The 576,716-nt window shown below is 37.8% G+C and overlaps 1 protein-coding gene across 4 annotated transcripts; it reads left to right on the plus strand.

Moving 5' to 3' along the window:
• Positions 1–20,742: 20,742 nt before the first annotated feature.
• Positions 20,743–486,751, plus strand: RBMS3 (RNA binding motif single stranded interacting protein 3). Of its 4 annotated transcripts, none has more exons than XM_075212374.1 (14): positions 20,743–21,369; positions 133,693–133,859; positions 174,159–174,217; positions 254,459–254,550; positions 384,373–384,530; positions 394,033–394,112; positions 418,639–418,745; positions 452,656–452,702; positions 457,678–457,774; positions 459,329–459,379; positions 475,149–475,259; positions 476,946–477,023; positions 481,426–481,553; positions 482,585–486,751. In XM_075212374.1, the coding sequence occupies exons 1-14, from the start codon at positions 21,295–21,297 to the stop codon at positions 482,589–482,591; spliced, it is 1,257 nt and encodes a 418-aa protein (XP_075068475.1). In that variant the 5' UTR covers positions 20,743–21,294; the 3' UTR covers positions 482,592–486,751. The 4 variants fall into 4 exon arrangements, with proteins under 4 accessions (XP_075068475.1, XP_075068477.1, XP_075068476.1 ...); XM_075212376.1 differs by having other exon boundaries at positions 481,474–481,553; XM_075212375.1 differs by lacking the exon at positions 482,585–486,751 and having other exon boundaries at positions 481,426–481,557.
• The last annotated feature ends 89,965 nt before the right edge of the window (positions 486,752–576,716 follow it).

Here is a 576,716-nt window from a genome sequence, read left to right on the forward strand (position 1 = left end):
ATGAACATCATGAAACATAGAGTAGAGGAGCCTGCCCATGAGAGCTTACATTCTAAAGGGAGAGGAGGTAATGAGAGATGATAGCAGTAAAAATGGACAATAGGCTTAGTTGGGTACGCAATGTTGTGGAGGACTGCAGAATGCGGAGGCCAGGATAGTTTAGAGGTCAAGATGGGGGGCATGATTGTGCAGGAACCTAGATGATACAGAGTCCTGGATGGGCCAAAGGTAGTGCAGAGGCCTATTTGGTGCAGAGACCAAAGTGCTGCAGGGGGTTTAGAAGGTGCAGAGGCCAAGATGGTGTCAAGTCAAGAGGGTACATAAGGCAAGATGGTGGCAAGACTAATATGGTACAGGGGCCCAGATGGATTAGGAGACCAGATGGACCAAGGACTCAGATGTATGAGGGGCAGAGATGGAGCAGGGGCACATAGGGTGTAGTCACAGGCCTAGGAATGAGATCCCCTGTGCCATCACTAAGCTATTTCTCACATTTTGACTTCCCCCTCTTAACACATGTTCAATTACTGCCTCATGATTTAATCTGTATCAAGGTTCAGAGCCCTGTGCATAGTGGTCAGTGGGGAGGCATTTAGCACCCGTTTGTTGGCAACAGATTCTGGTGGAGGCAGAAACAAGCCCCAGGTGATGGATGCCAGTGAGGGAACTACAGGTAGCTGAGGAATCACCAGGAGGAGGGATGGCCGGCAGTCCTCAGTAGACGGGGCAAGGAAGGCCCCGGGATCATCCTTCGATGGAAAATACTGGTCTCAGTGGAGAGATCATCCACATTCGCTCTGTCTGGGAGCAACAAATATACAATAAGATTTTGCTGATAAAATAATAATATGCATTCCTTTCTTTCCATTAATTACACAAGTCTCATATATGAAAAGAATAAATCTACTCCTTGTTTTCTACACAGTCTTAGAGTTTTCTTCACTTTTCCATCTCTTTTTTTTCTTTTAAGATACTTTGGGAGTCTCATATAGAAATCACTATAACTCATAATGATCAGACTAGTAATGTCTGTTTCCAGAGTGTTTTATGGCTGGAGCAGTCTTTACCTCACATAAATGGAAAATTAGTGGTTGAATGTTGTGTCCTCCCTCTAGATGCTGTAGTCATAGGTTGGCAATTTTCCATGCAACCAATTAACCCTGGTCAGATAACTGCTGGAGGGCTTGGAACCCTTATTTTGCTGAAACATCTGGGCCCCAGTAACGAATTCCTCTTTACTCTTTCAAAGGGAACTTTCTCATATTTTACAAATGTTTGTATAAATTGTTTTACATTAGATTTCATAAATTGTATTTAGGAATGAACTGCAGAAGTTTTGAAAACTGTTCCATACAACATGTGCTCCTTCTACTTTTGGCTGCAAAGTGTTGAACATTTTGTCGGTAGAATTTGGCATCAAGTTGCTCCTGCCCTAACCCAAACACCCCACTCAGCAGAATGAATAAATTGTTGTTCCTCCAGCTCTATTCATAGATAATAAATTTGATTAAGTGCAAATTAACAAATTGTGGAAGGCATTGTGGAATGGCCTTCCATGCAAGGGAGAGCAAAAGTGGATCTAAATTGTATCGCTGGAACATTGAAATTCTACGAAACGAACTCTTCCATTAAAAAATTCGGTTTACATGATATTTCACCATGATCTGCTTTACATCTACATGTAATGGGTGAATTTTATGGAAATCTCTGTCCATATTTTCTAATATATATGTTCAGTCGATAAAGAGAAGATCTGTAATTCCTCTCTGTGTAGCGTGACACAGCAAAATTTACAGTCAAAACCAGAAACACCAGAAAGAAATAACTTAAATATTTGACTTTAAAGCCAAAATCATAAGACTAAAAATGATAACTATGTTTTAAAAATTTTGGATTAAAATTGTATGCTAGTTTGACTTAATTACTAACAAGATCAAATGTGCAGAAACCATAGTAACTAATTATATATTTGCTGTTATAGACAAATATGCACTAGGTCAATCAAAACTAATTTCTAATTGCAACTACAGGTTTATATGCTTAAGCCAGCTATATAAATTGGTAATCAACATAAGGGTGGAATGAGTTCATCAAAATGAGTGGAGATCCTCTTAAAAGCTGTTCCCAAAAAGGAATACAAGTTAAATTTTTAGAGCTTATATGAATTTTAACAGAAGAAAATAATACTCCTGTGGTTTAGGGTTTGCTTAGCCCATAAAAGGCACCATTTACTGCCCTTAGGGTGTCAAATGCAGTAAAACAGTTATAGGGGCAGATTCAATTTGGCACGAGGTGAAGCATTGTGCTTTCGGAACAGTCCATGCAGACAAATCATTTCCGAGTTTTGACTAAAATCTCCGCACATTTTCTCTTGCGTCCAATAGAGATGTGAGGGAATATTTGCAGAGATTTCTGTATCGTATATATGCCGGCAATGTGCGCTTCCAGACATAGAGTCGATGTGTGTTGGCACCTCTTGTCTAACTGATTCTGCCCAAAAGTGTCTTGAGACTTTATTCCATATGCATCAGGAATCCGAAATCTTTGAAAACATTTTTTCTCAGTTGAAGCTTTTCAATGGCAAAACCATGACAAGAGTCTTGCATATACTGTAGTACAAAATTATGTCAGCATGGAAAACTAAACATACTAAGAATCACCATAGCTAGCAACTATGAATGATAAAGTCCACAATATTAGGGTAAAAATATACATCCCAGTAAAATAACAATATATACGAGTCAAAACACCAATAGGTGAGTAGAAAAGTATTACACAGAAACTGTAATTACATAATAAGCAAAAAGTGTTTACTCTGTCACTTCCCCTCCCCTCTAACGTGAAGAGTTGTGGTTTGGTTCCAGGCTTGTAAACAATGTCCAGTTGTAGGAAGAACTTGCCACTTAGAGGGCTGAAATGTCCCTGTGCAATATCAACATAATAAGAAATATATCTCACAATTTGAGTAAATTAAGCTTCTCTCATCCATCCCTAACTTCTCCATGTATAACAATATATTTCAAACAATTTATATTTGTCATTGAACTTCTGGAAAGATCTACTATCAAGCCAGCATTCTGTCTCCAGCTAAAATACTTACAGATCATCTTTCTTTTGATTTTCAAAATTTCCTATGATCTTTGTGCCAGTATATCAATACTGCTTTCTAGCACTTAAGATTGTAAAGACTTTCAATGAACCTTAAAAACATGTAGACCAGTAAGTCTGCTCAAAGGAGCTTAGTAAAGAATGTATGCCTTTCCCTTTAATAATACTTACATTTAATCTATCTGATCTATTTCTCTTGGGATGCTTGTTCACAAACCCACATTTGACCTTTAATCCAATATATACCAATTAATGATTTCTTCATTCATTAGGACTGACATTTCTCTTGGACACTTCAACCAGAAACTGATTCTGCATTTTACTAAATACTTCTTAGTGTACAATGGTCACCCTTTATAGACACACTTTACTTCTCCTGTCTATTCTGTCAGTCTACCAAACATTACAGTTTATTCTGTAACTGAATGTCACTGCTCAGAGAATTGTATATGTATAGCACAATAATGTATGCTGCTATATTTACATGAGCACTTCTTACACTCTACAGCATGTGGTTTACAATGCATGAATCGCTGGATTACATACTGTGCTTTGAAGTATTCAACCCTATACACTGTCTATACTTTTACTTTCACAGCATGAGATTTCTATTTTTCAGAATGGGAATTTTTTTAGTAGTGAATGACACATTCAACTTCACAGAGTCCCCCTCAGAAAGAAAGATAATGGTGAACCATACAGTAATACAAATGTAAAAATAAAACGTTAAATATCACAATTTAATAGGCATCTATTCTCCCAATACTTTGTGGGTCAGTGCTAACAAATCCTACTACAAACTATTTCAAATTTAAAATCTGCGGTAACAAAAATGTTACAAATGTGTTGCGATTTGCTTCAAAGCACTGTAAGTTATTAAATATTAATTCTATCACTGTGTGGGGTAAATCAAAGAAAGTGCTGGTGTAGTGCAAAAGAAGTTTAATCCAACTATTATGACATCATGAGACTATTCCCCACATTTTATCTGTCTTTATGGATGATGCAGAGATTAAGGCTGGGTACACACTGAAGAATTTTAAAACCGACGTGTTGTCTCAAACGATTGTACCTATGACTGAAGGTCCAATCAGTGTGCTGATTCATCCATACACACTGACACGATTTACCTTCAGATCTGTGCTCTTCATCTGGTCCTTCATCTGGTCCTCTAGTCTTCAGAGAAAGACAGTACAATATTCATTCATTCATTCTTACCACATTGTCACACTGATTAAACGCCTTGTTATAGGTATCCACATATCCTAACGAATTTCACTAGCTTTTTTGACTCTGAAACGAAACATTCTGTCTCAGAACGACCAAATTAATTATTCCTTCTACAACACTCTCTACATTTATTCACAGGGACATTCATTGCTAGCATCGGCTGAAAAGAGCCCAACCCTGTAAACTCTATGGAGATCGTGAGCATGAGTGCATACATGCTACATGATCACCAACAATATCATTTATTTATGTAGCACCAGTAATTCCCAGCGCTGTAGAGAGAATGTTAGGTGATTGGTCAAAAAATATTAAACAGTACGACCAACCAAATGAGCCAACAAAAATGCTCGTGTGTACCCAGCCTAATGCGGCACCATGTCAGAGGCGTTAGCAATCAGTACTTAGTCATTACTTTAAAATGGACCAAATTTGGTATTTTCAAATATGCACAAATACTTATGTTGTCTCTCTTTCCACTCTTGCTGATGAACCCTACATGTTAATCAAATGGAGGTGGTGGTGTTTCCTTGTTTATATTGAGCTAGGCTATCCTATCACCATCCCATGTGCCTTCAAGCAGATGAGAGTAACTTTCAGGCTGTGTGATTGAAAGGTTTATTATTTTCAATAAAGCAGCTCTGAACCAGGGAGACCGTTGTAAACATTATGCAGAGGCATCCTTTTTTAGCAATCTGGCATAACAGCACCCCGTGTGGGTACAAAAATCACATATGTGAATAGTGGGTAAAGTAAAGGTACTTTATTGCACAAATACTTTTTTACTTACTTTTACCAAACAATTGTCAGTGGGTTCACCACACCACAGCTCAACATTGAACCCTATCTAAAAGGATCTTATAGTCGCCATTTCACCCAAAATGCTGGTTTCACTGCTGAGCCAAGATCTTTGCTCCTCTACCAGCAAAGTAGGGACCAAGTCCAATGTCTCCCCGCTTTTGGCATGCTAATAAAGTGACAAAGTCTATGGAGGCTTACTGGTATGATCCACGGCCAGTCCAATAGGAATCTGACCCCTAGTCAAAACTGTTCATGACAAACATTCCTGTGGGGTAAATCCCTCTTTATTTCATTGTCTGGTTACAAAGGTTGTGAGGCTTAACTAGAGCAGATGTTATATAGTGTTAGAAAGTGCAGACCCACTGCATTGGTACCTGCTTATCACAGTGACTGTCATCGAGCATCCCTTATCCTTTACTTTAGCAGAAGGTCCCCTGTGGTGTTGGCTCTGGGAAGTCTGAGTGTACACACTGCTACAGAATGGTAGCTACTTTAATCAGATAAAGGCACTGTACCAGACAAAGGTGCTTAACCAGATCAGCACTTTCGGCAGAAAATGTCTGACCACTAGTGAGGAAAATACTCCAAAGTGCTAACAATCTGGGTGCCTCCAGTTGGCTAAGTGCAATTGTGACCTTAAGTGACAGTAATTCTTTAGTGGACTTTCTACAGAGTCTAACAGTTCTTGGAGAACCCATCTGGGATGTTTAAGAACTGTGTAAACATTAAAACAAATAAAGTTGAATATATATATATATATATATATATATATATATATATATATATATATACATACGCCCAGTAATAAATACCTGTGAGAGGGCATGGCAAGTGGTCTTAACTTTTATTTTAAAGTTGTTTGGCACACTACTTTTGCTAGATGCCCTATGGGCTTTGAAACACAGAACCTAATTTATAGTGTCTGACACAAACGTGTGTACCGCCTGATGGTACTCCACGCCCAATCACTGAAGAATTTATAGTTTTTGCAGTTTATTAATTACAACAGCATTTGGCATGAAAGCAGGCAGATCTCATGACACACTTAATGTTAGGGACAGATCTAGTATATTTGTTAAATATATTTGCCTTAATGGTCTTAGATATCAATTACTGAGTGTACATCCTGACCATTTGCTATTTAAATGCAAATGCAAACTGATAACAGTGATGAAGAAAGCATTGTGTTGCATCATTAGGTGGCACATTAGGTCCAAACTTGTGAAAAGTCCACAAACTGCTAGGTCTATGATGGCAGATATGCAGCGATGGGTGTCGGTTTGTAACTTATGTTACAGCTTGGTGTTTGTATTACAATATTTTTACTTCAGCTGAGCCTAGGGAAGTGTGTGTGTGTGTGTGTGTGTGTGTGTGAGTCTGTGTGTGTTTTCGTTATTTTAGAATGCATGTATTTCTTTTATACAGATTGGATTTGGTACAGTTTTAGCGTATATGGGGCAAATAGAAACAGCATACAATGGGAGTGAAAAATGAAAATTTGCCTGGCAACAAGAAAAGTAAGGGAGTACTTGAGAAATAACTTTAAGTGGTACTTAGTTTACTTGTACACACTAATAGTGATATAGTAGTAATGATTCGAACCCTTCTGAGAAGGGCCGAGCCTAGGGGGGCAGAATTGTAAGGGCAAAACTGATATTGTTGCTAATTATTTATTATTTATTTACTTTTTGCATATTAATACTTTTCTATAATATAAACTTTTAACCATTAGGACTGACTTATTTCCATTCATTTATTTTACAGATCTTATGCAGTGGTTGGGGCTATGGGGGGTTACATCGGTAGGGAGGTGAACAGAAAAAGTGACACGGGGGATGTACAGCTGCAAATACGGGTCTGCTTGTCATCATAATATTATTTTATTACTGTTCTTAAGTTCCTCTGTTCCCAAAGAGTGGCAAGAAGACGTTTTAGCTTAAATTTGCTAAATAATTTACTACACATACACCTCATTCACTCCTGAAAGGCTGCCCATCTCAAAAGCACAAAGTAGTTTTATGTGTTATTTTATTTTGACTAGTTATTATTGTATTCAATTTGGGGTATGCAAAATACAGTAAAATTACCTTACCAACGTTGCACAAATATTCAGAAAAAAGAGGATTGTTGTCGCACTAGTTAGACACAACAACTACACATCTCTTTATAGATTTTATCGGTATCATGTTCTCAACATTTCTAGGTATGTGATGCGATCATTCTTTTATTGAGCTGCTACCATCCAGTAACCAAATAGTCAGAAGTAAACAAAAAAGAGATAAAAAAAATAATTTACAACACAGGGAACCTTTGAGATCCAGTTCTTTTTTCTCTCTTTTTTGTTGCAGAAATATTGCCAGTTTGCACTTATTGCTGTATAGCATATTGTTGTCGTCATTGGTTTTCCTTATCGTCAGTATTATCCTTACTACATTTACTACCTGAGTCACTATCTCAAACACAGAAAGTCTGAGATACAGAGCAGATCACTACCACTACTTTGGATCCTTTCTCAATTCACAAAATCATCATCATCATCATCATCATCATTTATTTATATAGCGCCAGTAATTCTGCAGCGCTGTACAGAGAACTCACTCACATTAGTCCCTGCCCCATTGGAGCTTACAGTCTCAATTCCCTAACACACACACACACACACACACACACACACACAGACTAGGGTCAATTTGCTAGCAGCCAAATAACCTACCAGTATGTTTTTGGAGTGTGGGAGGAAACCGGAGCATCCGGAGGAAACCCACGCAAACACGGGGAGAACATACCACTAAGCCACCGCAAAATCACTTTCATTTCAAAAAAATTCAAAACAGTATAACATGACATCATTGCTCGGGCCACTGTGCCCAAAATAAACATTATTTCCCATTCTTTTAGTGCTGTAATTGACACTGTCAAGTCTTTCAGCGAAGAGCTTTAACATAAGTGAGAGCAATTTTGATTGGATGAGAAAGGTGGTTAAGCTATGTTGTAAATATTATATAATGCCATGGACAAGACAGTATGATGGTCTTGAGAGCTGTCAGTGACAGGTTGACATAATTAATATAAATAATTTAAAACTGTTTTTGAAGAGGGCAGAGGATAAAGATGTTATTCCAGACAGCTTAGGTAGCATGGAAAGGAGATTCTCACCATGGTGAAGGAGCATAATTAGATCCTTTTTTTGAAGAGCAGGATTTATGTTTTACGTGAGATGTGCTACACAAAAACAGTCAATATCTCAGTGAGTGTACAAGTAATAGTACATAATAATAATAAAATAAAATAACAGTGCATATCAGGCCAGGTATGAAGCCAAGTATTTTCAATAGCACCAAAGCCCAAACTTCCTCCAGGGAACTTGCACCCATATTCCATGTTATCATGTATCCTTCCCGGGATGAATAGTTATGCCATATTTAAAAAACTTGCATAAATTATTTTAATTCAATCATTAGATGTACATTATGTTCAATTAGGATACAACATTTGTCTCTACTATATTTATATTTTGTACACAGGCAACTCAACATTTAACTTTCTTTGAGTGGAAAGCCCAGTAGTATGTGTAAGATCAAGGCAGGCTGAATGTCCCCCTGCACTCTAGCCCAGCCTGCTCTTGCACATGAGTGCCCCTTGTGTAACTTTATCTTTGTTTTTCTACAGCTAGTAGCATTTTGTGGTGTACCAGGGCAATAAAGATTTTTTTTAAAGTTGTAAATCTTGTGTGTATGTGTACATCTATATATATCTTGATAGATAGATCATACTTACCTACTTTCTTCAGCTCTCTTCCGGGAGCCAGCCAGTGGAGGTGGGCATGAGGGGGCGGGGCAACCAAAATCGCGTCATTTTGGCCCTGCCCCTGTGATGTCATGACGCTAATTGCGTCATTTGACAGCGGGGGCGGGGCCAAATGCCGCGATTCACCGGGAATCTAAGTGGGGCACTTTTCCTAGTGAAGTGGGCAGAATTTGGGAGATTGCCACACTCATCTGGGAGTCCGGGAGACTCTCGCAAAATGCGGGAGTCTCCCGGACATTCCGGGAGAGTTGGCAAGTATGAGATAGATAGATAGATAGATAGATAGATAGATAGATAGATAGATAGATGAAACACACAAAGGGAATGCAGTATTTTACAAAACCTGGGTTTGGGTAAATAAATCAAAACTACATACTTAAATGTAAACAAATAACTGCTTTTTACGTTCATTCCTTTTCAAAGTAAATACTGATGGCATCATAACTAAGGATTATTTTGGATATATACTGTATAACATTACCCCTACTTTTACCCATATTTCATGCTAAATTCCAAAAAATAATGAAACGCTAACTACACCTCCTGGCAAACCCATAATATCAGTGATCCAGTCTTGAATTAAATCTGAACCCCAACGCCACCTGAACCTGGATTGTAAGAGAGTTACTTGTATTTTAGGGTTATACATTTTGTAATTGTTTCATTGGACTGTTTTAATTTATTTATTTATTTATTTTTTATGTTTTTATCCGGTTTCCCTTTTTTCAGTGTCTTACTTCCCTTCATTTAACATGTCACAATAAACTTACTTGAATATCTATTATCATTATTTTTATATCACACATCACATTTCATTTAACACATCACATTTTACTTCTCTCATATTGCTGATATGCTCGAGTAACAATTCAGTAAGTATTTCATGCATACTGTTTAGTATCATTAGGCAATACACTATTTTATTTTTAGTAGTATCCATCTATTTTTATTTATTTTTATTAATAGTTTACTGTTCTCTTAGTTCATCATATCAGTTTTTTTTAAATAAGTTATTGAAAGGTTATGTTCTCTTTTTAACATGGATTTAGAATGTCTGGTGTTGGCTTGTGGAGATCCTGGATGGCGTGTTGCCGGGAAATGTAGTGCAGTCGACAGCCAGTAGTTGGGGTGCACTTTATGGTAGTGGGCATGCTGAACCCACCTCTCTTTGGTGAGTTGGCTGGGAGTACCGCCCCTGTGGGTCGGCTTGTGGTTGCGTTCCTTAGAACCCATAAGGACTGAGGGTTTTGTAGTTCCCGGGATCAAGGGTCCCGGTAAGATAGGTATGTGCGCCCAGGGTGTGTTTTGCTTGTCCACCCTCGTTTGCGGATATCCCATGACTAATGCTGGGATTTCCTGGTTGCTGGCGGATGTCGTACTGACTGCTCTTTTCTTTACCACCACATTTGCTTGAAAATAAACTCATTTTGATTTTGCCACATTTTTGTCTCATGTCAATTATTCAAAGAAGTTAAAATGAGTATTAAGAGGTTTAAATGAAGTAAGGGATATCAGCCATTAAGCAATTTATGTATCTGGCACAATACTTCCAGTTTCCAGGTCTGGGTCTGTATGTGTGCAGAGTACATGAGCGGGATTGGTTCCACTCTTCACCAAAGCTTTTCACAACCAGATAAGGACTTTTTTTATAACATTATAAAAAACTCAATTAAATAGTGTGTTTTACCATAAACTACAGGTGGTCCTTTTGTCACCCTTCAATGCAGAAATCACAGCTAAGGAGCCTGGAATATGATGAAAACACAATGTTTATTGCATTATGGTACAAACCGGTTGGAGTAGAAATAGGACAAGCATTGCAGGGAGATACAGAAAGCAAATACCAGGAACACGGCTGATGCAGGTGAACAAGTAGTATGACGAAATCCCAGGGAATAGATGAGGCAGGAGCACAGCAGGGCACAGCACAGCAACATACAACAACAACAACAACTTTGACCAGCAAGGTATACTGGGAACGGCAGGAATAAATAGAGAGACAATCAGGTGCTGGTGATTAATTGGTCAACAAGGCAACTCCTAGTAGTAGGAAGAAAACAGGCACAATAGCAGCACCTCTGGTGGATACGTGGTACTGCAGGAGAAACATTCAATGAACACAAATATAATGTCCAATAAATCCCAGAGGCAAGAGCTTCCGAGATGAAGCAGCATCCTGACGATGCTGCAGAGGAAGCAAAGCAGATCCTGAAAACTTTGCTACATGGGAATTCAAAAGGAGTAGCAGCATCTATTGAACTGATTTTTTATGTTCCTAATTTTTACCAGCTTAGTTGATATTGGTATATAAATGGCTGTGTTAATGTGTTATCACTCTGTATTATAGACATGTACTCTGTTTTATAGAAATGTTCTAGTAATGTTGTTGTGCATGTAAGATTTTGTCATGTCTGTATGCTTATAACTAAACAGTTTATTATAAAAAGTTATACCACAAAGAGCTTCCCAGTGTGTGTCTATAGACAGAGTATGAATGAAACGCTCATCTGCTAACAAACACGCCCTTACTGTACATTGACTACGTGCATATGCCCAGTCCCCTCCTTGTTCTGAAATCATAGGCTGTAGTAAAGGTCCCTTGCGCTCAGAGATGAATTGGAAGCTGTTGTGTTCACTAGCATTCTAGGCATTAGCAGAGCGGTTCTATGCAAAATACAGCATACATCGTTATTTACTTAATAAATCGGGCCCCATATGTGCATGTCCACCCAGTGGAGGTTGTTTATAAAGTGAACCTGATGCTCAGGGTAATGCACTTTAGTTTATTTAGCATTTTTTTGCATCTCCATTATAAGAAGATACCATTGTACACTAGAAGTGTGCTTTGGTGCACAGTGGGTCAGAGAAATCGTAAGAAGCAAAATGTGCAAGAGTGTAAAGTCTGATAAAATACGCATTTCCGTACTGCACATGCACACATAATATGTATAAGCAAAAGACTGAGGCGCACCTTACATTTACTACGATGTACGCTTAAGCCAGTGAACCACTTGTGGTTGGCTGTTTGTGATTGTACCGATGAAGCTGATTGGCACTTTTTTCTTTGTTGGGCATATATTATGCTTTTGAGTGCATGTTTAAGCAAAAATTAGTTTTTTTGGGTGTTTCTGGTACATGAGACAGAGTTGTTTCAGGTGTATTAGAGATGTCTTTTAAGTTTTATTAATGCCTAATAGCGAATATGTGTTTTACACATAATACAAATGGTTAAAAATATAGGCGCAAGTGGGACATAAGGGTCTGTGATGATCTGCATGGATCTTAAAACTCCTACAGCTCAGTAATTTTTCATAAAATTTAAAGTCCATTTTTTTTTAACATACTTTACGTCCAATTTGTGGCCAACTCTGCATCAGGATAGTGAGAGATCTCAAAAGAAAATTAGCTCCTGGATCAAAAAGTGCACTTGACCTGAGAGACGAACAGACAACCATTACTGTTGTGAGTGTTACTGAGACAGATATTATTGAATTGCTCTTTCAAGCTACTTTGCTGCAGCTAACATTATGTCTTGAAGAGGAGATATGAAATGCAAAATACTGTATTTGCTCAATTATGATATGGTTTGGCATTCATTCATTCATTCATTTCAACAATGGGAGAGGCACTTGCTATATCTACACTTTACAAACTTTTCATATATACAATGGATATATAAAGTTATACATTCTTATTGAAATTGCAAGTGTTAGTGATGTAAAGCCTGAAATCAAGATAAATCATGTCAGAATTTTTCCACCTTTAATGTGACCCTGTAACCAACCAGCAGTGGCTAACCAGTGTCTCTTGAGACACATGTGGCTCTTTGAGCTTAAAATTGTAGCTACTGGCCGACTGGCCGAGAGTATCACCAAGCTGCAATGCTCCGGGTGCAAACAGCCGCAGATTTGTGAACATCTGACAGCTTGGCTGACCGAGAGAAGCCACATTATGTGACATCCTCTGCATGCAGGGAGGTCATGTTATGACTGGCTATCCAATCAGGGAATGAGGAGGACAGTGTGTAGTGTGCTTTCCCTCCTTCCTCTGCATTGGCTCCCACATCTGTGTGAGAGGTGTGTCGGGTAAATAAAGGGCATGTGAGAGACTGATAGGCATGTAAGGAAATCTGATGGCCTTTGGGGATATCTGTTGGAATGTGTGGAGGTTTGATTGGCATGTATGGGGCATGTGATGAGGCTGATGGGCATATGAAGGATATGTGGGGAAATATTGTGGCATATTAGGGGCATGTGGTGTAAGTATGAAATCATGTTTGAGGAATGCAGGTAGAGCTCATGTCATGTGGGGAGGCTGATTGGCAAGTAAGGCGCATGTGGGGAGACTGACCGGCAAGTATGGGGCATGTGGGTAGGCTGATTGGCATGTATGGGGCATGTGGGAAGGTCTGATGGCATTTAAGGGACACGTGGTGATGTCTGGTTGCATGTGGGAAGGCTGATGGGTATATAAGGGCCATGTGGGGAGGTCTGATGGCAGGTGGAGAGGTGTGATGGGCATTTGAAGAGGTCTGATGGGCATGTGGGTATATCTGATGTACATTTTTGGGGAATATGGGTAGATCTGATGGGAATGTGAAGAGGTCTGATTGACTTTTTTTTGTCCCCACTTCAACAGTTCCTTCCATAGCAATAGTAGATACAGAAGCAGCTACTGTGAAGAGACTGTAAATAACCCTTTGAACCCTTCTCCACTGGACACAGCAGCAATGTAAGAGCTCTGCTGCTCCGAGTTGATTATTATTTTGACCATTTTGGTATTATTGTTTATCTTCTTTTTCACTTAGCAAGATATGGAAAATTATGTTATATTTTCAAAGTATGTGTGTGCAGTATGTACGCGAATGTTTATACTGTGTATATGTACGTGCACACATATATAAAAGTTGTCTCTTTCCCGTATCTATAGATATTTTTGGCTCTTAGACTCTGAGTGGTTGGCCATCCCTGTATTAGGAAAATAAAAAAAAACACTTGATTTTAATAATATTTATGTGTAACCCCCTGTCCCTGTGTGCAGTGTTGAGGTGCACAGTTTAAGCAGTGGAGCTCCTTCTTAGGGCTGGCTAGCTCCTGGCATGGATCTAGATGACCAGAGGGTCCCCGCACATGCAGGTTATTTTTTAAAATTCTCTGTGAAGATGTTGGGGCACAGGTGATGTAACTTGGTGACGTATGAAATTTCTCTGCGCATGCTCAGAAACGGACTTTACTGCAGTGAACGCATGTGCATGCAATTCAAGTGCGAACACAAATGACACTTCCAGCTGCCTTGAATTTAAAGGGCGGAACTGGGGAGGGAAGGGGTTTATGCACATGGGCAATGCACAGTATGGGCATGTGAGGTTGAGCGCACAGACATTCATCCGATTCAGGCTCTGGGCATCTCTAAGGTAAGTGGTTTGTAGCCATATCACTTGCACCAGCTACAGGGCAGGTGTAAGTGCCAAGTGATAGTGATGATGGACGCGTATGCATGGCAGAACATGTGTTTACAATTAAGAGCAACTGTAAAAATTAATTTATACAGTAGGCATTAACAACATCCTGATAAATGTATTTCATGTAAAAAAATTATGTAAGTATTCACCGCTATTGCATTTTCACATTTTACTTTCTTAGCTAATGAAATCAGATTTATTTAGATTCCTATTACCAATGATCAACACAAACTATGGTGTAAAGTCAAATGTTATAAAGTTGGTTCTGTGCAGGAGGACCAATAAAATTCCTCAAATTCAGTGAATGCCTCTTCTTATTGGATAGCACAGTCACCCCCGTCTGCAATGTCATACACCCTGCAATGTCATACACCCCCGTCTGCCCTGTTTTTCAACTGGCTTTTGAGATGAACCAAGAAGCCACCAGAATAGAGGCTGCGTGGAGCAGCTAACAGAGCTTCATTGAGGGTCTTTCTGGTAGTGTGAATGATTCTTTTAGCTATTGCAGGTAAGTAGAAATGTCCATAGAATAATCAGACTAATCCCAATCAATCAAAAGAAAAGTACCATTTATGCAGTAACAGCAAATATTACACAACCTTATCAATCATGATGCAAGTTTTACACTCATTCTTCCTTTTTGTATGAACAGGACTGCCAAGAGGAATTCAGGGCCCCGGTACAACAACTTCATGGGGCCCTCTTACAGGTGTGCATGTTGAAAAATTTTGCGCCGCCGTGAGTGTGTGTGTGGTCATATAATTGGGGGCGTGGCTATGTATCATTGGGGCGTGTCTGGTGGGGAAAAGCGCTAGGCCCTGAATTCACCAAAGCATGACATATGTCCAAGCACTCCTGACTTTCAAGACATCTAGCACCACAGTGTAGTACAGAAAGAATGCAGTGTGAACACAGAGAGTTCACAGTCTTGGCTTGTACCTTACATTGGGCAGAAAATAAATGATGATGATGATGATGATGAACACTCACCAAAAATTGACATTGTCCACTAGAATCACAACCTTTCAAACACTCTCCTACTCTCTCCTACCTGTTCTTCTCACTTTCACCCCATGAGGCCGCAGGTTTATTTAGTTGCGGCTTGCCTGTTGGGGAGACCCTATTTGGAAAAAAATGGCTACATTTAGAAAATTACAACCAGCCCCGCCGTTAAATCAATTTGATTAATAATTAGGCCTTCCTCCAGCCGCAACATTAAAATAATAGTATTCCCGTTACCCCACAAACAAAATAGCAACCATTAATTAGTCACCATCTACCTCACACATACTACATTGCCAAAAGATCCCTGTGCCCCTTCATCATCACCACGCTATGCCCCCTTATGATTGCACTGCGCCCTCCATGCTGCCTTTGCCCCCTCTTTCTTCAACCCCCTGTGCCATGCTGCCTTTGCCCCCCCCCTTTCTTCATCCCCCTGTGCCATGCTGCCTTTGCCCCCCTTTCATGACCCCAGTGCTGGGAGGCAGAAGTGCTAACCACTACGCCACTGTGCTGCCTAACATGCAAACAAAGTCTTGAAAATACCCTTATTAAATCAAATACAGCAATATGTGATTCTAAATATAGTAATATTCTTTATACAAATTTCAACTGAAAACTGTCTGTCTGTTGTTAGGCTTATGAATACATTTTTTTCAAAGAACACAAAGTATATAAAATATTATAGTATACTTTAGAGCGATAGAACAATATCTGACCCTTACCAAGTCCTAAAAATGTGTTTTCCAGTCAAATACATTCTCCAGGTGGTGATACAAAGCATTGTAATATACTTTAATGAAACACAACTTTGTCTGCCTACTGTTACGGATGTGTTATAAACACCTTTTCTTCTAGTCAAACAACTACTGCATAATACCAACTGTGACCAAATTTCAATGAAAACGATCTATTCATCAAATCATAAAAATACTCATTTTAGACAAATAAATGTCATATTCGGCATTTCAATTAATTGTAACCAATCATATGAACAGATAGGTCATAAAATATTTAAGGCACAATGGAAAATAGAAATACGCTAAGTGAAGGGCTTTCCAAGCTATTACTTCACTCCCATAGATCATTTAAAGGAGCTAAAAGGTACATTATGGGACAAAAGTGGGCATTAGTTTACTTTGTGCACAGTCCCTGTGCCTGCATACAGTGAATACTATGTTATTGTTCTGGGTGGTTTGTGATTAAAGAGCAAGCCTAAAAATGTCAATATGTCTGCAGTGCATGTAGACAATAAATAGACAACAATAAATAGACACTCTTGTTACACTTTATCACCATAACACCCCAGTTCAGTTTGAAATGAATAGTTTAAAAACACAAGTAGAGAGAATATGCTGTTAGCTACTATTTGCTCTTGATCTAAGCAGCTGTGTAAAGCACAGCACAGTAGCTAGCACAATAGCACAATCTTGGCACTAGAATATTTATGTACATTGCAGACAAATGCTCTCATGCATATCAGTACCATGCACTTCAAAAATTACCCTGATATTGTTTTCAAAGTAGCATGCTAAAATATCATTTTCTGTGTCAGCATAGTTCCACAGCTTCAAGCAACACCGCAACAGAGAGAGGGTCTGAAATAGATATAATATTATTGATATATATTAAATTAATAATAGACTCAAAGCAATGTCTAACACCACACACATTACATATATTACTTTTATTTCTTTTTATTGGTTTGAACTGATTTTTTTAAAGGGAGAAAATGTCTTTCCAATATAAGGTTTTCAATAAATGTGCAATGTGATAATACAAATTCTATTATAAATATGACAAGTGGTTTAACATAAAAAGATTAAGGTATAGATTGATCATTTTGAACAGCAGAAAAAATTTTGTACAGATACATTCATACCTTCGCCATTCATTTTCTCAGGTACACGCCCCCTTTCCACGCAGAAGCTTTGATCGACATTTTGTGGCAGTGCAGTCATTCACAGGAATGCCCATATTGGCAAAAGCGAAACATCACTTCAAAGTACTGCTTATAGATACCTTTGGTCCACTCGCTTAGTTCATTAATATTTTTATTTTGTTTCTTCTAAAATGAAGCCTAATCTATGGGGTCTATTTATCAATAGGGGAAAACCTTAAAACTCTCACTTTCGCTGGATTTGTCCTATGTATCAAAGTTCCCTGGCTTAAGAAGACTTTCGCCGGTTATCACTAAGGGCATCTGGTGTACCTTCCTTTCCCATTCAACGCACTGGGAACTCTTTTATCATGGACAGCGGTAGTACAAGTACTGCTCTCCTATGTTTGCTAATGTCATAATATGTTATTATTATTATTTCTATTTTTCCTATTATATTTTACATTATTGTTATGGAATCTGGAGATGGAAACCCAAGTCCATGCCGAGTCACACATGTGCAGAAGTGTCCCAAAACCTGGAATCCCCATCGGGAATGATTCCCGGAAAGTTTGCTTCTTGGTCTGACCAGGGGGTGATCAAGAGCAGGGTGAGAAAGGCTGCACTTTTTCTACCCTACAAAAAAATGTAATCTACCTCCAGCTGAAGTTTGGCCGTAGCTGCAGGTCAGACACTTCCTTCTTGATAAAGAGCCCTAAAATCAGGACTGTCCCGTCAAGGTATAGAAATCTTTCAAGAGTGAAATAGATATTGTTATGATTGTATCATTTCTGGATAAACTATTTATTTTTAGTTGGTTGTTGTTGCCTGTATTTGTTGATATTTATCTTCTGGAATATTGCAACAAGTGCAATATTAAAAATATTTTTAATATTGCACTTATTATTAAAAAAGTTAGAAGGTTTTTAGTATAAATCACATATTTTAAATTTGCATTTATAATGTGCTTGAAATCTGTGAGACTACACTACAACAGTATATTAGTGCGGCTATTCACATGCAGCTCAGAATGCCCTACTAAGGTCTGGCTAGTTCCTTTCATCACTAGAGGAATAATTTGAAAAAGAAAAGAATATAAATATTTCCCTGCAGTGCTTATTATATTATCTGTTATTGTTGCCATTATCAGCTGACTCTCATTGACAGACACAATTTAAAACATTTTCCCTACTGTTATATAACATTACTTGTTTGCTCAGCATTTTGGATGTATTCAGAGACAGCAGCACAGTGCTACTTCTCATGCTATCTATTTGAGTTACTGCTATCAGTATATGTTCTTTATCCTGTAAGAATGGATACACACTACAGTGTTTTCAGCCTATCAAACAATAAAAGACTGTTCGGTCCAATATTGCATTAGTGTGTACACTTCAACGATGAACGATTATTGTTCCAAAGCACATTGTACCGTTTCATTTGATTTTTAAACTAGACCAAAAATGTCATTCAATGATAGAACGATGCTGTTCCAATTCTGCAGTGTGTGGACTGGCAGGGTCCATAGATCTCTATTGAGTGTACAGAGTCACAACCTTTTTATCTGATGGTTATGACAGATGAAGAGCACAGATCTGAAGATAAAACGTGTATGGTGTGTACACATGAATCGGCAAGCTGATCCAGTGGCGGTGATCGAGGCAATCGCCCCCTCAGCAGCACAAGCCTATCTATAAATTGCATCCAAGACGCCGATCAAAATGGGGAAGGGGCTGGGGAAATCATGGGTGGGACCAACCAAACAGAATGAAGGAGGGCCATGATTATGCTAAATCCCCCTCCCTAAAAATAAAGTCTAGGAACCTTATTTAGATTTGTACGCAAAGTCCGTTTTAGGCGCATCCAACTAAAAAATACTATCACGCATGTGCAGAAAGCACCAAATCCGCCTGTATCTTGGACACAATTAACACTTGCGACAGCTTGCGACTCACTATGAGAGAATGGGAGGAACGCAGAATTGTGAAGGCGTGACCATGTAAATGAATCCTAGTCGCAGTGAGGCGCAGACGCAACACACGTCAAAAAAGGGCTAAAGCTGTGCGGCAGGAATTAGGTGGCGCAAGCGGATAGCTAGCTGCAGGAACTGCTCGCAGCTTGGTAGGGTATTAGGAATGGGACGCAACTGGGGTTGCTTGCCACTCGTAATAACCTACCAAGCTGCAGCACACTCCCACTCCTACACTTCTTAAACGGACTTTGCGTCTGACTCTAAATGAGGTCCTAGGTCTGCCCCCGTGCTGATTGGGCCATTTTTTTTTCCATTTACCATTCCATTGGTAAAATCGTTAAAGAAGTTGCATTGGGAGCAATTTTCTGTGGTGTGTACCCACATTAGAATAGATAATCCCACATAAATATTTCTCAAGTTCTCTGTACAGGATGCCTATAGTCAAGTACATATTACATCTTCTCCTATTCTTAATACTGTAAACACTTTCCAGATTCTGAATATATTGACAATAACCTATAATATATAACCTAACCCTTCTCTGGTAAAGTCTAATATGATTTGTCTTTGACAAACTTTTCATTACTGATAAGGACAAATTTTAATCTTCTTTGCAGTACAGACAATGGAGACAAGTTTATGCATTTGTTATTCGATTTGCTCTCCCAATAGCTGATGCATGTACCTTTCTTCCTCCTCCTTGTATGACCTTTCTTTTTGTCCTTGCATACTTATATCTGAATACGTTTAATCCATACATTTTAGATAGAATGTTAAGAACACCACACAGCAGTCACATAAACTAATGAACTGTATTATGATCTTGACTTTCATTTGCATTGCCCCCTACATTTACCTTTGCTGACAATTGTGTACCTAAAGAGCTTACAGACTTCCAGGGTACATTGTAAGCTACTTATTTCAGTCAAATGATAATATAATAGAACAGCTGGGAAAATATTAGACGTTGGAGTTCAGCAATAGTGAACTATTGGTATAATGGCATCTCATCAATGAAACTGTACTTGAACTTGTCATTGAGCAGTTAACAAAATATTTTGGGGGTTTAAACTACACATTGTTTTTTCCATTCAAATTTTAGGTCTGGGGGAAGGGGGAATTAGCATCTATAACTTTTCTGTATAAAGCCTTTGTCTGGTAAACATTTTCTTCTTCAGGTGAATGGTTTTATTATGCCCTCCACTCTTTTGAAAATACGTTGCTACCATGAGGCTTGCTTTGACGTGCTACAACAGTAACACAGCAATACACAAATACATGTGAGGCTGCTCTCAGATAGCCAGTAGAGGGAAGCTTGTACTTTTGCTTGCAGCAGAGCTGAGGCAGGCTATTTCTTCTTAGAGGAAACACTGCAGCCTTCTGGACTGCGTCTGCCTCTCGAGGGAGAGGCTCAGTGTTGTTCCACCCACAGGCTGGAAGGAGGGGGTTTGAATGAAAGACAAGACAAGCCCTAAACACCATGTCACACCGTAAGGGAGACAGCAGCAACTAGGCTGGAAGGTTTTTTTTTTTCTTTCTTAATTCCTTCCTTTCTTTTTTCTTTTTTTTTTCCACCAAGTAGGGGGAGGAGAGAGAAAATTGAGACAGAGAGAGAGACTGAGAGTAAGAAAGGAAGAGAGCAAGCCGGTCTGCAGGAATTCTGAGTTACAGCATACAGCTTTCCTGGCTCTTATCACGGGACTTTATTTTCACCATAGACTGGATTTTACTATAAAAAAAACTGATTTTATAAATAAGGAGAAAACATTTAATAAAAGGATAATATCAGAGGGTGAAAGAAGGACAAGAAACATTCTTTGCCTGATTTTTTTTTTATAGCTCTATATTTTTAGGAATAGATGTTTTTGCCTTGTCGGTTTGGAATTAGTGATTGGTGAAACAAACACAAAAGGCAAAAGAACTCCTGAAACAACATCACTGCTGTCAGGAATAGTGGTTTCTGTGTCGGAAGAAGGGCCTGGGGCATTACACCCTTGTCAACGAGTTTTCTGCATCAGATATAACGATTCCAGCTACATGGGCAAACGTTTGGAACAGCAACCAATGTACCCTCAGTACACTTACTACTATCCTCATTATCTCCAAACCAAGGTAGGAGACTGCAGCGCAGAATATCTCCTCCAGTGGTGCCTGTGTTATGTGATTATGCACTCAGTGGATGATGGATAGGTGACTGTTGTGAATGACAGTTTGCCTTTTTTTCAGTTTGGTATCACCCAGAGCAGAGCTTATACAGTCATAACAGGGACACGAGAGAAGCAGGAAGGTCAAGCAATGTGGATCTGTCCCCCCATCCCCTCTTATTCTTTTCCTATTTCTTCCCTATACCTATGTTTTCATTTAATCCTTTGTTGTCTGTCACAGGGATTAATTCTGTCGTCTATATTAGTGTAGAGCTCTGTTTTGTCGGCAGCGTGTAATTCTCTTGACATAAGATGCAGATTGGCTTGGACAATAAAATGTATACTCTTGGATGTAAATACAGTCTCAGTGGCACTTTAGTGAGATCTGTACAATCTGGGCAACTGAAAGCATTAACCAGCTGCAGGGGAATTCTGTGCTGATCAACTTTATATGGAAAATGCACACAAGTGAGAGAGCCAAAACAATCTGATTTGTTGTGTTGCAAGTTTGGGATTTTCTAACTGTTTATGGCAGAGCAAACATATACACAAGTGTAGGAGTGGGAGGATGGAGAATGCAGCACTTTAACTGGCTATCAATAAATAATATTGTTTTTTAACAAAGTCCTTTGGTGAGTAGGGTTGATCTGTAGGTAGAGCACAGTTCCAAAAGTCAGAGGTCAAGGCACAACAATGACCTGATGGGTAATCTGTATACGTTTGGTAACAATTAGGCTTCAATTAACATAGATGCTCAGGTTTTTGTTACATCTCCGTAAATCTGCTTAGTCAGATGTTCTATGTTAAATACTATATTGTACTAAACATTGTGTGTTGTAGAAATAACTTTACTGGCTAGACTGTCACCGAGGTCTCTCCTGTTCTATTGCTTGCAATGTCAAGGTCAATTTCATATGTATTCGTACATGTTAAGACACCTTTCAGAGCAGGAGATACATTTCTTTGTCTTGCTAATGGAGATAACAGTTCTTTGTCACTTGTAGAAATGACGGAAATGGGCAATAACACAGATATTGTTTTCTGGTAGACTTATTACAAAGAGCATGCTGTGTGTATTAAGAGATTTTTAATGGAATGTAAGGACAGTATATATATATGTAAAATATGTATATATATATATATATATATATATATATATATGTATATATATATGTATATATATATTAGATATTTTAGTTACAGCCTTTATCTTTATAATCCACAGCAACACAATTCTTGTTTTAAACATAAAGAATATGTAGTAGTGTTCAAAATACCACAAGTCACTACAGACAAGCAGCATCTGTATCTTGTTACTTTTACATGCTTTCAGTTTCTAGGGCATTTGGTTTCAGTCATCAGCATGCTACAGAGTGAGCCGAAAATCTGTATAGGAGAACCCCAAGTAAATGCATGTCAGTCTTGTCCTGTGCTGGATAATCAACTAGCACACGCTTTTATATGCTGACATGCTTCGGTGAGCAACAATTACTCAGCAACGTAGACCCAGACACAATACCCATTAATTAATTATTGCCGTAGCTTTCCAGTAGGATCTCCAGATGTTTTGTGCCACACACAACACAAATTGAAAAAATGTGTTGTTTTTCTGACCATTGGAAGTTAAGCTTTATAAGGTGAGACCTGAAGTATACAAAGTGGGCAAAGTTCAATTATAGTGTACCTGTTGCCTGTACATAGGGGAGGCAGCCATTTTGTGGGTGGAACCAATATTCAGCCTGTCAGTTCACTAGGAACTAGTGACATCACTGAGGCTTGCAACACTTGTGCCTTGTGTTTAAATGATGTCACTAATTCCTAGTGAATTGTTAGGCTGCATCTAATGATTATTAGTTTAGCCGGCAAAATGGCTGCCTCCATGTTGACTAGGGGACAGGTACACTTTAAACATGAATTATTGTAGGAAAAAAACCTCTACTTTTGCTTAACTGTCATTATTTATTCAGCAACAGACCTGAAAGATGACCCAACATTTCATTGACCGATATGAGGCGGTGGCCAGCATTTATCCATAATGCTTGATTTTTCAAAAGATACTGTACTTTACTAATGTGAATTATTAATGATCACCATTAAGGGCTATGTCGTATTATATAACGTCTTTGTTTCCATTGTGAGCTTATAATTGATATAACCTGTACAGAAAATACATAATTGTGGAATATCATATACCCATTAAAAAAACTTCCTTTACAGAAACTGAAGGGACCTTTACTGTGCATCCAGCTGTATGCCAAAATACAGTCTGGTTATGATGTTCTTACTGTATATAATGAGCCAAAGGAAAGCACCCATTATCAGTGTAATAGATACTGTTCAGAACTGGATCTGAATGAATGAAAGAAAGAATTGTTGCTTGAGGAATGAGATTTGTACGTTATTTTAGGAATGCTTCAGTTTTGTCCTTTATGTTCCATGAATGAAATCACATTTATTGTAAAGCTTCCCTGTTAACATATTAAGAAATTAACACTTTCATCCCTCATGTTTCTAGGCAGATCTACCCAACGCTTATCTGTAAATATCATTTCATGAGCAGTTATTATTATTATTTATTATTATTATTTTGGTTTTAATGCATGGCTTTTATGTTTTAATGTGTTGTTATTGTCATTTAAATATTTGTTCATCATCTACTTTAGTATTTTTTATAACAGTCAGGCAGTAAGGGAGATATTATGTCCTGCATATATTATGCATGTAAAATAACATCCATTAATATATATCTATAATAATAATGCTGGAAAAAAAACAGAGCTAAACACTTTGATATGAATATTGATCTTTCCATCTGGTTTCTGGAAATTTGTATATTATTCTCTTCTGCTAATGAAGGTAGATAACAGCCCCAGAGAATTGTGAGCAGGATAATCATGTGCAGAGAAATTAGGTTCAGTAATTGTCAATGACCTGAATGAAGCAGTCTCACCAGGAAACCACGTCAACTGAGATCATAGTGAATGTTATATATCTTTTCCCTATGGGTTTATGAGATATTCTTCCTATGGTATACTGTATTATCTACATCTGATGTGATAAAGTGCACTTTCAATTATCAATATTAATTGGCAACTTGAAACTGTGTCTAACAGACATTCACGTGGAATCTCTGTACTACTTCAAAACGGAGACTGAACAAAAAGCTTGTATGTTATAGGATCTGTCCTTTTTCCCTCCCATTTGTCCTCTGCAAGTCTGCACCAATTTGTAATATCAGCTCTGGCCATGCGTCCTCACTCATGCTGACTGAGTGCAGATTTTCCAGACACATCCCTGCTTAGTAGGTTTGCTGCATTTTCCACGTTTGACCATCTGGACATACAGAAGGCCTTGTGGAATGATTTCCAATATGCAGAAGAGGCTGGTATAGCTTTTTTAAAAATATATATTAAAACCACTATACTCTAAAGTATAAAAACAATATTATATCAGTCGCGAAACCACAAGAGAGTGCCAATCTCAAAAGGTATACCAATAAATCTAAAAGTGGAATGCACCACAGTATAAAATAATAAAATATAAAAATATAAAAAATACCCTTAGGTGGTGGACCGTGTGTGATATCAGTTTATTCTATGTTCTCCAAAGATATACAATTTAAATAAAAGATAAGTGAACAGTATAATAATAAAATAATATATATATATATATAGACCTAACAAACAGATCATATAAAGACAGTGTCTGGCCAGTACACTTATAAATAGTGGACTCATATGTTGAGTATAGCTGTCTAGCATATGTTGAGTATAGCTTCTCTAGCTGGTGGCGTTCAGGCTGTGTTTGATGTCTGATGTGAGCTAATAGTCAGGTGTAAGGAGTAATTCATCAACCACACATTGGTTTCAATCCACAATTCCAACCATCTGCAGCCTGGGCATGTGCCAATAGCATGATAAGGCTAGTGTCTTATAAGTACTGCTATAAATATATAACATTGTAATTTGTGCACTGGAATGTTGGTTGGATCCTTACATGATAAAAATTATTAATAATAATAATAATAATAATAATAATGTTAACTATTCAAAAGTCAAACCTGTCATTGAAAAATGAAAAATACTGTTGATTACTATACAAGTAATACACTTTTTATTCCATATCTCATTTTAAAAATGTGATTTTGTGTTACGGTAATGTTTCAAAGTCATTTGATTTATTTCTACTCACTTGCATTCAGATGAGCAGAAGCTGTGCTTGATCAGTTATATTAAACATGACAGATCTTCCGTTTTGTGTTAATTGTTGTTAATTTTTCTTTGATTGCATTATCTTTTATCACAGAGTGAACAGAACCTCATATTGTTGACAGTTCTAGGAGAAGCGAGTTTGTCATTTTTAAGTGTTTGCCTTTCCAGTATCCCAGACATTATGTAACCAGATACATACGTTTGTAAATAAAGTAAACTACAACCCAGCCTTTGGAAAATATGTTACAGAAAACATTACACGAGTAAACAGGACCTGATTTAAAATAACAAATGTTTTTAGTGGGAGCCGAGAGATTTAACTATACATGCTTTCAAGGCAGATAAGAGAGTAAAACGCATAGGTTCATTTCAGGTCACGTTGGAAATGGCCTGGACACAGTTGGCTTTACACAGATATGATTTCACACAGCACTTTTCGTCTTTATGAGTACGTTTGGCAAGAACAGCTCTTTCAGTCACGAACATGCCAGTACTGAGGCTTCCAGGAAGTCAACTCTCTCTCTCTTTTTTCTTAAAAGTTCAGAATTCCTTCTAATGTGTTGTTTTGAAAATGCCTTTAATGGCGGAAATTTATACAAGTAGAAACCGTTGATATTTATCCAGAATCTGATTCCAAGGCTGTGCTGAAATTCTGTTTTCTAAGAGTGTTCAAGGCACAGCTGTATGCAATTAAACAGTGTAATATTAAAAGCATGTGTATAAGAGATCTATTATGACAGAATTGTTCCATATAAAACGGCTGCTTATGGGAAGAACAGAGCAGTATTGAGTTCTTATTGATTCATACATTGTTGTGTTCTGTGTGTGATCTTTTGGGGATATGTTTTTCAAGTCCGTTTACACACTGCGTTGAGTAGGAGGAAACAACTGTGCAATCTCTGTTCACAGAAAGCACACGGAACAGTTCACGCTTTACGCCATGGTGCTCTCTCTATAAAGAAATAACAAAACACTCATTATACATTTTTATGTTTGTAATAAATAGTCTTATCTTTATGGTTCCAAAAAACGGTTCAGCTTGAGTCCAATTTATACCCAGCAATATGATATCTCGGTTACTCTCTTGGCTTCCATTGAACTTGTTTTATTTTCAGATACCTTTACATAGACAACAATAGCACAAGAGCTGTCAGGGGGTGTAGATCAATGGGATTATTTTTAATACAGGTCACAGCTGCTGTCACTGCAAGAATGGGCACATTTACCTTCATCCCAACAACTGTTACAGTAACGGTTTCATTGTCCTGCCTTACAAAAAGTAAAAACAAAAGCACAAAAGTTAATGTACAAAAACCTTGGAAAAAAAGCTATGGAACAAGGCATAAAGACACATGCAGTCCTATTGCCAGGTATAGGATGGGGAAGGGATTTTCTTCTGCCTCAGGTGGGGGGTTTGTTTTGCCTTCCTCTGGATAAACATAGCTAGAATTTAGAAAAGGGTGAACTTGACGAACTCTTGTCTTTTTTTCAACTTTGCTAGCTATGTAACTATTGGGTCAAATTCAAATTAGGTCTTCAGATTGTGAGTGATTTGTCCTGGGTCCAGTATGTAATTTGTCAATCGTTAGCTTTTCTTTGTACTAACATCTTCTTATCATCATCATCATCACCATTTATTTATATAGCGCCACTGATTCTGAAGCGCTGTACAGAGAACTCACTCACATCAGTCCCTGCCCCATTGGGGCTTACAGTCTAAATTCTCTAACACATACAGACTAGGGTAAATTTGTTAGCAGCCAATTAACCTACCTATTTTTGGCTGTCCACTTATTTTTATTTAACTGTAATTTCTCAGCCTCATCCCTCTACCATACACTTTGTACGCATGGCCTGCTGGGACTTGTAGTTCACAACAGATGCGATGCAACGTATTGCCACACTACATACATTGCTATCATTTTGATGCAATTAAGTAATTTCTTATGTAAAACTATGTTTTCTATAGTTTACGAGGATGTAGAGTGAAAATGTCCATTCAAAATAACATATAAGATTAACTAACTGGCAGACTGTTTAACTAAACTATCCATTGAAGCAACTGTAAGTATAGTTATTTGCAATCTTCCTTGGAATATGGCCGTGGCCGGATTATTATTGTATTTGCTGCAGTTGAAAGTGAAAAGCTGTGGGATTTAAATCTATGCCTAATATTCTGTGAAATACTTATGTTTGTTTTGAAGGGAGGAAAAAAAGCCTCAGTAATAGCATCACTCATTTAACACATATTTCAGTTATTTTAGTCAATTAGGAATTAACAGCTTTTAAAATACATTCCGGAGTCATGTCATCTTACATCATAATAATACCATGACAAGTGAGGCATTACATTACAACTGTGAGAACAGTCACAATGGAAACCATCTTAAATGGACCTTATAAATATTAGTATTATTAATGATCTATGTGATTGGGGAGATAATAGAATATATTAATGGCCATATTTGGTGAGAGTACAAAACTATATATATATATATATATATATATATATATATATATGTATATCACTTATATATTGGACAGTACTTATATATGGGTCTGCCCAGTGGTTATCAATGCTACCTCACAGCACTGGGGTGGTTAGTTTGATTCCTAACCAGGGCCCCCTCTGTGTGGAGTTTGTCTGCTCTACCTGTGGTTGAGTAGATTTCCTCCGGGTGCTCCAGCTTCCTCCCACACTGCAAAGATATACATGATAGGTTAATTGGCAACTGACTAAAAATGAACGCTAGTGCTTGTGTGTGTGGTTTGGAATTTAGACTTTAAGCTCGGATGGGGCAGGGACTGCTGTGGACTATTTCTATGTATTCTATGTACAGCACAGTGTTATATGGTGAAGCTATATAAATAAACAATAATAATAATAATAAAATTCAGCATTAGAGTAAATAGGTTCTTAACCAGTGGTGCTTGTATCCCAAGGGGTACCTCCAAAGGCTTCAATTCTGTCTGTTAAATATAGGAATTTAATAAGGGAATAATTAATACATACACAAGTAATCAGACGGGCATTTTTTAAAATATTTAAATGCATAAGAAGTAGATTGGTATAAATTTAGACGCATATTCAGTGGTACTTTGAATACATTATCACACATTAGGATAGTATATTAGTATACATAACACACATTTTAGGTACTTGGTGAACACTTGCTATCACATAAAGGTACATAGTAAAAAAAGTTTATCAAAAGCAGTTTGAGACAATCTGATGTTCTTTTGAAAAGTGCTCAAAACTGATAGAAAAAAAATACAAAATGTCTTTGAAGTTCTATAGCATAATTCCATATCTGATATGCATCTAATTGGTTTGAAAAATGCAAAAAAGCATTTGCTGTCCTTTTATAGATTACATAAAGCAGGGAACACAGCTCTTAGTATGCAAATAGCTGGATATGCTTCCTTATTTGACAGAGTTGAATTAGGAATGAGCCCGAGGTTCATTTTTTCCAACCACCTTGTCTTTTTAATAACAATAGATGGCAATGAAATCTGGTCTTCATGTGACACCATGCACAGTCAGGAACTCCTCTTTTAGCTACAGTGTAAATTGTGAATGAACTAAGCTTAAGGGAAGAAGAAAGATGTCTTGCATATATACATATCTGTAGCTGCAGGAAACATCTCAGAACCAGCTAGTTTTTATGTTTTATCTGTGGCCAACAAATAAACATTAGAATACCTGCAGTTAAGATACCAGATATGTAACAGTCATCATTATTTGTTCTGTTGAGAATATAGTATGTATAGTATGGTATTTGTCATTTGGAGGAATGAAAGGTGTTAATTTCTACACCCCAGCACCACTTATAAAACAGTAAGAAGTTATCACATTTCAAAAGTAGCTCAAGCACACAATGTAAAATAAATAAAAAAATATAAAAGTATTTGTCATGTGCAAGCTAATTTTTAGGCATAAATCTGCAAATATATGTTTGTGAATTACTTCCTAGAAATAGTGGGACATGGTTCTCTTAGAAGCTGTTAGATCAATGGGTTTTGTGTATGTTAAACTACCCAGAGGGGGCTGGTAGATAAGGGTAGCACCTCATACCATTTATGGCAGGACGCAAATGTGAAAGCCTTTGAGGATATCTCTTGCAAGACAATGAAATCGAACACATGTTTGGGAGGTCCCAGACGGGCCGACTGCAGAGACTGGGTTGTATGTTAATGACAGATTCAAGCTGAATAGGGTCACAGGAAAATATCATCTAATTTTCTCCAATATCATACGTACCAGAGGCATGTGTGGTATGCAGATGAAGGGAAACTCATGACCTTTTGTGTGGAGGTAAAATCATGTTTGTAAACCATACTTTTGAAAAGTTAGGACGGTGTAAAGAAAACTTGACTTAAAGGTATTCCAACAGCAGAGTCATAAAACCCTAATTTGCATTCTACCATCCTGTTGGTTCTGACCTCACAGGAAAGGGGGCTGGGGGGTCCTGTAGCTGGGTTTTAAAACTATAGTGAAAATGTAAGTCTTGGTTCACTCTGAGGGAGTCATTTGATTGAAGAGGTCCCATTTTTCCTGCTTCTCCCAGCACCAGAAACTTGATTCTAAGTGAGGTATCAATTCTGTGTTTCATCCTTTTTATTTTATAAGAAACAATTGCACTATATTTGTATGTCTTTTATTATCTGTTTTATCTTAAGCATTGTGGATGTATTTTCCATATTAAATTACACTTAATAAGTTCTAGTCTCTGTGTTCTTACGAATTCACGCGACAGTTTGGTCCAGACGCTACATAATTGAAACTGTGCAAACCTTGTGGTTTCTGTGAACTCTGATTAAAGTAAATTGTGTTAGATTAATGCTATGGAGAACCGAAGGCTTCCTAAATAAGAGTGTCAGCTCTTGTCCGAAAAAACCTTGGTGGTGGCATAATTAGTATCGCAAAGCTAGTGGGTGGCATAGATAGGGAAAGATTTAATCATTTTAGACAGACCAGGTGGTTGTTTTTTGGTTAACCCTGTGTCACATATGCATCACGCAGACTCAGGTGAGTGCTGTTCGTGACAGTATTCAACAAAAATTCCAATCTCTGTAGTGGTAAAATACAGACAGCAACATATTTTTCTTCTGCTATTGCAGGATGATGCAGTCAGATACAAGTTTGTTTTTAAATAGATTGGCAGGTAGCAATATACTTCTTTATTTTGTTGATGAAACTACACATTTTGCCCAAAGCCAAGTGTGTCTCATAGCTGTCTTAGCTGGAAATCTGGGAACTATGGTCTCTTGTTATACAGAAAAATAAGTAAGAGAGAAAAAATGTTCAGGTCATGCAAATAAGTGCTTTTACAGTAAGGTAATACAAATAATTACTATAACAATATGCAGTGTTTTTAATGTTTAAGTTTGCAGTATAGCAAAGATCCACTTGTATTTTCATTTCTGTGTTTTAAGTTGCACACGTCTTAAGATATGCTCAACCTTAAATCTATCATATACATGCGCTTGAAGCAAAGATGTGACAATCATCTTCACCAGAGACCTGATTCATTAAGTATCTTAACTTAAGAAACTTCTTATTTCAGTCTTCTGGACAAAACCATTTTACAATGCAAGGGTTGCAAATTAGTTTTCTGTTTTGCACATAAGTTAAATGCTGACTGTTTTTTCATGTAGCACACAAATATCAACTTTAAATTTCAGTGTACAAATAAGCTATCAAGTATTTGTGTGCTACATGAAAAAACAGTCAGTATTTAACTTATGTGAGAAACAGAATACTAATTTGCACCCCTTGCATTGCAACATGGTTTTGTCCAGGTGACTTAAATAAGAAGTTTCTTAAGTTAAGATCCTTAATGAATCAGACCCCAGATCCCAAACTTTCACTCAGTTAACATTCTCACATCTTTGCACTGCACAAATGCGCACTGTCACTCTAATTCAGACCCATAATATGTTGATATTTTCTACAAAAGGTTGCAGAGATGGAGCAGTTTTGTTCAAGCAGTGCAGTCCGGTCCCTCTCAGAGTGATGTAATTGCACTCTATTAGCATTAGTTTACTTATATTTCTGAGTGAGTGCAGAGTTGCTTCTAAAGACTCTACAATACTATCTGCCTGGATGCAAAATGAACTTGTCAGTAGCGTGTAGAGTGGATCAAAGTAAAATAAAACACCCAATTTGAGACTATATTTAATTTGACAGTATTATTAGTTGTGGTAATGGTTGAACACTTCAAAGTTTGGACTTTATTACATTGATCCGTCACAAATAAACCCAAATGTGGAAAGAAATGACGAGAACATCAGCAAGTATTTTCTTGGGTGCTCAAAATAACCAAAACCCATCAAAATACTCATAGATCAATTGAGAAGGAACACATCTAAACACATATGAAAAATGTATACAAACATATTAAAGAATAATTCCACTCAAATTCAAAATGTTTGCCTTGCATGAAGTTTAAGTATTAATCTTAGAACCTTGGAGTTCCTAGGGGCTGTAAATGTCTCACTTCTTACCATCCAGGAATGGAGAGTGATCATGGGGGAGTAGCATGCATACAAATACAGAAGCCGAATATGTACTAGGGCTAAAAGGGAATTACCAATATGTAATCAAAAATATAAAAAGGGAAAGGATAATAGAACATCTACTGACTTAACCCCAAAGATGAAATAATACACTAAAGTTAGAAAAAAATACCACAAAAGTCAAATAAATAAGAACAAACAATTGTTAATTATGCATGTACCCAATTGAGCCATAGTAAAGTAGTACTGGTGAAATGTTTTATAAATAACAAACATTTTGGATGGGCATATCTACTACATAGACAGTTGTAGATCTGATAATGTTTTTTTGATACCTACCTAATTTGCATCACAATGTATGGTGGGAACTGCTCTGGTGACAGTTATACGATCATAGTTCCCCTAATTTTGTTAACCTGTGCGCAAAAGTAAGTATTCTGATTTAAAGATTTTTAGGGTCTTGGGAAAATATTATGCATTAGAAGCCAAAGTATTGAGTGTATGTATGGCTGAGAAGGTACAAATAACTTACTCATGGCATAGTGACATATAACACAGTGAAGTTATTGCATAACACCGTTTGTAATTCCCAATACACTGAAAAGCAAACCAATTAGTAATGCAAACTTTAGTTTAGTAGTTTAAGGGAAAATATGGACAGATGGTACAGATATGATGTATGGTGATGCCATTTCTCCTTGCTGTGAAACAAATGACCTTATATCACATTCTCTGACATCTAATAAAATCAGTGCAAGCGAAGGTAGTAATTTAATTGAAATTACTGTAACTTTATAAATTAAATCCTAACTTTTCATTGAGACTCAAGTGAGCATAGAAATTGCTTTGCCTGTATAATAATTTAACGATGACAGCTTTAGACTAATTAACAATCCTAATTACTGTAAAGCACACTTTTTCTGTTATTATAATACATATCTGTATTGTAAGACTTGTATGTATGTCAAGTAGGGGCAAATGAAGGATTGAAAAGAGACTTAAGGCGGTATAATATAACAAACTCCTCTAAATCATTCAAGAAGGTTACCGAGTACCCTTGATTTATATGTGCTGTGTTTTACAGCTGCAGTCTGCAGTCCTAGTTACACATCAAAGTTTAACCGTGCTGCTTCTTACACTTATTGGTGTTTCCGTGGCGCTGAAATTTTTTAGTAGTATGGCATGTGGATGTGTGGCCGTGCAGACCAATGAGAAGCTGCAAACACGGAGCTTTCAGTTATCTGTTGGTCCTACCGCTCACACTTCCTTTTTACCAGCCATTGTAGAATGGTGAACAAGAATTTCGGAGTCCTGTAACTATATCAATCTGCCATTCCCAGTGTTCCACCAAATGTAATGATTAACCGGGAATACTTCTTTTTTTAATATTTATCATTTGTACATTATCAGGTCTAGTTCAATATGCTAAATTGATTTGTCATTATTTGTTTTTATTTTGCATGTATAGGGGCATATTCAAGTGTTGGCGTTACATGTAAAAGTAACGCGGCGTGTGCAATATTACCGTCATTACGGTACCTTTCATGCTGGATTTCATCTCAGGGAGCTGTGAGCTGAAATCTGGCTTAGTATTACCGTAACTTTTAATGCTGCGGGAAATGGCAACAATTGAATATGCCCCTGAGTGTCACTTATCTTGTTATGTACAGATTGCTGGGTGCAATTCTCAGCACATTCTCTTATTCTGTATGTTTCAACAATTGCAGTGGGTCATTTCCCTTGTTAAATACACTGGATATCATTACACTTTAATGCTTGGGGCATATAAAATTCAAAATTTTGTACTATGAGTCTTCATAGTGGTCATTTGAACAGGTGTTTTTACGCTGCCTATGATTCATGTAGGGTTGTGACTAGTAATACCATAATGCAAATTTGTTTACATTAAGTCCCTTCATATATAAAGTACTTAATCTGCCCCTCAAGAAACACAGTTCACAAATATGCCCCATTAATTTGTTTACTTTCAAGTGAAAAAAATAAATCTCTGGGTATTGCTATACACTTAGGTATGAGAGCACAATCCATGTCCACACAGAAGTGGCCAGAACACTATTAAGATCCTACGGCCTGATTCATTATGGATCTTAACTTAAGAAACTTCTTATTTCAGTCTCCTGGACAAAACCATGTTACAATGCAAGGGGTGCAAATTAGTATTCTGTTTTGCACATAAGTTAAATACTGACTGTTTTTTCATGTATCACACAAATACTTGATAGCTTATTTGTACACTGAAATTTAAAGTTGATATTTGTGTGCTACATGAAAAAACAGTCAGTATTTAACTTATGTGCAAAACAGAATACTAATTTGCACCCCTTGCATTGTAACATGGTTTTGTCCAGGAGACTGAAATAAGAAGTTTCTTAAGTTAAGATCCTTAATGAATCAGGTCCCTGGTTATTAATTTAAAATAAACTTACACAGGTTCCCCAGCAGTGATCTTTCTTTTTGAAGCTGTATCTAACACCAAGCTCACTGCATCTTTAGGTTAAAAGCTCGATTAAAGTTAGTTTTGATCTGTGCTTGTTTGATTGCTGTAGCTAACACATGTATATGGTACCTGGTCATGTTGTCTGTCTTTGTAATGGTTAGCAGAGTGAAGAACTTATTTGCACATATCTCCGACACATTGACATTACAGCTGTTCAGCATAGTAAGGTAGATTAACACAAATAATGTTGCTTAATGTTGCTTTAATGGTTCCCTGTTAAAGCAACAATTGGGGTGAAACATCACTTTTTCAACTGCAGTTCTGTCTTATTTCTCATATCTCTACCTTGTCCGGTCTGTCTGATGTAGGTTCCAGTTCAACTTTCCCTGAAATGCTGTCTTACCGTATTTGATTTCACAAGGCAGCATTAATCTGCCTAAAGAGTTGGTGGTACACTGTTGGACTGAAGGCACGGCCCTGACCAATAGAGATTGTGGCTTCTCTAATACCATTGAATGTCTCCGACTTCTGAGATCAATCTGACCTATTTTTTAATTCTCTACTCAATAATGCCTTTAAGAATTTAAAATTCCATGTATGTGTGATGGGATGGCAGACACATCTCAGTTAGTAATGGGATTCATATTTGTTGGACCACCATCTAGTTAGGTGGGGGAGTGATATGTATTAAATGTAATTTTAGATTGATATCCAATTGTAAAGCGCACGGAATTTGCTGGCGCTATATAAATAAACGTTGACGATGATGTTGGTGATGATATCCCGGCTTTATATAAACAGAGATGCTTTCTTCACATTTATGATATTTTTATCTGGTTGCATTAGATTTGTATCTGACATGAAAATTTAGGGGAGAAAGCTGATCCCTTTACAAAGACAAATCCATTCACATGACATGTGTGCAAACTCACAAGCAAGAAATAGAAAATGCTTATAGTCACTTTTTATACACACACCCATGTGAATGACCCTTGCATCAATGTTGGCTCTTATAATAGAGTGAATATATCCTAATGTACTATTGGTTGATTGTTTTTATATTCTTTATGACATAATCCACTGAAGGGCGTTTGTTATTGAATCTAGTTCCTCAGCTTGATAAAAGTATAATGTTTTTTCTATCATTCTACTCACCTAACACAGCTCTTTCCTATACAGCCTGAAATGACCTGGAGCAATATTTAATGAAATGGCTGTGAGTTTTTATTAGTATGAACTATTATCATTGCCTGGATAAATTGCTAATTGTCAACAGAATTATTTGGCAGCTTTCAGTTTATAGATGCTTTGCTTTATATTTGTAATGTTCAAACAATGTAAGGCAATTTACACCTGCATTAATTGCTTCTGGTATTACTTTACCTAGATTTATCTTCTGACTATATAGAGATGAATTTGAAAAGTGCTAATACCCAATTAAACATTAGGGGAAACTCTTCTCAAAAAGACTTTTTTTTAAACTCTTTATTTTGAAAGGACACAAAACAATGAAAACAGGGATTACAATAAAAAATAACCTATACAAGGTCCACATTGTGTTACAGATAAGTAACAGTTTGCAATAAACAACAACATTGCACAAACTAGGTTTGTGGGGATGGAAGGGTTAAGAAGATGGGGAAAAGTGAAAAGGGACGGGAAATTCACAGAATGTGCATTGAGTATAGTTTGAGATGCTGAAAGGTGGACTCAGTGATCTATGTTACATTAAGAGAAGTGGGGGCAACACAGAAAGTTGGAGTAAAGCTTGAGAGAGTAATTGTGCGAATTCTAGCTGGGTGAGGGGGGAGTTGGGAAGTCATTCTTGATCAAAGAGGCCTGGTATGTCGTAGAGGTAGTAAGTGATCTTTTCAACAAAACCCCGTTTAACTACTAAAACATATGTAAAACATAAGTAACACTAGTAATCTAACAAAAGGAAATATAACTACCGTATCTCCCCATGTATAGGACGCTCCACTGTTTAAGACGTATCTATATAAATCATGTGAAAAAACTGAGGAGAAACATTGTCCTCAATTTTTTCACAGAGACATTGTACAGCATATACAGAGGAGAGACAACACTATAGTCAATTCTGCCTTACCCTGTCAGATGATTCCTCTGTCCAGTAAAGTCTTCTTTCTTCTGTCTGTCTGATCCTGATGCTGGAAAACCGTTTAAGGTCTTCTTCACGATGACCGGATGTTCTTTCAGGACCTTGTCAAAGTCCTGAAAGTACATCCTTTTAGGACCTTGACAAGGTCCTCAAAGGACATCCGGTCATCGCCAAGAGGATCTTAAGCGGCTTTCCAGCATCAGGATCAGACGGACAGAAGAAAGAAGACTTTACCAGACAGAGGAATCATCTGACAGGGTAAGTGCTACTACCCCTGTAAAAGACGCACCCAGTTTTTACACCCAAAATTTTGGGGGAAAAGGTGCATCTTATACATGGGGAAATACGGTCATCTATTTAACAACCATTATATGTGAGCCTTTCTATATATTTTTGACAACTATGTGTTCATGGTAATTTTCTGATTTGTTATCCTTAATTGTACTTCTTTCATGCAAAACATTGAGTGTTTGTATGATTACTTAAAGCTTGACAGAGTGAGCTGGGGTTATCTGTATTTTGAACCCAGAAATTATTGATCCCTCATTTCATTGCTATTTTCAGAGCCCACTATCTTCTCTAAAACTGAAGGGACAAGTGCAAAGACCTTTTCCATAGACATACTGTTAATATGGAGCGTTACGCTCCATCTCCCATCTTGGTAGTGGTGTCCCCTGTGAACTAGTTAAGACAGGAAGTGGGGCAGCCTCCAGCTGTCTGCATCGCTCTACTGAGTATACCCAGACAGGAAGTTCAGCTCTCAGCAGGTTCTCCCAGTGACAGTTGAACTATAAAGACATGATAACTGTCGCTGCATCCATTTTGCATTCTCTTACTTACATATAGATATATAAAACAAATGAAGCCCCCAAAATATATATGAGCAACCTGTTCTCTGGCATTGCCTACAATAAAAGCTTACCAGCATCTGCATATATTAATGTACTATAATAGTGTTAAGTACAATAACTGCATAAGGTCTTCATACTGCCTGTCTGCTACTGTCAGTATGAACTGTGAGCAACTGTATATATCATCTGTTATAAGTTCTGAAATAAAACCAACAAATTAGTCAAGTCTAATAGCTTCTTGTGGTTTAACCTTTACCGCTAACGCCGCTGACACCTATTACATATAACATCACAAGTGTCCTGATAATAGGTTTCTGCCAATACATACATCAAAAAAGTTTAAATGACCAAAGAAACATTCTAAAGGTGTTGAAAGCATAACAGTTGCTTGTTTTACAAGTATTTACTTAGTCACACAAACTCACCTCGGCAGACATTAAAACACAGCGTTCTGTATAATAAAAGCGACTAATTTTAGAATATTATTACACAGGGTATATATGAGTATATTGATTATATTGTGACATAAACGTTAGAGGTGAAATGTAATACTAAATATGGGATGTCTCTAAAAGAAAATAGAAATGCACAGTGAAAAGCACAGTGAAGAAGTTAATCACATGTGCTTGATAACCACTTAATGTAGTTGAAACTGTAATTTATACAGTTTAGGCCAAATGTACAGTATTATTATATAGTAGACAGTTTAAAATTGTCTGTATGGAGGATATAGACATGCATTCTCAACTCCCTTCATTACTACTCTTACCCATGGCTAATCATTAGGTGCACCAGGGACATACCTTTTTAGTGAACCATATTTAACATTTAGTAATAATGCACTTATGTAGAAGTAAGTACAGGAATTACTACAATGTTGCCCTTATTTGATAGCAAAAAAAAACAAACAATCTTCATGGAGCAACTGTAAAGAGAGTTTTCAGACTTATCTCTTAACAAACTGCCGTTGATTTTTCTTTTTAGAAGTGTATATTCTTGATGTGGTTGGTAAGCGCCAGTCTTCTCTCAACTGCATGTGAATGAGTCAGCCTCCCTCCGCTGTGCTCTTGACTCGGCACCTTCTGATCACAGGCTTTATTTATGAAGAGTCTGGGAAAGATAGCTGTCAAACAGAAGAAGGGACATGGACAACCCCCATTCAAATACAGCAATACAGTCCAGCATTTTGTTGTTGTTGCTGGGATAGGTCTGTATGAATGTTTTTATAACAAAATCCTGCCTGAATGAAAACATAATTACCAGTAACATTATTTTTCCAGTTTCATTAATTTGACGGTTAAACATATGTGTTTACTCTACTGTGTGAGAGTATGTCTTTTCTGCATATTTATACCATTTGTCTCCTGTTATTTACTCCTTACAGTATATGTGCACAGCTTGGGTTCAGATTTGATTACAGTGCATTAGGAAACCTAAGTGTTCTATATGGAGAGTTGGTAAAATAAATATTTTCATACACATGTGGCTATGTTTTGTTATTATTGCAATATGTATCAGTAATAGCAAAGATAGCCCTAATAGTGCAATCAGCCTGCAGATTATAGGAGCCAGGCATACACTATAACTCACTAAGTGACTTTGGCAATGGACATAGTAACACAAAACTCTGCATTTATTTAAAAGCAATTATTGTTCTTCCGGACCTCTTTCTCAATAACAAAGTACATTATCTAACAACTATTATTAAAATAGGGGTGCATTTAAAAGCTAACATCAGCAGCTCTTTAAAAAAACACAGAACCGTTGTGTTTAAAGCAAATATATCCATAGAACTCTCATGTCAACTGTGTGATTTTTTTCTCTACTAGACTAGGTGATCCCTTAAAAGATATGTTAGAGTCAGTTCTTATTCAGAGGCTTATCTACAGTGACACTTCCATCCATTTCAGTAGTTAAATAGGATATGTATTTAAAGCAGCCTTTTCTTCCTCTTCAGTTGTTGCAAATGGAAAAAATGGTTAGATGTAAACACTGTAAATGGCAATAGAAATACATTCAAATTTTCATGCAGTGGATTACAAAGTATTTGGATATTTATCCTAAGTGAATGTACATCAGAATACTGATTGCAGTGAGCATAGCCTTGCAATGCTGGGACCTTGGGTTTGATCTCAATCATGGCTCTACCTCTGTAGAGTTTGCTGGTCGTCCCTTGGGTGCATAGGTTTCCTGTGTGTACATTCTGTTGTTTCATCTTAAGTGTCATCTAAATATACAATATAAACATCTGGAATATAAAAAAATACATGCGTAAAAGTCTCTGTGTGATTTCAGATATTAAGGTGTTCTGGATTATTTTTACTTTTGCAACCATTTGGAATGCAAACTGTTGTATTTAGTGATCAGCCATTGGAGCAGGTAATAAACAAATACACCTTCAATCTGCTTTTAAATAGGGACAAATTGCATCAAATCAACTATAGATATAATTTGATAACTATTTGATGAAAGACAAAATTTGGCAAAAATGTTACTATCTATGTTGGTATATACTATATTGAGCATTATAGTAAATATATATGTATATATATATATATATATATATATATATATATATATATACAGGAGCACTGGGCAAGTGGTGAATGGTGAATAGCAGAGGTATATGTCCTAGGCTTTCTGTCTTACATGCTCTTAAACCACAGGGAGCTTGTCTTGTATAGGAAGGAGATTGCCAGAGAGTGTATTCAGAAAATGCTGGTAAGGGTCCATGGTGTTATGTATGGAGAGAGAGAAGGGTGGGCTCCATACATAAGGTCCAGTCCGGCTCTTCTGATCTCCTAGTCTCACTGCAGTCTAATCATGAATTCCCACTGTAAGGTGCTGACAAAAAGCTGCTAAGCAGTTTCCTCTGTCTCTCACAGTCTGGAGAGGAGGTTGAATGCCTCCTGAGAGACACTGCAAACTGCGACCAGTAAGTCTTGTATTCTATATGTGTGTGGGACACAAGGTCCCTCATTTGAGAGAGGGTGTTCCTGTATGTTTAGTTATTTATTGTTTAAAGTACAGTTGTCTATCCCAGAAGACTGTAACCCTGGTCTGCTTAACTCAATATATATATATATATATATATATATATATATCTGTGATTGTTATTATTTTCTGCCTTCCTTATACTTTACTATTTTCTGTGGTCTTGTTCACGATACTAGTATCTAATTAATGTTACTGAAGTGCTGGGTCATTGATTTTCACTAATATGTCATAGAGTTTCACTGTACACACAAAAAAGGAATCTTAAACAGTTAACCGATAGCTGCAACATCATTTTGCTACTTAAGATTTCGGGCCCTTTGGTTGGGAGTTACAGCGGCCTTTGAGCAAATGTAGTTGTTTTTTTTTTTACGCATAAAGATGTCTAATTAAGCATATTAATAAGTATATTCATTTAAATTAAAACAAAATGCTCTCACGGCGCATATAAATAACATAAAATATACATATAAAATGATTCATAACATAAATAGGTATGCATACATTATAAATAGACATATTCAAATAGACCTAAAAACCTCTTTAATATAAATAATTCAATGCAGTAGAAACACACAATCTCAAACTTGATGATATACATCAATAAGTGACTATAAAAAAGGGGGATAAACTAAATGTTTAATGCCCAAAATAATTTATAAAAACAGTCCCAATAACAGAAAAAAAGTTCTATGATTCTCAGTCCAACTCTTGTTAAAAGAAACCTTCCAAAGACAAATCCTCACTCAAACTAGATAGGTGGAAATGCCCATAAAATTGTATAAAAAATAGTCCAATAAAGTGCATGCATCAAAATGTAGGAGTACTCACGCTATTAATAGATTCTTAGTAATCATTTCCATAGGGTAGGGTCACTTTAAAGTATCATTGATTCCGTAGTTGGATCACATCCCTGGGGCTTGCGATGCAGTGCCGTCCGGTCACAAACTAAAGGGTTTCCTGTCTCTTGGAACACACCTTGCGTTTCAAAAACCGAACTTCCAGTATTGGGCTTTACATGCTGGAAGGCATACAGTATCTTGCGTTCCACAGTCGTCTGATGGAGACAGGATAATAGTATTTCTTGTATTTCTCATACCTGAATACAATAGAGTCCAATGTATGTATAAGTATAATATAGCTTTCTCTTCAACGCGTTTCACCCCACATCAAGGACTTCATCAGGATAGGAAGCTTGATCAAATGTGAATGTGAACATTTAGTTTATCCCCCTATTTTATATTCACCTATTGATATATATCAGCAAGTTTAAGATTGTGTGTTTCAACTGCATTGAAGTATTTATATTAAAGAGGTTTTTAGGTCTATTTGAATATGTCTATTTTTAATGTATGCATACCTATTTATGTTGTTATGATTCATTTTATTTGTATATTTTATGCTATTTATATGTGCCGTGGAATCATTTTGTTTTAATCTGTGTATTTTGGGGAAATTTCTGGAATTCGTCCCCCCACATTTCCACATTGGCAGCCTTACATATATGTTCATTTATTTATTTCAGAGCAGCGCTGTTCTCCCTATATGTAATTTATTTCTATTAATATAAATATCACATTCATAGTATGAAAGCTTTGGGTCAAGACTATGACAGCAAAATTACAAACCATTAAAAATATTTAGAAATATTTATTTGGAAAAATTTAGTGAACTAGTAAAGTTGCCATTACTCTCAATGTCTTTCCTCACTGCTGAAAGTTACTCTTTCATGTCGTCCTCAAACTTTTGGCTCAACATAAAATAGCAAGTGTTGGCAAAACTTGCATTTTGGAAAACATTTTTAGTTTTGTGTACATAGAACTTATGCTTGAGAAATATTTGTTCATTCAGTTCATATTTTGGTCAGTTTTACTCCTTGGAAATAGGCGTGCGGAATTGCAGTAAAGAGAATCTTTATGAATTTTCCATATAATTTCAATAGTCCTCCTACTTACGGTATAGAAAATGAAACATGCACTAATTTAGAAGGACATGGTATAGGAATGTTCCCTGCTGTAAAACTACTATACACAAAACTACTATTCAAGACATTTCATTTACAGTATAAGACTGAAAAACAGAACTGTTTTTATCATTATCTTTATTTAACATGTATAAAGTGCCGACACTATGTTGCACTTTATAATTAGCAGAAAGTGTCATAACATACAAACCAAAATAAATGGTAATGAAGGCCTTGCTTGTAAGAACTTATTATCTAAAGAAAGAAAGGGAACAAAAGAGATGTAAGTTGTGGGCGGTGTGAGTGGCAATTTGCCTGAAAGTGTGTTAGTAGGATATGCACTGCTAACATCAGGGTAACCTTAAAATAAAACGTGATTTTTATTTAAAAGCTTAATGGTGTATAAACTGGGCAATAGCTTTATAGAGGGAGCAGGGGCGCACACAGGATTGTTTCCCCCCACTGACCCCCCCCGAAAAAAACCACGAGAGAGAGCTGCTGCGCATGTGCGGGAGCATGCGCAGCAGCTCCGTTTCGGCAGCGCTGTCCTATATAGCAGCCGCGGCGCTGTCAAAAAAGCGGCCGCGGTGGTGCTGTATACAATACAGCACTGCCGCGGACGCTTCTTTGACAGCGTTGCGGCTGCTGTATAGGACAGTGCCGCTATGGCGGGCACTAAGTTAGCGCAGGGGGGGGGGTTTCCGGACACTCAGAAACCCCCCCTGCGTGCGCCACTGGGGAGGCAGATATTGTCAGTGAAGAGGTGCAGCTCTTGAGAAGAGCTTCAGATGTTTGTAAGAGGAGGTGAAAGAGGTGGAAAGTAAGGCATCCTCAGGCGAGCATAGCACATGGTGTTGAGAATACTTAGAAATCAGGTTACGTATGTATATGTATGGAGTAGTAGAATTGTGGAGAACTTTGTGGGTTAAACATAGTATTTTGAAGACAATCAGTGATGTACAGATTTGAATGTCATCACTACAGTTGACCAAGAGAGGATGTGTAAATGGAAAATAGTAGTAGACCAGGACAGCTACTTGAGCTGTCCCAACATAGAATATGGAAGATAATAGCAGGATACACCATTGGGGGGAAAACTAATGGGGTTATGTAGATATGGATACAAAGTGTGGCATGCTGCATATAATAGGCATTTTACCTCTGCGCTTGCCCACAAAGCACTAGTTACGGTTGTGGCCAGATATAGACTGAGTCACATCTTGCGCTTCAGACCATTTATGGACCCTTACAATTGAAGAGGAACAAGGGAAAGAGGGAACCTGTAAGGGAGTGTTTCCACAAATGTGACTTATGTAGACTGAGAATCAGAAGCACTAGCGCATGTCTGGAAACCTGCAGGTGCTCTACCACTGGTGTAAGTCCCAAACTGATAAAGATGTTCAGCTTAGATGCCTCCGGCTCACCATACCTGTGTAAAATGTGTCTTTTGTTCAGATGCGATTTGCTTTGCATTTTAGCTTGAAATTGCATGCAACTCTCCATTTGAAAGATAACACAGAAAATATGGAATGACACAACACGGAGGAATAGAAAGAGGTGGTCAACTGTGTCAAAAAACACTGCAAACATTTAGGAGGATGAATAACCTTTGGTCTTTATAGTGAGAGAGTCATTGGTCAGTTTAGTAAGAGCAGTTTTAGTACACATTCGTTACGGGAAACCCGGCTGCAGAGGTGATTAGAGGAGAGAAAGTAGGTCAGTTATTAGTCTCTTCAGTATTTTAGTGATAAAGTAGGGAAATGGGGAATATCTTTGTAACAGAAGTAGGGGGATTGTTTCTATCAGTATAGGGGTGAGGAGTGCATGCTTTGGGGAGAATGAAAATGTGCTAGTAGACAGAATAAAAAAGAGTTAACAATTGCTGTTGGGAATGGAGAGAAGTTATTGTGTCATTAATACTATATTAGACAAGATCATGAAGTGTGTCACTGATATTCACATTTACATTTTGGTAAAATACACAGTTTATACAAAAAGAAAGATGAAAGCATAAAAAGTCAAGCTATGTACGCTCAGCTCCCATTTGTTACAGTGGTTTTCCGTAATAAGTTCCAAAAAGGTTAAAGCAATGATTGTTACATTATGTAAATGATCTGTTGCATTATGACAATGCTTCATCACTTTTATGCAAATATGCTAATTAGATATGTGAATATAAAATGAGCAAATATCCAAAATAAATATTTTTATCTTTGACACCTACACACAATAAGCAAAAAATAGATGATAGTTGACAAATAAGACACACATTGCTGTACTTATCTACAAAGTGTTTATTGTTACAAAATGTAGATGGTTAGCATGTGTTGTGTACAAAGCAACATTTTTATAATAGCAAGAAAAGTCAAATCCATTTAAAGAGACGCTTTGGAATGTAGCAGGTTGAAGTATGTGGTCCATTCATATCTATGTATGTAAATAATAAATTGTGCAGGAGAAAAACAAATGGCTTCTGTTGGAAAAGACATCTAGACAAAAAATTAATATTGTAATATGCAGAGTTATACTGCGATAACTTCTAGCATTAAGTCCTGGGATGTATTAAAAGATAGATGGATATAAAGGTATATGAAATAGATATATATATATATAGATAGATAGATAGATAGATAGATAGATAGATAGATAGATAGATAGACATTATAAAAACGATATATCCCCTTCAGCATTGCATTTCCTTACATTATGGAATTAAAAGGGATTGAATTGGGAACTCTTACCACTGATTAATACAAAACACTTTGTAATGTCAAGACAATCTAAAGCTTTTTCTTACTAAATTATTTAAGCACGTGTTTTTCTAATAAAGTGACATGGAAAAGAAATGAGAATATGAGAATATTACAATTTAAAGAAAAGGGTGGTGGTAATATATAAACATAAGGAAGAGACAAAGATAATCAGTTAAAGTCTGCGATATTCTCTGAAATTCATATTATTCCATATCTTTTCAGATTGACAGGTCTTGTTCCTAGGCTTGCATATAAGATGTCAAGCCTCGAGAGTTGATCCGGCAAAATTGATTATAAAGAAAAGAAACAGTTTGCTTTGCCTCTGGGGGTGTTAAAGCAGCAAATTTCAAAGCCCATTTCCAGGAAAGTAGTAGGTCCATTCAGTAATGTTAGTAAAAATTGCCGCAGTTGTATAAAAAAGTCTGCAGTGGGCATTCTTCTATTGAACTGCAGCAGCTGGACAGGCAGCAAGTTAGTAGCGCTTTATAGATTTGAGACGCCGATCCCTCAACCAGAAAAAGCTACTCCCTGCCATTGCAGGGGGAAACTCAGTTGTTATGATACAATGGTTGGCGTAGGGAACAGAATCTCAGGTAGTATTTCAGTTTGCATTTTGCTCATATTTTAAGATAATGCGCTATAATTTTATGGGACTATTTTTATTTTGTCTCGGGTTGGGTGTGACAATGAAGTGGGAATGCAGATGCCTTCAAATTGAATACAGGGATCACATATATTTTTTGAGGCCTGCACCCCCAGAGAGAGGTGCTTAGGACCAGACATTTCTAGGATCTCTAGGTTTTTATTTCCCCAAATTAATGCATTTAGAATTTTAAGTCTATTTCGGTATTTCTTTACCAGATCATCTAAACACTGCAATCTTCACCCTTTCTCTGTAATATAGCTTGAGTTCCATCAGTCTCATCAGCAGAAATTTTTTCCATAGCATTATGCGCCCACCAACAAATTTCATTGTTGGGATATTTTTCTTGGGATGAGACACAGTATTAGGCTTGCGCTGCACAATTGAGGCCAAAAAGTTCAGTCTTGATCTTATATAGTGTATAGCATTGTCTTGATCTCTTATATGGTCCATAGCATCGTCTTGATCTCTTATATAGAGTATAGCATCGTCTTTATCTCTTATATAGAGTATAGCATCGTCTTGATCTCTTATAAAGAGCATAGCATTGTCTTGATCGCTTATATAGAGTATAGCATTGTCTTGATCTCTTATATATAGTATAGCATTGTCTTGATCTCTTACATAGTGTATAGCATCGTCTTTATCTCTTATATAGTGGATAGCATTGTCTTGATCTGTTATATAGTGTATAGCATCGTCTTGATCTCTTATATAGAGTATAGCATTGTCTTGATCTCTTACATAGTGTATAGCATCGTCTTTATCTCTTATATAGTGGATAGCATTGTCTTGATCTGTTATATAGTGTATAGCATCGTCTTGATCTCTTATATAGAGTATAGCATTGTCTTGATCTCTTACATAGTGTATAGCATCGTCTTTATCTCTTATATATAGTATAGCATCGTCTTGATCTCTTATATATAGTATAGCATTGTCTTGATCTCTTACATAGTGTATAGCATCGTCTTTATCTCTTATATAGTGGATAGCATTGTCTTGATCTGTTATATAGTGGATAGCATCGTCTTGATCTCTTATATAGAGTATAGCATTGTCTTGATCTCTTATATAGAGTATAGCATAGTCTTGATCTCTTATATAGAGTATAGCATCACTCTATTCTTGATATTCTGGTCTCCCACATTGCTTTCCGGCCAACTCTAGGTGAGATTTAATATAAGTTTTCTTCACCAGTGTTTTTCTTTTTTCCACCCTATCATAAAGTGGTTTGTGAAGTGCATGGTCTATTGTCATGAGCAGTGACAACAGACAACCTGCACTGAAAAATTGATGTCATGCCAGTGCAGACATGTCGGTGGGTGCTGTTCCACCTTCTGAGTACTCTACTGGGGTGCGGCACATGCACAGTGAAGAAGAATGGGGCTTCACGGCTCAAGCACTGAAGCAGGAGGAGAGCTGGGACACTCAGCTCTGGCCCTGATTACTGCTCAGTTTTAGAGGACAAATTTTTCTTGGAGTTGTTTTGAATGTGCTTTGAATTTCATCATAAAGGTCTGGTTTGGAAATTCACGAATCAACTATAGGACCTCTCACACACTGGCGTGTTAGCATGAGTACGCCAATTTTTATTTATGTGACTGACCTATGAAGATGACTGATTGCACAAGCATTGATATCAGATGGATCAGATAGACACACATACAATATAGAGCCTGATTCCCCAAGGCACGCATACTGAGCGCAAAATGTGTTTGTTTTAAAACACACGTAAATCTCTGTAGTTCTGAGTTCTCTGTACAGCGCTGGGAATTAGTGGCGCTATATAAATAGCTGATGATGAAAATGATATTACACAAGACACTACACGATACGTCCAAATCCTATGTGGATTATAAATTCGCAAAAGAACGAACAGTAAAAAAAAAATCTATAGAATTAATGCCACCAGTTAATAATAAAGGCATTAATGATAAAATTATTTATTTATTTATTTTCCCATGAAACACATTTATTAGGATGTCTACTGAACATAAAATACATTTTTACAGTTGCTCCTGTTTTCCAACAAATGTTATAGCATGCATACGAGACTATCATCACTAGTACTCAGGACCTAAACTAGCCCTGTAGCGGGAGCAAGAAATACGGCAGGAAAACAAGTTACTTTGAGATGCCCAGAGCTTGATCCGGATGTGGTTGCGAGCGCTTAATTTGTTGCGCACTTACTGTACATTGACTATGGCCAAACGGCTTTTCCCCATCCCGTTCAATCCCAGAAATCGTAGGCTGTATTAAGTGTCCTTTGGGTTTGAAGATGGAGTGGACAGGGCTGCGTTTACTGGCATAGGTCCTGGTTCAGGGCATGCACAGTATGATTTTGCATACGATATACACTCAAAATCAGCAGATATGTGCCATGATGAATCAGACCTATAGAGAGATAGGTAGCTGTGAAATAGATAGACCAGTTTAATTGTTTTTACTACATTTTTTAATAAAGTAGGTAAGACATAATAAAAAATAAACGCCTTTAATAAAACAAGATAAACTTTTATAATTGCTGATGGTGTGTATAGTGTTGTTCACTAAAGTGATGTTGTAATCACTTTTTGTAATAAAGAACAAGTTATTTTAGCCTTTTTCTTTTTCATCTTCTCGCCTTGAGTTCTTCCTAAAGGTCTGTCAACTCTAGTTATTGGCTGAAGGGAAATCAGTGGTGTGTGCAACTTGTATAACACACATGTTCACCTAAACTGTAACTCATTCTCAAGCAACAGCGAACACCCACTGATGCCGGCAATTCTGTTAACAGTTGCTTTGGGAAGTGTTTAGGAGAAAGTAAATGAGTTGTAAAAAGGAACAAAAACTGCCCAGAAGGGGATGTTGTCTTTAAAATGAGATTCTTATAAAGAATTAACTGTCTTCCTGAAGAACCTCAGGCAAGTCATCTTTTGTCATGAAAAGAAAAGGATCTGTGCTAAAATATTGGTGTCATTATAATTTTCTAGGTGTTAGATAAACAATCACAATGCCTTTATTTTTTTTTATCTAGTTGACTTGGAATGTTTTAACTGAAGTGTTCCTTTATTGTGGTTTGAAGGTTACATAAGTTTACTAGACCATCTGCTTAATCAGGAACACACTAACAGCACCTGCAATGGGGAAGCTTAAGAAGCGCTTTAAGTACAATCAATTTATAATCAATGTCACCATAGAAGATGCATGTTTGTATAAGTGTCCCCGATTTTTGAGCTGATTTGTGAAAAAAGCAAGATAGAGAAACAATTGTATAGCTAATAGCAGTCACCGAATATCAAGAGCCAGCTTCTCTTGGGGTGTAGTAAAAAGAGATGCTGAAATTAAAAACTAAAATGGTTCGTTATGTTGAGGAGGTTTTTATAAAATAATTGCCTCACTGCTTCGGTGTAAACTATTTTTTTTCTAGAAAACAAGTGATATTACATTGCATATTTTATTAAGAGGACAACTTAATCAACTTGTTTTAAAACCATACAGAGTGAGCAAATCGACAGAATTTTATTTGAATCAATGTTTTCTTAAACTGGTTCAAGAGCGATACAGTTTGTGAATTGTAATTCATAACGTCCCAAATAATTATCCAATAAACAACTTCAACTCATGTGAATGTTTCCCACTATTGTATTTATGGATTTTTTGGGGGGTGATAATTTAATCTGTGATTTGTATTTTATTACATTTCATATTTAGTAATATATAAGATGTTAGTTAATATTGAAATCATTCTGCAATGAAATCTTTGGATCACCAAATAGAGACTAAAAAGGGACCAAAAGGTGTTGATGGTCGGTGGAAATGGAGATTCTGTCTGTCTCTTCTTTTCAGCAAAAATATTAAATAATCAAGTTTAAAAAAACTTTGTTGGTTGTAACATTAAGGTTGTCCCCAATTGTAAAGCGCTGTGGAGCATGCTGACACTATATACATAAATGTTAAAAATGAAATAAATAAGGTCACTACTCAGTAAGGAAAAAACCCAGTTAAGTCTTCTAATCATAGCATATGGTTAACTAATAAACTTAATGTATACATTTGGAACATGCCAGAGGACAAGATCTTATTTAACAGCTTAACCATTATTTACTTTAATACAAATGTTGTTTATAACATCTGATTGCTGACAGAGCTTCAGGAGAAGCTTTAGAAACGTTTCTCTTTTGATCTCCACTTAATAATACTTTGACTTTTGTAGGGTTAAATGATGAATGTCAATTGCAAAATATATACTGTATATAATATAACTAGCTCACAGGCAATAACAAATTATATATAGATTGGATTGTTGGGCAGTTGCCGTAAGAAGTATGTGAAGGTTTCCTGAAGATTTCATTTGTTTTCTGTTGAAATAAGGACACATTCATATATACATAATTTGAACTCTGGGCTTTAAATCCACATACATTTGATTTGGTTAGGTGTATAGCTTATATGATCTGCTTATACAAAATATATTCCCTTACACAGCAAGAGCTATTTTGTTTAGTTTTGTTTATAGTTTCATTACTATCTTTTGCAGTCTTTTGTAATGACTGGCTCAAAAAATATTTTTTATTACTATAGTCATGTATCAAATGACTGTTGTGATGAATCAACATTTTGTATTTCAAAATTAAAAGTTTTCTTCAGAAAGGGCTTTAGCTGTCTGCCGAAAAAGTAATTTCTCTGGAGTTGATTACAATGATGGATTTTTACCAGTAAGATAAAATTTGACTACAATTCATAAATGGTTATTCTAGGTCTGTCTCCATAAACAGCCCTGGGGGAAAAGATATCTTATAAATAAATTACACAAGTAATTGAAAAAAGTAAAGTGAACACACACGTTTTTAAAATGTAAATACAAATTAATTTAGGATGTACTCTGTTATCCCTGTTGAGCTTATTCATTAAAACCATAGCCTTTGGGCAGATTTAAAGTAACATGAAAGTAATTTAATTTAATTTAATTGTTTGTAGGTTTTACTAGGTCTTATCATTTTTTGTTAAATATTAAGTTACGGATCACTAATCCATAATGACAGCAATGATAACAGTATATTTGAAATAGATAATGGCATTTCTCAAGGTTTTTGAAGGTCCAGGCAGGCAGAAAGAATTATTTTTCTTTCGATATAAGCACACCATGGTTATCAGTGTCTGTGATAGGCTACTACAAATGAGAAAGTTCCTTATATTTTATAAGACAAGGAATATTTTAGTTGCTCTCTGTTATCATTACAACAAGTTGGATATATAAACTTTGTTTCACATAGAGCTTTATATTTCCACACACTCCTCTTACATGATTTTGAGTGTAGCCTACTCATTATTTATTACTCTGCTCCTTCCACTAACACTCCATTCACGTCACAACACTGTACAAGTCACTTGCAGACCTGTGCTCATTTACATCATTACACTAGTGGACAGGTCACTGCCTCCCACAAGATCAGCATACTCATGTACTGAAATATGCTGTCAACATTCCAATGATCTGATTGGCTATAGGTTGCTGTATACTCACCCACATGAAAGCTAGCTATACAAGGACAAACAGTTGATCTGACCCTACTCAAAAAGCACCTTTAAAAGTGTCAAAATAGCTAATCACCACAATTTGTCCTATTCCCAAAACATTTGAAAGAAAATGTATATCATACTGTATTATGTCATATTAATTTTACCTATGTCTGACATATGTTTATTACCTACAGCTGCCCCTATTTTTTGAGGATCATTCCATGTATTAAATGCAAATCCCTTTTACTAATTGCCTATTGACATATTTGGGACTATAACACATGAAACTCTTTTATTCTGTATTTTTAAAAATCATTGCTTTGTACAATGTAACAGATATGAAAAGTGAACCTTTCTATTCATTTACATGGAATGTGAACAAAAGTCAGTCTGGACTAATATCAATATCAAATATAACTGATTTGGACAGTATTTGTATCTATTAATTGTATATGACCAGCAATTACAGGATGATAGTTTCCTGGACTTCAATATCGTTATAATTGCTACAGTAAGTAGAGGTGCCAAAAGTCATTAGCATTTGGATAACACGAAATATTAACACCATCTATTTATCTGTGATCAAACAACTCAGTAAATGTTGTGATAATATATTTATTTGGTGTATTGTATTTTTTTTTTCTCACAATTTGAAAAAGGAAAACAAACATTTTATACAGTAGCAACAATCCAACTGTGCATTTAGCAAAGGTAAATGCAAGTGTCACAAGTATGTTGAAACAATTGTGGTAAATGCACCTTTGTTAGTACAATATATCATCACATAATTGTAATGCAGAGTGCAGTTGCTGAAACATCTTTACTCATTAGAACATAAATCATTTTTCTCTGTCGTGTCCCTAAAGTAAGGTTGATGAGATGGACAGAGAATGAGTGACTAAGAATAGAAGTATTGTAGTACATATACTAGAAATAATAAATGACAACATATACGTTACTACATAATGCACTTACATTAACACAAAAGGTTGAAATTAATGGTCATGCATCTTTTCAAACTCACTAAATATTTAAACTAATATGTTATATATTCAGTAGACAAGGTGCCAAATGCAGATACGCACAAAAAGAAAGAAAAAATAAAGTGGTACAGTTCACAATGATCATTTATATATAAGTTAGAATTAGTTCTATTTTGTGCTTGCTTTTTGTTTTTGAGATATTTCCTACTTCCTGTGATTTGCTGCCACTGCTGAAATGTTTATTTTGCACACACAATAGTGGGTACATACAAAGATCTCCTAATTTTGAGATCTTGACAGATACCAATGAAAGGTAGTATTTGCATACATTCTCACACTCTTGTTGCTGACAAAAGTGGGGTGACCGATTGCAACATTCACAGCTTATAAAAAGTCTAGAGTGCATCTACTTTCTTTCATTTAAAGGATGGGACCAGTCAGTGACGCGTGACGACAAGCACCCAGCCCATTAGAGTTGATAATGATTACACAAGACGCTTTGTACATGTGATCTCTGAATGTACAACAACTTCTTTTTCATTCTTGCCTGTGGAGCATTTGTTCTGAAAGAGATCTTTTATCGTAACTTTATGAAACAAAGTACAGAAACAAAGCATTTTCAATTACATCAGATAGTTGTACTAAAGTAGCTTAGTTGTAACATCTACTGTCCATGGTGTGTTATTTTGCCCCTTAGGATGCATTGTCAGCAAACAATCTAAGGTTAATTAACCACTGTCATTGAATAAAATGCTAGTAACAACAACTGACATCAAATGCTCTTGCATTTATGGTCTGGGGTGTCAATAGTGGATACTCTATTGACCCCCATATTTTCACCTGCAGTGTAGGCAAGAAAATTGAGCCATGTATCGAGGCCACAATGCTCCTGAACGCAACTGTTAGTCAGTGAAACCAGTTTACAAGTTTTTACTAGCATTAAAAAGTACAGTCATGTACTTTGATGCCAGAGGGTACGGGTCTTAAGTCATACAAAACCCCCAAAAAGCTACTTTATAGATGTTAATTACAAAAATTAAGAAATGTATGAAACTTTGATTTGGGGCGGCACAGAGGCCTAATGGTTAGCACGTCTGCCTCACAGCACTGAGGTCATGAATTCGATTCCCGACCATAGCCTTTTCTGTGTGGAGTTTGTATGTTCTCCCTGTGCTTGCATGGGTTTCCTCCGGGTGCTCCGGTTTCCTCCCACACTCCAAAAACATACTGGTAGGTTAATTGGCTGCTATCAAAATTGACCCTAGTCTCTCCCTCTCTGTCTGTCTCCCTGTCTGTCTGTGTCTGTGTGTGAGTGTGTGTCTATATTAGGGAATTTAGACTGTAAGCCCCAATGGGGCAGGGACTTATGTGAATGAGATCTCTGTACAGCGCTGCGGAATTAGTGGCGCTATATAAATAAATGATGATGATGATGATTACAAACAACATGTCTCATCTGCATCCTTGTAATGAAAACAATTGGAAGCCATCATGTTGACTCAGAGATAAACATAAGCAATGGCTACAGATAGCAAAAGGAAAATGGTTAACAAGTTGAATAGGACAGTTATGTAATCGTACTGACTGACAAAGTGAATCGGCAGTGAGTTAATTTAATCTTTGAATCATTGGCAGTGATTTCACACTTCACATTGAGTCTCACAATTTCAAAAATATCAATTCAATTATCTCTAATGCTAAATTACAGATGGGCAAAACAAGTGTTTGCTGAATTCATTGGATTTCATCCAGAATTAAAACATGAAATTTCAACTATAGAGATTATCAATAAACATATTACATGTTATACCCTTCAGTTCTCATCTATGTTGCTTTGCCTTACAAAAACTATGATCATCTGGATTAAATCCAGTCTTTTAGAGGGGGTAAACATAAGATTATGTGCACATGGGTGTAATACTTGTTGAAGAGTAGGTCATTTGACCTTGTTATAAGGATGTTTTGAGATACATTCTCAAACATGTCTCAAAGCTGTGCAGGAACATAGGGCCTGATTCATTAAGGATCTTAAATAAAGAGGATCCTTATTTCAGTCTCCTGGACAAAACCATGTTACAATACAAGGGGTGCAAACTAGTATTCTGTTTTGCACATAAGTTAAATACTGACTGTTTTGTCATGTAGCACACAAATATCAACTTTAAATTTCAGTGTACAAATAAGCTATCAACTATTTGTGTGCTACATGAAAAAACAGTCAGCATTTAACTTATGTGCAAAACAGAAAACTAGTTTGCACCCCTTGTATTGTAACATGGTTCTGTCCAGGAGACTGAAATAAGATACCTCTTCATTTAAGATCCTAAATGAATCAGGCCCATAGTGTCCAACAGCTCTTTTCATAGTACTTCATTATATTTTGCTGCAAGTTAACAATGCAATCTATAAAGACATTGACAAGACGCAAAGTGAGTGAGCGCTTATCAGAAAGTATGTGTGTACAGGTTAATTTGCGTCTGTTAGCTTCTGACCTCTTGCTGTCATAATGAGTTTATTAATCTTTTTTGACAAGCATTAAACATGCATTCAGTGCTTGATTTTAACATCCCTATGTTACAATAATTAAGATATTTCACCAAAAATACAGATAACAATTTAGTAAGTGCAATACTACTACTACCACACACACAGACACACACACATATGCACTATATAAACATATAGTACGTGTATATATGTATACGTACACACATATAAATAAAATGCAATCTGCATATATGTTTATTTATATATATATATATATATACATATATATGTATATACTTATACACACACGGCATTACATAGCACTATAATTGACTGCGTGCTGAGGGCGTTATTGGGATGAGGAGTTGTAATACAGCATCTATAAAGCGCTCCTAAGGATACTTAACACTTCCTTTGTCGTTATTAAGTGCATTTTTTATATAGAAACCTTAAGTTGAATAAAATAAGCTGTGAGTCTGCATAAATACAGTAATACAGTAATACATCCATTATATGATAATAGCAGTGTGAGCAATATATTACCCTTCAACACTTTCCACTGTACAAATCACATCTGAATTGAGCTGCAGAGAGAGCTGCAATCAAGTTGTCAAAAATACGAAACAAAGTAAAAAGATCATTAAGGCGTTAACAGAAAGATGTCTGGGAAAGATATATTACAATTAGATCAGATATTCACTGTGTCGGTAAATTGATTCCTAACAGGGGATGGCATTATTTCAGTACTGTGAGCTAAAATATAGGCATAACATATTTTTGTTTCCTATCATTCAAAACAATAACACGATATTGAAAGTTAAGGATATGTGTATTACTCATTTCAAGGCATATTTATTTCTCATGTTGCTCTGTCAGCTTGTGCAGAAATATTTGAGGTACAGGAAATTTCTGCCAATATGCTTTATAACATCCACCAATGTCAAAAAAGCCAAAAAGATTACAAAGTGTAATCTGTACCCTGATGTAAATTATATTTACATTGTATATAAGAAATTTGTTAAAAAATATATCTAATGCACTAAAGTGCAATATCACTCATAAGGCATGTTATTGAAAACCATAGAGGTGAGGACAGATCGCTGCAGCCGTCACCTAGAGCTGAGGGAGAGTCTGCCTATGACACCTATCTCACTATGATGGACTGTTGATCTTGAGCATACTTACGTCGCTTATACAATAGGATTTCAGACCTTTTGTTTTTATTTGGAGGTGTATACCTAATATTAAGTCATTTGGTTTTTGGGCTTCCACTATTGATAGTGGTGGTGGATTTATCACAATTGGTGTTATATTACACAACTATACTACACTATATGTGCTTTTATATATCCACATTGTCGTCATCCTGTGGGCAAGGGGGAGGTATTACCTCTGAAGAGGAACTCCTACCATACTACATGATCCTGGAATCCTTACGGTATGCAGTTTATTACATCGTCCCCATTTCTATCTGATACTACACATTGGGCGCCCTACTTGTTTTTTCTATCAACAGTTACTCCAATTCCTCCGGATTAAACATCTGGACACAAGTCACCTGCGGCTGCCGCTCTTAAATTGAGCTATGTGTGTTTTTCCATTACGGGACTGATCATCTGGTACATTTTGATACCAATTATATATAAATTGGTGGTTACAGTGTGGTTGCTAGCGCCTCATTATATTGATTTTGTGCTTTTATATATATATATATATATATATATATACACAAGTTAACCCGTGCATGATACTCATGCATTCTAGTCAAATCAAGCTACTTAAGGTGTTAAAAAGGTTCTTGTCATGCATTTGGGCCATAGCCCAGGCCTCAACCACCAACCACTCCCCACTGTCACCCCCGGCAACCACCAACCACTCCCAACTGTCACTTCTCCTTCAAAAAATATATATATATATTTTTTAAATCTTTATAAACACTTTTAACAATTAACAAATTAAATTAACAAATTAAAAACATCTTAGTATACCAAATTTCAGCCCTTTCTGAATTTTTTTGTCCACACACACTAAGAATTTAGTAGGTCAGTGTATAACTCCGCCCAGCAGGTGGCGCTGCAGCTTGGTTTTATTTTTTCCACACACACACAGACAGACTAACACACGCCACTAGACATTTATATTATAGATACATACATAATAGAGAGGGTGAGAGATATCATCTATCCCCTACCTTAAAATGATAAGGATATGTGAAGCCACAGAAGGCTTACATGGCAATATGAAGGCTAGAGACTACAGAGTGAGTGCTTCTAAATAGGTCATAGAAATCTGTTCTTTAAAAATGTACAGTAGACTATATATGTATACTTATCACCACTAATTTCTTCTGCCCATAGGAGCCCAGCTATGACTCTTATATGCTGCACAGTTTTAGGGGGTTCCTGTTTCTTATCCTTTGTTTGTAACTGTGGAAGCACCAGCATGGCTGCTTAACAGTTATAGCAGACTTCCTAATTTTAAGGCACATTGAAAGGCAGATAATGCTGGTAAACATGTTACTCTACTACCCCAAACCTTTACCAGCTCTAGGGGTTTTTGCTAGATGTCAGTAACTTGTCGTTTATGACCATTTCTACAGGCACCACTAGGCCAAACCAGCCCCTCATTGATATCCCCAGCTGTAGTAGGGTATCCCTGCCACCACCAGGCTCCATATCCTGAAGAAGGATACTGGGCTCAATACAGGACAATGGATTAAAGTGTGTGTTAATCGTTAATCGTTTCATCGCAGGAACAGGCGTATTACAGGCATAAACTGATTGAAGGTAGGCTGCAATCCCTTTTTTTATATAAATAAATCAAAGCCCTGTTTCTTCAACCAGTCGAAGTTGATACTCTTATCTGACACGAGGCTCAACCTTGACTTTGTATCTTACTTTTACATTTAGGTCAGTGTTGGTGAGCGGGGGAATCACCCCCATGTTCACCTACAGCAAGGATGGGAGCTGCACTAGAGCTGTGCTTGGAGGGTTTATCTTTAGATATTCCACGCAGACTCACTTCCAGGATTTGGTGTGCAGGGTCTAACAGCACCTCCAGGCTGAATTCTATCAGAAGCTGGACAACAGTGTTCTTGCGGCCACTGCCCAGGCACTCAGGGGTGGCACATAACCCTCTGGTTCTACCAGTAGACAGTGGTCCCACGGGGTGTTACTGAAACTGGACCTACACCATCAAGCTCTGGCTGTAGTCATCCATAGTGCAGGGTTCATGAGAACACTGCCCGGAGCTGCAGTAAGGGTCTCTAGCGCTGACTCTTCCTATTCCCCAGCAGCAGTCTCTTTATAATGCAGGGATACCTAGATTGCCTCTGGGTCACCATAACAAGTGTTATTAATTGTATTCTATTTTTAAATACATTTTAAACATACAATTACATTTTAACAGTTATATATATATATATATATATATATATATATATATATATATATATATATATATATATATATATAGTTACTTTTTAACTTGGAAATTCATTGTGCATTATACATCTTATAGGTAAAAGGTTCCACATTGTGCTGGTAACACTTAAAACATTTTTGACATTATCATCTAACTTCAAAGAAGAAGAACAGTAGGTTTTTCATGTGGTGCACAACTTCACTAACTTAAATATTAAAAGCATTAAGCTTTATTATATTCTTATTAAAATCAATGACCATGTTCAATCCAATATACTGTGTGTATAGAGCGAAATGTTTGGTTAAAAATAAAGAAAAATAAAGAAATAGTATAGAAATTAAAGCTTAAAATAAGATCCAATCGATGCACATCTTAGTATCTTAGTATTTAATATTTCAGTATATTTAATTGATAAGTCTGCTTGTATAGTATTTGAGGAAATCTATATTCAAAAGCAATTCTCTATAATTGCTGATATGAACCCTTTTCACTGCTTAAAGTTTGAAGGTTTGTTCAGAGTTTTAATGTTGCATTCAGTTATTTTATATTTATATCTAACCTTTTATTACTTTCAAAAACCATCATGCAGTTCTATCCCATATATCTCTCTCTGAGCCTGATTCATTATGGCACGCATAAGGAATGTAATTTGTGTTTTCTGAAAAAGCGCCTTATTCGGGCATATGCACGTCCATATTCAACAAGGAGCAGATCTGAAGCTGTCTCTTGTTGAATATGGGTCTAGGTACACTCTGCTCTGACAGCATAGACAGTACAGGAAACGTACAACACCTATGTGGAATATAAAGTCCCAGGAGAACACACGGAAAAAAAAGTATTAAATTAATGCCACCTGTTAATATAATATATGACAAGACTAAAGAAAAAAAAGTTGTGATTCCCCCCCCCCCATAAAATACATTTATTAGGATGTTATCAATGTCTATTGTACATAAAATGCATTTTTACAGTTGCTGCTGATTGCAAACACATGTTGAAGCATGCATGCATGACCGTCATCAGTATAACTCAGCACTTATAAATGCCCTGTAGCTGGAGCAAGTAATATGACGTATGACGGAAAGCCACGTACCTTTGGGATGGCCAAAGCTTGAATCGGATGCTGGTGCATGCACTTGAGTTTGGCATGCTCTTACTGTACATTTATAACTATTTATACGCCCATTCCACTCTCCCTTCTGCCCCTATAATCATAAGCTATTGTAAGGGTCCTTCGCGCTTGAAGGTGAATTGGATGCTCTTGCGTTTCCTGATGTATGGACCAGTTCTGGGCATGAGCAGAGTGATTTTACGGGAAATATCAGCATTTACATTCCTTAATGAATCAGGCCCTCTGTGTTCAATTATGGGTTGCAGGACAGAAATATTTGAAACTTTATTCAGTGTGGCAGAGGTGACTTATTTACTACATATGCACAACTTATTTTATAATGTCACTTGTGGTCCAGTCTTCTAGGATATCCTTATATTAAATATTTTACAGCAGTTTTATATTAATCACTAGAACTGCCCTGTAGTCACCAACTTTGTTTGGGGTGATTTATAACAACAGCTTTATAGTCGCCTCCCCCCATTCTGATAAGATCAGGGCTGCAAAAATATTCTTTCCTATGTAATTGTTAATTAGTTACATTAGTATATTGTATACAAATAGGGTAATGCACTGTCAAGCTACACCTCTATGCTATCTCTACACAATAATGGGAGTTACATCTGGCGCAATGCTACTGTTTTTGAGCTGGATGCATTTTGCATATAAGCGCAGTAGTCGAAGCGGAAATTTAGAAGTGGTGGTATGGAATATATAATGGGAATGGTAGTGAATAGAATTTGATAGTTTTACAATGAAGGCAGTAGGAGAAGTGGCAGTATGGCATATCAACGTATACACCCCCACTGTATACACCCCTAGTATATCTTTTCCTAGCTATGTTTGTAAATGAGACCAACTCTAAATGAACACTAATGTTTATGTATGTATATTGAAACCTAGCAATTCCATTGTTAAGCTTAATATTATTCCATTTTGCATGTTAAAGTTTCAGTTGCCAGTATTTCTCAATCCAGCACACTGTCATACTGCCATCCAGATAGGTGAGAATAATTGCAAGCTGCTCTATGTGTTTTGTACAGTTCATCATTATTAGAATTAATTTATGATATTTCTCTTGTGCTACAGAGTTTCATTCATCAGAATCTAGAGCAGCTGCTGTGTTCCTCATCCTATAAACATTCAATGATTTCAAAGGGGTGTTCTATCAGTGGCACTCATAAACCCTGCTTCTGAACTATATTATTTAATAACAATGTTACTCTTCATTATTCAAAGTGTGTTTTATAGATTGTTTTCAAATAAAAGCCAAAGGTTTTATGGCAACTTGTAAAGAGATAAAAGTAATGTTTACACAGTATGATAGCACTACAGATGGGAAGAGACTGACAAGCTAATATGATAGTTTCATTACATTATTATGCCAGATCTTACATTTGTTCATACTGTAGCAATTTTCATTAAAAAATCAGAAGCTGTCAAAAATATACACCTTTACTTAACACACCAATTAAAACTTGCTGGAAGGGAAACATACCTCTCAACTGTCTCAATTTAGGAGGGGCAGACCTGATTTGTGGGACTGTCCCAATAGTCCCATCTCCTGGAAAGTTGGTGATTAGGTTCCGCGTGCACCTGTCTCTGGTGCGCACGGCAAATCAAAGGTCTTTTTAGGAGACGGAAGGGATGTTGGGCCATTATCACAGCCACACCCATTGTCCCAATCTCTGCAGGACAATATTTGGTGGTACGGGAAAGGGGCTGTACCACAATCCATATTAGTTCATAGTTAACTCCTTAGTCCAGCAGACCCAGTGGGCAGGGGACGGCTGGCAAAGGAGGGCAAGACTTGATTCCAGCCTATTTTTAAGGTAAAAAAATGCAGAGGCCGGGTGACCCAGCCCAAGCTAGCCCACTATAGGACCAGCCCCGGGGAGCAGATGCCCCTTTGTCCCCCAGACCAGCCTGCCCCTGCCAGTGGGACAGGTTTCCTTTGTTTTGTCTACTAGGTTCAGATATCACTCTATCATTTCTGTACATTAAGCAGCAAGTTTATTAAAATTGGAATAGGGTTTGTTGCTTTTTGACAAAAGATTAAGTTGACAATCTGTGGGGTATTTTTCCTATCTAGTATAGCTGTGAATGGTTTGTGATATTTAAATTAATTGTAAAAAGCATTATGTGCCATAGTGTGTAGTTCACTGAAATAAACTGTACATCTTTAGTAGGCACACCTGCCCATCTCATGTAATGCAGTTAGCGGCAGCAGCATATGTGCAGATAATGCAACTTAAAGAAAGGTACAGTGTGTGTGCAATTCAGAGAGAAAGCGGAAAAAACTAATTTTCATGATTTTAAATGCAGCATGGCCACCCATCATCGATCAGGAACAGCAACAGTGCTGAAATTTACATTCAAGACAGTCTCACTGGTGATTCAACAATAGCCACCACTCAGATAAGATAATGTCAATTGTTACTTATAATATATACTTTAATCCAATATACTTAGCTGTGTATACAGTACTCAACTTTCTAACATAGATACTTTAAATAAAAAGTATGGATAATTAAATAACCTTTTACTGAACTAGTAACAGCATAGTACTGTATAGTATTGAATATTTCAACAATAGTCTGCATAGTTAGTAAGCACCAGATGGAGCAAAAATGCAATAAGTAGCTTTCATGTTACGTCTAATGTTTGTTAAGAAATACAGTGAGCAGTCTCAAACCTTTTATCATAGTGATCTCCTGATTACTATTTTTACAAGTGTTCTAGCTGCAGGCATAATCTTCTGAAAGCACTGCAGAGAAACGCACCAGGGACATATGAAAAACTGCCCATGAGTACAGGCCCTTAGACAATTAAATATTTGCTAATATATCTTAGTTCTTAACTCACAAAAGTTAATGAGATAATGGATTAAAGCTGGTATTCTAATTACCCTGTGTATATACTGTAGAACACCAGCTTTAGACCTTATCTAAGAAGTAGGTAATTTCATGTCCAAGTTACCATGGAGATGGAATTTACCATACAGGTTTTCTTCTTAGGAGATAATGTAACAATGCCGGCTTTGAAAGTGAGTATTTCCACAAATAGTTGTCAAATCTAACTCCATATTTCCAGAAGGAAGTAATTAAGTTTTTTTGCTGTCACATATTATATAGATTTTTCTTATTCCATTTTACATATTAATATAACCATTATCCACAGGAGACCAAGCAAAGTATGCAGAAGGGCTATTAGAGTTAGAACTTTCTTGCTTTTAAAGCAGGTCCATTCGGCTGGGTGCCATATTCTGATGCTGATGGCTGATGGGACTGGAGAGATGACAAGGGGTGCAGGATGGCAATAATCCTTGACACCGGTTGCTTGTAGTCATGAAGGCCAGCAGTGATAGAATGGAACTCTACCTTTAGTGCTGCATATAATACACAGCCACTGTAGATTAGACCGACATGTCTGTTTACTGGATGTTACTGACCCATATGACCAGACTTATAGCATGTTTCATGATGACACATCTGCTGAACAATTATGGGTTTCTACCCTCATTTTCCTTCCCATAATAGCCCATAATGGTGCAGGAATACAATAGGCCACTAACTTCTCACCCTCATATGCCGTGGTCCAAAAGTTGCAAACCACCAATTTGCTCATTGTCATATAGGCAGGTAGAAAGAAACATATGTGAATGTGAAATATTTGTCAGCTTTAACTAACAGTTATACATGCTAATTTGGTGCAAAATAAGCCCCATCCAAATGGACACGTTTGGAAAAGTCCACCCATTTCAGTATAAATTCTGACCATTTGAAGGTCCACAAATCTGGACAGTTGTGAGTTTATGATGTCTGATGTAGCAGAAGCATATGAAAAACACACCAAAAACATGCTAATTTTAATGCACTTTCATGCAAAAATAAAATGCATAGGTTTGAATGTAGTTAGTTTTTCATTGATTTGATATGAACACAGATGCTAATAGTTTCTGACTCAAAACATTGATCATGTACATGATGTATGCATGTATTCTTATCTACTATAATACAGAGTCTGCAATAAGTTTGCATTCAAATTTACACTGTGTTACAAAGTAGAATAACTATGGAGTCATCAGTACATTCTGGCTAATCAGGGTTCACCTCTGTGTTGATGTGATCTGTATTCTGCACATGTTGTGACTGATAAAAGAATCCTTTAAAACCTTTTATCTATTGCTATTCATCTTCTAGATTCTACTGTGATAATAGAGTGTAACTTGAACTCACAGTATAGAAAGTATACTTTAGATGACTCCCCGTTGTGACCCCAATATTCTGTCTGGGCTCAGGGCTGCTTGATTTTCACTTTCTGAATGACCATGCAAGTATCAGCATGGTCTGCTTAGTTTGTAGGAGGTTTTCTAAATAGGGAGCACTGTGTGATGACATTGCTGCAGAGATTCAGATAATTCAGGGCTAAAACAAAAATCAGTATCTACTAAACAGGTTGCCTGGGGTTTCTAAATTTATTGGGGGGGCCCAGCTGACTTTTTGCACTGGGACACAGGTTCCATTAGCTATACAACTGTCCCTTAGGGTTTTCTTCCTATTTATAAACATATTTTAATAGTATTTTCATTTATAATATATTTCTAATTTAGTTGCTCATATGTTTGCTGTATACTGTATATTGCATCATTTGCTGTTTACAAACTCTTTTGCAAATACAATAGTATACCATTATTTTGATATAATTGGAATCATACATATATGTTTCGTTTTAATATTTTTCACCATGAGTATTACTTATAAGCTTGAAAAATAAAACCTGTAGAATAATCTGACGATAGAGGAATACTAGTAGCAAAAGACTTCATACTAGAAGGTACTTACAATTATATCTTCAGAATGATTCACTATATGGGTTGTTGCTTTAAGCTACTTGGGTATGAATGAAAAAAATATGGCATATTTTAAAGATGAGGCAGGTTTGTGTCTGAGCAGCTTATGACACAGCAGGGGGAGATTGGGATATGAAGTGTAGAGTGTCTTTTGAAGAGGTCTGTCTGTGCTGGTTTCTCAGCCAATGTATCACAAAAGTGCTTTAAAATAGTTGACATTTAACCAGGGATTGATTACCATATGCTAATTGGACTCAGAGACTGTAGCCTGTTAGAAAATATTAATGCTTCACAATCTCTCTGAGAAAATTTCAAGTTTTCTCCAGCCTTTTTGCTCAGTTTTATTTAGTCAAACCACAAGCAGTCATGCGTTTAGGTATTGTAATCCCTCGCTCTTTTACATTTTATCTTTATTTTTATATGCTGTACTCCTTTCACAGTGACATGTTTGCAGTACTAATCAGATGCTGTCTACAGAATTCTAATGGATCATTTTAAATAAATACAATGATTATAAGCAGCAATACCTGTTTTTAGAAATATTGATAAATACGGCCTCTGTGTTCTGGACACCTGTACACAGTAACTCAGATTCCTGTTCTTGACATGGTCCAAAACAAGGCATTTATTTAATTTTCTGAACAGCATGAACCTGTACAATTACCAGGTCTCCCACAAAATATCGTATGTGTTTTTTATTTTAACTGCAGAGAAAAGCATCAAGACGGTCAGATGTTTGTATTGGATTCATGTTGGTACTTTGTGGACATGGAATTCAAAAGTGGACAGGAGCTGTGTTAGGATTCATTATCAAGCTGTGTTAGGGTTTATAGATGCTTAGCTCTTTGATGGCTGGCAGTAGTAAGAGGAGTCTGACAGCTCACCAACCCAGTACAGGCTTCAGATTTGTAAAAACAAATAATAATACAGTTTCAAAAAACAAAAATATAAAAGAAGTGGGTGAGTTTGCCAGAAGGCGCCGGCCAAGACCTAACGATTTATCCCTGAAATACTGTAGAATTATTTTGATTATGTTATCTTTATTTTACATGGTCGTATGAAATCGTTTGTTGCCACATGGGATCCTTGGAGACTTTAATCTCCTTTAAAAAAAATGGTAATGTCATACACATGTCTACATGCTTAAACACAATAAGAAACAGACTCACTGAAACAGCTAAAATAACAGCGCTATGATTACAGGTAAATGTGCCTTAAATTAAAAACTGAATATGACTTTATAACAAACTTAGAACATAATGAGGGTATAGATAATTCAGAATAATGTACCAGATTGCTACTAATGCAATTAGTTGTTTGCCCTATTGGATATGGGATTGGAGCAGACACCATTGTGGGTATTACTTTATGGTGGTACATAGAAGGCCTCATCATACTGTGTTATGATTTTTGTATTATTATAATTTATTTATATAGTGTCAATCATATTACGCATCTCTGTACGGAGAATATGTAATATTTCACATGAGTCCCTGCCCAATTAGAACTGCTAGATTCCCTTCCACACATACACTTCCACACACTACCAGGGTTCATTTTTGTCGGAAGCCAACTAACCTACCAGTATGACTGTGGGACGAAACTGGAGCACCCGAACAGACCACACAAACAGACATACTACACACACATTGGTTTGAATCAAACCTTTGACTCCACCTCTGTGAGGCAGGAATGCTAACCACTGTGCCAACGTGTTACCCCAACCGCTATGAGGGCCAGTCATTTCTAGTTATGCCACATTCCATGAAAGCACTTACCAGCCTGGGACTGCAAGGGATTTAACAGGAGATCAGCAATTAATTCTTACACTAACCTATCACCCAGATTACTGACCTAGCTGAATCACACCACAAACCACTTCTCTCACATCCATACACAACTTAATCACTGCCACCACTTATTGCATTAAGGCAATCATACATTATAACTCTGTTACATAAACTTTACACACTGGTGCTCACTATGCTCTTTGTTAGCGAAAGGGCTTAACAGTTCGTACTCTAGCAATCAAAGGGTTAACACAGCCAAGTAATGAAAGGGTTAAAACAGTCAAACATTATTTCTTTTTTAAAAAGCTAATGGATTTATTAGAGTAACAAGGACAAACTTAATAAATTTTAGATTTAATGTAATATTGGAAAATCACAGACAATATAATTTACTCCCCTGTAAGAACTGTACAGCTTCTCATTTAAATAGATTGCCCAAAAGATTGAGAATCAAGGATAGTTTACAACATTTTTTTGAAGATCCCTACTCGTTGCCTTAGCCCCCCCCCTTCTATGATGCCAGCCAAGGAAAATCAGTTTGAATGCTAATGAGAGGTTTACAACCCTAGTAGTATAAAGCACTTTTTCTTCAGAACTTCTTAGAAGTACAACACTTCTTCCCATGAGAATCATAGAAATGACTTCAGTCACAGTTACATACCAAATATGGATATGTAATATTAATTCCTGAGGGTGATATGTGATTTTGAAAAATGAAGAGTGTTTTTAAGTTCTATATTTTGTATATAAATACATAGGCCCATGTGTGAGGGATGCTTACAGCTTGTTTTCTATGAAGCAGCATGGAGTCAGTATCTAGATGGCTTATGGATACCACTAACTCATACCTTCTTGCTAGTTGCCAAGACTAACACCTTTAAATACCAATATCCCGCTTTCTTTACAGAAAAATCCTTAATTTATATAGTTATCCTAGATTGATGGCAAATGGGAATTTGGGTTATCAGATGGAAATCCACAGATGTGATGATTCCACCTTGAAACCCCTGGGCCTCCATCACAAGAAATGTATTTTCCACCCTATGCCTATAATAGCAGCATGCTATTGTAAATGTGGTGGTGGTGGGAGATAGAGCTTACCGTTGGAAAAAAACAACAATGTCATTTATAAACAGGGGAGTATTGGGACTTTAAAATGGCCCTTGAAAATATTACGAAAGCATTGTAGGAGAGACCAAATGTTAGTAGGTAGTGCATTGCCAGCGTGGCTATAGCTTTACAGTGTTAGGCCGTCAATTCTCCTTCGAACACTATGTGCACCACTGTTAGGTAGATGTGGTTCCATCCTTCACAAGCAAAACAGTGTGAAGAGGGACAAAATCCTGACTGCATGGGGCTGTTCCCCAAAATCCCAGCAGAATCAATACAGTCACCAGACTGATCTGCTGTCTCCTAGCTTTCACTATTTGCTGCTGCATGTCTTATAAGCTCAGTTGCTGCTTGTCTGGTTCCATGAATGTTGGGGTCCTGTTTGGAAAATAGATATATACATGAGAATTACAAAGCTAAGCAATGAGCGAACACTCTAGCCCTCCCTCCCCCAACTAGCCACAACATTAATAGCATTCATATTTAATAATCAGGAATATTATCCACCAACCAGCACTAACATGAACTTAATATAATTCACATTTAATAAATAGGCCTATTTTCCTCCAACCAGCCCTAACATTAAATAGCATTAACATTTAATAAATAACCCTCTCTTTCCCCCAATTGCCCCAAACCACCCCAGCATTAAATAGGCCCAAATTAAATCCCAGTATTAAATTAACAACCCCCACCATCACCTTCAATACATTTATAGCCCCACACCATTAAATGGTTCTCCGCCACCTCAACCAACCATTAAATTAATAGCCCATGCTCCTAGCCACATTACAGTAAGAGCTCCCTCCATATTTAACTTCTTCCATCAGGCATTATATGTTGCTGAGGCAGACTCTGTTTGCCTCCCTTGCTTCCTGCGCATGTGTGGTGGTATATACACGCCAGCTGGTGTCCACCCTAGGTGACTTGCTGTCTGTTAAGGATCATAGAGGGGTGACAAGTGGGAGGCTCCAGCCACAGAGGGGAGGGACAGGGAGGGGGTAACAGTACAGGTTGATCCACATGCACTTACAATGTGGTTGCTGGCCCTGGGGGAAAGGCCAGTCACCAGGATCCATAGCAATTAATATGTTTTTACTGGGTCACGTGTATACATGCACTTGGGAATGCATGTACTGTATATGTGTCAGCTAGAGTCGTAAGTAGAAAAAGCAACTCTTGCATTGACACACTAGTGGGATTAGCCGAGAGTGTGTACTGTACCATGCACACAGAAAGTCATCTCCACCTTAGCATTTTTTACATTAATTCTCTTTACATTTCCTGCTGCTAATGCTGTTATACTAATTAGAGTTGATTTATATAATCTGCATTTTCTTTGGTATTCCAAATTAGCTGTTGTAGATTACTGTGACCGTGCTTATGACAATGATAGCAAGGTTAAATGTTATAATTCAGAAACCTTAGGCTAGTGTTAATGTTGTTCAATTTTTGCAACAGGAACATGGGACATTAGGAGATTCTGTGTTATATCTCAAGCAGTACTTGAAAGCTTTTCAAACTAATGCAGTCTAATACAGGTCTTTGCCACGGTTTAATATTCTCCTCTTAAATTAGTCACAACAAAAAGAAGATGTTTTAAAAGAGCAATCAAACTGAAAGCTATTATGCTTGTCCAACATTTCTTCTATGTTATTAACCCGCTTCTCTCCACCTTTTATACATATATGCGTCACAGGTGTATTTTACCCCTAGTTAGGGCTGTTGTAAGCAGGAGAGTAAACCTGGCAAATGGCTATGGCACTGTGACAGCTGTGCCCCAGGAATATTTATTTTTATTTTATTTTTTATTTAAAAGACAATAATTATCATCATCATATCTTGCTTTAAATTGATAGTCTCCATTCTGAGTAATAGCTGTTGAGATTCCTGTCCTTCACTGAACATTAATTGACTTCCAGAGTTCAGTGGAGTGCAGAAAACAGCACTTTCAACCAAGCCTTAAATATGTATATTTGGGACCACAGGTTTTGAAATTTAGACAGATATGATTTTGCATGCTATGGATGGAGTTTGTACCACATATAGCCTTGACATATTAGACTTGACATGTTATGTGCCTATGCATATTAGACTGGCACAGACAAAGCTCTGTACATTAAATCTGGTACCAGATCTAGCTCTGTATATTAACTGTGCACCGGATTTGAGTGTGAATATTATTCTTGATAACAGGTATGGCTCTAAATACTAGACCTGGTACTAAGCTTGGCTGTATATATTCAATTTTTTCATGTGAACATATAGCAAGTCATGCTCTGGTATTTGATCACTTTTTTAATGTGTTAAAAAGAAATCTGGAAAAAAAATAATAGGTACACATGTCAGCCAGATAGGTACAGGTTACACGGGACCTGTTAGCGCTGACAGCAGGAGAGAGGATCCCACAGCTCGGGTCAAACAGACAAATCATACGTGATGCAGCGGAGTTGGATGATGACCCCGTACACGATCAGATATGGACCTAGCAGTCATCAGGGCAACATCTCAACAATGCTGTTTAGATGTTCATAGGGATTGACAATTTGCTACATGGGAGGGCTTCATTGACACTCTATCCCTCTTAAAGCTCAAATTAGGAGTTGTTTTCAAGACACTAATATGAAACTCGTTTGTGTGCTGATGACCCACCAATATAACTCTTTAACTACTCTCATTCCCATTTTCATCTCCAGGGGTGGCTCCCATATGTGATGTTAGGTTATTTATATTATTTATGCTGTGGCTCTTTGTGCATTTTTTACTTGCTTTTTCCTTATTTCCTGATTTTGTGTTTACTCTTACTGTTGACAATGATCTGTGAGTTGTGCTGAGCGTCTTTCCAAGACTTTTGTTTTATATGTAACCACTGTTTAATTGTAAGTTTGGACTGGTTCTGTCTATGCTGTAAAATATATACATCCCATTCCGTATACTTATATGTTATTTTTGATATGATTTAATGAAACTAAAGAATGTAAAAAAACCTAATTATAATTCGTAAGCGATATTGAATTGTGTAGGGGAACGTTTAACGTCTGTAGTTGTGACTATCACAGTGTATATGTTTGTTCATTTAAAGGTTACTTTGCAAGTAGCAGAGCAACACTGCAGACTATTTACCACATGCATTAATGTTAGATTTGAAAAATTGTTAATAAATTTTGAAACACGTGTCTTGGATCACTTATTCCAATTCACTTATCTCCATTATAATCTCACTTAAACACAAGATTGAGCGGCATTGAAATGACAAATTAGATTTTAATTTGCCATTTTCTTTTTTTTGTAACATTCAATAAAAACTAATGAAATAACTTAATTTAGACGTTGCTTAATATGTGATTTCTATTAAAAAAACAGGCTTATTATTTTTGCCAGCAATGCTCAATATTAAAAGTATGTTGATTATTGAATTAAAAAAATGTTTTTTTCTTTAATTACAACACTCCTTCTGTTCCACTCCACTTATTCCAATTTTATCAGCAGATTACACACACAGAAAAACACTTTCTATTTACACTTCATACTGTGCAAACACTAAAAAATATACATGAAATTTGACTGTTTCAAGTAAATGACCATAATAGCAAAATGGAAAATATAATTATATTTGAAAAAAAATCACTGCCAATTTACTTTACTTTGTAATGTTATGGATAACGTCAGATAAGTAAATAGTGTCTACATTATTGGGTCATCCTAGAATCTTAATGCACTATATGTAAATGACAGTAAATGGTATTTTTCAGGGTGGAAAAAATGTGGTAGAATGCATTATATCAGGGATACGCAAAAACGATTTGTGTTAGCGGTTTGAAAGCCACTGACGTTAGCAAATGATGGTGGGGGTGGGAAAGTATAAGGGTTCAACTTGTAATCACTCAACATGATACTGCAGAATGTATTATTTAACAGTCTAAAGTACATACAAGAGAAACCTGTATACAAAAAAGGATTTTTTCTGTCTAATTAAGGCTAATTAAAAAATGCACAAAAGGGTAGATATCCTTTAAGCATCTAGTACATTGTAATAATAGGAATACAACAACCATTCAATCAAGTCCCTACTACTTGGTATTGAACCGTTTATGCAAGGTTGAGCAAGTCCTTTCAGCGTCAGCTAAACTTTCGCTTTTTTAGTTAATTACCTAACTCTGCTTCCTGTCACAGTCCTAAACTGTTTATTTTCAGCCTTGCTTTGAGGATTACTAGGCAATCATGCAGGCGGACATACAATTCTAAGAGGCTAGATTGTGAAGCTACTTAAAAGTCTTCTAGATTCTCCAATGTAAAACAAAGCCCATTCCTCATCCACATATGACATTTTATATATATATATATATATATATATATATATATATACTGCAAGCAGGTCTATAGGGATAATAAATGTATTTTCTATTTATCCATAAATAAGATAACTCATATTTGCCTACTCCCCCGGAATGTGCAGGAGACTCACAAATTTCTGAAAGTTCTCCCAGGAGCGTAGTGCACCCTCCCTGGTCCCGGCCACTTTCCCAGTGAACAGAGTGGTGGCAAGTCTAGATGACACAATCTAAGGGATGTCCCGGAGGGGAGCTATTAAATATGACAAGTATGAGATGACTTTATAGGCTTTATTAAGCTTTAATAAGAACATTGTAGACACATTTTTGGGGCCTGATTCATTAAGGATCTTAACTTAAGAAACTTCTTATTTAAGTCTCCTGGACAAAACCATGTAACAAGTTTCTTAAGTTAAGATCCTTAATGAATCAGGTCCATGGACTTTATTTTTAATAAAAGATAATTTTAATAATTCTGATGGTTGAGATTCTACATTTGATTTTGTTAATTTAAAGGGAAGTTGTGAAGTAACACGTAAATGGAAAAAAAGGGTTAAAACTATTAGTGTACAATTCTGGAAAACACATATGAGACATTCATTGTTTGCAGCAGGCGATGTGTGGTGCATTTGCATAACTTTGGCTCTTTGGGAGCTTGATGGCAGCAGCAATAGTCCTGGATTTTAGCTGTTTACATCAATGTCTACTGTGTATTATCCTGTTCTCATATAAGTAATAAATAAAATAATAACAGAATTAATCATTGCAGAGCATTAAGATGCATACATTAGATAGGATATATGATTGTTTGAGAAAACTTGTATTAAATTCAGTGCTATACTCTGGTTTCTAAGTGAAGGGTTGAAGGTGAAAAACAGTAGACAGCATGACTGACAAATTGACTGCCATATTCACCCTCCTGAAATCACATGTTTATGTGCCAGGCTGCAACTATAACCTTCACTCTGTCATGCTGATACCGGTAAAATGTGTCAAATATTCCTGTGGAGTAAAGTGAAAGCCAGAGGACTTATGCACAGAATGAAAAATGTTATAATATACATGTATGTATGTATATGATTTCTAGTCTTTTGTGGTAAACTAACTGTATCACAAGATACAAAATATGTCATATTATTATTAATATTATTGTTATTTGCATTGAACAATAGAAAACTATGAGAGCTGAGTGTTTTCATTTACTTGTACTATGTACAAGGTATGGTAAATTGCTATATGCTTCAGAAATGTAGTTAAATTGCTGTATACGTTTAGTATGGTAAACATATTATGTGTCACCTTATCTGGCTGATTCCTGGCAGTTTTGACACCCAGAAATGCTTCATGGTCACATCACAGCAAAATGCAGCAACTGAATTTTGATAAGGTCAAGAGAAGTCAAAATATTGATAAACCTCTTTCATAGGTGATTTGAAGAAAAAATAATAAGATTAAGATTAAACAATTGAGTTGCTAATTGTGAGGCCCCCTATTATTGTATGTGTGATGCTTTGACTTCACAATGGCTAGTCATGGCCAATCAACCTCATACCTGCCTACTCTCCCGGAATTCCCGGGAGGCTCCCGAATTTCGGGGAGTCCAGGAGGACTCCCAGAAGAGTAGGCACAACTCCTGAATTTTGGCGAAATTAACAGCAGTGAATGGAGGGGGCTTAATCACGTCATTAAGCTCCGCCCCCTCCATGCAATGCCGTGAATTACGTCTTTTTAGAGTGGGGGTGGGGCTATGGTGGGCATGTATGATGAACCTTCTGCATCTTACTTAAGTTGCCAAAAGAACTCCAGGTATTCAGGTGAATATAGATCTATGCCACTTAATTCTGCATAATAATAATGCATAAAAAGATTTTTTTTGTAAGGGTCAATTATTACATTGTGTTTAAAGCATGAGATCTGAACTGATCTATCATAGTCTTATTTTGCCAATACAGTAATATAACCTAATAAAGTATTATTCCATGAACTAGGTATTTCTTTTTTTACTTTAAGCACAAGAAAGTACTGTGCTTGCTGCTTAGGAAGATGTTAATAGCATTGTTAAATTGGCCAATTTGTGTGTGCATGTTAATACAAAATTATCTTCTAGTACAGCGTTACAGTATGTCACTTCATGCATGAGTGGTTAGTTATCACAGAAGTGGGACACTTAGCACTTTTCGATCATTTATCTAAAACGTACTTATTATTTGAGGTGTTCATGAGAGATTGTGTGCAATTTGCTTTCTTTTGTTCAATGGATTTTACCTTGCAGCTTTCTCTCTAAGCGGCTTTATGAATGAAAATGAGCATGAATAATGGATGAATAAAGCAAGCACATGACCTTATTATCTACTTTAACCAAGTTAATTGTGTGGATTTCAAAATGTTTTGTTAAGACAGAAAATACTTACACACCAAACTGTGTTTGTAATTGTAAATAATAGTATTTTCATTCTACAGTACTTGCTGATAAATTAAACATGTCAGATATAGTGTGATATATAATTCTGATGGAACTAGAGTGGATAATGTCTTAGTAAATATCGAATACGCATATTATCGGGGCTATCCAGATGGGGTCCAGATGCGGCCCTCTAAAGCTCTGTGCCCCATTTTCCTGAAAGTTCCATAGACTTGGATAACATTTTTTGAATAGTATTTGGAAATCAAACACATATTTATAACTAAAATTCATAAAATACTTTGGCAGACTAATTTAGGCAATTATTTTTAATCTACAAAAGTTGAAATAAGACAAAGCATTTTACTTATCATTTTATGACAACTTGCACAAGATTTTGACTGTTTGATTTTACAATCTTTCATGTCAATCTCTCTCTTTTGTGATGTTCCGCACCTACTTATCTGCAAATGCATCTGTTTCTTGTGCTGGTCAGGTGCAGGGTCCCTTCTAGACCAAGTGGAGCCGAGGGAGCAATGTGCCCCCTTTATCACTATCCCTCTCTTGTTATTTATCACCCCTTTCATTTCCTCCTTCAATCTCCACTCCTGATACTCATCACCTCCGTTCTCAGAAAAACGTAAAAAGTTTAAATTAATAAAGGGGCATCCTAGAGTGGAAGCAGGGGCGGGCTGGCCCGGGGGGCAGCGCCCCCCCCAGGCCTCTCGGTCAGACTGCTATTAGGGCCGTTGCAATATAGCACATTTTTACCGGCGGCCGCATCTGATAACATCAGATGCGGCGGCATCAGCACACAGGCGGCCGCATCACATGACAGGTAATGCGGCCGCGTCATTGATGACGCGGCCGCATCCCGTTTCATGCGATGCGGCCGTCTGTGTGCCCCCCGGGCTTCCCTCTCCCAGCCCGCGCCTGAGTGGAAGTAGATTTTGTAGTGGCGTTTTTGACAGAAAACTGCAGATGTGGATTTTTGTGATGGTGTTTCCAAAGACTGGCAAATAGGACCTTGAAATGTGCTTGACTTTTGACAATTAAGCGCACAGATATAAAAGAAGTCCATGTTATTAGTAGAGTCCCTTGTGTGGATGACACTTTGCTGTGCCATCATACCAGTCTGGATAGGTCACAAGAATTTATGATCGAAAGGGTAAAACTTTTAAAACACATTTTTAGTATTTGCAAACTATATTTTAATTGTAAATGAAACAAAAAATTAAATTCACTTTGGTTTTCAAGTAATCACTTATTTAATGATTATGGTTGCAATAGTTTAACACAAGTTTGTAACAAAAATATAAATAATGAGGCAGGTTGCATCAAAAACCAAAACGGTTGGGAATCACTGGTGTAATAAGTATCTCAGCATGCTTAGTTGATGGAAATGCAGACTCCACAGTTGTGACATGCATTTATTAACATGGAATAAACCACAAAAGATACACATACACATACGCATACATTAATGCCCCATGTAATATTCTTTGCTTCAGACCTTTGAAAGTGCTAGTGTTTAATATATATATATATATATATATATATATATATGTATATATATATATATATATATATATATATATATATATGTATATATATATATATATATATATATATATATATATATATATATTTATATTTATACACACACATCAGTGTACAATCTAAACTAGAGCTGTACAAGAACTTCCATGAAGACACAGTTTTGTCATACTATACATTCCTGGGTGAAAAGGCGACTGAAGAATATTAAGATAAATAAAGCTCCAGGTCCAGATGGCATACACCCAAGGGTCCTTATGGAGTTAAACTCGGAAATAGCTAGACCGCTATTCTTAATTTTCAGAGATTCAATCTCTTAATTTTCAGAGATTCAATCTCATCAGGCTCAGTACCAAGGGATTGGGAATAGCAGATGTGGTGCCGTTGTTTAAAAAGGGGACGAGATCACAACCAGAGAATTATAGACCTGTAAGCCTGACATCAATAGTGGGGAAACTACTGGAAGGTATTTTAAGGGACAGTATTCAGGATTACTTGGTCCGCAATAAAATTATTAGTGGGAATCAACGTGGATTTGTGAGCGATAGGTCATGTCAAACTAATCTAATTAGTTTCTACGAGGAAGTTAGTGGGAACTTAGACCAGGGCAGGACAGTAGATGTGGTCTACTTAGATTTTGCAAAGGCCTTTGATACAGTACCACACAAGAGGTTAGTTTACAAAATAAGGGAACTGGGTCTAGGAATCAAAATTTGTACTTGGATCGAAAACTGGTTAGAGAATAGGGAACAGAGAGTTGTGATAAATGGAACATTTTCTAATTGGTCAAAAGTCTTAAGTGGAGTACCTCAAGGTTCCGTGCTGGGACCACTCCTTTTTAATATATTTATTAATGACCTTGGTGATGGTTTAGAGAGTAAAGTTTCTATTTTTGCAGATGACACTAAACTCTGTAAGGTAATAAAATCAGAGCAAGATGTAGCTTCTCTACAGAGGGACTTAAATAAACTGGAGGATTGGGCGGCCAAATGGAATATGAGGTTTAACACAGATAAATGTAAGGTTATGCATTCAGGGATCAAAAACAAGAACGCAATCTATAAATTAAATGGAATTAATTTAGGAGAATCTATATTGGAAAAGGATTTGGGAGTGCTCGTAGACAGTAGACTTAGCAATAGTGCTCAATGTCAAGCAGCAGCTGCAAGGGCAAAGTATTGGCATGCATAAAAAGGGGCATAGATGCAAGGGAAGACAGTGTAATTTTGCCACTGTATAAATCGTTGGTAAGACCTCATCTTGAATATGCAGTACAGTTCTGGACACCACTCTATAAAAAAGATAATTTGGAACTAGAAAGGGTTCAGAGAAGGGCGACAAAATTGATAAAGGGTATGGAGTCATTAAGTTATTTAGGAAAGGTTAGCCAGTTTAGGCATGTTTACTTTAGAAAAGAGGCGTCTAAGGGGAGATATGATTACTATGTACAAATACATTAGGGGTCAATACAGAGAGCTTTCATGTGAACTTTTTACCCCAAGGACCATACACAGGACACGTGGTCATCCCCTAAGGTTAGAGGAGAAGAAATTTCACAACCAGCAAAGGAAGGGGTTCTTTACAGTAAGGGCAGTCAAGATATGGAGTTCATTGCCAGGGAAGGTTGTGATGGCAGATTCAATAGATATGTTTAAGAAAGGGTTAGACAAGTTTTTAGCGGAAAGGTTTATCCAGGGATACAACTGTTAAGTTAAAATGAAGGATAGTAGTGGATATAGGGTAAAAATAGGACTGCAATATTGAGTCTGGGGGGATTTTCACAATTGAAACAGATTGGCGGTTGCTTACTCTGGATTAATTTCAAATATAAGTGCAGGATCGCAGGAGATCCAAAATAGGTTGAACTTGATGGACTGGTGTCTTTTTTCAACCTCATCAGCTATGTTACTATGTTACTATGTAAAACTATTCAAATAATAATGTCATACAACAGAATGTTAGGACCCCATCCAGCCCATTGGCCACCTTTTGGACAGCCCCATCTTAGCCTTCCATGAATATTTCTGTCTGTTTGATATGTGATTTAAATAGTAAGAGGTTGGAGGTCTGCATAATATCAAGCTTGATTCTCTATTATTTTTGGTCCATCTCCTATATGTTACCACACAGTATATATCATTATTACATTTATTACCACTGACATGAGATTGTTCTGAACGCATTGACAAAGAGCCAGAATTCTACTTTGCAGGGCCCCAGAGCAAAATTTGGTTAGGAGTGGGAAAGCAATGTAGTCCTGCCTCCCAGGGATCCCACTTTGCTCTTTTGAGCATCCTCGGGAGTCTGCACATGTGCAGAAAAGTCTTGTTTCAGCTTTACTGCAGTTGCACTTAGATGATAGTGCAGATAGTGGTGGAACTATAGTTGTTGCACAGTGTACAGCGGCTTTGGGCACCTGCTAATCTCTGTGCCCTGTTGCCGCTACACTCTCTGCAATGTAGGTAGTTCTGCCACTGCACTAACAAATACACCAGTTGATATCACAAATAAATGCCTATACATACTGTAGATAAGTAATGACGATAATGACGAGTACAGAAAACAAATGTGTTTTGTTAGCTGCGGTCAGTATGTTGGAGTGAGGGTGTAAAATGTGTAAGAAACAAGATAAAGGAAATCAGGGAGGCAATGCTGCAGTACTGTTTACACAGCTATGTAGCAAAATGCAGTGTGCACACAAGTAGTTTGATCTACTAATACTTGCCTCCCAACTGTCCCAACTTAGGCAGGAAAGTCCAAATTTGAGAGCTCTGTCTCGCCTTCCCAATGGGGAGAGCTTTGTTTTGATCGGTGGGAGAATTGGGAGGTATTGTGTTCACATGGCAGAGCAGCGGTCAACGGGTATGCTCAAGGCAATGAAGGGGTTTGGAGGGTGAGGAGAAAATGGGGCAAAGCCATGCTCCCTGCAAAGTGTGGCCACACCCCATTGTTATGTGGTCACGCCTCTTTATTGATGCCGCCTACCCAAATTTTGGCAGGTATAATAATAGTCACAGAACCGCCACAGATCATATTTTCCCCTTGAACAATACATGAAAAATGAGTTTCCATTGAACTGTAAGATCCCTTCTATAAGGCTATTGACAAGTGACATTTGTTGATGCTTACTGAAGCAATTCTTTATATTCCATGAACTGTGATTGGCCTGTTTCCCCAGTAAGTGTTATTTAGTCGGAGAATCAGGACTAACTAGTATGTCATTTCACGGTTTGATATTGCCATTTTAGTTTGAGACTTTGCATGGAGCGAGAAATACAAATCCAGGTTTATACTAATGACATAATAAAATCATGTTTTTCTTGTATTTAAACTATTATAAACACATCAAAATTTGTAAAACAAAAACTATGATGTACCTAACTTCCTTTTGTGGTTGCCTGTACCGTTGTTCTCTCAATATGGGCAGTGTAAACACTTACAGGGCCCTTGTGTAATAGAAGAATAATTCACATACAGTACATACATACTAGAGATGAGCAATATCTTCAAATCTGTTCTGGTAAATATTTCCCTCATTCTGCTTTTGGCAGTATAATTTTGCACATTTTTGCATGTGGTATTTGGCAATAAGTGCTCCCAGTTCAACCCCAACCACACCGCAGAATGCATTGACTTTCGTCATCCCTATAGAGTATAAACTATGCAGAATGTAGATTCACAAATACACTGTGACCTGTCATTGTGCAGAATGGTAAGGCAAACATGGAACTCAAAGTTTGTATCACAAGAACTTCTGCAGTGAAACTCTATTTGCTTGAAAATTCTCTGCAACTTTACTCATCTCTTATACAGACTGTGAGACTATTTGTCCTCTAGGATGGCCTCATCTAAAGTTTGAAAACATGACCTTCCTTCTATCCTCCCTGCATAGTGATCCCCTCCTAAAGTATTGTTTGACAGTTAGACTAATTGGAGTTATTTCCCAGAAGGACAGCATTGGAATTGTTTCCAGTGACTTCAGACCAAATGCTGTCACTAACCTCACTACCTTTACCCTAGGGATTACACCATTATTTATATGGGGGTTACCAATACAATAAAATGAACTCTTCCAAAAATATATCCCATTATACTTCAAGTTGTATAGTTGTTGATTCATAGACAGCCACATAGAGCATTGTGAAACTGCGTAGAAGAATCACAAAAGAATGAATTGTTATTAGTGTTAGACTTCCGGTTTCCATTGTTATACAAACTAGGCTCCATTAAAGGACTAAGAAATAAAAAGCCGAAAAATTGTCACTGACGTTAGGAAATTGTATATTCATAAAAGATGTGATAGTATTTTGATTATTTGCAAATCAAGTGGTCCAGGAATTTTTGTAATTGTTCATAAAAAAACATGTAAGGTCATATTTTCTAAATAGTAAACTAATCATTGAGTGCAATCTAAGAAAGGTATTATTTTTCTCAGCTACGCGCATCTATGTTGCTTTCTCACAGTCAAATAAGGAGAACTTTTATGTCTTTTTAATGTATGTTAGGATATATTAAATCTTTAGGTCCTGGTTGTACATTATGTTGCCAGTTCTGAAGTGGGCAGGGTTAAAAGAACATGTAGCCAAACAGATCATAAGAAGGTTCAGAGCAGCACAGATTATTTCAGGAGATTAGTATGCTGCTTGAGCGATAGTGACCTGTCCACTCATGTTATTAGGGCAATTGCATGCTGGAAGGAGGCATATGGATGCTATCTATAAATTGAGTTAGATTGTGGAATAAAACGTTGTGTTTTGAGGATTCTATCAAACCATACCTCCCAACTTTCAGCGGGACAGGAGGTGTGGCCATGTCATGATTGGGCATGGTCACATCATGTTGGGGGCATGCTACGATGAGACGTGGCCATATGCCCAGAAGGGCTGAGATGTCATGTCTTCGGGCATGACAGCGAAACAAAGCCCTAAATTCAGGACTGTCCACTGAAATTTGGACGGTTGGGAGGTATGATCAAACTGATGTGTGAAGATTGCGGTGTCGAATCCACCTCCATTTAAAATGACGCTCAGAGATCCACCAAGTTGCAGTAAAAAATATACCCTTTAGTGAATAAGTCATCTTAATAAGTACACCAATAAAGCCATGTGAGTTTCGTAAACTATAATAAAGTTGTATTTATTCTATAAATTAATTATAGCATAAGAACTATAATTTATATTAGTCAATTTCCATAGATACAATCAAAGTACACACTATCGATTTTCACTGTATTTGTCAATTACTTTGCAATAAATTAATATATTTATATATTTTCACTTAACAAAAATTACAGTATGTAAGTTTTTATACTGTAATATACCATACACATACATATGATAAAATACACAAGCTACAGTATTTTATACTTGCCCAGGTAAAAGTATAAAATGTGCACATGCAACTCAGAATAAGACATCACGCACAGTATTTGCAGAATTGCAGATACTCCAGTTGCAGAGAGACCTCCATTGGAAGATTTGGAAGGGAATTCTGTGAAGTTAGAGAAGCGAGGGACTTAAATGTACGATTTGCATCATAACACCTTAATTCCAGTAGGGGTAAAGCATGATTATGTAAATTATGTCATCATGATGCGGTAGGTGGAGTGTGATGACAAAAATATCATTATCATGCAGGGTTCCACACCCAACGCTTCTCATTCTGATCTGGCTGCAGGGAAACTGCCAGCCTCTCTTAGAAGTCTGGGAGACCAACAACTAATTTTGTGATTTCTGCAAACATTCTGGACGCTTGTCAAGTATAAGTATTTGCCATATAAGGAATAAAGCTTTTTATTTAAGAACATACTTGCCAACTCTCCCGGAATGTCTGGGAGACTCACAAATTCTGGCTAGGTCTCCCAGACTCCCGGGAGAGTAGGACAGTCTCCCATATCTGCCCACTTCCTTAGTAAAGTGGGCAGAATTAAATACAAAATGCCACAATTCACCGGGAATCAATGCATTTAGCCCCAATTTAGCCCCCGCTGTAAAATGGCGCGCCATTACATCACGTGGGCAGGGCCAAAATGACACAATTTTTGGAGCCCTGCCCCCTGGACGCCCACCTGCCCCCGGCAGCTCCCGGATCATACTTGCCATAAGTTGGCAAGTATGTTTAAGAAATCAACATTTTGGTTCACCCCAAGGAGCAGTGTTTTGTGCACCAAAATAATTATTCTCCCATGAACAAGATAGATGAAAGGCAGAGGAAATGAGAGATAGATAGGAATGTATGAGACAGAGAGAAAGATGATAGAGGATAGATACATGGATGTTAAAAAGATGGAATGGAATCACCATCTCATGAATTAGATAGCACTCAACAGCAGGCACACAGGAATCACAGACAAAAGTCCAGTAGTTAAGTTTAACTAGCTCACATTTTATTTTATTACTAGGTGATGGCAGGAAATAGATGCAAATCCCCCCCCCAGATATTTCAATAACAGTGAGTGGGCTTTGTGGCGGCTCACAAAACAGACACCCTTACAAACAAATGCACCTTTTACTAATAGCTGTTTGTCAGAATAGTTCTCTTAGTCAACATAAGCTCTTTGCCCCAGACTAAAAGCAATGTGTGCCTTAAGCTCTACAAGGGCCTGACAGCTGCTAGGCCAAAAACCCAGAATGGTCTATTGAGTAGCAATTAGAGCCAACACACAGTACTTCCTTTCCAGCTACTGTAGAGGACAGAGTGGCACAATTCACCACATGGTAATGAGATTAATCATGCTCCACTCCCCCTTTGAGCATGCCCTCTGGCTGAAAAGCCAAGAAGCACATATGGAAGAAACAGTGGAAGCATGCAGCTCTTTCCTTTGTATTTGCTTTAATACATAGAGCCCTTACTATCAATCATCATATATCATTCTCATGATAGATAGATTTCAACTGACATATGTTATACGCTCTAAAATAGAACAAGAAACATTTTTTAAAAACAGCGATACAACAAAATTGAATGCACATAAAAATGTGAATATGTCACATTTAGTGCAATCATTTGTATTTTCTCATCTAATTTAATTATCTTAAAAATTAATCTTAAAATTAATCTTAATCATAGAATTGTAATGCCACTGTGTACATACCCTAATGTAGAATGTGCACACAATAACATATTGCAAAAAAGTGTGTATTGGCATAATATTATTAGTTTGTATTATAATATTATTCATTTGCATTATAAAACATATGATGTAATTATTATTAAATAAGAAAAAGCTTAATTTACAAATATATGTTTGCATTACACATTTTTGCATTAGTATTTAACAATTTATTTTCCTTTCACTCTATTCTATAGTTCTTTATATTTATAATAAGAGTTTATTAGTAGTTAAGTTTAAAATTTACTGCACATAGTTGCATGCTAAGTATATAAAAGTGACATTTACTTGGACTATTTTTTAGCATGCATAGATTTCAGAATTCATGGGACATAGAAAGAAGGGTTTTAATATAGATTGTTTTACATATTTGAAGACACAATATATTGTTTTATTGTTTAGGTCAAACCTAGTCTTTTTTCATCCCGGCCTTGTAATAGTTTGTGTCTTCCCCTTAGGTTTGCATCTGTCAGTTGGACATTGTGATTGATGTTGGAATACTTCAAAGTCTTTCTCTGTTCACCCTAGTTGAAATAAAGTGAAGACAATCAGTTGTTCTAGGCACAAGAGGGAAAACTGATGTTTTATTAACAATGGACTGCATCTTTTAAATGCATGTTACAAATGATAATGGAAGCACATTAAATTAATCTATTTAACTATCCTTTTACAGAAACACCTAGCAACAAATTGGCTCTAAGTTAGAAAATGTGGAGAAATTTCTCAAACTTTAGACTTTTCAACTAAATGTGAGCTAGGTGAACAGGATTGACCATGTTCAAGACGGCTTGAGCCAATCCAAATAAGTTTGGACCGGCTTGAATATGCTCAAGCGTAAAGGATTAATGTTTAATGATACTATAGCATACAACTAACAATCCTAAATCTGGACATGGCTATGCCCCTCTAAAAAGGGAGAGTGGTCATGTCACATTAGGGGTGTCTACATCATCCACATCACAAAGGGAATGATCATGCCCCCAGGGGCAGGGTGATCAGTCTTCGCCTCAAATATAGAACATCCCGCAGAAATCGGGACTGTTAGAAGATATACTATAACATATCACCATTTAAGCTCAAACATACATCATTTTATAGTTTATTTTTACAAACCTTGAACACAGACAGTGAAATGCAAATGGGAGCCACAAAACTGAAACTGCAAAATCAAACCAGCGTCATTTCATGATTGTACTGCAAAAACGTTAGAGGCTCTTGAATTGATCGAATTTCAAACAGTTTGAATTAATCAACACTACCATTTAGTCTTATATGAGATTTAAAATAAAAAATGTCAAGTTGTGTTGCTGTTTTTTGTAGTATTTTTTTATAGTGCTGTCTTCCTTTTTATTTTTTAATCATTTTAATACTCTTGGACAATGAAACATGTTTTAGTTCCCTAATGCCTACTATTATTAAAAAGTATTTGTAAACCATAAATACTTTAGGATTCATACCTAAAATTTGGCCTTCATTCTTCATCAAGGACTGTAATTGAGAAATATTAATATTAGCATTAATCAAACGTTAGAGTGGCAAAATAAAGAAATAAAAGTTGGATCAATTATTTAATTGTGTGACTAATGCATAGTTACCTACTCTCCTGGAATGTCCAGGAGACTGCTGAATTAGAGGATGCTGGTTCTCAACAGGCAATTCTACTGCAATGTGGTTAGGGATAAGCTGTGATGACATCACCTATTCAAGCCACGCCCACCCCAATGAACACTAAGCAAGTGTCAGTAATTAAACTTTAGTCTTTGTTATTCCACCTGTAGTGTACTTGTTCCACATGCTATGTGGAAACCAATGTAAGAAACCATATGTGGGATGATTCCTGAAAGTCACCACACTCACCATTCCTTTGCAGTTATATAGTTGTGGAATCTGTAGTGAAAATGTGACAAGTTGTAAAACATAGTAGTTCTAAAGATATAGATAGATAGATAGATAGATAGATAGATAGATAGATAGATAGATAGATATATGTGTGTTTCAAATGTGAAATATTTCTCTACTGTATCTTTAAAGGAAAGTGTGATCAAACATTTACCTCACTTCAGCATAGTAAACAGTCCCAACCATACCCCCCCAACGCACACACACACACACACACACACACACACACACACACACACACACACACACACACACACACCACACACACCACACACACTACACAGCCTGACATCCATGAGTAAACGACTGCTTGAATTAGAAATCAGGGAGATACACACATGTATATAAAGTCAAACATATTTTATCCCTCCAGTTTCATCAGCCAATGATTTATATATGTGTTACATAAGCCACCGTAACCTGTATAAATTTTTATGGTGCTGATGTAGAAAAGTGCTCTTGTTTAGAAGAGGTGAAGCATTTGTCTTGAAGGGGGAACATGGGGATTGAAAATAGAGCAAACTGCCAATTTGACATTGCTTGCTTCTACATATAATACTATCTCTGGCTGCAGAAAGACTTTCGGATGTTAACATTACAGAATTGTTGAGCCAGCAATTATCAGTTTAATGAGGTGTGGGTGGTAGAGGCATCTCAGGTAGTTGGTCTGTACAGCACAGATATTTGGCAGCAGAGAGGAGGGATGCACTGACATATTCTACCACAAGCTAGTTTTTGTGTTATGTATAATGCTGTATATGTATTATGAGGTATTTGAGTTCAGGAGACATTTTTTTTAGAAAATAAACAAATTAGATGTATTGATACTGCAATGCTTGGCCTCCTAGGATGTATGTGTTATATGTGGTATTATTATGTATGTTAACTATCTCATATATGTACATACTTAGGTCTGTCAGATTGTGCTACAGATAGAGCTAAAAATAGTGTAATCCGGTGCCTGTTGTTGAGTGTTCCAAACACACTTGATTTTTCTAGCCCCACCCTACTTACATAGGAAATTATGACAGTGAACAGAGCTAATATGGCCCACTGTGGTACACTTTCATGGATTAGAGAAGCGCAGAGTTTTAATGCTGTTTTGTAGATCCCAGCTTTTATGGGATCCTTCATCCTACACGAACTAGCATAATTATTTCACGTCATGTGGTGTACTCTGGATTGACACTTTATTTACATTTCCAACTATATAAAATACACGAATTTAGACTTTCACAAAATGAACATTTACTGTAAAATCTTACCTACCAATAAAACAAATGTACACACTTGTATCTGTATGATACATGTTTGTGGAAGTGAATCATTCCACTATCAATAGTGGTTTCAAGACCCAGGATACATAAAGAATATTCTGTGAACACGTGATGAAAATTGCATGTTAGGGAATAAAAGAGAGACATTATGTTTGCATACCCCCAACTGTCCTGATTTTGGCAGGACAGTCCAGATTTGATGGAACCATGCTGCTATCCTTCAGGACGGCACTGTTTGCGAGTTTGGAGGTATGTTTCCATTCAACAAGGAGAGCGGCTGCTGCACAATAGAGGCAGAGGTCTGTGATGATTGTAGGGAGGTGAGTAACGGGCGGGGTAGTGTTTCAGAAGACAACAGGGAAGGCATGGCTGTGTTCCGATTTAGAGATTTTAAATGTTGGGAGGTATGTGTTAAACACTGACAATTTCAGGAAATTGCAGCATGAAAATAATTCTAAATGCACTTGTAAATTTACTGTACATCAGAATGGAGGAAGTAGAGGAAGGTTCACATTTTGGAATGACCAAATGAAAGTCCTAGGGGTAAATGTATCAAGCTCCGATTTTGAAAATCCAGCGATTTACTTGCGGGTGTTTCATCTCGCAGATGTATTAAAGTGAGATTTGATGTAAAATCTCCAGAGATGTGTTTCTGTCAAAATTGCCATTTCCAAAATCGATAGAGATCAAAGTCCCGACTGTTTGCCACTCTAGCTATACAAGTCTCAAATGTATGAAGCTGCCATTGAGCTTGCTTTAAAAATCGCTAAATACAACATGCTGCATTCTAGCAGCGTGATTAGTAAACATATCACTGTTACACTATCCTGCCTATAGAGCCGGAAGTCCGGCAGCTGTCAAAAGGGTAAAAATAGATAAATGTAATAAAAAAAAAGAAAAAGCATGCCCCCCCATCCTACCACTATTAACCCTAGCGCTGCCAGTCTACTGCTGGTTACGTGAAAATCAGAGAGAAATTTTCACTCAACCAGCACTAGGCAAACCAGCCGGGGTGGGTGGCCCTATAGCAGGGGGTCACATGGTAGGGGTCCCCCTGCCATAATGACACACCAACCCCAAGCTGTTGAGCACTGGGCTGGATTCCCTAGGGAATGGTGTCCGACGAAAAAAGCGATCGGGCCCTCCCTCTAGGAAGACCCAGCCCAGTGCTGAAAGCACTAGGGCTTTCAGCTGCTATAGTGCCACCCACCTTGGCTGGTTTGCCTGGTGCTGGTTGAGTCAAAATTGGGGTGACCCCCCTCATTTTTTCCCGATTTTCACGCAACCAGCAGTAGGCTTGCAGCACTAGTGTTAACAGCAATAGGACAGGGGGACCCCACGTTTTGTTTTTTTACATTTATCTATTTTTAAACTTTTGACAGCTGAGGGGACCTGCCGCTCTATAGACAGGGGCAGTGTAACAGTGATGTGTTTAATAAACACGCAGCTAGTAAGCAGCATGTTGTCTATGGGATTTTTAACCTAAACACAGGAGGGTTTGCTAAAAACGGGAGAGTTAGCTAAACACGGGAGTGTTTGACATTGCAGCAAATCACCAGAGATGACCAGCAATTTTGAATATCAGATTGGGATGGTTAATAAGGGATATAGAACTATATTTACTTGGTTACCAGTGTCCAGTTTTCATAAATGCCCCTCACACATAGAACATAAGTGTAATGGGCATTTTTTAATTCAATCTTACCCAGGGATCTTTATCCAGCCACATCCCATCACTGTAAAACGTTTCGTCCAGCTTGCCACTGTAGCTGTTGGTGGACTATGCAGTTTATCTTAGTTACTTAATTCATTATTGTCAATTGTGAAGCAAATTGCAATCACACTGAGGTGGGCAATTATTGCAGAGAAGGTGCATCATACAGTCCCTGACATGATCATTCAGACAGCAGCTGTTATGAATAATCTAGGGAAATGACACCCAACATGAATATATTGATGCAGCAAACAAAACTGTGTGAATTAAAGGGAAAATTCTGCAACATGAAAATTAGATTTAATACAGGAAAACATTATTGCATCATTATTTCTAAATTTTATGTATGTTCTCCTGTAAGTTTAATCTGTATTTTGGTGTATGCATGGAATGTTAAACACTAAATATTAAATTGTGTTGCTTATTGCTCAGTAATAATACTAATTCTGTACAAGCAAATAAATTATTTACCTGTAAATACACTTTTGTTATCCGACTGACAGCAAGTCTTGTATGTAATTTTCCACAAAGGTAGCCTTTAAAAGGTTGCAATATCTCCTTTTCTGCCTTCAGAACAAGACATGTAGTGAAATCAATTCCTGGCAAATGCCTGCCTTACGGTGGCTTTTTGTTCTGTGACCTGAATTCACTGGAAGCTGCACGATAGAGAGCAAATGTTTTCTTTTTTCCTCAAATGACTGAAGGTGATAACAATGCACAGACCGCTTGTGGTTGTAGCAGATGAGGAAGTGTGTCAGTGGTGTGAAAGGTTCCTGGTATTCCAGGCTTGTGTAACTGAGAAGGCCTATGCACTTTGCAAACCCATGAAGCGATTGTAAGCTTCAGTCACACAAAGTGCTGTCAGCGTTGTACAACAATGCAGGCAAAGAGGATAGATTGCTCTTTTAGCTATATCAAATTATGTGGCTTAGGGGGAAATTACATTTTTATCACTACTTTGTTTTTCTTCTCAGGCTGACTAGCAAGGCTATTTTAGCAGTTGGGTAACTACCTGAATCCTGGGGGTGGATTAACAATCTAGAAGCATAAATGTCGGTCAAATTTTTTTTTATCTCTTACTTGGGGCTAGATTTACTAAGCTGCGGGTTTGAAAAAGTGGGGATGTTGCCTATAGCAACCAATCAGATTCTATCTTTCATTTATTTAGTACCTTCTACAAAATGACAGCTAGAATCTGATTGGTTGCTATAGGCAACATCCCCACTTTTTCAAACCCGCAGCTTAGTAAATCTAGCCCTTGGTGTTTTTAGATTTTGTTTTGATTTATTTTCTTATTCCTTTAATTTGTTGTTATTAAGCATTCATGCAGCCATAATACTCCATCACCTGAGTTCTACACTCCACTCTACACTCCACTCTGAAATGCTGGTTATAGATATAGATTATTGATCCCTATGTAGCATGTGCACAAGAGGGCTAGCAAACTCAGTCCCAGCCATAAACTATGACCGATGGTATCTCAGGACTACCCTGACGATAAACATCAGTGACAACACTAGTGTGTTCTTCACCTATTGCATCCCCCTTTCCCTTAAAGGATGTTGTGTTTTCCTGTATGTGTTTATCAACAAGGGATTGACAGGGATATAACAGACTTACAAAAACACAAAAGGCAAGGAAATGTCATGCCAGATATAGCAATAGTCAAACAGATGTGGCACAAATCAGTGTCTGAAGGCTAGGTCAGGGTCAAGCTAGGGTCAGTTAAGCATTGATTTTTACGAACCAGCTTTCAGAAGAATAGTCAAAGCTAAGGAAAGAGGAAGCATATAAAGGAGAAGATCAGGAGTCAGGCATGGTCAAAGCACCAGAAGAAACACAAGGCACCTAGGGACCCTTAAAAGTCTATAATGCCTATATATTTAAGCACCTTCAGGTGCAACAAACAAGGAAGTGCCTTAGGTTTTTTTAGGATAATGAGAAAGGAGCGACTAGCATGAAGATTCTAAGTAGATATCTTGGAAATCTCTTCCAGAGCGTATATCTTTTAGTAAAGCTAAGATTGCAAGGGCCCTCAATGAAAATGAGAATCCAAGGTTGTCTGGACTTCATATTTTAGGTGAGCAGATTATGCTTTAAGTTTTTATGTAAAAGACAAATGGCTGGAAAAGAGAATTTAAATATTTTTACAATTGTCAGTAAATAGGGAACTTGCACCGCGACTTGAAGAATGATTTCAATGACCTTATAAGGTCCAATTATTTGGGACTAAATTTTTCAGAATGTATTCCAAGCTAGCTTTGCTAAGAGTCACATTCAATCTCCAAATTGATAGTGAGGAGACATGGATCGATGTTAGCAAGTTTATTTTTTAGAAGGTTCTGATTTTATAAACATGTTCTTGAACCTCTTTCCAGATTTTAGTCAATAGAGTTTGCTTTCAACATGTTTGATGTATAATAAAATTAAAAAGACTTTGTACTTTGGATGCCTGCCATAAACACCCAAAAAAATTATAAAATCCAAATAGATGAAAAGGAACTTTTATCACAAGCAAACTGGACCCAAGGCAGTACATTTGCCCAGACTGATTGGTATTAAGAGGTGCAACAACAAAAATAATGTTCTAACATTATTGTTCACTTTTTCTGTCTGTTCATTGGTTTGTGGGTGATAAGTTAATGACAAGAATAATCAAACGAAAAGAGACTTTGACAGGCAATTCAAAATGCAACTTCTACCCAGTTTTATGTCCTCTAAAGTCAGCTAAATTGCAATTCATAAATCCTTTGTACAGTTCAAATCATTGTCACAATTTAGTTTGTGAAAAATATACATTTGAATCATTTTCCCAAGACACTGGTTTTAGTGTAAAATATAATAAATATATACACGATATGGACAAAAGTATTTGGCCACACCTGTAAAATATTGAATTAAACTGTTTCAATCACACCCGTTGCCAGAGGTGTATAAAATCAAGCACCTAGCCATGCATTCTCCATTTGCAAATATTTGTGATACAAAATAGGTCATTCTGAAGAACTCAGTAATTTCAAGCGTGGTACTGTGATAGGATGCCACTTTTGCAATAAGATGGTTCGTGAAATTTCATCTCTGCTGGATATTCCACGGTCAACTGTCAGTGATATTATTAGAAAGTGGAAGCGTTTAGGAACAATAGCAACTCAACCATGAAGCGAAAGACCATGTAAAATTACAGAGCGGGGTCAACGACTGCTAAGGCGCATGGTGCGTAAAAGTCGCCAACACTCTGCTAATTCCATACCTGAAGAGCTCCAAACTTCCACTGGCATTAATATAAGAACAAAAATGGTGCGGCGGGAGTTTAATGGAACGGGTTCTTATGGCCAAGCAGCTGCATGCAAGCCTCACATCACCAAGACCAGTGCCAAGCGTCGGATGAAGTGGTATAAAGTACACCGACACTGGACTCTGGAGCAGTGGAAACGTGTTCTGTGGAGTGACAAGTCACGCTTTTCTTTTGGGCAGTCAGATGGGCAAGTCTGGGTTTGGCGAATACCGGGAGAATGTTACCTGTATGTCTGTGTTATGCCAACTGTGAAGTTTGGTGGAGGAGGGATGATGGTATGGGGCTGTTTTTCAGGGTTTGGGCTAGGCTCCTTATCTCCAGTGAAGGGCAATCTTAATGCTTCAGCATACCAACTCATTTTGGACAATGCTATGTTTCCAACTTTGTGGCAACAATTTGGGGAAGGTACTTTTTATTCCAAAATGACTGTGCCCCAGTGCACAAAGCAAGAACTACAAAGACATGGTTTGATGAGTTTGTTGTTGAAGAACTTGACTGGCCCACACAGAGCCCTGACTTCAACCTTTGAACACCTTTGGGATGAACTGGAACAGAGATTGTGAGCCTTGTCGTCCAAAATCAATGCCTGACCTCATAAATGCTCTACAGAATGAATGAGCAAAAATTCCCATAGAAACACTTCAACATCTTGTGGAAAGCCTTCCAAGAAGAGTGGAAGCTGTTATCGCTGCAAAAGGGGACCAACTCCATATTAAAGTATATGTATATCTATCCTACGTGTTTTAGCCGTTTAGGCTTCCTCATGGATAAGAGTATCGTAGTCCCTCGTGCATATATATGTGTGTGATTGTCAATTGTCCATCACAGTTGTCCTTAATGGGTATACACCCCCTGTTCTCAAATTGTCCAGTTGTATAGGAACTTCATTCTTCCCACTGGATCTCAGTTAGTAGGTGTGTGATCAAGCCAATTAAAGATATAGAAAAACATGTGATATCTTTAATCATATGTTATTATTTTGTATTTTACATAAATAGACTACAATAACAAAGAATATTTTCATACCAATAGTGTAGTATCGATAGAATTAACTAGACCTATATATCTATAATTTCTTCTAGTGATGTTAATGTTCAATTGTTTTGAGATACTAAGTATGCAATAGATAGGGATTACTCTTATAATGAAGTATCATAATCCTTTGTAGGTTTATTTTATCTCTCTAAAAAAACTTCCCAAGTCAAAATCTATATTCAATCCTCTCTGGGCTAGAGTGGAAACATCAAAAAATCAACCTAGCTTCCTCTCTGGATATTTGTGTAAGATGGTCACCCCCCCGCCAAGATTTTTTAATTTTCCTTATGCCTATAAAATTTAAACTTGATGTATCAGCATTGATTGTGAGAGAATAATGGTGTGATACACTGTGGGTCTCAACTTTACTCTTGATATTTCAACAGTATTCACTGATTCTAGTCTTCAAACCTTTTATGGTCGTCCGATATATTGTAAACCGCACGGACATGTTAGGAGATACACTGTCCCTGTGCTGTCACAGGTCATCTTATCTTTAATGTGAAATTTTCTCCCATTTGAGGTAGAGACAAATTCTGTCGTGGGTTTGGTGCTACTGGCATGAGTGATCCTGCAAGCCTGACATTAAGTGCAGTGATAAAATCCTGCTTCAGCCAGGTGCCACCCCCATTATTGCCTTTGATGGGGATAGCACCCTTAACCAGTGTGTTCTTTAAGTTTTGACTTTTCTTATACACAACTAGCAGTTTATCTGGTATCAGACCTTTTAATTTGTCATCCCCTAATAAGATGGGCTAGTGTCTCTGCACTATCCTTCTAAAGTTGAACGCTTGGTCGCTATACCTTGTAACGAATCTGACTGTCTTTGTATCTTCTGATTTTTAATCTCGACCATTCAGAAGCTCTTGTCTATCAAGATGTTTCATTTTTTGAAACTGTTCGTTTACCATTACTGGATCATATCTCCCTTCAATAAACTTCTCCCTCATCTCCCCTGCCTGTCTCACATAATCCTTATTTTTAGAACAACCCGTAGGAATTATCCACTAGGGATACTGCGTAGCCAGCTGATGTGTTGATTGCTTGTTGCTGATATATGATTATTGCAATCAACTGGTTTTTGAAATGTTGTATTTTCTAATCTTCCATTTTCTATGAATATCTCTAAATCAAGAAATTCTATTCTCTCACTACTTATGGTGGCTGTGAACTGCGAATTAAGAGAATTCGTATTGATGTATTGAATAAACAAGTCTAGATTCTCTCTGTCTCCAGTTCAAATACAAATCACGTCATCTATGTAACGTCTCCACTCTGATATGTATTTGGCAAATGGATTATTCTGCCAAATTGTATGGTTTTCCCATTGAGCGACAAAAAGATTTGCATATCCTGGCACAAATCGTGTCCCCATAGCGGTATCCCGCATTTGTCTGTAATATTTTCCCTCAAATCAAAAGTAATTATGTTGTAGGATAAACATAATTGCTTTTATGATGAATTTGATTCAAAGTGAAATTAATGTAGACTCTTTGTGTAACATCTTCCCTATAAACTCAGGTTACGTCGCAGGTCATCATTAAAAAACCTTCCTGCCATTCAATTTCTTCTAGCAGATTTAATACTTGTGTGGTGTCCTCGAAATAACTTCTTTGTTGGGTCACTAGTGGCTGCAAAAATTTGGCAATATACTCTGACAGATTTGCTGTTAATGATCCAATCCCAGACACAATTGGTCTGCCAGGGGGATTGATTAGATCTTTATGGATCTTGGGCAAGAAGTAAAATACTGGGAGTATGGGTGTTTTTATGCCTAGATTTCTTTCTTATTGATAATTCCATGCCCTAGACTATTGCTTAGTACATTCTTTAATTCCTTTTGATATTAATTTGTAGGGTCTTTTTGTAATAATTGATATGTTTCTTGATCACTCAATAACCTATGGGCTTCTTATAAATAGAAGGATTTGTCCATTAGAACTATTCCCCCAACCTTGTCGGCCGGATTGATGACCAACTCTGTATTCTCACTCAATTCATGTAGACCTTCCTGTTCTGACCTGCTCGAATTCTGTCTTTTCTTTTTGGGGAAATTCATTCTCTCCAAATGAGCTTCCACCATTCTTTGAAAAGTTTCAATGTACGGACCTTTTAAGTATCTGGGATAAAATGAAAATTTCAGACCTTTATTCAGTGCTTTAATCTGGTTTTGTGTAAGTGAATGCTTGCTCAGATTAAAAATTCCTTCTGCTTTTACATGTGTAAATATATATATATATATATATATATATATATATATATATATATAAATATATGTATATATTTACATAAATGAATAATATATGTAGCACCCCTTTCTCTAGCACTCTGAAAGGGGTGGTGAATTGCTGTATCTCTCTTTTCAGTGCCTCCACCCGAGTTTTGTACACAATGTGATGGGATGTGGGGATGTGGACTGTGACTGATCCCACCAGGGGTTGACTTGTGACACCCCTTGTACCCAACCACAGGAACCCTCTGAATAATAATGGGACACACACTGTGGTTACCAACAATCAACTGGGTGTTTATTTTGGGGAAAGTAAATAGGTAAGGCAGATTTAAATATGGGAATATTCTGGATGAGATAAGTGGGACATTGGGTAACATAATAATCAAAGTCAGCAGCACAGTGAATAGTAATAATGAACAAACAAGATGCCCACTACACTGGCATTTACTGTCGCACAAACTCTCCCACAATTCACTCACACCAGTGTGAAAAATATAAAGCAACAATGATTTTTTCACAGTCCTGGCAATATTAAATAATTTGTGAGGTTAACTAGTTAATGTTGGTGCACTTGTAGAAATGTCTGATACCCGGGCTACTTAATTTGGGTATCTTTAGATGTAACTTGCATTATTTCTCTGATGCTTTGAACGTATCTATATCACTGACAGGTAACACAATCTCTGATATATGTACAGATTAATGTTAGAATGTCTAACTTGTGGACATTAGACGTATAGTGTTTCTTTCTTAATGCAAAAGTAATGGTGTGACAGTGTTTGGTGTGTTATTACTTATCTCTCTCCCTCTGGATGAAGATGACAGTCCTAGCCATTTTTTGGGTCATGGACTACCTGGAAGTCTGATCTTGCTAGCTGTCTGTCTCTGCTAACATGCAATTCTCTAGTAGTGGGACTCCCCCTCTTCGCACATAGACTCCCTTTGCTGTGTAGTCTCGCTCAGACTGCTTGATAGCTAATTCTCTGCAGGGATCCTGCTACAAGACTCTCCTGTGCCACATTACACCAGCAGCTTCTTTTATAGTTTTGCAGTCTCTGTGTCAGTGGGCACATTCTGTCTTTCCAGTATACCCGGTTCACCGACCTCTCTCCTTCTCTTGCTGCTGCCACACACCTCAGTCTACCTGCACCTCTCCTTCCTTGCTGTCTCTCCTCCAGGCTCAGACCTCTGCTTCAACCTGTGTTCCCATGGCAAAACACCTGCATAGAGGAAAAAGACAGCTTTGCTACATATGTACTTACTTGACACTGGATCAAAATGAATCTTCCTCTCTTCTTCTTTGATGTCAGCTGAGGATGATCTGACTTAATATTTTTTGCCACATCTAGATTTCATGTCTACTCAATATTACATGTGTTTAAAATCAAATGGATACACTAAAATCTCCCACTGGGGTGCAGCAAGTTTGCCTCCAAAACAGTGATCAGAGGATAGCATGTCTCAACCACACATCAAAGGTGCTTGAATTCCCTGGGATCTGTGAGTAACTGTTTTGTCTCACAGTATTTCAGCAAGGTAATGAGTGCACCAACAAAATTCCACCGTCAATGTGTTTCGACCCGAAAAGATCTTTGTCAAGGAAGCCTTGACAAAGAGCCTCTAAAGATGATTTTGCTGTGCACTTCGACCGTTTTACTTTTTGAAAATGAAACCCTATGTTTTTATGTTCTGTAAAAATCAGTCTCAAGGGTTTGCTCCCTTTCTAAAGGCTGTGATGAGAACTACTATGGAGGTGAAATTTTGGATAGTTCTTAATAGTTCTTATTTAGTGAACACACTGGCTCCTTTTGTTTTAACTAAAATGTTCAAAACAATTAAAGTAACAGGTACTTTTTAGTGGTGACTTCATTGTCGCCTCTATAATCAATGCAGAGTCTTAACACACTATATTTGTACTTGCTTTTATGCTTTTTCTCATCATCAGAGATTCCGGAGTTGAAAGAGCTTAAACTCTCCTCTTAGGAGGTATACATCCAGGGAAGAGATTTATTGACCATCCATAGTCTTATGAGAAGGCACGGCTGATTTCTTTACATTTTGAAGAGTAGCTGCAGGGGGGAAGAAGATCTTTCTCATAATAAATTCCAACATTTAAAAATATCTACTTGTTCCATTCCATTTGAGAATTGTGCTGCTTTATCCAAAGAAATCCTATAATAACTGGATAGTTTATAAAATACAGAAAAGAGATATGATTTAAGAGTAAAAGCAATAATTTTTCAATGAAACTCCAGAAGAAATCATCCCTTCTGAGAGCAGTAGCCATTTACTACTACTATCTTGAGAGGGTTAGACAAGTAGTAGAATATTACTTGATGCCTCTGAATCTATAAGGGCTTAGACAGAGAGCTGGTAAAGCCTCCAACTTAAAGCTACAGATTGACATTCTTTCATTAAAAATTGGAGGCTTCTTTTGCGTGTGGGCAAAGTGTTCTCTCTCTGAACGATAGAGACATAGATCCAGCGCTGATCTATCATTCTTTTACTCAGGAAATAATATTGTATTATAGTTTTTAATGCAGGCAGTAACTAGGAGGTAACTATAAGCTTTTTCCTCCTTCTAAACCACAGATTATTGTGATTGTGGGGGGGGGGGATTCTTGGCAACTGATAACTGCCCTAAATGCACCCTTGGCATTTGCATGTACATTATGTTAGTGTTGTGTGCATTACGTAACAGTTTGCAGTTTTAGGTGATAGCTAAACAAAGCTAAAGAAATCGCTTTTTTAGCAACACATTTTTATATCCTTGATTGCTAATGTCCTTTATTTCTTTTTTCCTATTTTTTTAATCTTGAGAAACTTGAACTGAGCCAAAATGTTAATCAATTTCTTGATCTCTTAATACAACTCTATTTCATTTTGTAATAAAAAATAAAATATATTAAAATTGCTGCACCATTTTCTGCATACTGAACTTGTGGTATCATCATTTAAATTTAGCGTGGGCATTTATGGTCTCACAAATTGGAAGATCTAGTATGAGGGCAGATTATAAGGATGTGTGAAGAAACCACTGGGTTATATGACTAAAGGAAAAGCACTTACTCTGTGGCAATATATATTTTGTGGTGAAGCTACATACAAATGGAGAACAGTACAGTGAGATGAATGGTACACTAAGTTGGACGCAATTTACAACATATCATAATATCGTACGATACATGTGGCTCAGCTTACTACGTTAAATGCGTGTACTGATTGAAGATGTGTTTAAGTGTATCATCATGCAACAAAGAATACAGTTGATGGTAATAACTGGATGAAATATCTAAATATGTTTATAAAAGTTTGTGCACACCCCTATGAATAAAAAAGATCAACCAGCACTAGTACTCATACCCAAGGCTTGTATAAGCAAAATTGGGACAATAAACAGCGCTGGATCCACCCACCTGAAAAATCTAATATCAGTAGAAAGCTATGACAGGCAGACCCAAGAGTATATTTACTAAACTGTGGTTTTGAAAAAGTGTAGTTGCTGCCTAAAGCAACCAATCAAATTCTAGCTATCATTTATTTAGTACATTCTACAAAATGATAGCTAGAATCTGATTGGTTGTTATAGGCAACATCTCCACTTGTTCAAACCCGCAGTTTAGTAAATATACCCCCTGGTGTCATTAGAGCAGGGATACCTGCAGCATAATGACAAGCAGCCCTAGCCTTTCCAGCATGGGGTTGAATCTCCTACATTAAATGTTGTAAATATAGATGCCAGTATTTGTGCAAGGTGAACCACACGTAAGCCCTGGAAGCATTAAACTGCTGGGGTATTCCAGTACTATAAGTCCCAGCATACACATAACTGCCAGTGCATGCTGGCACTTGTAGAACTACTAAAGCCAGCATGCCTTGGCATCCAGGCCCCATTGTGACCTTTGGTGAACCACAGGAAAATGCTGTAAAAGACCAAACACACTTTCTTACAAACATTTTTTTAAAAATAATCACTCCACCACATAAACCTTCTTTCACCATTTTATTGCTAACCTATTACCTGGGGGTGTTACTCTTCTTGCACCTTGCTTGGCAATCTAATGGTTAAAAAAGCCCTTATATAGCTTTAAAGACGTGCTCCAATAGGAACTGTGACAAGAATAACATTAAAATGGTACCATTTGTAAAGCGTTACAGAATTTTCTGGCGTTATGTAAATAAATAAACTATTTTATTGCAGTGCAGCTTTCCCACGGTCTGAGCCCATGCTGTTTGCCCCCCCCCCCCCCCCCAATCACTCAATTTTGCCAATACCAGCATAGCGTATGAGCACTACTGTTGGTTGATTGTTTAAAAAAAAGATATTTCAGGGCTGTTTAACAACATTTTGATAGGGCCCCATTGTGCCATTCAATTGTGAAAAAGTTACACACATTGAGTTTTGAAAGGGAAGGGGGGGGGAGGCTACCGACATTTGTTGGCCCCATAGCATCTACACACCAAGACCCATGGTTGTTACACCCTTGGGTGCACTATGCAATGGACAGAACTAGTGCTGCATAATTAAGCTCATCCTTCTCACTTCAGTAGGCCAGCGCCGGTGCTAGGGTCCTTGGCGCCCTAGGATCACTGTGAAAATCGGCGCCCCCCTCCCCCCCGCTCGCCCGCAGGCACACTTTAAATATCGGCGCCCTGCAGAGCCCGGCACCCTAGGCAATTGCCTAACCTTGCCTAATGGGAGCGCCGGGCCTGCAGTAGGCGCTATTAGAGAATATATAGTTTGTGTTAATCACTTGTCAAACAGTTTTCTTGCAATTTGCTACTCTTCAGTGCAATCACAGAGTTAAACCACTGCTATATAAAAAATAGTTTTCAAAGCATTCAGTTCCTTCCAGGATCAATATTCCTGCAAGGAGACTGCACTGTGTCCTTCGAATAAATGACACACAGAAAGCAAGTTGCACAAAGAATAACTGTACCACAGAGAATATCAGATATTTCAGGCAATCATAACTAATTACTTTTCAAAATTAGCTGAGTGGGATGAGGAATACCATGTCTTCCCCAAAGCTTTAACCTTAACGATGAGCAAGAATATGTGTACCCAACAAGAACACAATAGATACAGCTATCATTGCATAACTGGATGAAAACCCGATCTGAGGAGTGGGTAAATTTGTCAAAAGATATCAAACTTCCTAATCTTTTAAAATGACTTTTTGTGAGCTACAATCCAGTAGTTCTTCTTGTATGGCAATAACAAGTGTATTAGTTCAGCACAGGGAGGTTTTCACACATCCCCCAGACTATTCATTTAGTTGGGGGTCCGTTCTCTGCTGCTGGAGAGCAGTGTCTTTGACTTGACATAATACTGAAAGTGATAGCTCTACTCTCTAGCACGGCAATGGAACACAGAGTTCACCCTGCCTCTGTCTGATACATGAAAAATACACAAACAATACTTCCCAACAGATGCAGGAAATATAAAGTGTAATGCCACTCATTACTAGAAAGTGAACATGCAGAAATCTCCCGATCTCATGTTTTATATATTTATTGTACAATGTAGCATTTGACATTTCTATGCACGTGTATATATTACATGTACATATATCAGAAATGTGGCAAAATAAAATTGGATATTATTTTTGCATGGATAAACTGCTACAGACATATTGCACCTTCCGTTTTACAGATACACATTTTTCATTCTTTTGTTTAATGCTTTGATTTGTACGATAAATCAGATACATGTGGCATAATATTCAATTTCTGTATAGTATTGTAGAGAAATTCTGGCTTATTTAATAAGGCAATGGAAAAGCTAAATGCAAACATGTTCATTTTTGCCCTAAGCAGCTACCACAATTCAGCTTTAAGAGCTACATACATTTGCTTAAGGTCCTCAGCACTTACATCCTGCGTACTATGTTTACACAGTCTATTTATACCATCTTGCATTTTTAGCACTTTGCAAAATTCACCAATAGAATAAAAGACATTTTGCACACATATTGTTCTTTACGCAGTCTTTTTAAAGCTCCACGATTGTGATAATAACAAATTAACAATCTTACAGAAATGTGCTTTGTTAAAGTAGAGTTATGTACTGTGCAATTTTTTATGGGCTAAATATATAAACATTTCCTCATCTGGCAAAAACGAAAAAGGTAACCATTAATCATACTAACTGTGTGCTAAAACCAGAAAGAATCTAGGGATTTTCTCTCCAAATATGTTTTTTGTTTTGTTTTAAGAGAGCTAGAATTCATTTTTGTGCGACAAAAAATAGTTATCCACAAAATGATCATTTCAACTAAATACTAACAAAAATGTTGATGTTCTTTTGTGAGTATAATTTGGTGAACATGATAAATTATATGAAGTGTTGAACATAACCAAAGTATTTTCTTTTTAAATGAATTGACAAAAAGTAAGGCTGATTTGTGGGTATTTTGAGCAGTGGCGCACGCGGGGGGGGGGGGGGGGGTGGGCGGTTCTGAGTCTCTAGGAACCCTAACTAAGTGGCCACTGTCCTATACAGCAGCCGCAGCGCTGTCAAAGAAGTGTCCGCGGCGGTGCTGTATTGTATACAGCACCGCCGCAAACGCTTCTTAGACAGCGCCGTGGCTGCTGTTTAGGACAGCGCTGGCGAAACGGAGCAGCTCTCTCTCGTTTTTTTTTTTTGGGGTCGGCGGGGAGAAACCCCCCCCCCCGACAATCCTCCGTGCGCCCCTGATTTTGAGTACAATCTTTATATTTTTACAAATGCAGAGCTTAAATATATGATTTTCTTCATTCTATTTTTTCTCTGAATAAAGCTGAAATGAAGTTTTATTCAGAAAAAAGTGAAGACAATCAAATATTTGTTAGCTGTTTAATTATCAACTATTATTACTATATTTAATTATTAACTGCTAATTAATATTATAAAGTAATACAATCTAAATATAAGTAAATTACTTATTACTTATATTACATATAGTTACTTTTTAATATTAACGAATAGTTTGAGCTTCATGATGCCCGTGAATACCAAACTAGGGCATAAACAATAAAATGACTTATATCCAGGTACTTATAGGTAGAAACAAATGGTATGTCTGGTCTGCTCACTGGTTCTCTATGTTCTGTTTAATAATGTTTCAGGCCAGATCTGTGTTTATCAATGTTTATTTTTTATTTTTTTGCTGCTTCTTTATAATTCCCCAATCACTACCAGTTTTGTGGAGAGATTCTTCCTTGAAATACAAAAGAATATGATAGAGGTATGACTTGTGGATTATTTACTGCATTTCTCAATACCTTTCTGTTTTGCATGTTTTGCATCTGATTTTACATTGGTTTGCCCTGATCTCAGCAGCAAGATGGCAGGTTTGCTCTGTGTACCGGGCAGGGCCGGATTTACCACTAAGCAACCTAGGCAATTGCTTAGGGCTCAGCGGTCCCCAGAGGGCACTCCCAGGGCCGACGGTGAGACCACCCTTTAAAAATGGGCCTCTACTTATGGGCCAGTGCTATATGCTTGCCCCCCCCGGGCTAAAGTCTGCCAACCAGCCCCTGAATAGAGGTATATGTTATGCTAAAAAACTATAGTAGTATGGATTTTTTCAGGGACGGGGCCCCAAACCAGTATCTTGCCTAGGACCCCATGAGGTCTAAATCTGGCTTTGGTACCGGGCAGATTGGAGAGTATGAGGACATTACTAACCTTTATAATCTAGTTACAATTTTGAGAAAGAGAGTTTACCAAAATCTATATTTTCTTTCTGAGCACAAGATATAATATTTTGTATAGGTTTTGAGGAGTGCGTGTGCTGAGCAAAGCACCAAGATTGTATCTCCCACTGCAGAGGTTGGCAATAAAATATTTCAGTGTGATGCCATTTGCTCATTCTTGATGCAGAAAGTGCACAGTGAAGTCAGTATCATTGAAAACACATCAATCAATGAACATGACATTTGAAGCAAAGACAAATCTGACGTCAGCTTATTATCATGATTCATACTGTAATGAGGGATAAACAAGCAACAAATTGGGAGTTTTATGCAAATGGGCTTTGACATTTTATCTTTGTACTCCTACTTCCATTGATCTCACAGTGGAAACAAAACCATCAAGACAATTGGGCAAGTGCATTGGAACAATACCAAGTAGTGACAAATACACTAACAACAAGACATGGTGCATCCTTCAATTTGCTTTGTAAAAACCCTCTATTGTTTCATATGGAGTGTAAAGCACAAGTAACTGTAATCCGTCCATAATATTTCTGACTGCATAAGCAACTGACAACAAATATGTTTCATTGCTTTTTTCTTACGCGATTTAGCTGCTAATGTTTAATGTGTTTAATATCTGCATGTTTGATAAATTCTTTTTAGAAAAGGTCTACTCAAAGAAGCCAAGTTGAAAAGTATTGTCTCTTTTAAATAGCACATCACACTCCTTGACAAAAATGCAGAGCTTGTTATTTATATAACAGCCCAGACAATGAATGTACTTGTTAATTGTACAGACATGGATAACTGCCATTCTGTGTTACAATTCCTTTATAGTTTGCTTTCAGCTTCTCATTTAAGATAGCTAATTACAAAGCACAAACATATGCGGAATTTTCTCTTCTCTCAGCTAGATGAGGGCATTTAAGGAGAAGTAACTTTTGCTTCGAAGACTAATTGGTGAGAGAAAAGAAAGGAGACAGACTGCATGGGTGGTCCTGGGAAATAAGATTAATAGAGCAATGGCAGTCAGTTCTTCTATGTCATATATGATGTACTGTCAAAGGCAACTTGTCAAGCTGGAAAATATTGACAGTGAATCTAAAAAGTCTTACATAACTCATGTTATGAACAGTGTGTGCATGTTGTAGATTGAAGTCTAGTAGCACAGTTTTATGTAGACTTTTAAGAACTGTGTGTAATATACTGTAAATCATGACTCATTCAAAATATTTAGATGAGATAATCTCACATAAGGATTAAACAGTTTTGTTTGAAAATGTACAGATGTTGTATAAATAACGGTAACATTTATTAAATGACTTAATACATTGTATAAAAAAGTTGTGTGTTATCAACTGCAACAAAAGCAACAAATTGTATGTATATAGAATCATTACACAGGATTATAGTTGTATGTATAGTCTCCTATTATCCAGACTCCAGCACTTTACATTGCTTCCCTTATCCCAGCTTCATCTCGCTCTCCTGCTAGTCTGTAATTGGTTACAATGTGCTTTGCTTTATTAATTGATTACAGAAACAAAATTCGGAAACAGGCCAAAATTTTACCTTCTACCACAAAGGTTGGCTATAAAATTTAAATGACATGTTATTTGCTCATTTTAGGTGCACAGTGCCCAAAGAAACCAATGTAATCGAAAGCACATCAATTAATGAATATTACACTTAAAGCAACGTCAATCCTGATGTCGGTGTATTATGATTAATATGGTAATGAAGGTAAAACATGCAACCAATTGGGAGTTTTATAGTTTTATGCAAAGGTGCATTTTTAAAGACAATTGAGTTAATGGGTATTTTACATCATGAGAACTATGTAAACCTGATTAGCATCTATATAAAATCAGAATACAATTAATATATTGAGAAATAAATTTGTATGAAATGGAGATTTAGTGATTGGTTACAATCTAGTGATTTTATTAACAGGGTTTTTACCATTAAAGATAAACAAATCCAACCTTATGTTATTTAAAATGTTTAATTTATCGAGACAATACACTTAGGCATAGAGACTCATTAGTTTACACAATATTGATACTACCAGACTATACATAACACTGCAACCCTGGTTAGCCATGGGACTACTTCTTGCTGGGCATTCTAATACAGCTGCCTGAAAGGGTGTGTGGCCACACTGACCAATAGACAGCGGCCAGGTCCATGCTTTCAATTTCCTATTGGTCATACCGTAAATAATGTCACACAACCCCGGCTTTCGTCCAGGGCTACAAGATGAGCAGCAGTGTCCTGTGGGGGTTCGGTGAGAGGGATGATGGGTAAGGTGGTTACTCACCCTACCTGGGAATGCAACTTTATACATGAGATATATTGTTGACATTTATCAACTACTTTTCTACAAAGCTGTCATAATTAACCTTCTATTTGCACAATAATATATACCAAATGTCCAAATGTATGACTATTCTAACTAATATACATGATAAATAAGTAATTGTACATTTAACAAGTAATTATCATGCTTTGTATTTACCACTTTGGTATCTCATAACTCTAGAAAGGAGAAAGTTATGAGTCTTTAGAAGCCTAAAACTTTTTGTAGGTCTGAGTGACTGATTTGCTGTCTTTTATGTAGCTTAAATGTGCAAAACGGATAGGTTCAAACACAGATGTCTGACATGTTAGGTAACTGCAGGTTTGAAGAGCGACAGTATGCTTTATATTGCTATTTAAGTATGTTTTTGCTTTTTTTAAATCTGCTGTTTAAGTCATTGACTTCAGGATGTGTTTTTGATGTCTGTAAAGTAGAAAATAACCTATAGTAAAGAAGGGCATCTTGAATTAGTAAGCAGTAGGTCAGGTTTTTTCAAAACTCACCTAATAATTTACTCGACTGGAGATTCAGGCCAATCACAGTGCATGGGCTGTAATCAGCAAGCATTAACCAATGTCACATGTCTATAGCATTATAAAATGTGTTTATAGTCCTCCTGGCAGGATTGTTTGAGGATAAAGCATCTGTTGATAATATTTGTGACTCAAGATGTGAGCTGTGAGTCTGGTCTTTGGGTATGGTGCACAATGACACGATCATCCCACAATTCTGTGAAAATAGGTCATCAACGGTGCAAAATTAGCTTTAATCCTGCGGTGCACCAAAATTTGTGTAAATGCACCTACATTTTCTTTGGACATAGGTTAACAGAGCAAGATATCTGCGTTTACAGAAGTGCAGAGGTTTGGACAGGCCGAGAGTCTTTATAAAGTACAGAGTGGTACACCTGAGCAGTGCACACTCAAGATTTCAGTCCATGGAGTGAGATTACTGAAATGACAAGAAGGGTTGGAGGGGCAAATTTTAGTGGTGTTCCTGTGAGGAGCAGCATGTGGCCACATTCATTCGTTTTACTTTCAAAATTAAAATTACTTGAATTTTGCACTTCTGTGGTGAGGCACATCTCTAGGCACACTACAAACAATAAATAAAAAATGCACAAACGTCCACAAGTAACACTATTCACTATGTTGTTTGCTGAAAGTATACAATCCACATACCCTCTGAGGAGATTGCCTAGGTGGTAATGAAACCGCTCAGGAAATCTTTATGACATTCTGTTGGAGCCCATGAAAGGATCAAAGAAATGTATTGTCATTCACACGCTGAATCGGACAGCTATACTATTGTCATCAGTTGCAGTATATCCTATTATCAGAGTATCAGAGGTAGACTATGGTGGAGCTTCTCTGCATCTCACCACTAGGCTTGAACTGCCTCTTTTTCACAAGATCGAGACGGACTATCAGTGAGTACATTGGTGAAATTACACTTAGCTGTCAGTTAAGGTAGATACTCCTGCCCTTCGCTGTTTGCGGTTGAATCAGATCCCTGCCAGAGAGTTTACTTCAACTGTTCAGTTTTCCATGCAGGAGGCTTCAGCCATAACCTTTGCAATAAGGAACTTAATTAACATAATACTACAATTAATATATACATGAGCAAGAATACCAATTGATATTGGTTTATTAAGTTATAAGTCTCTACAATCTCGCAGTTCACGCTTATTCATATGACTTGAAGAGAGACTTATTTTTCACCACAAAGTTAAAGGTGTAATTAAAATCAACCAGAGAACGGTTATTTATTGAACATCAAGTTGTATGTGAATTATGTTAGTGATCCATTTATGCCAACTTATTTTCAGATGATACTCAGTTAAAAGGACATTACATAGAGAAACAGTGTGATACATTGGATAATAGAAAACCACATAGACTGTACTACTATACATGAGCATCCTCAGAATTTTAATGACATTGCAAACAGCATAAAGTGGTTGTGAATATATTTATATTTGTATTAATAAAGTGTATTTTTATTTTATTTTCACTGTGTTGGTACTTTAATATTTAAAAGTTTGGCCATCCTCAGCACTGTGTTTTTTCTTTGTATTCAAGTATAGCCTTAGGCAAGTCAGGGACATGCACTATTCCTTGCACTAGGGAGGCTGGTCCAAACTATATAACATAACTTGGACAAGTTGGGTTAAATTGTGATGAAATTAATTATGTCATTATGAAATGAATAATAGAGACCAGAGGGTATATTTGCTAAACTGCGGGTTTGAACAAATGGAGATGTTACCTATAGCAACCAATCAGATTCTATCATTTATTTAGGTCATCCTACAAAAAGAATCTGATTGGTTGTTCTGATTGGTTGCTATAGACAACATCTCCACTCTTTCAAACCCGCAGTTTAGTAAATATACCCCATAGAGTGCGCCTTCAGGAAACATTTTTTTTACTGTTTACTATGCACTATTGGTCTGTTTTGTTATTGACTGTTATATTTAGTGTATGTTTTAGAATATTATCAGTTGTTTTAACACCCAAGACAAATATTTCTAGTTTTCATACTCATATTGTCGCATTTTGGTGATGCATTTGCTAAAATTCAGAATCAAGTGTAACATTGCATTCTATCACTACAAATGATTTTGAACACATAAATGTGTTTTATGCATTTTTTTTTATTATACAGTATGACCAAGGGTACATTGTAAAACAGAAAAAGGGAAGAATTTGATGAAATGTATTCAACATATTAAAACACAATTGAGTGAACAGGTATTTTACTGTCTATAAACTTCAAAAGTTCCTAGGGAAACTCCGAACACAATTATTGTATTAATTATAAATGTGAATAATGCCTTAACTGTTCCTGGCTTTTAGAAGAGTAATGTTCACTTACTGGTACCATATATAATGTGGGATATACCGAGCGCGGGCTTATTTTTCTCTGGTTTTGTTTCAAAATATTGCCTTTTTGTCATAGCAGCTGTCCATCAAGCCTATTTAAGGCACATTGGGTGTGGTTTACAAGCCAGCCTTTGCTAGATGTAAACCCCTATACCTGGGAGGTGAGTGCATCTTATTTTAACTGCATTTTATAGTGTTTAAAGCATATAGGTCAGTGTAGGACCTGCATATAATGAGGTGCCCTTGACGTTGGGATGCAGGCTTAAGTCAAAATATAAAAAAAGATCAAAATATAAACTAATACCTCATGTTTTATTTTGCTAGACACGTACATATTTATATATTTATTTTACAGTATGCCAATCCAGATATATTTTATATTGTGCTTAAACTATATTTATTTCATAAAAAGTAAGCACATATAGCATCCTTATTTGCATAGTTCTGCCATTTAAGTGCAAGTTTGAATATTTCCAAATTTCTTTATTGCTAATAATTGGGCCTAAAGAAAAATGTGAAATCTCACTTGTTAAATAATATAAGTAAAACTATATTTTATTAATTGATAAATGTTTTCCTCATTTCAAACTATAAAAAAGGAACCATTGGATTCTATGGTTTTACTGCGTAGTTGTATATTAGTTATTGTTCCTGACACAACCACTTCTGCTTAGCTGCAGCCTCTATGCAAATTGTTGAAAAGCGCCATTAGGTTGTTTGAGGCTAAGGAAACTCATCTGTCAGTGTCTGCGAGACATCATAGCTCAGCTGATCTTGAGTCACTGTCCTTGAGACACTGCTTCGAGATGGATATCTTTCTTCAGTTTCCTACTCTAGTCATCCTCTATGGATTTCACTGGTTTGTATTTTATATTAAGGAAACTAAGAAGGAATAGGTATCCAAAATAATTTGCAGAATAAAACATTTTGCATGCAACTTTAATAATCATGCTTTTGACTTAGATCCTAAAGGATAACTCTACTTTCCAGCATTTAGTTTTAGAGCTTCTATATAGAGTCACTGCAAATTTCACACAAATCAAGTTTTGTTGCAGAACATATCATTTTGCAGAGTGAAAAGTTCATTTGATACAATCCTCAAATTCCTCTTTTGCTTTGCCATTCTGTGGAATATCATTCCACGCTATATTTGTAAATTGTCATTTTGGACGATTAGTCTGCGAATAGAACTGGAACCACATTGCTCAATTCATTATGCTGTAAGATATGGTTGGAGTAGGACCAGGAACCTTTGTGGAACAATGAGAATATTTTGTGCAATAGCTTTGAATACTTTGCTCATAAAGTATGATGTTCACATGTATGAAGCCCCAAAAATTATATTCAGTTTGCCTGAATTCAGATGCCAATTCACAAATTTGAATAACATCTGTGTTATTTGCAACAAATATATATATATATATATATATATATATATTTGTTCATAGGTAATAGATTTTAGAGATAATTGAAGTTGCAGAGAAATTTCATGCGATGTTCTGAAGATACTCTTCAAGCTCCACTTTTGCTTTGTGATTTCAAATTATATTTGTAAATTCACAAATGTATATTTTATAGTCAGTGAACAAGTCTGGAACGGTGACAGTCAATTCATTATGCTGTGGGGTGTGGTTTAGGATAGAACTGGGAACACTTTAGGCCAAATTCCACCATGACAAGCTAATTTTGTGCAGAACAATTCTGAAAACTAAAACACCTTAACTCATTTCAATATCACCATTAATATTTCTTTCTATCTGAATGACTGAACAGTTTGTGTTAGCATTTCTTGGCAATGCGCATTGATTCCCTGTGACCCTGATGAAACGTACAGAGAACATCTTTGTTTTGCACCTTTCAGTGCTTTTAAACAAATACAGTGGTTCATATAGGTAATGGAACAGTACAGAAGAAATAAAATGTTTTGCTCCAATCAGTGTGTTTTAACAAATACGTCACTCAAGATTACAATGAATTCCTGTGTATTTCTACACTTATATAGCTTAGTGCACTAATGACAGGTACAAAAGGAATCATCATCAACATCATCAATTATTTATATAGCGCAACTAATTTCACAGCGCTGTACAGAGAACTCACTCACATCTGTCCCTGCCCTATTGGAACTTACAGTCTAAATTCCCTAACACACACACACACACACAGTGAGAGACACGAGGGTCAATTTTGATAGCAGCCAATTAACTTACCAGTATGTTTTTGGAGTGTGGGAGGAAACCGGAGCACCCGGAGGAAACCCACTCAAACACGGGGAGAACATACAAACTCCACACAGATAAGGCCATGATTGGGAATCGAACTCATGACTCCAGTGCTGTGAGGCAGAGGTGCTACCACTAGGCCACTGTGCTGCCCATTGTGTTTTCCAACAGTCAGCGTGTTATAGTGAGTGTGTAAAATGCATGCAAAAAAAAGGGAAAATATAAATTACTGGGCATTGCTAATTACACAGTTCTGTAGGAAATGTAGTGCACAGACAGAAGTGTACACTAATCCGGGCTACAATAGTTACAGGCACAGAGAGCATCCACAGTCATTTTCCCCAGTACAAGAAGAATAAATGTCCAAGGGACTGAAAGATCCTTTTACAAGGATATAAATATACAGGCGACAGTTCTTGATTGGCTTCTTTACATCCATGCACTGTCATTACCCTAATTATAACTCCAGTGGTCATTATTTATTCTGTGAATGTTTGGCACAGATTCACAAATTCATGAATTTACTGGTAATCTCTCAAATTTAGCTGAATTTCAGAATCTCACAAAATTTGGGAATCTCCATTGAAAACCCTAGTCCTCTGTCCATGGCCGGACCCATGAACCGGCACTATTGTATTTGATTAGTGTAGCATGAAATTCTACCAACTCATTTCAGAACTAATTATTTCAGGTTTGTGACTTAGTGGGAGGTTGTGCACTGGTGGGAGTGAGATCACTCACAATTTTGCCTAAGAACACAGCCATGAATAAAGAATGGTACCAATACATCCTCCAAGAGCAACTTCTCCCAACCATCCAAGAACAGTTTGGGGATGAACAATGCATTTTCCAGCATGATGGAGCACCTTGACATAAGGCAAAAGTGATAACTAAGTGGCTCGGGGATCAAAACATCAAAATGTTGTGTCCATGGCCAGGAAACACCCCAGACCTTAATCCCATTGAGAATTTTTGGTCAATCCTCAAGAGGCGTGTGGACAAACAAAACCCCACAAATTCTGACAAACTCCAAGCATTGATTACGCAAGAATGGGCGGCCATCAGTTAGTATGTTCCCCAGAAGTTGATTGACAACATGCCAGGGCGAATTTCAGAGGTCTTCAAAAAGAAGGGTTAACACTGCAAATATTGACTCTTTGCATAAACTTAATGTAATTGTCAATAAAAACCTTTGACACTTATGAAATACTTGTAATTGTACTTTAGTATACCATAGCAACATCTGACAAAAGGCCTAAAAACACTGAAGCAGCAAATGTTGTGAAAACCAATATTTGTTTCATTCTCAAAACTTTTGGCCATGACTGTGTATGTCAGTGTATATAAAAAAAATGGGCATGGCATGTTCATGTAATTCAACCAACCAAGTAGGCACTGTTATATTTCACATTCCCAATTCTCCCATGTGCCCCACATTCTGCCCCCCTCTCCTTCCATAATGTTCCACTTGTTAGTATATTATGTGTCATTTTATTTATTGCAGTTTTTATACATTAACATGAAGATTACACTGCTGTCAGTGGCAAAAAGTGCAATGTAAAGACTAAAACTGTTTACTTCAGTTACAGACTAAACCAGCTTTCATAATGCTCTTTTTTTCTACAATATAAAAGAACTACACAGCGTCCCTATTGCCATAGGAAAGCTTGGATGATGTTACTATGTGCGTATTTCCCCCTGATAGCTAGGCCAGTTATCTTGCATGTGATATCTGAGTCAGTGAAAAAAATGTAAAATAAAAGCCAGAAAAACGGTTTCCCTGTTACTACCCCTATAACTCCCTAATACCAGTATTAAAATGTAAAATATTGTAATATTTTGAGTATTACTACACTCAGGAGAACTTAATACGTTTTCTAGGATTGGTCTGAACAGGCAATAAATGATGGAAACATACAGTAAATATTATACTTGTTGGTTAATTGGTTTCTGATTAGTGTATTTATTTGTTTGGTAGAGACATTAAAGATTTTTATTAATAATAATAATAATAATAATAATAATACAACATTTAATAAGCGCTTATCACCTCTGTATCACCACGTTGTTGACACACCGTGCATGGTTTTAATATTTAATGGATGATTATAAATTATGATGATTATAAATGCCCATAGAGAGACATTGATTTGACATCTCTAGAACGTAAGTGTCTGATAGTTAAGGTTTAAACAGAAAACAAAATAAATAGTATCAAGACGACTATAGTAGCATTTGCAATCAAAACATATCTAGATCTTCATGTGCACTGTCAGACTTTCGACCCCGTCCAGTGTCTGATCAGGCCACAACATCCTGATTGAAAACATAATGTAATTTAGCATTGGCAAATTGAATATGTTCTCTTGTAATGAGGTAAATTCTGACTCACTGTACAGATGGCCAGCATTTTGAACTGCCAAGAAGTGAAAGAAAACATTTTTTATTATTTGGGAATATCATCAGTGAAACTGTCCAAAATCTTTTAACCCATATTTCTACTCAAGGAACACATTTTATTAAATTATTTACTTGGTTTATATTTCCCATTAATTTCCTTTTTGGAAAGCTTACAATAACAGAAGTGTATATGCTCTTTACATGACATTGCATTAGCAAGGCGAGTATCATCAATGTGACATGTACTATCAAAGTAGAGCTAAATCATAATAAAAACTATGTATAAAAGTATATGATAAATATGTTTCTCAAACTTGGCTCCATTCAACATTTGATCAGATGGCATGTGGCAAAATGTTATTGTGTATTTCTTTCTCAATGGATGCAGTAAGACACAAAGGGCCTGATTCATTAAGGATCTTAACTTAAGAAACTTTTTATTTAAGTCACCTGGACAAAACCATGTTACAATGCAAGGGGTGCAAATTAGTATTCTGTTTTGCACATAAGTTAAATACTGACAGTTTTTTCATGTAGCACACAAATATCAACTTTAAATTTCAGTGTACAAATAAGCTATCAAGTATTTGTGTGCTACATGAAAAAACAGTCAGTATTTAACTTATGTGCAAAACAGAATACTAATTTGCACCCCTTGCATTGTAACATGGTTTTGTCCAGGTGACTTAAATAAAAAGTTTCTTAAGTTAAGATCCTTAATGAATCAGGCCCAAAGTCTTTAAAATCCCTCGTGTTCACTTGGAGCCCTCCTACTAAAGAGACTCCATCTCAACCTGATATTGATTAAAACTAAAGGAGCTATTTATTAATGTGCTGCAGTAACAAGCATTATGTATTACTGCAAATTGCATTGATAGATAATGCAGAATTGCTGCTATTTACCATTCTATGGGGTATATTTACTAAACTGAGGGTTTGAAAAAGGTGGAGATGTTGCCTATAGCAACCGATCAGGTTCTAGCTGTCATTTTGTAGAACGTACTAAATAAATAATAACTAAAATCTGATTGGTTGCTATAGGCAACATCTCCACCATTCAAACTTGCAGTTTAGTAAATATGCCCTCAGGGCTAATCTGAGAGCTGCAGCGAAGACCCCCCTTCCTCAACTGGATCCCATTGTCCTGGCATTACTTTGCTGTGAAAAGCAAAGCTTAATAAACTGACTAGTGCTGCTGTAAGCTCCAGTAATGAGGTTAAGGGCATTTCTTCATCGTTAACCCTTTAAGTCACAAAAAGTAATGAAAGAACTGTTTATCAGTGTTTACACTGCACTTCGCCTCTTGTTACATAGACTCATAATTTTCTTTAAAAATGCTGATTTTGAACAAATTCAACACAATTACAAATCCATCCGGACATCCTTTAGTATAAATATTTATGTTGTTTACATCAGTGATCAAATATATTTGAGCTAATAATAACTGCTTTTGTTCACGGCTGTATCTGGACATTTGTGGGCATCATGGCAACATCTTTGAAGAGAACCCATGTACATGAAGCAGACAATTTCTCACGTCCTCCTGCTTACTGATGTAACCTACACTGTTAACCGGTCTCAGATTTTTTTTTGGTTACTATACAGCTGAAATGGCCAAGGAAGTGACACATTGTTTGCAGGCCCATGGGGCATTGTCAGGAGAGACGGACCCTGCTCTGGGCACCATGGTACTTTCACTCCTGATTTTGATCCAATACTGTAAATCATTCAATAACCCAGGCAGAAGATCATTCACTTGTTTCTAATTTTATCCCATCCAAATTTGTTCGTATTTTAATTAACATTTTATTTATTCTACAAAATACCATGTGACATTCTTGTGCATCTTTCATCCAGATACAAAAAGTGTTTTATAAATTCTGGGCGATTACAGGACAATAGTAATTAACTGCAGAAAATTGTATAACATATGCTAACAACTTGTGATTTACATATATAAACCCACAGATAGATATTTTTTGTGTCGCATGTTAATGTTTGCAGACATACAGATTTCACAGACATGAAAATCCCCACAATAAAAAATAGTAGGAGATGAGAATAAAAAAGTATAGCTCCTCTAATAATACATGTGGTCAGTGTAACATAAAGTCATACCATCTATTCAGTGCAGGGGCTTAAGCAATAACATAATGCAAATTACATTGATGTGCTGTAATACAAAACCAATTAGTGTTGTCAGATTAATGAAAGCTAATATTTCATTAGTTGCTATTGGTGTCAACATCTGTCCTAATCTTTATGTGTTCGCAATGTACAACACTTGTGCATGTTTTATTTATATTATGTTACAATCAGGGGCGGATCCAGAAAAAAATTACAAGGGGGGCACTATATTACAACGGGGGCACTATAATACAAATACATTGGTACCAATGGAGTTATATCATTACATCAAGAGAAGAGCAGAGAGGCTGGAGCAGGCAAGGGAAGAGCAGAGAGGTTGGAGCAGGCAAGGGAAGAGCAGAGAGGTTGGAGCAGGCAAGGGAAGAGCAGAGAGGTTGGAGCAGGCAAGGGAAGAGCAGAGAGGTTGGAGTAGGCAAGGGAAGATTAGAGAGGCTGGCACAGACAAGGGAAGAGTAGAGAGGCTGGAACAGGCAAGGGAAGAGCAGAGAGACTGGTGCAGGAAAGGCAAAAACAGAGAGGCTGGCACAGGCAAGGGAAGAGCAGAGAGGCTGGTGCAGGAAAGGCAAGAACAAAGAGGCTGGCACAGGCAAGGGAAAAGCAGAAAGGCTGATACAGGCAAGGGAAGAGCAGAGAGGCTGGCGCAAGCAAGGGAAATCAATAAAATATGATCCCATAAACACATAGGCTGCAATATTTGCTCAGCTCATGAAATGGCTGCCGTCAGTATATATAGGTGATGGGTGTACTTTATTACAAGCTCATTTGTATTGCCACTGTTACTATGATCACAGACCACAGTAGGTATTAACATATCATCAGCATCTTAAATCAGCAGCTTATTTTATAAAATGCATCTATCACACTGCTCCCCTCTCCTGCATCACATTGCTCCCCTGCTTCATCACACTGCTAGCTCTTCTTCATCACACTGTTCCCCCTCCTTCATCACATTGCTCCCCTCCTTCATCACATTGCTCCCCTCCTTCATCACACTGCTCGCTCTCCTTCATCACATTGCTCCCCCTCCTTCATCACACTGTTAGCTCTCCTTCATCACACTGTTCCCCCTCCTTCATGACACTGCTCGCTCTCCTTCATCACATTGCTCCCCCTCCTTCATCACACTATTAGCTCTCCTTCATCACACTGTTCCCCCTCCTTCATCACATTGCTCATCTCCATCACACTGCTCGCTCTCCTTCATCACATTGCTCCCCCTCCTTCATTACACTGTTAGCTCTCCTTCATTACACTGCTCGCTCTCCTTCATCACACTGTTCGCTTTCCTTTATTACATGCTCCCCTCCTTCATCACACTGTTCCCCCTCCTTCATCACATTGCTCCCCTCCATCACACTGCTCGCTCTCCTTCATCACATTGCTCCCCCTCCTTCATCACACTGTTAGCTCTCCTTCATTACACTGCTCGCTCTCCTTCATCACACTGTTGGCTCTCCTTCATTACATGCTCCCCTCCTTCATCACACTGTTCCCCCTCCTTCATCACACTGTTCCCCCTCCTTCATCACACTGTTCCCCCTCCTTCATCACATTGCTTCCTTCTTTCATCACACTATAACCTCTCCTTCATCAAACTGTTCCCCTCCTTTATTACATTGCTCCCCTCCGTCATCACACTGCTCGCTCTCCTTCATTACATTGCTCCCCTCCTTCATCACACTGTTCCCTCTCCTTCATCACATTGCACCCTTCCTTCATCACACTGCTCGCTCTCCTTCATCACACTATTCCCCCTCCTTCATCAAACTGTTCCCCTCCTTCATCACACTGTTAGCTCTCCTTCATTACATTGCTCCCCTCCTTCATCACATTGTTGGCTCTCCTTCATTACATTGCACCCCTGCTCATCACACTGCTCGCTCTCCTTCATCACACTATTCCCCCTCCTTCATCAAACTGTTCCCCTCCTCATCACACTGCTCCCTCTCCTTCATCACACTGTTCGCTTTCCTTCATTACATGCTCCCCTCCTTCATCACACTGTTCCCCCTCCTTCATCACATTGCTCCCCTCCATCACACTGCTCGCTCTCCTTCATCACATTGCTACCCCTCCTTCATCACACTGTTAGCTCTCCTTCATTACACTGCTCGCTCTCCTTCATCACACTGTTCGCTTTCCTTCATTACATGCTCCCCTCCTTCATCACACTGTTCCCCCTCCTTCATCACACTATTCCCTCTCCTTCATCAAACTGTTCCCCTCCTTCATCACACTGTTAGCTCTCCTTCATTACATGCTCCCCTCCTTCATCACACTGTTCCCCCTCCTTCATCACATTGCTTCCTTCCTTCATCACACTATAACCTCTCCTTCATCAAACTGTTCCCCTCCTTCATCACACTGTTAGCTCTCCTTCATTACATTGCTCCCCTCCGTCATCACACTGCTCGCTCTCCTTCATTACATTGCTCCCCTCCTTCATCACACTGTTCCCTCTCCTTCATCACATTGCACCCTTCCTTCATCACACTGCTCGCTCTCCTTCATCACACTATTCCCCCTCCTTCATCAAACTGTTTCCCTCCTTCATCACACTGTTAGCTCTCCTTCATTACATTGCTCCCCTCCTTCATCACACTGTTCCCCCTCCTTCATCACATTGCACCCCTGCTCATCACACTGCTCGCTCTCCTTCATCACACTATTCCCCCTCCTTCATCAAACTGTTCCCCTCCTCATCACACTGCTCGCTCTCCTTCATCACACTTCTTCCTCTTCTTCTTCATACTGCTCCCCTTTTTCATCACACTGCTCTCCCTCCTTCTTCACACTGTTCCCCTCCTTCATCACACTGTACCACCCTCCTTCAACATTGCCACCTTTATCACCACTGTGTGCCATTTTAATCACGACACTGTACCCCCCTTTGTCATCACCACACTGTGTCCCCTTCTTCTTCACCACACTGTGCTCTCTTATTCACCGCACTGTGCCCCGTCAACATCACCACACTGTGTCCCTTCTTGATAACCACACTGTATCCCCTTCATCATCACCACACTGTACCCCCTAATTCATCACAACACTGTAACCCCTTCTTCTCCACACTGTGCTTTTTCATCATCACCACACTGTAACCCCTTCTTCACCACATTGTACCCCCTTGTTCATCACAACACTGTAACCCCTTCTTCTTCTCCACACTGTGCCTTTTCATCATCACCACACTGTGCGCCTTCATCATCACCAAACTGTGCGCCTTCATCATCACCACACTGTGCGCCTTCATCATCACCACACTGTGCGCCTTCATCATCACCAAACTGTGCCCCCTTTTTCAGCACCACACTGTGCTCTCTTCATCACCACACTGTCCCCTTGAGCATCACCACATTGTGCCTCCTTCATCATCCCATTTTCTGCTAACTTTCCTATTATCTTCTTTTCTTGGGAAGCAACTTCCCACTGACAGTGTCAGGATGTGATGCTGATGTCATGCCCGACAGTCAGTGAGGAGGAGGGGTCGGGATGCTGGAAAGTAATGAGGGGGGGGGGCACGTGCCAACCACCCACCCCCCCACCCCACACCTGAATCCGCCGCTGGTTACAATCCATACTTGCAAGAAGGGTGTAAAAGGGCAGTTTCATATAAAAGACAGTTTCATATAAAGTAAAAAAATTAGTAAAACTGGAATGCTACACAGGAAAAAAATGTGTATCTCTTTGCATTTTTACTGTATGACCTAAGATGACTAGGACAGGAATATATAATATCTATATCAATTGCTAATGTTGAACATCTAAACAATTCTTAAATGCTGCTCACTCATTCACAACTTCACACATGGAAAGAATAACTAAATGTATAGCGTTTTTTACTAGCAGTATTTATCTTGGCACACATCAATTTCTGTGTAAGGTAATAACCTACTATAACATAGTGCTTTGTCACTTACAGCTGTATTGATTGTTTCACTTACAAGAAGTCAAAATGAAAAAGAAGTACACAATGGTGTCTTAAGATTGCTAACAATCCCCCTAGGGAATGGGAGGCTTGTGTTTAGTTGTTCTTCAATGGTTTGTTGAATAGAAGTGCTTTTTCTTTTGCTTTTTCTATTTTACTTTTTAAGGCAGTTTTAGGAAGTTTTTGTATTATCAAAATACAGCTGTTAACTAAGCTTCTCATTGCCTCCAAAAGTTTCTGTGTGGGGGCTTTATTATACATTCCCTACATATGGGCAGCTGGTTGTGAGGGAAACCGTTTATCTTCTTCTAAAAATGATAACATTTGAAAAATGTGAATGCAGATGAGCAAATTTGCATGATTTATTAAAGGTGATGACCTTTTTTGGTTCACCATGTCTTAAAGAAACATGCACTTTTCCATACAGCATATAGTGGCGGGATTCCCACCTGTTACCAGCCAGATATAATGCTTCTCTTTCTCGTTGCACTGATGTGCATTGTACACTGTCCATAGTAATCTATAGAGCTCTATTGTTAGGTATAAATGGAACATAGTTCACCAATGGTGTCAGTTAGATCTTGGTTTCAGGCAGTGGGGTGGACTCAACTATTTACTGTATGGAGGAGCTGTTTTCTTTTTTTTTTGGAAGGAGTTGCCCATTTTTGGATGCTTCAACTCTTGTTTTTTGCACTTAAAGGAGTTATTGGTGGCCAGGTGAATATATTGTTTAGTTTAGTTTTTATTGCTCTTGGAAAATCTGATCTCCGCATATAATAGTATATAATGCAGACAGTATGACTTTAGTAAAAAGTTGCCTTTTAGTATGTACAGTTAATTAAAAGGGAATTCCTTACAACATTTTATTGTAAATCCATGTCCCCAAATTAATAACAAAATTATTCTAATTGATATTAACTTTTTTTTGCTGCATTCTGGTAAAATAAATAATATATATAAAAAAATTCTAAAAATTCCATTTGTAGCATGTAGTGTTTTGCTATATAAATTCAGTTTGAAAAGATAGTGGTACGATATACTATTCCTGCTCCTTCGGAATTTGGGAAGTAGTCAAGATTATTATTACTGTTTTACATTGTTGCAACAATGCTGCAGTTCTCTGCACAACATTTAACCATTAGTGATGCATTGAAGTTGATCATTTGATATCTTGTTTTTAACCATAAAGTATTGCAAAAATGACTGAAAATGTTTGTAAATCATCTTATTATAAATTGTAAAAATATAATTTATACACAAACAAAATAGAGTGAACTATTTTAATTTAAAATAATCTGCATTGGAAAATCCATGAAATTGCACATAAGCAAATGTACGTATGTAGACTCTGTAAGTAGCACTGTGGGTCTGATCCTGAGTTAGAAGCGAAGCAAAAAAATGGAATAAATTTGTTCATGGCTATTTTTTCATGTACATACAAATACTTGATAGCTTTATGTTTACACTAAATTTTAAAATTGACCTAGGACATGCCCCACCCCAACTATAAATCCGTCCCCACATTTTAACTTTACCAATTAAAGGTAAAATATTTTCCCCTGATTTAAACAGTTTTGAGAATACAAAAACAAGTTGTTTATAATGTAAAGTCATGCAATTTGCTGTTATGCTTTTTTTAAATAATAAATAATTTTCACAAATCACATTGTGCATTACTCTTTTAAGCAAATTGAAAAAAAACTGTATCGGAAAGCTTATCAGGTTAATTTACTCCATAGAAATCCCCTCAAACAACCAAACTCTACTCAATTTAAAACAGTCATTTTTATCACTAGTTTCTAAATTATTAGCTCATTTCCAAAAAGTCAAATAACATATGTACAATGCAGTGCAATAATTATACTTTTGTTTATATTTTTATATTAAATGGAAGCTTTGATTACTTTAGTTATTTGTTTATATAGTCCAACGATTTAAAAACAAATAATACTATTCCCTCTACATTTATATACTCACACATATGAATTATCCTTAGTAATTATTACTAAAAAATGTTTTCTGAAAATGTTTGTATTTGTTAACATCATCTGGCTATGTTAGTATAAACATATTTGTTGCACAACGAACTTGTTTTGTTTAGTACATGTAACAATGTGTACTTTCTTTGACCTAGATGTGCTGAACAATCTTTATTTAACAAAAAAAAGACAAACATAATTTAAGACTCAAAATTCATCACATAATTACCCATTTTCCCCTGGGAAGAAACTGGACTGAACAGTACAGGCTATGGACAAAATACATTTTTGTCTTTTGCTGACTCTGTATTCAGATGTCTCCAGATACAACTAAAGGTCATGATATAAAAATATTATCCCGTGTTCTACATTATTATGTTTTAAGACTTTTCCTTTGTTTGTGTAATGGGAAACATTTTACTATGTGTAGAATAAAAGCATGTCCTTTCAACAACCGTGTAAAAAAAATCTTCTAGACTAGTTAGTATCTGCCCAGTTATTATCTATGCTAACATAATACAACACATTCTTTTTTCTGCTCTCTATTCTATACAGCATCTGTTTGCAATCTGAATGGGAACTTGCATCATGTGTTAGGAATGCTGGCAGAACATACTACTTTAATCGTGGCTTTGTTTTTGTTATAATGTTTAGTGCAAATTTTGAAGCATTATAAATCAGAGTCATGATATTAATTAACGAGACTGCTCCGCATTAGTTATTTCCTGACCACAGGTGTTTCATGTATAGTGTTTTTATACAGAAGAGGTCAACTGGTGCAGAAAGCTATTTGGGATTTCCACAACCTCTGGCACATTTTTTAATGTCAAGACAGATGCTTGAAAAGTCTTGCCATTATTTATCAGAGACCTAGAGTAACATTAAGATTCTATATTTTATTATTAGCTAGTACCAAGGAACATCTTTTCTTCTTTTTTTTTTACTGTGCTTTATGTTCATATGATATCATAGGAGGAATATGATAATAATATATAATGGACACATATCCATATGTTCTAAATGATTTGTTTGATTTTGATTTATATTTATCCTGTGATACCATTTTGATGAAGTTGACAGTGACAGCTAAATGGACTGAGTTCCCGTATAGTGCACCTGTTTTATTGTATGATAAGGTATTTATTATAGGTTGGACCACCACCAAGCTTTAAAGCTGATCTCTGTATTTAACAATGACTGGCTAGGAAACCCATTAAATGGGAAATCCTGGTTGAATATGACTGCCTGTGATTGGGCTAGAGGTTGTAAATTTTTCCTGGCACCTCTCTGGGTGCTAGGAAAAATCCATGATGTAACATCGCTACAGAGTGTGTGCTGGAGGCATTGTGTGCCACATCTCGGGGAACTGGATTTTCCCCTTGAAGTTTTAAACTTGGATTTGTGGTCAGCCTTTAGGGTCATGGTTAATGAAAGGAAAAGTCAAGATGTCATCAAAAAACATGCACAATGCAGTGCACTAATTATATTACTTTTACTTTTTACTGGCAAATGAAAACTTTGATTAGTTTAGTTATCTGTTTGCATTTAATGGTGCTTATATACCAATGATGAAAAATGTTCTTTCTACCTTTATATACTTACAGCACTCTCACCAGTTAATACTTTAACCATTTTATTTTAGAACAAAAGTGGGGGGTATTCACTAATAAAATGTAAATGTGCAAAAACCTACAGCAACTAATCAGTCAGTGGCTTTTATTGTCTTACACATATTAATCAAAGCTAATTTCTGATTGGTTTCTATGGGTTACTGATTATTATACTGTTTTAGGAAATAACCCTCAATGTCACACTTTGTATCACTATTGAACAGTAGCATGTGCAGAGAATGTGTACACTTCATGTCATCAACAAATAAAAATTGCCCCCATCCAACATATGGAAAGGCATCATTGTTTTTTTGGGGAGAAAAACATCAGACCTGACAATACACCTTGGAATGCAAATAATAAACTTGTATATGTCTAATTGTAAAGCGCTACGGAATTTGCTGGCGCTATATAAATAAATGATGATGTTGATGATTGTCTTTCATTATCATCGACATTTATTTATATAGCACCAGCAAATTTCGTAGCGCTTTTTTGTTGTATAATAGTCCTTGCCGATAGTGATGAATATTATTTGCGCTTGATGACAATTAAGAAATGCAAATGTTTTAAAAGTTCAAACCAGCCACAACTATCACTGACGGAACGGTTAGAGAAAAGATACAACAGAACACATCATACATTCATCTCCATAAACATGAAAGAAGCCAAAACTATAGCTTTTGAAATAATACATTTCAAGTTTGTTGAATCTGTATCATTCTAGGATTTGATGGCTTTTGCAGAAAAGACATGGCAAATATTTGGACAGTGTTTTTATTTTTTTTTTTAGGAAAGCTGTACCCATTTTTTTTCTCATTACTATTGGCTTCTACAATTTGAAATAATGGAGAATTGAACCATTGCCATGCCAGTTTGGATCAGAAATCACATACAGCTATTGAAATCTTGACTTGTATAAATTGCAAATTTGAGCACTGATGTTCTTCCAGACAACTAAAGATAGGAAAAATGACATGTGAAAGTGGCTCAGACATGTGGTCAGGACAAATATCACACATTCACTGTTTTTCTCCTGTGCTTAACCTAAGAGTATCAAGACATAGAAAGCATCCAAGCAATGTCAAGGAATATAAGTGCCGATTTTAACAGATCATGTTGCACAAGAAATGCCCTTATCATGTTACAAAGACAAGACAACATCAGCTCATATATGATCTTTCTTCTAGATGGAATTCCACCATGGCTATGCTTGAGAGATTACATAAGAAAAGAGCAACCATTAATAACTATATTGTGTGTTAACAAAAATATGTGGGAAATGTCTTTTTTGACCTAAGTAGCAAATAGTAGAGGGCACATTTTTGATCTACTCTGCCTCTTGGATAAGGGGAGCAAGTTGGTTTGTGGGTATTATTGTGGTATTAACAATATTTTACCTATTAATTTTCTAATATAGCAATCATTAAGCTAGATGCAGCAGAATGACAAGGGTCATTGTGCTCGCTTGGAATAATGTGTGCTCGCCTGGAATAATGTGTGCTCGCTTGGAATTATGTGTGCTCGCCTGGAATAATGATGATGATGATGGTGCTGCTAGTATTGATCATGTTAGTCAAGAACTAATCACGAATGCGGACTGAACACAGATAGAAGATAGGTGGTTAGAATTTGAAGCCATGGGACATTGTATGAGGTTATGCATGCAAAATGAGCGTACTGAGAAAGAAGAATGAATATCAACAAAAAAATACAAGAAAACAGAACATGATTTAATTGCAGCCCAGCTGGATCCACACTGGGACAGGGCCTGATTAGGGGTTCAGGCTGTCCTAGGCTAATAAGCTCATAGCGCGCTCTTGCCTTTCACAACACGTTAATATACAGTAGGTAAAAGCGAATTTGTTCTTAATTTAAAATCCAGTTTCCTTCACACACGTCCCTTGATCACTAATGTTCATATTCCTATGTTTTCAAAACTACTTGATTTTTAAAGGTGTCCCAGTAATCTTGTCACCCATTTAATTTTCATTAAAAATCAGAACTGTATAGCAGCATGAGGGTATGAACGAGTGCTACCGAGGGTGAAGATGTGAAGGGGACTGTCTCACACCTGTCGCCATCCTTGTCTCTCCTAAATGCTTATACTGAAGCACCTGGCCAAGGGTAACTTTTTGTTGTCAGCCTTTACCATGAGAACATATCAAGATTAAAGCCTTATTTCATTTCATTTATTTTACTATTCTGTTATATTTTGAAAATTAATTCTAGTTTATGCTTCTCCCTGTCACAATTATGCACCCCAAAAATGTAGCACCCTACCCCCCAAATCCTCGCGCCCTAGGCTGCATTAGGAGAGTCATTCGAAAATAAAGGAAAGGAAATATGTTAGACAAAAATATGTCCGTGGTAATGAATGTTGTAATGAAATTCAGCAAACACACCAAAAATCTCTCCAAAGAAAAAAAATCTAATAACAAGACAAATACAAATCTATTTTAAAGGAAGTGATGCAGATGTTTTTTGAAAAAGATTATAAACAGTCACCCAGTTCTGTAATTTATAAGCAGAACATGGTGGAAGCTTTCCTGGATTACAATATATTTCTTCAACCTGATTTTGAATGATTGGAATTACAATATTGCAGAGAAACCCATTTCTGGTTCTTCTGCGGGATAAAAGGGTTACAACACACGCTTGACGTAACCAAAACAGATTTTCCACTGTGCCTCAAGAGTTTTTTGTGTCTAAGTCGGCATATGGTGTATTTTAAAAAATGGATCACTTGATATAATAATTATTTTCAATTTCTATTTTGACACTTGTGATGGTAATAAATAAAACAAATGAAAAGTGATTTTGAAAAAGAAACAGACATAAAAACAGCTGTCTCATAAATACAGGGAGAGTGCCGGGCAACAAAGGGTCAATAATTCATAAAAACTTGTGATTATGGCATATATCTAAATAAAACAAACAGGCTCCCTATATATGCTAAAAAAAATGTATTTAAATCAAAACACAGTAATATAATCTGAACATCAAAATGAATGCACTTGGGCTAATTCTGGAAGCTTCGTTAGTTAAATAATTCCTATAAAGAAGCACGTAGGAAACACTGTATAATCAGAGATGCAGTAAAAGGCCTCTGCATTGATGTAGAGATCTCTCGTCACCTGAGAGCGGTATAAATCCACATAAGTACTAAATAAGCTCATAGAGCAATTGAACACAATGTTCAGAATTAACAATTGTACTAGTTCTAGGAACACGTAATATCTGATAATAGCGTTGGAACGTATAAAACAATACTCATTATTGAAGCAGATGAAAGAGATGGGAGTGGCCAGCTCAGTTTACCCTCTACCACTCTGAATGTAATAGGGAATTTGGAGTGTCTGCAGCAGACTCAAAGCATGGTCTGTGGGGACTCCTCGTCCCCTGATATGAACAGTAAAGCTGGGCCACTCTGTAGCCCAGGCAATTGACGGGAAGCAATAACAGGAGAACATCCAGAGAATTGTGTTTCAAAGATCGGACTGTTTGCGAGCAGTAGCCAAAAACTGACGCATTTCGTCACAGTTGTGTCTTTCTTAAAGAACTATATGTCAAATTTGCTGTGAACTTAAATCAGGCAATTGCACTGCATATACAGTTGTGGAGCAAATGCAGTGTGAAGACAAGTGTATAGAAATGTGGGCTACTAATAGTATTAGTCACAAATGGCACAATGTACATAGACATTTATTTCTAGCTCAATACAGGAAGAATGAGTATCAGGGATGTAAGTTCCTTTTATATAGTTATACACCGATAGGCCACAACATTAAAACCACTTGTCTAATATTATATAGGTTCCCCCTGTCCTACCAAACCAGCTTGGACCTCACTAGACCATGATGTCCTGTGTTATCTGGCACCAAGACGTTAGCAGAAGATCCTTTAAATCCTGTAAGTTTCGAGTTGGGTTCTCTATGGCTCTGACTTTTTTGCCCAGCAAATCCCACAGATGCTTTTGTCATGTTCCTCAAACCATTACTGAACACTTTTTGCATTATTTTGCCTCTCCTCTACTGCATTGCTATGTCAACCACAGCACGATACCCAGCGGTCTAGTCAGGAAAACAGGAAGTGGGAGTCTAACTAGTAAAAAAAATGGACGCAGTACTGTTAGCTGCGCTCTGTATGTATATGTATATATATATATATATATATATATATATATATATATTATATATGTCCCTCAAAGTCTGGTAGAAGGTGACCAGAGGCTCCCCATTACTTATATATACAAAAGGGAAGAGTCTGTATGCCCACAATAACAAGCACGGACGTACATATAGAGTACCATCATCACCATCAACATTTATTTATATAGCTCCAGCAGATTCTGTTGCACTTTACAATTGCGAACAAACATTAATAAAACGATGCTGGGTAATACAGCCAGAGAGGTAAGAGGGCTCTGCTCGCAAGCTTACAATCTATAGGACAATGGGAGTATGAAACACCAGGGTGCGTGCTACATCATATTGCATATTGCACCAGCTAGAATGCAAAGGTAAAAATAATTGAATGGGCTGCGAAATCATTCACACAATTCTACAAACTGGGTGCAGCCCAAAAAAAGTCCTGTAACTGGGAATGGGAGGATGTGATGAGAGTGGAAGAGAGACGCAGATCTTATGCAGAACGCAGGTGTCGAGTTGGGAGATATTGTGAGACAAGTAAGGAAATGTATGTTGGTGCAATTTTGTTGACGGCTTTCTATGTTAGTAGAAGAATTTTATATTGGATTTGTTGAAAAACAGGCAACCAATGTAGAGACTGACAGAGTGGCTCAGCAGAGGAAGAACGGTTTACAAGAAAAATAAATCTAGCTGCTGTATGCAAAATAGATTGTAGTGGTTCAAGTCTGACTTTGGGAAGACCAGTAAGGAGGAAATTGCAATAGTCGATTTGGGAGATGATGAGTGCATGAATTAAGGTTTTTGTAGTGTCTTGTGTGAGATATGTGCATATTCTATGTTAAATGTTCTTTAGATGTATGTAACATGATTTAGATATAGAGTCAATGTGGGGAACAAAGGATAGTTGTGAGTCAAGAATTACACTTAAGCAGCGAGCTTGCGGGGTGGGATTTATGGTTATGTTATCAACAGAAATAGAAATGTCAGGCAGGACGCTTCTGTTTTTGGGTGGGAATATTATTAATTCAGTTTTTGAATGATTGTTCTTGAGTTGGTGAGAAGACATCCAAGATGAAATGGCCGAAAGACAGTCAGTAACACGAGACAACACAGATTTTGAGAGATCAGGAGAGGATAGATAGATTTGTATATCATCTGCATAGAGATGATATTGAAATCCAAAGGAGCTTATTAGTTTTCCAAGAGAATTGGTGTAGATGGAGAATAGCAGAGGACCTAGGATTGAACCTTGTGGTACTCCAACTGATAAAGGAAGTGGATCAGAGGTGGATCCAGAGAAATTAACACTGAAAGAGCTATTAGGTAGGATGAGAACCAGGATAGGACAGTGCCTTCAAGACCTAGGGATTGTAGTGTTTGTATGAGGAGAGAGCGGTCAACAGTGTCAAATGCAGCAGAGAGATCCAGGAGAATTAGAAGAGAGTATTCACCTTTAGTTTTTGCTGTGATCAAATCATTGACAACCTTGGTCAGCGCAGTCTTTGTGGAGAGTTGAGAGCGAAAGTCTGACTGAAGAGAATCCAGTAGGTTGTTTGCTGTCAGAAAGTGTGTGAGGCAAGTGTAGACTATTCTCTCGACCACCAAGGTCATTATCAACCTGTCTGCATCTGTACACTGTATAGACAAGTGTATGAGTCCATACCCCATAAACCTGCCTAATACTGTTACTGCCTGATTGCTGAAACTGTTACTGCTGTTGAACTACTGCTGTACTACAAGTTACCAACTGTGAGTAACTGCATTCATCTGTGTTATAATCTTTAAATAAACAGCAACCTTTTTAAGTTACAAAAACAATGTGGCTTTATATCCACACTAATATCGCTAAACATCTTTATAAACATCAAAAAGTATAACCAACAATTATCCTACTGAAAGAGGCCATTGCCATCAGGGAATACGGTTGCCATGAAGAGTTGTACTTAGTCTGGATCACTGTTTAGGTAGGTGGTACGTGTCAAAGTAACATCCACATAAATGTCAGGACCCAAATTTTACAGAAATACCACAAAAATGCCAGAACATTACCCAGAGCATCACACTGCCTCCGCTGACTTTCCTTCTTCCCATAGTGCCCCCTAGTAGCATCTCTTCACCAGGTAAATGATGCACATTGACACGGCTGTCCACATGATGTAACAGAAGCAATGATTCATCAGACCAGGCCACATTCTTCCATTATTCCATGGCCCTGGCACACACATGACCATTGTAGATGCTTTCAGCTATCAGCAGTGGTAGACAGTAAGCTGTGATCCACTGTGTGTTCTGACACCTTTCTATCATAGCTAACATTAACTTTTTCAGCAATTTGTGCTACAGTAGCTTTTTTGTGGGATTGGTCCAGGTGGCTAGCCTTCGTTAATCGAGTTCATCAATGACCCTGTTGCTGGTTAACCGGTTGTCCTTCCTTGGACCACTTTTGGTAGTACTAACCACTGTATACCAGGAACACCCCACAAGACCTGGCGTTTTGAAGATGCTCTGATCCATTTGTCTAGTCATCATAATTTTGCCCTTGTCAAAGTCGCTCAGATCCTTACACTTGCCTATTTTTCCTGCTTTCAACATCAAGATCCGACTGTTCACTTGCTGTCTAATATATCCCACCCCTTAACAGGTGCCGTTGTAACAAGATAATCAATGTTATTCATTTCACTTGCCAGTGGTTTTAATGTTATGGCTGAAATGTGTATGTGTGATATTCTTCTAGCTTTCAATAGCCTGCATGCAACACATACAATTTGTCTCAGAGGCGACAGGGCCTCTTTAACTGCAAACAATGATTTAATTTTTACTTCTGATGCCTCTGGTTCAGTAGGGTTAGTAGTTATGAGATTTATTATTTTATATTATGCACTTTACTTAATAACATAGTGAACCATGATTAAATGCACTTTAACCCACATCAGCCAATCATATTATAGCTGACATTTTTCAATCATAATTTAGAAAATAAAGCTAACATCTGATTGGTTGGTCTAAGTTACAGCACATTTTTGCACATTGCACCAAGTTATAAAACAAGCCTCTATATTTTGGTTCTCTGATGCAGGAATCATATTACACCACTGCCCAATTTAAGCACTAGACACATGCTTGAATAAGTAATATGATAACTATTTTGTATTTATTAATATTATTGAAGATTAGGTTAAAATATAACTGCCTCAAGTATGCAGTTTATCGTTGTTTTGAAAATTTTGAACTATTTCTCCAGATGTCAGGTATTGAATTTTCCTTGGTCCTTTAGCTGCCAGGTTCCGTCAAGCTGACTTTAGTAGTACACATAAGCCTATGCATTATACCTGTTTTCCTCTCTTGGGGAAGGCAGATGGCAGGAGCCTGTTCCTCTCTTCTAAGCCAACTCCTTCCATGCTAAGTCTCCAGGAAGCTAAGAAAAATAACTTGCACAGTATTTAGAGAATTGGTTCATAGTAAACCTGCAACTACTGAAGATATTGCCTCAACAAAGGAGATTTTTCTATGGCCAATGGGTTATACAATGCAAATGTATTTGAAAATTGCAACCATTGGATAATTTTATGTAAATACACAAACAGAGCAATAGAAATATAATCTAAACAATAAAATGTTATGCTGTAGCAATGCTGTGAACATGGGCACCGTTCCCATAGCTGTTTGTTATATTTAGTATATACAATATACATAAAAGAAGATGACTAAAAACAAGTCCGATAAACTCTGTAATAGAGGTGCATTTTTTAACACAATCAACCTACACCAATTTTATAGGAAAAGCACAATACTGTAATTGCTGTTGGGGGATCCTGTTCATTTCACTATCTAATTCAAAGTCCTTCCCTTCCCAGTTGCCTCCACAACCACATTAGGACACATGCAGTCCAAGGCATATAGGGGGTCTTGTAGAGTTGGACACCATTTCCATTTACAATTGCATAGGTAAACAGAGGGGGGGGATTCCAAGTGCATGTAAACCCCCCTCCAAGCCTGGGGCACTATATAATTGAAGTGGCTGGACCCTGCCCCCGCTTCACATAGCTCTGCTTGAAAAGGGAGAGCTGCGTACATCTAACAGTAGTGCACGGAACATTGCCCATGTATATTATGGGGATTGGAAGAGTTGGAGAGCAGCCAAGTACTGTCTAAAATTATAGCCATGCCCCCATGCATGCTTGTCACTCCCACTCGCAGCATGGGGTGGAAACCCCCCTCTACAAACCTTGCGTCCGGTATTTTACTTTGTATTCCAAGATATGTGTGAATTGGAGTAGTCCGAAAAGCAGTGCAATCATCTCCAGTAGGGATCTTACACCAGAGGAAAAGCAACCGTAAGATAGACTCCTCAATTAGGCATATCTGCTGCTACTTCTCCCTCGGCATAGTGAATAAGCAATGGCATTAATCAACATTCCATTACTGCACTAATCATACGCTCGCCCACCAACGTCCTACCCCATTCCACATTCATAAGCGCAGAGATGTGCAAAGGGAGATGTCTCAGTTGAAGAGCATACTAAGACGTACATTTTTCTACCGCACATGCACAGTTGTAAAAAGTACTTTTAGCACTTAAAAGTCAGACTCATGACCGCCTTAGTATGCATTTGTCCCAGCACTGAAACTAAGAACCCAACTTTTGAGGCTCAAACTGCTGTAGTGACTAAGAAACAAAAACAGACAAAAGAAAACGTGCTAGTCATTAAATTATCAGAATCAGAAAATGTTTCAACCTCAATAGAATGATACCACTGGACAGATACCAAGCAGGATGGGTTTGTCCATTGGTATCATTTCCGTGGTCATGAGTCGCCCCGAAAGTCAAAGTGTCTGGAGGAAGTGACACAGTTGTAGAGGCAGCAAGGAAGAATAGCTAGTAATAGTATAGGAATAGATAGTAGGAACAGAGAGGCAATAGATAAGCTGCAGAGCGATGAGTGCTTACAGTTGGAAAGGGAACAGGAAAGGAGGAAAAGTAAAAAAAAATCTAAACAAGCCATAAAACTAGTAAGAGACGCAACACAGAGAAATTGGCCCAGGGCAAAGTACCTGGCCACCCAGGAGTATCTCAAAGACTGTGAGTTGCGTGATGAAGAAAATAGCTTATTTTTATGTTAAAATTTTGTTGTCAACGATAAGTGCACTTTGTAAAGTACCACATCAACATTCTGTATACAGTTGGGTCTTTGCTACATATTTCCACACTGGGATGCACTATCCTGCACCCTTATGATGGCTGGACAAGAATTTTTCAGAGCTTTATAAAGACTGTAAAGAGCTTGATCATGGCACTATTTCTGAGGCCAAAACATTTATTTCCCAGTGCTGTATTCATCAAACTTGTTAATGTTATTTTTTTTAGTTTTCTTCAGTTTTCATTTCAGTGGCCACAGTTCTGGTAGCGTTGTATGGATAAATTATTTTAAATAGTAGAAACCATTCACCCAGAAAATGTGCACTGACAATCACATGCATGACCACTGATTGTAGGATCAGTTAGCACTGTGTTAGTGATTGTACTTTGTTAATAAAAGAGAGTGACTGCACCATCACACTCTCTTTGTAATTTAATCTACCATGTGTTCTCTTGTTCCAATTAACAAGCAACATTCTATTCCATTGTCTATAAGCTTGAAAGCAAGAAACATTGGAAGAGGTTTTTACTAAGTGCTATTTATAGGCAGACTAATGCTGAGTTTAAATAGTGCAATCATTGTTGAAATGGGATAGTTGGGGTAACACTGCGGGAAGATAATCAGCAATGACAGAACTGCCATTTAGATATTTCACACACTGGCAAAGAAGCACAAGCTGAATATATGAACTTCGTTTTATATAGAGGTGCATATATAGGAGCCTGGCATCATTACACAGGGCAGCATTTATGAAATGCAAACTCAGCAAGTAATTTTCTGTAGTGTGTACCCAGCTTCACACTTTTGCACAGTGCTCCACTTCAGATTTTTCCACTTCTGCGCACACCTAGACACTTGTCTAGGTACCATTTAGATCTGTGTTTCTTACTGTATCTCTCCCTATGCTAATGGTCTATGTAGTAATGAAATAGCTGACCTGGGTTTCCTTATGCTTGTGATCTAAGCACCTCGTACGCCAGTATTTACTGGAATGTTTTGCTGTCCAAGATGAGTGACGTGATTTGGCAAACTTTGAGATTTTACAAATCTTGCAGCCAGCCAACTGCTTCACAATGGTCATGCTGAAAAAAGGTTGTTACTGTGTAATTTTTTAACAATCTTGTTCAACGTGTAATTTTTAGGCAACACATGCTATAAAAAGAAATCAATACGAGTTAAGTAGGTTTATAAATAATTTTTATATGCAACATCATGATGATTCGTTGCAGGTCATAAAAACACCCAGTCCCTAAAGGATGGGACTGATGCTGAGTTGGGAGCAAAGCAAAACAAAGGAGCAAATTTGCACCTTGGCAAAACCATGTTGCATTGGAGGGGGAGATAAATTTAAAATGTGGAGACAGATTTATAGTTGGGATAGGACATGTCCTAGATCATATATAAATTTCAGTGTAAAAATAAAGCTATCAAGTATTTGAATGCTGCATGAAAAAGAAGCCAGTATTTTCTATGCCTTCAAAAAATGTATTTATTTGTACCCCTTGCATTATAACATTGATTTTCCAAAAGCAAATATACTCCCGTTTATTGCTTTGCTTCTAACTCAGTATCAGGCCCAAAAAGTATTTACGTGTGTAAGTTGAGTCATTACCCAATTCGTACACATTACAATGTAATGAAGTGTCCTAAACAAGAAAGAATACTGTGTTGACAGTGTTATTAATAAATGTGAAAATCACATTTTCCTAATTAAATGTAAAAAAATATTCCCCCCAAATAAATCCACTGGGAATCTCCTATACTGCAGTAGTCGAAATGGAGATGACAAATCTGAATAGGTGGCTGTAACTTAAACTAGTAAATCTGCTAAAGAATGAATTGTTATCAGCTGGAGGAATCAGTGCTGCTGGGTTCATCATTATCATGTATAGTTACACCAGGCCTCCAGCTTGCCTTTCTGTGTTCCGCCTCTCTAAAAGTAAGGGGTTGCAAGTCTATGATACACTCAAATCTAGATTTTGGTATGCATGAGCAGTACAGAAATATGTATGTTTATAATACAAGAATTACTTACGCTCAATTCCAAATAGGGCCCTAAATGTAGTGGCTCTTACCACAGAGATTCAATACTGGTAAGTTAAGTCAAAATAGGTACAGATAAATTATATAATATTAATAAAAAAATAGCACCCACTGGAGAATCAGGAAACCCTGTCCCCATTTATGAGCAGTAGTGACTAGCAATAATTTACTATTTGAACACTGCTGCCTACCATTCCTATGGTAGCTACTCCCACAGTGATAACAGGATCAGGACCGACATTGAACGAAAAACAGAGGCAAAAAGAGCAGACACCCATCTGCTATTGTAAATGTGTTTCATAAATAAAATACATCTACATACAATGATCATCTCATGCAAGCAATTTGCTTTATTGTTTAACTGTGCAAGGTTCTCACTAATCTTAGTCAAGGCAATAAAATTAGTGTAGGCAGTGCAGCATGTGTAGGCAAGGTGTACAGCTATTTACCTAGCTTGCATACCGTCCAAATAGCCTAGGGAAGCACACTTAATTAGGAAGTATCAATTAATACAAAAGTGGCAGGAATAAGAAAAAGTGGTGCATGGCATATTCATCTGCCATCAATTTTCTTCTTTTGTAAAATGTCATGTGCACAACAACATTGTCTCTCTATAGATATCTGTGATCTATGTGCGAATATCTGTGTCATCCATTTGTTTACCTGTAAAAAAAAAAAATCTGAAAAAATGAACACAGCATTTGGTTTCTTGTGGTTTGATTGTTGCCATTTAAGTCTCCCCCCCCTCTACACTAAATATATCAATGCAAAAAACACTTTTAGAAACCCATGCTGTGATAAATAAAAAAAATATTTAGTACCTACAGATGGAGCAGAGGGTGGTGCAGTAAGGACCTCTGATTAGTTTGGATGTGACTAGCTCAGGATATTACATGCTTTCAAAGAATGACCATTCTATACCATTGCATAATGTTCACTGCAATAAACTCCTATACAACCTAGTCAGTTCTATATTTAAATATGTATGTTTTCTAATAGCACAAATGTTGTAATAAATGAATATTTGTGCAGATGTTATTTGTATATATAAAATATCAATAGATATAAATTTGATTATTTATGATTTTAATGTTACATTCTTTTTTTTTCTATATTTCAGCAGTCTTATGCACCAGCTCCCCACCCCATGGCTCCCCCCAGCCCCAGCACAAACAGTAGTAACAACAGCAGCAACAGCAGTGGGGAGCAGCTGAGTAAAACAAACCTTTATATAAGAGGACTTCCACCTGGCACGACAGACCAAGATCTCATTAAACTTTGTCAACCGTAAGTCAAATTGAAAATGACATAATGTATGTACGATAGTACCACCTAATCATTTTGCTGGTTTCAATGTGTTAATAGTTTCTATGCATGCCTTATTTAATTAAAGCTGTTTTATGTCATTTTAACCAAATCCAAGGCATCAACAATAAACAATAAATACAGTTTTCGGTTCACTGAAAAAATATGACAGTAATGCAGGTGACAACAAGGGTAGTGTATAAAATGTATAATGTATGATTAACAAATGGGAAGAACAAGACTGGTTGTGGATGAAAATAGATTACAAATATTTAAATTCATTATGCATGTTTGGACAATTTCCAACACCAAACCTAATTCAACAACTTTCCTTATAGCTGTATACTATTTTATGGCCACTTGCACAAAGACCCAAAGGATCCACACACTGTCTGTCAACAGCGGAGGTAATCACTGCACTTGCAGTCACCTTGGTTGTCACTGCATCGAGTCACGGTTGTTCATGCTAGAGAAATCCATGATGTTACATCACCGCAGAGTGCCTTTGTGGCTAAGTGAATATCCCCCATAACATTTTAGTCACATTTCAGCCTTCTTAGTTGAGAGAAGAGGCAAGAAATAAGGATCTGGGATGCAGGCTTAAATGTTTTGATAAAAATATGAACTAATACCTCATGTTTTCATTGTGCTAGATTCACAGTGGTAAGAATAGGTGCTGGCAACAACTGTGATTTTATTTTTTGTATTTTGTATTTATATAGCACATATATATTACCATGCAGCAGGTAGCTAGAAACTTAGAGATTTAACTGTGCACTGGTTTATTTCATAGAAATAATTCATCCCAGCACAATCCTTGAAACTCTCCCTTTTCCAAGTTTATGAAAGATATACCATTGCATAGGCAGCAAAAATCTAACAATATATATATATATATATATATATATATATATATATATATATATATATATATATATACACACATCCTTTTTTATGATGGTACAGATCTGTATGCCACATTTATTAATAGCATTTGTGTGATAATAGGAGTGATTGTTTCAGGGAATTAACAGGGTTAAAATGAATTTTCCCTATTAGCTTAAATCTGCATATGTCCACTGGCTTTGTGCTGCCTTTCTCTAAATCAACTTTGTTCACACATACATAATGTTAAAAAATGATGACTGTAATGAACTTCATTTGTAGTCTTCCTAAAGTTTGCTTGTTTCTATGAATTAGTGAGTATGGTGATGGCAGTAATTTCTAGTGCCAAATTAGGTTTTGCTGCTGCTTCATGTTTTTGGTTAATTTTATTTTATCTTATTGTCTTTGGGGATATTTAAATCCATAACTGCACACTTAGATTCTCCGACTATTTTCAACTATATTTTATCCAACAACTTTTCCCAGATAGAATATGGTGGGAGTTGGGCACATAGAGGCCTGTGTTGAACATCCGATGAACTGAATTTGATGAAGTAATGAATCTATTGCAAATGCAGACAAAATAAATATTTAATAATTTTCCTTATTCTATTCATATTGTACAATGTTCAGCTATCAGCTAAAATGAATAGTTTTTGCACCAGTTCATCTTCAATGTCACTACTAAGGACATTTAAGCGTAATAGTGTCAGTATGGATCCCACAGGTACTTTGCTAAATTCTGTTTACCACAACAACTGTTTGCTTTCTCTCTAAAAACCAATGTCTTGCAGAGTGTCAATTTACAATAGAATCCAAGTGCATTTCAACTTGTTTATCAGTATTCCAGTAGATACAGTGTCAAAGGGTTAATTGAAAGCTATGTAAGCCACATCTGCTTCTCTATTTTAAATTATCGAGTTATCTAGTCTGTGTGCAAGTACTGCTGGTTACTGGGAAAAACATGTAGTAATCAACAATCTGGATCAATCTAAGAAAGACTGAATAACTTGATGAAGTTGCTTTCACACTTTAAGGAGTACTGCCTGTTTTCTTTATTCATTCAGTTGTCTTGTGTCATTGACAGCAATGGTCAAGGTTGTTGATCCCTAGTAAGTATCACTATTCAAAACCCTTAATAATATTCTATGTAACAGATTTTAACCTGTATATAACTATTTAAAAATATAAATATATTTAGATATATTCAAATATAAGTGCAGGATCGCAGGAGATCCAAAATAGGTTGAACTTGATGGACTGGTGTCTTTTTTCAACCTCATCAACTATGTTACTATGTTACTATATATATATATATATATATATATATATATATATATATATATATATATATATATATATATATATACAAGTTTGTATAAAAAACATTTGATTATAGAGTAAAGACTGTATATTAAAGTAAAATAAAACTATTCATACAGCAAAGAATTTGATACTAGAAGGTTTGACTCTGTGTGAGAAAGATACTGAGGGAGAGGTAGTGGCATATTTTGAGGAGTTGTTTTTGGAGCAGGAAAGGAGGCTCAAGAGGCAACATAAAGGGCACAGAGAGAAATAAAGAAAAACAATGAGAGGTATGTTTACTGTTTCAACACTGGCCAAAACATCAAGCCGAGCACATATAATTACAGGGCAATGGGACAGATACATTAAGGAATAAATGAGCATATTGCAAGTGAAACAGATCACAGAGTGTGTATCTCAAACACATCTAATCACAGTAGGAACTCTCCTACCAATGTGACAATGTAATAGAGAACACATAACATGTATACAGTGCCGCCGAGAGGGGGGGGGAGCGGGTACAGTTTACCCGGGCCCGGCCATGCCAGGGGGCCCGGGCCGGGCCCTCGCTGCTAATTAATTTTTTTTTTTTTTTTTTCCTGTCTTGCGCTTTTTTTTTTAACTTTTAATAATTTTTTTTCCCGCGGGGGGGCGGGGGGGGGGGGGGGTCTTGGGTTTCTTGGGAGCTGGGAGGAAGAATAAATGTAAAAAAAATAAATAAATACTCACGTGATCGCGCGGCGCCGTGTCCCTCCTCTCCTCCATTCACACTGACTGCCGGGCATGACATCATCAAGTCACGCCTGTCAGTCAGTGAGGAGCGCCGCAGCCAGCAGGAAGAAAGAAGACAGAAGAGGAGACAGAAGAGCAGAAAAGAAAAGAAAGAAGTTGACAAAAGGTAAGTAAAGAAACGGAGAGGCAAGGGGAGGAAAACAGAGAGGGACAGTACTATAAAGAAAGGGGACAGAGAAACAGAGGAGGAAAAAAAGGAGAGAGCCACAGAGGAATAAAAAAAAATTGGGGAGAGAGGAACAGAGGAGGGGAAAAAAAGTGGGAGAGAGGAACAGAGGAGGAAAAAAAAGAGAGAGCCACAGGGGAATAAAAAAAAAAGTGGGAGAGAGGAACAGAGGAGGAAAAAAAGGAGAGAGCCACAGGGGAATAAAAAAAAAAGTGGGAGAGAGGAACAGAGGAGGAAAAAAAGGAGAGAGCCACAGAGGAATAAAAAAAAATTGGGGAGAGAGAAACAGAGGAGGAAAAAAAGGAGAGAGCCACAGGGGAATAAAAAAAAAAGTGGGAGAGAGGAACAGAGGAGGAAAAAAAGAAGAGAGCCACAGAGGAATAAAAAAAAGTGGGAGAGAGGAACAGAGGAGGAAAAAAAGTGGGAGAGAGGCACAAAGTAAAAAAGAAGGGAAAAGCAGCATGGAGGTCGCAGTGTGAGCATAAGGGGGTACAGTGTAGTTGTGATGAAGGGGCACAGTATTGTGTGTGTAATGGCACAGGGGGCTTGTTGCAATGTAGTGTGTGTGAGGTAGGTGGCAGCTAATTAATGGGCGCTATTTTGTTTGTAGGGTGATGGTGAGGCAATTTAATAGTAGGGACTATTAATTTAAGATGGGGTGGTTTGGGGGCTATTGAATCTTGGGGTGAGTTTAGGGAGAATGAGGTCTATTTATTAAATGTGACTCTGAATTATTTAATGGCAGTGATGGTTGCGGGAAATGGGTATTGCTGGGGCTGTTTGCAGGAAGGGAAATAGGTTTATTTATTAAATGTGAATAGTATTATTTTAATGTTGGGGCTGGAGGAAGGCCTAATTATTAATCGTGGGTGCTATTGATTTAACGCTGGGGCTGGCTGTAATTTTCTAAATGTAGCCATTTTTTTTTCAAAATAGGTCCTACAACATTTCTGGATCCGGACAAGCCACAACTAAAGAAAGCAGCAGCCACAGGTGGAGAAAGTGAGAAGAACAGGTAGGAGAGAGCAGCACAGTGTGTGAAATGTTGTGATTCTAGTAGGGACAATACCAATTTTTGGTGAATGTTGTGTCCAATGTAAGGTGTAGGCCAAGACTGAACTGTTTGTGTACACACTGCATTGTTTGTATACTACCCTGTGGTGGTAGATGTCCTGAAAGTCAGGAGTGCTTGAACATATGTGACGCTCCGGCGAATTGAGAGCCTAGTGGTTTTTATGTTAGCCACGCCCCAATGGCACGTTTGCCACGCCCCCAAATGCATGACCACACCTCCCAAAATTTTTGCACCGCCGTTTGGCTAGCCACGCCCCTGAATATATGACCATACACCTAATTTTATTTTGCGCCGCCGTGAGGCGGCGCAAAAATTTTTTGGGGCTTACTTCACTATGAGGGGGGCCCCATGAATTTGTTGTACCCGGGCCCTGAATTCTTCTTGGCAGCCCTGCATGTATACACAATATATATATATATATAACACCATTTATACATGTCCCATAAGCCCCATGTGTAATTTCTCCACCTTTGCCTTCTGAGAACAATATCAGTTGCGCGAATATACCAAATACACTACAACGGAGACCTGGGGGTAAATGTATGAACATGCGGGTTCTTCAACACCCGCGTGTTCAGCGTGTTCGGCGAGGAAATTTCAAGCGGCGCTGCATTGTAAAGGGAAACTTCCCTTTACAATGCAGCGCCGCTTGAAATTTCATCGCCGAACACGCGGGTGTTGAAGAACCCGCATGTTCATACATTTACCCCCTGCAGATACCTCAATGTTTGATCCTTGATATAGGAATAATTATATAAATGAGGTGCACTATCTGTGGGTGCTCATCCTTATTAATTATCAGCTCCCACGGAAGTGTACATTTTTTTAAATTCAAACATGTTTTTGTGCAAATGTGATTTTTCACTTTACCGTTAATACGGTAATTACTCGCTAAATTTCATTGCGAGATGAAATTCAGCGAGTAAACTACCGTATTAACGGTATTTACGTGCATATTACCGTATTGACGCTCGTTTTTTTTGGTTTTAGCGCGTTAAAAGAAACAATTGAATACCCCCCTATATGTTGTATCTATGTTTTTAATATTTCACCATTTAAATATCCTGGTAGAAATGAAATATTTTACTTATTAGATCAATAAAAAGTTAAGTTTTAATAATCATTTGGAAGGACCAGAGTGCTTTGAGTCCCCTCTTTTTGAACTCTTCTTCGTTTTTTCCTGTTATTACTAAAAATATATTTTTACAAAAATTCGAATCTCTTTAGCCTAGCCTTTAAATCATTTTAATCTTTTTATTTACTGCAAAGGCAATGTAAAGCCAAATTATAATATTGTTCACATAGATGCTGTTTATTATACATGATCTCAGACAGCTTTGTCAAATTATCTAATGCTGTAAATTCCCTCATCAATTTGTTTGGAACTTGTCACTGTAAAATGTCATGCTGCTCTGAGAACACCATAGAGGTCTCTCTGCTGCCACGAGGTGAGTCATACTGGCCACCTGCACTACTATCCAGTGATTCCTCTCCATCACAAGGCCTTCACTTTCCACTTTTACTTCTTACCTTTATTTACATTTTTTTTTATCAATATAAAGAGATGTACAAAGAAATATGATATACTAAACCCAATCTAGTAGTGTTTATAGGCATATTTATGCTAACGCACAACTACAACAGTAGTCCCCTTTAGCAGATCCTGAAAGCAGTGGGGTTTACAACAGGGCATAAAAATTGGACATTGTTAGTGATTTGAGGGCATTGTTAAACAGATTATGGGTTGGACGTATTGTATCCCAATTTTGCGTGAATAAATTTGGGAGGTAAGATTGATGTGCCAGGAAATCAGTGCTTGTGTTGTCTGAAAAGTTTGAGTATATACAACATGTATATTGGCAGGGCAGGGTTGGCAAATTTTTGGCTGGGGGGGGGGGGGGGGCAAGACACTACTAAGCAGCCTATTAGGAACATTTTAAAGGCAAAAAAATGCAGGTGGTGACCCAGCCCAAGGTAGCCCACTACAGGACCGACCTGGCGGGGGGGGGGGCACATGTTCTCCTGCCCCCAGCCCTGCCAGCCCCTGTATATAGGGCTAAGTTATATTAAGAAAGGTGTAGTATTATGATGGGAGGAAGGAGACAAACATGAAGCCATAGACTGAGAGTAAACAGTGGAAGGACTATGAAGGACTATTAAGATTTGACACAGCAGGAAATTTATTTTAAAATGAGCTTCATTGAATGCATTTATTTTTCCTGATACCATAATTTTTATCTGCAAGGTTAAAGGTTTTTGATTATTTGCAAAGCTTTCAAGATGATGACCGGTGATTATTGTTACTTGCAAAATGCTTTTGAACACCATCTGTCATGCAGCCATATTTACATATTTCTGGTCCTTTATGCTAGCTAGCCAATAATTTATCACAGCCAAATCAAGCAAGGTATCATTTATGAAGCTAAAACAAGCCTGCTATGGGACATACATACATACATGCATGTATGTCATTTGCCTCCCCTTGTCTTATGGAAGTTTGTGTGTTTGGTGTTTGGTGTTTGTGTGTTTTTTCTATTGTCTTCTGCATGTATTATTTTGTAGGTGGGGTAGAGAGCATTGTATGGCAGAAGTAGTACGAACTGCATGGTGGGAAATATAGTGTTTCCAAGAGTTGTCTCGGCAGGATTCTATGGCAACATCAATCATTACTGCACAGAGAAATGGTAATCCACGCTAGTGCATTCTGCCTAAACAACTCCTCTTTAGAGTCTCAGATATAACCAGGAAAGCTTCAGCACAAAACAGGGTTTAAAAAATAAGGAAAGTAGACAGGAAGACATAAACATTAACAGTAATAAAATAAATGTTCAGAAATTTTAAACAGTTGTCTATGAAGTGAGAGAGAGAGAGAGAGAGAGCTGTATAGCAACCTAGCAATAAGTACATTGGAGGGGGATACCAGGAAAGCTGTTATACATTTGGCCATCAAGTTAGAGGAGTTGTATGGGTAAACTACTTTTGTTGTAGCTGTGCACAAGATACTAGAGGATACTGGTAGGGAGAAACCCTTTAACAGTTTGCAGTGGTGCTGCAAAAGTTAATGACAAAGCTAGTTTGGAAAGACTATGAATTGCTGCAGGATGAATTTGTTTCAGCTCCGAGAACTGCTCCATTGAGGTACACCTTAAAAGAACATGTAAGGGTCCAGGATTCTGTGACCTTCCACTTCATTCAGAGAGAGTCCATAGAACAACAGGAGGATACCTGCAGAGGTTTTGAGTTGCACCTACTGACCATAGTTGCAGTATCAGCAGACAGTTTGTCTAGGAGTCTTGAAATACCTTATAGACTCCTTCATAGCCAGGAAGGAAGATGTAGATGTTTTGATGAGGGAGAATAGAAATTCAAGCCATCATGAAGGCTATTCAAACTGCTCGCAAGAGGATAGCCAAGCAGTACAGGAAAGCCAGCTATTAGCACACAATTGTCATAGGAACAATGTTATGGCTGAATGGCAGCTATTAAACTAAAAATACCACCATTGAGGAGCAAAAACTAGTGAAAAGTACAATAAACTTTATGGTATTTCAAAAATACCCACAGAAAGAAAATGAGGATTCCTCTACTTTTTTAATCCTGTAATACAATATTTATATATAATCACACAGCTCTGCATACCCTGCAGGCTCAGCAGAAATGGAGTATTTTGTCGATTAATAAAAACACTACATAAGATTGATTGTGGCAGGATCTGAAACTATTTTACAATTTATTAATTGATATATTAAGTGCAAGCCCTACCGTGCCCCAGGGAAGCCAGCCAGTGATGCCGGGAGATATGCAAGGGCAGAGCTGCAGCGACCGCGCATGCGCAGCACCTCCATTTCGCCGATGAGGAGTTGTACAGCTGCCGCGGCGCTGTTAAAGAAGCGTCCGCGGCGGTGCTGTATAGAAAAAATATTTGGTATGTTTAAAACAAGCAGTTTGACTGACTCGCCTGGCGTGTCAGTCAAACTGCCTTGGCGTGTCACGAGTGACACGCATGTCATAGGTTAGCCATCATGGAGCAAAGGTGTCCTGTCTACTACCATCATGTTGCTGACTTTGCAAGTATTGAAATACAGGTGCAAAATGGCATCAGAGAAAATAAGTTCATGAAATTTTATATTTTCAAAGAATGAACTCATATGTCAAATCTTTTGCTCAATATGTTTTGCCGGATAAATCCAAACAAACTTTCTAACATTTTTCATCATAATTGGAGCACTTGGGATTAATGTTCCATTGAAGTATAAAGTAAACATTATAATTCAGCAAAACAAACAGTATAGCCGCCTCTGATAATATTCCATTTATATTTTCACAATTATGAACTCTTGTGATACACTTATTACTGTATTATTGCTAGATCATGTGAAATCACAATTTAACAGTAACTGAACTTCTCCCACTTGTACACCACTGCAGTTTATTGCCAGAAATGGTTTATATATATATATATATATATATATATATATATATATATATATATATTTTTTTGTTTTATTTCACCCTTGTTAAAGTAAAAACTGTATCATTATTTGTGCTACCTTTATAAAAAAATATAACAATTTCATTTTTTAAAGAATAAAAAATAAACATTAAAATATATATTTCCCTCTATATGTTAACAAAAAATGAATTCAATCTACAACAAGTCCTTTTGTACTTCAACTCCCATTAAGTGCTTTGAGGAACAGAGCAAGCTTCCTTCAGCAGCTGAGTGAATTTCAGGAGTCTGTATTAAATTATGCATGCACTTTTCCTCTCACACAAGTTCTAACAAGAGCATATCTCGTTACCAGTCACCATGAAGACATCTGGATTTTATGGGAAATTGAGATGTATGATAGCATTTGTGGGGAAGTAAAGAAAACATGATTGACAGGGTTGCTCTTGATAAATGATCCGCTAATACTGCAGAGTTAGATAAATATCTTTTCACTTGTGCTGAGATTACTGAAAAAAAGTGCTGCTTTTCATTATAATAATAAACTATGCTACTAGATGACAATTTACTTCAAATCTCAGTGTATTTAACACACTGTGATGCTCCTTTCTGTTAGCTGCACAACTATTTATCAGAATCAGATCTAGATTGTGTAGGGCCCCAAGCATGGTACCATTTATGAGGCTAAAACATTTCATTTCCAGTGCTGGGAATAATAATTTTCAACTTCCTCCGACATGATCAGCTTGTATCTAACTGTATGGAGTGGATAGGTTAGTAGGCATGTAACAGGTGACTTGGTCTCATGGGCCTTAGTCTGGTCACCTCTATTGTTGCCTGTATGCTGTCTACTCAGGAATGGAATGGTTGTCTTAGAAATTGACTTGTTTGTACAAATCTATTGAGCATGATTGAACTGAACAGCAGATGTTCAATGCAGCCTGAGTCGGATTAAAAGTTGTGGGGCCCTGGGCAAACAAAGTTTGGAGTGCAGCTAAAACTTCACTTTGCTTCACTGGTTAGTTGAAGTGGAAATTTAGAAGTGGCGGTATGAAAAAGGCAATAGGTGAATGGAATTTGATAGTATTATATGAAGGCACTAGAGGAAGTGGTGGTATGATACCACTATATATATATATATATATATATATATATATATATATATATATATTGTTAAGTGCGTATTGTCGCTAACCAATAACGATTGTCGAACCTCGATTTGTGTTTCGAACGCACAAAGATTTATTCGCAAATAGTAGAATAATATGTTCAAGCGAAGTGATAATAAATACAGCCGTTACTTATCGCAGGCGCTCTGGATCCAGTGTGCAGTCATTCAATCCTGAAGTCTGGGGACAAGATGTCTGAACACTAGATGAGAAGCTGCTGCTTATATACACACAGAAATACAGTAATACAATGAAGATGGTATATCTTGCATCTATTGGTCCAGGTCTCAGGAAGGTTCAAGGGGTTGTCAATCATTGGCTAGTTCATCCTAAGGAATCCAAAGGAGGGGGTCACCTCTCCAGGGGGTATGTTCGGCTCTTCCCGCCAAGATTCCTTAGTCTTAAGTAGTTCATAATTCCCTATCATTCATAACTTGTGTATGCACTCTGCGATTCGTTCGCAGAGTAAACCAAACAGTAGGAAATGTAAAGAGGTTTATTATGATACCACTCATATTAAAGTTACATGCATATTAGTGAAATATACGGAACAGGTTGAAGGAATCATATCATAACACATAAATACTACTATATTTCGACATATCTGACTATGTGTTGCAACTACCATAAATGTGTACTATTTTATAAGTATGCGTGTTTGTGCGAATGTATGGTAAAAGACCAAATACTGTTGCTGCCACGTGTAGTGGATGCGTACGCCCTTTCACTCCGTAGCGTGCCCTTGTACGCCGTAGCGTACCGTACGCATCTTTTCAGACAAAGACAACCAAGTTTGCTCGACTTTAATTGAAATGACTTTATCCAATTTGCTGACTTCAACAATATATATATATATATATATATATATATATATATATGACCTACAAGTATACATATATGTAACAAAACCCCTAGAGAGGGTAAAGACCAGAAACATAGGGCAACTGCTCACATACAATATATATTTATTAATGTTACATAATCAATACATCTTACTCACACTTTCACATTTTTCATCCATAGTAACTCAAACTCCCTTTCATACTTTCTTGGCAAGGTAGGTAGGGCACACACCCTCTCTGATCTGATTGGCTGGGTGACTGTGTGAGGTCACTCAGCCAATCAGAGCACAGCAAATAAGAAAAAAGAGAGAATGCATTATTATATATTATAATATATATATATATATATATATATATATATATATATATATATATATATAGTATCATTATTAAATGATACAATATATATTAAAGTATAAATAAACATAAAATGCGATAAATGAACAAGCTGTACAAAACTGATCTGGAGGTAAACAAGCTCACTAGTATTTAAGTAATTTATGCATGGTCAACTAAAATAAGTTGTCCTCAGACAGCATATAAACCACATCTGGATTCATATGGTTTGCTATGCTCTCAAATAAATTTGGGAAATTTCTTTAAAAGTGGATGAAAAAACAAGATGTATTTATTATTTAATAAAAAAAAAATAATAAACTAGGCAAATCAGTGTAAATAACAAGAGCTAGTGGGGTGTGTAATACAGAAAAAATATTTGTACTCTATTTTACCATTTTTAAAGAAAAGTATAATAAGTATATGCTGTTTATGCTATTATTATTATTATTATTATTATTATTATTATTATTATTCATGTCTTGTGAGCTGGACCTTGGCACATCCGGATTTATATCTACATCCTTTGCATTTAGCATCTGCTCCACTGTACACCCCGTGCACTAATATCAGGCTCTCAGCAGCAGAGTTTAGTACAGTGAACATGCACCATAGCTAAAGGTTAAATTACATTCACAAATTCATATTAATCACTTGTTATTATTGCTTTTACTTCGTTAAAATGTGAAGACTGATCAAACTGTTATCCCTGTTTCTTGTGAATTATTTGCAAGAAATATCAATTTCAAAGTGTGTTCATATGAAGGTATAAAAGGATTATAAAGCTATCAAAAAATAAAACATTTCTATACATTACGTATAATTGCTGCCCTTGATGTATATGTCTGACAACCGAAATTAATATTGTAAAATGATAACCTATGTCACAGGGGTTTGCTATGTAACTACAGCTTAGTAAATAGCTACAAATACATTGTGACTATAGCCGGTGTCTATCAATTCTATCTACTTCACTTAACAATTCAACACGGCATATTATTATTATTATTTGTCTTTCTCGATACTGCAGAATATTGCACTATAGAGAAAGACAATTTAAAAATATCGACTTTAATGACAATTCTTTCCACATTGAATTCAAACATGTATTTTTGCTATGTAAAAAAAATAACAGATAATATCTGTTTTGAGTAATAATAATAATAATAAATAATAATAAATAATAATAAATGTTCAGTGTTTAATGCAATGTTAATGTTAAAGACACTCCGAACTTAAAGACAAAGTAACATTCCTATTTGACATTATTATACATGAAAGGCTGTGCATTTCTAAGCTGAATAATATACATGAAATAACTGGTGTGCGTTACTAAATATGATTTCCATACTCTCTTTCACCCCAGTGCAGCAGGTCAGTAATTCTCTTACCGTTCAGTCAATAAACTTCCTCAACTTCATCCTCCTGATGAAGTTCATTGACTGAACGAAACGCGTTGAGACCTCCATCACACACACACTGGAGAATACTGGAGAATACTGTTATACTCTGAGAGGTATACTTATAGATCATCCTACACTTAGCTTCTGTGTGGACATCTATCACTACCAGGGGACTAATCAACAGACAAATATTTTCCAGATAAGCTTTTTTAGAATTCATATATATCGTGAGTTTGCATTTCAATATCTTCTCTGATTAAACTGTTTACATAAAATACTACACTATATGGCTCTCTTATATATTTCCTCCTAATTATGAGCGCATGAGATTGGTGGTGCGGTTGAGATATTATTAGAACATAATTATTTTACCATCGCCAAGGAGATTTGGTTAAAGACCTTACTTCGGGGTGACCAAGGAGCCAATATACAGATAAGCGGTTTATTTTCTTATATTTAGTACGCACGCCATCTTAATATTACACTGCACGATACTTCCATATGCTGATTTGTCTTTAAATAACCTACATCCATCCTGTACACCGATATTTTTGAACTGTTTGCGGAACACCGCCTGATATATATCCTCTGGACTGCTCTGTGATTATTGTATAAATACTGCCTACACACCTGTAGGTGCCGTCCTTCTATATCTGTTTTGCTATATATATATATATATATATATATATATATATATATATATATAATGTCATTTCTAGAACAGGGCAGGATTACATATTTATCTTATAATTATTATGTTTATACATTTTACATTTGAAATCCTCCCATTACTGCATAATATGCCGAGTGTACTAAAAATGATGTAATAATCCATGAGCTATAATCAGGTAGATGAGGTAAAAATAAAATCAGCTTTAGCATACAATGCTAGACAAACTATATAACTAGACAGATTATTATGCAATATTATATGTAGTTATAATAGAATAGGTATGGTTATTGGGAACCATAACGGGCCAACACATGGATTTTTTTGGGCATCATTCCCCCCTTACTGCTTGTCACTTTTTCACATTCTGTAAGCATAGCCCACTTGTAACATACACTAGTGTGCAAACGTTTGGAATCACTAAGAAATCTCTTGGTTTTTGAAAGAATTGATACTTTTTTTTATCAAGGTACTACATTGTAATAGGTAATACATTGACAATGTCATAACTTATTATTTTTATGTCATATAACTGTTATATTTATCAAATGTTACATTCATCAAAGAATTCGCCATTTACAGAAATTACAGCTTTGCAGACGTTTCTCATTCTAGTTTCCAGTTTTTGAAGATAATTAGGGGAAATTTATACCCATGACTTCTGTAGCTCTTCCCAGATGTATAACAAACTTATAGGTCATCTTTTGCTTACGGTCAAGCTCATCCTACAAGAGCTCAATAGGTTTGAGTTCTGGTAATTGTGCCGACCACTCCATCAAAGACAGTACTGCGGCTCCCTGTTTCTGAAATTTGCACCAATTAAGCGCTGACCACAGGGATGGCATGACCTTGTAAAACAGAGTGATAATCTGTCTGGTTTAGTATTCCTGGTACTCTGTGTAAATCTCCCACATTACCAGCACAAAAACAGCCCCATACCATACATGCTTGACAGAAGGCAACTAGCACTCCTCCATCATTTGCTGTACATCTCACATATGTTCTTATTTTTGAGCCAACCACGTCAAACTTAGACTCAACCATCCATAATACTTTTTTCTAGTCATCCACCGGCCAATGTCTATGTTCTTTTATCCATTTTAAACTTTTTTTTCTGTTTTGCCAGTTTCAAGTATGACTTTTTCTTTGCAATGCCGCCTATAAGTCCCGCAACCCAGAGTCATATTATTACTGTTGCAGATGACACTGGTATTTGACAGGTACTATTTAATGAAGCCGCCAACTCTGGACCTGTTAGGTGTTTGTTATTCAAACTGCAGACTCTGATGTACTTGTCCTCTTGTGCAGTTGTCCATCTGGGCCTGCCGCTTCTTTTCCTATCCTAGTGTGCTCTTTCCTGACGCACAGAATAGCCTTCATTTCACAGAACAACAATAGACTGACATGTTTCCTGAGAAAGCTGTTTTACTTTGCCCATTTTTGGACCTATCATTTGGACACTTGAATAATGGCTGCTGCAAATGGGTCTTTGCAGTCATATGTGAACAATAAATTATAAACCAGTCATTTTAAGCAGTAATAGTCATTTGCAACAGTATTAATGTCTTAACTATATTTTAATTCAATTTAATGATACCTTGATTAAAAAAATATCTATACTTACAAAAAACAAAAAATGTCATAATGAGTCTTTTGCACGCTAGTGAATTGTTATGACCGTCTAGTTGCTATCGAATAACGATTGTCTACTTCCAGTGATGTGGTTCCAACGCACAATGTGATTTAATAGCCAAAAGTAGCAGAATAACAAGTCAGAATAAAATAAGTACAGCCGTCACTTAGCAGGCGCCCTAGATCCAGTATACAGCATTCAATCCAGAAGTCTGTGGTCAAAGAGACTGAATACTGGTCCCAGGACCTCTGCTTATATACAGTCAGTGGTACAGTGAAAACAATACAGATGAGTTGGCTTGTTTCCATTGGTTCAGGCTTCAGGAGGGTCCAGTGCAATGCAGGTCATTGGCCAGTTCAAAAGATCACATCCAAAGGTGGGGGTCAGCTCTCCCAGAGATGCATTCCTAATCTTCCCGCCAAGAACCTGTTTAAACTGGTCTATTTGCATTACACAGACAATAACATTCTTAACAATTTATTCCCTACAATTCATATTTAGCATACGCAAGGTGCGATCAGTTCGGCGATTGAACCGGACGTCTGCGAATAAATAGTAGATTAGAATGATACCAGACATGATATGTTTCCTGTGACCTGAACCTTAGATCTCACTAACATGTATATAACATTATAATATTTAACCATGCTATTTTCTACCTAAATGACTATGTGTTGCAACTACTTTTACATGCGAGCTAATTACAAGTGTATTTGTGCGCGTAAATGCGTGTATAAGTGTTTGTCACGTATTGCGGTTAGTTACGCTACTCCACGCCGTAGCGTGCTATTTGCATAACTTCAGACAAAAGACAGCCAAATTGTTAGATATTAATTGAAATGACCATGTCCAATTATCTGATTTCGACAGTATGCAAAATATACACATTTACAAAAATACATAATTGTGCACATATTGTATATTAATCATACCTTCATGTTGTTTACACACTATAGTGAAGGGTAAATATGTAACGATGACAGAGCTACTGGTCATAAATTGTACATTATGGGTTATTTCACTTAGCACTTTTTTAAAATGTTTCCCATTGGCTCCAGGCAAAAAGAAACAGTCTTTTCTAATAGTACATTCACCTGTTACCACCATTATTGCTGGAATAGTGTCCTGTATCAGGAACCATTTCATTATGTTGCTAAATCATTGCTCACTGTGGTTAAACTGGATTCTCCTACAGTATATATGTATTTTGTGCAATTTGTTCATAATACAACAGCACGATTAAATCTGTTATTTACTGCTAATTCTGCACAATTGTTCCATTCATCTGCCTAAATATATGTGCTAATTACTATAAATTCTTCTTTTCATATATTATCTAAGTTGCATAAAAGTTTTAGCCAAGCAGTGATACCTCATTATTTCATTATTTCTGTGAATAGTTCTTTTCACAGCTAATTGAGTTACAGTATTTACTAAAGTAACTCATTTGGCAGCTGTAAAAAGGTGATAAAAATCGATGTAAAAGCATTGAAAAAGATTTATCACAGAAAAAACATTGAGCTTAGTCCGGTGGGAGTCATTTCAACCGTAGTGGTGTTTTTATACTGGATGTGTTTCATTTTTGTGGTTAAAAGCTATTGTAAAGAAATGGTGTTTTCAGTGCAGGGCTTGGGAATCAGGAAGCGGTTCGGGAATCATATACCACAGTCTAACCACAAATGCAAAAATGTGAATAAAATGGAAATAAGTGCAAATATATCTTGTAGCTCTATCAGTCACTAAGCTCATTAGTAGAGATGAGATGAGGGAACTGTATCGGGCAGTTTGATACAAATATTGTTGTTTCGTGGAACTAGAACAGTATAGTGGACCACAACATGGTTTGGTTGAGTTTTAGATCGGTTTAACTCCTTGGAATCCTGAAAAATGTCAGGGTTGCTTTTCAAAATTTGGAACACTGAATTATGAGTTGGAAAAAGAAAGATCAAAAGCAGGTCTGAATGTTAAGCATAAACCATCTTGATTTGCATGTTTCACTAAGGGTGACAACAAGGGTTAAGAAATAAAAAAACGATCCAAGGGGATAAATATTACAGTAGTAAAGAATTTTTATCACCCTTTTCATACTCAAGTCTACACAGTATCTGCCTGCTTTATGAGGCATTAACCTATGCTACAACATGTATGTTACATGATATTGGCAAGGAAAAGTTTTATGCAAGGAAAGTTCCATACGGAACTGAAAATTTAGGTTGGCCTGTCTTCTTTCAGACCAGGCTGACAGAAGTAAGGAGAGTACTGTCAGTAGTGTACCATGATATCTGTCTGGAAAAATACCAGTTTGGCAGAAGTGCAGAGTGTACCATGATATCTGTCTGGACAAAGACCAGTTTGGCAGAAGTGCAGAGTGTACCATGATATCTGTCTGGACAAATACCAGTTTGGCAGAAGTGCAGAGTGTACCATGATATCTGTCTGGACAAATACCAGTTTGGCATTGAGAGTCTCATGATGTGTGCTGCACTGTCCTTGCTCTTGTTGAGCAGGTCTATTTTCAGACAGGCAGCATGTTGTCCATTGGCAAAACACTGCTAGCGGCAGTGACCTCAGCAGTGACGGGTGAACACAATACATCGGTGGACCTGCAGAATATTGTGAACGCCTAATCCAAAGTAAGTAATATTGGGGATTAGGTTTTATTTAGGATAGTTATTCCCAAACTGGATTTTAAATTTGTATGGAGTTATCATTTAAATCTGTGAGATAACTCATAAATTATAATGTTAAGTTGGTCTGTGTTTAGCTTGAACATAGTCTGATTATTCAATGTAGACCATCTAAAATATATTATCATGAAGAAGAACTGCATGCAAATGTTTTATTTCTGCTATAACCTACCTTACCCTCCCAAACAAAAAACAAAACACTGTGGAATGGGTTCTAGGACACCTGCTATTTCGGAAACTGTCAACCCTATCAATATCTGCAATCTAATCATGCTCCAGGGCTCACAGCCTTGAGATTAAATACAAAACCCAGAAGATGTAGATTATTTAATGACTGGAGAATCAGCTTCAAAGTTGTGAGCCCTGGAGCATCATGGGTGAACGATCTTCCGCTTGACTTGTAACTGTGTAATTTCCCTGGACTAGTATGTTTAAACAGAATGGCAAGAATTCGGAAAAAAATATCCAACCAGACAATTCCTAAAGAATTTAAGTTAGCGTGTGAATGTATTTTGAAATAATAATCACCATTGTTATTACATTTCATAAAATTTAATTAAAATGAATTTTGTCTCAACAGACACTAGAGCAGAAAGTGTGGGGTCTTGTCTATGGATGGTCCTGGTTTTTCTCATGGAAATCTATCATTTAGAATGCTTTTTTTCTGATAAAGGCCAGATTTAATATAAGGGTCTGTTGGCCTGTACTTGAGAGGAGGAAGGAGTCAGAGATGTGTATTTTTTTCATCAGCTATGAAAAACAAACTGAGATACTGAAAATATTTAACTGATGTAATGAAATGTCTAGGTAATTGGGTGGGGATGTTTACCTGATTAATTTGATTTAATTGAAGAAGAAAAATTCTTAAGGGAGTGAGACTTTGGCCGCAAAAGACTGTGTGCCTACAGGCGCCAATTTAATCATGACCTTTCTCAGAATACAGAATTGCCGTGTAGATTAACATGATTGGTGGAAAAATACATCTATAGTTGTATTAGGAACCAAAAAGCAAGCAGTAGGATATAATTACATATTAGCAAACTGTAGATCAAATCAATATTCGACTTACATTTCAAAATGATCTAAATACTACATTAGATGTACTTTATGCAATATGATGGGGCAGTATAGAGGTGTGTCAAAAGAAGTAATTGTGGCTGGTAGTGTTATAGAAGTTTGTCCTATGCATTATGTGGTATATCCTGTTATATTTATTATGCCAACATACTTTTAAAGATGACTGTCATTAAAAACAATCCCATATGCTACATTGATAGTCTGTGAAACACTATATAAATATACATACTCCTCCTCCTTCAAATATTTTAATTATGTGGATAAAATAGTATTAATAATAATTGGGTGCATTGTATTATATTGAAGATTTAAGGGATTATTCAGTGATGCAAAAATCCTGTTTTGGCACTTCCACAGAAAAACTCCAATTTAATTAATTTCCCCTGTGGCACACACGCTCTAAAATCATTATTTGGTTTACTTTGTGCCAGAGAGTCATGAAAAAAACTGAAAGACCTGTTTTCTTTTCTTTAAAGTGAGTGCTAAAATTTTTATGACGGTCTGCAGGTCAATCCATCTAGTTTCAAATGATAAATTACAATAATACACAAAATATCAATAACTTTTGTATGTTTGTTCTTGATAATAATAATAATCATAATGAACTGCAATGTGCAGTCTTTATTCAGAATGCCCAATGCAATACTCAGTAATAATTCTGTATACATAAGGATTCATGTATTGGGTAGTATATACCTTTTCAGGAGCAAAACATCCTTGGATATTGTATTAAATGATTCCCCCTACACTATGAAGGCGTCTTTGCAGCATGGACGTAAACCTTGTCGATGTAGTTACAATAACAATTACACATATGGTAGTACAAGTAGCCAATACGTTTTTTTTGTAATTGTCACCTGTATGAACAGCAAATTACAGTACAAAGCATTACTCAAGACAGTGTTAAATAAGATTATAACAGTTTAACTAAAACAGTAACACTTTAACTCAGTTTCCCATCCAGTTACAAGAGCAAACAGCCCTTAATGAAGCTAGTCCTTGATTCTATACAAGTCTCAACTCTACATACTTCACATAATGGGGATATTGGCCTATAGTACGGATCATTTAACATGCTTTGCTTACAATGTGAGGAGCAAAGAGATTTTCTCCTTCTTAATTAGATTTTATAATGATGTTCTTGAGTCAATTGGAGAGAATGTGCTTATTAGGCAAAGCTTTAAGTGTTCAGTGAAGTGCCCTGCATCGTATTACTAACAATCCCCTACTGACCTGTTCTTAACAGTAGTATGTAATTGCAATAGTGATATGATTTTGTAGTGTGGTACTTAGTCATGACATTGTCTAGTGAGGAACAATTCCTGGACTTTGTTAAATAAATACCTTGGGTAGAACAGTTTCAAAACAAATGGTCATTTTCCGTAAGGACAGTGATAGACAGAGCACTACAGGGATATTATGTGCTCTTGTATGGGAGCAAGTGCAATAACGGCAAGCTTAGAGGGGCTGTCACTACATTATGTTTGATGTTGCCCTCTTCATAACACCATAGACCAAAGACATCCATCATTTAGATTTCTGTGCACTTATGGTATAAAATATATATGCTACATTATTTTTAATTGTAAAGTGGGCTCCTGCACAGCCACAGGATTTACTGGTGTTCCTTGCGTAATAGACAAATGTCCAACACAGAATAAGGCCCCAAAGCATGGGGAGTTATCGGAGATATCTCCTGCATTAGTCAAATTACAGCATTAACCACAGTCTCCATAATAGTCAATGAGCAGGCACGGGCTGGGAGAGGCGTGGCCGGGGGCACACAGGCGGCCACATCCCCTGTCATGTGATGCGGCCGCCTCTGCGCTGACACGGCCGCATCTGATGTCATCAGATGCGGCCTCGGGGGAAAGCCTACCCCCCGGCCCTAATAGCGGCCTGACCGGGCCAGCCCGCCCCTGTCAATGAGGACTGCGGTCTGAGCAATTTTATCAAGTTCTGAAAAGCATTAGCTTTTTGGAATTTGTCAGCAATGGCTAACGCTATCTTCAGACTGAATCCAGTGGGCAGAGCATTGCAATAAAGGGATCTCCGGATCCGTTTCCGCAGCTTACCTGCTTTCCCCCCAGTTAGTATCACAAAATGTCTCTGCAAACGCGTGACGTTAGGTTTTAAGGTAAGTGAATGAATTGCCGGGACAGCCTCCTATTGGACACACTGTGCCAGGGTGATTTTTTTTATTTATGCTTACCAAAAATTATCTGTCATTGTTCAATGAATGGTGCAAAATCCGTTAATTAATAAATGTACCCATAATCTTTTTAGGTCATTTGCAGCACCATGAACCAATACCATAGCAAATATTTGTTTTTTTTTGTTTCGGGTTTTCAAATTTTTTGTATAATGGGTTTCTGGGTTTAATATCCAATAGAAGTAAGAGTTCTCACCAAACAGCTTAACATGCTATGGCCATCCTATGGAACTCACAGTAGCGGCCACATAAAATGTTACATAAGTGTATGAGTACAAAGCTAGAACATTTAAAACCATTTTATAGGACACTATACCGTAAAAATACATAAATAAATCCATGTCCAAACATTGTTAAAAATTATTTGTGTTTATAATGTAAGCCTAATCTTTCAATTAGTCTCCTGGACAAAACCATGTTACAATGCAAGGGGTGCAAATTAGTATTCTGTTTTGCACATAAGTTAAATACTGACTGTTTTTTCATGTAGCACACAAATACTTGATAGCTTATTTGTACACTGGAAATGAAAGTTAATATTTGTGTGCTACATGAAAAAACAATCAGTATTTAACTTATATGCAAAACAGAATACTAATTTGCACCCCTTGCATTGTAACATGGTTTTGTCCAGGAGACTGAAATAAGAAGTTTCTCAAGTTAAGATCCTTAATGAATCAGGCCCCTTGTGTCTAACTACTGAGGTTGTATGATTGAGCTTGGGAGCTGCTGTTATTTGAACATAGTTCAAGAAAATAATTCAACTTACCCTATTTGTATTGGGAAAAAGGAAAGTGAAGTCAGATTATATAAATATGATCCTGGAAATTTCAATGGACTAGGTGCATTAACATGTATTCTGTATGTATTATGTGTCAATAAACAACAGATAATATGTAACATCAGCACCATGCAATACAGCCCTAATACTGATGTTAGCTCAGGGTAATTACAAAGTTAAGTCAATAATGTCAATAGTGCAAATAAAGTAACTACATCTGAGATGCTTTATAAACTGCATAAAAATGAAAACAGCAAAAGATGGAGTCACTTTGCTTTCAAGATGAATTTTTGGCTAAATAGCGCTTTCTCTGAACTTAATCATGTCTGAAGTTCAGTTTATTTACCAGTTGCTTCTAGTTAATCGTATTACAAATATCTAATAATGCTTTTTATGTACTGCGTTGTGCTGAGTTATTAGCCGACCAGTAAAATCAAACTAAGCAACAAGCAGATGGGTGATGAGGTGTATAACAACTGATAATGGTTTCTGTCATGCTATAAAACCACAATAAGAATATGCTGAAAAAATATATATTGTTTGCAAATTCTTTAGGTTTCTAAATGTACATTATAACATTTAAAAAATTGTTTGCCTCTCCAAAAATGCTAAATATATGTCTTATGTTGCACCATGAGTGTTAGCAGTGACATAATTGGCAAGACAATCAATTTGACATCGGAACACTAAGAGCATAACATTGTTTTGATCTACTCACTGTATCATGTTAGCGTTATACTGATTTTTGAAAATAACACAAGATATGCAGGATCCCCGCAGGACGTTTTTTAAACGCCTGGTAAAATGCAGGCATAAATGCAAATTACACCCAAATAAATAATAAATGCATACTACAGTCAGTGTTACAAGTCATTAGAAAAAATAAGCATATTTCAATCACATGAAGACCCACTGTAACTCTAGCAAACCTTTATACTAAAATATATTCTACACAGGTTCATAAATTACTGAACTAGCGATATCTCTTAGAAATCTCTTTGAGCTTCCATCATTTAACCAGGGCCCCAACTTTGGATTGTTGGCAGATGTACTGTAGAAGGAACATCTTTGAGCATCCAACTATTTCATTTATCTATGAGATCACATTGTTATAAATCACAGGACAGGTTATTTGAAAAGGAATTTAGTAGACTCTGCAGCAGTTTTAGGATAGAGTCCAGTGTGAAACTTAACCTGTCAAAAACCAAGTAGGTAGTAGGGTATATAGAATATTTACCAATAAATATGGTATTTTTTCAGAAAAACAATGAAGTTGTAATTAATGTAGTGTCAATGAAGAGTCAATAGTAACAGTTGGAAGAACCTGATTTGACATCTTACTTTTACCAGAATGCCGGAACTATCAAGAATAATAACCATGCAAATAACCAAGCGCACATTTTTTGTTTCTAAAAAGCACAATGGGAGCAGCACTGTGGCTTAGTGGTTAGCACTTCTGCCTCACAGCACTGGGGTCATGAATTCGATTCCCGACCATGGCCTTATCTGTGTGGAGTTTGTATGTTCTCCCCGTGTTTGCGTGAGTTTCCTCCGGGTGCTCCGGTTTCCTCCCACACTCCCAAAAAATACTAGTAGGTTAATTGGCTGCTATCAAATTGACCTTAGTCTCTCTGTGTGTGTGTATGTTAGGTAATTTAGATTGTAAGCTCCAATGGGGCAGGGACTGATGTGAGTGAATTCTCCGTACAGCGCTGCAGAATTGGCAGCGCTATATAAATAGCTGCTGATGACATACAATTGTGTTGGTGAAAATATTGCTGTAATTCATGGAATTGAATGATAAACTTTTGTGAAATTTTTTATGTGTTATGTTTGCAAAATAGACCCTAAGGGCTAGATTTACTAAGCTGCGGGTTTGAAAAAGTGGGGATGTTGCCTATAGCAACCAATCAGATTCTAGCTTTCATTTATTTAGTGCATTCTACAAAATGACAGCTAGAATGTGACTGGTTGCTATAGGCAACATCCCCACTTTTTCAAACCCGCAGCTTAGTAAATCTAGCCCTAAGAGTTTTCTTTATTAATATAACCCCTATCCCAGCTCTGCTATAGTGCATATGGCATTTACTTGTTCTGCTCCTAGATTCAGCTATTAGAAAGAAATGCAAAATGATTTTGTCTTCATAAACCCTTCAGTGCTACGGAAGAGTTGGAAACCACATTAAAACAACAAAAATAAAACATTTTCCAGGTAGATTTCTCTAGAAATTGAATGCTGATTTATTGACATACAGATTGAATGTAAAACATTAGGGGATAAATGTATGACGGTGCGATTTTGCAAATCCAGCTATTTTCTCGGGAGAGTTGAAACTCGCTGATGTATGAAGCTGAGATTTCATATAAAATCGCCAGAGATGTGTTTCTGTCAAAATCGCTATTTCCAAAATCGATAGAGATCAAAGTCCCGACTGTTTGCCACTCTTGCTATGCAAGTCTCAAATGTATGAAGCTGCAATTAAGCAAACTCTCCTGAGTTTGCTTTAAAAATCGGCAGATACAACACGCTGCATCCTAGCAGCGTGATGAGTAAACACATCACTGCTACACTGCCCTGTCCATAGAGCCGAAGGTTCGGTGGCTGTCAAATGTTTAAAAATAGATGAAAGTTTTTTGTTTTTTTTAAAGCGTGGGGTCCCCCTGCCCGAGCATGATTAACCCTAGTGCTGCCAGCCTACTGTTGATTACGTTAAAATCGGGTAACATTTTTTCATGGGGTACCCCTGATTTTCACATGACCAGCACCAGGCAAACCAGCCTGGGGTGGATGACACTATAACAGGGGGAAAAACGGCAGGGGCCCCCCTGCCATAATGGGAAACCAACCCTAGGATGTTCAGCGCTGAGCTGGATTCCCTAGGGAGTGGGCTCCCCCTCTAGGGACACCCAGCCCAGTGCTGAAAGCACTAGGGCTCTTCCTACACACATGCTTGGTGGGTGTAGGGTAATAACGGTGATAGAATGTAAAAACAACAAACTACAAGCATCAGCATACCCATGGCAGCCATGGCATGCTGGCACTTGGAGAACCACAATTGCCATCATGCCCTGACACCCATGGTTGGCTGAGACCTGTAGTTCGACAAAACAAAATGCTTACAAAACCACAACGCCCTCTATTAAAACACATACATTTTAAAAAAAACAACCCAATAAATACAATACACACCCTCGTTCATACCACATAAATTTATTAAAAATAAGAAAACCCCAAAATACTCACCAATCTGAATTCTTCTTTTTTCATCAGCAGCTTTTAGTCCAAACATTCTTGAAAACCATGTCCATATAAAATTGTGATTCCAAATGTCCATCTTGAAAAGTTCAAAATAATTTGTAATTCCAAAGTCCCTGCTTGTAAATATCTTCTGTTCTTCTTGGCCAAAAAGGCCCCCTTGTTGCTTGCAGTTTTCTTTTCTTCAGCCCAGGAGGGGCCACATATTTGTAATCCAAATCTGGAACATGCTTGAAAAAAAATAATAAACCCAATTTACAGACGAAGCAAACTTCTGCTTGTACAGTGTACAAGCAGACTGACGTTACTGAATAGAATCCAGCCGCGAAGTCTATTTATAGTCTATGGGGAATACCCATGACAGCGTGGGAAATCCCCATAGACTATAAATAGACCTCATGGCTGGATTCTATTCAGCGGCGTGGCTGCCATGGGTATGCTGGTGCTTGTAGTTATACATTCTATCACCGTTATTACCCTACACCCACCGCCTAGGGGTGTAGGAAGAGCCCTAGTGCTTTCAGCACTGGGCTGGGTGTCCCTAGAGGGGGGACCCGTTAATTTTTTTGGGCGGACCCCACTCCCCAGGGAATCCAGCCCAGAGCTGAACACCCGCGATTTGCCGCGATTTTAAAACACTGAAAAAATTGGACTTTGATACATTTACGGGTGGCGGGGTTTGGTGAGCGCTCCCCAATGTTGTGGAAGAAAAAAGGCTGCTTTAGGGGAAAAGGAAAGAATAAGGGTAGTTCCAGCCCTTATGTAGATAGGTAAAAGAGCAGTCTCCCCGTAGCGCACAGATGTAAGACAGATGTATAGAATTGAATTTATTGGTGACAAATTATATGATGGTTACACACAATACAAGGTTGCAACCTAATATATCTGCATATGCATAAAGACATAAACATAACATGGCTCAGACCTAAGCAGTTCACATAAGTCCTGTATAGTCGGACACGGAGGTCCCAGAGACTGAATAGGTGAAATGAGTCCCAATAAGGTAAAACACATTAGATGAATGTCTCAGATTGGGTGAGCTGGTATTGCTTCACACTGAGATGGAGATCGGCATATATACAGGCCGTTTTGGATCAGAGGGTAAATGTTCACATATGCCGGCTAATGCAAAAGTCCTAGCTCTGTGATGAGTAACAAGTGCAGTGCTCACGATCGATAATCGTCTGCCAGGATAGCGCATGCTTCCCTGATGAAGCAGTAAGCAAAACGCGTTGGAGGACAGCTCTTGCCCACAACTCCGCTATCTACTACCTTCAGGACGGAGTTCGGAACAGCACTTTCATTTCACGTCGCATGCGCATGCGCTATTCGGTGTTAGCCGCGGCCAACACTTGGAGACTCCTGTTTACTCTCTGCGTTTAAGAGAGCATCACGTCGGGAGAACAAGGCAGCACCTTGACCCCACAGGGGTAAGTGAATATTTCACCATCACTCTGCATCACTGTAACGGATGTTACTTTATTGACTATCCTTATATATATAAATGTTGATGATGATGATATACTGCTTTGTGATGTAGCTGCATCCCTGCAAAGTGTTTTGTCAAACCTTGTCCAGTTGAAAAGAGCTTTATTCCTGGTTTCAACAAGTGAACCATTATGGCTGGTTTATATCACAGTGCTGAAGTGCCCTCACAACCTGCACATTACAGTGATAACAGAACATGAATAGCGATCTTTGATCCTAACGCTAATGCACCTCCTCCATTCTTATACTAGTTAGTGGTATTATCCGCTGTGCCATGTATACAGCATAAATTATATTGTTTTGCTGCTTAAATTATTTGCAGTTTAACAATTCTGTTTTTGTTGAGCTACTTTTTTTTAATTACAAGAAACAATATTACACTGTAACTGATATTTTCTAACTTCAAAATGTCTTTTAAATAACTTTTTCAGCCAGAAATTAAATATTTGCCAATGAATTTGTCAAACAACTACTATTAAAATAATTCTTAGCCATTTATCGTAATTAGTTCTGTGCTGTGAACTACGGGAGAGTCATTCACCTAGTGCTATATGGTATGTCATTTTTTAATTCTACAATGTCTTGAATGATGTCTACAGAGTTGCTTAGTTTTAGTAGAGAAAATGTCTTTCATTTAAATCCATCCAGAAACCCAAACCTACAAATCCAGCTGTCTAGTAAAAATGTATTTTCACTTATCAAATAGAAGTTCAAACTCAAACACAAACCCATTGCAATTCTCCTCTTGTGTCCATTTTCTAACTGTAACATGTATGTATGTTCTATAGTGTACATATACATTAATGACTCTTCTGCATTGTCTTGTCTCCAATGACACCTTATTTAACCATGTGACACATAAAAAAAAGCTTTTGTGTTCAACTACCGCACTGACTTTACTTAGCATAGTGCACACATTGTATTTCTGTTGTCTTAGGCAATTACCAGAAATAGAACATTATATGAAGTATATTGTATGTTCCTTTTCATCTATTTATCTCTGTTTGTTTTTATGGATAAATAAGTAAATGCCTTGGGAATAGTTTAATTGTATCCACTGTATTTCACAGCAAACAGCATTAAATGTAATACATATTCTGGAAGCATTCTCCATCAGAATTGGTTATGTTGCTTGCTAACTATTGGAGTAAATGATGTTTGATTTTTGTCAACAGAGGATAGGGCGCAATAACACTTTTTCGAACTAAATAAGTAGTCATTGAGTTATGAGTATTTTCACAGAATACCATGAAAAAAGCTTTCTATGCCATCCACAATTGTTATCTCTAAGCTCTATTTGCGGGTGATTGGGAGCTGGTGCAAATACAAGCTGTCGCTTGAGATTGGTTGAATGAGAATTCACATCTGAATCTGATAAGTGCTTTCTTTATTGGTGCATTTATTATTGGATTTTGGTGGTGTATTTTAAAAATTATTCTCTGCAACTTTCAGTCATATGAGAGAAGGAATATTTGGTATATTATATCAGGTCTATTTCTATGTCTGTGCTTATGACTTGGTTATGTCTAGACCTATGTGGGTGTATGTATAGCTGGGGGTGCAATATTATGCTTGGTAATTGTGAGATATAGTGTGTGTGCTGCAGACACTGGGTCCTCCACCTAAAAAAAAAGATATTCTTACCTATCCATAGCCATGGGACACCGCTTACTGTAGATTATCGTGGTGTTGTTGTATAGGAGCTGTGTAGGTATTTGATATGAAGATGCAATGGTGGATGATTGGGCTGAGTGGAAGTAGGAGGTTCCTGGTTTGTAGAGCTAGGGAGGGCCAGAGATATTTACTTGAGTAATGGAATGAGCATTAGCAATGTAAACGTGTTGGTGCAAGTTATTGTAGTAGAAAATATGCTGAAATAAGGTAAGGTAAGTAGAATAAGTTGAAATCAATAATACGCTTAGTTTATTAGTGGAGTATAGTTGGGCAATAGGGATAGCTGTGCACTGGAAGTGAAGGGGTAAGGTAGGCATATGTAGTGGTTGGTATATGTTGGAATAAGAAGGGTAGGGAAGGAGGAAAGGGTTCATGATGCCGAAAGAGAGATGTGGAGCAGGAGATAGTGTGTGTGTTGGGGGAGGGGGATATGTGCGAAAGATTTTGAGGGTTTTGATAGGTTGGAGATGGTAAGGGTGGAGTAGTTTAGGGCGATATATGTGGAGAGTTGTGGAAAGTAGATAAAATGGGTTGTTATAGTGTGGAGTGTACAGGAGTTGTAATGGAGTGTACAGGAGTTGTAATAGATGGAGAAGGTAAGGGTGGAGTAGTTTAGGGCGATATATGTAGAGAGTTGTGTAAAGTAGATAGAATGGGTTGTTATAGTGTGGTGTGTACAGGAGTTGTAATAGATAGAAATATGTTATACACGACGTTGGGGTTGGAGAGATGGGGTAAGGTGAGGTATGTACCAGTAGTTAGAAGAGTTAATAAAATAATAAATAATTGAAACATATTTAGGAAACAGTATATTAAAGAAAGGTTGGAATAGTGTAGTAGTTGTAGCTGGGAAAGTAGAAAGACAGCAGTAATGATATAGAGTAAATCAATTTGAAACCCAAAAGAAATCACCATAAAATTAATAGATCATGTAAAAAAATCAAACTGTAGTGTAGGATTCATGCCAAATTTGTTTTGCTACTGTGTGTGGATTCCTTAAAGAGCCCTGTCTCTAGAATGGTCAGTCATGGAACACCATTTACATGGGTCCTTGGGCCTGTTACAAAACCTGGCATATATGCTACAAGTGTAATAAGTACATGTGACCAAATCAACATCTGAACCAGAGCCTTTTATATTTCATGTGGCATCAAGATGAAGCACCTTACTTTGAAAAGATTACTAATACCAAAACTGCATCTCAACCTCCCAACCTCCTGTACATTGAGGATGGGCAGTTTTTGTCAACACATTAACTATATATATATATATATATATATATATATATATATATAAAAAAAACAAATAGCACAGTAGGGAGGCATTAGAATACTGGTTTACATCAAAACAAATACAGTATTGCAAAGAATTCATTGACTTTACTACATTGCTCTCTGTGCCTTCCAACTATGTGGGCACTACCCTACAACTCTACAGAGCAGATCGCTATTCACCTGCTTGTTGGAACAAAACAGCTTAGCAGCTGCACAACAGAAAAACCAGAGTTGATCGCAGCCTTCTGTTAAAGCTTACACAGACACCAGGGGGTACATTTATTTAGTTGCGGGTTTGAAAGATAAAACAGATTCTAGCTGTCATTTTGTAAATGTACTAAATAAATAATAACTAGAATCTGATTGGTTGCTATTGGCAACATCTTCACTTTTTCACGCTCCAGATCAACAATACATGTAAGTCCAAGACCAGCATTTCCCTATGGAATTTTCTCCACTTCTATAAGTTTTAAAAACCATTTAAGCTTTGTGACTTTATATACCAAAGGATTTGTGAATCTATACATGCCATCAAAGGATTGTTGTTGAACTTGTGTATATACACTGTTACTTTTGAACCACTAGGTTCCAAACTATCAGGACATTACTACTTCTGTAGGGACTATTCGTTTTCAGATATATACATTCCACGTATGTATATATATATATATATATATATATATATATATATATATATATATATATATATATGTTCTTCTATTGATACTATTGTGATATATATTTTGCATTTGTTTACAACTTTAAGTAAACGGTTATAAAACCCTACAATTAACACTATAGCCTGGCATATTGCCAGTGACAATGTACACTTTGTCATCCTGTCCGCATAATGTAAGCGTCGGCCTTTAGCCTGCTGACATTTTTATGTCGGCAAGTTAAGTGCCGACATTGAGAGTGTCGCAAATATTTACTCTACCCCAAGTATTTAACTACTTTGCAATACTGTATGTGTGTTGATGTAAATTAGTATTCGAATATTTACCTACTGTACTTGTTTTGGATATATACATATGTATTATATTGTTGATGTGTTGTTCGTCATAATATCCTCAATATTTCTGATAAAGTATCTTTCTACTACTGTGCAGACTGATTCAAACTTAATCCCTTCTACATATTTAAAATGACCCTTTGAAGCGCTAGAAATTGAATTGTACTCTATTTATCTTCCTGAGGGAGAGATTACCTCTTATTCCTATCACACACTCTACTGATTGACACATCAGCGCAGTTTAGGTGTTATATGTCTTATGCTGCATAAGCCAGCACTTTTTCATTGATCACTGGAAATTAATTGATCGTAATGTCAGTGGAATTTCCATGGCTGAATGGAAGCCCATGGTACTGCAGAGGAGATCTAGCTGCCTGCCTGCCCTGAAAGATTCAGTGTAACATGGATCTAACAGTGGCTAGCATGTCAACTGATGTTGGATTTGTGTTCCATTTAATCTGTCAATATTGGCAATAGAGAAGACCTGAGAAATGCTCCCTGGTTATAAATTAATGCATTTAACATATCAGTCCAAATAATTTTAAGGTAACCTTTCATTATTTCAAAGTAACTATTGGATCAAAGTAACTATTAGAAGAATCATGAAAATGGATATTCTTTCTTAATTGTGCCTATTTTTAATTTGCATAATGCTTTTACAATAAAAACAAAACTTGAATGTTGGTCCTGAAAAAATAACACATGTGAAATTCACGAGGGTACACAAAGCAGTTTGAAAATGACGCTCTGTTTAAATTTTACATAGCAAAATTGAAATGTGCTATTGTCACAAAACTATAAATTACCCTTGGTCATGATGAGGTTAATGAGGATCACTGTTTAAGTAGAAATTGGAAACATTTTCATTCAAATTTAATCAGAGGAAATCCAAATGGAAAAGTAGGCAGCATTATATCCATATCCAGGGGAACGGTATTGCACAAGGCACTATGTGCACAAAAATCCATTTTAAATGATGGGTAATTTTATGCACATTTGGAGAGTGAATGTTCTGTAAGTGCGCACTAAGCCCAAAATCAGGCACAATGAGTTATGCAACTACCCTGCACTACTAACATAAATAACCCCAGAGAGTTTAAAATGTCAAATATCACAAAGTCTAACTACACAAATAAAATTGCTGGCACTTTATCCTCATCCCTGTGAATGTCAAGATCAACACTATTTAGTAATGTTGAAAAAAAGTCACAAGTCCATCAAGTTTAACCTTTTCTAGGTGCGTTGATCAAGAGGAAAGCAAAACAAAACCACTCCTTGTTCTCATTCTAAAAATATATTTTATGACCCATTGAACAGCAATAAGATTAATTCCCAGGATCACTCCAATTATGGTTTTGTAACAATTATAGATAGATATAACATTTCCTGTTAGAAAGCAACCAATTAACCTTTTTTAAAATTCAATTACTGAATTGGATATCCTTTGGTAAAGAACTCCAGTCTGAGTACGGGAAGAAATCCTTTCTATGTTGAAGGTGAATGCTTCTTCCATGCTGTTGCATTGGATGTCCTGTTGTCAAGCTCATTTGAAAAATCTTTGTATTGACCTTGGATATATTTATACATGTTAATTAGGACAATGATAAGGTGCCATTTTCTAATGTAAACAATTCCAATTTGTTATTTGCTTTAATTAATCTAAACCCTCCATTCCCTTACGTAATAAAGTTGGCCACCTACGAACCCTCTCATGTTCTATCAAGATTGATCAATGGAGACTAGGTTACCCCCCGATCCCCACTAGAGCTGCTTAACTGGCGAGGGCTGCAAACAGAGGAGGGTAAATTTTAGAGCTTATAGGGACATTATTGCAGTGAGACAGCAGGGTAGTTTTTCTACCTTTTTAACAGTTCTTTTTACACTTTCATTAAAATCATTAATCTTTTTTAAATATTTCGCTATTGTTTGTTTTAAATTAACTAATAAAATTAATATTTTAAATTTGGATTATCAAGCAACAATAATAAGAGTGCCCTTAAGACACATTTTCTTCTATTTTCTTCACATTACTTTCTAAGTAACAGCGTATGTGTGGGTGCACCTCCCCTTATACAGTATCAATGAATAGATGAGTATTTACTTAGAGGGGTTATTTCTCGTTTTGGAGTAGATGATCTTTATGTAAATTCAGAGCTTTTTATAGTTGCTGCTTCTAGTGCCAGTGATACACTTGAATTGTGGACATCACAGCTCAGTGCCACACTAGCAGCTTAACCCCTCATACATGAAGCAATACTAGCTACTAAATGCTCTCAACGAAAATGAGCCTCCTAATCCATGTGGAAAGTAAAATGTTAATTAACTAAAAGTCTAACACATATTACCACATTAACTGCAACGCCCATAATAGTCAATGGGAACTGCGATCTGGGCAATATGTCCCCAATGGCATTAGCCATTGATTCCTATGGGGAGAGATTTGCGGTAGAGGGATTTTCAGAATCCTCACCGCATCTTACCTGTTTTAATTCATTCATTCGAAAAACCATCTGTCATTGTTGCAGTGACAAGTGATAAATAATGGGGCACAATCCTGTTAATTAATAAATAGACCCCTTTGCTTACTGTATTGAGCAAAAGGCTGCACTTAAAATAACTTTAAATAAAAACATAGGAAACATGAGCCCCTTGCGTCTGGAAAATGTACAAAATATCCATGAAAGCCTTAAATGTAGCAATGATTTTATGGTGTGCCTGTACTTTTTTTCTTAAATATCTCCTCAATGTTTCGTTAAAGAGAAGTAGCAATAAATAGATACAATAAATAAATACAATAATTAAGACATCATAGATTGATGAGCTACAGAACTAATCACTATACTGCACATTTTCATTATTTCCAATTTCCAAAGGCTCACCCGCCTTCTATTAGTCCTACAAAAACAAAATGGCGTTACCTTTAGGACCATCCCTGTTAAAAGTAGAACAAAGTCATGCAAGCTATGGATTCCATTTACTACACATGTAAAGATGCTACACAATTTGGGTTACTCCCTAACATTGCTTAAAGGTGCAAATCTGCACTTCAGCCATAGAAACCAGTCAGACATTTTCTTTCACTGTCAAACTTGAATTAGACATATGAAAGTTAATTGCTGATTGGCTGCTATGGTTTCAGCACAGATGTGAACCTTTATCCATTTTAATAAATAACTTGAATTGACTTAAGTATATCTCAGGTTACTATTTTAGATTTTGTGGCTTTTGAAGTTAAACCTCTGACACAAAATCTTCCTCATTTATTATAAGTTATCATGTAGGTAAACGATTGTCTATTTTATTGATACTGTTTGTTTAAAGAAAAAGTTATATAATATATTGTTGGTTTAGTAAGCAGTATTTTGTAGTCTGTTTTCTGACAATGTGTTGTATATCATGGTCCTTTTCCACATAAATGAACTTCCTCTACAGGCCTTGTACAAGGATACTCACAAAAAGCAATCACTAAGAAGTTAGAAGGAAATGAAATAGGATTACTTTGTTTTCACGGCACATACAAAACTACGTGTCTGGCATTTGTAGGAGCTGGACTAGGGAAACAATTTTTTGGCTTTTTGCAGTAGTTTATCAGGTACAATGCCAGCTGAGAAATAATGCAGCTTTGGAATTTGTTACTGAAAAGACTGTTATATGCATTTTTGTTACACCTGCTGTTAATTCTTTGTATACTGTACTCTTTCAGTTAGGCTGGGTACAGACTATATAAAATGTCTCCCTATGGTTACCAGTTAGAGACCTGTGGGGCCTGATTCATTAAGGAACTTAAATTAAGAAGTTTATTATTTAAGGCTCCTGGACAAAACCATGTTACAATACAAGGGGTGAAAATTACTTTTCTGTCTTGAACATAAGTTAAATACTGACTGTTTTTTCAGGTAGCACACAAATACTTGATAGCTTATTTGTACACTGAAATTTAAAGTTGATATGTGTGTGCTGCATGAAAAAACAGTCAGTATTTAACTTATGTGCAAAACAGAAAACTAATTTTCACCCCTTGCATTGTAACATGGTTTTGTCCAGGAGACTTAAATAATAAACTTCTTAATTTAAGTTCCTTAATGAATCAGGCCCCTGGCTTTCATAAGACAAGCATAGTTTTTATTACAGGAAAACTTAGGCTTGTGTCTCGATTGATAGTGCGAATTTTCCGTTTCATACTTCCCAAAATTGTCATTTCTGATATCATGACAGCATGCCATACGTAACATGGCTAGGCCATGTTGGGGCATACCTTGACTCCCCAGGTGTGCGTCTAGCACTTTCAAAGAGCAGGGTCTCCCCCATCCCACTTCTCATCCCCTGAAATCACCCTTTCAACACGAATTGAAGGGGCAATCTGTCATTGGGCAAACCTTCCAACTATCCTGCCCAGAAAAGCAATGCTCATCGGTACAACCATACAGTCCCCACTGGGAGAGAAGCGATGAGGAGAATCCTGGGGCCTTTTGATTTTTCCACTGCACTTGTGAGCCTGCATTTCTGGTAGGGGTAACTGCCTAACCCCCCACAGGGGAATTTATGTATGCTATTATGCTGTATTATTGCCATCATTTGTGAGTGCATAAAATTTGATTTGAATAAATATCATATTTAAGTAAACAGATAATACGCAAGATCATTTTTTACTTTCTTCATTCACCTCCCTATTACAATGATCCTATGCTGGAGAGTTACTTCCTGAGTGTATATACCAGAATTGCCTTGGGTTGACAGAGAGTTCATCATTTTAGACTTAAGGCTGATCTGAAAACATGTTGAGAGTGACTGTAATCATGGTGGAGTCTTCCTGGTAGCTCTTTATCTTCGTGAGGTTTGAAAAGTTCTACTATTAAAGGAATAATTGACTGTTTCAATTTCAAAAGAACACCATCACTCAGGACTTTTGTTTTCTGGTATCACAAAGGTTGATCTGCTTGAGTAAAACAGGTGTTTTAAGAAAGTTTTAAAAAGAAAGATATTACACTGTAATATATATATATATCTATAGCTACATATATATATATATATATATATATAGTATAATTAGGAGGCACTCACAGGACTTTTCCAGATTATTAAAGTATTTATCAAGGCTTGATATAGGGCTGTGTGGAGCCCGAAACGTTGACCAATTTTTAATGGAATAAATACTTTAATAATCTGGAAAAGTCCTGTGAGTGCCTCCTAATTATACTATTTTTTACATTCATGTTAGTGGAGTTCCTGCACCCAGGCTGGAGAAATATCTACAAATGTGAGTGCCTTTCCTGTTATGTGTTTTTTTTTATATATATATATATATATATATATATATATATATATATATATATATATATATATAATGTATTCTTTTTCATACACTTTGTATAGTCTTACAATTGTGTACCCCTTTATTATAGTCAAAATGTTCCTGTGGAATTTTATGTCCCTAAAAAAGTTCCTATCTTCTACTATTGAACAACTTCGCTATAAACTTCCTATCTAACTGCTTCTCTAGGCTTTATAGGAGTGGAATATTCAACAGGAAAAAAAGTTTATTAAATGTATTACTCATGATGTGAATCATGCACTGGTCTAAGGCATGTCAGGACTGGACTGTTTTCCACTTAGATACATTGGTTCACCAGCGAGTTGTCCATGGAAATTATTTTAAAATGTTGGCAGCTATGTGTTATCACTGTAAATATTTAGCAAGTACCCCTTAGATTATGTCAGGTTATCCCGAGTATCCTCTAAAAGATGTAAATTTATTTCAAGAGTCCCCAAGTGCATAAAAATATTTGTAAAGTAACCCTTTATGTGTTTAACAGAATACCCATTCTATTGTTATTGCATATGTTTTTTTATTATGTGTATATGTTAGCTCTCATGAATAGATTCCTCTCTCCTCCTGTCTTCTTCTCTGCTCCCACCTTGTCCACCTGTGTATTATGCCTATTGCATGTTTTGTTCGATACCTTGCTTATTACATTATGATTAATTTAACAGCATTTTTGCATTGCTTCTTTATAGTTCTGAATTTGCTTGTTCTGTATTTTTTTTTCTTGGAACTCAATTTCCCACTGTACTGTGTTGGCAATTTTTGTGGTTCCATATAAATAAAGGGTAATAATAATAACAATAATAATATAATAAACTGTTAGTTTTACTCTAATGTTATTGATTGACTCTATATCATGCCTAAAGCTGCACTACCACCTATACATTTTATTTTGCTAACTTTCTCCCTTGTCCAGCAAGGGCTTCAGGGACTGTTCCATGGAGCTGTTTTCCCTGGGGCTCTAACAGTTCTCTACTAGAAATTTGGAATATTAATTATATTCATCACTAAAAAGGTGGCAGAGGTGGAGCCGGACAACCAGTCACAAGTCGCAATCTCCTGATTGCATCTTGTGATTGGTCTTCACTCTGACAACATCTCTACACTGTGCAGTCCCGAGGGCTCTGGCTAGAGAGGGAACAAGGTTAGCAAAATGTAGATGTTAGTGCAGCTTTAAAGTTACCATTGCTAACCAATTGCTTGCAAATATCTGCTAATTATAACATTACATACTTTCAATCTTAGCTAATGAAAATCCCTTTGGTTTGGTTTATATGAGTTTTGGGTATGTGACAACTAACACATGGATGTGTTCAATCTGATATCAATGAGTCAGTGCAATGCCCTGTAGAATGTTTTAGCTTTGTAGAATCTCCTGGTGCTCTACCATATGGTTTCAGACTCAGACTTGAAGCATCTGTTTTGTTCTTAAGATATCTCAATCCCTCCAATCTTTGTAAGGCACACAATTGCAAATACTACACCTGCAATCATAGAGTCAATTCTAGGAGGTTATGTGTATAGATAAAGAATCCTCATTCCATGCATACCACTTATTCCATTCTACAGCAAATTGAAATTATTATAATTTTCAATCCAATATTATACTTCAGTATGGCAACAAACAAGGCAGCAGCTTTCATTGACTTCAAAACCCCTGTTTCTCACATAGGCAACTCAACAGCATCTCTCCAGAGCAGGTTGCCTACAAAACATCTACCTTAGCATGAAATGATAGCAACAATACTAAAAATATTGTTTGCAATGAAATATTTTAAATAGGAAAAATAAAACATACTTATTACTGCAGGGCCCAAAAATACCCATAAACCACGTACTATATAATACACTACACACACCGAATTAAACATTATCACATCTCATCGATAATGTTTAAGGTGCTACTTACATTTTGACAATTTAAGCAGACACCATTACTTGCCATACGTTTGCTATGTAACTGCACCCCATTTTCTCATTTTTAACCTTCATTCAACACACTGGTATTTTTGCCAGTATACTGTATGCCTAAAAAATTGAACTTGTGCTAATGTTTTACTGAACCTTTACAAAAGAAAACAACAATTAACAGTGTTTGTAAGCATATCAAAATTTGCCATCAAGATTGTTAAATGCAAGATGTTACTGCTACTTTACTCTGCATAGTAAAAACTCAAATAAATCACTGAACATTTAAAAGTATAAATACATGATGATGATGGAGATGAAAGGTACAATAAAATTTGTTTAAAAAACCCACAAACTTACCTAGGTTTTAAAGTTTTGAATAATAAAAAGAATTCCATGAAAAACTATGAATCTGGAAAGTTCAAATATAAAAAGAATGAAGGGGAAACATTTTCATGACCCCGTCCCCCCCGGCCCTTCCATTTACCTGAATTTAGGGAGGCAGATAATGCAGTAGTATGCTCATTTTCCCTGCAACAAAACAGAACTGCTACATATTGTTATTCTCCTCCATGGACTGGCCATGTCCTTCTGCTCTATTTTGTTGTCCCATGCTTTTCCCAGTGTGCTCGTCATAGCTCACCCAGACACTCATTATCATACTGTATTAAAGTTAATATAAGGCCACACAAACAATACATTTGATGTATGTGCACTATATAATATGGAGATTCATTTCACACATACTTTTATCATATAGGATAATTGGATATGATGATAATCTGTTTAATGAGGATTCAACAGGTATTCTTTCAAGCACATCAATGCTTGCTTCCCTTTCAAACAGGGGAAGGACAAAAAGTGCTAAAATCTCTAGTGCATACTTGCCTACATTCAGGCACTGCAGTCCATGAGAGCCGCATGACTAGAGGGCGGGAGGGGCGGGGAACGGTCAATCACCTCATTTTGGCACTGCCCCCCACAATGGAAACGCCATTTTGTTGCATGGGCGGGGCCAAAATGACGCGATTCACTGCAAATCGCGTTATTTTTTACAGGGACTTGCGGGATGCGGGAGACTTGCCTACTCTCCCGGTAGTTCGGGAGACCGACCCAGATTTTGGGAGTCTCCCGTACATTCCAGGAGAGTTGGCAAGTATGCTCTAGTGTATTCAACATAGTATCTGTTGTGCTCAGGATGGTTGCATAAAGCATATTCTAGCTCTTCTGTATGATTATGATAGAGTATGTCAGAAAGTGTGAGTATTTTTGATAACATCTGAATATCATATGTGTGTACAGAAGCATGCATTTTTAGAAACAGACTTGATTATTGTACGAGACTAACAACATTTTAAACAACCAGAGAGGACTTCAACAACCCAGCACATTTTATATACAAACAACACAAAGCACATACAAATATAAAATGAGGCATCTATAATACAGTTAGGAGCCAGACACTTTTAGAGCCAATGGAGGAGATTATTCACAGTACTCTATACATCAGACCAAAAGAGGAACACTTTATAATGAAAGAGGGGCAGGGAAATGTGGCCACAAAAGATAGATAGTGCCTATAAAAAAAGGGCCGTGGGGAGTTATGCTAATATTCAAACACAAAATGTGAATTCAAGTTCCAAGATTTTAAATAGTCTACAATTTTGAGGTTGTCCCATTAGAGTTGCTGCTGAAACATAAAGATAACATGACAAGTAAATAGAACATTTGTTAAGTAAGCGTACTCTACATCTTAAATAAAACTTGGAAAAAACTCAAATTGCTTGAAAGTGTGCCAAAATTTATAGCCAAGATGTGTCAACATATAACTACACACATAAATAAATGTACATGTAAAAATACTACTAATTGAAGGAATATAAAAATGTAACTTAAGATGAAGGTTCCTTTTCATCAGTATCACCCAAGATCACTTAAATACAACTACCTTTTATGTCTTCATTAACGGAGACTGAACACTAAAAGCTAATTACCATATATACTGATTGGCTGTCTGCCCACACAAATGTCTGAATATATCCTATTGACATAAACGTTCTATTAGCAGGTTAAGTTGGTTATATTATACAATATTTCTACATCAAAACATGACATATTATATCAAGATTAATACACGTGAGCCAACAACTAGGACCGAGTCTGCAGACTGAAAGAACATTCCTCAGAACTAAAATCTTGTTTAGAGGGAAACATTTTAAAAAGAAAAATTGTACACTGCTGCAAAATGAGCACAAATTCCCTACATTCATTTATAGTACACTAGAGGTTTTTATGAATGCCAACCAACTAGCCGCCTGACCTTATTCTGTGACAGGTCTTACCTGGTATAAGACAAGAGCCTTAATCATGCTAGCTTAAATGACACAAGGGGGTATATTTACTAAACTGCAGGTTTGAAAAAGTGGAGATGTTGCCTATAGCAACCAATCAGATTCTAGCTGTCATTTTGTAAAATGTACTAAATAAATGATAACTAGAATCTGATTGGTTGCTATAGGCAACATCTCCACTTTTTCAAACCCACAGTTTAGTAAATATACTCCAAGCTCTCCTTACCTTTCAAGTCTTATGAAAAATACCAGCTTAACATTAAAAACATTAACATCAACATTGGTGGCGATCACCAAATGCAAGATATTTGCTGTGTGCTGTGTTCGGCCAGCTACAGACAAACTCATTCTAAACACTGGGGTTAACAATGAAAAAGTGGTAATTGCTGATATTTTTGCATGTTGAAATAAAGAAGTGCAATTAATTAAGCACTTAACAGCAAGGAAAATGAAGAAGACTCTTTATACTAAAATAAAATAAAATTGACATTTTGGTTTGTTCTTTTTTGTAGGTATGGGAAAATTGTATCGACTAAGGCAATCCTTGACAAAAACACAAATCAATGCAAAGGTATGTAAAAAGATCTCTTTGAATTTGCTGGGTTCCCACTGCTTGAATGAACTACAATCTGTTCCGGATTAAGTTTGTGCTGATTATAGAAATGCTAAACTGTACTGCAAATTATATCTGCAGGGTTAGCATGGTATTTCTTGGCATGCGATCAATGCGGTTTACATAGAAAGCTGTATGATTTCGAACATATAAATCATTTGACTTTTTTCTATTGATTGTGTTACTGCTTTAGATTATTTATGTGTAACTGTGATGTTTTGTTGGTACAAGTGCTAAATCTTAATTGCTTGCAGAAATTTTAGGATCATGTATAGTTATTGTGATTAGAATTAAAAAATATTGAATTGTATTTAAATTGGCTGTACTGTACAGTTTTGTGACAGTTCAGTTTTGCTTCTTAGGTTAAGGGTGTGCTTGATCTCTTGGTACCTGCACTTACTTATTCTGCTTGCCTGCACATATCAGTCAGTGTAGGTGTCACACGAGCATTGATAGGCTCTATGAATGATGCCTGTGTCACTATATTTTAAGAGAATAGAAATCCCCAGCGCATCACAATATTTGTCTTGTATGGCAATGAGACTCAGAAGCGCAGAGGTGTTCCTGGCCAAAGAGGGAGTCCCAGGGGGAAGGCAGCATCACATAATCAGCTCACTTGGCACGTTCATTTCATCCAGGTGCACCATACTGCTGCTGAGTTATCTGGCCAGTCATGAGAAATATTGAGATGCTGGTGTGGTCTCAGTAAGTCTTCCACCTTCCACCTCACACTGTGGCCTTATCTTCTCCTACCCCTAAGAATCTAAGGGCTCGTGTAGGTATATAAATACAATTGTGGGTGTCACTTGTAAATGACGCAACATGTTCAGTGGCCACAGAGTAAGAGCCTTTGGTTGACCTGTCTGATCTGACTGAGCTCCTGTAAATAGGAAGCAACAGATAATGGCCTTGGCAGTGTGATATATATGATTTGTCTGTCACTATATAAGCTGAATGATGACGCAAACTTAATTTTCAATCTACTTTTACTTAGAAGTCAAGGTATTGCAGATGTAATGTAAAGTACATAAACCACTTAACAGTGTTTAGGGTATCTTTAAGCAGAAAAATATTTGTAATTAACTTAGCACAGTCTTAGCAATAATCAGTTTGGTTCAGTGTGTATAATACACTGTCAGGGTCTGTCTCTGATGTAGAATTACAGATAATACTGGCTCAGCTCTGATTCTGGTTCCTTCAGATAAGCATGGGCACTCTGTTTCCATTCTAGTCTCCAGAGGATCACTTCAGCTTTCACATTCTGTCCCACAGCACTCAACAGCTTAATTCACTCTGCAGCCCTTCAATCTTATATAGCTCTTTTCCAATCTTATACAGCTACTTTACCTATAGTCTCTTATGCGGCTTTTACATTTGTCTCTTGCAACTACTTCCTCCAGCTCAGTCATATCTCCACAGCAATCACTGAGTACAAAGTTGTTTAAAAATGTTTATTGAACCAATTCCAGCAAAGTGAACAGGTTTGAGATGGTTCAGACATATTCAAGCCAGTTCAAATATGTTGAAGGTAAATGGCTACACTGTAATATTTTTAGCAGTTGTCCATGCAAATAACAAGCCTCAAACACAACAATATTCACTATTCGAATTAAAAAAATACTATAAAATGTAGACATTTAAGCTCAAACAAGCAACATTGTATACCTGATTTTCATGTTTTTAGGAACTGTGAGCTACAAATTTGAACCACAAAATCAAAATAGTGGAAATTCATTACATACCACAAACAAGTTTGTTGCCTTTGACCTGGTCAAATTCAATCCACATGGATCATTTAAATTATTGAACCAATGACTTGCACCTTGAAGGATCTTTTGCAAAAAATAGGCAGAAACAGCTCATTGGCCACCAGGTAAATCAGGAAGTCTTAAATGCGTAATCTCCACACCTTGAAACTCATTTTAATATCTCATCCGACAACATGAAATCTCAGATTTGCATTTGGATGCAGTGCAGGCATTGTGAAACTAGCCCACATTCATCCTGTCCTCCCAGCTCAATAGCCATGTAGATTTCATTACTAATAGGTGCATGAGGTCACAAAATGGAAATAAATAGCATTTGATCCGCATTTTCGCAACTTTGTAAATGACCTTTTATGTCAAGTTGGAAAGCATTCAAATGTCTTTTCACACTGCCTTTGGCCATTTGAAGTATGTATGTTTACAGTACTCAATTTCAATTTGCATTCTTTCATTATTTTTGAAGTGCAAGTGCTTAAGAAGTGCTGCAAAATCAACCTCTAATCCATTGTAATGGAACCGGTTAGTTATGAAAAGCAGCTAAATACACAAATACTCCACGCTGACCTTTCAAGAGGCGGCAGTTAATAGCTGGCCAAAATAAAATATTGAAACCCTACCACTGCCTGTAAAGAGCTACTGAATGATATATATATATATATATATATATATATATATATATATATATATATAAACACACTGTTTAATACTTTATTTTCTCAATGAGTTAAGGTTGCATAAAATAATGCAGTAATACCTTTTATATATTACAGAAAAGCAGTATAATGGAAATATTTGACCTTTTGCTTTTTTGTAGTGGCTTCACATTATACATATATCTCTATACAAAACGAAAAGTGAGATGTAAGAAATAGATTGTATGTTGTTGTTCTAGATGTATACTGTAAGCGGTGTAGCTGCTTGAACTGACGGCAGTTCCTAAGTTACTTTTATGTCATTGGGCGCTGACAGAATGAGTAATCTATGCCTCCCGGAAAGGGAATAGAAGGGAGTTAAAATGCCAAACATATAGGCACATTTCACTGAATGTGAATTACTATCATCTACATTTGTCCCCACTGACTGTTTAATTATGTGCATGCAGGTTTACTAGCTGTTGAATGAATACATATTGCCATCTATATTCCATCCTGATCTTCCATTGTGTATCATAAAGCAAACTGAGCAGCCGGAGGATCATTATATTTGTCAAACAAAATATGCTGCAACTACCGTATTTACTGTTCAATCTTCAGGTCTGGGTCGTTCATCCATGTCGAAGTGCATCTGTGAACCTTGTTGAATAATATAACCTGTTTTGTTTGCAGAGCGGTCAGCTTTAAATTTGCAACTCAAATGCATGGGCATGAACAGAGAGATAATGCCGTAGCGTTACAGTACATACAACAAAGAACAGTATACTGAAGTATTATCTGTATACAATTACATATCTATAAGAGCAATAAATTAAAGTTGTTATCAAACTTAAACTGTGAAAGAAGTACAGCAAATATCATTAAAATATCATCAACATTATCAACATTTATTTATATAGCACCAGCAAATTCCGTAGCGCGTTACAATTGGGAACAAACATTAATAAGACAATACTGGGTAATACATACAGACAGAGATGATTAATGCCAGTCCCAAAGGGCTAAATATGGTGTATGTTATAAGTAAGTCTAATACTAATGCCTCTATTTCGAAAGGACGGTGTTTTTATGAACCCTAATCACATGGCCCATATTGCTCTTCCTCTGTGTCTGTTACATACACCCTCAGTGATACTGAACACTGTCACCATCTGTTATATTGTGGTTTTAGTTTGTTGTAGATGTTGTGGCTGTAAGGTTTTATAGTCGTTTGTGTCCATTTGTGTACAGATTTGCTGAAATGCTAATGTTAATAAAATTGTTTTCTGTCTCCTTTGGTCAAACGTTGAGAGGCTGAATGTGATTAATGTGAAATACTCAAGAAATGTGCCATCTGTGTGGAGTTTTTATGTTCTCCCAACGTCCGCATGGGGTTTCCTCAGGTGCTCTGGTTTCCTTCCAGAGTCCAAAAATAGACTGGTAGGTTAATTGGCTTTGGACAGAATTGGCCCGTGTGTGAATGTGTGTTTATGTGGTGGAGATTTTATCTTGTATGCTTCACTGGGTAGGGACTTATTGAATGAGTAAATATTCTTTGCAAGCACTCTGTAATATGTTGGTACTATATAACTCAATTTTAATAATAATAATAATAATAATAATAATAATAATAATAATAATAATGTGGAATAGTTGCATCTGTTATTAGTTTTAATAAAGACATCAGAAAGAGATGTATTGGGCATTTTAATAAACTCAATATACTTTTTGTAGAGTGAAAGCATAAACCTTAAATTATATACTTGCCTACTTTTTATGCCTCTGATACATATCTACAACATGAGCGTGACAACATGATTCACATCATCACAGCCCCAACCCCACACTGCACAATTCATGTTATCGTGAAGAAGATGTGGCCCTTATAATGTGATACATATTGAGTGACGTCATCCTGGCCCTGCCCACTTTCATTGTCAGGCGGGACTCGGGAGTGTTGCCTACTCTTCAGAAATTCGGATGTCTCCTGGACATTCTGAGAGAGCAGTCAAGTATGCCATAAAGAACATGTACATACAGTGTTAGAGAGTAAATTGAAACTGACATAAAGGAATGTTTTCTGCACTGAACAATTTTTTTATTTCGGGTAATGAATTTAGCAGCCTTCAATTCTTTATTTTAAATTAGAGTGTGGTGCTTCACAGACTATGAACTCTGCAACTTGATCTTTGATTAAGGTAACTTTTTATGGAATGATGATGCAGATGAAGCAGTATGTATACACCAGTTATGTAAATTGATAAAGCTTTTTAATTTTAAATGTTGTGGATTTGCAGTATCATGTTGTGAAATGTGAAGTAAAGAAATTTGCAATAAATACTACTGCATTCATGCAGTAGTGTTTGATGTAGTATTTAGAAGACCATAGCAATCCCTCATTAATTGCCCACTACCCAGTCTGTCAGTTGGCATTACTGTTTGAACTTTAAATTGGGCAGCACAGTGGCTAAGTGGTTAGCACTTCTGCCTCACAGCACTGGGGTCATGAGTTCGATTTCCAACCATGTCCTTATCTATGTGGATTTTTTTGTATGTTCTCCCGGTGTTTGCATGGGTTTCCTCCGGGTGCTCCGGTTTCCTCCCACACTCCAAAAAACATACTGGTAAGTTAATTGGCTGCTAACAAAATTGACCCTAGTCTGTGTCTGTCTGTTGCTATGTATCTGTCTGTCTCTGTGTGTATGTTAGGGAATTTAGACTGTAAGCCCCAGTTGGGCAGGGACTGATGTGAGTGAGCTCCACCCCGACTGAGTAAATTTTTGATTGCATAGCCAGAGCGTACTTAGACTTGTATTGAAGTAGAAGAGTTTTTTGAGATTCTCTTGTTGTTCAATACGGGCTTGCCTGCTTGTAATTTTCAACTAATTTAAAAAAATAAGGAAAATTGTGTTCACTTTGCGTTGCTTCATGAATGAGGCCCATACAGTGCAAGAGTGTAAACCTCACATCCAACCTTCTACCGATGTTAGTTTTTTCTTCTAAAATTCTTCTAAATTTTAAATAATTCATGACTTATATTAATTATGAGATTGTGGAGAAAGGGGGACTGTGTTTGGTACAGGAGGCTAGTTTGTGTGTGTGTAGCTTTCATTACATTTCTCAGACTTCTCCTAGAAATGGGCTTCTCTGCCAAAGTGCAATATGGAGGTGCAAAACGGGTCCCGTTAAAACTATAGGATGATGATATCCAGGATTTGTCAGCTCAGAGCTGGTGCAAACCTCTGCATGGCAAGGAATGTCCCTGGAAATGCGCCCTCTTCTCCCCTTTATCTCAGTTCAGTAATCTTTCTCTGCACCTTTTTCTGCAGTGCTGCCTATTTCATAGTTAAGTAGCAAGAAATTCATTCTGCCCAACTTCTCATCTCTTCCTATGCAACTTGCTGCTCCACCGCAAATGTGACCGCCATGCTTCAGGGAAGAGCTAGAAGATTTTTGTGCTTTGTAACCACTCTCCAATGTTTTATAGCACTCAAATCCTCTTGATAATCATAGTTGACAGACAGCTATGGACAAACCAGTAAAGAACTCCAATACTAGTAATAGTAGAAGCAGTGGTATTCAACAAAGTGAAGACTGTTAATGATAGAAACTTAAAAGCAACACCTATATGTGTAGCCTGAGAGGCTTCGGCTGAATTCCATTGAAACTGACATGTAATGCCTTTCTGAGATGGTGTTACCTTTCTTCAACAAGCAAAGTTTTTCAAAGCTTAACGAACTGGAGAATTTCACAGTCCCCGTATTAATATACAAGGAATGCATTAAGATATGTTAAATGGGTTATGACAGGAGAAATCTTTATTTTTTCTCTGCCATAAACCCATCATTAATTCTTGCGATGACCTCCAGAATCTCCATTTTATAAATAGACCCATCAGAGTCTTCTCCTTGGTTTTCGCTGCTAACGGGTTCATGCCATGTACCACAGTGGTCGGAGTGGACATTTCTAATTGGCGGTATGGAAGATGGAAATGAATGGAATTTGACAATAAAGACAGTAGGTGTAGTGGCGGTATGGCATGAAACCGTATACCAGCCAATTCGACCACTGATGTACCATCCAAATAGTTTTTTTTTAACAACATTTATTCATGAGGGTCTTCAAGGTTGAAAGCACTATATAGACAGCTTTATATCTTGCAAAAGGATCTAAATTCATTGCCATATTTTTTTACTTATTTTAATTGTAATAAGGATAATTTAGCTTTTATCAGTCAATATAGTAAAAATTGAATTGATTGTTTTGAGATATGACTATTTTTCATACTTGCCAACTTATGGCAAGTATGATCCAGAAGATGCCGAGGGAAGGTGGGCGTGCAGGGGACGGGGCCCCGAAAATCGCGTCATTTTGGCCCCACCCCTGTGATGTAATGACGCAAGATGCGTCATTTTACAGCGGGGGCAGGGCCAAATGAGGCGATTTGGACCAAATTCTGCCCGATGCGAGAGATTGCCATACTCTCCCAGGAGTCTGTGAGACTCACCTGAAATGCGGGAGTATCCCGGACATTCTGGGAGAGTTGGCAAGTATGCTATTTTTAGTGAGGATACTATAATTGAAACAGAATATTTTCTGCAGATATTTTCAGTGCTACAGTTGCTTTGTATTTGGACCATTTGTTGTAGCCTGTTTGCTGTAAACTGCATATCCCTACATTGTTTATATAGTTCAGTTCCTACAAAGCTCTTTTTAACTTTTAGATCACACTAGAAAGCAGACCCTCTCTTGCCCTGCCGTAGCTATGGGCTGTGACTAAGACTTAAACAAAACAAAGCCTAAAGCAATTCATTGTCACTCTGCTTGGCTCACTGGCTGAGGTGGTTCTCTGAATGACAAAGGTACAACACTCTCGCCTGGGGCCTTAAATATCGATTTCAAATTACTCTCACATCTTTCATGTTAGAGTATTGGCTAAATCATTGCAAAATAATCTCTTTTACTTGAATTCCCTTGCAGACAGGGTTCACTGAAATATGATTTGAGAAAGAAAACACTTCCCACTGAGTTATATAGTCCGTATACTTATGTGGGGAAAATTTACTCAACCTTTCGATGTTAATAAAACTCCACTAAGAATAGTATTTTCAAATGATAGCCGTAGAGTCATGGTCTCCCAACATGGTTTATGAAAGAAATAGAGTGTATTTGTCTTTGCCTTTGTTGTTTAATTGCCATTTACTGTCTCTACAATGCCAGATTTAGCCATTGTTGAAGTAAAGAGCAAGTGTTGCATATGATGAGTAGATTTTATAGTCAGTGGATTGCAAATAACTCTATTGCCGCTGGCAGGTACCCTGTAATTTCACCACTAATAATGCTCTTGTCAAAAGTCTATAATAGTACACATACACTGGAAGCAATCTGTACTATGACAGCACTGCTGTCTATGGTGTATTTTTCAATTTCAGAGGAAAATGTATCATCCATAACAGACAATTAGAACTTGTGCCCCTAGGTGGGAAAGTTTACTATTGCTGAAATGTGACTGTGTATATACCTATGATGCCATGGATTGCAAATATATATTTAAAATGGAAAAATCAATGCCTAAATATTGTTTTAGGATAAATGCTGGTCTTTAAAACCACCACTGAAATTATTATTATTATTATCATTATTATTATGATTATTATTATTATTATTATTATTATTATGCGTATGGTTATTATTATAATTATTATTATTATTATTATTACTTGAAATATGTTATTCATATCTCTCACTTCTTGTAACACTCTCAAAGTTCCATTTCCTCCACTTATATAACACATCTGCCCCACATTGAGTACTGTAAATACTTAATGACCCATCACCAAACTGTTGCTGCTCCATTACATCTTAAAATCAAAACAGCTAATTCTCCCAAGCTACTAAGTGCCCCATCTTTCCTTATCATTCACTTCTAACCTTGAAGCCTTTAAACTTTTTCTGAAACCTGAACTCAAAAGCGGTGCATGACATTAGACATAAAGTGGTAGTACCTTATGAGATAACATGGCCAATTGGATCTACTCAGAGCAAGCATCCATTAGGTGAACCTAGGCACCAGTGGTTAGGGTGCGCCTAAAACACAGAGGGCCTGAATCATTAAGGCAAAAAAGGGGTAAATGTTCTCTGGGACAAACCATGTTAAAATGCAAGGGGTGCAAATTAGTTTATTATTTTGCACATAAGTTAAATACCGGCTGTTTTTTCATCTAGCACACAAATACTTAATAGCTTTATTATTACACTGAAATTTAAAGTTGATCTAGGACATGCCCTAACCCAAATATAAATCTCTCCCCACATTTTAAATTTACCTCCCCCTCCAATGCAGCATGGTTTTTCCCAGGTGCAAATGTTACTCTTTTTTTATGCTTTGCTCTGCTTAATGACTCAGGCCCAGAATGAGCAACATAATGAAAATACCAAAATGCTCAGGTAATAAATATTTAAATAGTTTGTAGATATGTATCAGATAGAACCTAAGGGTCTCCAGATGGCACTGGAAAAGTTCAGAATCAGATGCAGACTCAAGTGAGAGCTGTACAATTAGTTGTGATACACAAAACTTTCCCCTGTATTCATGTACAACCATTATTCACCAATCACAAATGCAGGTCAGGTGATACTAGGAGAGGAGAGGTACTAGGCACCCTATGCAAAGTGTCACGTCGAACACCACCACCAGAAGGGTGTGGTCATGACATTGAAGGGGCATGGCCATGATGCGGAGAGTAACTTTGTCATGAAGTCCACCATGGTGGTGAAGTCCAGCATGGTGGCTAAGTGGTTAACACTTCTGCCTTATCTGTAAGGAATTTGTATGTTCTACCCGCGTTTGCGTGGGTTTCCTCCAGGTGCTCTGGTTTCTTCCCTCACTCCAAAAACATTCTGGTAGGTTAATTGGCTGCTAACAAATTGACCCTAGTCTGTGTGTCTCTGTACAGCGCTGCGGAATCAGTGGTGCTATATAAATAATTGGTGATGATAATGATGATGATGTAAATTCCTCCCTAATCATTTAACCTGGAAAAATTATGTGCTCAGGATAGGCCCCCAAAATCAGGACAGTTGGGAGGTATATATATGTCTGCATATATGTATGGCTTTCTCCCTTGTCATTCATTTCTTACCACACTCCCCTTTAATTCACCCCCCCCCCAAATGTAATCCTCCCTCTCCCTCAATTTATTTTTGAACCACAGCCCACTCCCATTCCCTTGCAATTGATTTCTTACTGAGAGAAAGTCTTTCCCTGAAATTAATGTCGCCCTCCTTTACCTTCCATCTCTCAGACTCCCCAGAAAGGTATTACCCCTCCACCTTCAATCTAATTTATCCTCCTCTCCTCTAGGATTCATTCCTCCTTAACCCTCCCCCAAAATTTATTTTCTCCTCCCTGAAACCACATAATCCATTCCCCTTCCCTCACTCACAACCTGCTGTTTAAATCATTACCTTCCTCTCTCACCACCCACCCTTAAATTAATTTACCCTGTCCCCTGACAATTCTTACCTTGTGTGGGGAAGGTGGACAGGATAAGGATGCAAGTCTATGTGCTGATGGGATCACACACATCATGATGATGACTACTGCTCCTTCATGTCAATGACTGGGAACATGACACTGCCCTGAGTCGTCACAGTGCAGAGCCACTCTCTCAGCCTATCAGTGGCACAGTGGAGCAGCAGTATCTGGGCGCTCAAATATATTTAACTTTTATATTTAACAATTGAACTTACCTCCCTCTTCCCCATTGTCAGCCAATGAGGGAGAGTGTGTGTTTAGCTTAAATCTCCAGGGTGGCAGGTGCTGAGTGCAGTAATATCATACTTGCCTACTCTCCCGCATTTGCCGAAATTCACGGCAGTGAATGGAGGGGGTGGGGCTTAACCGTGTCATTAAGCTCCGCCCTCTATTTAATGCCATTAATTTCGGCTTTTTACAGTGGTGGCAGGGCTATGGTGCCGCGACAATGTCAATCACCACACCCTCCTCCAACCCCATGTCACATGCCTTCTTATGTGACCATGTGACATGGCCCACGCAATCTTAAAAGTTGAGTATGTATGAGTAAGATCATGCTACCCAGTGTTTTAAACCAAAATTTGGGTGCTCTGCCAAGTTTGCCTTGGTATATGACAAGGTATATGACAAATTTTGTTTAATTCTCTTACCCCTGAGAAAGGGGGAGCAACCACAAAATGCTGTGTTACTTCTTGCCAATTAACATACTCCTATGGGATGACTCACTAACACTTTACATGTGTATGTACATTCCTCTTACTGCTGTATACATTAGATGTTTCAGTTCATTCCTCTCTTGTCGTTGTATTGTAGAAATAAACTGTGCAATGCAAAAAAAATAGGATGAAAGTTCAGAAAATAACCACAAGAACGTTTTTCCTAAATAATTGAGGGCTGAAGGAAATGACTGTGCTCTTTTTAGTCCTATTTCCTGTATAAAAGATAGTTTGAATCATAACTGGAATCACTCCAAATGTCACTGAGACAAATATCATGTAACACAATTAGCTGTAGCCACTGTAAAAATAGACAATCCCAAGATTATTTATGAAAAATATTACTCCGTTACCAATCAATAAATGCTATGATTAAGCAAGCTAACTTTTTTATATTATTATTTCACTAAGTCTTACAAGGTGTTATGCAAACAAGTTAAGATAGTATATTAAGTCTCAGGTAGGCAACCTTTAAAGACTGAAAAGGAATGTTGGGATTAGTATTTCCAAAACAGCTGGAGAACCACAGGTTACCTGAGACTGTCTTACATGTTACCCGAGACAGAAAAAGCCCCTGCATGTCTCTATCTTGTATCAGTGCTATAATCTCAGCTTTATGCTGATTGGCCATTGCCATTGATGAAAGTCAGTGTATACAGCATGCTGAGAGCAAGAACAATTCCATGGTAACGGAAATGTTCAGTTCACATTTTCTTAAGAGCATTAGATCTAAGCAGGTGAAGGAAGTAAAATAAACTCTGCTGTAGTTTATGGTGCCTTTAACAGAGCAGTTTAATCATAAAATGCTTAATGCTTGATGTTCTCACATGCAAACAGTCCCCTCTTTACCCCTTCTACTACTCTATTAATAATAAATGACACTACACATTGCTTTGGCAAATAAAGAAGTTTATTAAAACAAAACACTGTATGGTGGAGAAGCAAATGATAAGCAATTTGGCTGTGATAAATGCTCCTAATATTACAGTGAGGGTGATTTGACATTCTGATATCAATAAATGGATAGCCATATCATCCGGGCGCACCAGTATCCTTAAACTTAGGTATCCCTTATCCCAAGATTCCAATAACTCACGTCCTTTTCGGTCTGATAAACGCAACCGACATCCCGCCCCCCAGGGCTGTGCCTGTACAGAAACCAAAGCCGGCTCTTTGAAGGGAAGTAGGTCCAGCCATTAAATAAATAAAACTAATAAGCATAAGCCGCTGACTGCTCAATGTTTTCCTGTAGAAACTAACTTCAAACTAGCTGGTGTTGGCACCCAAAGCACCAGCAACAATTGTCCTACATCGGGAGAACCCAAGAACCAGCAACAAGCCAAAGGGTAGCGAACACAAACCAAACCGCTCCACTAGTGGTATCAGAAAAAACATGCCGCAAACAGATGTTGGCACCCAAGGCACTGCCAAGGATCTTCAAAACAGGGAGGGAGGCACAACTTGTTCTGAAGACTAGCGGCAGAACACTATCAGCCAGCACAATTTATAGTGTGGTCTAATAGACCCCCCATAGTGACACAGCAATGGGCGTACCCAAGGCTCACTTGTCTGCTCTGAGGGACAAATAGTTGTGAACACAGTTCATCCCTCAGTTATAATTGTTCAAAGTCTTCAAAACGAATTTACGCATGCAGACCCATTTAATCTTCTTTCATGATTACAGGTAAATGTGTGTTGATGACAATTGTGTAACAGGGGTAGCAGCAGTACCTACCGTGCCAGGGACTCTGATAGCTGCAGTGACACCAATATTTTACTAGGGATGAGCGCGCTCGGATTTCTGAAATCCGAGCCCACCCGAACGTTGCGGATCCGAGTCGGATCCGAGACAGATCCGGGTATTGGCGCCAAATTCAAAAGTGAAACTGAGGCTCTGACTCATAATCCCGTTGTCGGATCTCGCGATACTCGGATCCTATAAATTCCCCGCTAGTCGCCGCCATCTTCACTCGGGCATTGATCAGGGTAGAGGGAGGGTGTGTTAGGTGGTCCTCTGTGCTGTTTAGTTCTGTGCTGTTTAGTTCTGTGCTGTTTAGTGCTGTGCTGTTTAGTGCTGTGCTGTGCTGTGCTGTGCTGTGTTCTGCAGTATCAGTCCAGTGGTGCTGTGTGCTGTGCTCTGTCCTTCTGAGGTCAGTGGTGCTGCTGGGTCCTGTGCTGTGTCCTGTTCAGTCCAGTGGTGCTGTGTCCTGTGCTCTGTGCTTCTAAGGGCATAGTTATTTCCCCAATATTCCCCTGTGTTTAAAAAAATAAAAAAAAGTTTTTTTTATAAAATACCAAAAACTACTTTAATATTTTTTAATTACCACAAAATTTTCACAACCAATCCTGCAGTATAAGCCCATTGGTACTGCAATATTACCAAGTTCACACATTCAGCAGTAAAAGTCCAGTGGTACTGCAATATTACAAAGTTTACACATTCTGCAGTATCAGTCCAGTGGTGCTGTGTCCTGTGCTCTGTCCTGCTGAGTTCCGTAGTGCTGCTGGGTCCTGTGCCGTGTCCTGTTCAGTCCAGTGGTGCTGTGTCCTGTGCTCTGTGCTTCTAAGGGCATAGTTATTTCCCCATTATTCCCAAGTTTGTAAAAAATAAAAAAAAAGTAAAAAAAAATAAAAAAATTAAAAAAAAAAAAAAATATATAATAATTATAACCAAATTTGCAAAACCAATCCAGCATTATAAGTCCATTGGTACTGCAATATTACCAAGTTCACACATTCAGCAGTAAAAGTCCAGTGGTACTGCAATATTACAAAGTTTACACATTCTGCAGTATCAGTCCAGTGGTGCTGTGTCCTGTGCTCTGTCCTGCTGAGTTCCGTAGTGCTGCTGGGTCCTGTGCCGTGTCCTGTTCAGTCCAGTGGTGCTGTGTCCTGTGCTCTGTGCTTCTAAGGGCATAGTTATTTCCCCATTATTCCCAAGTTTGTAAAAAATAAAAAAAAAGTAAAAAAAAATAAAAAATTAAAAAAAAAAAAAATATATATAATAATTATAACCAAATTTGCAAAACCAATCCAGCATTATAAGTCCATTGGTACTGCAATATTACCAAGTTCACACATTCAGCAGTAAAAGTCCAGTGGTACTGCAATATTACAAAGTTTACACATTCTGCAGTATCAGTCCAGTGGTGCTGTGTCCTGTGCTCTGTCCTGCTGAGTTCCGTAGTGCTGCTGGGTCCTGTGCCGTGTCCTGTTCAGTCCAGTGGTGCTGTGTCCTGTGCTCTGTGCTTCTAAGGGCATAGTTATTTCCCCATTATTCCCAAGTTTGTAAAAAATAAAAAAAAAGTAAAAAAAAATAAAAAATTTAAAAAAAAAAAAATATATATAATAATTATAACCAAATTTGCAAAACCAATCCAGCATTATAAGTCCATTGGTACTGCAATATTACCAAGTTCACACATTCTGCAGTATCTTGTGCTACATATAATGGAGACCAAAAATTTGGAGGATAAAGTAGGGAAAGATCAAGACCCACTTCCTCCTAATGCTGAAGCTGCTGCCACTAGTCATGACATAGACGATGAAATGCCATCAACGTCGTCTTCCAAGCCCGATGCCCAATCTCGTAGTACCGGGCATGTAAAATCCAAAAAGCCCAAGTTAAGAAAAAGTAGCAAAAAGAGAAACTTAAAATCATCTGAGGAGAAACGTAAAGTTGCCAATATGCCATTTACGACACGGAGTGGCAAGGAACGGCTTAGGCCCTGGCCCGTGTTCATGACTAGTGGTTCAGCTTCACCCACGGATCTTAGCCCTCCTCCTCCTCCCCCCCCCTACAAAAAATTGAAGAGAGTTATGCTGTCAGCAACAAAACAGCAAACAACTCTGCCTTCTAAAGAGAAATTATCACAAATCCCCAAGGCGAGTCCAAGCGTGTTGGTGGTTGTCAAGCCTGACCTTCCCATCACTGTACGGGAAGAGGTGGCTCGGGAGGAGGCTATTGATGATGTAGCTGGCGCTGTGGAGGAACTTGATGATGAGGATGGTGATGTGGTTATTGTAAATGAGGCACCAGGGGGGGAAACAGCTGATGTCCATGGGATGAAAAAGCCCATCGTCATGCCTGGTCAGAAGACCAAAAAATGCACCTCTTCGGTCTGGAGTTATTTTTATCCAAATCCAGACAACCAATGTATGGCAATATGTAGCTTATGTAAAGCTCAAATAAGCAGGGGTAAGGATCTTGCCCACCTAGGAACATCCTCCCTTATACGTCACCTGAATAACCTTCATAGTTCAGTGGTTAGTTCAGGAACTGGGGCTAGGACCCTCATCGGTACAGGGACACCTAAATCCCGTGGTCCAGTTGGATACACACCAGCAACACCCTCCTCGTCAACTTCCTCCACAATCTCCATCAGATTCAGTCCTGCAGCCCAAGTCACCAGCCAGACTGAGTCCTCCTCAATACGGGATTCATCCGAGGAATCCTGCAGCGGTACGCCTACTACTGCCACTGCTGCTGTTGCTGCTGTTAGTCGGTCATCTTCCCAGAGGGGAAGTCGTAAGACCGCTAAGTCTTTCACCAAACAATTGACCGTCCAACAGTCGTTTGCCATGACCACCAAATACGATAGTAGTCACCCTATTGCAAAGCGTATAACTGCGGCTGTAACTGCAATGTTGGTGTTAGACGTGCGCCCGGTGTCCGCCATCAGTGGAGTGGGATTTAGAGGGTTGATGGAGGTATTGTGTCCCCGGTACCAAATCCCCTCGAGATTCCACTTCACTAGGCAGGCGATACCAAAAATGTACAGAGAAGTACGATCAAGTGTCCTCAGTGCTCTTAAAAATGCGGTTGTACCCACTGTCCACTTAACCACGGACATGTGGACAAGTGGTTCTGGGCAAACGAAGGACTATATGACTGTGACAGCCCACTGGGTAGATGCATCCCCTTCCGCAGCAACAGCAACAGCTGCATCAGTAGCAGCATCTACAAAATGGCTGCTCATGCAAAGGCAGGCAACATTGTGCATTACAGGCTTTAATAAGAGGCACAACGCTGCCAACATATTAGAGAAAATGAGGGAAATTATCTCCCAGTGGCTTACCCCACTTAGACTCTCATGGGGATTTGTGGTGTCAGACAATGCCAGTAACATTGTGCGGGCATTAAATATGGGCAATTTCCAGCACGTCCCATGTTTTGCCCACACCATTAATTTGGTGGTGCAGCATTACCTCAAGAGTGACAGGGGTGTGCAGGAGATGCTTGCGGTGGCCCGCAAAATTGCTGGACACTTTCGGCATTCAGCCAGTGCCTACCGCAGACTAGAGGCACATCAGAAAAGCTTGAACCTGCCCTGCCATCACCTCAAACAAGAGGTTGTGACGCGCTGGAACTCCACCCTCTATATGCTGCAGAGGATGGAGGAGCAGCAAAAGGCCATTCAGGCCTACACAGCCACCTACGACATAGGCAAAGGAGTGGGGATGCGCCTGAGTCAAGCGCAGTGGAGACTGATTTCCGTGTTGTGCAAGGTTCTGCAGCCATTTGAACTTGCCACACGAGAAGTCAGTTCCGACACTGCCAGCTTGAGTCAGGTCATTCCCCTGATCAGGCTGTTTCAGAAGCAGCTGGAGAAAGTGAGGGAGGAGCTGGTAAGCCATTGCGATTACAGCAAGCATGTAGCTCTTGTGGATGTAGCCCTTCGTACGCTTTGCCAGGATCCGAGGGTGGTCACTCTTTTAAAGTCAGAGGAATACATTCTGGCCACCGTGCTCGATCCTCGGTTTAAAGCGTATGTTGTGTCTCTGTTTCCGGCGGACACAAATCTACAGCGGTGCAAAGACCTGCTGGTCAGGAGATTGTCCTCTGAAGAGGACCGTGACATGCCAACAGCTCCACCCTCATTTTCTTCCACATCTATGGCTGCGAGGAAAAAGCTCAGTTTTCCCAAAAGAGGCACTGGCGGGGATGCTGATAACATCTGGTCCGGACTGAAGGACCTGCCAACCATTGCAGACATGTCTACTCTCGCTGCATTGGATGCTGTCACAATAGAAAAAATTGTGGATGATTACTTTGCTGACACCATCCAAGTAGACATGTCAGACAGTCCATATTGTTACTGGCAGGAAAAAAAGGCAGTTTGGAAGCCCCTGTACAAACTGGCTCTATTTTACCTGAGTTGTCCCCCCTCCAGTGTGTACTCGGAAAGAGTTTTTAGTGCAGCGGGGAACCTGGTCAGTGAGCGGCGAAGGAGGTTGCTTCCTCACAACGTTGAAAAAATGATGTTTATAAAAATGAATAATCAATTCCTCAATGAAGTACAGCACTGCCCTCCAGATACTACAGAGGGACCTGTGGTTGTGGAGTCCAGCGGGGACGAATTGATAATGTGTGATGAGGAGGAAGTAGACACTGTAGGGGGAGAGGAATCAGAGGTTGAGGATGAGGACGACATCTTGCCTCAGTAGAGCCTGTTTAGTCTGTACAGGGAGAGATGAATAGCTTTTTTGGTGTGGGGGCCCAAACAAACCAATCATTTCAGTCAAAGTTGTTTGGTAGGCCCTGTCGCTGAAATGATTGGTTTGTTAAAGTGTGCATGTCCTATTTCAACAGCAGACCTCTCAACTGCAGCTCATCCCTCCTCTGCGGGGATAATGTCTCCTGTGCTCTGACACGTCACTCTGTGTACTCTCAGCCTCAGGATCTGACACTACAGCTACCATGCCTCTTGTAGCAGCCCTCACTCCAGGGCCTCTTCCATGTGCAGTGTCCCCCTCTCTCTTGGGTTCACTATAGTGGCATGGAGTTCTCCCCCTCATCCAGGGCACACATTCCTTGCCCTGGCTCAGTCACCACGCTCAGACTTCCAGGCAATGCTGGGGGAGCCTGGGAGCTTCCACCCCAGGTCCCCAGCTACAACTCTCCTCTCCTGTGTCTTCTCTCTCTTTCTGACACTTGAAAGATCGTGCCTTTAAATGAAAAAGTCAGTCTTGATTGCACGACTATGTGCAAGTGCAACAGGGACATTTTTTTGGGTTTACAAAGTCAAACAGTAACACTACGACCCTGTCTGTCTGGGGTCTGTCAATGACGAATTGTCTGTAGCATGTTTGGAGGAGGTATTGTGGCCCCGGTATCAAATTGGGTACCGGGGCCACCCCACTACGCAGTCCAGATACTTGTTTGGTGGAATTCTGACACGTGGAGGGTGTATTTATTTTATTGTGGCCCCGGTATCAAGTTGGGTACCGGGGCCACCCCACTACGCAGTCCAGATACTTGTTTGGTGGAATTCTGACACGTGGAGGGTGTATTTATTTTATTGTGGCCCCGGTATCAAGTTGGGTACCGGGGCCACCCCACTACGCAGTCCAGATACTTGTTTGGTGGAATTCTGACACGTGGAGGGTGTATTTATTTTATTGTGGCCCCGGTATCAAGTTGGGTACCGGGGCCACCCCACTACGCAGTCCAGATACTTGTTTGGTGGAATTCTGACACGTGGAGGGTGTATTTATTTTATTGTGGCCCCGGTATCAAGTTGGGTACCGGGGCCACCCCACTACGCAGTCCAGATACTTGTTTGGTGGAATTCTGACACGTGGAGGGTGTATTTATTTTATTGTGGCCCCGGTATCAAGTTGGGTACCGGGGCCACCCCACTACGCAGTCCAGATACTTGTTTGGTGGAATTCTGACACGTGGAGGGTGTATTTATTTTATTGTGGCCCCGGTACCAAATTGTGTACCGGGGCCACCACACTACGCAGTCAAGATAGATAGATGCGTATCATAGATAAAGTACATTCAGTGGTGTGGGGCAAATTGAAAAATATTCAAAATGCACTGACATTATCAAAAACAAGAGGTTGTCACATGCTAAAACTCCAACATGTATATGATGGAGAGGATGGAGGAGCAGCCGTATGTGTAGTGTAATGCAGACCTGTTGAAGGTTTTTTATATATTTTATTGTGGTGCCCAGTGCCCACTCCTCTACGCAGTCCAGGTACATTTATTGGTGCGAATCAAACAAGTTGATGGTTTTCTTATTATATATATTGTGGTGACCCACTCCTCTACGCAGTCCAGGTACATTTATTGGTGCGAATCAAACAAGTTGATGGTTTTCTTATTATATATATTGTGGTGACCCACTCCTCTACGCAGTCCAGGTACATTTATTGGTGCGATTCATAAAAGTTCAGGGTTTTTAAGATATTGTGGTGACCCACTCCTCTACGCAGTCCAGGTACATTTATTGGTGCGATTCATAAAAGTTCAGGGTTTTTAATATATTGTGGTGACCCACTCCTCTACGCAGTCCAGGTACATTTATTGGTGCGAATCAAACAAGTTGATGGTTTTCTTATTATATATATTGTGGTGACCCACTCCTCTACGCAGTCCAGGTACATTTATTGGTGCGATTCATAAAAGTTCAGGGTTTTTAAGATATTGTGGTGACCCACTCCTCTACGCAGTCCAGGTACATTTATTGGTGCGAATCAAACAAGTTGATGGTTTTCTTATTATATATATTGTGGTGACCCACTCCTCTACGCAGTCCAGGTACATTTATTGGTGCGATTCATAAAAGTTCAGGGTTTTTAATATATTGTGGTGACCCACTCCTCTACGCAGTCCAGGTACATTTATTGGTGCGAATCAAACCAGTTGATGGTTTTCTTATTATATATATTGTGGTGACCCACTCCTCTACGCAGTCCAGGTACATTTATTGGTGCGATTCATAAAAGTTCAGGGTTTTTAATATATTGTGGTGACCCACTCCTCTACGCAGTCCAGGTACATTTATTGGTGCGAATCAAACAAGTTGATGGTTTTCTTATTATATATATTGTGGTGACCCACTCCTCTACGCAGTCCAGGTACATTTATTGGTGCGATTCATAAAAGTTCAGGGTTTTTAAGATATTGTGGTGACCCACTCCTCTACGCAGTCCAGGTACATTTATTGGTGCGAATCAAACAAGTTGATGGTTTTCTTATTATATATATTGTGGTGACCCACTCCTCTACGCAGTCCAGGTACATTTATTGGTGCGATTCATAAAAGTTCAGGGTTTTTAATATATTGTGGTGACCCACTCCTCTACGCAGTCCAGGTACATTTATTGGTGCGAATCAAACCAGTTGATGGTTTTCTTATTATATATATTGTGGTGACCCACTCCTCTACGCAGTCCAGGTACATTTATTGGTGCGATTCATAAAAGTTCAGGGTTTTTAATATATTGTGGTGACCCACTCCTCTACGCAGTCCAGGTACATTTATTGGTGCGAATCAAACAAGTTGATGGTTTTCTTATTATATATATTGTGGTGACCCACTCCTCTACGCAGTCCAGGTACATTTATTGGTGCGATTCATAAAAGTTCAGGGTTTTTAAGATATTGTGGTGACCCACTCCTCTACGCAGTCCAGGTACATTTATTGGTGCGAATCAAACAAGTTGATGGTTTTCTTATTATATATATTGTGGTGACCCACTCCTCTACGCAGTCCAGGTACATTTATTGGTGCGATTCATAAAAGTTCAGGGTTTTTAATATATTGTGGTGACCCACTCCTCTACGCAGTCCAGGTACATTTATTGGTGCGAATCAAACCAGTTGATGGTTTTCTTATTATATATATTGTGGTGACCCACTCCTCTACGCAGTCCAGGTACATTTATTGGTGCGATTCATAAAAGTTCAGGGTTTTTAATATATTGTGGTGACCCACTCCTCTACGCAGTCCAGGTACAATTATTGGTGCGAATCATAAAAGTTCAGGGTTTTTAATATATATTGTGGTGACCCACTCCTCTACGCAGTCCAGAAAGATACCTTGTTGCAACGTTTTGGACTAATAACTATATTGTGAGGTGTTCAGAATACACTGTAAATTAGTGGAAATGCTTGTTATTGAATGTTATTGAGGTTAATAATAGCCTAGGAGTGAAAATAAGCCCAAAAACTTGATTTTTAAACTTTTTATGTTTTTTTCAAAAAAAATCCGAATCCAATACCTTAAATCCGAACCGAGACCTTTCGTCAAGTGTTTTGCGAGACAAATCCGAACCTCAAAAAAAACGAAAATCCGGATCCAAAACACAAAACACGAGACCTCAAAAGTCGCCGGTGCACATCCCTATATTTTACGTGACGTCGTTTTTATCTGCATTACATTTTTTAAACTTGTTTTCCCGGCCTACACCAAATCCATTGTAGTAGCTAAGTACAGCATTTGACCTACTTATTCTCAGCAAACCCGCCCGCAATGTTCAGCAGGTAGTACCTTTACAGTTTGCTTTTGTTTAATATCCTCTCAGCATAGACTTCTATGGACCTCCGGACCAAGAAAAAATAAACAGAGCTAAAAACTTAACAGATAACAGGACTCGTGTTTGTATATTTTTTTCACTGCTTCATATTCACCGACTACTCATATTTTTCACTGGCAAATTAATCGTTATGCTTTGTTTAAAGTCAAATGCCTTCTTTTCTAAGCTGAATACTATTGTGTTATTTTTATGGTACATCTAAAGACAGCATTAAGGGTACTTGGTATTTTCCAGCAACATTACTTAATGGCAAAATTAATCACAATAAAGGAGCTACAGCAGATCCTAGTAATGTGAATGAAATGCAAAGGAAGTGTATTTCACTGCCTCTTATGTTTTAGTAACGATCATTGCAGCAATGGCTGAAGATCACTGAGCCTCATAATATACAATTAAAATTATATGTAGCTGTTATGAGCTATTTCAATCAGTGTTTTTAGCACAGGCTTTGTGGCTTGATGTATGCAATTTAAAGAGTAAATATAACCACTACAATTTTAGCTCACTAAGTTTAGCTTTTTGGTGTTTTATACTACATAATATTCCTTACAGAATATTCCTTATAATACACAAGATTGATATCAGAACTCACTGATTATAATGAACGAGATCATAACTCATCGTTCATACAGATATTTTTTACAGGAGTTTATACATCATATATGTATTACACAACAATGAAGAAATGCTGTGACCAGTAGCAACCAATCATTTGTTAGCCTTCATTTTCTAAACAGGACATAATCTGGTTAGTTGCTGTAGGCAATACTGCAGTTTCTGCATGTTTGCCTGTGATAGTTTATGATAACTCCCAACATTTTTCCTGAATAGGTCTCCCCATGTAATACTGCTGATTGCTTCTTCTCCCTCTGTTCTGCAGGCCAACAATAGCTTGTTAACTACTATAACTATAGCTTGTTGACTACTACAAGTGGCCTGACTATGTTGATGTACAGGATTATTTCATTAGTATGTCCAACCCTCACTGGAGAAAGTGCAGGTAGAATCAGAACGATCTAGTTGTAGTAAGTCAATAAGGAAATGTTACCTAAAGTACACAGGTAACATATTAAACACTGTGTTTTGGTGATTGATTTCAAATGAACCAATTCATCCATGGGTATTTTGCTGGGAGAGGTGTCTGTCACTGATTATACCACCCACAGCAATCAAACAATTAATCAATCCATCTTAAAGTAAATTTTTGTACACCAAAAGAAAATATTTTCTATTTAGATTACCTATATATATATATATATATATAGTGGTCCAAGTGGCCCCTGAAGAAAGTCAGAGACACTGATTGAAACAGTCGTTGAGCTATATTATGCAACGCTCTGTGGGGGGAATTGAATTGGCTGCACTGTTCCTCAGAACATTACGGCAATGCATTTTAGTAAAAAATAGTGCTCAGCATTAAAGGTACAAACAAAAATGAGCGTTTCTGTGTTTCAATAAAAAAAAAAATCTGCACCAGGTGTCTCGCGGCCGTTCCAGAGACACCTAGCATGTATTTTTTTAGAATTCAATTCTCCCTTTATGTATTTATAATACATAAAGGACATTGTAGCTCATTGTAAATATGTTTATTGTGTGTTGTACATTGATGACGTGGCAGTGAGGTTGTTATTCATTGTCCTTAAAGTGAAGCCAGGGGGGTTGTGGATAGGGATCAGGTTGCAAGATACTGGTGAGGGGTAGGCTAATTAGTGTCCAGTCATGCCATCTAGCAGGGGAGTTTCTGTGAAAGTACAGCTCATCTCCACTCCCCTCTCCAACCCCCCTAGTCCAGCACTCACCAATGTTTAACAAGGAGAGGGCCAGGTGTTTGCCCAGGGAGGGGAAAGCACTGTGGAATTTTTTCCCTAGATATAAGGAGCCACTCCAGTGGGAGAGGTGGTGTTCATTCTGTGAGTTGATTCCTGGAAGGTGCAAGATCTGGTTTTGAGTTGTTGTTCTGTACCAGAGTCTACATATGCAGCTGAGAAATATCCATGGGTCGTCAAGTCTGGACAGCCAGATGACTGTAGCTCCTTAAGATAGTGGGGTAAGGGACAGATGTTGTGGTAAACCTGCCTGGCATTTATTTACTATGTGTACATAATATTCTAGTGTTGTTTTATTACAATAAATGTACTGTTGTACTTTTCTATCTGCATTTGCCTGAGTGACCTTACAAATCCTAGAAGGTACTGGGTAGGCTTCCCTGGCCTTGGAAGGCACACGTGGGTGGCCAGCCAGAGTAAAGTGGGTAGAATTGGGTCAGAAAACTCGGTATCTTCACAGGTGTCGTCAACAATTAGTCAATATAAAGGAATCAATGGTTGAGCATTCAACATGGGAACCCAAACGGTTCTGATCAAGGGTGCAATCACTTACAGAGCAGGTTGACCATGCAAGACACTGATGACACGCAATGTGAAAGTTAAAATGATGGGAAGGGAGAAGGGAAGGGGACAGAAGAGATAGGGATGTTAGTAACGGGAAAAAGAGGGACAAAGTAGAAAGGAAGGCGGTGGGTGTCCTCCAACCATATTTTCTATTGTGCCTCATTATGTTCCTAGTGATTTTGATAAGATATTTTCTAGCATTGCAGTCATCTTAAAACTACACATGATATTGCTGCATGTGTGGCCAGATTAATTTCTCATGTATAGTGCCAGAGTTTTATAAAATAAATAACATTCCCTTATCCAACTTTTAAACTCCCTTCCCTTGAGTCTTCCCTTTCTCATTCTCAAGATTGTGTTTCATTCTCCTGTTATTTTCTGCTCCTCAAATTACATTATTAACTATATCTGAAAACAATTTCAAATAACATAAACAATGAACAAAAACAGCAAAAGCAAAATAAAACCAACCAATACTACTACTGTCTTCTAACAATATAAATATTTCCATTCCAGTACATTTCTATATATTTAAACATGTAAATTGTTGCCAATTTTACTTTAAAGAATAGCAAACATTGTGGGGGAAAATTCATTTCTGAAGTTTTTATTTGGTGCAATGGATTGTGCAATTTTTACTCTTGGTTATCTCTCTACAACATACCTAAAGCTTGTTACACACATTACATTCTGATCATTTTCCTTATCAGATTGTTAATAAATAAAATCTAGATGTGTGTGGGTGACCGCTAATCCAACACAATAAAAATGGCTAAATTGATTGATAATTTGATTATTGAAGGCTAATTAAAGTGTATCTTGTAAATGAGCAATTAAAGTCAAGCTATAGCTTGATAAAGGTCTATTTAGGATCAAAATGTGGCCTATTTATGGGGTAATAAATCCTTAATGATGATTCATGTTCCTGGCTGCTGCTGTTTTTTTGTTGCATATATTAATGGGAACAGACAATGGGTTTTTGTGACAGAGTGCATTCGCCTTGTACAGTGCACAATGGTCCTACAGCTATAATACTTCACTATGCACTGAAAACCATAGTGAATCAAACTTGTTATGTGATGAAGCAATTGTGTTTTGTAATAAAAAAACTGATTAAAAACAATTGGATTGCTAACAACTGGAACATGTGTCTCAATTGTATACTGGTGTGATTTAAACATTTGGAAATAAAAAAAGCAACCCTATTTGGCCAGGGTTAGTGTCACAGACAGTTAAAAGTTATTATCTTTATTATCTCCTGCTATTTTTGTTTGGTTCGTTAATCAGGTGAAAAAACATTAGAGTGACAGTACAGTCAGACAATAAACGACTGATTGGCCCGATATCACAGTAGTGTGTACCCTAAAACAATGAACGATCATCATTCCAAACCACATGAAATCGTTCAAGATTTTCAAACTGAACTGAAAATCTCGTTCAACGATGGAACGATGTTGTTTCATTTCGGCAGTGTGTATCCATCTAATTCCTTCTGGGCTATGTTTTTTTGTTAGCTCCTAGATGTCAAACTAGTATTAAACCATCACTTACCAGAAGGCAGTAGAAAGTAAAAGTACACATGTTATAAACATGTGTATACTGTACATCTATAAGATGTACAGTATACGTACAGACTTTGGAAATTAAACATAAATGTTGATAATATAACATAGTTAATACTTGAAGTTTTAAATTAAACAACATTTGTAAACATATGTGAATGTATTTATACACTTATAACTAAGTACATGAAAAGTAATGTCATTGGAAAACACACATTGGTCTGTAAGGGTATACAATACATTCAGTTAATGGTCGTTTTAGAATTGACTTCTTTAGATTTTAATTCCCATTTGAACAAGCCACAGCTGTACTGCTCTTAAAGCTGTGGCCACGAAGCTTATACCTTATTGTCCTTAACTGTAGCTATGTTTTCTAATTTCCTTCTAAAAGTTCATACTATATAAATTACACTTTTTGAGTAGGTCAAGACCACTAGAAGCCATTGTTCAATGTTTGGTTTCTGACTTCTTCAAAGGTTGAAAGTTTAGGGTCAAAGCTTTAGAGTTTATTTGGATGATGCGGAGCATTGCACCCCAGCCTTATGAACTTAAGGGCTTCTAAATGATTAATCATAGTTGTTGGACTGTTTTGGTTGTCTGGCTTATTTTAGCTGTTTATCTCAAGCTGTTTGCGCACTAACTGTTGGCTTAATGTCTAGAGCTGTAAAACTCTTGACTTTTGAGACGATATTTCCTAAGTAATCATCCTGAGTTCGACAAGTCACATAAGTGACAACAACAATATTCACATAAGAATACTGCATGTGATATTTTTCCTTATAATTATCACAATACAGTATATATAGAGTACTGTATATAAGGTTTGCAAATAATATAACAACAAATTTCTTCTGATAATCAGTTTATATATCACATAGGCTATATATAATGGTATTACCAATGAGAGCTAGCTGTAGTGACGTAGAATAATGGCTGAAACCTGCTGTCATTGGTCACGTTACATACAGGGCTGCCTTTGCTTCTGACTTCCATTTCCTTAGGATGACAGCAGGCTCTTTATTTAAAGGACAACTCAGCCCAGTACCTGAACAACTGGAAGTCCATGACCTACATGTGGGGATTGTAGGTAAAAACCAGATGTGCATTAAGACTCGATTCGATTCCTCAGATCATCATCATCACCATTTATTTATATAGCGCCACTAATTCCACAGCACTGTACAGAACTCACTCACATCAGTCCCTGCCACATTGGGGCTCACAATCTAAATTACTTAACACACAAACAGACACAGACACACAGACTAGGGTCAATTTTGTTAGCAGCCAATTACCCTACCAGTATGTTTTTGGAGTGTGGGAGGAAACCGGAGCACCCGGAGGAAACTCACGCAAACACATGGAGAACATACAAACTCCTCACAGATAAAGCCATAGTCAGGAATTGAACTCATGACCCCAGTGCTGTAAGGCAGAAGTGCTAACCACTTAGCCATTGTGCCCAGATGAACTGGTGTCAACCGCTACCAGAACTGTTGTTCCTGTAACACATTGTAAATATTGTGCCTGTCACACTAGCGCTGATAAATTGCTGCAGACTGAAGGCATCAGTGCCACTACCCAAATGTTTTTAAACTACCGATGTTACCTGTGAGATGTGCAATAATCTCAGCAAAATGCACATAATTTCACACTTAAATTGATTAACCGATATAAGTCTGGATTAACGCCTGTTTGCATAGAGTATCGTGTGTGATTTCGCACTGCACATGCCCTAAAACCTAACTTATGCAATTGCACAGAAATCATATTCGCACGCATCTGTCACTTACAAGTTGAGAGGAAGAACGAGGGAAGACATACATATGCCATGTACAAGAAGGACATGTTCATGCAGATGCGGCTCATTTAAATCCTGTTTAGCATAAATAGAGATGTTTTCAGCCCAATATTATACACACCTACTACAGGTCAGGGGTAAATGCTGGATGATAGTGACAGCTGACACGGTGCTGTCTTTATTTGCTACCTTAAACGTAAAAATGATATTTAAGTTTGTTCTTGGGTTTATTTTAGTTGGTTTGCTATCATATTGTTACCAGTTGTTGTTTTAGTTTATGATCATGTAAAAGTTATTTGCGATCTGATGTGATTTCATTGTAAATACACATGTAGTAAACATATTGCAGTGGCTCCTAAACATACTTCAGCCTGTATGTGTGTCTATGCTTACGGAAAGTACGTACTGTTTATATGGAACATATTTCCACCCCTATTCACATCGTAAACATTTGTATTTGAATATGGGCGGAACTACGTGAAATTTGCATTTTAAACACGGAAATTCCGCTCATTTTGCTGTCTGACTTGAATCAGGCCCAGAATTTATAAACGTTTCGGTCTGGTAATTTCATTGACATGGCAGCCAGTGTTTTCCCACTTGGTATTTAAAGCATGACATGGGCTTATGCTGACACATAATATTCACCTAATGAAATCCTGTTTATTCCATATTAGTACTTCTGAGTGTAGGATAGGGTGCGGTGGTCAGAATGAGAAGCACTATAGACAGGTGCAGAACTATAGGGCCTTCATTGTAAAAATATAAAATTGCATTCAGTTATGTTTTTCACACGGCCACTTCTAAATTCCCACTTCAACCACTGCTAGGAACAAAATGCAAGTAAACATTCCTAGTCAGGAGAATTTATTGATGAGTAGTGTTATTTACATGGCAGCCCTTTTAATTAATGTGTTACCCACCAGGATTTTAGACAATGTCACAATCTCTGTAGCACTTCACATGCTGACTACAAAATTCTTTCTAGCACTGTAAGATAGTGTGTGTCAGCACAAGTCTGTCTTACGCATGCTATTTCTAACGCCTATCCAGTTATGTTTCGCTGGTACAACTGTCAGCTCCTAAGAGCAGTGTCCTTTTCTTTTGTCTGATAACAGCAATAGTTTTTTTGGCTGTAAAAAATGCACCATACTAAGGAAATACTATAACAAAACAATAAATATTTTTCCATTTAAATATATTCATATTTATTTCATACAACATATGAAAAATAATATGTTGGTAGTGCTCTACATCACTGTGAGGACCGTGTGTAAGCTCTCTAATGAGCAGGGTCCTTCATACCCTTTGTTTTCATGTCTGCGTTTATTTTGTCTACCTTGTATGTCACTGTTTCATGTATGTACTGTTTCCCGTACTGAACTGCTCTGCAGAGCACTGTGGTGCACCTTACAAATCTATGATAATAATAATAATAATAATAACCTACCATTAAAGGTGGCAGTGTGTTCTCAGTAAACTCTACACAAACTGTACCAAGATATATAAATATATATATATATATATATATATATATATATATATATATATATATATAGTGGGTAAATAAAAACATGGAATATTTAGGTTTTCATGATCAGCAGTAGAGGTTGTTACTCCATTTACAGGGAATAACCAAAAACAGGTGCCAACGACAATGACTGAATTTACAGCTTTACTCTGAACATTTCCTGGCTCTGAAAATACATTTTACCAAAGGAAAAAAATACTTATTTTGAAGAAAAAAAAAGCACCAACAATTTCCGTAGTTCTGCACTAATGATATTCTGAAGATACATTTTCCCTTTAAATGGCACAGGAATAAATTTAGCTATATATAGGGAAGCACAGTGGCTTAGTGCTTAGCACTTCTGTCTCACAGCACATGAGTTCGCTTCTTGACCATGGCCTTATCTGTGTGGACTTTGTATGTTCTCCCTGTGTTTGTGGGTTCTCTGGTTTCCTCCCTCACTCTAAAAACATACTGGTAGGTTAATTGGCTGCTGACAAAAATTAACACTAGTCTGTGTTTGGGAATTTAGACTGTAAGCTCCAGTGCTGCGGAATTGATGGCGCTATATAAATATATGGTGATGATGATGATATTCTGTTAATATTCTATAAAAATAATTTTGTTACTTTTACCTTATTATGCTGTACATTAAAGCATAATGCATATATAAAGCACAAACCTTTATTTTAAAGCTTTAGCTATCATGTCTTTTGTAAGTTATGTGTTTGAAAACAATTTAAAGAGAAAAAAAATCACTGGATCTTTATAACGCGTAATAATTAAATAAGACCAATTAACCTGTAAGTCCAATTTGACAAGTGAAATTTTAGTGCACCATTTATTATCTAACCCAATATTGATTATTCAGTTTTTTCTAAATTTACTTATTTATGTTTTGGCTGAGTATTCTTTCCGTGTAGGTTTCCTTATCGGGTACATAGCTTTTTAATCACAACCACAGAAAGCTAGAGAACATTTTTCACTCTGGCAAATCCCCAAAATAGAGTTTGATCAGGCAGTTTATCAAAATAGTACCCAGGAAAAACATTCTTCAACTCGGACTTTTTGTCCTTACTTACTTCCTATTGACCTAACCATAACATTGTATCTGGTCTAGTGCCAGTTTGTTAACATACACTAACTCACATACAAGGCTTTATAAGTCTATCCCATTATTTGATATAACACTCGTTATTTCAGTTTGTTTATTCACATTATTTCTTTATCCAGACTTGTTTCATGCCTGCAATTCCATGCACAGATTTCATACACTATAAGACATTGTATATTAATATGTTAAATCTGTTTCACATTTTATGTTACATACTATTTGTATAGTATTTTAGACATTGGTGTGCATTCTAACATGTGATTTGTTAAACTATCCCCTTTTTTTATATTGACCCTTGAGAATTCACATTTACTTAGTGCTGTTTAGTTTTCAATGTATAGAAAGGCTTTTAACAACTGCAGATTATTTTTTTTTTTATTGAGAACTGTTTATTGTTGGCTACAAATGCCAACAACATTGGTACACAATGATAAAGAACAGAATAAGATAATGAAAGAAGTTTGTACTTTATATTTTAGTGTGCAACATCATGTTTTAAGTGAAAATAAAAATGTATGTATTAGAGACTATAATCATCTTAATCAACTACCAATGATAACCAACTAACAATACATCCAATAATAAGAATAATAAGATATATTTTAATTATTATGTTTTCTTAGAAACAATCCATTTTTGATATCAGTATGGTAAAGGTTGAGGGGGCTAATAGTTTGGCAAATGTGTTAATGACCATTTAATAACATATTTAAGACTATTACCGTCAAACGCCTTGTAAAGGTAGTTCTGCTGTTAATCCTCAGGACCTCCTGTGTGTGGTGTAAGGTTGTGTCTAATCAGTTTTACCTATTGTGAAGGGTGCGTGTATGTGCTCTTGTATTGTGTGGTGGGGAGGAGAAGGGGGAAAGAAGCTGTGGGTGAAGCACACTCAGGTTGTCCTCTATTTTAAACATCTAACACAACAAACTCCATCTTCCACATAAATTTCACGAAACCGTCAACCTCAAATACCATTTATGTTCCATACTACTCACATTCATTTTTCATGAACCAAAACCATATATTCTCACACTATTTAATTCCAGCTATCTCACATAGAAAAAGCCTACCATTTAATCTCATATAATTTTGTTTCACCTATCTCACTTGGAAACTTCACATTGCAACAAAAATATTATGTTGTATCACACAATGGAGGGGTGAGGTTGTCCAATCAAGGTGGTCATATTAACTGACAATGGCAGCCATCTTGAAATCTTGCGATCTTGATCATCATCACCATTTATTTATATAACGCCACTGATTCCACAGCGCTGTACGGAGAACTCATTCACACCAGTCCCTGCCCCATTAAATCAACCTTCATTTTGTCTGTTTTCTGCATAAACACAGCCTCCACTAAACACACTGTATTTCACATTGCCACCATATTAACTCTCATCTATCTCCGTTTCTTCAGCACTAGCAAACAGTTTCACATAAACAAACAGTTTCACATTATAGTTAATATAGTCTCTTTAATCTCAGCCATAATCTAACAAAAACTGAATAAACTCCATTACTTCACGTTTCACACCACAAACTACCTTCCATTCATCCATTCAATTCCATTTCATATTCGTACAAACTCTCTAATTTCATTCATACTTAACATAAACTGACCAAATTCCATCACAAAATAAACCGTTTTATATAACAACTATCTGTACACAAAGACAAACAGTCACAATCTATACATCCATTCAAATGCCATTCAACAAACTCTATAATGTCAGCCATACACTAGTATAAATGGCCTTCCAGGCTATTTTACACATCCATAAAACTCATTCCGTTCATCTTACAGTTTCCATCATGTTCCGTTGCAGTGGTTGTGTGTAAAGACAGAGAGAGAGAGAGAGAGAGAGAGAGAGAGAGAGAGATTTTAGCCGTGTGTTATAAAACCTTCCTGAGGGGTGGAGCTCTCCATAGCGTAAGAAGTTGGCTCACAGCATTTGATGTGTAAATGTAAGCTTCTCAGGCCAAAACAGGTTCTACCACTATTGTTTAACACTGAGAACATGGCTGATTCAACCATGTGGCTTGAAATATATAACAAATATGATAAGAATAAAATATCATTACCACAGTATCACTTCTATGTGAATGACACCCAAATGTATCCCCTCTAGTTCTTTTTTTGGCCATGTCACTAAATACATTTCTGACATTTTATCTTGAATGTCCTCTTGCCATCTTAAAGTCAACCTTTCAAAAGCTGAGATAATGTATACACCAGTCACTAGAAGCTACGCTGCCTAGGTTTCATCCTTCACTCTGTTGATCTGTTCTTTGTTCCCCACATCCAATCTGAATCCAAATCCTGTTAAATACATCTTAAAAATATCTCCAGAATATGAATGCTTCTCACACAAGACGCTTCAAAAACTTAAATCCATGCCCTTCCCTTCTTATGGGTCTTTCACCCCTACAGCTTTCAATGTATTTGGAATTCAGCAGCAATACCTATTATCTTAGCAAAATGTTCTTCTTTTGCTCTTCCGCTCTGCCAGTTCTAGCATCAGTTTCTTTGCTTTACTTTGAAACCAATATAAAATACTGCTACTAACATAGAAGCACAACTCTATAACAAATAATAAGCAAATCTGCATCAAAATACATCTCTTCCCTTGCCTCAAAATAGCACTCAAATCTGCCCAAGATCTGCACCTTTCATCCACACATTACTTCATATTATTCCCTCCCTTGTAGGATATGTGCAAAATTATTTTGTCAAGGTATCTATCAATATGTGGGATAGGGGCACAGAGGAGCAAATTGGCAATGGACAAAAATGAAGGGCGAGCAATGAGGGTTGTTATTTTGGTCCAGAAGGAAGTGATAGTAGGACAGGACCACCAAATATGCTTGAAGTTGCCCTGCTGGCCGCACTCCCTCCAGCACAAGTCGGATGAGCCAGGGAAGACTTTATGCAAACGAGTAGGGACCAGGTACTATCTAGTAAAGATTTTGTAGGCATTTTTGGCTTTTATGGCAACACTTATGGTGATTTAGAGACCCGTGTGTGTATTATTTCCCAGATTCCCAAGTCAGCTTCCTAGTCAGATACATGGTACAAGAACAATGTGATAGAGGAGGGAAAGAACTCATATGGTCAACTTTTTATTGAGCATGCTAGTAAATATAGTCAGCCAGAGACCACAATCTGTACATGCCTGCGGTCATTGGCTTACCAGTTGTTGTTTGGTTAGCAAGCCAAATGATTCATTAAGCATGTATGTTGACTGTAGGATTTGGTAATGCTTGATATTTTTTCAAGCAAGCAATGTAGAGCTAACAGATCACAATTCACTGTCACAAATGTTGGAATTTCAAAAATGTATAATGGGAAGTCACTGTAGTGTTACTATCATAGTATAGTCCACTCTGTTGCAAAACTGACCTTGGACTGTTGTGTGAGGAAAAGCATGTATTCTATCATATGACTGCAAATCCTGCTCCATAAAGAGCAAGATATCTTCAACAGTTAAAATAAATAAAAGGTTTTACGCATCCCGATGTTAAATACAGGCCGTTGGGTTTACAGAGATCTTTGAAGATGGGGAGAGTTCAGTGCCACAGATTGTGACATCTGATTATCTGCAATTTGCACACAACCAATCATATTGTGCTTCCTACTGCACAGAACTACCACTTCTCTAAGCACTCCATTTGTTCAGTGTCAAAAACCTTTTTATCATAGACGCTACCCAGTGTTAGTGTTTTCCTAAATTGATTACACTGATTTCAGCAAAAGACACTTGAGCTGAATGAAGAGAAATAGACAGAAGTTAATGTTATCACTACCATATCACGACCAACCTGTTATGATATTACTGAGAAGTGCTACATGGCCTGCAACAACTATTTGTTCTTGTTTATTAGATATAGCTATAACCACTCACATACAGATAGAGAAATGTGATAAAAAAAATTCTCACTGTATTTTACTTGCTATAGGTTGCAACAGAATTTGAACTTTAAATTTGTCCTACAGCAGTAAGTGGAGACAGCTACCCAGTCTAATGGCTTGCGTAAATGTCACTATCCTCAAAGGGAAAACATCACCTTTTTGGGTCTTTGATATATCAATTAATAATAAATATGTTTTCTGCAGTTAGACAGACTGTGCTGTCAGGATGCATACTTGTATTAATGCATAAACCTTTTCAATCCAGATTTTATTTTATCTACATACTATTAGTTATCTTTTTTAGTTTAAATAAGTTGAAATGGATCTACCATAAACTAAAGCGGTTGGTAACCTATGGACAACACCAGATCAATATAAAATGCCTTATACCAGATATATACCCCTGGTAACCTCCTCTGTTACCTGAAGCCGTATCCAGATTGTACCACACTCTGCTCTTTTTTCCTGCAGGATCAAACCTTTGCCACAGAGGTCCTGATTCATAAGTAAATGCCGATATGTGCCAGATGTTGCGCAAAAATTGCTCTGCGCGTGCTCAGAAATGGACTATATGTCAGTGAATGCAAGTGCATGCAATTCATCTTCGAATGCAAAGGACACTTCCGATTGCCAGGGCAGAGCAGGGGAGGGAAGGGGCATATGCACTTAGGCAATGTATAGTAAGGGCATGGCAAGGTTGAGCAGATGCACATCTGACCGATTCAAGCTCTGGGCATCTTCATGGTATGTTTTTTTTAGCCGTATCACTTGCACCAGCTATAGGGCAGGTGTACGTGGCGATTGAGAGTAATGACGGTCATGTATACATGCTTGAACATGTGTTTGCAATTAAGAGCTACTGTAAAAATGCATTTTATATACAGTAGGCATTAATAACATACTTATAATTGTATTTCATGTAAAAAAAAATGTTTTTGTGCATGAAAATATTATCAGGTGCTAATGTATTTAATAATAATTTTTTTTATCTGTGTATTGTGATGGGACTAGTGCCATATAGGCAGACAGTACTTATACTCATATTCAACTAGAAAACGTTTCTTCAGATCCCCTTGTGCTTGAATACAGGCGTACTCGCATGCAATGGTAATAATGTGTGCGCACTGTTGCTTTCTTTTGATACTTGTTAATTATATGGACTTTACTCCTCAGCTCTGCTCTGCTTCTTCCACTTGATCCGCTTTTTTCAAATCTCCCGCTGCCTGACCTATATCGGTGGATAAGTCATCACATCAGCCAGACAGAGGAAGATTTAAAAACAGCAGCTCAAGTGGAAGTAGCAGTGTAACGCTGGAGAGCTATCCATATAATTAAGTACCAAAAAAAGAAAAATAAACTTGGGGTATCTGACAGCAGGGAGGGGGAGTGTGGCAAATGGGGTGTCTAGCAGCAGGGTAGGGGAATGTGGCAGATGGGGTGTCTAGCAGCAGGGAAGGCGAATGTGGCAGATGAGGCATCTGGCCGCAGGGAGGGGGAATGTCGGACAATAAGGAGGGTAGCAGAATGGTGTCTGGCAGCAAGGAAGAGATATGTATATGTATATGTGTATATATATATATATATATATATATATATATATATATATATATACTCAGGGTAAAACCCAGGATTTCTAGTGGAGGGTTTCAGAAAAAAAGCACAAAAATGTGCTTGTTGCAATAATACAATTAGAAAAGTACAAAGTATATAAATATAATAATGTATGTTGAATTGATAATTGAGATATCTAGCAAGCTGTACATTGAAAAAACATTTTAATATTAACCAACTTTAAATAGATTAAACTTAACCATCCTACCAAAACAATATAATGTAATACCTTGTAAAGTGATACAACAAAATAAACACTAGAGCCAGAAGTGAGAACAATGATGGTGGCCATTTTGTTGAATCCAAAGTTCATTAAAATACAGGCAGATGCCCACAAAATGGGTTTTATACTGCAGACTGTTATTTGTTTTTAATGCAGACAGAGGAGGAGTTTCCTAGAAGCCCTTTTAAACCACATAACTATTGTGATTCTAGTGTAAGAGGGATTTGGGCAACTATATATATTCAGCACTGGTTCTCTTGTTAGGCTGCAAGAGAACATTTAACATGTTTCTCTGTTCTAACAGGTGCAGAAATTATAATTTGGTTATCAGTGGATATATAAATCCACAATTGCTGATTCATTGCTTAGCATAATTTATTTTCCTCATATATTAAAACTAACAACCCTGCACCTGTCTTTTGTACTCCTGTTTACATTATTTATTAGCGTCAACTCGTATTGATAAAGATATAACAGAATTGTTCTCACTGGATTTGATACATTTATATATTTATATGATTGGGATTAAGAATAAAAATATGCTGTGTGTGTGTGCTGAATTTCTGATTGCCTGTGCTCATGTACAGTGGATTAATATTCCTATAAATTTTGTGTAGAGGTGTACACCCAGCAAGAACCATTTTCTGGTTGGCTTATATTACAGTGGAACTGGTCCCATGAAATTTATTTAGGTCATAAATATCTGCTGTATAGTAATTCAAATCAGTACTACTAATTGAGAATTTGCTGTATGGAGACTACCATGCTGACAAGTTCCCAAGTAGAGGGGTATTTGGCAGAGCCAATCAGATGGGTCATTTGAATTTACATTAACCCTGTGACCTTATAAAGCTTATGGAAGTGGCAAAGCCTAGTGAATTTGTTTTATTTTGTGACAGAGCAGAGAAGATTATAAAATAAATGATTCTGTAGAAAAGACAAAGCAAGTGAGTAAAGATGCACATTGTAATATATTTAAAATAATATCTTTTATACAATTTAAGTTACTTACCCTCACTTATAAAGCCCTCTATAGTGCTTCCCCTTCCTATATCTCCAACCTTGTCAAGGAACACTCCCCTACTCGCCCACTACATTATGTCAATGACCTTCGCCTCTCCTTATCACCTATCACAACCTCATAATTCCACTTTCAGGACTTTGTCCGCATTGCTCCCCATAGTTGGAGCACCCTGTCCGCCCAATCACCCATACTCATCCTAAGACAATTCCCTCTCCTGCTCCACCTGCCCCTTTCACTCCACCTCTACTGTCTCCTTTTATTACACTAATCCTCATAATATTTACTTACACAAGTTTGTCCCTATCTACCTCCTATCTCTTCATCCTCTTTGTAATGTTCTAGTTGTGTCTTTTTATGCAGATGCTTTCTGTCATGTCCCTTAATTATCTGTATTATTTTCCCTGTAGATTTTTGTTCATTTTGCGGCACTGCTAATTCTGTGACGCCATATAAATAAATAAATGTTGATGATGATCATTTATTTCCAACTCTAAAACATCCTCCACATGTGTATTCCAATATAGCAATTCAGTGTTTAATAAAGTCTCAGCAGTATTCTGTGCTTGTTCACAAGCATTGTACAATAGTCATTTTTACTTCTGTATGGTAAGATGATGCCTTAAAAGTGTAAAAGACGTCTATTTATATAGGGAAAACTGAAAATATTTTAGACCGATTCACAAAAATTTTACTCAGCTTTTGTTCATTGCCGTGATAAGGGCTTTAAAGTGCACATTTGAACTATAAAAGCTACATATATATATATATATATATGTATATATATATATATATATATATATATATCTACTATATAAATGCCTAGTGGCGTGTGTGGAAAAAAAAAACAAGCTGCAGCGCCACCTGCTGGGCAGAGTTATACACTGACCTATATATTTCTTGAAGGAGAAGTGACAGTTGGGAGTGATTGGTGGTTGCTGGGGGTGACAGTGGGGAGTTTTTAACACCTTAAGTGGCTTGATGAAGAATGTGGCAATGGCGATGAAGATGAAGGATGAGGTGATGGAGAAAAATGATGAGGTGGTGACATGTGGACAAAACCACGTTAAAAAAGGGCGCTTGCGTCGGGAAGTAACGCTCTTCCCCTGAGGAGGCCTGGCCTAGCCCCAAATGCATGACAAGAACCTTTTTAACACCTTAAGTAGCTTGATTTGACTAGAATGCATGAGTATCATGCACGGGTTAACTTATATATATATATATATATATATATAGTTTGCTGTGGTATAAATTAATGCTAATGAACTAAATCAGTGGTCTGATGGACTTTCATAAAAATGTTGAGCTATATTAATCTCTAATGAAAGAAAGCTGTTCCGACAAGCAAGGAACATCAAAAAAGCAAACTTTTATTGAAAGAGTTGATTGAGCTCTACCTTGGATGTCATAGTGCAACCCGGCAGAATGCACATTTTAAGCTATTTTTATCTCTTTTGCGTGGCTACTTTGCCAGTGTTCCTGCATTTCCATGCGCAGCTTTGACTGACATGCAAATATGCAATAGGGTTTTTTGTGCATTCATTCCAAAAATGAATTTAAATAAGGCAGACTAGGTGCTCTCTAAGCATTTTAACTATTCTTTTTTTTTTGCATCAGTATTTTTATTCAAATTTTTCAAAGGTATAAGGGGTACAGAGAAAAAAAAAAAAAAGAGAAAAGGGAAAGGAAATTACCAACAAAGGGAAACACATAGGGATTCCCCACGCAGGGGGAAAGGAGTCACTCAATTAAACTTGAAACTAACATAAGGCACACAGTATCAATAATACGCATTTAAAAATGAAAGGAGAATATAAACAATCCACTCATAAGGAAGAATAACAAAAAACAAAAACAAAAACAAAACCCCCTCCAACAAACAGAAATATAGCAAGACATATCAGCCTTCATTTTGATCATCCGAAGATATCTCCACCATGGGAGGGGTACCAGGAGCTAAGAACTGATCAGTGGGCTGGGGAGATTCTATAAGCGCCGCTGGAGAGTGAGCTGTTGGAAAATCGGAAGTATCTTGGGGAGCCCCGGGGCCATCTGTAATATATTCATGCCACCTGAACCATTTTATGATAGGAGCAGATGCAGATGAGGCATAGGGCGTATCTATTGTTTCCATCTCAAATCTATACTGTAGCTTAGAGATGATTTGGGCAGTGGTAGGGGGGGATTGAGACTTCCAGTTTTGTGCTATCGCTGCTCTAGCAGCTATTAATATGTGGCCCAAAAGGTAGCGATCGTGCTATGGAATGGAAGTCGGATAGACATGGAGAAGAGCTAGGTCTGGGTCTGGAGCAACAGGAGTTTTTAGGACCGTTGAAATTAGAGCAAATACCTCGCCCCATAGCGGCTGTATCATCGGGCATGACCAGAAGACATGAAAAATATCGGCTATTTGGGAACATTGGCGCCAACAGAATTTTGATTGGCTTGGCCAGAACCTGTGTAGCCGCTCCGGGGTAAGGTATAGCCGGTTGAGAAGTTTGATCTGCATCTCTGTGTGATTAATGCATTTAGACATCATTTTAGCTATTCTTGATGACAAATTACATACAGTTTTAGGCGTATATATTTACTAAACAGCGGGTTTGAAAAGGTGGAGATGTTGCCTATAGCAACCAATCAGATTCTAGTAATCATTTTGTAGAATGTACAAAAGTAATGATAACTAGAATATGATTGGTTGCTATAGGCAACATCTCTACATTTTCAAACCCTCAGTTTAGTAAATATACCCCTCAAATTTGCGGCACTTCAAAATGTGATTAAATGTGTTCAAAACTTTTTTCACCGATTGTACCAGTATTTTAGTTCTTATACTTGCACCCACATGCACTTGTTGAGTCAGGTCATGATGATGACTGCCACAGTTTTGCTCCACACGTATTTGCACACTAGATTTACAGTTGTACGGATCTTAAGATATGTGCAGATGCAGAAACATAAGTGTATGGAAGCAGTTTTGTGTGACTCAGACGTTGCAGTATTATGCTTAACTCTAAATTCAGGCCATGACGTCAATCCACATATAAAAGCATGCTGTTGTCAAGTTTTTGCACGGCACAAAAGGCCTAGTTTTTAGCACCGCTTCACATTTGATGTCTTCGGTTACTTTCAGTGATGTACCATTTCATCAGTCTTGGTGAAATATATGCACCTACAAATGGAGGCCTTTTAGATAAATAATGCAATCCAACACTTCTTGGTGTTAGGTTAATGCAATGATCAGGTTGTATGAGCTCTGCCAGGAGCGGGCTGGCAGATTTGAGCCCGGGGGGCGCACAGGCGGCCGCATCACATGACACGCAATGACGCGGCCGCATCGCGTGTCATGTGATGCGGCCGCCTGTGCACTGACGCGGCCGCATCGCGTGTCCGTGGATGCAATATTGAGGTAATATTGCATCCACGGGGGGAGGGCAGCCAGCCCAAACAGCGGTCAGGCTGAGCGGCCCAGCCCGCCCCTGAGCTCCACCCATCTACATACATATGACAGCGACTATATTGTGCCATCCGTCTAAAAGACCATTCCTCCGTTTCTATTTACATTGATGCCCCCTTACTATACTGAATTATTTAATACCTTTATTAGGGTCCAAAGGACTTGTGCCAAACATGTAAGTAAAGTTTTCATATAGTTATCAATAAATAATATCATAAAACTGTAGTATTACATCAGAAAAACGGTGTCACATTCCATCCACTGAATGTCTAGGTAACTACTCTAAATGTTGTAAGAATTACAGGTATAAAGCACGGACATTATTTGATCAGAAATTGTTTATGGTGACAGATAAATGATGATCTGTATGTGCTTCGGTTATTCAGCAACCTTCAAGCGCTGTCTCTAGGTTTCAGTGGTGCCGCTGCTATATTATCCACTGTTATTACATGTCATCATGAAGGCTGTGTGATTAATTACATGGCTACAATTGCACATTAATTAACTATGATAAAAGCGTAGGGTTTGATAAATGGGAATATCAAAAGGAACCTGAAGGGAAAAAAAGCTAAATTTTCCAAACAAAAATGTAATTATAGTGTTTTGTCAGGCAATTGAAAACTAAACATTGTATCAACTGTGCACTTGTAATAATATAACAATTAACTACATTTACCTGCAAGGTTGCAAATGTTCCCTGTAGTGCTACAAAGCTGTGGAAATAGATGCCATGTACTAATAAAATGTTACAGGGCAAATAATAAATTGTGAATTATACTAAATTAATAACTTTTAAATAGAGAATTATATAAGAACAAAATTTGATATTTTACCTTCCACTGGCATTGATAAAGAAGCCCTTATGGCATATTTAATCAAATAGTTGCTTATTATGACAGTATTATCTAATATGTACACTATTCCCAGGCAGGGTTATGGACTTTGGAGGTCATTTACAGAGAGTACAATATAACGGTCCACACCACATCTAGTAAGCTTCCTTGTCCATGTGCGAATCCAGAGTGCAAGATCATTGTGGTTTTGAAAGTGGGACTCCAAGTGGTATGTCTTGCACAAGTGGAAATGTCATCACTATCCAATCCCATATATTTAAACTTCTCAATTTTTCTACTGCTCATATGGGGCCTGATTCATTAAGGATCTTAACTTAAGAAACTTTTTATTATAGTCTCTGACTGTTTTTTCATGTAGCACAGTCAGTATTTAACTTATGTGCAAAACAGGATACTAATTTGCACCCCTTGCATTGTAACATGGTTTTAAAGTTTCTTAAGTTAAGATCCTTAATGAATCAGGGTCCTGACCATCTTTTATGTTTCATAGGATTCCACAAAGTAAGAGAACATTTGAGATGCCTTTATTTCAAATTACATATATTATTATTATTATTAAGATCATTTATTTGTTAGGCGCCACAAGGTATCCGCAGCACCGCACACAGTACTAACAGTAGACTATACAATGTGAAACCATACAGAACAATGAACAAAAAGTACCAATACTTCAGAAACTCCGGCTAGTCATATGCAGTAAAGACAGAGCAGAAGAACAGGTATGGAGACAGGAGGGGAGGGGGCCCTGCTCATACGAGCTTACATCCTAAGGGAGGGTAAACAGACCAGTCACAAGAGGAGCCAGTTGAGGCAAGAGGGGAGAAGGGAGGTTGAGCAAAGGGAGGAGATGGGGGTTAAGTAGATGGTTGGTAGGCTTTGAGGAAGAGGTGAGTTTTGAGTGCACGTTTGAAGGAGCACAGAGTAGGAGAGAGACAGATGGAACGAGGGAGGTTGTTCCAGAGAAGCGGGGCTGCATGTGAAAAGTCTTGGATTCTGGAGTGGGAAGAGGTGATAAGGGTGGAGGAGAGGCGTCGGTCATTGGCCGAGCGCAGGGAGCTGGCAGGAGTGTGAATGGAGAGGAGGTTAGAGATATAAGGAGCAGTAGAGTTGGAGAGAGCCTTGTAAGTGGTGGTGAGGAGTTTGAAAAGGATTCTGTAGGGGAAGGGGAGCCAGTGTAAGGCAAGGCAGAGAGGGGAGGCAGAGGAGGAGCGGCGTGAGAGGAAGATGAGTCTTGCGGCCGCATTCAGTATAGAGCGGAGGGGGGAGAGACATATATTTACAGTATATTTTGTAGACGCAATTGTTTATGAATGTGTATTTATGCACAGGTTAAGAAGACTTGCCTGCACACTACTTTATTATTCCTTCATATTTTTTTTTTAAATAAATGTAATATTTTTACTTTTAAATTCTACCGACACATTGAGCAGGAAAAAAAAACTTCTCATGCACTTAAGCCTTTTTTTTGTCTGCCCATAAAACATCATCTTTTTTAGAATTAATTTTGTGGTGGGATATCAAAATGTTGCTGAAAGTTTTATCAGGGCTTTCTTGATTTTGCCATGGAAACTTCTTAGAGTTCTTAATCTCCTAAAATTTAGCCTCTTTATAGATGTAATTAAGAACAATTAAGAAACATTTCTTTAACTTTCATTTGCACTTTAATGAAATCATCTAATCAGAGCAGATATCAAAGTTATATCCTTGTGTCCATATGCATAGCATGAGGTCATGGTGGACATATCAATAGCAAATTTCTGTGTGACTCTATCTGCTATAGCAAACTATATTTTAGTAATGGAAAGGTTAGAGCTTCTTCAGCTTAAAGTGACCTGATTGGCCACAAATCACAGGGTATATGGAGCCTAAATGATAGCTGATCCCTATCAACATCTGATCAGGATCTATCAGATATGGATTGGTTGGAAAATCCAGCTAAACAAAGACAGCTCCTTACCAATTGTGTATTTATTGTCTAACTGCTTAGAATGTGCTCTGTAGTAGTTCAGCAAAAAGAGATCTTTCATGTTTGGTCAGAGAGATGGATGGACTTGTCTGCCAGTGTATGGACATATTTTCAATATTCTTTTAGGATTGTCCTTCAGGTCGTTCCTTCCACCATTCCATGATATTGTTCTTTCAGTGTCTCTACAGTCATGGCCAAAAGTTTTGAGAATGACACAAATATTGATTTTCACAAACTTTGCTTCTTCAGTGTTTTAAGACCTTTTTGTCAGATATTGCTTTGGTATACTGAAGTAAAATTACAAAGGCTTTTATTGACAATCATTAAATTTATGCAAAGAGTCAATATTTGCAGTGTTGACCCTTCTTATTGAAGACCTCTGCAATTTGCCGTGGCATGCTGTCAATCAAATTCTAGGCCACATACTGACTGATGGCCGCCCATTCTTGCTTAATCAATGCTTGGAGTTTGTCAGAATTTGTTGGCTTTTGTTTGTCCACCCACCTCTTTAGGATTGAAAACAAGTTCTCAATGGGATTAAAGTCTCGGGAGTTTCCTGGCCATGGACCCAAAATCGATGTTTTGATCTCCGAGCCACTTAGTTATCACTTTTGCCTTATGGCAAGATGCTCCATCATGCTAGAAAAGGCATTGTTCGTCACCAAACTGTTCTTGGATGGTTGGGAGAAGTTGCTGTTGGAGGATGTTTTGGTACCATTCTTTATTCATAGCTGTGTTCTTAGGCCAAATTGTGAGTGAGCCCACTCCCTCGGCTGAGAAGCAACCCTACACATGAATGGTCTCAGGATGCTTTATTGTTGGCATGACACAGTACTGATGGTAGCGCTCACCCTTCCTTCTCCGGACAAGTGTTTTTCCAGATGCCCCAAACAATCTGAAAGGGGATTCATCAGAGAAAATAACTTTACCTCTGTCCTCAGTAGTCCAATCCCTGTACCTTTTGCAGAATATCAAACTGTCCTTGATGTTTTTCATGGAGAAGTGACTTCTTTGCTGGCCATCTTGACACCAGGCAATCTTCCAAAAGTCTTCGCCTCACTGTGCGTACAGATGCACTCACACCTGCCTGCTGCCATTCCTGAGCAATCTCTGCACTGGTGGAACTCCGAACCCGCAGCTGAATTAACATTAGAAGATGGTCTTGGTGCTTGCTGGATGTTCTTGGGTACCCTGATGCCTTCTTCGCAACTATTGATCCTCTCTCCTTGAAGTTCTTGATGATCCGATAAATGGTTGGTTTTGCAATCTTACTTCACAGCAAGGGCCTTTTTGTGCAAAGCAATGATTACTGCATGTGTTTCCTTGCAGATAACCATGGTTAACAGAGAAAGAGCAATGATTTCAAGCACCACCCTCCTTTTAAAGCTTCCAGTCTGTTATTCAATAAGTATGTGAAAGTAATTTCCAGGCTTGTCCTCGTCAACACTCTCATCTGTGTTAACGAAAGAATCACTGACCTGATGTCAGCTGGTCCTTTTGTGACAGGGCTGAAATGCAGTGGAAATGTTGTTTTTGGTATAAAGTTCATTGTCATGGCAAAGAGGGAAAATGAATTGCATTTCATCTTATCACTCTTCATAACATTCCGGAGAATATGCAAATTGCCATCATAAAAACTGACGTAGCAGACTTTGTGAAAAATAATATTTGTGTGATTCTCAAAACTTTTGGCCATGACTGTATTTCTGACTCTTACTCTTCCTTGTTCCATTGAGGTACTTTAAAGTTCTGTTCTCAACCAACTGCTGTACTGCCTCTACACCTTCTCTATAGGCAAATTGAAAAGCACTTTCAGCTTCCACTACCACCTCCCCCGACCGCTCTTTCTTTTTTCTTTTTTGTATCCAACAGCCTCTCTGCCATCTCCACATGGGTGACTCAATACCAGCTCAAACTTAACATGTCCAAATCTGAGCTCATGATCCTTTCCCGTACTAATGTCAATACCCTTTGACATCAACTTGCTCGCACCTGTTTCTCATGTCCACTACCTTGGTGTCATGATTGACTCTGAACAGTCTTGTTGCCTCCTCCTCCACAACATTGCCAAAATACCATCCTTTGTCACTCATGAAGTTACCAAAACCCTGGTCAACTCGCTCATTATTTCCTGCCTTGATTTCTTTAACTTCCTCCTCATTGGTCTTCCCCTCACCCAACTATCCCCTCTACAATCCATCCTGAATACTACAGCTAGGCTAATCTACCTCTCCCTCCACTCCTCATCTGCTGCATCACTGTGCGGATGGTTAACAATTTCCTCCAGAATTAAACTCAAGATGCTCACATTCACCTGCCCCTGTGATGTCCTACACTAAATTCTTTGTGTGATTCTATGCTGATTGTTTACCCCTATATACGGATTTCATGTTCTTGTGTTACCTGTAATTTCTTGAATATTACAACACACTTGGGTTTTGTACCACAAATCTGCTATAATGCTTAACTGTATTTGTTATTATATTTATGTGTATTCATTATGTTGTATTCATGGATCTGTATGCTGACTATCTGGCGCTGAGGAATCTGTAGCAGCTTATAAAAAATTGATGATGATGATATTGATTATAATGATACTAAAAGCCTAAAACATTGTATTTATTAGTCCTTAATAAAATCCTATTAGAAATATTTTAGGAGCGATTAAAAGTTTTAGGTTATTATTTATTAATGTAACATGCTACTGGTACACTATGCCATATCTTGTACCAAGCTAACCCTTAGAAATTGATTCTCCGCCATTGCAAAATATTTGCAACAACAGTTACAAATATACAGTACAGATATATATGACAGAATATCTTTAACTCACAGGATAACTTTGATATCATATAGACTACAAATCATACTTACCAACTTTTTTAAGTTGGTGTCCGGGAGACTCTCTGTAGCAGGTGGGCGTGCGGGGGGCAGGGCGCCGAAATCGCATCATTTTGGCCCCGCCCCCGCAACGTAACGACGCAAATTGCTTCATTTTACAGCGGGGGGCGGGGCTAAGTGCCGTGATTCACCGGGAATTGCGGTGTTTGGGATCTAATTCTGCCCACTTTACTAGGAAGTGGGGCACTTCCTAGTGAAGTGGGCAGAATTCGGGAGATTGCCACACTCGCCCGGGAGTCCGGGAGACTCTTGCAAAACCGGGAGAGTTGGCAAGTATGCTACAAATAAAGCCTCACACAGTACACATAACATATTATGCAGTTAAATACTGACTGTTTTTCATGTAACACACAAATACTTGATAGCTTATTTGTACACTGAAATTTAAAGTTGATATTTGTGTGCTACATGAAAAAACAGTCAGTATTTGACTTATGTGCAAAACAGAAATCTAGTTTGCACCCCTTGCATTGTAACATGGTTTTGTCCAGGAGACTGAAATAAGATACCTCTTCATTTAAGATCCTTAATGAATCAGGCCCTAGAATCTGATTTGTTACTGTGGGCAGCACTTCCCCTTTTACTTTTTAGAAGGTTTGATGAATCTACCCCGGGTGGACTGTTTTTTTGCTTGCTCTCTTCTGAGCAGATGGAGCATTGAAATACTTTACTTTTAATTCAAAAGTGTCAGGTTCTCTTTAATTGATTTTGAAAAGGAAAATTAACTATTGTAATTATTTATAGTAAAACATTTCCTAGAGAATTATGTCCTATCTTTCTGTGATAGCTAAACTAGTTATATATGAAAGTGGGCACCGTCCTTACTCCACCTCTCACAAATATACTGCACAGAATGATAAAGATTTATGCGCAGGGAAAATCTACGTTGTCCTATGTAGCAATTTATACATACTTGCCTACTTTAGCAATTTCTTCTCCGGGAGATCCGGGGGGACAGGGGAGTTCGGGGCGGGGTTTGGCAAATAACATTACTTGGCCCCGCCGCTAAACTGGCAACACATTTCCTGACCTATTACAGCAGTGGGCGGGGACATGCTGGTGCGCAAATCACATTACTAAGCCCTGCCCCTGCCAATTTACTATTGAAGTTTCCGGGAATAGGGAGGTAGCCCTGCTCTCCCGGGATTCCGGGAGGACTCCTAGAAATTCGGGAGTCTCCCGGACATTCAGGGAGAGTAGGCAACTATGAATTTAAAGTTTGAAAATCTGAACTTTACTTTGCAACACAAATATAAATATAATTTGATTTATGTAACTACATATTCTTCAAATAAAAAATAAATATGGGAAAAAATCAATTTCTTCATATCTGGCTTTAAGCATAAGGCTTACATATTGAGCCATCTATTCCTCCCCATCTAGTGATGACTGAAGATAGCTATTACAGCCCTCCTTGAGAGATGCACAGTTTAAAATAATGCACCTAGGCTTCATACTGATCAAAGCATATGATTAAACCCTGCTAAGAAAGATACACGGATAAGTATAAACAGATTTCTGTTGTGTTAAAGCAAAGAAACACTGGTTAAGCTTCTGATACCTCTTTGTTGCTGGTAATAAATATTGGAGAGCTGAAGGTTCTCATTTTTACCATTTATAGAAGTTTTCCTTGTGAACCAGAATGAAACAGCAAATAATAAATCAGTATCTCAGAGGAGATGCAGCAGATTTCATCAGATAAAAATGTATAGTCTCTCATCTGTTAAAATGCTTAAGATCTCTTGCTGATGTACTATAATTATGCATATTAACAAAAATACTCCAGGGAAATTTAACCCCATATAAAATTAATGTACTGTCTCCATGCACGCTGTACATTATTTTAATGGAATGATTGGAGTAACTTCCAAACGAATCAAATATGTGTGGTTTGATTTTAATGGGAGTTTTATTGCTTATGATATTTTGGTAAAACAAAAAACCTATGTGACAGAATTGCCACCCCGTCTGCAGAGTATGTGGTTTTGCCGATTCGTCTTGGAGTTCGTCTTACATAAATAAACTGACATTTCTGACCATGTCTACTGGCCTTACATGGCCACCTGACGGTGAACTGTAGGAGTATAGTCACTATCACTACTAGGCACCAACACTTGGAACCAGAGGCGGAACTAACAAGCTATAGGCCCTGATGTAGGTAGACGGGAAGGAAGGGACCAGGGCCCCCGACCCTCTGCATGCAGCGGGCCCTATTATCTCCATGGGCCCCGGTACATTGCACCTGCTGCACCAATGGTAGGTCCGCCACTGCTTGGAACAAGTGTTAGAAGGGAGCTGGTATATGGTGGTATGACCAGGGGCGGGCTGGGCCGGGGGGCAGGGGGGCGTCGGCCCCCCAAGCCACTCAGACTCATCGCTGTTTGGGCCAGCCGGCCACCCCCCCGGATGCAATTTCTCCTGATTTTTACCGCATCCCTTGTCAGGTGAAGCGGCCGCCTGTGTGCCCCCCCGGGCTGAAATCTGCCAGCCCGCACCTGGATATGACATACTGCCACTCCTCTCACTACCATCATTGTACAACTATCAAAATCCATTCACTCACCACTTACTTCTTTGTGTTATGTGTAGCTGCTGCAGCACATCTATCCACATCTACTACCCTGCAGTCCTGATCCAGAGTAAGTGGTAAGGAGCCACAGTCTCCAGCAAAGATGTGCTGCAGCAGCTACACATAGCACCAATAAGTAAGTGGTATTTGAAAGATAAATACAAAACATTGAAAAACATAACTAGTTTGTCGTGTGTGGACCGCATGTACATGGGTTTGTGTTTGTAACATATATTTCCAGTATATCTGTTTTTAAAGGAAACATTTTGCTTTCAAATAATACATTTTTTGGACAATATCTACTGTAGGAAAATTGAACCTTATGAACCAGGCAGAAGTAGCTGCTTTATTAAATAGTCGGTCTGGAAACACATTATTTCTGAAGCGCGTTGCCTTTAGCACAGTTCTTGGTTTGATAAGTATCTGTCTTATTCAAGCAAAAGAAATGATCTTTTATTAAATGTGATACAACAAAAGAAGCATCATAATCCTGCACCATGTGTCTCTCAAAGAAACTTATCTATAGCATCAGGAATCTCAAATCCGAAAACAACCGTTTTTCTCATCGCCGCTGAAAATAACATTTATCTGGAACTTTACGAGTAATTTAAAAATAACTATTTCTCGGAGCATTTAGTTTAAAAGCTGGGCCTGCCACATATTTTGTAAAATCTACTTTGTAGACAGTTACTGTTATTATGAATAGTTTATACTACAAATGATGCAGTATATGGTTATATATGTATAACGTTCTGGATGTAATATCTGTATCAATGGTAAGTTCTTATGTCATTGTTTGTAATAAGTGAATTCTGATGTCATCACTTCAGTGTTCCGTTGGAACAGGTGTATTATATAATGAATAATCCACCTCTTACTGGAAATTATTATGGATGTTAGATTGGGATTTCCATGACCTGCTAAAAAGTGGCAGCACAACTCCTTGGTGACTTTTAATATTATTAGACTTTGTAGTATGGGGCACATTAAATTTATATTAGTGTTAGTCTTAGTACTGTTATACTTGTATTTGTATGATTCTCTGGTACTACAGAATCAGTGGTGCCATATAAATAGTAATAATAATAATAATAATAATAATTATAAATGCTAATACTTTTTTTTTTTATTGATTTAACAAATGTAGCATTTGTCCAAAAACTGTTTTACAAGGTTGAAATTTTTAAATGACCAAAAAACATAGATCAAAATGGCGCACCGTATCTACCGGCTAAAATGTTACCTAAAATTGACTCAAAAGTTAAAGCTCTTATTGAGCCCAATTATAAATAAATAATAATAAGGTATTAGCAACACCTAATTCTTGATCTGAAATGCAGCTATCTAGAGTTGTGTAACCTTACTGTTAAAGACAAAAAAGAAATAGAAATAACGACAGTGCTGGATCTGATCAAGAAAAAACACTCACGATGCTACGAAAGTAAAATAGAAATATAACAATTTATTTAATGCACACAATATAGATAATTCAGTATAGATACTTCAAATAGTTATTTCTCATGACAATAAAAATGCAAAAGTAGTTCTTATAAAATAAAATAAAGTCAGCATAAAATACCATGTGCCTTAATCATATAGTTGTTAATATATCCACCAAATCAGCTATTATCAATACTATTAAGAGCTCATTAATAAGTCACTGCACAGAATAGATGGTAATAGATGCCCAAAGAAAACAGCACAGTTGTGCCAAAAGATAAGGCTCTGGAGCATAGGATGATCATATAATTGGAACAAACTTACAGGTCTTGATTTAAAGGAAACAGCTATGGTCATATATTGCTCTTGATAATCTTGATTGATGTGGGCAGCACAGTGGCTAAGAGGTTAGCACTTCTGCCATTACAGCACTGGGGTCATGAGTTCAATTCCCGACCATGGCTTTATCTGTGAGGAGTTTGTATGTTCTCCTAGTGTTTGCGTGAGTTCCTCCGGGTGCTCTGGTTTCCTCCCACACTCCAAAAAACTGATGTGAGTGATTTCCCTGTACAGTGCTGCGAAATTAGTGGCGCTATACAAATAAATGATGATGATGATGATGATCATCAAGAGCTATATGATATAGATTTTGCTATATCAGATTTTTCTGTGACGGCAAAGAAATATTCCCTTTATATCAAGAACTGTAAGTTTGTTCCAATTATATGATTGTCATCTTATGCTCCTGTTTGAAGAATTTACACTGAAATAACTGTATTGTGTGCATTAAATAAATTGTTATATTTGTATTTTACTTTTCAGCATCGTGTGTTTTATTTTCTTGTTCAGTTCCCGCCCTATCTTTATTTCTATTTCTTGTTTGAGATTTGTAAATGGTATGAATAAAATTTGGTGTCATTTTGTCGAAACTCTTACCTGTATTTGTACGATTCTCTTATGTTACGGAATCTGTGGTGCCACATAAATAATAATAATAATAATTGTTATAAATGCTAATAGATGAAGATTTGTAATGATATGACAAAATGACAGAGAATACCATAGCAACTTATGACTTTGGCACTTTGAAAATAAAGCACTTTGACATTGAAATGAAAACAAAAAAATATGACTTATCGTGGCCTTTCTTTACTCCCTAACTTGTTTAAACCAATTATAGCAGAATTATGAATTGAAAATAGAATATTGGGCCAATATTGGAATCCATTCAGTGAACAGAACAATGTGAGTTCACTCATCCCTATCTGCCAGTCATGATTACCACTAATATCACAGCTGCACTATACCACTTGTATACAATACTACCTGCTTTGATTATCGCAAAACTAGTCTTCAATATTATATTCAATATAATTCATGCATTTAGGTCCTTCACTATATCCTTTACACTATACCATAAAGCATACTCTCCATTCTAAGTGGTAGATTTACTAAAACTTCTAAAAAGGAAAATTGGAAGTGTTGCCCATAGCAGCCAATTAAATTCTGGTTATTATTTTGTAGAATGGACTATATACATGATAGCTAGAATCTGATTGGTGGCCAAGAACAACACCTCTACTTTTCCTTTTTAGAAGTTTTAATAAATCTACCCCTCAGCATACTAAATAACAAAGGATTAATTATGAACCACAAAAAATGTGGATACTGGCACTCCCCCATCTGTTTTTGATGTTTGCCTGCTCAGTGGCTTTGCACAATATATAATTGGATTGCAGGCTGAGATAGAATTGCACATGCAGACAAAACTAAAATCATTACTTCAAAGTAGTGACTGCTATCACCCTTTTAATTAATCACAGCTTTTGATTTTTTTTCTCCTACAATACCGCTGTTAGAACCTCTGTAATAAAGTTATGAGAGTAAGGACTGTCTTTATTAAATGTTTCACATGTTTTGTGAATTGTAATGTTCTATTGCCATTGGTTTATTTGAATATGAACACATTTTCCCCTATAAACTGCCTTAAGAAAAAGCCATAGTTGGCACCAGGACAATGCAATCTCAAAGTACATGTAACAATCTGGTAATTTTTCACATCCAAGAAGCTCTGCGGACACCTGCTAAACCAGGAAGACGTTCCAAAATGGACAGTTTCCACCTCTTCAAACCATTAGAATTTAATGTTGTACAATATCTTGTTCTCCAATCAAATGATAAAATTCTAATGATAAAATGTGCCACTCTCACTGTTGACACATCTGCTATTAGACAGGGCCGGTGCTAGGGTCCTTGGCGCCCTAGGCACACTTTCAAAATCCTCCCCCCCGGCACACTTTCAAAATCCGTGCCCCCCGCTACGTCTTTCCTTACCTTAACTTGCCTTCATAAAGCTGCTCCTTTCCGCTCCGTCTCCTCCCCTCTACTCGCTGACACTGTCGGGCCGTAATGATGATGTCACGCCCGACAGTCAGTGAGTGGAGGGGAAGAGACAGAGTGCCCCATCAGCTGTTGGAGGGGAGGGCGGCGGTGGAGATCCATGGCCCCTTCCCCCTCCCCGTGGATTTATCTGAAGCTGTGCGGCGGCCGTGGAAGGTATGCTCAGCGGTCGCCGCACAGTTATAAAGTAATTTTAATTCTGTGGCGCCCTCCAGAGCCCTGCTATTAGATTATCAGCTTCTGATGGTAAAATGTTAGGAAATGTTATCAAAGATATCTTAGCGCTTGTATTATCCACTACTAGATACAAAAGCTACAAATATCCTTTCTATAAAGTCTTGTTTGTTCATTTGGGGTCAGAACTAGGAGCATTACTGTACCCAGCCTTCAATCAGCAAGAAAGTGTGGGTGCAAATGTGCAATAAAATCAGAAAGATCCCCAAAAAAGAAGAAACAACACTGTAAATACCTAATGTTTATATAAATGAACTCTAATGAATGATTACAAGGCAAAACAGCTAAGAACCACGTAGAAGGACAATTTACATGATATAATGCATATAATATATTTTTGTGTATTATAAAATATAACAGAACATGATTACGGTCTGTAGTGCTAGTGATGTCATTCATGTACTAATGGACACTTATAAACAACGCATGAAACAATGTTTTTATTTCCTACTTGGAAATGGATAATTAAACATAGGATGTTTTTCATGTTCATGGAATTGTACAAAAATGTAAAAGACATGCAGACAAACGTTATTTGAGCAAGCCAGGACAAGAACTTATGGAAACTCTACACACTTGTCTGAGAGGTAGCCTTCCTATTACTAGTGATGGGGAAACATTCCTCTGAGGCTGGGATTACAGCTTCCATCAGCATGAAGTTTAAAAGTGTCTAATCAGTTAGAGACAATGCTAAAAACAAATATTTTGTACAAATAAATCATGTAAAATGTATACACTGCAGTGATCGAGGATGAGTTAAAAAATTCCAGCAACATCTGAGTTTGTTATGATTGATGTAATGATATTTCCAACCTATTTTAGTTTTCCGTAGTGTTCTAAATGCTGCTGATGAAAAATATGAAAAAGTGTTACATTCCCATTTAATGTAATAGCAGGAGGTTCGTTTCAGATGCTATGATGAATACTCATGTTTAAAAATGCGATCACCAGAAGTGACTGAAATAGGTACCCACACCCAGGCACAAATATGATTCTTGTCCCCAAACAATTCCTTACGTGGTTTCTACACCACTATAGTAAAAATCACTAGTAACAAACTTTTACCAGAATATTAAATTGTACATATTGTGGCATAAACCAATATTCGTGAAATGAAGCCGTAATCCCTGTCCGCCTTGCTCCATTCCCATACTATCTTAGCTATATTAGCTAAAGAGAGGGGGTGGGTGGGGTCTGTTCAGTGTCGGACTGGGGTATGAAGGGTCCACCGGGGGACTGCAACGCTAGGGGCCCACCAGAGGGGGTGTGGCCTGCCATCATAGAGGCGAGACCAGACACTAGAGGGAGAGTGGTCAACCCACGAAAGACAGCTAGCACCATAGTGTAGTTTATAAAGAATGCAGTGTGTATATAAAGAGTACACAGTCTTGACCTGCCCCTTAGATTGTGTCGAACATTTGACATACTGTCCTACCTGTTCTTGTCACTTTCACCACCTGTGGCTGCTGGTTTCTTTAGTTGCGGTTTGTCTGGATCCTGGAATGTTGGGGGCCCTATTTGTAAAAAAAAATGGGTAAATTTAGAAAATTACAACCATGCCCGGCGTTAAATCAATAGTACCCACGACTAATACTTGTGCTATTCCCCCTTCTTCTTCATCACTCTGTGCCTCCCCCCCTCTTCTTCATCACTCTGTCCCCTTCTGCCCCCTCTTCATCACTCTGAGCATTTCTGCCCCCCTTCTTCTTCATCACTCTGTGCCTTTCTTCCCCCCCTCTTCTTCATCACTCTGTGCCTTTCTGCCCCCCCCCCTTCTTCATCACTCTGTGCCTTTCTGCCCCCCTCTTCTTCATCACTCTGTGCCTATCTTCCCACCCTCTTCTTCATCACTCTGTGCCTTTCTGCCCCCCCTCTTCTTCATCACTCTGTGCCTTTCTGCTCCCCTCTTCTTCATCACTCTGTGCCTTTCTGCCTCCCCTCTTCTTCATCACTCTGCGCCTTTATGCCCCCCTCTTCTTCTTAATCACTCTGTGCCTTTCTGCCTCCCATCTTCTTCATCACTCTGTGCCCCCTCTTGTTCATCATCTGTGCCCCCCCCCTCTTTTTCATCACTCTGTGCCCTCCATCTTCTTCATCACTCTGAGCCCCCCCATCTTTTCATCATTTTGAGCCTCCCTCCATCTTCTTCATCACTCTGTGCCCCCTCCACTCTTCTTCATCACTCTGTCCCTTTCTGTTTCCCTCCCCTTGTCTCCATTCTTTTACTTACCTTCCTATTGGCTTCTTTCATCTCTTTTCTTCATCTCTTCTGTCTTCTTTCTTCCGTGCTGGGTCCTCTCTGCCCCGCTCCTCATTCAGTGTCGGGCGTGACTTGATGACGTTACGCCCGACATTGAATGCAAACAGAGCTCCCCCCCACCAATGAAGGGAGCAGAGTTTACAGGGGTCGGGGCGTACCGGGGGATAGCCCGGCTTCCTGGCAGGCCAGCCCGACCCTGGGTCTGTTACTCCTGATGAATATCCAGGGTCCTGCCTTATATTAATCTGTAAATCCTGTAAAATGTGTTTGGTCTGAGGTAACAATTCCAACCTGTCTTGCTCACACTATGTGCAATGGTTCAATAATGCTAATGAGCAGTGGTCTATTTCCAATTTCTACAGGAGAACCATCCAATTGGCTCGACTTTTCATTCCCCATTAGAGCTACACATGTTGGAGAGCCTGTTTGGAGTCAGATCTATAAAGACCTTTGACTCCTGATTTCTTATGCCAGGTTATTGTTCATCCAGAATTTTAATGAGCTCATTTTACTTCTGAACTGCTATTTACCTGTATATTTGACATCTTGCTTAACATTTGCTCGATCTTTGCCTGTTCTGATCCACTGCTTGGACTTGATAATTCTTCTTGTGACAGCCTGTGGCCTACCAGTCTCTGTAGGCCATCTGCTCCTGTCATTGGATCCCTATCTTGATCCTGCTTGCTGGTATTTACCAGCAAGAGCCTGGCATTATCTTACCAGAAATGTGATTTGAATATGTGAGGGTATTCTACATTTTTAACATGTGAAAGATTTAGTAGTTTTTACAAAATAGAAAGAAATCTGTGAGAATGTTTTCAGTATTTCAGGGAGTCACATTAATATGGAGCCAGATGAATCATTTGGTTAACTGTCCAAATGAAGGAGATATTATGTACAGTTCTTTTGCTGGTGACTGGTCCACCTTAAATCTAGACTGAAATACGATCACTAAATAAGGCAAATTGTGTCTTCCTGCTGTCAAAGTTTTATGTTTTAAATCTTTCTGTGTTTTAATGTCCCCAGTCTGCCCGGGTAGACTGTATCACTTTGTCACATTGTATAAACTTCCTGGAAAAGCAAAGGAAACACGATGAAGTGGAAATATAAAGTTGCGTAATTAGTGGCCATTGGAGGTCAAAAGCATGTATCAAATAAAGTATGTAATAGCCTTTATTTTGAAAATTATTTTATTCGTATTTAGAGCTATGAGGTCAGCTAGAGAAATTTGAAGATGTTCTATGAATAAAACCACAGAGAATTGATCTCTGAAAGAATGTCTTCAACCCTCTGGGTTGCATTCATCCTTACATATATCTGGTTATAAACCATTTGCTTTACAAATGCCATACAACTCTCAGCAGTAACCGAATGCACAAACAACAAATGAATGAACTATTTATACAGTTCGAAAACAATTATGTTATATAAAAATCATACATTTGTAAATAAATAACAAGTCTTTCCTTTTTTCTTGTGTGTGTTTATGGTGTTTTTGTATATGGTATTACTTTTCGTTATGTTTCTTGGAGGTCATTTTGCATTGTGGCAGGTCCCTATTCCAACAGGCCAATCACTCATCATCGTAAACTTTTGACCAATAGCTTGTGTCACGTATTTATGTGAATATCCCAATGCACAGTTTATTCTCTTTTAGAACATCCAGTAGAAGAAAATAAACAGAAAATATTTGGTTTGTGCTCTTTTAGGGCATATAATTACAGAGTAGGACACATAAAGCTAATTTCTAGTTCTGTTCATATTTTAATCAAATTAGGTCTATAATTGCACAAATCCAATATTTATTTTAGCTGGGGCTTCCTTCCCAAGTCTTCGCAGAAAAGAAAGTAAAATATGCCTCACACATGATTCATGTTTCTGTCTCAGTAAAGGTCTACATTACATATTTCTTTTTAAAACTATATTAGTGAGTTAGTAATTAAGATCTATTTAAAGAGCTGACTTCCGCACCTTTTTCGGCGTAATGTTACATGTGTTATTCCTGTTTGCCACCAATAACTTATTTACTTGTGGAATAGATTTGCATATTTTCTCTTGTTTATACAAACTTTGAAAACAGTCATTGAAACTCAATTATCTATATTACCTAGCACATTGCAATGTCAATGAAAACTGAGTCTTAACAATATGCACCAGGGCAATTTTACTTCAGTTGCGAAGGAAAGGGGGCATTTGCCATAGGCCTACCGCTAGACTTCCTAGTAATGGGTTCTGGCCATTAGACTCTAAAAAGGATATTATCTCGGTCCCTGATGTTATAAGAAGCCACCTGTTTTAAAGATTACAGCATCTTTCAAACTAGTTGTTTAATCCAATAGCCAGTATAACAATAAAATGGTATTGCTTGCCCTTGTATAGATTAGGTATAACAACAGCTCAAGTCCTGATCTAAAGTCAACCACTAAGCGGAGCCTATTTACAAGCCTAACTCAGGCATCATAACAATCCGCATATATACATTTATCTTTGCACAGGGGCTTGTATGCCCACTGATGTGACCTTTGCACACATATCTGATGTCCAGTACACCAAAGAATTATGTAAATTTGATAACCCCTTAGGATATTTTAGATTTATAGGGCAATATTTATTATCTACTACATTTTTGCCACGATCATTTTCATGCCTCTCGCTATGATAAGGAATGAAAGATTATGATCATTTATTAAAAGTGTTCTGCCAAGGCAGCAGTACAAGCTGTACCAGTGAACACACAGTTTAGCTTTGTCCTGTCTCTTTCTATGGTCACTACCGCAATGCTCTGCCCATTGGGTTCTAACGCCATCGGGCACAAGTTCCGAAAATCTTTGATTTTCACAACTTGTTAAGTCACGCAAAATAGCAGCCTCCATAGAAAGTTATGGGGACTGCTTTTGCATTTGAAGAAACGGACAGCAGATACCCTAGTCTTATATAAACACAATACTTTATGCAGTTATCAGCTGTTTTCGGGGGTTTTAATGAAAAATGTGATTAATAATTAGGTCCCATTGTCTTTTTCCACATCAGTCTGTAAGGTCTATCAGTAATGATTAATACTTATTAGCCAATTATACTGCATCTTGGGCTTCTAATGGAACTTATGTCTGTCCTCATTAACACATGTAAAGTCCCCAAGTACTACATGATGCTCTGGGTGATAAGAACTGTCAAACTAACTTCACTTCGCCATTGTTTGGGGTATCCACAACTCCAGTAGCTATAACTGGGTTTTAAATAATACAGCATGTACAATAAAAATGTTAGTACAATTTCCTCAAAGGTATTGCTTTCTCTATCTCTTTGCAGCCTGCAGAGGATTCACTAACATGTCAGTAAAATACTGATGTATGCAGTTGTCTTACTGTGTTTGTACTGCTCAAAAGCAGATCTCATTCAATCTATGATGGCTCTTTACATCATTGGTCCTCTCTGTAACCAGTCGCACCAATAAAAACTACTAGAATTTTGAAACAGAAAACAAGAATGGGAAATTTACTCATCGGATCTCTGCTAATTCTGATAATCTAAGAGTTTGAAATTCAGGAAAATCAATATTCTAAATAAAACTTTTTGAATTGACAAAAACTGGCATTTTCTTTGAACATCGAAACTTAAGTAAATATTTTAAATGAATATATTTTGTTTTTTAATGTTGTGATTTACATGTACCAGATAGATTGCATGTTGGAAATTATCTACTACCCCAAAACATTAATAACATTATAAATATTAATGATAAAAATGGTGCAATACTCTCTTACATAGCACAAGTTTCAGTAAATAAACAGTTTTTGCTCAATTTGTAAATCACTTTTCAAATATTCTTGGTTAAGTCTTCCAATGTTATTGATTACTTGTCAAGGGTTGGAACAATATTTTTTCATTTTATAAATGCAGGACAGATTAGTGAAATAACGTGATAGCTTGAAATTTGGACTCTAGCCGGACTGTCTGAAACTCACAAAATTTGGGTCCTTTTCCGTCCTCGAACTATGTGGTTATGACTTTGATCCAGGTGATGCCCATTTAATGGGCTGCCAACCATGTGTGTGTGTGTGTGTGTGTGTGTGTGTGTGTGTGTGTGTGTGAGAAAGTATACAAGACATGCAGATGGGTAAGAGGAAGACAGACATTCCATAGAAAAAGCTGTCCAATTTCATTACAACAATAGAAAGTATTCTTTCCTCCAATAATTTCCCCGAAATCTAGAGGCTTAATTAGGAGTCACCTGCTGGACAGATTTTACCTTCCAAGTACTGTTTATGGTCAGACTACAATCATAACCCGCTAGATTAAGGCATGGCTTATTTTTCACAATTTTCTATTGGGGAACATTGGGAAGTAGATTTCATTAAATAAAAATTCATGCATACTTGTAAGCATAATAACTTGGAAAATTCCATATGTACAGTAGACTATTGAGTGTAGACAAACACTCTAGATTGTTTATGATTTGTATTAACTAAGTAGAAAAAAGTTTCTGTTATTGATTATTAAACTTAGGTGCATTGCCAGAAAGGAATTCGTTACAGCAACTGCTCTTGTTTGCATGTGTAGTTTTATTTCTATATCCTACTTTAAATCTTGTCTGCAAGAGCTCTCTTTCAAAGTTTTTCTTGTTGCCTTTGAAATGAAGTGCACACAAAAACTGTCATGCAACAGTTTATTGTCTTCTGTGTATATTTTTTAAGTTTTGTTTCACTTTACTACTTGTATATCCTTCAACACATGCTGGTCTGTAGACGGCGGCTTGCAATTGAAATATTTCGCTTTGACAGAACAGGAAAGGGAAGTTTTTTATTTGTTTTTTTCTAAAAACATTTCCTTTCAATAATGTACCAAGCAAAGTCATGGGGTCAGTTATGTTTTTCAGAAATGTCATAAAGGATATTTTGATACTATAACCTTACTTCATATTTATGCAGCAAACACTAATATTTATATGTTTATGTTGCTATAGTGACAATATATTCAGCTGTGACAGGCCCTGAAGCCAAGGCCATCAATACATGTAATCAGTTGTGAATGATAAAGGTTGTTTATTGGTAAAAATAATATTTATATGTGCTTCATTCACATGAACAGTTGTTATATACACCACTTAACTGACAGGTGGGACTAATGCCTTTTCCAATAACAATGTTTAATTCCAACCAATCACTCTGGTTTCAACCTCAGTTTCACTCATTGGAATATGCAGGAAGAGTGTGCTCTGTTTGCAGCAAGCTGAATACTGACTGATAGACTTTATTGATCATTAACAGACAGTGTAGATAACTTGCCAAGAATGATCAATTACCCCTTTAGCAATGCACTATATGCACATTTGAGTGGAGTAGGATTTAGCAACATAAGCAAAATACGGTAATAGCCTTATTTTTGAAGAATTGCTAATCCTTAAATAACCCTATAAAGTGTGAATATTGCAGGTAGCTTAATGGCTGACTCCTGGGGGATGGTGGCACACATCAACAGACACCCAATAACAAAGTCACGATTTAGCAAATGTGGCACATTTAGACCAGAGCTAGTTTTATATTTCAGTTTGCAGATTACAAAACAAAATAACATCAAAATAAACCCTATGCTTGTCCTGCTCTAACTATAACATTAGAAGTTCCCTCTCTACTATGGGGAAGTTTAGGGCCCAGCCCACAGAAGGCAATAACAGCACTCAAGATTGTCAAACTCAATTCAGCAGTGTCTCTCAGGAGCAGGGCCGCCATCTGGGGGGTACTGTTGTACCGGGCCCGGGCTCACCAGGGGGCCCGGTACAACAGCTTAGCACAGACTTACCTGGGGACCGCCGCTGGTCTCCGCTATTCTGTCTTCAGCCTGGCTGTCACCGTGACAGCCAGGCACCAGGATCCGATCGCAGGGGTGGAGGATTCATTCCCCCTGCGATCATGTGCTCTGCCTGTGACAGATCACATGATCGCAGGGGGAATGATTCCTCCACCCCTGCGATCGGATCCTGGATCCTGGTGCCTGGCTGTCACGGTGACAGCCAGGCTGAAGACAGAATAGCGGAGACCAGCGGCGGGCCCCAGGTAAGTATGTGTTGCTCATGGGGGGGGTGCTCATGGGGGAAGCCCCGCTCATGGGGGAGGGGGGGGCCCGGGTGGCACAGGGGCCCGTACTGGGTCCGATTTTTTCTGAAGGCGGCCCTGCTCAGGAGGGCCACCAAAAGGAATTTTGGGCCCAGATGCACCTGCTTCTTGGTGCCCCTTCCATAGCTGCTGAGGGGGCGTGACCTCACCAGCTTAGTGGATCTTCCTACTACACAGGCAGTACAGGTTCCTACGGCAGGTACCTGTTCTGCCCCCCTTCTCACTGCCCCTCTCTCAGGGAGGATTGAATTTTTTTGGACACCCAGATAGTGTTAGAGATTTCCGGTATGTAGCCCCACACTCTTTAAAATACATTGACGACACATATCTGGAGCCTGAATGTTAGGCTGTAATCTGACCAGGCGACCAGAAAACTGGGAGTGGCTTGCTGAAATATAAGCCCCACCCATTCTTCTATCCTCCACTCCAGTGAACTAGTAGAACAGCCTTTACTTATGCTGAATATAGTGGAAGGACGCCTTTCAACAGGCAAAAAAATATACCTTGGAGTTTAAAATACATAAGACAAAAACCTAAGTGCAATGTAAACATCTTCAATAGTACAATGGAGTGTGTGGGCTCAAAACTGTACAATCTGGTCTATCCTCTGCATTTTAGATTGCCCTGGATTCTGCTATGTTTCCCAAAGAAACAGACTCCATCTATAAATATATTACACCAGTATTTAAATGAATTTAACCTTACATGTATATACCAAAATATCCACTTCCCAAGGTTAACAGAAAAAAACATGAAATAGAAAAACAAGAAAAATGCTGAAGCAAAATTAAGAGACAGAGTGATCTATTATTTGTCAAGTTTCTTTGAATGTGGAGGCCTATTTAACAATGACCACCACAGATGACGATAGCAGGATATATTGAAAGAAAAAAGGCTTTACTTATAATTTTATTTTTTTTATTTTTTTTTACTTAAAAGATAAGTTTTAAAAGAACACGAAACAAGCATAGCAATGATTACTGGTTACAATCCAAGATGTGGCATTAAACTGAACAATCAAGATTGCCAACAGACAATCAAGAAAAATAAAAAATAGATACACCATATATTACGGACTACTTAAGACAAAGACAACTAGAGGGAAAGGAGGGGAGGAAGAATTGGAAGGGTAAAACGGACACAAGTCAAGAGACAATGTACGAGGTGGGTACCTTTGGCTCTAATAATAGTGCATATCTCAGAAAACACGCACTAACATTTAAGGGTCCAGTAGGGGTCGGTGTTGCGCATAGTATTCATAACACAAAAACCACTTGATCAACTGGGAGGATAAAGCTGGATAAAGTATTTCAACCCAATAGTTTCCATCTCATAACTACGTTGGATTTTAGTGATAGAGAGATGGAATTAGTGGGGATTTCCAATTCTGTGCTATTGCTGCCCTGGCGGCAATAAGTATGTGTTCAGTGACATATTGATTGTGCCATTGTAGGTGTGGAGGCTATAGATGTAATAGTGCCATAGCTGGGGAGGGGGAGATATTGAATTTAGGAACCTGTGATATTAGGTGGAAGATTTCAGCCCATAGTGGTTTAGAACATGTCCAAAAAATGTGCATAATCATACCAATCTCACCACAGACCTCCAACAATATTTGGATTCTGAGGGCCAGATTTTATGGAGCTTTTCTGGGGTAAGATACAGCCTATGGACAACTTTAATCAACATTTCCGAGTGGTTGATTTACTTTGACATCTTATATACACTTTGAAAGATTTTCTCCCAATCATCCGCTGAGAAAGTAATCTCCAATCCGGCTTACCATACATTTTGGACCAGCAGATAACGGTTATCACAGGGGACAGGAGGAGCCGGTACCATTTTGAGATGCCGCCTGCGTGGGAAGCAGGGGAAAGGGACAGTTAAATACAATGGGGGTCGGCCTCAACACCAGAGGATGTGAGAGACGGGATTGTATGCAGTGCCTAACCTGGAGATACTTATAGAAGTCTTGGGCTGGAATATCATACTTGGCTTGTAGATGCGAGAAGGGGGGGAGTGAGCCTCCTTCCAAAAAAGATCCTGTATGTGTCTGACACCTTGCCTATACCAAAAGTCGAGGCGGAGGTCTGGGATCAGTTGTGACAATGCAATAATGGAGAGACTAGAGGTGGTAATGTGGTATTCCGATGACAGGGCCATCATCGTGTCCCAAATGATAAGGGAGTCTCTATATAATTCATTTTTTAATATATTTTTCATATATTTATATATTTTGATTTCATTTTTTTAAATTTTATTACATGTGAAACTGGAAGCCCAAGTTAGGGCTTCTAGTTTCATTGCGCATGTGTGAACTGGCAAGCTGGGTCACGCATGTGCATATCCACCAAGACTGGTTGACGAAGTGGTAAGACTACTCTTACCACTGCCAACCAGTTTCACCAGGTAGCTGAGTATCCTTCTGCTGGTGGCGAACTAATTTTCTATTGCTGCGATAACCAACATAACATCGGAGAATGATAGGTGAGCGCTACCATCAGTCCTGTGTCATGCCAACAGTAAAGCATCCTGAAACCTGTCATTTGTGGGGTTGTTTCTCAGCCAAGGGAGTGAGAACATAGCCATGAATAAAGAATGGTGCCAAAACTTCCTCCAAGAGCAACTTCTCCAACCATCCAAGAACAGTTTGGTGACGAACAATGCCGTTTCCAACATGATGGAGCACCTTGCCATAAGGTAAAAGTTATAACTAAGTGGCGTGGGGATCAAAACATCGAAATTTTGGGTCCATGGCCAGGAAACTCCCCAGACCTTAATCCCATTGAGAGCTTGTGGTCAATCCTCAAGAGGTGGGTGGATAAACAAAAACCCACAAATTCTGACAAACTTCAAGCATTGATTAGGCAAGAATTGGCGGCCATCAATCAGTATGTGACCCAGAAGTTGATTGACAGCATGCCAGGGCGAATTGCAGAGGTCTTCAAAAAGAAGGGTCAACACTGCAAATATTGACTATTTGCATAAACTTAATGTAATTATCAATAAAAGCCATTGACACTTATGAAATGCTTGTAATTATACTTCAGTACACCATAGCAACATCTGACAAAAGGTCTAAAAACACTGAAGCAGCAAACTTTGTGAAAACCAATATTTGTTTCATTCTCAAAACTGTTGGCCATGACTGTACATGCATTTTACTGGGGTAAGCACCAACAATAAATATTTTTAAATTGTTGAGGTCTCAGAAAGGATTTCTTGTGTGCACATGGCATTAAGTGCACTTTCGTGTTTTGTCTGGAAGTTTTATTAAGAACATGTTAGCAATGCTTTGCCTGGGCTAAATACATTGCTTAGCTCAAAAGAATGCTTCCTCTGATGCCAGTGGATTGCTGCCAATTAAAGTTGGCAATCAATAGTTGATAAATACTACAGTGAGTCCTAGTTTCAACATGTTTAGTAATTATTTGCACCACCAGACATTCTAATTTAACCAATTAACCTGATATTATATATTAATCAATGTGTTTTATTGTGTGACAGCGCCCATCCATTAATAAAACAATAAAACAATATGGCAGGAAGTATCTAAGCTTCTCTAATGATGACTGTGTTTTTTGATATTTTCTTAGATAGTTATTTTGAATATTATACTATTATATTATATTATTACTTCACAAAGCATTTGTTTCTAATTATCATTGTTATAATAACCAGTTGTCAGTTGGAAATGTCCATTACACGAACATTAACAGAAAGTAACACAGAAAGCAGAAATATGTACAATATGATCCTGTTATTTCATTTTCTGGATCACATTTTCTGAATGAAACACAAGAAGCCATTATGTGGTAATGCTTGTGATTGGCTGCTTAGGGAACTCCGCTGCTTTGATCACTCAGCAGCGCTTAGTGCTAGTGTTGAAGTTGTTTTTAAGGGAATCTTTCTCATTTCCTTAATTTTTTTCTGATTTCTGTGACACATAAAGAAAGAAGATTTTATTTTATATTTAATAATGTGGTGGATGAGAGTTTTGAGAAGTAAATGTTTTGAATTGTGTGTCACTCAAGGGGACCAGTTCCTGTTCATTACCCCAGCCACCACTGCCCAGAAGGGTAGAGAAGAGTCCCAGTGCCTTTCCTCATGGGGCTGGTACCTGTTGTGGGTAGGAGCACACTGATGTTCAACACCCCCCCACTCACCCAACCAAACACACACATGCACAAGCCCTGTGCCAACCAGTCTGGGGCTGGTTTTCAACTATAGCAGGTTGGTCCAACACTTATATTCTCCATGTTTTAGTGTAAATTAGCCCATGATGTCTGGTGCTGGGGCTGTTTCTGGATCTGGGTTTGCCTATTTATGTGTTACTTAAAGGTGGGGGATTTGAAAAGCTGGTGGGGTATAGTGAGGGTACGTGGGTATTAGCTTGAGCACCCCTGATTAATTTGAAAAGATGGCTCCTGTGTGTGGGTGACAAGTACACTTTAAAGCAGGGGTCAGGGAACTTTTTTTCCTTTTACCCCCTAATATATTTAGATACGGCGACGTTACCCCCTTGATTTGAAAGGAAGGAAATCATATATTATTAATTATTGGAATTCAAAATTTTATTGAATCTATTCAAAATTTCTTTTGAAAGCTTCAACTTCAAAACTTCAGGTTTTGAAGAAATGATATTGCTTCATTTTTGATACAAGAGCATCATTATTGGGGCATTTTGATGTCAAAGCAATTTGAATACAGTCTTCAGCATCCAATCGATTTCTCTGCTTTGTTGTTATGTTTGTTAAAGTGGAAAATCCTTGTTCGCAAAGGTAGGTTGTTGCAAAAGGCAGCAATTTTTTGACTGCCTCCTCATGTGCAATTTTGAATGTCTTTGCTGCTGTTGACATCCAAAAATATGACAGATCTGCTTTGTTTTCAAATGCAATACGTGCTTCATTATTGCATCGAAGCTCAAGAAGTGCCTCTGCCAACTCTTAAGGCTCTTCTGGTACAACAGCAATTTCACATTTAGGGGTCTACAATCCAACTGACAGCATGTGAATCAGCAGCATTACCCTCAGGAATTTAATTTTTACCCCATTTGGGGTAATTTTCCCCTGTTCCCTGACCACTGCTTTAAAGCCATCTAAACTATGCTTTACTGTTGAGCCATAATTGTTATTAATAGTCTACATACTATGAAGTGTTTTACAGAGTAGGTTTAATCATTCACAACATCCCTGCATCTATGGGATTTACAGTATAAATTCTCAAACACACACACACACACACACTATTTTTTTATTCAACACCAATTACCACTACTGTTTTTTGTCTGAGAGGGACAGTAGAGTATCAAGAAGAAACCCATACAAGCATGGAGAGAACATACAAACTCCACACAGATTGAGCCCTGGTCTGAAGTTTACTATGGCGGCCTCAGCGCCTGTGTCGGCCATAATTAAGAGCCATGCAAACCACTGCATTATGTAAGTGCTCTTGACTTGATTAAAACCAGGTCAATTATTTATTAAACAAAAATCATAACTTTTTATCCAGTTCCATGTGCTATCAAGCATCTGTATCTAGTTGAGCTGATTTTTGCCTCCCACTAAATATGCTGCACTCACATAGTAAAACCATCAAGTTAATCTGGTGTGATCCAGAGCTTCCTCCTCACCTCATTGAATTGGAATGTGCGTACTAAGGCTATTTACGATATATAATCTAACAAGGAAACAATTTATTTGATCAATAATCTGTCCTACAGACTTTTTGTAGAATGGTGGTGGAAGCAATGGTGCATCAAGGTGCATAGATTTAATTTACTTCATTCCTAATTTGTTTGTTTTTATTTTCATATTACAACTCCAATCCTCAAGCACCATCAATAGGTGCATTGAGCATTTTCTTAATCATGTCCAGGTAAATTAATCTATTTAACTGAGTTACTAATTATCTCACTTTTCCCACTGTTGGAAATCATGAAAACAAGTGTAAGATACTAATGATGAACAGAGTTAAGATATTCTGGGATGGACCTAGAATGCTAAGCTAAAAAAACAATATAGTGTCTTTCAAATGCCTGTAAGTTCCATTCCAAGTGCTAATGAAACAGTAAAGCAGTAGAATCCAGATGGAGATTCTCATTTTAATTAAAAAAAAGTCTTTTTCATGTGTTCAAGGATCCAGAACATGTTTTGCGCGCAGAAAGTGCTTACTCTTTGTACCGTTATTGCTGACTTGGCGCAGTCTGTTGCATAGTGTTTAAATTAAGAGATAAACAAGGACATATTCTTCTACTTTACAATTCCATGAGTGAATTTATTATCAGTACAGTATGTAATAGCAATTAAAAGATGCATCTGCATTGTCAAAATGAAAAATACATAAGTATTCAATAGACTGCTATTTGTTTATCTGGTTTTACTACACATATGGTTGGTAAGTTACAAAGTGCACAAACAGGATGGTGCAGAAAAAAAATGAATATTTCTTTATGTGCACAACTCTAATGTGTCTAAAATACGTTTGTGGACCCTTTACCTGCCCTTCCTATACAGAGCAATTGTGCTTTATGGTGAAAATGTGCTAACACAACTAAAAAACACTTTTATTTGTTTCTATGTACACATGCATTGGCATGCTGATCAGGGACTTTTTTTTTCAGTCGTTGGAAAAAATCGTTACCGATATGGCATCAGGAGAACTTTTCTAGACTACACACAGCAATACCAATACTGGCATCCGCTACATAGAAGTTATTACTTCTCTGATTATAGGAAGCGGAGTTAATGATTAACTAGTCCAGTACTGTTGCTGAACAAGCTGCACAGAACAGATACTATTGATTGTTATATGTGCATAGGGAAATAATTTCTAGTTCATAGACCTAGAATTATTGTGAGATATTTACCTATTAATAGACCTAGATACATTGTGTCAAGAATCTCTGACTGGTCTTTGACACCACTAACCCTGTATCTCCCAGGAGATATATAAGAGTTATCTACCTTATTACTATTTAGGGGAGACGAGAAGTGGAGAATGTGTGGTATTGTTAAGAATATTTTCTCATAATGAACCCAATATTATATGGGACATTATATTTGTTCTAGACCCGATTGTGGATAAAAAGTGCTATCACATTTTATACACATTATTCACTTTTCATATTTTGCTATTCTTATTTTATTATTTGGTCAATAAAAGTTAAGTTTTATTTCAATCTTGAACATGGTATAATGATCACTATATCCTACTACTCTTGAGAGTTGAAGTGCATCTTCCTAATACAACTTCCCTACCTTGATATTGTAGTTACTACATTTGTTGCTTCCAGATAGCACCCCTCACATATCCTACAAGAGGAAACTCTATGAGAGCTATATAGAGGGAGACTCTCAGTAACCTGTGCGATTTGATCTTTTAGAGGTTGGTTACACACAGCAAAAGCAAGCATTTGGCTGATTGAACCAATTCATGGTACGCAGTTTATCAATTCACTAATACAGTAGCTGGAGAGTCACAGGTTGTTCTAAGTCTGATACAGTAAAATATATAAAGTTTTTTTTATAAAAAATCACAAACACTTCCCCAACTATTAAAACCCATCTTTGTCAAACACTTACCAACTCATATTCTATGCACAAACAATCAAAGTCACTGGGGTATATTTACTAAAGTGCAGTTTTACAAAAATACTGTTTTTTGTGGCAATTTTATGTGCGCAGTTTGGAAATCATGAGATTTACTAAGGCCAGACTGCAAATTAAACAGCAAAGTTTGTAGCTGCTATACTGATTTTTAAATAACAGGCATACAAACAGCGCGATTTATGAATGTGCTGTTTGAAAAATCTCACATCAAACCACCAGAAAAATGGAAGTGGTTTTAGACATAGGTTCTGACAAGCCAACTTAAAAAAAAAAAGATACGTCTATATTAAATTCTTACTTGACATCTTCATCCTGTCTTGGTCTAACGAAATGGGAAAAGGAATAAAAACATATGGACCGGACGTATTGTTCCGGAGGAGTACCCGACACAAAATGATTTATGGTCTGACTGCCCGGTTAAATATCTTGACAATCAAATAATAATATACATCACAATAACAATTTTAAATGGATAAATATGTGTCCCAATGTTATATCAAATTCCTTTACTTGTCTAAACAAAGTCTCTAAACAAGATTATGCTGTAACATTTGTTATGAAATTAAACATTCAGCCTATATGAAGAAACATGTGAAAAAAATGACACATACAAGACTTACCATCTTGAAAATAAGTGAAGGTATTCCATAAAACAAATGCTGTGGGATTATGAGAAATTTCTCAGCATAGCAGCCAAGATTATTCATTACATTGGTGGATTTCATCTCAGGGATTTGGTAGTAATCCAAGAGTGATTACAAATCATAGTTATGTTGAATATACTGTATGGTAAATTGAGAAGTTAGCTGTGGAAATATAGATAGGTGTAATTGCCGACTGTGGTGAAGGCTGGTGCTCATTCTTTTTCCTTTTTTTTTATCTCTATTTATAACCTATAACATTTATGGACTATGAGATCATAGAAGGTCACTGATTGATAATGAAAGTGATATTGTGGTATGACTGTAAGAAAAGTGCAGGAGGAAATCTAAGCACTTGATTCATACTTATAAAACCTTTAGAAACATATGTGTAAATCCTCCTCTGGTGTCACCTCCCGGTGACTCAATATGTGGCACTAGGACCCAGTGGTGACACACCACAAATGGTTGCTTTAAGGCTGAATAAAACCTTTGTGGTGAAGGAGTGACAGCCATGGACACCGGAGAGAGGGGAGGAGGTCCTGGGATCCACCTGGCAATCTGGGGAGCGGGTCCATGTGGGCCAATTTACATAATGACAGAGAGGGTATGAGTGAAATGGGACAGATTTAAGGGATCTCTTCTGAAGTTATATGTTTACCGCTGTTACCCTCTACTATCTCCTCTCACATGACATGGCCCAGCCGAACATCACTTGCAGTGTTGAGAACAATCAAGGCACCTTTCATTAAATCAAGTCCAATCAAAGTCCAAAATACTCTCACAACAACAATAAAGTTGGATACAATATGCCCTCCCTGTTCCTGTTCCAATATTATCACAGTCTCTAGTATCTGCCCTCCTTTTAAGTTATTATACTGTTATTTAAATGCTATCTCCTCATTTTCTAGTCCTTCCTGGGCAGTATGGGTAACAACAATTCTTACTGGAGTGTCTCTTTTCATTACCTGCAATCCTTTGTAACCCTTGTTGGGTAGGCACCTGGATGTCTGCTGGAATTTCTTACAGAATAATTGGCGCTTCATTATGGTAACAAAGGGGATTGGTCTTCTTGATGAACTTCTTGTGAAACCTCCCTACAGCCTTTCAGAATTACTGGTAACCTGTCTGCCCACATTTAAATAACAATAAATAGATGTATCAATATCACACCAATTATATAACATGGAGACAAGATAATACATTATCAAATACATGTTACACACAGCAACAACATAACGTACATATACCTTATAATGCTACAATTTTACGACATCAGTGTTAGAGCATTAACATATACGTTTAATGAGTACATCACAGTTATGTAAGGACACATTTATAATTACAGGGTAAATTTAACTCCCAGGTAATGGGATATTGTCCCCATCCCAGCTCCCTACAGATATGGGGAACATGAACAGGGGTATTGAAGTACCAGTTCTTTTGTCAATATATTATGAGAAATGAGGTGCAGCACGGTGGCTAAGTGGTTAGCACTTCTGCCTCACAGCACTGGGGTCATGAGTTCAATTCCCAGCCATGGCCTTATCTGTGTGGAGTTTGTATGTTCTCCCTTTGTTTGCGTGGGTTTCCTCCGGGTGCTCCGGTTTCCTCCCACACTCCAAAAACATACTAGTAGGTTCATTAGCTGCTATCAAAATTGACTCTAGTCTCCCTCTCTCTCTGTCTGTCTATCTGTCTGTGTGTGTGTGTTAGGGAATTTAGACTGTAAGCTCCAATGGGGCAGGGACTGATGTGAATGAGTTCTATCTACAGCGCTGCGGAATCAGTGGTGCTATATAAATAAATGGTGATGATGATGAAATGAGGTACAGACTGAGTAAAGTGAAATCATCCCCTCGTTTTCCTCAAAAGAGGTTGGTAATGCTGAGAGAACAATAGCAAGTAAGTGTCAGAGCCTAAACAAGGGAGTCATGTTACTCTCACAGTGGAGGGGTGAACAGACCTGAGAGAACAATAGCAAGTAAATGTCAGAGCCCAAAAAAGTGAATAGTCACCCCTGTAGAGGAGGAGGGAGTGAAACACTGCTGAGAGAAAAAAAGGATGTCCAATGAGGCTACTTTTTAACTGGGACTACCCTATTAACATATTTATGTTTACTGTTCAAGAACTGTGCAGAAGGAGACAGACAATGTATATGTGAACATATTTACTTTATTATTACAACTGTTTACAAATGTGCTGGAGTGAAGACATGTAAATAAAATAAAATTCTAGTTTGCAATATAGACATGGTCTGGCTCCCAACTTACTGTCTGGAGAAACAAAATGCACCACACAGAGTAAATAACAAACCCTCTATTAATATATAATCAGATATTTAGATAACCTGATAATCTATGAGGGGAGGTGCACCCACACAACATTGTATAATGTTATGAATTTAGTATTTAAATTAAAAATAATATCCTTTCTTGTTATACATTAAAAAGAATTATAGCGAAATATTAAAACAAATGATAATGAAATGTTTAAAACGATATGTGAAATACAGTTTAAAAGGTGAAACTACCCAGCCGCCTCGCTGATTTATAGCAATCCACTCATTTACTGGTGTGACCATTAAAGGACCAGTCCTTTATTCACCATTTGTCTCCTTTACTAATATATTTAGTTGGTATCACACTAAATAGTTATATTGAGGGCTGTGAGCACACTGTAAGGTTATCATTGGTTCAAAAACATAATGAGGAGTAGCTCAATATAGATATAATTATTAAAGTTTTCAAATAAGCATTGCCCAAGCGATTGTATTGTGTTTCCAACGCACAAAGTAATTTATTTTAGCAGATGTAAAATTTAACAGTTCAATACATGATTATAATACAGTACAGCCAATACCAAAAATAGATAAACACATACCGCACTCGCATGCGCTCGCTGCGCTCCCACGGGTACCAGTGAACAGTATTTCACTCTAGAATACTGTGGTCAGAGTAGACTGAAGCTAGTGGGAGCACAGCTATGATTATATACATTCAGTGTTACAGAGAGAACAATGCAGATGATGTGGCTTGCTTCTATAGGTCCAGTCTTCAGGTGGGTCCAGTGTAAACAGGTCATAGGCTAGTTCAAACAACCCCCTCAAAGGCTGAGGGTCAACACTCTAGATGATTCTTCCGCCCAGAAACCAGTTACAACTAGTCCATTAGCATTTTACAGTTTGGTATCACTCTGACTATATATTCCCTAACATCAATAACTAGAGTATGCAATATGCGATCTCTTTGGCGAATGAACCGGACAGCTGCTGATGAATAGGGGATTAAAATGATATCAGACATGACACATTTCCTATAACCTGAACCTTAAATAACACTGAAGTGTACATATAATCATAATATATAAACTAACAATAAACTAAATACTATCTGCTCATAAATTACTGTGGAATGGAATCCATATAAATATGAAATATATAAATAACCAAATGTTGTAATGCGAGTGTGTTTCGTGCGTATTTTACCGTGCGATTGCAGTATGCCACGTGTAGCGTGGCATACTGATCGCATTCGCACAATACTTTCGTTCATCCAATTATACGACTTCGACATAATGAATGTTCTTTAATAAAATTTCCCAATTCGGATTTATTATTTTTACATATCGTATTTCCCCATGTATAGGACGCTCCACTGTATAAGATGCACCTATATAAATCATGTGAAAAAATTGAGGATAAACATTATCCTTAATTTTTTCACAGAGTATTTGTGCAGCTTATACAGAGGAGAGACAACGCTATAGTCAATTCTGCCTTACCCTGTCTCCTCTGTCTGGTAAAGTCTTCTGTCTTCTCTCTGTCTGATCCTGGTGCTGGAAACCCAATTTAGGTCCTCTCTGCGATGTCCGGATGTCCTTTCAGGACCTTGACAATCCTTTCAGGACCACCTCAGGGTCCTGAAAGGATGCCTTTCAGGACCTTGTCAAGGTCCTGAAAGGACATCCGGACATCGCAGAGTGGACCTTAATCGGGTTTCCAGCATCAGGATCAGACAAAGAGAAGACTTTACCGGACAGAGGAGTCATCTGACAGGGTAAGTGCTACTACCCCTGTATAAGATGCACCCAGTTATTAGACCCAAAACTTTGGGGAAAAAGGTGCGTCTTATACATGGGGAAATACGGTAATTAATAAGTAATGTGGGATAGAAATAATAATTAATTCCTTTATTAAATGTTCAAATGTATCTGTATATTAACACACCAAAGATGTCATTGTCAATTATTTGTCATCTATGTAGACAACATAATTATCCACAATGGTACGGTGGTAAGATGCTGCTATCAGTTGCAGCCTTTATATGTCCTATTGGCAGCCACAATCCATATAGAGCTGCCGCTGATTTAGTTTATATTATACAACATCTAGGGCCTGATTCATTAAGGATCTTAACTTAAGAAACTTCTTATTTCAGTCTCCTGAACAAAACCATGTTACAATGCAAGGGGTGCACATTAGTATTCTGTTTTGCACATAAGTTAAATACTGCCTGTTTTTTCATGTAACACACAAATACTTGATAGCTTATTTGTACACTGAAATTTAAAGTTGATATTTGTGTGCTACATGAAAAAACAGTCAGTATTTAACTTATGTGCAAAACAGAAAACTAATTTGCACCCCTTGCATTGTAACATGGTTTTGTCCAGGAGACTTAAATAAGAAACTTCTTAATTTAAGATCCTTAATGAATCAGGCCCCTAGTGATAGTAAAAATGATCATCCTGACTGACACATTGCACAGTCTAAATATACTGTGAAGCTTCCAGAGATGTAGCTAAATCCCATCCCCTTACATTTCCAACAGATGGGCTATCTACTAAGGATTTGTTAATACAGAGTTCTGTCAGTAAATCCTGAATTTATAATTGGTAGTGGACCATCACGTTCACAAAATGAGAGAGATAGTCTAATATTCCTAACTGCTCCTTAGAACCATTGTCTAAAATGAGCTGGATGTAAATAATCAGAACATGCATAAACAGCGAGCGCAGTGTCCGCCGATGCGTTTTACTATAGGCTTTAATAAGGCAAGGTTGAACACAATTTCTTCTTTCCCTACTGATGTTTTCAAATGTCCCAAGTTACTGCGACAACTGTTGCACTGAAACGCTTCACAACAACACCTGTATCCCCACTTAAAGGACATTACTATAAAACCTGCATGTGTGGGGACCCTCTGGTCACTTACACCCACTCCCAAGAAAGCCAGGGCAGAGGAAAGTGCAAGTGAGGAGGTGCTCCTCAGGACCACACACAGTCATGTGTTCAGGTTGCGCATCCTATGGACCAACCTACCCATCTAGTCAGCCTGTCAGTGAAGTGAAGATATTGGCCTAGATTTACTAAACTGTGGGTTTTAAAATGCAACCAATCAGATTCTAGCTGTCAATTTGTAGAATATACTAAATAAATGATAACTAGAATCTGATTGGTTGCTATAGGCATCATCTCTACTTTTTCAAACCCGCAGTTTAGTAAATATACCCCATTATGTTAGAAGTTACAGGTTTACTATAGAGAGTCAATGAACATTCTTCAGTTTGTTCCAAGAATTACACTCACTCAAATCTTCTAACTTGGGAAAACCGTTCAACCAATGAGGTTTGAGTTTGAAGTTTCACATATTTTTTTTTCAACTTTTTCACTCTTTAAATTATTGTACACTGGAGCACATTGGCCACTCTACGTACACGTCCCCAATTTTGACCAATGAAGGATTGAAAAACAGTAATGAACACTTATGTTCAAGGTTGTATAACAGTATTGACAATCAGATGTTATGTTTTCTACTGATGATCTCCAGAAGCAAATAGCAAATAAGAATAAATTATGTCATTTCTTGAAATCCATACAGCTTAAAGAATTGTATCATGGTTGAGGCCCAGTCAAGATATAAAATAAAAATGGGAATGTATATAAATGTTTGATTTTCTGCAATGATAAATTGGTTTCTAACATGTAAACCCATTGGGGGCAGGCAGGCAGGAGTTGATTTACTTGACATCTTTCCATGTCCAGCTGCTATAGCAGACACCCTGCTGTGCACATGTCCTATGTCCTGTTGAGAGAAAAAGTGTTTTGCACCCACATAAGGTAACTGTCTCCCAAACAGGGGCGGGCTGGACCAGGGTGCAGAGGGCAGCAGGCACCCGGGCCGCTCAGTCTAACGGCTGTTCGGGCCGGCAGCGTCAGCGCACAGGCGGCCGCATTACATGACACGCGATGCGGCCGCATCGCGTGTCATGTGATGCGGCCACCTGTGTGCCACCCGGGCTGATACCTGCCAGCCCGCGCCTGCTCCCCAAGATACAGGATCTTGAGATAAGTTTGCCACCAAGCCAGTGGGTTTCAATCTGATAAACCATTTCCCCACCTGCCATAATCATATGGTAGTTGTTTGCATTACCGCTTTTGTGAAAACATGACGCTATTAGTATTATAAAGTGTCATTCTGGTAGATTTCCTTGGATGTGTGACAAGGCCGTGTGGGGAATAGGACCAGGCAGCCACTATGGCTGCAAAATATAGATAAGATTTCCTGTGATTGAAGTATGTTGTGGACACAGAAAGAGTAAGCATTGTTAGCTTGGGAATAGCCTCTGCTCAGTGACATCACAATAGAGGAAGCTGGAGAAGGAAAATTTGTATTTAAAACTGACAAACTATCCCTGTTGTCAGTAGTTTGGGGATGAATCTATGTGAAAGCTGTTGAAATTCTGCCATGTACCCGGCATACAGGTTATACATTCCTGAGCGCTCTATTTTTATCCCTTGTATTGTCATAACTGATTTTGCATTTATTCTGTATGTAATTTGTCATATGTTTTGTTATTCCCTTAGCACTGTACCTTTTTATATTAAATTTCAAAATCTAATAAGTCTGCCCTTGCTACTCTAACGAATTCATAAGCCTTTCAAGAAGCACTGCTTGGCTGTGCTAACCCTTTGAATGCTAGTGCGTGAAGGGGTAACCCTTTAAAGTCACACACAGCAAAGTGTGGGCCAGCATGTACAATTGTGTACCAAGTTTTCACTTTATACAATAGGTGGTGACAGCATTTAACTTGTCTATAGGTGTGAGAGAACTGCTTTGGGGTTTAATTCAGCTAGAGCTGTAAACTTACAGAGGTGAGTACAATATGGAGTGCTGAAAACCTATTTAGCCCATTACAGTACTATCCAAGTCAAGAATACTGTGAGTGTGTTCATGACAGATAGCAATAAAAAATAGTTTTTTCAGATGCAGTTAAATGGTCTGAAGCAGTTTCTGTTAGGACTTTGACAAAGATGGATGTCATAGTTTTACTGGCAGAAACACAGCATTTTTAAAGTGAAACACATTATAGTGAATAGGGGGCACTGTTCCCTTGGTACACAGGAGAACTTCAGCATAATAAGTACTGCATGCAGACCTTTCATAACTTGAGTACTAGAGTGTCCCCCATTCAACGCAATGTCTCACAATGCCTTGTTTCTCTGGCTGGAGCTCCACTGCATTCTATAATGCCCATGTATCCCATACTTGCCAACTTATGGCAAGTATGATCCGGGAGCCAGCCAGGGAAGGTGGGCATGCAGGGGGCGGGGCTCAGAAAATAGCGTCATTTTGGCCTCGCCCCGTGACGTAATGACGCAAACCGCGTCATTTTACAGCGGGGGCGGAGCCAAACGCCGCAATTCCCGGTAAATAGCGGCATTTGAACCAAATTCTGCCCACCTCACTAGGAAGTGGGCAGATCAGGGAGATTGCCACACTCTCCCGGGAGTCCGGGAGACTCACGCGAAATGGGGGAGTCTCCCAGATATTCCTGGAGAGTTGCAAGTATAATGTATCCCGACCCTTAATTAAAATATTTAAAGTAAAAAATGGAAACATTTTTCCTGTGTTCACTGAAAATAATTGAAAATAATTTGGTTGTAAAGTTTCCTGTTAACAGCAAATGAGTGGTGAAGAAATTCTGAGTGAATAGTTTAACAATTGCACTGTCTTGATGACATGTTAACATGAATTACACAATATTTTTAAGGTTAAAATATTTTAAATAGGTTAAAATTTTAGCTTAATAATAACAAAATGTTTGACAGAAAATACAGTGCTCTAGCTCCTATTTTAAAGAACTGTATTTGTATCTGTGAAACATCTGCGGAATATGTTCCGCTTTATTTTTGGATATGCCAGATGGGGTTTTTTTTTACAAGTTTAACGGATAGTTATAAATATTATGGTCTGCCTTGGAAAATATTCCCTGACTTAAGCATTTGCTTCCATTATGTACATACTTAGCAACAAGGTGAGCGGAAGATTGAGAAAACTGCTTGTGTTTAGAAAAAGAACTTATCGCCTGTCTTGACAATTTTTTCACTGTTCACTCTTCACCCATAAATGATCCCTCTCTGATTAATGAGTGGGGGGGAAAAAAAATCACATTTCAGACAATATTGTATTGTAATCCTCATGTTAGTTTTGGTTTTTAATTTTGACTATTATTATATATCTAAATAATTATGGCCATTATGCTTGATGCAACAATACACATGAAAATGCTGCCTACCAGTTAATTAGGTACAACATATTATTATTATTTATTTATTTATAAAGTGCCAGCACACTACGCAACAATGTACATGGAGTGGATCATGACATGACACAAATTACATACAATAACATGCAACAGAGGGTAAAGATGGCTCTGCCCCTGAAATGTTCGGGACACATGATACAGAAGGTAGCAGAATAACAACTGGAGGGGAAAGTGTGGGTGACTTATGTTAGTAGTCAATTGGAAAATGGCATTTCTGTGTAGCTACCGGTGGTGCATATCTCATGCCTCAATGATGTCACTAGGTCTTAAGCTGGGTACACACTACAGGGTTTTCGTCCAATAATCGGCTCAACCAGCCGACATACGACCGCTCGTTCAAAAGTTGGGTCTGTGTGTGCAGTGACACGATGGTCGAAAGTCTGCCCAAATGGACGATTGTCGCCTCATTTGGTTGGTCGTACCGTTAAATATTTTCGTTCCAATCTCATTTCTGTTGTGTAGTGTGTATAAGTTTCCGACCGTTCCATGACAGTGAGTGCGAAATTACAATCATTGCTCACGACAACATGTCTGTGAAAAGTCGCTAACAGGACTGTCGTTCTTCCCTTTATCGTCTAAAACAAGGCTAGTGTGTATGCAGTCCATGGACCGAGCGATCGGACCATCGATTGGGTGTAAAATCGATCGGCATAAAAAGTTGGTGGCAAATTCTGTAGTGTGTACCCAGCTTTAGTGAACAGAAATGAAATATTGGTTAATCCTACAAAATTTCTGCCTCCACTGTGTGTCAGGGACGGGCCCACTTTATTGTCCACATACTACAGTATTCAGCACATAAATAGTAAAAAAAAAAAAACACCAATGAAAAAGAATAATCAGCATACAACCCAATGAAACAATATGTAGCCCCCTGTTCGCTGGCAGTGTGTCATACCATGACCCTGGCACCTACCTCCGGATCAGTCACTCAGGATAACTCAGTTCTTCTTCCAATCTCAAGCTCTGGTGGTATAAAAGTAAACAGGTCCCCCTGTACATACAGGCTTAATAACAGGTTAGTTGATAAACTGCTGACAGAGTTGTAGTTGTGCAATCACGGTTGTTTCTTTGTGTACCAGAACATATCTCTTGATTAAATAAACGTACAACATTATAAGATTTCTTTTCTCCTCCCCTGGACAAATCTTCTTTAATCATTCACCTCAGTTCCTGCATCGTTGGAGATTGCAGTCTGTACTCTCTACCACATAGGCATTCACTAGGTCCAGTTTTGTCAGCAGATTTTCTCTTTAGTTAAACTCACACACATTCATAAACAGTACATTGGGTATTTTTTCTGCTTTTAAATCTATACAGGAACACTATATATCAAAGTGAACTTGGCAGCATGTGGCAAGGTCAGCCAACAATCGTTGTGAAGATAATTTGGCACAGTTTAGTTTATTGTACCAACCCTCATGCAGAGAATTTAATTAATACAACCCTGTCTTGTGCTCGTAAAATGTATCATATCAGTTATTGTGCCTATCTGCTTTAAAAAATAAATGTAAAAGTGAATAAAATACTTGATTTGCAATTGAGTTATTAGGTGTTATCTGGAACATCAGCAAGTAAGATGTCCTGTTTCATAGGCAAACCGAGGGGGGGGGGGGGGGGGTTCCAAGTGCCTGGAAACTCCTCTCCAAGCCTGGGGCACTGTGTATATTTGAGGTGTCTGGACCCTGCCCCTGCTTCACACAGATCTGCTTGAAAAGGGAGAGCTGTGTGCACCTAACAGTAGTGCATGCAGCATTGCCCATGTATATTATGGGGATAGAAAGAGCTGGAGAGCAGCCAAGCACTGTCTAAAATGATAGTCACGCCCCCATGCATGCTGGTCACGCTCCCTGGTGGCGTGGTATGGAAACCCCCCTCTACAAATCCTGTGTTTGCCCCTGTGTTTAATGGCCTGTTATATGGCTAGCTTGACATTATATTTTTATATATTTTGCAATAATAAAAAACACTCAAATTGGCTTGCTTTGTTCCATGGTAATGCATGATTTTATATTTATAAAAAGGTGAGGCAATACCATGTGGTTTAAGTGGGCCAATATAGTGCAGTATGCTATACTTATCCTTCTCCCCACTGCTTGTCTAACTCACCACTTGGTAATCAATAGTCACAAACAAATTTGTCTCCAATACCGCCGTCACAGAGGGTGAGCTATTTGCTTAGGCCTCAGTTCATTTTGATCTCCAGAAAAATGACTGCTGCCTTGTATAACTCAGTCAACAAGGGAAACACACAGCAACTGAACAAACCTTTGGTGTTCTTCTGTTTATTACTTCTACATTACTCAGTGCCATTTTTAGCATCCATCTCATGACACAGACATGTTTGGTGATACACTACAGATTTTAGTACTTTAATGATACAGCCAGATTTTAGTTTGATGGGGAGGAGAAATCTGGCCTGGATTTATATCAGTCTGTGCTTTAGCCTGGGATCAATATATTGGTGTGAACTGCACAGAACAACTGCTCTAGTTCTTTAAACTGGATGCAATTCTGTGTCTGTGTATCCTGGATGTTGTTCTCTCTCAGGTGTTGTGTGTGTGTGTGTCCGATTATGTCATCATCATCATCGTCGTCGTTATAATTTATTTATATAGCGCCAGCAAATTACGTAGCGCTTTATGCTGTGTATATATGAGACAAGGGAGAAGTGTGAGACGCAGTGTGATTAGCCTTCTGTTACCAAATATGTCCTTGTATTTTACTAAATAGTGTTAAAAAGCACCTAATATTAGGGCTAAAATTTATTTAAGCCAATGAAATTCCTTAATGTTTTCGGGGTTAAGTGATTCCCAGCCATTGAGTTGTATTTTCCATATCACTGCTTCTAAATTTCCAATTCGACCAGTATACCTTTAAATTGTTACAATCATGCAGTATATGGATGAACCTGAACACAATAGTGATTGCCTTCATTTTGATAGCAGTGCCATGTAAAATGAAATAACAGCTCCTATTCAGTTGTTTTGTTGACTGATTCCTATATTCATGTTTGCAGGCTATGGATTTGTAGATTTTGACAGTCCTGCAGCAGCGCAGAAAGCAGTTGCATCTCTGAAAGCTACTGGTGTGCAAGCCCAAATGGCAAAGGTAAGGCTCTATTGTCCAATGTATACTGACTAGGTGGTTATTATTCAAATTAAGACAGTGTTATGTAATTATAATGTAATTGTATTGATTAACTACTTAGATTAAAGTGTGCCACTGAAGCATTTGTCTTTTTCGGTATGAATATCATTGATTTTTATGATTTTTAGTCAATTGTTTTGTTAGTGCTTTGCCATTATTGTGTTAAGCTTTTGTTTTTCTAAATAATTATTACTTTGATATTGTTTATCACGACAGTAGTTTATTATGCAATTATATTTTCGTGTATGTATTTATTGTGTAATTACAATGTTTTGTTTAGGTTGATTTTATTTTTTATTTAGACAGTTTTAGTTTATTTTATATATCGGTAAGCAGGGTTTACAATGTCATAATGTGAAATGTGTTTCTTAATTTATGACTGTACATGTTGTTTTATGTGGTTCATATGAAGATAAATTCAAAAGCATAAGCATGTTACTGTATATGCACCTGTATTGCAGCTTACCTACAATTTAGCATGCACTTTATTGTAGCAAAAGGTAACTGTACTATGCATTTACTCAGGCCCGGCGCTCCCATTAGGCAAGGTTAGGCACTTGCCTAGGGCGCCGGGCTCTGGAGGGCGCCTGGAGGGCACAGAACTGGAAATTAATTTTAAAACTGTGCGGCGACCGCTGACCATACCTGTCACGGCCGCCGCACAGCATGCAGATGCACGGGGGAGGGGGGAGAGGCTATTGCTCACCACCGCTGCCTCTCTGCTCCGTCTCCTCCCCTCCACTCACTAGTGTCAGTGAGTGGAGGGGAGGAGACGGAGCAGAGAGGCGGCGGTGGTGAGACAAGGTAAGGAGAGACGGGGTGAGGGGGGAGGAGGGCGCCGATTTTTGCGCGGGGGGGGGAGAGGGCGCCGATTTTGCCTAGGTCGCCATGGACCCTAGCACCGGCCCTGCATTTACTGTAATTAATATCTTACTGTACAATATTGTAATTTGTATTAGAAACTATTGTAAAAACAATATGCAGTCTTGAATGAAGAATATACACTATATATGCTTCATATAGTGTGTTAAATTTGTTTAACATGTGATACATATATTTTTATCAGGACAACATAAATAATATTAACATGGCTTATTGATAGGGCGAACAAAAGAGCCACAGTAAATTTTTGGATCTCAAAGAATGAGTTGCTCTAAATATATATGAATAAACATACAGTCTGGACTTATTTCAGGTAGTTTAAAACCCACTAATGATATACAGTAATAACTCAGGCCCCAGAATAAGTACACTGCACTAGTGATCACATCTACAGTGTAACCATTTAGTATTCCAGGACATATATTTTAGTCATTTGTTAAGTGTATAGAGAAAATATTAATGTGTAAAATCTGAGCCAAATGAATATCAGTTTACATTTTCTATCCATTTAACAATTTAACAGTGAGTAAGATAAAGATATATGCAATCCGTAAAACTAAGTTAAATTGTATTTAAATGTGTTGCATAGACATTTCATTTATGCATTACAAATGGACAAAATGTTGGCTGAAGTGTGAAGAAATTTAATTAACCACAAATTGATTAAATAATTATTAATATTCCATGATTAGGTATAAGTCCCTTGTGTACATAATTGTCATTTACCTTCAGTTAGTATTCAATTTACAAGGCATTATGGCCTAAGGCAAAGTGACAGTGTTTTTTGTCTGTGTTGCAAATTGACAATGTTTGTGGAATCTGGAGAACTTACAATAAGGACTGTGTTGGTGAGAGAGTGACACTATGATCCTGTGGCACCTGTCCATTTGGCTGCTATGGACCAAGTTGGCAATACTTCCCCACTTGAATATTCTACTTGAAACAATTTTTCCAGCTGTCTCATTTCAAATACCACTAATAAATATTATATCCCCACCATAATTTGCCTATATTTGACCATGTTTCCCTGGTGTGCAGACTTTAATGGAATACTGTTATCAAATAGTAAGAAAAAGTCCATGTTTGACTTTTTCACCGAGCATGCAAGTGCCCACCGCACTGCAAGTTTTCCAACCAGAAGGGGGACTGTGCAAATAGGGCATTAAAAGTGCAGAAATTATGGAGTCCCGAGCAGCATAAACAAAAACAAACATAAGTACATCCAATTATATCCCATAATGATGGCTTAATTGATCAATTTAATTTTAACATTTCTGAAGCTCATTAATTACAAAGAGAGACATATTAGAGACAGAGGTCCTCATGTAGGGTTGGAACGTACATGAACAAATTGCTCACTTCCATGGTTATGTTGAGTTGTGCATATCTTACGATAGTGTATGTGTCTGCATAACATATGTTTAAAGCGCATTTAAGCATATCTTGATGTGACCATATACTAGAGATGCCAATCATCATCATCAACTTGATTGGCTTTTTAATGTATAGGATGGTAGTAATGTAAGAAAATATATTTAAATAGTTTTGGAAATGTGTGTCCGGACCACCCTCCCTGCAATTTTGTATATTTTGAAGCTTATGGTTGCCTTCATTTTGGCCCAGAACCCCACGCTTCTATCCAGAGGTGTTTTTAATCAGAACAGTCTAGTCCTACCTGTAGTTTAGAGGCACTAAAAGAGGTATGCCCCATATTATAAAATTATAAATTGTCAGTCTGAAAGAGGTCACCTTGACGTGGGTATCCACAGTTTGATTAAAATGTGCAATAAGAACCTTATATTTTTTCTAGAAGCCATATGAAAGTTCATCTGCATTTTGGGAATATCTATCTATCTATCTATTTATATATATATGTATAGCGCCTACAATTCTACTACTCTATGACTCGGGATGTATATGTCCTTCCCACATGTCTGGGTCTGCATGTAACATTACATTTAGCATCATAAAAAAAACAATATTTTATCATCTAAGGGAAATTTAATTGTTATATTAACATACTTGACACTTGTAAGTTAAAGTATATTTGTCAGTTTTCTTTTAGCTAACGTGGATACTCATAAAAATGTAGCTTCTGTGATTTGAAATGCTATTGCTTAAATGTGGGGAAAGCAATGGTTATTTGAATATATGTGAAGCTATTTAATATTTCTGTGACTGAGGAAGAGAATACTTTTGCAAATGGAAATGGAAGCAGACCAAATAATCTGTTAATAATGGCAGCCATTAATTATTCAGACATCAAGTGAAGTAGCTCTGTTAGCAGCAGATTTTCATGGGAATGTTCTAATTACATGTGCCACATCATAGATGAACTGATGAGAGAAATACATGCTGAACCTGGTGATTTCAAACAATGTAGATGTAATGTCAAATTGTAAATTAAAGGGAATATGCATGAAACAGTGATTATTTCCGGAGATTAAAGTTTTCCTGATCTGAATCGTAGTCTCTGATGTTATGCAACAAATGTGGCCGTTATGAACAAAGATGTTATCTTTGATTTACAAATTCCTGTGCAGGATACGTTATTTAGTTATTATGCTTTATGCCCTTACTTTTATAAAATTCTCCCAACACTAGTGCAGTTGATGAATGAAGAAAATTATATATATTAATGTGTTGTGTGTAGCATGGCACTAGGTATGGGGAGAAAGTAAGAAATTACCATGTGCATTATGGGAGCTATTTAAAACTGTCTACATCAGGCCCAATTCTCCAGCATAGTATGTAGCCTGTCGCCGGAAAATGATTGTCTCAGGTGACGTCAAGAAAAGGGAAGGCACTGATGTTACTTATTGTAGAGTGGTCAGTAGGAAAGCCTGGAGTGCTCTGGCCAATATTCTGTGGTTAACATTAAAAGCAGGTCAGTAAAAGAATTTCTAAAAAAAACTATAAAATAAAACATTTTCCTGAGTCTTAAGAATAGAATAAACAATATATTTAAGTATATGTTAATATTTTTGGACATTATAGAAATTACTAATTATGAAGTATAATTCTATCAATTTATTCCAAGTGTTGAGATTTTCAATATACATAGTTATTGACAAATGCAGATAAACATTAGGGGCTAGATTTACTAAACTGCGGGTTTGAAAAAGTGGAGATGTTGCCTATAGCAACCAATCAGATTCTAGTTATCATTTTTTTAGTACAATCTGCAAAATGACTACTAGAATCTGATTGGTTGCTATAGAAAACATCTCCACTTTTTTAAATCCGCAGTTTAGTAAATCTAGCCCTAGGAGTCCTTTACAAACTTACTTTCTGCATTGTATCTATATGTGCAGTTAGGTGTAACATTATGATTGAGCAAATACACACCCACGTTGACCACCCCCATGGGCCATCTACACATTATATGAGTGTGATCATTGGAGTAAAACACTTTAAAAATGTTAAAATAGGTGTCACATGATATTTCATTATATTAACATTATGAATTATTTTAATAGCATTTCACCTGGATGAGGTGTGACTGGAAATGTGATTTTATTCTAATTAAATTGCAAATTAAATTTGTATGTGGATCCTAGTTTTTGTTTAATTGTTTATACATATACAATATACTATCAAAAGTCATATTAAGCCACAACATTAAAATCACCTGCCTAATATTGTGTAGTCCCCCTTGTGCCGCCAAAACAGCTGTTGCCCGTCAAGGCATGGATTCCACAAGACTGAAGGTTTACTGTGGTATCTGGCACCAAGGCATAAGCAGCAGTTCCTTTAAGCCCTGTAAGTGGCATGGTGGGTCCTCCATGGCTCGGACTTGTTATTCCAGCACATCCCACAGTTGCTCGATCGGATTGAGATCTGGAGAACCTGGAGGCTAAGTCAATACCTTCAACACTTTGTCATGTACCGCAAACCATTCCTGAACAATTTTTGCAGTGTAGCAGGACGCATTATTTTGCTGAAAGAGGCCACTGTGTTACAAGTTTTACCTGAGTCATTGCCACTTCCTCCCCTCCACATCCCGACATCCCAGCTGTTGCCTAGGCAGCCCGGGATGCCTTTGTTTTCTCCCGCCTCAGCTATTGACAAGGCAGCTGAGGCACGCAATTCAGACTGCAGTCACTTGATTGCAATCTCCTGTATCGTTCTCAGGGTGTGACCCCTATCCTCTTCCTGATTAGCCCTCCATTTTTTAAAAGGCAGGGAGGGCTTAGCCCCGCTGCCGTGTATAGCGTTCTTGCCATGCAATTGCTGTGCCTGCTCTGAGTCTGTTATCTTGCTGTTTGATCACATGGTACCTGACCCTTTGGCTTTGTTTTCTAGACCACTCTTGTTTATTGCCTGCCTTTGACCCTTTGACGTTGTACCTAGACTGATCTTACTTGTTGTCTGTCCCCAACTTCCTGGCCTGACTTTGGACTATCCTTGTTTGCTTCTGACCTTCGACCATTTGGCCAGGCTCTCGTTACTTTGCACACTCACTCCTAGAGTTGCGCTCCAGCCTCCTATTCCTCGCTACCTGTCCCTTCAGTATAAGCTTAGTGAAAATCCTGAGGGCATCCGAGAACCTGTGAGAATAGATGTATTTCTTCAGGAAAGGTGGCTGCTATAGGTGAAAACCTCTGATCCTGTTCTAAAAGCTTATGTGGGGTTCGGGGGAACCCTAGCACACTGCCATCAGGGAATACCGCTGCCATAGAGAGGTCTACTTAGTCTGTGACAATGTTTAGGTAGATGGTATGTGTCAAAGTAACATCCACATAAATGTATGTTTACCCACAAAACATTGCCCAGAGCATCACACTGCTTTCGCCGGCTTGCCTTCTTCCCATAATGCATCCTGGTGCTATCTCTTCCCCAGCTAAACAAAGCACTCACAAGTGGCCATCAGCATGATGTAAAAGAAAACATGATTCACTAAACCAGGCCACCTTCTTCCATTGCTCCATTCTTCAGCTCTGACGCTCAGGTGCTTGTTGTAGGTGCTTTCGTTCATGGTCAGGAGTCAGCATGACCACTCTGACCATTCACAAGTTGTCCTTCTTTGGACCACTTTGGGTAGGTACTAAACACTGCATACTGGGGCCAGCACACAGGACCGGCCATTTTGAAAATGCTCTGACCCAGTCATCTAGCCATCACAATTAGGCCCTTGTCAAAGTTGCTGAGATCCTTACGCTTGCCCATTTTTCCTGTTTCCTTAACATCTTCAAGAACTGACTGTTCACTTCCTGCCTAATATATTTCACCCCATGACAGGTTGCATTGTAATGAAATAATCAATGTTATTCATTTCACTTGTCAGTGGTTTAAATGTTGTGGCTGATCGTTGTATAACAGCGCCTGTTTCTTACCTCCACAAGTATTTAGTATATATAAAACACAAAAATTAGAAAATAAATGTGTAAAAAATGACCACATTTCAATAGAACTGACAAATATCTATTTCAATCTAAAATATATAGATAATACAAATCACAGCAAATTTAATATACCTATAGGTATGGAAACCTGAAAATTGCTAAAAATGTGTAATACACAAACCCTTTCAGTGTACACTGATGATTATGTAAGCAGCTGCTAAAATAGAAAGACCATAAAAACAAGATGGAGTACCGGAGACCACTCAATTATTTAACAGTTTTGGTCTATGGATACGTAAATAGTTCTGCACATGTTGGTGCTGTCTTATGAATATTCTAATGCTCTAATTCCTTACAGGTTAGTTTCTGAGCCACACATTTTAAAGTTGACTATGTGTGGATATCAGGAGGAAAATAAATATAATAGAAACTCACACCTCATCCAAGGAAAATGCTGCTAAAAATAATTGATGATCGTAATATAATAAAATATCATGGGGTACCTATTTTGTGATACATTTTCATAGAATAATCACATGCTATTTTTTGTATTGAATCAAGCTGTTGATGTTGTAAATGAAAAGGAGACATTGCTTTCTGATATTATATATGCTATGTTGGTCTACAACTCTGACAGTGTAAGTTTGATGATAAATTGTCTAACCAGTGAGACACTTTAGTGTGTGCAGATGGTGTTTACTAGAATTTTACTGGCACAAGCCAATATGTTGACACTGTTTAGTGAGTAGATGTCTGCTTGCAGTGATTATTAGCTAAATGTGCATCTGACCAAGTTTTTGCATGAACGATTAATCTGGGAGATAAGAAACGTTTGCTTAGGGAGGTTTATCATCACATATCTCTTACTGAGTTTTGATATAATTATTTTCATGGCAATTTTCTTTGCTATACTTTTCGTCCTCTTTCTAGCTGCCATAAAACATTGACTGAGAGGCTGCCTTCCTTGGCTGAACACTTTTCAAATTTGTATAATAAATTACTAGTTTTCTCAAGTGTAGCTTTGTCTGCGCATTATATGAAAATTAATTTGATCAAGGTTTAAAGGTTTAGCAATGAAATGTTTCAGTACTCTACCATCCTAAGCACATTCAGTCAACCATAACATTTTTTTTGACGCCACTCGTGATTATCCATTTAAACTCCATTTTCAAAGCTGTAACTGAATTTATCAAACCAACAAATTCTGTTATTTCCTGTGGGAATTATATATTTGATACTTGATGCAGTGTCTTCATTGCAGTTTACAGGTGGAAAAATGGTGGAATCCTGAACGCTAAAATGCACAATGAAATAAAAGCAACACATACTAACGATTGCTACTTAAAGTGAAATTAGCATCACTTTTATATAAATATGTTACATTGTTATGGACTATAAGGGGCATATTCAATTAGTGTCGGAACGGTCGCAAAGGCACTCCGCAACAATGTAGCATTGCAGATTTTTTCCCACCCCCTTAGGCGTGTGCAAAGAAATCTGCGATACTGTGGCATGGTAGTACCGGAAAACATGCGCAGTCGCGATGTTCCTCCAAAAATCGCTGCTAATTGAATACGCCCCTATATGTAGGCATTAGATGCAGGGTATACTATTTATGTTGTCTTACGCTATGTACCTGTTTCTAAAGGTAGCTCTGAGTAATTCATAATTTATTGTTTAGATTACATTACAAATAATAGTTGTACTTTAAACTGATTGGACAGAAATAGAGTTGGGAGGGAGGCATCCTAGATTAACTCTAAATTGCAATGCAAAACTAAACCTGTCCTCTATTTGTGTGATACATACAAAAGCAAGCAGTATTTTTCTGTATGCAAAAAAAAAAAGTGAGCTTGTTATGGTGTATATGGATGCAACTCCTTTGCAGTTTTTAATATTGTTAGCACTTTCATTAAGGGTGTACATTACCCATATAATTTGGTAGTGTTGACATAAATATCTTTTGACTGTTACATCATACACGTTACCGTAGACAAATTAGACACAAGTTGTATATGATTTACTTGGTAACCTGCAATATACTTATATAATGTGGTTAATCCATGTTCTGCATATGTAGGTATTATATGACATACTGTTCATTTTCTGTGATGAGAAGCAGACACCTATTCAAAAGTCATAATATAGAGGATGATGTATCCTGTACTGTAAATGACAAGGGTATTATAAACAACTGAGGAGTTCTGTCACCTTATAAAGGTCTTTTATATAGGTCATGGATCTCCGAGGTGAATTCTATTATCTGTAACAGAAGGGGCACACTATTCCTTATCATACACAAGTTTACCTAATAAACACTAAAGCGATGATTTCACCAATTATAGCAATGATACCAGAACTCACTGTTTATACGGTGCCCACAAAGGTATGCGTATACCTGCAGAGACTGGCGCAGTGAGTAGTACATTAACCTTTACCACCCCTTGTCCGTATCAATCAGCTGCCCTGTCAGTGTTTTTTGGTAAATTTATGGCTGCGCTAAAAATCCTACTTATCACTGGAGTAAGCGACCTATTGATAAATAGCCCCCTAAGATATTCATTTAACCTGTACAATAGCAGAATTAGGGTGTATAAGAGCAGGAGAACTTTTACCGCTGCTTGTTTAACCAATCCTACTTTTTGTTTTTTATTTTTTTTACATATTCTGGAATCTAGATTTCCAACTTCAGGGAATCATGAGTACAAAGGAAAATTCTTACCATAATACTTTTGGAAATAAGCCATGCATTTCTATTCCATTATGGATACTTATTCATCTAGAAGCAACATTTTAGTTACAATTTACCTGCAATTTTTTTGCGCTAATGAGCTCTCAAGGTTAAACATCCTTACCTGCCTCAGGGCATTGTGTATGTTTCCAATGATGAAATGAGATGACAGGTACTGTCAGGTGTATGATACATCATATAGATTTCTCAGGTATTCTCTTTGAATAATTTACCAATGGTGAACTTTAGCTTCTGTTAATATGATTGAAACAGGGGGAAATGAATATTGTCAGAGCAATTTAACAAAGGGAGCCTATAAAATGCATTACATGCTTGGTAGTAAAATCACTTTGGAAAGCACATTTTTCAAACTTCAGCTTTATTCAGTAAACTATACAAGAGTGTGACCTTTTAAGAGCCCAAAATTCCTTGGGAAAAAGAAAAGCCCTTGTAAAAGTAACCATTTTAAATTATAAAGAGTGGAATGATTTCACTGCACAGCATGACAGATTATATGAGAACTGCAAACAGAAAGTTAAATTGGCAGCTATTTAGTCGAGCTTGATGCATTTTCCCATAATTGTATCCTATTCTGAAGCATACAAGGCCATTTTTCTGTGGTGTTTTTCAATCTGTAAATAAATGAGAGCATTTGTTGTAGTTTTGCACTTTACTTAAATTGTCTGAAGGCGGAAATGCTACCTGAAGACATTTGTAGTCATTTAGTAAAATTGCTAAAATCCGCTTCCATCATTCATGTGATTCCAGGTTTTTTGGTATATGTGACATAGGGAGCTATTTAGGAAATTAGTATGCAGAAGTAAAAGAGACAACAAAAATTGTCTGCAGACTCAATTTCATATGTGCCTATGAGGTGCCAGGGTGGCCATCTATTAAAATATTTTTTGCAAAAATGTATTGATGAACTGCATTTTAATTACTGACACACTATTTATGAAATTCAAAACATTTACGAATTATGGTGATATGAGATTATACAGAACAAGGTATCCTTAGTAAAGGGATAACGGGTTCATCATCATCTATTTATTAGAGATGCTCACTGACCCCCGTGAAGTGGTTTTGGTTTTTGATCTGGATTAGCTTCGTTTTTTGGTTTTGGTTTTGGTTTTGGTTTTCGCAAAACCGCCCTTGTGTGTTTTGGTTTTGGATCTGTATTTTTTTTAAAAAATTGATAAAATATGCTAGAATCACATAATTTTGCTCTTTTTTTGATCCTACATTATTATTAACCTCACTAACACTAAACACACACGGCAGAAAAGAAAAGTGTTGCAAGATGGAATTGTCCTTTGATCATGAAACCAGTTATGGTTCATTTGATCGCTCCACCTGTTTCTTTGATAAGTGAGGTAATTCTACAGCTAATACATGGCAAGGAGCGCTGACCTCCCCGGGATGCGTGTTTTTATCAGACCTACACCAATCCAGGATGCCAGACAATGCACTAAAAAGAGCCATTGTCATTCCCAGCAAAAAGCGAGTTCATCAGTGAGCTTCGAATCAGCTCCAATTCCCACAAAATTATAATCTAGATAGGTACCTTTAATGTAAAGTACAGATTACAAACACTTGATGAAAAAGCAGCAAAGTGGAAGGTAATACATATACACGTCTATTTAGACACCCATGTTTACATTACTCGGCTTGGTACTTGGATCCCCTAAGTGCGGGTGTGCTCGTTTTCCATGGAACCGACTCTGAGCATCTCTACTATTTATTTATATAGCGCCACTAATTCCGCAGCGCTGTACAGAGAACTCATTCACATCAGTCCCTGCTCCATTGGAGCTTACAATCTAAATCCCCTAACATACACACACAGGCCGAGAGAGACAAAGGGCAATTTAATAGCAGTCAATTAACCTACCAGTATGTTTTTGGAGTGTGGGAGGAAACCGGAGCACCTTGAGGAAACCCACGTAAACACCGGGAGAACATACAAAATCCACACAGATAGGGACATAGTTGGAAATCGAACTCATGACCCCAGTGCTGTGAGGCAGAAGTGCTAACTACTGAGCCACAGTTCACCCACAAAGATACTCAGGACAAAAACAACAGATGTGATGAAGGTTATGTGTACTTGGCGTTGGCGAAGATGACATATTTTTACTATTATCGGTATTTTGTTTTTTTAATGATGGAACAAAACAATGTGATTATTTTCTACCAACTGTCAGTAAACTTACTGATAATAGGCAAACATATCATGAGTGTATGTGTATTTTACAGTTTAGACTAATGTGTTCAGTGAGTATATCTAATATACATTGGGAATAGAGGTGGTCATAGATATTCTTACTAATGTATATTTTATTTAAAAAGTACCAGATACAGGTACAATATAGGTGACAGAATTAAAAATACAATAACAATTCTGGAAATACATAAAATGTAGGAGACATGGATAATGAAACAGAGTTTTTCAGTTAACCTTGGTGAAATACACAATATGTTTATGTAAGTTCTAGTACATAGTGTTGTTAGTTTCATGCATTTTATGTGCGTTGTTTTGCAGTAAATGTGCCTAGCTGATCTAAGATTATATGGATGTATACACAATCCTATTGTATGACACATAATACCCAGCAGACAGACAATACCAGTGAAAGGTAAATTGTTTCATTGTTATGTCAAGACAAAACTCAACATTTTATTATAGAAAAATAAATACAGTTACCAAGTGTTTACTGGGTTAAGCTAAAGTAAATAATAGGCTCTTCCCAAGGTTTTAAATAAAATGATTAAGTGTTATATGTTCTTTGTCACTATTTTATATCCTTATGAAATGTAAGCTACTGTAGTGATTATATGAGGATTACACCATTATGACAGGACACAGTGACAGGTTCAGCTTATGCTATGCCATCAGTTACACAAATAAAAGAGTCAGATACAGTAGTTTGAATGTATAAATTGATCAGAAAAAGAGCCTATTTTATGAATCATGTTTTTTTAATTGAGCACTTGATATTTGGTAAATTGTGAGCTCTTCAGGCAAGCTTATAATATTCCTCAACCACCCTCTTAACCTCACTACATTGCCTTATTACCACCCGTTACACAATTTCACACAAGACAACTACCCCTTGACCAACATTGTTGTGTGACACTTTGGAGCCCACTTTCAAACTTCCCAACATTTAAAATTAATTTCTAGTGAAGCTTAGCAGCTGGGCTGGTACATCTACGCATGTACTATGTAATATAGTGTAGGGGAATTTCGGTGCATTAAAATCGACCCATTAATTTATTCTTCTTATACTTCATTTAATATATTTTTGAATGTTAAATTCCCTAGTTTAATACATTTTTATTTTCGAAACTCTAAAAATAAAAATAGTAATAATTTAAATCTAATTTAGAGAACAAGACTAATTGTCCTGTGTAGCTGATCAATATTAAAAAATAGGGAGATTTCAAGGTAAAGATATTAGGGACAGTTGACAAGTATGCAGTTTGTGAAAGGTGTTTTGAGGTCAGTAAAATGGAAATGTGTATAGAAATCCAGTCCCTCGCTGCTGGAGCCAGGAAATGAGATCAGCCAGCTTATGGCAGTGTGTAATTATAATGAACACATAAAGTGAAGCAGCTACTATATAATAGATGCTACTACTGGCAGCACCTTGTTGTTTTGGGTGTAAGGTTTCTACAGGTAAGGGAGATATATCTAAAAATAACAAATTATGTAATACAAATGTATATCTTGGGGTGTATTGGGTAGGTGATGTGCCACCTCAGCTGTGCTATTCTTTTGCCCTTGCTAGCTCTTGTGTGTTGCCATACCAGAGGGCTCCCACACATATGCGTTTTATGAAAATGTATGTATGTAATGTATGTTTAAGTTGTGGACACAGATGCGGTATCGTGGTGGTGGAGTGCAATAGAGATAACATTAAGTTGGTACTCTCAGCCCTGGGCTCTTACACTCTCACTTAGTGAATTAAAGAATATCCTACCTAGGTTAGCCTGCCAGACAACATGGGATAGATGTGGTTTATTATAACTGTATATATATCTCACTCAGTCCCTCCAATATGCTCAATGTTACCACACTGCCACATGCAGCAATCTCCCCTCTCTCTTGGATTCTCTTTACATATAATCCAGGCATTCTGCCACTCGCAACAATCTCTCACTTACATCTCCTTATGGTCTTCTGTTGAGCGCGGACCCCCATTTTTTCCTTTTTGATTTCTGTTGTCTCTTCCCTATTCTACTATACACTTGGTGGTAGTGGCTTTACCCCTTTCATTCCAGAGTATACCCTCTGGGGGCTGTTCCCCTAAATGGTTTCTTTGCTTCATGCAACATTGCCATAAACCTGATCCTGGAACGCTGGCACTTGCACCCTGAATCTTTATAGGTTCCCGTCATTATAGCAGCTGATGGGTTTTAGGTTTATTTACATATTTATGCATCTATGTCCTTTTTAATACAGTAACCATCAGGTGAGTCGTAGCTGCTGTTCATTGTGTGGAAACCCAGTGATTCTGCACATACATGGGATGCATATTCACTAAGTGATTCAGTAACATAGAGAAAAAGTATTAACTTGAGTTTTTATTTTTGTTAAGTCTATGAGTCATATTCAATTGTTGGCGTTTCCCGCGGCATTAAAAATATTACCGTTATTACGGTAATTCTAAGCCGGATTTCAGCTCCCTGAGCTGCGAGCTGAAATCCAGCGTTAAAGGTACCGTAATAACGGTAATTACATGCACTATTACCGTAATGACGGTAATAGTGCGCACGCCACGTTACTTTTCTGCGTAATGCCAACAATTGAATATGCCCCTATATTTAAAATCATAGAGCACTTTTTAATAGTGTGCCTTTAATAGCAAAACCAAATTTAAGGACACAAGTATATTAAGTTCAATGTACTGAAGCTACTAGTCCTATAACATAAACATTGGACGCTTTAGTTGTGGTTTCTACATTCTTGCCTGTGCCTTGACTATGATACAAGCAAAAACGCAAACTATTCCCAAAAGGCTAACATCATTTATCGTCTTATCAGCACACAATTTAATCCTTGATTTACAATTTGTGCCTTACAAAAGCTCATTATGATCAGAGAATTATAATTTTAAGTGGTCTTCATCCTACTTTTTATGCTTCATTTCCCAAAACAAATAGCCCTTTATGTCAAAAAGAATAAAACATTTTTATGAATAATACACTGAGACCTGATATGTCTGCCTGAGAAACAATTATAGATTTTACTCTTCTATGAAAACAGAGTCAAGGCCAATATCATTCAATCTAGATAATTTAATGATTATGAGATCGACTTACAACCATACCTACAGTGCTAGACAAGAACTAAAATGTATCATTCTTTTTTATAGTCAAGTAGTGGTCACTCTCTAGCAGCTAATCTGTAGAATAGTTACGGCAAAACCTATGTAAATATTAAAATTAAATTTGATTTTGTTTGATTACTTTTTCCCTGAAATTACAAATATTTATGCTTAACAAAATAGATGCAAGAGGCAAAATCTATATATAATGTAGGTGAGGCTGGTAAAAGCATTCACAGTCTACTATGTTATATTCAGCAGGTGTTCCTTGCAGTGTAGATACTAATACCTGAGCTGAACATGCTACATTGCTAGGTACCACCAACACTCTTCCTTTGAAGAGTGATTTCTGTTTTTTAGTTGTGACTTTTATTCCATTTATGAAACTGTATCCATCAGAAGAGAAATGTGAGGAGGTCATATGTTTAAAGACAGAGAGAGAAACTAAAGTAAGGTGATATAATTTGAGAATGTATAGCAAGATATTGCTAAACAGAAAGGTGGACATTGTCCATCTTGGCTGACTGATAACATTGAATACAATTCAATTCAGGGTTGACTGAGCCAGTGGGTGTCTGCAAAGTGACTGACATGCTCTGTAGCTTCTGCAGACCCCTGGGGTTGGTAGGGTTACAAAAAGATATTGTAAGATATTGTAATTTCTAAATTGTGCTTACTATGTAAACTAGGCATATGTAAATTATTGTATTCTGCATTTCTAATGCCTCTATATGTGTATATCACACAATGGTGTCATACAATGGCTTTTTAATTATGTTTTCCTACTTGATTACAGTACAGAACTCTTGTTAAAATCAATTACCAGCTAATGGTAAGGAAACAGCTTACAAAGTATATTACCAATGGCTGAGAAGATGTTCCCTGGAGAAACTGTGGTCACAGGGGTACACTCCTCTATATTTGGTGGTTCTGCCCTGTAAATGCCCTTTATTTTGACAGAGTACTCAACCTCCTAAACAATATGATAGAAGCACCAATCTCAATGGACCCTTGGAGCTTTCTTCTGTTACCCTCCCCAAAACGTTGGCTTACACTATAACAAATTAACATGCCATATTTTGGCTGCAGTAAAGAGCATATTAGCTAGGAATTGGAAAACCTCATTACCCCCACAACTCTAGCACGCAAAAACTATATTTGGCAATTTCTTGGCCATGGAAAAAAAATCACCTGTTTCCGTCACAACAAGGGACATCTCTTTGGACAGGTCTGGATCCCAGATTATTTTAGGGAAAGTCAGAGCCAGTCTCTGCAACAATAAATCATGCACCTTGAGTCTCATGAGGGCCACAGACGAGTCCAACAACACCTTATTTCAGTCCCAATTCTTTATTGCTCTTCTTTTACTACCCAGTGTCACATGTTTACATACCTTAAGTCATTTGATTATTGTTTCCTCTTGTTTTATACTTTTATAAGCTGATGTCTAGCCCCCTCTGGCTGCCCTCTCCCTTATTACCCTTTCCCCATGTTACTAGAATCAGACTCAAGCTTGCTTTTATTAAAGTTGTTTCTATTTTATTTGTACATGTTGAGTTTGATACTGGAAAACCAAGATCTATTTTGCCATTTTTACACTCTAATGTGCTGCTTTATATTTCTGTCCTTACAAAATAATAAATATTAAAGAAAAAATCAACTAATGGGTGTTGTCATATTAGCCTCTACATTATTTTTTGTTGTTTCAAATCTGTTCCAGGGTGAAAAGCTTTTAGAATGCAAAACTTCTCAATTGAAGCTTTTTGTCACAGACTGAGGGTGATGTAGCTGATTTAGAGTGTGGACCTACTGATTTAGAGTGTGTGCTACTAGTGGCTTATGTTGACTTACCTGGGGCATGGAGTCTAATGGCCAAAACATCTTCCCCAGGATTACCACAAGGAAGTAATGTGCTTTAATGCGACTGGTCAAAGACTGGTCATGGTCCCCAAGATTACCCACCCTTTGCTCACAGTGCATGAATGAGATAATAATTAAGGGGTTCATGTAGAGTTGGGTGCAAACTGAGTTTCAGCATATAATATGAAAAAAATTCTACTATAGCACATGCCCACAATGTACTAGTTATGTTTGAAGCTTCATGTAGAGTGAGACGCATTTTGCGCTTATTGGCCACTTGTAGCCCCTTATGATTGTACATTTTTTATTTCTAAACTAAGCTAAGGATCCCTTTGGCATACCTTGATTAAAGGTATGGTTCATGTATAGTGTTACTCGAAGTCAAGACTGTCAATACTGTTATCCAAAACAAATTAAATAACATTTTAGATTGGGTTGTATTCTGAAATTACACATTGTGCCATAAGAGTGAACTCCGAACCCAGAGTCTAATCTATCCCCATAACATGTAAGAGCTGACTGACACAACAGGTGAACAACATGTGACTTTCAATTTTTGTAGCTTTTACAGGGCTACAATACAATAATACGATACTAGGCTACATATTGCTAATACAATACAAGACTGCAATACGATCATTTTACTTTTAAATTAAGCTAAAATGTAATTTTCTTTTATTGTAGCTCATAAAAAAGAACAAAGGGGGTTATATTCAATAACATAAAAACAGACACAAATGGAGCCCTAAACTCTTGGCTTGTCTTTCGTGGGATTGTTGGGTTACGCTACAGTTAGGCAAATGTGCATCTTTCCCTTCTGAAGTGGTCTGATTTGCAAAATTTGCATTTTATTTTCCTGTACGAATGTTGACTGAACCCAAGGGCACTTGTTTGGACCTTCACCCATGTTGGGAGTGATTAGATGCAGTCTGCTACCTCATTTTAGAAAAGTACAAAAGAAACACATTGCATGGATTTGTAAATTAAATTGATGGCACATAAATCATTGAAACAAATACTTCACTCAATCACTTTGCATACTATAAATACTCTTATATTTACTTGCATAACCCCTTAAAGGAGTGTTATTACATATATCTATACTGTATGTTTGCCTGTGAATGATGATGCCAAACTTGTTTAGAAATGCATTGCAGGGTTATAAAATGAACAATGCATTTTTTATTGCCTGTCCTATTTCACTTTCAGAGTACTAGATGCATTTTCTGCTTATTGACATTGATTTGCTAAGCTTCACAATGCACGCTGTGATCCAGCTTAGCTCAGATGAAAACTTTTGACCTTCCCTGCAAGAGATGCTGTAAACACAGACCAATGTGACTGGTGCAAGGATAAAATAATGTATTTACGTGCTTATATCATACTGTATTTGCAATTCCCAACAACATTTTAATAGGAGACATAATAGTATTTCTCTTCAACATGCAGCTTGAGATTTGGTAATTTATGTAATGTAGTGATTTCTATACTTAAACATACATACATAAAATATTACATTTAATAACTTTTGCTAAAAGTATAGTTTTTCATTCTTTATTGTGTCAATTGTTGCATATTTAATTTTCTGATGTCTATCAGATATTGCATATTAATAATGAAACAAGAAATACTTTGCTTGATTACAAAATTGAATAAATGTAATTTATTCATATTATATTAAAAGTTATGTGTGTAATAGTCCAATTTAATGGACCTCCTCTTTAAAGCTGTACCACCATCTAGTAGATGACTTTCTCTCTACCCTAGTTGAAGCCCCAGGTGTCGCTACCTGCCAAAGCTATCACAGAGCTCCGCCATTTCTGTAACACAGAAACGGCAAATCAATTTTGTTCGCCACTTGTGAGCTGGAGGACCAATCACACCCCCTCCCAGGCCTCGGGCTGAGGTAGGGAAATACTACTAAAATATTTAATGAGCTATGTACACAAATATTTCTTTTTATAGTAAACCCCCTTCACTCTACATATAAGAAGAGATGCTGGGTACTCCTGCCATTCTGGAGATACTAACCCGTCAGCACCTCTCTTAAGGTGAATCTCCTGCCAATACCAGGAAAATTCTATAATGCAGCACTTTTGCAGCTTACAGGCTTGCAACCTGTCGAAAACACTGGCCCCTTTACATGTTCTTGACACAAGAGTCCCTTATGTGTAGGAAATACTGATTTTAAAATTCTCCTGCCATCGGCTGTAGGAGAACCAGTCATTAGAGAGGTGTCAGCGAGTGAGTATCCCGAGATGCTGGAGTCCAGGACATGTGTTCCCTGCTCACATCTGTCCCCTGCCATTCTGACAGTAGCCGGTAATCTTCTTTAATATAATATTTTCAAATGCCAGTAGGTGTCCTATTCCTAGAAGTCCGATTTAAATTCAAAATGCTTCAGGCACTTTAAAATGTTGGAACAAGTTACTGACATGTACATCGGTTAGTTTAAGGGTTACAAAAATATTTTATGTTTGTTTCTTGGTTAGTCACATTTTATATTTCTTTTAGTTCCCACTTACCACAAGCCTTATGAAAAAGTAATGTATGATGAATACAAGTTTAAAGGATAATATTGACAAATGCCTTTTCTGTGTTGCTCAAACACAGCACAGAAGCATAAATTTAGGATGTGCTTTTGTTTGCAAATGTAATAAAATATTATTAGGAATCTATCCGTCGTAAACGTCTAGGTGTATCAAGATTTTAAACTGTAAAAAATTGTTTTTCTAAGTTCCATTGTAAATACAGGGGACTGTTGTGGGAAAACAGACATATGTCAGTCCACTCTAGGTACATCTGTTTCATGAATGGAAAATTAAATTGAGAAGACTACAATTAAGCATGATTTGCTCATCCTTTAAACTAGATATCATTGCTCACTTAACTATTACACATCTCAGAGAACATTGGACTACAGCCCAGCCTCAAGGCTATTGAAACGTGCTAACCAGTTGCATCCACTAGTTGTAACACAGCAGTTTTGACTACATGTACCATTTAAATGGATGAGGGGCTGAGCAGCAGAATAGATGAGATTATCCCGACTACAGGGTGATCAGAGCCAGCAGCTTAAAACTGCACAGTGCCATGAATGCTTTCTATCAGCAAAGTTTATTTTCAATGTCAGATATATTTAGATTTATAGTTTACTGATCTCTAAAGAATGAAATCTCCCTTTACTTTTCAGCACAAAACACTTGGATGTTAAAGGACATTAAAACTATCTTTGTAGGTATTAAACAAATATATATATTTCAATATTGGCAACAAAATTACATTATAACATCAGCACACAATCAGCCACACCCCTGATACTCTCAAAACCTTGATCCACACGTGGAGAACAACTCTTAGCGGATGTGTTATGTTGATTACAATTCAGACCACTAGATGTACAGACATATGTGCAGCACAAGTGCCAGTAGTTATATTAGGAACATAGGGAAAAGCAGAGTGAATGAGCAAGCGTAGGAAGAGCTGGCTATAGACTTAAACAGGACACTGGGCTCTCAAAGCAGCTTACTGGTTGCTTTATTCCAATTGTATGCCACTATGGAATCTGAGATTTGCAAAGGAAGCAACTATTACGTTCTGTTATCAAGTGTTAGAAAATAAACCACGTAATTTTGCATCAACAGTTTTTAAATGATCACAGAACTAAATAACAATGTTGATCATGAGCGTAATGCTGAATGTTACGTTTCTACCAGTGAACCTTGGGGGAAAGCTACTGTTACTGGAATCCGCAGAGATGCTGGCAATGTAATTATAATGCTGAGCAAGACCATTCTTGTCTGAGTATAGTCAAGGACATCGAGATGTATGGGAAATGAGAATGGAAAACCTAATAAGCTGTTTAACAAGAAATTGTACGCATTTGAGTTTAGCATGTTTTTATGCATTACTTACATAATTGCTTATTGTATATATACATTAAAAGTCACATTGTTTCCTTGTGCATTGTGGTTCATTTTTAGTTTACCGAATATACAGTTGTGATTTAGTTTTCTGCTTTCATTTTACTGTGTCTTTATAGACATCCAATAAGGAGATCTGAAACTATAATGCAATTTTAGTTTGCTTTTATGCTGTTTTTGTTTTTCCAGTTTTGTCTTTTGACGTCTGACCAGGGATTCTTCCTATGCCAGTTCCTGGTCTATTTCGCAGGCCATGGCTTTTATTTGTCATAATACTTGCATGGCTCACGGATTTCTGACTTGCTTTGTAAAGTTGCCTTCCTTTCTTGTCATTTCATTGCAATCGTTCTGTTCTAGAATACCGACTTTACCTGCTCATGTAGCTGTCCTCGTTTTGTGGGCCACAGAGTATCTGAGGACCCATGTATGGGGAAAATAGACTCTTGAGGGGTATTCAGCTGGTTACAGGTCAGAATGAGTAAATCAAGGTTTAGTATTACAGTAAGAAATAGCTCTGGGATTTAAACTCTGCTTCTATGCATGTAGTTCAGCAAGTGTCAGAAAAAGAACAGTATTTACTATAAGCCAAGTGTATGATGCACTTCTACTACAACCATTGTCCTTCTGGGTGCATTTATACACCTTTTTGGACCAGACTCTCAATACTATTTGTTTTTGTCAGATGGTACATGTTGTCTGTTTTATATGTTATCTAACCATTATGTGCATTACTATTGGGACAAGCGCAGGCTTTCTAAAGAGAGAGGAGGTTTACATTTCATGCCAGAGAGTATGGAAGAGGCGTGACTATCATTTCAGACAGTGTTAGGCTGCTCTCCATCTCTTCCCATTCCCTTCATATACATGGGCATCCAACTGTCCTGATTCTGTTGGGGCAGTCCCAATTTTATGTGACTGTTCCGCTCATACAGGACTCTGTTACGAGTGCAAGAATAGTAAGGATGGATGTCCTGCTTCACACTGTACTGCTTAATAAGGGGTGAGCTGCAAAGTCAAAGTCCTGGCTGAGCGAGCTCGTCACAAGAAATCAGGGCAGTTGACAAAGTGTGCTGCCCTCTTCTACCTGTTCTTGTAGTTGTCGCTGCCTGCAGCTGCTGGTCTCTTTCACTCAGTTACTACTTCTGTAGATCCTGAAATGTTGTAGCCCTGTTTGGTAAAAAGGGAGATACAAGAGTTTGCGTCTGCAGCCTAGGGGAGCTAATCTAATGAATAAAGCAAGATATATCATCAGAATACCTGAATGCTGTACAAGACTCTCGTAGCAAAACAGAGAACCAGCATTCAGTAGTCTAAATTTTATCTTTTGTGACCTTTAGTCAGGGGTGGACTGGCAAATTTTAGCCCGGTGGGCAAAGACCGGCAAATGCCTCCCTCCCCCCCCTCCCCAGCCCAGTCTACCACTGCCTTTATTCAAGTTTCTGCCTTATCATTTAAAGCATAGACCAAAATAGTTTTTTCATGGTCGTGTTCTTTTGGTCACTATGAGCAGTTGTACATATTAACATAGGATACTTTCATGGTAGGTACTATAAAATATACGTTTTATATATCAGTTCCTATCTGCCTTCTGTGTTATAGGATTAGGTATCACTGGAAAGGTATTTGATATCATTACATCTCCAGGTCCAAAATAATGATTTGACACAACATATTTTGCTGCTTACTTTGCAAATACTCTCTTTAAGTTCCTTAATTTCCTCTCTAGTGTTGATATCTGCAGGGGGAACGCCGCACAGTGCTTGATTTAATGCAACAATCACTGTCTACAAAAGACGTCTATTCACACAACAGGACACAGCCATCAGGCAACACCCAGACTAAGTAATATATTTATTACAAAGGAGCTGAATTCGCTATATTCATCTACTGTATAACTGCATGACACTATACTACGTGAGACTTTCCAGAAAATAAATGGACTGTTTATTTGCTAAGTCAACAAATCTAGCCCAGCCAAAGTTACTTGATAAGGATATGTTATTCTTGCTAATGATGCACTGTAGGAAATAGTAACTGAATTTGTTTTTATGGTTTCTTTATGTGTTACTGTTGTTTTGCCTCCCTTTTAAATAGCTTTATTAATTAAAAAGTTTATAGATTGACTGTCTTACTAAAGCTGGGTACAGACTACAGAAATTTTGACCAACTTTTTATGCCGAGCAATTTTACATGCGATCGATGGTCCGATCGCTCGGTCCATGGACTGCATACACACTAGCCTTGTTTAGCACGATAAAGGGAAGAGCGGACATCCCTTTAGCGACGTTTTACAGCCATGTTGTCGTGAGCAATGACTGTAGTTTCTTACTCACTCTTGTGGATCGGTCGGAAGTTTATACACGCTACACGCTACACAGCGGAAACGAGATTGGAACGAAAATCTTAAATGGTAAGACCAACCAAATGAGGCGATAATCGTCCATTTGGGCAGACTTTCGACCATCGTGTCACTGTACACACTGACCCGACGTTTAAACGAGCGGTCGTATGTCGGCTGTTTGAGACGATTATTGGACGAAAACAGTGTAGTGTGTACCTAGCTTAAAATGGATAAAATACATAAACAAAACCAATCTCATCAATAATACAAAATACCACCATGTTTAAAGCTGGGTACATACCTATGCAGTTATCGTGCAGATTACACGATTCATGACTGTTTGGGAGTGTGTACGCTCCCACGATCATGTTTTATCGCACCCAAGCACATGATTTGGTTTTCTAAAGTTCCTAAATATCACGATCAATGATGGAAGTGTGTATGCACTCATGACCAGCAGTGTAGGCAGAGTGTTCAGAATCACAATCTTTTCAGCAGATGGTTATTAGGGAAGAAGATCACAGATCTGAAGGTAAATTGTGTTGGTGTATATGCACGAATCTACATGCTCATCCGGACATTCAATCATTGATGAAATCGTTAAAGAAATTGCACCTGAAGTAAGATTGCATAGGTATGTACCCAGCTTAAAATGTAACTACAAACATATAATCTCATACTCTAGATCCTGGTAGCATAGGGGACATTGGACTCATAAGAAAATGTGTTCCTCACTATTTGCCCAATAATCTCAAACTTCATGTTTGTGTGTCTTTTTTTTTATTAAATAGATGCACCATTGACACTTTCTTTTGCAGGTAACTAATGGAATTTGTGAATTCATGCCACATTAGTGCAGCATACAACATTTGTACAGCATACAGTGTGAGCTCTAGGGTGACATTGACTCAGAGAATACATTCATAGTGATGTACCTTATAGAAGACAGAAATAAGGAACAACTAATGCTTCATTGGAGTGGTAGCAGAAACTGTTGGTGCACAAAGTGCAGGCATGACAAGAGTGAGAAAAAATGAATCTATGCTGACTCACATGGGTGAAGATGTTTGTTGATGTGGCTTTATCGAGTTCATTGGTATAAAGAAAAATTAAGTAATGGTTAAGGGGCAACACCACTCCAATGTATAATATCAAACACAAAGAAATTTATATGGTGGCAACAAAATACATATTTTAGGATCTTATTTGTTACAATACTAAATGGATTTAAAAATAATGCTGCCTAGTACCAAATTGAAATGGAATCCTCCTATGTGCAACCTGTGTTTTTGTGTGAATTGTCATTCTGACTGTATGGTGTTGCAAATTTGTGTGGTGCCTTACAAACAGGTGATGATGATGATTATGATAAAGCAAGACTGACTACTTTATAAGATATTGTCTGTAATTGTAGCTCGTCAAATAAATATCTGTAAGTCCTGTGCTCTAAAATCAATATATATTAGGTTTCAGATTCAGTTAGCCAAAAACTAAGGTTTATGCGGAACCCGAATCATGTTGAAAGCTCTGAGAATTCATCAGAATCTTGATTTCAGTGCATCTAGAATGTCATTACAGAACCTAACCTATGTATATTCTATGATGAAACACATATTATACTTATATCTGAAGATGACCTTTATTAATTAATTTGATACAAACATCAAAGGAAGTATGACATACTAATGGTGTTATATTATTTTTTCACACAGAGAGTATTTCTTATTGTTTCACTTTACGGAGTTATTTATGTTTTTAAATGCAGTTTGGCATTCTTTGGTCAAGCCTAACATGTGTACAGGTGCTTTCAACATACTAGACTTTACATATTGGTTGTCCATCCTGACTATGGTACACATAAATGAAATGTACCTTTGTAGAGTCATCTCAAGGATAATGTAATTTAGGCACCAACACAAGGAAATCTCCATAAGAAGTGATAAATTGATATATGAAACGGTAGGTTGGTTGTCTTTAAATTGATGAGCACAATGTGGCTTATATCAGACTTGTCTATCAAGCACAGGTTGGGCAATGGAGTTTAGCTGTATGACATTATTCATAAATGCATTCTTTTCAGTCAGATGCAAAGTGACAAATTGGAAGTGGCTAAAATTAATTTAGATACTCAAACATTTATCTGCATTTTCATGTTGGGAATTCTACACTTCACAATTTCTTAAATACAGTATATGTATATTTCTTTAGTATGCAAACCACAAAGAGGTCAATGTCGCATAGGATGTTTGCGCCTATATGGGCACATGGCCCTAAATGGCAGAGTGTCTTTTATATAGCATGGGGAAAAAGTTTTGATTCTTTATTGCCACCTGTTGCTCACAAGTGGTACAACAACAGATGCACTTTCTTTGCTTTTTTTAACGTATTTAGTATTCTTTCATATTAGTGTTTATATCTATTCATATCTCCCTAAAATATGTTGATTAGCTCAGCACATGCTAGCCTGAAGTCCAAGTGATGTAATATCTTAGACAAAGATTGCCCAAGCAGCTAAGTGTTCAAATAATTGACTTTTATGTATGAGAGCAGAGAATTACAGGTTTTTCTGGTGTAATTTTGACTTGATATCATCTCTGAATTTCCTGCACCACTTAGTGAAGGCTCTTAAAATAAATGTAAATGAAATATAAATATCTTCTACCTCTACGGTAAAAGTGCTTACACATTCATCATCATCACCATTTATTTATATAGCGCCACTGATTCCGCAGCGCTGTACAGAGAACTCATTCACATCAGTCCCTACCCCATTGGAGCTTACAGTTTAAATTCCCTAACACACACACACAGACAGAGAGAAAGAGAGAGAGACTAGGGCCAATTTTGATAGCAGCCAATTAACCTAACAGTAAGTTTTTGGAGTGTGAGAGGAAACCGCAGCACCCGGAGGAAACCCACGCAAACATGGGAAGAACATACATACTCCACACAGATAAGGCCATTCAACAATACTTTGAATTTTTAATAAAGAAATAACAAAATGTAAATGGGCACAGTGTGATGATAAAGGGGCAGGGTAATAAAGATGGCACTATGACACAGTGTGATAAAGGAGCAAATGATGAAGGGAAACTGTGTTGGAGGAGCAAAAGTGTGAAAAAGGGCACAGTGTGATGTTGAAGGGGCACAGGTTAATGTTGAAGGGTGGCACAGTGCGATGTTGAAGGGGGGCAGAGTATGATGTTGAAGGGGGGCACAGTGTGATGAAGAAGGGGTCACTGTGATGTAGGAGGTGGCACAACCAAGCTAATTTGCCAAAAATTTACTCATCATTTACATTATTCAAACAAACAAACATGGCTATATTTCTTATGATTAATTTTGGTGATTTTAGCACCCATATAATTCCCTCAGATCCAAGTCTTAGGGTAATTTTTGTCTGTTTTTCTGATTTATATTATTCATATATAAATAAATATTTGCAGTTTGAAGTATTTACTTGTATTACTCTCTTTATTAATGTTTATCATAGGATTTGTATTAAAGGAAGCAAAGAATTATTGAATGAACAAATAATTTATACAAGAGAAGGGTGCACATTTAATTTTTTGCATGGGGGCGCTAGACACATTAACACCGGCCCTGAGCCTGGTTAACCCTCTTTTATGCTGGTATTCCAAAAAATAATGTAGGCGATTGGATATGCACACACACACTTTCTCACAAGCGTCCACTTTGCTTTGCGCCAATTTCAATGTTGCATGCATTGTTCACAGATTTTAAAGCTTGATGCAATATAATGGGATTCTATGTAAATACTACACTGTGCAGTACAGTGCAGAACATTATCCATGTGCTGTGTTAAAAGCAAGGACAAGGTACAAGGTTTTCTCTTTCCCCTTAACCAGATCTTGTTTTTTATTACATGTGCATAAGCCCCAAGTTGTAATAACATATAAATGGAGAATATCAATTAAATTTTCAATGAGACCAAAAGGGATTCATCTTTTTTTTATACAGGATAATAATTAGCAAACTTAGGGGCGCCAAGAGGGGGGTGGGGCGGGTACAAGTTATCGGGCCCGGCCTGCCTGGGAGGCCAGGGCCCTGCGGTCAGGTAATATATATAATTTTTTTTAAAAGAAGGTCCCCAGCAGTGTGACATCATCACACTCTGTCCCAGCAGCCGGCAGAGCAAGGAGGAGGAGCTCCATCTCTAACACAGCACAGTTTAGGTAAGTATGCTGTGTCAGGGGGTCTTATATTGTGTCTTTTGGGGACTTATGCTGTATTTAGGGGGGGGGTTGGGCTGTGTCTGGGGGGTTATGCTGTGTTGGGGGGGTTATTCTGTGTCAGGGGGGTTATGCTGTGTCAGGGGGCGACTTATGCTGTGTCTGAGGGGGACTAATGCTGTACCTGGGGGGGGGTTAGGCTGTGTCTGGGATGTTATGCTGTTCCTGGGGGTCTTTTGCTGTATCTTGTGTGGAATTATGCTGTATCTTGGGGGTTAGGCTGTATCAAGGGGGACTTGGCTGTGTCTGGGGGGACTTAGGGTGCATCTGGGGGGTTGTGCTGTGTCTGGAGGGGGTCTTATGTTGTGTCTGAGGGGGACTAATGCTGTACCTGGGGGGGTTAGGCTGTGTCTGGGATGTTATGCTGTTCCTGGGGGGTCTTTTGCTGTATCTTGGGTGGAATTATGCTGTATCTTGGGTGTTAGGCTGTATCAAGGGGGACTTGGCTGTGTCTGGGGGGACTTAGGGTGTGTCTGGGGGGTTGTGCTGTGTCTGGGGGGGTAGACTGTGTCTTGGAGGGGACTTATGCTGTGTCTTGGGGGGGACTTTTGCTATGTCTTGGGGGGGACTTATACTGTGTCTTGGGGTGGACTTATGCTGTGTCTGGTGGTAGAGACTTATGCTTTATCTGGAGGGGCTAAAAATTAAGAGGTGCTCAAAAACATATAAATATATATATATTTTTGTATTGAAGGTGTAGATTCCTGCTGTAATTGCCGGCAATGTGCACAGCGCAATGTCCGTCTGCCACATCGTCTGCAATTGAATCTCCCCCATATTACTTTATGAATAAATTAGTTTGGAGTTTAAAATTTTATGTAATTTTCTCTCATCATTATTGAGTTTATGTTTAAGGGTTTTTGAGCACTTCTTAATTTTTAATGTGTATTTATCTTTGTATGGGGCAGAGCCCCTAGAGGCAGCCATTTCTCTCATACAGTTATACTTGTGTTTAATTATTCAAAACATATAGATATATATGATTATTTTTATCACACATATATTGCTTGTTATATAATTATATACTGCGTGATCTGTTTTGTGTACTGTGTTCACTAATTATTTTCCACATTTCATGTACATTTTCCAAACAGGTCCCAGCATTCCAGGATTCAGAAAATAATCCAGTACCAGATTGTAAAAGCTGCAATAACAGGTAGGTGAGAGCAACACCATTTTAATACATAATGGGGGGAATTCAATTGCCGGTGACGTGGAGTGCGGACATTGTGCCGCACACATTGCCGACAATTACAGTCGAAATTTCTGTCAAAAACTCAGCTGCAAAGTGTCTCACAGACGTTCCAGAGACACATTGCAGCTAATTGAACTCCCCCATAATGTCATGTGTAAAGAGGCACAGCCACAGCCCATGTTGGCCACACCCATCACTATGTGACCACGCCCCCTTTTGACAGCGCTTTCGCTGAGCAGCGTTGCGCATCCCTTCTCCTGCTGTGTGTGGAGGCGGGCCCAGAAAGTTGCTTTACCGAACCCCAAATTCCTCTTGAGGGCCCTGAGCAAACTCATATATCTGTTTATACCATATTTTAATTTCTACAAAAAAAAAATCTTACTTGCAATAAGAGAGCCATTTGGTTCAAAAAACTATATAAGATGCAAAGATTGCTCAGATTTCCTCTTTGCTATTTTTGTACTTTCTGCATTATTACTCTCCTCTTTGCAGCCAGACTACCTGTTTGTACGAACAGAAGCTCAGGAAATAGCCTGCTGTTCTTTGAGAGTGCAGAATTAATTTGATGTGACTTCAAAATTGACATTTTTTTAGCTTGATATTAGGACTTTTTTTCTGCACACTTGATTACGATAGACTGAAATGTTCCCCTGCAAAATATATTTCTGCTGGGCCTACTGTATAATTCAGAATTATTTATTTATTTATTTATTTTTACGGGTTATGGTTGAAACATGAAAGCCATTGGTGTGACAGAATATGTTTTATTTTAAAAATATGTAAAGAGAACTGCTTAACATAGTGAAAGGCCAAACAAAGTGTATTTGTCTACCAATTGTGTATGTATGCAACAATCTGTATGGCAGAAAACTGGAGGTCTCTGACAATAACTGCAGAATCAGTGAGTGGAGATAATGAGTGATGAATAAAAGATTGATTAATGTTTTAATGAGCAGATGCATTTTAAGGGGAAATAATATTTTCCTCAAAGCGAGCAATATCACATACTTGCAATCCTTCCTTCCAGGAGCCAGGAGATCTCAGAGGGAAGGTCATGTGATAGGGGTGGGAGAGGGTGTAGTGGTGACACTATTGTCTGTCACCGTGGCCCCGCCCCCTGCTAGAAAATGCCCACATTTTCGGCAATTCATAATGGGAACGGGGCCTAATGATGTGACATCACATCACATCATTAAGCCCCATCTCCATCACAGTTCGGGAGGATGCCTACTCTTCCGGGAGAGTAGGTAAGTATGGAATATCATCTGCTGCAAAAAGTGCTGCTTTACTATTTTCGTGCTGCTAAATTTTCAACTTGAGAACAACATATTTTACCTTTAACAGTAACCTAGAGTGAGTCTTTTTCCTATTATTCACCCACCTATTTTATCTTCCATACCACTATCAGCCATCTCTGTCTGTTCTACTCATTCAGCACTTACCCACTTGTTTGGGCCATAGAATAATAATCCCTATCAGTATTGCAAATGGAAAATAATGGTTTGTTGGTTTTCAGGGTAGATTTATAAATAATATATATTTACTATAGCGTATAATGTGCATACTGTATATTCTGATGAAACACTGCTAAGAAGTTATTTCATTCTCCGTATAGTTCTACACCACTACTGGTGTCTGTTACTAAGCTAATATTTTACAATCAATACTAATAATACTAATAACTATTATATTTAATACATGCTAAAGCAGGCCTGTCACCATAGAGCACTATGTAGTTAGCAAAGCAAACAGTGTTCCTCCAGAACTCTGTATACTCAGGAGAGAACATGTTGTCTAGGGGAATGAGCATGGAGAGATTACCATTAGATTTTGCAGTAAGTAGATCATTGGTCACTTTTGTGAGAGCAGTTTCAGTGAAATGTTGGGGGCGGAAGCCTGATTGCAGAGAGTCGAGAATGGAATAAGAGGAGAGAAGGTGAGACAGGTGTTTGTACACTAATCGCTCAAGTAGTTTGGAGGCAAAGGGGAGGAGAGAAATAGAGTGGTAGTTGGAGAAAAAGGCTGGATCGAGAGATGGTTTCATGATCTCTCATGTTTCATGAGAGATGTAACGATACCAGTGAGCTGCTTATTCAGCAATGTGAGCCATGCATTCTGTTTTTATATTGTTTTTAAAATTAGTACTGTTTCAGGATAATATGGAGCAAAAGCGTAAAACACAAGTAGATTCTCTGCATATTTTTATATTGTTACTGTACTGAGTTGAAAAAAGTTGTACAAATTCATGCTTTTATATTATGCTACAGAGCAGGCATTTGATGATAACAATCAGAATTTAATTTGACAGTACAGTCTAGGTAGTGTACGGAAATGCAATTATTCAACTACCTTGAAAGAAATGAGGCACATCTGCCCTTCTTCAATCAGCTAATCACATTGAATGTGCATTACTAACCGCAATAGCAGCCTTCTTATAAGTGGGCTTTCAGGCAGAGGATGGTAGACAATGTTATAAAATGTATCTGCTAGATTTATTGTCTTGTCTGTTATTATTCTCCTTTGTCAGTGGAAATATTTTGACTGACTTGTATCATTAATAAGTGGATCATGCTTTAGGCTTTTGGGACTGGTAAGGTGATGCTCAAAATACTCAGTATAAGGGAATGTTTTCATTGTCTGTCCTTTTCTCAGTTTACTAGCATTTTTCAAATAATTTATAAAATAGGCTGCATTTTATGTAGAAGTTAGCCTTTCTATGAACTTTTTGTTTCTTAAACAGGCACTATTGCATTTGCAGTTTTTGCATGCTGTCATTCTCCCAGCAAGATGCCTGCATGTTACTACCAATGTTAGGAAGACAACTATTTTTCACATTAAAGAATTAAGGACTGTGATTTCTGTGTGCAGGGTAGTGTAGTTCCAGGATCTGTTGCCAGGGCTTCCCTTATGTTGTTCCCCCCCATTACCAATAAGAGTACAATCACAAACACAACAAATATTTAACTTGTGTTTTTCCGGGGTCTCCTCCACATGCCTCACCCTTTGTCTCTTGTCTGACCCCTAATGTCTGCCCTAAGCCCATGTAGGATATAAAGTTAGCAGTTAGGTCCACTCAGGAGCATTTTATGAATTTAATAGGCCTGTGTGCAAGAGTAGTGCTTGCCTTCCATGTGAGCATATGTGACTCTCCCACTATCACCCCTCGTCGTGTGTACTGAGCCCACTCTACCCTGCAGTTTCCAACATGCTTTTGTGTCTGGTCTGCAAAGCAGCTATCATTTTTCCTGCCCCAGATGGGAACACTGTGCAGAGCTTCTGTGACTTACACTGATGATGTCACTAGCGCTCTACACAGAACGCCCACATCATGGAACAACAACATCAGCTGCTGCAGAGATGCAGAGCAGCACTCCTACCCCTGTTCAACTGGACACCACAGCAGGGTAAGAATTAAAGGCAGGTGTGTATTGGGAGAGTATCTTGAAGTGGTACATACCTCCCTACTGCACCTGCAGTCAGGACAAAGTCCTGACTGTGTGTGGCAGATCCCCAAAATAAAGATTTTCCTGCCAGAATCAGAACAGTTGACTACCTGCTGCTGCTGTTGTCTTAAGCTCTGTTGCAGCTTGGTTGAATCCTGAAATATTTAGCCCTTGTTTGTAAAAAGGATAGTTAATATTCACTTGCTAGAAAGCCTAGGCTTGAGGAGAGTGATAGACTTCCCCACTCACAAGAATACCACCACATTACATGAATAGTCCCATGCAGCAGCCAGATTGTATTAATAACCACCACATTACATTGATAGTCCACCAAATTACATTACAATTCCTACTGCATTACATTAATACATTAATATTAATTAAATTACCCCTCCAACATTACAATATTCCCACACTGCATTAAGTTAATATGCCACCACCACAATTACATTCTAAGCTGCTCTGCAGATGATTGCTACGGGAGGCAGACTCCTCTCTGCCTCCTGCATTTTCTCTGCACATGTGGACAGATAGCATCTCCCCCATGTATGCTGATGGAAGGAGGGACAAGGGAGCTGGTCCAATGGAATAAAGGAGCAGAGGAGACGTAAAGGAAGTAATAGAGGGAAAGGTGAGTGAAGGAGCAGAGTGGGAATAAGGAAGGGGCATGGGGTTAGAGGAGAGGAGAGGAGGAACAGGAAAAGAAAGTGAGGGGAGGTACAAAAGGGGAATGGAGGAACAGGAGGGCATTCAGCTGGATAACCGGGAAGAAGAAGAGGATTAGCCCCAATTCTGACTGGCTATACTAGGCTAACAAATTGGGAGCTGAGACAGTCAGGGCAGGGGGCTGATCCTTGCTACTTGCTGCAAGCAGCAGGGCATTTAAAAAGATGGCTGGTCCCGGGGGGAAGACCAGCTGCCAGCACTACTCTGAATGCAGGTTTGGCCAATAAATCAAGGGGCCAGCATAGGAACCTCTGATTCATAGGCCAATATACAGGGCACACCCTGCAATCAGGTCCCCTTAATCCTTAGACCTCGTATTGGTTGCTACCACTGCTACTCCTTTTGCTACATCACTGGACAGGACATAGAGTTGTTATTTTCCAGAGATAAAATTATAATATGATATTTATTATTTTGGCACATCCTGCTTAATTTTGTTATTTATTTAGGTTTCTGAATTTTCTTTAACAGGATTTAGCATTTGACCTTATCTTCAAATATTAGTTTTGTGCATATGCTGTGAAAAATATGAATTGTTGGATACAGTAAATTCAGTTTCATACAGAAAATGAGCAAAATCTGGACCAATCAAGTGTCAGCTAATAGTTAAACTCCACCAATACTTGGCTAATGCTGTGCAAGAGGAAAGGGGCTGAGAGATGATTGAGTTTGTAGGCAAATTACCCATCTGCTAGTGACTGAGCCAAGTGTGAAGATTCAACGAAGATGCAACTTGGCAATGGCTGGACAGAACCCCTTATAATGCTTCTCGTGATGACAGAGAAGAAAATATTCAAGTTTTATAGTCTACTATACTGTTACCTACAACTGTCTTTCCTCATCAGATAATATGACAGAGAGGTGGTGGGATAGAGAGGGGAGCGCTGCAAGTCATCAGGGAAAGACTCACAGAATCATTGGTTTTAATTTGCCCTATTATATATGCATCCATCAATCTGCCAGTTGTGGAGATCTTCCTCCTTGGGCAAGGTTCTTTCCTTGGCTCTGCAAGCAACTTCATTACCATATAAGCAAACCTCTGTACCAACCATCAATGGAAAAAGTAACTGAAAATGTGCACTACTTATAATTCACTTTGACGTATTTCCCCTGAAATGGAAAATACTGCTACTTGTAAATGTGTTATATTTCATGTAAATGTACTATATATTTTAGTGGAAAATGTACTTGAAATGAAGTGTGACCATTGCTTGTGTTACTATAGCAATATCAAGCAATATTATTTTGACATAAATGTATTACTAATGTGTTTTTTTTTGCTATATTTCAGCCATCATAGCTGTTCACCTGCTCAAGATTTATGCAATTGGTTTCATTGGTTTTGTGACTGCTAAAATGAATAAATTACCAAATTAACCTTGTCAGTTTTACAGTTGGCAAAAACTTCCATAGTACAGTATGAGATGTTTTATATGTCGGGGCTGAGTTACTTCTAAAGGCATTAGGTGGTGTGTCAGAGTCCAAAAAGACAACGAATTGAAAAATGTTTTCACAATAATCATAACATCTTAGCACTTCAGATAGATTTATTCATGAACTTGTATTTTTCTTATATGTTTTCAAAGAAAAGCATATTGGCAATAGTAATAGATAACAGCCATATAAATGAGCAACTTAAATGTTTTTTTTTATATAGATCATGCACTTTAAATGTATTATTACTAAATGTCCCATAATTAATTGAGAAGACTGCATAGGCCTTTTATTTGCTCAGGCTGCTATTAATGATTTCTAACAGTGCACCGCGTCATAGACTACCATGGCAGTCAGAGTCACATGATGTAGTGAGTAGAGAGGCTTTGGAATGCCCCTCTGAGCTCAATCTGCTTTTTGCACTGAAAAATCCCCCTCTCCTTCTGCCCCCGCTGTGTTACCTCTCTGTCTGTATGTGTTACCCAGTATTGTTTTATTAATGTCTGTTCCCAATTGTAAAGCGCTATGAAATTTTCTGGCGCTATATAAATAAATGTTGATGATGATGATATGCTGAGAGCTGTAAGCCTGTGCTTGGCAGTCATACTTTGTGCCAGATAGATTTTGAAAAGGAAAAATGACTATCAGATTCATGCTTGCTATTTATGTAGATTGTGGTGGTTATGGCAATATATTTTTCTTTGCACAAATGCGCAAAAGTGTTATGATTGTGCACAACAAAGAGTATGTCAACTGCATACCTTTATTAAGTTATTTATGGCTGACTTGGTAAAACCACTCAATGCTTCAAAGTCCATCATATATTCACATTTATTCACCATATTCATTTTCAACTTTTCCATTTTTGTCCTAAAATACTGATCTGTTTAGCGTCATTTGTGTTTGAAATTAATTATTAGAGTAAGTTGATATAAAGACTTTATTACTATGTCACAGTTGCATGTTTTAATGTTTGTATTACATTGGAAGAAGTGGATTTAGATATTTGCTTTCCCATATAAAATTACACCATTGAAAACTTAGGCTGAAACTTGGGTTCCTCTACTACCAATGAGGATGAGTTAAAATTAAGTCATTATGAGGGATACAAGTCTCTGTGGTCCTGTGTTATACAGGGAACACTGCCTTAAATGAACCTTCCTACATTTGGATTTAGATGCTCAAAATTGTTTTAAACTGGTTCTTGAACCGATTCTACTAACCATTTGTAAAGTTATAGAGCTTTAGATAAACTAACATGTCAACCAAATTTGAGCAAGGCGAACACGTTCAGTTTTTTGAATTTATATGGCTGCTTTGTATAGAGTACTCTTAACATTTTGAATGCAAATTTTAACTTTGAACGTGAACATGAATACAGTTATGTTTGCTGTTCAAATTTTAAAAACAGTTAAAAGTACTATAAAACGTTGTAGCCATTGCAGCTCAAAGATTTAGAAAACAAAGCCCCATTTTATAGATTATTTTATGTATTTAGCGTGAAGTAATTGAAGGGCTTATAATATGTGTGCCGATGACAATTTTTCTACAATCTTTAAATAAAATACATGTAAAAAATAAATTCCCAGCTATACTGTGTCTATTTTAGGACGTCATCATTTGTCAGAGTTAGACATTATCATTAGTCAGAATCAAACAAGTATGTGATTTCTGCACAGTAAGTATGATAAGCATTGTGTAATGTGTGTGATGTCCATATTCACTCATCACACGAATATATTTGACTTTGACAAGTGATGATGTCCTAAAATTGACACTGTAACCCTTATGCTTTGATCTGGAAATAGATATTCTAAGTAATACAGTATAGATACAGTGGCTCTTAGTTTAATGTGGTATATATCATATGCATGGATTTGAATCCTGATATAATGTTGCATTGCTACAGGTTTTTTATTAGTTTGTATTGCTTTTCCAACACAGGCCATACTTTGCTTCAGAGATTTTGATCTATTAATCTGTTAGGCGGTGTACATATTGTGTCCACTCTTTAAATTAATATCTGCTGAATGAGCAGTGCTTTGTAGAACTTGAGCTGTGTGTCGTATTCAGTGTCTGGCATTGTGTCTGATTATGCCTCAGGAATTCTAAAGTGACAAGGCGTCTTTGTAAAAGGAGAAAAGAGTATCGGAGCCCTTCATTGCAGTATATAAATGATCAAACTTCAGAAGAAACAGTTTCTGCTATAGTAATACAATACCAAGTTCACTCTATGGCAAAAATAGGAATAATGTTAAAATTTTACCTACACTTTTAAGCTGCACACATCACATTTTAAGTACTACAGTATATGGTAATTTATCGTAAAATTGTGGAAATTGCTTTATGACATTAACATGTATTATGTACTTTGAACAAGGCACATGTTACACTGTTTATTTTCATGTGTTATGTATGTATGAAATGGTATATTGCATTCTCTGTCAAGGTAAAATCAAAAAGGCAGCAATACATCTGCCATTCAGTGACAAATGCAAGATGCTAGAATACTTACTCAATATTAGTATTATAGAAAATATTACTTCTCAGTCTACTGTGTTGTTTAACTCAACAAAACAAGTTGCACAATATGTAATGGTACTTTTTTTTCTGCTCTTCTTCCATAGCACTATGATCCTATCTGTAGAAAAGAAGTACATGAATATTTTAAATCCCATTATGTTGTAAACTTGCACAAGCAAGGACCTGTATCCTCCTGTCTTTTTGTCAATCCCCTAGTCCATCTGTGCGTCCTTGTATTGTGTGTCTTGCATGTTCTGCAATATGCTTTATGTTTGCTCTGAATCTTGCCAATTACATTTTATGTATTATGTTTCATTTTTGGTATTATTCCATTTTTGTTATTATTACATTTATACAAAAAAAGAGAAAGAGCAGGCGCTAAAACGTTACACGAATAGGTCTATGAGTACTGCAGCTGGAGAAAAAGGGTGGCAGACCCACAAAATAGTCTACAAATTATTCCATTTATGCTTCTTCAATGTTCTGCATTTTGCCTTTGATTGTTTTACATTTTGTTTATTGGACCCCTACATTTAAATGTATTATGCTCTATTTCCCCACTGTATTGCACTGTGGAATTTTGTGATATTTTATAAATAAACAATAATAATAATTTATTTGAAAACATATACATCCTGGCCACAGCACCCAATCCTTGACCTGTAGCAAAGCCTAGTCAAATAAATTCCGTAACAGGTGGTTTTATTTATAATATACTTTGCAGGAAATACAACAGAATATTGTATAAAATGTGTACACATGCTACAATAGGTAGTTTATACCAACTGTGTCCAAAAATAGTCTATTAAAAAAAAATTTCACTCAAAAAAAATACTGTAAGAAGTGGTTTTAATTGTAATATACTTTTTTTTAGAAATTGCAACAGACAATTGTATTCTGATACCAGAGGTTTAAAAAATAAAACCCATTTTCAATCAAATAATACGCAATCATACTAAATGTTTTAATATACATTATTAAAATAGTAACTAAAATAGTATGTCTGTTAACCAAGGATTATAAATAACTTTTTTAGTGAAATATATACCACAGTAGTTATTTTCATTATTCCGATTATCGCAAAAACTAATAACTAATCAAACCTACCTTATAAACTAATAGCTACAACACTTTAACTAATATATTGATTGACTAACTAAAACTAACCTAAGAATAGTGAAGTTCAGAATGGAAAAAATCAAAAGCTAAAAACAATGTTAAGAAACACATTCCCTAGCTCCCCATTCATGTTAGACATACTAGAGAGGTACTAATTAGGTATAAATTTATTTTAGGAAATAACATTTTAACTAGTAAATTAGTAAATGGATTTAAAGAATTGAGAATTTTATGACGAAATTGGGCAAATCTCATGCCATTTAAATTTAAAGCATTTTTCTCATCTCATTTAGCAATTTACTCAATTTGTAAGTAATGTCTGTGTACTTAACTGTATTGCACAAATGTTGGTGTTTTATACATATGGGGAAGTAGTAATAGTAATAATTATAATAATAATAATAACAATAACAATAATAATAATAATAGTAATGCTAAGATACAGTTGCCGCCATTTACTAATTATTTCCAGGGACACTTTGCTGCTAATTCAATGTACTCATCTCATCACTCATGAAACTGCTTTAGTGATCTTTGGGGCACTGCAATTCCCATATTGTCATATTTACAGATCTTGATTATGCACTTTTTTATTTATTTTTTATTTTAAGCATAACTCTAAAATAAGTTTTAATTGAAATAGCCTAAAGAAAAAAAAATGTTAGGAATGTTATCTAACACGTATATACATTTTGTTTTGCAGTGGGTCAAAACTGAAATTTAGGGAATTTTAAATTTTTTTTTAGAGACAATTCTTTAAAACATGAGACTAACCCTGGAGACTAAGGACAGTTGGACTGAATCATCAAGGAATGCCTAACGAATGTAATATGCATGTTTAAAAAAGCATATAGAAAACAACCGAGAATGCACAGGTGGTCAATTAACTAAAACCAAAAACGGTGAACTGCAGTATAAATAACAATTTATTATATAAAATAATACACAACAAGAAAACAAATCAAAAATAATAATAAACTATCTCAAATAAAGTTGAGATCACATATCAATAAAATAATCAATAAAAACTAAAATATCCAATCACTCTGAATAAACAGCACATATGAGTTATAGAATAGAAGACCAGAAAGAACTTCTATTGCCTGATGACACTGAAGTTGTTTTCTATATATTTTTTTGGGGGGCTAGCAGACCTCCCGCATCAGGTGCTCTTTAACTATTACCATCTCTAGTGCCCTTAGTATATCTTTTTTGGTTTTGTTGGTATGTTTAAAAAAGCGCACATACATCAGGCATACAAACATCCATTTTCAACAATGAGCGGATGTAAAGATACGTCTGTTAATGAATATGAGTCTAGGTCCTCTCTGCTGTAACAGACAATACACTGCAGAATTCGTCCAATGCATATGTGGAATATAAAGTAAACAAAAAGAACGCAGGGAAAAAACTTTTCAATTAATGTCACTTGTTAAAATATAGTCTTTAATGACAAAACATTAAAAAATAAGGTTTTTTTTAATTTTTTTTCCATAAAATAAATTTATTAAGATGTTATGATTGTCTCTTGTACATAAAATGCATTTTTCCAGTTGTTCTTGAATGCACATACATATTCTAGCATGCATATGTTCTATCCTGCTTCCTACTTCAAGGGCAAGATTGATAAGATCAGACTAGAAATGGTATCATCTTCCTCGCCAAGCTATCAGCTCAATTCCTTCCCAGCACCCTCTGACACCCTCTGTTCATTTGATCCCACAAATGCAGATGAAGTATCTACTATTTTCTTATCTTCCTACTCTACCTCTTGTCCTCTTGATCCTATACCCTCGCAAGTTAGTAGATCCATGTCTCCTGTGCTCATTTCATCTCTAGCTAAAATCTGTAATCTCTCTCTCTCTCTACTGGTATCTTCCCGTCATTATTCAGGCACGCAGTAATTACTCCTATTCTGAAAAAATAAACTTCTGACCCAAAATCTCTCAAATTACCATCCAATCTCTCAGCTCACATGCCCCTTCAAGCTTCAAGAGAGACTTGCCTACACTCGCCTCACACGCTTCCTTTATGCAAACAACTTATTGAATCCTCTTCAATCTGGCTTTCATTCTCAACACTTCAGAGACTGCATTGACTAAGGTTGACAATGATTTAATCACTGCTAAAACTAAAGGCCATTACTCTCTTCTAATTCTCCAGGATCTCTCTGCTGCATTTGACACTGTTGATCACTCACTTCTCATACAAACGCTACAATCCCTAGGTCTTCAAGACACTGTCCTATCCTGGTTCTCATCCTACCTTTCTGATTCCTCTTTCAGTGTTAATTTCTCTTGATCCACCTCTGTGCCACTTCCTTCATTAGTTGGAGTAACACAAGGCTCAGTACTATGTCCTTTGCTATTTCCTATCTTTACCACTTCTCTAGGGAAACTAATAAGCCGCTTTGAACGCAATATCATCTCTATGTAGATGATACCCAAATTTATCTATCCTCTCTTGATCTCTCACAGTCTGTTTTGTCCCGCGTTACTGATTGTCTTTCTGCCATTTCCTCTTGGATGTCCTCTCGCCAACTCAAACTCAGCCTTTTAAAAACAGAGTTAATAATATTCCCACCGACCAAGAGAAGTTGCCTACCTGACATTTCTATTTTTGTTGACAATAAATCCCACCCCGCAAGCTCACTGCCTAGGTGTGATCCTTGACTCAGAACTTTGTTCCCCACATCAATCCTATATTATATCCTGTTGCATACATTTAAAAAACATTTCCAGAACACGCACATATCTTACACAAGACACTACAAAAACTCTAATTCGTGCACTCATCTCCCCCATTGACTACTGCAATTCCCTCCTTACTGGTCTTACCCAAAACAGACTTGAGCCCCTACAATCAATTTTTTATGCAGTGGTTAGATTGACTTTCCTTGCAAAGCGTTCTTCCTCTGCTGAGCCACTTTGTCATTCTCTATATTGGTTGCCCATTTTTTTTTTTTACCAAATCAAATATAAAATTACTTCTACAAACCTACAAGGCCATCAACAAAACTACACCAACATACATCTCTTCACTTGTCTCAAAATATCACCCAAATCGCACCTCCATTCTGTACAAGATCTGCATCTCTCTTCCACTCTCTTTTCATGCTCCCATACCCAGTTGATAAAGCTGCACCCACTCTATGGAATTCCCTCCCTCACAAAATAAGACTTTGCTCTGGTCTACAAACCTTCAAGCATTTTCTGAAAACCCACCTCTTCCGACAAGCTTATAATATTCCTCAACCACACTCTTAACCTCCCTAGGTTACCCAATTATCACCCTTTGCACAATTTCCACAAGACAACAACCCTCTGACCCCATGACCAACATTGCTGTGTGACTGGATCATATAGCATACAAATCACTTTTACCTTTGCAATCTAGCTGGACCGAAATGCAATATGTAGACTTAACCTCATGTATCAAACTCCCATTGTTCCTTAGATTGTAAGCTTGTGAGCAGGGCATTCTTACCTCTTTGTCTGTATTATATATTGTTGTGTTTATCTCCAATTGTAATTCTTTACGAAATTTGCTGGCGCTATATAAAGAAATGTTGATAATGATGATATACAGCCGCCCTCACTGGTAATCGGCACTTACACCAGACTTGTAGCTGGTGCAAGTGATACGACAGAAAAACACGTACCTTTGAGATGCATTGAGCTTGAACCAGACACTGCTGTGTGTGCTTGAGCTTGGCAAGCCCTTACTGTTCATTCACTATGAGCCCATTTCCCTGCCCGTTCTGGTCACGAAATCATAGGCTACAGTAAGGGCCGTTTGCACTCAAAGATAAATTGGATATTCATTTTACACGAAATACGACACACATAGGCATTTATGTTCCTTGATGATTCAGGCCCCTAGTTTCTAAAAAGCTATGTATAATGTTTTATAAAGTTGTCTAATCTCATTTATCAGTAGAGAAACTACTGTAATAATTTTGTACTTTAGTGAAATCACTGATTCCATGTGAATTGCTATTGTATATTCACATGAATATTGGTATGGCAAACACAATGGGCTAGATTTACTAAGCTGCGGGTTTGAAAAAGTGGGGATGTTGCCTATAGCAACCAATCAGATTCTAGCTATCATTTTGTAGAAGGTACTAAATAAATGAAAGCTAGAATCTGATTGGTTGCTATAGGCAACATCCCCACTTTTTCAAACCTGCAGCTTAGTAAATCTAGCCCAATGTCTTTCTTCACTCTATGGGTGCTATCAAAGCAACATGTGGATTGTGAGCAGGCTATACGGACTCTAAATAGGTGTATCATGCATATGGAGAATGACTCCCACACATGGCACAATAATTATATTATTAAATTGCTTTCTTTTGCACAGGTGGCCCTTTGTCAAAATCGTAAAATAAGAACAATAAAAGAAAACCCTGATCGCCTTAGTTATGATTAAAATATAATGATAGAGTTGCATGGGGAAGCAAGTTATTAAGTTGTTATAGGAATTGCAATAGTTGCAATGAATAATGTCTCTACATCGTTTTAATATCATTTATCCCTCCATGCTGGAGAACAGAGCTTTTAAGGGGCCTGTAAATTACAGTTATTGGATCTGCTTTGGAGATCAGCAAAACATAAAAGGAAATTCATGCAGAATTTAGCTAATTTGTGCTAATTTAAAATGTAGTTCTTCATTTAAAAAGCCTTATATGAATACAATACAGGCCAGTAAAGTTTAATTCAAGTTGAGATTGCTCTTTTAATTTTAATTAATGCTAGTTATTGATACTGTTAAAAGAAGCTGCAGTAATGCTTATACCATTTCCTGTTTTGCTCATAACTGGTGATTTGTCCTGAATAATGTGTGGAAACTTCCAGAAAAAGACTCCTTTGTGGTGAAATGACACATTCACATGAAATAACCCATTAGGCTTAACATCAAACAGTAATATCATCAAGGGCTAATGTTACCCAAAATGTCATGTACTTGAAATGACTCATTAAATATAATAGTGTTTTAACATAGTATACCCAAAATATGAGTATTTATGAGAGCTCTCACATTTTAATTAAACTCACAATTATTCAAAGAAACATATAGCACTGTAACTCCATCCCGGACTTTTCTTGTGACTCATTAATACATATATCAAGATAGAGTGACCTGTTATTCATACATTAATCATTGTTAGTAATTTATTGGTGATACCAGTTTGTGACATCACCAAAGAGGATTTCATGCTGCACCTCACCCATTTTGCACTTAAAATGAGGTGAGTGCAGTAAGCATGATGTGTATTTATTTAAGCTTTAACCTTTCTGAAGTCTATAATATTTTTATAGTGGTTTGCTATGCTTATATAATTTTTTACACATCTATTTTTTTACTTTTAGAAATAATCTAAACAAGGTTAATGTACAATACTGGATTTAGGTTTACTTTTCAAATAGGTTTTAATCATGGTCCATTAGTTCATGAGAGGGGAGACCATCTCTTTATCAGGTACTGGCAGGAAAAGATGAACTTCACATGAAACTATTCTGTTTCTGACTGATTAAAGACATTTTTAATATGAGTACAAATGCCCACTAGTCCTTGCAAGTGCGTTATTTTTTATTATTACAGTATCAGTTAAATTGATCTACTTGCAGTATGCAAACCTTGTTCGCCTTTTCATCATAGAACTCATGTATATGCTTTTAGATACTTCTAGTTGGATCACCAGTTTAATATTTAGTACTTTATCTTCACACTTGAGGTATTTTATGACATTTATGGCACCCTGTTATCTACAGGTCATATCACTTCCAGAGTAGGCTAAAAGTAATGTTTCTATTTAGTGCACACAATCTAAAGGATATTGTTTGGATAAATTGGGTTAATTGTTTTTAGTAAAACATGTAAATGCTACAATAATAATTAAATTTACTCAATGCTACATTTATTGCATGGCATTATATTTAAAAAGCATACAGTATGCCATATTATAGTGAATATGTTAAACTATGCTTGCTAGATTTTTTTTTATTTTGGTAATCTATAATTTTTCTCTACATTACTGTAAATTTATTTGTTAATCCAATATAAATCCCAACATTCCAAAATGGCATAATATGTGATAGTCCAACTACCTTGTCACCCAGATTATTGAACTTTATAAAGACATTGATGTATGTCGAGCTCTCAGGAGGTAACCTAATACTCTAATTGTACCCAAAATTGAAATTTGGAAGTGAATTTCTAATATTGCTGTTTTTTTTTTTAAAGAAATCAAATTAGACATTTAGGTATTTCAAAAATAACTACCTGTCTAATTAAATAAAAAATGTATATTTTGAGCAAACTTAATCTGTATTCCTTATATTGGTAAATATAGTGAATCTCCTACGGTTTGGTTCACCAAATTACTTGCAATATTCAATTAAATGTTCTATTGGGGCAAAATGAAATGATAAATCTTTGTTCTTATTTTAGTATTGTAGGGTAAAAAAGATGCAAAACGGTATATTTACTAAACTTATGGGTTTGAAAAAGTGGAGATGTTGCTGATAGCAACCAATCAGATTCTAGTTAGCATTTATTTCGTATATTCTACAAAAATAAAGCTAGAATCTGATTGGTTGATATAGGCAACATCTCCACTTTTTCAAACTTGCAGTATAGTAAATATAACCCGAAGTGATACATAGCCATAGATAACGCAGATTTGTTCAGTTTGCTATTTTTGACTTTTTTTTTATATAAAGTGGGTTGTTCAAAAATGATATTGTAAAACATTTTTGCAATTTCACTTACCAAACATTTATGATCAAGAGAATTCCTGCAGTTAACATTTAATTCTTTGACCAAAATCCAAAGTATGCTCAATCATTTCACTCATTGGTAATAAAACATCTCAGCATAGCATTCTTACAAATTGCAACATACTTTATATTCATTCTATAATCTGCCGCATGGATCTATAATTAGATGGACACTGTGCAGATTGCTTCTCCAGTAGGATTAATTTATTTGCTATATGTTTATCAAATAGCTTTGCTTGAAAGCATTTGCTTATATGGGCGAGCCAAGGACTCAGAACATGTAATTAGACTGTGAGCAAAGTACTGAACATTTTATCCATTTGCAGTAAGCTTAGAGTACACGGCATGCTAGCAGATATTGTATTATTGTATTTTAATATTAAGAAAACACTTTCCCATGATATGCCTCAATAATACACAACATTTTTATTTCACAATTTTAAGATTTAACTTTTCAGGTCTTAGGAGAGACCCCCCAACACATAAACTGCCCAGTGTAAAGCTAATAAAGACAGATATTCAGTGATGTGTAGATGTGCTGGTATTAGCAGATTGTGGATGTTTTATTTTTCTTCCTGCAGATTCAGCAGAGGAGCATGCTTTTGATTTTTAAGCTTTGTCAGCTTTCAAAACTAATTAAAAATATACCTCTCCAGGTCCATCAGCTGCAAGTGATTTTGGTCGCTATTATCCGCATTCAGATTTGATTTAGAGGTGAAATTAATCTACCTCACTCATTTTACCATGACACACATTATTACTTGATTTCTTTATCATTAAGATGTAAGAATATTATTCTCATCATGCAAATGATATGTGAAACATCCTTCTGATTGGATTGGATGTGTGTATGTGAGGGAGAGGGATGGTGTGTTCTACGATGTAGCCTAAGCTGGAAGCGAGTATTTGTGGATTCTGAGCTGTACTTGGACAGGTTTATGTTTTAGTACTTTATCTCAATGCTTTTTAACCATTTTTATCAGTTGTTTTATCATTGTTTTAGAGTGGCTAGTTACATTATTATTGAGATAGAAGAGGCAATAGTGTGGGGTTCAATTTTGTACTTTTTATTCTCAGATAAAAAGAGAAAGAAACTATAGGTGAGATAGGAATAGCTGCAATAATGATTATATTGTTCATAACAGTTTAGAGGAGTGTATTCCGTGTCTGCACTGAACTGCTTATCATAGCTCCCTTTGCAGACCTTTTAAAGTATCTTCCACAACACATTGAAAACAAAGCAGTTGCACATTTCTCTACTTTCTTTTTCAGAATATATTCTGCCTGCCTCCATTCCCACCAGTTGTCAATGCTGTCAAAATGCTTATCACCTCTCATCTTACTTTACATTTTGGGTGTTAAATTAGATGTAAAAGTGAGGACATTTATAAATAACTTATTCTTTATAATCTTTTCTTCCGTCAACATTTTCCACTATAGAAAAGTTAAGGTAGTCCAGAGCGCTAAGTAAAATATCAAAAAAGTGCCAACTCACAGGACATCAGTAGTGTGATTAATTCAAAATATCTCTTGTTCAGGGATCTATTCTGGTTAGGACCAATGTGAACATTTTCCTACCTGTAGTGTATAGCTAAATTATTAATTCATTTAAAGATTGACTAGGGAGGGGTTGGCTTTCTTTTCATTTGATCTTCCATTTGATCTTGAAAGTGGCTTACCAAATGCTAAGAGGTACTCACCCTCTCTTATATTGCTTATTGATTCTTAGATAATTGTACACTTAGCTGCTATTTAACAATTTATATAGGATCTTAACATTCCATTTAAGCTTTTATTTAAAGATTTTAAAGAAAATCTGATTTTGATAGTATAGTTTTACTTGACTTTTGGAATCTTGTTATACTATTATATATGCTATAAAATTAATAATAAAATATTTTTTTAGGATTGATGCCTTTAAATTAATGAGATGGTGTAGTGCTATTCCCGGCAAGCTGTGCTCTCTGCAAGTAAATGATTTCATATATCAACCTGAAGGGTTCCATTGAGAATCAGCTATTCAGTGCAATGGCCTATTTGGAATCAGAACTTAACACTATTATTTTCAGATTGCATACATTAACAGAAACAGTGTCCCCTAGTGTATAGTAAAGATAATATTGAAAAGCACCAAGGCGCTCTATCAAAGCATAAGACTGCAGGCCAGATGATTTTAAACAGGTCTGGAACAGGAAACCAAAAAAGTAAAGTAGAAACTATCAATGGTCATTGGCAGCCATAAATTCTGAATGAAAATACAATAATGTTGAACTATTTCTCCCTCACCTTTATGTATCACTGTTAGGCAGGTCTGGCAGAAGGCAGAAAGTGGGGTAAGCAAGGTGGGGGGATGGGGGCACCATGCCTGAGAGGCCCTGCACTCCGCCTGCTTTCCCACTTGTCCAGTCTAACGGCCCAGTAAATAAAAATGCTGACTGCTGTAATCACCGCTGGTGGTGGTGCCTGGCTCCCTCCTCCCTGCTTCCTTATCCCTTCTCACTGACTGTCAGGTATAATGTCATCACGTCCCAACACAGTCAGTGAGCAGCGGTGCAGAGAGGAGCCAGAAGACTGAAGGGAAGAAAGTAATAGATAGGTAAATAAAGAACGGAAGGGGAGCAGTGTGATGATAGAGCCACAGTGTAATGTAGGGGGCACAATGTGATATAGGGGGACACAGGGTGATGGAGGGGACAATTTGATAAAGGTGGAACAGTGTGATAAAGGGGAAAACTGTGTAATGGAGGAGCAAAAGTGTGATGATGAAGGGGGTCAAGTGTGATGGTGAAGGGGCACAGTGTAATAAAGGGGCACAGTTTGATGAAGGAGGGGACACAGTGGGATGTTAAGGGGGCAAAAGTGTGATGATCAAAAGGCACAGTCTGATGAAAATGGGGGGGAGTGATGAAAGTGGGACATAGTGTGATGAAGGAGGGGGCACGGTGTAATGAAGAAGGGGGCACGGTGTGATGAAGGAGGGGGCACAGTGTGATGAAGGAGGGGGCACGGTGTGATGAAGGAGAGACACAGTGTAATGTCTGAGGGGCAAAAGTGTGATGATCAAAAGGCACAGTGTGATTAAGGGGGGAGCAAAGTGTGATGAAGTAGGGTACAGTTTGATGAAGGGGAAATAAGTGTGATGAAGGAGTGGCATTTTTATCTCTTCTATACTTCTCACCAAACGAATTTGCCAAAAATATAACATTTTATTACAAAGAATACATATTCTTCATTTATATTATTCATATAGCAATAAATGTTTGCAGTTTAATGTATTTATTTGTAATGCTCCTTTTTTTTCATTATATGATTTATATTAAAAGAAGAAAAGCATTATTGAATAAATAGATAATTTATAAAAGACTGTAAGCTTATTTTATGCAAGGGGACGCCAGACATACTTGTACCGCTCCTGCTGTTAGAGGTCGATTTAATTCTTCACAATGGCATCATGAGGTTCCCTAGGATTTTCCGTAACTGAAACTTAGCTGATATGTTCCCTCCACACATAGAGGTGCGAGCAAAAAATCAGTGATGTTTCGGGCACAGTAGTACCCGAAAATGTGGGCAGTAGCATATTACGTGAGGTTCCTTTGGGAACTTGCACTGAATTGAATTACCCCCTTAGTCTTTAAAACAGTTTGCAATTGCTCCTAGCAAGTTCATTTAACTTAGGTGCAATGGTTCTGCTATGTCAAATAACAGTATAGTCTGCTTTGATGTAAAAAATAGCCATACCTTTAACAAAAGTCTCTCTTGTCAAAGCTAGCAGCAGCTAAGATGTTTAAGTGTCAAAATCAATACTCTGTAAGGTCACTGAGGTCTACAAGGATGAAACAGAATAGGAGCAGTACAGTAAACGAACATAATAGTAAGTTTAGACATCAATAAGGTGAAGAAAAAAATGACCACAAAAAATGAGAAGCATCTGTTTACTGGAAGCGATAGATGTCAAAGTAAGATAAATTCCAATTACTAATAGTTTCCTATTATTAAACAATCTGACAGTAATATATTTCGGAATGATACAGTGCTTATATTTCCTCTCAGTGTATAACGAGACTATTAAGAATACTGAAATGAGTAACAGAGCTTATGTTTGTGCTCAGAATGACTTATTTTGTTACACCTGTGTCTAACAAATTCCCATTGTTAAAGTATAATTCTAGACGTTTCTGTCCAAACTAATGTGCTTTTTTCTCGCATATAGACCATTTGCTCCATATCACTTCTCTTCTTCTGCACAGTGGATTCAATTGGTAATATCCGTAATTACACTATATGTATCATCATCATCATCAACATTTATTTATATAATGCCAGGAAATTCCATAGTGCTTTATAATTGGAAAAAGCACAGTAAAAAAACAATATTGGGTAATACATACAGACAGAGATGTAAGAATGCCCTGCTCGCATTCTTACAATCTATAGGACAATGGGAGTTTGATACATTAGATTAAGTGCTACTTATTGTATTTTGGTCCAGCTACTCTGCAGAGGTAAAAAGTGCTTAGTGGGCTATATGATCCAGTCACACAGAAATGTTGGTTATAGGGTCAGAGGGTTGTTGTTTTATGTGAACTGTGTAAAGGGTGGTAATATGGTAACCTAGTGAGGTTAAGAGGGTGGTTGTGGATTATTCTAAGTTTGTCTGAAGAGGTGGGTTTTCAGAGAACCCCCAGACGGTTTGAAAACCAGAAGAAAGTGTTATTGTGCGAGGGAGGGAATTCCACGAAGTGGGTGCAGCCCAAAAAAAGTCCTGTAACCGGGAATGGGAGCATGTGATGAGAGTGGATGAGAGACGCAGATCTTGTGCTTAAAGGAGGTGTCAAATTGGGAGATATTTTGAGAAAAGTGAGGAGATGAATGTTGTTGAATTTTTATTTCTGGTCTTATATGTTAGTAGAAGTAAATTATATTGGATTTTTGTAAAAAAAACAGACAACCATGTAGAGACTGACAGAGTGGCTCAGCAGAGGAAGAACAATTTGCAAAGAAAATCAATCTAACCGCTGCATACAAATTAGATCTTAGGGGTGAGAGTCTGATTTGGGGAAAACCAGTAAGGAAGGAATTGCAATAGTTGATGCGGGGGAGATGATGAGTGCATGAATTAAAGTTTTTGTAGTGTCATGTGTGAGATAGACATGTATGCTGGAAATGTTTTTAAATACATGCAACTTGATTTAAATAAGCAAAGGATAGTTCTGAGTCAAGGATCACATCAAGGCAGCGAACTTGCTGGGTGGGATTTATTGTAATGTTGTAAACAGAAATAGAAGTTTCAGACAGAAAACTTCTTTTGGCTGGTGGTAATATTATTAACTGTTTTGAAAGATTGAGTTTGAGTTAGCAAGAGGACATCCAAGTTCAAATGGCAGAAAGACAGGGAGTAATGCGGGACCACACAGACGGTGAGAGATCAGAAAAAGATAGATACATTTGTGTATCATCTGCATGGAGATTATACTGAAATCCAAAGGAGCTTATTAGTTTTTCTAGAGAAATGGTGTAGCCAGAGAATAGCAAATGACCTGTACTGAGCCTTGTGTACTCCAACTGATAAAGAAAGCGGAGCAGAGATGGATCCAGAGAAATTAACACTTAAAGAGCCATTAGATAGGTAGGATGAGAACCAGGATAGGACAGTGTCTTGAAGACCTAAGGATTGAAGCATTTTTATGAGAAGCGTGTGTTCAACAGTGTCAAATGCAGCTAAGAGATCCAGAAAAATTAGAAGATAGTAATGGCTTTTAGTTTTAGCAGTGATCAAATCATTGACAACCTTAGTCAATGCAGTCTCTGTGGATAGTTCATCAAGTTGAAAATAAAAGCCTGACTGAAGAGGATCCTGTAGGTTGTTTGTGGAAAGATGCGTGTGAGGCAAGTGTAGGAAAATCTCTCTAGGAGCTTTGAGGGGCATGGGAGCTGAGAGATGGGATGGTAATTTGAGAGAGAGTTTGGGTCAGAATAGGAGTAATCACTGTGTGTTTTAAAAATGCCGGAAAGTTACCAGTTGAGAGAGAGAGAGAGAGAGATATTATAGGTTTAGGTGGAATGAGCACAGGAAACAGGCCTCTACCTATTGTTGTGAGTGAATAGTATCAAGAGGACAGGAGGTAGAGTATAAAGATAAGACGAGAGTAGATACTTCATCTTCATTTATATATAGACATTTTCTGCATGTATACACAACAACACAGGATCACGTCTCCTGACATACTGTATATGTTTTGTGCAGTATAAACTTTTATTTAGCATTCTGTATAGGTTAAAGTTAATTAACAAGTTAAATCATTAGTATGGTCAGCTATATGCATCCTCACAAAGGACTTGCCATATGTGTTTAATGAAGGATTTACAAGTGTCTCTCTCTGTGCTTTCTCAGCATCTGGCATTTTGCATTGCCAAATAACAGCACAAATACACTACATGTAATATTAAATATTGCAACAGTAATAAAAAATAATAAAATGTAAGATAGATGGATAATTTAACTCTAAGGTTATTTGCAAAATGTAGTAAAACATTACGTAAATTAATGGCAATCAATTATTTCTAAATGCAACTAGTTGGTTAGACATGTACATTCTTATGGTGTTCTTATGGCATACACAAACGTCACTATCAAACAGTTTTTTGCAGTATGAGTCTTAGGAAGGATTTCTAATTATCAATTACCAAAGACATTTCTGCCACTGAAAAACATGTCTGTCCTGGAGAGCTTGAATGTAACTGTGAGTCTTTAAACATGATACTCTGCAGTATAGTTTCCTACAGTAAATCACTATGACCTATCCGAAAACAGCTCTAACATGCTCTTGTTGCCATGTTGGAGCAAACAATGCGGCTTATATAGGTCCTGTGGGTGTGGGCCAATACTGGTTTATATGCTCTGGAGGCTCCTGCTCGGCTTTTCTGGGGCCAAAATACGGGTTTTACTGCTCATGTGCCCCACAGGAGACTACAAAGTGGATCACTAGGTTTTTCAGATTGAGTGTTATTCCTCTGCTTGTTGCTTTACGTATATGTGAACTAGACAGGGTTTGTTTTATAATTGTTCATACAGACAAGCGATTCAGAATGTGCTCATGGTGTTCTAAACTGCTCTAAATATAACAGACACTTGTATCATGGACCCATTGCCTACACACCGAAGGCTATTCAGACAGACCATTCACAGTATAAGTGTACTTGGTGAGCCCGTAAGTACAGTTATACTGTGAATGGTCTATATTGCAGTGTTTGGGGCTTAGAACTGACTTCTACAATGCTCATCTAAACAGCACAGGAGTGCTCACATTGGGATCAATGATAATTATGCATGTGTTAGATTCAGAGCGGTTTTCTTGCTTTGCGTTCCATTTGGAGCAGATTATGAGATAATTCGAACACGACTGCCAAATAACTAGTCTTAACAAGCCCCGACAGGGGCGTAGAAGAGTTTGTTAATAACAGTAAGAAATAAACTGCATATATACAGTATATTTTTTTATTTCTAGTTAATGGAAATTCTGTTAAAAGAGAGAAAATGTTGGGAGTAAACATTTTTGAGGAGAAAAAAGTGTTTTTCTTTAATATCAATTTCAACTTAACTTTATAAAAAATAACTTCATTTTATAGACACATACCTGTTTGAAAATGTATGTGTTTAACGTTTTCTTCCTTATTACAAAATGTACTGTATTTGTTATTTAATAAACATATTTTCACATTGTATAACCCTATCTATATATGTTTATTCAGCACTAGGATTCATAGCAGGCATTAAATTGTAATTTTCTTCTATGTATTGATACTTGAAACTGTATTCTGGTTTTATGTTTTTCTACCAAGTAGTGCTGTCCAAAGTAGGGTAAGTACGACTATTGCCCAGGTCCACTTGCCTTTGGGTGTCACCCATACTTCTGGCACCACAGCACATGTTGTGACTGCTGACAGAGTCTGCTGAGTAATATCACAGGAGTGTCTGAAGTCTTTCATTGTGTATCCAATGTGAATGTACCAGTGATTAGCAAGGAAATGATAAGATAAATAACAAAGTTTTAAAAAGGGCCATCATTAGCTATAAAGATCAATGCGACACAACCACAACCCAAATCCCAAGGACCTCAACCTATCCTCTCATATCTCACAATTTATTGTATGCACCCTGTATTTTTTGCCATACGTGTTGATGGTCATAGAAGTTGTAGGCCCCAAAATGATGACAGCAGGGAAGAACCAATATATTATATATACATGTTTTTCAAACAAAAATCTGCTATACCTGATTGTTATTAATGGCTGATAAACTCACATTTCCAAAATGCATGTGCTAAATGTGTAAAAGGATACACGGACCTTTTGCTGATCTTCTGCATGTCCATGTAATTCCCTCAAGGTTATTCTTGGAGTGAATTGTTGCTCCACAAACACCCCACCTAAATGCAACCTGTAATCACTTACTGTCACTCACACCTCCAAGATTTTTTATGCCACAATTATCGCTTGATAACCCCTGTTGCTCACACAACGAGGCACTCAGAGGGCCTGATTCATTAAAGAAAGTAAAGCAAAAAAATGATTAACTTGGCACCTTGACAAAACTATGTTGCATTGGAGGGGGAGGTAAATTTAAAATGTGGGGACAGATTTATAGTTGGGGTAGGGCATGTTCTAGATCTACTTTAAATGTCACTGTAAAAATAAAGCTATCAAGTATTTGTCGGCTACATGAAAAAGCAGCCAGTATTTTCTTCTGCGCAAAAATAACTTGGTCTGTCTAGGAGCAAACTTGCTTCCTTTTTTTGCTTTGCTTTCCTTAGTGAATCAGACCCAGAGTCTCCAAACATTTGAACACTCCCTGAAGACTCTTCCAAAAAAGCATATGACCTCACCCAGTAACTACTAGTATTTAACTGTCCTGAACTGCATATAATCATACTTGCCAACTTATGGCAAGTATGATCCGGGAGCCTGCCGGGAAGGTGGGTGTGCAGGGAGCGGGGCTCCGAAAATCGCGGGGCCAAACGCTTTGGACCTAATTCTGCCCACTTCACTAGGAAATGGGCAGATGCAGGAGATTACCACACTCTACCGGGTGTCCGTGATACTCACGTGCAATGCAGGAGTTTCCCGGACATTCCGGGAGAGTTGGCAAGTATGCATATAATGCCTACTCACACTGACATCTGTTTGCTCCTCACACGTTCCCTATGCCATTCGATAATTCGAACACGACTGCCAAATAACTAGTCTTAACAAGCCCCGAGAGTGGCGTAGAAGAGTTTGTTAATAACAGTAAGAAATAAACTGCATATATACAGTATATTTTTTTATTTCTAGTTAATGGAAATTCTGTTAAAAGAGGGAAAATGTTGGGATTAAACATTTTTGAGGAGAAACTAGTGTCTATATGCATGTAAGCACAACACAAATCTAGCTATAAATAATGTAGTTGTTTTTTTAAAACCTCCCCTAGATGCAGAGTACATACAATATCAAAGTGTTTTCTGGTCATCAATATCTTTTTCATATGGTAACATGTAAGTAGGCATTTGTCTATATTTTACTACATATGTGTTCTATTAGGAAAAGTTTTTATTTTTAATATAAATTACAAGTCATTAACTGCCAAATGGGTTCATTTATGAAGATCCAAAGTTAGCATTGTTGTTCTGCACAGTAAATTTAAATTTTGTATATTTCACTAAGTTGTCAAACTTCAAAGAGCCTCTATATATAATATAAGGCCATTGTGATTATGAGTGCAGGAAGACTGTTGCAGGCTTTAGCTTGGGATGGCCACGCTCAAGATCAGGATCAGCTGCCACAGTACTTGGTATTTCACACAAGGTACAATGCCTTATTATGCAAGTTCCAAATATATTTACAATTCTATATATGTTTACACATCATCTTTTGATTTTGTATTTTGCACCATGTTTTCATGAAAGAGTTTGACTCTGATTTCTAAAACAAGCAATTTAAATTATACTAATATGCAAAAATAGAATACAGAAATCTTATTATCCGTATTATTTTCTTATTGCTATTTTACACAAGTGATGCTATATACTTTATGTATAAACGGCTGTAAATAATATCTGAAGAAGTGTTTCGTTCTGATGTCATTACTTCAGTGTTCATTAGGAAACTTGTATATTATTAAAAATAATGCCCCTACTGTAACTTAGTAGAGCTATTATTACATAGTGTCCTACTCTCCCGGAACGTCCGGGAGAGTTACGAATTTCTGTAAGTTCTTCCGGGCTCTCGGGAGAGCAAGCAACCTCCCGGGTTCTGGCCCTTCATTAGTTAAGTGGCAGGCGGCAGGGCTTATGACGCAATTCACGTGTCACCGTGAGCTCGCCCCCTTCCATAATAGGCCATAAATGATAGTGTCCATTCAGGGGGCGGGGCTAAGTGGCATGATTCACCGTGCCACGCCCTTCATTCCTACCTCCCTCCGGATCTCCCGGATTCAATCTTACCAAAGTTGACACGTATGTATTATTAGCCAACTCACTATACATGGCCTGTATAAAATGTATAAAAGCACTTGCTCTGCAGCCTTCTATACTTATAAGGTAATGAAACCCACGGTGACTTGTAATATCTTTATAATTTTACAGTAAGTGTTATACTATTCCACATATTCATAACATGGCCTCTCACCAGGCATGTGTCATACGTACAGATAATGGTTTTAAATATTTTGCTTACCAAATCTGAGCCTAAACAAAATTTACTGAACCTTTCAGTGAAATCTAATTCCACTTAATGCATTAGGTTAGCTTTTAGGCTTTACTATGATTTATCCTGTAGGCATTGTTTAGTTTGAAAATAACATAAGAACTCTTGGCACATTGGTTCTGTAATTTCCTTGGAGTAAACCATCTTACAAAATGGCCTAATTTGATAAAATGTCTAATGTTTTATCCATATCTTTAATATTGTATTTTCTTTTTCATTGTGTTATCTTCTTAGACCATCATTTTCCCTTTCATCCTTCATTACTTATACATGGTTTGTATAGTCTCATTTCTTTCCAATTAACCTTGGGAAATCTGTATGCATTTTCCTCAGTGGACATTGTTCAATATAAATTGCAAGGGAATGACATACAATGTCCCAATTAATAGTAATGAATTTTACACTGATTAATGTTATTACAAAATATACAAGAGATTAAACAGTTTGCTCCTTCATTTAAAGAGCGTATATTGTGGCCGCATTTATGAGATACCACATTAAAGTAGGACATTTCCATACAATAATATATAGATTCTTTCAATATAAATACATTACTTACTACATTTTACTGTCAACTACTTTTAAGCATGCACATACAGTTCCTCTTTAAACAGGTGAAAAATAGCATGTACATAATACAGCTGTTATACATATTTGGAAACATTTATAAAAACTGGTGAACAGGTCTCCGCTCACAAAATGTGTTGTAACCCAAGGCAAAAAAATCAGACAGCTGCTTTCATTTTGTAATCTGTACTAGAAAAATGACAAAATAATTGTTTTTCATAAATGTCCCTGTCTTAAATTATGACGAAGTCAGAAAAAACTAAAATAAAACATAGAATTTGTAGCTAATTACTCGCACATGATCTTATAGTGATTTTTAGTAGTCCTCAGTAAGTATTGAAATATAATAAATTTAGTGTACCCCAAAAGGAGTGAAAAGTGCTAGGGGGCAACCTCTCATTGGTATGAAATCAATTATGTTGTGCTTAGCACCTAGGCAAGTTAAGGGTTAACACATGTTAAAGTCTACTTTAAAAAAATGTAGAATGTCAGAGTGGGAGAAGTCTGGTGCCATCAAAGAGTGTAATTTGTTCCCTGAGCTTGTCATTAACTAAATCTTAGAGAGATCTGGAGTATGGTCCGGGATGTATAGAGATATGAACAACTTGTTGCCTAGGTGTATGGTCCAGATCCCCTAGATGCAAGATGTTTTGAGGCCTCTTTGAAGTCAACAAATGGACAGGGATTTAATCATCAGAGCCCTGTCCTCAGGATTTCATATTCCAAAATTTACATCAAATAATTATTATTGACAATCCAAACTTGCAGAGATTTCTATGTGTATTTATCATCAGTGGGATTAGGCCTAACACATATGTCAAACTTAAATGCTAAAATTATATAGAAACTATAGTAGACATGCATCTTATGTATCTGTGATGTGTGAGAGAAAAGATATGTCAGTTTTAAGGAATTCTGACTAAGAAGGGGATGTGAATACAATGATAATTGAGTAATTAGCATGCTCACTTCCTTGCTCCTATTGACCTCACAGGAGGGAGGTATGTGGGCAGAAAGACGTGTGTTTTTGAAATCTAATGTAAAACTGTTTTTTTTCTATTTCTGTATTTCTCCTTTTTATTTTAAATAGACTTGTTTGCATTGTATTAATGTGCATTATATTATTAATATTATTTTTAATACGTTGAGCATTTTGACTATTGTGTCATATTAAATTTAATAATGTTCTGTCTGTGCATTCTTAACAAATTCATGTGCTAATTAAGCTTGGTTATATATAAATGCTTCATAACTGAAATAAAATTGTTTGATTAGTGATAACTCTGATTAGTTTAAAGTTGGATTGTAATGGGATGTAAGTTTAAGGAGAACCTAGGCGCTGATGCAAAGTGCTTAAAAAAATAACTCTTAGTGGCGGCAGCTTTTGAACAAAGATAGTTTGTATGAAATAGCATTTTGGGGATATTTAATCATTATTAGGCAAGCCAGGTGGTTATGTTTTGATTCATAAATGTCACACAGGCTCAGGTAATTGTAATATTGGATAGTCCCTTATAGAATAGATGGTACGGCTAGTATGTATTTCTTTCTTTCTCTGTATATACCGGTACATGCACACACATAACATTAAAAAAAAAACACTTCAACATTAAAGCAGAACTGTTAACAAGTCTCTAGAGGTTTGCTTTTTGCTTTAGTAAATAATGCATTGTAAACCATGTTGTAAGCAAAAATACAAAGTTACTGTTAGACTACAGAGCACATAAATAATATGAAAAACCCTATTTGTTTTTACATGGGAAAAAACACAAACGAACACTCAAACACTTGCTGTCAGTCGAGTTTAAGGGGCCTATTCATGAAAAAGCGGTGATGAATATGATTTGTTATTGACACTTATTGTGACAATAAAAAATCTCTTCATCTGCATTTTATCAAAGTCATGTTGCGTCTTAGCAATACTCAGCTGCTCCAGCGATTCTGCCCCCCAGTGGGAAAGGTAAACTTACCACTTCGCCTGGCCAGTCTCTGCTCATGTGCACATTTTAAAGCCGGTTATGTGGCTCACTTATGCACAGTGGAACTGGAACTTGGGCTTTTATTTTCACTTGGTAAAAAAGTATAAAAGTATAAGAAATTATATATATATATATATATATATATATATATATATATATATATATATATATATATGTGTATCATCATCATAATCATTTATTTATATAGCGCCACTAATTCCTATATATATATACACACACACATTAACAGGGAAAGGGTGCCTCATTCAAAGAGATGGTGCTAAACAGCTATTGCCAGCGGCAACCCCTTCAGGTGTAGGTCAAGGCGTTAAAATCCCCATCAGTCTTTGATATATATGTCCATTAGTCTTTTTACAACTTTAGCGAGAGGAAATATTCCACATGATGCTTTCAACTTATTTTCAGATACTAAGTTTATCATTTCATTCATCGTTCTGCATTTCTTAAATGGACTACAAAGAAAATCCCCTATATTACTGTCCGTGACCATGAACTAGCGAGAAAGGTGAAATCCTCCATTTATTACAATGAGACCATACTTATTTCTACTGCTCCACAGCCAGAGGGCTATTTCCACACCACTGCATATATTGACAAAAGGGCACACAAAAAATATGTTCTGTTTATCCTCTGTATTAAATGTGAAATTGGTTTATTGAGGAAAATGGAATTTTCAGTCTCAGCAGAGCTCTCTCTTCAGATTATTCTGGCTTCGCAAGTGCTTCCAGGGTCTTTACAACATCTGACTGGGAAACAGTATGGGACGCATCTGGTCCACATGAAATAATACAAATAGTATATGTCAAAATGCATTTAATGATTATACCATGGTCCTTAATCACAACATAAGCAACAGTATGTATGTTAATAGTGGAAGCCTTGGGCAAATTCTGTCAATTGTTAATGAGTAAATTCTTCGCTCTGTGATGACACGTGTTATTTTTATGGTGCAGAGGAGTAGTATGGAATATGAAGTCATATAATTTGTACTATTTTTTGAACAAGCTTACTGCCGTTTAAATTAAGTTTGGTTATCATTTAAGCAATATTATTTATTTTTTTACCAAAACATTTTTCACTGGAAGGAAAAACATCTCTTAAAAAGAAAAGTGTACCAGACATCCTAGTCATGCTCAGTGAACTATCCTGTGACATTTCGGCAATTCTAATTTGTCAAAATATTAAGCTTTATAAATCATTGCTTCATCTACAAGTTGCATTTTCTTCTTATAAACAGTCTTACAGTTAGGCTTGCTGCTGATTTATGATGCAGAATAACAGGGGCTGCCTTAATGTGATTGTAGAGACTGGAAAATACTAGTTTAGGTTAAAGAGAGTGAATAGAGAGATAGAGAGGGGGAAGACGAAGCTGGAAAGAGAGAGAGTGCAAAAGTGGAGAGAGAGAGAGAGAAGGAGAGAGAGAGAGAAAGTAGAGCTGGTCACTTCTAATATATATTTTGTCAGCTTAGAATTATTGGAATCAAGTGAGTATATGGTTTACTAACAATGTTTGGAAAAGTAAATAACTACAACTTATTTTGCCATGTATTTTTTTACCTTTTGATCCTGGTTTTCAGTTAGCTATTAAATGTATCAATTTAAATAAGATGTTTACCTAAATTTAACCACTACACCATGTGACCTTCTGGATATATTGGCTGGAATGTTATGTAAGCAGTTTAGCGTATATTATTCAAATATAAAATATTCATTTTTGGGTGCACTTTAAATAACTTACTATACTTCTAGTAGATGATAGAAGAACATTATTTTCAAATTTTAAAAGCACCTACGTTTTTGCAGTGTTTCTTTACTTTTGAAAATTCAGATTACTCTATAATCATTTTTACATATACTGGACAATTTCCTACAGCTATTTTTTACAGAAATCAATGAGCCTATTAAATAGATTCAATCACATTGTTTTAAATTGAATCCATATAAATGACCTGTTTTTAATTAAAATAACCCTATATGAAAGCATCGTCACTTCTTGTTGTGTCCACAAGGCAAATTGGTATTGTTTAAATTTTCCCCTCCTCTGTTTGCCCCAGTAAAATAAAAATCTTAACCGGTCTCAGATTTCTGAAACATTTATAATGTGCATACGTGTTTTCATTAGCTGTAAAGTATGACACAATATTCCTGAGGGCTCACGTTATTCCGAGCCAGGTCACAACTGTGAGAAGAGATGATGATTCTTCCAGCCTCATAAATTACCAGCTTGTGCAACTTAGGTGACTATTCAATGTGTTGCTGTAAGCTTTTCTCATTCCACGGTAGGTTAAATATCCCCTCCTCTGAATGCTGCTTGGTGATAAATGCTCTCATTCTGGCAAAGCATTATCTCTAGATGAGCTGAAATAACTAAAATCAAGGGACTACTTGAATGTTATCTGAGAAACACTTGACATAATATTAATGAGTCTAGTGCAGTGTATTTATCACAATACTTCTTAGAAGGCCAAACTTCACATGGTTGCTGCAATATTTTATTTCTAATTGACAATTACTGTTTTTTTTTGGCCCTGATTTAGAGTAGATCACAATAGTGCGGCTCCGAAAGTAGGTGTATAACCATAAAATTGTGGTCTTTTGTATGTATTTTGAGTTGCACATATCTTATGTTACCGACAACTCAAAATACAGTGTGTAGATGCAGCCTCAGCAAGAGACGGTCAGAGCATATAGTTGCTGTTGGAGTAAATATATGACAATCAAGTTGATGATGATGATTGTCCTATCTTTAGTGTAAATGAATAAAAAAAACTTGCATGCTACCAAGTACAATTGCCTGGGCTGATTACAATTGTGGGTTCCCCCTACAAAAGTGCAAAACTTGCACCAGGCTATTCCAGGCAGGAATAGTCTTACTATATAAAAAAAAGTAGAAGGTAGGAATGCCTGAAGTGGTCAATGTATGATCAGAGTGGCTTGCATCTGAATGGCTGAACTGTTAGAAATCCCCTGATTGGCTTTGCATATTGACCTCTCAAGGGTAATTAAGTTGTGTCTCCGCTAGGAGTAAGAATCATCACTCCATTATATTTTTTTTATTATTTTAAATCACTACATGAGTGAATGGATCTAAAAATAGAATAAACAGGTAAACAAGGGGGGTTCAGTATTTTCTATTTTAGCTAAGTTTTTTTATTCTGTTAGGTGGCATGCTGGCATTTATAGTTTCATAAGCTCCGGTATGCTCTGGCAGACACTGCATCCTGATGCTTGAATTTCCACCAGCTCAAGCGTGTCCATGCAGTCAATGGCTGTCAGGCTTTGCTGTGACTCGTACTTCCACAATAGTGTTGAATCTAATTTTAACTTTCAACTATTACCTAGGCACCTGAGACAAATAGCCCCTGGGGGGACTCAAACATTTTCTGTGGGCATGGAGTATCTCTAATGCAGGCCTTCAGGCAGAGGAGGGCTGGCAATTTTTAGCACAGGGGGCAAGACTTGACTCAGCAGCCTATTTTAATGGAAAGAAAATGCAGGTGGTCAAGTGACCCAGCCCAAGGTAGTCAACTATGAAACCGGCCCAGGGGTTAGAAGCCCCCTTTGCCCCCCAACCCAGTCTGCCCTTGCCTTCAGGAAATGGAATAGATATGCCACCTAAAACTTATCTAACACTTACGTGAGCACTCTTGTACTGTACTCAACTTGCACGTCCTCAAATTTCCTCTACAAGCATAAGCATACATTATTGTATTATTATAATAGTATATACTGCACAATGGATGGCACGATTTGTATTAATTATTAATATTATTATTTTGCCAGTTTTGGCCTAATATAGATATATATGTATAATATATTTTTATTTTTCCATCCCCATGACTTTTCTTCCTTCTATATTATCCATCCTAAACCAGATCATTTAGGTGTATACATCCCTTTATTATTTACCTGTACATTTTTATGAGTCTTATTTACATTGAGTCTTAGTGCCTTGCTATGATAATGTGAATGAATGGTTGTGTAAGGAAATGTGATGGTTTCTTCTGAGATAAATGGTATGTCTACTAATGATGGGTGGATTAAAGTGTTCCCTGTGCGTACTGCCTTGTGTGCATTGTGCATGACACCAAAAGCACTATATTCAGTGATATTGCAATATTATACCAATATATAAAAATTAAATGTATTATAAATGTCAAACTACCCAAATGTACCAAATTAATCATAGTCTCAAACTTCACTTGCATTCCTGAGTTACTTAATAACTTTTTGAGTGTCAAATGAGCAGTCTTCATTAAATTCAATTTAATTAGTGTGGATGTACAACATATAAAATAGAGACACATTTTTCAACCTACATACATGTCTTTCCACTCAAACCAAGCTAACAAGGCCTGAATTCATCTGAGCAAATGTGCAATTCTATGGCGAAGTGAGAGCGAAATTAAGTGTGCGTGGAATGCAATAACAGACACAACATCGGTAAAACAGGCACGTAACTTTGTGATATAAAATCTGTTTGTAAATTGTCCCTTTATTTTATCTACCTTGTATGTTCTTGGTGTTTGTTTGCTCTGTTTTCTCGACTGTCTGGCACTACCGAGCACTGTGGCGTCTTACAAATCAACGACAATAATAAAGAAATGTGTGTCTGTTTATGATAGTCTTCAGTGTTTCTTTTTGCCAGTAATGAAACAATGAGAAAAGTTAGGGAGTGCATTGGACTGCAGGATTCAGCGATTCTGTCTCTCTAGCGCTTTACATGCTGCCTAGAAGGCTGCATTGAAGAGCCCTAATAAGGACACAACAGATTACTTGTAGGCAGAGATTTTGTGTCAGAACAAGCTTGTGTCATGCTCTAAAACAGGCCTGGCTAACCTGTAGCTCTGCAGGTGTTGTGAAACGTATAGTTCCTGCATGGCCTGCCAGCTATCAGCTAGCTATTTACTGGCAGAGTATGTTGGGGCTTTTAGTTTAGTTTAGTTTCTGTGGAGAGCAACATGTTGGCAAGTCCAGTGCTAAATGAACAGTGATTCAAAGGGCTGCCATGTAATTTGCATTAACCAGAATTCCATTGTCCTGAATTGGAGATGCAATTTTACACTCGGGCCATTAGAAATGTTGAGAGGTTGGGAGGTTTGTTTCTGTATTTTATTTACTTCCCTGCATACTTTATAGATATTTTATGTGTTTGCAGTATTCTATTTTTACTGATTTTCTAATTATATATTTTATCGTATGATTGAGAACTTCACAACTCGTGACTCTTACTAATTAAAATCATACAATTGCGCATGTGGAAAATAGATGTAAATTAGTGCTCAACACAGCTCAGTTCACTTTTAGCTTTACAGATTTGCTGGGCACTTGAAATGCAGCTGAGCTTGTTCCTCCGTTTTCATGTATAAGACCAGGGTGGTAGCCAGTGGACAACTATTTAAAGAGTTAATAATTTGGATTATGTTTTCCGTACACATACATTCAGAAGATCTATTTTAACTTGCAATTAATTATTTTTAGAAAGGTTTACTTGCAACTGCCAATCTACGTGTTGAAGGAAAATATTGCTTTAGATCTGCTTTCTCACAATTGTAGTCACAATCACAGGATATATATTTTAATTATGTCCATGCTTTAAGTTATATATCTTACTTAAAATATCTCTCTCAACTTTCCATTTTTCTATACATCGCTCTTATATATATGTATGCATGTATCTATCTATCTATATATCTATCTATCTATCTATCTATCTATCTATCTATCTATCTATCTATCTATTTATCTCATACTTGCCAACATTCTGAAGTCTGCCTCCAGGAGTTCCCGGAGGGGTTATGGGCGGAGGGGGTGGGGCTTGATGGATCGCGTCATTTTGGCGTAATGATGCAAACACATCATTCTATCTATCTTTGCATGTCCACATTTTTTTTAATTTAACTCTTAGGGCCTGATTAATTTAGGGACATAAACAATGATTTTGTGCGTATAATCCCCACCAGAACCAAACCTTATACCACAGAATGTAGCAACATCTAATATCTCTTCACGCGCAAAGGAAGCTTACTACAGCGTATAATTTCAGGCAGGAAACAGGGTGTGGAAGGGGCGTTTACCTGTAGTCAATGTACAGTATGCACATGCCAATCCCGCGCACACGCAGTAGCGTCTGATTCACGCTCTGGGCATCGCATCTCTTGCTCCAGTTACAGGTCTAGTCTAACTGCTGATAACTAGGAAGGAGGTACTATAAAAAAAAATATTTATAATCCTGCAGTGTCCTTGTCTAGCAGAGCAGAGCAGACCTATTGGCAGATGCCTGTTTGTAATCGTTGTCAGCAGCAGTGGCGGATCCAGGGGCAATCGCCCCCCCTAGCAGGGGCTTGCTGCCGACGGCTGCACATTATGTGCAGGTCCATTCAGCAGTGACAGGCAGGGCCAGCGTGCTGCCCCGCCGCTCTGATTGTGTTTTAAACACAATCAGAGCATCCGGGCAGCACACTGTCCCTGCCTGTCACTGCTGAACGGACCTGCACATAGCATGCAGCCGCCGGCAGCCTCAGATGTCAAAAAGGGGGCGGGGCCTAAATCCCCCCCAACCCCCCCCCCCCTACATCTCTCCGGGTAGCGGTATTCTCTAGATCCCTGTAAACACCCCTGGTCAGCAGAATGTGAGTAAGGATGTTATTCCACACGTTGTCAACCATGTTACCGGTTTATTGGAACACAGGATACATAGCTATGTATGCAGGCAGTCTTGTGGAACAGATTAATGTAGTATTTGCTAAGGAATTATGTATGTGCAGTACTGTTCTCTATCTCACACGTAACATTGATTCACAGTACAGGAAGAGATATTCTCATAGCACAGGAAACAGAAGCCTCTGCAGATGCGCAGTAAGCACAAGTGGACGGGAGCCAGCAGCACCTCATTACCGCAATGTAAAGTTTACCGAAGCAGCGGAGATAGCCACAGCGTCTACCTGTCTCAACAAGACCTACACCCATATTCATCACCACACATATCTTCACATCCTTTCCTTGTTGAATTCGGGCGTACAGATACCTGATTTACGTTCAGTGGGCCTTATTCATCAAGACACGCATTCTGAGCGACACGCCCTTTACCCGCCCAGTTCACTCCCCGAAATAGTTGGCTGTGTCCTTTGCGGTCGCAGACACATGCGTCCCTTAATAAATCAGGCCCATAGTTTCTAAGAATAAAGTAATTTACTTGAAAAGTTTATTTTTTTCTTTTGCTAGAAGCAAGAGGTTTAGCTGCCTTATAGTGAGCACACACAAGAATACATAAAATATTAATGCCTGCTATATAACAGTAGTACAGTTCTCCCTGAGCATCACTTGTGCTCAGAGAACAATGATAAAAAAGGATTGTTTTTGCAACATTCCGTATGTGAAGTAACTCATACTGCAGATTACACTAATCTCCAGAGAGGCTTTCATGTAACCGTATCCTCTTAGACATTTCACACTTTAGCTACTAGAATTTTCTAAAACAAGGCATGCGTCTTGAAAAGAACATTCCCTTTAAGGTAAATACACACATCTAGACTCAGTAATCTGTGCTGCAGCACCTGTTTTGTTACAGGTATAATAAAAGCTGTGAGTGGGATTAAAAACTACTAGTACACATGGAATAAACAAACCTCACATACATTATGACATACAGGTATAGGATATTTTATGCAGAATGCTTGAGACAAAGGGTTGTCTGGATATGTTTTATTTTGATGGAGCATTATGCTTAAAATGTATTAGATACCCTTTAAAAATTAGCCCTGATTTAAATTATGATTGTGGCATTTCCCTCTCTGTAATCTTGTTGCCACAGTGCAATTATATCCAGTCTATAAATATTTTACTGAGATGTTATAATATGTTTTATGATCAGAATCAGTCAACGTTAATATCCTGGATAATTGGATAATATACAGCCCCTAGTTGTGTTATGTGACCAATGTATAACTGCGTCTTATCTACTTGCTTGGTGTATAGGGATTTAAGCACAATCATTTTCCTATGTGAATATACGCAATGAAACTTTAAGGTAAACATGCATTGTATTTGCATGCTGTAACGAAAATATGCTACTATCAAAGAAATTACATTCACCTTCATTTAATTTTTGATGTTCATTTTCCGTGTTGTGTAGGGTGCAGTGGAGGAGAGTAAGCGGCACCGGCTGTAAGGTATCTGACCTGCAGCAAATGATAAAGCTCTCAATAGTATTGAAGTTGAATTATGTCACCAGCAACACATAATAAACAAGCTCTTATGAGCTTTGAAATACATGTCATCACTGAGGTGTTTTGCCTGATAAGCTATCACTTTTGTCATTGCCTACATGTAAAAGCAATCATTATTTTTACTACATGCAGACATATAAATACATTGCTTTTGCACCCCTTGTATCACAATATTGGTTGTCTATGTGCAATAAGGCCACTAAGTTTAATTTGAATAGTGGTTGCTGAAAACTAAGTCCATGATTAGACTGGCTATAGTGGCTAACCTACTGTTGCCATTGAAGGAGATTACACAATATTCCTCAATAGAGTCAGCATCAAGAACATAACCGAAAGTCATGGTGTTATTAAAATTCTGTGTGTTAGTATGGTATATAACACATTTTAAAACAAAATGTAGACAATGTTCACATATGTATGCAAGTGCAATAGCAAAAAAAATGCAGTAATGAGGTCCACTTTGTGCAAGTATCTGACATATTTTAGATCACAGATTAAGGGTTCAGTGTAAGGTGCTTATTTCATTAAATTGTGTCATTTGCACAAAAGTGATGTAACCCATAGCAACCTTTTAGATGTTTGATTTAATTTTTTAAATCTGCAGTAAAAGAATGTGTCACCGGCCATGTTTGTGCTCTCTGTCCACAAGTCTCATATGTCCTGAAAGACTTACTGATGCTGATCATGCAGGGGTCACCTTTTAAAATCATCCCTATTTTCTATTTACCAATGCCCAGGAAGAATCTGGTGTTGCTGGAACTCAAGCTGTGAACTCTGAGTTTGAACAGTACACAGTTAGTCAAAGGCTAAGTTAACTAACTCTTCATTTTTGTAAACTTGCATCAGGGAATGACCTGATGCCCTGCTGCTAGTAATGAGTTGCCAGCACCTGAGGTTTGTTTCCACAGGCTCAGGCCTATATAAGCAGCTTTGTGGGACCTACATGTATCCTGCACCTTCCTGGCTACCTTCCCGTGTTTGCCCCCCTGCTATTGGGCGACTACCTCTCTGGCTTTTGATCGATGGCTCTAATATAAATACCTCTCAGTTTTCTGATCTCTGGTTCTCAGACAAAAGCCTTTCTGGCTCTTAACCACTAGCTCTTGGTAGAATGACCCCTCTGACTCTGGACCCCGCATTATCTGCTCTGCTCCCCCTAGAGGACTGCAAACTGCGATTGAGAGCAGCTAAGACCATATTCCCTTGCGGGAATCCATGGTGAATACCTCTCCTCCGTTAAACTCCTGGTTTTCGTGACAGTAAAAAGTGCCTGGAATAAATTAGGATTCTTTTTTGTCAACTATTTACCACTTATAATAGTTACTGTTAAATCTTTTCTACTATTGTCTCCATTAGGTAATTTACTGGATTATAGTTATAGTTAATCATAAGTGAGTTCTTTGTCAGCTGATACAGTGGTTCTCGTAAGCTTTATCTGATGGTTCAAAGATATAATGGTGGGTTTTTTTTGCTTTTGTCTAAACCATTCTTTGTTTAGGTGTATGTGGAAGGGGAATTGGACTGTATGGTTCACTTTTGTGCCTGAATAAAGTTCTTATCTAAATAAAGAATACTTATAATGAGGTTATAATTAACAATGGTCTCTGTCCGGGGCGTAAAGAGACAATTGTTGATCCCACATCAAATTATTGTGTACAAGAAGCAGGCAATTTTTCACCTATTCTGACTTAAGCTGGGTACACACTACAGAATTTTCCACCAACTTTTTATGCCGATCGATTTTACATGCAATCGATGGTCCGATCGCTCGGTCCATGGACTGTATACACACTAGCCTTGTTTTTGAAGATAAAGGGAAGAGCGGACTTCCCTTTAGCGACTTTTTACAGCCATGTTGTCGTGAGCAATGATTGCAATTTCGTACATATCGGTCGGAAGTTTATACACACTACACAACGGTTGGAACGAAAATATTAAACGATACGACCAACCAAATGAGGCGACAATCGTCCATTTGGGCAGACTTTCGACCATCGTGTCACTACACACAATGACCCGACTTTTGAACGAGCAGTCGTATGTCGGCTGATTGATCTGATTATTGGACGAAAACCGTGTAGTGTGTACATAGCTTTACTGAAGCTCCCTCTACAGGCTACATTGATAACCAAACTCAGACTTCTTTTTTAATACTATGATAGAAGCCATGGCCTGATCATTTGAGGGAGCTTCAGTAAGTCAGAGGAGGTGGGAAATTGTCTACAGTCCCCAGTACTGCTACACAGGGTTTTGATAGGGGAAGCAGAGGCCCCTTTTCCCCAAGCTGCCACAGTATATCTGCCCTTGCGTTTTATAAAATGTAGTTTTGTGATAAATTTTTTTTGCTATAAAATATTTTAACATTTCTGTTTTGTTTCTTTGCATAACTTCAGCTTCATAATGAACCATTAACTCTGAGCTTGACAAATCATTTCATAATTCATTTGGAATAGTTTCAGTGAGACCAAATATGAACAGACAAATAGTAAATGTGTAAAATATTAGGTCAATGTTATGGGAAAATATGATGAAAAGGCTTAGATGGGTGGTACATACAAATATGTGTACTTTATTCCAAATGAAACAAATGTGCGGTTTTACGTTACATTATTTTTTGTATATATATTTCTCTGTGGTTTTATAACCAGTGTAAAGACTAAAAGAGAGCCTTCAAATTTTGGAAGGGTATAAAAGCTAATCGTTTTTCCCTGTCTATATATATTTAAATGTTGTTTTGATTTGTGAAAGAATCACATATAATTAATACATAATATACCTCCACTGGGATATCTTGAAACAAAATCTTAGAACAGGTCATGGTCTAGAAACATACCTTGGATTTGTACAAATATATGGTACATTTAATTACATGTATTCCAAGTGACTGGAACATTCTGTTTAACCTAAGGGAGTGGGCTTGTGTTTAATGGGCAGTTTGCAGTATGTAATAAGCTCGGGAGCAGCGCAGGGAAGATTTTCAGAGTGGGGATATGAATGATGCGGAGGATTCTCAACACAATTTTTGGACTGTTCTACAATGCTACACACTTAAATAGCCACTACAATTAACACATAATATCCCTCAATGATAACAAGACGGCTTACAATGTATTGCTATTAATTTTTTCTGCCTTCTAGTTAAAAAATAAGTTTCTACTACAATTGTTTCAAATGTGTTTACTAGTGTGATGGAGATGTAAATGACATGGACAGGGCCTGATTAAGGGATCAGGCCATCCTAGGCTAATAGGCTTGTAGCACCCTTTGCCTTCCATGACAGGATACAAGATAGATAGCAGTCATAGCTCTCTCATCTTTTATTCACTGCAAAATAGCGCAAATGTAAGTACTGCTCATAACCTACTGGGTTAAAAACAATCTTATAGATACATTTAAGCATTGATTTTTCAGCATAAAGCCCCTTAGGCTTGAAATATCATGTTTTTACTAGCATTGTACCATATGTGTAAGTTCTGCTTCCTGCTCCTCCGAAATGTATGGGAGATTCCCAAAATTCAAGGAGTTCAGGGACTCCTGGGAGAGTAGGCAAAGTTCCCAGATCCCACCTCTCCTTTTATAAAGAGGTCAGGACTTTGATGACGTTTTTTCCCATCTTCCGGCAGGGCCATCTTAACAGCATTTTAGGCCCCCAGCCAAAGCAATGCACTGGGGCACTTACCTACATAACCACTCACGGGAATAAAAATGTAAATTATTGATAAAATTCAGTTTATAGTTATTATTACCTGCAACAAAATCAGTGTTTAAACATTAAACTTTTGCTCCCTTTCTGGCTCCCCTATTTCTCACTGGGACCTCCATAATATTGCTTTTGCTCCCCTTCTGGCTCCGCTATTTCACTCTTAGCCTTCACTTACCTTTCTCTTGTCTGCTTTCTTCTGAATTCCTCTCTTCTGTCTTGCTCGTCACGGCTCCTCTTTTTGTGCTCTTCACAGAAAATGTCGGGCATGATGACGTCACGCCTGACATTCAGTGTGAGCGCAGCAGGGAGGAAGGGAGGATGGAGGGAGACGGATCGTTGCCGCGAAGAGGTAAGAATTACTTTCTCTGTCTTATGGCGCCTATGTGGCCCCCTATGTCTGTGGGGCCCCTGGGTAATTGCCCAGAGTGCCCATGCAGAAAGATGGCCCTGTCTTCAGGCCTCGGCAGACAATCCTCATAATCAGATTTGCATCATTGTGTCATTGTGCAGCGGGGTACAGGCCATGATGTCAAATTGTAACAACAATTGCGCTTATAATTTAGACCTCCCCTCTGGTATTTCACGGAACCAAGGTTCCAAAAGTAGTCAAGTATATGGTGGTTTCCACTACATTTCACATGCATTTACAATTGCATTTGTCATGAAATGTCACTGGCATTTTCGTTGGCCAGGCATCCTCCTGAATACCTTTAACTTTGTATTTTTACATTTAGTAAGATTGGTTGATAGGTTATGTAATAATAAATAATTCTCAGGTACCGTATTTGAAGAAAGTTATGGTTTCTGATATCTGAGGTATATAATTTAGGTGTTTTTATATAATTCAAAGTAAAGACAAATAATAGTTGGAAGGTTTTCAAAAGGCATTAGCATGTGTACAGAGGTATGATTAGTTTGCCCCGGCATTAACAAGTATGAGCAATAAGCTATATAAATACAGTATTGTATTTAATGTGTAACTGACAATTGAAAACATGTCTTTTGTTGTTCTGAGACACATCATAGTCATCAAAGACATCTAAATTGACACTTAACGCCAGATTTATGCTGATTATATTGTTCTTTTTTATCCCTTCTATTCCCTGGTCTTCACCAGAGGTGAACTAACGCAGAAGAGAGTCAAAATGTTTTATTTCAGGTTCCTTATAATGTCTTTAGGAAATGTGTTCTTTATAGAAAATATACAACCCATACACTAAATATTTAAAGTACTGCTTCTAAAGCAAAGTAGTATTTTCTCTTGGGGTTTATTTAGTGAGTGTGTTTTGGAATAATGGTTTACAGGATTGATCTGCAACAGAATACTAGATGCATAATGAAATACCATCAAAAAAATTCTGTATTTATTTTAAACATGTATTTACAATTGTTGAATGTATTGTCAGACATTTTTGCAAGCAGATTTACAGTATGTAATGTATAGAACCTGATGTTTTAAATCTTAAGTTTGCAATAATTGATCATGTAAAGTAGAGAATTTCTAAGCCCACTTGTCACCTGAGACCGACCATGGATGCTTCCTCGCACAGACGCAGAGGGCTGCACCCCTCTGTGATTAAAGGACTGAAAAGCACAGTGATCACACAGACAGGACTGAAAAGCACAGTGATCACACAGACAAATCACCATTCTCTCTATTTCTCACTCATTTGTGAAAACCTGATGACACCAGTAGGGCAGTAGATGCTAAGACCGTTTATGTCTTTCCTTTACTTAATGTATGAGGGTATTGACAGTGAGAGTAAAGAAAAAAGTGTTTGGTGATCCCAGTCCAATTACCATGCACCCTCTTGTCTAGCCAGTGAGAAACTTGGTCGCTGACTACTTGCGTAAGGAAGGATAACAAATCCACTGGTTACATTTAGGGTACTGTAAATAAATAAATTAAATCCTCTTGATATTCCCCTACTTCTCCTTACAACTTGCCGTTTGTCACCAGGTTTACACCTCACCTCATGGAAGAAAATCCTCTGTTTGAAAGAACCTATTAGCCAGTTAGTTTTGTAACTATTTAAATTACAGTATTGAGAACTAAAGTGTACCAAAAAAAGAACAGGAACAAACATTGTGTTTTCATGCTAAAATACACCCTCATTTGGCCACACCTGCATTTTAGGGGACCAGCTGCTGGTAATATTAATGCATTATAGTGTATGAATACTAAAACAACAACATTGTTTTAAACACTTATCCTTACTATTCCATATCAGTGTATATCTAGTACAATAGAAATAGGAGGATTTTTTTGATATATTGATCAAAATAGTTAAGTTTATAACGCAACATCAATGGTCCTTATTTTTTTTTAAACACTCATATCTATGCTTTCGATATTAGTGAAATGCAACTAACACTATGTACAGTCCTGTCACAACTAAGGATGCTAAGATGTGACAAAAAGGTTGTATTTTAATCAATACCGAAATAAACCTTTATAGGTTTTTTTTTATATTAGCTAAGACAACATTAGCAATTATAATAAAAGAAGACATATGTCAAAGCTTGGCCACACCTACATAATGTATTTACATGGTCCTTGCTACAAAATCAGAGAAAAAATAAGCCTGTGCTTGGTATATCCCATTTTATATGCCAGCTACACCAGGCAATATAAATGCCCATATATGTATACAAAACAAACAGACAGTTGTTGTCAGCATGTATCCTTAACACTACATATCTGTGAGTATCTAGCAAAATGAAAACATGAGGTATTAGTTCATATTTTGATCAAAACATTTAAGCCTGCATCCCAGCATCAAGGGTACCTCATTATATGCAGGTCCTATACTGACCTATATGCTTCAAGCACCATTAAAATACAGTTAAAATCAGATGAAATCACATCCCAGACATAGAGGCTTACATCTAGCAAGGGATGGCTTGTAAGCCACACCCAGATCAGCCTTACATAGGCTAAGAGAACATAAGCCAATATTTTGAAACAAAACCAGCAAAAATAGCATTGGTTCACAAAACAAAAAAAGAGAGGTTTAATTCTCACAAAAAAAAGTCATGGAGATTTCAAACCTACATTTCTTTGTTACACTCTATGGGCAATAGGTAAATAATCCATTGTGAATAAAGAAAAGTGGAGTATGCCATTTTTATGTCGGCTCTTTGGGGGGAATTCAATTTGGCCGCACTCAATGCGGCGTTAATTCTATTACCGTTCATACTGTCATTTTAACCTTGATTTCTGCTTGCGGATCCCTGAGGTGCGAGCAAAAACCAGCGTTAAAGATTACTGTATTAGCGGTAATAGTGCGTAGGCCAATTGAATTTCCCCTTTGAGTCAGTGTCCCACACAATGGATTTTTGGAACATGACACTGTCTTGTGATGACAGGACATCCATCCAGAAACCTATTCCTGCCTTGTGTGAACTATTCAGTGCAGGTTGTGAAGCACAATAGTGTTACTTATGGGCATATCGAGCCTCCTAATTCTCTTCATTGTCTTTATAGCTTGTCATATGCTGAAAAATATATATGTTTTTAAAAGTACGCAAAAAACGATTCTCAAGTTGAATCTAGATGTGAGACTTTCACAACCACCCAAGATTCATCATCATCATTTATTTATATAGCGCCAACATATTCCATAGCGCTTTACAATTGGGGACAACCATAGTAAACTAATAAACAAACTGGGTAAAACAGACAAAGAGGTGAGAAGACCCTGCTCGCAAGCTTACAATATATGGGACAATGGGAGTTTGACACATGAGGTTAAGATTCTGATTAATGGTGATTTTTTTACCGTTTTCAAATGACAAGTAAAAGGAGCATACCTTTGCTTTAAAGAAAATAAATGATCTTGTTTTATAAATGAATCTCAATATTATTTGAGAAATCTTTCCTGATGATTAATGACTTCTGCAATTTTTCCTACATAACATAAATATTAATATTTAAGCAAATGTATAGAAATTTTGTCAGTACTTTTATAATCAATAACACTGCAAATATTTGGTTTTAGAAATGTTTTCTTTTTCAAATGGAGCGTTTAAAACTGTCTTATAACATTTTATTATTATAATTAGCTTGTTGCATATAAACAGTCAATTAACAGTCTGTGACTAAAACCCTCATTAGGTCACTTAAGGAAATATTTCTCCTTTTAGTAAATTTAAACTAACTTAACTTTTCAGAATTCTCAGTGTACATGTGTCTAAGCAGAATTATAATTACATTTACTTTTATCTTGAAACAAATTGATATATGGACCAGAAGTGAACTTATCAAAAGTAACAAATTTAATTTATAGAAAAACAAATCGGTTCCTCTACTGAATCTGATACAGTCATATAGCTTCATTTTTACAGCCTGAAGACCTTGATGAATGAGACTCATAATATTAAATGCATGCCAAAATCTGCTGAGGTGAGGTTTAAAAGACTGTGATAATAATTCTTCAGAAACTACTTCAATCACCCAGATAAACAACAATATTGCAGCATCTCAGTCTTGTACCTGATTTTTTTCTGCAGAGTCAGAATTTTCTTTTCCTATCTGTATTTTGAAAAATGTCAACAATTCACAATATTAATAGTTTGAAACCTCTTTTGTAACTGGGTGAAGGGGTGAATGTATCCATTTACAAAGTCTGCTAAGACCAGTCAGGGATAGCCTTGCCCTCTGTATGAAACTATCAAGTAAAAAGGCTTTAGTAAATCTCTCATGGATTGATTTGCGGAGTTATTCACAAACACCAACATTGGAAAAATTAGGCAAATAAATTCAGAATTCTTTTTACTACTTTTTTTTTTTAAATGTCTATGGTAGAAATATGTTACTTTTTAAACTTTTTTTTAGTAGTTGTTGTAAAACAACATTATTAAAGACAATTTTATTAAAACAGTATTTTGAAAAAAATTCCAGGTTTATTTTTTTTATTGTAACTTCTGCATTCTTTCTCTCTCTCTCTCTCTCTCTCTCTCTCTCTCTCTCTTAAATTAGGAGCAACGCAAACTCTGACAAATCATTTTGCACATCTCTATTGACAAACAATGTACACCAAGATTAATGTTGAAGCAATGTTATGCTCAGCATTCTAAGCATTTCTGTCTTTTATTTCTAAATATGTGTATCAAAGATCTTACTTCATTGTAAATTGGTTCAACTTGTTCTTGAGATTCCTACTTGTGTCTAACACATTCTATATGGGCCATATACACATATAAGCCTAGTGTTACGGCTCATGCCCCAGGTATCAGCTCCTAGAACCGCTTCAGAGGAACCGCTTTTCCCGTAGAGCTAGATGCTCTCACAGGTACTCTGATGCCCCCAGGTCTTGTACTCTAGTAGTAGGAGCTGATATCATGAGAACGAAGCGCTGAAGAATGCAGCTGTGGAGTGATATTTCCAGCTGGGGCTGGATGGTGTCAGCGAAACGATAATGTCATGGTCCAAGCCGGGGTCAAATGAGTCACAGGCAAAACAGCAGAGTAAGAGTCCAGGCAATCGATCAAGGGGCACAAGTAATCAATCGTAGTCAATATCCAGGTGATAGGTCAAGGGTCACAACCAATCAATCGTAGTCAATATCCAGGCGATCGGTCAAGGGTCACAAGCAATCACTCGTAGTCAATATCCAGGCGATAGGTCAAGGGTCACAGGCAATCAATCGTAGTTAATATCCAGGCAAGGGTCGGCAACTGTAATCGGAATCCTAACGGTAACAGAGAGCAAAGGACACAGCAGGGTAGTATGCAGCAAGCAGGGACTATAACCGGCAGGGAGGGCTTGTCCCTTCCTGCCTTATAAATGAATAGGAGCTAATGGGAGCTGTCCTGCACAGCAAGAGGAACTTTAGTCCAGCTGGGCAATAACTAAATTACTAGCGCGCATGTCCCGGCTACCTAGATGCCGGGACGCGGCGCTACTAGCTGAGAGAAGTGAGACCAGAGGGAAATGACGTCCCGGTCATCATGACGACGGCCGGGATGCAGAGCCTGCAGGGGAATTGAGTCGCGGCGGTGCCCGGAGTCGCCGCGGCTCATAACACCTAGGAAATCTTTATTGCTGTTTGGTTTTCACTGTGCCTTGCACCCCTGCTGTACTACATGGTCAAATATGGATAATTATAAATTTTTGTAAACTTTTTTTTTACAGTTGTGTAATTGGTGAAATTTGCACAATTTAAAAATGCTGTTTAGGCAAATTTTTCTGCACTGCGCATGCGCAAAACTTATGTTTATAATTTGTATAATATATCTTGCACTTGCAGCTCATTGTACATTTTATGGGGCAGCACTGTGGTTCAGTGGTTAGCACTTCTGCCTCACAGCACTGGGGTCATGAGTTCGATTCCCGACCATGGCCTTATCTGTGAGAAGTTTGTATGTTCTCCCCGTGTTTGCGTTGGTTTCCTCCAGGTGCTCCAGTTTCCTCCCACAGTACAAAAACATACTGGTAGGCTAATTGGCTGCTATCAAAATTGACCCTAGTCTCTCTGTGTGTGTGAGGGAATTTAGACTGTAAGCTCCAATGGGACAGGGACTGATGTGAATGAGTTCTCTGTACAGCGCTGCGGAAACAGTGGCGCTATATAAATAAATGATGATGATGATGATGGAGAGGTGGAATGGGGGTGTTCACATGCAAGCAGAATAAGGGAGTGCACATGCACATTATCCATGCCCCTAACAGATGTGTTCTATTTAGAATTAAAAGTATCTTTAGATAACTTAGTTTTCAGATGTAAACTTTACACCTACCCAAGGCATACAGAGTTTGGAAGTTGAAGGAAGTTATCTTTCAGTATTAAAATCCTTCGCCGGCAGCACTATACAGCCAGGGCTGGTTTTCTGTATACAAGGGGTGTAGAATGGAAACAAACCCCAGGCTATACAGACTGGGCCAGTTATGATTGTTAACAGGGAGACCAACAGTTTGGTTCACCCTGTTAGATTAGGAACCAGACCTAGCCCAGTAAGCCCAGAACTAGAGCCTCTAAGAGAAGGGGGAGCAGAAAACAAGTGGGACGCCCTACCAAAGACTACCCTACCAGCAATGAACATCGATGGGATTTTCTTATCCCACAGCAGTAAATGATACAGATCGGGATCCCTGAAGTGGCAACTTTGGTACCTGAGGGGATCCCAGAATAATGGTAAGGTGATCCATTAGACCACTCCCGAATTGTACCAAATGTGTAAGTAAACTGTATATACAACAAGTTGTTTTCAAATAAGCTTTAAATAAATATAGTCTCCTCAAAACCCTTCTTTTACCACTTTATTTGTCGCTGTTAGGATGAAGGATTTTTTTCTTTCTTGATATCCACATGGAATAAAATAAAAAGCTCTATGACATGACAAAAACAGTCACTAAATGACTGTGTCCTCAATTGGCGGGAAGGGTTAATAGCCAATCAGCCATTCATGAATGGCCAACTTATAGATTTCACTTCATGAGACTCGACCTTTATCATTACCCCAGTACCAACAGCCTAGGAGTACAAAAAAAATCCACAGCAGTGTTCAGGGCTGGTAGTTTTTTATGGGAGAGCAGCAGAGGCAGATCTAGAATTTTGTTTTAGGGGAGAATTTATACCCCGCCCCTTTCTTGACAGGTAAGGCTGCCTGCGGCTGCACGTTATGTGGAGATCCGTGACACGGCAGAGACGGGCAGGCATAGTATGCTGCCCGGTCACTCCGATTATGTTTAAAACACAATGAGAGCAGCAGGGCAGGATTCTTTGTCTGCCTGTCTCTGCCGTGTCACGGCCCTGCACATGGTGTACGGCCGTGGGCAGCACACCCCTGCTGGGAGGGAAAGGGTGAGTGGCATTCTTTTTTTTGCATCACTCTTTCTCACAGAGTAAGCTGTACTGACAAGGCTTGTTCTGGTCCCACTATTGTAGGCATACTCCAAGTTACTGGTCTTCCTGTAAATAGTGAAAACCAGCCTAGTCTAGTTTGAACTCTAGCAGTGGAAACTAATGCTCAATGTTAATCTTTTCTACTAGAATCCAGCTTATGAGGCTGTATAATGACTGTATGAAGCTGGTGCTGGTTAAGAATTGCTCATTTAAAAAAAATTAAAATTAAATCCTATATATGTATATTTATATAGTGATTTTTACGTCGGTTATCATCATGAAGTACTATATTCTAGACACAAGTTGGTAATGTTATATTGCTATGCGCATGCCAAAAAAGTATGTAAGCATGCAGACTTGGGGCTATATTTACTAAACTGCGGGTTTGAAGAAGTGGAGATGTTGCCTATAGCAACCAATCAGATTCTAGCTGTCATTTTATAAAATGCACTAAATAAATGATAGCTAGAACATGATTGGTTGCTATAGGCAACATCTCCACTTTTTCAAACCCGCCGTTTAGTAAATATACCCCTTAGACTTGTAAGATTCACACATGTACGCCTATGATACACAAAATGGAAGTTGCTCAATCAATTTAGAAGTAACAACAGGTGCTAGAATGGGAAAGGTAATTCGGAAAAGAAAGTCACATAGAAAAATCCCCCAGCCCCCTGTTGTAAACCAGTAAAAAATCTGATATACTAGCACTTAAATATATACCAGCAATTGGAGGCAGACCTGGGCAACTGAACCAATCGCACTGCCCTAGTTATGGCTGTGGTGTCTGTTCCGGGCACATGGCACCATTTAATCGGGCCCTGTGTCCAGGTAAGTCTACTTCCTATTTCAAAATTTGTTTCAGCTTCAAAATACAGTCCAAATCAGAAAGATTTGAAGATTCTAAACATACTAATTGGAATACCACACCCACAATTAATATAAAATAAACTATAATAGAACATGTGCAAACATAATATTGTTCATATAAAATTTCATACATCCCTGTTAACAGTATTATTTCAATTGTTTTGATTTTTTTTCAATAAATTGTCAAACTAAACATAAGTCCTATACTTTACTGTTATTAATTACATTTGTTAAACACAATCATTGTTATAAGGCCCCAGTAGTATTTAAATACTTGTCAAATATTGGAAAGTAATTGCTTAATATATGTAAATGTTCATGTGAAAACGTTTCTTAAATGTATTAATTAAAATATATTTTAAATTAAAAATTGTAATAGAAGTAGGAACTTGTTATATATATTTCGATAGTATTGAACTAAGAACTTAATCTTTTAGATTCTATACATTTATTTAATTTTATCATATTTTACCACCTGAATCTATATGAAATTCTAATGTACAGCCTTCATCAGGAAGAGTTAATCAGCGAAAAATCTGTATTGCACTGTAGTAATTTATATGATTAATTCAAAATTGTAATAGAAATTGGAACTTCTTATATATATTTCAATAGTATTGAACTAAGAGGCGCCATGTGTCCTTTTGTATTTTTCTACAAATATTCTATATATTTGTTTAGTTTTATAAAATTTTACAACCTGAATGTATATGAAATTTTAATGTATAACCTTCATCAGAAAGAGTTAATCAGAGAATAATCTGTATTGCACTGTAATATTTAACCAAATTAGACACACTGTGACATTCCTTTACTTTCATCCTCCGAATGTTTGCCATCTATTCATTGTAGCTCTTACACCCTCAGTTTATACTGATGAATTAATTTACTCTCTGCTGTTTGTTCACTATTAGTTTCTCATTTGAATTCATTCACTATAACTATAATCTAAATTCACTATAACTATAATCTAAATTGATTGTTTCTCTTACACCCCTTATACGTGATTTCTCATCTGTTATTATCATTTATTTTTTTGACCTTGAAAAAGACAAAAATGTGAAATGTACATAGGGTATAGAGAGGGTATCAGCAAGATTATTTTGAGTCAGGGATGCATGTTACAACAGGAGGACCCATTATAATCATTTAAAATGCAACATGGTAGACAGTAAGCCAGATAAGAGAATATAGACAGAGTAATTTAAATGAGTATAGCAGTGAATAAATAGCAGAAAGTGGACTAATTAATACCAGATAGTGATTCAGATAAGAGAATATAGGCAGAGTAAAATTAGTCAATAAAATGAGAAATGAGCAGTGAATAAATAGCAGACACTAGACTAATTTGTATGGATTTGAAGAGTGTAAGAGAAATAACTGATAAGGGGGCTTAAGATAAACAATCACTATAGATAATAGAGTATAGTGAACTATTTCAAATGAGAAACTTGTGAGGTTATTGTCCTTTTGGTTAAGATCAGGTGTTGATACCCATGTACGCAGTGGGCCTTAAAGGTATTGTCAGGAAGCGGTGGGCTACTGGACTGAGAACTTTTTATTCATCACCTGTTTCTCACAGTTTATTGTACTTTTTAAACCTTGGCCCAGGCTAAGTATATACACCAGAGCATCGGTGTATTATGTGTATTATTATTTTATGTTATTAGGTACATTTTGCCATTGCTATTACCTGCAATATTGTATGTATTAGAAATATAAAGAATATTTCCATATTGTGTAAAAATAACAGGACAGCAGAAGTCATTTTGCTTGTGTTAGCTAAAGTAATTACCATTTGTTTCAAATCCCATTGTTATGAGTTATGGCTTAAATCTGGTTTGTAATCAAAACAATGACTGAGTGACTTGACATAGCTAGCTGGCAGTCATGTTAATTAGCTAGGTCAACAAGTAATCTGAGAGGTAATTATGTTAGAACTTCTAGATGATATGCAATATGCCTCCACAGTAATATACTGGCTGAGATAGTATTGGGAAATGTATTAATATTTACCAATATAAATATTATTGTATCAAAATATATCACAGATTCAGATGGCGTAACACTGCTGATACCATGTGTGAAAAGTCTTATTGTTTCATGTAAGCGTGAAGTGTTTTTCTCTGATGTAATATTTTAACCCCATGTTTAGTGTATCCAGCCAAACAGCTAACTGAGTCAAGCCATTCCATTGTATAATCAAGGTAACAGAGATGGTATGTCTAACAGTTAAAGTGTCCACTGATTGACTCCTGCTGAAAAAGGGAGGATTGAGACATATGACCCTACTCGCTGTGTATACAGCCAAAAATATAAGGAGAGCAGAATGTCAATAGAGCTATTCTAGCTTGGAGGATCCTGGTGTATAAGACATCAGTGAAAAGGACTTTAGGCAGGTATTGTAGTGCCGCTGGAGGAAACCCTATCAGGACAGGGTCTGTGTGAGCCAGTATCCCAGGCTGGGCAACACTGTAACTGTCTAGTTAATCAGTAGTGGTAATATTGCGGGAGGATAAGACTGTGAAAGAGACTGAGATTATTATTTTGGAGTGCTGACTGCAAGAGGCTGCTGGAGGATACATGCTACCATTTACCCTGTACCTTGTGAATGTCTTGTTGTGTTGTGCTGTCGTAATAAAGCCTCATTTTGGATATATTCTGGTCAATCCCACAGAGGGTAACTGCAATCCCAGCTAAGGGTGGTATCTTCACAGGTATTCTTTGTAGGCGATGAACCATCACGTGGTCCTCTGGCCAAGAGGCTGGTAGCTTGAAGCCCGAGGTTCTATGTGTTTCCAATGCTGCCTGAATATGTACATGGTGATGGTGGACACCTGTGCAAAGAGTACGGGACTACAGCACCTTGATTTTTGAGCGGCACCACTACTTTTGCCCTAGGCTTTTGACAGGGTGCAAGGATATTTCTTATATTTCTGGCTGAGAGGCTAGGGACTTAATTGGCACTATTTATGTATTTACGCCAGCACTTAGCACCTAACACTTTTTTTTCACAGTTTTTACTAGTATGTCCTGTCTTCACATTTTTCGAGGGGTTTGGATAAAGACCCTTAATGAATAATAATAATAAAGTATAGGACTTTTGGTTTATTAGTTGAATTATGCCTTCAATAGAAATACCCTTTTCCTACTCTTCTTTTGTAAATGCGACATATATTCAGGAGAGCACTCCCACACTGTAAATTAGATAAATTGATGACACATTTATTGTGGGGTATCATCATCAACAACATTTATTTATATAGTTCTAGCAGATTCCGTAGCGCTTTACAATTGGGAACAAACAGCAATAATACAATACTGGGTAATACACACAGAGACTCAACTATCTGTAATAACAATATACAGTAGCATAGCTTCCAACATTGAAAATTCCGAAAGCGGGACAAGTAAGCCCAACCCACACCACCTAAATGGCGCCCAGTACGCCTTATTTGGTCAAACCCCCACCCAATTTCCCATTAAGTTTCACCCCTTTTGTGGGATGCGAATCAGAATATCCCGCCAAAATAGGGACAGTTGGGAGGTTTGCAGTAGAGAAATCCCTTGATGCCTGCCTATTACATGTAATACAACAGACAGGGTTAATCATGAGGCTGTGCTGTCCTATGTAGACAGCTGCACAACATACGAACATGAAGTGATATGGGTGCAGACATGCGTTCAAGCCTGAACACTTAATTCTCAATGAGGCAGTTCCTTGATACAAAACAATAACAATATATTTGTAACTTGTATCAGCTCCTATACCTGAATCATACCTAGAAAAAGGACATAGATTTGATATCAATACAATTGAGAAAACTAAGGGATTACATTTTGGAGTCATTATCTTCTCCCATCTCTGCTTCAACCAAGAAAGGCATAAGGACCACCTGCGGAGGGTAAAATTTGGTAATGAAACCCTGTCTAACAAAGTAACTAGAGTAGAGTAGAGACTGCACTAGTATTGATTTTTACTACAGGGGGCAACAATGGAGCAGTGTAAATGTAAGCGATCTGATTGCTTGAACTGGGAAATTCCTGCACACAGTCAACACTGACCATTTTAGTTCACATTGAAATATATGATTCCTGCACGTTAGGTTAATACCAGTTTTGCAATGGAACTGTGTGGTCGGTGGTTTAAGCTTTTTAGGACTGATAAACTGTGCCCCTAGAGGATTAAGATAATTTGGGCCTGATTCATTAAGGAATGTAATTCCCATTACGTGCCGTGTTTTGTATAAAATTGCTTTACACATGCTCAGGACTGGACTATGCACCAGTGAATACAAGTGCATGAAATTAAACTTAGAACACAAATTACACTTCCGACTGCATACGATTTGAAAGGCAGAACAGGGGTGGGAAGGTATGTATGCACGTAGGTAATGTGCAGTAAAGTTGTGCCACGTTCGTCTGATTTAAGCACTGGGCAACTTTAACGTACGTGATTTTTAACCATATCACTAGCAACAGCTAAAAGTGCCGATTAATACTGGTGACGTTTACGTATGCAAGCCAGAATATGTGTTTGCAATTAAAAACAACTGTAAAAGTCCATTTTATGTACAGTAGGGATTAATAACATCCTGATACATGTATTTAATTTTTTCAAAGTATTTTTATTAATGATTATAGTATTAACAGGTATTAATGTATTTAATTTTTTTTCCTGTGTGTTCTGAAGAGACTTAATATTGCACATAAGCATTGTTCGTATCCTGCAGTGTGTTATGTTTGTGTGCATATGGCAAGTGTCACAAAGGCAGAGTGTACTTATACCCGTATTCCACTGGAAATGCTTGATATCCACTTGTACTTGATTACAAGTGTATGTTCGTGCACTTTCCGTCCGATTAAAAAAACGAAATTACGTTCACTTTGCATTCTTTGATAAATCAGGCCCCATTCTCTACAGAGAGACCAGCCCTCACTTTGTCCTGATTGTGGATGTTATTTACTGATGGACAGTTCTGACTACATTGGTCGAAGTGGGTGCCATACCGACAGTTCTTCTACTGCGTTCATTGTAAAACTATCAAATTCCATTCACTTACATTCCCATTACAACTTTCGTACCACCACTTATAAATTTCCATACTATCACTTTGAAATTTCCACTTCAACCTCTGTTATAATATAATAATATAATTGGCACAGAATGAATATCACCTACATTATTGCAGTAGGGTTTAACCTGATGAAAGTGTGTGTGCAGTTGCTTGCACGTGCTTGTATGCTCAGCAAGACTGGTGATCAGGCAATATTGATACTGGTGCATGCTTGTTTTTCTCAAATATTTTAATGTCTTGTCACACTATACTTATAAAGGTCTTGTACTTATTACGTTTTGCAGTATTAATCTTGTTCAGGTGGGTAAACACTACAGGTTTTTCAGCCAACTATTGCGCCAATCACACGATTAACGACTGTTAGGTCCGATATTGCATTAGTGTGCATGCTCCTACAATCATGTTTTATCGTACTAAAGCACATATTATTGTTTGAGTCACTATCTTTTGAGCAGATTGTTATGACAGATGAAGAGCACAGATCTGAAGGTAAATCATGTAGGTTTGTACAAATAAATCGGCATTCTCATCGGGACTTTCAGTCGTTGACAAAATCATTACAGATTTCATATGGAGACAAATGTAGGGAGTACCCAGCTTTACATGCTACATTATGTAATAATTTGCCTTCGGAAAACACATATGCTATTATCAATATTACCTGGTACTAAGGGGAAAGCTGTTTGCACCTAGGCAATTTCCCCTGTCCTATAACAGTGTAAAAGTAAGGCAAAGGTGCCCAAGGTTAAATACTAAATTACAAATATAGACTTAACATTATGACAAGTCTATATTTGGTAGGTTTAATAATTTGAAATTGTGGGAACACTATCCAAAAGGAAGATAAACATTTTTCTATGTCTCTCTTACTTGTACCTACAAATCAGGACCTGTCAATGGGCTACAGAAGGTAACCTCTGTTTATTAAGTGGGAGTGAATAATTGACAAATGGAGCTTATTACCAACATTACCACCTTCTTAACTTTATAGATTGTAAAAATTAGAATATTAGAGAAGATTAGTAAAAACGTGGGACTGTATATACATTGTATACCACAAAATAAATTTTGGAATCCTTTTTGAGCCATTCTTTATATATTACCATAGCTCCTGTTCAATCTCACTCCTTTTATCTATGCCCCATGGCAATGCACTTTGCAGTAGAATATGTTTATCTTTTTACATACTGTGAACTATTATGCTTTGTTTTAATGAATAAAACAGGATTATCCCTTTAGTGTAGAACTTTCTTTGTTCTCAGAAGATATGACACAGAGCCTTCCATCATTCAAGCTATCATCATGGCAGTTCCAATGTTTTATAAATGCATATGCATTTTAAACAAAGAAATATATACCTTAGATGTGGCAAACAATATATATATTGTGGTATAAAAACAAACTTGCTTGGTCCACAAGTACATATTAGTATTTGTTTTCATTTTTAGTTTAATCATCTGGCACAATACATATGTACTAGATTATCAATGTTCTTGTCTATATACCAGCACTTGTAGTTTTACATTTACACTGTCAATTATTATGTAGCTATTCAAGCTTGGTTGTATAGATTGGCCTTATCTGTGTGGAGTTTGTATGTTCTGCCTGTGTTTGCGTGGATTTCCTCCGGGTGCTCCAGTTTCCTCCCACACTCCAAAAACATACAAGCAGGTTAATTGGCTCCTATCAAAATTGACCCTAGTCTCTGTCTGTCTCCCTCTCTGTCTGTGTGTGTCTGTCTATATTAGGGAATTTAGACTGTAAGCTCCAATGGGGCAGGGACTGATGTGAGTGAGTTCTCTATACAGCGCTGCGGAATTAGTGGCGCTATATAAATAAATGATGATGATGAATGATGATGATGATAGATTTTGACTACTTCAGTTATGGGTGATGGGTTTTTAAACATTTCTTATTTGTATACATATTTCATTCTGAGCCTCTGAGGAAGCCATGGCGTGACCTCAGTTGTAAATGTAAATATGCAGTCATCAAACCAGAGATTCATTTCTTAAATTATCTCAGCTATCCTTCAAATGGCTTTTATGTGGGTAAACCTGGTTTGAACATAATTGCCAACTTTTTTTTAAAGCTGAGACAAAATCCTCCACTTACCGAATACAAATTTTTCTGTGTTTAAATCTACAACATATTGAAGTATGACACTTTGGACGCCCTATAGGCCTCCAACTTTGCAACTAAGCTCCACGCCCTCAATCTCGACCACAGAGCATCTGCATAAAAATAAATTAATCTTTAATTAATTTTACCAGCAAATAAAAATGATCATAGACAGTTGTGTGGCCTTTACACAAATCTGGTGAATTTATTAATTGTACTACTAAATTGTTCTACTGACTATTTTTGGCCTTAGTGATGTTAATGCTGTAGAGATTGGTGAAATTGTTGTATGCACATTTAAGTAAATACATTTTCAGCCTATTTGATTTGAATATTCCTAACTAAGGAGAATGTGTGTGCCTTCTTTGTAGAGAAATGGCTGTAGATTTGTCCAGGTTTTCCTAAATGGTTTGCTTTAAGCCAGTAGGGGTAACAAAGCGCCTTTTTTGGTTGGAAATGTATAGGATAATATCAGCAAATGTAGAATTTTTTATGTATTTCCTAAATGAATAATTTCATCAGGGAAAGACCAGGAAACAGAAAGCTTTATTGGCATGTAGGCTTAGAAGCATGTTTGATGAAGACGTTTTAGTAAGGGAACAGCTGCTGTGTGACCACTGGCGGATCCAGGGGGGGGGGCGATCAGGGCAATCGCCCCCCCCTAGCAGGGGCTTGCTGCCGACGGCTGCACAGTATGTGCAGGTCCGTTTGGCAGTGACAGGCAGGGACAGTGTGCTGCCCGCCCGCTCTGATTGTGTTTTAAGCACAATCAGAGCGGGCGGGCAGCACACTGTCCCTGCCTGTCACTGCCGAGAGGACCTGCACATACTGTGCAGCCGCCGGCAGCCTCAAAAGTCAGAAAGGGGGGCCTAAATCGCCCCCCCTAAAACGCCCCCGGTATAACAATTTCCTAGATCTGCCCCTGTGTGTGACTGCCCCCTACCAAGTGGCTACCCCTGACAAATTCAACAAGTGGTTTGTAGCAGTAAGGTTGTCCATGCCTATTGGGTAGTGTAGGGCAAAACTTTGTTATGTTCAAATAGGTGACGACAAACTGTGTAGAATTCTCTACTCCTTAAGGACACTGCAACTGAGAAAGCTCGAATTCTGAGAATCTTTTGATCTTCACCGTATAGTTGCTTTGTCTTTCTGTAGGCTATGAGAATGTTCCCTTTGAATATATAGTGTAAAAATTTGTCAAAGTCTGGTCTGTGTCTATTTGTTTCACCTTCCATATCCTGACCCAGGTGATGAAGAGTTTCTATTTCAGCATCTGTTTCATTTTTCATCCTTAGGGCTTTAGGTAGTGATCCTTAATATATTTTGGGATTATAATAAAGCCTAGATTGGTTAATCTGGTGTAATTCTCCACGTAATATATTTTATTCATCAAAGTTTGCATAAATTATGACTGGGTCTCAATCTTGTTTTGTTACGGAAGATCGTGTCCTCTTTGGTGTTAGTGCGTTGTTCTAAGAATTTGATTCTGAAGGTTTTGGAATATATTTTTGCCAGAGCAGTATTAAACAAAGCCTGGATAATTTCTATTTTATTGTTAATTAAGGCCAGCAGTATAAGTTAGATTGTTTTGCTGTTGCGGGTGCTGTGGGTGAGAAGGAAGTACTGGGAGAGATACTGGGGCTCTTGTTTGAATCAGAAGAATTATTGTAAGACTAGAGAGAAAAAAGAGAACTGGATTTGCACAGGGTTTGTTTTGTGTGCCGACTTTATGAGTTTCTGATTTTAGTAGCTATTGCTTATGGAAGGAATTTTTCCATATCCCGGACTACACTTCTGCTAGAAAATGTAGATGACAAGCACTTACCCAAAAGTAGAAGGTCAATAGTTTAGTTTCCACTTATTTTCTCCATCATTAAGTACTGTGACAACATGATTCCCAAAAGATTTACAGTTGGAAGGGATAAAGGGATAAAAGGAAACATTTAAATAAACATTAGATATAGCACATAAACACATAAGGCCTATTTTTAAGTTAAGAGTAAATCAGTTCAGTCATCAGTGACAGTGCCGAGTCCACAAGAATGAGAAAGGCATCTGGTTCAAAAATCAAGAATGGGACAGCAGACCAGAGATTCAGGCTAGGCCAGGCCAAGCCAAATAGTTAGAGAGAACAAATTTGACCCCTTTTCATGCTCGACCACATACAACAATATGTTGATAGCAGAAGTGGGCATCACTTGTAGATTTTGTATTTACATGAATGGAAGGAGACCAAAGCAGGTAATCTATTCTGCCTCCTCTGGTAATATTTATCTGTATATGTCTCTGAAAGTAGAAATTACTAAAAGAGGAGGGGTGCACCCGATCATGTAGTAAACCATATTACAAAAACTGAAAGGGACAGAAAAGAATGATCATATGGGGCACTCTGAATAGATTCGAAATATAATGTATTCGTTCTGAATTCAATAAAATTTAATCTTTATTTAACAAATCATTTAAAATTCTAGTAGCGAAATATTAAAATTGCATGTGAATTACGTACTGTAGTATTGAATTAAACTCTGTTAAAATAGACAATATTCAATTGTCTAGCCGTGTCGCTGCTCTGAATGTATAGCAGAACTGAGGTAATGTGTTATGGTCCATGCCTTTTATTTACTAATATAATCACATTGCCTAACCTTTCACTTATAATCCTGAATTATCCTCTTTATAACTGTGTATATACCACCCAAACAATAAACAGGCTAAGTGGTTGGACAATATTGATTTGTAGTGTTCTCGAATAGGGCTAATGGGATCACTTATATTTTCAGCTGATTAGTATAAATCTACATTCTTGTAAGCGATCCTTCTTGGATAAGGATTGTCTCTATTTTTCAATACTATGATATAAATTAAATAAAGATTGTCTCTATTTTACATTCTTATAATATAGAATATGATTGTCCCGTTAGTTATTTGATAAGGGACTTTGACTTGTCAAAGCTAATAGCGAAACGCGCATCGGCGGACGCCATGTTCGCTGCTCTCATTCCATTACCCTGACCTATACTAACCCACAACAGTACCTAAGAAAGGAATCAGACAGATATATATATAGAGATCATATATCTCGAGGGTTATTAGGGCTCACCAGTGCATCTTAGTTATTTCAGCTACTGTAGGGAGATATATCAAAAGTCCCTTATCAAATAACTAACGGGACAATCATATTCTATATTATAAGAAAGTAAAATAGAGACAATCTTTATTTAATTTATATCATAGGATTGAAAAATAGAGACAATCCTTATCCAAGAAGGATCGCTTACAAGAATGTAGATTTATACTAATCAGCTGAAAATATAAGTGATCATATTAGCCCTATTCGAGAACACTACAAATCAATATTGTCCAACCACTTAGCCTGTTTATTGTTTGGGTGGTATATACACAGTTATAAAGAGGATAATTCAGGATTATAAGTGAAAGGTTAGGCAATGTGATTATATTAGTAAATAAAAGGCATGGACCATAACACATTACCTTAGTTCTACTATACATTCAGAGCAGCGACACGGCTAGACAATTGAATATTGTCTATTTTAACAGAGTTTAATTCAATACTACAGTACGTAATTCACATGCAATTTTAATATTTCGCTACTAGAATTTTAAATGATTTGTTAAATAAAGATTACATTTTATTGAATTCAGAACAAATACATTATATTTCGAATCTATTCAGAGTGCCCCATATGATCATTCTTTTTTGTCCCTTTCAGTTTTTGTAATATGAATCACTTGTAGATTTGCAAGCTGTTTTTTTGCTGTATGTTTTCATCCTACACAGTTGAATCATGCTATTCCAAAAAGCCTATATTGGCGAATGAGAACGTTTGTAATTCAGAACTTCATACATTTATTCGAAAGCAAGCCTTGACTCAAAGAATAAGGCAAAGAAAATATCCACGGACTTTACTACATGACTGTCAAAGTAGTACTTTAAATCTAGTAGAGATATTTTACTTACAGGATCTCAAAAAATACTAGGAGTTTCTATAAATGCTTTAATTTTGTAAGCACATTTTCTATAAATTCACTTTTAAGATTAAATAATTAGGAGACTAATAAAGTAGAATAGGGTATTTGGGTCAGTATTTGTTTAAAAAAAAAATATTACAACATGTGGTTTATGTTTTTTTATTAGGAAAGTTTATGGATATACAAGTTCCAGCAGTCCCTGGCTGCTGGAACGTAAGTTCCACAAATTCTAGTATGATTTAGCAGCCATTGGAATGCTAATGCTTGTAGTTCTACAAGCACCAACATGTCCAAGCAGTAGATTGCTGTGAGGGCTTGCTTCAACTAGTAGTTCCAATACATTACTGATTTTAACACTATAAATCATTACCCTGACACGCCCAAGGGGTGCCATGAGGAGCCCCATTGCATTTCAACATGGACTGAATTGCCATTGAGAAGGATCCACATGTTTATTGCAGGCAAGAATCCTCTAGGAAATTCCACCTTATGCTGACCAGGCCTATTCTGGTTTTACATTATGACAGTGGGGCCTCTCACTGCAGGTCTCCCCTCCCCAATGAATTGTGACACATATATATATATATATATATATATATATATATATATAGATACGTGCCATATATGATACGCCTCCTCTAAATAGGCCGCATCTTTAGGGGACAGTCTACACTTATGTATACATGCCCGTATTGTAAGTAACTTGTGCATGTATACTCCCTATCTGCCTTGCAAGGTGCAGAGTTGGACTTACATCCAACCCTAATTCAGGCCCCATGTGTCTGGGGTTGCTATACATAAAATGTGCAAATTATGTAATGGTGTATTAATGCAATAAAAGGTGATAATCATCAAACATTTTAAATATACTTTGTGCATCTATTTTATTATTATTGCAGATGAAGCAGGGTTAATTAAAAATAAGATGTAACACTCAGATATACATTGGGGCTCATATAGGGTTGGATGCATTTGTTCCACATCCAAACAGTGGAAAATATGCACATATGTAAAAGCACATTTAAGTGCATATGTTACGGTGGACGCATCTCAAAACATGTACAGCTGTATAGAACTAGCATTTGTGCCAGGTGTACGTCAGGAGTAACAAGTGTGTATTCTTTTGCCTCACTATAGTGTAGAGAGACTGTAGACAATGTATAGGGATGATGTGGTTTGGCAGTGTTAGTAGTAAATGCAAAAGTCACATTACCCTATCCGTACACAATATAATAATGTAATGAAGTCTTATATATACAAGAATATATAATAATATTCTGTGCTAAACCTAAATATTGAAATAATGATGAAATGTCCTAATATATTATAATTATCTTTATCAACTGATAATAGATAATACAGTCAGTGGAATACAAGACATGTAAAACATTAAGCAATGGTGCAAATATACATCATGGATACATCATAGCATGAATTTATAAACATAAATCATTGTGGTTAATATAGTGCCATGCTACACTGATGCTGGGAGATTAATGAAACAGATAAAGGATTGATCAATACTGTAACGGAAAAAATCCTGGAGATGTAAGATGTCCAGAAAATTCAATAGTGTCCAAAATAAAGGGGGAGGAGAGAAACAACGATACTTGCACTTGGAGACAGTCTCAAGTATTCCAGCAGGTTAAAATGTCCAGAGGAGGAGGAAAAGGAAGGGGGTAGTATTACTTGCGCTTGAACCAATCCGGGATATAGTGATGATCCTCAAGATATCTGGTATAGTCCGTGTGAGCTCCAGATGGTGGATAGGTAATCCTCGCGAAGAATATTTAATGCCGGATACATGGGATCAGGAGAATGTTATGGTAAGTATGGGGGGCATACTTACCTCTGGAAATTTTAACCTGCTGGAATACTTGAGACTGTTTATAAATTCATGCTATGATGTATCCATGATGTATATTGGCACCATTGCTTAATGTTTTACATGTCTTGTATTCCACTGACTGTATTATCTGTTATCAGTTGATAAAGATAATTACAACATATTAGGACATTTCATCATTATTTCAATATTTAGGTTTAGCGCAGAATATTATTATATATTTGTACTATCTCAGGTTGGACTATCCTGATATTCTGCTGCTCTCACCTATCTACATCCGTAGTGCGCTTCCCCCGTTCTGCTTTTACATATACAAGAGAAAATTTTGTCTTTTCATGTTCCAGATAAAAGGTAATTGCATACAAACACAAATACAAAATACAAATTAAATTTAGTTAAATACAAACATCTGTTATTTTTCTCTTTTAAGATCAAATGGGAATCTTCTTTACCATTGTAGTCCAAAGGGAAATATCAATTTAGTAATGTGAATAGACAGATGCAACTTCATATAATATAGCAGCCACACTAAAGAGTTAAGTACTTTCAGTTTTTGAGTCAATATGTAATCAGCCAATCAGAAGTGGCTAGCAAATGCTGCTGATAATCATCATCATAATTGTGTATCATTGCCCCAAACCTCCAACACCCAACCTGACACGTGCATCTGCGTCTGCAACCAGGTCTTCTTGAGTCACAATTACTGCACTTGCCGTACACTTTCACAATTCTTCCCTCACCTGTTCCTTCTTACCAAGCGTAAGGAGTTGTGGCTGTAAGATGCACCAAAATCTGCATACAAACATATGCGTATCTTTTTTTTTGTGTACATGCACAGAGAACAAAAGGCATATCTTAAAATAAACCGAATGTCAGTACAACTCTGCAGGGGCCCTTTTGTGTGTTACCGAGTAGAACCAACAAAGCGCTACTCTGCGTATGTTCTATTAGCCATGATATGTGTTTACTACAAATCTGCTCCATCTGTGTATGAGGCTATGGAATCATTTTTAGATAAAATAAAAGTAAGCGAAACAACTGTATCTTCTCACTGTTGCAAAATGTATAAAAGTGAATAACTTAACAGCTTCAAATGCAAAGTCTCTGCATGAGCTCAAGCTTGGGCAACTTAATTGATTTTATATGCCACAATTTCCATATTTACCTTTTTGTTTGGAAATTTTTAATTTCCCTGATAACTAGAAACTGCTGTTTTCCTTGAAAAAGGACATTTGGTGAACCTGCATGAGGTATATTCAACATGCAGATGAGAAATCGAAAAAAAGAGCCAACAAGCACGGAGAGAAATTAAAATGCAAAGCTTCACAGGAAATTTTAAATCCAGACACAAAGACAGTAAAAGCATACCTCCAACAGCCAGATCTAATGCCCCTGGAGATTTTTTTATATATATATTGACCTTCAATTTGATTTGTTCCTACTGTAGCAAGTGATGTTATAGGATACTGAAAAAAGTTCTTTTCAGGTTTGTTAACTCTATCAGCATGCTAAATGATGGATGGGTAACACCTCTATGTTTGCTGAGATTGCTGTCATCTCTATACTGCAGAAGGACAGCTCTGCATAAATGATGTTTCAAGGACTTCATCTCGTGTTGGGGTGCAGAATACAGGTGGTTGTGATGAAATAAGTAGGATTAAAACTAAGATATACACCTAAAAGTTTTACCATTCTAAACCAAATAATCAGGCAGCAGGGAGCTCGAAAATTCACACTTGTAGCTTGGGGTCTGCTCTACTGAGTTTGCCTTCTCTTTTGATCACAAAATTAATATTGACTTTCTTGACAGCTTTGCTACTTTCAGACAACTTTTCATTTTTTTCAAGATAATACATGTAGCTTCCTTATGAAAGATAATCTTTATAACCCCCTCAATTTGAATTGAACAGGAATTGTGCTACATAATTATATCAGTGTGCCACATAGTTCTAAGACCAGGAAGAACATATCTTAGGTGAAGTCATTCTTTTAATAAATTAAAGTCGTTTTTCACCTTCAGATAAATTAAATGATTTACTTTTATATCCCTTCCTGCAACATCTACTAAACACACTGCGCTTTTTGTGTTTAAGTCTTTTTTCGCAGCCATGTGATTAGTGTTGTATCTCCGGGCAATACAAATAAACAAATCTGCCTGATGATATAATTACATGGGTAAAAAGCAAAGTAATAAGATGAAAAAAGAATGTATTTCAGTTGCAGGAAGGCACAGGCATGTTAGTAAGGTTATCTAAAAGTAAAAAACACTTGAATATAAAACATTTTTTTCTGTTTGAATAAACTGTGATAAGATAAATGCAGAATATTCAAGAAAATACCAAGAATTTAAGCATAAGACATAAAATGAAAAAGGGAAATTACCGAACATAAAGTGTTTGTTCTGTACCTTGCAAGAGGCATAGTGCAAGGATGCACAGGTGGGAGAGGACAAGAAGACAAGAGGAGAAAGAACCCTGCTCATAAGAGCTTACAATATAATGTGGAGGGATGAGGCTGAGACAAAAGGGGGAAGGGGTGTCAACAGAGTGAGACTGTGAGCCAGTGAAACTAGAGTTAGGTGAGAGACAAGTAAGCTTTGATGACCAGTATGTTCTCAAGAAATATTTAATACTTTTGTGTGTATGTGTGGGGGGGAGAATGTTATGTTATGTGGAGATATCAATGAGCTTAATAATTAGTATTTACTGGCATTCTTATGCCATCAGAGTCTAACATAGTGGCCTCCAAGTACTGTTGTTGTTGTTGTTGTTGTTAGAAGCTGCAACTTCCCTGTCACCAAACACACATTGCACATTGTTGTCAATCACAGCAGCTATATTTCTTTAACCACTGTCCCCACTAACACCTTTTTCCTCTAACTGCCGGTCTTCCCGTCAATAACTATTTATATCATTCCATTATGAATTTTCAGTGTGTATAATAACCACTGTATAATGAAATACCCCCCAACCACTTCCATCAGGGCAAAGGCTAGAAGGCTGCATGTTAGCAATACCTACAGAACATATTGCCAGTGTTCACATTTTCTCTGAGGATCACATTGATAAGTTGGTGGCAGTGAAGGAGAGAATGTGTTAGCCATTGGTCTTTGAACCTGACATCTGTCATCTAATCCATCATTGATGTAATGATAATGCTGCCCTCGGTATTAACCTAGTGCACTATAGTAGACATGCACTCTTCTTATGCTCACCACTTCAGATGTATGTGGTGAGGTTTATATGGTGGCAGCCCAGCACTTATACAATAGAATTTGGCACCTTACTGTGTATTGTTGAAATTGCCTTGTGTCAAACACTGTCCCCAATGAGCCTGTGTGATGTATGTGTGACAAGGGATTGATCACTACAAGAACACCTGGCTTCTAAAATGATCAACAACTGCCACCACCAAGATTTATTACCACAGATACAACTTTGAAGAAGTCTTAGGTTATTCCCCTTAGCTAAAATACCATCACAATGTATATTCCTCTACAAATTAACCTAATTTAGCCAGAGTTACTGTTAACCAAACAACCCATTGCTTTCAGTTTTATAGCATTTAATAACCAAGATATCTGGCACATGAATTTGTTAAGAACAAAAAGCAGAACATTATTGAATGGAAATTAATATGCCACAATAGCCAAATGCTTATGGTATAAAAAAATAAGACAATGAAATGACACAGCAATATTATAAAGAAATTTCTTTAAAAGTAAAAATACAGAAATATAAAAAACTTACATAATTTCCTATTTGATATGGGAGGACCAGAAATGTGGCGCTATTCAACAACACATTTAGCTTCCAGATATATGACAATTTTTGATAACATGCAGTGACTTGTTAAGCATGATGCTTCAGCCATTCTTTCTTGTGAGGTTACCAAACAAGGGCTGTATGTACGTTCATGGGTTATACAACAGTTTTTGATGGCATCTAATGGACACACATTTTTGGGGAATTGTTAAAAATAAAATATTCCCTGTCACATACATTATAGAAATATAATTTTTATTTCCAATCAACTATTTACAAATTTACAAACAGATACTTATGAAATATGACAATGTCAGGTATATTATTGGGCACAATATATTGTTACCATATCTTCAGTAAGGAGTTAATGCCAGTATGAATTGTGAGCACTAGTTATATTTGATGTATTATATTTCCTATATTTCCTATATGACATGCTGGACCTTACAGCTAGTATCCCTTTTGTGACTTTAAAGAGCCCTCAGATCTCCTTGAATCTGGATGAGGGGAGGTGGTCCGTACACCTAGGTGACAAGTTGTTCTTGTCTGTCTCTATACATCATCCTGAATTGGACTCCAGGGGGTAAATGTATGAACATGCGGGTTCTTCAACACCCGCGTGTTCGGCGATTAAATTTCAGGCGGCACTGCATTGTAAAGGGAAGTTTCCCTTTATAATGCAGCGCCGCTTGAAATTTAATCACCGAACACGCTGAACACGCGGGTGTTGAAGAATCCGCATGTTCATACATTTACCCCAGACCTCTTTTAGATGTAAATAATCCACTTTAGAACAGGACATATTCAAGGGCAGCGGGTTGGACAAGGCAGATGGAAAGGGGAGATATAGCAAATTTAAATTAACATATGAAGTTTAGAAAGTAATATTTTATATTTATATGCAAGACCTTGTTTAAAAAAAAATACTGATGTTACAGGAAGGTTTGAGGTCTATTGAATAGTTCAGGGTAGGTAGCTCAATCGCAAATATACCACTAAAAAATGTATACTGTTTGAAGAAGTTAACCAAGTTAACAGCGATATGAAGTCGTTAAATCAGTTTGTAAACGATAAGTAATAGGTTCAGAATAAAAATGCAAAAATTAAATAATAGCAATATTGAAAATAACATACTATTTTATTAGATTCAGGTGGTTTGCAGGTGCAAGCTCAGTAAACAAGAGATAGAGCCAATATGGGAGTCATAAGAAATGCTCTGCGTGTCTACGGTCACAAATAAATTTAAGATCATATGAGATCAATATAAAGTAATCCCCTAAAATTTAGGCACACAATAAGTAATAATATATAGATAAAAGAGTCAAGCAGCTGTACTAAGAGAGATGAAACATGTTCTCACTGAATTGAACATGATCAAACTCATACATTTTATAGATTATTTTAACATCTTTTAGCTGTGAATGTGAACTCTAACTCAAACTTCAAATTCAATTTAACAGCTTAGCAGTTATAAATGTACGTTAGGGTGGGCAAAAAAGAAAAGGAATTTCAATGAGATTGATTTGACCATTGCTGGTTCGATTGAATTGTCAACTGGCACAAATAGTTCAAGTATAACACAACAGCACTTGACACAACAGTGCTTAAGTGTTGCCGTGAGAAAAATCTGTGTATACTATAAAAAAATACATTTATTACAAAATAAGTAAATAGTTGAGGTGTCTCTTTTCTGTGTGTCTGCAACAACATGGTTGCCAACATTTTAAAATAGTTTCCTGGGACATTTTAATGCCGAGGTGGGCATCTAAGCATCACAAGTGATACTGTATTGGTGAATCATCATGTCATGTTACCTTAATTTGATTATAATACGTTCTTCAATTTTAAATACTCCTCTTTTAATAAATAGCAACTGTAATAGGAAGACTCTGAGGGCCTGATTCATTAGGGCATGTATATGCTGGTAGTTCTACAAGCACCAGCATGCCTAGACTGTTAATGGCTGGAACTTGTAGTTCCACAAAGTAAAATAGTGTTTTATACTTGTTCACTTTATTCCCCTACACCCACCACCCCAGGGCTGTGATGTTGCTGGACCCATCGGCTCAACTTAAACTAGTCCCATAGTTGGAGCAAGTGAAATTCCAGAAAAATTAGGTTACTTCCACAGCTGTAAAGCTTTGTGCGTGCACTTGAGTTTGGCACTCCACTACTATACATTGACTACCTGAGAATGCCCCTTCCCCGCCCAGGACATCCCCCTAAATCGTTGTCTGTAGTAAGAGCCCTTTACGTGCGCTATCGATGGAAAAGGGCTGTTTTACTGGCTATATCTGCCTGTCCTGAGCATGTACGGAGTGATATTGCATTTGATACGCTCAAAATCAGCATTGATGAATTAGGCCCTGAGAGTCTAGAGGCTTGTTGAAGGAAAGGCTCGTTGTCAGAGACGAGAACACAAAATCACCTTAAAGACAGTAACATAGCGTAAATACAGCTCTTTTCAGTAGTTAAAGGATGAACAGAAATACAGCTTTATCTTCAGATACACAAAGTTATGTTATAACAGGGACAGACAGCTTTCCACACAAGAGTGGATTATGCTTCTGCAGTGACCCCACATATACAGCACCCTCTGGTGAATAAGGTAGTTCCTCTTGTTCCAACTAGCCTTCTTATTTAGGGAACTGTAATGAACATAGAGTGGTCTGCTGAGCACTCCACTGAGCTCACAGAAACAGCTACAAGACCTGACGGGGAATGACAGGATTGCAGCTACACAATGGGATATGTTCACTAACTGAAATGCAGAAAAAAGCCAATGGAGCAGGGGTCTTTATTGTCTAATAATTGCAAAATTCTGAGAATCACTTTGGCACTCTGGTATATAAACTAATAAAGCCTAAAAATTAGAATATATTATAAGAATTGCATCTAAGAGGCAGGATAAAATAGGAACATTTCTAAGGACAAATCTCATAAATCTAGGACTGTCCCTGTAAATTAGGGATTATGAAATGAGCCAACATTTCTCTCTTTCATGCTTTGCCTAGCAATCTGTCCACACACCTGATATCTAGACATGGAATGGCTTTTTGGCACTATGGTCAAACACTGCCAATGATGGGTCGGGAATAATACTGTATTCCAAAGTCCATAAGAATGTGCATTAGTTCTTTGAATTTGCTCACTATTGGATTGATTTTGATGACCTTGTTGTTATATTACTTATAAAAACGTTTTGTTGCATCCCCTTGTCAAAGTACTATCTTTGCCAATGTGTAGTTAGAAATTAATTTATAACCTTTAAAATTTTTCTGTATACATATGGAGTTATGAAAATGTAAGTAAATAATTATCTACTGTATATAAAATACCTTTATATATGGTTTATCTTTGTGCATTTGTGTGGGGTTTTCCCTTTAAATCATATGCATTTAATTCCCAACAAAAGATATGCAGTAGCATCTGAGCAGATAGAGCAGACACATTAATGAAGACAATATAGTACCATGCCTCTCAAATATACAAAATCCTTGGTTGGACCTAAAACTGAAAATATTATTATTATTATTATTATTATTATTATTATTATTATTATTATAATCTCCTTACTGTGTGGTATTGTGATACATGGATAGGTAATGCACATCCTCCCCTGTGTTCTCTTTTCTGCCCAAGCTGGCTTATGGTTTTAGGGATACTTGACCAGAGGGTCCTCGGACATGCAGGTTTTACAACACTGTGTTTGGACACAGGTGTTGTAACACAGTAGTTCAGTGCAAACAGAGGTCACAATAATTTGGGCTCCCGACCATCTCTGTCAAATAAGCTCTTTTTATTATAGGCATCTTCTCACTCCAGCTGAGTTCTTAAATGAGTAATATGAATATGATTGCAGGTACTCCTCCTCCACAGAGCTTAATATGTCTCCAGTTGTTAGGACAATTTACTTCTCCTCACTCCCCCTGTGAAAAGTTTATACAGCTGATTTTCTTACAATCACAAATTACTAGTCAGTTGCATAGTTTCAGTTATAGTAAAGTCACAGTTCTCTGTGAAGCACATAAATTGCATTGGAGAAAGGTGTCAACAGGCATACTCGCATTTCTCTCTGCAGAAGTCTCAAGTTACCTGCTTTAGTACACAATATAAATGCATTGGCATGCACATTAGTTTACATGCCAGATTTTACTGAGCACTATAGTTGCACACATCCACCAACAAGTCAAATGTATCAGTTTCTCCCTGCTCTCGGTCTGCAGCCACACTTTTTCTCCAGTAATAAAATTTTACTCTATTACTGACAGTTAAACATTTCCCCCATCCAGGGTCAACTTCGATTCAATATACTTGTAAAACATCTCCCTTTTTCAGTGCAGCAATGACCCATACCGTATTCTCTTGCATCCAATACAAGCCAGTTTACTTTTACTATAGTGATCACAATTAAATTCATCCCTCCTCTGTGGGGATGACATCCCTTGGGCTGTAACACTTGCTCTCTGTGTTCTCCCTGCCCATTCTGTGATTCTCATAGTCACTTGAATTTGTGCAGGCTTTGACATATTCTCCACCCGTTGCTCGCTCAGCATCGTCTGTAGACATTGATACTCTCACAAGCATTCTCTTACAGTTTCTTCACTCACCCCTTGGGCTATAACACACTCCTCTAGTGCCCTCTCTGATAAATAGCTGTGAAAAGTAAAAGCAAAGAGTGGCGATAGTAATAAATACATATCTGGGAAAATATGTGTAACCGAATAAATAGGCACCTGAATTCTATACCACACAAACATTAACCTTCTAGCCTGTTCTTATACTCTTCTCTCCAAATGTCCTTCTAAAGCTGGGCACCTTTGACCCAGTGAAGAAGATCAGAGTAGCTGAATACAGAATAATGTGTTATCTCTGCAAGTGTATATAGCAACTGTATAGCATCTTCTAACTTGTAAAGTCTGTAAGGTAAGGTTTTTTTTATAAGCTTACACCTTTGGAACAAAGCAAATATATCTTCTTTGAATTATAGTTTTAGTAATTAAGTGTAAGAAAACCAAATATGGGTGATGTCACACAGGCGCTTTTCACTCCATGTTTAAAGAGTATAATCACTCCAAATTGAAATAATGTATTTCTATGCTTAAAATGGAAAAGATGTCACATGAGCACTTAAATCGCTTGTGTTGTTTTTAAAATGCTAACAGCAGCATTTTAAAGAAGTGTCCAAAATACTCAACAAACATGCTTTCCAAATAAAACACATTATATTTCAGCACACTTTGTCCTATGCTCATTATCAGTTGTAAGATATTAAAGCTCTGTGGTTTTCCAGCTGCTATAAAGTCTAGGTATAGTGCTCATGTGCCCAAGCCATCTTAGAGAATACCCCTTTAATTCCAAGGCAACTTTTTGGCAGTTTCGCATTATTAAATCATATATTTTCCTGCATACAGCCTAACTCTGATCCATATTAACTGTGCTGAACTCTAAGTAACTTTGGGGTCTATTTCTCAAAGGGAGAAATTCAGCAAATTGAGGCTTCTTCCTATGTAATAAAGCACCTTGGTCATTGTTTATCTAGTAAAACTATTATAATTTATTCTTCTATTGTTTAATTTAAAAAACAAACAAAAAACCCCCACTTAATTGTTTTGATTTTGTTGAAATTGGAAACCGGCAGCCCTTCCTACTGGCAAAGCGGTAAACGCCCTCAGCTGCCCCAGCAATCTTTTATTGTTAAATTGAACGATAGAATATTTTGTATCTCTTCGATAGGCATGGTCAAAAGCATAGTAAAGAAACTCTAATTTCTACAGCAGAGCAAAAACAAATATATTACCACAGCAAAACATAAGCAAAATGTGCAAACTGGAGGATTATGGGTGTTTGTAATCCCCATAGCAGTTAAGTACTGCTTGAATGGATGAAAACCACATGCTTGTCCCTGTAGAGACATTTCCTCTCACTGAACAAAACATTACTGATATGGGAGAAAATAAAATAGAAGATTATGCTATTCTAGGAAAATCAAGCGGTGTAAGTGAACTGTTTTCACATTTAGAGATGTGAAAGCCCAAATGATTTCTAATTTAGAAGGGACCATTTCTCCTGCTGTTCATGCTTTATAGTCTGGTGTGGGATTAAACCAGAGTGTCAGAGATCAATGTCATCTATTTCACAGAGCTCTTCAGTGTCAGCATGTGGCTAGTGGTGTTCACAATTATCCAGCTGCTTGTTAAAAGTAAAACATGTCCTTACCCAGATGAGATAATACTAAGGCAAAGAGTCAAGTCTTGAAGAGGTCATAAAATTTAAAGCTGGTATTTCTTTTGTTCTGCCTCAGAATAATATAGCAAATAGCTCTAAGGAAAATGTGATATGGGTAATAATGTCTAACTGTATAGTAGAAGAGAATTGTTATGTGTTGTTAAATATAAATTAATTTGTCATCAAATACACGTCAGATAATAGGTGTGTTCCTCACATATTGCTATCTAGTTTCTGCATGTGCTTATGAGTCTATATTACTGATCTTTTTTCTTATGCACAAAGGATATTATTATTAACTATAACAAAAACAAGTGTCAAAGCCCAGATGGACTTTGTTTTTAATAAAATTGGCATTTCAAAAAAATTACGGCAAACCGCCGATTCTCCGCGGTTTACCGTCAGTTTTTCATTTTTTCAGAACCACCTCTTGAATAATGTACCCCCAAGTGTGTTAATAGTTCATCATTATAACTTTACCTACATTTTGCTCAGTTGTTTAATCGCCATGATTTTGTTCTATATGACTGCTTTGTTCCTTGTGCCACTTTGGTGGTTTCTCTAGTAAAGATTTAGTACTAGCTATAGTATTGATGTCATTAACACACAAATCACTGAATGGAGGCAATGTATGCTTGACATTTTAACAGCGGGCTTAAAATGAAGTGATTGAGTACTGCATTAAACAAAGCATCTGGTTCATAATACATAGCTGAAACAAAGACAAAGATAATAGTGATCTGTGTTTAAAGCCTCAGTAGTGTGATCAGCGCTGCATAAAACATAGGAATATAGGACTTTTTCATGTACGCACGGATGATGGAGTTGTGGGCCTGTTTAGGAAAGGGATGAACAACCGATGCAACTCTTGTGTTGTCAATTCTGAAAAAAATATGTACATGAGTAGATGGCTGTCTGAGGGTTGGGAGACAAGAGGGTATATTTACTATACTGCGGGTTTGAAAAAGTGGAAATGTTGCATATAGCAACTAATCAGATTCTTGCTGTCATTTTGTAGAATGCACTAAACAAATGAAAGCTAGAATCTGATTGTTTGCTATAAGCAACATCTCCACTTTTTCAAACCCGCAGTTTAGTAAATCTAGCCCATGGTGTTGTTGTAAATAGAACATATTCGGATTAGGTTAAAGTTAGTAGTGGGTGCTTCAGAGATGAGTACTGGGGCCAATCCTTTTCACTGTTTTTATCACTGATCTGTAGAAAGTCTCAGAAGTAAGGTGTTCATATTTGAAGACAAAGCTAAGGCTATAGCAGTGCAGGAAATTAATTTACTTTCAGAAGGACTTTTCGCTATGGTAATAATCTTGCTATCTATACATTATAAGGAATACAACTGAGGAGATCTGAGATGGAAAGCTCTTCTATTTGTAGTAGAAAATAAGCTGTGAAGCAGCACCCAGTGTCATGCAGCTGCTGCATGAGCTAGTAAAATAATGGGCACAAAGAATAAGATAGGAAGTAGATGTACGAAATGCATATGTAACTTTACCATTGCACAAATCACTTGTTAGACATCTGGATTATGGGGTACAGTCTTGTAAGTAAGAAAGTAAATAGGGTAAATTGAAAGGGTTCTGAGATGGGAGACATTATTATTATAAGGAAAGTAGAGATTCAATTATAACTTAAGACTTCACAAACTCGGGTTGCTTCCTTTGGTGAAAAGACACCTTAGAGGTTACCTAATAAATGTCTATAAATATACATACCTCCCAACATGCAAGTCCCCGGCAGCGGGGCAGGGGGCTTGGCAACATCACAATGGGGGAATGGTCACATCCCCAGAGGGCTGTTATAGGCTGCACATTAGCTATCTCCCTTTGGAGGAACAACTTTTCACTACCAAAAGAAAGAGAGAATTGTTTCTCTAGAGGTAGTTAGACTGAGGAATTCACTGCCGTTGGAGGTTGTAATGGTAGAATCACTTGATGGATTTAAAAATAGATTGGATGCCTTTCTTAAAAGGAATGGCATCAATAGTTGTAATGAATACAATGAGTCTTTGGGGTAATTGGTCTAGGTAACTGATCTGATGCCATATAAGGGGTCAGAACAGATTTTCCCATGTGACTATAACTTGGCAAATGCTTCTGTGGGTTTTGGTGTGCCTTCTCTGGAGCTAGGTTACACCCCATGAATATGTTCCTATTTTAACCTTAGAGATTATGGAACTATATATGTTATCATTATACCACCCCATTTATTTATGAGGATCTGACAGTAGGACCATAAAAACAAAGCACATTGCCGCCATTGTGCTGCTATCATAGAAAACCACCTATAAACAGGAAGGGATGTTATTGTTACTGCTACGGCCATATTTTAGGCAATCATGTTGAGCCGCTCATGTTCAGAGATTACCTTTTCAAATGCCTCATGTTGAATATTAGTGGGCACCACATTTGCGTGGGTTTCCTTCGGGTGCTCCGGTTTCCTCCCACACTCCAAACACATACTGGTAGGTTAATTGACTGATATTAAATTGCCCTTAGTCTGTCTTGATCTATTTGTGTGTATGTTAGGGATTTAGATTGTAAGCTCCAATGGGACAGGGATTGATGTGAGTGAGTTCTCTGTAGAGAGCTGTGGAATTAGTGGCGCTATATACATAAATAGATGATGATGATGGTGATGATGCCCCAGGTATCATTATGCAGTGTTTGTTGCTTATAGTTCCCTCATAATCACTTACAATGCCTAGTTATTTTTTGTATTTGACAAACTGGGAGGGTGGGAAATATCCTTCAACTTGCTCTGTCAAAGAAAGTAAAATGATTACTGCCGAACTCCAGCTATGTTGTGGCTTCATTTTAAAATAAGTGGCATACATGTACTAATTGTATTGGTTGTATGCTATTTTTGTTATCAAATAGCAAATTAAACTGAGTCTACAGTTGTTTCCTCTTATTTTATAAGTCTCTAGTTTAGTCTGCTATGTTGATAATATTTATATCTACACCAGTAGAAGGCTGAGATAGAATGATGTTAAAATGTGGATTGCAGAGCTGTCACTATATATATTATATTTTACAGTGATTGTCACGAACACGCTCCCAGCTGCCGTGACTTTGGGGTGTTTGCTGTATGAGGTCACACACGATTTCAGCCCGCAGTCTCTCTCACCTATCACACAGGTTCTAGACCCACGGAATCGCCCCCAAACACAGCGCTCTCACACCCCCAGACACGTCAAGGTTCAGCCACCACCTATTGGGTATGGGCAATAGGACCCCAATACACTGTCCCACGCTGGCACACAGGCTTCTAGTTATCCACAAACTAACAAGACCCACAACAGCACACGCAGGGTTAACTCTTCACACCTCCAGACTGTTACACAAATGTAAATGCAAGCACACACAGCCTGTTAATCAAATGTATCAACAAATCACACACAGGGTAACATGGACGAGCAATCTCTTCTAAACAGGCTATGGATTCTTTAGAGTATCAAGGACGCAACTTATTAAATTTTAGATTTAATATACAGAAAGTACAGGGCATACAGATAACAAAAATAATGAATAAAGATATGACATACAAATAAAAAATTGCAAACCGTTATAAAACAAATGGGATGAAAGTACAGGGCATTACTTACAAATTATAATCTGTATGCCTGGGGCAGGCAGGAAAGATGGACAGTCCTTCAATTAGATTGATTCCCCAAGAAGCTGACACTTTGTCCCTCCAGACACAGGTTTTTAAGCAAACTCAAATGGGACGGCATTCACAGGCGCAGTGTTTAATGCTAATCGGGGGTTGTGTCCTGGGACACTTTTTAAAACCAAATTTACATGTTGCCTGATTTACTAACCAATTCTACTATGTGATATATTTTTCCTGGACAGCGTTACATCGATACAATTTTATCATTAATAAATCCCCTATGACTTTGTCCATCTTTTCATATCAAACATGCCTAAGTACAGTGCATTCGCAGAGTTTACACTCCTTTTCTTCATTTCTCTGTGGGGCAGAATTCTTAATTTAACATATAAGCTGCCCTTCATCATGCTATTGAGGAATATGTGGTTGATCACTACTTTTATTGATTTTAAGTGGCATATTTTAAAACTGAATTCTTTTTGTCTATACAGTATTACATATAGGCTATGTTAGCACATGGCCTCATTGAGCCAGACCACATGCTGAGCGGTACCTAAAAGTCTATTCAAGTGTCACAAAATAGTCTATATCTCACCCCGGGAGTCCTTTGAACTGCCCCCAGGTGACACTTCTATCTGTTCACACTGGGGTGTGCAAAGCCATCAAACACAATTACATCAGACTCTGTGTCTTTAACTGTTACACTTATCAATGGATTTATTTGATACAACCTACTTACACTGCAGTTATGAATTATCCCTTATAAATAACTGCCAGCTCTCTATGTTCACGACAGTGATCAATGAACAATTCTCAATGTACTGTAATAACACGCATGGTGGAACGTAAATAAATTAAGATTAAAAATCTATTAAAAATCTTCTAGCGTTTATCTAACTCTGGGGAAAAAAGCCACTCAGACTATACACATATTGATAATATATGCTTTAATACAATAGCAATAAAATATTAATAATTATTTAAATACAATTATTGCCCAAAAAAAGACTTTCATGTTTAAGTAGACTCCTGTGTAATGGAGAATTTAGACATTCTTAATTAAGTGTGAATGTCTTTTTTGGGCAATATATTTATTTAAATAAGTATTCATATTTTATCATTATTGGGGAGTTTTCAATGTGCATTTAGGAGGGGCTAATTGGTCTGTTGAATGTAAATGGCTATTGATGCTTTGTGAGTGTCTCTGACAATGGTGAGCACTCACCTTTGTGCAGTAAAGTGTACAGTCCGGTCTACCAGTCCTTGAAGGTAGTCTCTTTTATGTGTATTGTTTCTTAATGGTGCACCAATTTTCGTAGAAGATTCCTTTTTTGGGTGGATAATATCTCTTTGATCACTCTTCCACTGTATGTTCATTGCTTATTGCTTGTGCTAGTGTATATTAGTAATAATGATATAGCTCTGTTGCAATGCTCTTATGTCTGTTTCTATGATCTGTAGCTTATTCGGTGGTAGTCTGCATATAAATGCTGACTACCCCTTCAAGACTCACACCAGCGTGACTATTCCGAAGGAGCTGGTTCCCGACCCTGCCCGATGACGACTCCACTTCTCCCCGACAGCAGCCAATGACGATGAAGCAAGAAGGCGGCTGCAGCTGATGATGTCATTGAGCATGCCGACGACATTATCGCTGTTGTTAAGGGAGGTGAGGTAAGTATGCACCCATGTACAATGTATAATCCTTTCTAAAATACATTGTACATGGCTGCATACTAACCTCACCCCCTTAACAACAGCGATAATGCCGTCGGTATGCTCAATGACATCATCAGCTGCAGCCGCCTTCTTGCTTCATCGTCATTGGCTGCTGTCGGGGTGAAGAGGAGTCGTCATCGGGCAGAGTCAGGAACCAGCTCCTTCGGAATAGTCACCTCGGGGTGAGTATTGTCGTTCTTCTTGGCATCGATATGTCGTACCACACCCAGCTTATTTTGTTGTGTATGCACCAGTGCAGACTTGTGCGTATCTGGCACTTGCGCCTCCTTACAAGTGGAAGGGTATACAGGCTGAGTAGTGTAAGAAGATGATTATGCAAATGTGATTTTTGCAGCCATGCAGAATCTTGCATATATGCCTGTATTTTGCCTCGGTTAGAGGGCAGGCGCAAATACACTTTGATGATGAGGACGTGGCATAAACCAGGCGCATATGCTGCAGAAACAGAGCCGGAAGCAATTCGAGATGTGTACGATGCTGCATATGAACAGAAATCTGTTATTTTTGCATGGATTTTTTTCACCACATTTTTGCGACAACTCTGTACCAATCTACAAATTTCAGAATTGTTACCACCAGCAGGATAACATGTAATTTAACAAAGCACACGTCATTTCAAGCTGGTTCCACAAACAAGACAATAAGTCTGATTCATTAAGGAAAGTAAGGCAAAAAAATGTTTTCTCTTGGACAAAACCATGTTACAATGCAAGGGATGTAAGTTAGTTTATTATTTTGCACATAAGATAAATACTGTCTTTTCATGTAGCGCCCAAATACTTAGCTTAGCTTAAATAGCGTTATTTTTACACTGAAATTTAAAGTTGATCTAGGACATGCCTTTCCCAAACTATAAATCTATCCCCACATTTTACATTTACCTCTCCCTTCAATGCAACATGGTTTTGCCAAGGTTCAAAGTTACTCCTTTTTTTTTTTTTTTCTTTACTTTCCTTAATAAATCAGGCCCAATGAGTTCAGTGTACTCCAATGGCCTCTATAATTACCAGATCTCAATCCAATAGAGCACGTTTGGGATGTGGTGGAACAGTAGATTTGCAGCATGAACGTGTTGCCGACATATCTGCTACAACTGCATGGTGCTATCATGTCAACATTGACCAGAATCTCTAAGGTTGTTTTCAGCACTTTGTTGGATCCATGTAATAAATAATTCAGGTTGTTCTGGGGGCATAGGGGAGTCCTACTCAGTAACAGAATGGCATACCTAATAAACAAGATGACCACTGAAGATAGATAGATAGATAGATACTTAGAAGTACACTTAATAATTAGCGTGTATTGGGGATGTTGCCAAGGCTTGCTTCTGTCATATGGAGGCACATGCCTTACTCCTATGCTCAAGGAATACTAGAGATGTACAGTATAATAAGCACAAGCAGCTTTTCATCCTTCAAGTTATAATGTCTGGTGTTTCCTACTTATCTATTTCACTTCATCAGATGAATAACCTGTACACCTCCTCTACAGCCAGAGGGAGACATCAATTTAAATAAACAGAGTACCCTTAATACATTGAGAAACCATTGGTTTTCCGTTGTGGTTAAATTATGTTTAAGTATAGTAATAAAACTGCTGTGGCCATTTGATTCCAACGTCATTTAGTGGGTGCCTGTGTCTCTTTATTTGAGGTTAACACAAACGTATTTGACATGCATAATCCTTTCCCTCTTTATAAATAAAAATGTGGGTCTATGAAGCCCCATAGTAATGAAATCATGGTTTACACAAGAAAAATTGTCTACTTGATCATTTTAGGCAGCAGTAGAAAAATCAGCTTCATTTAATCCTTCATAGCATAATAAAAATAGGTCACTTGTGGTTTTTCATGTTGTAATAAAGTATTTAAAAATCAAATTGTGGCTTTGACTTAAGGACAGAAAAAAAATCAGACTAACCTTTCTTTCACATGGTCAATTAACTCCAATTCATTACTCAATGTTCACTGTTCAGTGCTTCAAAGAAAATTCAACTTTAAAAGTTGTTCAAATGAATTTATTCACTAGGTGAATAGCCATGGCACCTGTTAGCTGATCCCATTAAAATATGTTTCGGGAAGATCTCCTCACATTGAGTTATTCTTACGTATTATATTTATCATGTTAAGAGGACTGCAAAGAGCAAAATGGGAAAACTGTAGATGAATGGAAAAAAATTATGGTTGAATAATGTGAAAAATTAAACACATGATATTTGGCACCTTGGAATTATTTCCATTCTGTAGGATGGTCATTCTTCTTTTCACATGGTCTTCTTCTAATTGTGGCAGTGGGCTAATTATCAAACATGAGAATCCTATTTTGTTTAACCGATCACTAGCTTTGCCCTGGGACTTTTGCTTAGCCCCTACTAGGTTGATAATGCTGACACACTGGACTAGTATTCACTGTGGCTTCATACATGACTTATATGCTGGTCTGTCACAGTAGTTGGACATAAGTAATAAAGTTACGGAATTACAATGAGAGAGTTTGTTGAACATGAAAATGAAAAAGCAGATGCTTCATACTGTTGTGGAAGTAAGAATGTCCAGAGTCACATTTATTTAGCAATCATATACATACGAAGACAGTATTTAAATAATCGAATATGAGCAGGACATAATATGATTTGGATGAGAAAATTGTTTTTTTTATTAGTACACATTCCGTTTTCTTAGTAATTAAAACAAGTCTCATATTTATCAGGAGTTAAACTTAAACATATAGAAAGTAACAGGCATGTTCTCTATCCTCTGCATATATTATAACTTTAAGCATTAAACCTTAGACAGCTATAGAATTTCTTACAGATACCAGTACCAATGCTGTCAGTTACAGAAATGTCATTTAACTTATTAAGTTCTGGCTATTAAGACCTATTTACATATTCCCATATTTTGAACCTTTTCTGTCTTAACTTCATCATTAATTTTAATACTCATAAGGTCAGTTACAAATGTGCCACTTTCTTTTTCCCTATTTTATTGAATTTTGCTTTCTTTGCATAAAATTGAGTGGTACAGATTTTTCAGTAATGGTTCTATATATATGAGTAAGGCACCATTTGATAAATAAGGTTAGTACACATTCAAGGATTTTCCTTAAGTCACAAAATCATTCATTTTGGTATCACTTATCTATCTTTAGTACTACAATCTCCTGTATAACAGCTCAATTCAATGTAGATTAATACAATAACAACAATTACAACAAGACATACAACCTAATAATAAAATATTAAAATACATAAATCCTTCTTCAATGTGAATCTGCACAGTCAGGACAAACAAAAGTCAGGTGTAGATAGCAGTGACAGTAAGAGGGAATCACAAAGCAGTCCCTAGCAGAAAACACAACACAGATTTGAAATGGATACATAAATAGTCCATCTTTCCTTAGCCCAGGTCTGTAACTAGGGCTGTGTGAGAGGAGCGATCACCGAGGGCGCATCGTTAAAGTGGGGCACAGTTTATGAATAGTTAAGGTTCATTTTATTAAAATTTAGGTCTGGTGGGCGGCAGTTTAGCTTCTTGTCCCAGGCACTACAATTTTAACTTTACAGGCATCTGCTTCCAGCGTCTTCTAATACCATATAATTGTGGAATAAAGAATGTCCAGAGAATTGTCTAAAGTTAGAATGACAAAATTCACATTTATTTAGTATCCAGATACGTATAGAGAGAATTTTCAAACTATCACAAGTTCACCATGCAACAGTTCTCTTATTCTTTCCACATGGAGGACCCAATGCTACCTAAAGCTTGACATGTCCAATACAGAGCTAATCATTTTCCCTCCTCCATGTCACCACTTTGCTGCAAATCACATAATCATGGCCCTGTCCCACACTGTGCAATGCGGAGGTCCAAAAAGTAGGCAAGTGTAACTCCAAGGGGTATGTTTACTAACCCACGAGTTTGAAAATGTGGCAATGTTGCATAGGAACCAATCATATTCTAGTTATCATTTATTTAGTACATTCTACAGAATGACAGCTAGAATCCTAATAGTTGGTATAGGCAACATCTCCACTTTTCCAAACCCTCAGTAAAGTAAATATATCCCCTGGTTTCTTTCACTTTGCTGAAAAACTTCCTAAATAGAACTTTCCAACAACATTAGTTTCAGGTGAATTAACTTTTATCTTACAGTGTGTCTCTATTACTGAATCAAATAGCAGCCATTTTCAGGTGACCATAATGCACTGAAGCCTATGGAAATGGCTTAACAACTATTGCTTCTGCATTGGAGACAAATTTGATTGTGAGAATTGATCACCGAGTGCACACTTAAACACTATGAGCCTGATTCATTAAGGAAAGCAAAGCAAAAAATGAGGTCAATTTGACCCTAGACAAAGCCATGTTACAATGCAAGGGTGCAAATTATTTTATTATTTTGCACATGAGGAAAATACTGGCTGTTTTTTAATGTAGCACACAAATAGTTAGCAGTTTTATATTTACACTGAAATTTAAAGTTGATTTAAGACATGCCCTATCCCAACTATAAAACTGTCCTCATACCTTTTGGACCTCCCCCTCCAATTCAATATGTTTTGCCAAGGTGCAAATTTACTCCTTTGTATTGCTATATTTGCCTTAATGAATCAGGCCCTATATGGGCAAAAGTGTGGATACCCAAACATCACATCCATATGTGCTTGTTGAACATCTCATTTCCAATATGTGGTCATTAATGTGGATTCAGTCCCTCCATTGTTGTTATAACAGCCTCCATTCTTCTGGGAAAGATTCCCTCTAGCTTTGGAACATGGCTGCAGGGACTTGCATCCATTCAGCCACAAGAGCATAAGTGAGGTCACGCCTGCCTCACAGTTGACATTCCAATTCATCCCAAAGGTGTTCAGCGGGGTTGAGATCAGTGCTGTGTGCAGGCCAGTCAAGATGTTTCACATCAAACTCACAAAACCATTTTTTTTATGGACCTTGCTTTTCATTGAATATAAGGTGCCCAGGCCAGCCATGATAAACAGCCTCAGACCATTATACCTCCTCCTCCAGACTTTACAACTGGAAGTATGCATTGGGGTAGGAATCGCTCTTCTGTCATCTGCAAAACCAGATTTGCTCTCTTGACTGCCAGATGGTGAAGCGTGATTCGTCACTCCACAAAACGTGTTTCCATTAATCCAGAATTTAATAGTAGTATGCTTTACAGCACTCTAGTAAACATTTGGTGATCTGAGGATTGTGTGAGACTGCTCAGCCATGGAAACATAATCCATGAAGCTCCTGATGAACAGTTCTTATGCTGATGTTGCTTCCAGAGGCAGTTTGCAATTCGGTAATAACTATTGCAACCAAGGACAGACAATTTTTTTTTTCTTCAGCACTCAGCGTTTCCATTCTGTGAGCTTGTCTGTGGCTTACCGCTTTGTGGCTGAGGTGATTTTGCTCCTTGAGGCAGGTCGATCAGGGCCGAAATGTAACAAACTAAATTGTTGTTAAGGTGGCATTCTATAAAAATACCATGTTGAAACTCACAGAGCTCTTCAGTGTGACCCTTTCTACTGCTAAGGTTTGATTATGTAGATTACATAGCTGTATGCAAGCTACATAATCTGTTAGAAATGAGTGCACCCCATGTACTTTTGGATATATATATATATGAGTGCAAATAAAAGAAAAATGTTGTCCGGCGCTCAGAAACAAACAGAATTTAAAAATCACTGTGTCAGCATAAACATAAAGGAGAATTTTGTGCACAATATAGCTATATTGGGGTTAAGCTCACCTGCCGGACGTCAAGGCATCTCCTGTAGGTGAGTCCCTAAGCTAGTGATACAAATTTACATTCAGGGTGTTCCATTTAAAACCTTCCCCTGAACCTCCATCTTATAAAGCCTGCAGCACCTTTGTAGGGAGTGGTCAACTCCCAAAAAACTAGAAAATAGTGAAAGAAAAAAAGGGCGCTTCTTTAAATTAATGAAATGTGTACAAGTGTATAGAATCATATGAAACGGCAGCCAAGGACAAATAGGACCAATGTGCAAGTGCAAATAAAAGAAAAATGTTGTCCGGCGCCAAGGCATCTCCTGTAGGTGAGTCCCTAAGCTAGTGATACAAATTTACATTCAGGGTGTTCCATTTAAAGAAGCGCCCTTTTTTTCTACACCTACAAAGGTGCTGCAGGCTTTATAAGATGGAGGTTCAGGGGAAGGTTTTAAATGGAACACCCTGAATGTAAATTTGTATCACTAGCTTAGGGACTCACCTACAGGAGATGCCTTGACGTCCGGCAGGTGAGCTTAACCCCAATATAGCTATATTGTGCACAAAATTCTCCTTTATGTTTATGCTGATACAGTGATTTTTAAATTCTGTTTGTTTCTGAGCGCCGGACAACATTTTTCTTTTATTTGCACTTGCACATTGGTCCTATTTGTCCTTGGCTGCCGTTTAAAATGAATTTATACACTTGTACACATTTCATTAATTTAAAGAAGCGCCCTTTTTTTCTTTCACTATATATATATATATATATATATATATATATATATATATATATATATATATAAATATATATATATATATATATATATATATATATATATATATGTCTGCTGTAAGGAGATTTACCTGAGCCAATCTTTTATCATAAGAAGCGTAAGTAAAGATAATGAGACATTTTCAAAGAAGTATGAAGGAAATCTTTAAATGTACAAATTGTAATATATGTAAATTGGTGTTATCTTCGAATAAAACATTTCTAGATTCCTCCAATACTAAAGAATTTAGAAACCAGAAATTAATTAATTGTTAGACCGCATCAGTTATTTACCTAGAGTGCCCCTGCAGTTTGCAGTAAGTGGGGAAATCGGAAAGTTGTTTGAAATTACGAATTCAGGAGCATGTAAGAGCGATTTAAAAACAAATCTGAATTACACTCAGTGTCTTTACATAGATACAATAATTCAGATTTTAGTGGCCTTAGGTTTAAGGGTATTGAGTACATGACTTTAGGTTCACGAGGTGGAAATCTGGCCAATAAGCTCACCTGTGGAGAAATGTTTTGGACATATAGACTAGACACTTTGGCACCTAATGGGTTAAATGAGGCCTTCAGATTTCATTCATTAATAATTTTTTCCTTCCTTTATCTTTTTTTCCCTTTGTTCGTAGGTTATAGAATTGTTTTTACCATATTTTTGTATATTAGATATGTATGTATGTATCAGTTATTTGAATTATACATACCATTTTTGAAATTATATATCCTATATTGCATATTGGTTAATTGGTCCTCTAGAAAATGGTGCCCGTTATCAGGCTTACTTTATGATTATAGTTGTATTAGTAACACCTTATGTTTAATATTCTGCGGGTGATGAAGTAGATTTACGATCAACCGGAAGTGACATATCGGAAATTCCGGAAGTACGCAATTGATGTGTTCCAGGTGCATTCCAACACTCGGTTTAAGTATTTCTGGGTGGAAGTTTCTTTGGATTTGATTGGCTTGTATTGATGGACTTCTCTATTTAAACCTACCCAAGTACTATGGATGAGTATTACCCCTTGAAATAGTCTTTGTGGAGACGAACTGCATTGTGAAATGTGCGTTTAGACTCCCTCCATGGTCTAGGAGCGGGATGTTCATCACTAATCGTGAGTCTGAGCCCATGTTCCATGAGGAGAAGGACAGATAAGCATGTTTATTCATAGTTTAAGTATGGGCATTATATTGCCTTTTGGATGTCTTGAAACCACTTTATTAAAGATTTTAAAGTTTATGAGTACGGAGTACTATTGAGATTTATAAAATGTATCTCAGTTGAAGGCTGTATTGCACTATTTGCTATTCTGAGTTTCAGTGTATAACTGGATTCGTTCATCAATGAAGGTCAACTGTGTATAACATTTATCAGATAAGCTGTCTAATATTCATCCTTTGGTACTGGTTTTGATTGACACTTTTTCACTTTTCAATTGGTTTAAAGAAGAATTGCGCTATGTGTGGCACTTCCTTTTCTTTGTGTATTTGATCTTAGGTCTGATACTTGCAAATAGGTATCATGAAAAACGAAGCTGCCTACTATAAAAGAGGATTCAGTATTATTTATGTTTTAACATATCACTTACTGTCACTGAGTGCCCGTGGCATATATATATATATATATATATATATATATATATATAAAATCTGCTGTATGGAGATTTTCTTGAGCCAATCTTTTATCATTATGTGTCTGATCTACAATCTGTTACACTACTGCAATACACAACATTTTTTCCGCCAACAACTTATCTGTAGTACTCTGACCACTCTATGATTATACTTTGAAACTTACTTCTCTTACCTCAGCATATCACAACCCATAAAATTAAATGGACAGCACTTTAAATAGTACAAAAAGAACAACTTACAATTAAATGTAAGTGTGTCAGTCACGCATTTTTTACTCTCATCAATTTCTTGAGCTACAGTCTCTTAATTGCATGCTAATCTAAGCTTGGACTTCTAACCCCTGCATCTGTTTACACAGTCAACAGTAAAGACTAAAATGTTTACTGGTGCCCATACCTGCAATAGAGGCAATAGATATAAGGAAAAAAGCAAACGGCATTTATAGAATGCAGAAAGATTCATGGATAGTTAGTTATTGGTGAGTAGCCATCCCTATAGCTATCTATCTATCTATATCTATCTATATATATATATATATATATATATATATATATATATATATATATATATATATACGGCTGGCACAATTATTGGCCCGGAAACATAAGTATACATTTCAACTTTAGAGGCATTTTTTCATTTGAAGTTATATTATAACTGCAGATGGATGCAAAGAATCAGTGTGCAATAATCCTCTGTGTGAAAGTAAGTGGGAATAGCTCCAGGAGTGAGTGGACAAAATTTAAGGTCATAGCATATATTTTTGTATGTATTCTGACACTAGTACTTCAGTGAGATTTTGTGGGTCTGGGAGGGGACCAGGTGACAGATGGCATTCTAACCTTTGCATCGTCCAAATTTTATTATGGTGTGCTGAACCATTGGGCTACATAATGTTTATATTAAACATAATGTAATAGGGATCAGGTAGGATCAGGTGGGAACTAAATTTAATTGTTTCAAGGCACAAAACATAGTACCTGGCTGCCACCATGGCAGGGTTTTGATCTATTTCCTGTCACAGAATAGCGGCTTCTGACTGGACATAGATCGGTGTTCAGCAGTCTGGAGCTAGTTAGTAAGGTGCTCCAACAGAGCATCCCCTACTCTGTCCAGTTTCAAATGTACATTAAAAACCCACCTTTTCTTAAAAGCTTCTCAGTCACCCGCTTAACTACCCAACTTGTCGGCTACCTTTCCCTCTCATACCTTCTCCCCCCCTCCATGACTCTGTCTCCGTTTCACCCGTTTCACCCGTTTCACCCCTGTGTCTCTCAGTCTGTCTACCCCTCCCTTTTGATTGTATGCTCCTTGGAGCAGGGCTTTCTCTCCTCTTGTTTCCACCACTTGTAACTTTGCTCTCCAACTGCTCAGCCAACCTCCTCTTGGACCTTCTGCCCTCTGACTCCTCTCGTTTTTCTCTGCACCTCTCAATGGCTCTTAACAAGTCATCCGCAACCACCCTTTTGGGCTCAGGTTACCAGCTTGTGCTATTTTTCCCTCACCCTTTCTCTTTAGCTGTGCTTTGAGCTTCCAGATAATCCTAGATAGACACACCTCATAGTGCTTATTGTTAATTGTACTGTGTGCTGTTTCACCCTGTAATGTGCCATTGTTTGAACTTATACGCCGCTACGGACACTTTGTGGTGACTATAAATAAAAATTAATAATAATAATAATAAGGTAAATTAAATACACTTATCACCTACACATAACAAGAGGCATGCAATTTGTGAACAGAACCAGTATTAATTTGAAAGCAGCTTATCAATAGCTACTAGTCTATCACTAGGAATTGAGCCAATTATATAAGTTTCTTGTAAATTGAAAATTTGTGTGTCAGACCTAGAAATGGATGCCTCTATTTTATGTAGGTGTTTGATACAATTTAAGAAACTAGTATATTTCTTTCAGATACTGATTTTGTTCACTACACTTGCAAAATTTTTATGGAAGTGGCGGTTTTCCACTATTTGTTTTAAAGCTTTTTAAAACTCTAGATGCGTGTTGTTTGTTCAGTTAATCAATTAGTGGGCAAGTTTATTACTTACATCTAAACTTCTATGTAATTTACTGTGCAACCAGTGACTATATATGCATGATGTTATTTGACATGTATGAATGGATCATATGCAAGCAGTTTAGAGGGAGAATGCAAAACACAAAATAATTATGAAGTGCATGGTAGCAGGTGGCAAGAGGGCTGGCCCAGGTTCATCAGCAACAGTGCTGGGACATTCCGCACAACAGATCAACTTGAGAGTACCATGATAGGATACACAAAACTGCATGACTCCATAGACAAGATTGTCAGCAATACAGGCCGGTGGTGTTGATATAATAGTGTGTGGTGTTTTTTTTTGTGAAACACAATCAGTTCTTTAACACTTGGAATACCAACTTTTAACAGGCTACATATGAAGTGCAAGGTCAAGGTATGTTTTTGATAGCCTCTACTTCCTGCAAAGAGGGCAGGGAATTGATGATGCTATTTGCAGGTTCTGATGACATGACTTGCATCATTGTGGCTCCCCCCATTGTGGGATGATGCGTCATTGAGCTGGAGGAGTAGGGCTTTTATGATGCAAATCGCATCATCTCATCCCAACTTGCTCCAGTCCGGGATCTCCAGAAGAGGAGGGCCATAAATAGGCAAGTATGAGTTAACTGAATAGGGGAAAGAGTGTCATGGAGGATAGTCCTGAACTGAAACACCCCCAATAAATATGCTAAATTGGCTGATATTGAGGATGTCAGTTCAGAAGTAGCATTGCTACAGACAACCAGCGGACTGTAAAGATGGAAGTATAGTGTAGTGAAGGCCAGACGGACAGATATTATAATCTCTTGCTAGGACAGTGAATGTTAAACAAACAAAATTTTCTCTGGAGTCCTCAAGTTCTGCATACTGGGGTTGATACATTGTTAGGGGGGGCTAGGGAGGGCCAAGGAGTCATGCTATATATGTGCACCAATAACGTTTGAGGTAGATGAACAGTCCTCAAAATTTATTTCAGGGAATAAGGCTGCAAACTTAAAAAAAAGATCTCCAGAGTTTTTGTTTCTGAAATACTACCTGTGCTGCATGATACACCTGAAAGCAGGAGTTTATGGAGATAAATCATTGGCTGATAAGTCGATGTTGAATGAATGGTTTGGTTTTTGTAGAGCTGGGATGATTTCTAACTCTGCTACAGGTTTGACAGTAGGGACAGGCTTCACCTCATTTGAGAGGGTACATCTGTGCTCAGGGAGAACATAGACTAGTGAAGGAAATTTTTAACCAGAAATTGGAAGGATAGGGTTAAGTGTGCAAAAATACTAACAAATGGTAGGAGTCTTCAACTCTACTTATGGTAGGAGTCTTCAACTCTGCTTATAGTAGGAGTCTTCAACTCTGCTTATGGTAGGAGTCTTCAACTCTGCTTATGGTAGGAGTCTTCAACTCTGCTTATGGTAGGAGTCTTCAACTCTACTTATGGTAGGAGTCTTCAACTCTGCTTATGGTGGGAGTCTTCAACTCTGCTTATGGTGGGATTCTTCAACTCTGCTTATGGTAGGAGTCTTCAACTCTGCTTATGGTGGGAGTCTTCAACTCTACTTATGGTAGGAGTCTTCGGGCCTGATTCATCAAGGCACGAATTCTGAGCACAACCTGTGTTTAGTATTAAATGGACTTATTTCGGCTTTGCACACTCCCGAATTCTTTAAGGCACAGATACTACACAAGATGCTGCAGGATACGTCCAATAGGCACAGAAAAAATAATGTATTGAATTAATGTCACCTGCTTTTTGTTTTCTTTTCCCCCTCATGAAATACATTTACTAGGATGTTGTTAATGTCTACTGAGCATATAATACATTTTTACAGTTGCAAACACATGTTCTAACATGCATATGAGACTGTTATCCCTACTGATCAGGATTTAGCCTTTTAGCTACAGCAAGAGATATACGGCAGAAAAACAAGTAACTTTGAAATAGCCAGAGCTGCGTGCGCTTGAATCTGGCATGCCCCAACTGTAAATTGATTACGCTAAAGAACCCCTTCCCTGCCACATTCACTTCCCGAAATCATAGGCTATAGTATTTGTGCTTTCCGTAAGACGTCTCTCCTTGCTCTGGACCTGTGCAGAGTGATTTTGCGTACGATACGCTCAAAAATCGACAGATATGTGTCTTGATGAATCAGGCCCTTCAACGTTATTTATTTGGAAACATGTTTCCAATTCATCAGGCACCCAAGTATTGAAACCTAGAAGAATATGGTATCTATAGTAGTCAGCACAACCTGTGGTTTTGTTTCATAGTTTTTCTGTTTTGTATTTTACGTTTGAGAAAAATATTTCTAACTCTGCTACAGGTTTGACAGTAGGGACAGACTTCACCTCAATTAAGAGGGTACAGCTGTGCTCAGTGAGAAGATAGACCACTGGAGGAGATTTTTAACTAGAATTGGGAAGGATAGGATGATGTGTGCAAAAATCCTAACAAATGGTATGAGTCTTCAACTCCACTTATGTTATGAGTCTTCAACTCTATTTATGGTAGGAGTCTTCAACTCTATTTATGGTAGGAGCCTTCAACTCTATTTATGGTAGGAGTCTTCAACTCTACTTATGGTAGGAGTCTTCAACTCTACTTATGGTAGGAGTCTTCAACTCTACTTATGGTATGAGTCTTCAACTCTATTTATTTACGAACATTTCACCAGGCACCCAAGTTTCTAAACCTGTAAGAATATGTACAGTAGTCAGCACAACCTGTGGTTTTATATTTCATAGGTTTTCTGTTTGGCAATTTAAGTTTCAGAAAACTATTCAGGATGATATATTATAGATATTTGTCAAAAGTTAGTTTTTGTCTCAAAGTTTGAACAATATAGTATGAACTATAGATATAAAACTACCGTTTAACTCTGTTGATTGTCTTTCGAATTTTGTGATTTTCTCCTGGTGGTGCTTGTGTAAATATTTTGCACTTTTATCGGGGTACTGTTGTAGTCACATATGCTATCGCACATTTTCCTCAGCAATATATATTTTATTGGTAAACTGCAGCAATGATGGGATTATTATCACCATCATAAAAGTGGAGATAAAATTTTTACTTATCGCCAAAAAGAGACTCTTAATAATAAATTGGTCTCAGTAATTGGTCTCAGTATAATAACCCCACAATGTGTTGTACAGCAAATGGAATACTGACAAACCATTTCCACCTTGGAAAGCCTTCTCTATGTGATACATTTCTGCGTATTAAAGGTAACATTGATCGAAGAGATCACAGCCCCATTAACAATGGACAATTAGTTACTGGACAGAAAGGTGACAAATGTACTGACTTTAATCACCCAATGTCCTTATGAGATAACACAATATCTGGAAAAGAAATTCTGTAAGTATTCTGGAATTAATTACAAAGACACAGGCTGATTTCATAACATTGCATTTTATACTATATAAACTATATTTGTACTGTATATATAATATGCCACGGCTTGCAATTACCTAATACTCAGAAATGTACAAAGAGTTTATCTATTTGTTTCATTGTGGTCACAGTTTGCTCCTCATATTGGCCATTCTGCATTCCAGATTTCTGTACATATGTATACACATATAATGTTGGAATGTAAGTTTGGGCAAATTTCTTTTACACATTCTAATGATGGCATTCACATTCCCTTTTTACTACTTCAGGTGCCCTTTGCCTCAACAACAAAATACAATTCTTCTTGCTATATCTTCATTGTAAATTGTATTTGTTTATTGTTTTTCTGACTATCCTTCAATTGTGATCTAGGACCAGTTCTGCTTCTCATAACCCATAGATTATTTCTGACTTTGAACCAATTGTGTCAGGTCTTCCTTCCTCTCGTATGACTGCGGTTTCTGGACTTCATTGTTCAAAACTGCAGTCTTGGGGACCACATCATATGGACATTCTCCAATGACTCCTAAGAATTATTTTACCTTTGAGATAGGTACTTACTAGAGACACAGACTACTTCCCACAGTCCTTGTACTGGCATATCTTTAGGTAGACAAATTACTTTTATTGTGTATCAACAGTTTCTGTACCTATTACATATATTTCAAACACTCATGTTAAACCATTGAGTCATATAATACTGTGTGTAATGCTATTTTTACATTGAAATATTAGAGCAAGGGATTACCATTGTAACTACTAAGGTCACATAAGTTTAGTTTATGCACACTTGGAATGTGCTATCTATCACTTGCCTAGGTGTTACTTATCATCATTGTTTATTTTTAATGCAACACAAACGTCTACAGTGCCTGACAGTCAATATAACAAATTATACAAACATCAAATCATAGAAACAGAACATGGATAGTGCATATATGAAGCAGAAGGGATGAGATTGCATCTGTCAAGGTGGGTTATGAGAAAATCATAATCATAATCTTTTATGTATAAGGTCATTCTACAGTACTGTACACCAAGGATACATCAATACAAATCAAATACATATAGTTATAATACATAAATGCAATAATACCAAAACCAGATAATTAAAATAAAACAAATACAACAATACGCATAGCTAACACAGTAAATAGCACAATACAGGGTACCATATACAGCGTACAATGTAACTGGGACATATAGACAGGACAAACAGACACAAGACAAAGGTTATAGAGGACCATGCCCATGAGAGCTTACATCCTAGAGGGAGGAGAAACTTGAACCAGGAGATCACAGTCACAGGAATGTTAAGGGAGTGAAGGGTTTGCAAGTGAAGAGCGTGGTTGGCTATATCAAAAGTGGTAGAGATTTCAAGGAAAAGTGATCCTTCAATTTTGCTGTAAGTTATCCCATCAAACCCTTTATTTACAGATATACTCATCTTTAATCACTAGTTCTGAGACTGTTAGCATTTAATATATTTGTCAGTAACGATTGCTACAATCATGGTCCCATTTACAGAACTTCTGCTTTGAGGTTGTAGTCTCGGAGTCAGACAAAAGGACGGCATTTTGAACAAAACTCTTTTGACAAATGTGACTTTCTGCACTGGATTGAGTCTGTGACCTGCGTATGCTTTTCAGAATATTTATTTTTCTCCACACCTTAGTTGTAAGGTAAACAAATGTAGCTAAGAAGTTGACCCAAGATTTTCATTATGACCATTATAATAATGACTTAAATAGTTACCTATAACTGTTTGACTGCCCTCTTTATTTTAGAAACACAATGACAACAAACAATACGTGATTTATTAGGGATGTTAAAAAGTTGGCATAAAACAGGCATTTTATACAAAACTAAGAAAAGTGTTAATTATTTTTTAGTAATGATCATTATATATAAATGTCCCCATGCCCAGGGGCTGGTTGGCAAATTTTAACCTTAGTGTCTAGAATCTTCTCAACAGCCTAATAGGAACATTTTAAAGGACAAAATTGCAGGTAGCCCAGTGACTGAGCCCAAGGTGGCCCACTGTGGTACCGGCCCAGGGGGCATATTCTACCCTATCACCCAGCCCAGCCAGCCGCTACTCATGCCTATCATGTTATAAAAGCATTAGCACAAAAATTGTTCAACAATCACAGCTCGATAACTAAGTCAGCCCTTTGCATAAGTATAGAGAATGCTGTTATTGTCCACAACAGTGCTGTGAATATCAATGATTCTGCTGCTCTCTTAATGAGCTCTACCATTTTAATAGACTGTATTAGTTCTCTGTTGTCCATATTTAAGTGTGTTAGCTCTGCAGTGTCTTTGGTATAATACTGTTCATTTTCTATTTAATATATACACTCGTGTAGGTGTCCGTAATATTACAGCTTCAACATGCAATGTTTACTACACTTAATTGGCTCGGCTAGCACAGTTTTTGATTTATGAGCCAGCTAGAGAATCATTAATCTCTACCTTTTGTGAACAATTGGAACTTGTTTCTCTTTTATATGCAAATGTTTTGTTTGGCCAAGGTATTATTGTTGCTTGCAAAACTTTTAGACTTGTAATGTTTTCTGTGTGTTTAGAATGAGATTACATTATCAATAATTAGAAAAGGAAATAACTTAACTCTACAATTTCAAATCTACATTTTTTTGTTTTAATTTAAGTGCTTGTAAAAAGCATCTTAATTGAGATAAGCGACCCTGTCACATTTCTGTTCCCGCATCTCTTCATAATTTAAAAAATGTTTTACTTTTTTTAAAATTAAGTCAATCTGTACCTTTGGCAATTTATACTAATGGGCATATTCAATTGTTTGTGTTATAGCCAAAATTCTCGCGGCGTGCGCACTATTACCATCATTACGGTAATAGTGCGCGTAAATACCGTTATTACGGTAGTTTTCTCGCTGGATTTCAGCTCGTGACTCAGGGAGCTGCGAGCTGAAATCCAGCTTACTATTACCGTAATAATGAGAATAGTTTTAACGCCGCAGGGAATTCTAACAGTTGAATATGCCCCTAAATTTGTTATTTTGTCAAATGTTCAGTTAGGGTAATATTGTGTCCCCTTTTAACTTACCATTTTCTGTTCCACAATATAAAAAGTCAGTATGGGAAACATTTCTGAAAAGTGTTGCAGAGGCAGGGTTATTTTTTAAAAATGTGATGCTGCTTTTACAACCTACCCTCAGTTTATTGTTCAAAAATGTTCAAACTCACTATTAGGCTTTTTAAAATAATTATTGAGTTCCGTTGCATCCCACAAACCGAACACTGTGTACATGTAACTGCGCGCAAACAACCCATAACAATCAATTATTTGTCTTCATTTTCTTAATAAAAAAGAACACAGAGTTGCGCAGTATCACCCAAATGCAGCATTTATTTCGATTGCAACAATTATATATAAAAATAAAATAAATTAAAAATGATATAGATAGAAACCACACAATATATGACATATAATAAAAATAACTAGAAAAACTAGTCTTCCATGAACATATGGGGACCAAGGCACAGAATCAGTTGAATATGCCACATGAACTCAATTGAGTATATGAAAAAATATATATAATTGAGCCTCAATTAATAGAAAAAAGTGTCCAACTCGTAGAATGTATATGTTAAAATATCCTAATTAGTTGATGTTGAAGATAGGAATATCCTTTTGATAATTCAGAACAAATATGCATATAAAAAGATGTTCTTCAAAATATATTTCTCTGAAGATTGGATCACAATTTAATCAGACAGTAATTTTATCTGTAAACAGTTATCCCGTTAGATAAAGGAATAAATTGAACTTGTTACCGCAATCGCAGCTAGTATACATTGAGGATCACGGATAATCTGGTACAACGGATAGCTGGAACATCCAGCAGAAAGAAAACCCAGTTGGTAGAGCTTCTTACCGCTTATGCGGCTGATATATAACTGAAATCCACGTACCTCCGGGAAATGTAATAAGTCCGTTATTACCACCAGCAATCAATATCCTCTCGACCGGAAACAATAGTAAATGAACTTCTTGCCGTGTAAACGGCTCCGGGAATAAAGCAATGATAATCTGTTCGGTGCGCACTTCAGAATCCGGATAGAAAACAGATGAAGGAAAGAAAAGTTCCACTTGTTACAAAGTCTCCAATTCCATCAATAGGCTCAGAGCAATTCGGCAACACTAACAAAGACGATGCGTTTTGTCTGATGTACAGACTTTCTCAAGCAGTAAAACACTGTCTAGGTGGCTGCCCTTTCAAAGAGGAAATGCCTCATTAACGTAATTGCAAACATATGTTGAAACAAGTTAACCCGTGCATGATACTCATGCATTCTAGTCAAATCAAGCTACTTAAGGTGTTAAAAAGTGTCTTGTCATGCATTTGGGCCTAGCTCAGGCCTCCTCAGGGGAAGAGCGTTACTTCCCGATGCAAGCGCCCTTTTTTAACGTGGTTTTATCCACATGTCATTACCTCATCATTTTTCTCCATCACCTCATGCTTCATCTTCATCGCCACATCCTTCATCAAGCTACTTAAGGTGTTAAAAACTCCCCACTGTCACCCCTGGCAACCACCAACCACTCCCAACTGTCACTTCTCCTTTAAGAAATATATAGGTTAGTGTATAACTCTGCCCAGCAGGTGGTGCTGCAGCTTGGTTTTTTTTTTTCCACACACGCCACTAGGCATTTATATAGTAGATTTACTGATATCACTGGATATATACATTTTATATTAGCGCCAGAGATTGAGTTTTTTCATTTTGTTAATGCAGAAGAATGATAGTCACATTCTGATTAGTAAAGATTACAGCACCTTTTTACAGTAACTGAGGCACAAGTTTTCAGAAGTTCCCAGTGAATGCTTTATGCTGTAGGTTTATGATGATAAGGATAAAAGCGTACTTGTCTACATTTTAGACCTCCCTCCAAGGGACAAGTACGGGAAGAGGGGTCTTGAAGCATCGTCACAGCCCTGCACCCACACTGTGCAGCAATGCGAATTGCATCATCGCGCTATGAATTCCTTCATCATGGCGGGATCTGGAAGGGCAGTATATTCTGCCAGGCATCCAGGAGACTCCTGAATTCCTTTACAAGAAATCAGGCAAGTTAGGATAAAGTAAAACCTGATTTTCTGCTGCTTTAGATAAGACTCTGCCCCTTTGCAAGCAATACTTCTGAAAGACCCATGCACTCCAAGCACAAATGAAAATAATTTTGACAAGTCCAACATGCTAGTAGTGTTTAATGTTCGATATCTATGAGTCAGGATAACTAAGTACATATGTAGCAATAGAGATTCTTAGGGGCAGATTCAATTAGGTGCCAGGAGACACAATGTGGGGAATTTGATTGGCCACGTTACTCTGAAAAGAAACACGGCCTGCCCACTACTGCCATTAGTATGGTAATAGTGCACATTATTACTGTTAGTATGGTAATTTTTAACATTGATTTTTACTTGCGGATCCCTGACAAATTATGGTTAAAATTACTGTATGACCGGTAATAGTGCACAGGCGAAAGTTACACGGCCAATTGAATTCCCTCCAGTGTGTCCCCAGAACAGTCCGTGGAGAGACATTGCTTTTAGTTTTTACTAAAAGCGCCGCTCATTTTTCTTCACGTCCCATAGACATGTGAGGGAAAATAAGCGAAAATTTCTGTGCCCTTATTATTTGCCCCCTAATTGTTGTATAATATTTTTGAAGAAACACAGTGGACTAGAGCACACACCAATCCAAAATCAATCAGAGAGTCAAGTGTTATTTTCCTAAATGGAGATGTTTGACAGTTTTGAACTTGTTTGAAATTTGATCAAATTGCACAGAATTTGGTTTGAGGATCTTGAACATTCTCAGGATACAATCTACAATATATGTAAATTCCATTTTGAAATTTGCAAATTGTGTTTGCCATTCGCAGTTTGAGTTTGAGGTTATTCACATTTGAAGTTCAAAGTTTTAGATTTGCTGTACGTGTTAAAATATAAAAAATGTTCAGATCACTATAAAAAGTTGCCACATGTGGTAATATTTTTAACAATCTTCTAAATGAAACATTACAATATTCGTGTTCTAAAATGTGGCCATCTCTAATCATAGCATTTATCTCCAGGCACAAGCTCACTACCCATTACTGTAGACCATAGATCATAATACATTTTCTCTCAAAAGAATTCCTTTTAAATTGACGTAAATATGCTTAAAATAAAGCATATGAAAATGGCTGCTTCCAATAGATAATCACAGCTGTCGATGTTTACATTTCACACATTCCTCTATTAGTTCATAGCTTGAAATGTGTAATTGTAAAAAAAACAACAGTAGCAAAGTTCAGGAGTTCACCTTATTTGGAAAGCCTGCTACTTAATGTAAATTGCCACTTCCTGATAAAGACAGCTGTGTATATTGCAGTGATTTTGTTATGTAATAATTCCTGATATACAATATAATAATAGCATTACATTAACACTTTAGTACCCTGAGATCTTAGCCCATTTTCTTTCAAGCAGATACATACTAGTATTTGACTGATATCATTCATTTTTTTTGTTATTGTTGACTACTAGTTTAAAAATTCTAAGCACCATTCAATGTTTTAATAATATACATGTAAGTCATTAAGAATTGACAATAAAACACATAATAAAATGAAAGCAGTTCAAATAAAATAGATGTAAAATTCATAACGTAGCTTTAGTACAAAACTAACATTTTAAATTTACTGAATACAGTATACTATGTATTAAATTAAATGTACCGATTTATTATATCTTATTCTTCAATTTACTGTATGAATAAGTAACAACTTTCAACTCAGAGATTGCTATTGTTGTATGTTAAATGTAGGCACAACAGCAAGCTCATATTTGCACTGCATAATATGTTGCCATTTCTTAAATAAAAGATAATAATAATAATAAAATATTTTTGTATACTAATAATTTTGCTCATGTTTGACTCCAAATAACTCATTACATCTTCACCTCAAGCACATATCTATATTCATAAAAGACTAATGCTGCTCCTCACTTTTATAAATACACGCACAAAACACACAAACACACTTTGTAAAATGTTTTCAAATGACTCTTTTGTGTACTTGACTATTCCTACCAACTAGATTTTCCTAATTTCTTGGCCTTTTTGTGGCTTTTTAGTTTTTTTGGATCGCAGTTACCATTTATAACAACCTTTGCTATTCCAAATTGACTCCATTTTCTATCCATTAATTTTATTTGCACTTAGTATTAAATTAATAGTAATATGCTAATTAATTTAAGCAACAAAGTGTAACCGTGATGCCACCTAAAAGGCAAATGTCTGCTGGGGGAGTAACTGCACAGCAAGAAGCAGCAAAAAGACGAAGGGCGGAAGGGGATAAAGCCCCATGACAAACTGTGACTAATGACCAAAGACAACGCGAACATGATAGTAATCGCCATGCAAATATGAATCCTCAGCCAATTGCCCGTCACAGAGAAAACAATCGAAGAGCGAACAGGACAGAGGTAATATCACGTTAACGCCTACAAAGTCAGCGAACAAGATACCACGCTATTCTTGATGTCGGTAGCGTTGATGAAACAAATTTGAATGCTCAGAACTGTGGTCCCAGGAGCAGTATTTGTGACGTTTGCCACGCTAAGCATTTTGTGGCTGAGCAGTCATTTGACAGACTATTCAATCAATGCTGTCACAAGGGAAAAGTGAAATTGGGTGTACTAAGGTCTGCCCATGTTATTGAGCACTTAATGAAAGGACAGCATGAAAATTCAAAAAACACTCTTATTTTTTCAGTCATTTTCACAGGCTTTTAACTAGTATAAATATGGTTTGCAAAGTGGTTTGCAATATCCCTGTAATTTTCACTGACTTCTCATAGTCTTATAATTTACAGTAGAGGATACATTATCTCATATATAATGAAATAACCATTTATTTCAAAGCAAATATAGGAACCTTTGCTGAGGTAATGTAAAAGACTAGCAACAAATACATTGAACATTTTTTAGGTATATTCAACAAGTTATTTTCTTCAAAACCAAGTCTTTTAACCACCCAGGGAGTCAATAGTTTCAAGAATATGAGGTAGGCGACATAGGTTTCTATTGTTGCTATTTGTTACACTGTTCTATTCAATCAATGTAATACTAATCCTGTTGAATGCGCCCTGAGGCTAATGGTTCCAGTAGATCTTGTTTAAGTTGCAGCGGTACTTCAAGTAATGCAGACACTTTGAAAAACTGATGGGCCTCTGAGGACTAGTTGATTTCTACTGCTAGAGTGTGAATCAAGCTAAGAACCTGCGTTCATAAACAAAGTTTGAACTTGTGCAAAATGGACCTAAACCTGTATCCCTGCTGGAATTCTAGTCAAAGCTTCAACTTTATTTATTGTTTATAGGTCTTACAGTCTTTCTGACACTGTTGATCCTATGAGATTATAAACATTGGTTCTTTCTTTTCTTTTTTAAGTCCAATAGTTATTGTTACAATTTAAACGAAAAGCAAATAGTATTCAGTCTTTTTATACCAATGATTTTGAATAGTATTTGATACATATATATGAGATTATGCAATGTCCTGCAATGTATCTTTTCCTGAAATTTCCAACTGGGAAATGTTGGCATATATATAATATCCTGTCTTGATAAAGGTTTCTAGAGGGTATATTTACTAAACTGCGGGTTTGAAAAAGTGGAGATGTTGCCTATAGCAACCAATCAGATTCTAGCTTTCATTTTGTAGAATGTAATAAGCACATGATAACTAGAATCTGATTGGTTGCTATATGCAATATCTCCAATTTTTCAAACCCACAGTTTAGTAAATATACCCCTAGATGTTTTTATCCTGACTGACTATAATGCATGTTGTGTATAATACATATCACACAAATGGATGGGGCCTAAACATTTATTCTTGCCGTAAGCAAAATATGCCCAGTCTATGCTTAATGTTATGGAGAGCTGCACCAAAAGAGGATTGTTAGAAATTAATGTAGATGTCTGGTGGAACTATTTTGATTTGGGATCATTAAAGTTGTCCCGTTACGTCACCAACCCCAAACCTTTTGCAGTTCTTCTGAGTTTGCAATCTATCTGAAGTGCCAGCACAGTTTTTACTTCATTTCACAGTTTAGTTATGCGAGCAAATAAATTGTAGCTGTGTATTAAAATATGCATAAATATGTCTTGTTTAAATATGTACTTGCATTGGGGGTAGGTACAAATAACCCAGGTCTTGGTGGTGGCCGGATGGGGGCTCCATCAGAGTGGGATATTGGGTATAGGAGAGTGATTTCAAAACAATATCTTCTAGACTACCTCCCTAGACTGGGTATGCAGCACTTGATATTGCCGAAGCTTCTGAGCACGCAGCCTGGGGAGGGAGAAAATCGCTCTCATCCCAACTAGGATGCGTACGCAGAGCATTAGCGTTTGCAGAGAATGTGCATGCAAAATAGGGGGCCAAAAGGAGCGGCCACAGCAAGGTCTGGGATTCCTCTTGGCAGCCCTGGTTTTAGCTTCTTTTCACATAGATATTCAGTGAAACATGCTATTCATGTGATATTCAATGAAATCTGCTAGACAGATACACAGACTAGGGTCAATTTGCCAGCAGCCAATTAACCTACCAGTATGTTTTTGGAGTGTGGGAGGAAACTGGAGCACCTGAAGGAAACCCACTCAAACACAGGGAGCCTGTTTCTAACTCTCACCTCTTCCTTTGCAAGCAATTCTTTAAATTGTTTAAATTCCCTACAAACAACTGCTTAGAAGGAAATAGTATCAATAGTCTTGCTATTTTTAAATGTCTCACATGTATTATATTTTTTTTAATGAAGATAATAAAAATTAATAATGCTGCTAATATTTTTCATTCATTCATTTGTTTGTATTTATGTTAAAACTGTTTTTTTTATTTGTGTTCTCTTACAGCAACAAGAACAAGACCCAACAAATTTGTACATCTCAAATCTGCCAATTTCTATGGATGAACAGGAATTAGAAAACATGCTGAAGCCATTTGGTCATGTTATTTCTACTAGAATATTACGAGACGCGAATGGAGTGAGTAGAGGAGTAGGATTTGCTAGGTATGTTCCTTTCAATTTATCTAAGTTTCTGTTTCTTTAGGTAACAGAAATAAATAGTAAAAAAAAAGTCAAATTTGTCAGCAGTGGTGCCCCAGGTTCGGCCAGTGGAGGGGAGTCAGGTTGGTGCCAGGAATGTAGACCAAACAATCTCCTTGAGTAGCCATCAATGCCATGCTTAATTGATAAGCACTCACTAACTGCTTTCTGTTTGTGTAGGAAATGTGTAACAATCTGTCTACTGTAACATGAGAAAAGCAAGCTGTTGAGCAGTAAGATTTTGCAAATCTAAGCAATACAGAATTAGTGGCCACCTTTATACTACTTCCAATTTTATATTTTCCAGACTGAGGCCTTTTTGGAATACTGGCAAAACATTGGCTTTTTGGGAATCTGTAGTGACTGGCCATCACAGGACCTATGGATGAATCTTGTCAGGCCTAGGCACTTTAGTTGCCTTACTCTTGTTTAACTGCATTTGCACTATGTCTTTTATCAGCCGTGGCTCTGTTATGAGAAAGAGATCAGTATTAATGTTGGATTGGCCTCAAGTGTAAAAAAAATATCTTGGAGAGCATAGACTTTATTTTGACCTACTTAATTTTTTCTTCAATAATCTGTATTTTTTACAAAAGAACGGGACATCTATGGGCACCAGGTTTGTCCTCAGTTATATATACAGACACAGATACAACATGGCGCTACACTCAATAATCCGGTTAAAAGTTCATAGAGATGTATTGTAATAAAATCACTCTTCATGTACAAGTTGCCGCCACACTCCCAAGAGCCGGGTGGTTAGTCCGGAGAAATCTACAAATAAAAAAGAAAGGGGGGAGGCGCCTAATAGTGTAGCATTATTAGAACACTTTTGTTCCACCAAAATAAATATTCATAAATGCATACCAAACATATGTAGATTTAGGCATATAGCAGACAGTCAATCCTACAGGTTTAGTTGATGGTATTTAGAGGTTCCTAGTAATCTCATAAAGAACAAACAGAGACCAATGATAGTGTAGTATCATAAGATGAAGTGAGTCCCAACACCACACCACACACTCCACGTGTGTTTGTGCATACAAGCTATAAAATGCAAATGATATCTGTGTCTTTCACTGTTAGGTCATCTTAGATGTTCTTTGCGACAATAACAGACATTGACTATTTTCGGCAGTTTCTATTACCTCTATATGTAAACAGCGACTTTCAGGAACACCAGCATTCGTCCCTAGCTATGCTAATGTATTTATGGCTCACTGGGAAGGTCATTTGTTTTGGCAGGGCCATTCCTTTGGGGTGAACTTGGTGTACTGGTTTTGTTATATAGACAACATTTTGTTTGGAGAGGTAGTAGAGAACGTCGCAACACCTTCTGTTTCCATCTTAACGATAACGTCTACAATTCTGAATTGAACTTTGAAATCAGTCAACCTAATGTTTTGTTACGATTTATATAAAGGATGAACAAATCCATACTAACACATTTAGTTATCCCACTGATTCTACTTCTTTTATTTCAGCATCCAGTGAACATTTTCAAATTTGGCTTAATAATATTCCCTTGGGTCAATTTATTTGGTTTTGGAAAAATTGCATAGAAGACCCTATTTTAACATCACAGATAGATGAGATGACAGAACAATTCAAGAAAAAAAGGTTATTTTAGTAGTGCTATAGAAAAAGCTACTTTAAAATTAATTAGACAACAGAACCAAACAGAAAAAATAACAATACTGTAAAAGGAACAAAAATTATTTGGATTGAGATTTTCAATCATTCCCAATATAAAGATTTTGAAAAGATCATTAATGTACATTGAAAGTTACTCAAAAAAGTCACTATTGCAGATCATTTCTTCCAGATAAGCCCAAATTTATTTATAGAAAGGCCCATAACCTCAAGGGCAAATTAGAAAAAAGTTATTTATCTGATGATATATAAATATATGTTTTTTGTTTAGTGTGTAAACAAAAGTGGAACTGAAGATAATAGAATTTTAGGTCCATGGACATACTTACTATTAAGATTACCTGTTATGTTATTCCAAAAATATAGTTTACTTTTTAAAATGTGACTGTGTTAAACACTATATAGAATAAACAACACAACCTCTAAACATCCCTTTATTAGAGCATTTAAGGAATATAAAAAAAGGCCTATCAACGCACTCACTTTCCAGTCATTTCAAACAGTACCATCATTATTTGGAAAAATATTTAGTATATCTTTGTGGTATTGAAAAATCGAACATCATTTTAAAAATAGGGACATCAAAATGAGATTAACAAAATCTGAAATTAATTGCATCCTCAAGTTTTACTCTTTAAGTCCAAATGACGTAAATTCACATTTTAAACTCTAATGGTTCTTGAAATAGACCACCCACTAATGTTTATATATTATCATTATTTTTTCAATATGTTTTTTTTATTATTTTTTTTAAATCGTTGTCATTATTTCCTTGACTTACATAGTAAAGATACAATTATATTATTATAAATCTTTGATCAGTTTCTGCAATCCCCTAACACTATAATGAAATAAAGTCCACTTCCTACGTGGCATTTTCTACCCCATTTTTAGTTTTAACAAGTCATCATTTGTCGTTGATCACATTAATTCATGTTTATAAATTCTTACATTCTATTGGTTTAATGTTAAATATAGTTTTAAGTATATAGCGGTTATAATTGTTTATTGTACAGTGTTTATTTAACCGTAATAGGAATAGAATGTATCTGTGACAACATGGTAAGATGCATCCACTAAAACTATCTAATAGTTTGTTTAAAAACTGTTGTCACTTATTGAATTATCTTATTTATTATGTCAAACTCCAGTCCGTTTAGGCCACTCACCAATATCATGTGATCAGTGATGGTCTCCTAGGAACTGTACACATTAAGCTTGGAGCACCTAGGTTTGTCACTATTATATTATTACCATGCTATCTTCGGGGGCATAAATTTCCTTATTTGTTAGCAATATTTTTAAGGACTTGTTTAAAGAAGTCACGATTGGATACTATATAACGTCATTATCACCATCCTAAACAGTCACATGACCACAGTGCTGCTTCGATAAAGTAATAGGATCACATTTTTAAAGCATTTCTCTTAGAAAACTATTATACCATCTCTTAATATACTGTTGTCTGTCATTCTCAATGTTTTATTTCATTTTATTATAAGTTATATTCTTGATCTTTATAGGCATCAGTCATTGGATTGTCAATACCATGTGATTGAACTGTGTCTCTGAAGTTTTGTTTGTGCATTATTTTTAGATTTAATATTGTGATATGGTACTTTCTGTTACTTAACTCAAGTCCTATTAGACTGGTTAGATATAGAACATTATTTTAACTTTTGTAATTATGTCACAAACATGATTAACTAAATTAAAGGATTATAAATAAGTAGACTAAATTTCCTTTCACCATTCCCTTGAAAAAGACCCCTAGTTGGTTGAAACGTGTTGGCAAAAGGAGTAATAGTGAAGGATCCCAATTTTACCAGCAAATTCCTGTTAGCAGAAATTTGAAAGATCCTGTTTTTGCTTTTTACATATTGAAATTCTGGTAGGCGAGCCAATTCTACCCTATTTGAAGACTGTATATGATTACCTGTTTGAAATGCTTGTTTTAACATAGTTATTTTAATAAAATGAGTTACTGCACTCCATTTTTATGTAACATTTATTGTGACCACTAAAAGGAATCTTTGTAAACCAAGTACATCATAACTTTTTGTATTGGAGATATATTACTACATGCTGTTTTAAGCCTTTATTCACAACAACCAAGATTTTTCTGCACCTCCACTTTGAACAATTTCTTAATGTTTAAGGACTGTATCTTATATAATTGTTATTCATCTCTGTTTTCTAGAGTTATCAGTAGTTAAGCGCCTACAAATGTAAAACACTTTTTTATTATTTGTTCCTTTGGTTTGAGTTTAGTGAAACTCTGGTTTTGCATATTAGGCAACTAGTTATAGGAGCGCTCCAAATGTATGGCAATGTATGGTTATGTGGCATGCCAGCGGAGAAACATAGAAGAGGCAGCTCACTTCTTCCTGTTTCCTCCTAGTTCTGTTGGAGATACAACTCATCCCTGCAAATGCCAGAATTCATGTGCTACCTCCATATAAAACTGTGGGGCACTTGGCCAAAAGTAAGCAAGTTACTTCACAAAAGAACATTTGTTTTGTGGTTTTGCATTTTTGCCATCCCTTCATTTTAGCTTGTCTGGTGTTGGAGGTAAATTTGGCAGCTTGGAATGGACTACAGTACATGGGGATCGCTTACCCTATACAAAACTGTATGTATTTTGCATCTACCAAAGGCTCAATAGACCTTGCTATAAAAATAAGAGTAGCATGACAGGCACCTGGCTTATGCCACCTACTATAACACTAGATGTCTGTAGCCCTCATCTTGCCCTTGTACCCGGTTGGGCCTACTCAAAAAATCATTTAACCCAAAATGTAACAAAAGCAGCAGCACAATACGTCCTTATCCGTAGTATCCACTGGTATGGTAAACGGCCCCAAGGGAGAAACAAGTTGTTGCAACTTTGGAACTTTTTCACAAATTGACTCATACATCAAATGTGTCACTTTGCTTGGAACAGTCCATGCAGTATTTCTGAACTATCTAGGCAGTGTTTCAGATTATCACACTATGTGTGTGATACTCTTCAACAAGAGCTTGAAGTTTGAACTGTGCACTAGTTTAATTTTACTTTATATCTCAACAAGGAAATTGATAAGATCAATACTGATTACAAATCTGCAAATAAAAAATTACCGTCTGTGAAAAGTATTCATGACTCATGTTATGGTCCTTACCCACTTGTGTCAAAGTACATGCTTTTACAAATGCTTTGTTAACACTGATCAAATTATGTAAATGGCTATGGAAATGGAACCCATTGGTTTCAGTCACTCTACACTCATTTGCATTGCGCCACAGTTTTTGGATGCTGTGTGTTCCATTTACTGTGTTCACCAATGCATTAGGGTCATTGGAGTATCTAATGCCGTCTTGTGTGACATTTGATTTAACACAACTCCAGTGGGCAATCAGCCTTAAACTCTTTTGTAAAAATCTCTCCATTTTCTTGAGAAATTTATTTTAATTATTTTTGATGACATTTTCATGTTACTACTTTACTCTAAATAGACTTATGAGAATGAACAAAGTAGGAAATTTCTTTCCATGTGATTTAACCATTTTAGGTTGGTTGGTGGTGCTCACCATTTGTAGATGAAGAGAGTGCCAAACCACCAATTGATAACTCAGAACTGAGACCATTATTGTGATATCAAAGAACTAAATGGACATTTTCTTTCCAATATTCCTTTTCAAGTGGAGGCATAATTTCTGCTCTTGGCTTGCTGGCATTCCTTTTTTTTTTTTGCCTTCAAAGAACAAAGCTTATTGAGGTTTTCACTCTTGGCAGCTCCCAAACCATTTTTTTCTGGGATTGCATTTGCTTATTAAAATGTGCCCAGTGTATTAAAATGTAATTGTCACTGCTGTTTGATACAGCATAACACTGTTTGACACCAAGCGCCTGCAGCTACAAAAAGCAGATCTTCATTTTACTTAGACTTTCAGAGACAATAGTCTCCAAAGACTAGCTTCAGACAGTCACTTAGTGTACGTTCTCTCATGTCAAAATGAAAAATTGTACTTTTATGTTGTAGACGACAAGCATCCTTACATTATTTGCAGATCACATTTAGAGTAAATAAAAAGATAAACAAAACACCAAAAACAATATCAGCAGTTTTGTTTATATTTTTGCATGGTTTGAGCAGTTGATAAATACTGGTGGCATTACACGTTAAAGTATTATGTCATTATTTTAATTGTTTTGTATGTGTTAAAATAGAAAAGATTAAACTATATTAAAAGGAATTTTCAGAATCTGGTTCCCACTACATAGCGTTGCATAGGAAGCACAATCACCTGGGCTTCCTCCTGCAGCCATTATTTTAGCAGTGTGTTGATACAGTGTATTAGCACAGGAGGGTAGGTACAGTAAATGGAGGATACCTGTACTTCCTTCCTGGTACCTCTATCCATGGTATTAGTCACCATGCTAAGGAAAATAATTTGATTAGCATTATACTGTGGCTTCTGCAATTAATGATTCAGGAACACAGTGACTGGTGGACTGGAGAAGCAGTACTTGGTGGACAACAAATCATCGTCATCTATTTATTTATTTAGTGCCATTAATTCCGCAGCGCTGTACAGAGAACTCATTCACATCAATCCCTGCCCCATTGAAGCTTACAATCTAAATCCCTAACATACACACACACAGACCAAGAGAGACTAAGGTAAATTTAGTAGCAGCCAATTAACCTACCATTATGTTTTTGGAGTGTGGGAGGAAACCGGAGCACCCGGAGGACACCCACACAAACACGGATAGAACATACAAACTCCACACAGATAAGGCCGTGGTCGGGAATCAAATGCTGCTTTAGGTGACAAGGGGGAAAAAAAAACCTGGTTAAGATTATCACTTTGCTTAGTAAAAGATTAGGCAACAATATTTTGTCACTGATATCAGTGTTTTTATATACAAAGTGCCTGAATGTAATATTATGTCCAGTCGTTTAACACTTCTGCCAGGAATCCCCATACCAAATATCAAAGAAATGTCATGGAATGTCTTTAACAGGACTTTGACAGCATGCTACTTTATTTGCAGTGTGAATTTGTTTCTAAGTGTGCATACATGCTCTCATATCAAACATGCTAAAAGCATTTTGACTCTTTTTAAAAACTTTTTATTTTGAAACAACAATAAAAACATAAAAAACAGAGAAGGACAACATACCTATAACATGTCATTGCACAAAATGTAATGTATAAAGAGGAAAAGGAAACAGGGAAGAAAGGAAAGGAGAAAAAAAGGGGATGGAGGGGAATAGAAAAAGAGTAGGAGAGCAGAGCGCTTGTCAGGAGGAAATTGGAGTTAAAAGAAGAACTGATTTTAGCCTTTTTAATTCTATGATAATATTAAAAGATCTTTACGTCTGTTGAAAAATAGCAGTTAAATAAGAGAGCTACAATCACAGTTGCCTACTCTCCCGGGAGACTCCCGAATTCCAGCTCCCGGGAGAGCAGGCCAACTTCCTGGTTACGGTCCACTTCTTTAGTTAAGTGCGCAAGAGCACACTATAATGACGCACAATTTGCGCGTCATCGTGGCTCTACCCCCTGCTGTAATAGGCTTAGAAATGTGATGTCAATCTAGGGGGCAGTGCCACCATGACGCGAATAGCCCCCAAGCCCCCCCCCCCCGAGCTCCCGCATCACAACTTGCCGAAGTTGGCAAGTATGGCTACAATTGACTGACAACAATAATTAAATAATAGAGCTAGCTGTGTATGAATTTGGCTTTGCAACATAATTATATAAAGCAAAGCAGAGGAAGTTAGAGGCTGGTGAATGTGTTTGATGTAGATTCCATATAATTCCTAAAGCTTTGATTTGTACACAAATTAGTATAGCATGTAAACCTAGGGAGAGATTTGCTAGCCTGAGGTTTAATTAAATTCCAGGTTTTCCTGCGCCTTGATGTAGCACATGAAATTGTAACGTTTAAAAGCGCCACCCAGATTTTTATACATGGGAGGTATAGAAACTGCCCCATTAAGCGAAAACCAAACCACATGGCAAACTGCAACTTATTAATAATAATAATAATAATAATAATAATAATAAAAGCTGTGGTTCACACATACAAGATAGCTCAAACTGCATGCTTTTTGCCTGCTATAATGGGGACAAATAAATGAATAAAGCAGGAAAAAACAATCTCTCCCTTATATTTTCTGAAAACCAGGCAGTACCTGTTAGCATGAAGCAAGACAGTTTGGGGGGGGAGATCTCCTGAAGGGGGTAGCTAAGCCAGAATCACTGCCTGTGCACTATGCAAGGTGGATCAGAGAATGAGAGGAATTACAATTTGGCAAGTAACTCATAACAAAGTAAGTGGCCTATTCTGTTGCTGTTGATGCATTGAGTTATCAGTAGATTCAAGTATCGACAGATGAGGCACTAAGACTAAGGAACATGCAAACAGGGCTGGAATTTAAACCTGAGTTCATCTCAAAGAGATTGAAGACAATCCTGAACCTCGCAACAAAGTGCAAAATACATTGACACCAAGAATTAGGTAGGATATTTAGTAAAGGAGCTCCATTGCAAGACTCAATAAGTTGTGAGGCCAATAAAAGACATGTAAATTTAAATTCAGAGAACAATTATTGACTATAATAACTATGTAAAGAAATGGAAATGAAAACATGGTAACATGAAAACAATCCAATTAAAGAAAACCGTACCCAAAACGATATATTAATATTAGATGTTGAGTGTGAGATGTGGAAAATGCTGTTTGTCTGATCCACTCAGTAAATTAATATGGTCCCTATGGTGTGCATTCCTGAAGACAATGGATTCAAACATGAAAGGCTGTATTCAGTACTCCTCCCCTCATAAGTCATACAAGTCCAAGGTTTTGGTACAACTGGCCTATACCAGTTTTATTATACAGAAACAAATAAAGCAAACTTCAAAATAAACACCTTGTCTGTCCGTTACTAACTAAACATTTGTATTCCTGACTATCAAAACTGAACAAAAACACAAGAAGTTTCACCACATATAGTCACTCATAATCAATATCAGGCTTTCTCTTTTAAATACTCTACAGTCCCTTCCCCCAGGCAGGGCAGCAAGTCAGACAGAGTCTGACTTCCTTTTAAACACCTCTCACAGGTGCAACCTTTAACCAGTCTGCTGTCAGACTGGCAGAAAAGAAGGCCCGGATTGGGCCTTGCAAATGGAGCCCACCCATCTCTCTCCATTTGCACCCCAGTGACCCTTACCAGCTTATCCCATAAATTGGACACACACGTTGGGAAGCTCCTCCCCACACAAAGCAATCTCCCTTGGGTTTTTAAAAGAAGCAGATCAGAAACCTGAGACTATATATATATATATATATATATATATATATATATATTGGAACATGATATAGTGTAAGGGTTTCAGTAGTTTTCTTACATTTGTAGGTGGTATGTAAGTGTAGCAAGCCTTAATCGGATATGTTGAACTGTAAGGTTTTGGAATTTCATAGCTTTTTGTATATAAAAGCTATATGTATAAGTCAAAGTTGTCAGCACAACCCAGGATTAACCAGCTTCCTAACACAATATTAAATAAAATAGTGTAAATTGGGGGTGTACTTTTTCTATATGTCTTTTGAGATATGTATACTGAAACTATTAAGCACAGATAATTGCATACCGCTATTCATCTATTCTCCCATCTCATGAGTGTAAAAACCAATCAGAATACAGAATGAATCTAACTTATATGATCTTAATAAGACGATCATGGATGATAACATTGTAAAATTGTAACACACAGAAACCACCAAGAAAATAATGATTTTACATTTTAATTACAGAATGGAGTCTACTGAAAAATGTGAAGTGGTCATTCAGCATTTCAATGGAAAATATTTGAAAACACCTCCAGGTGTCCCAGGTAGGTGTGAAATTCAAAGTTTAATGAGTATAAAATTAATGCAATAACGCTCACCATAGAAATGATGCTATTAGAGTTTTAACAGGGTAACTACTAGTTATTGTACAATTGTTATTTCTATTATTATTATTATTATTATTATTATTATTATTATTTATATTATTACTGCAACTACAAACGCTATCTATATATGTTCTTTTACTTTCTCCAGTGAAATTTAAATGGTTGTCAATGAAGGGTTCTATTGTACACATTGTCCTTGCAGAGCAGTAGAAGAACATTAATATTAACTCATCTCAAACCCTGCAGTATATTTCTCTATGTATTTAATGAGATTAACCAAGCATTAACGTTTCTGAAAGCTGTAGGCAACAAAATTTAGAAGCAGCAAATACTAGTTAGAAAGTTTGTTTGTTTTTAAGTCCCACTACTTACATTTTTTTGTGTGTGTAGAGGGCCCTATGGGATTTCTGTAACTGTTCTGCTTCATGTACATTCTAAGATTTTCCCAGCAATGTTAAAGATGGGATTATGCAATTTTATATTCTAATAAAGAGACATAATTGCATCAAAGTAGCCGATGACTTGGAAACTAACAGTACACAGTTTCTAAATGTTTAGCAATCAATTAAAATTGGCACAAAATTGCTGCAGAATACTTGTTAACTGTTACACCATTGTTACAAATTGTGAATATCTGCTGATTATAAATTTTTGGCTGTGAATGCTGGTGTCTCAATTGATAATTTGTTAACTTTAGATGAATGTGTTATTTTCCATTTCTTCCCTTCTGCTCTGGCTTAATAATTATACTTACCTTTGTGATACTGTGTAGGGTTGTACCTACCCTTTTATCACTAGTCATGGAATTAGGAGGCAAGATGGCAGCTTTACATGATTTCTCTTAATAATTGGTTGATTGGGGGTTTCCCTTTGACTGTTTACACTTTGTGGCACAGAGTAAAAATGCAAAACATCTATGTGTCCTTTATGTTTAAAACTCTTGGTGACTATAGAGTGGAACTGAGCATTTCTAATAAAAGTTAAGCCCGCACGGGACTCCATCTCACTGGTAAAAAAAAGTTCTTAAATGCCATGTGTTTAAACCTTTAAGTGTGCAATTGTCCCACGAAACCTTCCTTAAAAGGGTTACCCTATCCCCATGAAACCATGTTTTGATGGCAAAACCCAGTGTGATGTATTCTAGAGATTTTTTGTATTTTTGTGTTCGTATACCATAGTCACCAAAAGAGCTAGTGTCTGTGCTTGCTCTCTGTGGTTGCCTTCTCAGGAAGACCGAAATAGAGCCTGCAAGGAGGATTTTTCAGAGGCTAGATTGTAGGAACCCACTGAAATAAGTTAACTGGGAGAGGAGCCCCTACTTATTTGATCCTTTAGCAATTAAATAAGCATGATCTGTTTGTCCCACTATATTCTAGGATTGTGCCATCTGACTACTATAGGGGAGTTGGTTGAAATTTATCCTCCTATGCCAGCCCCTCCAGAAAATCCAGACCAATGATATTCCATCCCCAGAGCAGGCTTGCCCTGTACACTAGCATGGGAACTGAGGATTTTATAAGAATATGAGCCCCAGGCCAGAGTGTTCAGGACAGTACTGGCCTGGGATTTATGGTTCCTGTTGCACTGATACCACCGAGAAGGTGTGACCAGTCTGGTGTGGGGTTAACCTAGTTCACTTACTGGGTTATCCCCACACCAGCCACTAACACTGCCAATATGGAAACTTTTCTATAAACTTAGTATTCGGACCAGAGGACGACACACTTTGTTATCACTCAATAGCATAGTGTGACTTTGTTGAAGTTACTCTTTCTGATTTATACAGGAATTATATATCGCTATATACTTGATTATTATTCAGGACATTATTTTTTTGGACTAAATACTGATGACATGCCCATGTGATATGCAGCGTGTATGAAATGCTTTTTTTTGCTGTCAGATGATTTGAGCTTATATGTTTCTTTACATTGCATTATGTTTTTATTTGTTTTATTAATATACAGTATGTGACACTGAATTTCATTTACTATATTACACAATATTGACCATTACCTTGGTTTGTACTGTTTTAAGCATACGGCACATTTTCAGGCGCACACAAGGTACAGACTAAGGAAAATTGTGCTAAAAAGACGAGGAACTAGCATTAAGCAGTTGAATTGTAAATACCAACTGTACAATTTGACACCCTTACTCCAATATCCAGTATTTCTAGTTATGAGCTCAGGTATTACTTAAACTAGAGGAAATGACAGAGCCATTTTGATTTTAAAACATACTAAACTAAGTTCAGATTTATAGTTTTGTGTTCTTGTATTAGTATAAACGAGCAACCTTAATATTCTTTATCAGAGGAATCTCCTTTTTAAATTCAACAACACTTAAATGGACACCTTCCTGAAATAGGATATCATTTTTATTTTGTGTGCTATGCTTTTTATTATGGCTATGAGCCCTGTAATCAATGTTAGAAAAGTAAGATGTCAGGTCAAAGCGTTTTTTTTAATCTGTTTTATTGATTTGGAATAACTATGTGTGCAGGTACATAAGGCTTTTACAACAGCTTTCACAGCAGAGAGGTCTAACTTTGTGATATCTCTTTCCCCACTCTCTCATTAAGCTGCCTAGGTTAGGAGAAACATTATTAGTTAATTAGTGCAAATCTTGTGAGTCTAAAGAAAACAACCTCCAACAATAAAAGAGTAACATTTTAGATTTATGTGTAACAGTTTATTCAAACATAATACAGTGCATAAGAACTATGAGGCTTCCCCCTTTCATCTAAACCACAAACCACCTTCTCCCCCTCTTTTTTCTCCTCTCTCTCTCTATTCCCACAGCAGTTTTCGCCACGCCGCCCTCTCTTCCTCTCTTTTTTCCTACCGTCTTTACTCTACTCTTCGTATCCCCCCCCTCCCTTCTCTCTCTATCCTATGTTTCTCTATCTTTCTTCCTCCCCTAGCTCCTGCTCTTTTCTTTCAATACGGAAAACCACCAGAATTTCTGCCGTGATACTTACACTGTCCCGGAATACTGTTTTCTCCTTTCAAGAGAGATTTCTTATACTTGTGCACTTTAATCTTATGTACCGCTGTATTTGGTCTTTGTTGTGTTCTGTTTTCTGACCGTTAATAAAGACTTGTTTATAAAAGAAACAAAAAAACAATGAGGCTTATTTAGAGTTAGACATATGCCAATACTTTTTGCATAATATATGCTTTATTACACATGCGCACAAAACATCTGTGCACATACGTCCATATCTAGATGTTTGCATGTCGCTGCCTTGCATACCCTTACACCTGGAGAGGTGGAATGAGGGCGGTCATGAGCACAAGTGTAGGCTGAGTACAATAGCAGTGTATTCACATAATTTCAACATAATTAGACATGGATGCTTACCTTTAAATCCCTGGTTATTTAATAGACGGGCATACTGTAAATATATGACCTGGCAGAGTGTGGCAGGAAGTGAGGTCATGGGCTATGCAGGCTGGGAAGTTACTGTTCTCAGTTCTGCATTCTACTTATGTATGTTATGTTGTCACTCCAGTCTTTCTCCACCCACATCTACACTGATGTTTAACTCATTTGGTGTCAGGAACTCCTCTGGAGCAGTCTGTCTCGTCTATGCATTTTTTTTCTTTAATTTCTATAAGGATTATGTTGGATCAAAAAATAAAGGAAAGTCCAGGTAAGTAGAATTATGGGGCACAATGTTGATTTCATTAACACAGCAATATAAACTATTATTTCTATCAATTTGGCATAATTATTATATTTAAAATCAAAGGGGGCAACATTTAATATTTTCTATTAATTCCTATTAATAGTAATTTACTATTTCTATTAAGGGGGCACAATTATTTTATTATTTATTGGAAGGAGGCACAATTATTTTATTACATATTGGAATTTAGGACTCAATTATATTATTGTACAATGGAATGGGGGCACAATTAAAATTTGATACATAGTAACGGAGACATGATTACTTTTTTACATATAGGAATGGAGGCACAATTACTTTATTTCCTATAGGAATAGGGGAACACTATTTCTGATCTTTATTACTAGGCAAACATTTGTAGTGCGCATTTGTGTCAAGTGACCATAAGCACTGGCGCCCATGTGCATGCTGGAGGTTGTAGTTCTACAAGTGCCAGCATGCAAGAATCTTACATAATCTAGAGTAAAATTGGATGTTTCCCATCTGGTTTTACCAGAAGGTTTGGTCTAAACCACATGCGGTTTAGGGGTTTTCAAGTGAACAGGCATCAGATGTAGGTTCTGGCTGAAACCCGCACACGATGTGTGGCATTTTGGAAACCAAACACCCCCCCCCTTTAAGTAAATTTAACCCCTTGCCTTCTCCAAAAAATCTGTGCTGTGAATGTCTACAGCACGTAATAAATAAATCTACTATTTTTTTTCAAGGCATTTAAATCTCTTTGATGATCAATATGTTAATGTTTGTATAGGGCCAGTTCCCAATCAACTTTAGTGTCTTGAGTACAATAACCATTAGTTCCACAAAGAAAATAGGTGTTTAAAAGATTTAGTATTATCCTTTTAGTGTTTCTAGCCATGATTATATGGTTATATATTCAATTCTAGATACTGCATCCCAGTTTGTGTGGATGAATACAGTCATTTTGCTGCTAAGTGCTCTGATCCAAAGTTGCATAAAATCTTTAAAAATTATTTCTGCTAAATCATTAGTATTTATGAATATTTCATTTTAATGGGAAAACTGAGTCTCTTGATTAGATTTTAAAGAAGTTTTCATTTTCCTCCAAGGAACAAAACATTGCATTAGTATTTCTTCTTCAGAATTATATCACATGAATTTCCCAGTTGTATCAAGATTAACATTAATTCTCCTTATTCATTTATGTCCATTTAGAAATGACTCGCATAACACTTCACCAGTCATGCCTTTGTTTCTCATAGGCAGAAATAAAGTTATGTTGTTCAAAGTGTAGCAGAGTACTGCTGAACACAATCAAATGAATGAGTATGTAACATTCAACATACGCAATAGAAGCATAAATTTATCTTCACAATTACTCAACTAATACACTTAAATAGAATCAAGGTGATTGAAATGTTTTGCCAATATAAGGAAGTGTTTGACATGAAGCATTCAAGTCCCCAGGCTAATCTCAATTAATATTATAGTGAAGTCTTTGCTTTTTATACCCTTTTATGATGTTTATTACTTGCACCTGACTTTTGTATAGTATCCCACCCAATAAGATGAATATTAAAAAATGGTAAAATGACCATCAGATCATTTATCGGAGAGTGCAGAAGGCAACAGCTGCCACCTGAAAATCAACACACGCAAAATATCTCCCCTACCAGAAGTATGCATATTGTCAGAAGCAAAAAAACAGATAAACATATGTGATATGAAGCTTTCCCAGTCTATCAAACTCTACTTGTATGTTAACCTGTGTATACAGTTACACAGTGTATGTATTTTTCCACCAGTCCTCTTAAACTGGTGCATATGAAGTTTTAATTATAATGAAGTAAGCACTGACTTTAGGTTTGGTTATAGAATTGGGGTAAGTTCAGGAATATTTTTTTAAGTTGAAAATATAAATGTGTTGACTGAGTTGATAAAGAGTTGACATTTTCAGGACAGATATGGTCTTTTCGAAAAGTTTTTTAAGGAGACCATTTTAAAATTACCATGACCTCAATATTTTCTTTGCTTATAGTTAGCTCTAAACATAGTTTTAGTTAAATAGAGTTCTTATGCTGAGTACCACAACTTACTGAAATGTCTCCTAATTGTTGACGTAGGATTTAGACATGAAGTAGGATTTGTGAATATCTGACACCACTTAGCCTCATAGGTTACCACGGAACACACTGTGTACTACAATGACTCTGTCTATGGTTACAGATGTTGCTAAGGGATGTCAGATATGAGCAACATTTTTTCTATATGGTATAAACAGCCTTGTCTGAGGAGCAGAATTAATTGTCTGCTTTGTATTGCCGGACATTGCCTTGATGTAGTGCTGCACACATTGCCGGCAATAAGGTAAGGAAGCTCATATTCTCCCTATTTCTCTATGGGAGGTGAGGGAAAATTAGTGAAGGTTTTAGTAAAAAATTGAGGTGATGTGTCTCTGCAGACTGTTCTGGAGGCACAATGCGACACCTCACACCAAATTGAATCTGCCCTTAAGTCTTCAAGTCAAGACTTCAAGCAGAAGTTCAAAGTCAAGTACCAGGAGTCATTCCAGTAAGTTGTGGTATCCAGCGTAGGTATTTTTGAGTGGAGGTAACCTTTAGTTGTACCTAGTTCATGGGAATGCAGATGCTAGACAATGTCTATATAAGTCCTCTCTACATTTTATTATGGAACTTTACAAGTATTTTTGCCTGCTATGTTATTTCCTCTAGACCTGGTCATAACTCCAGTGATGTCATACCCTTGTCATAAATTCATGCCCCCAAAGTTTTCGTATTATGAAAGGCTTATCAAATATAAATAAGGTTTTGGAATTTGGGAGCAAATAAATGTTGGGTATAAAATAATTATTCTCTAGGGACAGTTCCCAAAGTGTTAAGTTTGTTTGCATCTTTATATGTGCCAGGAGTAGGTAGTGTGCAAATTAAGATTTCTCTCTCTCTTCTTATATATAAACAGTATATATATTACTGTACAAGGAATTACTGCCACAATAAGGCCATTGTTTTTGTTGTGTATTATTTGTGGAATATTACAAAGTAGTTTATTTTAGAATGTAATGTCCACACACAAGAATGAGCTTGTATAAAAAAATAAAAATGGTAAAAATGAATAAGTGACAATATCCCTATGCCACATACTAATCTTCCAATCATTGTGACTGATAGCTAGCTGTAATTCAGAGGACAGACTTGGGCATAGATTGTTCAATGGCTCATTAAATCCTGGATGAGTTTGATAGAGTCTTTTCTCTATAGGACTCTGTGATCATCATTCTTTCAAATCCTGTCCTTAATTGCTTGTAATATTTACCTTTTGTTAAAGAAAGAAATATCTCAAGTTCACAGCAAAGGCAATGTATAATGTCTGCAATGTAATGTGCTGTTTTGTGGTCGAGGATTTAACCATGATCATACTATGCATCATCATCATCATCATCATCATTTATTTATATAGCGCCAACCTATTCCGTAGCGCTTTGCAATTGGGGACAAACACAGTAAACTAATAAACAAATTGGGTAAAACAGACAAAGAGGTGAGAAGGCCCTGCTCGCAAGCTTACAATCTATGGGACAAACAGTTCCAAACAGTTTAAATACTGACTCCTCAGTGTTATTAATGCAATATGTTTACTTATTTTTCTCTTGCCTAGAGCAATGCCAGTAGCCGCTACAGTTTCTGCAGACCTTGCATGGTTACTGAATATTATGCATTACATAAAGCCGATACCCTTTCAATACACAGGAACGAGAAAATAAGAAGGAGAAAAGCTCTAAAGGGAAAACTTTACTGGTTATAAAGAATGTGTTCGGCCTCTATATCCTTATTGTTTAGTTGACTGTTTAATTGAAAACTCATCATTTTAGTAGTGTATTTCCTATGTTGTCACACTTTCTAATACATTTTGTAATATATTAAATAAATTGTGCAAACAAATAGTAATTTGATAGCACATAATCATGTAGGGCTTGCAAGTACTGGACAATAGTGGATGTAACAAATATACATTTTCTGTATGCATGTCCATAACCTGGGCATACTAGAATATGGCCACATTTAGAGATTTTATAACCTAACATGGTGTTATTTAAATTCATTTGATACCTTTGCAGGAGGCCTCATAAATTTAGCAGGCAGCTCCCCCAAATTGCGGCAGTGCAGGGGGTAGGACTTATGGTGACATGATTGCAAGGGTGGTCTTGTTGTGGGCAGAGTAATGAAGCCAACCAGGAAGCAACTGATTGGAATGTGGAAGGTGAATGGCCACGGAACAGGCACAAACTTGTAAGGTGGTTTTCAGATTGTGCTATTAATAGTGTCTTGATAATAAATCTCCCATCTCCCATGCGGTGGTAGTCATTAAAACGATGCCCATCTTGACGATACTGGATACGCCGACATGAATACACCGAAGGTGTATTCCCTGGCACACTGGTAATCCTGACAGCTGTAAAGACTGACCGGAAACCGTGGTGACGAATGAAGAAGGCGGCAGGTAAGGATGACGTCACTTTTAATCCGCACATTATGTTTGCTGTTTTTATCTGCTATTTTAAGGAGGCGCCACCTGTACAATGTATTAAGCCTTCTAAATAACATTGTACAGGCAGCGGATATTTAAAATAGCAGATAAAAAAGCAAACATAATGTGTGGATTAAAAGTGACGTCATCCTTACCTGCCGGCTTCTTTATTCGTCACCACGGTTTCCAGTCAGTCTTTACAGCTGTCAGTATTACCAGTGTGCCAGGGAATACACCTCAGGTGTATTCCTGTCGGCGTATCCAGTATCGCCGAGATGCCCATCGTAAAAAGGTACCCCACCCCTCCATTGCACTTCATTCTAATTTACCACATTATAGAAATCCAGCAAACCTCAAACATATCACTTGCCTCTCATCAGTTTCAAAATCCTTTAAATGTGCCCTATGGAACGCATACCATGAGATTGATGCTTACTTGGATGCATAAACATAGTGTATTTATGTTCATGTGCTGAGGCATATGCATTGCAAGATGCATCCAGCTCTGTATCAGTAGCATATATCCCAGCTTTACATCAAGAATACATACAACCAGATACACTTATATACACAATCGGTCATAAGCACAAGAAAGGTTTGTTTGTTTTATGATAAATTTCCTTATTGCATATGAATGAAAGTTAAAAAAAACCCAATTTTAAATACACCCACAAAATCATATATCAGTTTGAGGTAAATTCTCAATCAGACTAACAGAAATGGATATACAAAAAGAAAGTAGCATCTAAGGGCACCTGATATGTAAATATGCAGCGAAAATATTGCCAGCTAATTTATTCCACTAACAAACATATTTATTTTTAATTGTAAAAACATAATTAATAAAATCTAGACTGAACAAATTGGTGTGGCCACACCTTTATATAGAAATAGCAATTGCTTCCATATAACAACCTTTCAAAAAATCAATCAATTCTGTAAGGGTTTCTAATAGTATTCAAGTATAAGAAATATCTTGTTCCTAAAGATAATTCACTTGTATAAACCGACAAAAGCACTGAGTAACTGCGCATGCGCAGGATTATACCGAATACTTCCGATCTTTCTCGAACTCAAGACACAGCCATTTGTGCCCCCCGGACGACAGGGGAGGTAATACGAAGAGTCCTGAAGGGAATTAATTACATAAGAAGACAGCTGAAGCAACTAACCGTAAGTCCTGTCTCCAAAGAGATGAACATTGTGGATTGAAAATTTAGACCTAAACAGAATTGACAATTTCTTGATTTATTCCTACAAACTCTTTTGGCCATTTATATAAGTGAATTATCTTTAGGATCAAGATACTCCCTATATTTCAATACTATTAGAAACCCTTACACAACTGTGACTGTTTGAAAGGTTGTTACATGGAAGCAATTGCTATTGAGTGGCCACACCGATTTGTTCAGTCATTTTATATATATATATATATATATATATATATATATATATATATATGATGTTATTACATTTTAAAATAAAATCTGTGCTACAGTGAGAGGGCCACACAAATCTCGTCATCCTGGCCCCACTCCTCACTGAAATTCATTTCATCACGCAACTGGGGTGCGGCTAGGATGACTCAATTTGCTGTGAATCACATTATCAAGTCCTGCAACCCACTCGATTCACTAGTGAAGTGGGTTGGATGTGGGAGGGTGTGCTGCTCCTAGAAATTTGTGAGTCTCTGAGGGCAGCACAGTGGCTTAATCGTTAGCACTTCTGCTTCATGAACTTGATTCCCAACCATGGCCTTATCTGTGAGGAGTTTGTATGTTCTCCCCGTTATTCCGTGGGTGTGCTCCAACACTCCAAAAACGTACTAGTAGGTTAATTGGCTGCTATTAAATTGTGTTTATGTATGTTAGGGAAGTTAGATTGTAAGCTCCAATGGGGCAGGGACCGATGTGAGTGAGTACTATAAATAGAGTATATAAATAGCTGATGATGTTGAGTCTCCCAGACATTGCCTAAGAGAAGTCAACTATGTGTTTCACTTAATACTTATAGACAAGTACATTTATATAAAACCTACTTATAACTAGGATGTATATTTAACATAAAAATGTCATTTTGAATTTTTTTGGTGCCAAAATGGGTTTTTGATCTTTAAACTGTTTTGCAAAAGTTGTTTAATAATTTTTTTGCAATGTGTTATGACCATAAATTAGCCTATAGGTTAATAGCAAATATACATATAAAATAAAATGATTTGTACAATTTGTTATATGCTACTTTAGTGTACTGTAAGTGTTTTACAATCATTATGAATTATTACCAGAGTACGGCAATGCAAGAGAGAGACAAGACTAATAGAAGCTCAGCTACAGTTCTGTGAATCTAGAAGTGTTAAATACTTGGTCTTGCCCTCCAGCTTCTCTCAATAAGATGCTACTAAGGGACTTGTTCCATTACCCAGTTTAATCATCCTTTAACGCTGGTTATTTGCTTACAGGCAAAAAGTAGTGGCAGAATGAAAAGAGCAAAAAAATGTGTATGAAAAGCTCATCATCTTCTAGTAATATCTTTTAGCAAAAAAAAAAAAAAATAGGAAGGAGAAAATTGTCCAGACTGTCAACGATAAAATTCAGTCTTTATGTTCACATCATATTTGATAAATTACAGAACAAACATATTATATTAGTGGAATGTGGGGTTAAACCTCTTGAGCTCCACACTGCAAGATATTTGTTAACATGGTAGATAGATTTCTAGGGGCTATCATTAGGGCCAGCAAATGAGAGACAATATGACCTCTGGTCACAGCCTGAGAAGTAATTTTAGAGCTTAACGTTTGTCATTTGTCACCAGGATGGAGTGGCCACCTACTGCTTGGTTTCCAAAAGATAAAAATAATGGCTAACTTTTTTTTTTGAACTAAAATGCTTATATTTATTGTAGCAAATAGTGCTTTTCTCAGACATGTAGTATAAATAAAATATATTTCTAAAAGCAGTATAAGGCATGCATTTAAAAAAACACATGCATTATGTATAGCACACTGTGTGTATGCAGTATATGTACTATTTCCTGCTGTTTCAGTTCTCTAATAATGCATCTAAGAGTTGGTCTACCTGCTGTCACAAGAAAATTATTATTGCCATTAATGTGCATGATGTACTGAAGTACCGAATTAGATCTATAATGAAACATTATAAAACATACTTGCCAACTCTCCCGGAATGTCCGGGAGATTCCCGCATTTTGCGAGAGTCTCCCGGACTCCCGGGCGAGTGTGGCAATCTCCCGAATTCAGAATTAGATCCCAAACGCTGCGATTCCCGGTGAATCGCGGCGTTTAGCCCCGCCCCCCGCTGTCAAATGACACGATTTGCATCATTACGTCGCAGGGGTGGGGCCAAAATGACGCAATTTCGGCACCCCTCCCCCCCCCGCACGCCCACCTGCTACAGAGAGTCTCCCGGACACCAACTTAAAAAAGTTGGTAAGTATGTTCTAAAGTAATCCATCTTGCAGCTTTCAACTGATTGTCATTGGTATGCATGCATTGAAGAATGGACAGTATATTCCCCAAAAATAGTTTGAAGTTCCAAGTTCAAAGTCTCTTTCCTTATTAAGAATTAGAAAGTTACTCCACACTGGGTTAGTTTCTTACCAAGACCCATTCCACCCACTGTCTGCCAGGGTAACTTTCCTTTAACCTCTTTATGAAAATTCCTGGCCTGTAGCAGCTGAAGCATGCAGTTTCAGAAATCTGCTATCAGTGATGGATGAATTCCCAGGAGAGGGGATCACAGCATTCTGGGGCAGTAGAGTATCTTACAAAAAACCAATTGATGGCAGAAATAATTGTTAAATCATGAGGGGAATCAGCATTGTAACAATGTGAATGTAATGGCACAGCAACAGGAATCACAGCTGATGCATTCTCAACTGGATCCTGTATCCCAGTCGGTTCTAAGCTGCAAAACCTATATGTATCCACTTGGTAGACCATCCCTACTCTGTCCTTTTGTTTTTCCCTAGTGTTGCTGCCAGTGTCTCTTATAATAATATTATTTGTGGCATCCAGTGTCATTGCTGATGCTACTAGTATTTTTCCTCCAATGATCATTGAAAGCCAATCAAAACGGTTCCTGGCCCAGATGCTGAACACAAAAGCGGTCATCAACAGCCACAGTAGTTCCATGGGAAATCAGGCTGCATCCGTGTTCTATGTCTCAGTAATAAAATATTTGTTACATGTAAGGAAAACAAACAATGTGCCTTTATTTTGTAACCTTAGCCTTGTTCAAATATGTTGAGATCTCTGCCATTGATAATCTTTCATGTCTATCAATTCATGGATTTTTTTTTAAGTAAATATGTTGTGTCCTTTAGATAACTTGGAATGTCTTTAACATACATCTGAAGATAAACACTCTGCAATTGGTTGTAATATTGAATTAATTGCTGATATAATCGGTCAGCCAGGGGGTGATCCATTGTTTTATGTAATTTTGGGATCTTATAAATGATCGGACACTTTGGGTCTTTAGCTTTTAGATATTCCTCAACTATTTCATATCTCCAGCCATTTTGTATCCCTTGATCCAGAAGGTTATCTACCTTAGATTTTATCATTTGTGTAGGATTATAATTTAGCTTTTTATACACTGTTATATCTGCCACTTGTTTTGTGATCTCCATATCATAATCTTTAATATCTTGGATCACAATTGCACCTCCTTTATCAGCAGGTCGTATCACTAATTGTTCATTATTTACAAGGGACTTTAGGCCACTCTCTGCTCTCAAGTTAGATTGTCATGGTAATAATCAGATTTTCTTTTAGTCTTAATTTGCTGATCCAATAATCTGCAGAAGGTTCTAATACTTGGAATATTTGATTGTGGGGCTAAAGTACTATTCTTTTTCTTTTTTGGACCCAAATGGGTCTCAACTTCCTCCCCATTTTATAGTGATACACTGACCACTCAAAAGTAAGTCTCAAATACAATAATACTGTCTCATCCTTGGTTAAAGTATATGTGGATAGATTGAATATTAATTATGGGTCTTTTTCCTGCTGTATCATCTTATATCGCCCTCTTCTCCCTCCTTGTATGTGACCTCTCCCTCTTTTTGCATTTGTAGTCTGTTTGGATCTGATAAAACAGAAGTAGAGGTACCAGTTCGGGGCAACATATCTATTGAGTCTGTTTCTGATGTAGACTGTGAAGAGAATGTGTCTATTGTAAATGGCATTCTATGCCTTTGGTTCATTGATGTTCTATAGTTTCGTCATGTAGGGGTATCATCCGTCAGCCATCCATAGACTATATGGGGTATATTTACTAAACTGCGGGTTTGAAAAAGTGGAGATGTTGCCTACAGCAACCAATCAGATTCTAGCTGTCATTTTGTAGAATGCACTAAATAAATGAAAGCTAGAAACTGATTGGTTGCTATAGGCAACATTTCCACTTCTTCAAACCCGCTGTTTAGTAAATATAACCCTATGAGGCATATTCAATTGTTGAATATGCCTGCGGCGTTAAAACTATTACCGTTATTACGGTAATAGTAAAACGGTATTTACATACACTATTTCCGTAATGACTGTAATAGTGCGTGGGGCGCCTTAACTTTGGCTGTAACGCCAACAATTGAATATGCCCCAATGGGGGGTATTCAATTGTTGCCGTTAATGCTCTCAAACAAGCGCTCTAAAAATATTAGCGTTAATACGGTAATTACTCGCTAAATTTCATCTCGAAATTCAGCGAGTAAACTACCGTATTAACGGTATTTACGCGCATATTAACGTATAAACTGTAATATTTTTCGAGCGCTCGTTTTTTGTTTGTTTTAGCGCGTTAAAAGCAACAATTGAATACCCCCCAAAATGTGTCTTATAATCACTGTTAACTGTTCCTAGTTGTTTCTTTTTAAATATAATTAACTCATGTTTATAGTTTTCAGTTTGGCTATCAATTTTATCCAACCACTTATCTGACTTATCATCTGTCAGAAGTATTTTGGATCTGTTAAATGTATCTTGTTCCTCTATAGTTTTGGATAGCTCATGGCCAACCTCTTCAATCACCAAAAGATTAGATCTAGGGAGCATTTGTAAAGTATCCCACACTATTTACTACAAAATGTAGGGTTATTTCTACCAATTGTAGGTGTATTACGTATCCTGAAGCCCATTGAAATCTTTTTATTTCTATGATAATCAGAGAGAATCTGGCCATGTAACATCAGATCAGTCATTTTTTTTTGTAATCTTAATAGATTATGTTATAGATCTGATGGAGTTTATGTTGGTAAATCCAGAAATTCCTGTTTGCCTAAAAGTATTTTCTCTGCATCTGTGAAACTGATTTGGGTGATTTTTGTTCCCCTTAATGTGTCCCCATTAAGAGGTCTAGTCCTATTTTGAGAGATTATTTAGAAAGACTCAATAGTGATTTATTCAAAAACCTCATCTATTTTATATATACATATGCCGCTGTGCATGAGCCCACCGATCCACACAGTAAATGCATATTATGCCTGTTTAGAGAGTATCCTCTCTCCTTACATGGTAACCTGCTACAGAGGAGTGACAGCAAGTATGATGAACATATTTAGCTAAGTTTAGCTAAGCACTTTCAATGCTATATTATTTAGTTCAGTAATACACAGCCATTCAGATATATATACTGTATATTAATACCCCGAGTTCAGGAGAGCTGCACATTTAATTGTCAGCTACATGAACTTAATAGGATGCAGACATCAAGGTGGAATACAATGGATAGCACAAACTGTACCGGCTACCAGCGAAACTAAAACATTACCACACGAGCGGATAATCTAACTGCTCCCTCTAGTGGTTTGGCATGGCAATGCCTGCATTATAACATGAATATTAAGTACTACCTTTACTTACTCTTTGCAATATAAACAAAGCTCCGCTAAGCAGTATTTTAGGGTAAAAAGTAATTAATTAAGGGGTCGGCTTGTGATGTGTCAGTAAGTAGCAGATTGAAGTATCTTGTTTCTTTTTTCCTACATGGACATTCCTGTCACAGTTCACAAACCCACAAAATACTGTGCTAGAAGTGCACTCCAATATAGGCACCCAAGTGGACAAATAGCTTGCCCCCACATTAAACATAGGTGCTGAGCCTATACTTCCCACAAATGATGCCTATAACTCGTTTCTATATGTACAATATCCTTAGTATATGTATGGGATACTGCATGGCAGGTACAACACTACAGAAAACTATCCCATGCTGTGTCACAATAGTGTCTTTGTACTAATGTGGAGAGGCTGCATGATATCCAGCCTTCATGTTAAAGTTCTTAACACACTACAACAGCTGATCTTTTTTTCCTGCTCATCACCGTAATCAGAATGTTATGTCATTTTGGAATGTTGAAGTCAAAAGTAAAAAAAAGGACTTTCATCTAAAATCCTTTGAAGCAAAGAAATTGCAATAACCAGCTGTTTTTTTCCTAAAGAAAACAATGAAAAGCTTTAATTTTTACTTTTACATTATCTTCGCCCGAGTCTGTAATCTCAGTGGTGTATTTTATTTTTTATTGTGGATGAGAAGCAAGAGGAGTTGGCTTAAAAAAAAGATCTGTTGTGCAAAGCGAAGAGGTTCTGTATTTCATTTTCTTCTGGCGTAGTAAATTACATTGCACAACAGAAAGTATATATCATGCATTATTACAGTCATGAAAGACAAATAGAGGAACGGTTAACAACTATGGGGAATGCTGCAAATTAGCAACTTATGCATGCCTTGAATGGAAGTTCATGGGAAATTAGTCTGTTCAACTTTCCGTGAAGTCCCAAGTGGGTAAACATATGGTGTGACTGCAGTTTTAAGCAATATTTACCTGCTATTTACTTTTGCCTTTTGAAGCTATCTAAAAAAAAGATAAAACAAAAATAACTAAATGTACTGTATAGTAGATGTTGTAGGATTATTATATTATTGCATTAAATGCAACATGAAAAGCACATATTAGTTGTAATGTTTTAGAATGGTTACTATTTAAGCCTATTTTGCCAAGACAAGAAACCTTTTGTGCTAACTTGATCCATTTATCATATTGTTTATACTCAATAAACAGGGCCAGCCATCTTGTCACATGATTCATTTTAAAAGTCCTTCATATTGGAATGCATAGCAGCCCGTGAAGGTAAAACACGCCCAATAAGAAATGAGAATTACCTAATTTAATTAACTTGAGGCAATTATTTTGATGTTAAAGTAGTTATTGGTTTAAAATATCTGTGTGCATTCATATAGCTACCTAAATTAGCATCTTCCATATCTGCAGTGGTATCAAAAGATAGAGAAACAATTTAGCGCTTCCTTTTCACACACATATAAATGTAAACCAATAAATAGGATCTGAAAATCGGACTTATCTAATCCATATAGCGAAAGTCCTTTCCAAAGTCAAATTCCTACAAAAGCAGTGTTGAATCAGTCACTTCCTCCTTTTCTTATATACATATCGCGATGTAACTCTCCCTCCCCATCGCCTCTGTATATGGGATCTATGAGAAATATTTTCAAAATCTCTTCTATTGTGAAGCAGTTGAATAGAAAACTCTCATATGCATCATCGCCCTGATGATTATATACAAAACAGAAAGAGAAGACAGACATAGCGTAATTCCGTATGAATGAATGGAACAACTCGTGAGTAAAAGGATATAAACTCACAATTAATATATAACATCATACTATTAAAAACAATTTCGAATCCACACACTGTAAGAGTAAACTCATACCAGATCGAAAATGGTAATAGGCATCCAAACAAGAGGCTAACACACCCGGATTGTTGCCGTCCCGATGGATCGTTCCTAGAGTAAATCTCCACAGGTGAGCCTGCTATGCACCAACGCATTTCAACTCTGGATAGTCTTTTTCAAGGTGGTCCACTTTCGCTATATGGATTAGATAAGTCCGATTTTCAGATCCTATTTATTGGTTTACATTTATATGTGTGTGAAAAGGAAGCACTAAATTGTTCCTCTATTTTTTGATACCATTCAGTTTGTTATTTTAACATATTTTTGGAAACTATATGTCAGGAGGTAAATTAGCTGCATCTTTTATTTAGAGCGCCTGCTTAAAACTTATACTTTTTTCTTTATCTATCTGCAGTATCTATTAATATTACCTAAGTTATTTTATTTAAAGACATATGAAACAACATCTGCCCAACATGCCATGACCACTAGGTATGATCAGAGCACAACTATATCATACTTTATACAGACATAGGACACCACACCTACCTATGCTCATGTCACACCTACCTAGTGTGACGTGAGCACTGTCTATAATCATAATACAATTATATTTTATATTGTAGTAAAATAACCAAAACCTCCCATCATTGACACTACTTAGACTTTCCTTTCTAGAGTTTTGCTGTGCGTGCACCAGAGTGCAGATAGGCTGTCACTGCTGCCCCATCCCCCAAATTTTGCTCTGGGTCCTGGGGATAACATGTTATAGCCCTGCACATAGGTATGTTCTACTGCTGTGCAGTCACAGCATAACTTGAGCAACGTGTTAACTAATATGTATACTTGACCCTATGATAATGTCACACCATGTATGCAGTGTGCGGTATCCCTAGTCTTAGCTGAACTGGCTGGTTACTTTACATACATATAGTAAATATCTTCAGTTGCACTAATTTTGTGACTTTTGACAAATGTATTTGGTAACCACCAAAAATAGGAGAAGATATTTTTTTCAATTGTCAAACTGTTGACCTAGTAATATATTTTCACACTTAGCTTTATCATCGAATCACACAGATTAAAAGGAAAAATACGAACAATAAAACCATGTCTAAGGCTGGGTACACACTACAGAAAATTTCTCCCGATGCGACATCTTTAACGATTTTACCAACAACAAGAAGAAAAAAGTCCCGATCAGCATGCCGATTCATGTGTACACACTATACACGTTGTATACGATTTACCTTGAGATCTGTGCTCTTCACTTGTTTACATATCCAAATAGGGGCAGCACGGTGGCTAAGTGGTTAGCTCTTCTGCTTTACAGCACTGGGGTCATGAGTTCAATTCCCAACCATGGCCTTATCTGTGTGGAGTTTGTATGTTCTCCTCGTGTTTGCGTGGGTTTCCTCCAGCTGCTCTCCGGTTTCCTCCCACACCCCAAAAACCCATACTGGTAGGTTAATTGACTGCTATCAAATTGACCTTAGTCTGTGTGTGTGTATGCTAGGGAATTTAGGTTGTAAGCCCCAATGGGGCAGGGACTGATGTGAGTGAGCTCTCTGTACAGCGCTGTGGAATTAGTGGCGCTATATAAATAAATGATGATGATGATGATGATCGGCTGAGAAGATTGTGACTTTGCACACTCCATAGAGATCTATGGACCCTGCCGATCCTGAGTGTATACACTCTACAGAATTGGAACAACATCGCTCCATCGTTAAACGAGATTTTTAGTCTAGTTTAAAAACCATTATTGTAGCATACACACTAATGTGATATCGGGGCGAACAGTCATTTATAGTTTGATTGGCCGGATAATCGGCTAAAAACACCATAGTGTGTACCCCGCCTAAGAGATACAATAAAACTACAATCTCATTTTCTATTACACTAACAACTTTAAAGTGGACTGAACATCTTAATGACATTTAACTGATTTACGATGTTATCTTCATTTAATACAAATAGATGAGGATCATTATTAGTATAGGAATGGAAAAGCTGAATTAATTTTTTTTGGAAGCCTTTAAAAGATTACAACTGATCCTCTTAGTAAGAAATGCTTTGATTCTTTTATCTCTATCACTTTAACACAGATAGCATTTCCTGTGCTAAGATGATGAGCGTACATGTCAACATGAGCTTATAAGATGAAAGACAAGGATAAGTAATACATCCCTCAGTGATGCAGACTGACCCACAATTTACTACACTTATTTAAGGTCAATGGCTCAAGAAGATACAATAAACTTGTAAATTATGTTGACAAGAGACATTTTTCTGTGAAACATTGAATCACTTTAAAAGCTTTTTTTAATTTAAATCAGATGTTAAGCGCTGTGTAATTGTTCAATATGTATCCTCCAGTCTAATAATGACATTTTATTCATGATACTTGTTAGAAACATTTGGTGAACTCCATTAGCTATACTCCATTAATACTCACTTAGGACCTGAAATCCTGTAATTGCCTAACATTAAGTTCTACCCTTAGACATACTCTGTTCTATCATCACTTGCCAACGTGACTAAATAATGTGTTTTTGTCATTTCTAATTATCATTTTTGATCCAGCAACACTAATATTATTATCATTGACTGACAGAATTGAAGCTAGCAGTGTACAGGGAATAAATGTATTTTACAAAACATGAAGAAGAACAAATCTTGCACAGATTTCAATGTCATCATATTGGCTTGGTTTGTTTTTATTTTATAATCAATCAAGAGTATTTTGCACGACAATGAGAAGTTGAGACTAACACAGGAAAACTAATCATATTAAATTACCCTGAAATTTACCACCAAAAACGTATATAATTAATTAAATCATTTCCACATTCCGTGACGTACTACAGGGGCAAATGCAGGATTTGTAGAGGGGGGTTTCCACACCACGCCGCCAGTGGGCGTGACCAGCATGCATGGGGGAGTGGCTATAACTTTAGACAGTGCTTGGCTGCTCTCCAACTCTTCCTATTCCCATAATGTACATGGGCAATGCTGCGTGTACTACCGTTAGGTGCACGCAGCTCTCCCTTTTCAAGCAGAGCTGTGTGAAGCAGGAGCAGGGTCCAGCCACCTCAATTATACAGTGCCCCCAGCTTGGAGGGGGGTTTCCAGCCACTAAGAAATCCCCCTCAGTGTGCCTATTTACTAAGGTACATCGCTGAATGGGTGTTTTTAGGGTAGAAGGGGGGTTGAGAACAACCTAGCGCTTCAAAAGTACTAGGCAAACACACAGAGAACAACTCCTCCCACATCTTGATACGACTAAGCCCCATTTTCATGTTCCTGATTCCAAAACATCTAATGATGGGAGATATGCACAAACTCTGTAATGTTGAAAATAATATTTTTTATGTAGCACATATTTTTCTATATCTCAAAAACATAATAGTATACAGTACATGTCACTATACGTATCTTTTATGGGTCTTGCAATATTAGGGGAAAATAAGTCTTTCTTTTTCCCATTTCCCTTGTATCAAAGTTTGTTCTGGTGCTATCTTGAACCTCTGTTAACTTTAATGGCCAGTCTGAGCCAACTCAGAATAATCATCAATTAATGGGAAAATGTTGTAATCTAATAAAAAGTTCATAAATGTCAGCTGTAGGCCCATCTATAATTCTATTGTTTTTGTAAAAATATTTTATGGGATGATGGACTGAATTCAGTCCATTGATGTTGTTCTCCATTGCTGGAGTCTTTCTATGGGCCTGATGGAGTTGTCTGCAAAATGGGAGTAAATTGCTCTTCAAATAAGGTCATCATCATCATCATCATCACCATTTATTTATATAACGCCACTGATTCCGCAGCGCTGTACAGGAAACTCATTCACATCAGTCCCTGCCCCATTGGAGCTTACAGTCTAAATTCCCTAACATACACACACAGACAGACAGAGAGAGAGAGAGACTAGGGTCAATTTTGATAGCAGCCAATTAACCTATTAGTATGTTTTTTTGAGTGTGGGAGGAAACCGGAGCACCCGGAGAAACCCCACGCAAACAAGGGGAGAACATACAAACTTCACACAGATAAGGCCATGGTCAGGAATCAAACTCATGATCCCCAGTGCTGTGAGGCAGAAGTGCTAACCACTTCGCCACCGTACTGCCCATCAGCTCGTATTTACACCTGCCCTATAGCAAGTGTAAAATATGTGCCTCCTAACAGGTGTATCTGTGCATTTCTGCAGGTCTGCATGAGCTGCATTTGTGTGAATGCGCCTTTTATATAGTCGGTCAACGTTAGAACGCCCCTTCTCTCCCCTATCCCGCTTCTCCAGAAGCAGACATTCGGAAGTGCCAGAAACACACAAGTCTACATAGGCACATATTCATGCTCCCATTTACTGGGCATGCTCAGTTATTTCATGCAAGAAATGCTACAGAAACTGCTGTACATCCCACTGTGCATCAGCAGCTATGCAAAAAACTTGCACCCGTGACAGTGGGTGGTCCTAGAGCAGTAGTATCATGGATTTTGAAGTGGCAATTTCACTCTTTCTATTGTGAGTATTTCAAGGAGTAGATTGATTTCCTATTCCTAAGGCTGGTATATGGGAGTGCACCTACCAATGAGCAGATGGAAAGGCTCTGCAAATTTACATGTGTCCAGTTTTGGAAATAACCTTTACCGTCTCTCGCAGAAACAGAATATAAAGACGGTCATTTTTCTGCACACAACAGTAATACAGAAAGTCCATTTAACATTTTATTTACATGAAAATCATTTCACCCTGTTACATATCAATTATATTTAGATAGATGTATTTCCAACTGAAATAAAATATACAAGGCAGATGGTTAAGTTCATCAGAGATTTTACATTCTGCCAAAGCATAGTAAGTTGTATCTTATAACGGCAATACATGGCAAGTTCAGAACCTTACAGGAAAGGTGCTTTACTTAGGAAAGAAATAGGTGATGCTGAGGCAATGAGCTTTGTGATGTTCTGTGGCAAATCCCTGGCAACTAGATCTTATTAAAATGTTGCTGTTGACAAAGATCAACACACCAACCTCATAAAGCAATTACATGACTGCAAATACACCTCTAATAGTCTGAAGAATGCTGTTAAAAAACACAACATTTTAAAGAAGCCAGGTGTTTTCCAACCTGCCACTTAAAATGATCAAATATTTGGTGTAAACGCACCGTTAAACAATACAACAGTGCTTGCCGATTTACAATCATGTCTGCTAATATGTTTAGAATGGTAAAAGTCTAACTATAGAGCTAAAAAATAAAATTCAGGCAATAAAATATAATACATTGTGCATTTAAACTACTTAAGTCTTAAGAATTGTTTAATTTAAAGAACTGAAAAAAACTCACTGCAGCTGTATGACACACCCCACATCTCATTATTGTCTTCCACCCCACATCTAATTATTGTCTTCCACCCAACATCTAATTATTGTCTTCCACCCCACATCTCATTATTGTCTTCCACCCCACATCTAATTATTGTCTTCCACCCCACATCTCATTATTGTCTTCCACCCCACATCTCATTATTGTCTTCCACCCCACATCTCATTATTGTCTTCCACCCCACATCTAATTATTGTCTTCCACCCACATCTCATTGTTGTTTTCCACCCCACATCTGATTGTTGTCTTCCACCCCGCATCTGATTGTTGTCTTCCACCCCGCATCTGATTGTTGTCTTCCACCCCACATCTGATTGTTGTCTTCCACCCCACATCTCATTATTGTCTTCCACCCCACATCTCATTGTTGTCTTCCACCCCACATCTCATTGTTGTCTTCCACCCCACATCTCATTAATGACTACTACCATTGAGACAGCAGCAAGGCTACCAATATCGTATATATTAATAGTATCTATTAGAAAAAAAAATATTTTAAATTTCTCAAACCATGTTAAGTAGTATGCCTTTTATATTTACAGTTCGAAATTGTACGTTTTCTTTTTGCACTACAGATAATTCAAATATATCACAGAGGAGTTCTGCAATTAGTACCTCCCATGTGCCCTACTGAAAAAGGCATGGCCTTACAGGGAATAGGCATTGTGGGTTAATGTACAGTTGGACTTAAGTCCAACACAGAAGTGCAAAATGCACTTTTCCTTTCTGCGCATGTGCAGTACAAAGAAGTATGTCTCAATCTGAGACATACTTTCTTGTTGCGCCTGTCTACATGTATACAGGAGGAACGGGAGGGGGGGGAGGGCAGGCTGGAGCAGTCTGTATACAGTAAGGGGATGTTAACGCTCTTTTATGTCCTATGTGGAGAAGGAAGCAGGGACAGCTAAGCCTCTATAGAGCTTTAGAGGGGTATCCAGGGTTTCCCCCCCCCCCCAAAAAAAGAAAAAAAAGCGAAAGCTGCCGCGCATGCGCAGCAGCTCCGTTTCGGCAGCTCTGTACTATACAGCAGCCGCAGCGCTGTCAAAGAAGCATCCGCGGCGCCGCGGACGCTTCTTTGACAGCGCCGCAGCTGCTGGATGGTACAAGGGCACTTCTTTAGCGGAGGGGAGGGGTTTCTGGAGACCCAGAAAACCCCCTGCGTGCACCACTGGGTATCTGCTGCGCCTCCTTCACCCCTGGTGCAAGATCACTTTTAACATATGATTCGCTTTAAGCATATCTGAATGAAACATACGCATTTTCGCACTATTCATGGTGGTATACTTCAAATATTTGAAATAATATCAAGGACATATATAGGTTGTAGCTTTTGGAGAATAAGCATATTTTTTAAAGAAGGACTGATATGTAAGAGGAAGTGATATGGGATAATGTAGCAAAAGGATATGGAGTATGTTTTATTTGTTTATGAATGTACACCATTTCTAGACAGAGAAGTGAAAAGTTGCTACAAAATTTTGCGTAAATGAAGTTTTGCAGTGAAATTGGCCATTTTGCAGAAGTGTAAAATTCTGGTTTTACAATCTTTGAGTTTTATTTTTGCTTCACCATTCCACGGAATACCATTTAACAATGTATTTGTATTTATGTGGGATTTGCTATCTATAAATATAGCTGAAATGATGGTGGTGAATTTATTCTGCTATGTGGTGTGGTTAGGGTTGGATTAGGGCGAGACAGGTGCGTCAAGAGGGGTTGGAACAAAGTACCTGGTCATGGACCAAGCTTGGTAGCCCAGCCGTGGCTTCCAATTATGGTAGGTACCCATCCACAGCACCCTCTGAGTCAGAGCTTATTATTGGCCTATGATGTCACACAACTCATAGGCTGATTCTTCTTGGTCATCATGGAGATAACACTAACAGCATTGCAAAAGTAGTAATTACAGGATGCTGAAACTATACTATTGATCTTTATTTGGTGTACAAGAATTAATATTACTAGTACTGGTTATTCATTTTTTACATTAAATACTTAACTCAGTCCGAGCTAGAACAAAGTAAAACATCTTAAGTAAGAAAGATCTGGCGGTAAAAGATTTGCACTATGGAGGACATTGAAAGCTGTTAGTAGGAGCCTGTCCTGTGGATGACTTTAATGATACATCCTTTTGTCTCTTGTAATTTCAGCTCCACCAGAACCTTTACTGTGTAAATTTGCAGATGGAGGACAAAAAAAGAGGCAGAATCAGAGCAAATACACACAGAATGGAAGGCCGTGGCCAAGAGATGGAGAGGTGAGTTCTAATAACAACACGACTTCTAATAATCCCATTTTTTTCAACCTCCCAATCACTTTGTTTTTTTAAATTGTAGATGCTCATCTGCAATGTTTACTAAATGCATTGATTGATCTTACTGTCTTCGTCTCTTAGCCCTTTATTTATACTGTCAGAGTTTTTCAGTTATCACTGGATATCCAGTAGAATTTAAGTTGCCCCTGGATGATCTTTTGGTACTATTGTATCCACTGCATGGATATAACAGAGCTGATGTATATCCAGGCTCAACTAAAATGAAAAAAATCTAATTAAATAAGCACTACAGAAATATAAGATTGAAAAGTATAACCTGCGGTAAACAATATAAAACACATATAAATAAACAGTAATCTAAAGGTGGAAACCCACTTAAATCAAATAGATTAAACTATAATATCAGATCCATTACATTTTTAAACCATCATTACGGTACCTGTTTTTTAAGTGTAAACTATTCCCAGAACTCAAACCCAGTCTATAAGGACAACAATTTTCCTTCTGTCCTTCTGAAATCTTTTTGCTTGTCCAATTTTGGAGGCACAAAATCAATTAGATATGGAAGTGCAAAGCATGTTGCAGCATCTGTCATCTGTAAATTATAAATAAAATTGTATGAAAACAAACTTTTATTCTGTTCATATCAAACACTATTTTCCACTAAAGCTAAAGCAACACTAACATGAGCATTAAAATATGTTTAGTAAGTTTTATAGGGTTGATTTATGATTAGAGTAATTAAGAAAGTATTAGTCAACGTAATATTATTGTAATAAGTGTCTATAAATGTGGATCTGTCATGCTCACATAGATTTTGACGTTTGGGGTCTACCCAATATGCTCTAAAATTATGCCCTACACCAGACAGCACCGTTATAAATAAGCAAATCATCATTAACATCTTTACTAATCTGAATCTACTATACTAGTATACTAATCTGATCTGCCTATACATACGGAGTAGGCTATTGGACACATTCTGCAGCGGAACCTGTGTGTATGATGTCACGAAATATTACAGCTACAACTCAATTAAATAGTGTAGAAATGATCACTCACTCTTCATGTACTCTGGATACCTTTAAAACTTCAAATAATAATTTATCTATTTTGAAATTGACATTTGCAGTTACCACTCTGTTCTCCTAAAATCTACTAAAAATTCTATTGAATTTGCTTTACTTCACCCTTGCATAAAATGTCACTGACATTTGAGTGGTATTCCAGAAAGAGGGAGATCACAGATGAATTAAAAAAACAAACAAAAACAACTGAAAGGGCATTTCGGGATAAAATATTTAACATATAGGTAGGATTTGTTGTACAATCAAGGTAAATAGTCAATTTTTAGGTGATGAGTCCACTTTAACCTAGTCACTTCAAGAATGAATAGCCACAGTGAAATATATTATGCTTACAGTGGGCCTAAGAATATATAGCGATGAACGATTATCATTCCAAAGCACATCATATAGTTACATTTGATTTTTAACCGGACTAAAAATGTTGTTCAACAATGGAACAATGTCGTTCCAATCCTGCAGTGTGTATACACTCACAACCAGCGGTGTCCATAGATCTCTATGGAGTGTGCAGATTCGCAATCTTTTCAGCCGATGGTTATGACAGATGAAGAGCACAGATCTGAAGGTAAATTGTGTAAAACATGTATAGTGTGTACACATAAATCAGCATGCTGATCGGGACCTTTTTTTTCTGTCATTAGTTAAATCATTAAAGATGTTGCATTGGGAGAAATTTTCTGTATGTGTACTCAGTCTTACTCTACATGGCCTGTGTTAGTCCACTCCTTCACTCACTGGTTCCGCCTCTCATTTCCTAGGCAGACGTAACTGTCATTTGCGTTCAGACATGAAATGCATGCAGGGGCAGGCTGGGCTGGGGGGCAAGGGGACATTTGCCCCCCTACGTCGGTCTCATACCTTGGGCTGGGTCACTGGACCACTTGCATTTTTTTCCTTTAAAATATTCTTAATAGACTGCTGAGTCAAGTCTTGTCCTCGGGCTAAAATTTGCCAGCCCTCCCCTAAATGCATGTAGTTGCATTCATTGACATAAGGTCTATTTATGAGCATGCACAGAGATATTTTATGCAACTGGATGTACCTCCGAACATGAATCAAGTGTGTTTTGTGACTTGGTGTAGATGATATAAGGGGAGGGGAATATCCATGGACATGATAATGTCTCCATAAATATTCTGGGCCTAATTCATGAAGGCACGCATACTGAGTGCAACCTGCGCTTGGTATTAAACGACTGTATATAGGCTTTGCGCACTCTTAAATTCATCAAGGCACGGATCTCAAGATACGTGTGCTGTTGAAATTGGGTGTTGTTTTGCTGTGCTCTGCTGCACAATACACTTCAGGATACAGCCAATGCCTACGTGGATTATAATTTTGTAAAAGAACGTACAGGAAGAATCGTAGGCTGTAGTGTCTTTTGCGTTAGAAGACAGGGCAGGCAGTGCTGCGTTCATGGATGTATCCCCTGGCTCTGGGCATGTGTAGAGTGATGGTGATATTGCGTACGATACACTTTAAGTCGGCAGATACATGCCTTGAAGAATCGAGCCCATAGTTTCAAACCAGCTGACATTGGCAGTATTAAGGGAGAGGACCCTGCAGTATAAGTACAAACCTTATGTACCTTATCGCGCTTTATACCACTGGTGTCAGAAATATTGTCTGCATTTCCTGAAAGTCGGAGTTATAGCAATATACTGCCTTATTACTCTTGTTGGAAGGGTACTGGGGACAATCTACTTCTGTATGCATTATATTGGTTAAATACATAAGCACAAACATCTAAAGTGGTGAGATAGATAGTCAGGTCTATTGGCAGAACCTTTCGGTTGTCTGTAAAAGAACTCAGCCGTGTTGGATTTGGATGTTAAGCCACACACGTCTAAACTTAATCAATGGGTTAGTTTACTGAAGAGCTTAACTAAGGACGTAACAGCAATATCACTGCGTGTACTCGCAGGGTTAATGGCTCTGCAGCAGAGGATGGTTTTATAACAGTCTTATGCAGGTTGTTAATGTTTTGGTATACAGCACGTGCATGCAGCATCCTTATAGACAGGCTCTGTTTATATAATAGAGCCTCAGGTCACTTGCATGCTTATGATGTACACATACACGTAGCCACTATCAGCAAAGAACAAATGTTCTCCCTTGTTCTAGTAAATGAGACTAGAATGAGTCATAATTTAAGGGAAACATTAAATGTAAAAAACAGATGTTTATAAAGTATTATTAGGCTTGACTTAAGTTTTTACTCTTTCAATCATGCAAATTTCCAGCCAGACCCACAATCCCACAAAAGTAGGCGCAGACAGATTTAAAACAAAAAAACAAAAACAAAACACAAATCCAGGAATATGGGTGAGCATTATTTGTGAATTTCCGGGAGTACTTTTTTGTACATGCAGAAATGACTCTTCGATGACTTGTACTTACTGGAATTAATAGCAGACATTCAACTCTCGTTCTTAAAGCCTGGCAAATGTGCTTAAATGTTGATAGCCCAAAAAATAATGGCAGCGAATGGGCCAGTACACACATACATTCTGACAAATGTCTGCTTCATTTTTTGTCAGTTCAAATGTTGCCTGCAGCGCTCACAAGTGTTAATGCTCGGTACAATATCATTGCATTCCATGGGAGCATGCATTATGCTTCTGGGAGGCTTTTAGAATACAACACACAAGAAGATATTCCCCATTCAGGTACTTTGCTAGGTAGAAGACAAAAGATGCAGCTGTTAATGGAGACTGCAGAACTCCTCATAACACCACTAACCAAACAATACAGAAACAGTGTTAATGCAGCGTCTTATCAAACTAACTGTATCCGAATCAATCCAGCGATACAATGAGAACTAAATTATGAATGTGTATGTGTGTGTAAATATATATTATTTTAGATATAAAAAAGAATTGTAAAATTAGTAAACTGTTATTAGCACCTGTGAAATCAGTAAAGTATGTATAGAATATATTAAACATTTTATAATAATTCTACAAATGTAATGTTCATCCACATTATATAAATCAATGAATTAATAAAATGAAGTTCATCATATTACTGGGAAAAAACAATAGTGTATTAAAAACAGCAGTACGTGGTATTATAATTACAATGAATGGACGTTATAGATGTTATTAAATAGAAGTCAATAAGAGACCAAATAATAAGCCACAAAATAATGAGTGAAAAGACCTGTACACACATACTTTCTAACAAACGTTTGCTCTACATTGTGTCAATACTGCCTGCAGCACTCATGAGTGTTAATGCTCAGTACAATATTATGAAGTTCTATGAGAGTTCTTATTATGTACATAGTGCACTGTGCTTCAGGGAGACTTTGAGATTACATTTTGAGTGCTCTTTTGAAAAGGAGAACTATGTACTCATGGACTCATCCATTGTCTTTGCACCTCTTTCAGTGACTGCAAACCTGTTAGTTACGCCCACGCTAATGGGCACAGGTTTCAGCCTGTACTGAATATAGCCCTTGCACCAAAGTAGCTGTGTTGAGAGTTGTAGTGTTATTTGTTTACCGTATTGTGCTGTTATATAATGCATCTTGTTGTTTGCCCTCGGCGCTGCGGAACCTCATGTGGCGCCCTATAAATAAAGGTTAATAATAATAATATTGTTTTAAAATACCTGTGTGTATGGGCTCTTACTGTCCCCAAATTCACAGAATTTGTCTGCAATGTTTGGTTATAAAATATGTAGATGTATTTCATTACTGAATTTCAAACCTTTAAAAGTAAACTTGAATACTACTACAAATATATTTAATCTGGTCATCTTAGAGAAACATTATTGCTGAGAAAATTTATACAAGATGAGTGTAATTATTATGGAAGGATTTCTTAGCACAAAATACTTAGGTAGCATTGTTAGGCTATTTCAGATTGAAATCAAACCTACTAAGCTGGGGGCCAGCGTGCCATTGTTTCTAGGGCGTTGTATATTTTCTGTATGTTTACCTTTTTAGAATACACAGTTGATGCTAACATACACCTGTGAGTAATATTTGTATAAATTGTGAGTTTTGATGTCATTGTTTATTATTGTTGAGTTTATTGTTTTAGTATATTATTAAAGCCTGGATATTTTATATAGGAAGAATTAGCACACTACTATAAATTCTGAAGAATATAATTAGAAGTCTGCAATCCGTTTATCTACGTCCTGTCAAGCGTCGCTTTACTTTAATAGGCGTTAGATAAACAGCCTTTAGAAATGGCGTATTTAATCATGTTGCCACTGGACTTAAGCTATTACCAAAAGCATCTAGTTTCAGCATTGTGACCAGGAACTATTAGATCCGGTTCCCAGACACATGATCATTAAAACACAGGGCTCAGCAAATGCAATGTGTTCCCTAATGCTGAAGCATCGCTTGTGCATTAGGGTTGCTGCGGAATCTTCCTGCTCGAGGAGCTAAGCACATTAAGGTAGGAGAGACACAATCTATGTCTCTCCTATTTCTCAGTAGCAATAGATCACTGTTGATAGTGATTTCATGCTGGCAATTATGCCAGCTAGTATTAGATCATTGTTACTATTATTAGTGATCTCAAGGACAGGGGATACATTGATCAGTCCCACCTGCAAATAAAGTAAAATAAAATATAAATAAAATATATAAACAATGTCCCTGCCATCCAAGTCCCTTCTCAGTCTATCAAGACTCATATGGGCTAGATTTACTAAGCTGTGGGTTTGAAAAAGTTGGGATGTTGCCTATAGCAACCAATCAGGTTCCAGCTTTCATTTATTTAGTACCTTCTACAAAATGATAGCTAGAATCTGATTGGTTGCTATAGGCAACATCCCCAACCCGCAGCTTAGTAAATCTAGCCCATATGTGTCAATTCATTCTCGGTGACACATATGCATATCGCATCACACATGCAGAAATGCATAAACATCATCCAGAATGTATTTTACCCATACTTACTTACTTTGGCAATTTGTTTTCCGGGAGGTCCAGGGGGCAGCTGGTCATGTGGTGGTGGGGCTTGGAGAGTAGCGTCATTGCCCCCCCCCCCCTAAACTGTCTTTGCCATGTTTGGGGGCCATGATAAAGCGTGAATCACATCACTAAGCACTGCCCCTCATGTAAGTTACAGTACTGGCCGAGATCCGGGAGGTTGTCCTGCTCTCCCGGGAGTCCGGGAGCACTCCCAGAAATTAAGGAGTCTCCCTGGCATTCCGGGAGTGTAGGCAGCTATGATATTACCCCAAATCCACAACACATTTTCCAACCCTCAAATTTTTGTCTTCACATTCTCTGCCTTACTTCCATCTAACGATTGTTGCATACGGGCAGATGTGGCATACATTTTTAATTTTGCCTGCTTTTCCTGCTTAGAAAATATAAAGATATTTTTTGCAACCTGTTATCAAAATTAAGACCTATAGGGTGGAATTAAATTACCTGTAAGGTGCCACTGGACATTTCCGCTAATACGGTACAGAATCTCTGCTCATTTTCTCCTCCTATCTGTAAGGGACACAAGGGAAGATTTTAATAGATTTGAGAAAAAAACACAGACAAATCATAGCACCTTGCAGATAATTAAATCCCCTGCATATAGCACTGGGTCATGAGTTCAATTCCCGACCATGACCATATCTGTGTGGAGTTTGTATGTTCTCCCCGTGTTTGCGTGGGTTTACATACTAGTAGGTTAATTGGCTGCTATCAAAATTGACCATAATCTGTGTGCCTGTGTCTGTCTGTCTGTGTCTGTGTGTGTATGTTAGGGAATTAAGACTGTAAGTTCCAATGTGGCAGGGACTGATGTGAGTGAGGTCTCTGTACAGCGCTGCGGAATTAGTGGCGCTATATAAATAAATGGTGATGGTGATGATACATACAGTATATACCTTAAAAAAAATTAACTACCCTAATAATCACCAACTTAAAATTACATATACAGGAGCTCCAGATTTTTAAATAATCATTTACATTTTTACATTTCAGGGGCAGAGAGCTAAGGTTGTACTGTGGTCATTTATGTCAACGTAAAAAGAGTATAATGCAGACAGGTGGATGTGCAGTGGGAGTTTTCTGACCAATGTTATCTCCCTTCGCATTGTCCGAACAAGCAGGGAGGGGAGTGGCGATAGAAATATAAATCTGGGCATGGCAGGTACAGTGTGCAGGCTGTGCTGAGATAGAGGATGTGTGACATCTAGTCTAGCAGGGTCTGACCTTCAGTAGTTTTTGGACATAAGTCTGTGTATGAAGGGCCTGATTCAAGTCCGAACTTAACTTGCATGTAAGTTTCGTTTGAAAAAAGAGCACAGAACTTGTGCGTAGTTCTGAGCGTATTCAAATCCAAGGGTATCTCAAGATATGTTTCCATTTAAATCTTGGTGTAAGTACATTCTGCCTACACAGTACTAGCTGTACGTAGACACACAGAACAGACTGCAGTATATGCACATGCATATGTACAATAAAATGTCACATCAGAACGCATACAAATTAATTTAATTGATTTAAATTAATTACATAAAAATGATTAATCACATAAATAAGGATGCTTTCAATGTGTACTGTACATACAATGAAGTTTTATAGTCTATCTTACTTGCATACAGATGTTCTGTGATAGCTAGTGGCACACAGAAGTGCACTATCAAATAAAAGATTAGGCAGTGACAGTCAACACTATCAGTGAACACCCGGTTAGGCTGGGTACACACTACAGTGTTTTCAGCCGATTATCCGGCCAATCAAATGATAAACGACCGTTCGGCCCAATATTACATTAGTGTGTACTCTGCAACGTTGAACGTTTATAGTTTCAAAGCACATCATATGGTTTCATTTGATTTTTAAACTAGACTAAAAATGTTATTGAATGATGGAAAGATTTTCCAATTCTGCAGTGTGTATACACTCAGGACTAGCAGTGTCCATAGATCTCTATGGAGTGTGCAGAGTCCCGATATTTTCAACCGATGGTTATGACAGACGAAGAGCACAGATCTGACGGTAAATTGTGTAAAACATGTATAGTGTGTACACATGAATCGGCATGCTGATCGGGACCTTTTCTTTTTTTTTTCTGTCGTTGGTTAAGTCATTGAAGATGTTGCATTGGGAGAAATTTTCTGTAGTGTGTACCCACTCTTAATCTACATAGCCTACGTTAGACCGCTCCTTCCCTCCCCGGTCCAGCATCTCATGTCGTAGGCAGTGTAACTGTCATTTGTATCTGGACAGGAGTTGCATCATGCAATTGCATTCATTGACATAAGGTCCATTTCTGAGCATATGCAGAGCTATTTTACGCAAATCGATGTACCTTCGAACATGTGCTTTGTGACTTGGTGTAGGTGATGTAAGGGGAGGTGACCATCCATCAACATGATAATGTTTCCATAAATATTCTGGGCCTGATTCATCAAGGCACGCATACTGAGCGCAATGTGCGTTTGTTTTAAAATACACGAAATACGAGCATATGCACGCCCGAATACAGCCTGGGGCGGATCTGATGATACGTGCGCTAATGAATAGGGGTTTTTATAATTTAAGCTAAGTGGGGTGTTTATAATTTTGTCCAAGAAAATACATTTATTAGGATGTTCTTTATGTCTACTGAACATAAAAAACATTTTTACAGTTGCTCCTGATTGCACACACATGTTATAGCATACATACAACCATACGCGACTGTCATCACTAGTAATCAGGACTTGGACTAGCCCTGTAGCTGGAGCAAGAGATCCAGAAGAAAAACAGGTAACTTTGAGATGCCCAGAGCTTGATTCAGACGAGGCTGCGTATGTTTGAGTTTGGCACCCCTTAATGTACATTGGCCATGGGCAAACTCCCCCTCCTGACCTGCTGCCTCCAAGAAATCGTAAGCTGTAGTACATATCCTTTCCGTGCTAAGATGAATTGAATGTTGCTGTTTTTAGTTGTGTATGTACGTTAGGCTCTGCCACCTGTCAATCTTAGGCAATTTTAGCCAATCGCAGCACGGGGCGGGGTCACAATGGCGCATTTAGCCCTGCCCCCACCATCTGTAACAACGGCAACAGCTGGATCCGGGATTTTTGCCTGCTCTCTCGGGAGTCCGGGAGAACTCCCAAAAATTCTGGAGTCTACCGGACACTCCAGGAGCGTAGGCAACTATACATATATATACAGAGAGAGAGAGAGAGAGACAGTTTGCAGTACATAAATTTACAAATTTTAGAGCCCTACAGCTCAATAAGTGCAGGAACAGTTATTTCAAAACATCCTAACCATACTTACAATTTATGATATTTTGACAAATATAGCAATGTATACTAGAGCAAGATATAAGTTAGAATGTTCTGTGTGTGACTTTACCTGTTTGTGTACATGTGAGATAGCAGTGCACCAGATGCATACTGTGTAACCTCAGCTTTATTCCAAGCATTTCTTCGCTCGTAAAGCTCACTAGATTCCTTTTAGTTTTGGTCTTTTATTAATGAGCAACCCAGCTCAATCTGAGTCATTAATTTGGAAAGTAATGATAGAAAAAGATCATTTGAGAGGAGACTTTTCCCATACTGCCACAAATCCAGTAAGTGAGGCCAGTTAAAGTTGTTATGGATGGTGCCATTTTTCCCCTCCCTGCCCAAGTGCAGAGATTTTGAAGTGATTAGTGCGTCTGCACTGGGTACATTTATAATTCAAACACACATTTCCATTTTTGTTTCTAAGAAGATGGGCAGCGCTTCTCTGTCTATGCTCAGGACTGATGCATTTGCCAAGCAGACAAGCAATTATTGCACTGTTCAGCAGCTGAAAATTAATTTACCATCCAGTTAGCAGCAGTTTCCATTCCCTTCAGAAGTAACATCAAATGTCAAAATATATAACATATGAATGACAAAATACACATAACGCTCCTCAGCTTCCTGAATAAGTTATTAAATATGAAGGCTTTCAGCTGAGCAACTATTGATTTCCACTGATGAGATAAAATGTGCAATGTGCTGCATAGGTTAAAAATGATATGATCATTGAAACGCAACACAAATGTCCCTTACTTTATATATATATGGATCACTCATTTCTTTTTGGAACAACTGTTCTCTAGTATCAATGTTCTTGTAATAGATCATTTATAGTTTCTTTAAACCTGTTGGTGGCTCTTGGGGGACACTTATATATACTCCTCTGGACTATATTTTTTTATTCTGTAGTAAGTAGATAAACTGAAATTTGTGCTACATTATTTCTTATTCATACTAGCCCACTCTCCGGGAATGTACGGGAGATTCCCAAATTCCGGGTAGGTCTCCCGGACTCCGGGGAGAGCAGACAATTCTCCCACTTCCTGCCCACTTCACTAGAAAGTGGGGATGTAAGCCTCCACCATTTCCACGATGGGGGTGAGGCCAAAATGGCACAATCGGCCCCACCACGCTCCTTCCCCTTCCCCTTCCGCGATCTCACGGAAATTAAAAAACTAAAAGTCAGCAAGTATGTTCTTATTGTAGTAAGTGATTTAGGCTTCATTTCATACAATATATTTTTGTAAATCACATAAGGGATTTGTATGTCACAATGATACATATTAAATAAATAGAATCAAGTAGTGAGTGCATTAGTAGAGAAGAGAGAACCTGTCATTTGATTTGACTTGTTTATTTGTCTATTATTTAATTCCCATTACTCAAGTATTTTACAAAACATTGAAGCAAGTTGGTAACGTCATTGACCTGCACTAAACCTCACTAACCTTGTGGACTAGGAATATACCTACAAAATATGACACAATCTTAAACAATTCACTCGAGTCTATTTATTATAATGTTTCAAATGTGGCTGGTCAGAAGCTATATTACATAGTTGTGGGCAGCACGGTGGCTTAATGGTTAGCACTTCTACCTCACAGGACTGGGGTCATTAGTTTGATTCCCGACCATGGACTTATCTGTGTGGAGTTTGTATGTTCTCCCCGTGTTTGCGTGAGTTTGCTCTGTGTGCTCCACTGTTTCCTCCCACTTTCCAAAAACATACTAGTAGGTTAATTGGCTGCCATCCAAAAAATTGTCCCTAGTCCCTCTAAAATTGTCTCTAGCTCTATTGGGGCAGGGACTGATGTGAGTGTGTTCTCTTGTACAGCGCTGCGAAATTAGTGGCGCTATATAAATAAATGATGATAATGACAGTGCTTTGTGCACTATATAGTTAGAAATAAATACTGGACTTGCATTATGACCTTGATCACCAGGAAGAGATCGTTGTACTCTTTGTGTACTATGCTCTTTCCGGACGGGGGTCCTCTATAACTCACAGCAGGAGAGCTGTGAGTTACAGTACAGAGCCGGCCCGGAAGTGAGCATAGCACAGTCTGATAGCTTGACTCAAGCTGAGCTATCAGTGTAAAATGCACACCAGCAGCTTGGCTTCCTCTATATGTCACACTTCTCCTGTGAGGTCTGGAGGTCGCTGGCCCAGGAGAGGGCATAGTACATAAACACCTTTGTGTATTAAATGCTTTCTCCTGGGACCAACTGGGTCATGGGAAACCCTGTTTTACAAGATATTGTTTAGTAAAGCAGTAAAATGGCAACTGAGTACCTGGTGATGGCTTCTCTTTAAGTTTACTCCTTTATTACAGTTGGTTCCCCACTTGTTATGTATCACATAAGTTACTTTCTGTCTTATACTACTAATGCATTTCTTTCACATGGTAAATGTATGAATCCTAATTAAGAAATTGTCATTGCATAGTGGTCATCATCCATGCTGTCCAATGAGAACAAATAAGAAAAAATGCTATTTCTTTACACCTGATTGGATAAAACAGAGTTGAACTTGGGTCTGACAAGCTGTAAGAAAACCACTGTATTACTGTCAAATGTGCTGCAAATTGTAACATAAACATAAAGTTTTGCTGAAGTGACATGCAAATAAAATGTTGTAATGTTTTTCTAATATGGTAGATATCTATTTATATGGAATGCTATACATAATTTATAAATGCATTAGTGTATAACATCATGTTGGGCAAGTAGTTATGTAACAAATGATTTTAACCATCATACAATTATATTAGTTCATATTACAGTTATCAAACCCCCCAGAAAAAAAGGATAAAATCAAAGTAAACTTCACTTCCTGATGTCATTAACAGCAGGGTATTGCTTAAGTTACCTGAAAAACTTGCAACAATCACAAATATATTTCTGAGAATTCCAGTTCTTTCAAATTCTGTGTTCTGATGATTCTTATCTGTTGCAAATCATATGTCACCTTTCTAGTAGATATACCACCACCATGGTAATATAAATTGGTGCCAAAAAATTATACAGAAAGAATAGATGGGCCAGTGTTATCTAAAACAGAGCTGCACAATTTGTTTTGGTTCAAGGGCCACATTGGGAGATTGTAGTCATTTGAAGGGGCCACAATAAAACTTGACTTGTGTAAAAATGTAAAACAAGTTGAATGTTCTACAGGAAGATAAATACCTATCTGCAATCATGCCATAACTATTAACATTGTTCCCCATGGAAGTAGAATTGCATGACGGAGGGAGTGTGGCCATGACAAATAGAGGGCATGGACGCCTCGCACATGTGCTACAGAGTATGGTCATAACATGCACCATTTGCCCCCACCCCACCTCTGTACTAACACATACCCTGCCTGTTAGTGACACATCCCCTCTCACCTCTGTAGTAACCAGTCTATTCCCCATCCCTTCCTTATTGTAACATACTTCTCCCTCACACCTCTGCACATTTCCCCTGCATAATACTTACCTGTCCTGTGGTGAGGAGCACTGAAACTCATACTTGATTATTTTTTTTACGAGAACTAAGCTCTGCTCAAGTACAGTGATCAGGGCTGCCATCAGAAACTGTGGGGCCCAGTACTAATTAATTTGGCAGGGCCTCTCTTCACCTCCCCATACCTGCCACCTCCCTCTTCGCCATACATGCGCCCCCCTCTCTCATCACAGTACATTCCCCCTACTCCCTCATCACAGTACATTCACCCTCTCCTTCATCACAGTACATTCACCCTCTCCATCATCACAGTACATTCACCCTCTCCATCACAGTACATGCATCCCTCATCCGAGTACATTCCCCCTCTCCCTCATCACAGTACATGCCTCCCTCCACTCCCTCATCACAGTACATTCACCCTCTCCTTCATCACAGTACATTCACCCTCTCCATCACAGTACATTCACCCTCTCCATCACAGTACATGCCTCCCTCATCCGAGTACATTCCCCCTCTCCTTCATCACAGTACATGCCTCCCTCCACTCCCTCATCACAGTATATTCCTCCCTCATTACAGTACATGCACCCCACTCCCTCATCACAGTACATGCCTCCCTCATCCGAGTACATTCCCCCTCTCCTTCATCACAGTACATGCCTCCCTCCACTCCCTCATCACAGTATATTCCTCCCTCATTACAGTACATGCACCCACTCCCTCATCACAGTACATGCCTCCCTCCACTCCCTCATCACAGTATATTCCTCCCTCATTACAGTACATGCACCCACTCCCTCATCACAGTACATGCCTCCCTCCACTCCCTCATCACAGTATATTCCTCCCTCATTACAGTACATGCACCCCACTCCCTCATCACAGTACATGCCTCCCTCCACTCCCTCATCACAGTATATTCCTCCCTCATTACAGTACATGCACCCCACTCCCTCATCACAGTACATGCCTCTGTCATCACAGTAAATACTCTGTTCCACCCTCATCACAGTAAATGTAAACCTTCCCCACATCCCATCCCAGTAAATATCCTCCTCTCACTAATCACATCCCAGTAAATGCCCCACTCTCCCTTCCCCCCAATTAAGTAAATGTTCTCCTCTCCTATCTCCCCTATCAATTTAATAACCAAATATAACTCACCTTCTCCTCCGCGATGCGGAAGCAAATGGTCACTCATAGACAGGGAGCGCGGCGCAGTTTTGCCATCACTGCGCCACATGCTCCCAGCCTATCAGAGCCTGGGAGCCGCAGAATTGCTGAGTTATAATTGGGTATTAATTTGATAGGGGAGGGGAGAGATTGGAGAGGAGAAGGGGGCACCATCGGTCTGACTGAGTGGCCCGGACAGACGGAGAGGTCTGTCCGGGCCCCTCACAGCTGTACCAGCCATACCCCCCTTATGGCGGCCCTGACAGTGACAGTCTGGCAGTGAAGCATAGTGCAGCTCATTCATTCTTATTTGCTCACAGACCTTTCTTACAGATGTCCCTGGCTGACTGTGGCTGTGAGGGGGGTCTGGGAATGTCACCTTCACTGCTAAACCAAGTACAAAACAGATACAGGGTACCCTGGTTTCTGTTCGGGTTTCCCAAGGGCTCCCATAGACACATTTGCTGTATTAGGGGTTGGTAGGAACGGTTGGGAGTTACACTTCCACAACACCTGGGGAGCAACAGGATATTTAACTCTATGCTAGAAAAGTATGATTTGTGTGGCTCTTCCACATAGTAGGTGTACTGTACAATACATAGTATTTCTTATTCTGTAAAAGTAATGGAGATTTCTGTATATTGTGTGAATGTCACAACTTATGTTTTAATGTTGAATCAAACTGTTCTCTAGGTTTATTTATCTGAAGAACACATGTTCTAACATTTTTAACCTTTTGCCTTTTAAACAACATTTAGTCAAACAAGAAGCCATAGTTTGTTTGTTTTTAATCTGGCTTTCAAAAGTGAAATTTTTCATCTTTACATTGTATGCTTTAAAAATGCCTGAAATTACTGTTTGAGCAGAATTCAAATCTATTGCGCCACCTAGTGTGGTAAACTGATAGATCGTAGCTGTCCTTACATACAATTCCAGCTGTTTATTATGAGAACTTTGCAGCCTGTTTCAGCAAATAAAGATTTATAGATAGAGAAAGAGTTGTGAGAATCTGAAGCATGATATGTTATGTCCTTGATATTACATGCAAGAAAATCCAGGGAGTAGAGAAAAAAAAAACATTACCAACTTTACACTTTATCTTTCAAGGACAGTGCAAATAGTGCAAACAAACAATATTTCGCTGGGATTTACTCATCATCATATTTTGGAAGAAGTAAGAATTTAAACATTCATTAGCCACAGAAGGTGAAAACGAGTTTAGTGTATACCGTTGGAAATTACCATGAGTCTGTTTATACACAAATAATAATCACTGAGCTAAAATGCTAATTGTTATACTTTAAAGGTTAATAGCGTTAAAGTAACAGGAAAATGCAAGATTTGTTACTTAATCTTTCATGTGCACGGACTAACTAGCAGGTTATTATCTTACACCTCTGAGTATAACATATTGAAGTTTCTTTTTACCTATAACATCCTAATGTCAGGGCTGTCCAAAGCTATGAAATGGTTACCCTGAAAGCCTCCATATGTGGGCCAACACATGGGAAACAGTAGTGGGTTACATCATACATTATTGGAAACATTTAGAGTTTTCCTTTCATGTTTCACTTTTGTTACAGAATGGAAACAGATTAAGGTCAACAGTGCAAAAAGAAACTGCAAGTAAATAGCAAAAGGCTATCATCATCATCATCATCATCACCATTTATTTATATAGCGCCACTCATTCCGCAGCACTGTACAGAGAACTCATTCACATCAGTCCCTGCCCCATTGGAGCTTACAGTCTACATTCCCTAACACACACACACACACACACACACACACACACACACACACACACAGAGAGAGAGAGAGACTAGGGTCAATTTTTTTATAGCAGCCAATTAACCTACCAGTATGTTTTTGGAGTGTGGGAGGAAACCGGAGCACCCGGAGGAAACCCATGCAAACACAGGGAGAACATACAAACTCCACACACCATAAGGCCATGGTCGGGAATTGAAATCATGACCCCAGCGCTGTGAGGCAGAAGTGCTAACCACTAAGCCACCGTGCTGCCCAGGGCTAGAAAGGATAATATAGATTGTGGTTGAATATCGTGTAGTAAAGCCTGGTCCCAAAGATTTCTTACCTGGGTTCCAGTATTCAATCTATTTAGTGGGCCCACTGATGTCTTGCATTTGCCCATCACTGCTGAGCTCTATCCAGCACTTTTCCACCGGCAGCAGGTTGTCGATGTACAACAGGAAAGAAAGATAGAAGCGAGAAGAATGCAGAGGACATTACTGGACTCTTCTCACTTCTGCAGTAATATGAAAGAGTGAGCAGAGTATTACAAATAGACTATGTTGATAACGATGTAAGAGGTGCTGACAGATCCCAGCGAAGTAACACCTTTGGTGTCCAGGTTTTACTTAGGGTATTCCAGTTTTAGGTGGAATTATCTTTTAAAGACCTTTTGGACATGTTTAACATCTTGTTTAACATCAATTCATAGAAGTCTCAAGAGTCTGTGAAAATGTGTAATTCATATCCCGACTGCCAGATTCCCAAATGTTCTTTTGTAGAATGATTTGTACATGTGGCAGGCATCACTTCCGAATCTCATGGGGACCACAGAAGTTAACAGCAGGGTCATGCTGCATGAGGGATAGCGTTATAAAACTCCGTTCAGGTTTCCCACAGTGTCCCATATGTTATTATATTATGTGGAATGATATGCAATTTGTTATGCAAATTGACCAATATAGCGCCTTTCGTTTGACACTCACTGCTGAGACACCAGTAGTAAGCCTCTGTATACTTCTGTAGAAATCATTTCCTAGGGGAAAAAGATGGTGTAGTAGTGAAAGCACACAAGGGGGAGCGGAGGGGGCATTCTCCAAAAGCGATTATAAATTAATGGTAAATTTACTCTATTCTACAGAAAATCAGCACTTTTTTTGGGCAAGTTAAAGGTACAGATATGGACAATTACAGAGAATATGGAGTATTATTACCAGCACTGTAGTTTACCATTACTTCACAGCCAGTTTCTGCTTATACCACATTTGGAAAATATCCCCAAATATTTTAGGGCAAGAACCGACTTTAAACCTGAAACTCGCATTTGGATGGCAACTGTGTGACACCTGTAGATATCATTTAATTTTTTCATTTCTTTTCATTTGTATAAGATCCAGGGTTACCAATGCAGAATTCAACAACGTTGTCACTTGTTTATTTCTTTTTTTAAATAAAATAATCATTCACCTGACTAGCCAACCACTAAGCGCTAAACAGTTGTGGATGGGAGGGAGTAAAATTACTATTAGGAGTTACAAAAAGTACTTTCTAATGAAGTATGCAGAGGTAATAGTGATTGCAGTAAACATGCTAACGTCATTTACAAAGTTTCAAAAATGTGTCCCGCTGTGCAAATGCTGCTGGGCAAATGCTCCTATTAATTTTGCTGTCAATTTAAAAATATAAACTTTACATGTAACCCAGTGATGGTACTCTCATTGATTAGAATTAAGCCATCCTATTATCAGAATCACCTTGAAATTGGTGAATGGCTTACACATGTTTTAATTTTCAAATGTGTTCAACATAGACTTCTGCTTTTTATCATCATGCCTCCTAAAATTGGGGCAGTGCTGCATATGTAAAATGGGTCATGTCACGTCCCCAGGGTGTGTGCCCAGCGCTTCCAGAGTGCTATGCCGCCTCTACCCCCTACCTTCCCCTAAAAACACCCTTAAATTGCAGTGCAGCACCTGCACATTACGGTCATATCTTACCTCCTCTGGTGTCATAACACTCAATATTCTGCGAGTTAGGACAAACCTCCCAACTAATAGAATGGCTGTAAACTTAATTAACATTATTACTATCTATTTATATCTGCTAAATGAATAAACAATATGCATCCAGACTGTAGGGGACAAAAATGTCACATGTTCTTCTCTGTGTCCTGGTGCAGCCACTTTTTTTTATCCTTCGATGCTCTGCACTGTTGAATGGTTCAGCTAATAGCTGCACAGTAACTCACAGAGAAACATTTACAAATCAGCACAGAGAATACAGTGCCGAAATCAGTGCGTTCGCTTTAAACTGCGTAATGTTTTTCATAGCATTTGAGTTTTTTGTTTTTTTTACTGTTTTATGATGCTTTTGCAGGAGTGACAGCAGTGGCCTAAACAGTGCTCTACTGCCAATTATTTGAAATGTTTTAATATTATTATGTGTGTGCTAAAAGTTTTAATAGAAAACACAGCCAAACTTACCACATTGTTCTCAGGTAGTGTAAAAGCTGGGCGGTGCTTTAAAGGTGTTTGCTGAAGGTGGTGTTGGTGTCTAATTCAACTTTTCAATAACCCTATAAAGTAGATTTTGTTTCTTTTAAAAATGTTACACTAGTCTGCATACTTTTAACTGTATCACCAATCACTTACAATTTCATCAGCCATGCTGGTTTTAGAAATATTGCTCACACTGTGATTAATGTAATATGGATTTTATTCCTACAAAAGCATTATAGGGAGTAATCAACGCTCCTCTAACCCCTTCATAATACACCTGCTTCTCTAACCCCTTCATAATCCACACAGCATGATATATCTCCACAGTTTCAAAGAACAGGCGATCGTGTAATGATGTAAAAAAAACAGCATACCTGCAAAAATATTACAGAATATAATTAACTTCTCTCCTCTACCCCTTTGATAACACACACAGCTACAATACAAGATTGAGCAAACATAATAATAACGATTTACATAATCAAATACACAATGCGCTTATAGGTATAACATTATACATGACATATTCAATGCACATACAGGTATAATATTATAAATTGGAAACTTATTTCTATTACCAGTTAATAACCTTTATTTATATAACACCAACATATCTAGCACTTAACAGAGAATGTAAATGATCCTTACTATATTACATGTCCACAAGAAGTCAGCGGGTTGATGGGAGATGTAGGCATTTAATAATTTGGAGTATATCATCGACTGGTTTTTATATGTAGAAGAAGAAGCATATCTTAGTCTTATTTCCATTGGGTCTATTCCATAGTAAAGGAAAAGGACTATCCCTTCTGTTTTGCAGAACGTACATTTTAGTAGTTATGCATATTACACTGGACTGTATGCTACAAGCCTCTTGATTAGAATACTTGTTGAACCTTTGTCCACCTTAATATTTGTACACAGTGTTACTGGCATTAAGCAAAAATGGTCAAAAAGAGGGAGGAGACTAATAACATTTTTTAAGATGCTAATAAGTACTGCAGCCCTGCAAGCTTTATTTATACTTTTGAATCAGGGAATCTTTTTCCTCTACATACTGTGCCTGTAGTAAATTACCCTGCAAAAGCACCTGAAGGCAATCATAATTTGGTCTGCCTGTAGGTCAGCCTTATGGATCGCCCCTAGCCTTCCTGGTTCCTTGAAATGGGTTAATTAAATCCCCTAGGCAAATAGGGGGTGTAAAATGCATATATGTATATATATGCGACTACACCAGAGAGTTCACCATACTGCAAACTTCTATATGTCACCAGCGCATGTTCCCAATCACTACGATTCCCAATTTCGGCTGCTGAGTCAGACTGTCCACTCACCTGCTCATGTGGTAGGGACTAAACTCAATGTCTTCCAACTTTTTGGCGGACGCACAAAATAGCAAAGTCTGTGGAGAATTCACAATCCACCTTTGGCCGAATCTTTTAGTCCTGCGACCAGACCAAGGGAGCCATAACCCGGCATCAGCACTGTCCAGGAGATGTTCGTTTATTTAGATCCAAAGCCTGTCCGACCCCTACCATAAATTCAAATAAACACTTGAAATCTGCATGAACCCTGATGGGTGTTTGAACATGAGTAATCAATTTGGGGGCAGTCTGCCCTGAGCTTACCAAATAGGACAGGAATTGCCTCGATTAATGCGCACATTTGTGGTGAGTGCATGCAGCTCATTTCTTCACTGAGTTAAGAGGGGAGATATCTCTTTCAAGAGTTGGTAGCAATTTAATCTAAAACATAGGCATAAATTGTGTCCGAAAAAAAGACATATTCTATATATTTAGCCGAGTCAGATGCATCGCACCTGATCGTCATTTTTATCAATTTGCATCTTACACCAGGGGAGAGCACACATAAAAGATACATTCCTGACAACACTACATCAGTCAGTTTGCCCCTTGCCTCTATAAGCATAAGGAGTCATATAGGCAAGATGCGACTGACTCATTGTGGGATGCAAGCTTGATTCTTTTTTGTAGGCATGTGAATTTTATGTTATGCAAATGGACTTGACTTAATATTTAACAGCAGGAGGTAGCTCTAACCTTAGGGGCAATGGCTTAACTCAGATTAAGCTTCAACCAATATTCCATAAAATAGCTTGTTCAATCAGTTTCCCATTTAGATTTCAATTTCCATAATGATTTCTAGCTTATACACAGAAACTTTTGTTCAATTGTATGTGTAGATGAGAGTTCAGCTTAGCCAGATCAAATGATACCCTAAACTAAAAAGAGACTCTTTATTGAATTCAGACACTTTATATATACAGTGCTCAGATAATTTAAAACACTAAAAAATATACTTAGCAACATGTTATTTTTTTTAAATCGGCAATACCAAAATGCAATAAAAAGTAATTCTCTTTATAAATATTTCTGAAATGTAACAAACAAGGCACACGAAAATATTGTTGAGTACAAACAAAAGTAGAGCCAATCAGGAGTCAAGATCAGACATGGAATGATACAGTGTAAATTAGTGCACCACAGGGGCCTCTGAGAGCAAGGACGAAGGGGTTTGTCTTCCTCATGGATTTGACTTGTGTCCATGCCAGAAAGTGCCTAATCTACATTGAACAGACTTTTGGTTTAAGGAGCCTCTACTAACACACGGCGCACAGGGCTCACAATTTTCCTCCTATACACAGTCTTTACAGTAGCTACTTTCTGCTTCCCCCACCTACCACTCACTCCAATATAACCTCTCCCGGTTCCCCTCAAGCTTACAATGGCTGACTGTCCTTATCAACTCACCTTCACTTTAGGCACCTCGATCAGTCCCCTCCGACAAGTTCACAGCCCCAGTTGTTCTCCACTCTGCTTACACCATCATACCCGAGGACACACAGACTGTTGTGCTAGTTCCTCTTTCATCCAGCATGCATTTAATACACCACTGCCCTCCTGAGAATTAACTAGTTACAGCTCTGATGCACCATCTGCCACCTCCTTTATATCTGCTATCACATGGTCATATAGCCTGGTCATATATCCCCAGTCAGTATTGAATTGGGTGGGAATCAGGCACATTATTCTGAATTATAAATAGGAGTAATTTTTTTTTACATATTATTAGAATTAAAATCATGCAACTGCCTGGATTAATTAATTCTGAAGGCATCTTAGGTATATACTTAAAGGCACATGTTTTCCTCTGTGACAGGATCCCCTGTTCTGACAGACTCCATAGCATGGACTGGTATAGCTATAAATTATGCCCTTGTGTGTAATGTTTGCATTTAGTAAAATGTAAGTGTGCGATTGATGTATGTACTGGGGAAAATGCATGCAATGTATTTAAGTATTATTGACCATGTGTGAGAAATGGCATGTACTCCTAGTCTATACCAACTACACTTACAAACAATCCACTAGGACCCTATCAACAATTCTATACTACCACTTCACAAACCCATTTACATTAATCTGAGCTGTCCCTTTTAACTCACTAATCACTCATGTATGTGAAATATTTTTTATAGAATCCTGTATATAAATGTCCAAATTTAACTCTTTAAACATCAACTTTCCACCATGTAACAACCAAGTAACTCTTGATAGTCATCGGTATCATCAACTTGTTTACATGAACCTCTGTCAATGCGCTAAAACATGGAGTCAGAAACAGGCAAATTTACAGCAATTTCTGCGTAAATGGAGTTTCGCAATAGAACAGGCTACTTTGGTGAAGTTCCAGAGATGGAACCTTTTACTTCACAAGTCTGCATGTACAATGTCCATGAAAGCCGACCCAGCTGCACACTGCATATGACTGAAGTATAATGATCCTCATCATCATCAGCCAATCTCAAGCAGTCAGTGTGGGAAAACGCTTGTGATTGGCTGATGGTGAAGGATATTTATAATTTTGCTTTGGATGTTTTGTATTGCGTAGGTGGGTCATTTTTTTGCTGGAGATTTTGTATATGTTTATTTTGTAGGACTGGAAATTACATGCGGAGCAAAAGTGATAGGGGGAATCAGGCAAATTTTCAACAGTGCAATTTTTAAAATTTTGCTCATCTCTAGTGTCAGAGGATCATAAAAAGTCATATAGAGACACCTATGGGTGGAAAATGGTAATGCTCAAGTTACATAGTCATTGAGGTTTAAATTCACCCATTAATAATAACAATAATAATAAGTATCAGATGATGTCGTTAGTGGTCTCTAATAGTCCCTACTCATAGCAAATGTCATCTATTCCTTTATTAATTTAGCGGCCTGCCCCTGGACTTCATTTCCAGAATGTTCTCTTATGAATTTGTGCTCAATTTTCTATAGTATACACAAGTTCTTATTATAGATTTATAAAGGGGCACTTACTCTATCCTCTCTTAGGTATATATCCCCTTTGAAATCCACAGACTGACAATAGTAACAATACATTTTGAGTAAACAGAATTGTTGGACCATATTCTAGATAAGAATAATGTATATTGATAACGTGTAGTGCTGTCATTGGGACCATATTAGGCATCAGCGCCATCCTTACTAGGGCTAGGAACTCACAATTCATTTAAAATTTTTATCAACTTTTATTTTTTATATAAAAAATGTCAGCACTTTAGTAATTAAATTGGAATCAAATATATTTTTGCATATACTCTAGTTGATAATGTTTCTTTCATTTGAAATTTCTCTGCAAAACATCTTTTTGTATTTTCCATGTGTGTAACGAAACAATAACAGTAGTTGGGCTGCCAAGGTCGACTGTAGTGAATGAGTATCAGATAGCTGGTAGTTTAGGTTGGAGCGGTGGGGGCAGGGGGTACGAAAGCCAAGATTGAATAGTTGACTGAATTCTCCTGAAGAAACACCTGTGTTAAACAACATTATAATACGTTTTATTTCCAATACAAATAAAGCTGAACATATAACAATGTACAATTCACTCATATCTCACATTGATGTTAGTTTGTAAAATGGAATTTGACAGGCATTCTAGTAGTTAAAAAAGATATGGGGGCAAATAGAAAATGTTATTACAACAATTTTTTAGTGCATAACTTTGACACATTGTTAAATGCTTTTTGTTGTATATATGTTTTATAATTCACATGTTTTCTTGTAGTTTGTCCCCATGAACCTGATGAAGAATTTAAAAACCAAGTACATTTCCTTGGACTTTTTTGTTTTACAGGTTAAATAGAACAAGTACATTCTAAGGGACATATTCAATTAAGCCGGCACATCACAGCTACGGGAATGGAAATCCGAGGTGTTGCGGTAAAGTGTTGACACTATGTCACAATGTGCCCGCTTAATTAAATATGCCCCTAAGGTTATATTTTGTCAATATAACCCCTATTTGGTGTATAGAACACTTACCTTTCCTGCAGCTACTGCAGTCTTAGGGGAGATCGTCTGTAGTACCATGTAATTTTGCCAACATCATTAGATTTGAACAGAGTAATGCTACTATCTTCAGACATTGGGTTTATGACATGACAGAGGGAGTTAACTGTTGGCAGAAGACTATAGTTGGTTTCCCTCTAAAAATTGCAGGAGCTACAGGACAAACTAACCAGCACTTTTGAAGCCAAAGAGGCTGAAATAGATTAGTCTGCAGGTGCATGTTCTGTGATAACAGAAGCCCAGGTCATGTTCTAAAAGCGCAGTGGGTATTGACAGGGCTGCTATGGAAACAGGGGAGGAACTATAACTGTCACAGGTTAATTTTTAGGTATGAATTGGATCGTTGTCTTCTATCCAACCTCTTTTCAGCTTCATTTTTTTCACTGCCTCTGGGATATAAGCTTCTAGGATTTGTCGATGTTTAGCTCTATTTTTCCCTTTGTCACTGGTGGCCACAAAGCATAACAGATCCATCCCCAGGTTAAAGGTTTGGAAAGTGTTCTTTCCTTTAAATGCTTTACATGTTTTTCTCTAAATGTGTGTTTTGTGGCCAAAAAAAGTACAATTTTATTTTCATCAGTCCATAGCACAGTATTGTTTTGTATACTTCAGACATCTTTGTTTTTTCCCTTCACTTGTAATTATTTAATGCGGCTACAAAAAGTAAAATGATTAACGGGTAATATCCCTTACTTCACTTAACCTCTTCTATTCATTTAACTACTTGAATGATTGACACGAGACATAAATGTGTCAAAATTAAAGGAGTTTATTTAAAATATGATGGTGAAGAAAGAGCATCAACCAAGGGACATCCACAAATGGGGGGACAACCATAGCACACCCCGGTGCACATATCTGCTTCCTGTCCCGGGCACTACTGAACCTGCAACCCTTCTGGGCTAAAAGGAACGCAGCCACAAGCCTACCCACAGGGCAGTACTTGGATTGAGACTATAGCCGACTGCTTGAAGATAGGTGGGTTCAGCATTCCCACTACTGTAATGTGTGCCCCAACCACTGGCCGTCGACTGCACTGCGTTTTCCAGCAAATCGCCATCCAAGGTCTCCACCAGCAACTTCCAAGAATACCAGGTAATGGACATCAGTCCCCGAGAACAGACAACCATCAACTCCACAAACTCCAGAGAATGATTATCCTCCGCCCATCCTTCTTATAGACTATACCTCCCCACCCCTGTGACATCAGATGGGCATACTCCTCTTTGTTAAAATTTTAACCCCAGAGGATTAGCTGAAGCCTAGTGATACAGCCTCAGATTTTAATTTGCTTCCTGCTTAATTCAGCTCTCAGTTCTTATTACTTAAAAAAAGCATTATCTGGTAATATTGTCATAAACAAATTCTTATCGATTAGCTATAATGGGCATGGGAAGTCTAGACATGTCAAATATCTGCATTGGCCTTTCATCTCTAATATATTTATACTAAGTCATACATTAATGCACATCCAACTAAAAACATTTTTTTCATATGTCTTGGAATACAATATACCTTACAGATAGTTTTATTGTTTAAAGGAGAACTTCACCCAAACTTAATATTTAGCACTAGGTGGAGTTCAAGCTCTGTGTCATATGCTGTAGCTGTACCAACTTAGCTCCCTGATGCTTTCAAGCACATGGAAAGTTCACAATGGAGGGGAATTACCCATAGCTCAACCTGTTTAAACAGGGTGGGGACATCATGGGACAGCTGAAGGCATTGGGGACCTTTTATATCGGAATAGTAAAACTCAGTTATTTTCTTTAGCTAATTGAATTTCACGCAATACTACATTTAACATCGGTTTTAACATTTTTACAGCAGCCTGTGCTGCTAATTCTCTTTCAGTTCCTAATATTCTGAGCAAGAAGTAATTTAAGTATTAACTTGTCTTTGTTGTTCAGTAAGTGTGTAGTTATCCTTTGATATAGCCATAAACAGAACTTTGCGTCCTTTTACTAGAGACTAAGTAACGTCCACTATCACAACTGTTTGCTTAACTTTTTTCTAAACAGTTGTGTCAAAGCAATCAGTGGCAATCAATAGCCTGGCGATGTTCATCAGTGATGAGTTGCTTAAAAAAAATCCTTGTGATGCTCCACTTACTAATTTGTGAGTTTGATTTTAAAATGCAATAAATATATAAATATAGCAAAACAAAAAACACTAGTAAGGGTTTGTAGCCCTTTTGCTGTAATGCATTGTAAGAGTAAGCCTATGTCTAAGAATAAATGGAACATATAGTGCACAGTGTCCATGCTCCATCATAAACTCTCTCTAACTGCATGCGACGCGGGGATCAAATACATCTGAAGCTCATCTTTTCACCCCAGTATGAATTAAGTAGAAGTCAGGTTTTAGCAATCAGCCCAAGTGCAGGAGCCTTTAGTTAGACTATTCTTTCAACTAATAGAAAGCAACCACTTTGTGTTGTTATATAGCATATCAATATTTTTTTTTATTTATATATTAAAACACTTTAGCCTTAATCCTAAACCCCAATTATTAGGAGTAGATTTATCAAACCTTCTAAAAAAAGAAAAGTGGAGGTGTAGCCCATAGCAAACAATCAGATTCTAACTATCGTTTTCTAGAATGTACTAGATAAATGTTAGCTAGAATTAGATTGGTTGCTATGGGCAACACCTTCACTTTTGCTTTTTAGAAGTTTTGATCAATCAACACCTTAGTCTCCAGAACGAATTTGTATCCCTAAACCACAGTCCATCCCTTGCAATCCCCACTTCATATACAAAACCTTGATATCCCATCCCAAGTCATCTTCTTAATTATTATTATTATTATTACTCTCACCCCCACTGCTCTAACCTCTCTACTGTCTGACTCAACTAAGCCTCCTCATACTCGTAGAAATCTTAATTCTATTAATCTTCAACAATTTTCCACCTCTCTCCAACACCTTCTCTCCCCTATCTCTACATTCTCATCACCTGAGATGGCAGTACCTCATTTTCACCTAACCTTAGCAACGGCCCTTGATCAAGTGGCTCCAGCGACACTTCATACTACACGTCGACTTCGATGTCAACCGTGGCACACCAAAGCAACACGAAATCTTCAAAAACTGTCCCGTAAAGCAGAACGTCACTGGCGTAAATCTCGAAGCTCTAATGACTTCTTCACATATACTTCTGTCTACCACTCCTATCGAAATGCTCTGGACACTGCAAAACAAACATACTTTCAATCTCTTATCTATGCTCAGGCTTCTAACCCCAAACGCCTTTTCAATACATTTAATCATCTTCTCAATCCTCCCACCCCGAACCCTCCATCTACTATCAGTGCTCAGGATCTTGCTTCCTACTTCAAGGACAAGATTGACAAGATCAGACTAGAAATGGTATCCTCTTCCTCAACAAGCCATCAGCTCATTTCCTTCCCACTACCCTCTGACACCCTTTCTTCATTTGACCCCACAAATGAAGAGGAAATTTCTACGCTCTTCTTATCTTCCTACTCTACCTCCTGTCCTCTTGATCCTATTCCCTCGCAAATTGGTAGATCCCTGTCTTCTGTGCTCATTTCACCTCTAACTCAAATCTGTAATCTCTCACTCTCTACTGGCATCTTTCCATCACTATACAAGCATGCAGTGATTACTCCTATTCTAAAAAAACAAAACTCCGACCCAAACTCTCTCTCAAATTACCGTCCCATCTCTCAGCTCCCTTGCCCCTCCAAGCTTCTAGAGAGACTTGCCTACACTCGCCTCGCACGCTTTCTTTCCGCAAACAACCTGTTGGATCCTCTTCAGTCTGGCTTTCGTTCTCAACACTCCACAGAGACTGCGCTGACCAAGGTTGTTAATGATCTGATCACTGCTAAGACTGAACGCCATTACTCTCTCCTAATTCTCCTTGATCTCTCGGCTGCATTTGACACCGTTGACCACTCTCTTCTCATACAAACGCTGCAATCCCTAGGTCTTCAAGACACAGTTCTATCCTGGTTCTCATCTTACCTCTCTAATCGCTCTTTCACTGTTAATTTCTCTGGAGCCACATCTGCTCCGCTTCCCCTATCAGTTGGAGTACCACAAGGCTCGGTGCTAGGTCCTCTGCTGTTCTCTATCTATACCGCTTCTCTTTGAAATCTAATAAGTTCCTTTGGCTTTCAGTATCATCTCTATGCGGATGATACCCAAATCTATCTATCCTCTCCTGATATCTCGACATCTGTGTTGTCCCGTGTAACTGACTGTCTTTCTGCCATTTCATCTTGGATGGCCTCTCGTCAACTCAAACTTAATCTTTCTAAAACAGAGTTAATAATATTCCCACCCGCCAACAAGAGCATACCTGACATTTCTATCTCTGTTGATAACATGACCATAAATCCCACCCCACAAGCTCGCTGCCTAGGTGTAATCCTTGATTCACGCCTATCCTTTGTTCCCCACATTGACTCTATATCTAAATCATGTTACATACATCTAAAGAACATTTCCAGAATCCGCACATATCTCACACAAGACACTGCTAAAACCTTAATTCATGCACTAATCATCTCCCGCATTGACTATTGCAATTCCCTCCTTACTGGTCTTCCCAAAAACAGACTCAAACCCCTAAAATCTATTTTGCATGCTTCGGCAAGACTGATTTTCCTTGCAAATAGCTATTCCTCTGTTGAATCACTCTGTATGTCTCTACACTGGCTGCCTGTCTTCTACCGAATCCAATATAAAATACTTTTACTAACCTACAAGGCCATCAACAAAGCTGCACCAACATACATCTCCTCTCTTGTCTCAAAATATCTCCCAACTCGGCAACTCCGTTCTGCAAAAGATCTGCGTCTCTCATCCACCCTCATTACATCCTCCCATTCCCGGATACAGGACTTTTTTCGGGCTGCACCCACTCTATGGAACTCTCTCCCTCGCACAATAAGACTCTCCTCTGTTCTACAAACTTTCAAGCGTTCTCTGAAAACCTACCTATTCAGACAAGCTTATAATATTCCTCAACCACCATCTTAACCTCACTACCTTTAGCCTGTTACACAATTTCACACAAGACAACTACCCCCGGAATAACATTGTTGTGTGACAGGATCATTTAGCTTATGAGTCACCCTACCTTTGCAGTCTGGCTGGGCCAAGATGCAAAATGTATACTTAACCTCATGTGTCAATCTCCCATTGTCCCATAGATTGTAAGCTTGCGAGCAGGGCCTTCTCACCTCTTTGTCTGTTTTACCCAGTTTGTTTATTAGTTTATTACGTTTGTCCCCAATTGTAAAGCGCTACGGAATATGTTGGCGCTATATAAATAAATGATGATGATGATGATTATTATTATTATTATTATTATTATTATTATTATTATTATTATTATTATTATGACTCAGCGTTCACCTTATTTTCACAGTTCTTTCCATAAACCTATTTCAAGTCCCTTAGATTGTACGCTCCTCTGAGCAGGGCCATCTCTCTTCCTGTTTCCACCACTTGTAACTCTGCTCTCCAGCTACTTAGCCCTCCTCCTCGAGGGTCCTCCACCCCATGTCCACTCTCGCTCCCTCCTCCCCCCTGGGGGTCTCCCTGTCTTCCGCGCCCTCCTTCTTGGGCCCCGTCGTTTGCGGATCCTCCCTCCCCCTTCCCCGCCCTCTCTAGCTGTGCATTGAGCGTACTGAGTTGCTGTGTTTTCTGTACTGTGCTGTCTCCCATTGTATTGTAATTTTGTTTGTCTCTGTACGGCGCTGCGGATGCCTTGTGGCGCCTTATAAATAAATATTAATAATAAATAATAATAATAAAGTCCCTATTTCTATGTCCACACTGCAATACACTCATTTAATCCAAATCAATCTTCTAATCACAATATGTTTTTTTATCTCAATGTAACCATAATGTGCCAGTGAACCATACACAGCTCACATTTAACCCTCCTAAAATTGAACGCCCTCACTTTTTTGAGTTCCAATGCAATTCATCTTATCTGATGTTACAAAATTGTCCCCTCGTAGATCCCTTTCACTTATCTTTTTCCAAAGTTCTAAAAAAACACTCCTTATAGCAACAGCCAAAATTCTTCACTGATAATACCATCATTCAATCAAATGAAATCTTGCGTATCAGACTATGTGCCGTTGAAAGTTATGAAGTCCTTGCCATCATCAATAATGACAGGACACTTATATAGCTCTATGATATTGGGAGGCTTCCCGGGTTAAATACACCAATTTAAATTAGTTTATAAAATATGGTTCTGGTGGGCGGTGCCGTATCCCCTCCCAATACATATAACCTTTTTAATGCTACATGAATATTAAGCTCTTGCTAAGTGCCTATTTTCTATTTTTATAATACAATCCTTGACATAACACTGCATAAATGTTCATGTATTTAATTTGACAGTATCGATTAAAGAACCACTTATCTTGCATTTTTGTAAATCAGTTATGCTTGTTAAATTATTATTCTCATTTGCTCTTAAATAAATCAGATTTATGCCACAATTATAACCCCCACAGAAAAACAAGCACAAACACAACAGACTCCAGTAATTGTCTAAGTAGCAGATGTGAGAGGGCAGGTTTCTATACAAGAGGAACATTTACCTTGTAATTTACTGACATATGTTATATAAAACATGAACAAAAAAGATTTGTTTTTTTCTTAGACGCATAAAATATTAATCAAGTGCTTTAAAATGGATGAAAAGCCGATGATATATGTCTTCCTCACCGACGCAGCTTCTGAGATTTTTAAACTTAATATTGTAACACCAATTCATTATAAAACATTAATGGTGTGCAAACATCATAGAGACAGAATAATAAATGACTTAGTTTTACTTGAGGAAATGGAAGATGAGGACTAATTTCATTTTATAGACTTCACAAGGTAAAAACGCAGGGTATTTTTTTCAATCCTTAAATATGCAGCATAATATATGAGTCTGAGTCTTAAAATATGTACATTTCATGCTGGGAAAAATTCTCAATCTTAGTGCTTTTCTCCTGAAGTCATGCTGAAATATATGATGGCATATTCAATTAAGTCATTTCTGGTGTTTCCTTCAAACTTAGAAAACAGTAATCATATGACTGGCGACAGTTATTAATTGGATTCCAAAAAGAAAACCATATACACAATGCATTCAAATAGCAATAATAAACCTATATATTTTATTTGTATTTATCTGTATGTATTTATTGAAAACATTAATGAATAAATGTTTTTAATCAATGATTATTTATTTATTATTGGTGACTGCTAAAAGCCACAGACACATTCCCATCAGCAGCTACAAGTGTTATTCCGCTAGCTTATGTTCTCTATACCTCCTAGATTGTAAGCTCATGTGGGCAGGGCCATCTTTACCTTCTTTTTCATGTCATTGTATGCAATTTGTGTCATGATCCCTGCAAAGTACAGAGCTAATGAATAATAATAATAATAATTATCATTATTATTATTATTATTATCATTATTATTATTATTATTATTATTAAATACATAGTTTGTTTCATCCAGGAAGAATAAATATTTAACCTATTTATATTTATTTTTTGTGAAGTTTAGTTATTTATTAGTCTTTAATAAGGTTATTTTGGCCTCTATTGTAACTAATGCATTAAATATGTTAAATTAGAAAATAAAAATAGGTGAGTTTTTAGGGAATGCTGGACTGTTTGGAGGATAGAGGAAAGTCTTGTGTGAGGAAGGGCATTCCACAGAGTGATGACAGTCGTAATAAAGTCCATTAACTAGGTTTGGGAGTAAGTAATGAGTGTGGATAAGAGACACACATCTTGCACAGAGCAGAGGGGTTGAGTTGGGAGATATTTTGAAACAAGGAAAGTGATGTATGTGATAAAATACAGGCAAACAATGTAGTGATTGAGAGAGAGGAGCAGCCGTGGAAGAACAATTACAAGGAAAATCATAAAAAAAGGAGGAAATTGCAATAGTCAATGTGGGAGATAATGAGTTACGTGAGATATGGGCATATTCTGAAAATGTTTGTTAGTTGTATGTAACAGGATTTGGATACAGATTGGAAATGGGGATCAAAGGATAGTTATGAGTCAGAACCATCAATCCAAGTTGCAGACAATTGTATAAGTTTATATGCACCTATCACATTTGAGAGATATAATTAGAAAGCATGAAATTTGGAAATATTTAGATGTATTACACAGAAAAAAGTATGTTTTAAAGTATGCTATTAAACAATCAACTTGAACCTCTTCACTCTTTAAACCCTCAACAGGAAAATATAAGCAAGTGACAATTATTTTTCCCTCCAGATTTTTAAAGGGTTTCCGAAATCACATGCGTGCTTATAGTACATTGATACAGTGAGCTGTACCCTACCATCTGCCCTGCTTCTGTACTCAGAGCTGTACTCTACAGGCATAGGTCCAATCTGGGAGACCACAAAGCACAGGCCAACTGGAAGCCCAATTTAAACTTATTGCGACCCTTTCCTAAACAAATGTGATGTACATTATATAGTTTAATATATATAAATACTATCCCTTAAGCCCACTTGCATATACTAGGCCACTTGCAGACTGTGTATAGAATTATATTAGGTAAGAAAATTATCTTATTAGCAATGAGATCATTTTATTTAGGGTGATGTGTTTGTCTTTATTTTTTTAAATAATCAGTAAAGAATTAATGTTATTCTACAATGGCATAAAAATTTTGGAGTTTGCATTAGATGTAATGTTTCCAAACCTTCAACCACAGTAGAGTATATTTAAAAAACGCTTAGTATGCTGTTTTTTATTGGTATTGTGATGACCTTGAACTCTTGCCAGCACCCGCTGCATGTGATATTTTTGGTAAGCAGTGGGCCTCATTGTTTTGTTGCTTGAAACTACAATATCTCCCACACAAATGACTCAATTTTTTTGTATACTAATATTGTTACTGTAATATATATATATAAGACTTAACAATTAGGCCACTCATTAGACTTTTGCAGCAAAAAAGTTTTACTCTGTAAAATTAACAGTATCAGTATATTTTGCTGCCTATCAAAACCTACTGCCTGAAACAGCTGTGTGACGTTGTCTCGCTCAATTAAATTAAGCCTTGGAGCAACAATGTACAGCTCGATATAGACTATAATCACTTTGAGCTCTTCCTGGCTGGGTGTGCTCTAGATAGGGAACCAGGCATGCAATAAATTACCATATTCAATTGAGTAATATATAGATTGAAAGTTTTTACACAAGTGCCCTGAAACACCTTTTCTATTGATGAACTGTATCAGATGCCTTGAAATCTGTTCTGAATGAAGAATGTGCTAATTAACTGAAGAAGACTGCAATGTCTTTTGCTAATCCATTATATAATTTTAAAAAATAAGCTTTATACAGTTTATCTTTAAAGAATAATGCCGCTTTTTTATTTTTTATATCCCTTACCCCCTTGTTACCCTTTACCAGTGGGGCTGGGGGTGGAAGTTCTGAACCATTGGGGTCCATGATGAAAGTCCTGACAAAGTAGGGCCTGATTTGTGAGTAGGCCATAAGCAGAGCCTTGTGTTAGCTCCGCCTCCTGTCATTTTGCTGCATGATATCCTTGGGCCTGATTCATTAAGGATCTTAACTTACGAAACTTCTTATTTAAGTCTCCTGGACAAAACCATGTTACAATGCAAGGGGTGCAAATTAGTATTCTGTTTTGCACATAAGTTAAATACTGACTGTTTTTCATGTAGCACACAAATATCAACTTTAAATTTCAGTGTACAAATAAGCTATCAAGTATTTGTGTGCTACATGAAAAAACAGTCAGTATTTAACTTATGTGCAAAACAGAATATTAATTTGCACCCCTTGCATTGTAACATGGTTTTGTCCAGGAGACTTAAATAAGAAGTTTCTTAAGTTAAGATCCTTAATGAATCAGGCCCCTTGACAGGACAATTGGTGGTCTGAAGACGTTGATGGCAGGAGCAGAAGACGTGTCTGACACAGTGGTCTTTTGCAACCTACTTGCAGATCTGACCGACTTTTGTAGAGGTCCAATGTCATCATGGAACCCAACAGTGAAGAGGATGGGGTCCAGGACAGCGAACCTCGCAATTAAAGAAAGGTGGAGCAAGGAGGCTGATGGAATTATTCTTAAAGATGTGGAATCATACTTTTTTGTGCATCTTTTACCCTTCATTCATTTTTATTATATATGTCTGGATACTGCTAGCAGCAGGCACAGATGTATAATCCTGGTAATGTAACTTAACCTTCTTGATTTTGGAAATTGGAGTGTAAATTAAGTAAAAATTCTTTTTTTTCCTTAATACAGACTGGGATGACATTGACATATGACCCAACAGCAGCCATGCAGAATGGGTGAGTACATTGTAATTGATATGTTTGTATTTAATTGTTTGATTTTCAGTGATGCATTATCTTACTTAGCATTTAGATTTAACATGGTTTACATTTAACGTACCCTTTCATGTAGATGACATTTCATTATTCATGTATATGGGATAGACTTTAAAGGAGGTATGGCAGCATATAGTAAGCAACTCAAGAACTATTCTTTGAATTGTCAAACCTGTTATGACTTCTTGATGGCAAGTTAATACAGTTTGCCATCATCTTTTGGGGGGTTTAGTTCTTTATTAATTTACAATTTTATAAGTTTCAAGTAATTCTAACAGAAATTAATGCAACTGTGAGCGTTTTATGTTTAAGTTTTAGATTATGCCAAATTCAGTAACATTTTAAAATATATATATGTCACATTAACATTAGATTTCAATTATAGACATAAAAAAGAAATGAGGTCAAGATTTTCACATGTTGTTGTGAGTGGAGATGTAAATATTTTTTTCAGCATGTTGTACGGAACCATTAAGTTGGTGATGGCAAAGTGTTGTTACTTGTGGGTCTTTATGTGCAAGAAATATAAAGAAGTATAGGGCCTGATTTATATTTACACGGAAGTGTATTTTCCAGATGCAACGATCAGGGCCGGATTAATGGAATGGAGGCCCATTCCCCCGTGAGGCCCCCCCGTTAGCAGACTGGCCCCCCTGTTAGCCGACCGCCCCCCTCCCCCAAGCGCTTACCTTCTCCTGTCACTGCAGTCCTCCTTCCGCGGCGCGCTGTAAGCTGCTTACTGAGGAGATCTCGTGACACTCACGCGAGATCTCCTCAGTAAGGAGATTACTGAGCGCCCGAGAAGCAGGACTGCAGTGACAGAGCTCAGCATTGATCAGGCCGGGGGCACCCCCGCCTCTGTCCCGATCAATAATTCTGCTGAGCTCTGTCAAGGGCCCCCTGGATGCCCGAGGCCCCTGGGCTGTAGCCCAGTTAGACCTCGGGTTAATCCGGCCCTGGCAAAGATGCGTCTTGGTGTAAAATTGATGCATTGTGCATGCGCAAAACCAAGATCCAGAGTTTGAATTGAATGTATTTTGCATTTGCGACCTGTAGAACTTGGAGAGGTGGATCCAGGGCTTTAACATGAATGTGCAGTACATTAAGGGCGTGTAGACGCAGATGCAAGATTTACAACAAATTAAAACCATACCATTAACTATCAATGTTTACTCCAGTTGCTGATTCAAAGTTAAAATGATTGCTATATATGGGTCACATTATGGGAATTTTGGTGGCATATGAGATGAAAATTGGAAACAGAATTGTATGTCCAGGTAAGATAGATGATTGATATATACATCATATTCCTACTTTATTTATTGACCAACCTCTAGACATAAAATAAACATGTAACATTCATACATAATTTCAGATATATAGGTATTGAGAAAAGGATTTAATCATGGGTTAAGCCTATTCTGGAATAATTCCACCCAAACGAAAAATTTAGTTTTAATTTAAGTTGACTAAAATACAAAGTTTTACTTACTTTTTGGTGAGGGGTAAGCTAGGTCGGTCCCACTGACAGTTCCAACACACCTACACTTCTTTCTCCTTCTAATACCTATCTGATTCAAATAGCAGGGTATCCAATGTGAGGCTCACTAGCAGAGGCAGAACTAGCGATCTGTGGGCCCCAGTTCTCTCCTCCCCACTTCCCTGCACCGGGGCCCACTCGCTAGTTCCCCGTGCAGTGGGGCCCATTAACTCCATTGGCCCCGGTGCACTGCACCTACTGCAGCAATGTTAGTTCTGCCACAGCTTACTATGGAGAGGTATCAACAACACCACTGTGTATTGGAAAAAAAAACAACATTTTAAGTAATTAAGAAAAAAGGTATAGGAAATATACAGTGGGTGGAATCAGTATTGAACACATCAACATTTTTCTCAGTAAATATATATTTAATTTGACTATTGTAATGAAATTTACACCAAATGTCAGCAGCAACCCTTGCAATCCGCAAATGCAAAGAAATCAAACCATAGATGTCCATAAATTAAGTTTTGTGTAATAATGTGAAATGACACAGGGAAAAAGTATTGAACAAACTTCCTAAAATTTATTTAATACTTTGTGTCACGAACACGCTCCCAGCTGCTGTGACTTTGGGGTGTTTGCTGTATGAGGTTACACACAATTTCAGCCCACAGTCTCACCTATCACACAGGTTCTAGACCTACGGAATTGCCCCCAAACACAGCGCTCTCACACCCCCAGACACTTCAAGGTTCAGCCACCACCTATTGGGTACGGGCAATAGGACCCCAATATACTGTCCCACACTGGCACACAGGTTTCTAGTTCCACAAACTAGCAAGACTCACACCAGCACACACAGGGTTAACTCTTCACACCTCCAGACTGTTACACAAATGTAAATACAAGCACACACAGCTTGTTAATCAAATGTATCAACAAATCACACACAGGGTAACCTGGACAAGCAATCTCTTCTAAACAGGCTAATTAATCCGTTAAAGTATCAAGGATGCACCTTATTAAATTTTAGATTTAATATACGAAAATACAGAGCATTCAGATATAAAGAAAAATAATGAATAAACAATTAATAAATTTGACAAAACAAGCAAAAGCAGTTTAAAATAAAAAGGATTACATGCATACTTACATGAATTGCATTCTGGCCAAGGGGAATTTGGCTAGGAAGATGGACAGCTTATCAATGTAACTTGATTTCCCCCAAAGTCTGACAGTTTTTCCCCTCAGAACACAGATATTTAAGCAAACGCAAATGGGACGGCATTCACAGGGGCAGTGTGAATGCTAATGTGGGGGCGGAAATGTCCCCTGGGTGTTACCTCAGGTTTGGTCAAACTATTCCTAAGTTTTGACCTGTTGGTAATTCTTCACAGATATATCTCAGAGAAATAACACCCCCCTCAATAAGCCGGTCATAATCTCCCGCACGTTTAAATACCAAATATGATGAGATTACAACAATATCCAATCTCGTCCTGAAATACATGTGATTATGGCTGTTCCCTGTGTAGTTGGTATCTATGTTTTAAAACCCTTGTGTTGTTTTTGCCTCTCAGTACGGAGTGGCATCCAGATTTCCCAAAATATGAACTATGACAACATTTTCCTTTGAAGGTCATATTTCTATATACCTGTATAGGCTTTCACATGCTGTCTACCAGGATCTCCAGCTGTGATTGGCACCACAAAGTCTATTCAAGTGTCTAAAGCGAACATCCTGGAACCTGCTAAAAGTGGCAGGCTTATCTCCTCACACTGGGATGTAAAAAGCCATCAAACACAATCACATCATACTCTACGTCTAACTGTTACACTAACTTATCAATGGATTCATCTGATACAACCTATTTACACTGCAGTTATGAATTATCCATTATAAATAACTGCAAGCTCTCTATGTTCACGACACTTTGTACAAAAGACGTTGTTGGTAATGACAGCTTCAAGATGCCTCCTGTATGGAGAAACTTGTCGCATGCATTGCTCAGGTGTGATTTTTCCCCATTCTTCAACGCAAATAGTCTTCAAATTTTGAAGGTTCCGTGGGGTTTTACTATGAACTCTGATCTTTAGTTCTTTACATAGATTTTCAATTGGGTTCAAGTCAGGTGATTGGCTGGGACATTCTAGCAGCTTTATTTTCTCTCTGAAACCAATTGATAGTGTCCTTGGCTGTGTGTTTGGGATCATTGTCTTGCTGAAATTTCCACCCTCGTTTCATCTTCAGCATCCTGGTAGCAGCAGATTTTTATCAAGAATGTCTCGGTACATTTTTCCATTCATCCTTCCTTCAATTACATGCAGTATGCCAGTACCTTGTGCAGAAAAACAGCCCCACACCATGATGTTCCCGCCTCCAAACTTCACTGTTGGTATGGAGTTTTTGGGGTCATGTGCAGTGCTGTTGTATGGTTTTTTGGGGTGATGTGCAGTGCCATTTCTCCTCCAAACATGGTGTGTAATATGGCATCCAAAGAGTTTAATTTTGCTCTCATCTGACCACACTATATTCTCCCAGTATTTCACAGGCATGTCCAAATGTTTTGCACCAAACTTTAAACGAGCTTCAACATGTTTTTTCTTCAGCAAAGGAGTCTTGCGTAGTGAGTGTGCATAGAGGCCATGGCGGTTGAGCACATTACTTATTGTTTTCTTTGAAACAATAGTACCTGCTAATTCCAGGTCTTTCTGAAGCTCTCCACAAGTGGTCATTGGTTCTTGGACAACTCTTCTGATAATTTGTTTCACTCCTCTGTCAGAATTCTTGCGAGGTGCACCTGGTCGTGGGCGGTTTATGGCGAAATTGTGTTCTTTCCACTTCTGGATTATGGCCCCAACAGTGCTCACTGGAACACTCAGCAGTCTAGAGATCCTTCTGTAACCAATGCCATCAGTATGTTTTGCAACAATAAGGTAGCAAAGGTCTTGAAACAGCTCTTTGCTTTTACCCATCATGAGATGTTTCTTGTGTGACACTTCGTAATGAGACACCTTTTATAGGCCATCAGTTGTGGCTGAACCAGCTGGCAGGATTGCTTTCTAATTACTGATAGATTTCAGCTGGTGTCTTGACTTTCAATGCCTTTTTGCACCTCCCTGTCTTCATGTGTTCAATACTTTTTCCCTGTGTCATTTCACATTATCACCAAAAAACTTAAATTATGGACATCTATGGTTTTTTTTTTTTTACACGTGTGGATTGCAAGGGTTGTTGCTGACATTTGGTGTAAATTTCATTACAACAGCCACATTAAATATATATTTACTGAGAAAAATGTTGATGTGCTCAATACTTATTTCACCCACTGTATATGGATTCATATATAAACTCACATGCTACTTCACTGGACTCTTGGCAACAATAAAAGGTATATTAGATAAAGTGTTGTAATAAAATCATCTACCCACCTGTGTTGTTTTTTCCCCCAGATTTTATTCTCCTCCCTACAATATTGCAACAAACAGAATGATTCCACAGACATCTATCACACCTTTCATTGCTGCTTCCCCTGTATCTACGTATCAGGTATGTCTTGTCTGCTTGTTACACTATCTTACTATTAAGGCTAAAATTATTATGATAAACTTGTAATGCAAACATAATGTTTCCATTGTGTAAATAGTACACATCCAACAACCCATAGCAGCCAATCAAATATTATTGTTGTTCAAGCTGGTGAGAGGTATGGAATCAAATTGGTTTTGATTTTTTTTAAATGTACATTTGTGGTATTTGCATGTTATTAAATATACTTGAATGGAGATGTGTCATGTAGTGGTTTGTTTTGTTTTTGAAGCTTACTTTTGATTATTTGATAATATGCTTTGTAAGCTTTGGTTTCGACTCCTTATCATTTATGCCATTGAACTAACCATTTTGTGTATTATTCCTACAATAGTTTGTGTAAAAAGTGAAGTATACACAGATTGTAATGAAGTAAGTTTATTTATTTACTGTGTGTATGGAAATCTTTTCAGTAAAAATTATAGGAGATGCTACATTCCTGCCAATAGAGGGGAGAGAAATATTCAATACTTCTGCAAAATGTTCTCCTCTTTCCACAAGTGGCTGTGTAATAATGCAAGTTTCGCCACCGAAAATTTGCTTCCCACTTCTACCGCAATCACACACCACAGCAGAATTAATGGGCCCTTGTTTACGCAGCTTTGTTCATTCCTCAAAATGCGAATCTACAAATACAACGCATACTTACCAACTTTCTTCAGCTCTCTTCCGGGAGCCTGCCAGTGGAGGTGGGCGTGAGGGGGACGGTGGGTGCCTAGTGAAGTAGGCAGAATTCGGGAGATTGGCACGCTCACCCGGGAGTCCGGGAGACTCTCGCAAAATGCGGGAGTCTCCCGGACATTCCGGGAGAGTTGGCAAGTATGATACAACGTAGAACTGCATTCCGTGGAATGGCAAAGCAAAAGTAGAACATGAAGTTCTTCTCATATTGCTGAAATTTTGTACCTCTTCAAAATAGCCCATTCCACAGAGAAATTTGATCTGCATGAAATTTTGCAACCAAGGTAAAATAATATCAATAGTCACCAACAGCACAGCACCACCTAATGGCAAAAAGTGGAATTCTTTGCAATAAAGTAAATATATTTAAGATCATCTGCGAATATAAATCTACAAAATATATACAGTATTATTTTCAAAATAGGTAATGCAACACTACACATTTTGGGTAATGTGACCTCAGGTTTTGTTGAATGTCACCCTTTGTGTACTCCTTTTAAAGTAAATACATTTTGGTAATAAAATAATTACTAGGATTTAGTGAGCTTGTCATTGTGTAATACATTTTATTTCATATTTATAATGGTGTGCAGTAGCCTAGAGTATATTCCTCGATTAATGTTGGAAAGGTAATACATTCATTTAAAGATAGCGATGTAATTACAGAATTAAATAGTACACTTGGAGAAATTATTGAAGTCAATTTGCAGCCGGGGCTGTGCTTGGAGCTTGAAATGGGATTTTACATAATTTCCACTGTAATGTTGTCAGGACATTAATCAAATACTTACATGGATTGCACACTTGCCCTAAAACTCGTTCTTTGCCATCTAGGTGCAGAGTACATCATGGATGCCTCACCCACCATATGTTATGCAACCAACGGTAGGTATTACAGTCTTTCAATTACCATACATTTAAGTGCTAATGATTAATGGTACTGTCCATATGTATTTGTAAGTGTAATTTCAATTACCACATTTCCATATGGTAGCATAAATTATTATATTTTAATCCATAATGTTATGATTAAACGCTACCTTCAAATTCGGAATCCCTGAAGGTTTTTATGCAGGTAGATTAACTAAGAGATTCTCATTTCTTCAACTGACTTTAATTTGCATAGTAATATAGCTCAGTCTGGGATAGAGTATAGGTACATTAACAGTTTGTAAAGGGAAATGCTCTAGAATGAAAATGATTAAAAGATGATTCAGTAGCTCTGTATTTTGTTCATAGCTGTCAATAATATTTTAAAATAACATTTCTTTGTGAAGATATAAACACTTTCAGAAGCAAGTTACTTGCATGTCATTCACGTATGTCCACATTTAGTAAACCTATTCTAATTTAGATTCCTCCTAATGGTAGCAATATTATGATTTACAATGCTTGCGATGCCTAACTGTCCTTAGTATTTTAAACCTTCATTGTAGACGCGGTTATTTGTAAATCTAAGACATTTTTGTTAGTTTTTATATACTGTTATCTATTTAAAGGAACAGTAACACTCAATATTTACATTGTATCTTACAGTACAAAGACATTTAAAGTGTTCTATAACATGTTTTAGTGAGTGCAGAGCTTCTAAGTCTTTCTGTGCTATCTTAGTGAAGGGTATTGCTAGGTTCTCGCAAAGAGCCAATGTTCTGACCCATAACTATGTTCAATATATTGGTAGTCTTGCACACATTGTGCATAGAGTAGGGCTGTATAGGCCAGAGATAGTAAAGTGATAATATATTATCAAGATTTTGTAATATATATGTTGAATGTGCACTTTTCTATTTGGTTTTTAAGGCACCACAGTGTTCCACATTAAGGGAAACTGAGCATTCGTAAAACAGGGGAATACACCATACTCGCGTACTTTTGTGAAGTTGTATCCGGGAGTGAGGCATATCGAAAGGGCGGGAGGGGGCGGGGCGCAGCCAAACGTGTCATTTTGGCCCCGCCCGCGTGACAAATATACCAAAATGACGCGATTCGCGGTCGTCATTTTAGCACCGCAATTGCAGGATGCGGGAGACTTGCCAGCTCTCCCGGGAGTCCGTGAGACCGACACGAATTTCGGGAGTCTCCCGGACATTCTGGGAGAATTGGCAACTATGGAATATACGGTATACAAAATAAGTGCAAACAAAGGTTGGAGAGGCACATAGCTGCATATAATTACCAAATGTAAACATATCTAAACACAGACATTTCAATAGTTTTTTTTGTTAAATTTTGATAAATAAAGACTACAAACTGATTCTTAGTATTATACAGTGGTAAAGCACAGTTACCCAGGCGTACAGAGTAAGAACAGAAACTGAAAATTACATTTTACCATTATATTGTCCCTGGCTTGCTTTATTTGCACTATTCCTTTTCCATTTCTTCCCTGTCTCAGTTACTTATATCAATCAACTACCTTTGCAGGTTGCATTTTGTCCCCAGTACTTACGGCACCATTCCATTTTCAGTTTCATTTAACAATATTAGCAACATATATGTGTATAAATATAAATAATTATGAATATCCATACTCTCCCAGAATGTTCTCATATTCTTTGATATATTTAGTGATGATCAGTGGGGATATGATAGGTTTTAAGAACTTACTACTGAAATTGCAGGGATTCACTGGTTAAAATATTTAAGATTTCATTGGGCAATTGGCCCAACTTCAAAGTGTGTGTTGCCTAAAGATACCGCAATGTCTATAAATATTCAGATTAAAATCGATTGGTTCAATATCAAGTATGTTGGTCAATGCATTCGGAAGATGATGCCTATCTGTTTATGTGAGCAGTCATCTTCCAACCACAGTTACTAGCAGCAGCGATGCCGCATGTGATCAAATATGCACGGCCCAATGCCAGATCTTGTCCAATATAACAACTCACCTGTGCAACTGTGGGCAAATCATTTTTTCTAATTTTGTCTAATTTTCAAATTGTAAAATCCAAATAAAATACAATAATGTGAGTTCAATATTGCTACCCAATTAAGCTTGTATCTAACCCAAAATAATGTCAAACTGGTGATCATTTACAAATATAAAGTTATTCTCATTTTAACATATGAATATGAATAACAATGACTCACATTTTTTTCCTAAAATTAAACTAGCTACTGTATAAAACAGCTTTGTCTCATCTTTACTATAAATAGCACTATGCTTAAAACCCATAGCGCGGATATTGTGATCAAGACATAAATTAAATATGACCTACTTATCATTTAATACAATTTCAAAATTATGATTTACCATAATTGAGGTCTGATGGCCAGCAAAATGGAATCCCCCTGCAGAGACGTTTCTAGATAGTCCCGGAATGTTTTAACCGCACATAAAAATGAAAGAATTGGTGGGAGATTAATGTATTTCCTTTTAGAAGCAAATTAAATATTATCATGATTATCAGAAATCTGTATAAGATTATTATTGTTCTTACTGTAGCTTATATATTGCATGGAAACTTGTAAATCTCACAGGTGGAGATTTTCATTGAGTGTTTTAAGCATTTATAAGTAAAGTAACTATAAACTCTGGTTGAAAGAGTCCTGTTTAATGACTGTTCATTACATTTCATATTACCAATTAACTGCTTCTGTGCATCACATTTTTAATCGTTTCACTCAATTTCATTTTAGACATCTTTTATGCACAACCTAGTTAATTCATTTTGATACAAGGGAACATATAAAAAAAATCTAGCTAATTAATGCTTCCGCTGCTTGGTTTTATGATATTGATTAGTACAACTGTACAATGTATCACTACTTTAGGAAGTGAGTAGCAATTCAATTTGTTGGAGCAAATGTTCGGTGCTTGATTAGTTTGCTAGTTTAGTTTTGTCAAACTTTGCTAGTTAGCAAAAATATCTAAGCAGTTTGTGAATGCTTACCTGCATTCACATGTATAGTGAGATAGATTGACATCTGGGTTACTATGCCTCACCAAATCCACTAGCCTCCTTTCCTTTACATTCACCAGTATTGGTGGCCTTGTAATAGGACAAAATGTGCTGATACTACATTGCACAATTCAAGCCCACCACAGATCTGCTTACGGCAACTCCTGATGTCTGTTGATTTTTTTTTATATGCCTCATTTCGTTTTTCTTTGATAAGGTAAAACAAGTTTGGTATGCACTTTGCAAGCCAGCATTTAGCTCAAACTCAATACATAAATTATTACTACAATATTTTTGGCAAAATAGTCTTGAAGTGCTATGATAATGAGGAGGGCACAGGTTGGAGAAAGGAACAGGGAGGAATTATGATATTTTCAGCACAGCGCCAGCCAGCCCCCACTGAGACACACACTTACCTTGTAACCACGCTGCTCGGCAGACAGTTTCAATGTGATGTTCGGGCAGTAATCACATGGGACGCGCACCAAGTGACAGGTGCCGTCCCATGTGATTACTGGCCGGATATCACATTGAAACTGTCTGCCGAGCAGCGCGCAGTGAGCTGCGCTGCTTGGTCGGGCATCCTGCCTCGCTGGATCGGCCCAACCAGCCATCGGCCCTTCTGGCATTTGCCAGAAGAGCCCGATGGCCAGTCCGGCCCTGGTTAGGACTACCCAGCTGCAATCTTGAATTTTCTTTTTGTCCACTTATCAGCTATTTACTTGCAAAGCAATATCACCCTATATGCAGCAGAAGCAACGAATATTTTGACAAAGTAACGCATTTCACTAATAGCGCAGGTCTGCGATGAAAAAGCTTTTTTAACAAATTTATGTGATACTTATAGATTTTTGGCTTCTGAACATGAAAATGACTCCTGATTGTGCATATCACATCATGTTTTTCTGCAAAACGTGTATTTATGAATAAGTAATTTTTATCATATTCTTTAAAATAATAAATGTATTCTGCCTACATTTATTATAAAACATTGTCTTAAATGAATTCAGTCGGTGGTATAGAACATTGCAATTCAGTTCTTGTCATAAAACTTCCCCCGCCCAGTGCCAGATTAAGGTCCACCCCATACTGTCTAAAGGGACATTGTACACACACAACAACTACAAGGTGAGCTGGCAAAGGTGGAACCAAATAAAACAGATGCAACACAGTTTTGCCCTGTGCCGGCTCATTTTAACCCCTGCCTACCACCACATACACACACACACACAGTACCCAGTACACACACAGTACATATACCTTCATAGATTCTTCAAAAAGTAAGTTTAAAAGCTGTTTTATTGCACAATGGCAACACATACGCGTCAATACCATTAGCACATTCAGTCTACCTTAACGAAACATATGAAAATTTGAATACTGTTTTGGAACTGATTGGATATGCAAGACACAACTGGTTAATATGTGGAGATTTTAAAATTTTATGCATGGTACTTAGCCAGCAACAAGGTTACACCAAATTCCCATGTTTTCTCTGTGAATGGGATAGCAAAATTTTACATTGGCAAAAAAAACAATTGGCCAGCTCAAAAAATTTTAGAAATTGGAAAAAAATAATGTCATCAAATCCAGTTTAGTAGATCCAAATAAAGTTTTACTTACACCTCTACATATAAAATTAGGACTGATGAAACAATTTGTAAAAGCACTGCCTAAAGATAGGGAAACTTTCAAATATCTTTGCACCAAATTTCCTAACACATGCGATGCTAAACTGAAGGAAGGCATTTTTACAGGCTCTGACATTAGAAAGTTAATAAAAGATGAACATTTCGGGCGTGTAATGAATATTGTGGAACTTTCGGCGTGGACTTCAAACAAGTGATTTCAAAATTTTTAGGCAATGTCAAGAATTCAAACTACAAAGAAATTATCAGGGAAATGCTTAATAGTTACAGAAACCTTGGCTGCAATATGAGTTTAGAGGTACATTTTTTGAATTCCCATATTGAGTATTTCCCGAATAATCTCGAAGACTACAGTGAAGAACAGGGTGAACGGTTCCACCAAGACATTAAAGATGTAGAAAGAAGATACCAGGGTCGTTGGGACATCAGCATGATGGCTGACTACTGCTGGATGATGCACAGAGACAACACAGAAAAAAACTTATAAGCGGAAAGCGACAAAACAAAGTTTGAAGACAAAAAAACAAGATATTAATGATTTTTTCAATAATTATGGTTTTGTTTCTATTATTGTTTGATTTTATTGTTATTTTGTTATGTAATTAAGACAAAAAACACAGTGATATCATCCACACTTCTTTGTATTTCACAATAAATATGTCAAGAACAATTAAACTTCTTGGGCCTGATTCATTAAGGATCTTAACTTAAGAAACTTCCTATTTCAGTCTCCTGGACAAAACCATGCTACAATGCAAGGGGTGCAAATTAGTATTCTGTTATGCACATAAGTTAAATGCTGACTGTTTTTTCATGTAGCACACAAATTTAAACTTTAAATTTCAGTGTACAAATAAGCTATCAAGTATTTGTGTGCTACATGAAAAAACAGTCAGTATTTAACTTATGTGCAAAACAGAATACTAATTTGCACCCCTTGCATTGTAACATGGTTTTGTCCAGGAGACTGAAATAAGAAGATTCTTAAGTTAAGATCCTTAATGAATCAGGCCCCTTGTTTTTTCTTAAAAATTTATGTATAGGTAATTGTGATGTGGTAATTGTTTTTTACATACTATTTCTTCATGTACACAGGAGTATAATTAAGAGTATAAAAGTATTATTAAAAAAGCTTTCAATACCTTACATTTCGCCGAACTGTGAGTTACTGATGTACTGTAAAAAGCTTCTTTCTATAAATGTCTATTGTATTATGTCCAGTTATGCATCCTACATTCATTCCTCAACCTGTGCACTCATAAAAGTAGGTGTTGGCATTTCAAGGGTAATTTGATTTACATTACTATTTTAACTGTGTTTTTTGTTATGTTCATGTTATAAATACAAACAGATTTCTTCAGATATTTAAATGGCTAGGATATTTTTTCAACTGTACCCCTATGCAGCACTATGGTGGCAGTCCAAACATTGTAAATGAACTGAGTCACCAGAGTCTTGCTGAGACATGATTTGTTAGTGAGCTGTAGAGAACTGCGTTGGTGATTCCTATTGCTCTGGCTTGAAGTGTATTGTGAATGCAGCATTTTATTGGGCAGGAACTCTGACCATCCATCAAGTGCCTCATCCTAGTAGTTGGAATCTCCAATACAGGATCAGTTTAGCAGCATATCAACTCGCTCCTCTGACTTCTGTAAAATGTGAAGCTCCAGGAATTTATTAGAGGTAGTGGTGGAGGAGGTGGAAGAATGGGCTCCAAACCCCTAAAAAAATGCTTATTCTTTCCCAATAGTCAATTCACTTTTGTGCAGCACTATACTCTCCTACTGTTCTTGAGATTCATTGGTCTCTGCTCTTACATGTGAGGGCTCCCTAGCCTCCTGGCCCTAATGTCTCCCCTGGGTCAGACAGCTGCTAAGCAATGCCCTCTTCTCCCATATGCCCAACATGGTGCCATCCCCCAACTCCGAGCTCAAACAGTTATCTTCCTTGAACGTTCAAACCTTTTGTTATAACCCTGCCTGGAGGAGGAGGTTTCCACTGGTAACGGAAGCCATTATAAAGCACTATTTGCTGGCGCTCTATAAATAAATGTTGATGATGATGATGATGATTAGAGCCCAGCAGATATTACATGAGGGTGAGGATGGCAGTGTAATAAACAGTGTACAGTAGAAGGGAAAACTGGAGATTTTAAACAGCATTTGTTAAAATGCATTAAAGTCAGGGACCTTGCCTCAACATTGAATACATTGATGCAGGTTATTTTATGGAACTATTTATTAGTAATCTTCAGGTTTTTTTGGCACAACTGTCCAATCATTTTACAATACAAGAATACACAATTGTTATAACCTCCACATAATCCAAATCCTCAATAATCAGAACACCGATGCCTAAGCACTCTAAACTTGTTTGCAATATAAATATAATATAATACAAATACATGCACCATAATCATGATCAAAATGTAGTAAGTAAATCTGTCGGTTGCTGAGGTTACTTAGGTGGTACTAGTATAGTCTCTATAGATATCATTTAGACAGATGACAAACCTCTTCTTACTCATACTTGCCAACTTTTCCTCGTTGGCTTCAGGGAGATCCTGGGTGAGGTGGGAGTGCGGGGGCGGGCTTGACGAATCACATCATTTTGGCCCTGCCACTTATCTGTTGTGGGGGGCGAGAACCGGGAGGTTGCCCTACTCTCCCGGGAGGTCTCCCAGAAATGCGGGAGTCTCTCGGACACTCCGGGAGAGTAGGCAACTATGCGTTAAAGAAAAGCAGCTAATGAATCTCTAGAGACTGAAGTGTCTTTTACATTTATGTCTCCATTACTGAAGTCATTTTGTCTTACCTGTCAGTCTTTGACTAAATCTTGGTCTCCATGAGAATGGCCACCTCCGTCGGCATCGATACATGGACATAGGGCACGATTTCTGAACTGTGTCATCATGCCACAGATGGCGCAACCAACCACGTCTTGTACTGGCTCAGGATCAGGGAGAATGCCAGACTCTTCAGGGAGTGAGGGAGATCACCCCTATTTCAGGGAGTCTCCCTGACATTCAGGGAGAGTTAGCAAGTATGTTCTTACTGTATATGCTGCAGCATTAAAGTATTAAACTGGTACATAATAAAAACATTGCGGTGAAAGGGGTAGTAGTGAAGCTATTACTTATTATTTTATTTTATATATATATTTAACACATAAAACAGTTGTGTTTACAAGGACACTTTTGCCATAATATACAATAATTATGTATTTCCACATTACAGCTCAGCATTTAAATTATGCTGGAGAAGCCTTTCTTACATTGATTATATTTGCTGTGGGTGGATGAGTTTGAATATTGCTGTTTCTTCCTGTTAGTGGGTGGCCTGTAATGTTTCACTTAAGCGAGCATCACTTTTTGCCTCCTCTTACTTTATTTTTTTTTACCAAAGTAAGTAAATGGCTGTGTCAAGCATCTTCCTGCTGTTAAATAGATGAATGCTAACTCCATGGGTTTGATTAATGGAGAAGGTAATGATATGCAAATTTTCAACAATATTGCAGTGTGCCTACATGCATTTTAATTAGTCCTTAAAAAATTGTAGTAGCTCCGTAAATACTGAAATAAAGCAGCAAGTATATATCAAAGATATGGCTGAAGATTAAAGCAAGTTTTACTAAGGAAGGACACTGTCATTAAAACAGTTTTGTGCTTCATTTACTTATCAGCCCCTACTGAACTATATGCTTTTTATTTAGTAGTATTATTTGTAATGCAAATTTCAAATCTGGAAGCATATATATCACATATTTTGCAAAGTATCATGACTAGGTATAGCACTTATGAGGTTTACTGTGTTTTTTTAAATAGTATTATTATACATAAATGAACATGGTTGGATCTTGCAAATTTAAAGATTTATTGGGTTCAGTTTGTGTGCTTGAAACCATTTTCAAATTTGGGGCAGATAGATAGATACCACTTAAAGCTGCATTACTACTTAATCTTATATACTTGTCTACTTGTAAAACAATTTCAGGGAGATTGTGCAAGTAACACCTATGTACCAAGGTACGCGTGTAATGCAGCCAAAAGTGGTGTTCCCTGCTTCGCCCAACCGGCAAGTCTTGCTCTGCCCATGGTTGTATCTAGTGCCACCCAGGAGCGTGTCTTCGTACCACTTTATTCCCCTCACCCACATAGACCCTCTCATCCCCTCTCTTTCTCTGTCCCACTTCCTCCCTATCTTTCTTACCCCCTTTTTTGCCCCGCCTCACTTGACTTCTACATTCTACCCCCACTTTCTCTCACCTCCTTTCTCTCTCCCACCTCTCCTCTCTCAATCTCTAAGGCCCTGTCTCCCATTTGTCTCTTTCTCTCACACTGGTAAGAATAACCAATGACTACATCTGTGTGCTGGAAAGTGGTGCCCATTTTTTTGTAGCACACGTTCTTGCAGGAGGAAGTGTGCTGCAAGAAAATGGCTGCTGCTCTCCTGCACACACCCATGTTTTTTTCTGTGGTGAATCCTTCCATAACTTCAACTAAGGGGCAGATTCAATTGGCCGCAATGTTCCTCAAAATATCGCAGCCGTGCATTCTTTATTGGTAGTGCGGTAAAAATTAACGCTTTCTTTTGCTCGTAGCTCTATGGGGTGTAAACACAAATTTGTGGGATTTCTGCAAAAAACATCTACGCAAGGTGTCTCGTGGCCATTCCGGAGACACCTTGTGCGGATTTTTTCTCAATTGAATCTGCCCATAAGTTTAACATTTGTGAAATTAGGGTTTTTGCATAATAACCTTTACATGGCATGATTACACAATAGCAGGAACATGAGCCAAGCCAGCTATCATGTTAACTTGATGGGCATATGTTAAATAGCTCCACAAAAGGGATAATGCAACCAGAAGTCACTCACTATTTTTTAAATTAACTTTCCATTAATAAACATCGAATTTTTGATCTGGACTCAAGCACCACCACCACAACTAGGCAGTTTGACTCACTATGCTGGCAGATCACTGCCATCCAACCACATATTATTATCGTAGATTTCTAAAGCGCCATAGTGCTCCACAGCGCCGTACAGCAGGAAAGAGAAGGACATACATAAAACAGTACATATATAAAACAAGAACAGCAAGGTAGACAAAATGAATGGAGACATGAAAACAAAGGGTATGGAGGACCCTGCTCATTAGAGAGCTTACATTCTAAGGAGAATAGGGCACAGCTGAAACAAGAGGAGCGAGTGTGGCTCAGAGTGGAGATGACAGGTCTCCTATTCGGTGTAGGGAATTGGAGTTCAGGAAAATTAATAAATGCAATTTATATATGATACATGGGTGACAGTGGAAGACACATATCCAATTTGCACCCACGTCCACAAAAAGGCCCTTTCCATCATCCTGCAAACCAACAAGCAAAATTATCAATTTAATTTATATACAACCTAATAAATGTATGCCCCCCTCTGTATTCACATGTTAAGTGGAGACCTGTGAGTACGTGCCTGGGTAACTGGCAGACATATTTTGTAACCTCCAGAGATATTTTAAAAAGTCAGTTTATATACATGCTTAAAAATGCACTTCACTTGCTATTTAAAAAAAACAACACTATGTGGGAATATTCCTGTTAGATATTTTAGTTTTGTGCTGTAATGTTCATTTGCTAATTGTCTAAAACTACAGCTGTATACTGTACATGTTCATTACTTGCCCCTTTAACTACTACCACACTAAGAAAATAAACTATTGACATTCCTAAGTTAAGGGTCCAACACCGAGGAGGTCCTCAGCGCTGACAACAAGCAAGCCCAACAGATGTAACAGAAACAGGCAATAGATGCTCGGCTGCATTTCCCCAGATTTCAAGAAAAGTTGAAGGGTATAAACTCCCAACTACAGTATCCCACGTGTCCACCAACAACAGCTGACGCTACAACCTCCAACTGTCTCACCTGTCCACCAACAAAAGCAATCAGCGCAGAAATAAATTTCCAACTGTCCTCCAAGCAACAGCAGTCACCTCAGTGATAAAACTACAGCTGTACTTCAAGTCCTCCAAACAACAGTCACCTCAGTGATAAAACTACAGCTGTACTTCTAATCCTTCAAACAACAGTCACCACAGTGATAAAACTACAGCTGTACTTCTAGTCCTCCAAACGGCAGTCACCTCAGTGATAAAACTACAGCTGTACTTCTAGTCCTCCAAACGGCAGTCACCTCAGTGATAAAACTACAGCTGTACTTCTAGTCCTCCAAACAACAGCAGTCACCTCAGTGATAAAACTATGGCTGTACTTCTAGTCCTCCAAACAACAGTCACCTCAGTGATAAAACTATGGCTGTACTTCTAGTCCTCCAAACAACAGTCACCACAGTGATAAAACTACAGCTGTACTTCTAGTCCTCCAAACGGCAGTCACCTCAGTGATAAAACTACAGCTGTACTTCTAGTCCTCCAAACAACAGCAGTCACCTTAGTGATAAAACTACAGCTGTACTTCTAGTCCTCCAAACAACAGCAGTCACCTTAGTGATAAAACTACAGCTGTACTTCTAGTCCTCCAAACAACAGTCACCACAGTGATAAAACTACAGCTATACTTCTAGTCCTCCAAACAGCAGTCATCTCAGAGATAAACCTGCAGTGGTCTTTACTGGCCTCAAACAGTAGCAGTCACCACAGAGGTAAAGCCCAACTGTTTTTCCTGTCCTCCAAAAACAGCTAGCACCTCAAAAACAATGATTTAACACAACTATATTGCTCCAGTTTAGATACATACAGTATACTATCTCTCCACAAGTTCTCATTCATCTGTTCTACAGCCACTCTAACTAAACTGTGGAGTACCAGGGGACATGTAAAAAGCCAATCTACTAAAAACATAATGATAGGATAAGCTGCATGAAGCACACAGGAGAAACGAGCCATTTACTGCTGTTTAAATTCAAGTGGCTGTCTGTAGATTCATTTGACTTTAATTTTAACTATATATATTCATTTTTTTTATTATAATCCCATAACAGCATCAGAAAAGGCCTGATATTCATACTAAAACTATAACCATAGTCACTATACCCACTATTTTACATTACTTTTCATATTAAATATGACATCAACGTTGGTTACATTGTTTATTTGTAAGGGACATCAAAACACTGTCGCGCCAGACAGATGGTAAAAAAAAATCATACATAAAAGTAGATTATACATAAAACAGGTCATATAAAAATAGAACAAGGACAAAGCTGACGAAGAAGGTGCAGACGTGAGACAAAGGGAAGAGAGGGCTCTGCTTGTGAGAGCTTACAATTAAAAATTCAATTTAAAATAAATATTGATAGATGCCAACCATATTCAGGCAGATCAGACCAGGACTATGAATTTTCCATTCAGCTTTCATTTATACTGACGTTGGCACTGGAAGTCTGTAGACTACCGTTGTAAACTTGTGGAGCACTAGGCTCAAGGTCGACTTTATTGAAAAACTTGAACTGAAGGTAAAAAATAGAATTCACAAATTGTTCTAGCTTTTATTTTGTCTATGTAATATACCATTACACCGATCACTGCTGTATATATGCCCCAACATCTTCAAATCTTATGGTTCTGTCTTTGGTTTTAATCTTTACTTCCATGTGTCCACTGCTGGGGATGTTATGTTCATTTGGGATCATTATAGGTATTATAGGTAGCATATCTTCATTTGGGCATATTATAGATAGCATAGGTGGCATATATTGGTCACTGTATCTGACAGGTCTCCTATTTGGTGTAAGGAATTGGAGTTCAGGAAAATGAATAGATGTAATTTATATATGATACATGGGTGACAGTGGAAGACACATATCCAATTTGCACCCACGTCTATGAATGCGACATTGCGCCTACAACTATTTTGCTACCTTTAGCACTCAAAAGAAAGAAAGGGGCAGCAACCATTGACAGAAAAAAAATCATGACACAAGTGTCATAATTTCTTTCCTGCCCTTGGAAAACTGGGACTCATATTAACCTCAACATCATTTTGCATTATCCATGCTAATCCATGCAGAATAAAACATTAGCGCTTAATCATCAATTGGTTTTTTTTCCTTCTTTTTTTATTCTTTCATTATTTGGAAGTCCAGTGTGGATTTTACTCATGCAACAATAATGTTGCTGATGCCAGGGATTTTTCCCTTTAAATATTCTCTATGGGACTAAGCAGTAGCACCTGTCATTAAAGGGTTGAGTGGCAGCCGTAGCTTATATTCAAGATCATTATCTGACACAGCTGCATTTGAAATTGGGATTTCCCTGATGAATCAACTTTAACTGAACAATAATAAGCATCTGTTACATTGGGAATAAATAAAAGCAGTGATCATCAGTTCTTTCAAATCTTGCTGATTGCTGTATATATTTATAAGGAAATATACTGAAATGCCTATATTTTCAAGAACCAAAACAATATAAACAATAATGATACTAAAAGCTCACAAACAAGATTCATGTTTCAAAAATGGCTGCCATCAATTTATATAACACAGTAATGTGTTAACATTTAAGAAGAACAGATGTATTTATTACACATTAAGAACTTTACTATACATCAAGAACCCTAATAAGTTCATTAGCTGGTTTGTTTAGTGGTTAGCATATCTGCCTCTCAGCACTGGGGTCATGAGTTTGATTCCCGTAAATAGACTTATCTGTGTAGCGTTTGTATGTTCTCCCCGTGTTTGCGTGGGTTTGCTCCAGGCGCTCTGGTTTCCTCCCACATTCCAAAAACATACTAGTAGGTTAATTGGCTGCTATCAAATTGACCATAGTCTGTGTCTGTGCTAAGGACAGGCCCGGTGCTCCCATTAGCAAGGTTAGGCAGTTGCCTAGGGCACCGGGTTCTGGTGGGCGCCACAGAAGTATTGTACTTTAATACTGTTGTACTTTAATACTGTGCGGCGACTGCTGAGCATACCTTCCACAGCCGCCGCACAGCTTCAGATAGTTCCACAGGGAGGGGGAGGGGCAAGGGGCCATGGATCGCGACCGCCGTCCTCCACTCCAACAGCTAATGGGTCGGACGGTCCCTCCGACTCCTCTCCTCCACTCCCCCTCCCCTCACTGACTGTCGGGTGTGATATCATCATCACGGCCCAACAGTGTCGATGAGGGACGGGACCCAACAGCGGGGAGCATCTTTATGGAGTCTCCTTTAAAGTAAGGAAAGAGAGGGGAGGGGAACATTTAGACCCGGGGGGTCGGGGCAGTGTGCTGGGGGGGGGGGGGATTTTGAAATTGTGCCTAGGGCACAGAGGATTCTAGCACCGACCCTGGCTAGGGAATTAAGACTGAAAGCTCTATTGGGGCAGGAACTGATGTGAGTGAGTTCTCTATACAGCGCTGTGGAATTATATAAATAAATGATGATGATGACCATCCTTACCAGGATCCAACTGGACCACCTCACATTGGTTTCATCCCCATCGTGGCAGGGGTGTCTGAATGGAAGCTCATAACAGGCTCCCTGGGTCAAAGTAGTCAAGCGGGTTACGCGGGTCCGATTTATAATGTGTAGCAGATTTTATATCTTAGCAAATTATTTGGTAAATAAACCAAAAATGCTATTTAGAAAATAAGATTTGTTGCTTTGTCACATTGTAGTTATGTTGTGTTGTCACTAGGTTTCCTTCCAGTAGTCAAACAATTGTTTACAACCAAAGAATTATGTTTTCAATATTTGTTGCTCTGTCGCTTTGTCGTGTTGGCGCTATGTGATCCAATAGCTTACGTTTCCAATCCTAAATAACTATGTAAGATTTGACAACTTTACCTTGAGAGCCGTGGAAGATGTTTACCAACAAACAAGCAAAGAACCAAATTTCTTCTTTTATATATATGTTATGGTGAAATATTTATTATTCTGTGAGCATGGCATGTCAAGCTGCTGCATATTTCACAGTAATATGCGGGTAGACACCTCCAGAATGCACTGAATCTCTGTACAGAATACAGTAGTACAACAATTAGCATTTCTGAGTTGCAGCTCCGGGGCCATGGATTTGTTATGTTTTTGGTATAGAGTTTGTATGTTAACCCTATATTCACAAGGTTTTGCTCCAGCTTTCTCTCATGGTCCAAAAACAAACTGTAATTTGGTTTCTGACTAAATTGGCCATGATGCTTGTGTGTGGGTGTATTTGTGGTAGGTATATTAGATTGAAAGTTCTACAGGATATGGAATATGAATTTGTTGGTAAAAATCATAATAGTCAGGGGGGCACGCAGGGGGGGTTTCTGGGTCTCCAGAAACCCCCCCCCCCTCCGCTAAAGAAGTGCCCCTACATAGCGGCACTGTACTATATAGCAGCTGTGGCGCTGTCAAAGAAGCAGCCGCGGCGCTTCCTTGACAGCGCCGCGGCAGCTGTATAGTACAGTGCTGCCGAAACAGGTTGTTTTTTTTTTTGGGTGGGTTCCCCTCCTTAAAAATCCTTCGTGCGCCCCTGATAGTAATTGTGTCATGATTCAAACTCAGGGTTCCTGCCTCTGGAAGGTTCGCTCTGTTGACTGAGCTATTCTAACTTAAGGCCATCTCCTTGCTTTTACCCCTTGTTACCCTGATGTCTTAGCTCCACCCTCTGTTTTCCTATATAAACCAGGCCTTGTCACTTCCTCCTTGTCAGAGTATTATACTCCTGCTCAGCAATCTAGTTGCTGCTGTTTCCTGCTGCATTCTATCTACAGTCTTACTTCACACAAATACCATTACCGGCTTATACTCAACTTACTTACTTGATCTACTGTCTTACTCTGTACAATACTCGGCTGCCTCTGACCATTCTTTCTTCTAGTGAACATAACTCAATCTGTTTTCCATTCCAGCTATTGGCCTCTGATTCTGTCTGAGGCTGTAAACAAATTTAACCAATACATATACAAATTGGAGAAGTATAGTTTAGCGTTGGATGACATGGTTGTAGAAAGTTTATAGAAAGGCCAGTTTCAGATAGGCCAAACTTGTTCATACTTTAATACACAATACAGAATAATGAAAGAGTAAAAAAATCATATTTCATAATTATTAAAATAATTGTATTATTTATTCTATTACTTTCAACAATTTTCATATTTATTTAATTTTTATTTGTAGGGTGCTGTTATAACACCAACAATGGACCACACCATGTCAATGCAACAAGCTAGTATGATGGGCCCTCTAACACAACAAATGAATCATCTCTCCTTGGGGACAACCGGAACGGTGAAGCTTAAATTTCTGTTTTAAATTTTTGTTTTATTTTGGTTTCTAACTACTTTTGTGATTCAAGCTAATAACATTTCAAATGGCTTTAAATAACAAAGATATCAAATTATTTGTCCTGTGGCTTCAAAGGGGATTTATCTACTTGTATGAAGCAGCAAGTGTGATCCTTCACCCTTACCTCTGTGTAACCTCAGATTTTGGCAGTTCTCCACTGTACAATACATCACCAAATATGCAAGAGGATAAAATGGCATTAGTATGAACAATGAGGTCTTGTATCCTAAAATGCTATTTACTGTCTTATTTATTTGTCCATCCTCAGTGGTATTATTGGTGGTTCATTTAAGCAGCAATACACACTAACGTGAATACATTTCTATGTTTGTTTGTATTCTAGCGAGCAGAGACCCTGCACATTCTCTCTCTATGTACTGTATATTCATGCACTGTTAAGATCACATGTTCATCTTATCTGCCTGATTCTATAAGCACTACGATATGTTGGTGCTATAGCCATAAAAAATAATAAAAAGCATGCATTGTAAATTCAGTAGACATATGTTGCTGATGTTACCAAACCTGCAGATCAGTCTCCCAGGCTGAGGAAGCTTGAACTCTATTTATGTTATTTCACAAGTTCGTTAATCTAAGTTGGGAACAGAGTTTAGGAGAATGAAAGTTAGCTGAAATGTGTGTATGAAGCACTAAATTATCTCAGTGTTTTCTCTACCAACAGATACAGTGATTGGCACTTGACATTGAAACAGTGATATAAAACAAGTTATTAAAATACTGTACCTGATATAGAAAGGGATTTACGAATACTAGTAGACAGTCAAGTGAGCAGCAGCATTCAAGCGCTGCAGGAGTTACTACAAATCCATAGTGCATGAAATGGCAATAGATGCAGAAGAAAGCACAATTGTCACTGGTTACAGTGCACGGTCAATGTAAAGTACACTTTTGACAACCTGTATAAACAACATACATCTAAAAACATGAGATGCCCCTTTAAAAAGGTGCCTTAAAAACTTTTCATACCCAGAACTGTGCAACTAGCCAGGGTGGTCACTGCGACTGGAGAAAAGATATTTTCAAACTTGACACTTTCATCATTGACATTCCTTAAAAATAAGTTTATCGCTGCAAGGCTTATTGAAATAACTTGCCAAGAGATGTGTTGATGACAGATTAATTAAATATATTCACAAATGGCTTGGATTACAAAGAGCTGAATCAGTATATAAGTAGTATATCACTTGGTATGGCTGATGCAGGGAATGAATGGAATTGCCATGTTTAAGATCAGGAAGGAATGTTCTCCACTGTGAAGTTTAAATGGAAGCTGCCTTACTCTGTGTTATTCCAGAGGACAGTAAAACAAAACACTGATAGACTGTAGAAACTGTATGGAGCTAAGGTTTTTTAAAGCTCATTTACTATGCAAGTATGTCAAGGTAGATGAGTGGTGGTGAGTCCTCCTCTATAAAATGCATACACCATGTAAGACAATAAGATGCCATGGACAATATAAAATAACTTCTCCATGTCTACTATGATTTTTGGAGGAATTTTCATTTATTATTAAACAAGAACAAGAACTTATTGCCATGGACTTAAACCCTACTTTGTGTCAATCTGTGTTTATTCATGTACCTAATATGACATTGTTTTCGTTTGTAGTATATGACTGCTGCACCTATGCAAGGGGCCTATATTCCCCAGTATACTCCTGTGCCTCCAACAGCTGTTCAAGTTGAAGTAAGTATCTAACATAAATGAGACTTATATTCACAATTTAATTTATTGAAAAAGCAAGTTTATGTATTATGCTTATATATATAGACTTAGATCAAAGTAAAACAATCTGCAATTCCAAAATTCCAACCTTGTAAAAACATTATACTGATTTTTTTAAACTTTCCATACCTGAGTGGTGGGTGGATTTTTTAAAACGTTGCTGCTTGGAAATGGAACTAAACATATTTTTTAATAATTTGGCCACTGGGGGCACCGTTCTTTTACATTATGCTATGAATGATATTTAATTGTATATAATGATTTAGCAGAGACTATCATATTGTACTTGGTTTGATTTTATAGTACTGATTGTAGCAAGTGGAACTTTTTTCAATATAATTGGGGCTAGGGGAGGCGGAGGGGCATTAGAGCTTTCATGCACTTTTTGCATTATGCTATTTAGCTTCTGTAACCAAGGGGAACTATCTGTTTAAGAGCATACTTACCAATTTTCCACTCTTCACCTCTGGGAGATTGTGTAATTTTGGCCCACCACTGAGACACAATGACACAAAAGCTTCATTTTGCCATGAGGAGTGGGCCCAAAATGACTTGATTCACCTCAAATCGAGTGATGGAGGCTCCATCCTTCTCACTACAGTAGGAAGTCAGCGGAATGCGGGAGAATAGCCTGCTCTCCCAGGAGTCCAGGAGACCTGCCCGTAATTCTTTAGTCTCCCAGATATTCTGGGAGAATGGCGAAGTATGTTTAAGATGTTTTTGTTAATCAATCATGGCGGAAATGTAGTTGGGCTTAAGGGTGCAATCCCGCATAGATTTTTTTTCTTTTTTTTTTCTTAAAAGTACATTTTAGATTTTTCTAGCATGAAGTTGAAGTTGAATTTCTCCAGGAAGTTTTTCCAAAACTCAGTGTACCTTTTGCAAATTGACTCTGTGGGGCACAATTGTATGTCTTCCACTGCAGACAAAGTGTCTCTGTCCAGAGGCAGATACTGAATATCTAGAGGGGTTTTCCATACAAGTATATACTAAGCCCTCCTTCCATATCCTTATGATGGGTCCTGGTTGAGAGGGATTCCCCAGCAGCAGGCAGACACCTCACACAATGCAGAAAGCACATATGGGAAATGAGACCACATTGACATACCGTCTACACTCATTAATGAGTGATTTAATTTGGCTAAAGGCAACATATCTATTAAAACACACAAGCAATCTGCTGTATTATATCCTCAAAAGGACAAGAACATGCATGAGCAAATTTTATAGATATTCATTTACAAATTATTCAAAAGCTAAATACTACATTACACATTTTTATCAACTAGTTTAACACACATTATGCATGGCTAACACCTCAGCACTGACACTGACAACCTGTGTTTGGATAGCTATTATTGATATGTGTGCAGAGAATTAGAGGTAAGTATCTAAGCATGCAGCAAAGTTAAAATGATATCCATGTGCGACACAAGGAGACAGACAGTAATTCTATGAACAGATCTTATAGGTGGCTGTACTCACACAGCTCTCCTGCACATATCAGTGGCTCCATCTCTCTAGTTCATCCCTACTAGATCTGAGGCACAAGGCCCTGCCAATGTTGACACTTAAATATAACCACATTCACAGCCTGCCATTACTATGCCCACACATAGCACACCATGTCACCACCATACTTGCCAACTGTTCCTCGTTGGCTTCAGGGAGATCCCGGAGTAGTTGGGTGTGCGGGGGCAGGGCTTGATGAATCGCATCATTTTGGCCCCGCACCCTAAACGATTGTCACAATTTTGGCCAATTACAGCAGGGGGCAGGGCTAAGATGATGCGATATTTGCGTCATTAAGCCCTGCCCCTCCAATTTATCTATTGTGGGGGTGAGAACAGGGAGCCTGGGAGGTCTCCCAGAAATGTGGAAGTCTCCCAGACATTCCGGGAGAGTAGGCAACTATGTGTTAAAGAAAAGAAGCTAATGAATCTCTGGAGACTAAAGTGTCTTTTACATTTCTGTCTCCATTACTTACCTGTCAGTCTTTGATTAAATCTTGGTCTCCATAAAAATGGCCACCTCCATAGGCATCAATACATGGACATAGGACACAATTTCAAAACTGTGTCATCATGCCACAGATGGTGAAGCCAACCACGTCTTGTACTGGCTCAGCATCAGGGAGAATGCCGGACTATTCAGGGAGTGAGGGAAATCACCCCTATTTCAGGGAGTCTCCCTGACATTCAGGGAGAGTTGGCAATTATGGTCACCACATGCTATTGCTGTTATTATCTCTCTTACCCTGAAGTAGCAGACTTCTAATTAGAGAATCCCTGTTCCTGTCAGTGGGCAGAACACATATTACAGTGCTACTGACCGTCAGTGGTGTGGAGGAGTACGAGAGGTGGGATCTGCTATAGCCCGGATCTGCTCTGTCATACCTACAGTATTAAAGCGTGCAGTAAAGCCATGTGTCATTTTACAGGTAACCAGATTGATTGATATTGAAGAAACACACCTCATTTTATACGGGATTGCCCTTTTGTGTACTTTGTTCTTAGTAAAATAGACATAACTGGCATAATTTGTCCTTGTCTTGTCTATCTAGATTAAGATTTTCTTCTTCATCCTTGTGTTGCTAGGTTTGGAATTGCATGTGCATATAGCACTTGAAGCTGGTTATTTCAAACCCACTAAATTGGCTGATGACATGACACTTAAACAAGACCGCGGGCATTCAAAATCATAAACATTGGAAAATTACACTAAACTATTATTCTGTCCTTTTGCTATTTTGATATAATTAGCATTACCAATTGAATTGTACCCAAACATTTATTTTAGTGTCACAACAAGACCCACGTGGGCATGCACATGAGTGGATCAACACAAAGCCACCTAGTCAGCCAAAAAAGACTAAGGGCTAGATTTACTAAGCTGCGGGTTTGAAAAAGTGGGGATGTTGCCTATAGCAACCAATCAGATTCTAGCTATCATTTTGTAGAAGGTACTAAATAAATGAAAGCTAGAATCTGATTGGTTGCTATAGGCAACATCCCCACTTTTTCAAACCCGCAGCTTAGTAAATCTAGCTCTAAGACTCCCCAAACTCTTTATCACAGTCACTATTAAACACAAACGTATTTTTCTCTGAGCAGGTTTTCAGTTACTCCCTGACTGTTTCCAAATGGAATCACAACCAATTTTAGCAGTTACTGTAAACCAAACAATTCCCTGCATAAATGCAAAATTATAAAAACAAAGCCTATCTGACACATTAATTCTTTAAGAGCACAAAGGCAGAATGAGATTTACTATGCCAAAAAGTCACAATGCTTATTAAATAAAACTAGTGACCAAATTAACATACAAAAATATAAATGCCAAACATATTCTTAAAATAAAAACAGAAATGGAAGTACTCCATTCAAGTCACTCTTTTGCCTAAGCTGCTGCCTGAGGAAACATAGATAGAAACTGGACAATTTCTGAGTAAATAATAGACCCCTGAATACTGATAATTTTCCAAACTATTTCATTGTATTTTAAACATTTTCCTTTATTGCCCAGCACTCCTTTGTTACATCAGGGAAAGAGGTGCGTTGGTATGCTAATCTGTTTTACTACTGATTTATCATCCCATTGTTAAATAACCTTTATTATAACAGTTATAACTGGTTGATAAATATATACCATAACTGCCCTCTGTGACATAGCAGAGGTGAAAATGTTGTAATTTTATGCACGTATACATAAGAAACAGGATTTAGTTATATTGATTTCTAGTAGAGATACATCATCCATATAGTTACCTTTTGGTGGCAGTATATATATTAAGAACCCACCCCCCCCACCAAAGTCTCTGCCTCAAAAGACCCAAAAAGTCGGACTAGATGGATCTACATCAAATTCTGTGCATCCATATTTCTCCATGTCACCAAGGGGCAGAATTTATCCCTGCCATTTAAGTGACATAGGTAAAGCATTGACTGAACCAGGGAGTGATTGAATGACCAAGGGGTCATCCTTTACTGCCAGTAGAGTCACCTGGAGATCACTTCAGATCATGATCTGGGACGTAGTACACTATCATGACATAAACGCATTATCGCACAGTTAACCCAGTGACTTCCAGGTGCACACTTCCGGCTTCATTGGGTGCAAAAGGTGATCAATGGCCAGAAGTTTGTCAGATGGCACTTGCAACTTTCTCCCGGATTCCTCCTTTCCAGGGTCAAGACAAAATTTAGGTCCTGACCACAGTTATGTGCATACTGAGAGGGAATCAGCTACCTGGTTGTGCGCAGATGTAACTGTTACGTCCATGACGGTTCAAAGGTTACGACTAATTCTTACAGTTTACTGCTATTAATACACTGGAACAGACTATGTTTATTCCAATTTATAGGGTGTTGTTGCTGATACTTCTCCTCAAACAGTACCATCTTCATCACAGGAAGCAAGTGGACAGCAGCAACAAATAACTGTAGAGACAAGCAATGAACATTCATCTGCATACTCCTACCAACAGTCTAAGTAAGCAATGTGTAATCTCACAACCTACTAATGCATAACAGTTATAACCTTGCTGCATCATTTTTCATAGATACAATTTGTTTTCTGTAAGCTAATGCTCAAGTTTATATGGTTTCTACTAACAACACAGACACAATATACTATACATATAAAAACATTGTAGACAAGCCTTGTTTGTGAAGCACCCTTGATAGGCACTGCAAAACATTTTTGTTTTATACCTGTGCATCTGGATGGTCTGCCCATTGCACTTCAAGTTGCATGCCTGCTGTCCGCTCTCGTGAGATGCCTCCACAAAATAAAAGTTTACCAAGGTTTTCAGAGAGGCAGAAAATCTTTCACAGGTGCTCAGACTGGGACTGATTTAGCGTTAGGAACAAATCCAGCTATTGGGAATACGATTTGCACCTGTTTTAGAGTTGTGAGGAGTGTGCGACCTGGCCCAAGTGTAAAATTCAGTGTAAAAAAGTGACCAGTATGTGTGTGCAGCATACAAGAACATGCAGTATTTGCTGTGCATGCAAAACAATCTTTGAATTTGCACCCCTTGCATTGCAAAACGGTTTGCTTGGCTGTAAATTCTGCACCCTGACGAGGTGCAAAAATGGTCCCATTAAAACTATAAGATGAGACTCCAAGTTCGCCAGCGCTAAGCTTGTGCATATTTTAAATTATTTTGCGGTAGAAAACACATTGCACCAATAAATGTGTCCTCTTCACCCATTCATCTCATTTTAATAATCTTGCAACACAAAAGGAAATCTAAACGTAGATGTAACAAGACAAACATACTTTGTACTTTGCAAGAAAAAACATTACTTTCCCCAACTCCACCAAAGACCATTACTCTCCCCAGCTCCAGGTAGGTAGTGTTTTCACCAGAAATAGGGCTTATTTTGAGCTTGAAGTTAGGTTGTTATCAATCTTTAGTTCCTAAACTCCATATTGTGCCGGAATATTAGTGTGTCATGAAGCGTTAGACTTTCGGTATAATTACTGATAAATTTGCTCTTTTGTATTATGTCTTGCAGACAATGAACAGAACTGAAGAATGTTGGCCTGAAAACTTTGCCTTGAATGGAGACACTCCATCAGGAAGTTGACTTCCACTTTGCACAGGCATCAAACAAAAGCTCCCCCACCCCCTTTTAATTTTTTCTACCTTGCTCAACAGTGTTTTTTATGTGCTGTGCTAAAAAAAAAAAAAAAAAAAAAATAGTTCAGTTATGTAGTCTGACAATTTTATTTTTGCTACTCTTTCTTAATGAATACATACCCAGGGAGAAACATGCTGGGTTATCATTTCATCTGGATCTTGATGAACATTGAAATCTGGAAGTGTACAGCAGACATTTGAGAACAGAGAAACTGGTGTCAAGAGGGTGCACTTCAGACGGAACCATAACTGTCTTCCTGTAAAATTAAGCTACCCATTTTCTTTCTTTTCATTTTTTTCAGATGTTACTTTTTATTTTTTCTTCCATAGGAATGATTATCATGAATTCTAATTGCCTTAATTTTAAGGACGTCAGAAGATCCCAGAGCAAGAAATCAGCATCCAGATAGGACATGAGGCATATGATTCGGCATTTTACTTGTACCATGACTGGTGTTGAAATTTCCTATGATTTCCAGGGTTGAATATATAATATTCAGATTGAGATGAAATTCTTTTGAAGAAACATTTTGCTGATAAAAAAAATGATGGCGTCTGCAAGAATTAAAAAAAAAAAATTGTCTGGACTTCTCTGAACTTCTTAAGTGTTGATAGGAAAAACAACTATAGGTAGCTGAAGCTTTTTACAGTGGGGTCAATGAACTATAAAAAAAAAAATAACTGCATTGGGAGAAATGCAGGTTTTTTTGTTGAATGCTGTTTTTTTATTTGATTTTTTTTTTTCAGTTTATTTAGCAAGCGTGATCGCTAGCAAAGGCATTAGTGCTTTATATCTGCAATCTTTTTTATGAGCTTTAAGAGATTTTTAGTCAGCTTTGCTTGTCAAATTGCAAAAAAACAATAGTTTAGTAGTGTTAAAATTAGGTAGGAGTTTATGGTTAAAAAAAATTGCAAAAAAAAAAAAGCAATAGCTAGAAGAAATTGTTGACAATTTCTGTAGTATTTCCTAGTTGTGATCAAATGCAGCCTATGGATGGCCAATTTTATACCAAAGAGGAAGTGACACCCTAAAGCAGTTCTGAAGACAGTATGTTTTTTTGTTAAGCTTTTTTTTTTTATTTGACCTACATGGCCGGACCAATTCTTACTTTCTTCTCTGTTTAAGCTATCTTCCACTGGTATTCTATGTCGAACATACACTATTGTTTGTAAAATAATGGCCGGTTGGTACTGATAAACCTTGCAGCTTTTCAAAAAATTCAAATACCAACTATCATTTATCTATGGCATCTAAAATCCTCTTTTTATGGTGTAGCCTGATATTTTGTATACTTCTAAGTCTTCCTTGGTTTTCTAACTAGACCTCTCATTAGCTCATTTTGGTAAACCTACATACAATGGCAGCATATTTTGTTTAAAATTTAAGTGTTGTCTGTCGTTTTTTACATGAATCATTGACAATCATTTACTTGATAAAAGAGAATGCTAACATGGAAAATACATTTTGGGGAAAGACACATTAAATGTTTTCTCAAGTTAAACAAAGGGCTCTAAAAAGTTAATAAAAATTACCAACAAAATGTTGTGTCCCAAAAACCATCAATTTGAATGGTGATGAGACCAGGCCAATGGGAAACCATGGGTGACAACACTCATCCAATTGATTTTCACCTCTTTCAAAACTTTACAGGCAAGTCTTGTAAAATGGACAGTGTGTAGTTCTGCATTATAAGGGAGCAGTGGATGTTCTAACAGATGGACACCCAATGTTCTATTGTTAGGTGGGATGGGGACTAAAAATACGTTTTGGGGATAGCTCCTCTTGCGATTATTATAAAATAGCCCTTTGTACTATGTATTTTGCATGTGACAAACATTTCACGACAATGATAAGTATTTAGATGGGGAGACCACCCGCATATGGCTCTACATAGTGGCCCAACTGTCCTTTATTACCAAACCAATGAGGATTGAATTTAGCATTTCAATTTCTTTCATTGCTTAACTTTCCATGCTATGACCAGACATACCCAGAAGTATTCAGCGCACAATTCATTTGTAATTTTGTCATTATACTTTACTAAACTCTAGCTGAAGGAACAGTAATGATCAGAGTAGCTAACCCTTCAGTATATTTTTAATGATCATCACTGTGAGTGAGATTTGTCTCCGGATTAATTTCAGATCCCCAAATAAAATCCGTAATGTACAATTGATAGGACTAAATCACTTTGCTCATCACTAATTAAGTAGATGATACATTACATGACGTTTTCTACCTTTAGATGATTTTATTTTTGAATGGTTTTCCGCCATTTGAACTACAAGCATGGCTTTTGTTTCTGACTTTCTTCTCTACTTTCCAGCCATGTATTTATATAATTAGACAAAGATGTTTATTTTCATAACCTTGGGTTATGGCACAGCTCTGCACTGGGTACACAGCTCTGCACTGGGTACACAGCTCTGCATACAGCTCTGCACTGGGTGCACAGCTCTGCACTGGGTACACAGCTCTGCACTGGGTACACAGTTCTGCACTGGGTACACAGCTCTGCACTGGGTACACAGTTCTGCACTGGGTACACAGCTCTGCATACAACTCTGCACTGGGTACACAGCTCTGCATACAGCTCTGCACTGGGTACACAGCTCTGCACTGGGTACACAGCTCTGCATACAGCTCTGCACTGGGTGCACAGCTCTGCACTGGGTACACAGTTCTGCATTGGGTACAGTCTAATCAAAGTGTGTTCTATCCCTGGCAACAAACATAAACAAAGCTCCCTGATAATGTAAAACATGGCTTGAAATGCAGAAGGAACATAGCGAAAACATTGCATTAATAATGTTCCAGATGAGCATGTACAAGATAATAAATTAGTCATCCGATGGTGGGAAACCCTGTTAAGAAATATCTTAGTAACATTCACAAATGCATTTGCAATTTCCTTGTCTGAGATCTTTTATTGTACCCCATAAATCTTGTTTTCTTTCTGACTATTAGTATGTTCAGAAGGAATAATCATCCATTTACATTATTTTTCATTGAATCTTTCATTGGAAAATGACTTGGATTCCAGCTGTAATGTTAAAATGTAATACACATATACAAAATGATACATTTAAATTCAAAATACACCTTTTTTTTTTATCATTATTGGATGCTCACATCAGAAATGAAATAGTATCTGTTTGCTCTCATCATATACAAAGAGATCAGTTCACTTCAAGAGTAAATTAATCCATGTGTCTTTATATGTATTTTTACTTCTTATGGTATTTTATTTAAAGGGGATGTCCACTCAAGTCACCTAATCTTGTGATAATCGTTGCTCACCTACACAACTGCACTCTAATCTGGCTTTTGTAATTTGAAAATAATAAATACAGTTTTTGGCATGCTGTATCATATCTTTTTAATTAATGTTTCTGATAGCAGCCTAAGCACAAGCAAGTGGTGATATAATTGTGTCTTTGGCTGTTGCTGTTGAAAGGGACTGCATTTCCCAGAATCCTATTCACCGTACTATAAGGCACCACATGTTGTAAGGCACACAGAGTGCGCAGCTAAGGATTGCAAGCATGTTGGGATCCCAATGAACTCACACAACAGAGGAAGCACCAAAATTAAGTACTGCATATGTTAATTAGGTAAACTGGGGTAAAAACAATACAATAACATATATTCTTCCCTTGAAGTCTTGTGCAAATATAAAAAGACAATTTTGAGTGGACGTCTCCTTTACACACAGGTTTTTATTGGAATTATGTTTTAGGATACTGTGCTGGCAGCTTTTAACTTATTTCACAGAAATGCAGTATACATGTTATAGTAGGCAGAAAATAGTGTTTAATTTAAGTGGACACAGTTTTTTATTGTTTCAAACTTTAAGAAAGCCTCAATAATTATCAGCACCTAGGTTCTGATGTAGCTACCATGTGGCCAATGGTAAAGAGGAAGATGATCCTTGTCTAGTTCAAAGACTGCTGCTATTTTTACTTGTGTAAACTAAACAACTACCCACTTTAAGCTGCTAAATGGTAAAGAGTCTCTATTAAAATAAAATGAAAAATCTCATGCCTGGGGCATATGTTTTTTTTCTTCTAAAATCGGGGTTGTGTGTAGCTGGGACATAATGTAAATGTTTGCATTGTTAAAGTCTAAACAGATTATCCCATATTTTTTGTTTTTGGTTCTTTAGAGCATTTATTATAGAAATATATTTTTGTTTCAGTTCACATTATACTCAAAATATGTAATACTAAGGGCTAAATATACCATTGGGAGAGAATAAATCGATGGACATTTGTACTATGCCACTTTCATGTTGAAGTTACAATTTGCCATTGCCTTTGAAGTGTCATATTTTTGTAGTTTTAGATGTACCCACATTTTTGAGACAGCTCTTCCCATGTCAAATCACCCAAGTGTATATTTAGCATTAAAATATTGGGGGTTTTTTTGTCAGTGTGATTGAAGAAAGATGAATCCGTTGACTTGCACTTAGTTAGGTGATTACATGCTGCAAGTTCCTAGTAGATTCAAAAAAAGATACAAATTCTAAACACCATTCATTGCAAAGCATATCATTATGAAAGCTGAAATATGAATTTGTTATTTGACAGATATAAAAAATAGATGATGTGTTTGATTTTTGTGTAGCTTGCTGGTATATATTGAACAAAATGAGCTTGGTGGCCTTATATAAGTGGAGACAAATGGTTAGCATTGCCAACTAGTGTATGTTAATGGCTTGACATGCACCTATTCAACTGCCAATCTTATCTATGTATGACCCAGATGGTATGAAATCGTATATTGGCCATATTTCTCACACATGGCTTAGTACTGTTTATTCATTAACAACATTTGGATGAGATAACATGTAATCCATATTATAATGCTTGTTTAATAACATAGCAAACAGTATTGAAGTGGTGTAACCTATACTGGTCAATTATACATTTGCTTTCATTGGAATAGTTTTACAAGGTATATAAACTTCCTTAGTAAAATGACCTTGATCTTAAGAGAAGCATCAAACATGTGTGGTCCTCCAGTTTTAGTGTGCTGAATCATACTACATGTATTAAATTAATGAAATCTGAATACCTTTAAGAAGGAGGCACTAAAAGCTTACAGTAAAAAAAGTGGCACTAACAGCAGAAGGTCATGTGGACCAAGTGACTCCAACAATGATTTGCTCTTGACTGACCAGTATGAATATCTGATTGGTTACTTTGGATTGCAGCACATATCTGCTCTTTGAAATTTGTCATTACATAAGCAGGGACAGCACGGTGGCGTAGTGGTTAGCACTTCTGCCTTACAGCACTGGAGTCATGAGTTCAATTCTCAACCATGGCCTTATCTGTGAGGAGTTTGTATGTTCTCCCCGTGTTTGCGTGGGTTTCCTCCGGGTTCTCCGGTTTCCTCCCAAACTCCAAAAACATACTGATAGGTTAATTGGCTGCTAACAAATTTACCCTAGTCTGTCTCTGTGTGTGTGTGTTAGGGAATTTAGACTGTAAGCCCCAATGGGGCACAGAGACTGATGTGAGAGAGTTCTCTGTACAGCGCTGCGGAATTAGTGGCGCTATATAAATAAATGGTGATGATGATGATGATGATGATTACATAAGCATTATAGGGACATATGGATGGATGATGCCTTAAATGTATGATCAGAAAGATTAATAAAGTGAGCAGAATGTAGTGCCATAGACACAAGGAAATACCAATACTTAAGTATGATTGTCCTTAGAGTAGGGGTCCCAGGTGACCTGGTTTTCACAAACACCGCTCTTTTTCTCCTTCTAGAAATCTGTAACATACAATACATATATTCATATATTTCAGAGACATCATGAACCCAAATTAATAGGATAAGTAGGAATAGCTTCATATTACTGGTCTGCTTTATTATATACCCCCAATAATTGTGAGTTATATGCTATGACAGGGTTTCCCAAACCCAGTCCTAAGGGCTCCCTAGCAGTGCAGGTTTTCCATATCTCCTTGCTGGAGCACAGGTGTATTTATTTCTGACTGACACATTGTAACAGATCTACAGGTGGTCCTAATTATGTCACGTGATCCGGAAAACCTGCACTGTTGGGGAGCCCTGAGGACTGGGTTTGGGAAACCCTGTGTCATGGTGTAAGTAAGCATCAAGTGACATGAATGACCCCGCTATAACCCATAATGTATTTCATTTAAAGACACAACTGCCCTTCTCACTTATTTAGTGGGTTCTTTTTCTCTATGGCAGTTCCATGGGTGTCTCTCTAGGGTCCCCACTTTTACTTTGCAGTCTGTGTACATTCTTGTTATTTGTTAGCATGCACAGAGGGAAGCGGCAGGAGCTCAAGAACCAGTTAATCACTGCCTCTAACTGTGGTATGGATGATAACTGCAGTGCCTGGCTGCCAATTTGGTGCCACGTTTACTACAAACCTCACATACTCTTTTCAGATTCTCAGCACTGGAAGCTGTAATCTCTAACCCCACCAAAATTGCTACACACAACTACTAAGAGACAGAAAGCAGCAGTGTCTTTGTCTTCGTACTTCACACTGGTAGATGACTTTATTGGAGATTAACTGTACCACAAACAGTTTCTAAACTTAGTTTTACACCCACTGCACATTGTAAATTCCTACTGCAGCCTATTATACTGGTAAATTGCATTGTTTATGAATATTTCACATGAAAGCAGGGCCGGATTAACCCAAGGTTTAACTGGGCTATAGCCCAGGGGCCTCAGGCATCCAGGGGGCCATTCAAAGTCCTCAGCAGCATTATTGATCGGTCCTGGGGTGGGGGCGCCCCCATCCCAATCAATGCTGCTGAGCACTGTCAGTGCAGTCCTCCGTCCCCGGCGCCGCTTAGTAATCTGTTTACTGAGGAGATCTCGCGAGAGTTCGTGAACTCTTGCGAGATCTCCTCAGTAAGGAGCTTACAGCGTGACGCGGAAGGAGGACTGCACTGACAGGTAAGTGCTTGGGGGGGGCCTCACGGGGGGGCGGCGGGCGGCTCACATTGGGGGCCTCACAGGGGAATGGAGGCCCCCTTAGCCCAGGGGCCTCCATTCCCTTAATCCGGCCCTGCATGAAAGATACCTAAAGCCAGCCACATATAGGCTGATCAGGGTCAGGTGTAGTGGCTGTGTGGATGATTCTCTTCTGATATCACTGGGACCTGTTAAAGTGTTTGGAAGACAACAACAGTCACAGGCCAATAGCAGCTATCTTCCTACCACATTTACAAACATGCTCGAGAATAACCTGATGAAATGTGACTTTGGTGTGAGATAATGACTGTATCAATATGAAAAGGAATGGCAGAAAATGTAGTCAGAATATGGCTGCTATTGGCCTGTGTGTACATGCTCATCTTACAACAACCTTAACAGGCCGCTGTGAAGTTAGAATTGATTCAGTGGTGAAATACTGGATTTCATCAAAAGTGGTCACCTAGATGTGTGGAAGAATAGAATGATAATCCTGCCACTCAGCTCTCAGGTTGAGCAGCAGAATCAGGCCATGTGTGGGCACCCTAAGTGCAGTGACTGGCTGGGCTGAGGGGCAGAGGGCATCTGGCCCTCCGGGACAGACCCTTGGTGGGCTACCTTGGGCTGGGTCACTCAGTTTCTTTTTTTTATTAGCTGCTGAACTACGTCTTACCACCTGGCTAACATTTACCAGCCAGCCCCTGCCTAAGTGTGCTCTAACCCAGCAACCACTCTGATATTACCTTGAATCAGTGTAAAGTTAATTCTTTAAAGAAAATGTCACATTTATTGTAATAGATTACACCACATCTGTGCTGTTTACATAGTGTTGATAAATAAGCATTCATATTTTGGAAACTAAGATTTATATTGGATATAGAGAATTGATTAGGATATTTTCTAATGCACACAGCAAACACAAACACTGGCATACATTTACTAATCTTTGTTTTGTATTTTTCCATGTCTTTTATTACATATTACGGATGTAATGAACATGTTATGAACAGTTTTAATTTAATTAGAATGATATAAATGTGATTGCAGAGATGGATCATTAAAAAGCTTTATTCAATTAAAATAATGTTACTGAAGGATAGCAGTCCCTCATACGACCTGTGGGGGTGCTGTAAGCTGCCGTTTTTAGTGACATCCTGCCCACTGCACACAAACATAGTAAAAAGTATTACCCGAGGTACAGGAGCCTATGAACAAAAATCAATAATGAGGATACATTTTTCCTTAACATTTTAGATGGAAGAGTACACAATATACAATATAGTTTGTTAAAAGAAGTATTTATACCTTCAAAGCAAAATGTGTTTTTATATTACATTATATTGTTGGTAACATTTAAAAACACTGATTTATAAAGCCTTTATAATGCATTATTATTATTATTGTCATTTAGAACATGATATTTACAAGCACCATGTTATTAAATCTTCCCAGAATCCCCTTCAAAGTTAAGAAAATACAGATTTTAACAATTAAAATGTCATTCAAGTTTTTAAGTAACACAGTCCAACATACTTTAGATTGGTAAAGATGAATCCAGTAAGAGAAATACGCTATATTTAATGATAAAATCAATTTGATTGAACTTAAGTATCTATTTTAATTCTCAATTAAAATTTATGCTTTGCATGGTGTATATTTTTGTAATTATTACATACAAAACACACTACATGTACAGAAAGATTAAGAGATAATTGCCTGCAGCTTAAGACATTTTTAAAACTGTGATTTCATGTGGATAATGGTTTCAAGGCCTGTCGCAACCTTGTCTTGTGTATAAAAAATATAAATCAATCATATTATTATGTTTGTAGTGACAAAATATGAGTTTAAATATAGATTCCTGTATTTCTACATTTGTCGCTTTAGATTTTCTGATCAGGCTCGTTTTCCCGGCACTGGTGGTTTGCATCCAATGCTAAACATAAGTGCTGCAGTTCATCACTTGCCTCTAATAAGCTCGAGCATCTCTGAAACTAAGTGCATCTTTGAATGTAATATGACTAGTGTAATCAGTGATCTGACGATTAGTTAAATGCAGAGGCGGAACTTGTGAGCTGTGGGCTCCGGTGCAGGGAAGCGGGGAGTAGGGAATGGGGGTCTGCAGTTCACTAGTACCCTGTGCAGTGGGCCCTTATTATCTCCATGGGACCAGGTGCACCGCACCTACTGCACCAATGGTAGTTCCATCACTGGTAAATGGGTAACACTTAAATTCAAATTAACATACATGTTAAAGTAGCATTATTAGTCTTTACATGTCTAAAATCAGTATTTTGCCATAACAAATTGTCTTAAATTATATCATATTCATTGGTCCCCACTATGGGCCATTGGCTGGGAGATAACATCTGAATTTGTAGTTCACCCACAGCTAAAGAGCCACAAGTTGTATATCAGTTTGTATTTGGCTTGATTATTTTTTTTATGAAGATGATATTATTATTAGTTTCAGTTTTTGTGAACAGTGTTCATCACAAGGGCTTTTATTGAGACCATTTCAATGCTGCAAAAAATATACACAAAATGATTAACCCTAATGCGGAGGAAAATCGGGTGGACAAACAGCAATACTCTAACAGCACTAGGCTTAGCCAGCCAGGGCTGGTGACACTGTAGTAGGAGAACCAGTACCAATGGGGACCCCCTGTCAAAATGACAACCAACCCCAGGCTGATCAGCATGGGGCTGGATTCCCTAGGGTGTGGAGTCCACAACAAAAATGTGCGGGTCCCCGTTCTAGGAATACCCAGCCCTGTGCTGACAGCACTAGGGCTCTTCTTACACCCCTGGGGTGGTGGTGTGGGGTAATTAAGTGTGTGTAAAATGTGTAAAGCACTACTTTAGTTTGTGGAACTACGAGTAATAATATACAAGTGTAGGTCATTGCTACTGTAGGAAAGCAATTAATTACTGTTCTTGTTTTTGGAACTTTCTGGATAACAGGTTTCCAGATAATTGATTTTATACTTGTTCATTCTATTGATTGCACTGGCATGAACCACTGCATAAAATGTCCCATAAAGCAGATATATTTAAAAAATACATTATTTGTGTGTGGTCGAGAAAGAAAGTGCCCAAATTATATATTTAATGTTAATTTAATGTTAATGGAAATAAGCATAATGGTTGACAAAACATTACAGGAAATACAAAATGATCAAATTTAACCCTAAACCTTAATTTTATAGTATATTTAAACTTTGTTTTAACATTCGAAACCTGTTAAAAAACACTCAGATTCATTGACATACTTGGTAATTTGCAAAATAGATTTCCAGTTTTAGATTGTTCAGTCTAACTGAGGTAATATTTGCATTGGGGAGTTGGAAAATTTTAGCAATATTTGCTTAGCCAAATTGACAGTCATTCTATCATAGCTCTTTTTTGTTAATACTCTATACAAGCCCGATGTAATGTGCAAATCAGCCCATCAAAATCACAATTTAAGCACGAATTGCTTAAGAAGTAAAACTGATCTGTATGATCCATGGCCTGTCAAAGCAATGCCTTCATTAGTAGAATCTCTGCTCTGTACTCCTTAATCTGATTTTCTTGTTCTCTTTACGAAATTAAATGTATAATTTGTGTTAAACAAATTATAATACAGAATTATTCAATATTGCTATAAAATAGTGTGAACTAACTTTGGAGAAGTAGATACCAAAACATCTCAGTTTCTAAAATAATGTAACCTTTCTAGTGCTAAGAGTGATCATCTTTGATAGTCTTTTTTAATGTATGTTCTGACACATTATTTTCTACAGTTTCGAGGGACACAATGTTTCACTATTAATGGACACATGTGAGGCATCTATGCAAATACTCTCATGTGGAATGAACATATACTTCCTGTAACTACACTAGATATAAAATATCTAGGAATCAGTACTTATTACCGTGACTGTATATTACACTAATGGTAAAGCTGGTCACATGGCTCCTTGGTGAAAGATCAGTGTTCAATTTGGCCACCAGTTGTTTTTTTTTTAAACATATTTTAAAGTATAATCTGGTATTAAATTAAATGAATTGAACAAACCTTTAGTAAGAATCCAATTTGTAAACAAAAAAATAAGTTTTTATTATTAGACGTAAATAGTTTAATCGTGACCTGTACATATGGAATTGACCTGTGGGGACTTGTGCCTTTATATGGTCTCAGAATTACTCAGTGACTTCTAATATCTGTAATAGAAGTCAGTGGAGGGGTTCATTATGTCTTCTATAATCACAGATCAGTACTTTGAAAAGCACTGACCTGTGCTTATAGATGAGATTATTATTAAATGCTGGATATTGGAAAAGCTAAGTTGACCTATTAATTATTGGTATACTATTATAGATCAAATTCATTTAAAAACATCTTCTCTCTTTAAAGTGACAGATAGGGTGGGTTAACTGGTATTTATTGTTATTCTTCATCATTTACTTCCATACTGCACAGTGTAGTGTGTGGGGATGGTACTTGATGATGTGATTCACAGTGAATCACACCCTCCTGGCCTCTGTGATGGCACGAATCACGCCATGTGCAAGGAGGGAGTTGGGCCTCAACTGTGCGATTCACGTGGTCAACCCCCAGCATTCAGCACCAGGATCTCTCCACCAGGATCTTCTGAAAAGAAGATTTAAAATGTTGGTAAGTATGGTGGAATGACCGTGTGTCAGTTTATGCATGCATAAAGGTCATAGATGGATAGTGAGTGCCTATACTGTAGATAATGACTGAAGTAATTATATGCTTTATTGTTGCATCCATATTTAATATTTACACTAATTTTACTAATTTATGTTGTTTCATTTTAAATTTAAATTAAAACAGAATTAAAATATGTTTAAATGGCTGTAGCATATAGGATTTAATAACAAGGATTATACTGTAAATGGAAAGAGAAACTCTTTATTTTTTTATACACATTTTAATATAAGGAACCTCAAATGGAAATGAATCTCTTTCTTAAACAGGCAATTATCTCAAATCCTTAAAAGTCTCTTCCATCTAAAATAAAGAAAAAAAAATGTGTAACACTTTTCGGCTCCTGAAATTCAGTATCATTTGATTTTTTTGGCCTATCTCTGCAAATACTTTATTGTTCTTTTGTTCAAAATAAGCAATCAAGGCTTTTATTATAGTTGTAATAATGGTTCTATACTATTTTGGTTGGTCTTGTTTTATATTCATAACTTATCGTCTTGCTCCATAAAAGCTCTCTGCACACAGACAATACTGCAGTGCATTCTGCTTAATTAAAAAGTGAAAGATCTTTAAATGTAATTGATCATATATATAGCTTTAATTATGTTCCTTGAATTGCCTGTTTTACCTTACAAGGTTCATATTAATTTTGGTTTTAAATCTTAGGATTAGGTGTAAAAATGAAAGAATTGTGCATTATTTGACATAAAACTTAACCGTATAACCTCTCAGACAAATTTGCAAATGGGGCACTACATAAACTAACAATAATTGGTGTGACTCAGTGGTAATACTGCACAGATCAGGCCAATGCTTTTCATTAAATATTACTTTCAGGCTATGATGCTTATTTCTGTAGTCAGGATTATGAATTGAAATCACAATAAAGAGGGTTAAAGAAAAACCATGTTGATGCCATAATTGTCTATAAAATGTCAGTATCTAAAGGTATGGTTTGTATGGGTTGTTTAATATGTGATAGGGCACAAGTGTCAATTGTTCTCCACTCCTGGGCCTTTTTGTTTAACAGTGGATGTTAAGTTTAAACTTTTGTTTTATTTGATGATGCTTTGAAATAAAAATGAAAAATAAACAAAAAAACAAAGAAATGCTGTTGAGTTGTTATTTATTGTGTAGTTCTGTAATTGCAAAGAAATAGTCATGGGGTAAATGTATCAATATGCGGGTTCTTCAACACCCGCGTGTTCAGCCTCTTCCGCTATTAAATTTCAAGCGGCGCTGCATTGTAAAGGGTTAACTTCCCTTTACAATGCAGCGCCACTTGAAATTTAATCGCGGAAGAGGCTGAACACGCGGGTGATGAAGAACCCGCATATTGATACATTTACCCCCTGGTGTACGTTAGTGATGTATTATGGGCAACACTTACAGTGCAATTCAACCAAAGGGGCATTGTTACAATGTGGATTTTAAGATAAGAACTAGTGAATTTAGCACAGACATGGATAATGAGAATTGTGTACTAAACACATGCAATAATAAATGTAGAATAGTCAGACGAAAAAGAGTGTGTTTAACATCCTAAGGTAATGTTGAATACGGCAATACTCAGTAAATGAATATTGGTACAGCTTAGGTATATCGAATAGAGATGTGTGCTGACCCCTGTGTCTTGGTTCTAAAATGTCTTCATGGCTTTGCGCAAAAATTCTGAAAGGTTTTGGTATTGCACCTAGATTTAATTAAACATTTTGAAAAATAGGTAAAATGTATGTGATTTGAGCTGTTTTTCCTCCTATATTACTATTTATAGCATTAACATTAAGGGGGGTATTCAATTGTTCCTCCGGGCGCCGCCGAAACGAGCGCGTTCAAACTATTACCGTTTATACGGTAAACTTGCGCGTAAAAAACGTTATTACGGTAGTTTACTCGCTGAATTTCATTCTCGCAGCTCAGGGAGTAATTACCGTATAAACGGTAATAGTTTTAACGCGCTCGTTCCGGCCGCGCCCGGAGGAACAATTGAATACCCCCCTAAGTTACAATCATTTAAAGTTTATTTTCTAATGATCTCATCACTGGTAGTAAGAAGCAGAGGTCATTAGATGGAAATGTAAAATAGTGCAAGATGGAGTTGTCCTTGGGCTTACGTGCCCACTCATATCTTAAAAAGGACATGCTCATAGGTCATCAAATCAGGTACTTCAGCGACAGGGACTGACATTTTTGTGCCTGAAGTACTTGATTTGTTTGGGCCTCAAAAAAAGAGAACATTTTGGTTGTTGGTTGATGAACTGGGCAAAATAGATAGGAATTGTAACAAATTACTAATGGGCATTTGGCTAAGAGTGGCCATCTTCCTCTATATTGTTGACAATGTCATCACTCTCATGATCATTCTCATCACTGAAGTCATGACCATTATTACACAATAGTCATTCATCCCCACTGGAATCTACAGATTCTGTTTGCATTTGGTGGCAAGAATGGTATTCATCATGCAATTTGTAGCTCATTTTGATGAACACCAGCTTTTCTAAATTTTTGGGAGGTGTACTCCTGAGACGATCACTCACAATGTTCCCGGCTGTGCTAAACACTCTATCCGCATACACACTGGAGGTGGGCAGCTTAAGAACAACAAAGCTAGTTTGTACACGGGGCTCCAAATTGCTTTTTTTTCCCTACCAGAATTCAAAGTGACTGTTTGAGATGCTAAGTTCTACTTTATCACTAAAGTAATCATCTACCATTCTACAAAGACAAGATGTATCTGATTGAGACACGTTAGAGATGTCAATATATTTGGACATTTCTTTTAAGCCAGACTAAATGACATAACTTTTCATATTTATGTGCTGCTTTGTTGTTGACTTAACATCAATGTGACTGCTAGAAAAGGGAAGTTTTTTTCTGGCACTACCATTTTTAGGAGAAAATGAAGCAGGGGACATGTCATGTGCAAGTTCATCCAACAGCTTGGTCAGAAGGAGTTATTTGCATGTGTGAAGATTCGTGGCAGTTGGAAGGAAAGACATTGCATATTACTTCTTAATCCTAGGATCAAGCAGGATTGCAAAATGCAGTGATCCAATTTCAAGATGCTGCAAACCCTTGGCTCCTGTGACGTGAATAAAGAATTTGATCTACAGGGGCGACATACTTAGCAGAATTGCTAAGTTTAAGCTCTTTCCAGCAGTTTGATTAGGGGTATGATTTGACTCAAGTTGGCAATGTTTAAACTCACTCCATTTGTTACAATTTCAAATGGTTTCAGTAGCTTGCATAAAACAATAAGAATTCTCCAATGTGCTGGAGTAAGATAATATGTACCCCCTCTCCCAATCTCATGGTTTGCTGTGTAGGTCTCGATGGCTTGTTGTTGTTCCTCTAGTCGCTGAAGCATATAAAGTGTGGAATTCCACCTTGTTATTACCTCTTGCTTCAGTTGGTGACATGGCAGATTACATTTTTTTGCAGCTACTGCAATGTTCTACATGAAGTCGCTGAATGTCTAAAATGCCCAGAAATTTTACAGGTCACGAACAGCATTTTCTGTACTGACCTCTCATTTTGTAAGAAATTCTGCACCACCAAGTTTATTGTGTGCACAAGACATGGTACATGTTGAACTTCACCCAGTCATAATGCACACACAATGTTCGCTACATTATCGACAATGAGGAACCATGAGGAGAGTCTTAGCAGGATGAGCCATTTTACTAGTTTTTCCAACAGATTGACACTGCTATGTTTCTTTGTGGAACCAGCGATACAAAGAGTAGCTTGCCTGTGAATGACTTGGCATTGAGTGCTAGCTCTACTATGCTGAAAGGATGAGGAGGAGGACAGTGAAGCTACCAGCCCTGCTGCTGCTGGCGATACACCTACCCAGTGGGTTGCCACGGTCATGTAATCTTTGGTTTGACCAGTGCCGCTTGTCCACATTTCCGTAATTAAGTGGTCAATCGGTACAATGGCATTTTCTCGGGACTGAATGACTTTTTGCATAATCTCCCAGTACAACTGAGTAGATTGCAACTGTCTATCCATTTGGCTGTTACTTAATGCTGGATTGCTTGCTACTATACACAATTTGCCACATTTAGAAACATGACTTGAATGAACTCAATTATTGCTACATATTACGTAATAGGGAGGAGGTGCTAGATGATTAATGCCCCTAGCTCTACTTATTTGGCCTGACAAAGGCTACAGATGCCTTGACAAACATTGTCCAGGTTGGGATAAAAATATTTCCAAACAGAAGAGGTGCTTTTTTTTTATCTTATGCCCTGGCATGATAATTCACTTATTATGAGCATGAGGGGGTGGTAACACTGGAGGCTGCCTTAGTTCAAAACAATCATCAAGCTCATTATCTTGTTCAAGTACAACACGTTCATTTTCAGATCCACAATTATCACCCTCATCCTCTTGCACATTTGCAACTTTCAAAGTAGCCTCCTCAATATGTGTAATTCATCATCATTAATATTACTAGTACTACTACTTATCCTCACATTTCAAAATGGTTGAGGAATTTTGGAAGGAGGCTGCTCTATAATGATAGTATTAGAGTGTCAGCAGTAGCAGGACCCCTACTGGCCAAAAATGGGCACAGTCTGAGCCTTGTCTTGCCACTACCGGTGCTGTATAGAATGATAGCTATTTTACTTTTTTAGGACAATTCAGCACATTGATCAGAAACTGCTCTTAATCATACCCCTTGCATCAATAGTGTCGTGAACATAGAGAGTTTGCACTTATTTATAAGGGATAAATAATAACTGCAGTGTAAATAGGTTATATCAAATGAATCCATGGAGAATTTGAGCTGTTAAAGTGTAAAATGTGAAGACAGAGAGTCTGATGTAAATGTATTTGATGGCTTTGCACATCCCAATGTGAGAAGATAACCATGTTACCTGTAGCAGTTTCAAAGAGCTCTTGCTGTAAGTCTTGGACTCCTGAATAAACTTTGTGGGGCCGGACATCCTTGCAGCCCAAGGCAGCATTTTGCAGGCTTATACAGGTATATAGAAATATGAGCTTCAAAGGAAAAATGCCTTCATAGTTCATATTTTGGGAAATCCGGGTGTCATTCCATACTGATGAGCAGAAAGCACACCAGGGTTGTGAATGACAGGTATGGGTGGTATCCGTGAAAAGCTAAAACCCCATATCTTTGGAAAAGGTATGTCACATTGTCAAAATTTCATTATGTTTGGTATTTAAATGTGCGGGAAGATATGACTGGTTTATTGAAGGGAAAGTTATTTCTCTGGATATATCTGAGAAAAGCTAAGAGAGGTCAAAACTTAGGAATAGTTTTGAACAAGCCTTAGGTGACACCCAAGGGACATTTCCGCCCCCACATTAGTATTCACACTGCCCTTGTGAATGCCGTCCCATTTGAGTTTGCTTAAAAACCTATGTTTTGAAGGGACAAGGTGTCAGACTTTTTGGAGAAATCAAGTCACATTGATTACCTGTCCACCTTCCTAGCCGATTCCCCATGGCACAGATTATGCAACATAAGTAAGTGCTATTCTGAATATAGCCCCTTTAATTTTAAACTGTTTTGCTTGTTATGTTAATCTATTAACTGTTATTCATTATTTTTTATATCTGAATGTCCTGTACTTTTGTATGTTAAATCTATAATTTAATATGTTGCGGCCTTGATACTGTAGCGAATCCATTAGCCTGTTAAGAAGAGAGCTCGACCATTTTAACCCTTGGAATGCCAGTGTGTGAATTGTTGATACATTTCATTAACAAGCTGTGTGTGCTTGTATTTACATTTGTATAACAGTCTGGAGGTGTGAAGAGGTAACCCTTTGCTTGCTGGTGTTGGTCTTGCTAGCCTGTGGATAGCTAGAAGCCATGTGTGCCAGTGTGGGACAGTATATTGGGGTCCTATTACCCGTATTCAATAGGTGGTGGCAAACCTGAAGAGTCTGGGGGTGTGAGAGCACTGTGTTTGGGGGCGATTCAGTAGGTCTATAACCTGTGTGATAGGTGGGGAGAGACTGTGGGCTTCATACAGCAAACACCCCCAAAGTCACGACAGCTGGGAGCGTGTTCGTGAGAAAGAGCAAATCTTTTCTTTGAAACTGAATTTGACAAATAGTGTTTGAATATTAAGGACACATTCTTCCACTTTCTTCCCACGTGGCCTTTTTTGCTTGTAGAGGTCCTAACAGTAAAAGTGCTACTGCTGCCAGTATTGGTACTGGGATGCTCCTGATTTGCAGAGTAATCTATTGTTGCCAAGAGGAGTAATGCTACTTGAACAAGTTGGAGCTTCTTGTAGCTACGTGCCACTGCACCAGGGGAACGCCCAATGAGATAAGGAAAGATTGAGTGCTAACTTATAATTCTGATGACACTGCTCCACAATATACTTCTAATTTAGAAAAATTGTTCTTATATCTTAACAAACAAATGTTATATTTTTTGGGGAGTTGTGCTGCTCAGAGCCAAAGAAAAGAACAACTTCTTTCTTTCTGCTACTCATACTCAAGCACAACACTCAGTTTTTTGCCCGCTTAATTAAGATGTCAATTCCTGCCCTGACAAAAATTGGTTTCAACACAAAAGCAAAAACACTTTTTTGCACTAAATAGAATTATAAAGAAATACTAGTACAGAATGATATCCCACTAAATAGAGATGCTAGTTCAGAATGATGTCTATGTGTAGTAATACCTAATATATATATATATATATATATATAGAACACGTAATGGAAATTAGGAGAGAGTCTACTTAACAATACATAAGTACATTTAATGTACCGTAACAACCTGCATCTAAACAGCAAATGCACATAAATACAAAGAGCAGCTAGTTATTGAAGAAAATGTAAATTGTTTGGCTATTTGTACAAGTTGCTGTTTCTATTTGCAGAAATGTTGACGGTATTGCTTCTCTAAATAATTACTCCCCATGCTTGCATTCATTAAATTCTCCTATCAGAATGCTACCTGGAATGGACTTGAGGTATTGATTAAACAATTTTCTAATGTATTCTAAGACAGATTGCAAGTTAAAAAGTAGACTTAAAATAAACAAACTGCTTTAAGTTGGCTCCCATTGAAGCCTAACAAGGACTAAAAATACTTACTGCGGTCAAAATGAACAAGGATATATAGTGTATTTATTTGCAAGTTAATTTGTCCGTTTCCATAACTGGAAATGTTCGAAATACACGCAGCTGAGAATTTACAAGGGAAATAATGATCTAGATTAGCTGGAACCATGGTAAGAATACCAAAGTATGGATGAGCTGTATGTATATTCTACCAGGAAATGGATCCATGAGTGACATATTAAAGCCCAGGCCTTGGTGCAAAATCTGAGCTGGGGTCGTCCTAACATCCTCCCACCATAAATAGCATATTCTCATTGTGTTTCTCATCATGATAATTAAAATGCTAGACAGCTAGTGCCTGTAACATCAAGGGACGCATGTGGTGAAATAAACAAAAACTATTCAACTAATGTCACCTGTTAACATTCAAAAATAGCATTCATTTCTTTTTTCCCCTGAAATACATTTATTAGTATGTTGTGAATGTCTACATAAAATACAATTATACAGTTGCTCTTAATTGCAAACACATGTAATAGCATGCATAGAAAGCTGTCATCATTAGTAATCAGCACTTAGACTAGACCTGTAGCTGGAGAAAGAGACACAGCTGAAAAACAAGTATCTGAGAGATGCCAGGAGCTTAAATCAGATGCAGCTGTGTGTGCTCAAGATTGGCACATCCTTTCTGTACAATGACTATGGCAAATGCCTTTTTCCCACCCTGTTCCCTCCCTGAAATAGTAGGTTGTAGTAAGTGACTTTTGACCTCAAAGCTGAATGGATTGTGGCTGCACTATGTGGCATATGGCCTGGTGCTGGCCATGTGTAATTTTGGATTGTATGCTCAAAATCGCTGTTTACGTCTATTGATGATTTAGGCCCCAATAATTTAATCGTTTTTTTTAATTGAAAAATAAAACGCTTTAAAAACATAAATAGATCTTTATAAGAAAGCATGGCTCATGGCGTGAGATATTTACACATACACATTCAGGGGCCAATGGCTCTTAACAAGGCCCTGGACCCAAGAATTCTGCATACCAGCAACCTAATAGCTACCTAATAGAGCAACAGACATCTAGGTAACTGTAATGATCAGTAGGGGATCACTGATAAATAGTTGCGTGAGAACAGAATCTCATATAAATAGACAGGATGGGTAGGCTGGGAGATATGTATATGAGGTATAGTCACACTCTGTTCAAAGAAGAACATGAGTATAGTCAGGAGTCCAGAAGTGGCAGACATACATAGGATCAAGGGCAGATTGAGGCAGGCACACACACAAAGGAGGGGGGGGGGCAGATGCACACGTCACACACACACAAAAGAAGCAATAGGGACACACACAGAAAAGGGGGGCAGTGGCATACACACAAAGAGGAAACACAGGCGCGCACAGAGGGGACAGAGGCACACACACAAAGTAGGGAGGCAGAGGCACACATACAGAGTAGGGAGGCAGAGGCACACATACAAAGTAGGGGGGCAGAGACACACATACAAAGTAGGGGGGCAGAGACACACACACAAAGGGGGGGCAGAAGCACAAACACACAAAGGGGTAGATAGAGGAACGCACATAATAGGGGGAACAGGGGAGGAGAATAAAAGTTACTATTACTTTGAACACTGCATTGTGTCTTCTTTTTTGTGCTGGGACTGTGTTGTGCAATTTCCCACCCAAAGGAGGAAGCCGCATAAACATTCCACTAGCCAGGGCTGCCTGTCTAAATGGCTGCGCACTGCCTCTTTAAAGCAACAGACAGTGTGTGGTCCCACCCACAAAGATGCCGGCTAAAATTTATTGCATTTGGGACCGGACCATTCCCCTCTCCCCAAGTGGCCCCATAATGAAATCTCCCATACAGTCTATGGCTAATCCGCATACGGTCAAAACCTGAAATGAATATTCAGACAGGGATGATTCAATAATAGGAGGTGATGCAAAAATAAACATGATACAAACACATCAAGAATAATGGATAAGACTGAGGCAGTTATTAGTCTAGCAGCAAAATGCATTTTGATTCTACTACTTTTTTAGGATTCAAATTGAATAATTATCGGCAAATAACATAAGCTAGACATAGGAGTCATTTTTGGTAACCGATAACACAGGACAAGGATGAATGGACTAGAAACAAGAGTACAAGTTATTCCCCAAGGATTCCACAAGTATTTGTATAACATACAGAACTTTGGGACAACGATAGGGCAAGCTGGAGTGATGACAGGACCAGTAAAGAAGACAAGGGAAGGTTAGCAATAATAACTGAACTAGGCAGACACATAATATTCTGTAGTACAGGAACCCAGGATACACAGATGGACGGGAATGAGAGGGAGACAGACTGGATTTATTTAGCCACATACTAAGCAAAACTGGAAGGCACAAAGCCACAAGCTTGGACTAAGAATCACAGCAAGAAAACAGAGAAGTTGGTAGACTTCCAGGCAATCCTTGCTGAATGAGTCAAGAGGTCCACAATATTACTTATTCTTGCTATGATTCCTAGTGCATTTACAAAGAGCAATGGAAGTATTAAGCAAAATGTCTTTATTCAGGTAAATACATTAACAAAGATAACTCAAATCCACGGATAAGAACAGGTTCCAAAAGAGACTGTATAGTAAAATGGCAGGAACAGGTATTATAAGTTTACCCCAGTCCAGAAGGCACAAGGCTGTCCAGGGAAGCAGACAGAGTTCAGGGATAAAGCAGAGATCAGATAAACAAAATCCAAATAGCCAGGCAGAGATCAAGGTCACAAGCGAATAAGCGAGGTCCAGAAGTCGAGCCAAAGGTTAGGGCAACGGGCAAGCGAGCTGGGTCCAGGAATCAAGCTGAGGGTCACAACAGAAGATCAAGCAATGGAGCAAACACAGGAACAGGGCAGCAGCAGCCAGGAACAAACGGACGAACTGCACAGAGCACAGCTTGAGGCAGGCATTTGCAGCAGTGCGACAGGTGCAGTTCTAATTAGGCATCATATAAGGAGATTAACTGCTTCAGGCATGTTGCAGAGTTCAGGAGCATAACAGCAGTACCTCTGGTGGATTATAGGTACAGCTGCCAGATACAAAACATAGGCAGTTATAACATAGCCCCCCCTTTAAGGAGCGGATGCCAGATGCTCCATACATGCTCCCTCCAGGTTTTTCTTTAATCTTTAAATGGAATAAAAAGGCTCTCCACAGAAACAATAGAGATCCCACTGATAGTTATGACTCATCCGAATTTGAAACCTCAGATAGTGAAATGACTAATAGCAGATTGGATAATCAGGGCAGAGAATTTTTCTCCAAAAGGGGTAATTTTTTAGAGAACTCCCACAGGATGGGGGGCGACGGAGGACCCACTCCAAAGCCACCAGGAGAGGCAGTAAGAAATTTAAGGGACAGAAACTGTTGGGGTTGGAAGGACAACCGCAAATACAACCAACGACAATGGAGGGGGAAATAAATGAACAATCCCTACAAATCATAAATCTGTCCAGCAAATATCTAACGGACAAACATCTAAATCTTTTACGAAAAGGCCTCTCTTTTTCCCCAGAATCCAATCTTGATAGTTTCTCTTGGGAAAAAGACTTACACCTATTTGTCAGAAAACTAAAATTGTCTCTTCTTTATAATAAGGATACATCAGACTCAATTAGTCAAAATGATAATCTAATTGGATCCGACTCATCATTAAACAGCATTGAAGAGATGGAAGCAGTCAACGCTTTAGAACAATTTATGAATGAACAAATTTCAGAACTGGATAATTCTATGTCTACTCATAGACCGATTTGTAAGAAAAAATCCACATTTTTTCCTAAAGACATAAGTTGTCCAGAGATCATGGTGTTTGAGAAATTGGTATCACGTGATCTAGATACTCTCAAAACGAATTCTCATACTATTCTGAATAACATAACCAGAGAAGAACATCTATGTCTAAAAGAAATGGAACTTTGGGATGATGTGGTTATCAAACCGTCTGACAAAGGCGGTAATGTAGTAATGTGGCCTGTAGATATGTACAGGCGAGAAATACACCGCCAATTGAAAGATACAACCTGTTATCGCCACCTCTTTTCGAATCCTTTGGATGACTTTCAGAAACAATATGATAACATCATTAAGAAAGCATTTGAATCTCAGATTATCAACAAAACTGAATATGAATTCCTACAGGTGACCAATCCAAAAATTCCATCTTTATATCTTTTGCCAAAGATACATAAAAATAAAAGGACTCCACCTGGAAGACCTATCGTGCCCGGGATAGGCAGCTTAACAGAACAAGCTAACATATTTTTAGATGTACATCTAAGAAAATATGTTCTCTGCCTACCCTCTTATGTCAGGGACACTATGGACGTTCTCAAACTACTAGATGGTATAGTAATTGACTCAGACACATGGTTGATAACGTGTGATGTGGTAAGTCTCTATACCAGTATTGGTCATGTGGTAGGAATTCAAGCTGTAAGGTATTTCTTACAAACGAATCAGGACTTTTTTTCAGCTACTTTTTAATTGAATTATTAAAATTCATTTTGACTAGAAATTTCTTCATATTTGAAGATCGTTTCTACATCCAGACTCAAGGAACAGCAATGGGGGCGGCGTGTGCACCAACTTTTGCCAACCTCTGCCTGGGGCAGTGGGAAAAAGAGATCGTTTTCGGTGATGACTTGAAACATTTCACTGACCACATTATTATGTGGGTCCGCTACATAGATGATATCCTCATTTTGTGGAGAGGTAGTCCCTTCCAATTTGAGGAATTCATCACAATTCTAAACACCAACGAGAACAACCTAAGACTGATCCATGAAATGAGTTTGGAAAAAATCTATTTCCTTGATACCACAATCAAAAGAGGGATAGGAGGTATGATCAAAATGGATTTATACCGAAAAGAAACAGCCACTAACAGTATTTTACATAATACTAGTTTCCACTATCCCTCAGTGATAAATAATATCCCAAATGGTGAATTTTTACGCATTAGACGAAATTGCACGAATATGAAAGACTTTATAATAAGATCACATGAGCTGAAAAAAAGACTATCTGAAAGGGGTTACAGCCAACGGATTATAAAGAGAGCTTTTCATCAAGCTAAGATCAAAGAACGTGACCAGCTTTTATATCCGACCAGCCTAAAAACCACATCTAATAAAATTAGATTCATTGGCACTTTTTGCCAAGAGTGGAAGGATATACGATTAATTTTACAAAAACACTGGCCAATCTTACTGAATAATGATATCTCAAAAACAGTTTTGGATGATAATGTAAGCCTCACGTGGCGACGAACCAAAAGTCTGAAGGATAGACTTGTCAGGAGTCACTTCTGTAAAACTAAGAGAACAACACCCACTGTTACAGGATCTTTTAAATGTGGAGGGTGCAAGGCCTGTGAATACATGATTAAGACCAATGAATTCAAGGACAAGTTTGGAGACAAACTCAAAATCCATCAATTCCTCAACTGTAATTCTAGGGGTGTAATCTATGCCCTAAGATGCCCATGTAAAAAATACTATATAGGCATGACTAGTCGAGTTATGAAAATACGTATCCTTGAACAAGTTGGTACTATCAGGAACGCAAAGACAGATAAAGAGAGATTTAAACAACTCACCACTGTAGCGAAACATTTTTTAAATGAACATGGAGGTTCAACACGTGGTTTGGAGGTCTTTGCAATTGAACAGATACATTTGGGCATAAGAGGGGGCAATATGAATAAACAGCTGATCCAAAGAGAGAGCAGATGGATATTTCTTTTTGACTCCTTGATGCCCAATGGTCTGAATGAAAATATGAATTATGCCTGTTTTCTAGGCTGATATATACATCCTCCACGTACTTAGTATCCTCTCAGTATTTGCATCCTGCATTCCACCTTCCATAAGTCTCCTTACATTGGTATTCTTACATTCATTTACATTACCAGTGTGTTCTCTGGGTAATTAGTCAGCATTTGTATTCCCTCCCTCTTATCCCATTCCTGTATGGTTTCTTGTTTCTCTCTCATTACTGGTCTGTTTTTTTTTATTATTTACCCCTTTTTATAAGAATTAAAATCGTGTTTGACACCATACATGCTTATCTGGAATCCTGATTTACTATTAATCACGCAATAGTCATTCTTTTTTATTTACAAATTCATTGTAATATACTTACCTAATTTACAAATAATTTCTGTATATTTCTGGGATATCTGTCAATCCTCACAGTTTCTTTAATACTCATTCATCGTGATATATTAATAATGTAATCTATCCTAACTGCACATTGGCTGTTTTCCTTGTCCATCATATCTATTGAATCCTATTGGTTATTCCCCGCTATAAAGACACTGTCTGTGTCTGCAATCTGTTTCTCTTGATAAAGCTATCTTTAGTGAAACGTACGTTGGGACACATGGGTAATTGACGTCATTCGTGACGTCATACCCGGAAGTGAGAGCCAGTGAGCGGCGATACCGCTAATGCTTCCTGACTCACATATCTCTATGGTCAGAAAACTATTTTATATTTCAATATATCGCCGCCTGTTCCCTTTCTGGGTTAGCATTAAGTATCTATTATTGGTTAGGCGCCTTATCATGTATCTATAACGTGTGACATGTCTCACATGTGCATAGTGCATTAATATATTCCACAGGGCTACTATTATCCTCCTAGCAAACAGTATTGGGGTATTAAAAATTGATACCTTGTTACTGAGTACAGCAAGTGAATTCAATACAGCTAATGCTCTCTGACATATATATTTTGATGGTCAGAAATTATCAAATATTCTAATGTAGCACAGTATTTTTCCCTTGTGGGTTAGCAGCAAGCACTTTTCATTAATTTGGTGCTTTAATTATGTATCTGCAACAAGTGATATTCTCAATATTTGTTTAGTGCACTAATGTATCCCAATAGCGCTACCATTATTTTCTAGGCAAGTGTTTATATACTAGCACTGATATTTTATTATCTATCAAGCATAAAATATATAAACACATTTACCTATGCATATGACTATACCAAGATATAGCAGGGTTTCTATTATCTGATCAGCTAACAATTCTATCTACTGAGGGATTCTTTACCCTGAACTCTAAATACCTCATATACTATATGTTACGCTGATTAGTAGTTGACCCATGTCACTGGGATTAGTCTGATTCAATATTATTTGCATAACATCTCAGATCCTATTCGTCCCTACTTCTCATCCCATATAGTTAATGAGGGTTTTGATATTTGGATCATATTAACAATAATAAAGCCCCGCTATTTTCCTGGCTCCACTGTCCGTGGTATCATTTTATACACTTTTTTCCACTTATTTTTCACGGTTATCTTTTTCTCTTTTATTTCACTTTTTTACCATGAGGCTATCTCAATAGAGATATGTTTTTTAACTAATTTCTATTAAAAAACAAGTATAAACAATTCCCATATTGGATTATCTGATATATTTCCTACATATTAATATTAGAACAGGCATGAACCTGGAATGTGAGAGATACTCTCAACTATCAGGACCGGATTAGGAGTGCTCTAGAAATCCATTTATTTTCTTTCTCTCTCTGTATCTTATTCATGTTTATTAATGGAAAGAGCACCCCCTCACTATGATAATGATTATGATGATATCTAGATGAGGTATATCCCAACCCTGTGCGGATTACTCCCCCCTTTTTTCCAGATTTGCAGCAGTGCGACAGGTGCAGTTCTAATTAGGCATCATATAAGGAGATTAACTCCTTCAGGCATGTTGCAGAGTTCAGGAGCAGAACAGCAGTACCTCTGGTGGATTATATATGCTGCCAGATACAAAACATAGGCAGTCATAACATAGCCCCCCCTTTAAGGAGCGGATTCCAGATGCTCCATACATGCTCCCTCCAGGTTTTTCTCCTCTTCCTTTTCTTTTTAGAAGATCTCCCTGGAGACACAATTGGGCTCTTCTCCAATGGAGTACAGAGAAGACCCAGTTTTTCAAAAGCAGAAGAATTGGCAAGTTCATCCACTAACTCTCTAGTATCTTCCACAAATTCACTTTCAGAGTCTGTGTCCCAGCCTAGAGTCGGGATAGGACCTTTTATTTTATCACCAGATGATGATATGCCCAAAAAGCCAGTCACTAAGGTTGGTGTTTGTTGTGACTGAAGCAAGGGTTTTTCCATTCTTGTTAACCTTCTCCCTAGGTGACCTAGACTGTCTGATGGAAGACACATTCATAGAGGTCTTATGGACAAGTGCAGGAACTGACGTACAGGCTGGAATGGGCACAGAAAAATCATGATCAGATGACTTGACTGTGGATGGAGTGTACTTCTGACAAACAGCCTTAACAAAGTCCATGGTATTATGAATAATGGGGTCATCGGAATTTAGTAATGAGAAGGCCCAGGTTTGTGGCTCCCCTCTAAAACACATAATAATTTAACCCATTTGGTTAAATTGGTCAACAAAATAATCCGGACATTCAAGAAACTGTTTCAAGGAAAGTTCGAGTACCATGACAAACTGTTTGATGTCTCCATCAAAGAATACTGGAGGAGGTCCTGATGACTCGTAACAGATACGGTTATATCCGTGTCTGTTGGGACCACATTTCGAGTAAAGAAAATTATATACATTCCTTAAGGTTATCAAAATCGGTATTTGAAAGTATTTAGCAATCAGTATCGCCACCATTTCCCCGTTATATGGAAAATCTGATCTAACTGCACCAGCTGACTTAGTCAGCTATTTTAGAGGCATATTTACTCACTGCAGTTGCATATGAATACATATGTTACAATACGGTTGCTGATATATATGTCAACCTTTTTTATACATGGCATATTATTCATTATCTCATCCAATCCATTGAGATTGAATTTTTATGGACATATGTTCTCTACTGTTTTGACATTACGGTTCAATCTGGAAACTTATAATTTTATATGATTGTAATATTAACATTTGTTTGTTTACATATCAGTGCACTGTTTTTTTTATTTACATTTATGGTTAAATATACATAATTTTTATTACACCTGTTTACATCTATTCATTTAAGCTTTGCGCCAGGATTTGTATTGGTTTGTGAACTTAAAAAGGGAGGACACCCTCTTATCCTCATGAGCTGCATTGCATACATTTACTTTACTCCTCTTTACCTCACAGCAGTGCAATTTGGTGTTTTTTGTTTTTGATTTTCTGGAGCCAGTGGTTTTTACCAAAAAGGTCCAAGGGTATATTTATTAAACTGCGGGTTTGAAAAAGTGGAGATGTTGCCTATAGCCACCAATCAGATTCTAGCTGCCATTTTGTAGAATGTACTAAATAAATGATAACTAGAATCTGATTGTTTGCAATAGGCAATATCTCCACTTTTTCAAACTCACAGTTTAATAAATTTACCCCCCAATGTAGTTAGGTATCTAGTATTTTCTCATCAATTGAGAAGTTTGTCAGCCTAGGCATGATGGAAGCACCCAGGTTGTTAAGCGGTTACTATACAGAAATGGTCCTTCTGTCTTGTTTGGGTACAAACTATATAGAGCCAAGGGATGAGACTATTACCCCAAGTATCAACATCTAACTGGGACCCATACGTTTGGGAGCAATCAACTGTGCTCTGATTCCAAATTCCGTTCACCTGGACCCTCAGCTGAAAATAGGGCTTCATCATTTTGCTGTGTACTGTCTTTAATTGAGTTTGGTCATCACTCAGCAACAACAATAGTGGATCCATCACCTACCTTAAGTACTTCCTCATATGCAAGAAGGAAAGGGAAAAGTTATATTTTCAAGCCTCCTTCACCCAAACCAATAAATATATTTATAATCATTAAAGATGCAAAAATATAAAATAGGTATAAACAGCACCACTCCTGCAATGTTACCATTACTGGACAGTTTAAAATTTAAAAATGTTAGTTAAATGGACAGGTTGTCCATGTTGGATTTGTGAACAAAGAAAAAAGATCATCCCCGATAATCTCCCATGATCATCATGCACAGCAGAGAACTGGAGATACAATTGTCCGTCTTTAATCATTTATTAACATACAAGTATATGCAAAAACTTTACATGAGTTAATACTCATGTAAAGTTTTTCTTCTGTTTTTCTGTATCATCCAAATTAGTAACTTACATGGTTAAATATGACTAATCTACTGTAACTAACAGTGCACTGTACTATATCATTGAGTCAAAGCATCACTTACAAATATAAAACAAAATTCAAAATTGCAAAGGTCATTCTTCTAGCATAATAAAATGTTTTGTTTGTTTCTTATGATATTTAAAGTTTTTGCTAAACAAGGACATTTGATGCATAATTTTTTAATGCAGTACTTATGTAAATTCGCTATCATCTTCAAATGATTTGCTGTGTTGTGAATTTTATTTGTTGCCTGTTTGTCTCTGCATAGATTAGCAACTGCACAAATTTGATTAGAACAGAAACACATAAAAAAAGCAGTGATCCATGGAATATTTTATCCATATATAATGTCAGAATCTAGTAAGCAAGTCCCTCCTGCTTGTCAAAGTTAAAGGCAAACATTAGGATTGCTAGTGCTTTAAAGTTCAGTTCCCTTTTTCCAAACCAATACAATCCAGGTACTATTAGAGAGGCCCACACCCTGCTTCCATTATTTTCTGGACCAGCAGCTGAAGAACTCTGGCTTCTAATTGACTCTTTAATTAGTAAGATTCACATATGTAATAGCAAAACATGCGGGCACACAAAAGAGCCTAATTTTCTGCCTAGCACAGGGGTGAGCAATCGCCTATCAGTGTGCCGGCTAAAATGTAATGAAGCACAGGTGTGCCAGTTGTATGTATGTATATCTATATACATTTTATATATATATATATATATATATATATATATATTAGGTGTGTAAAGGTCAAAGCAGGCTGTATAAATTTAAAACCGTAGTGGAGGCTATATACCCAACTTTTGCAACAAGAGTTAGGTCTCCAGGTAGCCACAGTAATGTCTCCAATTAATATTATACCACACTTAAGTGCCCCCAATTCACATTATGCCACAGTAATACCCCCAGTTCATATTATGCCATATAGTGGTGCCCCCAGTTCATATTATGCAACAGTAATGCCCCACTTCACATTATGCCACACATAAGCACCCCCAATTAATATTATGCTATACATAAGTGACCCACATTTCATAATATGCCACACTAATGCCCCCAGTTCATATTATGCCATATAGTGGTGTCCACAGGTTAATTTTATGCCACAGTAATGCCCCAGTTCATATTATGCCATATAGTGGTACCCCCAGTTCATATTATGCGACAGTAATGCCCCTCGTTCATTTTATGGCACACATACGTGCCCCCAATTAATATTATGCCACATGTAATTACCCAAAATTCACATTACGCAACGCATAAGTGCACCGAATCATATTACACCACATTTGCCAGCTGTGTATGCTACTCACCCTCTTGTAGACAGCAGATCCGCAACGGGATCATGGAGGAGCCGCTGCACATGTGCAGCATTTCGATTTTGGCAATTTTTTAACAATATCTTACATGATACAATTTAGTTCAAAATGTCCAGAATGCCCACTTTGTGTCCTAAAATCCCAAAAGTTCTGATTCCAACAGTTTGGAAAGGTTTTGTTTAGGTTGCCCACATTATTAAAAAATATTAGAACTTGTATACAATGAAAAAAACAGTTTGAGGATCAACATCCCATCCGCAGTAGGAGAATTTATAGCTGAATACTTGCACAGTTGGATTTACCTCCACGGTCCCCAATAATGGTTCTCCTTCGTCCAATGAAAGGTAGCTGACAGTATGTTGCAGTAAGTACTTGAGAACACTTTTTTAAACTGATTGAGTCACATCCATGAACGATAGGTGCAAAACTGTAACCATTATGCTTTTGTTTGTTATACAACTTCTTTTGAGAGATCATTCATGTCTTAAATTGATCATAAGAATGAGGGACAGTGGGTCTGCTTTACTACATGGGTCACTTGTGTGTGTATGAAGGTTTTTTATTACATCAAAATTAGTGTAGAAATGTTCTTTCCCATACAAAGTGCATCTGAAAGGTGCAAAAGGTTTTACATTGCAAGCTGATACCTGGTTTCTGCCATCAATACTGGAGTAATAATTTTTTTGTGAGCTTGGAACAATGATTAGTATTTAATAGTAATACTAACTCTGCATTAGAGCGAATTGCTTTTTACACATAAAAAGCTATTGACTTTTATAAGTTCTGTTTACATAGCTGACAGATATTTGAAATATTAGCATTCCTTCACTGGGAAAAAGACAGCTTATTCAAGTAAGAAAATATTCATGACTACAGATTTATAACACTCAACAATTGTTGAAGCACAAACAAATTGATGTTCTACCACCAGATGGCGGTATAGACTGCATATGAGCCTAATTTATGCTTTAAATAAAATTTTTGCTACCAAATTAAATAGACAGGCTGGAAATTTCTAAATGACAATGCTGTGTTGAAATTCTGCATATAATTGCATCCATTCAGTTTAAAAAAAAGGTGCCATAAGCAAAAGATGTTAAGCTTGACTGGATTTATTTGCTCTATTTGCATTTCTTGCCAGTAACCCCAGCAGGATGTGCTGCAGATCAAGCACTACTCAATGGTACAGTAATTTTAGCAGCACGACTCAGACTAAACCACAAACACATAATTTTATATTCCAAGCACAGGCTTGTTATTAGTCTCTGTTTAAGAAAAACATTATAGTGCTTTTACGGCTTGTGTGGCAACCATAAGTCATATTTAAAACTGTCATTTAATAAAATTCACATTTTTCAATAGTTAATTTTGTGGTCAGCTGCCTTCACTACTTTCATAGACTGGTTAAAATTACAGTTTATCAAATTTAGAAACTGCTTGTTTTTATATGGTACATGTGTGTACAGAGGCACATAACTATATGGCAAGTGCCTGCTTGGTGTTACAAACAGTGTTATAGTGCCAGCAATGTCTTTCATCCTGCTCATTTCATACACCCGTATCACCCCCACCAATAATGTATAGGCATATAGGAATGATCCTGAATATTAATATCATAGTTGCCAACCTTTAACGATTGGCCTCCGGGAGTCTTGGTGTAGAGGTGGGTGGGAGGGGGCGGGGCTCCGTGAATAGCATCATTTGGCCCCACCCACTGTGACGTAATGCCACAACTTGTCATTTTAACACTGGGGACAGGCCAAAATGGTGTGATTCCTTGAGAATCACATCATGGAAGCTTGAAATCTGCCCACTTCACTAGTGAAGTGGGCAGATGCGGGAGAATTGTCAGCTTTCCCAAGAGTCCAGGAGACCTAGATGGAGTTCAGGAATCTCCCGGGCATTCCGGGAGAGTTGGTAAGTAGGATTAATAGTCAGGTGTATTCTCCAGCAGTCACATTCAGACAGATAGGGTCATTCTCTTACCTGTTCTTGCTCTATTCTTTTGTTTGTTCTTGCAGCTTTGTTATCTTCTAGCCGGCTTCTGGAAAGTTGGAGTCCTGTTTTGAAAATGCAAGAATTATATTATACTGCAAAATATCAACCCCCCTGCAGCTATTTTCATTACATCAAACCCCCTTGTAGTCATTTTCATTACCTTAAGCCCCCCCTGCAGCAATTTTCAAGACCTCAATCCCCCCTGCAGCTATTTTCATTACCTCAACCCCCTGCAGCCATTTTCCTTACCCCGCTGCAGTCATTTTCCTTACTTCCCTCCTGCACAGCCATTTTCCTTACCTACCCCATGCAGCTATAACTCTCCCACCCCCACACTCACCTTGTCACAACTGTCTTTCTCTTTTACAAGACAGGCAGCCTGACAGCACAATTTCTGTTAGCTGTCTGTCAGTCGGGGGGCAGAAAATGCTTAGTCAAGTCTGAGCTGTGGTAATCTCGCAAGACCTGGCTAAGAACTCTGTGGCTACAGTGACAGTTAGCTAACAGACCTGGATTTGTTGTCAGGCTGTCTGTCTGCATAGTGACTGTCGGGGGTATGCCCTTTAGACGAGGGGTAGCTCTGATGATGCCAGACAACCACAGAGCACATTATTTAAAGGGGAAAAAAAATGAATACTGGCAACTCTGACATGCTAAGGCATGAACTCCACAAAACCTCTTAAGGTGTCCTGTGTTATCTTGTAGCAATACGTTAGCAGCAGATCCTTTAAGTCCTGTAAGCTGCAAGGTGGGTTCTCCATGGCTCAGACTTGTTTTGCCAGCACATCCCACAGATGCTCAGTCGGATTGAGATCTGGGGAATTTGGAGGCCAAGTCAACATCATGAACTCTTTGTCGTGTTTATCAACCCATTCAACTATCATCAGGGAACACTGTAGTTGTGTACTTAGCATGTGTTAAAGGACCTGTGGTAGTGGCTTACTTGAGCACGCTATCCTCTTATTCTGTTCTTAGATACACTTGCTATAAAACTTGCACTTTTATGCACTTTTCCTTACACAGTGTTGCCTTACTCAGTCTTTTGACCACACTAAATAACACAAGTTTTACAGAACTATTTATCCAATATTCACTGTATCTCAGCAGTACTTCACAGTATATATTCGTTATAAATAATCAATACTCACAACATATGTATGTATTTAAATCAAATTATTTTACTGTTAACACAGAAAAGCTTGTATTCACAACTCACACATATATCATAACGTTGTTCAACATAACATAGTATATAAATATAACATTAACCCTAGGTTCACCACAGTTATTCCTTACACTATCCTAGCTTTGCATATGTATCCCTAATAAGAATCAATATTTATAATATTGATTTAACTATCACAGATATCAGACAATAGCTACTCAATTATATGTATATAAATAGTTAAATCCACATTACAAATACACATATAGCTCTATGGATATATATATATTAATGATACTTATCAAGTCCTTGTATCCTTGGTCCGATTCTTATCTGCAGTGTAGGGAACGTTCCTGTAGTATGGAATCCTTTCTTGTAGCTTAGTGTAATATATATATATTGTAGTGTGTTGTAATCCTATAGATCTTTTCTGCAGTGTTGTGTATCCCTATTTGTATAATGTCCCTAGTGTAATGTTCCTAGTGTAATGTCCCTAGTGTAATGTCCCTAGTGTAATGTAGAGCTCTTTGTCAAGGGGCAGCAGGCATCCAGAGAGAAAGGGGAGTCCCGGGTCTGGACTTTTATAGTCCAGACCTGGTAACTCCCAGCAGCAGCGTGTGTGGTGATTCACCACAAACATGTGCAGCTTCTTGTGTCCAGAGGTGATGATGTCATCACCCCTGTCTGTTCTCCCCACTGTGTATGTGTCCAACAGTAAAAAGCCAGTGACCCTCCCAGTGTCCCAACACCCTCCTTTGTCTATGGTCAGTTTCAGATAACAGCTTTGAAACCTGAGTTGTGTATGGGGTTTTACAAACATATGCTTAATAGGTAATGTTGCCATGTGGCTGGGAGGATGGGAGATACTTTGAACCATGCATGAAATGGCTTGAGAATCATATCATAGGAGAAGATTCTTCTACAGCATGCAACAATATTTAGCTATGTGGTATGTGCCAAAGTAAAATCCACATGAATGCCAGGACCCAAGGTTTCCCAACAGAACATTGCCCAGTGCATCACACTGCCTCTGCTGGCTTGCCTTCTTCCCATAGTGCATCCTGGTGCCCTCTCTTCCCCAGGTAAATGGCGCACACACACCAGGCTGTTCACATGATTAAAAAGAAACAGTGATTCCACAGGCCAGGCCACCTTCTTCCAGTTCTGGAACTTTCGTGCCCATTATAGGCACTTTCAGAGGTGTACAGAGGTCAGCATTGGCACTCTGATCGGTCTGTGGCTATGCAACGCTATACACAGCAAGCTGCACTGTGTGTTCTGACACCTTTCTACCATAGCCAGAATTAACTTATTCAGCAATTTGTGCTGCAGTAGCTCTTCTGTGGGATTAGACCAGACGTGCCAACCTTCGCTCCCCAATGTGCATGTCACTCACCGGACCGTGAGTGCCTCTTCCCGGACATTTAGGAACCGTGGCCGTCCACCATCCTGAGGGTCTGCGCATGCGCAGCCCTTTTCTATACTTCAGTGTATACCCCTTTAACTTAATTGGCAGATCAGGCAACCTCCCTATATTAAGCACCTGTGGTCACCACCACGTTGCCTGATCTTGGAGTCTCATTCCTCATGAGTCTCTGAAGGTGTTCCTGTATTACTCTTGTATTCAGCGCTGCTGATTCCTGTGGTTTCCAAACCACTTCTACTTCTGTGGTTCCATACCACTTCTATCATCTACTGTATCATCATGACTGTTTGCTGATTCCTATCCGCTGCCTCCGTGCACTACAGTCTTCTATACCACTTCAACGTTATTTTATATCAATGTGACTGTTTGCTCATCGCTATCCGCTGCCTCCGTGCACTCCAGCTTTTACCTCACTCACCTGCTTCTCATCAAGTCTGTTTGCTGATTCCTATCCGCTGCCCCTGTGCACTACAGTCTCCTGCTTGCAACTCGCCTGTGTTCAACATCGTGACTGCCAGCTGACTACTATCCGCTGCTTCTGTGCACTACAGTCTCCTGCTTGCAACTCGCCTGTGTTCAACATCGTGACTGCCAGCTGATTACTATCCGCTGCCTCCGTGCACTATTGCCTCATCTCATCTTTGCTGTGACTTCCTCGAGACTGCCGCTTTCATTACCATCTGCTACACTTCGTGATCAACAGCTCCTGCCCTGCGCTGCACTCCTGTTTCCCATCGCTGTTGGTTCCTGTGGTTGCTACTGGTTACCCCCGTGTGCCGCTGAGTCCTGCTGCGGTGGTTAACGCTATCGTCCATCTCCTGCCGATCCACTCTCCACGCCTTCACGTGTTCCACTGGTCTCTACCCTCCTGTCAGCATTGGATTTGTATCTCATCTACTACCCTCTGCTGGATCATCTCCATTCTCCTGGGTTCCCTATGAGTCCAGTTCCACGTGTTGCTGACTCCTGTGGATTCGTGTCCCTGTTGGTCTTCTCACCTGTGCGCTGCACCTGCTAGACCGCTGCTTCACCTATCCAGGGACTTCCTATCCAGTCGGCCTCCAGCCGCTCAGGTACCGCTGCAATCCCATCTGACTGCTACTGCTGAACCACGGTATGCATACTTCTCATTGACTGTGCTGTGTATTGCATATCTTGCTGGACTGTGTTTGGTTCTCTCTGGAGTCTGCTGTCCGCTGAGTCTATTGCCATCATTGACTGTGTTATCATTGTGCTGGACTACTTCAAGAGACTTTCTAGATTGCAGACCTGATCAGTCATTTATATATATATATATCCATATTGTGCATATTACTGTGGATCGTGTATAAGGTGCCTGTGTATATCCTGTGTTGCAGTCTTCCCCCGTGCACTTCCTCACATATATATTCAGTGGTACAACTTGCTGATGTCAGACCACTGATCCCTGTTTCCGGTATCACCTGTTCCATTATCCTCTCACATAGCAGTGGTACAACTTGCTACCGCAGACCACTGACTACCTGGATACCTCCACTTGGATTCCATTCCTTCACTCAGACAGCGGTACAACTTGCTACCCGCAGACCGCTGACTCTCATCACCTCCTTGTTTCTGTTGGACATTCCTCCTCACTATAGCAGTGGTACAACTTGCTATCGCAGACCACTGACTACCTTCACGTGTCCTTGTCCATACAGTTCCTTGTGTATCATTACCTCATTATTACCAGTGTTGCTAGTCATAGACTTTCCTGAGCATCTCATCGGCCATCATTTCATGTTCCGTGATCACCCAGCTACCAGAGTACCCTATTACCATCTACATTGCTCTGGTAAGCCTACCATCTGGTGATCCCTGGGTAAAGACTCCTAGTGCCCGTGACAGTAAGATCAGGCCATGACAGACCCAGATGTGGAACCTACCGCCAAAGAGATGCTGCAACATCTGGTTAGCCGTGTGGAGCAACAGGATGCCCGCCAACAGCTGTTACTTCAGTGTTATCAGTCATTAACCTCCCAAGGAACATCTGGACAGTCTGTGACAGCCACTACTGAAGCTCCTGTGCTTTCCTCCGTTTCCCCATTGCCATCCCAGGTGTCTATAGCTTCCACGCTTCACCTGCCTACTCCGTCAAAGTACGATGGAGACCCCAAAACTTGTAGGGGTTTCCTTAACCAATGTTCAGTCCATTTTGAGCTCCAACCTCAAAATTTTTCTACCCATCGTTCCAGAGTGGCCTATCTTATCTCTTTGTTTTCAGGACAAGCCCTGGCTTGGGCCTCCCCTCTGTGGGAGAGGAACGATCCAATATTACAAGATAGTGCCAAATTCATTTCTACATTTCGAAGTGTGTTCGATGAACCAGGTCGTGTGACCTCCGCTGCCTCCAGCATCCTCCGTCTGCGACAAGGATCTCATACTGTAGGTCAGTACGTCATTCAATTTAGGATCTTAGCCTCTGAACTTCAGTGGAACACTGAAGCCCTAGTTGCCGCCTTCTGGCAGGGGCTTTCCGATAAAATTAAAGATGCACTGACTACCCAAGAGCTTCCTTCGTCACTTGAAGATTTGGTCTCTCTATGCCATCGTGTTGATATGAGATTTCGTGAAAGAGAGGCTGAGAAAACGACTTCTGCTAAAGCACCTTTTCGCTCTAACCCTCAATTTCGTCCAGTGTCACCCGCTGTGATTCCCATGGAGATAGGACGTTCCAAGTTATCTTCTGAGGAGAGGAAACGAAGAGTCAAGAATAGACTTTGTATCTATTGTGCTGATTCCACTCATGTCCTCAGCTCCTGCCCTAAGAGATCGGGAAATGCCAGGCCCTAACTAGTTCTGGAGAGGTGAAGTTAGGGTCCCTGGAGTCCTCTCCATCGTCTATGAAATCTAAAGTCTGCGCTTTTGATGTGACTATTTCCTTTGCTACCAAAACCTTTGAGTCACAGGCATTGATTGATTCCGGAGCAGCAGGAAATTTTATTTCCAAATCGTTAGTTAATCAATGGTCTCTACCAATGATTACCTTAAAAACTCCCATTACTGTGACGGCTATCGATGGATCACGTCTCATCAACGGTCTCATCACCCAGAGTACGTCTCCAGTAACCCTTCAGATTGGTGCTCTGCATCATGAAGAGATATCGTTTTTAATTCTTCCTGTTACGACAAGTCCGATTGTCCTAGGCCTTCCATGGCTTCAGTGTCACTCTCCCCAGATTGACTGGCGCACCCCTCAAGTCACGTCTTGGGGGCCTGAATGTCACCATCATTGCCTTTCCCAAGTCATTCCTCTCAAGGTACAGCAAGCTTCCATCTCAGCTATTTCACCGGGACTCCCTCCTCAATATGCTTCATTTACCGATGTTTTTGATAAAGCTCAGTCTGAACGTCTTCCTCCTCATCGTTCTTGGGATTGTCCGATTGATCTTCTTCCTGGCAAGACTCCTCCCAGGGGCCGGGTCTATCCACTCTCGTTACCTGAAACTCAAGCTACATCTGAATATATACGGGAGAACCTCCAGCGTGGGTTCATTCGACCTTCCACCTCGCCCGCTGGAGCTGGGTTCTTCTTTGTCAAAAAGAAGGATGGATCATTACGCCCTTGTATAGATTTTCGTGGACTCAATGCCATTACTATCAAGAATCGGTATCCCATTCCGTTGATCACTGAGCTATTTGACCGCATCAAGGGAGCCCGTATTTTTACTAAGTTGGATCTTCGTGGTGCCTACAATTTAATCAGAATCCGTTCCGGTGACGAATGGAAGACGGCGTTTAACACCAGAGACGGGCATTACGAATATCTGGTAATGCCTTTCGGGCTATGTAATGCCCCCGCTGTTTTTCAGGGCTTCATCAATGAGATTTTTCGGGACTTATTATATGTATGTGTCGTCGTCTACCTGGACGACATATTGATTTTTTCACAGGATCTGCCTTCTCACCACCAACATGTGGCAGAAGTCCTCTCCAGGCTACGGAAAAATTCATTGTTCTGTAAATTAGAAAAATGTTCATTCGAATTACCCCAGATTCCATTCTTGGGGTATATTGTTTCCGGAGTTGGTCTGAAGATGGACCCTGACAAAGTAAATGCTGTCCTACATTGGCCCCAGCCAACTACTCTTCGTGCCATCCAGCGTTTTTTAGGTTTTGCCAATTACTATAGACGCTTCATTCAAGACTTTTCTTCCATTGCATCTCCTATTGTGGCCCTGACTCGAAAAGGGGCTAATCCTAAGCAATGGTCTACTGAGGCTATTCAAGCCTTTCAAACATTAAAAGAGTCCTTCTCTTCGGCTCCAATCCTTCGTCAGCCTGATGTGACACTCCCCTTTTTCCTAGAAGTAGATGCCTCTAATGTGGGCTTAGGAGCTATTCTCTCCCAACGCTCGGAACAGCAAAAATTCCACCCTTGTGCCTTCTATTCTCGGGGTCTCCTACCCGCAGAGAAGAATTATACCATCGGAGACAAGGAATTACTGGCTATCAAAGCCGCATTAGAGGAATGGAGATACTTGTTGGAGGGAGCTCGCCATCCGGTGACGATTTTCACGGATCATAAGAACTTGTCATATCTCCAGTCTGCCCAATGCTTGAACCCTCGTCAAGCAAGATGGTCTCTTTTCTTTTCCCGTTTTGAATTAATAATTACCTTCAAACCAGCTGCCAAGAACAAAAAAGCTGATGCCTTATCTAGAGCCTTTGTTACGTCCTCTGATATAGAAGAGGTTTCCAACCATACCATTCTAGACCCCAAATGTATCTCACTGGCTGCTTCATCCACCAAAACGCTACCATTTGGGAAGACCCTCGTGCCTCCTACTCTAAGGAGGAAAATTCTTTCGTGGTTCCATGCCTCTCGTTTTTCTGGACACGCCGGTGAACACAAGACTTTTGAGATCCTCTCTCGAAGTTACTGGTGGCCTTCAATGAGGAGAGACGTCAAAGAGTTCATTGCTTCCTGCGAATTATGTTCGCAATTCAAATCCTCCCGCAGAACCCCAGCAGGGTTGCTGCGACCACTACCCATTCCGTCCAAACCATGGACCCATATTAGTATGGATTTCGTTACTGACTTACCACCTAGTAAGAACCATAATACTATTTGGGTGGTAGTGGACAGATTTTCGAAGATGGCTCATTTCATCCCTCTGTCTGGTTTGCCTTCCTCGTCTATCCTGGCTGAACATTTCATTAAAGAGATCTTCCGTATCCATGGATGTCCATCTGAGATTGTGTCTGATAGAGGAGTACAATTCGTGTCCAGATTCTGGCGAGCCCTTTGTAAAACCTTGGGCATACGATTAGCACTCTCATCTTCTTACCATCCACAATCCAATGGACAAACCGAACGTGTCAATCAAGATCTTGAGACTTTTATAAGGATATTTTCATCAGCCAATCAAGACAACTGGGTAGAGTTACTCCCTTGGGCTGAGTTCGCCCATAACAACATGTACCATGAGTCATCATCCAAAACTCCATTCTTTGTGGTCTACGGTCACCATCCGTCTTTTCCGGAATTTCCTGCCCTCCCGCCCACCCAAGTTCCTGCGGTGGAAACTGTTTGTCAGACCTTTAAAAACATCTGGTCTCAGGTCAGAACCTGTTTAAAGAAGACATCTGTCAAATATAAATCTTTCGCTGATAAGAAGAGGCGGGCTATTCCACCACTAAAAATTGGAGATCGTGTCTGGTTATCCACAAAAAATATTCGTTTGAAGGTTCCATCCATGAAATTCGCCCCTCGTTTTATTGGTCCATATAGGATCATTCAAGTTATCAATCCAGTATGTGTGAAACTCCTTCTTCCTAAGAGTCTTCGGATTTCTAATGCCTTCCATGTATCTTTGCTCAAACCTCTTATTATCAACCGTTTTTCAACTCCTCCCTCAGCTCCGCAACCAGTTCAAGTTCATCAGGAGGAGGATTTTGAGATTACCGAGGTACTAGATGCAAAAATTTCGCGAGGAGTCCTCCACTTCCTCGTTCATTGGAAGGGCTTTGGTCCTGAGGAGCGCTCTTGGATCAAAGCTGAAGATCTTAATGCTCCTGCCCTTTTGAAGAAGTTTTACTCCAAAAATCCGGACAAGCCCGGTTCCAGGCGTTCTGTGCCCACCTTTAAAAGGGGGGGTACTGTCACTCACCGGACCGTGAGTGCCTCTTCCCGGACATTTAGGAACCGTGGCCGTCCACCATCCTGAGGGTCTGCGCATGCGCAGCCCTTTTCTATACTTCAGTGTATACCCCTTTAACTTAATTGGCAGATCAGGCAACCTCCCTATATTAAGCACCTGTGGTCACCACCACGTTGCCTGATCTTGGAGTCTCATTCCTCATGAGTCTCTGAAGGTGTTCCTGTATTACTCTTGTATTCAGCGCTGCTGATTCCTGTGGTTTCCAAACCACTTCTACTTCTGTGGTTCCATACCACTTCTATCATCTACTGTATCATCATGACTGTTTGCTGATTCCTATCCGCTGCCTCCGTGCACTACAGTCTTCTATACCACTTCAACGTTATTTTATATCAATGTGACTGTTTGCTCATCGCTATCCGCTGCCTCCGTGCACTCCAGCTTTTACCTCACTCACCTGCTTCTCATCAAGTCTGTTTGCTGATTCCTATCCGCTGCCCCTGTGCACTACAGTCTCCTGCTTGCAACTCGCCTGTGTTCAACATCGTGACTGCCAGCTGACTACTATCCGCTGCTTCTGTGCACTACAGTCTCCTGCTTGCAACTCGCCTGTGTTCAACATCGTGACTGCCAGCTGATTACTATCCGCTGCCTCCGTGCACTATTGCCTCATCTCATCTTTGCTGTGACTTCCTCGAGACTGCCGCTTTCATTACCATCTGCTACACTTCGTGATCAACAGCTCCTGCCCTGCGCTGCACTCCTGTTTCCCATCGCTGTTGGTTCCTGTGGTTGCTACTGGTTACCCCCGTGTGCCGCTGAGTCCTGCTGCGGTGGTTAACGCTATCGTCCATCTCCTGCCGATCCACTCTCCACGCCTTCACGTGTTCCACTGGTCTCTACCCTCCTGTCAGCATTGGATTTGTATCTCATCTACTACCCTCTGCTGGATCATCTCCATTCTCCTGGGTTCCCTATGAGTCCAGTTCCACGTGTTGCTGACTCCTGTGGATTCGTGTCCCTGTTGGTCTTCTCACCTGTGCGCTGCACCTGCTAGACCGCTGCTTCACCTATCCAGGGACTTCCTATCCAGTCGGCCTCCAGCCGCTCAGGTACCGCTGCAATCCCATCTGACTGCTACTGCTGAACCACGGTATGCATACTTCTCATTGACTGTGCTGTGTATTGCATATCTTGCTGGACTGTGTTTGGTTCTCTCTGGAGTCTGCTGTCCGCTGAGTCTATTGCCATCATTGACTGTGTTATCATTGTGCTGGACTACTTCAAGAGACTTTCTAGATTGCAGACCTGATCAGTCATTTATATATATATATATCCATATTGTGCATATTACTGTGGATCGTGTATAAGGTGCCTGTGTATATCCTGTGTTGCAGTCTTCCCCCGTGCACTTCCTCACATATATATTCAGTGGTACAACTTGCTGATGTCAGACCACTGATCCCTGTTTCCGGTATCACCTGTTCCATTATCCTCTCACATAGCAGTGGTACAACTTGCTACCGCAGACCACTGACTACCTGGATACCTCCACTTGGATTCCATTCCTTCACTCAGACAGCGGTACAACTTGCTACCCGCAGACCGCTGACTCTCATCACCTCCTTGTTTCTGTTGGACATTCCTCCTCACTATAGCAGTGGTACAACTTGCTATCGCAGACCACTGACTACCTTCACGTGTCCTTGTCCATACAGTTCCTTGTGTATCATTACCTCATTATTACCAGTGTTGCTAGTCATAGACTTTCCTGAGCATCTCATCGGCCATCATTTCATGTTCCGTGATCACCCAGCTACCAGAGTACCCTATTACCATCTACATTGCTCTGGTAAGCCTACCATCTGGTGATCCCTGGGTAAAGACTCCTAGTGCCCGTGACAGTGCATTAATGAGCCTTGGGCAACTATGACCCTGTTGCCTGTTCACTGGTTGTCCTTCTTTGGACCACTTTTAGGTACAAACCACTGCATACTGAGATCAACCCACAAGACCTGATGATTTGGAGATGCTTTTACCCAGGCCATCAAAAGCTTGCTATTGTCAAACCTGCTCAGATCCTTGCGCTTGTTTATTTTCCCTACTTCTAACATATCAACTTCAAGAACAGACTGTTCACTACCTAATATATCCAACCCCATTGACAGGTGCCATTTTAATGAGACAATCAATGTTATTCACTTCACTTGTCATTGTTTTTAATGTTGTGGCTGATCAGTATATGTACCAGAGACCAGATTTTTAAAAAAAATAATTGATGTAAAGGAAAGTGGCAAAAAAATGAAATCAAAATAATAACATTGCAGAAACAGGTGATAACACATCTTGTAGTTCCTCAAATGTTGCCCAATGTGGCTCATACATATAGCAAGAACTCTTCGATTCTATTGTCTTATCCACAAAAACAAGTCAATGGTTAAAAACAGCATCACTGTAAGTGCATATATGGTTGGTCTCGATGGTTTCAGAGGATTTAGCCCTGAAAGGTAGCTTCTTTCTTCTGCTGGCTGGTGGAGATACCAGAACAGGGGCAGAAGAAAACAGGTTGGGCTTGGTGGATTTTACTATATGAAGACCACCTTGAGGCCTGTGGGACTCGTTTAGACTTGGACAAATTTGCACACCAAATGTACATAGGAAAAGACACAGAATAAAATGCATACTCACATGTATATGTAGGCATTTCAAGATGAGTCCAATTTAAAAAACAGTAGCATTTGCAACGCAAGTATATAAACATACAAGTTTGTTTACCACAATGGCATATATAGAGTATGTGTCTTGACAGTGTTAGCAGTAAATGCTAAAGTTGCGTTACGCTTGCCTACATTATAATCATGTAAAGTACTGTTATATACACAATAGAGATTATTTTCTTGAGTCTTTGTTAGGAACCCCTCCAGCCGGCACAACACAACCCGGAATCTACTCTGCCAATCAGGTGTTCACTGGAGCCCCTGATGGTGGGGACAGACTGGGCCGCAGACTGACAGAGGGTCGTGAAGTGTGTACGGGCTGGGGAGAACCCAGGCAAGCGGAGTGAGGTCCAGGCAGAGGTCAAGGGCCGGCAGCAGACAACAGTATCAGTAAGCAAGCTGAGGTCAGGGGTCACAGGCGGATAGCAGAAACGGTAAACAGGCCAGAGATCAGGGTCACAGGAAACACAAGCGAAGTCCAATTCAAAGCCAAGGGTCATACACGGGAAATCAGTAGCGGTATCAAAATACAGGAACAGGAACAAGCAGGTCAGCAGACTGGAGCACAGAAGCTATAACCGGCAATGAGGCAGCAGACCTCATTGCCTTAAATACAGACACAGACCAATCAGCAGTGGAACACACTCCTGCAGAGTAATTACAAGAATCCAGCAGGACCAATCAGGGCTTGTCCCTGAGCTACACAGTTGCAGGCTAATGCCTGTTAATCAGCCCCATACACTGACTATTTATGCGTATGCGCCCGGCTACCAGCACTGCCGGGACACAGCGCTAGTGAACTAGCGTCCGGCCGTTGCCCTGGTGACGGCCGGACAGGAGGAGGAAATGAGTACCGCCGCGGCTCATGACACTATTATTAATAAACGCAAATCACATTTTCAAAATAAAATATAATTAAACATCTTCACATCTGTTGTTTACCCCTTTCAAAATCAAATGGGAATCTTCTTTCATGCAGTTGTCCAAATAGAACTGTTAATTAAGTTATAGGAATAGACAGCTTCATATTTAATTATTCATATAATAAAGCCGCAGTACTAATGATTTAAGTACTACCATCTGAGGGGTGAGAAGCGGCTTGATACTGCTGCTGATAGTCATCATCATCATTGCATACCATTGCACCAGTCATCAGTACCTGTAAGAGATAGTCCTGTCCATGTCTAATTCTGTTGCAATTGCATGAACTTACGCTTGCTGTACTCACGTTTGCCTGCCCCTCCCCACCTCGGTTCCGCCCTTCCAAGCTTAAGGAGAGGCAGGGCAACAGTACACAAAAAATGGTTATGGATGTGTAGGCAGGATTGCTGTGCATGCGCAGTGCGGAAATTCCTATCTTACCCAAACAAAATTATGTATTTCTAACTCTAAATAAATCCCATAATGCTGTCAAAAACAGAAGAATCTTAAATCTTTGTCCGATTTACCATCTATAGAATCTATGGGCCTGATTTATAGTTGAGCGTAAATAAATTTTATTGGATGCACCGCCGCATATGTACAATCAGTACAGTAGAGATGTATCTAATTTTAACTTACAGGTATCTTTAAGATACGCTTTTTAGGATGCGTTTCATGGCATATCACATAGACAATATAGGCCTGTTGTAATTTTCTATGTTTATGATTACAAATGCATTTTTTTCAATGAATATCTCTAGATATGAAGTTAAATCTATTTCAAGATACGTAGCTCAAAATACAGCTGTAAAAGCTTAAATGTACAGGCGTATTTTTGTATGTATTCAATTTTTTCAACCCAACTTTAAACTGCGCTATGTAAAAATGTGACTCGCATAAGATTGGCTGCATTCGGGAAATAATTCATATAAGTGATATTTTATTCTGATAGTAAGAAAAATAGAGGTCACAGCAAAATTCCTTGGCATTAATAAATATTTAATGTAATATATCCCTAATATCCCATGTTAGCTTCCCTTTTAGCAAAATTTTTAAATAATTTAATAGTAAAAAAATTACTTAATAGTATTTTTTATTGCTTTATCAGGGAAAAACATATTTACAATGATTGGCAAAAGTAGCTAAGACTTTAATTCTATTGTTGCTTGTAACCATCGCAATAACACATTTCAATCTATTTTATTGCAGAAAAGGAGCAAGGTCCAGGTGTGATATTAGGTTCGTGATGGGATGAGAAAATTTCAGCTTTTCCGGTTATCAGATCACTGCTGTTAACAGCATGTTCAATGTGTTGTCATAATGTCATCACTGGATAATGCATTCGGAGGTGACTTCTCCTTAATACAGAGCACAACAATATTCACAGCATATCTCTATATGATAATTAACAACAACAGGCAAAGAGGGTTAATAAACCTTCTTATTACTGGATTAGTTACAACACAGCATCAGTAAAACCAAAATCCATAACACCATATCATTCAAAAATCTCCACACATTAGGGGCATCCATTCAGGACAAGCTGCATGTCATCCCCACCTCCTTCAAGACCTGGATGAGTATAGTTACAAATGTGCTGAAGATGCAATAAAAGAATTGCAACAGACACAGGGAAGGTTATTTACTAAAATTACTGAAAGGTGCAGACTCGGAATGCTGTTTTATGTGCACCAGTGCATCTATCTGTTTGTATAATAAACCATACATATCAACTTTTTACCGGTGGTACTCGTTTTCCCGACTCTGAAGTCACTGACAAGGAGGATACCTACAAAAAAACCCTGATGACTATAAAACCAACATGAATATAATAGAGGCACAGCACATTTCCAAAGACAGCGCCATGCTGACAGGTACTAATTCCAAACCCACTGCTTGCCGGCACTTCAGTTTGACGTCACTTAACAATGCCACACAGAGAAATCTCTATTTAAAGCGGCAATGTCAGGACCCCACAATTACACACTTTAGATTAAACTCAATCCTGTTCTAGCATTAATAAGCTTAGCGGTGTAATAAAAAAAGAGGTCAGCTGCCACTTCACACTCACAGACTTTTTAAATTAGGGACAGCTGCATCCACCTCTCCCGCTAAAAAATGAGTATTGATTAACTTGTACTGTTGATTAAAATGGAATGTGTAATAGTTTAATATGGTTGGATATGTGATATTATTTCTGACTTAAAGTGTTATGTAAATAAAGTTATGTAAATTGAATTGTGTAAAAATATAGATGGAGCAGTGTTTCTATTTCAACCTCAATTGTGTTAAAAATTAAGTGTGCTTGCATTAAAGCATTTTTCACCCTCTCCATCCATCATCTATGATCGGAGAATCAGCTTCTTCCCTCTCAGTGATAACCAGCCACATATTGATGTTCTTAGATATCACAAACCAGACACCCAATTGAGGTCAACTAGAGGCCTGACTCCCGCAAACCTGTCAAAATGATTAGGACTGCTTTCTGCTGACCAACCGGAATTTGGATTCTTGCTCTTCCATCTTCTTTTAAAGGACATTGTACCAGACTTTAGCTAGACACATTGGATGGCTTATCGGCGCCTTGAAGCCATGACAACAGAGGCAACGTAGCGGAGTGTGGTGTAGACTCAACACCGGCATACCATCAGGTTGGAGAAAACACTTGATGAGTTGGTGGTAAACAAGCTCTGCACCCCAGACATCAACGATTCAATGGTATGAAAGATATAGATCCAATCCACCACAAGGAAGACTATCTTGACATTAGACAAGAAGAGAGATTTTAAAGACATAAACATAATTTTAATGATAATAGATGGAAAAATCCCAGGAGGGTTAAGGAATACATCTCACCCTTCAGGTTTTCTACAAAGAATAGATATGAATCCATATACCCTAAGGACCTATTACCACCTTTCACCTTTTTTAGATCACAGAAAAAAAACTACAAGTTTCAGATAAACTTGACACTAAACAACAATTTGAAGAAAAAAAGAGGTACAAGGGGAAAGGAATCATTGAAAAAAATCTAAGAAATTAAGAAAAGTCAAAGTTAAAGAGAAAAAAAAAGAATGACGGATATATTCATGAATAAAGATCAAGATAAGACTAAAGAAGAATGTAAGATATTCAATCTTAGTGCCTACACTTTAAGCTCCGATGAAAATTTGATGTTAGAGAAGGGTTTAAATTTTGCCCCAACAAACAAAGTGGACGACTTTTAATTATTTATCGATCTACAAAGATTTATAAGGAAATTAAGTGTCAAGAAATTCTTTTTAGAAAGGAAACAAAATGAAGGAAATGATATATCAGTTCACAAATTTCGTAAGAAATCAAAATTGTATCCATCATTTAATAAAGCATCGTTCTATAACAGTTTATCGAAACTAGTGGAAGATGACTTTACATCATTTATGATGTAAAAAAACGTAAAAACTTATAACAACTTTGAAAAAAAAAATTATACAAATAAACAATATAAAGCCATCAAAAATCTGGCTGATAATAATGAATTAATAATAAAACCGGCAGATAAAGGCTTTTGTAATTATGGATAAGAATCAATCTAAAAATATTATATCAGTCTTTTAACCAATAACAATACTTATAGGATGATCAAGCAAGACCCTTTAAAAAAAAAAAAAGATTCAAAAAAAGCTCATTACATTATTAGATAAATACAAAGTAATAAATAAAAGTCATCGATGAGGAAATTCATTCATTTATTAATGCTGAAAAACACTAACTCCTTCATTGTATATTCTACCTAAAATTCAAAAAGATGCAGCGAATCCACCAGGCAGGCTGATAGTATAGGGGGTGAACTCTGTAATCTCCAATCTATCGGCCATCATAGATTCATATTTACAACTACTAGTTTTAACTAAATACCCAAATCTCAAATAGAATGGAACAATGATTGGATTCTAGTAACAGCAGATGTAAAATCATTATACACTATAATAAATTAGAAACAAGGATTATCTGCAACAAAACATTTTTTAATAAAAAATGATGTAGATTTGAATCTTAGACAGTTTTTGAAAGAAGGTATCACCTTTATTCTGGAGAATAATTACTTTTACTATGATCAACAACATTATATTCAAAACATCAGTACTGCGATGGGTACCAGGTTCGCTCCGAGCTATGCAAACTTGTTCATGGCCTTTTGGGATGAGGAAGTGGTAAGGTTTCATGAACATCTCGGAGCGAGCCTGATATTCTGGGTCCGATTTATAGATGGTATATTTTTCATCTGGAGAGGTAATAGTGAAGAACTAAATATTTTTTGCAATTCTCTAAATCCAAATTGTTTCAATATAGAACGCACATTTGAAAAAAGTAACACAAGTTTTTTGGATTTAACCAGCTATCTAAAGGATAATATTATACAAACTAAATTATTTAGAAAATCAACAGATTCAAGCTCATTAATACCCAATTGAAGTGAACATTACCATAGATGGCTACATAATATTCCATAGTTAGTTTGGACGTTTTTGTATAAATTGTACCGCAGATATGTAATTCATGAAAGAAGTAGAAAGGTCATCAACAGATTTTATACAGAAAGGTTATCCTGATTTTGTTATTCAAACAGCCAAAGAAAAAGCAATCCAATTGGATAGAAAAGAATGTTTAAATAAGAAACCTAAAAGAGAAGATAAGAATGCACAATAGTCTTTTATAACAAGATTCAACTATAAACATGAAGAGATCAAAAAGATGATAAAAAATACTGGAATATTCTAAAGAAAGACAACATCATTGGACAACATCTGCCCCAATTTCCAAAATGTATTTATAGAAAAGCAAGAAATTAGTGAAATTAGTAAAAGGCTCTTTGCCAGATCCCGTGAAAGCTATATCATCTAAAGGTTTCTTCAGATGTGGAATCTTCAAAATGTGCCGAAACACATATACGGAAGAAAAAAATAATACAATTACAGAGTCTGAAGCACAAGGTACTAAATATAAGATCAACCAATTAATTAATTGCAACAGCAAAAATGTAGTCTATCTCCTGAAATGTAAATGTAACAAATATTACATTGGCCATACTACTGGCCCATTAAAAACCCTATGGCAAAACATCTTTATAATATAAAAGAGACCTATCCACACATCTGTTATCAAATCATTTTAAGGAAAAACATAACTGCTCAGAAAAGGGTATTATTGAGATTCTTACTAATGTTAATATATTTTCAATACATTGCAAATATTCAAGATATAAGTGATCCATTGCCTAGTTTTAATATTATATAGATTTATCATGATAATACATTTTTCTATTTTTTTTAAAAAAGTCATATATATTAATACTGAAGTTTTTGTGATAGCTGATAACGAGATTCCAGCCTCTTGATTGGATTGGTCAAGTCACATGATGATTTTCCTTCTGTCCGAGAGCAGTTTTATATATTGGTATTGAAGTTTCCACAACAATCGAGGATGAAATTCCAACCTAGTGATCTAGCTAAGTCACATGATCAGATTATACTAGTCATGTGACTAGACCAAATATGTGTATCTCTCCGAGAGTCTGATAACGACCGTATGTATAAGCATTTCAGGTTTCTATGGAAAGGAATAACAAGCCTCAAACAATTCTATTGGTCTATTAAGTCACATGATCGGACTCAACAAGGAAGTGATATAGTAGCAATTTTAGCAAGATCAAAAAGGAAAAAGAGAATAGATAAATATGGGACATTTTTTACTATTCACATATTAATTAGATATAAGAATGTATGTTCAGTCAAAGAAGTAATTTTAATATGATATTTATGTTTATAATTAGACACTGACCTTGATTGGTGTAAAAATATTTTGACACTATAAAAAAGGGACAGGCACAGTTATCTGTATATGCCTTGGCGGGTCGAAACGCGTTGGTTTGGATCCCTAGGTGTAAGCATTGACGGTCAGCTATCCTGAGAGTGATTATCACCCTTTAAGAAAATCTAGAGGAAAAGACCATCTATACAAAATGCAGCTCATCGGTCTTTTCTGGTAGGCGGCCAATACTTATCACTAAGGATTGTTTTGATGTTTCATAGAATTTACATGTTTTTGTATTAATACATTTTTATAAAAGGATAATACACTATGGGATTTTTGTTTTCCTTTTCTACATGTTGCAATTATATGGAGATTGAATGAAAAATCTTGATAAGAATATTGAAAGAGTGACTATTCAATATCTGCAGACATTCCTCAACATACAGAACTATTACATGTGGAAGAAAGGAGGAATTTGTGAAGATATGTGAATATATTCATGAGGACTTCCTACAATAATATATGACTGTTTATTATATGTAGCAAAACAAACACAACCTGGGCGCTAATGCAACCTATAGAGTGAATACCAGCAGCTTTAAGTGGGCTCCAGACCCATCGGGTAGATATACAAAAAGAAAAGGATGATAAAGCGCTAGGCAAAACACACAATGTAGATTTAATAAAAATAATATGCACAATTACATACACAGTGGTTATGGCCATAAACACCCCCACAGGGCATATGAATAAAAAAGCATTCAATGCATATAAAACAACAAATACACCTTATTCAGGGTATCGATTGGATTGAAGCGCTGATGAATAGAGACAGTCTTAACACATAAGTATCACCTCTGAGTTCTTGGCATAATATATAAACGAGGTAATATGTTGCTATAGGTATACTGAATCACCTAGATGATAAGATGGCAACCACTTTGCGGTAGGGACGAGACCCTTAAATATTGGATCAGCTGAAGTGTAACCAATTAAGATGTATCATGGAATTCAACCCGTATGTACAGCTGATGGATAGTTACAGTTTCCTGCAAACAATTGTCTTCTGGTAATATATTATATTGGCATGATCAGCTGTTCTTGAGTATATACACGCGCCACTATGCATGTATTTAGTAGCTGTATTGATGGGTCGATCCACATGGATTCAGATCACATCCACTAAATAGCACCATTCCGTCTGCTATGCAGTTAGAAAATGTCAATAAACATCCCATAAAATCCGCATAGAATGAACACAGTACCTTGCAACAATGTTTCTCCGTAAGAAGAGGTGCAATATATGCTGGGTGTAGTGTGTTACCAGCCCTTGTAATCAGCGTATAGCTGATGATCCTCGTCCTCGTACTCACGGATAAATATGCTGAATCTTTCTCCAAGCGCTAGCAATCATGAAACCCCAGGGTTGTCCTGTGCCAAACGTATAAAGCATATACTTTTCAAAGCATAGATACAGAACTGCTTGACGCATTTCTCGGCGCCTGCCGTTTTATCAGAAGCATGTTCCCGATGTCCTCACGATTTAGTATTTAACCCCTAGATCTAATGATCCTCCAATTGACAGCTTGTTTTCAAAGTGGTCATCCGACCTTACAGGTTTCCTTCATTGCGTCAATTTGTGGTGATTCAGAGATACGTGAGGGCATCAACACATAAACAAATTTCTAAAAAAGAGGTTTCTGTTCATATAACACATTCACAATACACATTGTAAATACACTTGTCAAACAATAAAATAAATACCAAAAACATATAAATGTATATCTGCAATTCAGTGAACATCAATCAAGGTGTATTTGTTGTTTTATATGCATTGAATGCTTTTTTAATCATATGCCCTGTGGGGGTGTTTATGGCCATAACCACTGTGTATGTAATTGTGCATATTATTTTTATTATATGTAGCGCTATAGAAGTGTTATCACACTGTGCACATACAATTTAGTTTTTTGGATTATTGGGAGATATCCAGATACACTTTTGAGGCAGCAACATAGTGGCGCTCTTTTACCATCCAAACCACTGTATTCTATACCACACTGCCCAAGACCTATTGGGAAACTGTGTCTCGCACTTTGGCAAATTCATCCCACCATCGCCCACGATCTGACCAGCCAGCGGGTACAGATAACGGGTACCAACACTATAACGGTCGGACAGGGTAATGGACATCTGGACATTTACAGTACTAATAATCCTTTTTAACATTCACCAGATTGCCTTAACTGATCTGGACAGGCCACATGATATTAGAGCGATGTTATATTGATGTTATATACCTTTCCCGAGGAGCATTGGCTCATAGCGCCTATACTGATTCTCCAACCAAAACTGGATAGAGACTCACCAAGCTTATTTTAACACTCACCTGCAGGATTGGCCACAACACATCCTCACTGAGGCTGATTGAGTTGACCGCACCAAATGGTTGAGACATCTGAATCTCACATTTATACCTGTCCATAACTATGGAGTATAAAACTACCATCTTTCATCATTTGTAGCAGACCCCACTAAAACCTCTATGACAGGTGACATAGCATATCTTGCATCTGAGTCATTGAGTTCAATGGAAAAACACCTCAGTAAATCCCAATCTAAAGTACCAAAATCTTCATCCTCTATCCCACTAGAAGACTGCCCAAGTTTCCAGTATACCGACTCTGATCAATCCACCTCTCAGTCCCCATAGATTACTATGGGGACTGCGATGTTCTGCAATGCATGAAGCTTTGATAAGCTTTGCATTGTATGGACAGGTAACACCATCTCAGGATGGCCTTACCTGTCAATTCCTGTAGGATTCTGGTGAAGCCTCTCTGGCTTCGCAGAATCCGGTACTGCGGTGTGCAGGGATGCATATTTAGCTGTACCGCATCTAACTGATGCATAGACCCCTATATGAGGTGAAATACGTTGGATTACACAGACTACCACCAATTGAATCTGTTTCCATAAGAGACTACACTCTATTGAGCAATTCCTTGTGTCCAGCCTCTATCTTACTCGCACTGCAACCGTGGAAGAATTGCCCGCTTGCGGGACGTAAGTGGCTGCAGACTGAGAATAGAAGAACAGCTGGAATCACAACATACACAGTGTGCATGCACAAGGACCTCACTCGAAAGACGGCACAGTATACCCTAACACTACTTCTAGCACAGCGAGAAGGAGGAGAGGAAGGAGTGTCAAGTTAGCTATGGGGACGAAGACCCCTCAACAAACTGTAAGTATTTCTTCTTACTTTTGTCGAACCGATAAGCATATCACATTGGCTACCACCTCCTAATAACCGCGGGGATTTCTCATGAACTGTGTCTGACAGAACGCTGAGACCACAGACAATCAGGATCTTTATAACAACAGAGCACTTGCACCCTCCCTATTGGGAATAGTAGAGACTGTCAACTTTATTTTATGAACTTACATTCCTCAAATTTAATTGTCTGTTTTTTCAGTACCTTTAGGCATGTGATCAACGATCTCATCGGAACTACATATGATTTATGTTATATGGTCTATGTACTGCAGTACAATATAGTTTTTACAATAAATAACACGAAATTACAACATTTGAAGAATACATTACATCGCAGAATGGAATCAGTAGAGCGCCAGGGGCTTTTGAATACAATCTGTATCTTTTGATGCTAGGGATTCCATTCACTCCCCAAAGGCAGCACCACTGTTTTTCAACCTAGATATCTCACCAATCACAGCTAGACAGCGCTGGGTTTTTCTTTGACCATTATGAAAATTATTAAACCTCTATTTTAGGGGATTCAAAAATGGACAACGCACTTTCCTGTCTTAACAACACTAGACATCTTGCACATCTTTCAGCTCACGCTCAAAACCATACCAGCCAGATGTTATCATGACAAGACATGCAAGATCCTGCACCAAATTGATCTTTCTCTCAAACGAAGACAACTTATTGGCCTCTCTTCAGACAGCCTTTGCCCAAAATACAAGAGATCTGATGTCAATTTATTTCACTGGCAGTGTCAACATATACAAAAATTCTGTGAAACAATAACTACTTTTGCCAATAATATACTTGGTATCCCATTTAACAATAATCCATGTATGTTTATCTTTAGGATTCTCAAATATTAGTTAGTGACATTCATACTTTAATACCCAAATAGATATCAGCACATTTAATTTATAGTTGTGACCTCAGTATATTATTTATAGATGGAGGAAATGGGTACTATTCCTTACTATGTGTAAGTCATTCCACTGATATAGTTGTAGTGTTTAGGTATTACTTTCTCAAATATCAGGCATATAATTTTTTATAGATTTATATTGTCCCTTACTATTCCTCAGAAATCACATGTCTTTATTCCACAGACTGGATATGACATCAGATAGTTCAATTGCTACTTATAAGTCATAACATTGTGAGGTTAAAGTTGCTATAGAAATAACTAGCTCTAAAATTAGAGACTATATTACCTTCTTCTTAATTATTGTCTTGACATTCATCACCATTCATTTCAACTTACAATAGATTCATGCTAATATTCTATTTTAAATTCATCTATCTCCTCCTGTGCTGATAAAACTCCAAGAAAACTCCATTATCCCTTATTGGTTGAACTAGTGTGATTTCACCCCTAATATCTGTATATTTTTAAACTAAAATTACCTACTTAATCCAGATGATAATTGTGGCACTCAAATTGCTAACTATGAGTAATTCTTTTATTCAAACATCAATTCACTTATACAGGCTTGATGATAACAATTATATTCAGACAATGAAAATTACTGGGCCTCAATTAGGTTTGGTATCCCAAAATTGTCTCCATTACTAGGGATTTATTATGTAAACATAGAGGGCTTGATTCATCAGGGAATGTAAGTGCTGATTTTGTGCGTATGATCCGAAAATTTAACCCGTGCATGCCCAGAACTAGACCGTATCCAACTAAACACAGCAACGTTCTGCATGGGACGTGTAGGTCAAACAAGCCGGGGTCAATACTGGATGGTAAAACTGGAGCCAAATCAGAAACCAAAGTGTTGTTAGGAATAGCAGAGATCAAAGTCAGGGAATCAGTAGAGCCAAAGCGGATACAACAAGGAGTAGTCAGTAACAGCAAGGTCAGAGCCAAATCGTAAGCCAAAAGGGTATTCAAATAGGGTATTCAAATAGCAATCAAATATTTAAATACCGGATTGGAAGTATGCTGAAACTATACACAGGGACCAAATACATCATTGAGTGCGATGAGAGTACAAATCTTTGGAATAAATCAGAATATTCTTGTCACGGAAATCTAGGATGCTTGGACCCTGATCTGCCAAATTACGAGTACTTTTACTGGAGGCGCGGAGTCTAATGCAGCGGCTGGTCCTCTCCAGCAACCCTCGCAAGAAGGTATGGATTTTAGCGGCTTCTGCTACGCAGGTCGTGGCCCTCATGAGAGTAAGGCAAGATCAGCGGAGTTCAGTGCTAACTGTAGACTGTGTCACAGGAATGGTGAGCGAAGATCAGCGGGCAGCCGGTATTACCACTAGGATGGCGGAAAGATGATCTGCAGGCTGCAGGTATTACCACTGGTATAGCGGCGGGATGATCTGCGGACAGCAGATATTGCCACTGGGATGGCGGAGAGATGATCTGCGGACAGCAGGTATTGCCACTGGGATGGCGGAGAGATGATCTGCGGACAGCAGGTATTGCTACTGGGATGGTGGAGAGATGATGATCCATGGACTGCAGGTATTACCACTGGTATAGCGGCGAGATGATCTGCGGACAGTAGGTATTGCCACTGGGATGGCGGAGAGATGATATCCAGAGCTTGTTCTCAACAGGACTGGTGACCAAGAACAGGCCCAGAAGGAGAGGGGAAGCTGCTTAAGTAGTGGAGAAGCAGCCCAGGAGCCTATGAGAGAGCAACGGAGGTTTAAAGAGAAACCTAAGATGGTGCCCGGCCGCGGAGGCAGGAGGACGCCAGGAGAGAGGTAAGTAAGCCGGTTCTCGATTTAGAGGTGACTACTGAGGCAGTATAATAGGTGACAGAAAATCTCATTAACGAACCTCTGAAAGACCACCGGAGCATTATAGAGCCTAAAAAAACATTACCATAAATTCATAACGGCCTTCTCAAGTATTGAAGGTTGTCTTCCATTTTCCCCCCAGACATATTCTGAAGGCAAATCTTAAGATCCAGCTTGGTGAAAACATTGGCTCCTTGAATGCGGTCAAAGAGCTCAGAGATAAGAGGGAAGCCAAAATGGGTAGTCAAACAGCAGATGTCAATACCAGGATTGGAAGTACGCTGGAGCTGGACTCCAGCAATTGTCTGCCATCATGTGTCTGTCCCATGTGCCTTGATACCTTTCGTCTATCACCTTTATATCTTGATGAAACCTCTCATATTAGTGTTGAGACTCCCAGTATGAGTGCAATGGAAAGTATTGGTAGTTACTGCAAATGTAGTGTCTTTATTTTGAACACAGGTCACACAGGTAATATCAAAATGGAGTCAATGTTAATATAGGTATCACAAGTCCATAGGCACAACAGGTAATGCTGGTGAAATGTATTGCAAAATTCATAGTCAGACAGGCAGGGGTTAATGCAGAAAAGACTGGCACTAGTCTGATGGGGAGGGCAGCTCACGGTAGCAGGTATTGAGCAACCAGAATGTAATTGACAGGATTAGGTCACAATACAAAGGCACACTGGATCAAACAGGAATTAAAGACTTGGTAACACTGGTATCTGGGTAAAACAGAGGAGACTAGATTACCTGGTTAATCCACTGGAGCAGGAGATACTAGTGTCCAGATATAAAAGATGGAGTGCAAGTACAAGGAGACACTGGATATCAGACACAAATCTGCAGATGCAGATTACCAGGTTTAGCAGTGGCTGATGTCCAGATGAGGAAGACACAAGGAGATTGAATACTAGTCAGGAGGCAAGAGACACTGGATGTCAGGCACATATGGGAAAGTGCAGACAAAGGTTACCAGGTTAAGCCAGATGACAGGAGGCACCAGATGATGCACAGACGAATAAGGCAAAGAAGGGTTCAGAGGCACCGAGATCCACATTGATAACAGGGAGTAAGCAGGAGCAAGATCAAATGAAGTCAGAGTCTTGGGTCACAGAAAAAGGTGAAAAACTATGGAACAGGCAGAAGTCAGATAATCAGGAAAACAACAGGCACAATAACACAGGAGTATTGACAGGGACCAGATGCAGCAAACAATTGATGAACTGCAAGGAGCAATGTTTGGGATGGGTATATAAGGCAGTGGAACATGTGCAGGTGATGATCAGGGAAGGAGGTTAACTCCTTCAGGTGAGGTGGAAATGTCCAATGGCATAACAGCAGCACCTCTGGTAGCATAGAGGTACTGTAGGCCAGATACAAATTAGGATCAGAGCCCTAACCTAAAACAGCAGCACCTCTGGTAGCATAGAGCTACTGCAGCCCAGGTTCAAATTAGGATCAGAGTCCTAACAATTAGCACCCACATTTTTAAAATTTGTGAGCATGTTTTGCACCAGTTCTTCATAATTGTCTGCTTTGTGGTTACCCAAGAAATTCTTGACAACAGAGAGATAACTGCACCAGGCAGAAGCTTCAACACTATTCATAAGTTTTGTGAAATTTGAATCCTTGATAAGTTTACAAATTTGAGGGTCATCAAACACTTTTAGTTTTTACATAACTAGTTCAGGGGATTATCACAAATGTATTTGAAGCAATCACCATTTTTGTTCATGGTTTTAACAAACTGTTTCATTAGTCCCAGCTTGATATGAATGTAAAGAATTTACTTGATCCACACTCCGGCTCCCGATCACTTGCCTCTGAGCATTATCCTGTCTTCCTGTACCATTGTACCACGCTGATACTGTGTATTAGACCTCTGCTAACCTATTCTGGATACTCCCTTATACCGCACTGATTATTGTGTACCAGATCTCTGCAATATCTTTCTGACCACGCTTCTGAATTTTCCCCTTTTCCATGCCGTCAGTTATGTACCAGTCCTCAGCTATCCCTCTAACCTCGGGTCTGCTCACACCTTCTGTTCGGCTATCTCTGAATGTGTATCTACCTTCAGTCCGCAAACTCTGTTTCCAGACGCAGACTCTCGTTCTATTATCTATCATGTCAGTGGGCTAACCCAAGGGCTGCGACCTGCGAACTCCCGGCAGCAAAATTCCTCCCACCTTGAGGTGGATATTGGTAAAGTCTCCGTGCATTTGGAAGGCCTATGCTAACCCTGACGAATAAAATTATTCTTCCGTGAGTGTAACAATGGAATATTGGGAGAATAAATTTGAGGGTATCCACTATCTCAAGACTATAGCCATTTTGAAAAAAAACTATTTTCATTTTTTAATTCAGCAACCACACAATATCCTAAATTCTTTCAAATATCATTACCTACTAAAAAAAAATTATTTGTTGGGCTATGCTATTTACATATTTTATATTTATATACATTTTATATTTATATACATGGGTCTGGACCTCATCCACCGCAAGCCCCAGACTGTTCCAGTGCTACTACCAGTGCATTTTGAGGTCACCTACGGGCCTTGTCCCACAGAGGCACAGGCACCTCGGGCTCCAAACACCACCGAATTTCTGGCATCAGAAAAGGAGATCTGCTCATTCACTGCATCCTGAACCAACCATACTAGGTCAGATACTACACTTAAGTTTAGCCAGAAGAACGAATTGAGATTGACATTATAATCTCAAACGGGACATTGAGAAATGCATAGTATTAGTCTTTGAATTTTATAGTATGGGTGGAGGCCTCCTTCATCTACTTATGTTTATAAATGTCTAACTCTATTCATTAATACCACTGTCCATCCAATGACCTATGCCTGTTTCTGTAGCATCAGTGTCTATAATGGAGGCCTTATTATGTTATAAATTTATTATGTGCATAGTCTTTGAAGCTTTTTAGTATGTGTGCAGGCCACTTTTGTTTATCATAATCAACATTTATTTATATAGCGACTGTCAGGCGCCGTCCCGCGATCCCTCCGGGACGGTCGCCTGTGCTTGCTCCAGCGCGTCTGGTTGCCTAGCAACCAGACGTGACACTTCCGCTTCCGGCCACCCCAGGAGTGCTTGTGCGTCCCGTTGCTAGGCAACTTTACAATTAGGTATATACTTGTCTAAATATCTATTGATGCCTCTGTCCATCTAATGACATCAGATTGTTACTGCCTCTTCACTCTTAATGGTGCATGTTGTCTAGCATTCCAAATTGAGTGTGTGCATAGTGTTTCAAGATAGTCTTATCTCTTGCACCATGCACTCAATTTTTTTGTTTGTTTCATTTTATCTAATGGGTTGCTTCAGTTGGTGGCATGGCAGGTGACATTTTTTGCAGCCACTCAATGTTCTACATGCTCTTGCTGAATGACTAACAAGGCCAGAAAAAATAATGCTCTCACGCAAACACCCTTTTTCCCCCACTATATTTAGATGTCATTGAATGACCCTTAACAATATAGTAGTTTTTTGGAGGGGTTCTGCTGATGACCCTCAAACACAAACACCCAATTTTCCCCCCACTTAATACAAATGCCACCACCCCACACAACATTTCTTTCACTAGAAAAACTTGAAATTTTAAAATAATTTATTTTTGGTTCTGTTGCTAATAGTCATACAGCAAAAGTACACTGTTTTACTCCATATATTGGTAATATATATGCATTAATAACAACTAAGCCACTACTCTGTCTAAACTCTCTCACAGAATGAAATTAAAACCAAGAGGTCAGCAAACTATTCTAGCTGACTGATCCCTACAGCATGTTTTACAATAGTCATAAATACTCTATTGTTTTCTCTGTCCATCTTCCGCCCTGTATGCAGAGTCCTAACTATCACAACCAGGAAGTTTATATTTCTAAGTTTATGTTAGCCCATAAATACTTAACGCCTTCTGAGTTAATAATTATTTCAAATATGTCTGATTTTATATTTAGCTTACTCACTAAATTATACCAATATATGAGAACCAGAAAGAGGCATTGACATTAAAAACATGAAGCGCCTCAAGCTTTAGTGTTCTGTAACTAAAACAAGGCTTAGCACTTCAATAAATTATGAAAACGAGTCTTGGAATACACACAAGGTAACACATGGACTAGCAACCCAGAAATATCTATTCTCCGGAACGAGTTGGGGTTCCTTTATTGTAATAAAGTTCTGATATTTGTATTTCCATTTAAGTTTCCAAATATAACATTGGGATACCCTTGTTCTTTGTTTTTGATTTTTTAAATGAAACTACTTCATATATATTTGATTTTGCTTTGACTAAAGGAATGGGAGTGTTACAATCTAATAAAATGTATGTTTCTGGCACTCAAAACAATGTTTTACAAGTTATGACAAATCAAATTATAAATCTATGTTATATTGTTATATTGTGTATATCAGACTATATTTATTGTTGCATTATTGGATAATCAGACTTGTGTCCAATTTACCTTCAGATCATGTGATCTGTACTTTTGTACTATATATATAGTATATGCAAACTGAGCTTCCACCTACCTTGAAAAAGATATCTTCCTATGGTGGAAACACATTGAAGTGTGTAAGCTGAGTGTGACAGAGGAAATCACTTTGAATTCCACAACTTGGTGTGAAGCGTTGTTCTATGACATGCATGTGAACACCTGTATATTATATGACCGCTTGTTCAATCCTTTCGGTAGGAGTACCTGTACCCCTCATTTTTGTCATCCTGATTATTTGTTTTTGTTGCTTATGTAAGTTTTGATCTAGTGTAATAATAGAAATATTGTTTATTGATTTTAAACATATTACACTAGACTTTTTTCTTCTTGTTTAAATTCATGTATTTACACTGTGATGCTCTAATGAAATGAGGGAACCCAACCTATAATTACAACTCCATCTTTAAGTGGTACCTTTGGGACCCTACAAAGACTAATATCTGCAAGAATTTAAAGAATGTATCTCGTAAGTTTAATATCCACAGGAGACACTTTTTTTTGAAAGATTGTTCACAAGAATTTATGATACAATTCAATAACACAAGGATCTTTCTTGCAAGTGCACTCACAAGATGTGGATCACAATCTTCATGATATTTTGATCACAAGACAATTCTTGAAAGGAATTTGAATCGAATAATTTCAATTGAACAATTTATCATTTACAGAATTGCACTATTATTGTTTTTCTCTTTCTTCCCTAATTACATTTGAATCACACTGATGAGAATTAACGAAGATTATCTCATACAGCAATTTGAATATAAATTATAATCTATTTTCATGTATCACCATATTCACTTATTAGTTCATGAGAGATAGATAACACTCAAATATCTCTTTCTTTCTTTATAACTTTTGTCACTTATTAACTTCTGTATAATTGATGTAACCCAAAACCCATATTCTTATTTATAAGTACTGAAAATTAAATTTTTTTTTAGAATATAATAGTTTTTTGGAGAGAATTTGCTGCTGACCCCCACAAACAGACACCCAGTTTTTTTTTACCCACTTAATACAGATTTCACTACCTCACACAACTTTACTTTCATTAGAAAAACTTAAAATTTTAAAAGAAATAAATCTATTTTTTGGGGCTTCTGATGCTAATAGTCATACAGCAAAATCACACTGTTTTTCTCCACTAAATATACAAATTAGTTCAGAATGATATATAACTCGGTCTATATACTATACTATTAATAACAACTAGTAGCCACTACTCCGTGTAAACTCTGACAGATTGAAATAAAATTCAATTGATCAGCAAACTATTCTAGCTGACTGGTTCCTACAGCACCCTTTAGAATAATCACAAATACACTATTGTTTTCTCTGTCCCTCTTTCACCCTTTCTAACACATTATTCTGTAGTTCAACTTTAAACGCTAAGAGCACTGCAGTTAACATCCCTCCTACATGCTGACTGTTCTAAAATGGCACATGAGAAAATAAGGGAGGACTATATATAGAAGATATCAATCCAAAACTCTTGCGAGTTTTACATTGATATTTTCACAGAAATTACGTTTTGCCTAGTTTTAAGATCTGAAATTGGCGCACAAAGCCAAGTGATGACTCGGTTTCACTCAGAATACCAAACCTCAGATCCGTCTGCAAACTTGTGTTCATCTAGCAAAATTAAAACATGGTCTATTAGTTCATATTTTGAGCAATACATTTGAGTTTGCATCCCAACTTCAAGCTACCTCATTTTATGCAGTTCTATACTGACCTATATGTTCATACACTCCCCTGAGGGTGCTAGATGGTGAAGCATGAATCTATGACAGTGTCACGCTAAAAATCACTGACTGTGAGTGTTAATATATATACATATCATGTTAGTGTCACGAGCCGCGGCGGTACTCACAGCCGCCGCGGCTCGCTTCTGGTGCCCTCTGGCGAAGGTGACGACCGGGACGTCATTTCCGGAGTCTGCCCGGCCGTTGCCAAGGCAACGGTCGGACGCCAGCTGTTCCAGTGCTGCGTCCCGGCAACAGGGGAGAGCCGGACGCGTGCGCAGGCCATGAATTGCCTGTGGGCTAATTAGGTTTAATTATTAAATTAGCAGGGCTGTAGATGATTTCAGAGCTAGGCTCTGATTGGCTGTTACTTGTATGTAAGGCAGTGAGGTCTGAAGCCTCACTGCCGGTTATAGCTTTTCTTCCCAGTCTTGCTGAGCTGCTCCTATTTGCTACTCCCTGTCCGGTGAATACTCTGTTTGGTTTCCTTTGTATGACCCCTGCTTGCATTATTGGACTCTGCCTGTTTTGCTCGTGACCCTGACACTTATTGCCTGTACCTTGGACCTTGCTGCCGTGCCTGTGACCCTGACCTGTGGTGTGTTTATCAATTACCCTGCTTGCCTGTGACCATTGACCTTGGCTATCATTTTGCCTACCCGCTGCCTTCTACCAGTCTCCTGGCCCGCCGCTGTGGTCCTGCATTACCAACCCACACTACACTTGGAGCTAAGTCCTGGGGGCATCCGAGTACCGGTGAGCGCGTCAAGCTCTAAGGGAAAGGTGGCTGCTATAGGCGAAGATCTCCTTCATCTAGTTCAGATCTAGTTCAGACCAGCAGCCTAACAGTTAGGCTCTATCTCTGCTATATTTTGTCAATATGCTCTACAAGCCTATCTACTACATCATTTGATTGTCTATTGTGTCTACTCTGGGACCTGCTACTTTACTAACTATGGACTGCTAATAAGACGGGACCTGAAATACGTAGATTTGGACATTCCATTACAGAGGAGTATTTTCCTCAATTATTCCAAGTAGAGAGCCCATCATTTCTGCTAATTAGATTTCAATGGGTTTTTGATACTGGCAGCAAAAGCATATGAAGTGTTATTGAGCTCCCTGTTCAAAAGGTCAGGTTGATCTATGAAATCTTGTTATAGCATCATTTTTTGAATGTCTATAAATAATTACATGTGGCATATAGTGTGTGATTTTATGTAATAGATGTGTATATTTTAATGAGCTGCTTTTTACATGTCCATTTTGCCTTAATTAAGCATATTGCATATCTAGTAATATACTTTTGGCCATGGAGTGTATATATGTATATTACTGACAATATTGTGTTTTTAATGTTTTATGATAACATTTCTATGTGCATATATTTATGAATTATTCAGATACGTAATGCAATTGTAACTTTAAATGGGTGGATTATAATGATGAGTGCTATATAGCTATTTATAATTGGATCAGCACCACACATATTTTATGGCAATGTTCATTCCGCAAAAATATAGAATTTATGAATTGAGAGGCTCTTTGTAGCCTTTCAAATTTTTATATACTATATTGATTAGAATGTTTTCCAATTTGACTTTCCTCCACCTTGGAATTACTTATTCATGATTTTTGTTCCAGATTTATTACATATGGGTGTAGTTATAGTCAGTTTCTTGAGAAGTTTATGTATTGTCATAGCAATGGCTCTCATGATAGATGAGACTTTGGAAGCTAAGATTGGGATTAATTGTGAACATAATAAATTCAATAAAGAAACTAATAGAGGTTTGTTTGGGCTATTTAAACAACATTGGATGTTGTTCTTGGAACACTTAAGATACAAACGGACATCACGCAGCCTGTCCTGCCCTTAGGCTTGTACTTTGGACACTATTCTGCTTTTTTTGCCGCTGTCTGCTACCTTTCTGTCCTGTTCACTCCAACAACAATATTGTATTGTATAAACTGCTTTTACTGCAACTTAAGACCTGGAGGCAATCAAATTCTTTTGTAACATAACGTGTTCCTTGGAAAGTGAGCCGCTATAGGCGAACACCTATACATCTTTTGTAGCGACTCTAGTAGTTTATAATCCTTTCCAATATTGCCATTAGACAATATATAATTTTTACCTGTCTCAACACTGCAGGTTATATACATGACACATAGGTAGCGGATGTCACACTGACTTATGCAGAGTCGAATATTTCTATACATGGGTCCAGATTTATATAATTTTGATGCTGACATTGTATCACATTGACTTATGCAGAGCTAAATACTTCTATATTTGTCTACCTGCCCTCGATTTATCTATTTTCAATATTGTTGGTATATACATGAACTTAAGTAGGTAGATTTTTCCCAATGGCTAACGTTTGTCCTTATATGCTTGTGTACTCCATTGGCAACTTATATGTGGAATATGCAGCACTGAACACTATTTATTTTAGGTAATGACATAATTTATGTCTTAAGTCATTATGAAGGTCTAGTTTCTATTTAATGATGAATTTCTATGATTATTACAATCATGTTTTATATTACTTTATCCAACATTTATGGACACCTTTCTTCTAAGAGTATAAGGTTATTAAAAAAAACTGAAGAGTTATTACTAAGAATATACTAGGAAAAATAATAAAGGGCAGAGTCAAGACTCAGTCTTTATGATTGGAAAAAGTATTAGCTAAATCATTTGTATTTTTACTCTTTTTTTTATTGCACTGAATGTAATTCTCAGTACCTGTTTTTATTCTGTATGGACAAATGCTCTGTACCACTTCTCATTTCCTGTGTGCTGAATGTAATTTTCAATATTGTTAGGGTTCAGCTGATTGTTCCGTGCTTCTTGCCTTCTATAAAGTCTGAGATACTCTGTAGGTGTGTCTCCCCTTGAAGACCGATTCCTTGGTTCCTTGCCTTCAATCACGTCTGAGCTGCAGTGCAAGTGTACTTTCTCTCAATAGGTGATTGGTAAGCTGCACCATTTAAAGATCCCTCTTGCCTTACTGGAGATAGAGTTTGATAGCATTCTATATCTGTGCTTCTTGACTTCTGTATCTTGTGCAATTTATTTACTTGAAATAACACAGTCTATATGCACAGTGTACATTACTGTTAAATAAAATAAAATAAAACAAAATTTATTTAAAAAATAGACAGGATGCCCAGCATCGGACTGGCCTGCCGGGGAGCTGGGGTTTCCCCCAGTAGGCCCCAGCTCTGATCGGTCTCCTCTTCAATGGTGGGGGGAGCGGGTACTTTAAATAAAATAAAATAAAATAGAAAAATAATCAAGTGATTGCGGCGCCAGTGCTGGGCCCCTCCTCTCTGCTCCGTTCGCACTGAATGTTGGGGTGACGTCATCACTCCAGATGTTCAGTGAGGAGCGGCGCAGAGAGGAGTTGGCAAGAAGACAGAAGAAGAGAGGAAAGAATTAAGTTGATAGAAAAGATAAGTGAAGGAACTGAAGCAAGCATTCTAGCGGGACAATCCCGATTTATGGTGACTGTTCTGCCCAATCTAAGGGGCAGATCAAGACTCCTGTGTACTCTTTATATACACACTGCATGCATAGTATGCACTGTAGTGCATACTACACTATGGTGCTAGCTGTCCTTTGTGGGCTAACCACCCCCCCTCTAGGGTCTGGTATCTCATCTATGATGGCTGGCCACACCCCCTCTGGTGGGCCCCTAGCATTGCAGTTCCCCGGTGGGCCCTTCATGCCCCAGTCCAACACTGAGCGTGCCTTCCTCTCAAAAACCTCAATCAGCCCCAGTGCTAGATAGCCTCACTGTAACAGGGAGAACATAAATGTGGGGATCGTGTAACTAATTGGAAAAGGACCCAAAAAACAAACCACCTGTACACTACAATTGAGGCTGCCTAGAACTAGGGTTGTTTGAGGATTTGGTGATTGGGGCAAGCTAGCAGCTTTAAACATTTTATTTTTTACTTTTTTTACACAGTGCATTGTGCATGGGAACTATTTTACCTCATTAAAATATAGGACAAGACCCCGTGTCTGCCATCTCCGAGCAGGACCAGATTTCAGGTCTATTTGTGGAGTGGTAATGGCCACTGAAAATGCACCCTCTTCACCCTTATATGTCATTACATTAATATTCCTGGGTAAAATGAATTCTCGTTTCTGCACTGTTCTGCAAAACAAGGCGCGTCGGGGAGCATAGTCCATACTTCCTTATGTAAGCCTTTGCTTCACCCAAATACTTCTTTCTGTCTGTTCAAATGTCTGCTCCTTTCTAAATGCAGCTGTCCTGCTCTGCAAAACCTATGTGCTCTGATAGTAATCTAGGTACTCTTAGGGAAATCAAAGAGCACAGTGGGTTCAATGCTGCATTTGTGCCACTAATCTGCCATTTTGTGCTTTATAAATAACCTCCAATCTCACAGTATTAGAGAACAGCATAATTTCATCTTTATATTTTTTATAGAACCTGCACACCTGTGCTACATTTTTTTTTACAATTATTATTATTATTTTTTTACTTTAACTGCAGTAGGTGGCATGTTGGCATTAGATACAAATGCATCTGCAAAACTATCCCAGAGATGGCAGCATGCCTCTTTCTATGAAAGGATTAAAAAAATAATATCTCTGTTGACATTTAAAGCTGCTTAGACATATGGAAAAGTGCAAACACACAAAACAGAATGTGTAGCTTAGAATGATCAAAATAATTGCAACCTCAAACAAATATAATTAAACCATCAAACCATGACAATACTGGAAATACTAATAAGATCAGTTGCACACTTTAATTAATTTTTACAATTATATTGTTTTAAAATGAAAAGAAGAAAAAGATTTTATCATAGTCAGCCAATCTTTACAGACAGGTCTCATTGGAATAATATATATATATATACACATCAGTGCATCAGTGTGCATCTATTAGATGCTGCAGCAAGAAGAATGTGCTTTCTTTAATTAAAAAAAATACTCAATTTAGGTCAAGAAACTCTTCACATATTCACATAAAAAAATAAATAAAAATAAAAACCCCTAATATATATAGATAATTGAAAGCAAATATAACTCCTGACTTCTTTCATGTAGCTTTGTAACCACCTCTATCTCTCTTGTCATCTTGCAATCCCTGGGTCTGATTTAGAGTTGGGCATATGTCAATTTTTGTGGTAAATATATGCATTTACATGAACGTCCTTTTTCTCACCTTTCGTAATCCGCATTTTCAATCCTGCAGATTGGGACCCAGACCACACACTCAGATAGCCCAGCAACAAGTGCCCTCCATTTAAAGATGAGAAAGTCTTTATTCAAATGTTTCAGTTTTTATCTATTAATGGCATACAAATACAAGCACTAACTAGGCCATACCCAAGTGTTTTACCCATAATGCAATTTCAGGAAATGTTGCTGTGATATATATATATATATATATATATATATATATATATATATATATATATATATAGACACCCAGACCACACACTCAGATAGTACTACAACTATAACTTTTGTGCATACAGCTTTAATCTATTTTGTAGTAATTTACTAATCTATTAGCAGACGTGTGTGTGTGTATATATATTCCGGCACCTTTTTTCAATGGGTTTTCACAGTTTAATTCACTTTTTAACTTTTAATTTTTTTTGTCTCTGCGATGCTGCTACAATGCAGTATCGCATCTTAGTGTGTGTCCTGCTTCCAGCTCTGGCAGCGTTGTGACATCACAATGGCTGTCACTGAGAGGAGCCGCGATCAAGCAGAAAAGCGAGAAAAGAAGCATAGAAGGTAAGTGCAGACTACAGAAACCGGGGGATATGGCGCTGAAAGAGAGGGCTACAAAAAATGAGAGAGCAGACAGAGTGGGCTACAGAAAAACAAGGGGGGGGGCAGAAAGAGTGGGCTACAGAAAAACAAGGGGGCAGAAAGAGAGGGCTACACAAAAATGAAGGGCAGAAAGAGGTGAGTTCCGGCACCTTTTCTCTTACAAAAAAGCACTATATATATATATATATATATATATATATATATATATATATATATATAGTTTATTTTAATATAATAATAAAGGATATCAAATGTATTTATTAATAAAGTAAAAACTTAATGCAAATGGATTGCCAACAATACAAAGTATTTTAAACGTTCAGCGAGTGCTCAAATCAGCATATATAGATAGACACAGATGTTATAATTGCTTAGAGAAAATTAAGGAACCAAAATTAGTCCAACTGTGGTAAAAATGAAAGGTCCTCAACTGGATAAGGTCTTATTGCAGAAGTAACCAACTGGTTTACCAAATCCTCAGTTAATAAGACTACCCATGCTCAAACTTTAGTTATGCACTAGTAAATACTAAATCTTCAGTATGAGGTTCTGATTAGCCAAATCTTGGTACATTCACAAAGCAGGCTCTAGTATGTAGCGCCAAACTTGCATACACACTTATATAAATTACCATCCATAAATCAGGACTAAGAGGGATGGCTGTGAGGACTATCATCTGTGTATTCTAGTGAACACACAAATCTGTGAAATAGCAGCTCCACCATTTTATGAGTGACAGCAATCTCACTCCATGATAGTGCTGAATCTGCAGCTAACCACAGGATGTGATGACATACCATGTCTGTATTGCGCAAGGAACACATCCATTAAGGTTTCTGCCTTAATCATCATAATTTCATTGCTTTTTGCAGTTTGAGTTGAAGAGTTTCAATCGTTTTTTTACATTGTAGATTGTGTACAAGGAACCTTAACTGGACATGTTAAACCGTAAGGTTTTTTGTCTATGGAATATATATAAAAAGGTGCACAAACTCACATCACATAATCAATCACTGTACACACACCCACACACGTCAGTTGTGTAACAAAACATAACGGTCGCTGCCGGCAGCACACAGTAAGCACTCGATTCGTGACCACACAACCAATCACAAGCTGAGCAGCGCCACAAGCCAAGCAGTGCCATCACAACCAGTCTTATGCTGTAACTCTTCTGGTAAATTAAGTCCAAATAGCCTCAACGCGTTTCGTCTTGTAAGTATAAGACTTTCTAATCCCTCCTGAAGAAGTCTTATACTTACAAGACGAAACGGAGTTACAGCATAAGACTGCAAGTATCATTGGAGTTAGCAGTTCAAATATGTGATATACTCCTGAAGGTTTTTTGATCTGCATTGTGGACAGAAATCCCTGTACATTTTGTTTTTATATCTTTTATCATGTGAGTTTGATACCTTAAGGTTCTTACTATATTAAATTAGTATTTTTAATATACTACACCATGATGGCTCTTTCTTTCTAATATTGAGACCAACATAGATGTCCTGTTTGATGGAAGCTGTTTGCTGCAAACGATACAGATAAGCTTTAAAGACTTTTTCTCTGGTACGCATATACAATATGCATGAGGTGTTGGAGTTTTAAAGTGTGTATAAACAGATAAGCCATAAAGCTTTTATATCTGGTACGCATATTGCATATATAAGGTGTTGGTGCTTTTTTAGAGTGGTGATTGCTCTACATATTTCCATCTATCTCACTGCTTGTCGATTACTCTGTTATTCTACACTGATACTCCAGTATATTCACGTGGAGATTGTCATTTCTGGGCTTGTGGAACAGTCACCTTATTAGTGCCTCTAAAAATACAGTATTATACTATGTGGCGCCCCATCCCTTCTGTTTTGCTATATATATATATATATATATATATATATATATATATATATATATATATATATATATATATTCTTACAATAGTGATGGTAATTGACGGTCATTAATCTTATATCTCAGTGGGGGTTAAAGCAATTAACAATATATCTCTCAGGTATGTAACACTACAGGAGAGATCCATGTATTAAGGCTTTTTCGTAACTGTACACCACTCTCTTCTCATTAAGAGGTCATAGTTGGTTAGCCCATTGGTAAACCCACAATATTTATTTATATTATTAAATTAAGTTTAGTTATACCCCCTGTTTTGGGAGCGTGGGATTGAATTTAGGTTCTCCATGAGATTAAATTATACCAAGTAGGCTAGGGGTAAGGGGCAATATGGCTTATATTTAGCAATTTTCTTGACTTTACACAAACTTGGAGGTTTTGATTGTGTTCACACACTATGTAATGTTTTTGCTATTGTGTTTGTACAGGACTTAGTGCCTAAAGGGCTCAAAAATGGCAAGATGGATTTATACAGGGTTCCAATTCTTGACACTTATTATTTTCTGGACAATAGGTAATGGCTATAAATAAGTCAAATATTGGAGCACTCTCATGTAAAGTAAGTGGCTTAAACAAAAAGATTAAGAGAAGCCTTGTGCTGAGTCAGATTAAAAAATAAAATCCCAACACAGCGTGCCTGGTTCAAAAGCATTTAATGGGTAGTAAAGTTTTAGTGCTAAAGAATACTTGGGCGGGATTGTTATATCATGCAGCACAGTCATCAAATTCCAGAGGTGTATCTGGCCAAATTAAAAAAAACACCTATACTCTGTTATCAAGCAGACCCAAATTTACTCATATGAAATATATGCATTTATCCATGTTTAGGTTAAATCATCCTTGTTCATATTAATATCGGTTTATATAGCACCTCCTTTTAACAACAAATTCTTCACCGGGCAGCATGGCTGCCTAGTGGTTAGCACATCTGCCTCACAGCACTGGGGTCATGAGTTCAATTCCTGACCATGGCCTTATCTGTGTGGAGTTTGTATGTTCTCCCCGTTTTTGCGTGGGTTTCCTCCTACACTCCAAAAACATACCAGTAGGTTAATTGGCTGCTATCAAAAATTGACCCTAATCTGTCTGTGTGTGTGTATGTTAGAGAATTTACACTGTAAGCTCCAACGGGGCAGGGACTGAGGTGAATGAGTTCTCTGTACAGCGCTGTGGAATCAGTGGCGCTATATAAATAAACGGTGATGATATTGATGAAATTCTTAAGAAGGGTGTGGCTTTTATGGCGTTATCACCAGATACTTCAGTGATCGATATGGAAGACTTCAATAATGTTATGGATGCTGAATTGGACATGTGAAAATAATCCTCAGTACCAATGGTATGGTATTGCCGATGTTTTTCCAGATTAATAGCAGAATTGGGACTGGCCAATGTCTGGAGAATTAGTTTCCCATTAGCAAACTAGTTTTCTGGCCACTCTATGACACACCACACATTTAGAATTGTTCTGGCTCTTGTATTCAGCAGACTAATCCCTCTTGTTAAAGAAGTTTATTAATATAATTTATTAATAGAGAGACTCAATAAATGTTCTAAGAAAAAAAAGAAACCCAGATAGAATAAATGTGACACAACCTTGAATTCACATATATTTCAGTGCACAATGATAGGTAAGAACCCAATAGTGGATCAGAAGGAATGGGTAGAACATCTTCCTTGGTAAATCAATACTTAGATTACTTTTCTCCAGGCATGCTCAATACACTCAAAAGGATAATTTTAATGACATTCTTAGCTAAAGCTGAAATATCTAATAGGACACCCCCTGCCATATCAGTTGACCAGGGCACCAAACACATTGTAAGTGATAAAATCTCTGATTTATTTTTTTATAACTACAACATAGACAATTTAGTTACATTTCTATTATCACCAGTTATGGGATTACATTAAGCATTTAAACCTCTACAAGTTACCCTCAGATTCTATTAAGTTTCTTGACATCCCAATAGCAGCTGAAGAAATAGATGTAGCGGTATCTGAATAAAGCACCAGGAAGAGATAGAGTTTCTCATGAATTATACAAATGATAATAAATGTAAACCCATTTTATTCCCGGACTTCTTGATAATATTGATGATCGCTAACAAGGTCAAAATATTTGCAGAGATATATTTGATTGTTTAATTTTATCCTTAATAGATGGCTACATTATTGCCTTGACTAATATTGTTAATGAGCCTTTACTAAAACAGAAAGTTGCAATACAAATGTTATACATTATTTGCCAATATATCAATGTACTTTTGGTTAGTTTGTGTTTCATAGATATGGAATTTTAATTTGTTCGTGTTTGTAAAAATATAAACATTTTCAATTAAAAGATGTGATTAAAAAATTGCACTATAATTAATATTTTATGAAATATTTAGTTCATACTGTGGGGTTTTTAGCTAATTTCCAAGTAGACTGAGAAGCTTTTAGCGACATTAACTGCCAAGTTTTAAATCCAGAATGGCTGACTTTTATTGGCATTAAAAATAAAGTTACCGCATTTCTGGCGTGTGCATAAACAAACAGTAACACAGGTCATTTCACAATTCCTCTCCACCATAGTTCTAGAGACACACCCCAGACAGACCCCACCTTCAAGAACACATAGGACAATTTCCTGGGAGAAAACCTGTGGGGTTAAACACTTTTATCTGACAGGCAATACACCCTAGATAGAGCGTCAGCATTACCTTGCAGTTTTCCTGCTCTGTGTTCTACAGAAAAACTAAAAATTTTAGTGAGAAATTAACTTGCGACTCTCGCATTCATTTCTCTGGCTTGACTCATCCATGTGAGGGTTAAGTGAGCCGTGATTAGCCTAAAATGGTATCCTACCAATTACTTTAGTGAATTAACTGCCCATTTAATAGCTTGGCACTCCCACTCAAGTTTGCTGTTGTTTATTCTCACAAGGTATCAGTTTCCTGTCTAGGTCTACTACAGGATATTCTTCTCCCTTAATTTCTTGTGATAGAACAGCACCTAGCACCACATCTGAGGCGTACATCTGGACAATTAATTCTCTTTTGAAATCAGGAGAGATCAACATAGGCTGCCCGCACAAGGTTAATTTCTTCTCTCTAAATGCCTTTTCTACATTTGGACTCCACTTAATTAAGATAATACTTCCCTCAGTCAGGTCAAGTAAAGGTGCAGCGATTGTGACAAAGTTTGGTATGAACCTACGATAGTGGACCACAATACCTAGAAACGCTCTTACTTGTTTCTTAAGCACGGGTCTTGGCCAGCTCTGTATACCCTCTATCTAATTTACCTGAGGTCTTTTTACTGTTTGTCCTATGACATTACCCAGGTATTTTGCCTCTTCATGGCCTATAGCACACTTCTTTGGGTTTACTGTTAACCCCTCTTTTCTAAAGGACTCTAGGACCACTTGTACCTTCTGTAAATGACCATTCATTTCAAAACTAAATTGATCATGATTGGCAGAAGCATACTGGCTATGAGGTTTGAGTATCCCATCCATCATCCTTTCAAAAGTAGCAGGAGCCCCATGTAGCATTAATAGTAACAATGTATACTGCAATAGGCTCACTGGGGTGGAAATTGCTGTGTATTCCTTGGTATTGTCCATAAGGAGAACCTGCCAAAAGCCCTTGGTTAAATCTAGAGTTGTAAAATACCAGGCATTAATTTGTCTATATGTGGCATGGAATAGGCATCACATCATTGAGTTTAAGAAAGTCATTACAAAACATAGTGACCCATCTGATTTGAGTATTAACAATATAGGGCTAGTCAACTATCTTTTTTTTCTCCTCAATGACCCCTAAGTTTAATATTTTCCATATCTCTTCTGTGTTTGTTTGTCTCGGGACTTCCGGAACCCGGTAAGGCTTGAGATGGACCCGTATACCGGGATCAGTTAAGGTATCATGTTTTATAGTCATAGTGCATACTAGGAACTCTGAAAAAAGGACTTGGTTCATTTGTAAGAACTCTTTACACTTTTGTTCCTGTTTCTGATAGAGTTTTGGGAATATTTATTTTTGGATCCCAGGTTAATGTATTGCTCGCTGGAGTGTTCAGGGTAACAAGTGCTTCTCTATATTTTCATTGCTTAATTAAGTTCACGTGATATATTTGTTCTGGCTTTCATTTACCTGGCTGGTAGACGTTACACACTTTTTCCATTATTTCTAATGGCCCTTGCCACTTTGCTAGGAACTTGCTTTTGAAAGTGGGTACCAGGACTAGCACTCTATCCTCGAGGTTTAAAGTCCCAAGTTTAGCTGACCTATTATAAACCCTGCTTTGGGCTGATATTTTTTCCTATGTTGCTTTACTGTTGGCATCTTCAGCACAATTCTGTCTTGCATAATGGCAATATGTTCAGTTATACTTGGATAGGGGATATCATCCTGCTCCCAAGTTTCCTTAACAATGTCTAGGAGTCATCATGGCCGACAAATTTTGACACTTCCCGAAAAGCAAACATTAAATAGGTAATAGACAATCCCAATCCTTCCCATCCTTAGCTATCACTTTTTTTTAACACACTCTTCAAAGTCTTATTAAACCTCTTCACCAGACCATCCATTTGGGATTGATAGACAGAAGTCCACAAGTGTTTGATTTTCAATAATTGACACAATACCCTCATGATTTTAGATATAAATGGTGTACCGTGGTCAGTCAGGATGTCTTTTGGGATTCTCAACTGAATAAATATATAAAACATTTCCTTGGCAATATTGTTAGAAGACATGTTTCTTTGGGGATTTGCTTCCGGATAGTGGGTAGCAAATCTATTACCACTATAATGTACAGGTGTCCCCTAGCGGACTTTTCTAAGGGAACCTCTATAATGAGGAGGGGTACTAATGGTCTCTGAAAATGACATACAGGAGATGAAAAACTGACAATCAGGACAAGATTCACAATATTTCTGGACATCTGGCACCACTGGCCAAAAGAACCTTTGTAAAATCCTATCTCAGTTTTCTTCACTTTTCCAGTATCCCCCTTTCTCATGTTTGTGGGCCATATCCAACATGATCCTACGGAAGGGCTGAGTTATCACTAATTGTTCTATTACCTCGCCTTTTATTTTGTCTACCTGCTAAAGAATATCAAGGCTCTGTGGCATATGGAGCAACACTTTTTCAGCCCCTGGAAATTTAGGTTTTCCACTAACCACTTTAATATATTCTCTGGCCTTAATTAAAGTGGGCTCTCTTAACTGAGATGTAATAAAATTGATATATTAAACCAACACTCCCTTTTCTTCTCTGATTTCACCGCTAAGAGAAAATCAACAGCTTTCTCAGGGGTCAATCCTAAGAAGCTTTCTTTGACCTGGATAAACCAGACGCATTAAATTACTCCAAGTTAAGGAAGAAAATATTAGCACGTTTGGAGGATAAGCAGCGGGTCCTAAGAGTGCATGACTGGACATTTTACGCAGATCAGCTTGCACGATCACAAATGTATCAATTGATTCACCTGGGGAGGAAGTGGCTACAAGCAGAGGAAACCTTGCCTGCACAGATTCTGTAGAAAGTGGTCATGGACATGTTCACTCACTACCACTCAGAATTCAATGTTGGGTAGGACAATTAGATGTCCAGGATGCAGAATAGATGGTCAACTCAGTGGAAATGTTTCTGACTACCACGGTTGCCTGAATGACCGAAGTCCAGAAGCAAATTGCTCAACAAGACTGTTCTGTATTTTCTGTGGGGCAATACTGCTTTAACCGGGGCTGGTTCTGAGAAGAAACCACTTGTTGAGAGAAAATCCCAAGGACTAATGAACCCTGAATTTGGGACTCTCTTCAGGGACCAGAGTTCCATAAAGTGTTGGAGATGTCAGGAACTGGACCATATTGCAGCTGACTGTCCCCTTATTACTGAGCCAACAGACTGTAGAACAGCCAGGCAACTGTCCTTGTTCTCCCCATCCCATTTGTTCTTCCCAGATTACTTCAGGGACAGAACAGATGTTGTATAAAATAGTAATGAAAGGGTGTGAAGCCGAAGCCTTTGGACTTTGGAAGTTTAGCAATTTTAGTGGACTCTGGAAAGCTTAATGGGACTTATGTTGGGGTCAGCTATGTACATGGGGACATTAAAAACTATTTCATAGCCCTATTAAAGTTTGAGACCACTGGTGGCATAGTCTGCTATGAAGTATGGGTAGTCCCTGATACATAGTGTAAATTTGGTGAGAGATTTTCCGTTATTTTGGGATTTGTGGTAAAGAAAGACATACCTTTTGAGGAGAATGGTGTTGTTGGGTACAATCTGCTTTCATCCCGGTACCCTGAAGAGGGCCAGTCGTGCACTGTTAGGGCCCGTACAGTGCTGCTACCCCCAAATGAGCTAATATTTCCTTCCTTATCTTGGAGTAATTTAATGTGTCTGGTTTGTGTAGGTCAAATAAGCTTCTTAGGGTTCACCTGACAAAAAAGGTGCTAGGAACTCTACACAATGGTCCACTGGCAACTCTTCTGTCTCTGCAATCCTCTACAGTACTTCTAGGCTTCAATATCTTTCATGCCAGTTACTGTTTGCAGAGGATTTGCACCACCTCTGTGCAGTGGGGCCTGCTTTTGTATGCGCTCTGCCATTAGTAGTAAGGCTTCCTGAAAATTATCATTAATTTGTGTTTGATTTGCATTGGCTTGTACTTTATTTGCATTGGTTTGTGCCTGATTGGCATTAGCCTGCACCAACTGCTTAATCAGTTCCTACATGTGATTATATTTTGCAGGCAGTGTTGTAGCTGCTTTTACCCATTCATATACCAGCATAACACCTGTCTGTTTCAAAAATCCTGTGCAGATTTTCAGTTTCTGAAGCACCAAGTTTCTGAAGCACTAACTACAGTTACTAGCATACACAGTTTTTCCCTCAGACCAGTCCATGAAATCCTTCCCAGGTTTTCACTTTCACCAATTTCAAAACTTTGCCTGCTTTGCACAAGAGAGATAAAAACAGCCACTGAACAGTTTACAGATACATTGCCTTTTCTCTGTTTTTTCACATAAAAAATATTTGTTCCCTTGCAAAATAGCAGTTTCCTTAACTGTAACTGACAGCTCATAAATACTTTTATTTCTTTTCTGTCTCTTGGTTAGACAGTGTTCACTTGATATTGGTAAATTAACAAATTGTTATTGTGTTTATTGTGTCTCCCCCCAGCCTCCTGCTGCCACCAATGTCACTGGACAATACTCCAGATATAAGGGGCATACTGTGACCAGTGGGGATGCACTCCCCTCCCGGCAAACACACATTTTTACATGGATAGGAGAGGTGATAGGCCCCAAGTGTACACTGAGCTTGCGGGGGGTGCAGACCATTATCAATATCAAGGGGATGTTAGAGCCACCTCATTACAACATGGTCCCTATGCTTCTAGTGAACCTGGGGGGGTGTCAGGCCCAGAAATTCACAATTCAATATGAGATCAGGCGCAACTCCACGGTCCTCCTGTTCTGAATTGGGGTTGGTATAGAGTACTTGGTATAGATGTATGTGTCAATTTCGCCCGTGTGTTTGTCTGGCGTATAATTAGGAGTTTAGGTCCAAGTACGATGGTTTTGTTTGGTTTCAAGGATGTAGAGGCCTGATTTAAGATTATTGAGGAGGGCGGGCCGGTTCCTTTCCTGCTGTGAAAAGGTGCCCCCCATGGCGGGGAGATCTGGCATGCTGTCACAGCCAAAAGGGCAGTGCTACATCTTCAATAGGGGGCAGTGCCTCCGGGGAACGGCATGCAGGTTCATCCATGCCTGCTTACTCTGCGGTGGCCCCCACAAGTCCAAGAATTGTGACAAGTCAGGCAGAGGCATTCCTGCTGGCGTTATATAAGGCTTCTTCCCCCATTATGTTTTCCAGTCTAGCTTGTTGGCTTGGCAGGTATCCCCAGCAGGCAGAGGATTAGTTTCTTCGTTCAAGTTTTCTTCTGGGGTTTCTTTTGCCGATGAAGGGGTCCATAGGGGTCTCAAGTTACTTAAAATCAGCATTCATGTTTCCAGAGATTTTAGCCAAGGTGGGTGAAGAATTGGCTTTAGGGCATATGTGCAGTCCCTTGCAGGACAACAGGTGATTTCCCCAATTGGTGTAGTGCCTAAAAAGGCGCCAGGGAATTTCCGCCTTATTCAGCATTTATCATTCCCACATGGTGAATGACGCTATCCCTCCGCAGTACTGCAGTGTTTTCTATCAATCTTTTGAATCGGCCCTGGCGCTCTCTGGAATGCTAGCCCAAAATGTGGTATTGTCCTCTCATACTCTCTCTTGCAAGGTTCAGCACTCCAAGGGTAGGGGGCGATGGGTTACACTGACAGTGCACGGTGGTTCACTGGAGATCTGAGTCACTTGTTTGTACATTGGGCTGCTTTGCACTGAGTATCTGGTAATACAGCTGCATTCCCGACCCGGTTGTGGTATCTTGGATAGGTCATAGGGGCATGATGTGGCCAAGCTTTAGAGAACTACTGTCTAGGGAGATAGCGGAGCATGGGCTTCCCCATATTCTACTGATTCACCTGGTGGGTAATGATTTCGGTCATGGCAAATCTATTGAGTTGCGTCTAGCAATATTGTCTGACTTAGCATGGGTGCATGCCTCCTGGCCCAATTCGTGATTGTGCTGGTCCGACAATGTTTCTCTGCTAGTGTGGAGATCATTTCCGAATGGGAGGTTAGCAGACCGTGCATGTAAGAAGGTTAATGCGGTTGTAGCCAAGTATCTAAGGTCCATTTGCAGTAGGAGGATTGAGCACCCAGGTATTAGATTTCAGGATCCTGGCCTCTATAGGCCCAACACGGTACAATTGACTGAGGAAGGGTTAGGTATTTTCATAATAGAGATCTATACGGCTTTAGGCAATAAGATTAAAGGGTAGTATGGTGGCAGGCCTTGGTTAAGGAGGGAACCTGGCGTGACAGGAGAACACTGTACAGGATAAGTGGATAAGCAAGGTGGGTGAAGCACACTTTCATAGTAGCAGGCGTTTTGAACCCATTCCCTTCAAAGAGTCGGCTTAGGTTCAGAGCAAACACAGCTCATCTTGGCTGGCTTGCGGTGCGTTACGATTAGCCCAGAGGTGTGCGGGTTCCAGGATGTCAGTTGTCCCATTAACATACAGATGCTAAGGTGCGCTTATGGATAGACAAAGCTGAGTACAGTGTTCTCCCGCCATCATTAGAGCAAACAGTTATTTGAATAAAGAAGTTTTAATTTGCCAACAAGTTGGTGTGGTGTCATTTATTATATTAAATAGAGGGTAAGTTTAAGACAAAGGTTTATGGTTATGTTATCAACCTTTAAGCATTTTATAACAGAAACTTTTAAAATCAGATTGGCTGGTTTTTATTGACATAAAACATAAAACAGTAACACATATCATTTCACAATTCCTCTCCACCACAGTTCTAGAGACACATCCTCCTTATAAGAGATCAAACCCCAGATGATTTCTAACCCAATTAACCCCATATAAATAGAACACATAGGACAATGTCATAGGAGAAAAATGCCTCCCTTCCCAGACACTACTAGTCATCTTTACATATACATCAAAAGTCAGTGTCACTATGAAATATTTAACTGTACATATAGAGCTCAATAATGCACATATAGATAGATCATCTAGACTGTCTGTGACCCATACCAATGTACCTCCTGTACTCTGCTTATGGTGGCCCTGATCGTTGGATCTAAAATGTTGTAAAATCAAAAAACTAAATGTAGGTTACCAGGAAACTAAAGGAGCAATGTAGGGAGTTTACTAGAGTGTAAAAAAAAGATATGGTGTAGATGGTGAGTCTGATTGTCAGGTTGTGTAGGAGCCTTATATGTCTGCCAGGAGGAAACTATAATATGCTGGACTGATGGGTAATGATGACAAAAGTAGGGATAATGTTTTTATTATTTCCTGTAAAAGAATTGAAACACCTGGAAGCATAACAACATTATAGTGATGTGTCCAGGGAAATGAACCCCTTTAATTCTACATAGGTGAATTCATCTATTTGACTGTGTAGTTATATCACAGGCTGTTTCCATGGAGGAAAATGATCATGAACTTATTGGGGGTAAATAAAGACAGGTGTTAAATTAATAAAGATTAAATTACAGTCCCACAAAGTCATTAAAATAACAGAGTATACTTAAAGAAATAGAAATGTAAGAGTTACTTACTCAAATCAAATACATGGTTTTAATATATAGTAATTCCCCTTCTTAAAGTAATCTAATAATTTAAGGACCACAGACTTTAACAAAATTAACCTTGATAAAACAACTGTTATTAACATGCAAATCATGCATGTAAATGGTAACATATGATGGTGAAATTGAAATGTATTATATATAGTATATAATAGCAATAACATTTTATTCCCCCCACCTCATCCTCACCTGGCTTGTTTAATTGCTATTCCTATAAACAACAAACAAAGGCAATCACTGTCATAGTTTCAACTAATTAACATCTCTTTATTAACCGTGATTTGTATAGTGCCACCATATTACATATGCTTTATCTATTTAAGATTACTGGGTGTATTACTAAATCTAATACTATGTATTTGAAATAAATCCAATCTAATTATATGCAACATAGATTCTAATTATTATACCTAACTAAATTCACCATGCCCTCTTTCTCTCCTTTGGTTGACATGTTAAGATTCTTCTAACACTGTAAACACAGATTGCTTGGCACACTACCATTACAGAAATGCACAGAGTAGATTGGTTAATTTATTGTTATTTATCGTGGCAGTGCCAGTAATGTCACAGTAACTCAAATTGCTGCTTACTCAACTTTTTGACATGTATCAGATCCCATTAGGACACTGTTCTAAAGATATAGGAAGAGTTTCAGCTGTCTGTACAATGTATTTAACCTTCATGGGTCACATATGAAAATGCACATTTTTGAAAACTAGTCTTTCAGGCTGCACTACTATCTAGGGAGAAATCAGAGCGTTATAGATCTGCCCACTCCCTGGAGCCAGGGGACTGCTCCGTGTAGCAGGCTCCATGGTTAGGCTCCCAGCTCCAGCTGTGTGACAGTTTGGAAGGAGTGTGAGCTGGCGAAGCCAATGAGTGTTCTCCACTTAAGCTGGTAATGCAGCATTAAGGAAAACCCTATTCTATATATTTCAAGAAAATAAAGAAACAATTTAAATTGAACAGCAAGGAGAATAACTTCTGAAATGGTGCAAATTTAAATATCTTTTACAGATACAAAATGTCAAAGAAAAAAATGATTGATAAGATTAGCATTCAATTTTTTACTGACAGCAAAATATGGCACAATATTATAAATACATTTTAATAACATAAAGTTCTGAATTCCATTATCATAGCCCCTTAATGGTTTAAAATATGTTTGATGAATCTTTAATTAGAAGGCTAAAAGGCAAGCAAAGAAAAGAAGCAATTCATTTTAGATCTATATTGTACAGTCATGACCGAATGTTTTGAGAATGATACAAGTATTGGTTTTCACAAAGTTTGCTTCTTCAGTGTTTTTAGACCTTTTTGTCAGATGTTGCTATGGTATACTGAAGTAAAATTGCAAGCATTTCATAGGTGACAAAGGCTTTTATTGACAATTACATTAGGTTTATGCAAAGACTCAATATTTGCAGTGTTGACCCTTCTTTTTGAAGACCTCTGCAAATCGCCCTGGCATGCTGTCAATCAACTTCCGGGCCACATACTGACTGATGGCCACCCATTCTTGCGTAATCAATGCTTGGAGTTTGTCAGAATTTGTGGGTTTTTGTGTGTCCACCCGTCTCTTGAGGATTGACCACAAGTTCTCAATGGGATTACGGTCTGGAGAGTTTCCTGGCCATGGACTCAATTTCCATGTTTTGATTCCTGAGCCAATTTGGTTATCACTTTTGCCTTATGGCAAGATTCTCCATCATGCTTGAAAATGCATTGTTAGTCACCAAACTATTCTTAGATGGTCGGGAAAATTTGCTCTTGGAGGATGTTTTGGTACCATTCCTTATTCATGGCTGTTTTCTTAGGCAAAATTGTGAGTGAGCCCTTGGCTGAGAAGCAACCCTATACATGAATGGTTTCAGGATGCTTTACTGTTGGCATGACACACTCTCACCTGTGTTAACAAGAGATTCACTGACCTGATGTCAGCTGATCATTTTGTGGCAGGGCTGAATGCAGTGAAAATGTTGTTTTTTTGGGTAAAGTTCATTGTCATGGCAAAGAGGGTTTGCAATTCATCTGACCACTCTTCATGACATTCTGGAGTATATGCAAATCGTCATCATAAAAACAGCAGACTTTGTGAAAAATAATATTTGTGTCATTCTCAAAACTTTTGACCATGGCTGTACTACACTAGATTAATGCTATTTTAATCTACCTTTATATTAACTCAGTTGTTTTAACTTTATGAACTCCAACTTTGTTGTTCTATCTTTAAGGGTTATTTCTCAGTATTTAATATTTTCACGATGATAATTTTACAATGGTGTCTTTAAATTAAAATAAGGTGTTATTATTTTCACATTTGATGAATCATGTTTGAGGATGTTATGTTTTATTTTCAGCAGGTGGGCAGCACGGTGGCTACGTGGTTAGCACTTCTGCTTACAGTGCTTACAGCACTGGGGTCATAAGTTCAATTCCCGACCATGGCCTTATCTGTATGGAGTTTGTATGTTCTCCCCATGTTTGGGTGGGTTTCCTGCAGGCGTCCGGTTTCCTCCCACACTCCAAAAACATAATGGTAGGTTAATTGGCTGCTAACAAATTGACCCTAGTCTGTCTGTGTGTGTGTATGTTAGGGAATTTAGACTGTAAGCTCCAATGGAGCAGGGACTGATGTGAGTGTGTTCTCTGTACAGCACTGCGGAATGAGTGGCGCTATATAAATAATGGTGATGATGATGAGAATGTTGGTATTACTATATACAATATTGTACTCAAATTGTATATGTAGAGTACAAATGATATTCCTAATACTCAAACTATATTTAAAGAGACACTTATCACTGCTTTATTTTCTTTCGTAGCAGTGCCTTATCTGCAAGTGAAAGGTGCTACAGACATGTAAACGATTTAGATTTTAAAGGCCCTTGTTTTTGTATATTTCCATGCTTCTATTTTTAATATGACTAATTAACCAACTATGTTCAGAGTTTATTAAAATGGTAGCGGTAGCCATAGTCTTTCTTGGTCGGTGTGTGGATGCCACTGTTTACCAGTGTAAGGTAATAGAAAGACGATACACTTTGTTTATCATTTTGTGGTTGACGTGGGGTGTTTAATCATCTACAACATCTCTAACCCCTTTTTTAATATTTGGACTAAGTTTGTTTCCGGACTTGGCTTGCAATATCGAATACTTTACGGTTGCAGAATAAGGATTACTGAGACTTAGGGGTATATGTATCAATATGCGGGTTCTTCAACACCCGCGTGTTCAGCCTCTTCCGCGATTAAATTTCAAGCGGCGCTGCATTGTAAAGGGTTAACTTCCCTTTACAATGCAGCGCCGCTTGAAATTTAATCGCGGAAGAGGCTGAACACGCGGGTGTTGAAGAACCCGCATATTGATACATTTACCCCTTAGTCGTTCATTTTTCTATATAGGAGCTTATTAGTTAGTTCCCCTATTAATGGTAGGGGTTAATGTGTTACATAGCCAGTAGAACATATATATTTTTAAAAACATTTTATGAATGTGTATTATTTTTGAGATAGTAAATAAAAAGCACTTCATTATATTTATTGAATATATTTTTAGACGGCTTTAAGTGCTTACTGTATATTTATCTGTGGTTGATAATTTTTGTTGTTACATGTTAGGATGGTCACGCCCCTGTGGTTGAAGAGCAGCCTAATAATAACAATGAATTGTTATATGTAAAATTGATTCTCTATGAAATGCAATGTTTTTTATTAATTGATTTGTGTGTAGTCATACATAAATATCTGATTACTAATGCTAGAAATATAGTATGCCAAGAGTAGGCTGTGTGTTTTCTTTCTTGCTAAAATACACCACTTTCTTACCCATGATGCAAACAAAACTATCCATTCTCTTGTCTTGACTACTGTAAACAATTAAAAACTTTGCATATTCAGAAGTTTACTAGTATGACACTATGTAACTAATTTACAGAAAATTGGAAGTGTTTTTGTAAATATCTGCTGAGCATGTTCTGTCTACTTGACAGATTTTTGTTATCCTTCAGAGGTAGAAACCACTGAAACTGTCAAATGCCATCTGCAGTACTATCATTCTTTTCAAACAAATCTCTCTACTTTCAATTTTCCTTGCAATTTGTTGAGTCAAAATTGTGTCCCTGTAATGTAAAGAAAATAAATTATGTTCACCAACTTTCAACTATGTTAGTATCTAAAAATATTCCTGCACAGTGTCGTCTCATGTGCACTGATAATTGAGTTTCCTATCGTATTGGAATTTCTTCTTAGAGCTTCAATAATATAAGGTATACAGGTCTTTTTAACATATTTACAATGAAAAAAATAGAACATAAACATTCTAAAATGCATACATTCACTTAAAAGGAAGACCATGCATTCAGATCCTGCAACAACTAAAATTAATGAAGCTGAAATGTTTGGTTATAATCTGCCTGATGTTTCGTAGGAACCTTTTTCTTCCAATTGGTATATACAGCGTGCTCTTGTGGTACTTTTCAGTTAGGCTGGACACCCATCATTCCCTGTTACCATTGACATGATTATTGGAGAAAGAAATAGTGCAATTTAAAGACAGGGTGATAGGTAATAGATTATGGAAGTCTGCCTTGTTTTTGTTGAAAGTTGTAGCCCAGTGAAAAGCAAACACCCCTCTATGATTCCCCATAATTGCATATATTCTTTTTTATTTATCATTAGCTATCCTGTAATCCAGCACTAGTGTCTGTGCTCCAAGCCTGCATAATTACAAATTTCACATGTCTACAGACTAGGGATGAGCGCACTCGGATTTATGAAATCCGAGCCCACCCGAACGTTGCCGATCCGAGTCGGATCCAAGACAGATCCGGGTATTGGCGCCAAATTCAAATCTGAAACTGAGGCTCTGACTCATAATCCCGTTGTCGGATCTCGCGATACTCGGATCCTATAAATTCCCCGCTAGTCGCCGTCATCTTCACTCGGGCATTGATCAGGGTAGAGGGAGGGTGTGTTAGGTGGTCCTCTGTCCTGGTAGATCTCGTGCTGTGCTGTTTAGTTCTGTGCTGTGCTGTTTAGTTCTGTGCTGTGCTGTGCTGTGCTGTGCTGTGCTGTGTTCTGCAGTATCAGTCCAGTGGTGCTGTGTGCTGTGCTCTGTCCTTCTGAGGTCAGTGGTGCTGCTGGGTCCAGTGCTGTGTCCTGTTCATTCCAGTGGTGCTGTGTCCTGTGCTCTGTGCTTCTAAGGGCATAGTTATTTCCCCAATATTCCCCTGTGTTTAAAAAAATAAAAAAAAGTTATTTAAAAAAATACCAAAAACTAATTTAATTTTTTTTAATTACCACAAAATTTGCACAACCAATCCTGCAGTATAAGCCCATTGGTACTGCAATATTACCAAGTTCACACATTCAGCAGTAAAAGTCCAGTGGTACTGCAATATTACAAAGTTTACACATTCTGCAGTATCAGTCCAGTGGTGCTGTGTCCTGTGCTCTGTCCTGCTGAGTTCCGTAGTGCTGCTGGGTCCTGTGCCGTGTCCTGTTCAGTCCAGTGGTGCTGTGTCCTGTGCTCTGTGCTTCTAAGGGCATAGTTATTTCCCCATTATTCCCAAGTTTTTAAAAAATAAAAAAAAAGTAAAAAAAAAAAAAAAAATTTAAAAAAAAAAAAATATATAATAATTATAACCAAATTTGCAAAACCAATACAGCAGTATAAGTCCATTGGTACTGCAATATTACCAAGTTCACACATTCTGCAGTACCTTGTGCTACATATAATGGAGACATTTGGAGGATAAAGTAGGGAAAGATCAAGACCTCCTAATGCTGAAGCTGCTGCCACTAGTCATGACATAGACGATGAAATGCCATCAACGTCGTCTTCCAAGCCCGATGCCCAATCTCGTAGTACCGGGCATGTAAAATCCAAAAAGCCCAAGTTAAGAAAAAGTAGCAAAAAGAGAAACTTAAAATCATCTGAGGAGAAACGTAAAGTTGCCAATATGCCATTTACGACACGGAGTGGCAAGGAACGGCTTAGGCCCTGGCCCGTGTTCATGACTAGTGGTTCAGCTTCACCCACGGATCTTAGCCCTCCTCCTCCTCCCCCCCCCTACAAAAAATTGAAGAGAGTTATGCTGTCAGCAACAAAACAGCAAACAACTCTGCCTTCTAAAGAGAAATTATCACAAATCCACAAGGCGAGTCCAAGGATGTTGGTGGTTGTCAAGCCTGACCTTCCCATCACTGTACGGGAAGAGGTGGCTCGGGAGGAGGCTATTGATGATGTAGCTGGCGCTGTGGAGGAACTTGATGATGAGGATGGTGATGTGGTTATTGTAAATGAGGCACCAGGGGGGGAAACAGCTGATGTCCATGGGATGAAAAAGCCCATCGTCATGCCTGGTCAGAAGACCAAAAAATGCACCTCTTCGGTCTGGAGTTATTTTTATCCAAATCCAGACAACCAATGTATGGCCATATGTAGCTTATGTAAAGCTCAAATAAGCAGGGGTAAGGATCTTGCCCACCTAGGAACATCCTCCCTTATACGTCACCTGAATAACCTTCATAGTTCAGTGGTTAGTTCAGGAACTGGGGCTAGGACCCTCATCGGTACAGGGACACCTAAATCCCGTGGTCCAGTTGGATACACACCAGCAACACCCTCCTCGTCAACTTCCTCCACAATCTCCATCAGATTCAGTCCTGCAGCCCAAGTCAGCAGCCAGACTGAGTCCTCCTCAATACGGGATTCATCCGAGGAATCCTGCAGCGGTACGCCTACTACTGCCACTGCTGCTGTTGCTGCTGTTAGTCGGTCATCTTCCCAGAGGGGAAGTCGTAAGACCGCTAAGTCTTTCACAAAACAATTGACCGTCCAACAGTCGTTTGCCATGACCACAAAATACGATAGTAGTCACCCTATTGCAAAGCGTATAACTGCGGCTGTAACTGCAATGTTGGTGTTAGACGTGCGCCCGGTGTCCGCCATCAGTGGAGTGGGATTTAGAGGGTTGATGGAGGTATTGTGTCCCCGGTACCAAATCCCCTCGAGATTCCACTTCACTAGGCAGGCGATACCAAAAATGTACAGAGAAGTACGATCAAGTGTCCTCAGTGCTCTAAAAAATGCGGTTGTACCCACTGTCCACTTAACCACAGACATGTGGACAAGTGGTTCTGGGCAAACGAAGGACTATATGACTGTGACAGCCCACTGGGTAGATGCATCCCCTTCCGCAGCAACAGCAACAGCTGCATCAGTAGCAGCAACTACAAAATGGCGGCTCGTGCAAAGGCAGGCAACATTGTGTATTACAGGCTTTAATAAGAGGCACAACGCTGACAACATATTAGAGAAAATGAGGGAAATTATCTCCCAGTGGCTTACCCCACTTAGACTCTCATGGGGATTTGTGGTGTCAGACAATGCCAGTAACATTGTGCGGGCATTAAATATGGGCAATTTCCAGCACGTCCCATGTTTTGCCCACACCATTAATTTGGTGGTGCAGCATTACCTCAAGAGTGACAGGGGTGTGCAGGAGATGCTTGCGGTGGCGCGCAAAATTGCTGGACACTTTCGGCATTCAGCCAGTGCCTACCGCAGACTAGAGGCACATCAAAAAAGCATGAACCTGCCCTGCCATCACCTCAAACAAGAGGTTGTGACGCGCTGGAACTCCACCCTCTATATGCTGCAGAGGATGGAGGAGCAGCAAAAGGCCATTCAGGCCTACACAGCCACCTACGACATAGGCAAAGGAGTGGGGATGCGCCTCAGTCAAGCGCAGTGGAGACTGATTTCCGTGTTGTGCAAGGTTCTGCAGCCATTTGAACTTGCCACACGAGAAGTCAGTTCCGACACTGCCAGCTTGAGTCAGGTCATTCCCCTGATCAGGCTGTTGCAGAAGCAGCTGGAGAAAGTGAGGGAGGAGCTGGTAAACCATTGCGATTACACCAAGCATGTAGCTCTTGTGGATGTAGCCCTTCGTACGCTTTGCCAGGATCCGAGGGTGGTCACTCTTTTAAAGTCAGAGGAATACATTCTGGCCACCGTGCTCGATCCTCGGTTTAAAGCGTATGTTGTGTCTCTGTTTCCGGCGGACACAAGTCTACAGCGGTGCAAAGACCTGCTGGTCAGGAGATTGTCCTCTGAAGAGGACCGTGACATGCCAACAGCTCCACCCTCATTTTCTTCCACATCTATGGCTGCGAGGAAAAAGCTCAGTTTTCCCAAAAGAGGCACTGGCGGGGATGCTGATAACATCTGGTCCGGACTGAAGGACCTGCCAACCATTGCAGACATGTCTACTCTCGCTGCATTGGATGCTGTCACAATAGAAAAAATTGTGGATGATTACTTTGCTGACACCATCCAAGTAGACATGTCAGACAGTCCATATTGTTACTGGCAGGAAAAAAAGGCAGTTTGGAAGCCCCTGTACAAACTGGCTCTATTTTACCTGAGTTGTCCCCCCTCCAGTGTGTACTCGGAAAGAGTTTTTAGTGCAGCGGGGAACCTGGTCAGTGAGCGGCGAAGGAGGTTGCTTCCTCAGAACGTTGAAAAAATGATGTTTATAAAAATGAATAATCAATTCCTCAATGAAGTACAGCACTGCCCTCCAGATACTACAGAGGGACCTGTGGTTGGTACATTTATTGGTGCGATTCATAAAAGTTCAGGGTTTTTAATATATTGTGGTGACCCACTCCTCGACGCAGTCCAGGTACATTTATTGGTGCGAATCATAAAAGTTCAGGGTTTTTAATATATATTGTGGTGACCCACTCCTCTACGCAGTCCAGGTACATTTATTGGTGCGATTCATAAAAGTTCAGGGTTTTTAATATATTGTGGTGACCCACTCCTCTACGCAGTCCAGGTACATTTATTGGTGCGAATCATACAAGTTGATGGTTTTCTTATTATATATATTGTGGTGACCCACTCCTCTACGTAGTCCAGGTACATTTATTGGTGCGATTCAAAAAAGTTCAGGGTTTTTAAGATATTGTGGTGACCCACTCCTCTACGCAGTCCAGGTACATTTATTGGTGCGAATCATAAAAGTTCAGGGTTTTTAATATATATTGTGGTGACCCACTCCTCTACGCAGTCCAGGTACATTTATTGGTGCGAATCATAAAAGTTCAGGGTTTTTAATATATATTGTGGTGACCCACTCCTCTACGCAGTCCAGGTACATTTATTGGTGTGATTCATAAAAGTTCAGGGTTTTTAATATATTGTGGTGACCCACTCCTCTACGCAGTCCAGGTACATTTATTGGTGCGAATCATAAAAGTTCAGGGTTTTTAATATATATTGTGGTGACCCACTCCTCTACACAGTCCAGGTACATTTATTGGTGCGATTCATAAAAGTTCAGGGTTTTTAAGATATTGTGGTGACCCACTCCTCTACGCAGTCCAGGTACATTTATTGGTGCGATTCATAAAAGTTCAGGGTTTTTAAGATATTGTGGTGACCCACTCCTCTACGCAGTCCAGGTACATTTATTGGTGCGAATCATAAAAGTTCAGGGTTTTTAATATATATTGTGGTGACCCACTCCTCTACGCAGTCCAGGTACATTTATTGGTGCGATTCATAAAAGTTCAAGGTTTTTAATATATTGTGGTGACCCACTCCTCTACGCAGTCCAGGTACATTTATTGGTGCGATTCATAAAAGTTCAGGGTTTTTAATATATATTGTGGTGACCCACTCCTCTACGCAGTCCAGGTACATTTATTGGTGCGATTCATAAAAGTTCAGGGTTTTTAATATATTGTGGTGACCCACTCCTCTACGCAGTCCAGGTACATTTATTGGTGCGATTCATAAAAGTTCAGGGTTTTTAAGATATTGTGGTGACCCACTCCTCTACGCAGTCCAGGTACATTTATTGGTGCGATTCATAAAAGTTCAGGGTTTTTAAGATATTGTGGTGACCCACTCCTCTACGCAGTCCAGGTACATTTATTGGTGCGATTCATAAAAGTTCAGGGTTTTTAATATATATTGTGGTGACCCACTCCTCTACGCAGTCCAGGTACATTTATTGGTGCGAATCATAAAAGTTCAGGGTTTTTAATATATATTGTGGTGACCCACTCCTCTACGCAGTCCAGAAAGATACCTTGTTGCAACGTTTTGGACTAATAACTATATTGTGAGGTGTTCAGAATACACTGTAAATTAGTGGAAATGCTTGTTATTGAATGTTATTGAGGTTAATAATAGCCTAGGAGTGAAAATAAGCCCAAAAACTTGATTTTTAAACTTTTTATGTTTTTTTCAAAAAAAATCCGAATCCAAAACCTTAAATCCGAACCGAGACCTTTCCTCAAGTGTTTTGCGAGACAAATCCGAACCCCAAAAATAACAAAAATCCGGATCCAAAACACAAAACACGAGACCTCAAAAGTCGCCGGTGCACATCCCTACTACAGACTACTTCTGCTTAAGGGCCACTAATGGTTTGGTTGTCAGATATGAAAGTAAGCGTTTTGAATCAAATTTGACTAATCCACAACGGGACAAATGGGCATGAAATGCAGTGTAGTGTGCTAGGTGAAGTGTGTATGTGCATTTAACAATATGCTGTATGTCTAGCCAACATACTTGTAAGTATTAAAAATTATATTTTTCAGAATGTAATAACCCATTTTTTTTAAAGTGTGTTACGAGTCACACAAATATCATATGAAGATCATTAGTAAAGGGCAGTGGGGCAGTGTTATGAAGGTATAAATGTTTCTCACAGTTCTAATGTAGGGTGCTGTCTTGTGAAGGACAGGAGTACTATTGAATGAGCTGGAGTCGGCGGTGCACCGTGTTTTCCGGAGGAAGATTCTACCATACGGAGCTCCTGAATGCCTGTAGGCACCCTGGACTACTGATGTCATCATGAGAGACCTTTATGAACTTCAACATTTTGTGAGTACTTTTTATTTACATTTTTTAAATTGTTTTGTGCATGCACTCATTGGACTATACATTTTTTTCGTTTTTATTCAGAATTGGTATTTTCACAAACTATCTATTGATGGGAGTTGCATATTTATTCTAAGAGCATTACCTGGACTTTTGGACTTTAGAACATCTGGATTTGTGTCCCTTTTTTCCCTGTGAGGATTCTATTTTGATTGGACTATGCTTTACATTTTGATATTCATTCATTTACCCATTGCTTCATTTTTATACATTTTTTGCTAATATGGCTTAACTTACACTAAAGGATTTGCTAGAAACACCATAAATAAAGCTTTTTATACCTATATTAGGGTTACCTAATGGAACTAAGTTATGCTTTATGTTTGCGCCGTGAGACGAGTCCTGTTTGCTTGTTCTTTGCTGCATATTATTGGGGACGTTTCTGGAATTCGTCCCCTACAGTCCCACTCTGGCAGCTTTATACATTTTTCATTTCAGAACAGCGCTGTTGTCCCTAATTCTCCTTGCTATTATACTATTCATTAATGGCTGACCAGAGTTGTCTTTTTTGCAACAATGTGTCGCCCCTCTTGCACAGCATTGTAATTGGAAGTGTCAACGCTTCTTCCCCTATGCTATCTATTGTCATCACTGCTCCTGGACTATTTGGTTGTCTGATGTGATACAGCTCATCTTTACATCTCTACTAGCTGATGAAAAGATGATAGGTCTCCATCATTGTTTTAACAAAATAAACAGAAAAGGTGTATTTCTGGCAGATAGGGCAAAATGCCATACATCATATCTTTGAGATTGGCATTTTGGATGGGCAAAATATACTCTGAATGTTGCTCTTGAAAACTAGAAAAAATATGTTAAAATAAATAATTGCACAAATGTTTCTATTTAACCACCGGCAGTGTACATAAGTGCATCCAAGCAAATGCTTTACTGGAACACTTGTAGTATTGCTTTCTGAGATGAATGCGCACAAAAATTGGCAGAAAATTCTTACCGTAAATGGCAGAAATATGCGCATCCGAATGTCAAGGCAATGCTCTGCGGGACATCGTGGCCCATTGAAAGTTGTGTCTCGGTTAATTTAAACCAGTGGACTAAATTGGATCAGGGGAAGACCAATGGTATTACTTAAAATAAGTTGAATGGGGGGCATGTGTATTTTATTCAAATGTATTATGCTTTCATTTTATTGCAAAAGAAAAGTGAATCAGATTTATAGATCTCCAGTAGGATATAATCTTATGTAGCATAATGTGATTTTAGCAAAATAGAAATCTCACTCATATTCCCTTGCTTAATGCTAATTTGCACTCCACCATTGCTAAAATTGGTTACAGTCATTTCTGCTCTATGTACAGTACACTGTTTGTCCTTTTCTCTTTCACTTGATGTTGTTTTATGAAATCCTGTACATCCCAACAACTGTGCACCATAAATCTAAATATCTCCAGCAACAGATGGCTGTTCTGCATGCCTCATTACCTGCTCTTTGGCCATTCTGCCCAATGTGGATATTTAACTACTTCACGGCCAGAGCTTACAATGCATTTCAAAGCAAAGAGATGCTGCTTAGAAATTGTCAAGCAAATAAAGTATTGGCAGAATAACAGAATTTTAAATACATTAGGCCTTCAGGAGCTTCTCTTAAAATTGGTAATATGAAAATGCCTATCTATTGAGAGCAATATTTCACTTGTTTCATTTCTTATTAACTAGTGATTGTGCCTCAAAGCTAGAAGGAGAAATTCTTTACTTTTTCAAGCACTGTTATTTTTTCTGTGGCAGTCAGGATGCACAGCATGGTTAAAGGGGCACAGGGTAATGTTTGTGACATCACACACCTATCTGTTTGGAACAAGTGCTCATTTTTTAAGTACGTTTTAGAACTTAAGCAAGAATTTGATGTTATGTTCTTACTGTTTCCACCATGTAGATTTCCAGCCAGACCCATTAATTTCGCAAAAGGAGGCACACGGTAATTTTACAGGAACAGCAATTCCACACACACATTTACACACAAATTATTGTTATTGGTATTATTAATACTTTTATCCTCTAGGTATAAAGCACTAACATATTACACACCACTGAGGATCATGACACAAACAAATTACATACAATGACATGAAACAGAAAGAAAAGATGCCCTTTCCCAAATGAGTATACAACCCAAGATGAGTGGTAACACTCCATATATACAGTAGCGGACTGACATTTGTAGGTGCTGGTGTGGAAAGTAGGTGTGGCTACTGTAAGGCAAAAGCATTATCAGCCACCAATATTAAAGCAGCTACTGGTGACTGACAATTTTGTGCAAATACCGGTGGTGTGGTATGATACGAAATTAAGGGAGACAGTGGGGGTATGAAAAAGGAACTGGTCATTGTAGAAATATTAAAGCAGACAGTTGTTGGTAACTTAGACTTCA

Source organism: Mixophyes fleayi, chromosome 5 (assembly GCF_038048845.1).
Source record: "Mixophyes fleayi isolate aMixFle1 chromosome 5, aMixFle1.hap1, whole genome shotgun sequence".
NCBI classification, from domain to species: Eukaryota; Metazoa; Chordata; class Amphibia; order Anura; family Limnodynastidae; genus Mixophyes; species Mixophyes fleayi.

Excerpts from the sequence above, each read along its gene's own strand:
- RBMS3 (XM_075212374.1), top strand. The coding sequence starts at position 21,295 with ATGGGCAAACGTTTGGAACAGCAACCAATGTACCCTCAGTACACTTAC. Across the intron at positions 384,531-394,032 it reads AGAGGAGTAGGATTTGCTAG|AATGGAGTCTACTGAAAAAT; the intron begins GTATGTTCCTTT and ends TTTTAATTACAG. Across the intron at positions 459,380-475,148 it reads CATATGTTATGCAACCAACG|GGTGCTGTTATAACACCAAC; the intron begins GTAGGTATTACA and ends TTTTATTTGTAG.